General features: G+C 40.6%; 4 protein-coding genes across 6 annotated transcripts; 3 read left to right on the forward strand and 1 right to left on the reverse strand.

Moving 5' to 3' along the window:
- Window positions 1-19176: 19176 nt before the first annotated feature.
- Window positions 19177-71766, reverse strand: TYR (tyrosinase; the record flags this gene model as incomplete). Its single annotated transcript, XM_082492939.1, has 5 exons — window positions 19177-19400; window positions 28266-28447; window positions 51180-51327; window positions 60820-61036; window positions 70948-71766. The coding sequence occupies 5 exons, from the start codon at window positions 71764-71766 to the stop codon at window positions 19177-19179; spliced, it is 1590 nt and encodes a 529-aa protein (XP_082349065.1).
- Window positions 71767-111366: 39600 nt separating this feature from the next.
- Window positions 111367-387310, forward strand: GRM5 (glutamate metabotropic receptor 5; the record flags this gene model as incomplete). Of its 3 annotated transcripts, XM_082490596.1 has the most annotated exons (10): window positions 111376-112054; window positions 235557-235806; window positions 326506-326741; window positions 341924-342170; window positions 346977-347145; window positions 351036-351162; window positions 362306-363245; window positions 377318-377413; window positions 379001-379162; window positions 386488-387310. In XM_082490596.1, the coding sequence occupies 10 exons, from the start codon at window positions 111376-111378 to the stop codon at window positions 387308-387310; spliced, it is 3729 nt and encodes a 1242-aa protein (XP_082346722.1). The 3 variants fall into 3 exon arrangements, with proteins under 3 accessions (XP_082346724.1, XP_082346722.1, XP_082346723.1); XM_082490598.1 differs by lacking the exon at window positions 379001-379162 and having other exon boundaries at window positions 111367-112054; XM_082490597.1 differs by lacking the exons at window positions 377318-377413; window positions 379001-379162.
- A 59126-nt stretch (window positions 387311-446436) lies between these two features.
- CTSC (cathepsin C) lies at window positions 446437-465669 on the forward strand (the record flags this gene model as incomplete). Its single annotated transcript, XM_082498392.1, has 7 exons — window positions 446437-446602; window positions 448144-448289; window positions 457573-457739; window positions 458168-458323; window positions 459908-460023; window positions 463874-464005; window positions 464531-465669. 7 exons carry the CDS (start codon window positions 446437-446439, stop codon window positions 465031-465033), a joined length of 1386 nt encoding a protein of 461 aa, XP_082354518.1. The 3' UTR covers window positions 465034-465669.
- A 19897-nt stretch (window positions 465670-485566) lies between these two features.
- Window positions 485567-507784, forward strand: RAB38 (RAB38, member RAS oncogene family; the record flags this gene model as incomplete). Its single annotated transcript, XM_082498561.1, has 4 exons — window positions 485567-485669; window positions 487689-487951; window positions 496238-496518; window positions 507632-507784. Exons 2-4 carry the CDS (start codon window positions 487747-487749, stop codon window positions 507782-507784), a joined length of 639 nt encoding a protein of 212 aa, XP_082354687.1. The 5' UTR covers window positions 485567-485669; window positions 487689-487746.
- Window positions 507785-576716: the final 68932 nt, after the last annotated feature.

The raw sequence follows: 576716 nt of genomic DNA on the forward strand, positions 1-576716 counted from the left end.
TGCAGGACAGCCCGTCCCCCCGTGACGGTTATTCCAGCCCTGGGTTTGAAGCAACACTTCCCTGTTGCGGCGTATGGCACTAATAGCGTGTGAATTCTTCCTCGGTCTTTTATCTGCTCTTCTGGGAGACAGGACTGAAAGGAGTATGAGAGATCACTACATACAACCCTGACCCCGGGCCGGGGAGAGGACACCCGTGCGCACCACAGACCCCTAGCCGATGCACTGCTTAGGGTAGAAAGTTTAAGCCAAATCCATCTTTAATGTGAAATGCTGATTGTTTTGCCACAATGGACTAGAGAACAGTTGCTGGAAAGGAAAAAGAGATAAACCCTCTCTCTGTTTCAAGACTCCTGCCCACACACAAGCCTGACGCGAAGATGTGTATGAAAGCACTGCGCACATTCAGCATCCCAGCGGTGGGCTTATTCCCTCAGCTCTGCATCCTTCTTCATCGTTTTCCTTGGTTGCAGATCTTCACCCTTCTCGTTAGCAGATGTGCCCTGCGGGCGAGGGAAACGCTACCTGTGCTTATGGCCGCGCACGGGCACGAAGCAACCTGTGAGCCCACTCTGCAGCCAGCGCAAGCAAGCGCAGAGTCTTCCCTTTGCTCCTGGTGCTTCTCGCACATGGCTGCGAAAGGGACGTGGAGCTGGCTGACGAGCGGCAGATAATACGAGCGGCAGATGTTGGCAACAGTAATTCAGCTGTAACAGCCTAAGAGAGCAGGGAAGTAAGGGTTTGGTAAGAAATTTGCTTTTGGAACAGCTGCCTAAGAGGAAAGCCTCTACTCGACACTAACGTACCAGGTTATCGTTTCAAAGTACAAGATGTTGCTTAGAGCGGCGGGCAGGAAGCTATATATAGTCGTTGCCTATAGCAGTTCCAGCCCCGTAAGTCAGAGAAGAGGCATCTTTATTAAAATGCAATGTTTACTTGTTTAAAAAATAAAAGGGCTTCTAGGGAGATTAATTTTCACTTCAGCCTGGCAATCATTTCATAAACACGCCAGTGTGATTTAAGGCAAGCTGGATCTGTTCTTCTCTGGATTATGCATCTGATCTGCCTGCAGATTTCCCACCCCTCACAGCTTTTATTGTTTTAACAAAGAGGATTTAACAGCAAGTTTTAATCAAAATGCCACTGGTGCCTGTGCTGAACTGAGCTTTTCTGCAATGAATGTACATTTTTCAGGGATATGTAGAATACAGCTGAGGACTGAACTCCGAACGGTGATTTGGGGTTTGCATCGTCTCTGTGGCTGGTGTGTTTCATTAAGGCCCCTGTAGTGATGCACTGGTGAAACACATGGAGCTGAAATGAGAGTCCTCGTTTCCATAAAGAGCCTGACATTTTAGTGCCTGTACTAAACATAGAGAATTCCAGAAGCTCTGGAATGTCCTTTGTAGGTGCAGTAGATTAATTAACCAGCGTCTTTTAGGGTTGAGTCCTCTACTGGACTGACATGTATAAGGTTTTGAGCAACAAATGCTGCTCCTTAAAGGGTTGGATGAGTATTTATGAAGGTTTAGTATCCTGCTAGTTGTGTCACCCGTGTTGTTAGAGGGATGGGATCTGGTTTGGTACCATGGAATGCTGAGCACTTCCTCTGAGGTTATGGATATCTCCAAACTTGCAGTGGGTGCCCAAGGTTTGCCATGCCTGAAGTATTATATTCTCTAGAAGGACCATATTTATAAGAGACAGCTGCTGGAGCTGCACTACCAGCAATGGATCTGTCCCGTTATTACAGAGGCACGGACAGAAAGCTGGAGAAAGCCACCCATACCAATTATAGGTTGCCTCTTAACAAAGCCCTTGGATTTCTGAGGATGTCAGACCTTGCAAAGAGTTTTTACTTGCTGTCTACTTCTTCCTGGCAAAGTCTGTCCATCCCACAGTCCAAAATCTGTGCTTTCTTCCTAATGATCTGTACTGTTACACCAGGAAGGGGAAGCCAAGAGCAGCTCCTGAAGCTGCAACCTGAGTTTGACCTGCTGTCAACCTGAGTTTGCTGAGCAAACCGAGGAGGGCAGGAGAGTGTGATGAATGCCAGCAATGAGCAGGATGAAATATTTCGAACCTGGGAGCAAAGGGGAAGGAGCGAGACGTTTTTCCTGGCTCTTCGACTCTAGAAATTGCAAGTAAGCCCCATTGCCTGGATGTGGATACAAAGTCTCCCTGGGGTTTGAGAACAAAAATATGCGAAGACGTTGCCTTTGTATGCACAACTCAGAGCTAAAGCACCTAAGAAAGCCAGTATATTTCAGTAAACACCTTGGAAATAAACAACTTGTTTGGAATAAATCCAGCATTGACTCTTTCTAGTTAACCTGTTTCAAATAAAACATCGACTTCTGTTTTGCAGCTTTGGGGTTGGGAATGGCTTCACCTGTTAACTCCTCTTCCCCAACATACTGGAGCGGGTAGCTCTCTGCTCTAGCTGTAAGTAGCTTTGACAGTTGGCTAAATAAATTCTGCGTTCGTTGCTGCTGACCCTGGGTGAGGACAGCCTTGAGGATGAGAAGCGGTGTTACATAAATGTCGAGTGTACATAGCAACGCCGAGAAGAGCGACGCTGCTGCATTGCTTTTGGTGCACCAGTCACACATTGCGATGCTGTCATTGCAAGGTCGCGTTGCTCATCTCCTACTCCCCAACCCCGGGGAAGAAATTCGGATGAAAGGTGGGGGAGGAAAAGCGAAAACTTCCTCGTGCTGTAACCAAGAATATATTCATCAACAGCAGGGCATTTCTTTTTGATTTCGAAAGAGCATGTCATTTCTTTTTTGGGGATAACGGATCCTCTCCTGGTGCTGTGTAGTGGTGTTTGCATGTTAGAAGTGTAACACAGTGATAACGGGTTGCTTCTGAATTGAGTAAATAACACCTCTGAGCCTTTTCTTCTCCCTTTAATACTCTGAGAGAAATGCAAAATACCAGAGAGCGTATAGAGTGGACCGTGTCCTGAGCTGCACTCCGCGCAGCTTGGCTGGGAACGCCACGCAGAAACTCCGCAGGCTGCTGGGAAGGGGCGAGGTTTAAGGCAGGGAGGAAGACAACTGTTTTAAGAAGAAAGACAGCAGCGATATGTGACCTGTAGTCAGAAGCAGGCCGTGTCACAACATCGGCCATCACATCTTCGAGTGGTGCTGAGTCAGAGCCTATCCTAAAGGTACTCTTTGGCATCAGGGAAAGGCGAAGGCTCTCGGGTTGAGTCTGCAGCGGGAGGGGAAAGCGGGTTGAAATGTGGCCGGGTGAGCCACCTCTGTGCACTTCCCAGCTTGGAGCGCGGACTTGTCCTACCTGAGGGTGGATTGTGTAGGCACTGAGCTGGTCTGACTCTTGAGTGCAGTCTCAGTTGTGCGGTTGGCTGAGGGTATGGACTCCATTGTGTTTCTGTAGCTTTGTCGAAGTGTGTCGTTCAGGGCCTGGGGAGCAGGGAATGTTATTGTGCCTCATTAGGTGCGAGGTGCTTGAAAGCATGTGTTGTCCAGAACGGATGAGGATGGTGAATGCCAGCGTCCACTGACAGCTGAATATACACTGCCATATTTGCACTAGTGTTCACCAGGAATAAATGGCAAAATCCCTGCAGAGAAGGTGCAAGTGCTGTGTTTTTCCTTTGTTGTGTCACAGCAACATAAATAACTGTTAAAAACTATTTGATAAGAATGTGAAGATTCACCTATGGCATTATTCTTTTTGACTGCTTAAGCACTTGTAACTGTTTGATATATGCTTTTTGAGAAAAAACATAGAGTCCCCAAGTAGAGCTTAAAAGCGTGGCTGAGTTGCAACTTGGCCAAAGGTCTCCACTGATAGCAGAGTATCAATGTCTGTTGGAGCTGGATGCATTGGTGCTTTCATTAATCTCAATCTACTCCCTCTCCATGGAAGAAGAGTGGGAGCTGAGCTTTCCGATCCATCTCTTCCTCTCTGCATACCCTCAGCCTCCATCCAGAGATGTGCCCTAACCTTTGGATCACTGGAAACAGCCTCATCCATGTGTCACGTAGTCCTCCCTTTCTGCTCTCTCTCCCTCCATACATAGCACATGTTGCGTCAAGAGGCATCTCCCGCCCTCCGCTTCCCTTAACTCAGGAAAATGCCACTTTGGGAAATGCAAAGGGCCTCAATTTTAGTCATAGCATACACCAGCCTTTATAACGCTCCTAATGTACACAAACCAATGGGGGTCTTGCAGTCACTTTAATTAGCTTTAGGAAGGTGATGGATTGCAGCATCCTAGTCCTGGAGATGCTTTTTTAGAATGAGAGGAGGGGCAGTGCCACAAGGATAGCTGTGCAGAAAATGGGGAAAACTCATAATAGCAAAGATTATGTCATCTTCTTGATGAGAATCAGGGATTTGGTTCTGTGAAAGTCGGGTCATTTGTGGCCATCACTGAAATTGCCATGTTTCTGCATTCACACAGAGGCATTTCAGGACAGCGGGCAGTGATGGAAAGGGTTGCTTTTTTCAGTTACATTCTCTATTTCCATACGGCCCTTAGTTTATCAACTGCATATAAATTCCTCCTTTCACTGATTAAATATTTCCTTGCCTGGTTTCTTTGCTTTGGGGAGCTTGAGAGCTCATTGTTTATAAAGGGAAAGAAGAAGGATTGTGCTGTTAAGGAGACAACTCCCAACACATATGTTCTGTTCTGCATCTTTGAGGAGGCACCGGTGCTGCTGCGAGTGCAGGATGGCAGAGCTTTCGTTGAGAATCAGATGTGACCAAGAGCCCCTTCCAGGATTCATATGTTGATGAAGCTCTGGGCTTGTTAATTAGCTTTTTCTGAAACAAGAAGCCTTAGCCCATACATGCCAGGTTGTGAAACCCTTAATCCCACTGAGTTTTTCTCTCCCTGTGTTCCTTCTGATCACGTGCAAGAACAAATTTGATGAAGCATGTTTGAGTAAAAAATGGTTTCCTTGGTCTGTGGTACTTTAAGAGAAAACTCATAATTGTGACATTTTCTCAAACTGGTGTCCAAAAAGATATTTTGACTGGGCCAGCTATATTAGTTCCATAATGTGCATATGGAAGTTTGGGGTTTTTTTTTCAGATTCTATGGTTTTACATTGTTTATAGAAATATATTTTCATTTCAGAACAAAAAAGCAGTACAAAAAAGCCCAAACATTTTTTCACTCGGGAAATGTTAGCGTGTCCAAAACATATCTTCAAAGATGCTTAGGAGAGTGGAAACCAGCTGGAAAAAAAAAAACCAAAAACTATTATTTTCTAATGGCAAAGAATTCTTTGTGTTTGTTTTTTCTTTCCAACCTTCATTGGTGAAGCTTCTGTTCAAACTAAGGAATACTACCACAATCTGCCCTTCGACAAGCGAGTATCTTCCTTTTAAAGCAAAGTATCTCTCTAGGATCATGTCCGCACTGTCATCTGAACTTTCAAGGCAATGTCTGCGATAGGTCTAGACTTGGGTTGCTCCGTAACGTGAGCTCAGAGGCTGAGCCGGCCGCTGGGGGCTCGGTGGACTCTTGGGCACACAGCAGCCCTCCCGTGAGCGAGCTGTGTGTACCGATGGCAGGGAGCATGTTGGGCATTCAGCATTCTTTAGCCACAGCTTACGCTACCTCGTAATGGTTTCTGCGGTGATGAGGATATATAGAGTTAGGAATTGTCTCAGCAAGGAAGACGTCAAATGATCCATTTTTATCTCACTTTAGATAGTTATTTGGGGCTCATAAGCTGTGTGAGTGTTTGAACTGGTCACACTGGTACAAGCGTGAGTATCCTGAAAAGACCTTAGCTTGTGTTCCCACTGGTCAAAGGACTTCTTTGAACTGGAGCGCTGCACAGACAGAAAATAATTAATCAAAATCCAGTCTCAGGAAGGAAGGTATGGACCCCAGATGAAATTATTGCCATCCCTAAAATTCAGAAAAAAGCAATAAACTAAGTTCAGCTTTACAATTTTTCTTTTAAGAAATAAACCTTAGAAGCAGTTATTTCCAGTTGATATGTATAATGCGATAGAAAGAATGAATTCCCTATTTTTTCTGTAGTTGCAGGTCTTGACTTTTTCACTATTGACACGTTCTTCCCTCACTCTTTCCTGTCCCAAAAGAAAGAGGCCAGAAAATTTGTTCTGAATTTTCAATTCTGTAAATACATATTTTTTTCCACTAAGGATGAAATAAAAATAATATATTAAAAAGAAAGGCAGCATTTACTTATTTATCTCTATACAATGTGCAAGATAACCGTTTTGGAAAGTACTAGCATAAATGTCCACAATTTCGAGTACTCAATGTTCTTTTCAGAGATGCCTGTTTACATTAATGTAATTTCAATCTGTTCTTCTGTTTTTATAGATCAGGATGTGGTACAATTCTTTGAAGAGAAATCTCTGCTTAGTTTCCAAGTGGAACAGAAAACAAAATTTGGTCCTGAACTTTCATTTTTAATTTTTTCCCCCAGGCTTGGCTTTAAGAACGAGAATAGTAATTAGTGGGTTCCTGCCCATAACAAGTCATACTCTTGTCATATGAAACGGCCCGTTTTGTGGCTTCAGCCTGCTGCCGCCCAACACAACAGAGGAACTATGTTTCACTGGCTGGAAGGATTTAAATAGGTCACTATTGTAACTGCATGCCTCGTAAACCTTCAAAGAGTAAGCAATAAGCTTTTCAACTCTGTTAGTTCCCATCGAATGAAGCAAAGCTTTTGCCAGTTAGCTATATAATAAGGCAGAGCTAGAAAATTGATCATAAAAAAAAGCTTCGGGGTTTTTTTTTTGTTTGTTTGTTTGTTTTTCTTCTCTCTCTTTTTCCGGAGTCCTTTGGAGTTCTTTCCTTCTCTTTTTCCTGAGTCATGTGCAGAAATCTTTTCCCATAGTGTCACTTTCTTGATTATACAGTGTTGTGAGGGAAGGTGCAAACCATTGGCTAAAAAGGGGAACAGATAGGAAGAAATCCTGGGTTTTATCCTGTGATCTTACCCAGTTTTTTACAAACCAGTCACTCTGCTTAGGATTTTCAGAGTAACGTGAAGAATTCAAGTGCACTGACATTTTGATAGCCATCTGCATTACGCGTCTTTCTAAAATCCCACTTTCTTTTTGCCTGTCTGTAAAATGGATACAGTCACACCTGAAAAGAGTTTTATGGATTTGCCTGGCAAATAGTCCTTCATTTCAAATTTCTTTAGTTAAATTGCCAAATCCTGGTTGCAGTACGGAAAGGAAGCTTCTTTCTAAAAATACTAGACTGAATTAGCCATTTTATCTTAATGGCAATCCTGACAAGTAAAGTATTTGGCTGCTGAGTTCTGTTGCTGTTCAGATGTTATTTTTACATTCTGTTGTATTAGCAGGACACCCTAACACGAGCTTATGTCTCTTATTGTATTTGACAAAGCACCATACATTTATTCATCATGTAATTATGGCACTGTACTCTCAAGGTATTTACTTTACAGGAAGCTTCTTGACTTTGGAATAAACGACCATTCCAAGACTGAGCAAAACATGTTTGAGTTGCTGTTTGTGACCTGTTTTTAAATAATGACATACTGCTTTAATCATGGAAGCATTATGTATGTGCATATGTGCGTACACATTACTGCTGGCAGGGGAGGCTGGGATTTCACTGCTTAAACAGAGGTTCTAATACTGTTTGAGATGCCCTAAACGAGCTGAAGCATCCACACAGGGTTGGCAGATGCGCTACAGGAGACCCGGGATCCTCTGGAATGACAGCAGGAAGATCGGGAGGATACCTGTAGTACCAAAATTGTGCGAGGCACCCTTGTTTAGCCACCCAGAGTGATTTTCTGACTTAAAACATTAGGCACATGCTTACTTCATATGCCACCTCTTGTAATTTCTGATCAATCCAGACCACTCGAAATAAAGGACCATGCCAAATATATTCTTTTTCTATCTGCGACTATGAGACCATCTCAGAAGCAGAATATATTATCTCATCCTCATACACAGTCATCCCACCACTGGAACTTAGAAGAATGTCAGTCCTCTGCACTCTGCATTTCTTTGTTTAGAGCACAGTGGGAACAGAAAACAGCACCTGCCTGACCCTGACCCACCAAAATAACTGATGAACAAAGTTCCTTCCCATACCGGAAGCATGTAGAAATCCTTCCCACTTCAGGTGACCACTTGAGAGCCTGACTGAGTGAAATAAAATCTGGGCATTTGCTTTAGTGAGCTTGGTCTGGTGAAGTGTTTCACAGTGGTTTATTTGAAGTAGCTGCTCAGAGCATACTGCTTCTGATAGATCTTAATGGAGAGCTGATATTTTATTATGATCTTCAACGTTCTGCTGATTCTACAGCAAATCTGAAACAATTGTTTTAAAACTCATAATCCACTTCCCCATAATGTGGTTAGGGGTCTTTCCGGAGCACTGTGGATTAAAGCCCCCACTCAATCTTTCTGCAAGACATTGAATGTCCTGGTACCCGTCCACCTAATCATTTCCACATTTGCCAGGGTTGTGATTTTTCTTAGGAAAAACTACATGTGGAACATGGATTAATACAAGTGTGCAGACTTCAATGAGGTTTTTCAGAATTGCTCTCATAAATTCTGGGTTATTGCTTATTTTTGAGAAGTAAGGATACACAATTAAACTGCACATATAAATCTCAGGGTTGTATTTTTTGCTTTCTCATTCCAGAGTGGGGTTGATATAACGATGGCAAAATGTACCATCCCTCCAGGATGAGGAGTTTAACTACAGTAAGATGAAAAAAAAACCAAACCCAAAGCCTGTATATTCCTTCTCATTTATTTTTATTTGTTAGGTTAAAAACATGTAGAGAAAGTTAATGTCTACACTTCAGAGAAGTTCCTGAGCTGTGGAAATGTAAAAGGTGTTTATTTATACTTAACACATGGTCCATGGCACACTGGGCAGAGCTATCAGAGGAAAAATTCATATTTTCAAAAATTATTATGGTGGTTTTCATTAAGGGGAATATCCTTCCCCACTGACCTTCCCCTGGCCAAGTCATGAGGTTTGGCAAAATGTGTTTTGGCTCATGAGCTTTGATTTTCTGTCTGATATTTGGAGAGCTTTTATGGGAAACGATACATTTCACAAATGCATTTGATCAAGAAGGAAATCTTGTTCATACAAGAAGAGTAGGAGAAGGGGAGCACAAAAATGGAGGGGGGGGGAGGATGACTATTTATTTTGACAAAACCTGGATAAAATTTCTGAAGCAAATAAGAAGCTCCTCACACTGGACAGCAAGCAAAGTGTTGCACTCTGCTGTTTTCCTAGCAGAAGAGAAGAACTCTGCTTCCTCCTCCCCACTTCAGCACTCTATAGGCATCACTGATCGTGATAAATTATGATAACAAGGTGAGCAGAAGGGTGGGCGATGGCAGGCAAAGACTGCTCCCCTTAATAGATGAGCCTTTCTAGAGAGAAAAACAGCAGCCGTGGGCTGAGCAGCAGCTGTCTGCCCCATCCAGGCACCAACCTCTCATGAATTTTGGTTATTTAATGAACCAAATCTCCTAAAGTAAATGAACACCTCTCTCACATAATCAGTGGGGAGATGTGAAAGCCTTTGAAGACCTCCAGGGAGTTTTGACTCATCTGACTTGGATTTTTACATTTCAGCATACAAAATATTTTTTGAAAGCTCCTTTTTCCCTCTGTTGATGTTATAGGGAACACAGCACGTTGTGAGCTGCAAATGCGGGTGCTGGTGAGGTGTGAACTGGCTCCCCCGTCCTAGAATCTCTCAGATTGAGAACCACCTGAAAAAGCAGCGTGTGTTACAAAATTGAAAAAAACATCTGGGGCGCGCACATAGGTGGTTCCTTACCGGTTCCTGATTCTGAATTCTGGGGTAAAAGGGATCAGTATCCCACTGCTGGTCCCATCAGCCTCCTGAAAGCTGGGGAGCAGCTGTGCAATCTGGTTAGAGCCTTGTTCACTGCAGGGAACCTGATGCTTAGCCTTAAGTGTGCCCTAAAGCGCATTACAGCGACGTGGCTGTTACAGGAGGGCTGCAAAGTGGCACATCGGAATAATTTCTAATCAGTGCAACTTGGATTGTTTCTCCTGAAAACCCATCATCATTTTGTATGCGAGATGACTTAAAATAATCTGTGCTTCTCATCCATTTCCCTTTTCCAACTCCTCCCAAATTTAATTCTCATGAATGTAATGGCTCCGTGATTTATCGTTGCTCTCTCTGGTGTCTTGTTTAGCACATGCATAGGCATTAGGCTGAGCTTAATAACAGTGCACTTTCTAATCTGAAATTGTGCGTTGTGGACTGATGACTGATGGTCTGAATAACCAACAACTTGTCCTGTCTCCCTCCCCAAAACCGTTCTTCTGGTTTTCCTGAAAATTAATTTTGTTAGCCCGAAGTTTCTGATCTCTCTACAGATTAATTTTCCAAATGAGCCTTCCTGTAACTTTTTAAAGTAGTATGTTTCCTTGTAAGAGAACGTCACCTTAATTATGATGACTGCAGTAATTCCTTGGTCTGTGATCTGTATCCAGACCTCTAAACACGATTTCCAAAGTGACAGCCTCCCTGCAGACATGCCTGTTCGGTGCTCCAGAGTGCCATGGCTCATGGGATGAGAAAAGAGGCCATAATTTTTAAATCTTGGTATCTAGACTTGAGGATTTAGAATCGTATATCATCTAGGTTGGAAGGGACCTTTAAGATCATTGAGTCCAACCATTAACCTACCACTGCCAACACCACCACTAAACCATGTCCCTCAGCACCACGTCTACCAGTCTTTTAAATATATGCAGGGATGGTGATTCCACCACTTCCCTGGGCAGCCTGTTCCAGTGCTTGATAGCCCTTTCTGTGAAGGAATTTCTCCTAATACCCATCCTAAACCTCCCCTGGAGCAACTTAAAGCCATTTGAGGATATTTGTTCCACTGAAAGGGAAAAGTCTTTCTGACTAGAAGTGACCTGATTTTCCGAAGGGACAAGCACCTTTTCTGGTAGCAGTAGGGAAGACAGAAGTGCCTCATTTTCGTTTAGACTCTTAAAAGAGAATTGTCAAGAGCCTGATTCTCCCTGAATGCTAATAGGAGGTTGATGCTTTGAAAGTTAACTCTCTGGATTAAATAATTGGGACCACAAGCTATAGAATTAAAAGACTAAAATGAATTTTAAAGTAGCATCTCAAGTTCATGATGGTGTAAAAGAGGACATGGAGCCTGGATTCTCTGGTGGTCCGTATCTTCCATGGTCACTGTGGCATTAATTTACAAGATCAAAGTTAAAACAAATTGCTGCTGTTCTGACTCACAAATCATATACTCATTTGCTTGTGATATAAATGTATGTATTGTCATCCAAATGAAAGCAGGAAAGAGAGTCCTTATAGGGCTTGTTGACACACATATACACACATTGTGCAACTTTTGCTACTATAGTATAAGAATATAGTTATACAGCACCTCTCTGTTGCCATGAGTTTATGTATTTTGCTATCAGCTAATGGCCATAGCTCTGTCACTGTGGGATGTGTGTTGTACTTCAGTTAAAAAAAATAAATCACATTTTCTCATAATTACACCAATAAATAATTCCATATACAGATGTCATGATCTTGGTTATTTGATATTTTTCCAACTATCTAACCATGTATATATTTCATTCTATACAGCCAGGTCGTCTGACAATGAAAGCAGTCCACAGTAAATTTAGCAGAGCACCATTAATGAACCAGTATTTTCCACCCTGCCAATCTCCCAGTAAATTTATGAGAAGACAGTCCAGGCCTTTAAGTCCTTATTAGCAGATCTTCCTGACATGTTCAGCTCTGTAACAAAATAGCCAGTGCATTTTTGCAATGTTCTTGTCTTTACACGAAGGGGTCACATGTGAAGAACGTAAGCTTTTAGCACTTCTCCCAGAAATGTATTTTCTTTTGGGGTGTGCAGGGACTACTTATTTGCAATAGCTTGCACATAGGAATGAAGGTGCGTGATGACATTAATGTTGCAAAATTGCTCATCAGCATCAGTCACGGGTGGAGAAAAACAGAATCTGATTACAAGGAGGGTTGTGTTGGTATGCACGGCAAGGAAAGCCTGGTGCGTGACTCTGCCCTAAGAGTTAAGAGGCTCCGCAGACTACTTTCCTTTATTCATATTTATGACACTGTTGTCAGAAGTGCTTGGAAAGATGTACAGCAGTTTGAAATTGTAACACAGTGAAATGGTTGTGCTTAAATTTTTCAAGAAGCAATTCAAACCAGGGACGTTTTAACATTGTTATGATTGCAGGAAAAAGTGCGAAAATTTGCCCACAATATGTAATCGACCTGAAAATACCTTATTTGCTTCTTATTGCCTGAGCATGTTTCTTTTGCTAGAAAACAATGAGGAAAATCAGGGAGGTGGTTTTATACATTCAAATTCCTTTAAAATCTGTATGACACACTTGGAAAGCAATGGTGTAGGTACCACCCCTGTGGGCTGATTCGCACTGCCATCACTGTACCAGCCTCTATACTGTGGGACAATCCCACTACTGAGCCCTCAAGGATCCCTTTTCCTGACGGATAAAACAGTGCAATGTGGGGTGGCAGGAGAGGGAAGTCATGTAAGGCTGAATAAGGTTGCATGAAGGGAGGTGATCTGAAGCGCCAAGCCACCGTTGATGCCCAGAATTAACGTTTATTGCTGAGTTCTTGTTTCGAAGGGGATTTTGTCTGTATGCAGGGAGAGAACTAGTTTCTCCACATATTTTACTAATCCAGCAGATTTCCACAACTTTTTGGCACCGTGTGAATTCTGCGTGCCTCAAGAGGAGGTAACAGGCAGACTCCTGGGGAAACGTCCGTATATGAAATGGGACATCAGAGAGCCTAATGGATGCAAGATGGATGTGCAGAAAAAAGTTGATTTTTTGTAGTTATTATGGCTACTTCGTATCTAATTCAGAGCTTATTACAAAAATTACAGTAAAAGGCCACTTTTAATGGCGAGGTCTCATTGCTGCCAATTTTCAGCTCACTATGGGGACTGATTCAAAATGACTTGCATCCCTACACACATGTATACACAGATGGTGAATTACAGATTTAAATCCATGGAGAGGACAGGTGCTAAAAATACAAATTTGGGGAAAATGTGGGAGGGGGAACCTGAATGAAAAAGACTGACAGCTGTTCATTGTCCTGTCTTGACTAAATGTGACTATTAACAGTCCAGGGAAGAAAGACCATGCTAGAAATTGAAAGACTTCACAGAGGTAACAGTCTCCTGCAAAGGCGAGAGACGTACAATACGGAGTACGGTATAATGCAGCTGCCAGATATCCTGTAGAAGATTTCTGAACATCAGCCATATGGTATTTTTGTTTCATTATGAGAAACAACACGGTGCTGATACTGTTAACACGTCCCTGGATGCTGAAGCTGGTGGAATCCTCATCTCATAAGTACTTTCAGACAAGCCTAACTTCAACGCCCTCTGGGGTCAAGGTTTATGTGACTGCATGGTCTACATACACAGGATCTAGATTTTATGGCACCAAGTGCTGTAACGCCCCATTTTTGGCATTGAACCTGTCAGAATGAACTGCCCAAGCCTGAGCCATCTGCCTAATGCCAATGGGAAGGTTCTTGTTTCAAGTCTCCTTGGCCAGACAGAGGAAAGGTAAAGGCAGGGTTGCATTTCAGATCTGCCCACTGATTCGATGGGATTACATATCAAGCACAACCTCGTGGTGTTACATTATTCCCAAGAAAAAAAAATATGCAGGATCTCCAGCTCCCATCTCAGGGAAGTATCTGTGAAGAAAAGAGGTCCTTCAATACTTAACTTACGTATATCTGAGCACAGGAGTAAGCACAACCCTGAACATGACCCCGAGAAGAAAAATGTTGTGCCATTGTATTTGTAGCCTGCAGACAGAAAGCATATCTCCTGTCACTGCGGTGAGGTGTGCCAAGAAAACTTTTAGTGCCATGGTGCTGAAAAGAGTCCTTTCCTTCCTTCTGACCCATCCAAAAAATTGGTGGCTGGTCCAAGCTAATATGTGGGCTCCCCAAAAAGTCAATGGGAGGGATTAGGCATGTCCACAGGACAGTTTCTCCTGTCCCAAAATAGTTGCTTTAAGATCGGTGCAGTTAATCCCCACCTGACAGTCAGTCCCCACTTCCCACTCTGGAGGAACACCAACAGCTTGCTCAGAAAAGAGGACCGGTTGGGCTTTCATGTGCTCAGAGTCAGATACACTTCTGAAGGGTTTTAACCACAAACTATCATCAGGCAAGTGGTCTAAGCGGAAACCCCACCATGGAGAGAAACAGCATGTGTTGCTTGAATCGATTTTGTCCTAGTTACTAAGATTAATATACACTGTACTGTTTATTCCCTGCTCCTGTGTCCTTTGTTTCCTCTCAAAGCAGACATGGTCTCCAGGTCATATGGTGAGTGGGAGTTAAAGGGGAAAAACGCTTGGAGGTATGCCTACAAGTATGAAAGGGACGCAAATTCCCTTTCATCAGTTAGAGCTAGGTTGAGGTCTCTGTGATGAAACTTCTGGGGGAAGAAAATAAGCCGTTAGGTCCTCCACTGAAGAAAACGGAAAGGAAAAAGCCTCCCTGGGAATTGGTAGATGTTCTGAGAAGAGCATAAAGAGACTTTAACTACTAGGTCACAAGTTTTGGTCACAAGGTTCCATGCTTTAGGGGAAGAAGGGAAGATCAAGAGCTGGCAAAAAGTAGGATTTAGAAGACCTGATGAGTCAAAGCTCCACTTTCATCCTTCCACAAATGGTGAGTTGCTGTGGCCAAAGGAGGGAAGCCCGGGGAACGATGCTGAAGATCTTCTGTGGAGAAGACCCCAACAGCAGAGGAGCTGAATCAGAAATTACTTGTTTGCCATGTCCTTTGCGAGGCGGTGACATATGGTAAAAATTACTTTAGCAGGTGTGAAAATGAGGCATGTTCAGCAGAGATAGTGAAACACCCATGGAATATTGCAAAGGTTGAGATACACTTGTTTAATATAGTTAGGATTTTGCTTTCAGAACAACTTTTCAAAGGGAAGTATCACTTTACTGACACGAAATATTTTGCAGAAAGGCAAAGTTTACAACAAACTTCCAGTGAAACACAGGAGCTGTCTTCCTGCCAGGGCATCCACCCAACCAGGGGTCCTGGCTCTGCCAGAGTGTGTCTCAGACTGCCACAGCCATTCAGACGGTCTCAAAGCTGGACATCTCAGATTTTTAAGGTGCGCAACTCCAACATATTCCTGTCACGTTCTAACTCCAGGACTGGGGACCCCGGAAGCACGCCAGCTCCAGACTCCCACAGGAAACCTCTCTCTGCCTGGGAAGCCCCTGGGAGCTTGTGGGATTTCCACTCTCCCTCCATAGATTGAATGGGTCTTTATATCTCAACTCCACTGCGGCTGCCACCATTTCTGTGTTTGCAGCTCTCCATCTGCCCAGTAGAGCCGAGTGGGAGCAGGGAGTCCAGAATTCCCAGGTAATCGTGCGACTTAAGCTTCTGTGAAGAGTTATGGAATAAAAAGCCCTTTTTATTTTAATCTCACCCTTCTCTGTCCCCAGAGATTTCCCTTTCACAGTTCTTCTGGTACCTTTTTCATATTTGTTTAGAAAATGTTTGCAGAATAAGAATTACAAAATAATTTAAATGCTTTATCCAAACCATGGTTACTGAACACAACAAACAAAGTTTTGAAAAGAATCACTGAACACCAAAGGGTGAAGGGTGTTTTTCACTGCGTGCATATCAGAGGTTCTTCCCTCCCATTTTAATTAGTTGAAGTAGTCCAAAGGAATTAAACAAATAGTTACTAGTTGTACAATTTGAGTGGACTCCTCAAATAGACTGCATACAAATCTTCGTGTTTATCTGACTTTGAAACCAATCAACATTTATGAAGTCAAAATATAAACATGGGTGTTTTTCCTCTGCCACTAGTATTTATTTCTACCAATAGAATATTCTGGGTTATATAAAATACAAATTAAATGACTGAACTTGAAATACTATCATAATATAATTCCTTTCTTTCTGCCTATGCCTCAGTGCCAAGAAACATTTAAAATCTCATGCATTGTGTTTGGTTTTTATACTGCCTAAGATACTGGAGAGCATTCATCTACTAGTATCTCAGATCATCAGTCAGAAGCCATAGGAAAAAAAAACCAAACAGCTCTTTTGGGTTTAAGACCAGAGTCTTTCATGTGGGAGAACAGCTTCAATCCAGCAAAAAGCCTGTGCTTTGCTGAGCTGGAGGCAGTTTTAGCCTGTGCCTTCCTGAATCAGGGCAGCGGAGCCGATCAGCAGGCACTGGTCAGTCACTTTGGTCCTGGAGATGGGATGTGGTTGTATTTGAGAGGGTAGACTTTTCCTTCTATTGCTTGTGGAATACACTGGGAGTTTTATTCCCACCTTCCATTTTGCCTGTTTTTGAGACTTACTGTTCAGTCAAGGATAGTTGGGAGACTGCAGATGTCCTTGTATGCCCCTTGAAAGCAGGATTTCCACAGCAGGAGAGGGATATTAACACTTTGATGTGGAAAATCACAGAAGGATACCTCCTGTACAAACATCTGCTCTAGATGGACTCTTCCCAGCAGACATAGCAGCCCCTTACTGTTTTGTGTCTCTTCTGCTCTGCAAAGAGATGTAATTTCTGCAGTTCAGGGGACAATTCCAGTGCAATTGCCCTGAAATAGAAATGAATCCATGTAGTTGGGCTGATGAAAACTATCGAAATAATACCTTTCAGTGTTCCATGAAGATGTTCACTGGAGGCAGTTGTGAGAGAAAACAGCTAATCTGGGGGGTCCTGTGGCATTTGTTGACTAGGAAAGAGTGCTCAGACCAATAGTCAAAGTACGTTTCCCCCTTTTTCAAACGATGCAGTGTTGTCCCTTCCTTCCCATGCACCTTCCTTCCCTCAGCCTTCTCACAGGTCCCCTGAACCTGCTTGTGGCTCCTTGCAATCTTCAAGGTGCCATCATCTGCGGTTCCCAAAGGCTGAACCTATCACTTCAACCACAAGACTATCCTGAAGGCCTGGAATAAACCCAGACGGCAGCATCACCATCAGTAGAGCAGGTATCTCCAGCACCAAAGACACTGGCCCTTGCCCTGTTCTGTTAATTTTTTAAAAGACCAAAAAGGTGATGGGAATCTTCTGTCCCAGACTAACAGCATAGAACAATTTGGGACAGCTGTGAATTTATGCTTTTGGCTGGAGATGAACTTTGGAACTACCAAAAGCCAGTTGGAGTCACCAGCCAAAAAAAAGGAGTGATTGTTTTCAGTTTAGGCTTGTCGTGTAGATACCTGGTGTAGATACCTGGGTTTGCACAGGGTGGGGGTAGCATTGGGTAGCGGGGGGGCGGGGGAGGGGGGAGGGTACAGGGTTGGCTTCTGTGAGAAGATGACAGAAGTTTCCCTCATGTCTGATAAAGACAGTTCCAGCCAGCTCCAAGACTGACCTGCTGCTGGTTAAGGCTGAGCCTATCAGCAACGGTGGTAATGCCTCTGGCATAACATAGTTAAGAAGGGAAAAAACCTGCTGCACAACAGCAGCTGGGAGAGAGAATATGTGAAGGCAACAGCCCTGTAGACACCAAGGGCAATGAAGAAGGAGGGGGAGAAGGTGCTCCAGGCGCCAGAGCAGAGGTTCCCTTGCAGCCCACGGTGAAGACCGTGGTGAGGCAAGCTATCTCCCAGCAACCCATGGATGTCAATGGTGGAACAGATATCCACCTGCAGCCCATGGAGGACCCCATGCCGGAACAAGTCAATGCCCGAAGGAGGCTGTGACCCCATGCAGAGCCCACACTGGAGCAGGTTTGGTGGCAGGGCTTGTGACCCCATGGAAGGGACCCACACTGGAGCAGTTCATGAAGAACTGCAGCCCGTGGGAAGGACTCATGTTGGAGAAGTTCATGGAGGACTGTCTCCCGTGGGAGGGACCCCACGCTGGAGCAGGGGGAGAGTGTGAGAAGTCCTCCCCCTGAGGAGGAAGGAGCAGTACAGGCAAAGTGTGATGAACTGACCACAGCCCCCATTCCCTGTCCCCCTGCACTGCTGGAGGAGATAGAGAAACTGGGAGTGAAGCTGAGCCTGAAGAAGGGAGGGGTGGGGGAAGGTGATTTAAGATTTGGTTTTATTTCTCATTACCCTACTCTGATTGGTTTGGTAATAAATTAAATTAATTTTCCCCAAGTTGAGTCTGGTTTGCCCATGACGGTAATTGCTCAGTGATCTCCCTGTCTTTATCTCCACCCACGAGCCTTTCGTTATATTTTCTCTCCCCGGTCCTGCTGAGAAGAGAAGTGATAGAATGGTTTGGTGAGCACCTGGTGGCCAGCCAGGGTCAGCCCACCACACCTTGTTTTGTCATATATGGGTTACCTGTATGGGATACGTGCATACAGAGCAACCAGAAGTCAACCATAATATGAACAATCGTTAAGTCAAACTGAACAGAGGTGGACAAGGTGAGACTAGGTTTCATCTTCTAAAAACCTCTCACCTCCCCAGACAAATGCAAGATGATATAGAAGACGACTAACTGTAGCATTTGGGACAAATGAGAAGTGGCTTCTGAGAGCCCGCTTTCTGCTCCCGACAGCACTCAATCAAAGACAAACAGGACTTTACGGGAGCTGGAGGGAAAATATTTCTACGGTAGAAGAAAAACCTGTCTATGGGTAATTCACTCTGCTCAGAGACACCACGTACTTTGCTCACTAAACTAAAAGGCCTCTCTGCGCTTACACAGAGTGAATCTAGCACCAATGGCACAGTCAGGCACCTCTCCATAAATCCATGCCCCAATCACATGGATTGGGCTGTGGGATTGGAGCCTACAGAGAATTATACATTAAATCCACCAACACACAAGCAGGTCTGGTTTTATAGGAGCTTTATTTAATCAAGCGTAGGAAATACACGGTGTTCTTTTGGGAGGTATGGTAACTTTTGTTGGATCTGGGAGATTTTTGTAGGACTAGGTCTGATAAGATACTACAACACTGGTGGTTACAAGAGGCATGAGGAGCAAGACTGTACAGCCTGCTTATGCAGCGCACCTCAACAAGGTATCTGTAAACATGAATCAAACACTGCATGCTTGATTAGCACCTTAGCAACATCACTGAGTTACTGGAGGCCTCTAGAAATTGGACTGATAAGATATATTGTTGTAATCTTCACTTTCTGTGAGCAAGGGTTGTATCTCTGAAGAAGTTCCTCTTCTCTTCTTCCGGCAGGCCAGAACGAGCCCTGTGAGCACAGCAGTGACTACGCCTCCAATCACAGCTGCTCCAACCAACCAAGCCCAGATCTGACGGGCTTGCTCAAGGTAGGGTATTAAAAACTCATGGAAAGAATCAAGTGCTGGGGAAAAAAAAAAACAAAGAGAAAAGAAAGGTCCTGTCAGTTTATAGAAGTTGTATAACAATATTGGAAGGCTGAGTGAAAAAAGAGACTACATTGGTAAAAATTGTCTGAAGGTCACATATAGTTTTAAATAAATCTCTTCAATCTTTATAGTCCGTTTTTCAGTCTTCAGGAACAGAGGTGAGTGTCTCCAGTGCTCTTTATGGGTTTGTCAAACTGTAAGTTTCATACAGTACGGCCAAAGCTCCTGCTAGCTCAGCAGCCTGTTGGCAACAACAACCGAAGCAGAGCACTAGGAAGGGTTTAAGAACAACTCAAGCCTATTAAGATCCTTTCACAAAATACTTACCCAGCCTCCAACAATTTGCAGCTAAGGGGTGTCCTGAACCAGATCTGGCCTCATTGTATGTGATAGTTACTGGAGGATTTCACATTTTTTTCCTTCCATCAGCTTTTCTAGCTGCTTTTTGAACTTTCATCTCAACTTCTTGCAGCAAGGAGATCCTTGCCTTAACTACATGTTGGACAAAAAAAAAAATCCTTTCACTAATTTTGAACCTGCCAGCTGCTCCTTTCGTTTGATAGTTCTTGTGTGGGTATGGGCAGTAGGCTGCTCTCTGGTCACTCACAAGAAATCCTTAAAGAAAGAACTGGAGCCCTCTTTCTTTGGTGAATGCAGGGCAGCTTCTCACTGGTCAGGTAATCAGCTGCCTTCTTGCTTTGTGGTGTGAATGTGTGTGTCTGTGTCTCTGTTTTTCTCACCGTGGCTTAATGGGTTATGAAAACCCCGCGGTACACAGCTCTCACTTCACAACAAAGGTTGCAAAGTGACCTCTTCACAACGCACCTAACAATGCACCTTTGGCTTCAATTTGAGAAATGGGAATATCTGTCCCCTTGGGCCAAGGAGGATTTGAACTCCACATCTCCCAGTTACAAGCTGTAATTACCGTTATTAGCTGTAATTACTAGCTAGTAGGGGGAAAAAAAAGCACCTCTATGGGGAACGTCTCTGGGACCCGCTATGGTGGTTTATTTTTGAATAGTGTTCGTGCACCTGGACTGATTTAGATGTAGTCAACTATATTTAGCGTGGCATACTCCCCCACAGGCTACAAATGTCTTCCTGCCATCTTGCATTTTCACTGGTGCCCAGAAAGGTAATCCCATATATCTTCTTGGATCACGTTGCTTCTGAGCATATGTTCTTATGTGCATTGTGCTCTGAAAAGATGCATTTGGTTTGCATCGCCTTTAAGGTTACGTTGTCCTTAGCACTTGATGTCTGAATCACTTTCTGAGATGTAATTCCAATTTAGGCTGAGTTCAGGCTGAATATGGTTGGTTTGTCTCTACAAGTCAACTTCACTTTGGGGAATGTTTGGTTGCTATTTCTCTGGTTCTTGTTTTCCAGTTAATCCAACTTTGTATTCTGAGACTGTATTTGCAGGAGTCTGCATGTTCGGCCTCCTGCTCCTGACCTCATTAGACATGTAAATGCTATATAACACTAAGAATTACCCCAAAAAAATAGGTTCTTGATGTTTCAGAGTGAACTCCGCAAACCTCTGGGTATGAGGCACATTATCTCTTTAATCCTTCATTTCTCATCTGTCAAATGAGGACAGTACCATTCACTGAATCCTTTGTATTGTGAATATAAATTAATATTTCTTCAGGACTCAGCTGCTATAATGATTGGCAGCAAAGAAAAGTGTTAGAGGAAACATCTTCAGGATAGCATTATAAAAGTGTGCAATACATCATACATTAGGCTACACACTGCTTAACTGATAAAAAGAGAATCAAAAGTAAAAAGGATTGGACATCTTGTTCTTAATGAATGTTGTCTGTGCTGTGTAGTGAATAAGGTGGGGGTCCGGGGAAAAAATATCATAGAATCATAGAATGGTTTAGGTTGGAAGGGACCCTGAAGATCATCGAGTTCCAACCCCCCTGCCATGGGCAGTTACACCTCCCACCAGGCCAGGTTGCTCAAAGCCCCATCCAGCCTGGCCTTGAACACTTCCAGGGATGGGGCCTCCACAACTTCTCTGGGCTACTGTTCCAGTGCCTCATCACCCTCACAGAGAAAAATTTCTTTTTTAGTAATTAGTAATTAGCAATATCTATTCTAAATCTCCTTTCTCCCAGTTTGAATCCAGTCCGTCTTGTCCTATCTCTACATAGAAGTCTGCAATAAAAGATAATGTATACATGTAGAGATGGAGGGTGAATTATGGCTATATAGACAACATAAATGTTGGCATTTCTTAACTTTGTGTACTTGATTTTGTAACTCCAATGCTTTTTAACTCAACTCTTTTATGTTTATATTGCAAATATGTCTAAATTAGAAACAATCTGTCTATTTAAACTGGAGCATGCATATGATAAAGCAAAATCAATACATAACAGGAACTTGATACTGTTTTAATGTTATGGAAAAAGAGCATTATCACAAAGTTCTCTTCCTTGCAGAATTTATCTGGGATATGAGTGTTTTCTAAGTGATGTCTTAAATTCATACTTTGTCCTTGAACCATCTCTTCCATCAATTTTAGTTGGAGGTCTGAGCTACCTTCTCCCTGGTAAAACATAACATGACTTTGAGATGATGAGATGTCACATTTCATGGCAGACCCTTTCAGAAGGGATTAATCTATTTTATTACATCCTGATAATCAGTCAATCATGTCCTTCTCTTCCTTTCAGCCTCAGTCTGTACAGTTTCTGTAATTAGCTCAAAGCCAAAAGCCACCTCCCGGCATCTACTGCCTGTTTTTTTTTTGCTGCACAAAAGATGTTTGGCATCGCTATCATAAAGTTGTCATGGCAACCCTTGGGTGTCAGAGGATGGAGCACCCCAGGACACCCTATAATCTGGTAACCTGTGACTGTAACACAACAGTAAACTATGACTGGACAGGCTGCCCAGCCAAAATCACGCAAACTGGGATTTCAATTATTCCGTTACCATAATTCTTTAATCTTTAACTATGCACGACCCAAGAGTGCAGCCACTGTGTTTCCTGATGACAGTGCAGCAACTGTGTTTCCTGATGACAATCTGGGAAAAGTGTCAAGGGAGTGGTGATGGTGGGGACAACACATAGCTGCTTTGTGGGAGACGTTAGCCAACGCCAATTCCATTCCTTTTATATCAGTGCTTGGAGTCAAGTGATAATCCTCCCTGGAAGCTGCCATGAACATCGATTAAAACTGCCCTTTCATGACAAAGCTAGAGGAAGCCAGGTCAGGCTGGTGCTTGATATCTACCCTCTCATTAGTGACTAATACCAACAATATCTCCTCATCTTGCTCTTTCTGATAGGAAAATAGCAGTGATTAACCTCAGCCACGGTCTTAGTATTCAACTCTTGACATACTCTTTCTTCTCAAAGAGAGTGTTAGCTCTAGCTACCAGCAACAAATAATTTCTTACTCTTAATACATCAGAGAGTTCTTTTTTAATGTAATTTAAAAATACCAAGCAGTCCATTTTGTCTGGGTTGCTGGATGTCATTGAGAGGGTAGGAAACCACAACAGTGTAATTTTAAGGTAAAACAATGTGTGTCTCTTATATTTAGGGTAATAATGTGGACTTTCTGTGATGACTGAAGAAAAGCACTATGGCCAACCTATTGTTGGGCATCCTGAGATCTTCCTTTTGTGATGTCAAACTGCATGATGGATATCACGGACCTCAAGGATGAAAAGTAAAACCTTAGTATTTAAAATATTTTGAAAGAATATTTATATATTTTAGATGTTCCTTCTATGTAAAGTAGAGGATGACAAAGTCTTTTCTGGGTTAATTCCACACATTAGGAATCAAAATTCTGGCAAGTCAAGAAATAAACAAAACCAATTTTCTATCATTTATCTATTCCCGTATGCCCTACTGATACGTTGGCAGTCTTGCTATTCCATTTTATATGCTTTTCTACTGTTAACATGGGTAGTTAATGCGCACCACTTTTTAACACAAACCTTGAGACAGCACAAACGTATCTTACTAGGTCAAGCTTGCAATTTTTTTCTTATCCTGGGGAGCAAGTTCTTTCTATTTGTTTTCTGCCATTTCTTGTGTGTGTACAGTTCAGTGACTGTGTCCCTCTGGGTGGTCAAAGGAAACACCAGTGAGACTTCCACAATCAAAAACTAGAAAGATGAACCGGGAGTGATTCAAGTTATTGAGTCCCTCAGTCTGTTTTAAGGTGGGATCACTTGTCTCTGCAGTGATGGAAAATTCACAGCTCCCACTAACTTGATCAGTCTCCTCATTGTTATAGCTTGGAAAGTCTTTTGTCATGTTGTCTTCTGACAACAATGAGAGAAAGTCTGGAGAAGGCTGTCAGCCATAGTGCACTATCTTTGGACTGCAAGAGATGCTGTGCGGTGGGTGGTAGCGGGCTGTTCATGGTAGAGCTACAGGATGTACTGATGTAAATTCAAGCTGCTCCCTTTCAGTTCTGCCTTCAGCCCAAGGTGGGTAAACCAGGAAACTATGACCCACCCTTCACCATGTGTCTTTCTCTAGAAACAGTGAGAATCAGACTATTTCTGCATGGCTAACAACAGCTTTTTTAATCATTTTTTCAGTGCTGAAGTTGATTAGAGTTGTCTCCGACTGTTACTTCTGCGTAGTAACATTGATGGGGAGTCCTGCCCACTCACCGGCAACAACGGCACATCCACAGAGTGGATTACTGGCAAAAATTGATTACTTTGGAGTACTGAGAGGAGATAAATCAAATATTCCTGGCTGCATTTGTAGAATAGTACTGTTTACTTTTTGTTTGACAACCTCAGCTGACACTTGCACTTCATAACCACGCTTTTGCAGTTTGCTTACATAAATTTCTCAGAAAAGAGGTGAGATCTGGCTATAGGATACCTGATATTACTACACTATATGTTACTAGGGTGTTAATAACTCACCAAAAGATAGTTTCCTAACCTTGAATGTCTCCCAAGAAAAAAACCCAAACATTTCATTTTTTAAAATCCGTATTTCTTTTCCTCCATTAAGCATCATTATATAACCATCAAAATACTCTTCTGAGCAATATATTTTTGCATCCTGTTTTCTTTCGTTGTCTCCTGTTTTAATTGACCTTAATCTACACCTCCCTATCTCTGCCTGAAGAAAACCCAGGGACGAAAATGCTCTCTTCTCATCTTTTATTTAATTCATAAATGTAAATCACTTTCCAAGGTAACATTTCTCAAGTATTGTCACCTTTAATTGCCTTCTATTGTCCCAGCATCCACATTTTGTTGTGCATGTCACTATTTTACCATGGGCTCTTACATGCATAATGTCGCCCTTTTACATTATGGCCAAGAGTGTGCTCCTGAGTCATGAGACTCAGCAGAGGCCCTCCGTGGTGGTAGCATATTTGTCAGCTGCCACATTTTCTACTCGCCTGATGTGATTTTGCAACCAAATTGCTGAAAAGCCAGAAATAGAAATGAGCTGCAGTCAGGATCTGGATCTGAGCTCTCCTCCTGCAACACATCCACGAGCAACCTGGCCTTCTACGTTGTAATCACAACGCTCTCACCCCTTGCTTTGCCCTGAGTGTCAAAGATTCTCCATTAAGATGTCCAAAAATTGCAACTGATGGTTAGATTCCTGGGTTTATAATTGGGCAGCTGCCCGCTTTTCCAAAAAAAAAAAAATTCACCCAGCTGCATGTATAGTGGTCATCAAATTGTTCCCACTGAGAGAGGGATATTTTCTGGGGAAAAGTCAGGGCTGCGTCTATGGATTTATCTGTTCCTATTTCTGGAAAAAAAAAAAAAGAAAGAAAAATAGAAAAGACAGTCCAGACCTGCAAATGTAAGGGCTTGGAATAGCTCTTGCCATAGAAAATTGTTTTGACAGCTATTGCTAGGTGGTGCCATTAGTCTTCCGAATCTTTTCTATTGATGCTAACAAATGCTCGTTTTCAGTAAGCAGTGCAGGTTGTGGTAGTTTTAGAGTTCACTGTTCGCACGTCAAGGAAAGCTGAGTGTCTGCCCTGGTTTCTGCTCAGATCAGCTCCCCGGTAACTAGACTCTGACATGTGTCTTTGATTCTCGAGGGGTGGATTTCCACGCACGCTGTTTGTGACCACTTCTGCTTCAGGGCTGTCATACGTATAAAAATAAATGAAGCTGCAATTAAAATAACCACATACTGTCACACACTGATTTTCTCTTCAGTGGAAAGCAGGGCTCCAGGCATCAGCTTTTCCTCTGGGAAACAGCAACAATATAATTTAGCATTAAAATGCCATTTTGTCTTTGGATCCTTCCCAAGTATTTTTTTCTTGTCACCAGCCTCACCCCGCTCTGTGCAGTCCTGCTTCATCTCTACTCAGTCGCTAGCGCTGTAACTGAGAACTGCTGCCCTTGCCGCTTCCCTCCACCTCCTTCCTTTACAAGCAAACAAGACCTGACTTGTGCGCTCGTCCCTCACTCTGTCCTCTCCTCTTCCTCTGCCTTTCCTCTTCCTCATTTGGAAGATCTTCAGAAATACTACCTTTTCTCGACCACCCAGATCTTCGCTGCCATGATTATTTTTTTTTTTTTTGCCTTTGTAACTTTTTCCTATTTGTCTAGTAACTCCTGGCTGCCAGTCACAGACTTTCTCTTCTCCCTTGAGTACATGGGAGCTTTCAGGACAGGTCATCAGGCTTTCCTGCTTCAGCTCCTCTACCAAGAAGTTCTTCTTTACTCCTACGTTCCTCTGAATAGGAATCCAGCATTCCTATCTGGAGAAAAGTCTGGGTTTAAACACTGGAATATTGAGAAAAATCTGTATCTGTATTTTGAGGTTCCAGCCATTTTCCATTTATAACTAGTTCTTCCCTTCGAATAAGAAAAAGCTTAAACTCTCTTCTTCTCAGTGAGATTAACAAGGAGTTGAGAGACATCTGAGGATTATCTGGGCTTCCTAAATGAGGTTGAATTTCAGTCTTTGTGTTGATCTTTCAAAATAATTAAGGAACTACTCTCCTTACCTCTGTGTTAAGAACATGGGCAGAATTTAATAAGAATTTCAGTTTCTGAGGACTGTGTTCTCCCGTGGGAAAGGCAAAAAGACCAGGAGGCAACGGAAGTGAATTGTTAATGGTAAATAGTTTACCATTTGCTTCCTTTTGCAGTACCAATTCAGGACTTGGTGTTTCTGAAAGTCATGGTATTTGGCACTTTTTTTAGTGATACAATTCTAGGAATAATGTGGGTTTAGGAAACTAGTGGCTTTAATTAAATTGTGTATAAAAATTTCTTGTCTTGATTAGGAATTAAATTATTGCAACATGAATAAAAAGGAAAAAATACTACTAATAAGACTAAAATAATAATTTTTATATTCTATTTGAAGCATGATTAGATTGTTTTCTATCTAAACACTTGGGGTTGACCAAATTGTTTATGGCATGTTATGAGAAATATTGACTTCTCTCTCTGGCTTGTAGTATGAAAACAGTTTTAACAATTATACAAGAGAGTTGCAGGTTCCTTTCATTACACATACAATAGTCAAAAACGCATTTTCTGGGTGACTGTGGATCAAGCTAGATTTTACTTGAGAAGTGAACAAGCTACATGCATGACTGGACAGTTTACCAAGTATGCGGAAATGGTGCACCCCCATTAGGAAGCAAACTCGGTCAGAAAAGCCGGGATGCCCTGAGAACTGATATTATTATTTTGATAAAGTCAAAAAGCAAGCTACGAGAATGCCAGCATTGCTAAAATGTCCCTGGTGCTTTTTGCTATATAGTTGTTGGACTTTTAGCTCTTAATTGCCTTTTAACTGAAGAGCTGAGTTCACAGAAAGTTTTCTGCCTCAGTCAGGAAAAACAAACATGCCCAGTAACCTACATGTTCAGTGGCCAATACTTTGCAAGCATAACTGCATCCCACATCCCGGGTAGCTTTTGGCAGTGGTGCATGTAAGAGATGTGTCTGATCATTCCAATGGCACAGTTTTATAAAGGATGGAGCCAAAATATCTGAGAAATCCTCAGTTCCAGGCAAAATTATATCTTTAACAGAATTTAACCGTTCCCTTAGACAATAAGGAAAGCTGTATTACTCAAGCGAAGCTATGAGGTCCACTACTCTGGGCACAAGACCTGATCTACCTGAGGTTCCCCAGCAGCTCCAGCCCCAAGGGCCTCTCTACTCCCTGCTCTGGAAGATAGCCAGGAGGCCCAAGTCAAAACTACCTCTGAAGAGCAATGCAAGTCAAAACCATCACTAAGCAGTGCAAAATTCATTTGATTACATGAAAAGAGCATTATGAATGATTCAGCTGCATTCTGTATGAATAACCATAGGGCAAGCACAGAGTCAATGGACTGTGCTGCACAGACCTTGTGTTGCCCTTTGGTACTGAGGTGAATTTTGCTCTGGATATTTAACAGCTCAGATTACATTTGTAAACCAGAAAGAGAGCTTTGCATCTGCCCTCCTTTAAACCATGTCCAGATATCAGAAAATCCCACTGGTTCCCATTTGTATTGCACTGCAACAGCTGAGCTGGGCAAATGGCCGACTCGAAATCCAGCACTTTTTCTCCCCAGTTCTGACCATGAGTTGACCGTTTGTGTCAGATCCTGCTCTTGATAGGCTGGGATAGATAGCATTGATGTCAGTGACTGATATTTGTTTGGAACTTTTCTTATGGTATCATGTTGAGTCTACATGAGACCAGAAATGTGAAAACAAACAAGTACAATTTGGGACTACATTCAGGAAAAAATCTGCAATAGAAAGATTTTTTAATATACTCTCATTTTACAGACCTATTCCGGGTTATAGGCCACAAATTTGACATTTACCCGAAACAGTAACATTACCTGGTTCTTGCAGATACTCATAGTCGTATCCCAGCTCTCTTGAGGATTTAAAAAATTCTCCATTTCTGTAAAGGGGGATAAAGGGGACCATGTAATTTTCTCGATTGTGCCCAATGGGTGCGTTGGCTGCTGGATAAACTTCTAGCATGGGCCTGTGTCTTCTTAACCATCGCTCAAAAATGCTGTAGAAGAAAAAGTATGTTGATTATGGTGGAGATTGGCAGAAATTTTCTTCTTGAAGATTAAAAAAAAACAGTTGATACTTTTTTTTTTTTTTTGTGAACCCTGGGGACAGAGTGGCATGCAATGGCTTGTGTTTGTACGCGTGTAATGCTTTCCAAATCACTTGGGGTTAGCTACTTCAGTGCTGAGTTCCTATGCAAGCCTAGAAAAAGCAAAGGCCTGTAGTGCTGCAGAAGGGCTGAATATGCTTTTAAATTCCATAAATGCAATTCGCTGTCTCGCCGTAACCTGACTGCAATTTCTGCTCAGCAATTCACAAGGTAACGAAGGATAGAGAGAACAGGATTAAAGACCTCAGTCCCTCCTCCTCACCCTCAGAAACATTTATGGCTGGTTTTGGATGGTCTTGTTGCCCAATGCTCAGTCGTGTTCCCCTTCCTCTATTTTCTCTCCACTGTTACCGAGGGTTATCACGCCTGCATTAAAGTATGGCTACACCATGGTTGGTTTGGCATCACCAAGGAGGTGGAAACCTCTGAGGAAGAAGGGATAAGCTATATGAGTCCAAAAACATGCTAAAGCAGGTCAGCTGTCAGGAAAGGGTCTTTCTCCAGCCATAGCTTCTTCACTGACCTTGGTGTCTGCATAGTTGTTTTACATATTCTCACTCCTGTCTCTCAGCTGCTGTTGTGTTTTACCCTTTCTTAACTATGTTATCCCAGAGATGTTATCACCATCACTGATGGGCTCAGCTTTGGCCAGTGGTGGGTCCCTCTTGGAGCTGGCCAACATTGGCTCCATCTGACATGGGAGCATACTCTGGCATCTTCTCATAGAAGCCACCCCTGCAGCCCCTTCACTACCAAAACCTTGCCCTATAAACCAAATACAAGCTGTCACCCACACTTCTGACCTCAGCTGCTCTTTCCCATTTTTCTCTGCCAAAATTTCTCCCACTAGCTGTCTGTCAGCGCAGGGCTGTATGTCGGTTTCATAACTTGGAGGCAGAAAGCTTAAAGGCTTCAGTATGGGAAGAGTTTGTATTGACATTTTTAAGTCAACTACTGGATGTGTTTGGAAAGCAAAACTAATTATCCTCCAAAACATTCTTGGTTCTCTTCCCTCTGTGTCTGGGCTTTGTCTGCTCAACTCTTCACTTTGCTTCAGTCCTCACACCCTTTCCCTGATCCCCTGCTGTTTACACCATGACCTTGGCTTGTCAGCAGACACCTGGATCTGCCAGATCGGAATAGAGGAGGTGGGAAGATTCTGCAGGTGTCTTATATGTGAAGAAGGAGGACCCCACGCTCAATCAGAAGATATTGGTAGGAGGGGATTATCAACATCAACCTCAGGGAGTGATCACTGAATTAATTTATCAGATATGAGGGATGGAAATTGTCTAAAGAGCCCTGTAGATTGTACTTTAATTGAGATCTTGGCTCAACAGTTTCTACTCCCTGACACTGGCTGCTGGCTGGAGGACACAGACTTCGCACCACCATCACCTTGTAATTAATAACCAGCTGTACACGAAATCAAGTTATCTCAGAAAGACAGACCCTAAATGCAAGTGCTCAGCAGTATCAGGATCTCTGAAAAACACCCAGGGATTCTGCCAGTAGTATTACACCTCCTATCTTTGGGCAGAAATGTTGTGAAACACTCTGCCCACCCCACCAAATTGAAGACCTCTCACACTCATCAAAACAGAGCTAAGGCCAAAGCCTTGGTTCTTTTTTTTAGGATCAAAAGATTTAGTAGATGAAAACATCACTATGTTCACACACCTTGTCAACTCTTGACAATGCAGGTATTAATCTTGATTAAAATCTTAATTTGTGGCTCTCATCTTCAGTTAATTTCATCAGCCCTGTCTCGAAAAACTTGTCAGAATAATAATGTTCAGCTGAAACTTTCAGGTGGATAAATTTAAACAATGATATCAAGGCTTCAGCTGCAGTTATCGCAAGAAAGTTTGAACAGAAACTCTGTAATCAGATTACATCTTTGGAGAACAGCATAGAGAAATCCAGTAATCATTTGGCATGGCATTGGCCTGTATGCCAATGGCGTACAAGTATCTAAAGGGTGGGCTGAAGGAGGATGGAGCCAGGCTCTTTTCAATGGTTCCCAGTGACAGGACGAGGGGCAATGGGCACAAGTTAGAACACAGGAAGTTCCGTTCAAATACACGGAAACACTTCTTTACGGTTCAGGTGACAGAGCACTGGCACAGGCTGCCCAGGGAGGGTGTGGAGTCCCCTTCTCTGGAGATTTTCAAGACCCGCCTGGATGCAGTCCTGAGTAATGTGCTCCGGGCAATCCTGCTTTGGCAGGGGAGTTGGACTAGATGATGTCTAGAGGTCCCTTCCAACTCTGAAACTCCGTGATTCTGTGATTTAAAAAGGCATAGAATGTCAAGTAAACCAGGGCATTAGTTCAGCGTGGGGGTGTGTGGGAGTGTGTGTTGGACTCCCATCCTTTCCCTGCCTGGCTTTTACTCGTGTCTCAGGCAAGGCACCCCCACTGTCAGTGCCCTGTTTCCATAGCAGCTGCAGGTGGGAGCTGAGACAGCTCTTCTCTGCAGGACAGGAATGTTAGAGGTACACAGATACTTTGGTTAAGGGGACATGGTAATATTTTAAGAAGAAGGCAGAGATAGGACTTGGATCAGGTTTTCAGAGCCCGGTGGTGATCCATACATTAACTTCTGAATGCTCAGTCTGAGGTACTTCTTGGGCTTTGATTTTTAGTAAACACAGCAGGCAGATGCTGAATATCTGGAGGGCTGATGAGCACACAGTTGAGAGCTAGAAGTCATCATTCACCTGAAATAGCTTTGTATGACGTGCCCTGAAATGCAGCATCCTCTCTGGATGACTTAAATGTTGCAGTTTCATAAGTAGTTTCAAGAAGAATCCTTAGACCCGTAATCTTTCAAACAGAATGCAAATGCAAAGCATTTCCATGGAAATGAGCATATGTACTTTTGGATCCCTTCAATCGCAGAGTGGTTCCCACAGTAGATATCGAGCTTTTCTTAGTGGTAGCGGGAACATTGAATTGTCTGCCCTTGCAGCTGATCTTTAGATTTAGATGCAATCGGACGCCTCTAATTACTGATATGATGAGTTGTGCTGATGCATAAGATATGTTGCACAATTCATTGAGTTGTTTATGAACAGTTCTCTCGTTTAGCCAGCATAAAATCATATAATCTTTCATCTAACATATTTGTATGCCACTGTAGAAATCTCAGAAACATGCGTTAGGGTTTTAAGAGTCACACTTTCCATTACTCCCTCCAGAATACTTGGCCCTGTGCATTTATATCTTGGCTTACTTTTTTTTTTTTTGGACACTTTGAAGGATTAGGATCATATTCTGCTTGCTAATAAAGCGATTGGGTGAAGTTGCATTTATTCTTTCCACTTAAAGGTTTGTTCCCAGCTTGTTCAGTAAGATGGGCTCACAATACTCATTTTTCCTTGGCAAGACAATGCACGAAGCTCTGTGTTTTTATGAGAATCTTCATGTTTTTTTTTCCATTTGCCTGAGAAAACCGACAGATTTAATAAATCAGCAGTATTTTTTACATCCTCATTTGTTTGTATTTCCACTTTTAAAAGAGGGGCACTGCCATTTCCCTGCCTTGCTCATATTTGGTAAGCAAAGCTATGAAAGAAGGAACCTTACTCTTGTCTTTCAAGAAAGGTTTCCCAGTTGAGTGGAAAAAGAAACCTCCCAGTTGTATCCAGTTGGGGAGAAAATCCATGGAGAGGGTATCACTTAAGCTATATCTCTGCTGTGAAATACAAATAGTTCTTATTGGGAACCATAAGCCATTTCATATCAGAGAGTTACATCTTATGACTCCCCAAATGAGGCTCTTCATACATTTTTAAGGAAAACTGGAATCCTGAAGTAGCCTATGGCTTCTGCTATCTGCCAGGTAGTGACAGTGACACAACGTTCTTATCCTTGGGGACTTGTCTTAACTGAAAAGACTTGAGCCCCAAAAAAAGTATATCTGGAGAAAATAATCACACTGTCTTTTTTTTTTTTTTTTCAGAGTACTGGCACCACTGAATTATACATTTTAGGATACTTTTTTCCTCAAATAAGGTGCTTTCTCAATCTCTGGCTACATTTAAGGAAGGTAACATCAAATGTGCTCTCCTTCATGCAGCGCTATCCTTTCCTGTAGGCAAAGAGAACACATCTGAACCGCTACGGTGGATCATCTGACAATTCTTTCATGTGCCTTGGTCTACAGAAATGGTTGCTTTATCTGATAACGAGCATGTGGTTTCCTTAATGGAGAAAAATCAGTACTTCTGTCATCAGATGCTGATCCACTTCCTGTTGATAGAAGTTTTTCTTTTCCTCCCTTAAAAGCAGCCGTGTTTAAAGTTATTTCCTTTTAATACCTCTAATGTTTTCTATGCTTTGCTCAGTAGCTGCAAACTTGGAAGAGCTCAGGGCTGGAGAATTAAAGCTGCATGCACAGAGACAAAATGCTGATGCAATTAGCTGGTCCCTTCGTGGAGTGAGAAAGTTCCTGGTGGAAAAGCCATGTTTGTGGCAGAGCCACAAACCTGAACTCCCTGGAATTGTTGGTTATCTTGGCAAACCGCTGCTCTTGTGTTCTCTTCATATGAACCTCTGAGTCCTCCCCTGGCCCTGAGAGCCTAACAAAGCAAGACTACGAATTAAATGATATCTGATGGGCCATTTCATTCCAGTTTTCCTCCCTTTCTTGAAATAGTGAGATTAAAGGTAACAAGAAGACGGCTAAAGAATGACAACAGGTCTCTGTGATATCCAATCTCCATATTTCTTCTGTGCAGAAGAACTACTGAGCAGAAGTTCAGTGAGAGAGAAATCTGACTCCTACAGCAGTCTGGTCGGTTACTTTCTTCCTCTGCATTCAGACTAAGAGGGCAAGCAGATAATTATTTATTTGTATAGGTAGGAGTGATATTTTCCAGACACGGAGACTTTTTTAGCATTGCAATCCCAGCTAGACTGGCGTTATTTGGGAGATGTTGGCAGTGCTGAAGAAAGCAGATGGGACGTGAGCGTGTTAAGGAAGACAAGGCGGGATAAAGGAAAGAAGAGAAGAGCTATTCAAAAGTCATTGGGAATTTTATTCGGGGAACGGAAATGGGGAGAACCCAGTCTGGGATCTAGCAGGAATAAACCATAAATCCTGCAGGGTGATGACTCTTACCTAGAATGGTTATGAGCAAACAGAACTTAAGAAATAGAAATATAAAATATGGAAACGAAATAACTGAAATGGAGATCAGCCTCCTGATAGCCCTAATGCCTTCTGTATGTCTTCAGCAGCGAGCAAAAGTGGCTTGGAAGAGGGAACTTTTATTTAAAGGCCTTGGACAGGTTAAAAAATAATGCTACCTAGATTAAAGCAAAGATGGTTTCCATCTGGAAGGCATCTTCCTTCACTTGAAGAAATCAAAGTGTCCAAACTGCATGTCCCAAGTAAGAGGCTAAGGAACCAAAAAGGATAGGAAAATAATTTGAATTTTGACAGATGCCATGTCTCACATTTAGAGCTCAAAGAAGCTCAATTTCTCTATACTTCAGTTCCAAAGTAGAAATTATTTTTTTAGTGGGTGTATTATTGAAGTAAATATTGAAGGTTTTAGAATTACTAGATGATGATGATCAACAGTCTATGCAAAGATTATTTTTGTGGTTAGGAACAGTGTTTTAATATTGTAGAATGGGTTGAATTTAGACAGATTTAGGCTAAAATAAGGCTCAGTGTTTGCATTTAAACATTAGAAAAACTGATCCAGGGACATGATAAATTCACTATCAGTTAAACTCTCTGGTTCAGTCAGAAGCCACATGCTTGATGCAGAAATAGCTAAGGGAGGTTATCTGATCAGAAGGATTCCCAAAAAGTCATAAAGGCAAAGAATATTTTTCTTGCATATTAGAGAAATTTTAGAAAGTCTTAGAGGCCCCATTTTACTTTAGAGAAAATAAGTACAGAGTAAAATGACCTGCCTAAGTTCCCACCAGATGTGCTGTGGTGGAGTGGGACCTCAACTATGGGGCCACTTTATGCCTACCAGACTATGATATCTCTTGGAGACAGGTTATACCATTGCAGAGCATTGAATCTCAATTTCATTTAAGTTTTTTTGCTATAGATGTGTATATAGATCTCTCTAACTGTTAATGAGCTTAATACTTGTGTGTACCAGCACTGATAGGTCTAAAGAGCTGGTATGCGGTAAAACGTAATAAAGACTCCACCTGGTATGTTGATAGTTTGGTAGTTTAAATTTTCATTGAAGGGAAATATACTTTGTTTTCGCAAAGAGTTTTAGTGTGGTAAGGTGCTTTTACAGAGAAAATTAAAGCCATCCATAAAAGACATGGATATATCACTTCCATTTAATTGCATATAAATAGACCTGAATATTTTCCTTGTTCTGCTCCATACATACCAGATTATACAAAGTGAAATGAAATGAGCCTTAGTGCAAAAATTAATTTGACAAAAACCCCTTGGTTTAAAGAGGGGGGGAGAGGGGGAATAAGATTGATTTGAGGATGATTAAAATAAGGCCACCAATATATATTTCTGAATTCATATTATTCTATGAATAATATATGCAATGGGATTATAGCTAATGAAAGGATGAGTCAAGAAATAAAAGGGTTTATGTTGCCAGTGGGAAATATCAAGCAGAGTATAAGAACACTGCTGTATATAGGCTGGATAACTTCATACTGTTCCAGATAGTGTTGTGTGCTCTGAAAAAAGATGCTGCTCACAGGAAAAAAATCTTAAAACCTAGAAAAAGTAGAGTAAAACAATGAGAGTAGGCATTTTCTTTATCATTTTGAAAAGCATCTCTCCTAAGAGCCATTTCCCAACAGTGTGCCTCTGCAGTCATCATCAGAGCTACACTTGACCGATTGCAGTGTAGGAGGAGAAACCAGACCTTAAATATCTGTTATTACAGATTTTCTTGTATTGAACTACCACAGAGACACTGACACATAGTGTAAACCCAGCCGGCCCTTCAGGAAGATTTTCTAGGGCAATTTTAATCCGGTGCGTTTTACCTGGCAATTAAGGACAGCTGGAGAGAGGGAAAGTGGGAAGATGAGGATTCGGTACCTCTACATGAATTCCTCTGCCATGCAACCAGGAACATGTGTGACACTGCAGGTGTCCCAGGCGGAAGGACTACAGTCCCTTTACGGTGAAGATTCATGGTCAACCTAGGTCCTTACCACTACAGAGGACAGAGTCCTCCTTTCCTCCTACCTTTTTGTCCTCACTTTTCTTGTAAGTGTTTGCACGACCGTGCCATAATCAGGATTAAGGGAATGATTTGGTTTAAAACCCAACATCTCATTTGTTTTAATTTGTTCTGGGATAGCTGAAGTGAGAAAAAGTCACAGACCTGATTCATCATGCTTTGGCACGATGGCCAGTAGCAGGACGAGGGCAGAACAGAGGTGAGCACCTCTGGGTAGCACTAATTGGTGAGCAGGACTCTTTCTTCATCTTCACCTATGTGCCGGGTTAAGCTGACTTAAAACAAGCATGAAACTGTGCTCTTTGTTTCTCAGTAGCCTGATAAATCCCTGCCTCAGCTAAGCCGGCACACAGACAGCACAAACGGTTCAGCTGCTAGATGGCAACTTTGTAAGCCACCAATAACTTTCTCGCATTCAAATATGAAGCCACGTCACAACTTGTGCCAGATTTGACACAGACTTTCCTTCCTCATCTGCAGTTGTGAGACTAAGGCTAGATCAGGCTAAATATGGCAGAAGGAAGGCAGAACATTGTTGCTTAGAGCACATTTATACAATTTATTTCAGTACCAGGAGATCTGACATTCTGTAAAAGAAATCTGGCAAGCAACGTGTATTTGCATTTGGAAAGAAAGGGAAAAGGAAACAAATTGAGGAAAGCTGAAATGCCAGTCCAAGGACTGCAATTACACAGTAGTCATCACTTTAAAAGTTGGCACTAGTCAGCTGGTATCACAAAGTCACCTCAGGTAATTCCCATCCCAAGCATTTGGGAGAAACATTGGTTCTTCGGTCCTGGAAGAGCTGCTAATGCTGAGGGTGTAAACTTAAGGCACTGTAACAGCACAACGTATGCATTTATATTGCACTGTCATTTTTTTTTTCTTTTTGCTTTAAGTTGGCTAAAGACACTACAGGGACTCTCAGGCAGGTTATAAACAAATTACATTGGTCATAATGCTAGTGTCTGATTAAAAATTAAGATGTTGCCCTCAATTATTGTGAGAAACCCATCCAAGGCCTCTGAGGCTGTGTCTCACCTGCTGTTGAATCACTGCCGAGGACTGCCCTGGGTTACAGTGCTCTCTCTGTGTCCAGTCCCAGATGCTGGGGAACATCCAGGCTTCCATCATCACTTCCAAGCTGCAGTATGCGGCAAGCGTCCTTGGGTACAACAGCTCTTCCACAAACCCTTGAAGTACCTCTGTCAAGTTACTTCTATGCCTGTCCCTGGACCAGCTATCAGAAAGAGCTGTTTGTGCATGTGTGCATGTGTGTGTCTGCCTGTGAGTGCGGCAACTGGGAGACCAGGAGATCCAGGGGCAGTTACTGGGTAGACAGAGTATCGAAGGCCAGTTATAGAATCATAGAATCATAGAAGTGCTGACGTTGCAAAGGACTTTGAAGATCATCAAGTCCAACCGTTAACCTACCCTGACAAAACCCACTTCTAAACCGTGTCCCCAAGTACCACATCAACACTTATTTTAAACACCTCCAGGGATGGCGAATCCACCACCTCCATGGGCAGCCTGTTCCAATGTTTAATAACCCTTTCAGTGAAAAAAAATGTTTCCTAATATCCAATCTAAACCTCGTCTGACATAACTTGAACCCATTTCCTCTCGTCCTGTCACTTGTCACCAGGGAGAAGAGGTCAGTCCCCATGTCTCTACAACCTCCTTTCAGGTAGGTGTAGAGGGTGATAAGGTCTCCCCTCAGTCTCCTCTTCTCCAGGCTAAACAACTCCAGTTCCCTCAGTTGTTCCTCATAAGATTTGTCCTCCAGACCCCTCACCAGCTTTGTAGCCCTTCTCTGGACACGCTCCAGCACCTCAATCTCCTTCTTGTAGTGGGGTGTCCAAAACCAAACACAGTACTCGAGGTGGGGCCTCACCAGTACCGAGTACAGGGGGATGATCACTGCCCCAGTCCTGCTCATCACACCATTCCTGATACAGGGCAGGATGCTGTTGGCCTTCTTGGCCACCTGGGCACACTGCCGGCTCATATTCAGCTGGCTGTCTACCAACACCCCCAGGTCCTTTTCTGCCAGGCAGCTTTCCAGCCACTCCACCCCAAGCCTGTAGCGCTGCATGGGGTTGTTGTGACCCAAGTGCAGGACCTGGCAATTGGCCTTGTTGAACCTCATACCATTGGCCTCAGCCCATCGATCCAGCCTGTCCAGATCCCTCTGCAGACCCATCCCACCCTCAAGCAGATCAACACGCCCACCTAGCTTAGTGTCATCTGCGAACTTACTGAGGGTGCATTCAATCCCCTCATCCAGATCATTGATAAAGAGAACCGGCCCCAGCACCGAGCCCTGGGGGACACCACTTGTGACCGGACACCAACTGGATTTAACTCCATTCCCCACCACTCTCTGGGCATGGCCATCCAGCCAGTTTTTTACCCAGCGAAGAGTACACCTGTCCAGGCCACGAGCAGCCAGTTTCTCCAGGAGAATGCTGTGGGAAACGGTGTCAAAAGCTTTGTTAAAATCCAGGTATATAACATGCACAGGTTTTCCCTCATCCACTAAGTGGGTCACCTTATCATAGAAGGAGATCAGGTTTGTCAGGCACACCCTGCCTTTCACAAACCCATGCTGACTGGGCCTGATCACCCTGTTCTCCTGCACGTGCTGTGTAATGGCACTGAGGATGACCTGTTCCATGACCTTCCCAGGCACCGAGGTCAGACTGACTGGCCTGTAGTGGGGATCTAGACTGTACGTGTATATATATATATATACACACACACATATGCTTATGTATTTTCCCATAACAGGCTTTCATCCCGGTCAGCCAAAGAGGGCGAGAGGATGTTGTTGCAATTTGTGTGAGTTATGTATTTCTTGTGTGAGTCTGCGTAGCTGGTCAAGCACATATGCATACAGGCATATGTATAGATATATACATACTGAGTGTATGTGCGCCTATTGGGAATACATGCTCTCCTCATTACTGGTTGGACCGAAGAATATGGAGCTGTAGTAGCCATACCTCTATTGGGCTACTAGATTTGTCAGTCTCTAAAACTTTAAACATAGACTTGTAAAAAACAGACAAAAAAGGATGTTTTAGCCCAGTGGAGCCATTCTCTCATATAATGTTGTGCTTCTGATTTTTTTCTTGGAGTCAATATTCCCATATAGATTGATTATATGTCTCTGAAATATGAATATCCATTTTCAGGAAAGGTCTGGCCTACTTTCTTGCTTCCCTTTATTCCACCTTCTGAACCAAAAGGTTGTTTGTTTTTGTGGACCGCAGTGGACTAGACCACCTGCAACACTGATGGGCAATGTGCAGATGAGATCAAGCCCCTTATTCAGCAAGATTGATATTGGCTGCAGGTTGCCTCCCAAAGGACCATTCTCTGGATGAGGTATAATAATGTGCACCATGCTGACACCTTCCCACCCATTATAATGTACCACCAGAGCTGGAGAGCCATGTGGTGCCTGAGGATCTTGGCACTGCTCTGCTTCACCATCCCACTACCAGCATCTGTACTTCCTTCCATCTCCTTTGTTCTCATTTATGGCACTGTGGAAACTGGGTGCTTGGAGAGCGCCAGATAAAGGAAACAAGAGGGAAGGAGATAGTAAAGGTATAGTCCCACACAAACAACATGAGCTAAGAGACAACCAATACCAACTTTCTTTGCTCATGTCCTACTTTGTTGAAAGCTTCAAGGTTACTGCCGTTGCTGGGGTTATGAGGTATTTTTAATATTCCATCTTCCAACATGATTTAGAGCAGTTTTCCCCCCTTATCTTTAAAACGCCTTCAACGTATCTGTAGGATTAGGGGAAAAGAAAGGGTCTTTAGCCTTTCTAGATGAAACTGCTCCTCTTTATGTTAAACAATTTAAATATCCATAGCCATTTGGAGAAGATGGAGTTGGATCTCTCATTGCTACTTAGCATGCTCATTTGGGTGCAGAGAGTTACACTGCTTCCAGTCATTGCTCCAATAACCATGTAGCGCTCCAAGCATTTCTATCCTAGAATAAAAAAGGCGTCAGCTCCTCCAACCTGTGTTGTGAAAAAAAGCTCCTCAGGCACCTGAGTCCTGCAGAGGATTCAGACGAAATGATCCTGAGCAGAGACCACTGCTGGTGGTGTAGGGCCAAGTGCCATTTCTCACTCGGAGAGAGCTGCTGAAATCCGGCATTTCAGTTCCCCCTTCGCTGTGCCAGTTTCCGTGAGTCACACTGCCTAACTCTTCCCAGGAAGCCCATACAGCTGCTTGGGGCTTCGACCTCACTGCGTATAAGTCTGAGGCACGGCCCCCCTACCACAAAGCCTAACCTGCTGGGCAGCCCTGTCACCCGCCTTCCCAGTCAACGAACCTCACAGAAATATTCTTGTTTTCTGCCTTCTCGGAAAATTGGGTGGGATGAACCAACAAGTGCTGAGCCCGGCTTATGTTTGATGGGTTGCCGATGGATTATAACATAAAGAGCTTTATTCCTACTGGAGAAGGAGATAATGGGTAAGCTGAGCATGACGCATCGCTCATGACACTAAAGGCAGGAGCTGTGTTGGAAATTGCGTAGGAATCTGTGCAGAGGAACGTCAGTATTCTCTAGGGTAGCACTAGGCAGGGCCTCATCGTAACCTAGTTATTGACAAAACAAGCTAACTCCTGCGAAAGCTTATTCTGCACCTCTGCTGGAAAGAAATGATTAGTTTAGGTGAGGCTTAGCTGGACTGAGATTCGTTCAGATATCTGATCTAAACTCTATCACTTTTCTTCGTCAAGCCAGCCTCTGTTTTACACCAATGAAAGCCGGCAACGACTGTTCTTAGGTGCAGGAAAGAAATTCTTGTTCCTTAAAATAGCTGTCATCATGTGTGTTGTTTCAAACCTTGCTGTCAAACCGGGGCAATTTTTTGGCTACAAATATTTGTTTCACATTCAGATTTAGATCTCCAATGCTGTCCAACACTGCAAAACCCATGACAGTGTGTGCTGTGTGCTTTCAAATAAGGAAATACAAATACAACCATGTGTTGCATGGAGAAAAAAAAAAAATAACATTTTCTGGAGTGCATATCCTGTGTTAACTTTCTCAGATTCGTCTTTGCCATGGTTTGCAGCTAACAGAAAAACATCACTCGAAGTAAGAGATAGTAGAAATGCCAGCTGCGCCAAAGTTTAATAACTAGTTTCTCCTGAAGAGAAAGATAACAAGCAGATTAAAATGGACTGCTGTGGAGGTAGCTGGACTCTCTATGTAACCCACTCCTGTGCTCTGTAATTCAATTCTTTTGAGACTGAGAGATTGTCATTATTGAGGTTCAGAAGGGCATGTAATATATAAATCACATCTATGGCAGCAAAGTGATAATTTCTTTTGATGAATAGAAGGTAGCTACACGTGGGTGAGAAAAGTACCATGTTTTCCTGTGATTTTTTACAATTTGAACAATTACAGCAGCTATTATTGCAGAAGTGCTGCAGGAAGGAAATTCAGCGCTATGCTAGCTGTCTGCATCAGAGCTTGTCTTGATGGCTGTGCCACAGAGAGAGCTTTCTCCTCCTCCAGCGTTAAGAGAATAGGTGAAGACTAACCATGCGGCTCTTGCCAGGTTTCAGGGCAAAGTAACCTTTCCTTTTAAAAACCACTAATCGCTTGCATAATATGTAGTGTACAAAGTGATCCATTCTGTAACTGCGTTGGCTGAACTAAAATCTTGCAGTAAGAGTGATATGAAACGTGCACTTTAAACGGGACTATTTGAACTGAACCTCCTGTATTATTGATTTTTAAGCACAGAATGGGTCATTACAAACATCTAGCCTGAATAATGACATGGCAGGTGAGATCGCCTACTGCTGTGCTTCACTTATAATCCAGAAGATGTCTGTTTGACCTTCCTCTTGCCATACCCCTAAAGCAAGGTGGATCAGCAGCACTATAAGTTCTATATATGCTTAATCGATAAAAAGAACATTTGTCTCCATGCCCTGTTCCTTGTCCTTATTTCTCTCTGTCTCTGCTTTTGTATGGTCTATCTGTGGATTGCCAGAGGACTTCTTTAAGAGTGTGGGTTACTTTAGACACAGATGCAACCTCAAGTGTACTATGTAGACTCAGTCCCTGTCTGTCCAATGGGCAAAGCAGAGAGGTCTTCTGTAGCTCTCAACCTATACTCCTTTGCTTTTGCTTCTGCCCATCACTGTAGCTATGGAACAGGTTAGATGGACCTGTGGTGTGACCCTCCAAGGCTGTTCCTGCATCCCTTTGGCTGCTTTGCAATTGCTGTAGCAGGAACTGCCCAGCCTTACTGAAATAGATGTTGGAGTCCAGCTTCAGATATCAAAGGAGCGATCCTGGGGAGCTGTGTTTCTCAGCAACACCCCAACCTTCCCACTTACACTCTGTTTTCCATAGATATATTTATATGGTATTTTGCAGTACATGTGAACTCACTCTACCCACATACCGAGCCCACTTTGAGTGAGTCAGCTCCATCAAACAAGCTGAGTAGCTCCGGTTAACATGATACTAAGCCTGAGAGGTTAGGAAGAGAAGGTTAGCAGCTCTGGTTCAGTGCCAACTGAGGGCTTGCGGTAACAGAGGGAGCGTGTGTCCTCCTGCACATTTGTAGACATCCCCAAGAGGATGTAGACATCCCCCAAATTAAGACAAATCCTTCCCTGCTTTCATTTAAAAAAAATGTCCTTGCTCAAATTTCTCACCCCTTTGGTACTGATCTGCTCTGTGTCTCATACTTGTGTGCTAATAAAGCTTGTGACCAAAGTCACTCCTGGCCCATCCTCACATGAAATGCTCTTCTGGAGAGCAGTTTTCTTCCTCTGATGTCCCTCCTGGTAAAACAGAGCTGGTTTCTGTGATGTGGTAGCTTACAGCACAGCAGCTGCTGGAAACGAGGTGGTTTTGTTAAGCATCTGAGAAGGGTGAGAGCTGGGCTACCTTGCTGCCGTGCCGCAGAGCCTGCTGGTGGGCTGTAGCTGTGCATGCTGATCAGGGCTTTCTTCCCAGTAGGAGTTGTGTAATATACACGTGGTAGGGAAAAGAGGTCTGATAGCCAACTGCCACCTAGGGTGCAGTGCAAAAATGTAATTAATTCCACCAAGCGTTTTGGAGGCAGGGAGATAGCTTTCCCAGACTCAGTCTTATTACATACACAAGTAGTGGGTCACACACCCACTACGTTACATGTGTTGTGGGTGTTTGTACTATAGTAATTTCTGAACTTGAGTTTAAATGAACTCTTTGTGCTAGGTATTGTACAGAGACAAAAAGATATATTTTGAGTGGAATCATCCAATCAAAAGACAAAAAAGGTGCCTCAGCAGAGATGTTTGCAGCTGAGCTGGTCACTCATCAGTGACTTTTTGACTGTAGTCTCTACTGATGATAAGTAGGGCTCAAAAGGAGATGTCTGCATTGTAGCTCAAGAAGAATATAGTTTATCCAGTGCGGAACGTGTGTTTCCTTAAAGGGAGGAACCAGCAGTTCTGTTTGCTGTGGCTCTGATGCAGGTCTAGATGTTAATAAGTAGTTAAGGCGTGAGCAGGGCATCAGCTCCAATGCTGATACTCTCATTAGCCCAGGTGCCAGGGGACAAGGCAGTTCCCTGTGACAGGAGAACTAAGGTCTAAGGTAATCTCCTACACAAAGCTCCTCACTATCCATAGCCCTACAGATAAAATGGTTTGTGGGGTCTTTGGGTATTGTGCTACTACTCCACAGTCACCACACTGAAGTGTTTCTACAGCTGTCTTTGGCTTCCTGCTGCCTTCCCCGTCTGCTTCTGAAGTTGTTTTTGTTTTTTTTTTTTTTGTTCTTTATTCATCTTACTTGCATTCAGCATATGCATACAGTCCCACTGAAACCATACAGCCCCCACCAATACTGTCCCACTCCTCCCATCTCTGCTACATGGTGAACGTGGTTCAATTTTTTTTGTGCAAAGGCACTTTATAATCCAGATGTTTAATTCCAAAAGACAGCCTAAAGGTTATAGACATGCATCTTCAGTAAGAAATGACTGTCACACCCACCAGCTTGCACAAGATTTCACTCAGATGCCAGATGTCAAAAGATGTATTAGCAAAATGCAGAAGCTTTTACAAGGTAAACAGTATTTGTGAGCATCAGGGGCTGTGCACTACACACCATCATCTCAGCTCTGTTCTGGAAACGGTGCAAAACTTCCCCAGGTAGGGAGCAAATCCCAGGGGCTTCATTCATAAAAGCTGTACTTGCTTACCCCTGGGCATAGCAGTGACTTAGTGATGTTCATGCTTTCACTGAGTGGAAGGACTTTAACCATATTTCACCTTCATGCCAGGGATAACTATGGAGATGACTTCACCTCCTCCTCTGCCTTTATGTAGGCACTTGGGCACAGACAGTAAGATCCTGAGCTGACACGATGCAGAAGCACTGTGGGTTTACTGTTACTGTGAGAGGAGGTGTATTGCTAATGGCAGCCTCTGGACCTGCCTTTGTCTAACCGATTTCATGTGGCTCCAAGCCATAGTTCATTCAGCTGCAGAAGAATAAGTCTTTTAGGCTGTGTCATCATTTTTTTTGCAAATATACCTCAGAAAACAATAAGAGTCTTGCTATGCCCGTATCAAGGGAGAAAATTAATCAGGCGCTTAGTGTTTATACAGTGACTTCTCCATTTTTACACTGCTTTATTATTAGCTGGTATATTATTGTATTCCAATCTCCATCTCAGCTGTGCTTAAGTCACTTGTTTTGGTGTCTCTAAGTTTCTATATACCAGATGGGGATAATACTTCCTGGGCCTCACGTCTGTCTGTGTTGTCTCCCACTGGAGACAGTTCAGGATAAGGAATGATTCTTATTTCATGTATTGAACAAGTCTGGAAACCTATGGTTGCCTTACAAGAATTTCTAATGACTTTTTTTTAAATGCTTTCACTCCAAATGTTCCAAATTCTTGCAGCAAATAGTTTTTAACTGCTAAAAAAAGTTCTTGTTTCCTGTCAACATTTCAAAACAGGAGAACAACTTGGTTTTCTCATGCCATTTTTTTTTTGGTTTAAAAAACCTGAGATGACATTTAAGAGAAAATGAAAATGTTCTGTTTCAAAAACAGAGTAAAACTAGGAAGCTTTTATTTTGACATCTCCTGGGAGTGAAAATCAAATTTCCTCTTGTTAAAGTATTTTCAAACAAAATCACTTTTGACATAATTTTTTAGGAGTGGAAGGAGAAGGGACTGGCATGAAGGTAAGTATATTGAGTGCACAGGGATTGAAAGCGTCCTCTGAGTTGGCTTAAGGAATGGGGCATTGCTGGCATGCAAAATAGGATGTGCATATTTTGGGTTCTAATACACCTTTGAACAGATTGCTCCGTACATGCTTTTCAGTTTAGCGCTTTAGTGATAAACAATGCGATAAGGAACATTTTATTGTTAGATCCTCAGATAAGCCACTCTGGCATTTCCTAAAGCTCCCAGCTTCAGCCTGCCACTGAAGCAGAAGGGGTTATTTTGGCATCCTGCAGAGAAGTCTGTGGCAGCTGACATTGCTGAACAGCACAGAGACATTTGCCTTGATCAGACAGAATTAGTGGCATTTTCATTGGGTTCTGAAGCTGATGCGTAGGAGACTTTCTCCTGCATCCACTTGGAAGTGTGCATGTATGTAAGTGGCTGTGAATGAGAGTGTCTCCATTTCATAGAATCGTATCATAGAATCATAGAATGGTTTGGGTTGGAAGGGACATTAAAGATCATCTAGTTCCAACCCCCCTGCCATGGCCAGGGACACCTCCCACTAGACCAGGTTGCTCAAAGCCCCATCCAGCCTGGCCTTGAACACCTCCAGGGATGGGGCAGCCACAGCTTCTCTGGGCAACCTGTGCCAGTGCCTCACCACCCTCAGAATAAATAATTTCTTCCTGATACTTACTCTAAATCTAACCTCTTTCAGTTTAAAACCAATACCCCTCGTCCTTTCTCTATGGTCCCTCATCAAGAGTCCCTCCCCATCTTTCCTGTAGGCCCCCTTTAGGTACTGGAAGGCTGCTATAAGGTCTCCCTGGAGCCTTCTCTTCTCCAGGATGAACAACCCCAACTCTCTCAGCTTGTCTTCACAGCAGAGGTGCTCCAGCCCTCGGATCATCTTTGTGGCCCTCCTCTGGACTCATTCCAACAGGTCTATGTCCTTTCCACATTGGGGGCTCCAGAGCGGGAGGCAGTATTCCAGGTGGGGTCTCACCAGAGCAGAGTAAAGGGGCAGAGTAAACCTCCCTTGACCTGCTGGCCACACTTTTTTTGATGCAGCCCAGGATGCGGATGGGCTGAGAGTGCACATTGCCAGCTCATGTTGAGCTTCTCATCCACCAACACCTGCAAGTCCTTCTCCTCAGGGCTGCTCTCCAGCCTTTCCCTGCCCAGCCTGTATTTGTGCTTGGGATTGTCCTGACCCAGATGTAGGACCTGGCACTCGGGCTTGTTGAACTGCATGAGGTTGGCTTGGGCCCACCTCTCCAGCCTGTCCAGGTCCCTCTGGATGGCATCTCTCCCCTCTGATTCCAATGTGAACTTATGCTTGACTTGGATTACTTTTGGCAGAGTGCGTGTGCACACACAAAAATACACAAACCCCCTCTGAAGGTTTCGTCACTGATGCAAGGATTCAATTCTGTGCGATAGCAAGCAAAAGAGTAACTGAAGTAACAAGATCAGCATAGAGATGTCCAGCTATCTCTGGTAATTGCCATTTCATATGATTGTAAATTAAGCAATTGTTATCTCCTGTTGCTCATGTTGCTTTGATACCTGAGAGTCATAGTCAGAGGCTACAAATATGCCCGGCGCTGCACAGACCAGAACAATTAGATAGTCCCTGAATGACAGAGCCTATAATATACACATAGGACAAAGGACCACAGATGGATAGAAACAGATGGATAGAAGCAACTGTGCAGTGGGACCACAAAGGTCCACCCACTAAGTTAAGGTTTCAGTTTACTAATGTCTGAGCTTTTCTGCAAGTATCATTCCAAAGGAAGAACAGTGATTGAATCTGTGGATGTGTAGGGTGAACAGTTCCTTGATAGAGGAGTCTGGAGGGAGTTGTCTGAATGCCAAACAGATGTAAAATAGAGATTGACGTCATGAACTTATTGAAGGGGTGAGTGAGCTCCTTAGCAATGAATAAGGGATGACTTGGGGATGGGCAGTGAAGGGTCTTGAAAATAGAGACCAGCAATTCACCTGATGTGACAGAGAACAAAGAAATGGCAGAAAGGTATGAACAGAGATGAACAACTGGTCAGAGCATTGGGTTAGTGCAATGATGGTTGCAGCAGTATTCTAAGCTGTTTGGTTACCCATCAAAGCTGGAGAAAAATGTGCTGTAGTGGTGGCATCACTAGAACTGACAATCTCGGTCCAGTTGTGCAAATAATCTAACAAGTCTAGATTTTAGAGATGCAAGAGACTGAAAATCTACACCCTACTGTGTTTCTGTAGAAAATCAGTTCTGAAATTCTTGTTCTAAAATCAGGGCCTTTGAAAATCATCCATATTATTGTAATAAACCCTGTCCATTACCGTAGTACTTAGAAACAAGGTGAGAGTTGGGGCCTATTGCATTAGCTTCTGTGTAGGTATACAGAAGTATGGAGATCTTTAATGGCATCTTATTTTCCCCATTGCTATTTAGTTTTCCTTGCAGTTTGAGAGGGCGGCTGTTGAGGTGAGATGTGGAAGTCAAGGAGGGAGAGGTACATAACAAATGAGAAGAAAGATTGAAGAAACATTCAAAGGGAAGAAGTGCAGGGGGAACAGATTAAGATACTGTGTGGCTACAAGGATGGAGGGGCTGAAAAGTTGCCAAAGAGGAAGGAGTTCCTTTTCAGATGAAAGAAAACACCCTACTGAGCTCAAATGGGACTGTGGGCCCTTGCTTTCACTGCTTGTGCAGCTGCTCCTTCCAGCTTGAGTGGGTTGACTCCTCCCTTGTTATTCCCTTGTGCTGACTGTAGAGCGTATCTGAATAGCAAAGAGATTTGCAATTAAGAGAAATGCTTCACAGAGCTAAAAAAGCTCTCATTTTTGCTGAATGTATATTTTGTTACATCTTTTTTTTTTCTTTTTGAGCCATTCAATTGACAATAATTTTCAGGGTGGTCACCTGTTTTTACCAAGCACTGAGGTCTGACTGCTAGGTTTTCTGGCTAGCAAATAAGACGGCAAGGAGCCTGATTTATCACTGCTAAGAAAGCTGTTGCCTGCGTGCCTTCATACTTCTGCATTGCTGAAAGAAAATGACTTAAAGAAGGGGAGCATTTGTAAGCAAACGCTTTGCTTTTCACCTGAGAGATCTTCTCAACTACAGCTCTGCTCTGTCCATTCTTCCCCCATTTTGAGCACCAGGCCCGGATAGGAGAGGCTGGGGGGTAGCAGATGGGAGGCTGACTGTTGCTCAGTTTGGAAAGCAGCTTCTAACATTTGGCTCACACCTGTCAGCAGACTCCGTATACACTTGTTTATCCTCCTCTGTACCATATGTTTCTATGTAAAATCAGTTCCAATGATCTATTGCCTTACTTCTATCACTCCTATTATGGTCGTAACTGAGCATTTCACAGTCGTTAATGCATTTACCCTGACAGCGTCCCTGTTGCGTAGGCATCTAATATCACCCACTTTACAGATGGGTTAGCTGAAGCTCTGATCAACAGCTCCTCAAAAGTCTTGTTGAAATCAATGGGAAGGAAACACATCTCCAGGAGATGTGAGTTTGGGAAAGCAAACTACATGCCCAGCTTCACCCAAGGAGTTTGCAGTGGAATGAGGAATCTCTCTTCTGGGTCCTACACGGATGCTCAAAGTGCTGGACCATTCCTGATTTCTTGACGCAGAGCTGTTCTCTACCTTTGCAAGGCCCAGCAGACCTGTGGTTGCTGGTGTCCAGTCTTTTTACACCCTTTGCCAGTAAACCTCCATCTCACAACTCTTAGTGTCCTCACCAAGGCCTGGAACAGAGGTTGTCCTCAGCAGAAGATTTAGTTAAAAAGTTAGTTAAAGGCCCATTGGCCCAATGTAGCCATAACAATCAGCTCAAAAGTGTTCTGCCCACATGAGAAAAGTTTATATGGACCAAAAAAATGCTTCTGCTGCTGTGGAGACTGATTTACCCGTTTCTTCTATTCTTTGTATTCTTGCGTGCCTCTCAGAAAAGAACTTCTTTGCAGTCCTTCAGATTTAAAGTCTATGTAGGAGAGGAATGGGTTTTTTTTAAATGTACTGTACGTACCTATCAGTCACCTACTTATTAATTATAACTAAAAGCATGATTAATCTGTCATGGATAAGGCTGCTAAGTAACCCGAATCATGCTAATGCATTTCTGTCACTTATACAAAAGGCAGCATTATTATCAGTTTTTTACATCCATGTGTACTAAAGCCCATATATACAGCAGCTGCAGAGCACTGGTAACGTTCTGTCTGCCACAGATGGAATGAGGTTGCATCATGGATATCTGTATTGCTCCCACGGTGCCTGTGCAGTGATCTTTTTCCTCAGCACTAGCAGTATTTAATGGTGTTATCTTTTGCAAATAATTTTGCCTTCTGAAATGGATAACAACTACAGTTATGAAAAGTATTTCCAGGGGCTTATAACAATTACGGCTGGAATTCCTCTGTGGGAGGGGTCAGCATGAAGACCAAGGTGCTACTTAAGCCCTGCAATGAGTGGGAGCTAAGAGATGCGTAGGTCTTATACAAGTGTGAATGTCTAAGGAAAACAATTCTTTTGATATTGCGGAGCATAATGCTTTCCCTTCTGTGTTCTTTTTCTCTGAATATTCAATTGATTCATTCTTTAATACCCTAGATGTTGGAAAGTTAATTTCCAGGTGCCAAACTTGAAATTTGTAACCACACCTGAAACCTTTGTGCATCCATTCTGTCAAGGAGTCAATGGGTGGATATGCTAAATCACACCTAAGCTACGCTGTTTAACTTTTGAAATGTTCTGAAGAAAAGCTTTTCACAGAAAAGAGTTTCAAAACTGACACCTCCAGAAGGCTAATTATGCCCTGCGGTTTTAGGAGCAGAAGACAGGTGGGTCACCCTTTGAAGGAACCATTCCACTGATGCCTGGGTGACCTGAGTAGACCTGATGCCCTATTTCGAGACAGGTAAAGTATGAAGAATACAGCCCTTAGGCTCATTAAATATATAAACTAAGGAGAAAAAGCCCAACTTCAAATTTCTCTTTTACACCGACTACCTTTTTGGTTAAATACGATAAAGTTTTATGTAAGAGTTTTGGTGTGAACTGCCTGAAATCAAAGAACTTCACGGCAAGACGATGTCTGCAAGATGTAATCTGCATCCCTCCTGTGCTGCATGCCTCAGTGACCTGAATAAAGAAACCGTTTTGATTTTCATCTGAATAAACGCCTTGCTGTGTGCAGGCAGGGTCTCAGCCAGGAGGTGTCTGAGCATACATATTTGTGAAAGAACCCTAAAAGTTTGTACAGGGTAATAGTTCTTCTGCTCTAAGCATTGCAGTAGCCAAGGCATGGTCAGTACGTGGTGGGAAAGTAGAGGAAGATAGGTAAAGAAATATAAACTGCCCCAGAACAAGTGTTGTTTGTGTGGTTTTTACAGTTCTTTGCTCAGCTAACTTTCTTTTTTATAGCTCTTTAGTCATCACAGTTGAGTCTAATGCAGTCCACAGTAAATTAATTATAGCCATTCACATATATTGTAGTGACACAGACATTTTTAAGGTCACCACTAAATCCTGGAATGCTGTCCTTAATGTTGCAATCTCACTCTTTTCTTGCAAAACTGTGCTCCCCTACCCTTTCTTATTAAGAAACTTGATATCCTTCTCTTTGCTTTCCTTTCATTCTGCACAGCTGTACTCTTCTCTTTCATCAGGAGACAGTCACAATTTTGTTTGAAACACTGAAACATGGATTTTTTCTTCTTTATTTGTGAATAGCATGCTTGGATTTTCCTTATGGAATAGAAATTAAAACAGCACTGACATTTAGAATGTAAAGGAATTGCTCCAACTGATTATAGTTGTGTTAAAATGAGTCACACACTTTTGGTCCAAACTTCCTGACATACACATCCATATATATTAATCACTATGACATCACTGAAGAACTATTTTTACCTTGGTAATAAAAACTGAATGGGTTTGTCAACTTCTCAAATTATATTTAATCCAGTGAACATACAGGCAGGTTAGGAAAGACACTTGCTCTCGAATAACAGCAGAGCTCAATATCTGCATGTCTGAAAATGCTGGGCATGTAATGGCATGTAAATATTTGCAGTTTGGAAATGTAGGTGAAAAGCACACTGTAAAAACATAAAATAAATTAGGCTTACCGAGCAGAATTAAACTCACCTGTCAACAAATGCATGGTGTAGTACAAAGATAGGATCATTCGCAGAGCCTTGTACTTGGGACATGGAGCCATTCATGTAGATGTGAAGTGCGTTATGTAAACCGCTTTGAGATATGTTCGATATTGCCGTCCGCGGATCAGCAAAGCCTGTATAGTCAAGAGGAAATCATATACTGATATGACAATGCATATAATTCTTTTTCCAGTAAGACCGAAGATCAAAGTACCTACTTTCACTTCATTTACGTGCAGCTTTTTAGACAAGAGCTTAGGAAAACGCGCAAAGGAGTGTTAATATATTTCAAAGGCATAGCAAAGATGAAATTAGAATAAGCTAAATTAAAACTCCTGCCATGTAGCTAATGCAGCATGTCAACAAATGTACTGCTTAATTGCTTTATATTTTTAAATTTCTTTGTCCTTTGCGTCTGGCTGTTAAAAGGCAACATAATCCCTGCAGACATTTATGCGTGTACATTTTTCCTGTTGAGAAAATTTATTCACTTTATTTTCATTTTTTATCTCTATACTTATAGGTTCCTAAGATAAAACAAGCTATTGTATCTTATCATATACTCATTCATTTAATATTGTTTGTCTCTATAGAACATGTTCTTTTATTGATAGAGGCCAACACAATACAAACTATAATATTTACAAAAGGATTTGGTAAATAATCAATAATCTTCCACAGTCAGACTTGCAGGATGGAAGTCTGTGGATTGCTGTTATTTTGGAGGGCACTTAAATATGGGCTTTGAGAAGAGGTCACACAGGTCAACGCCCAAATAAGAAATACTGGAAGCTGAGTCTCTACATTAGTTTTTATTTTGCTAGCCTCTCCGTACCTCAGCTCTGATGTTGGTAGCCCTTCTCAGCATCCTGACACCCAAGCTTCCTTCCTACTGGTAAGGACCCTGAATAAAAGTCAACTCAAGTCTCTGACGCTTCTCTGAGATTTTCCAGGAGAATAAAAGCAGATATATACATTGTCCTCCCAATCTATTTCTTAACCTGATGCTAATCCTGCTATTTAACCCACACTACAAAACCTCTCTGCTCTCTCTCTCTTTGATTTGGTGCCTGAAGATGTCTTGTTCTCAAAGTTTCTGTAAGCTGTAGGATAGCGGAGCATAGTGGAGACATATTAAAACAACTTTAAAAATTAATAATCATATAAAAAGGGCTGTGAACAATATGCTTGTGCTGATCTTCAGTGTTTTCCCAATATCATTGTAGTTTGTGAAATCTGCAAGGTTGGAAAAAGAAAGATCTTAGTTCTTTGGAAAATGCCTCGCACACTTTGAATACTTGCTTTAGTTACTTATTTGGACCAAGAACTAGCATTTGAATGAGGATCAGCAATATAATTTTCAAGTGAATCTCCCAGTAGTCCTTCTGTTTCATGCTGTGACTCACATCACAGGGCAATTTCTGACTTTGCAAGCTGGGTTCCTTTTGGAGGAAATCTAAAATGTGCCAACCATCAGTGGGTGTTCAGTTCATGGGACTGAACTAGAGCTAGTCTGAAAGAAACCCTTTCCTGTCAAAACCTTCATGTGTAACATGGAAGTCGGGTCATCAGCACCAACTGGTTTGCTCTCTGGATTTGCCCCTCTTTGAGTCACCCAAAGTATTGAGACATGGCTAGAGATGCCTTATGGGTAGTGTCATAATCTGTGAACTTGAAAACCTGTGTTGTGTACCCCATTGGGACTCTGATCTTCTGTGTGAAATGATTGCATCTCTTTGTGACTCTAAATTGCCTCATCGGGCTTTGCCTGGTCTGTTAATCTCTTCAAACAAGGGAAAAACTTCCATCATAAAAACACTGATAATTGTACTAAGGATAAAATCATAGCTGTGGCACCTAGGAACCCATATGCCATAATAACCATCCATCTTTCTGATTATAACAAAGATTTTGAGAAATTCAAGGGAAGTCAGAGAAGAAAACATAATCAGAACGGCTGGAGGAGGTAGAGTTGGCTTATGATGAAAAAAGCCTTGGTTTAGGAGAAAAGAAGAACATGTTGACACCTACAGATAACTTCAGGTTCTAAGTACCTCAGATGTGGACTGGGATTATTGAAGATACTGCATGGTGACATAAACAGTAATGGGCAGAAGTTCTCCAAGGGAAAACCTTGCCCACAGAAATATGTCTGATGGTGAATGCTGTGTTACCTAGCATTCACTGAGTTTCCACTCAGGGGAAACTGCAGAATGAAATATATACCAAATGTGCTATGAAGAATGATGTACATTGGCAGTCTGGCTAGAACTCACAGGAACCAATGGCAACAATTTTAGCCTCCTTTGCTGATGGCCATAGTGGGTCATCATTGGCATCAGTTGATATAGCAATACTAGGAAATTTCTGTGAATGTTAACAGAAAATGATCTATCTATCTGTATATCATTCTGAAGCAACACTTCCACTTATATTCAGCTGCATTGTGAGTATGTTTGAGGGAAGATAGACTTTATGCAGAGTTTAGGCAGAAGGCTAGATGTTTTATATCAGATTTGGGACACTTCTTAAAATTTAATACATTGCGAACACTTGATCTAATCATTCATAAAAAAAAATACACGGAATACTTATTTTGGCTCTAGACACCTTTTTATGGAACATCTCCACACAAGCAATTTATCTTAATAGTCTCTCTGTAACTGGGAGAGCTTTAGAAACCTCACCCTCCAGCTCCCAGTTAATTGGGGTACATTCTGTCAGTGTCAAAACTGATATTGTGTTTAACCATGCGCATGAGAAGTTCTAATGTCTGAGTTCTTGCTATGAAAACTCCATATAAATTGTAAAGTTAGCAGGAATAAAACCACAATGTGGTGTCACTTTATTTTATTAGCCTCGGTCTTATTCTTTTCTCTCAGACTTTTTAAAAGACTTAAGGACAACCAGCTATTCATGAAGACATACTATGAAATGGGGTATAGTCAATTAAAAAGAATATATGAAAACATAAGAATTCTTTCCGAGTACAGGAAACTTCGCTGCAGTGGCTGCAGTAAAATCACCTTTACAGAAAACGTGATGCTACAGATCTACAAGCACAGTGAGCTGAAATGAGAGCTCCCTGCCTCTAGATAGGGGAATCCCACTTTCCCCACCCGCCTTGCCCCATGCTGTGCCTGCCCATGAGTTAACTGCAGCCCTTGTCAGTCCTTCTATGAACTGATTTAACTGACTAAAAAAAGCAGAAAACTATGTTGGAGTTTGGGATTTCAGTTTTTTCCCAGGTTGCTGAGTTACGTTATCTCATGTCAGGATATGATGAGAACCAGTGTTGGAACTACGAAAGGAGGGAGAGCAACTGACTGTTGGATGGAGGACATTGCATAGAGAAGCAGGGCTGTCCCCGGTGACAGTGGGCTGTTAAATGATCTGGCCAGTATAGGAAGCTGTAGCATAGCTGGGTGGCTGGGCCCAAAGACTTGTGAATGGAGCTAAATCCAGTTGGCGGCTGGTCACAAGTGGTATTCCCCAGGGCTCAGTGCTGGGGCTGGTTCTCTTTAATATCTTTATCAACGATCTGGATGAGGGGATCGAATGACCCTTAGTAAGTTTGCAGACAACACCAAGTTGGGTGGCAGTGTTGATCTGCTTGAGGGTGGGATGGCTCTGCAGAGGGATCTGGACAGACTGGATCGATGGGCCGAGACCAATGGTATGAGGTTCAACAAGGCCAAGAGCCAGGTCCTGCACTTGGGTCACAACAACCCCATGCAATGCTACAGGACTGGGGAAGAGTGACTGCAAAGCTGACTGGTGAAGGACCTGGGGGTGTTGGTGGACAGCCGGCTGAATATGAGCCAGCAGTGTGCCCAGGTGGCCAAGAAGGCCAACAACATCCTGGCTGGTATCAGGAATAGTGTGATGAGCAGGACCAGGGCACTGATCATCCCCCTGTACTCAGCACTGGTGAGACCCCACCTCAAACACTGCATTCAGTTTTGGGCCCCTCACTACAAGAAAAACATTGAGGTGCTGGATTGTGTTCAGAGAAGGGCAATGAAGCTGGTGAGAGGTCTGGAGCACAAGTCTCATGAGGAGCGGCTGAGGGAACTGGGGCTGTTTAGTCTGGAGAAGAGGAGGCTGAGGGGACACCTTATCACCCTCTACAACTACCTGAAAGGAGGGTGCAGTGAGGGGAGGTAGGTCTCTTCTCCCAAGTAATAAGTGATAGGACAAGAGGAAACAGCCTCAACTTGTACCAGGGGAGGTTTAGATTGGGTAGTGGGAAAAGTTTCTTCACCTGAAGTGCTATCAAGCATTGGACCAGGCTGCCCAGGGAAGTGGTTGAGTCACCATCCCTGGAGGTACTTAAAAGACACGTAGATGTAGTGCTGAGAGACATGGTTTAGTGGTGGTTTCGGCAGTGTTAGGTTTATGGTTGGACCTGATGATCTTAAGGGTTTTTTCCAACCTAAATGAGTCTGTGATTCTATGATTCTATGTCTGAGTCCAACTGACTGATATACTTAGACCCATTCTCCCTGAAGATGATTTTTTTCTTTAATAAGGATTTCCCATTTTAGAGTAGTTCAAGTCAGATAGATGCATTTACTTTAAAATAGGAAGGAAGATAAGGATATAAGAACTTTAAGGCCATATAAGAATTTTAAGGCTGGACTTTGAAGTTAGTGATGTTCTTCTGGTTTATATTCGTGGAGTTTTTCTGCCATTGGCGAACTCACGGGATATTTTTCAGGGTTAAATCTTACATATTTTCGCAAGCAATGTTATTACTGTAATCTCTCTAGAGCGAGGTAGCTGCAAGATCTGCAGAATTTGGCCCAAGGGGCTGTAGTAGATGAAAACTTGTGATTATCTAATTTAGACCATGTCATCATCTAGTTTTTTTCTTAAAACAACTCTTGTAGAGCTTTACTGTGGTCTGGGCTGAGCAGTCTTTCTAGTTCTCTGGTAATGACCTTCTGCATTTTGACAGCACTTTCTCAATGTGCAGCACGAATTTACTCAGAGACTGAGAGTTTGAGCTAGTTGAACAATGCTGGCGGCAGGCTAAAACTTTTTTAATTAGAAGTTTTCTGTTGGCAAACTTCATTTTGAGAAACCATTTTTCATCAGCTGTACGGATCACAGTGAAAATACTGAGAAAAGTTTTCCACATTAAAATCGCTCAGAAAAAAAGGAAAATGTCCTATCAAAATGAAATTACATTTTGAAGTGTTGGATGTTTTATTACATTATTTCATGACAGAACAGTACTAACAATACAGAATTGTGACACACAGTGGAATGCTATGACATGGCTTGGCTTGATACCTTGTGTCATGAGTTAATACATGAATAATGAAAGTGATATAGAGTTTTATAATTTTTTGTCACTTTCTGCAAAATTTAGAAGGCATGGATTTTCATTTGAAGTTGCCATGAACAAAATAATTTCAAATGCGGAATTTGCTCATAAAGAAAAAGAAATTCTAAGTTTTCAGCCATCTCTTATTCTTAGGAGGCAGCATGCAAGGTGTCACACCAAAACTGAATTTCGCAAAGAAGAAACCCAACTATTTCATTTGCAGTGGGCCAATCCATTTCGGATCTCATCTGCTGCTTATAAACTAGACCGATTTTTTGTTCTCTTCTGGTATCCATGAATTGTCCAAGAAGTCAACAGCGTTCCCCAGTTAGGGCCATGATTCAACAAATCCTATTTCAAACAATTGCTTCCACCTCAAGGGGCAACATGCAAACTACTTTTAACATGTTGGTTTTCAGTCAGAGCAGACACTGGCCTGTCCCAGAGTGAGAGGGCAACCCATGTGCTCAGCCTCGGGAGGGTGTTGCTTTATTGAATAATATTGACATTGCTGTTTATGGCTGTTGTGGTTACTCTCGAGTGACATCATTTCTGACTCTATAGCATAATTTTCTACTACTCAAATACAGATTCAGCCTGCGTTGTTGGCAACTGCTCATAATTACACCGATACCTACCCCTTTGAAGGGTAAAATGGTGTTGTCTTTCTTCCAGTGCACTCAAGCACTGAAGAGCATAACATTTTGGCCAGAAGCGGTTGTTCTAAGTGATTGGTTCTTCTAAGTGATCTCAGGTGTTTTCCTTTACAGAACTAAAACTGAGGAGTAAATCTCACTTTGGTGTAAATCAGGAGCCACTCACTTACAGCCACTAGCTTGGTTCTGGTCATCTTTTGTAAATCTAGAGTAACTCCAGTAAAGTCAATGGACTTACTTGAGATTTACTTTGGACCTAAAAGAGATTAGAACTTGACCTTAGGTATATTGGCATAAACTTGTGTAAACAAGTAAGAAGGATTAAAAAGCTTTTTGTTTAAAAAAGAAGTAGATGTTGGGAACTATGGAAGTGTAAGAATGCTGTCACGCAGAAGTGGGCACTGAAACAATAAATGCAAGTTGGCAATTTAAGTTTGGCATCTGTACACAACACAAGACTAAGCAGCCCATTTGTAAGAAAGAAGTTAACGCAATATGTTTTATTTGGCTGTAAAACTAGTTTAAAAACTTTCCACCATCTTTTTCAACATTAGCCATGGATTCTTGGTTTTGCATTGCAGTTTACTATCTTGTTAGTTAAATGAGTTAGTTGACAGAAACATTTGTGGTCCTGTGGTGTAAAGTTGAGTGTTGAAATAATTCAGGTTAAAAAATAAAACATCCTCTAAGTAAAAAAAAAAAAAAAAAGAGAAAAAGCTGTCTCAGAATAACACTGTGTCTGATGGAATAAGCTCCACCTCCATAGTACTATAGATAAATGCCTACTGAGCCACATCTGGCTCGCTTTCAGACAGACTCACCACCAAAAGAGCCCTTTATCATTGAACACCATGGATGTTTCACTCTAGTGGTCTCTGCTTCTGATGAAATATTCTTATGGAAAGAAAGGTAACACCACTCTGTTGACATTTACTCTCTTCCATACCAGCTCTTGGACACTGTAGGTCTACTTTAGCTAGGCTATAGAAGTTAGACAACGATATAGGTAATCTGGTAATCGGACTGAGAGCTGGACTATGAGTAAAGATGGTAACTTTCTTAAAAGGATTTCCCCTAGAATACAGAGGATCTAATGTTAAGTTGTTTTGGTTTTGTTTCGTTTTGTTTTGTTTTTCATGTCTACCGAGCTTCTAAGGAAGAGATGTTCATTGCCTCAGTCTTACCCTACTGAGCTTTTCTTCACTGGTCTGCAGCTTCCCAGGCTCCCTCTGCATGGATCCTAGGACTGACAAAGGTCCACCTTCACTGCCAGGAGAAAAGGAGCTGCTCTTTCTCTTTTCTTACCTTTTCAAATCACTGTAGGATCATGTGTAGGATCAGGAGGGATCCTACAGATGCTCTGAAAGGGCTCCAGTGTGTGTCAATGAGGGCACATCTGGATGGACCGATAAAACAGGCATGCTCTGCCCCTGCATCCATACTAACTGGATGCATCCAGAAGCCATGCAACACTGTGACCAAGATAATATACGCCGCTTCTGTAGCTACCTAAGATGTATGGCTTCTGAATCATATCTGAATTGCATATGTCCTCAAGAACATGTAGTTTTTTCCATAGTCTATTGGAAGAACTATCTAAATCAATGAAATCCATTAGAGTCTATAGGTGGCAACCATGACATGCCTCGTATGGCATTTGGAGGGTTCCAAATGAGCACAGTGGTATGCTGGAGCTTCATAACCTCTGTTAGAAGAATGATGAATGCTCTTCAAGTTGTGAAGGGTTGTTGCACAGAACAAAAGAACTCACTTGGAGGAAAATTTGATCCATAAGAGCTCTTTTCAGATGCAGTGACATCGCCATTATTCAGATAAAAGCGTGACCCTCTTAAAGTGTGATTGGCAGATGACACTATGATATTAACAAAGACCAGCCGTGACTGTGCTTGCTAGCCATGAAATTAATGTGACAAAGAGACAGCAGAAGAGAAAGGGTTTGATACGTTAATCAGACAAAACACTGATTCTGAGTTTAGAGTTAAAATAACTTCTTCTAGGCTCTTTGGGAACCGTAGGTGCTTTCCTGATCATTGTGCAATTCTCTTGAACGTCTATGTTATCGCCTTTTTTCAAATAACTACTGTCATTTTCAATAGGAAAATGTATCCATTTGTATCAAAGGGGTATACTTGATCTATGACTGTTTAGCTGTCAGTTTAGACTTAGCAGTGACAAAAAGCCGATTTTGCCCTTTTTCTGCAAGTAGTCATGAATTATTGTTGTTTAATGAGCAGTCATGATACCAAAATTTAGGCTTTGTGAGTGGTTCGCTTTGACTCTGTCTTCTCAATAAACCCATATATGGCTCTGCGTAACTTCCATAGACTGTGCCTTTGCTTTTGCTTACAGTACTAGCAGCATGATGGTAAGCCCTCATTATTTCAGGGCTTGTTTGCTTTAATTCCCTTTTCTGTACTCCTCCTATTCCACTCTTTGCATCTATTCACATATTTTGTGGAGAAAAATGTGAGCAAGCCTCTACTCAATTATGTCACCTTTTCCTTTTTCTTTCCCAAACTCCACATGGTTCCTTTTCTCAAAGGTGGAAAGAACAGCTATGTCCAGAGCCAGAGTCAATTAATGTCTCGATTCTCTGTTGGCTTCAGCAGACAAATTCCACATTTTTGACTGTTTTTAGAGCAGAAACTGGTTCACTTTCTTTTTTCCCAAGAAAGCTTTATGGCATTCCATGCCGCATTAAGAGTAATACTGAACATATTACAAGCTTTGCTTTCTTATCCTCACACCAACTCCTGTATCACATTGATTTGGCACTTGCATGGTCCCTTGCAAGCAAAAATCTCTGGGACATGAAAAGTAGATCATATTTGATCCAACTGATATATGATACTGTAGCAATAATTATTGATAAATATATAATGTTCAATCCTTGTTTGTTTGCAATTTAGCAAGATTCAAAAGATAATGGGTGGATAGACAATTAAAAATAGCTATTCCTTTTAGCAAAGAACCCTTGTTTACTAGCAAATTAGGAACCTTCAAAACAAGTTGGATAGTTAGAAAATTAAGATAAATAACTAAATTCTTCTGTAAATTATACTTAGGGTCATTTTTAAGATATAATTTAATCCTTAATCTTTAGATTTTGGAGAGAAGTCTACTACGGAGTTCACAGTGGCAGGGTGTAGACATAACATGCCAACTGGCAGCATCCTCTTTCACACTCGTTGTCCAGCCTTGCCTCTGGAAGACAGTGGATTCCAGGGCAAACCTGTGACCCACACGGACATGGTTATTGTCATGATTAAGTAGATCATTAGACGATGTCCTTTTATACAGTAGAACATTTCTTTGCTGTGCTTAGTGCTAACAACAGCAGGAGCCAATATGTCCTAACAGATGGATTTAGGATCTGGTCTAGTCTATAGTTTCTATTTTTGTATCAAATGCCTTTAACATGGTTCTTTCTGTTTATTCTAGGAGAAATATTCCTGTTATTCCAGGAGAAAGCATAACTTTTTCTTTCTTCTTTTTTTTTTTTTCTTTTTGAGCGTTGATTTATCGAATCAGCTCGTACTGCCCAGAGTTTAAAGACTCTCACCCCAGAGAGAATCAATTTACAGATGGAAATGGCATAATAAGATAAAACATGTTACCTTCCAAAGTGTTTCGGAAACTGTAATTGGCCATTTTATCCATGGTTCCAGATTCATACTGAGTCAGTGACAGGCAAAATTCAACTTCAGCTGAGGATGGTAGCCTTGGGGTCCTCGATTTATCGTTGTTGCCAGGATTGCGCAGTATAGGCCCTTCACTTGTGGCATTGCATAAAGCCTGTTGGCTGTTGTACTCTTCAGACCGAGTACAAATTACCTGTATAAAACACTTTCTATTAGCAGAGTTGCAATTGTAAAAAAAAAAACAGAACCAAAGAGGCATTTTGATTAATTATTTTTTAAAGGATCAAAGAAAATGTACAATGTAATAAGTTTGTTGGAAGACTATATATTAATTTTTACTTTTTCTATTTATGATTTTGATATAAGATAGGTTACTTCATAGACGACACCCCTCTACTACAGTCCACATTTTGAAATAATACACTAGTCTGTATCTGAAACTACCCATGTAGACTAAGGTATCAATTCTCATTTATACCCTTAAAACCTCACTGAGGTTAAATTCACTGTTACCTACCAATGCAGCAGGACACAAATGGAGTTAAATCTGCTGCTGCCATTGCTAAATGGAGGCTTCTTGGCTTCAGCAGGCTACTGAACAAAGCCATAATCATAGATTTTTTTCCCCCACACAGTAAGAGGGGAAATTGTTGTCTTGGAATATGAAAAAAAAATCTTTTATTCTTCATGTATGTGTCTGTGCTTTGTCAGACTAAATAGGCACTTAGTTTCTCTATGTCTTGATGATGCTATACATAGAAAATGGGAAAAGACATTGCCCTACTTCCCAGGAATGTTGTGGAGATGAACATATATCACCAGCTGAGATACTCTAGTGATGGGTATTGGGAAAGGATCTTACGTATAGAGATGAATACAGATAAATGCTGTCAGAGTTCAGCATCATTTATATAAATGTTCTGAGTTCACAAGCAAAGTCCAGTCACCATGAGATAACAAGTCCTTATTTGTCAGATGATCTGTGGAAGCTGCCCATCCAATTTGAGACTCCTCGAAGAGCAAAGTAGTTCAATGTAATTTCAAATGGCAGTCAGCTGATTTGGCTGAGTCAAAGTCCTTCACATTTGTCATGGGTTAAAAGAGCCCACGCAGACTGTCAGTGTCATTAAGGTGCTGCTCAACATCTTTTTAAGCCACAATAACTTATTTGTTACATAAGGATGTGGGTCCTCTGATGACCACGAGCTTTTATAGCAGCTCTCACTGCATCTGCTGCTTGGTCAGTGCTCGCAATGAGAAGGAGGACTTTTTATCATATCTGAGTACAATAAACCTACAGGGAGTCAGTAGAAGTACTAACTTGTATTTCTACTTTATATTCAGGAACTTGCCTAACGTGGAGTCAGTATGGAGGATGGTGAAAAAATAATGACACAATGACAAGCAGAAGGTGAGACAGGAGGGTTTTGTGGGTGCGTATAGTGACTGATACAGCTGATGGGTCTGCGAAAATGAAACACAACAACAGTAGCTCAAAACTCCCGGAAGTTGTTTCGCATCCCTTTCAGGTGAGGCTGAGACTCTGAACCAAAACTGCTGTCTATTGTTTTGCTTTTTTTCTGAAAAACACACTAAAAAAAATAAGACTCCAAACCACCAGATTCCTTCAAAATACAGGACTCCATGGTTAGCAGGTAATCAATGTGGTTAATGAGAACTTTTGGGTGGAGAAAGAACAGGTCTCATTATTGAGCGAGACATCACAGGGGAGAAAACACATGACATTGAAACCTCCATACTTCTTTCTTCCTGGAGGTGTACTTCTATTTCATGGACCGAAACAATGAACGAGAAGGGGAATGAAAGCAATCATATCTGCTGTGAATGGGATGGAAGAACATGAGATTCTCTGTTAGTGAAGGAAGTGAGCGGGAGATTCATTTCACCAGCACTAGCTGTGTACAAATTGCCACACTGAAGCAACGCTCAGGACAACCTCTGCAGTCAATAGAGAGAGACATCTCCAGAGTGTGATTCAGCCCTTCTCAGCCAGATGTCTGGTAGGTGAGATGTACTTACCTCTAGGGGTGCCTAACTCTCTCCATTGACTAAGTCAGTGAAATAAAATGTGTAAAAAAAATCAATGCAGAAACTGTCTCTGGACTGCAGTTAGCAAGGGAAGCAAAATTAAGAGCGTTAAAGTTAATGCTCTACTTCTGCATTAGGATGGGATGAATCCCACCCTGGAGGCATGGATGTGCCTCTGAAGTGACTAAAGACAGAGCCAAAGGCAAGTTGCTCTGCTGCCTAACTAACTTCTGAAAGAGTGGAATGAGATGAGATGAATCCTTTTCTAAGCGATTTGACCACAAATTCACAGAAAATGTATGACAGAGCTGGCGATATAACCTAGATTTCTTAAGAATCTGGAGTTCTTAAATGATAAGTTTCCTATGAATATGAATATCATGAATAAATTATTCTCATCTTTTTTTTTTTTTTGAGGAGATAAGAAAGCTTATCAGAGAAATTTATACTTAGAGACTGCTCTATTAGCTGGAATCTGCCCTAGTCTGTTAAAAGTATTAAAGTGCCCTTGGAGGCTGTTAGGTAGTTATCTGGCAGAGAGTTTCTTGTGCACATTCCCCCCAGAAGCTCCCTGAGTGGGTCAGGACTGTGCCTCTATGAAGTCTCTTTTGAGAATCCCCGCTGAGAAGGGAGAAGTAGCAACAGGGAGAGACCTACAGTTGTGAACACAAAGCGTAGTTACGGTGCTGTTCTTACGATTGTTTTGTGTTACTGAGAGAGTTTATTCCTGTTAGAAGGAAAATAGTGGGATGATTCAGGCTGAGGGAGATGCTCTAGTAATTTCTTTCTTTATAAAAATGCACAGTCCTATGTCCCTAGAAGTGCATTAGTGAAAAAGGCAAGTGTGTCTTGGCTGGTGAAGCTCAACCCGTTGCCCAGTTGGTACCTGGCTCAGAAACTACATACATGTGGATTTTCTGTTTAGCTCTGTTTCCTATGGACCTTATTTAGGTCCATATGTTCTTCTAGCTTCTCTGCTTTGCCATCTTCTATTTTTTCTCCCTCTCCCCACTGCCCTGGGGATATATCCCCATTGAGTCCTAAAGAGGAATCACATGCTGCCTTCAAGACCAGCTTTTCAGAAATCCAGACAGGGAATCTGCAAGCATGAGCTCAAATATATGTAAACAAAGGAACACTTCCCCTTCGTTCTGTTCATCCATTTCAGTGGGATTTCATGCAACTGTTGATGTTATGAGGTCTTATAAATTGTTAGAGTGCTAATTATTTTTTTCCCTCATTTATGTCTCAGTGTAGCCCTTATTAACTAATTTGCCTGACTAACAAAATTCATCCCGAAGAGAAGCCAGATGCTATAAGGCATCTGGTAACTCATGGTCAAGAAATGCCATCATAATGGGCAGGAATGAAAATACTTATCTATGACCTTCTGCTATTTGTTCTGAACTAAAATCTAAAGTCTGGCCATAAAATTAGACAAGATACTTTTCCATAAAGGTGTAACTTAAGTAATGTAAATTATGGGTATATCCTGAAACTATAATTTGCTGGTTCATGAGTCATGTGATGTGTAAATGGTAACAGAAGACAGGTCAGTTAAATGGTTCTTTCTGAATGCAATCTGCATAAAGCACACACAAAACGGGTCACGTCATTGCCTTCTCTTCATTTAGCCGGAGAACTTTCTACTGGAAACATGCGGTTTTAACACAGGATTTTTTGTTGCCTTTCAGAACAGTCCTGAGCAAATTTCTCAGTTCACCCTGGACAAAGCTTCATATTGAAATTGCGCCCAATGCTTGCTCTCCTGCATGCGTAAATTCACCGGCTCCAGGGAAATTTTTAGGAAGACACTCCGAGCAAAAGCTTATGTAAGTAGTCAGCAGAGCAAACGCCAGTAGATGGCAGTCCAGAATACGCAGCATCGCTCCTGGGCCTTGCAGCACCCAGCAAAAAAAGCCCTCCGTGCACTGCAGTTGAGATCTTCAGCACAAATCTTTGTATCGTTTCTCAGAAAACAGACTGCAAATGTGTGGAAGCCTTGCTACCGTCTCACACCTTTTCACAAATGGGAAGCCCTTTTGTCTTTTAGTTTGCTACTGCTTGCACAGACGAGCCTAAAGAAAGTGAATTACGTTACAGGAGCCTTCAGCAGTATTCATTCCTTTGCCTGCTATTTTTCAATTCAAACCTTTGGGGGTTTTCATGACAAATTCTCTTTAATTGTTTTAGATTTATTAGATCTGTATTTACAGGGACGTGCAATAGAGACAATATATACCTGAACACTTAGAAAAAAGTGATTTTCTATGGTGTTGAAATAGCTGCTCACTTACAAAGCGATCTGAAGTTCCTTAGTCTGCTGGGGAAGTACAGCCACTCAAAGGGTTACTCTACAGCTTTTCTTCCTTTAGAGCTGCGCCCTGGATCTGCTTCTCCTCTGAGCCCACCAAGCAGGAGCCCGCCCCTGTCCAGAAACTCTATCAGCATGTTTTCGTAGTGTTAGGCTCCGGGTTAGTATAGCCTAAAAGATCCACTTCAGACTATAGCCAGAGCAAGCACATGACTTGCTCACCTGTGCTGCCCACCCCATCTCTCCCAAGGGTGTGATGTGGGCACTTCTTGGCCCTCCTTGACATGTCACCATGTCTCCGTTTGTCCTACGCGAAGTCCAGACTCCTGAACTGGAGCCTTGGGTCCCACTACGCGGCCAAAAGAGATTTTGCCTTGATTCATTGCCTCTATCTGTCTTTCTCTGTCTCTCTCCGCTTGTTCTTCCACTCTTGCTTGGGAACGGCATTAAAGTGCAGCCCTTGTGCTGGATTTAAAACATTTGGCAATTGTAAAGGGGTTTCATTTTTCATTTTTTGGATGCATTAGAGCCTGGCATAATCTAATCCAAATTAAGTAGCATGCAGAAGCCGTTTGCTCACCACACTAGGAAAATGTAAGGAAATCCCCAAATAACCTGCAACAGAACTAACTGTACTTTGAGAGCTTGCTTTTACAGGCAAAACTTTAAAAGGTGCTGTATCTACACCAGAAGAAAAAAGTTTTTAAGAGACTGTGTATATTTATGTCTGGTTCTTCATGTACTCCTGAATATTAGCAGGAATGGAAAGGTAAAACAGGAAGGGGACTGAATGAAAAAAAAAAGAAAATTTGGAAAGCAAAGCTTCAAGCACATTCTAAGGAACATCTTTGTGCAAGGATAAGGTCATTAATCATCTTTCTGACCCCTACGGCACATGCATTAACTGGAGGAGCTGCGAAAGTCAAGCTAAAAGGAGATGAGACAAACATAAACTGACAGCACTGAAACAAACCCAGGGCCTTCAAGATATTTTCTCAGCCTTCAGTCAGAGCTGGCTGAGTTCCATCTCTTTGCTTAGAGGCAGCCCAGAACAGGGGGGTAACTTACACCCCTTTCAGCACTTCAAAACGGTGCTGGGGTGGAGTGGGAAACTCTGTTATCAATTACTGCTGAAATATTCATTAACACTTCCTGGTTTGGCAGACCGTGATTCCCTGCTCTCTGGCTGTCTCCCAGCTGTGCCATTAGTGTGGCTGTCTCCATGTCTACCGCAAATTCACAAAGACACATCTCTCTACAGGTAGGGTTCTTTTCCTGGTGAATTATTAACAGAACCCATTTTTTTAGGGATTTCCTTAACTATTAATTTACACACCTCCGAAGGTGTTTGTCTTTTACGTCACATGACTCCTGAGCAAGCATGGCTATAAGCTAGAGAACAGCCAAGCAACCTCAGGCCAAACTCTGCTGTCAGCCACTCGTGATCCCATGGAAGAAGGGGAATTGCTTTGAGATTGCAGCGACATAAAGAGGCTGAGGATACTGGAGTGGCTGGTCCTGCTGCGCACACATCCCGATTCCCACAGGCTGCGGTACAGAGGTGTGACACGCAGAGGCTTATCTCTTTGTAATAGGAAATGCTTCAAATTTATAATCCATGTAGGCATATCATTAGGAGACGGGTCTTGATAAACTGTTCTTTTGCAGTTGCTTACTCCATTTGGGCTGTTGCTTTTTTATTTACCAGCCTGTAGCTGGCACCAAAACCTATTGAGTTGCAATAAAAAATAAAGTCGTTGAGCTCATGAGATACTCGGGTGTCCACAAAAGAGGGATGGAAGACTTTGGCTGATTTAAGGATCAAGAAGTGTTGGCTTCTGGTGTTTGTATTTTTTAAAATTTCCTGCGGTTATTAAAGGTGGACATAAAACATTGCTTCAAATGATTCTCTCGGACTATTCATCTAGCAGTGCAGCTCCCTGACACTTAGAATTAAATAGCTGTGTCTGAATAGCTGAATTTTGTATTTCTTATGAAGTCATATTTTCAGGTAATGGATCTAAAGTGCTGTCATTATTAGTTTAGGTGCATTATATCCATTTTCTATTTGTGTAACTTGTTTCCCTTTTGTGGTAGCTTTGCATTTGCGTAAGTGGTTCTGCAGGGTGATACGGAACGAAGTGCTAAGGGAAATTCTCGGTGCTTGAGACAAAGAATTGGCTGCAGGTTTACACCAGCACATCTGAGAGCAGACAGCTCTCCACGTTACGCAATTGCTTCTCTCAGGTAACTCTTCTTGTCGGAGAGACAAGGTGCGGGGGGCTGAAGTTGATGGTATAGCCTGCTCAACACAGTAGCAAACCTAAACCAGCACCTACAGTCTCCTGCTTTATTTTCTTCATTGTCTGCCTGACACGCTGTGGGGATCCCCAAAGTCCAATGTTAACTACCAGCAGAAAGATTCTGCTTTTATTTGCAGAAGGCTTTTTATGCATTTGTAGCTCCACCGACTCCTGTTATTTCTCCAAATTAGTTCTGGCGCAGAGGAGAGCAGAATTTCACCTACTAATATTTCAGTGAGACATAATAATTATTTCTTCAGCAAACCCATTACCTTGAAAAATTATAGAAATGGGCGCTAAAACAAAAAGCTCTCAACATGTCATGGAAGATCTCCATTTCCCACATAGCTTTCCATTAAGTTGGCACGGAACTGCGAAATTTGGTAAAGCATTAGTAGGGGCCATGCAGTCCTAATTCTGAATGCAACACTTGAATCATCACAAACAAGTAACTGAAAACACGAGAAAATCCTTTCCACCTACCCTAAACCATACGCCAAGCAATCAAATAAAAACACTAAAGATTCCCGATAGTCTTGCTGGTAAAAACAGAGGCAGGAACCAGAAGTTTCACTCAGGTGATAAACATGAGAAAAATGTGGACAGATAATTCACTCAGCTAAGTGGTAACAGCAGCATGTTGAAGAAAAACTAAGGCGAAAGCAAGAATTTCAGCATGTATTCATGGGTATCCATGTTGCCATGGCAACTTCTCAATGGAATAAAGTATTTTCTCCTTTCTTTAGGGATTTAAAAAAGGGAGAGATGCTGTTCTGCAAATAGGCACTTTACCTTTTTTTTTTTTTCAATAAATCTATAACTATTTCCTAACATAGCAGGCATTGTTTTGTTATGCATTAGAAAGAGACTTAAAATTCTAAAAAGGACACCATATTATAGATGTGTTATTCAAAAGGTTTCTCTTGCCCTCTTTTTATTTTGAATGCTTATTAAAAGCCTAAAAATTCCATCACATTTCTGGATCCTCCTCTTTTTTCTTTTTTCTTTTTTTTTTTTTTTTCTCTTGCTGTTTAGCTACAGAGCTTGGATAATCAGCGTATTCTGCAGCAGATCTCTGGCTGTTTTCCGGTTCAAGCTAAGGCTATTTTTGTTCCCTTTTGATTTTCTGAAGTGAGATTCTCATCTCTTATTTTGTGCTACTTGAAGTGACTGCATTCACTAAGTTATTCGATCATAAGCTATTGTTTAAATTTGGATTCAAAGCTAATAAACAAATATCAGTTTGTGTTGTATCTTCACCCCAAACTCACTGGCCGAAAATGCAGATCTGTTCAATCTCTTTCATTCCTTCTCTAGATAAGGCAGCAGAGATATACATAGATAGAGAATGTTAAAGGGGAATAATACCCTTTGAAGGTCAAGTTATTGTGGCCTTGTTTGGGAAATTTTGCTAACAGTGTAGCATTTCCAGAAGTGGCTGAAAAATGTAAGTGATAAGCACCTGTTTTCACAAATTACTTGGAAAACTTCAGCAAAGAACTTAGGTGTTTTTACATTTATACGCTGACGCTGAATGTGTTTTAAATGTAGCACAACTTTTAGTGTTGCACCTATTAAATTTATACAAAAATATGGGTTAAAGCAACTTTTTTCTTAAAAAATTGTCTTTATTTTCAGAATATATTTGTGGGAGCTGACCTTAAATTAGAAGTTATAAATCTGATTGTTTCTTAAATATATTCATTACTACTTGTAAATTTTCTGGGTACTTATTACCAGAATGGAAAAATTCTAAGAATTTGGGTATGATTAATACTACCTTTAAAAAAAAAGAGCTTATCATAACTATCTGACCCCTCCAGGTCTTTTAGAAAATTCTGCTAGCAACTTGCCGATTCCTTTATGCTACCTGCCTCCTACTACCTTGGTTATCTCCTTCAGTGTACTGTATCGATAGCTCCACTTGACACATGCAACCAGTGCAATTCTACTTTCATTTAATCCACTTTAACACCTGTACCATTTTCACATAACCCTTTTTTCAGCTCAGTGCAGAACAGCATCAGATCGACTTCATTCTGGTAATGCAACCTAATTAAGTTAGTAGAGTTCATTCAGATTTGTACTGCTAGAAATGAGCAAAATCTTGGAAAATGGGATGAAAAGACATGCTTTTAGCTATATCTGCTTTAAGGCAGTGAGGTCAAATAATGTGAAACAACTCACGTCTACGCCAGTAAAACCATCTTGGCCTCCCGTACAAGGTGGCTGTATGCAAACATTCTCCTGGAAATGGTCCCTGAAAAGTCCCTGTTTAGGGGAGAACTAGTACGCCAGAGAATGTCGTAAAATAGGTCTGTTAGAGTATATGGGAATATTTGAATTTACAGGTATATACACAGCCTATGTTGTTCAGAGGACACAAATCAAGGCTAAATACAGTATAACCAGCCCAGTTAGCTGCTGTTTTGTGATGCCAGAGTATCAGAGAGCTGCTGGTGCTTGTATCTCTTTCACTTTCCATTAAATCACTAAAACTGCCCAACCTTCATTTGAGTTGTTGCTACAGAAATAAATAGAACAAAGATAGATTTACACCAACATAACCGCAGACTTCAGTGCCAGAAGGGACTGTTGCTATTGTCATGATGGAGTGTGACTATGGAAGCCAATAGACCTTTGTCACTGTATTTTAGGCGATGTGGCAGTAATGAGCAAGAGACAAAAAAACGTCTAAAGGCTCTCAGTGTTAGAAGAGCGCAGCATAGTTCAGCTATATGAGAACTTATCACCTATGTAAATATGTACATTTACCTTGGTTTAATCTGCAGTGCTTTTAAGTGGCAGGAATAGACACTGAGTTTAGTTCTTTGTTCCTATGACCAAGAGAGATTACTTCTTATATATCTTTTGAACTACTGTTATGAATTACACAGCTGGTTCTTGTGCGAGCTAAAAATTTATTCTGTTGGTTTGTTTATTTTTTAATTTGAAAACAGACGAGCTTAATTGGATAGTTTTTAACTCTTGGCCTCTGAAAACTCGTCGTTTCTATTTCCATCATTCAGTCACCAATTGTCTTTCAATGGTTTTGTGCTAGAAATGTGTGTACGTAAATCCTACTTTTTCTCACCTGATTGCTTCAGTAGACCCCAGGCTGTTTAACCTGCTAAAGGCCATGTCTGAACACAAAGATGTAAGTTCCACCTTACCTTTAGGTTCCTAATTAAGCAGCCTAAATCCTACAGTCAAGAGAGAAGAGGCAAAGAGACAAATGAACAGCTCTAAATGAAGACTAAGTCCACATAAGATCTGATTTGCTCTCTGGTAGTGCTTACTTTCTCTCCGGGAACGTCTAAGGGAACGCAGCATGGCTGAGCTCCCAGCTTGTGCACCTCACTTAAGTGCTCAAAATTGGGTAGGATAATTCTGGCACAATCAGCCTTTCCCTTCCCCTTCCCCTTGGCCTGTCCTTACCTGCCACGAGGAGAAAAATGATGCTGGGCTGAGTAAATTAGGGTTGGTGGGATGTCTGCTACCCATGTATTCATCAGTGCAGACCACACAGTCCTCTGCATCTCGCCAGTCCCAGTAGGGGATGGTGAAGTTCTCATCACCCGTTATCTTCTGGATCTCACGTTCCCACAGCAGCAGAAAGACCCGATGCCAAGGCAGAAAACCAGGGGCTTCATGAGCAAAATCAATGTCCCGCCACACACTGGACCCACCTAAGAGCGTGTCTCGAGAGGCATAATAATGCATCCACACAAAGAGATCATACACGTTGATGTTTCTGAACATGGGGTTGGAGCCGTTGCTCATCTGAGTATACGTGCCGGTAGCAATAACATAGTCCTGGCTAAGGGTGTTCTTTGCCAAGTTAAGGTAAGCAAGAAACTTGTCCTTCTCACTGGTGGTGAGCTGGAAGATGTTTCTTCTCGTTCTCAGTCGCCTTTCAGTGCAGTTGGGTCCTGAGAAACCAAACTTGCACTCCCCACAGTTGAATCCCATGAAGTTGCCTTCACATTTACACGTCCGGTTGTAAAATATAGAGGGCCAGTCCTCTCTGTCATCCACTCCTGAGAAAGGGAACTGTGGTCCCAGCGGAGCCTGAGAAAGAAGGATGTTCTGGCAGGACCCTCTGCTGGAAAGCTGCCCACAAGGGGACCCATCTCCGTCCCAGGGGGGACAGCACTCCTTCCTCAGCAAGCTCTGCGTGTTTGCACAGGCTCTGGGAAACTGGCCAGTGGCCGGCTGAAGGACGACTAGCAGAAAACCCATGGCAAACAGCGACATCCTCACAGAGCAGCGGGAGATCATCGGCTTTACGCTTCAGTGCATGGAGCGCTCTCTCTGACCCCTCCAAAGTCCTGGGTGCGAAAGGAATCCTTCCCCTCCACCAGGAATGCTTCTCTGCTGACTTCTGCTACACTGCACCCTCCAAAGTCCTTCCCCATTCCTACCCTGGATGCATTTACACGCAAAATACACTCCAGGGTTAATCTGATTATCACATGTTCTGGGTGAAAGCCAAGTGACTTTTTTCCTCACCCCCTACAGGTTTCAAAATACAGGCATTTATTATAAAATTTCATCTTCTGCCTAGCACATGATTGCTTTCCCCTGGCAATTGACGAGGAAGTAAAATTAAAATTTGGACACAGAAACTATTGTCAGCTCTTCAAAATCCTTGTTTGATTACATGCTTTATAGTAAATGGTTGTTTAAAAAAAGACCCAGAAGAACGTGATCAGTTAAATAAACACAGTGAACCTCAAAATGAGAAAATAAACAATTTGGGGGTAGTCTATCTATTCTTTTAAGAGGAAGCAAACGTAAAATATGGTCAGATTAAGCGTGAACATAGGGCAGAACCAGAATAAATGGTTTGACTTGCCATTTTTATATTTCAGCGTAAGCTGCCTTTCCCGGACCAGCATACAGCAAAGTAACTTCACAAGGGAAGCTACAAACTTTTCAGAAAGAAATAAGTTTTTGTTCCCCCAGACTCCATAGCACTTTGACAGTTAATGAGACACTGAAAGCTGCACCCAAATCTTCTCTGACGTTCTGCGGGGAATACAGGCAATCTGCGAATAGATTTGGAGAAAAACACTTTAAGCAGTTGTCTCCAGACCTGGAAAACAAATCTTGACTCCTGTTTTGTTTTTTGTTTTTTTTTTTTTTTCACGAGGCAGGTTGCAAACACTGTATCTGTATATTTTACTCACTACGTTACAGGGCAACCTCCAGACCACCCACCTCTTTCTTCCTACCCATTAGCCTGATCAGAGTTAACAGAGTTGTATGGGTGGCACTAGAAGTTATATGTTCTTTGGAGTTGCCCCTTGAATCAAAGGGACAGCAGTTGTTTTACTGCTGGGCAAATTGCATGTGAATTAGCCTCAGTTTTCTTCCGTTACCACTGTTATTAATAAGAGTGGGTTTTTTGGTTTCATTTTTTTTACAAAAAGCATTGTGAATTATTTCCTTATGCTTCGGGAGAATCCCAGCTGGGCAGGAGCAATGTATAGGCAAATGAAGTGAGAACTTTGCTGGGAAACAATGGCTTTTGCTGGGCTCAGCAGGCCATCACATGACCGTGCTGAGGAGCACGAGGTGCTTTAATCCTGTTGGCTTCTACGCTCCAGGTATTCCAGGAGATTATCCCTGAGCCCCACTGCCAGGGAGCCCGTGATAGGGGAACTTGGAGCAAGAGGGTCAAAGGAAAAGGAGTTGCTTTTTCAAAAAATATTTCTAACCACAGGCTGATGTTTACTATTTTTTGACTGATTCCCCTGGTTTCCACACTAGGCTTGTATAACAGATTTCATCACAGAAACATTACTTGTTTGATTTATTTTATTTTCACTGTGCCTGCCTGTTTGGGAAACCTTTGCAATTTATTTCATTTACTGTTCCTCCCGAGGAAGCTAGTGCAAAACTACTATACATGAGAAAAGGCTCATCTCTGAGGATAATGATTTATTTATTTATTTATTTATTTTCACTGAAAAACTACCAGGATTGAGAAAAGCTTGAGGTAGAGCCTCAGAGTGAACCAGAAAAGCCCTCAAATATATATTTAGCCAGAGAGTCATACACACATATATTCAATAACCTAGTTATATATTCAAAAGAGATTTTATATTCAATGTTAAAAAAATAAGAATTTGAGCCTTGATGGTTGTCATATGACAAGGTTCTGGACCAGCTGGTTAACACAGGAATCCCCTGTGAAACGGTAGGAATGAGAAACTCTGAAAGAAGAATGTGATGGCAGAGTGGCATACGCCCTTCTTGACCTACTATTGAGCAGAGTCCTGTTTTGAATAACTGTCAGTAACTCAGATAGTAGATGAAAAAAAACCAAAATTTCCATATATCAAGCCCCATAGCTATTAAACAAATAAGGAAATATGCGTTCCTATTCCCATGTGTGACTGTAGAGTTAACAAAACATGAGATGGTCACACCTTACATGCTGCTTCTATGCAAAATTATCTTCATTAAAAAGGCCTCACGGGACTTTTCATCTCTCTTGTCCTTCAACTCAGCACTCTTTATTTCATTGTTCATCTAACGGAACCATTATATCTGCCTGAGGTTTGTCCATAATTTGAATTTAGTCTTTTTGGCAGAGAACTCCTTCCCTTGCATTCTGCCAGTAGGTTGGCGTTATCTTGCCGTATGCTTTGAGAGACCCAGTTCTCACATCTGGGTTACATTTGAGTACGGGTCACGATTTACCCATTTAAGGTCCACAAATGCTAGGTGGACCATAAGGTCAGCATGGCTAAGGCACATCACTTTCTGCATCCAAGAGCATGAAAGACAGGGGTTCGGTGGCCATATCCAACTTTACTTGATTCCAAAACATAAATGAACACAAATCACTTCACAGTTGGGTCTCATAGAGGCAACCTTTGACAGCAAACTAGCATGGGGCTCTGCCTTGTGTCCCTAAATCTTAACTCCACCCTAAAGTTTGCAGCTGGATAAGTTAAAGTATTGGTTTCAGTCTGGTAAAGTAGCCCAGTAATGATAGCATTCAGTATCTAACTTGTGCTCTCATTACAAGGTCCTTAAGCACTTTATAGAGATGTCAGTAGTTATTGAAAGGAAAAACCCCAGAAACAGAATAGTGAGGTGTCTTCCTGAGGTTCTCATGCTGGCTTGCTTGTGGCCTCAGGCACAGATTTTCAGCACCATGCTGCAATGCTAAACTGAACTGTTCATATAGACTTGGCCTGCGGCTTTCTGATGTCGTTATGGACAAAGAAAAGGAACAATCCAAATAAAAAAGCAATGGCATTGAATGGGGGTTCATATTACCTCATAAAAATAATTCTTGGTCTCCTCAGATCTCACTGGGTGGATATTCAAAAGAAAATTTCTTCCTCTTGGAAAGTGTCACAAGAAATTTCAATTCTGAGCTGCTGACACTGAAGCGATCAAACTTGCAAGTAATATTAGTGTGTTTTAAAACATCCTGATAGTTGGATGACACCGTGAAGGAAGCATCTCTCAACATTGCTTATTAATGTTTTTTAGGAATTCTGTGGGGATTTTAAGGTCCATTTTTCTATGTTGAACAGGGAAAAAAATGAAACCTGGGATGGGAAAATGGAGAACAGTTTTTAGTTGTAATTATTTTAAAAGTCAAGTATAAAACTGTGAAGAAACAAAGGCTGGATAGAAAAAGTCGGTGCCGTTCAGTTCCAGTGGAAAGAAAAACCGTCAAGAGAAAAATAGAAAAAAAAGAAAAAAAAGGTTATTTGAGATGAATGAGTACAAGGACCTTTTGACAATGAGCGAGCACTGACAAATGGAAGGAAAGATAGCCTATTAACCAGCCAGGAAATTCAGTCTGACAAACCAGTAGACTCAGATTGTGCTTTTTGATCCTTACCTGTTACTTGCTGTTCAGCATCAGCATCCTTATGCACCGCACAAGACACCTGATTTCAGATGTTTTCCTGACCTCCTGCTGAGCTCACATTTCAGGTACCTGAAGGACAAAGCATCATTTTTTTACCTTGCCCCATGACCCACATGCCAGATGGAGCTAGCAGGCTCCTCAGTGATTTGCCAGTGAGCCAAATGTGGCTCCTGGTCCCCAGGAGAAAGAAAACGGGAGTGGATGTAGGACAATGACCAGAATGAAAAATCCATCTCATGGTTACTGACAAATGGTGAGGGGAAGTTTAAGAAGAGTTCTGCTTATCATTAAAAGCCATGAAGCAGCTAAGCATTTGAACATTACACAAAGAAGAGGAAAATATTCAATTTCTATTTATACCCAACTTTTTATTCTTAGGAGGAAAAAAAATCAAGTTTCTGAATAAAAATTAAGAATTTTACAAAGTTCACTCCTGCTAATCAAAGCTCTTTACCGAGAAGCAGACTAGAAATTTCCACAAGCTTTTCAGTCTACGACAAAGACCTCCACACCTTTTAGTACAATATTTGAAGATAAGGCTTAGACACCCATTAGGATGCATGAAAGTAGCACAACCCCAGGCTGAGAAATGATTCTGAAAGCTGTACGTAATCAACTTTTAACTCAGGAGCAGCATACCTAATGCGCAGTCCACACAGCTGGTGGTATGACAGTTGTAACCACGGGCATATTTAGCCATGAGTAGATTGTTGGGCCCCTAATCTGAAATTCAGTGCAAGGTTCAATTAAGCTTGGCTTGTGCAGCAATTTAAAGCACTCCGGTCAGCCCAGCCGGCCTTAGCCCTGGACTCTGAGAGAAAGAATTCACAGGTGTGGTTGGTTTCCCAGGCTAAAGTTGTGTTGTCATGGTTATGCAGACTAACCTTTGCATGAGCAGATAACCTCCTTCCTGATCCTCACGTAACCCAGTCCATGCATGAATCCCCAGTCTCTGCGTTGTTGAACCGGTCTGAGAAGACAAGGCCAGTGCTATAGTTTTATGGGTTTTATACTGCATGTGAAGAGGAGAGCTACCTGTTCTAGCAAAGTAATAAAAGTGTGGACAGATGATATTTGATCGATCCCGAAGCCTGCCGGCACAGTCTTAATCTATCCATTTTAACATTGAACCAGTGAGATTTACTGGATCGGTGCTTTTATTATGTGGCCATGTTATTTTTGATCTGATACTGGGAACCTTAGAGACAGACTTACTGCACCAGAAAATAGGTATTCAAACTGGTCTGAAAACATAGGCTAAATATTACAGGTAACATCTAGGAGTATGAAAAAAGTCATTGATCTGAAGTCCGAAGGAAGAGACGAGAGGCGCTGATGCAATGAGAGCAATGAAAATACAGAAACAGCCGCAAAAGACAAAAGGCAATTTACCCCTGTTATAGACTGAAGATAGTATGGAAGTAGTTACTAACATATCAATCGACAATCTACATGATTTGGGGTTTTGCTGCGGGTGACACAAAACCTATCTGACATCTATCAGTCTTGGTGGCAGGCGAGCATCTAAGGGGGATGCTGAAGCAATAGTTTCTGTAGCTCTGTTACGCTCCACTTTCGCTTCACCTCTGCTCTCAGCTCTTTGCAGAAAGGCAGCCTGGCTTCTGGCTTTTGGGAGCATGCTGGGCAGAGTGGAAATGTTGGTAAGTGGGTCTGAATGCTCTCCTACCAGCTTTCAGGGGAAAAGTATCTTACAATGTTTTACTACTGTGTGGCTGATACGTGAATTTGACCCTGATAGCAGGCTAGGGTCTGGGTTTAACTAGGTGGATAACGACGTGCTGGTTCAGGAAATCCCTGTCTCATCTAACAGCTCACTGAGGCTGAAAGCACAGAAAGTTTTTCAGCAACCTACAAGGAAACTATTCATATTTTTTTTTGCTGGGTTAATGTTCTGCTCATTTCCCAAGGGGAACGGGCCTGCTGAGGGGTCAGACAAGCACTCTAAGAGGCAAAACTAGTGGTGGAAACAACCAGGGGAAAGGTAAGGCCGGTCTTTGCTCTGTCAGAGGTCTCTTGGACTGGCTCACCCGTTCTGCAAAGCCACATCCTTTGCCCTTGTGGCAGGTGCCCCACAGCTGTGTCTCAAGTCTTACTCCTGCGGTTAATAACCTATAATCTTCCTCCTCCTCTCCAGTGTCCTCTGATAAACTTAACTCTCTGCAGGATGACTGGGGGAACCTTCCTCCTGTGCTGCCCACCGTGCTTGGCTCCTCTTCAGAAACAGCTGTGCCTGATAAGTGCCTCTGGGCCCTTCTCACAGACTTGTCCTGCTCCATTTATCCAGCTCCGCAGAGACACAGAAGACGAATAAAGACTCCTAGTAGCTGCCTGTTGGTTTTGTGTGTGTGTGTGCATGTTCTGCAAAGCAGACAATCAAGTAGTGTATTAAAAAACATGAGAGTGACATTTAGCACAGAGCAGGTCTCAGCAGCTCCTGGTGGTAAGGCAAACATGGCTTTGCAGTGTCAAAAACTAAATTTGGAAAAGGAATGAGAGAATCAGTTTGGATCGGTACGTGTATATAAACCAGCTGGGACTCTCTGAGGCTGAGGTCACCTCATATAACCTCTTCGAAGCCACGAGCAGATGGGCTTCCAGGAAACCTTGCCTTTGCTTGTAGGTACAAGGGGGACCCGTGCATCAGGTAAGCAGTTTGTGTGCATATTTTTCTCTTAATTTTAAACACACATTGTTTTAGTCATAAATCGGTCCTTTTAACATGCTACCTTTGAATACTCAAAAATGGTGAGGAGAATGCTACAGTTGTTCTAGAGCGTATGCCAGAGATGTGCTGAGGTAAATAAAAGCTTTGTGGGTGGTAAAAGATGATGACTTTCATATCTATAGAACATCTTTTAAAATTAAATACAAACCAAAAATGTGATTAATTGTGTCCAGTTCTAGCAGAAAAAAAATATGTACAGAAGAAATTAATCTCATATGTTGCACTCAGACTCTTTCCTTTGACTACTGTCCTAACCTGCTGTAAGCTTTACCTCCTTTGGTTCTGAAAAGCAGCTTGCCTGGCTGGACTTAAAGATCCCTCAGAGAACCCCTTAAACATAAAGACTTCTTATTACTAATGGGTTCTGGGTCCATTACTAATAGGTTAGGGAGGTGATTCTGCCCCTCCACTCTACTCTGGTGAGACCCTACCTGGAGTACTGTGTCCAGCTCCGGAACCCCCAACACAGGAAAGACATGGACCTGTTGGATTCGGTCCAGAGGAGGACCACAAAGATGATCAGAGGTGTGGAGCGCCTCTTCTATGAGGAGAGGCTGAGAGAGTTGGGGCTGTTCAGCCTGGAGAAGAGAAGGTTCCAGGGAGACCTTATAGCCCTTTCCAGTACCTAAAGGGGGCCTACAGGAGAGCTGGGGAAGGACTTTTCACTAGGGCATGTAGTGATAGGATGAGGGGGACTGGCTTCAAACTGGAAGAGAGGAGATTTAGAATAGATATTAGGAAGAAATTTTTCAGTGTGAGGGTGGCAAGGCACTGGAACACGTTGCCCAGAGAAGCTGTGGATGCTTCATCCCTGGAGGTGTTCAAGGCCAGGCTGGATGGGGCTTTGAGCAACCTGGTCTGGTGGGAGGTGTCCCTGCCCATGGCAGGGGGGTTGGAGCTAGATGATCTTCAAGGTCCCTTCCAACCTAAATCATTCTATGATTCTTAAGGCCGCGGCTTTTGCTTTGCCTGAAACTGCCTTATCTTGGTAACTCTGGTAGAAGGAGCAAATCAGATAAAACCAGGCTGATGGAAACTACAATACGCAGACATTTTCCATGAGATACTATGGGAGAAGGAAAGCTGTGGAAAGTGAATGCTCCCTAATCTCCCAGACTGCTACCCACATAGCTGCTTATTATTGCCAGATTTACAAGCAGGGGCCTCCCATGCTGCAATGGGCAAGAAAGAGGTGACCTGCAACTTCAACGCACCCACAGGAGAATGACACTTGTCTTCCTTTTGCTTTCCCTGTTCTGCAGAGCAGAGAAGATCATACAGTTCTTCAGTCCCAGATCAGCGCAGGGAGAAAATGCAGATAATAAAGTAGGCAATTATAATAGCTCCACTCACATTTCTATTAATTTAAACCTCTCTATAGCATATGAAAGATAAGGGGAAAAGACATACATTGTTTAGAATTCAAAAAATCTTATTAACCTTCCATAACTCTCTGACAATACTCAAAGGCCCAGCTACACAAAAGACTCAAATATTAGATGTAGTGTCTGATTCCCCCCCACCTTCCAAATAATGACTGCGATGAAGAATCAAATTGTACTGAATTTGACTTTCGCTGTAGAACTTCACTAATTAATCCACATCTAAATAAATATATAAATAAGACCTTGACATTCAATTTCACTTCAATGCAAATAGCGGATAGGAAACTCAGTTTCTCACGCTGCAAACTCTCTGAATAAAGAACAAAATGTCTTGGTAAGACATTAAGCACCTGGGAGAATGGGGGAAAAAAATCCTTCCAAAGTAACATACAATGATTCTGATGATAGCTGACAGCTTTGAGTAACACAGAGAAGGTGAATTACGAATGTTTTTTCCTCATTTTTCTCCTTATTTTTTGCCATTAGGGTGCAGTGTGTTTGAAACAAGCAAAAAGAGATATTTCTTCGCACAAGTCATAGTTGAGCTACTAGATCCCCTGTAATTGAAAATTTTCATAGGTTCAAAAACTGACCAGACAAATTTGGGAAGAAAAAGTTATCAAGGCAAGTTAAGTATGAACACGCTACCTCGGGCTCCAGAAGCCTCTGAACCCTAAATTGCTTGAGGAGGGAGATCACTCTGGGGAAATGTCTCTACAGGCTTCTTCTGTTCACAGACCCATTGTGCATCTGCCAGGGTCCTTTGAGGGGGCCGGATAATGGACAACACGATCCTTTAGTTTGACCATGTTTAGCACAGATGTCACCAGGCAGTTCCTGGTCTCTACTTCAAAGCAGTGCAAATATTACAACACGTATCTCCTTGATATTCGACAGCAAGGTTCCTGGAGTAGTTAGAAAGGAGAATGCATAAAGATTTGGGGTTTATTGTACAAATTAAGAAGTAGGCCTGTTTTCAACCTTTCAGAAGAAAAAGCAAAAAGCTGGATTTTGCGGCCAACAAAACAGATTTCTTCGACGTTATTCACATGGATATTGTAAACTTTATTTGTGCATCATTTATAGGTCCTGGAAGAGTTTGTGTACATAGAAAGACACTTGAGAGAATTGAATGACCAAGTACGTTCCCTTTCTCCTCCCCAAGCCAGAGAACGTACATCTAGAATATACCAAAAATAAGTAGTTTGGAAAGCAAGTGATGCATCAATTGTGCAAGGTACTAAGGTATTAATTAAGAAAAAATAAAGAATTTTATTTAAGAAGAAATATGTTTATTATTTCTGACATAAGTGTAAGAGATTCTTCTGACTAGAATGTTTAAATTAACCTTAAATTATCCCTAGTCACACAAGATGGACTTGGCCTAGGCAATTTTATCGTTAAAGTCTTTTCGTCAAAGTATGGTTTTGTCAGAAAAACAAATCTGGTAAAAACGTCAAAAGTCTTGAGGGGAAAGGCTAATTTCAGAAAGTGTGAAGGACTGACTGGATTCTGAGAGCAATGATTTGGCAGATCACTTGGGAGGTGGGGGAAGCAAAGACTTCAGAGTGAGTTCCTGAAGGAAACTTTATACCATTCCTTTTTATAACAGATAAAAATATTAAAAGCCTTCATGCTTATTCCAGGATCTTTTTGTCAGCCACTTGCCTGTCTTCAGATGCTATAGGCCCAATGTGCCTATCTTCCTACAAGAAATATTTATCTACATTATAAACGCACAGGTGCTATTTTGTGTGTGTCTGCTGGCTGGTTTGGGAAAACGCGCTGGTACAAAGAGGTGCTGTACGGTAAAAGGATATTTTTTTCAGTGATAGCGAAATTTTAGTGGTTTGCACCGATGCAAAGCTGGCCATTTAGAGAGATTTGGACTGACACACCAACAGCAATGAATTGCTCCACTTTTAAAATAAATTCAGTGTCAGGCACAGAAAAGTTTTTGCTAGAAGAAGCTTTGTTTATGTTAGTAAATTTTAGTGTGATCTAGCTTTAAATGCAGCTAAGTTTGTTTTGAACTTGGACTTCCACTCGCAAAAAGCAAAGCCACGTTTAACATTATGTTAGGAAAAATGCTTTTAAACATGTGGAAACTGCAGGGCAATATCATGCATCCCTATAGCATGTGCCTACCAGCATGACCAAAGATGGCCTCATCACTAATGAGTGGTGAGGACAACATGAGAGAAGTACTGCAAGTGGGTCACAGTGTGAAAATTACTGACAATGTGCGTATGGTTAATCTTAATTGCTCCTTACACCAAAAATGAGAAAATAGCAATGAAGAAAGAGTTGAACTTCAACCCCTTTTGTATGAATTCTTTCTTGAGGAGTCTATTTTTCCAGTATTTTATGATGATTTTACACATCGTGCTTAAAAGCAAATACTGCCTCAATGCCAGGAGCTCATACCAGATTCCCCTGTGGAAAAGATATAAAGCTCAGAAATTCCTAAAAACATTTGCCTGTAGCTTTTCTATATGGAGTGATGTCTCAAGTTTTCTAGGTCTGATATTTTGGGATCTCCCAGAACTAGAAGTAAGTGTCAGTTCTGCTCTACTTTTGGGAATGTCTTCATTTCATGGGGGCAAATCTCCTGTTTCCTATTTCAGTGCTTGAAATGACGGACTTCAGCCTTACGATTTGGGTGACTGGTGTTTTGTAGGGAAGTTACTTTTACGGGTGAGGTTGTTTGTTTTTGCTTTTTTTCCCCCAAGTTTGTACTAGCTGAATTATTAATAGACTTATTTACACGGACAGGACAAGGAAAAACTAATAACCACCAAACCGATCTGTGGGCCTGCCACATGTTTAAACTGTCCTTGCCTGCATTAAATTTCAGCGTGATCAATATGTTTCTATGTGGAACATCTTGGGCTTTGAATAGTTTATATCACCCAGAGAACTGCAAATGGTCAATATATTGGCATGACGTATAATTAGGTATTTTGCCTTCATTCACAGGTAAAGAAAATGAGGTTGGGAGGGATAAAGCAGCCTGTGCTGAGGCCACATGAAGCCTATTTTTAATGTGTTTGAGAACTTGTAGCAAAACTAGCAACAATAACAAAATTCAGTTTTCATGAACGTGAAGTAGGAGACAGCTGATTGAAGTACCGTTGCCAGTTTCTCCATCTCCTCATTTAGTTTAGCTTGAGTTAAAATAATTCATGTCACATATGAACTTGCCACATTTCCATCACGTAGCTATCTCACTCTTTATTCAGTCAATATGTTATCTTTGTTCTATATGCAGGAGAACCATTTGTCTTCACTGCTGGAATAAACTATGATGAAGAACAAATTCTTCCAAGGAAAAGGATATACATAAACCTCATTGTTGTCAATGGAGAGCCCATCCTACATGCTGAATTCTTCTAATCAAATGTAGCTACCTGAAACTGAGCTACTCATCTGGACTGATTTACAGTCAATGGAGAGAATCTTACAGTTACTGAAGCTTATAGTTACTGGAGAGAAGTTACTGGAGAATCCTTCCCATCTATTCAGCATTGGTCAGGCCACACCTGGAGTCCTGTGTCCAATTCTGGGATCCTCACTATAAGAGACCATGGACACACTGGAGAGAGTTTAACAAATGGCCAAGGAGATGTTTGAGGGACTGGAGCATCTCTCCTATGAGGAAAGGCTGAGAGAGCTGGGACTGTTCAGTGTGGAGAAGAATACCTGCAGGTATAATGGAGTCAGGCTCCTTTCAGTGATGCCCAGTGGCAGGACCAGGAGCAATGGGCTGAAACATGGGAGGTTCCTTCTGAACATCAGGAAACACTTTGTTACTGTGAAGGTGACTAAGCACTGGAACAGGTTGCCCTGGGAAGCTGCAGAGTCTCTGTCCTTGGAGACATCTGGACATGGTCCTGGGCAACCAGCTTTAGGTGACCCTGTTTGAGCAGAGGCATTGGAGCACATGACCTCCAGAGACCCCTTCCAACCTCAACCATTCTGTGGTTCTGTGATTCTGTCATTCTGTGAAACAGACCATTTTAGGATGTAATCTACATCATCCTAAAGCAAAGCAAATACCTAAAATAGTCTAAATGAGGTCCTTATTCCTTTCTATTTATTATTATGGGAGCTCAGGTTACTCAGCTGTACAATATCTACATTGCAGAAATCTAAAATTTGGTGAGATGCTGTATGTTTCGTATTAATTATTCAAGTCTTATGTTTGACAGCTGATGAATTACATCTTTATTTATTCCTTTATGTATAAACTAAACATACTGATATTGACTCATGGCTGAAAAGTTGTGGGATACTCGCTGCTCCGCTTCCTGCCGATAGCGAAACAGTGCATATCACATGCAGAGCTTTATATAACAGATGTGATTAATGAGTAAATGCAAATGAATAAAACTCCAAGTGGAACTCATCTGCCCTAACTTCGGTTGTCCACATGTGACCTAGTAACAGCGGGCTTCCTTCAGAGGCAACGCCAGCAGCTCATGAGTGCTAAAACAGATGACCAGGATAGTTCAATCTAACCACTTTCAGAAGATGCCGATTTCTCTCTGTTACTACAAACAAAAGACAAGGTGACCAGCCCAGACACAGACATCTGAAGTGGGGTGAGATGTAAGAAAGGTGATTTTAACCTTGAGTTTAACGATGCATTGCCTCACCCGCGTAAGCCCGAGCAGTCCTTGAACCCAGCAGAGATGCCATGTGCTGCTCACCACTATGGCACTGTTTTGTATTCAGCTTCACTGAAACATATTCCTCTCTCTTAAAAGCAACAGGAACGAAACCAGCCCCGAATGAGTTGCTGATTGAGGTGCCAAAGACATCTATCATAAAAATGAACTTGCCTATGCATTTTTTCAGTTGTACTGATAAGTTTACATTAATTCTATACAAACCATTCTTACGAAGAAATAGGCTAGATAAATGATCTAATTTTTAAACACCAGCTGTGTCACCTTTATAATTCTAAGTACTGACAAATCAGAGGAGACAGCTTCCTGCAGTATCAGTTGTTTTGTAATCTTTATTATATTTCTATACAATCTTCTAAAATAGAAAAAAAAATATTAAGAGAGAAACAGCCTTTCTTTCTAACAATGAACAGTATATTTTCTACAAACGGAAAGAAAAGTTCAACATTACCAGATATACAAGCAAATACATGGCATGGAGTGCTTCTCCCTTTCCAGAAAAAATATTACTGAAGATGTAAAGCAGAATGATTTAAAATAAAATATCCAATTTTGACTAAAGGAGGCTATGCATATGTTGACTTCGAAATGCAATTACTATGGAAACAACAAACAAAGAGGATATCTCAGAGTGTGCCAAGCTGAAATTCATGCCTGGACTGATTTCAAGTCTTTTCCTTGCTGAGAATTACAGCTGAAGGTTTTCAGGCTGAATTCTATAGGAAAAGTCTTCCAGCATGTTATTTTCATGCCTCAACTTCTCCCTTCCCCTTTTTGACAGCAAGGCATGAATAACGCACATTTTTTTCTTAAAGGCTAATAATTTTGAATGCCCAGAATTTTGGGGTATCTACTTGTTAAAACCTTTTTCACTTTCAAAAATTGCTAAGCAAAAATAGCACTGCAGAAGTACGCGTCTGAGCATGTCACTTCAGGTTTTTGTAATCAAGGGAGAGAAATGGACAATTTTAGTTGCAATCCATATGACCTTTCCAGACATTTACCTCATAATGATCTAAATTGCATGCTATAAGCACCTATTTTTTCTATTTACTAAAAAGGGAGTCTGCAACACATTTACATTTGTATATATAAATATATTGCTAAACATAACCATATTACCATGTATACATACAGTAGGTACCTATACAGGATAACCTGTACTTCCCAGATTATTTCCCAACAGCAAACAGCCAACTATAAAAATAATTGTGAAAGATGAAGAAAAAATCCCGAGAAACTTGGGAACTAATTAGTATTTTGATAAATCATGAAAATGTAATCTTCCAGAAAGTTTTTTTTGTTTATTGATCGACTTGATGGTGTCTTTCAAGCCTTATATTATCCAAAATGTTTTTCCAGTTACTGGAAATCCATGTTTAAATATGTATTTTTGGCAGAAATAAAAATATGTCACAGAAATTTCAAATTTTAATACTGTAAAAATTATATCGTGAAAGATTATATTGGTAGAAAGTGTTAAACCTTGAAAATTATAGAATATGTTATACTGGTTGTCATAAAAATTGTGTACATGAAAATAGGAAAATTTCATTAAAAAATGTGTGAAAAAAAGATGCCATTATATTTTCAGAGTTTGCTTAGCAATACTGCACGTATCGTATGGGGATAGAGGAGGGGATTTTGAGTACGATTAAAATGGGAGAAGGAGAAAGAGTCTCATCTGAAAATATAGCAACATAGAGAAGACTGAGGGTCCTCATTCTTAATCCTACTTTGATAGATGTTAAAGTTTTGGTTTTGGATAATAATTGTTCTAGTTTTCTTCTTCTGCTTTTCTTCTTCTGCTTTTCTCAAAGTGGAAGAAATCACTGCAGATCAAAAGAAAATGAAAAAAAAAATATTCTCTCACAAAAAAATCCAAACCCTTCATTACATTTTGGGTTTACCACATGATTTATCTAAAAGTTTTAATCTTTTTGTTTTATTTTGGTTTATTGAAAGTTAGCCTGAAATGCCATTTTAAAATGAAAACTCCATGTATTTTATTAAAATGACTCAAAATAAATCTTCATCTGTCTTAATTTCCCCTTATGCTTTTAGCTGAATGCAAGCCGAATTTGCTTCTGGTTTGGAGTGATCAAACCTATATTAATTAATGAAAAACTGGCTTTCTTTCTTTTAAATATCTGTTCAAAGATCTGAAGACAAACAATCTGGCTTCAGAACAGACACACACACACAGAGGAAAACTCAAATGTACAAAATTTTATAAATTACTAAATTTCAAATTAAACCAGCTTTATTTTGACATTTCTTGCAATGTTTGTTTTTAAAATATAAAGGCTTTGTGCGGCCTCTTGAAAAGCAAAAGGTGAAACTAATTAAAAATCAAATTTTATCTGACAAATACAATCTATTTCAGGAGCCAAGAAGCATAAATTTAGATGCCTACATGCAGATATCTCCGTGGAGGTGTCACAGGTGAGACAGGTCTCTGAACATAGAAGTTTGAGCCATTTCAAATGGTGAGGGCTAGAAGATACGCCACCAGACAGACTGGCATTTTCTGGACATGGCAGCTGGAAATCTGGTGAAATAGCCCTGGGTATCTCAAATGGCTCTGGATGCCGTTTATCCGAGCAAATAAATAGGGCTGTAGGATTCATGTCTCCAGGTGCCACCAGACACGTTGACTAGGAGAGGGGTTGAGCCACTGAAGAGTAGGCACCTAGTGACATTTGAATCTTGAGGATAGCCCAGTAGCGTCTCACCTCAGAATCCAAAAAGTTGCAAGTCTTCCTCACCTCCCATGCTGTTTCGTGAGTCCGGTGCAGTCTCAAATGTGCCATTGCACCCCCAGTTGTCAGCAGGTATCTATATTTAAACAAGTGTTTCCTGCCCTACATCTCCACCACAGAAGTGGAAGAAGTTGAGACACCCAGGTCTTGTGTCATTATGTCTGTCATGATACTTAAATGAGGGAGTCCTGATCTGAAATGGAGTCTTGCTGAATAAGCTCATGGTCATTTTTTATCTAATTAGTCACAAAACCAAATCTGTTTATAAATAGTGACAAATAAATTCAGTATTTGAAAAGTATTTGGAAGTCTATTGTGTTACCAACATAGGTAGAACATCACGTTTACATGTACGTGGCACCGAAGTTCAGCTGCATGAGAGAGTGGTTTGGAGTAGAGTTTGAAAACCGTTAAGGAAAAGACGCAGGCTGAATTTATTTACCTGTGTGACTTTGAAGCACCATTGCGAGCAATAAGCATCACCATTTGTGAACTCACATTTCCCTCTACTTGGCCGTGTCCTCGATGCTTTTAGGTTGTGTTCCACAGGAGGAATCCCTTGGGCGAGATGAATCTGCACGCAGCCAGACCCAAGAGTGTTATGTGTAAGGCATAGCACGTTTAAACCTGTGCTGCCTCTTCGGAGCCCTGCAGAATAGAATTAACACATTGGGAAGCCAGGCTGTTATTCTTATTTTGACAATGTTCTTATTATTTTATCCTGCTAATCAGATTTTCAAAGATTTATACATTATTTTTTCATACATTAATCCCTGAAACTATGCTTGGAAAGCCCACGCTATAAATACCACACGGCTAACGCACATGCCAGTGGCAGACAAAATTTACAGGAAACAGACAAACCTCAGAATAATAATTTCATTATGTCACCCTTATAAATCTTCCCAGTCTTTCTGACACTTTAATTACAAAGTGACACTTTCAGTCTTAAAGTAATGCGGCCTGTGTAATAGATCATTTCACTTAGCACATGTTATGAGTCTGGCTACTGTAGAGGCGTCGTTTTACAATCCATCTCCTTTACAAGGGCAGAAAGTCAACGAGAGATTAAATAGTATATCTATAAAACTCGATAAGGAATTGGGGCAGTCCTGAATTTATTACAACACGCGTGCATGCAAAATATGTAGTGTCTTCCACATCTTCCCCCTTCCCAGTACCCCATCAAGCATCTCTGTGGAATACAGGTATGGGCTGAAGAGCCTGGGGGAGAGAAGCAGGTGGCCAGTTCTGGAGCTGCTGTACCCCAAAAGTGATAGTTTCTGAAAGCTGCACGTAAAGGACAGAAGCTCCAGAATAACTGCACTGATCAATTTGGAGACAAGGGACTAGGAAAAAAAAAAAAAAATCTGAGTCAGGAATAAAGAATGTGTGACTTGTTTTCAGTCTAACACAGTCTTAACATAATTATAATTAAAAAAAAAAAAAAAAAAAGCAAAGCATGAGGGATAGGGCAGTTTGCTGTAAACAGTGACTTCAGAATGTCAAAATGAATATGAGCAAACACCGGTAATTACAGGAGTAAATGCAGTCGTAGCACGGGACTCCTGCGGTCTGCTCTTCACTTAGGCAGGTACAGAAATTCACAGCAATGCTAATGAAGGCTGCAGAGACAGACAGTTTAGCTGCGATCCATTACATACATCTATACCTCTTCACATTTGCCTACGGAGCTCTAGTTACTTGTCCTGTAGCCTTTATATCATAAGAAGCCATTGTTGTCCAAGTCAAAATACCATCTTTGTCCTTCACTTTGCAGTGTCTTTCGTTACAGACCTAACACCGAAGCGGTAGGACTGCCAGCAACCGTGCTGCACAGCCTCTCTGAAGACTTATTTGCAAAAACAGACGTTTTGGAGGGAGGTGAAGCTGTTTTCAATGGACAGAGCCTTCCAAAGCGGTGGCTTAGAATGCGGGAAATGCTCTGCTTTCTTATCACTTGATCCTTGTTTCGGCTCCGTCTTGCTACATTCCCTTTGCTGATTTCAGCGTTGTTGTTATCATCAAGCTTTAAAGGCATTTGACTGTCAGAAATATGAATGTGGCAATTAACATCGATTTGTCTGCATTCTCCTTTGCAAAGATGAAATCATTCTGCAGATGTCTCAGGACATGGAATTTTTAGATGATCGTTTTAACCTCAGTAACAGGCAGTAGTTTATAAGCTGTGAAACATTATCAGGCTGAAATAGAGCTATCCATTATTTTGCTCAAAACCAGAAGCCGCCCTCCCCAAGTACGATCATTTCTTTTAGCTATTAATTCTATTAGCATACATCTGGGTTATAGTGTTAACATTGTGTGACACAAAGTGGTATCCAGAATTAACGGGCAACTCAAATCTAAGCAGTCATGATTTTAATTTCTGGGTGGCTGATTTTTTCTTTGGTTTTAATTTGTGAAATTTGAAAGGAAAAAGAGTATTATGGCCTCTGGCCATCAGCTTTACTTTTTGCTTCTCTACCTATTTTCCTTATTGAAAGGTTCATCTTTTTATCGATGAACCCATAGGGTTCTGCACATAAAGGAACCCCTCCTGAAATCAGTTCCATATGGACAGACCATATGTGCACACTGAGTCCCACTGAAGTAAAAGATGGTTAACATTTCTTATTTCTGCTATAGGGTCCCTGCTAGGCGTGTGTCCCTAACCGGGGACCCTGTTGTGCCAGGCGCTGTACAGGCAAAAAAGAAAATAAGTTAATCTTTGTGCTAGCAGGGGGACCATCACAGTACAGGTCGGATGAACGCTACAAACCATGATGGTGGCAGACTAGATTGTTAAATGGTGCGTATCAGTATTACTCTGTCTGATTTAATGAAACCATCATATTTCTATGATTCCATTTAACGTGCAGCCCTCTAGAAGAGGTCATTCTCATTTCCGTTCTGGGTATAAATCACAAGCGATCTTTCCTGCTGCCTATGAGGTTGCACATATGTGAGTTAAGATTAGGATGAGACGTAGTTTTGCACTCTGGGTTTGTCTACAGAGGGAGGCAACTGTGAAATAAGGCGCAAAGTGAACCGGTACTGTATTAATAATGTTGCAGGGGCTCATTCTTTTTTGAAATTGGAGTTAATCACCTTTTTGTTAATATGCAGTAAACACGCCCTTGTGGAGAAGCAGTGTGAAATATCCGTTTCCGTATAAATGTATACCCAATATCGCTTTGCAGACATTCCCTTTTTAGGAAGATCTTGTGTAATGACACCAGAATCAAACCAAAGGCTTATTTTCCAAAAGCTACATTTTCCTAGCAAATATTTTCATGTAACAGACGCGAAGAATAATGCTGATCCACAGAACAAAGGTAAGGTCGTGCTTGTCTGCCTTAGGAATGTTATAGAGGTGTCTCTTCAGGGAGAGGGAAAAAAAGATGGAAAGGCAATTGTATGTACATACTTTGTGACCGGCAAAGCCGCCCAAGATTTCACAACCCCGTTGTTTCCAAGTAGGTCACAATTATATTGCAAGCTGCTTGCACGAAAAACAACATAAGGTAAAAATCTGGAAACTGAAGATTAAAAATAAGATGCAAAACCTTAAGAGTTATGGTAGTGCCCCGTTAAGCTATTTACCTAGAGCTGCGGTGGATTCTCTAATATTTAAAGTCTTTAAATCGAGTTTGGAAGGCTTTCAGAAAGAGATACTTTTGGTTAAACCAAAGTTATGGGCTGTACTTACAGAATTCCCGGGTGAAAGTCTCTGACCTGTACTATGCAAACAGTTAGGTTAGATGATCATAATGGTCCCTTCTGGCCTTAAAATCTATCAATTTATTAAGCAAGTCGCTGTAATGCTGTGATGCAGAGGCAATTTACATCGAGATCTGAAGAGCACTTAAATTAATTGTTTCATTAAAATCCATTTGAATGCTTTTACTTCTTGATGCACGCTGCTTCTGGGTGCCTCACAGATTTTATCAGGAGATCTTCAGCCCTAAAGAACCTATTCTGATTGCCTGGCCTGACTTGTGCATTATGCCGGCTGTAACAGAGTGTTCCTGGGGAATTCATGTGGTGAGGAGCCCTGACATCATGTCTAGTGCCCGTGGGTGGTTCTCTGGGTACCGCTAGGAGGTGCTTCCCAGCAGCTCCGCTCATTACTCTTGTTGGCATCATGAGGAATGAGTTCAGCACTGTGTGGGAGCGTATTTCAGATCTTTCGTACACCTACAGCCTTATGCCAAAAATAAGATGCAATCATTTGTTTCCTAGGTGATAACTGCACTGAGCGTGCGCGGTCCTTCCTGCCTCTAAAATGGTGAAGTACGTTATCAGCCTTTCTTGTAGCGCTTTTGAGGCAACGTATCAAACAGCTTTTACCGCAGAACAAATGGCTTGTTGATTATGTACACGTGGGGAAAAAATGCGTTGAGGTTTGCATCTCGGTACTCATTCTGGGCAAAAGTAATTTTATTCTGTTTGTTTGCTTTTCTGTGGCAAGTGAAGGGAAGAGGGAGCAAGAAATGTCAGTTCCTAGGTTGCTAAATACTAGAAGACCTTTCAGATGTTCTTTCTTCATAGTCTGTCTGAATCTGTATCTGTACGAAGGTGCAGAAATTCAAGTTCCGACCTTGCTTTCTCATGCGAGTGTCGAAAGCTCGTCAAAGCAGAATATCATCCAAGTGTGTCTCCTATCTCTGGAGTATCTGAATGCCAAAAATCCATCAAGATACCTGCTTTACACTACTGTCCTTTGCAGGAGACAGGATAATATAAGAAGTATAAACACACTTTTACTATTCTGCTGGATTTTTTTAGTTCATTCTTTTATTTCCAATATTTCAAATGTCTACAAGTTTGCAAAATATGCAAAGAGTTTCTGAATTCTTGAAATGCTGTATTTCATTTATTAACTTGTATTTCATCTTTATTTACATTTGCTATCTATATAGGCTTTTATTTCAAAATATAGGATTTTATCGGAAAGTCAATTAAAACCTTTTTGTTGTCAGAAATTCTTGACTTCTTTCACATCATGTCCACTGAAGATGGACACTCTTGCTGTGTATTCTACTGCAATTAAGGCAAAAAAATAAGTAATATTAATAATATTCCTTTTTTTCTGAGTAATCCTAAGCATCGTGGACAAACTGATGGGATTTCAATATACAGGCATTTTTATAGTCTTAATTTGGGAAGATGAAGTTTGCTGATTTAATTTATGGATATTTTCATCCTGATTATAGGCAAGAGTCTAATTGCAAAGTTCCATGTTCTCTTGTCTAGCTGCTCTCTAAGCTTAGATGAAGTTTGGAACAATCTCTGTGCTATATCATTGACTGGTAAAGTGAGGTGGAACTCCCAGTTCCACAAATTGAAGATGCGTAACTGTTTCTTCCTCTTGATGTCCATGGGGTCTGTTATCTGCACTTGCCACATCTGACGTCTGCTTGTGTGTGGGGGGGAGTTTCTTTGAGGCACCATTTGAATGTTTCACGTTTCATACTTTCTTTGTAAGCTGATTCAGCACACTCCCCCACCCCCCCAAAAAACCCAACCAAACGAAACCCAAACCCAAACAAACTGAAAGATTGACTGCTCAACTTCTCCCCTATGAAAATCAGAGGATTTATATGAAATTGAGGAAAAGGCAAGCTCTAAAATATGTGGAGCTAACTACTTCTCATCTTGTTTTTCAACTTGAATCAGAATCCTGATTATTTTAACAGGTTCAGGAGAAGGTCACACAGCAAGATGATAATCTGAAGAGCTTTGGAATGGTAGCAAACCCATAAAACTTAATTTACATGGACAGTTGTGATATTAAAACCCTGGGGAACTGCAGTTTACAGCACTGCAAGAGAGCAAAGTTCTGTGTCTTAGAGGGCATGGATTTTGGAAAGAGAACGTGGTTTGTTAAATTACATTTTGATATTGCATCTAGGTATGAATGGAGCTGTAGAAAAAAAATAATGAATCTATATCACAAAAGCCCAATGCCTGTCATCAGTTGATCTGATAGCATGCTTAGGTACTGTGCTGGATTGTAAGGACAAAGCCTTGAATATTTTGATGTCTAAGGTGATTTTTTGTGGTTTTCCTAATGTTATTTTAAACCTCTTATCTCTTCCAGAAACAATCTATGAATAATTTGCTTTGGGCTACAGGAGTAATTTTTTTTCAGTCAACAGAAGCAAGAAGCTTGTTATCTTTGGAAATAATTTCTTGAATATCATCACAAAGAAAATATGGCAATGCAAATTCTACAAATCTTCTTTAAATTAACAAATCATTACCAAATCGATTGTACTCTCTGCAGTTGCTTTACAGTCTTCCTCCACACTTAACTCCTGTTCTTTCGATTAATTTCTTGACTGAAATTATTATGAGTATTTCTGGAGAATTCACCGGTGTCCTCCTGCTGCTGAAAGAATAATGTCAGGAGTGTCAATCTCAAAGACAGGCTGCAAATGCTTTGTGTCCAAAACTGAAAAAAAAAGCATAAATCCAGTCTGAAATGTCTTGTGCAATTGGTTCCCTCATTGTATCAGGAAAGCTTTTACATCCTTGGTTTCAAAAATATTAAACTCCATGTAGGCAAAATCTTGTTGCTTTATTTGTAAACAAAAGAACAGTCTCAAGAAATGATAAGCAGTACCCGTATTTCTAAAAAGCCTACCAAACTGAAACTCTTTACTGGGAAAATATTTGCATCACCTCCAAAGGGAATTGTCTGCTCAAAAATGGTCTTAACAAACTAATTGACTATATTATGAGAATTTTGTTTCTCTCCCTCCGTTGTGGTTAATAGACCTGTGGGCAAAGCCGTGTTTTGGGGCCAGTTTATATGTAAACTTTGACTTAGTGAGGGACAGTTGCAGGTTGTTTTTTTTTTCTGTATAGCACAAGGTTTTTTCTCTGCTTAAAACAATACCTCTTTGCCTTTCTTGCAGTATCATATGCATAGACGTTACTGCAGTTTTGGTGTTACATGTAACTACTGGTCTTCTTCACATCATGTCCTCCAGCCACGGGACAGATTAAACTGTTTCTCTTTCTTAGATCTGGCCTTTTATTTCACATTGTTTTCATTTGTGCTCTTTATTCAGTGGGCACTGGCTCAGGACCAACCAAGAAACCACCCACCTATGTAAGAATAAGTATTTTCTGTCTTGTTTTAGGCTTTGGGTTTTAACCGGGTTTTAACCAGGCCTGTGTTCCTCTCGCTCCAGCTTCACATCAGGTACATAGGGAATGGCAGATTTTGACTGCTTCCTTTCTAAATTTTGTTTCCACAAGAAACCACCACCTTTAAGAAAAGTGTGGGAAGCAGGAGAGGCAAACATTTGGCCTTGTCTAGAGAACAGCTAGAAACATGGAGAAGTTACTGCAGTTTTCTAATATCAACGTAGTAGCTCTGTACTGGTACTCTTAGCTGGAAGAAAAGAAATAGATTTTTTTTTTTTTCTACCCAAGCAAAGGTTGAGCAAAAAGGGTTTCATTGTTCCCTTACTCATCCTTAATCTTTTTTTTTTTTTTTACTTTTACTGTCCTCAGAGATGAACCAAGTGTTCATCCATCAGGCCTTCTTCAGAGTCAGAATTCTAATGGAATATTTTTTTCATGTATTTCATTTTTTCATCCTATTTAAGTCTGAAATTGTCTGTCAGAACTTCTTGGGGCCACAGTTGGATTTTTCATATGTCTTCTTAAGGTCAGAATTCATATTGGGAATCTCAGTGGGGCCGCAGTGCGATAAGTGTTTCTGTCAGCTCAATGCTGTGGGAGTAGCTGCATTAGAAATATGTACAATAGGGTAGGTTTGACAAATGAATAGTGCAGAGTGTTCTTGAGCACACCATGTCTCTGAGCTGCTTTAATGCACAGTCTAATGTTTAAACACAGAAAAAGTGGAGAAGTGAACATTTAAACCTCATATTGAGCTAGTGGCCCATACTGGGGAAAAAACAGACAGTCGTTCCCCTCGCTCTCCAAAAAGAAGCTTATACCTGGGTCTTGACAATTACTTAACTGGACAGGGTTTTTTAAATGGTGTTTTTTCTTTTTAATGAAAACCATGTCATGCGTTCATCCCACCTAACTGTAGGAGTTCATAATGTAGGTATCTGCTCCTCAATTAGTTAGTCTTGCTTCCATAAATTGGTCAATCTTAAGGTAAATTCACTTGAAGCCTCCTTAGGGATCACACTAATTGCATCACCTGAGTACCAGTTCCTCTCCATTGATTATGAAGGGAGTATAGAAGACCAGAGGTGGATATCACATTACAGTAATCTGTGTCTGATAAAGAGAGTTCTATTGTGTACCCACTGTCAGTACCTCAGCCATTCATGCTTGCACCTTATTGGAAATAATTTTGATCCATCAGCAATGAGATTATTCAGCCAGCACAGAACCATGGCACAACTCTTTTGACCTTGAAGGAAGAAGCCAGAAGAGATATTAGGGAAGCCCTAAGTTTAAATGGAATACAACTGTTCAACTGTGTTTTTGTCTTGATAAGGCAATGTCATACAGCATCCAAAACCCAAGCTGCTTTACATTTAGTTGTATTTTCTTTTAGTGGACACAGATAGTCAAAGGGAAAAAAATCTAACTTTTTATATAAGGAAAGGTTGGCTATTGTGAGAAATATGCAGTTTAACAGAGCAAACTTTTTGGGTGTTTGTGTAGATAGGTTTACTTAAGGGAAAAAGAGGGCAATATGTAAGTGAAGGGAACTGCATTTGGTATTTAACTATAGTTCAAAGTAATTTATCTACTAATTTTCTTCATCATCCTCTTCCATTTCTGGAATGAAAAGAACTCATTTCACAAACTCAAGAGCTTGCTCAGTGCTTGAAGTCATGCCAATAAAAAAAATGAGGTGCACCTGCTTCTTCAACGGGCCACGCAAAAACTTGATTTGACAGGAACTGCAAATTTGTGAACAATCTCCATTCTCATTGTTGGGTCTCAAGAAAGTTGTCATCTTCAAAATACAATGACTTTTTTGTCCACTCAGTGTTCCTATGGTAACTACAGTAATTGTTTGCCCGGGAAAGCAGTATTGGGAATTTATAATTTAAAGCTATATAACAAGCACAGCACCTTCTGGTTACTGCTGGCCTTAGTTCTCTTTTTCTCTCTTTCTGATGTCCTACAGGAAGGGGAGGGACTGGAAATATTCTGTATCTATAACCCCTGCCACTTTTACAGGTTCTCCTTCCCAGTCGATGATTTGCACAGAAAGAGCTACAAGCAAGGTGACAGAGCTGGCTCCAAGTCACCTTCTGTGGTAGGTGGACTGCCAACCAGCCGCGTGCTGATCCGAGCCTGTGTTACTGCTGGAGCAAGGTTGTTCTGTGCTACGTATTTCCCAGTCTCTTGCCAGCCTCCTTTGTTCATGGAGGGAATGGGAATCGGATCACACTGTCAGCAGGAGGAATCAGCTGGCCAAGACCAGCTAGAAATAACAGTGTTTCAGCAAAAATACACCAGTAGAGTGACTGGTGTATAACATTGCGGTGACATTTTGCCACTTTCATCTGGAGGACAGAGTTTTGTTCAGGTGAAATTCATCATGTTTATATTCTGTTCTGTTTGTTTCCATGCAGGGTAGTCCTGAAGGTCTCCAACCACAGGGCGGCTCTGCGCAATGGGAATGAAATGGATTTGTAAGCTATTTTTATACCTCTGATATTAATATTTCTCGTTAGAGCAAGGTCTGGAACCTGGAATGAGTAAGGTTCCCGTGGAGGAATCCATTTCAGAGCCAGGAACTTCTCTGCCTTGTATTCACATGAATCAACCACAATGGCACAGATCTGGTCTGACTTTGGGCAGGTGTGAGGACTTTGCAACATAAACAATCCCATCCCTGTCGCCTCCATGCTGTTCAGCAGAAGATGTCAGTCTGGGGTGCAGACGTAAGGAGGGGTGAGTTCAAATCCCAAAGGGAACCTACCAGTGGAGTTTCACCCAGTCAATACTCTACTCTCACTGCAGAGAGAAAGTATATCACACAGCAGCATAATTGGAGGTTTCATTCTTTCAGCCTTCATTAGAAGCACTCCCCCACTCAGATCAGGACTCGCTGAGTAGAAATAAGAGTACAAGCGTCAGATTTTGAATGATATGAGAGCGTTAAACCACTTTCCCCAGCACAGAAAAAAAAAGTCTTAGGAAGCCTTGGAGTTTCCTGAGAAGCTCAGTGTTACTGAATTTTTAATGTTTTTTTTTATGTAGAGTCATTCTACAAATTTCAATAGGGAGATCTGTCTATATCCTAAGCTCTCCTTTCAATGTCTGCATGCTGATTTCATTTAACTAAAATCACCACACATCAATTTTGAGTCTCGTGTTGAGTGTGCTGGGATTCTTTGGTGGAAAACAGTGATGGGAATTGTGTAAGAGAAGGTAGCTGTATAAAATGCATATACACTTAAAGATATTGGAAATAATGGAAAGAACAAGAAGAAATCACATAAACGTCATTCTTTTTGGTTAATTTTTCAAAATTAAAAATATTTATAAGAATTAAAATAACATCATTGTGACCTTGAGTAATAGGAATAATACTTTTACACATAAAAGTAAAATGTAAGTCAAATTTCCTCAGTTGGAGTTACTGACCCTGAATACTCCTGCTAATAGGAATCAGAGCTGCAGTGCTGCAAACATTCTACTTACCCATTTTGGCAAGTATAGCCACTTTAGACATGAAATTCACTCTCTGCAAAGAGCAAAGAAAGAACTACAGGGAGGACACCAAGAAAAATTCCCTAGAGTAAATTCAACTATTTTGTGTTCATTTTTTATTCAGATGCCCTGCAAATTGGTTTCATTCTCCTAAAATAATTTTCTGTAGGCAAATCTGAGGGCATCTGTATGTTACGATCTTTTAGCCGCATCTGATGCACCCCATTACTCACATAAATCTCCGTAGATACGCAAGAGTTTGTGTTCCCCTTTTATACTCTTCTGGCAAGCGTCCTCCTCAGAGCTCTGTATCCTGTCTTCTTCTCTCGTGTCCTGTTTTCCACTGATGAGCATAGGGGCCAGACCAAACAAGAGCTTATAGACACCTCCAGTCGTAGATTCTAAATCTAAATCTAAATCTAAATCTAAGGTAAGAATCCTTACCCTGGGACTGCATAATGCTGAAGGCGTTTCATAGCTAGGTTCAGTCTGGGATTTCTGAGTTTTGTCAGCTACTAAGAGCTGGGTCGCTTCCTTGCACAGCACTATAACAGTCTTGGAAGTGTTGGGCATTTCAGTGCCTCCTTTACACCTATGCACAACCAAAAGTCAATAAGTAGTCATAGATTCCTTAAAAGCAGGCTGGTATAATATAGATATCCCTATGAGGAATAGGTACACTTGGGAATCTATGAAGAGAGGTGGGCACATCTTAATGCCTCTTTCTTTGTCATTCAAAACAAAATGCTTAAGATAGATCAAATGAATTGCACCCTACAAAAGACAATTTACCTGTATTCACTCTGAAGAGAACATGAAGTTTATATATATAAATCTCTATAAAATAAACATATAAAGTCAGTCCCTGACATTCCTCAAGGGTGGAAGGACATCAACTAAGGGTTCTGAGAGTAGCACCCTTATTATTCCCTGTTCGGCTACTATTTTGTTTTAAAATGTGTTCTGTAGCATTCTTTGCACCTTTCTTCTCTCCTTCTGCATAATAGACTTGCCATTAGGATACTTTCTTGGGAAGCGAGAATAATTGTCTTGATTTTAATTATGTCATGAACTATAAGCATGCTAGATTGTTTCCACCTTGCTCCATCTCCTCCATCTTGTCTAGTAGGGAGTAAGTACTATTGTATTTACTGCAATATATGTGGATAAATATAAATACAAGCACATCATATCATTTTTTTTCCATTTTTTCTTCCATTTTATTTATTTTTTTGAGCTTGTCTTACATGTTATTTGTAAGAAAGCAGGCACCTTGTTCGTCTTTGCCAATACAGTATCACCTTCTTGTGCACACTCTGTCTTTGATTGTGCTGCCTGTGTCCCACTGGATTTATTCATTCGGGAACTGAGGGGAAACCAAATTAGTATTCCCTTAGCTTTGTTATTTTCAGTCCTAAAGTGGTAGAGCGGTTAGCATACTCTTTGGAGATATTGATTATACCTGGAGACTTATTCATATTCTTTTTACCCTTGCAATTTTCTGTATCCATGAGCTCCTGAGACTGCAGAGATTGAAAGCATGTTCAGCCTTGCCCAATGTGTTGGTATCTATAGGTGCTATTGCCACAGAAGTAATGAATGTTACCAATAGTGGGCTTATAAAATGTAGTCATTATGTCTCCTTATTCAGGTACTGGTTGTTTTATTTTTTACTGATGCTGTCGCAAACAGGTACAAGAAGCTCTTATTTTATTTACTGTAAAAAGTGTCAAAATAGGAGGGGAAATTTCCTGGTAGGGGAAAAATAAACTAACATCACAGGAGAAGACAGTGACTAATTTTATGGGTTCTGTAAAATGGTTGGGAATGATGGGAAGGGAGGAGGGGGGAGAAAGGAAGAGGAAGAGAGCAAAGGAAAAGAACATTTTATGTATCTGTATTTATTGAGACCCTGTTTAAAAGGTCAGTGAGAGGCATTAGTAATGCAAGTGCCATGGCCACCCTTGTCCATTCTGTTTGCCTCCTTTAATCTTTGATCCAGCTGCTCCAAACATCTGGCACGGTGAACTCTGACTCTGGCTCTGATTCCTGGTGAGTCCTCGGGGATGTGTGTGTAGGAGCTGCTTTGCATCCAGCATGGCTGCATCTACACAACTCAGTGTGTCCTGCTTGTGCGGGGATCACCTCCCTCACCCGCTGGGGGTCACCCACCACCCTGCCAGCCAGCTGGGTGTCCCCGTTGTCAACGAGAGGTAGCTGCTTTCTGACTCCATCACCACACACACACTCCCTGGGGAGGCAGAGAACTGCTGTGACAGCCCAGCAAAGCAATGACACCTCCCCTCTCCCCAGATTCCTTTGACATTCCTTCCTTCCAGGGACCCTGTGCACAGTAATACCACTTTGCCTTCGATCTCACCTTTACCTTCTACAGATACATCCCTCTTCTCCTTCTGCCGATCTGTGCTTTCTCTACAGATACCTGTCCTCTCTTTTTCTCTGTCTCCAGCCTCCTGACCTTCTAGTAATTTCACAGTCCATGGTTAATGGGAAAGACAATGTCTGAGGGGAGCATCGGTGTGGGGAGGAAGAGGAAGGTTGCTCCTTACCCATAGCCCCACCAAGGCAGTGTCAGGAACGGGGAAGCTCCTGGTAACTAGTGGGCTCTCCCCTCTCGCATAAGCTGCCTCCATCCCTTCAAGCACCAGCACAGAGGCTCTTGGAGCTAAGCAGGGGGAAAGAGCAGTTAAAAGTCACAAGCACACACACTCACAGTGCCCTCTGCTTTAAGGACAGGCCTCTGCCAGGGCTTCAGTGACTGGAGAAGCCACCAGAGCTGGGGAAGGATGTGAAGCAGGTGCTGGCTGATGGGGTCCCAGCCAGCCCCAGGCTGGGACTGAAGGAGGATGTGAAGGAGAAAGAGGCCAGGCTCCACACCTGGTAAGGACATATGGGATCCCTATCCTTTACCCTTTGGGATGAAAGGAGCAGTCAAGCTGTTACTCTGGTGGAAGAGAGACAGAAGTAAAGGGATCACAGGGGATTAGGAGCATGGATGGAGCTGTAGCAAGAATGTCCCTCTTCTGTTCCCCAACAACTTTATCAAAGTTACCTCAGCTGGGCAGGGGTGCAGAGGAGGACCAAATGAAGGATGGATGTGACAATGCAGTCACCCTGGAGGAGCCACATTAAGTAGCGGCCAGGATTTGGGTCATTCAGTAGTTTTGGGGTTTTTTTGTTTGTTTGTTTGGGTTTTTTTAAAAAAAAGATAATATTTTAATCAGCAACAAAAGAGGGGGGAACTGGCAGGGAGTGCCAAGCTGTAGAGCAGCAGCAGAGAATGGTTGTTAATTCTCGAAAATGGATGCAAGAGCTAATCCTCCCCTGCAAATACAGCCTGGTAAATGGTCGGACCCAGCAGCCTTTTAAATGCCAGATCAGCTCTTACTTAAATGGCATTTTGCATTATTATTTATTTATTTTATTTTACTTTATTTATTTATTTACTAAGAATAGCTTTGAATAAAGAGACTATCTCTGTCTGGTGTTGTGGTGCGATGGTTTGCTGCTGTTTTTGTTGCTGCTGCAGTAGGAGTGCTAGGAGGTGTTGAGTTTGTCAGGGCTCAGGCTACCCAGGAGCCCTCCCACCCACACACACCTACCCACACCCCCACACCCCACGCTTGGAGCCATCATGCCCGGCCCTGTCCCAGGGGTCTCTGCCCACCCTGGGCAGTGCAGCGGTGCAGCCGGTGGGAGAGGAGCGGGACGGGATGAGTGTGAATGAGAGCAGGAGCCTGAGTGTGTAGGACTGAGCGGTGAGAGGGAGGAGAGAGAGAGGGGGGACGCCTTGGGAGGATGCAGGGATGCTGGAGGAGAAGGTAAAAGCCTTGGCTGGTTTCAGGAAGGAAGGGTTAACCGTGGAAAGGTAGATGTGTGGGGAGCAGGTAGTTAGCAGGGGAGAGAGATGCTGTGTTTGGGGTTTGGGGGGGGCGGTGGGGGGGTGGGTGAGGAAGCAGCAGGGCCGGAAGGTACCGAGCTTGTGGGCAGAAGGTAGGCAAATGGGCAGCCTGCCCGTAGGTCTGCAGGAACGGTCCAGGGATGCCGGCTGCGGAACCGGAGGGGCTGCGTCCAGGGAGCTCGGAGGGGAGCAGAGGGGAGGGAGGTGGGCGGGAAAGGGGGGAGTAGGGGGGGGTGGGGGGTGGCTGCAGGTGGCACCTGCCGTGGGGAGGAGCGGGGCCCGGCGCAGGCGGGGGACACCCCGCGGGGGTGAGGAGCAGGGGGCACATCCCGCCGGCGGGGATGGCAGCTCGGGCAGCCCTTGGCAGGGGCATCGCTCCTCGTCTCGCTGTGCCCGGTGCTGTCGCCCTGCAGCCAAGGGAAGGAGCGAGGGCTGGAGAGGGCAACCTGTCCTTCCAGTGGCCAACAGTCCCTCCTTTCTGCTTGGTATCGCTGTATATGTATGTGTAGCTGGAGAGGAGGGGGGTGGTCGTTGCTCTCACATCCCCCTCTCTCCCCTTGCCGGGGAGCAGCAGGCAAAGCCCAGAGCTGGCAGGCGGCTTGGTTTCCTGGAGGGATCTATGCCACTTGGTGGCACTAAAAAGTTGCGCTGAAGCCCGGCGCTCTCCCGGTGCAAAGGGTCCCCTCGCCCCCCAACCCCCGACCCGCAGGTGCGGGAGCGGAGCGCCGGGGAGACGGGAAAAAAAAAAAAACTTTGGCGGAGCCAATTCGCAAAAGGCTGCCGGGACCGCAGGGGTAAACTCTTCCCCGCGATTCGGTTTTAAACCCTCCCGAAGCAGATACTGCCTTTTTTTTTTTTTTTTTTTTTTTTTTTTATTCGGATGATGTTGTTCTGAACCGACCACCGCTTTCTTACTTGCTGGAGGAGGGTAGTGCGGGAGGGAGGTGTCGTTTTAATAGGGAGACTTTGCAACCTTCAGAGCATCTGGAGAGCTTTCCTCTCAGGGCAGAATGCAGGGTTAGCCCCTTATAAATGCAGAGAGGTTGCTGCCGTGCATATGCGAGAAGGGGCGGAGGTGTTTAAGCAGGTGGGTCAAGCTGCAGCAAGTATTTAGGAAGACCAAGACTGCGGTGGCAGAGAGCAAAGACCCATCTGTTGTTTCATTGTTTGTTTGTTTATTCCTCCTCCTCACGCCTCTCTCCCCCCCGCCTCCCCCCCCTTAAATCCAGGGACCATTCACGCCTCTTGCAAATGAGACTTGGGCGATGCTGAGAGAACAGCGTGTTGCATGGCGTGTGTGTATGTGCATGCGTTCGCGGGGGTAGGATACCCGGTCCTCAGCATTTGCCTGTGATCAGAAGAAAACAGGATGTGCCCATAGCTGGAGGAGTGACAATGCTAGCCGAGTGGGGCTCACCTGCTGGTGATCTTTGCAGAGGCATTTGAGGATTATTCAGCTCCAGAAGGTCTGTGCGAGGAATGCTATCTCTGCCGTGGCTGAAAATAGGAGGTCCCTACCCATCTTGATTATTGCCACCAAAAGGACCACTTTGCCACCACCGTAGGAGGAAGCAGTCGCTGCCGCTGACAAGGTAATGCTGCGGAGTGGGAGCGGGGATTTATGTGCCCTGGGTTGCAGACAGAAACCCTGTAGATGCAGGAGGAACAGTTTCCCCTCCCTCCCTCCCTCCTGCTTTTGCTCCGTGCCCTGGTTGCCGGAGGACAAGCACAGGTCCTGGGGGGGCAGCAAGCCAACCGGTCGGGTGCACCGCCAGGGGCTGCTGGGGCATCAGTGGGTTAGTGCACCTGAGAGCAGCGGGCACTGACCCCTCCCCAAAAGCAGGATACGTTTGAGTCTGGGGGGGACTGGGGTACTGCAATACCTGGGCTTAGTGATATGTGTGATATAGCCCTTGCGTTCGTCAGTGGGGATTTGTCTTGCCAGGAAGGGATAATGGAAACGGGGATGTATTTATTTTCCAGAGACAGCCAGGCTTAGCTCAGCCATAGACTTTTCTGTGTGACCTTGGGACAAATCACTTTGGCTGTGCTCAGCGAGTCCCGTCTGTTCCTTATTTAATAATCGGAGGTAATGTCTTTGCGTGCAAAAATGATTCATTAAGGGTTGAGAGGGACAGCGATACCACTAGCCAAGCAGGGAGACAGAGACCTAAGAACCAGTGTGTATGCACACGTATACGCCTGTATGCACAGCCACTTAGTTGTAGCAGCACAGGTAGCTATGCCGGGAGTTAACCTTGCCCAACAGTTTCCTCTAATACACAGCTCTATGTATTTAATTTATTTGTAAAAAAATGTGGTCCTGCACGGATAATGTGACCACCATGTCAATTTTTACTACTGGCTGATTTTTAGATTATTTGTCGTTTTTTTTCCCCTTCCCTAAAACCGCCGGAGAGGCGAACGCTGGCGGCGGGCGGGGCTCAGCACCAGGGACAGCGCCCGCCCCGCCGCTGCCCGTTCTCCCGCTGTCCCGCTGTCCCGCTGTCCCGCTGTCCTGCACCCCGGGGCTCCACCGCCCCGGGGTAACCCCACTTTCATTCGACCTCCTCCCCAAGAAGGGCTTTCTGGCGGCGGTGGGGGTGACTGGGTGTCGGGGGATGCCGGCTGTTTCTTTCTTCTCATCTTGAGGACGAAGTGGGGGGATCATCTTGAAAGCAGAGTGGTGGAGGACCACCACTCTTGAAAATACACCACTCTAAACAATCCTGAAAGGGAAGGATGTGTAGAGGAGTTAACTGCCAGGATTTTTCATTCTCTATGACTTTTTTTTTATTACTGTATTCCTAAACATTTCTATCCCATGCTAATATTTTGTGCATTCTCAGATACTTTAACTACATGTTAATATTTGTGCTACACGATGCCAAGGATAATCACTATTTCACATGATCAGAGACTATTTTGGAGGTATCTGTAGGGTTCTTCATCATTTTATTTGCCAACATGTTTATGGCTTTTTTTGTATAGTGGTAGTACTGGAATGCCACTGTAACGCTACTCTTGTTGCGACTTGCTAGAATATGTTTGGTTTTTTTTAATTGCTATTGCTTTTTCTAGATCACCTCCTCCAGATCATGCAGTTTTGCTAATTAATAAAGTGTATAAGATTACAGCTGAAATCACACCAGAGCTATTATTCCTGCATCATATGGTATAACAGGTTTTTGGTAACAGCAGCAATAAGCAGTATATTTATCGGAATTGCGGAGATAGTCGCAAGTTTTGCTGGGAAGTTAAGCATCTACATATTAAAATCAAAATTGTTTCATCAACCAGAAAGTGTGTGTGTGGGTGTGGGTGCCTCATATGGGGAAGAACTTCCTGGGATTGCTAGGGATCTTGCTGGTAATTATAGCATTCTATGTTTATTATCTATCAAGGCATGAGAGCAGCACACTATTCTTTTCAGTGGCTGTTCTGGTCAAATGGTTAAAATTCTTCTGTGCTGCTTAGTTTCCTCCTATTTCTGAGTGGAATTACAGGAAGCTGCTTCCTAACCTCTCCTGTTGTATAATGCTGTTTCCTTTGTCAAAGGGCTTGATCTAAAGCCTGCTGGAATTCACAGAGCTGATAATGCAGTGACTAATGGTTGTTTGATCTTTTTAATCTTTTTTTTTTTTATTGGTGAATGGAAAATTTAAATACAGTAGAAATCTCAGAACAGTGTGCTCATATTCATGTTTTTCAACTAAAGACCATTTGAGGGCATCAGGTTCTGTGTGATCAAACTGAATTACCCCCAAGGAGTGGGTGTGTGGGACCTCCTGCAAACTGAGCCTCTCTATAGCATTGGGAGCTAGATTGCCAGAATAGCTTGAACCCGATGCTTAGCATTTGCAATGCCAATAGCCAGCAGAACTGAGCAAAGGCTTAACATCCTGAAGGTACACTTTTTCCTCACATTGTTCCCCATTGAGATGAGTCGAGAGGTCTGTCTTATTCTGGAATTATTTTTCTAAGGCAGTTCCATCTTTTGCTATCTACAGCTCTTCATTATGCAATAAGTGGCGGGATGGACTCTAGACCAGCACTTCTGTTGCTGCTTGCAATTTTTTTGTCTTCTATAATGATGAAACCCGGGATAGTTCCCTGGGATATACTGATTTGATCCATATCTGTATCGACATATATCATCTCATATCTGATGTCATTGAATTAATTGCAGTATGTACCATAAATGAATGCCTGGAAAGCATTTAATCAGCAGGTACACGGCTGTAGGCTATACAAACATAGCATGTAAGTAAAATTTGTCACCACAAATCAACGGATTTTGGGGGCCTAATTTTTTGTGATTGGTCTGATCTGGAAAATCCTTTAAAGAGATGATAAACTTTAGATAAGTCTTTACAGGTTTTTGACCGATATTATTCTTCATGTGCTTGACACTGAGCATATTCCTAAGTGCTTTCCTGGATTGGACCATAAATTCTCACACCATGGCAACACTGTTCTGTGATTGAGTAATACGGTATTTTATTTTTGTTATTTAAATGTTCCTGAAGACTTACAGACTACGAACAAACAGGCTGCAAACTTACAAAATTGTAACAAGGAAGAAAACTGAACAAAAGTACTGCTCTTTCTCTCTTTTGTATTTTTTTTGCCTCATAGAAAATAGACTAAACCAAAAACTTCCCTTTGCTGGGTTTATGTTTTACCTATTAGAAGCCACACAGCCAAGAGAATTCAGATTGTAAAAAACGACAGGTCCTTCACTCTGGGGTCACTAGTGGGCGCTGCTATAATAATATAAGGCACAGGGGGAAAGGGTTTCATTCTTAAGGTTTAAACGCAGTTGCACCTGCTGCAGTACAAGCAGTTAAGAAAAGTCAGATGTGCCCCATGTATGAACGCTCAACCACGTACATAGTGGGAAACCAACCTTTTGTGAACTACTGTTCATAGTTTGATTTTTGATCAAGATTTAATTAATGCCATTAGATATTACGGCTTTTTTTGTTTCTTTTGGTCTGTACAGAGTGTAAGTATCAATGGACTTGCATTTGAGGCTGAAATAGATAAGTTTAAGAATTGCATGACGTTTCATGGAATATTACAGATGCTCATTTTCTACTCGGTTAAACCTCAACATGAAATAGCTGGAACTCTGCCCTAAAGGAACAGCTGAGAATTTCTCCTGACTGAGAATGGCATAAAGTTTTTACTGCCAGAGAGAGCAGAGGTTATAGGAATATGTCCAGTGCTTTATCGGATCTGTGTTTTCAGTAATCTGTGTAGCCCTTAAATTTTTGTCTAGGGCAAGACCAAGCAAAGGCAAGAATAGGCAGAATTCTGCCAAGATAGGCAGAATTATCTTTCTGCCTTACTACTTCTGCAGTTGCTCCAAGTGCGAAACTAGTGAACCAGAAGACTGAGACTGAAGTGTCTGTCATCTATTGTTAAAACATGTGACTTCAGGATTAATTTATAGTTAGATCCACAGTTAAAATAAACTAGGAACCTCGATACACCAGTAATTAAGTGCCTGATGCCATTTTTCCTATGTTGCAGTAAATTAGGAATAACTCCCTTGATGCTGAAGAAATTGAAAGGTGTGAAAAGTAAATTTGACCCTAAAGTGCCGTGCATGTTGATTTGCTTGTCCATCAATGAAAACAAGTAAATGCAGATAAATTATTAATTAGGAAACAATTCCCATTACTTCATGCATGCATTTAAGAGTTCACTGTCTTTGATGCTGCTGATACCTCTGTTCTCAGTCTGAAGTCTATAGCACGTCAAACTCCCTTTAGGGTTATCCCTAACAATTTAAACAGGAGTTATATTTAAGCTTATATAATTTTGCTTAATTTTATTTTAGTACTCATCCTGCTTGTAATAATAAGCTTCCAGTAGTAGGAAAGAACAGTAATCAAAATGTGGAGTGACTTGTATGTGATTCTCTCAGGACAGAAGAGCAGTAAAATTGTTTATTTGAACAGTTCCCTGGCCGCCTTCTCTTCAGGAAGATGTTCTCCAGGAAATATAATTAGTGCGTTTAGTCTATCAGCTCTCTGCTCAGCCATTTTGGCCTAAAACGGGATGTGCTACCGTGGCATAATCAGCTGTATCCAGTGGAAAGATGACAGGCAATAAGCATAAATTGAAACACAGGAAATTCTGTTTAAACATAACAAAGAACCCTTTTTACTATGGTTGTGATCAAACACTGGAACAGGTTGCCCAGAAAGGTTGTGGAGTCTCCCTCCTCAGAAATATTAAAAACCTGACTGGACTTGAAGCTGACAAACCTGCGTTAGTTGAACTTGCTTTAAGAAGCTTGGATGGACCAGAAAACTTCCTGAGGTGCCTTCTCACCTCAACCATTCCGTGATTTTTAAGTTTGTGAGAGCAAGAGCAAGCCCGTAGAACCAGATCACTATCATACAAATCCAAATCCATTGAAATTTAGCAGGCTTACTTATCCATGTCAATACAAATTCCAGGTTGTTTCACTGCATCATGAAAGCCCACAGAAAGCATTGACTTCAGATGCTTTGGGTATGAGTTCTAAGCCTAATACTATAAAACATAAGCAGTTTTCTTGGTGTAATAAGTAACAGCTTTGTAATTCTCAAATAAATTGACTTTCACTTTAGTACAGTGGAGTATGTGAAGAAAGTTCATTACTTCTGGAGCAACTGCATTCTGCATCTGGCCCTTACTTTTCCCTTGAATGTTATGGAGTGGAAGGATTTGATTGTTTTCAGAACTTGCTTTTGGGCCATAGGAACCCCCTAGCCAGGAGATCTGCTGTTATTATGGACCCAGAAATATAAAGGAGACCTTCATTCTTTACTCTGTAATTTTATACTGATAGATACAACTGTAGACAGGGAAGAGCAAAAAGATGTTCATTGGAGTGAAGAAGATAAAAAAGGCCTTGCTGCCTCTCTTTATCGTATATCCTGTTTGGAAATTATTTAATCCATAGACGTAAAGACCAAGAACAGTATTACTAAACTTGACCAGAAACCCGGTCAATGTGTGTTGTAGAATTAAAATGGTGGATGTGGATTGGATTATTTGTTGTTGTTGTTGTTGCACAAGCTCACCCCGACCCTCTGAACTTTCTCTATTTGTACATATGCAGCTGCACAGGCAGCTAGGTTATAAAAATGCATCTAATTGTATATCCAGGTACAGTCTGAAGCAGAGCTGGCATTTGTCTAGATATACTTGTGCTCTGTACATGTAGCCTTAATTTGAAAAGCTCAGAAAATAGGCATCCATGGTTTTAAATAACAGAGTACTATTTCTTTTCAAATGTTAATAAGTTAGTAAATAATTAAAGATTTTTTTTTAAGTGATAATACATTAAATTAACTGGAAGTAGAGGAGTTCAATAGCAGTGATATTGTACAAAGATATCCTCTGTCATTCATCCTTCAGACTGTTTGCGAATTATACAGTACCATCTTCAGAGTCACAGAACAAACTATTGGAAGTCATAAGCAGCAGTGATATTCTGTAATTAGAGACTAATTGACCTGAATTGAACTGCTGTTATTCCTTAGTGGCAAAGGGTTGCAGTATTGATAAGCTAATGTTTCACAGACTAGAAAAAAAAACTTCTTGAAGTGTTCTACAGTTGTCTGAACCCTATTTCATTATTAACACTCTCTATTAATAGAAATTAATATTACAGAATGGCTTTAAACTGGAAGAGGGCAGGTTCAGATTGAACATTAGGAAGAAGTTTTTCACTGTGAGGGTGGTGAGGCACTGGCACAAGTTGCCCAGAGAGGTTGTTGAGGTCCCATCCCTGGAGGTGTTCAAGGCCAGGCTGGAGGTGGCCTTGGGCAACCTGGTCTGGTGGGAGGTGTCCCTGCCTATGGCAGGGGGGTTGGAACTCATTGATCTTCAAGGTCCCTTCCAACCTAAACTGTTCTATGATTCTATTAATATTGTAATTAATATCACAAACCCATTTCTGTTCAATGCTTTTTCTTTTTAAAGACATGGATTCCATTTGGGATTATTCACTAAAACTATTGCATTATTTCCTCTGCGTAAATAGTTTACAATTCTAGATGTTTAGGTATAATAATAACTAAACAACGCTAACATCAAGCAGCAAAGTGTTTTTAGATTTGATCTTCAGAATCAGGAAGAATTTCACTGTGGTACTGTACTGAATGACATAGCTGTGAGGGGTAAATTCATGATCAAAATACTACTAGATGTTGAACCTGGAAGAAACAGAGGTAGATTTCCTATGTCAAGGGCTTCTTTCACTTTACAACATCTGAGCATTATTAATGGTTGTTAATGGATTAGAAATGACTGGTGGGTCTGAAATGTATAGAAATTTCTATATTCTTTTCTGTCACTCAAAAGATTTATGTCAGTAAAACTGAGATCAGGATGGGTCCCGGAATTTTACATTTGTTTCGTCAGTAGTAAAACTGGGCATGTGGTTCACTACGTAGCTCAGCAGCTTCTTAGATTTAATAACGTGCTTAACTTTCTGTACTAGGAATGGATCCACTGGCAGGCGTAGAGCAATAGATGATACTTTAATGTGCTCAGGGATCAAGACCTCTACAAACTACTCTTTAAGCACTATATTTAAATCCAAAAGCATGCTGCTGCAAATCCACTGCTAGGTACAGAACATTTGCAAGTACATTTTCAAGTTGCATTAACCATAGCCCCCAAAATATGAATTCTTTGTTGATTCTTTCTCTCTCTCTCTCTTTTTTTTTTTTTTTTGATCCTTCATCAACACTAAAGCTGAGTGCAGATTGCATTGCAGACTATCAGCAAATATAAATATTTTAGGCAGTAACGCATCTAGATAGTCTCTATGTTGACTTCTTTGTATCAGTGAAGTCTGTATAGTTATCCACGGTGCCAGGATTTGTCGAATTGCTTATTGGTGATGTTTGATTTAAGGATATAAAAAGATGAAAAGAATTTCACTACTCTGCTGTTATAGAATTGTTGTTACTCTGCTGAAATATTCACTGCTTAAAAGAAATATGAATAACAAAATCAGTTTTCTTTATCCTAACTTATTTTAAAAGTTGCTTTATGTCGTGGCTGACAAAGAAAAAACAGATTTACAGATTTGAAGAACCAGATTCTGCATTGCTTGTTTGTCAACAGCAGATCCCTAGTGCTGTAATTGATAACATAGTACAGCCCAAGGTACATAAGTGTGACATATGCATTTGTGATATAGAAAGTGTCTGAAAGTAAATGGAGTTGGTTTTGAAGACACACATTAGAAATGGCATCATTTTTCTTCTTTGGAATTAAATACTTGTCTGTCTTTTGTGCTTTTGAAAACATTTCCCAAAAGAGTTTTTAAACAAGAGTGTCAAAGAGAAAGGCACTGACTTATAGCAGCAAAAGCACAAGCCTAAGATTGTGAAACACTGAAGTACAACAAAGTTTTCCAGCTTGAAACATGAGGGAAGCAAGTGTATATAGGAGACAATGCATTACAGCCGTTGACAGCAGTAGGAATAGGTGCAATTTTAGAACAGATTATAGAGCTGAATTTATAACTATTTTTAAAGCTTTATCTCTTATTTATTCATTTTTTAAGGTTATGAGGATTATGATCACATGCGCAGCTCTGCATAGTTGTCCACTTGGAGATGATGGTGACTCCTTAGAGAATATACGCAAACTCCTGGGTAACAATCAGCGTTGTGCTCCTTTTATCCAAAAGATTTGATAACTGCTTTTCACCAGCTCTCCAGTTTTATTCCATCATGTTGTCTCTACCAGCCTAAACCATTTCCTAAAATGGTCCTTTTGCTGTTCCTTGCAATCCTGCTATTGAAGGAAGATGTCTGTGGGAACTTTGGGCTTTTGGTTTCTGCACAGGCCAATGAAAGAAGGGTGGTTGCACACATGCCTGGCGATATTATCATTGGAGCTCTATTCTCTGTCCACCATCAACCGACTGTTGACAAGGTTCATGAGAGGAAATGTGGAGAGGTAAGAGAGCAGTATGGCATTCAGAGAGTGGAGGCAATGCTGCATACCCTTGACAGAATTAATCTGGACCCCACGCTGTTGCCAAATATAACGCTAGGATGTGAAATAAGGGACTCCTGCTGGCATTCTGCCGTGGCTCTGGAGCAGAGCATTGAGTTTATAAGGGACTCTCTTATTTCATCAGAAGAAGAGGAAGGGATGGTGAAATGCGTGGATGGATCTTCATCTTCTTTCCGCTCCAAGAAACCCATTGTTGGTGTCATTGGACCTGGCTCTAGCTCAGTTGCTATCCAGGTCCAGAACTTGTTGCAGCTTTTCAATATACCTCAGATTGCTTATTCTGCCACAAGCATGGACCTAAGCGACAAAACTCTGTTCAAGTATTTCATGAGAGTTGTGCCATCTGATGCACAGCAAGCACGGGCTATGGTGGACATTGTCAAGCGCTATAACTGGACCTATGTTTCTGCTGTACATACTGAAGGTAAGAGGTGTTTTTTTATTCCATATAAGAATGCCTTTGAACAACTTTGTTGGGTCAAATAGATAGATGATGATATTTTGAAGTTGTTGTTTTTTTTTTTTCCAATCAGTGGTCAACAACATAGACTTTTGTTTTACTTAATAGTAACTTCACATTCTCTATGGGGCTGAAGTAGCATCATGTTTTTGATGGCTGAAAACAAAGTTTGAAATACAGGATTATGTGTGCTCTAGGGCCACTTGTTGCTAAAAGTGCTTACTCTGGAGTCTCCTAAGTGACCTTAATTTAATTTAGTCAACATTTATTTATTTTCCTTTATCTACCAATTAGTGTATTTATGTAGAATAATCATTTTGACTATATTAGTATCAATGGGTAATGAGAAAGCGTCTGGTCTTCCTAATGCAGAAGGGAGCTAAATCATTATTTGAAAGTGTAGCTGAGTCAGAATGTGTTCCTGCTTAATACCTGAGCCACAGAGGCACAAATACTAGAAAACATGTAATTCTGGCTAATATTTGAGTGTAAATTGTCCCAGAACCTAGAGACCAGAACTGTTTCTGTCCTTTTTATGGTATTCCATGGAGTATTGCACCCACTTCTTGCTCTGCATCTGGCCATTGGTTTTGGGAGTGAGCAAAGGAAGTCTCCTTGAATCTTCTTCACAAGTTTATGTTCTATCAGGTGTCCAGAAAATCAGAACTGTGTGCTAAGTTGCTTTCCTCTTTTTATTAATTTTAATTAGAGCTTAAGTTTTTTACTCAGTGTTCAGAACTTTATATGATTAAAGGGAAATGTTATGGAAAACTTACCTGATTTCATTCTTAACAGAGTTGAGTAGGTTCATCTTCCTATAAGTAACTAGAATTTCATATTACCTTAAGAGGCGGTTCCACCAGCCCCTGTCTAATGACCCCACCATTTAATGAGTTTTCTGGAATTGGGCTCTGTGATGAATTTTGGGATCTCATCAGGTCGCCTCTGTTCAAACAGACAAACTCTGAATGGAAGGCTCAGAATATGATCTGGGAATGAAAAATGTTATTAAGAGATTGAATAGTGGTGGCGGCGTTGCTGAACAGCAGCAGATGCTGCTGGCTTTATTACAACCAATAGAAAGCAGATTGTCCTTCCCACACACTGAGTATGCTTCTCTGGCAGACTTCATACTATTCAAAGCCATTTTTGGGGAGATGCCGGTCCAATTCTAGTATGTAGAGATCTTTTCCCTCCTACAGATATGTAGAGAGCTCGTTCTGCAGTATTTAAATAAAAAAAAAAAAAGTTAGAACTTTCATGCAGACAGTTGCAATCAAGTTTTCATCATGGTAATAAAAGCTGGTAAATAACTGCAGCCTCTTTTGTATGGGGATGCATGAATATATTAACAGTTTAATATAACAGTGTATAAATCACTCTACGTCACACCATGCAGTGAAGGTATTCTGTGCTAGCTGATGCCTTTGGCATGGCTTGGTGTGCAGCCTTCGCTTCAGAAATATGTGTGAATAACATCATGGTCAAAAATAATGCCACTGATGCATCACATTAACATAAGATTTTATCTACTGACTACTTTTGATGACTCGTCTAATTTTTTGCGATGAACAACTATTACAGCTCTGGATGATTATATATTCAGTGAGGGAATCATCACCTTATATCAAGGACTGATTCTGCACAGAGTGAGAATACTTACTTTTACCATTTCCCGTGGACACTCCGTTTGGAGCAGATGGTAACATATGGCATGTTAATCTTATGGCAGAGGAACTTTGCACTGCGCATTGGAAAGAAGGAAATAGGGGACACAAGGACTGAAGCTGGAGGTAGCTACTATGGGTGAGACAAGAGTAGTAAGTGACAGAGGAACTGAGTGTGAAGAAGGAGAAATGATGAATGATATATCTAGTACAATATGTGCTGCCTTCTGCCAGTATTAAAGAGGACAAGATAGGTGGTAGGTTGTTAATACTTGATGTAATTTATGGTATATTTACAGCAACATAACTCTGGACATCAGTGAACAAAAACATTAAACCTGTCTTCTAGGAAACTTATCATCGTATGATCTATTTGCATATCGTATGATCTATTTGCATAGTCTGGTCATCATGGTGAGTGTGCTCTACAGTTAAAAAACATCACACAAATGTTTTCTAACAATGAAACAGATGGCATTTATAATGGGATAGAAAAATAGAAACTGATCAAGGTATTTCTTCGAAATGTGACAGTGTCTGATGTTCTGGGCACTTTCCAAAGAGTATGGCAGACGTTATCCCTCCCAGTAAAGGAAGGATTTTTTAAAGAACACCACAAAAAACCCTATAGATGAATGTTAAAGGGAAGGAATTGAGAAAATAGGCAAAAGAGATATTATTTATTGATATTATTTTTATTTTTGTAATTATTTTTCATTTTAATGTAGTATGTTTTTACTTGTAAACATTCTGAATATGCCCCTCTACTCGGTATCATACATTCATAAGTAATATTTCAAAATATGAAAAAAAAAAGTTGTTGAATCCCATTCTTTGCATTTTTTATCAACTTAGGATCTGGCTCACACATTGAGAGTAGTCATTCTTTCAGTGCCTCTGGTAATTCTGGCTATCTACATTCATTATATTTACCTAATCTTCATGCATTAGCCAGACTCTTCTGAAATATGATCTTTGGTTTCTGGGAAGGATTTCCAAGGAGAGGGAGGCTTCTCTCTATTAAAGCTGGACTGGGAGAAAAGAAGGGGCAGAAAAAGCTTGGTTAATTCATTGCTTTGGTAGTTCCATCAGCAGATAAAGGCATAAGTCTCTTTTTGGTCTAGTATAAGAAAAGCCTGGCATAAGTCAGTGGCTTTGCAATAAAAAGCTTCTTGTTTGAATCTTTAATTCTGCACTTACTTATTACCTGTGTCTGCAGCAGATTAAAATTTTGGGAGGTTGATCTGAAGTCCTGTTGTTAAATCCTTATTCAAGACTTCCAGATTTAGGCTGGAGAGTTGGGCAGAGAGAAATCTTATGAAATTCAACAAGGGCAAGTGTAGGGTATGGCACCTGGGGAGGAATAACCGCATGCACCAGCACAGGCTGGGGGCTGACCTTCTGGAGAGCAGCTCTGTGGAAAGGGACCTGGGAGTCCTGGTGGACAACAGGATGACCAGGAGCCAGCAATGTGCCCTGGTGGCCAAGAAAGCCAATGGTATCCTGGGGTGCATTAAAAGGAGCATGGCCAGCAGGTTGAGGGAGGTCATCCTCCCCCTCTACTCTGACCTGGTGAGGCCGCACCTGGAGTACTGTGTCCAGTTCTGGGCTCCCCAGTTCAAGAAAGACAGGGATCTGCTGGAGAGGGTCCAGCAAAGAGCTAAGAAGATGATTAGGGGATTGGAATCTCTCTCCTATGAGGAAAGGCTGAGGAACTTGGGTCTTTTTAGTCTAGAGAAAAGAAGGCTGAGGGGGCATCTTATTAATGCTTATAAATACTTAAAGGGAGAGTGCCAGGGGGATGGGAGGAGTCTTTTTTCAGTGGTGCCCAGTGATAGGACAAGAGGTAACGGGCACAAACTTGAACATAGGAAGTTCCATCTTAACATGAGGAGAAACTTTCCTTTGAGGGTGGCAGAGCACTGGTACAGGCTGCCCAGGGAGGTGGTGGAGCCTCTGCCTCTGGAGACATTCAAAACCCACCTGGACGGGTCCTGTGCAACTGCTGTAGGTGACCCTGCTCTGGCGAGGGGGTTAGACTAGATGATCTCCAGAGGTCTCTTCCAACCTTGACCATTCTGTGATTCTGTGATTCTGTAATACGCAAAAATTCAGAGAGGTTCTTGTAAGCTTTGCTCCTTCGACATTTAGCACCACGGTTTAATCTAGGTGATACTTTCAGGTATTTCCTAAGAATGAGAAGGTATCAAACACTATTATCAGTGGAGTTCTTGTAATTTTGAGGAGGAAGTCTCTGCAATCCAATTAATAGGAAATATGAGTAACATATTGAGGATATTTCTCATTAAGCACCAGTCATCTCCACTAACTACAGTGTATTTTACATATGACAATCAGAAATCTTCGCAAATCTTACATAGTCTTAAGTTGTAACTCCCCTTGCTCCGCTCTGTCAGGAACGATACGTACCACTGGCGTCATTTTCTTCCCCCACTCTCCAACCCTTTCTTGCATTTAATGATTTGTGGGGCTCTACTCTGCACCAATCTGGCTTTAAAATAACCCTTTTTTCACCCACCATCAGGGCATTTTTTTAAAAAAGCCTCAACAGTTCTGAAGTGCAGGTCACTGGGAGGTAGGCAAAGAGGGAAGCTGTGATGGGAAACTCCTTGCACTGAGGACCCATCATCTGACAGCCTGAAGCAAGTGCTTTCAACTTTATGAATTGCTACAACAGGCATGCAGGGTGTGCTGGAGACCATTTTATTTGAAGTTTGCGTACTGATCTAATTCTTTCAGCTGGCCTTACAGATGTTTTTTTCCACCACTGCAATAGAAGCAGAGCTTAAACAAACTTTCACTTCTTAAACGGACTTTGCAGGCACACAACCAGTCAATAACGCAGCCAAGAACTCAGTCTGTGCCTCTCTCTGAGGCAAAGCAGCTCAGCAGAGAGAAGTCTCCTGGTTCAGTGCCCCAATTTCTCAGAGCACATTAGGGAACCCTTTTAGCTCATGTAACTGTTGCCCACCTATGGAAATATGTAGAAGGGTGTAGAGAGGAAAATTTGTGCCTTTGTCTGGATTTTGTGTGGTGATGTTTGGCACACAGATGGGCCGTGCAGCTCAAGCACCCCTGGCCTTTTGTCTCGGCCTTTTCTTGCTTAACCACTCGGCACCACAACTAATCAGAAATGGTCTGGGAAACCCGGGAGAAACTGGCTGTCTGCTGCAAGAGACAAAGAACTGTCTGTTTTCCTCATTTCCCATACGAAAGCATTCCCTGGTCTCTTTGAAAGATCAGAGAAAAATATATACAATTTTCCCTTCTCCCATCATTGCGGTTTGAAGGCCACATTGAAAGCCCATTTGAAGTCGATACTCCCCGGTTGACTAGACTGACATTTGGATCAGGCCTTCCTAGTCAGAAACAAGGTCAATCCCTGAAAGTCCATGCTTAAAATTTGCCTGGAGCCAAATGAATTAATAATTTGAAAGGCAATTTTCATTGCCATTGGAAACCATTTATTTCACCACTCTGAATGGAGTGAAGAGGTGATGTATGCTGGAGTAATAGAACTGCACAGAGGTACAATTGAAACGCAGTAGGCCAAATTTATTGTGGGTGGCAAGGGATAAATTTCGCTCCATTATGTAAAAGGTGTGATTTACTTTTGTACACAGCCTTAAGAAAGAAGCCACTTTGCTAACATTTTCTTTTGAGAGCTCTGCAGGTAAACATTGGTTCAAACTCATCCTCAAAGTTGTCTCTGTTTAACATCACTTTCCTCCATTTAAATTTATCATAAGTGCATATAAAGTGGTGGTTCACATTCATTTTCTTAGGATGTACCCAGGCAAGCATAACAAAAACGGAACTTTTTTTTTTTCCCCTGCAGATAAGGGTTATTTCACACATTTCCTTTAATTATTTTTTTTTGAATGTGCCTGGTTACAAGACTATTTTTGCCTACATCCTTTGCTACCAAGTAAAGAGCAAAAAGAAAATTAGGCATAGACTGTGAGAATAGGATGGAGAAATGAACAAAACAGCTGCAACCAGTTGACTTTAAACTTGCTACTTTGAACAAATTGTACTTATACAACGTTGTGGAGACCTTCTTTGAGACTTTAGATTTTTCTCCTTTAGATACAAAAACTACATCATGGTCAGAAATATTACTTGCTTTTCACAAAAAAAAAAAAAAACGATTAAAAATTAGATTCATTTTATTTTAAACATAGCTGATATTTTTTCATGGCTTATATGCAGAAAAAAAACCCTCATATAAATAATGTGCCCAAAAAGGTGATTGCTAGTCCATGGAAATATTTGCAATTTCAAAGAAAATTTATTTCTAAAAATCTGTTTCTGAAAGTTGACGAATATCTTTTCTACAGACTGGAGAATGTCCATTTCAGCAAAGTTTCATTTTTGCTTTTGGGAAAAACAATTACTTAGGTTTTTTATTTTTGAAACTACTTTTATTTTTTATTTTTACAGGCTTTTGAACTGTTTCAAACATAAATGTTGAGATCAGGATGATCACAATTTGATATGCTCTCAATCACAATGATCTTGTAGCAAAAATAAAAAATATCTCTCATCTGAAAGAACATACAGGAAATGGAAAACCCAGTTCCAGTCCTATCCTGTTGAGATGTTTGCTCATTTCTATTGAATGTTGACATCTAAAACAGAGGCGGCTTTTTTTCCCCCAATTTCAAATATTTATCCTAGCATCTCAATTGTGAAAAGTGAGCAAATGCTATCAATCAGCTGGGAGTACTGACACAGAAAACTGAAGGAGCATCAAGTTAATGTTTACTTTGTTCTGCGGTGGCTGACTAACCAGACAGCACTTTAACATTGCTGGCAGACAGCTCAGGCCAGACGTACCCACTGGGAAGTATCTTGACTGACAGTAAAATACAAAATGAGGTGTATACTCTGGTGTGTAAAGGAGATGAAGACGGCTAAGGGAAATACCATAAGACAGAAAAGGGATGGTGAGCAAGAAGGTGTACTATTCTAAAGTTTTTTAAAAAATCACTTAGAAAGGAATGATATAAGGTGAACTTAGCTAAAACCAGGACATTTTGTTCTTCAAAATAGCACTTTGCATCCTTTGTTTAGGGTCTAAGTGTTTGAATGTCACTTTTTCCCTCTCTTAGACTCTGTAGCTACTCAACGGAAGTTTCAGTGTCATGAAACTTGACTTCATTGAGAAGAGACAGTAGGAGTCCAGCTTCATCTTAATTTTTTTTTTTTTTTCCTTAAGCATAGAAATGGCACAGTTCTTGTCCCCATCCCCAGGGTGCCCCTCTTCAATCAGGGAGGGATCTATCAAGTTGATGAGATTTGGAAATCTCTTAGGAAACAAGGTTTCACTGCACAGTGCCTGCTGGGTCAGATCAGTTTTAAGAAAGATGGTCCTTCTAATATATGCTATCAGACGACCATGGGTAGTGACAGTGGGTCACTTTTCTGTATCCCCTGTTTATATTTTATCTTTGAGATGGAAGAATATATGCTACAGGCATGGTTAGAAAACAGATAAAACCTAAAAAAAAGGTTTCTGAAGTATTTTTTACCCCAAGTCAGAATCGAAAGCCAAAATAACAAACCAGGACAGTAGTGAATTAAAGCTATAAGATTCAGAACACAGTAAAAATAAACTGCTTGTCTTGTGGTTATATTAAAATAGTTGATAATAGGTAACTTTATAAGTCAAATGGAAACTTCATTCAAAAAGCTGTCAACTTTTATTTAAAGTTTTTGCACAAATATTAATGTTCTTTGACAGTTTTGATAAAAGCTGTTTCACTCAAGGAAGAGCTCAAAGGTTGTCCCCTATCCCAATTTATGTAGCATGTCTCCTCCACCACCAGTCCTGTATGTCAATTAAGCATTTTTTGATACATTGACATCTCATTAATCCAATAGGTAAGCAGGGGCTGATGAACCAGATCCCATTATTCATTATTTGTGATGATTTGTGGTATTTCTGCATCCGTTGTATTACTCGTTTCTTCTATTCTTTTGTTTTCCTTGCATGCTACCTCGTGATAGGAAACTTAAATCATGAATTTGTGAGGTTATAATTTTTCTTAGATTTAACAATCAAAAGTGCAGTTAGTACACTTTGATATGAGAAAAAAAAAAACAACAAAACAAGTTATTTCATATTCCTTGATATCAACCCTATTATAGAGAATTCAGGGGAGATCAGGGCCCTGTTGTGATGGGAGCCAGGAAGAAGAGGAGGCAGGCAGAAGAAAGCTACCCAACATCACTGGAAGGACTAAGATGAGAACTCACTTTTCAGTAGTGCTAGTTTAAGACCGCAGGTATGAAAAGACTTCACCAGACACTAGAATTTAATTTCCTACCTAAACAAGGAAAAAGAAGATGTCCTGCACTTATTATCTTTATGCATTAAAAACATATTGTATGTAGCTTAATAGTGCAATAGTTAAATTGAAGCTGTTTCCAAATATGAAAGTTGCTGTATAGTTAAAGAGGAGAACAGATTTTTATATTGGTCATAGAATCATAGAATCATGATGGAAAAGACTTTTAAGATCAAGTCCAACTGTTAACCTAGCAGTGCCAAGTCCACCACTAAACCATGCCTTTACCTTGAACTAAATGCTTTGCAAACAAATGTAAACCTGATTTCGATGTATCTGCCTTGCTCTTCACCTAAAACTAGTTTTCTGAAATTAAAATTATTGTTTATGAGATAGTAACAGGTTTTATACTATCCCTTCAGCTTGCCTTTCTTCTATGAATCATAGAATAGAATCATAGAATTGTTTGGTTGGAAAAGACCTTTCAGATCATCAAGTCCAACCATTAACCGAACACTGCCAAATTACCACTAAACCATGTCCCTCAGCATTACATCTACACATCTTTTAAATACCTCCAGGCATGGTGACTCAACCACTTCCCTGGGCAGCCTGGTCCAATGTTTGACAACCCTTTCAGTGAAAAAATTTCTCCTAATATCCATCCTAAACTTTTCCTGGCACAACTTGAGGCCATTTCCTCTCGTCCTATCTCTGGTTACTTGGGAGACGAGACCAAACCCCACCTCACTACACCCTGCTTTCAGGTACTTGTAGAAAGTGATAAGGCCTCCCCTCAGCCTCCTCTTCTCCAGGCTGAACAACCCCAGTTCCCTCAGCCACTCCTCATAAAACTTGTGCTCCAGACCCCTCACCAGCTTCGTTGCCCTTCTCGGGACACGCTCCAGCACCGCAATGTCTTTCTTGTAGTGAGGGGGCAAAACTGAACACAATACTCAAGGGGAGATCTCACCACATGTTGATATATGGCACATTACTGCCCCAGTAAGCTCAAATTTAAAATTTCCCAGTCTTAAAGGCTGTTGTAACACTGTAACACTGTAATAGGTGGGGTCTCACCAGTGCCGAGTACAGGGGGATGATCACTGTCCCAGTCCTGCTCACCACACTATTCCTGATACAGGCCAGGATGATGTTGGCCTTCTTGGCCACCTGGGCACACTGCCGGCTCATATTCAGCCAGCCATCCACCAACATCCCCAGGTCCTTCACTGGGCAGCTTTCCAGCCACTCCTCTCCAAGCCTGTAGCGCTGCATGGGGTTGTTGTGACCCAAGTGCAGGACCCGGCACTTGGCCTTGTTGAATCCATTCATGAAAGACCACTTTCTGTATTTACAAGAGGTAACTTGTGATTTCTCTGAAAGTTAATAACGGCAAAAGGCCTGCATGTTTCTTGAATCATGCAGGAGACAGTGATCTTGGAGGTAAACCAAAAATTATAGACTTTGCTTTAATTTAATTTGGAATCCACCGGACAGAGAAAAACATTGCATCCATTTTACTAAAATCTGATTTCAGGCTCCTGATGATGTGGAGACATACCGTGATGTAATGGAGAGTATTATGCATAAATATATTGTATGTGTATACATTTAAGAAGTGATTGGGCAGCTTATTAACAGAAGAGTTACCATCTTCCTTCGCAAACAAAATTTGAGAGAATCCCGTTCATAAATCACAGCCTTATTTTAAACTAACATAATTTAACTCATCATTCTAAATATGCTGACTGGAGAAAACCACATTTAATATTTCCTCTAATTGAGGGGTTTGACTTTCTTTTTCTGGAAGTGTCTGGCAGCATTTATGGCTGGCCAGATACATGATCCAGGTGATATATTTGGAAACCTCCATATAAAATCAATTATATTGTCAAAGGGCAGATAAACAATGTACTAGCAATGGCTGTGGTAGAAGTGGAATATGTATTAGACAAGTTGGAAAGATAATATCTGGGGTGGCTGGGAAACTAGCTCACCAAAAGAACCCCACCACCAAAATTCAACCTAACCACCGAGAACAGCAGAAAGAAGAAGAAAATTATCTGTTCCTCAGTCTGTTGTAATCTAGTCAAATACTTCTTATTTGTCCTTATCTTGGGCTTGATTTATTTTATATTTTTTTTCCTAGATTTCTTCTACCTTCCTAGATGATGTTACAGGCATTAGGAGGAAGATAAATAGAGGCACTGCCAAAAGAAAGTTGCAAAATTGTAGTGAGAGAACTATGATCAGGATCTAGGATCTAGGAAATCACCTTAACTCAGCGCTAAGCGTTTTTGTGAACAAGATACAGCAGGTGAACCGGTTGTCCAACTTTGCTATTTTGGAGTGCATAAAACTTTAGGCAAGTATATATAAACTACAGTTGATGTAGCATGGCAGAATCACAGAACATATTCACCTTTCCCTGATCTGAAATCACAGAAGTTTGTTCTCCATAACTTAATTTTGATATGTAAGATAGGTAATGAAATGACAACTAGTCATTGGTAGTTATTGCTTAGGCTAAAGCAGTGCTTATGAAGATACACGCAGAGCGTCTTTATTTAAGGACTTAATGTAAAGACAAAGTTGATTTCACCTTTGGGTAGTCTGTTCAGACTGTGAATTATCCTTTCTTCAAATTAAATGACTGACTGTATTGCTCCAACCTATAGCCTCTTTATATTGACATATTCTTAGAGCTTCTCTTCCCAAGCATCGTTCTAATCTTTCTTTTGGCTAAACCGAAGAGTTTTAGCTCACCTGTGGCTTCTATAAAGGGGGTTTTCCAGATGCTAAGTTATTCTTATAGATTGTATATAAACCTTTCTACTTTTGTCAAATCCTTTTTCAAGAGCATGGATCCTTTTTTTGCTCCTTTTTAGGGGGATTTGTACTCCATTTATACTTCTTCAACTTGCAGTCAGGCAGGAAATCGTTTTCCATAGATTGGCATACAAGCTGCTGTTTCTTACCCAATTAGCAAGCCAATACAGTGGTGGCCTATAAACATGTACTGTTTATTTTTCCCTTTTACAGTTATTTGCCTCCATCTTGTCATAACTTATCTTCTGCCCATCTGGTTTACTATCTCACCTCAATGTTTGGTGTTTTTTTTTTTTTTTTTTTCCTCTTCCTACAATCTCTTTTTCTGGTTACATTAACTCCTTGCTTCTCCCCTCAAATTAGGTTTAACTTTTGTTTTTTCCCCTTCTTAGCCCTCCTTGGTCAAAATAAGATTATAAAAATATTTAAGGTAGATAATTATATGAATAAAATAGGATGCACTGATTTGGAAATTTCTAAAACTTTTGGTTTATGTGAACATGATTATCAACCAATGCAGACTGAGCCCTCACTAAAATAAAGGCCATCAAAGTTGCACACTATTTTTTAAGTTCTTTCACCTGGAGAAAAAAAAAATTATTCTAACTATGTATATTATTCAGCAGTTCTACATTTATTTTGTCTTAAATCACGGTTGTTGAATTTGCAGATTTGGCATTTAGTGAAAAACAGGACATTATTTCATTTGCACGCAAAACCTCGAAGGTGAAAAATAAGCTGAAATTCTTCCTTTACTTTACTTTCATCAGCTTCAACAATCTTCATACCCAACTTCATTCTCAATTACATCGGAACAGGTTCTTGACCAAAATATCTGTTGTGCTTAAAGAGCCCCAAACCATGTCCCATCCACCATCCCTCCACCAGGTTGCCTCAGAGACAGTCTTAGTAAGGAAGATGAGCAAGCAGCCGGGGAGCATGCTGACATGTTTTTGAGGGTGTTCCCTGGCTCGCAGAAAGTATCGTAGATGGCTGTGATCTCAGAGCTGTGCCGAATGAGCAGCATAAATGCATTCTGACAACGAGTGAAACTATTTAGGCATGGAAAAGGAGTAAAAGCAAAAAGATTGGAAAGGGATCTTATACCTTCTATCGATGGGAGGAGGAGCAGTGAGGTTCATCTCCTGTCCACTTTTTCCTAAAGCCTGCCAGCTTTGCGGCTCAGAGAATAATTTTGTTGTAGGTTTCCAAAGAAGTCCAGGGAGGAAAATCAGGAAAAATATGCAGGTGCTGCTCATTTGGTTTTATGAGTAGAACAGAACTTGCATTTGACAGGTAAGCAGTTCTGCCTTTTTCTTTCATCTTTACCACAAAAAACACAGGATCCAAATCCTTCTCGCATTAACAGAAGCTTTCAAAAAGATTAAGATATGTGCCCAAAATGATAATATGAGAGAGTGTACATTATCTATCCAATATAAGCTTTTCATATGTCTTCAGTCACGGTTATATATATAAAGGGCTTTGTTTTTTCCTTTCCAGCAGTGCTGTGGGATGTGAAGCTACCTTGCTCATTTTCATGCATATGCAATAAGACAGGCGATTTGTCTGACCTATTTCTTTCCCTAAAGGGAAAGCATGAGACTAGCTCAAATTTAAGGGGTCTAAAAATGTTGAAGTTGGATCAGATGCTCTTTTTCTCTGACTTGCATCTTTCTCTTGAAAGCTCACTGCACAGGGTATTTAGACACTCAACTTCTTTTTTGGCACCTCCATGCCTGCTGAAAAGAAAGGGATATGTAGATGCTTTATGTCTTACTGGATATGGGGTTGAAGGTTTTGTTCACTCAGACAGAATTTCTATGGAGGAATTTTTAATTTTTTTTTTCCCAAATCCAAAGACATTTATGCAAAAGCATAACTATCAGCATGCCTGAGTAGCTCAAAATGAAGCATCTGGTACAGAATGCATTCAGGGATCTCAACTTTATAGATTTTGCACAAAAGTCAGACTTGTGCAATGACTGAGGCAGGCTAGGAATGTTGTTCCTTCTGGTAAAGCCATGTAAGGTTCAACGAAGGAGGGTAAGCTTTATAGTTATAACAGCAACCTGCTATAGAGTTTTATTGAAGAAGCAAAGGTTACTTGACCTGCGGACTTACCAATTTCTCTTTTTCTCCACCATTCTCTATTTGGTTCTTTCTTCAATTGTGCGACCTTCCTGCCCATCCCTCTCTCTCTGGTCTCTTGCTTGTTGACCAGAACTGTCTGAATCATCCAGGCTAACATCGCTCATTTCTTTCCCTGCTCCCAAGCTGATTTTATTACAGCCCTATGCACTATTCATGTGTATTCAACCAATAGTTTATGCAGATTCTGCTACGTGAGCGGTTCGCAGGCTGTTTTGGCAGGGCTAGATGGTGCCTTTAGGCACAACCCTGTGGGAGGAGTGACATCTAAGTGGTGCTTACCCAGGAGGTGACATGCTGAGAAGCATCTCAGTAACCCATGGTGGCTTATGACCATGTCAGGCCAATGCTGAAGCTTCTCCATGTGCACGTGGTGGTGTGTGTGTCACACTAAGCCACAGGGAAGACTATCATGTCCTCAGCTCTGTGCTGTGGATCTGCCTTTGCTCTTTGGTTAGTTTATGTCTCTGTGGGCTGGAAACATAGTAGTACTATCCCTTCTTCTAGCCCCATTCAACTGCTCCGGTTAGGAGTGGGAGTCAAATTAAATCACCAAAACTAGAAAATTTGGCCTCATAATGTTGGGTGTGGAAAGCAGGACTGTACAGTGGCTACTGTAGCAGGGAGTTTGGGATGGTTTACGTGGAAGTAAGAGACAGAGTTCTGTACTCTCCTGGACTAACTGTGTGGCCCTGATGAAATTATAGAGGTCATGCCAATGCCTTATGATGGAGAAACTGGGTCAGATACACCAAGGTTGTATCAGGTTAGTCCATTACAGTGCAGTGCTCAAGTTGGTCAGCCCATTGGGATGGGACATGACGCTGTGGAGTTAATGATCTCAGCTGGTGGCTCAGCACAGCCGGCTAGATCAGTGCTACGTTGGGTGTGCCTGCAGCCCCTTCCATAGCCTGCTGTGGACATGCCTCCAGCCATCTGTAAGGGGGTCTGCTTAATGATTTTATGATGGTTTGGCATTTTGTAGGCTGAGAATTGGCACACATGGCTGTCTTTGAAGCATTTGCTCCAAACACCCACATTTCAAATGTGTGGTGGAAGTGTTGTGAGGATCAATACTTTGGAGAGTAAGGGACACTCAGACACTACTGGTAATGTAGGGCAGAGAAGCTCGTGGACATATAGTTTGCGTATATGTTCTGTTACTGATCATGCATGGGTTTGTGCTCTTAGAGAAGGTACTCCAAAACATTATTGAAAAAGTACCTTGATTGGCATACTTCCCCTAGGAAGGCAGAAAGACGGAGGACACTGGAAGCCTGGAAAACTGAAAGCTTGAAGCCTGATTCCTATTTCTCTTTTACACACAAGCTTTTAACTGATTTTGTTTTTTCTACTCTTGAACAGTTGGTAGAGTGGGTGTTACATCCAACACCTCCGTGTGACAAATCTCAGCCTACAAAATACTGACATGTTACATTTCATTAACCATATGGGACCTAATTATGCTGCCAGCTAAAATACAGGTGCAAGTTGCAAAGGATCCATTTACTATATGTGCACGGGCCCTATAGAACCTTACAGCATGACTGCCTACACAAATCAGGGAGTTCATTTGACATTTACAACACGCATGGCTTCCCTGAGATGTGTAGAGCCTAAGCTTTAATATATAACTGAAATGAAAAGTGAGTTTTTACTCACACGATGGAAGGTCTGGGGAGGGAAGGGGTGGTGCCAGTTTGTGTGTACTGATAAATGAAAAAAATTGCCTAGGTCTTCCCAGAAAGCAGCATTTCAGCATGTCGCGGTCACATCCATAAAGAAAACTGACCAAAGGTAACCCGAGTTCTTAAAACAGTGGAGCATTGCCATCCTCTGTCTACAGACAGTCTGGAACAAAGCGGCCCAGATTTGGCAGCGCTCTCCCTGCCCTGTCTGTCAGGGAGATGTCAGTTCAAAGACATGAGTGCTACGTCATACCACTTTGCAGCAGTTTCATCACAGATTATTTTATCGGGTGGGCTGTGGAAGAGTAGGAGTGAGCTCTGTGCAGATTTGGTATGAATGCCAAGAGGACTCTTAGCAAGAAGGGAGGAAGTAGAATATCAAAGGTCTAGGTGAAGGAGAAAGATGAGAGTACAAGATTGATAGAAACAAAGGGCAGAAATAGCAATGGTGCTTAAGATGAACAGTTTCACTGATACAACTTCTAGATCTGAGTATTTAATACACCCTAGGTCCTATTCAGAACATGCCATCCACAGGCCCTGAAATGCTTCATAAGTTAAATATAATTGTATTACTGGGGAACCAAAGGACCGAAAGCTGGCATACTCTGCTGGAGGTCAACCATGGCACCTGTCTTGGTTCCCAGGCCTCTCATCTCCCTTGTACTTTCATGGTAGATGGTCATAACGTGTTAACTTCCGCCATTGTTTGTGTAAATTCAGTGGGGAGCACAAGGTCTGAGGTTGTTCCTCAGATCAGAAGCGAGCACACCGTGAGGTGATCTCAAGGGAATAAATATTTCTGCAGACGTTGCTAAATTTCAAGCAAAAGCAAACTATGGAATACAGTAATAACTCAAAAGTATGTTTGCATTTATAAGCAGTTGATTTGTCCTAAATACGTCAAGTAGAAATGACTGAATTTTGCTTTAGAAAATGGCTCTTCAAATCAATCATGGTAATAACTCCTCATATGATGGTTTCTCTCTGGCTATAAATATGTCATTTTGATCTGATCATGGCAGAGGTGCTACTAGCTTCGTTACATAAGCAAGAAATGAGTAATTACTTCACAATTTTGTAGAGGAGTTTGTAAAAAAAATCATACCTAGAACTGTGGCAACATTTGAGAGTGTTTTTGTGTGTTTGTTCTCTACATTAGTGTGAAAAATATTTTTACAACATTTTCCTTCAGTTTTCTCTGTAAAACATTTTATAAAATTGTATAAACATTTTATAAGGAAGGGGGAAGAGTTGGTTGCTTTTTTTTTTTTTTTTAATGAAAAATGCTTTTCAAAATGGGACAAGTGGGGGCTTGTGCATTGTGATTTTCTGTTGGTGGAATTCATTATAGTTTTATCCTCTACCCACCAAACCTCTGAAGAGCCATGGATTAGACTTCATATGCCCAATGGCTATTTTTGCTGTCCTTTCAAAACAGTAATGGTGACATCTGGAGTGAAACTATTTTGTTAATCTGTATGGGTGTGTGAGAAGATGCTCTGACTGCAAAGATCAGCATTTTCCCTGGCATGTGAAAGTTACTGAATAAATAATAAGACTGATTGCTTTGGGTTTAACTATAATCTAAAAAGTATTTGAGGCAACATACCAAGTAATTACATATTTCAGAGAATTGGTCAGATTGTGAATATTATCTATTTATGGGCTTTGACTGAAATGTTTTAATCTATAAAATATTGTACTATTGTAAAGTCCATAGTGAGGTTTTTGACTCAGTATAATCTTCACAACTGAAAAGTCTCCATAAAGTTATTGAGTGATACTTTCTGATAGGAAGGATTTTGTAGTAAGAAATTATATTTGCTGCTTTCTTTCCAGTCACATATTGCTTTAATGTTATGAATAGTTTGCAAATAATAAAAAAGTGATTACCAATTACTTACAAACTACATATTAGGTCCTTCACCTTTCTTATAGAAAGTCAGCAGTACCGAAGCACCCAGTCCTGCAGTTGAGCAATCTCCTGAGTTATTCAGGGATTCAGTATCAAGCAGAGATACCTGACCTATCTGTGGATAAACCAGTTGTAGAAAAAGCACCTCTCGGGTGCTCAGACCAGTTCTTCTTCTGAGCTACACAGCCCTGACTCAATGCTGTGCTTGTATGTCATCCTATCATGTACTTCTGCACAACGCCATTAAGAATACACGTGCATTGCCAGTTTGTTCAACAGGAACATGAGGATTTCTCTCACAAGCCAAGACCTAATTTTTTTTTTTCTACCACTGTCTGTTTCTTTGTGTATCACTATGATTCTCTTGTTTATTTATTTGCACTGAAAGCTTTTCCTCTTTCTTGTTATGCATTTGAATAGCAGCTAGCATCAAAGTACCCTCACCTTAGCTGGTACCCATATATGTAATGACACACAACTTATGAAAGAATTTCTATTCCCAAATAGTAGCACATGCAGTCTTGACTTACTTTACTGTTAAAGCCTGAGTCCTTTTCTTTCATCGACTATTTTATTTCTGTAGTCCAGAGAGTACAATGGAATTGGACAAAAAGAGATGGCACTTTCAATCCATCACATACTCTGCAGGGTTCTGGTTCAGCAACTGCTCTGAACCCTTTTGCTATTTCTACTCTATACAGTTCAACTAGCTAAGAAGCAGCAAATCAAAAAGTATCCTTCGCTGATAGACAATAGACTTCTGAATGCGTTTGACGAGTTTTTAGTATTATCTGCTAGAACAAGAACAATGCTGATGAAGGAATTGGCTTCTTGCCTTAATTACATGTTTCATCAAGGACTCATACTGTGTGTGGCAATCAGTTTATTCATTTTATTACTTGCAATACTTTTCTCTGAGCAAAGCCCTCGACTCTTCGGACTTGGCTGAAGCCAAACCAGCTATATTATTGTAAATCCTGTAAAACCAGCACCTCGGAGTAAACTTGCTGTTGGAGATAACTGATGGCGAGCAAAATGCTGGTTCTACATATTTTTGTTGTTGATATGAAAAATGGTACTTGCAATATGCTGGTAGCTCAAAATTGTATCTGAAAATTACAAGCACCCACGTGGAAGTTCAGACACTGGTCCAGTTCTGGTGTCAAGACCTTGTATTTCTCATATTTCTAAGAGTAATTCTAGTCTTTTTGAAATAGATTAACCTGAAGTTGTTTGGGACAGAGAATGAAATCTCCCTGGGCGTGTGATAAATAAATAATAAAGACGAAGGGCTGAGCTTAAGCACTGCACTTTCTGTTAACTCACACCCTCCTTCTCTTCTGGACCACTGCAATGATCACTATACGAGGCAAATCTGCTGTAATGAGGACTGGACCTAAGCAGTGGATGCAGAACAACCTATGTTACTTGTCCTTGTCCTGTCTCTTGTCCAGTGTCCCATTGTGCAGAAGCCCTTGTGTGAACATATAGAGGCAGCATCCTCCTGGGAGCTTTACAGTAGTAAATGTCATGCAATTCTGAATTTTCAGTTGCTATACCTAAATAATCTTAATATGCTTGTTCTTGAAAAGCTGGTAGAATCTGATCGTACCAGACCTGCCTATTTTGAATATTTCATGATTCATACTGTCTCCAACTGTGCCTAGGAATTACTTGGGACAGGCATATATGGTCCAGGCAAAAATTATTCCAGGGACTATTACAGCAATTTAATGCCATAGAGAAACATGTCTTAGTACTAGGGAATGTTCTCTGGTGCTGCTTTAATATACTAATATAAATGTTACCTTTGTTTCCTGATAAATACCTTTCTTAACCTGCAGGCGTGTATTAAAGAAAACGGTTATGAATACAAGTGCAAACACGTAGATTTTCACTCCACTTGAATCTTTGCATAGTCTTCTTTGTTTTCCAAGGATCTTAATTTCTTTGCAGCTCTCTGAAGCTTGTTGAGATATTTAATAGCTGAAAATGTATTGTTATTAAATGTGTTTTGTTTTATTGGAATGAATAATGAGACACTATACAATGCTAGCTGTGAGCTCACTCGGTTTTAATTAAATGAATATATTTTATATAAACATTACTGTTTATTGAAAGAGGGTTAATTTCAAAAGAACAGGTATTTGAGAAATTAAGAAAGATAATGAATTATAGAAATTAAACTACTCAGGATCAGAAAGTCAAATATAAAGCAGAACAGGCACTCAGGCAAAGCTGGCTTTCTTATCCAAAGTTTTCATCCCCGTTAAGGTATCTATTGGAATGGGATTCACTGGGAATGGATTTTCCCACTAGGAATGGAAGGAAGAGCTGTGAAATCCCTCAGAAAGTTTATTTAGAAAACATATCATGAATATCCAAAATAGTAATGAAGTAAGAATTGAGAAAGTCAAGATGAATTAAATCTCACAAAGTAACTAACAACAGATCGCTAAAGTCTACCATTGCTGTGTGCGAAGTTATGAAGAACAAGAACAGATTGAGTCAACATTAAAAGTAATTCCATCTTGGCCCTAAGCCAAAACAAACATTTCTTGGCATAGGAGTGGTGGAAAAGATGGCTCTATTTCATTTTTCTTCAAGCTGCTAACTAAATTGTCCCAGAGACCCTATCCACTCAATGGAGAGTAACTTCCGAGGGGTGATTGAGCCCTCCATTTTATTTAACTTCTTCATAGTGACCTTGGATTACTGCCTTCCCAACTTGGGCACTTTAGATCAATATTTAAAATTAGGTGTGCTGAATAACTGTCTTCATAAAGATGAAGACCGTAGAATATGAAGGCAAAGGCAAGTTGATTGGCAGGAAGGAGGATATGGAAGTGGAAAGGACCACGACCGAAGTGGAAGAAAAGCTCTTCACTAAAATTAAAGGGGATGTTAGATAATTTTAGTCGCCCAGGACCAGTTACCTGTGAAATCATAAACTTGGCAGGAAGGTCTTTTTCAAAGGGACTTTTAGACCATCTTTTGAGGGTTCTCTGAAGAGAACATGGTTTCAGGAGTGTCAGTGTAATACTGGAGAATAGCATAGGCAATGTTTAGCTTTAATGTATGTTTGTGTGGGCGGAATGATCTAATTATCCACAGAACTTGTCTCTGTAGTATGTTTGCTTTCAAACAAACTTTGAAGAAAAGGATATGGAAATCAATGTAAGATCTCAGATCTTTTTCATCTTTTTTTTTTTTTTTATGGGGTTATTGCTTTTATTTTATTTTTTCTCCCTAAAGAGAGAAAATGTAGTTTGGTTTTCCTCTGTTCAGGCTTGTTAAGTGCTGATATAGTGCTACAGATGAAATTAGAGTCAGAGTTTGGGTTTCCTAGTAGCTGGAAAATGCTGCCATGAAACTGAGGTGGGCAGGAAACTGGGTGACGTGGAAAAAGAAGGTATGACATTACTTAAGGTTCTTCACAGAAATCAACACTGGGACTCAAGTCACACTTTTGCAAGTGATGCGAGTATAATTAGTTTAACCCCTGGAATTTTCTAATAATGGGAAAATATTAACCAATAGAAAGGAGAAAAAGAGCTATTGTACAAGAAGAATGAGATGGCTTTGGAGACTAGGCTAAAAAAATTGTACCAGGCACTTAAAATCTTCCCTGTCTTTAGGTATCCAACCTAAATAGTCCAATCCAGGAGCATGGTCATCCTAAGCTTTGTCTGCAAATCAGTAAGAAATTCTGACACCTGCCAAGGGACACTCAAGTTTTTAATCTTCCAGAGTAGTTCTGAAGTGCGTAATGATCTCTATTGACTAAGCATGAAGCTCAGAGTGATGAAGTTCCTGTCTTGCTTGCCACAAATACTCATTTTTCCTTACTGATTAATGTTCATTTCTGTGGTTCCCCAAGAGTTCAGCACTTAGGAAGAGAGCGTGAGGGAGAAAAGAGAAATGAATATGATAAAGGTACGAAAAAGGCAAATGGGATTTTGGAGAGGTGTTTTCAGGAAAAATCGAAGAGTGTTTGTCCTGCTGTACGGGATTCTTTAAATCATCATCTGACTGTTGCAGACTGGTAGTCGTTGATGTCTGAGAAGAGAGAATCAAAGTGGGGACAGCTGCAGAGAAGGGTTATTAGTGTAATCTGAAGAGCCTATCATGAAGCAGGATCCCAGAAGATTTGTCTTTGTTTAGTGGAGCAAAATGAAGCCTGTATAATATCATTAGTGTTTTTAAATACAACACATTGAATGGTAATGATAGCTGAAACAAAAATGTTAATAAGTGTAGGCTGAGTATTAGAAGGATTTCCAACTATTAGGTGAATGTGGCTCTAGAATAGCCTCACAATAAATAAAAGTCTTGTTGAAGTTTTTCCAGACTGCAGATGGTTTTGAGTTACAGTGCATGCATGATATTCAGCAATATGTATTTTGGAAGAAAAAAACTGAATTGAGGTGCATCTGAAAGCGTACCCCCAGAATCTTTGAAAATAACAGCAAGGAGAAGAAAATGCTTATAAGAACATTCGCATGTTTAATCTTGATGGAGACAGTAAGACATAATGAATTTTCAGGTTAGCTTAATTTCACTGCCCAGAAAAAACACTGGCATTAATGATCATTGAAATGAGCTGAGCTACATGGCTGCAAATAGGGAAAGAACAGCAATTTATAAACTGGATGCAATACACCCTGATAAATGGAACTGAAAGTATACAGCCTGTTGTTAAAATCTAGACCGTCATTCAAATAAAGCAATGGTTGTGCCATGTTTGAGTTAGATAAGGAGGCAAGAAAAATGGCCTGATATTCAATAAAGTTAGCTTAAGCAGAGGTAATTCCTGTGGCTTGTTCTTCATTCTCCTGTCCATTTCTCTTTTTGAATTCCACTGTGCAATAAAAAAATAAATCAAGATTGAATGGAATGTACTTTTGTACATAGGGGGAATCTGCAAATTTTAAAGGGGTCATTTAATGGATTTTGGGCCGCTTAGTACGCTAGTTACAAATTGGAGGAAAAATCAATTGTTCAATAAAGTTTTCTCAGTATATGTAGAGACTCCAATTCGGGACTGATTATACAAAGAGAGAAAGAAAGAAACAAACCCCACACATCTGAGAGATATCTCAATGTATTCCTAAATGGCTAGAGACTGGATGTTTTGCAACTTTCTTTTTGTAAAGTCCTCACTATTCACTGCCTCAGAGACCGGAATCTCATTGCCCAAGGAGAGTGCTTTCCTGACAGCTGTATTCTCGCTCTTCCCTGGGCTGACTGCATGTTTGAGTAATTGGTACAAAATGAAAATCTTTGACTGGAGAGACTGAAGGAAATCCACACCATCGCACCTTACAGTTCCCACTGCTGGGAGACCTGCAGTCTCTGCTTCAGCTCCAGCACAGAGGGAAATGGAAGCTCGCTTCTCACCCAGGGATTATCATGCCTGAATCACGTGTGAGGAAGGACTGACCCTGCTGAAGTGAGCAGGTAAAGGTTTTAGGTGCAACTCTCAAGTAGGGGGAAGGGCTTTGATCTAGCCAAATCAGGCAGCTGCATCCTTATGGCCCTTTATAGTATTTTACACTGTCTGTTTGGGGTAAAGGTCAAAGCAGAATGTTGATTTCGGGGGCTGTGGGTGGGCTTTTCCTTGCACTGCAGAAGTCTAGGTGGCAAATTCTAGGCTGGGGTAACTGGATAGCTGGGTACCTGAATCCATTATTGTTTGTTTGTTCTCTTATCCAGATGGGATCACAAGTGTTACCAAGGGGAATTATATCTAATATATTTGAAATTTTTTACCAAGAGGATGGTAAACCTTCCAACAAGTTCCCCAGAGAGGTTGACAAGTCTTCATCCTTGGAGGCAGTCAAAACTTGACTGGAAAAGGCCCTGAGCCACCTGATCTAAGGTGCCCCTCCTTGGAACAAGGGGTTGAACCAGGTGACCTCCAGAAGCTTCTTCCAACTTCATTCCAATCTCTGGATTAATTGTTGTATGGGGGGAAAGCAAGGAGATAGACACAAAGTGCTTTTTGATCCATCTTAATCTTATTCCTCTCTTCTCCTGGTGTAGTATTTCAGACATCATAATACTCTCTCGACAGTCTTACGAGACAGAGAAACTGCGATCCCCCTTTTTGCAGGATGGAGGTACACAGGATGAGGCAGTGGTCATTGGATATTTCTAAATCATGCTGGTGGAGCAGGACTTCTGAATGCCAAAGTAAGTCTATGTCAGCCTTTGTTTCAGGCAGCAGTATATAACTACAACTAATAGAAACCAGAAACAGCTGGAGCCCTGATCTCACTGAGGACACTGTGAGAATTGCCATGAACTGTGCCGAAGAGGGGTAAGGCTGCAAGTCCGTATCTTTCCCACCGAACTGTGGCTGAATTGATTCAGGCGTAATATGGACTTTCTGCAGCAGATCAGAAATCTCTCCTCACGGTGTACTCCGGGCAACTTGAAGTAGGGAGGTAGAGGAAAATAAAGTCTATGTTCCCTGGTTCTTGCCAAGAAAGAGAACACGTTCCTTTAGAGCTGAGAATGTGAATATAAACAGTGATGAGTTTTGTAGGCCTTTGGTAGCTTCCCTAGGTATCAAACAATAGCTTTAAAGGCTAAAAAGAACTTCAAGATGGGAACTGAGCATATTGGCTGTGGGATGAGATGTGATGCCAATATGTTGCTAAGCATTTTTGAAAAAATAACCTTTTATTATCTTCTGGAACACTGGAAAATAAAGTTGAAAAAGACATGTACTTTTAACTGTTAATTTTAAATAGATTTGTGTTATGACAATCTGACTTACATTGTTTGTTTACAGACATTGTGATCAAACTGATGCAGAGTGGGATGGTTCCACCCTCACCCTCTCAGGAAAACAAACTAGCGCCTTTATGGACGTTGCAGCAACACGAAAGGTTTTCATATCAAGACTACTGTATGACCATTTGGAAATCCGTACAGCATGATGGTGCACTCATTCATACGTGCGTGTAATCTGACTCTCTAGCTATGTGGAATGAGCGCGTGGTCATTCAAGGTCCATATTCTTATATGAAAGGCAACATTATCAGTGGTTGTACCAGGAGCTGTACTGAAGATTTCTGCCACCTTCGTGTATGTTGCAATGATTCAGTGCTGGTGATTTGATTGTTTTTTCCCCCTGACAAATGCAGTCAGACAGCAAGCAATATTTCACTATGTCAAGAGATTTAAAGTGGATTCTAGCTTGAATAAGTGCTGTTCACAGAAAAGCAAAAATGTATTTGGATTTATCTATGGTGAGTAGGTTTAAATAATCCAGTAGCTGCAAACTAATTGACTTTTACAAGTAAGAAGTGGGGCACGTATTTTTATGGGCCCCACATATTCATGCGTTTATATTAATAAATAAATATTCAAATTTTTATTACGTGACATTATTAGGGTCTATTCCAAAGCTCAAAGAAATTACATAGACTATTTATTATATCCAAATGAAAATATGTGAAAGAAGACAAATGTATATAAGGAAAAGGAAGTGCAGAGGAAGTAGTGATGTATGTTCTGTCTATTTTTCCTCTCTTTCATCTGCTTTTACTGTCCAATTTTACAAACATGGGGGCAGAGTTTCCTGTTTCCTAAGTTATCGATTACTAGTGTGAAGGGAAGCATAAGGCCAAATTTCATCCCACCTATGAGCAGACCCTCAGCTCAAATAAACAACACAGAGAATATGTTAACAATTATTTTCTTGGCATTGCTGAAGACATGCGCTTCCTTTACCTGCTCACCCTAAGGCAGGCTTGGGGATTGTAAGTTTTCATATTGCTCCATAGATTTAAATGCCAGAAGAAACCCTTCTGCTCAGAGACTCAGACCTTCTGCATAACAGAGGTCACAGAATTTTACCCAGTAAATCACGCAGTGGAAGGAATCATTCTTTCCTCTAATGCGAGTGTTATCAAGCCCAAGAACTTGTGACTAAACCAGTATATATCTTATTGAAAGACATTTGGTCTAAATGTAAGGCCTCCAGGAGATGATTAATCAGCTACATCCTTTAATTATGTTGCAACAGTTAATTATTCTTGCTGTTAAAAGTTGTCTTGCTTCCAATCTCAATGTGTCTGTCTCCATGGAGACATTCTTCTATGGAAAGAATAGGGCACCGTGACCTCTCTCTTCGTAGAGGTTTCTATTTATTGTCTTTCTTCGTACATTGTTTGTCTTAATCTCAGGCTACAATCATCCCGACTGATGGATGCGTCCTGATAGCTCGGTGTAAATACAGAGCTCCTCTAATCAATGCAAAAAATGTGCTTTAGATTTACATGAGTACGAGGGATATCAAAATCTGGCTCTCGCGGTTAACGTGCTGCTCTTTATAGAGAGAAGAAATCCTTGTCTGTAAAATGTGCTTCAATTTAGCTTCTCCTGAGCCAACTTAGTGAAGATTTCCAGTTTGGATTGCTGTTCAACTTGGCTATCAGCCTCGGGAACAGGGAGGTGTTCTTGCCAATATCGTAGATTTCACCTTCAGAAAGACATATTGAAGAAGGAATTCATCTTTCTCAGGGAGAGGCTTGCCTTTTACTGATACCAACCTGATTTTATTTATGCTGTGGTGCCAGGGAGCAATTACTCAGCAGTCAGTACTTGAGGAACCTGCTGAAAATAGAGACTGACCCCTTTATTTTATTTATTTATTTCCTGCAGGTGATCTCTTTACATCACTTAAGCTTTTGAAATCTGGGATTCTGAGCCAAAGATTACTCAGGGCAGTCCATGACACGCTCCTGCCTTCTCTTTCATTATCAATGGCTCCTAAACACACACTTATACTCTGTTCAAACCTAAATCAGTTACTTCATGGGATCCTGGACTTGGGAGCTTTGACATGCGCCTGTCACTGACTAAGCCTGACCAAAACAATCATATTTGGCTATTCATGTTTTTCTTCTTGATAAAACCGGGTTAAAATAGCAGAATAATAATAATAAAAAAATAACCAATGCTTTAAAAATCTATTCTTACTAACCTGGTGTACACTAGATAGGAATGATTAGTGACAGAAATATTCAGGACCAATATACTTTCCATTTACTCTTACTCAAACATAATCTACTGTCAACCTGAGGAGAAGAACTTAAAACCAGCAGCATACTGGTTACAGAATCCTGTGCTGGGAAGGGCATGGACCTGTTTTCTTTTATTATGCTTTTCAGCTTCATCCCACCTAATTCCCTGCTTTCTCTCCATGGAAACGAGGAGTTTGATATTGACTCATATATGCGACATCCAGGGAATTTGTGAATTGGAGGGGGAGGAGAGTCTGGGCTGACTTCTACCAGCCGTGCTCACATAACATCTTAATTCACTAACCATTTCAAAGGCATTGAGTAAAATATTACTTCTTGTTAAGGCTGAATTAGCCAGTCTGAAAAATGGTCAACTTTCAGCAACAGCAGTTAAAAAATACCAGTCCTAATGAGATGCCTAGAGGAACAGGAATAGCCTCACAGCATGTGAATGAAGGTCTTTTCATCCCAGGATGTCAGGTCAGATCACATCTCGCAGCTCATGTTTCAGGGGAATCCTATGGTTGGATAATCTGTAACCTTACTGGTCTTCCTCTGGTTTCTAAGTGCTGGAAATCACCTGATGCCACAGTATGCATGCAAAGACAGGGGTGGAAAGGTACAGAGAGTGGTTTGTGTCCTGAAGCATGCCCTGAAAGAGTTGGGGTGACACCAAGGTCCTTTCTGTCTGTCGGTTCATCAGATAAATCTCTATTTGATTTTATACCTTCAGATTTCTGTAAAGTATGATCATTCTGACTGTGGCTTCTCTGTACAGATATTCAGCCTTTAGCTTAAACTTGTGAAATTCTTGAGCACGGTGCCTAACATGGAAGGTTTTTCAGGTCTTCGCTACACTTGTGTAAGGCTTCAGGAGAGTATGAACATACAAAAGTCAGGAGGACTTAAGACAGCGAGCGTTTCACAGGCTGTATTGTGTGAGGCCTCCGCATTTAACAGCAGCGGAGGTGAACGGTGAACCTGAGGAGGAGTCTGGGCTCAGTGAAACTTTCCCTACTTCCCACCTGAAAATGGGACTGGTGAACTCTAGGGTTCTGGGCAGTGTTTGCAGGACAAAGTGGAGTCATCAAGGGCTTTTTATTTTTTTTATTTATTTGATTGTTTTTCTTTCCTTGCAACATTGAGATTGTAATCAAAGTTGCTCTGGGAGCTCTGGAAATAAAAAGGTCTGATTTCCTCTGCAGATTTTTGTTTTTCCCTTAACTCCTCCATCTCACTCGTCCTGGTTTGGTACCCAACCAAGTGTCAGCCGGTTCCTCCATGTAGGCAAGAGGCAGCACATGGAGCGTTATAAGCCGGTGCCACTGAACACAGCAGAAAAGGGCTGAGATCTGCCCCTTCCCTCGGCAAAGGCAGTGATTTGGGGTAACCCTCCTCTACCCTGACACTGATTTTTGTTTCATGGAATTTCATCTTCAAAGATAGAAAGTAGTGCTTCAGATGGGAAAAACAGGCTTAAACTGTTCTACTATTTCAATTCACTTGATAATACTGTAGCCTTTAAGCCTTAATTGTGTTTCATTTTTATGGTCACCTAGTATCATCTCTGAGTACCTATAGGACAAATCTTTGTGTTCATAATTTCTGCATCAAGTCATACATTGTGCTATCATATACAGCAAAATTACTCACAAGAGTAAGGCAACAAGCATTTATGTGGCTTTTTATATCTCAGAAAACATACGTGTGTTAATAAAAAAAGCATTGTAATGCCAAAAGATTACTTTGTTTCTTAAAAGGCAGATACAAACACACACATCATTGGGGACATTATTGACACATAATTGGATTTCATTTAACCAATTCAGAAATTAAGAACATAAAACATTAAAATGTCTTTATTTTTTTTAATAAAACAATATTAAAACAATATTATTGGTGGCTTTTTATTTGCAAATAATAAGCACCTGTCAAGCCAAAATTTACAGTGAGGGAGATTTCGCCACTTCTCTTCGGGTCTATCTATTCCAATCTTTATTCAGTCTCACAGTGAAGAATATTTCTCTTGTGCACAGATGGAATTTCCCCTAAAGCAGATTGTGCCCCTTATCCCTTGTCCCTTCACATGGATTGCTGTGATGAGAGCATTGCTGTATTCTATGTAATGATCTTTTAGATGCTAGAAGACACTGATTAAGTCCCCCTGAGCCTTCTCTTCTCTAGGATGACTAAACCAAATTCTTTCAAACTTTCTCCATATATCAAGTTCTCCAACTTCTAACCATCTTGGTTGTCCTTTGCTGGATCTGCTCCAATTTTTCATTTCTTTCAGGATTTAGGGGGAATCAACACTGGGTACGGCCAACAAGTTGTATTCCATCTCTGTATTCATCTACAGGCACCTTCTTTTGGACATGAAAATGTCACTTTTGGACTGAGAGAGGGACAAGACTGATCCAGATTTCCTCCCTTTTGTCATAGAATCACAGAATCATAGAATGGTTTAGGTTGGAAAGGACCTTGAAGATCATCGAGTTCCCACCCCCTGCCATAGGCAGGGACACCTCCCACTAGACCAGGTTGCCCAAGGCCATGTCCAGCCTGGCCTTGAACACCTCCAGGGATGGGGCCTCCACAACTCTGGGCAACCTGTTCCGGTGTCTCACCACCCTCAAAGTGAAAAACTTCTTCCTAATGTTTCATCTTCTGAACCTGCCCTCTTCCAGTTTAAAGCCATTCCCCCTCATCCTATCACTACATGTCGTAATAAGAAGTCCTTCCCCATCTCTCCTGTAGGCCCTCTTTAGGTACTAGAAGGCCGCAATAAGATCTCCCTGGAGCCTTCTTTTCTCCAGGTTGAACAGCCCCAACTCTTTCAGCCTCTCCTCATAGGAGAGGTGCTCCAGCCCTCGCATCATCCCCGTGGCTCTCCTCTGGCCACACTCCAGCAGGTCCATGTCCGTCTTATGTTGGGGATTCCAGAGCTGGATGCAGTACTCCTGGTGGGGTCTCACGAGAGTGGAGTAGAGGGGCAGAATCACCTCCTTTGACCTGCTGGCCACACTGCTTTTGATGCAGCCCAGGATACTGTTGGCCTTCTGGTCTGCGATCGCACACTGCTGGCTCATGTTGAGCTTCTTGTCAGCCAGCACACGCAGGTCCCTCTCCCCAGGGCTGCTCTCCAGCCATTCCCCGCCCAGCCTGTATTTGTGCTTGGGATTGCCCTGACCCAGATGTAGGACCTTGGCCTTGTTGAACTGCATGAGGTTGGCTTGGGCCCACTTCTCCAGCCTGTCCAGGTCCCTCTGGATGGCATCCCTCCCCTCCAGCGTGTCTACCTTCGCCATTTCCTCTATTCCTGTCCTTCTCTACTTGAATATTTTGGGGTTTGTTTTGATTTGTATTTTATATCATACTTCATGGGGACTAGTTGAGGAAAATGCTTATAAATCAGAAACAAAGAAAAATGTATTTTACCTTATTTCTACTAATTTGTCATTAAGACTAATACCATTTTACTTGATAAAATGGAGACATGTTCCATGCAACTTGCTTCAAGGTTTATTGCACTGGTATTTGTCACATTTTTTCATCATAGTAAATACATATACATCTGAGGTATTTTTTAATTTGTTCAGAGCTCAAATATATTATGTGGGAAGGCAGTGGTATCATAATGGTCTGATTTTCAGTGGAGTGTATTTAGTAAGGGCTGAAAGCATTTGGCAACTTCTGGGGTAGAATCCATAAGAATTAGTTGAACAAAATCTTTGTTGTTGTAGGCTTGTAAAAATTGTTTTCCTGAATAGTGTTCTGTCTGTTCCAGGATACTATTTATAAATATTGCTATTAAATGTAGCAGAAGGGAAAAGAAATTAAGTCATGAACAAAAGCAGCCTACCTGCCATATCGCATTCTACCTTTGGCTTGCAATACATCTTCTATTTCCAAAACACAGAACAGAATCTTACTGAATTATTCCTTTGTTTGCTGACAGAAGAACCTGGCCTCCCTGCCCTCCCCCTGCCCCCCCTTCCCCACCTATTCTAACCACTTCCCAGTAGAAAACATCATAGAATCATAGAATAGTTTGGGTTGGAAGGGACCTTTAAAGGTCATCTAGTCCAAGTCCCCTGCAATGAGCAGGGACATCTTCAACTAGAACTTTTCATTTAAAAACATTACCTCTTGTCCTATCGCAACAGGCCCTGTTAAAGTGTTTGTCCCCATCTTTCCTGTAGGCCCCCTTTAAGTACTGAAAGACTGCAATAAGGTCTCCCTGGAGCCTCTCTTCTCCAGGCTGAACAACCCCAGCTGTCTCACCCTTTCTTCACGGGAGGTGTTCCAGACCTTTTATCATATTTGTCGCCCTGCTCTGGACTCACTCCAACAGGTCCATGTCTTTCCTGTGCTGAGGGCTTCAGAGCTGGACTCAGTACTCCAGGTGGGGTCTCATGAGAGCTAAGTAGAGGGGCAGAATCACCTCCCTTGACCTGCTGGCCATGCTTCTTTTGATTCAGCCCAGGATGTGGTTTGTTTTCTGGGCTGCAAATGAACGTTGTCGGCTCATGTCCAGCTTTTCATCCGCCAGTAGCCCCAAGTCCTTCTTGGCAGGGCTGCTCTCAATCCTTTCATCCCCCAGCCTTTATTGATACTGCAGGTTGCCCCAACCCAGATGAATGACCTTGCACTTGGCCTTGTTGAACCTCAAGAGGTTCACATGGGCCCACTTCTCGAGCTTGTCCAGGTCCATCTGGATGGCATTTCTTCCCTCTGGGGCTTCAACTGCACAACTCAGCTTGGTGTAGTCTGCAAACTTGCTGAGGGTGCACACAATCCCATTGCCTATGTCACTGATGAAGATATTGAACAGTACTGGTCCCAGTACAGACCCTTGGGGAAGCCACTTGTCACCGATTTCCATCTGGACATTGAACCTTTGACCACTACTTTCTGGATGTGACCATCCAACCAATTCCTCATCCACCAAGAAGTCCACCCATCAAATCCCTATCTCTGCAATTTGGAGAAAAGGATGTTGTGGGAGACTGTGTCAAAGGCCTTACAGAAGTCCAGATAGACAACATCCATAACTCTACCCCTGTCCACTGATGTAGTCACTCCATCAGAGAAGGCCACTGAGTTGGTCAGGCAGAAATTTGCCTCTGGTGAAGCTGTGCTGCTTGTCTCAAATCACCTCCCTGTCCTCCATGTGCCTGTGCATAGCTTCTAGGAGGATCTGTTCCATGATCTTCCCAGGCACAGAGGTGTGGCTGACAGGTCAGTAGTTCTCAGGGTCCTCCTTTCTACCCTTTTTAAAATGGGTGCAATGTTTCCCTTTTCCCAGTCACCAGGGTCTTCACCTGCCTGCCATGACTTTTCAAATGTCATGGAGAGTGGCTTGGCAACTACATCAGCTAATTCTCTCAGGACTCTGGGATGCATCTCGTCAGATCTCAAAAACTTCTGTATGTTCATCTTCCTCAGGTGGTCACAAAGATGATCTGCTCTTACCGTGGGAGGGACTTTTCTCCCCCAGTCCCTGCCTTGCAGTTCATCCACTCAAGAGGTGTGGGGAGAGAGGTTGCCAGTGAAGATTGAGGCAAAAAAGTTGCTGAGTACCTCAGCCTTCTCCTCATCTATTCTTACCAATTTGCCAGTTTGCCATCAGGGGGGTACGCTTTCTTTGACCTTCCTTTTCTGTCTGACATACCTGTAGAAAACCTTATCATTCTTTGCATCCCCTGCAAAGTTTATCTCCTGCCATGCCTTGGCCTTCCTGACTCTGTCCCTATACTCTTCCCAGGGCACCTGTCCCTGCTTCCACTGCCTGTGCATGTCTTCCTTGGCCTTTACTTTGACCAGCAGGTCTCGACTCAGCCATGCCAGTCTCTTGCCCTCCTTTCCTGATTTCTTGCACCTGGGGATTAAGAGCTCTTGCACTCTGTGGAAAGCATCCTTAAAGATCTGCCAGCTCTGTTCTGCCCCCTTGTCCCTGAGGGCAGTTTCCCAGAGGGTCTTATTGACTCACTCCTTGGAGAGCTGGAAATTAGCTCTCCTAAAATTCAGAGTCCTGCCTTTGCTCTTCGCCTGACCCATATCCCTCAGGACTGCAAACTCCACCAGTGCATGATCACTGCAGCCCAGGCTGCCTCCAGGTTTGCATTGGTGATTGTCAGGTCCAGTATTGCATCCCCTCTGGTAGGACTGTCTATTAACTGGCTTAGGAATTTATCCTCAATGCACTCCAGGAGTCCCCTGGATTGCCTATAGCTCTCTGTGCTACTTTTTCAGCAGATGTCGTGGCGGTTGAAGTCCCCCAGCAGGACGAGAGCCAGTGAGGGCAATGCCTCCTGTAGCTGTGTACTGATTTCAGCTGGCACAGAGTTAATCTTCTTTCTAGTGGTTGCTGTCTTTCAGATTTGGTATGAAAGGAATGTCAATAATACTTATTGTTTTAGTTGTTGCCAGGTGATGTTTATAGTTTTCAAAGACTTTTTTCAGCTTCCCACAGAAGCTGAGAAGAAGCCTAGACAGAACTATGGAATGGCCAACGGAATATGCGGTACCATAGACATCATGCCTGGTATATAAATGGGTTAGACAGGCGGTGGGGACTTGCAATCACTGCTCGGGATGGTGCCAATTCACCGAGTGGTGAGAGTGACGCGTGTATTACTGTTATTATTGTTATTATTATTATTATTGTTTTTATTATTATTGTTATTATTTTTATTATTGTTATTTTCCTTTTCTAATATTGTTCTATTAAACTGTATTATTCATCTCAACCCACAAGGTTTTTTTTTCCTTCCCCTTCCTTTTCTCCCTTTTCTCCCTACTCTTCTTGGGGGATAAAGGAGAGGTGAGTGATTGTCTGCGTGGTCCCAGCTGCTGGAGTAAGAAGGTTTTGTCAATAGGCTTCCCTTGATCGAGGCATCAATGACTTTTCCCATTCAAGTCCTTTGCTGGGCCTCACCTCCTTTTCTATAATTAGGAAACACACTTTCATTTCTCTTGATTTTGTTTAACAATTATCAATGTACTCATTACTGCAGAAGCAGAACAGATTAATTGCTTATTGTTTCTTTTCCCACTTAAATAGTGTAGCAACACAGACATGAAGAGCAGAATGATATCTTTGCACTCATATGTGTGATTAATTTCTTAGAATTTACTGAATTACTGAATGGTGCGATGCCAAGTCATGGTCTCAACCAACCATCAATAAAGTATTCTGCCTTGTACGTCTTTCATTGTTCATGTGCTGTAATACATTATGCTTTGTAACCCAACATTATGCCAGAGTTCTCTATTCCCAGTGACTACTGAGCCACTGTAATAGGTCCTTTCAGCCTCCAGTTCTCTCTGGAAAGAGCTTGGACACTCAGCTCCTCACAAAATCAGTGCTTTTAGGGAGGAGAAACAGTGAAAACTCGTATTTGTTTTAATGCTTTTACTGAAATTGAGCACGGAGCTTTAAACTAAATCTCTTTCGTCTTTTCTGCCTGTCTTTGCATTGTATATCAGATATGTCTGCCAGCACGACAGGCAACATCTCTGCAGACAGGGTGAAGGTGGCAGATGTCACTTCCATCTAACCCCCAGTTTCCCTGTTCCAAAGTTCAAAAGCGACAACGTTACAGGAGATGATAGGTAATAGTGTTGATGTATCACAGCAGACACTTCTACACATTAGACTAGACTAGAAGCCTTATCCAAAGAGCACTGACATGGTCCTTGGACCCTATCAGGTTTTGGGTTTGGCCTCTACCCCTGACAATACTGTAATGGGCCCGTCATTGTGGTGATGTGCTGAAGTCAGTACAAACCTCATACAGCATTCCTCAGGATTTTAGGAATTTCTCTTGAAAAAAAAATCCTTTCCCTTTTAAACAAGGCTTGACTTAGGTAGTTGTGTGACCTGGCTGTGTGCTAGGTGAAACAACCATTTCTCTGGAGTACATTGCTTTTGATATGTTCACCCATTATTTACTGAATCGGTGCAGTGATATTTGACGACGTTTGGATGATGGCAAAGGGAGAATCACAAAGATTAGAGGTGACCTTTTAAAAGACTCGGTGAGCAAGATACGCACCCATGGGTTCATGCTAAAAGGGACTGAAAGCTGTCAACACCCTGTGAAGTCCCTGGGAGTGAAGAGAGCACAGCTCTCTTTGGAATTGCAAGTGCTCAGCACTGGCCAAGACCTTGCCCAAGGCAGGGTTTCCCTGTCATTTCTGCACATACCTATTGGCTCCTGTTGTGTAGACAAAGCTGATGTGTCTAGAAAAATGCAATGTGGAAAAGAAAACCACTTAATTTTCCTGAGATTTCAGAAATTTGGGTTAGGCAGAAGTTTAAAAAAAAAAAAATAATCAGTTACACTTAGAGCTAACTGTTACTCATTTCTTAAAATGGATTGTATGCCCCTATCCAGCTCTCAATCACAGGAAACCGTGTTTGTTCATGATTCTGTTTGAAGAGACTCTGTACCTTGAAAGCAGCATGGTGGTTTGCTTCTGACTGCGCTGTGATATTCTACATCAGACTTCTGCCTTAAATAAGGTCAAAAAAAGCTGCCCTGTGCCAATACTTGACGTGTGAATACAAGACTCCTGTCAGCACAGATGCCAGTCCCAGCTGCGTAGCTCAGCTGTTCTTGCTGATGGGTGCCAAGTGGTGTAGTGGACATATAAATTAAGATCCTGCATATATGAATTAAGTATTGATGAATGGAGCCATCCTTATGAAGCTCCCCCTTTCTTCTAGATGACATATCCATTTACATTTAAACAGTGCTTAGAGTTTAGCTGAGGCCTTGACAACTTTTCAATGTAAGAAACTGTTCCTGCCATCCCAGATGATATGATGTAGACCGTTTGGGTCATACCACATAGGTCTTTGCCAGCCTCATCCCAGTTTCGGCCCCACACTGCAGGCACTCCCTTGGCTCCCAGCTGGTTATTGGAGGAACTGGCACCTGATTTCCACTGCACGTGGGGAAGAATTCCCTGAGCGTTTGCCTCTAGGGCAGTACTGCCAGGTATCAATTCACAGTGCTGCAAGCTAAGACGAGAGTCAATGAGACATTCCCCATTACTTGCTGCTGTGCATTATTGATGCTGAATATCGTCAGAATGATGTTAACATAATTCTGCTCTGCTTCAGCGTGCTGGCACCAGCCAGTATAACATCAGCAGTGGCTGTTTGTTGTATCAGTCAGCCCTTGTTTCTTTTTTTCCTTTTAAGTCTAGTGGTTAACTCCACTTCTGCTTATGGATGCTCACACTTTGCTTGCTGGAGCAACAGTCACTCAAACACCTGGCGCTGAACACATGTGATAATCTGTGCAGTACTGGGCACTGCTGGGTATTTCCAGAGAGAGGAAAACGGCTTTATTTCATTGTGGGGCTGTTAGGAAAACTGTTACTCAATTCAGGGAGCTTTGGAGAGCCTCTAATGTGTCACTTACCCTGAGGTCGCTATCCATGCATTTTACACATTCTTTTTAATGGGTACGGTTCAGTTGCATAATTAGAATTTAAAATAGCAAAACAGAAGCTGAAAGACTGGAGAGGGGAAAGAAAAGAGGTCTGAAAAGCCTGGAAAACTTCCCCTGACACAGGACCAGCCGAGATGAAATCTCCAGCAGTAGGGACGGATGGTGAGTGCAACACTGCCATCTCTTGAATACCCTTTGCAAGATCTGGTTCTGCACAGATTTCTTTTACTCAGTGGAGCCCAGTTAGGGCTGCAGCTCCACCGCACGCATCCCTCCACGCCGGGTGCTGTAGCTTCCCTCTCCAAAGCTAAGGAAGCTAATTGAAGTTCAGACATGCTGAGAGAGGAAAACAAACAGCAAAAAAAGGCAGCCAGGAAACAGGAGGAAGCGGACCGTAGTCTGCTTGCAGTGTTACGTGAAACAAGGTTTGCTTCTCAAATCCTTTTTCGTAGGTTTGAAGTTTTAGTGTTCAAGAATAAGGTGACCATTAGATCATCTAGTCTGGATGCCTGTTGCAGTGTATTCAGGGTGGCTTTTTTTGCACTGGGCCTTGGAGCTCCTTATGGACTAAAGAGGAGCTTCTAGAAAGGTGTCAGAGGCTGAAGTGAAAAATGAACAGATTGAGAATCTCTTGGTGGTTTGAGTTACCCTCATTCTTAGAAATGCATGTGTAATCTGCAGTTGGAATACGTCCAGCTACAATTCACAGCTACTGCCTCCTTATGCCTTTCATTGCTAAAGTCGCGAGCACCTGGTATTTTTGCCTTTGTGAAAGTATTTCGCATTACAGCCATGCTCTCAATCTACCTTTTGTGAACTGAATATGCACTTCAGAGTGTGCTGATTTCGGCTGGCGTACAGTTACTTTTTTCCATAGTGGCTAGTAAGGGGCTATGTTTTGGATATGTGCTGAAAACAGTGTTAATACAGTGATGTTTTTGTTATTGCTGAGCAGTGCTTACACAGAGCTGAGGCCTTTTCTGCTCTTCACACCGCCCCACCAGTGAGTAGGCTGGGGGTGCACAAGGAGTCCGGAGGAGACACGGCCGGGACAGCTGACCCCAACTGACCAAAGGGATATTCTATACCATATGACATCATGGCCAGCAATAAAACTAGAAGGAAGGACGGCAGGTGGACCACTGCTCAGGGACTGGCTGGGCATCAGTTGAATAGTGATGAGCAATTGTTTTCATTTACATCACTTGTCTTTCCTGGGTTTTATTTCTCCTCTTTGTTATTTTCTTTTTCATTACATTGTTGTTATTGCTGTTGCTATTGTTGTTGTTGTTGTTGCTATTATTATTATTTATTATTATTATTATGTTCTTATCTCAACCCACGAGATTTCACACTTTTACCCTTCCAGTTCTCTTTCCCCCCATGCCGCAGAGGGGTGAGTGAGTGAGCGAGTGGCTGTGCACTGCTTAGTTGCTGGCTGGGCGAAACCAAACACCGGATACAATTCTACCACACTATTGCAGCCACCTTACTGCATAGCCTCTGACGTAGTTTTCACCACCCATTTTGAGTTTGGTACTCTTTAAAAGATACTTTCTGTCCTCTGTCACATACTCTGATCATCGTAAAATAATTACTATGATGATACTTAAAATACTGGCATAAGAATTTATCAGTCCCTGGAAGAAATGTCTCAGTTTGATACATTAAAGTGATTCCTTATGCTCTCTGCCGATTCAGAAGCAGACTCTGAAAATATTCTTTGAGTCTTTAACAGCTGGAAACTATCTTTTATAAATGAAGCAAAATTTAAAAACCCAGAGATTCCGGCAAATGACCGAGAAGCTTCCTGGAATAGTTACCCTGAGCCAGTCCCTCACTTTCCCCATGAGCGCAGAGCTCTCACTTCAGGAAATACTGTGTTACCTAGTGTAAAACTAATATCACAATTATACTTTTTAAGAAAAATGATTAAACTAAATAAACTGTCAGACTTCTCTAGCCTTTATTTCTTCTCGTGTAAATTGATTAAAGTTGTATGCAAAAGAGAAATCATATACAATAACAGTTAGTTTATCTATTTGCTTCGTTCCCATTTATACTGTTTAGGAGGCTTGGGGGAAAAAAAATCAAAATACATTTCTCAGTGAATTGAATTGCCACTCTTTAATTATCATATCCTTTTTGTCTCCCAAATCTCATAATTTGTGATTTTTAGTGTCCTAACAATTCAGTTCACACTGCTTTAAAACTTGATCTAGTACAGCTTTATTCCTAATCTTTAATAATGAAATGACAAATACTTTCTACATTCTACATGTCATAAAGGTGTGCCGAGTGATGTTTCCCTAACATCATCCAGTGAGCGAAAACCAAAAACTTTACCTGCAGTTCAGATTTTTCTTGGGTTTCTGTAATGCTTCTTGTAGTGGTTTTAGAATGCAGAAGAGCTGCTTTGTGCAGATTCATTTCATACTGTGTTCACACAAGCCATCGGTCATCGAATCATAGAATGGTTTAGGTTGGAAGGGACCTTGAAGATCATCGAGTTCCAACCCCCCTGCCATGGGCAGGGACACCTCCCACCAGCCCAGGTTGCTCAAAGCCCCATCCAACCTGGCCTTGAACACCTCCAGGGATGGGGTGTCCACAACTTCTCTTGGCAACCTGTTTCAGTGCCTCACCACCCTCACAGTAAAGAATTTCTTCCTAGTATCAAATCTAAATCTCCCCTCTTTCAGTTTAAAACTGTTACCCCTCATCCTATCACTACACTCCCTCACGAAGAGACCATCCACATCTTTCCTGTAGTCCCCCTTTAGGTACTGGAAGGGTCTATAAGGTCTCCCCAGTACCCTGTCTTCTCCAGGCTGAATAACCCCAGCTCTCTCAACCTGTCCTCATAGCAGAGGTGCTCCAGCCCTCTCATCATCTTTGTGGCCCTCCTCTGGACTCATTCCAACAGGTCCATGTCCTTCTTATGTTGGGGGCCCCAGAACTGGTAGCAGCACTGCAGGTGGGGTCTCCCGGGAGCAGAGTTGACTCACCAAATATACATTTGCCAACACTTTTGTTAGAAAGTAAAAAAAAAAAAAAACCATAATTTAAAAAAACAACACCACCTGTAGATAGTTAGTTAAGTAGCTATTCAAAATACACAAACAAAACCACTTTAAGTAGCACAAAATGCACAAGTTGAAGGAATGCAATCCACACAGGGTGCTTTCTAGGGAGTAAGATGGTTAAATAACCCTGTTCTTTGACATTTCTTTATCTGGATCCATATTTTTCATTCAAACATTAATTTGCAGCTCCTTTTTGATAGATATATGGATTTTCTGTTCTGCCACCTGACTATAAGAGCAAAGAGACTTAAAATTCCAGGCTCCTGGGTAATTTTCTTTACACCTTTCATCTCTTCAGTCACAGTAGCATGTCATATTCATGCACTTAGCAAATATGGTACCATGTAGCAAACTTGTATACATTTGTATTAATTTGTCTGAGCTGATGACAAATTTTAGTATGACTCACAAATCTTCAGTAACATCTTCACTCATCTTTTGCATCCACCCATTGCCTGGGTAAAAATCAAATGGATTTAATAACATACAGGACATTTCAATGTTTTTTAAGATTAAAACCAGAGTAAAAAAAAAAAAGAGAAAACTCACTAAAACTGTACATTGGTTTTTGATAAGCAAAATCAAACTATTCTTTGAGTAGTTTGTTCTTTTCTGTCACAAAAGCAGTTTGATAAGTGAAATAAGCCAAACAAAAGCTATACCATATATAGTATTGGAAAAATAAGGTGAGCAAGGGACAATTGCTACTGTCTGATGTTCCACACCAAAATTCTGTTTGTAACGTAGCTCTTGAGTATGCAGCTCTGGTGATTGCATGGACAACTTGTACATTATTCAGTGGTACTTCCTTACCTCCCTACAGTGCAGCTGAAAGGACGCTGAGAGCTCGAAGAGCTGCAGTTCTGTTTCTTGGCAGGTTGAGGAATCATTTCTGTGTTGAGTTGTGCATGTTCTGATGTTCAGTTTGAGGAAGCGTAGTTCAGCTGGTGTTGCTTGTCAGAATTCTTGGTAGTATTGCCCTAGTGGTGGGACTGGTGGACTAGTCACAACATTTATATCTGTAGAGGAAGACAGCTGTACTAAGACCAATTGTCAACACTGTAAATGTCAGGTTTTGTTGTTTTTTTTTTTTAACTTGGGAGTAGTTCTCCTCTAGTTCTAGAGAGTCAACGCCCATTTGTGCTGGTGTACAATAGCGCACGTTCCAGTTTAGTTTCATCCAAAAGGAACCCAGCTGTCAGAATCTCTGAGCGTATCACCAGGTAAACCAGACCACAGTAAAAGGGGAAAATCGGGAGATTTACTTCAGAAGTGCACTTCTGGTCTGAACTAAATGTAAACGCACCCATTATTTGCTAAGAAATATCTGATAGAGAATGAAAAAGAACACAGTTACTTCTGTACTTATTAAAGATATTATTCAGACAGCAGAAAATGAGAGCTCTGGATTTCTTTTGTAAGCTGTCAAGCCAATCTTGCCAGCAATATCTATGCAGATGACTTTGGTAAACCAGCTTGACAAGTTGCAGGGTAGAGAGAGCAGTACAGAATAAATATTGGTGAATTTCTTGGCCTTATCCCCAGGCTGCTCTCGTTCTGAAATGGCCTTTTGCTTTTTCTCCAAGGTTCAGCAGATGTTTAGCACAGCAGGACAGATGTGGATATGCAAGAGAGCTTGGCTGCCAGTAGTTATTCAGCCAAAAAAAAAAGTCTCGGGGAGAAGGTGATATATGATCTCTGATCAGTACAATTTGAGTCTGCTCTGTGACGCTTTATCAAACGATGGAATAAACTTATGCAGCAGACTACTAAGTCGGCTTTAAGTTCTGTTGCGTATTCTACTTGCTTTCAGTTTCAAAACATAAAGGTTATATTAATACAATCCTCTTGCAATTCAGTCACATCTGGAGCATCTAATTCACTAAGACAGACACAGACCAGGTCTGACAGTGAGGAGCTCATGCCTGTTACCACACTGTATTGCACAAAGACCCATGTGCTGCACCGGAGGGAAAGTGTATGTGGGTTACAGTCCCCTCAACTAGTCTTTATTACCCTAGTAAAGCCACCCTTTTTCTGTCCTCTCCAGACATACAACTACTTGATATCAGCCAAATAATTCTGTGTAGTTCATCCTCATTTGGCAGAATATTTGCTGAACATTTGGCATGTCAAATAGAATGGAAAAATATACTCTCCCAAGGTTTCTTTGGGTAGTTTTGCCAAGTGGGGATTCAATGAATGAAGGGAATGCCCACCTTTTGGCCACGGGTCACATCTTGAGGCCTTTCCAGTTTTCTTTATTAAGTACCTGCTTTGCAAACTCTCATTAATTTAAGGAGAGCTTGTCAAAGTCAGTTAAAAAATATAAAGTAAACGCCTGGTGAGTTACCATTCAAGCCTTGCATTACACCAGCGGGTGCTGGTCCTGTTTCTGTCCTTCTTACACATGCTGATTATTGTATGCTGCTTCTTGCAAAAGCTGCCCTATATTATCTTGCCTCTGCATGCTCTGTTCTGATATCCCTGGCTTGTACATGATGAAGGGAAAAATCAAAATGTAGATCTTAATATGATAGGGTGAAAAAAGTAATTTCACTGCTAGAAAACTGAATCGCTCCTGAACATAATCTGTGATATTGAAGTTTCCAAAATAACAAAGGAAAGCTATTAAATAAATCAATGAGTATGAGCATTGCTTTTAATGGACAATTGAACCATTACTTTAATTAGGTTCACAAAATTAATTGAGCCAAGTTTATCACAAGTCACGAGTGATTATGGGACAGCTGAGAGAGAGGAGTGGGGCTGGAAACTAGCTGAGAGGAAAGGATGAGGAAAGCAAGAACATTCTTTACCCCAAAACATTAAAAAAAAAAAAAATTATTGGATTCCCTGGTACCAAAACTTTGAAAGTACTGATCATCAGGGGTGGGAGCTTATGTACTTGAAAGTTCCATTAGAGAATCTTCACTCTGGAGCCCTACATCCTGAAGCACTCTTCAGACTGAAACTGGGAAAAGAGGAAAGGTGTCTGTCTACATCATTAGTGTCTTCCTCTGAGGAGGTCATGATTGGATCTCTTTAATGTCAATAGAGAAACATATGCACTTCCAGAATGAGATTTATATCATCTTAAAATAGACATCTCAAAGACATCAATGAATCTTGCACCAGAAGCATCTATTTTTTCCCCACTGACCTTAAAGGAAGCCTGGGATAACAATCGTGGCTATAGTTATATCGTAGAATCATAGAATGGTTTAGGTTGAAAGCAACCTTAAAGATCATCGAGTTCCAACCCCCCTGCCATGGGCAGGGACACCTCCCACTAGACCAGGTTGCTGAAAGCCCCATTGAGCTTAGACTTAAAGACCTCCATGGATGGAGCTTCCCCAACTTCTCTGGGCAGCCTGTGCCAGTGCCTCATCACCCTCAGAGCGAAAAAAATATATCTCAGTTATGGAAAGCCGGGTTATTGTGTATGTCAATAATCTAGGTGACTTAAGAGAAAAGGTAAACAGCAGTAGAAATGTCATCATTTTTATGCCTGTTCCTCCTCATTGAAGAGATTTGTTCCAGTCTGGCATTCATCTTGAGTTGCAGGTTCAACTTTCCTTGCCTGTTAATCATACTTGCCTCTCTTGGCTCCACAATGAAGCCTCACAAGTGCCAAACAGAAGGGAAAAATCACTTCCTTTGATGGGTATGCTTTTGCTTATGCAGCCCAGGAGGTGATTAGTTTCCATCACTGCAAGAGCACATGGTGTTTATCTCCTGGTTCAACTGGACCCTCAGGTCTTTTTCCTGCAGAGCTACTACCTAGCCAGTCAGTCCCCAGCCTATGTTGAAAAATATGATATCTGATCATTTGTCTTGTTAAACCTTTAGCAAACTCCCTGACTTGGGTCAAATTAACACTTTTACAAGAAAGTCAAAGGCACAGCTGAGCAGTCAGCATAAGCAGTCAGACTACGCCCACCCTGTTTTGGAGGGCAAAACACAGGGACAAAAGCTGCTCTGTGAGCGTTTGCCCAGTGAGAGAGACCGATGCAGGGCACAGCTAATTCCAGTATCAGCATGATCCTCATTTACCTTCCAGCCCTGGGAGTCCATGGCCTTGGCCTTGGCTTTCTCACTTTACCCTCACGTTCTCCCTTTCTCCCTCCTCACTATAGGTGATGGCAGTTAACTACCGACTTACTGATGGCTTTGTCTTTGAGCCTTCTTTACAGAACAAATTGAAGTTCATAACAGGTGCTGACACCAATCTCATCTGTGGTTCTGGATAAGAAACAATAAATCCCAGTTTTAAGAGCAGTTATGTTTCTGTCTCCAAGTAGCACTGAGATCCAGCCACAATGGATGCTTTAGAAGTAAATAAGACAGTTAAAGTGAAAGCCACCCGACACATTTGCAAAAGAAAACTTTCATTTTGTTTAGGATTTTCAAGGGAACGTGAAGGAGTCAGGTGCTTGGTTCCCACTGAATTTCAAAGATACCAATTTTCCAAATTCGTCATACCCTTTTGTAAACCCTCAGCCTCTATCTGTATTTTGCATATTTTTCTGTCTCCAATGTTGTTCCCTTTCTACTTTCATTCTTTCTAATTTACCCAAGGAAACTTTTTTCCCCCCTAATCTGTCCGCCAGAAGACATCTTGTTCTCCTGTGTGTAGCAGTTAGACTTGCAGCATATGGAATGACGGAGAATTGAGATGTATATGTGCAGCGGAGATCATATTGAAAGTTTGCAGGAAATGAGCCTTAAGTAGTGTCTTTTCCCAGTCTCGCTGCTCCCAGCCTCATCCATCAGCTTGGCTCGCTCCTACAGCAGGAATTATGTAACAATTTTAATTCTCCGGTTGGATTTGGATGCCTGTCTTTGTAAGGATGCTGTGGCAATCTGATCTTTTCAACAACACATTGATCATCTCCTATGAATGCGTTTTCTCCAGTGTTTCACACACTTGATGGTAAATTAATTACCTTGTAAAAAGTGATTTATTTTGTTTGAGTCCACTACACTAAGATACAGACTTTTACTAACACTCTTTCTCAGATCATTTTCAGTGCATTATAGAGAAAAACGGTATGTCACAGACAGCTGGATCCGTCTTCCCCCGCCATTCTCTCTGGCCACATCTGTGTTACTAAATAAAACACCACAGGAATCAGAGGCCTATTGGCAAGATATCGCTTGCATCTCTACATCTAAACTTTTATTATACAGGAGGCCACATACAGCTGTCTACTGGAAATAGTCTTGGCCATGCTCGTCCCTCAGCCACAGCCACACACTGTTCAGAGCAGTATTAGTTGACCTGGACAAAAACTTAATAGGGATGATGATAATAATTAAATATCATGAATGAATGCTGTTTGAGCTGGTGTTCATACCCAAGCCCCGAACCTGTCTAGTTAGATAATGTATTTTTAACCTATGTTCTCTTTTAAAAGTGATGAACCTTTTGCTTTTTCCCCTCTTGGCTGTAATCACACAATTTTTTCTCTTTCTATAATCGACCTAGAGCACTGCAGCTCTGAGTTAATGCAATACCATAAGCTATTGATAAGGTGCAGTGCCAAGCTAAGTTGTACGAACCTTGTGGGGACTTAATCTTAGAAAATCAGCATATCCTGTTACGAGTCTATTTTCTAGCTCTGTTCTCCATAAACTTAGTCATCTTGTCGTTGTGCTCCGATCCCTGGTTCAAAGCTGTCCTGTATCATAGCTACTGTATGGTAATTCCGGGTTTGGTACCTGCAGTTCTTTCCTTTGTGAACCATTTTTTGTGAAGAACTGAGGGTCAAAGAGGCCTTGTTAAGCCAAAGCAATTTTATCAATTAAAATGGAGCACTTAGGGGAAAAAGAAGTAACACATGATCTCTGGGCCAAGCAAACAGAATTTCTGGCCATACTCAAATGCCCAGGATATGTGCCTGAAATGCTCCTCACTTTTAGTCTAGACATCATTTCTCTTATTTTTGGCTTCGCTACTTACGAGACAATTTGGCAAGCTAGTCTGAAGGTCAAGTCAGTCTCCTCAGAGCCTTTGGTTCTGCAGTCCTGAAACATCTTACCCTCTCAGCAGTTCTCCTAGATCATGGCTTTATCTTCCAACTTGTCCCCACAACATCCCTCTTGATTTAAGTTCAAATAGTAAATAACCCAGTGGTTAATGCAGTGGGCTCACATAGTTAATACCACCAAAGGGGAAAAGATATCTGGGAAAAATACATAAAGCTGCCCTTCTAGATTTGAGACAAGCGGCCCACAAGCCTTTGGGTTTGTGCCACTGCATTGCTCATTATCCTTTCCCCCCTCACAACTAACTGTCCAGAACAACCATGAAGAAAATAGGGTTTATGTGCCCATAACATTCTTCCATAGCCTTCATAGGGCACTATCTTCACTAAGAAGGTTAATTAAATACTCTTTATCAACCATATGTGTGCTAAATCTATGTTAAAACCACACAGCTTTGTGATTTAACAACCAGCCCATGCTCGCTTATTTCAGTTTGGTTTGCACCCGAAAAAAATGGTTATTTCCTACCCCACTGTTAGCCTGAAGAGGTTTGACTTTGATTTCAGTAAGGAAGAATAAGATATTTTGTATTTCAGTGTACAGATTAGAGGTGTGTAATATGGATATTTTTGAATAGATTTCTTTATGATGGCAGGTAAAGAATAGCATAAAGAATTTACCATCCTTCTCTCCACCCCCAATTAAAGTGATAGACATAAATGAATATGTCTAGCTATGGATTTTATTAAGAAAAGAATTGTACACGAATAAGGTCTAATGGTTTGGACTTTGAAATGATTTTACATAGAATCACAGAATCATTTAGGTTGGAAAAGACCCTTTAGATCTTTGAGTCCTACTGTTAACCCGATACCACCAAGTCCACCACTAAACCATGTCCCTAAGCACCACGTCTACCAGTCTTTTAAATACCTCCAGGGATAGTGATTCAACTACTTCCCAGGGCAGCCTGTTCTAGTGCTTGACAACCCTTTCAGTGAAGAAATCTTTCCTAATATCCATCCTAAACCTCCCCTGATGCAACCTGAGGCCATTTCCTCTCGTCCTATCACCTGTTACTTGGGAGAAGAGGTCAACCTCCACCTCTTTACAACCTCCATCCAGGTAGGTGTAGAAAGTGATAAGGCCTCCCCTCAGCCTCCTCTTCTCCAGGCTGAACAATCCCAGTTCCCTCAGCCACTCCTCACAAGACTTGTGCTCCAGACCCCTCAACAGCTTCGTTGCCCTTCTCTGGACAAGCTCCAGCACCTCAATGTCTTTCTTGTAGTGAGGGGCCCAAAACTCAACACAGTATTCAAGGGGAGATCTCGCCACATGTTGATATGTGGTATATTACTGCCCCAGTAAACTCATATTTAAAATTTCCCAGTCTTAAAGGCTGTTGCAACACTGCTACGTGTAGTAAAATACTGATATTATTGAAATGGAACCTGCATAAATATCTTAGATAAAACAAATGGAGAATGTACTTTCATGTTTGATCACTGTCAGATTTCTGTTAATAAAGGTATTGATATGTAACTCTCATATGTTCTATAAACCATTCTCAGCTGAAATGAAGAATGGTACAAAGGAATTCAAATGTCTGAAAAGCAGTTTATATGCTACTAGGGATGCTTCACTGTGAAAAGGTAACACGTTTGAATCTACCAGAATGAGCATATGTCCTTATGTTGGTAATGAGCCCAAACAGACAGTAATTAGTATTTATATCCTTTCATTTACATGTGTACTTACTACACACTGAATATACTAAAATACTAATGTAAGCTCTGATAATGCCAGTTACCTAAATCTCTTCAACCACTAGAGATGCACTTTCAGAAAAGGGTATAAACACCCGTTGTCACCAGGAGGCAAACAAATTACACATCATTAACACTTTTTAATCTTTTCCTTTGTAGCTTTGTACAGTATGAAATCAATTTTAGTCCATAATTTTCACCTTGTTTTTACAGTCATAATAATATTTCATCACGGTTGCAAGACCAGGGGAAAAAAATAACTACATAAAATGTAAGCGCTGAGTTAAATAGAAAGAAAACAGCTGCAAGAAAAGAGAGGCAACTTATTTTTATCCAGTCAGAAAATGCTTTGATGTCAAAAGCCTTTAAAGTTAAAATGCTTAGTATAGGCACCCCATCGAAAACCAGGTTTCTGTCTGGTGTAAACAAGTTCAGGATATCGAAAGTTGATGGTCATTGGTGTGCTTGCTTTGCTTTGATGTTGCAACATAGATTCTGAGGTAGGTGTGACTGCTTTTTACCCTATAGAGTCAGAGTTTTAGAAAGGAAAATTCAAATTCTGTCTGACCTGTCTAGCATAGCACCTTGAGTAGCAGTAACTGACTGTGGGAATTACTTTCTGCCAGAATGAAACAAAGTCCAATTTGTGGCTAATAAAAGAAAAGATTTATTCAAAGATTTCAAGTTATAATGGATTTATTGCTTCCTTTGGATGCTTGTTGAAGTTGCTGATTGTCTTCAGTGTTAAGAGCATACATCTTAATTCCCATTTAAATTTTGGAAATAACACTGGGAGACATTAGAGCTTGCCAGGCACATTACAGCTAAATGGATGAGACCTCTAACATCATGGTTTCACCTTGGTACATAATTTTGAACTGCTGAGGTCACCTCTTGCTGATAGCTTTTGTGCCCCATACAAATTTTCCCCACGTGTAATCTATATAGCTTAGATGTTTCAATCAGAATTTTTAAAAATGCCTACGTTTACAAAACCATTTTGGTTCCCAGATCTTTTTAGTTCTATCTTCAAATGAGATCAAGCTGGGAATTATCTTTATATGCAAGGAAATTTCCATTGATGAGTTAAGGGAATAAAGATAGTACCAATTGGTTGCATAATATTAAAATATCTGGAATGTACATGAAGGCTCAGGCTGTTAATTAAGATAAATTGTGAAAATAGTCATACAGACTATAATTTCCATGTAGACTTTAAAAGCAAGAAAATTATCTTGGTGAAGGAGAAATACATGATAATACATTCATCTGAGAATCTGATTCTGCTCTGATAGTCCCAAATCATCTGCTACTGACACGTACATTTTGGGTTCTCAGACGTCCTTCTATCCCCAGTATGATGCCTCTATGTTTTCTACGCAGATAGTGACGGTCACTTCTAGAGGCTAATTCGGAAAACTTATCATGAGCAATAGTTATGTTAAAATTCTGGATAATTTGTTAAGAACCTACAATACTCACAGCATATGCTTATAAACTCAAATCACATATATCTGAGTCATTTATACCTTCCTTTTACTTACATTTTACTCATGAATGGAAGGTACTCAGTACCCTCAGACTGATTGTTACGAAATGTCAATTGTGATTATTATTGCTTTTATGTGTTTAATAAACCAGTGCTGGAAAATAGGTACTATATCACAAAACAGGATCAGAAAAATCCACGTGTGGTTGAATCTAGTCCCCTGCATTTTTCCTGTCTCTGTTGTTTCTTTCTCACCACATGGTGCTTAGGAACATGGTTTAGTGGTGGACTTGGCAGTGCTAGGTTAACATTTGGCCTCGATGATCTTAAAGGACTTTTCAACATAAATGATTCCGTGACTCTGATTTATCTCACCTGTTCTTCAGTTTCTCTAGGAACAGAGCTTCAACTACCTCCCTTCAATTACCTCTCCATTCCAATGACAAGCTGTTATCTCTAGAATACACTGTGATGTCTATGCAATTGTCAACCCTTCCCTGACTCGTACATCACCAGTAGGTTGCAATGACTGCTGACAGGACAAACCCGTACAATCTACACTGGGATTGGGAAGCTGCAGTACTAGATGGCATTAGAGTAAAAAATAAAAGTCCTGCATGCCTAGTTAAGCCTCACATGGTTTAGTGTAGATCTCATGGTATTCTAAGCGCACTTAACAAATGCCCACTGACTTACATATATCTACTCTTCTGATATGCATTTATGCAGCTATTTTATCTGAGAGTCTCCAAGTGGTTCAGAAATTATCCTGATTGCGTGCTTTTAAGACAGATAGAAATGATACAGCTTTTAATGTACAGACGAAAAAGAGAAAGCATTGGATGAAGTTTCACACTGGTAAGGGAACAATTTCACTAAGCTAAAAGAGATTTGAAGTAAGGGTGATTTCACCGGGCTCGTGAGATTCCTGAGCTCACTCTCTCTGCTCTCGTTGCTCACCACGGGAAGACACTGAGGGTGTAGATGCAGTGTCCCTCATCATTCCCTTCCAGAGGCGATGGTGCTGTGATTCAGTTTCAGACACGCATGCCCCGTGCCTCATTATGCCAGCTTGTGCCTATGGGCCTGTCTTCTCCCTGTTGCTCTTCCTTGTCTGCTGAGTGAGGCCAGATCTCTCCAGTCTCCTCCCATACAAAGTCATGTCTCCAGAGTTGTTCTAACCCTCCCATCTCCAGTATCATGTAGTCCTTTTATATCCAGTCTCTCCAACCTCTACCCCTTGTGTCATGCCCTCTCCCTCATTTCCATCACATCCAATCTCACTCAAGCACTGTTCCAATATCTCCATCCCCATTTAATGTCTTCCACATCCTCCATGTCCTGGTAGTATCACCCCAGCCTTCTCACCTTAGTACTCACTGTCCTCAGATCATACTGTTCCACCATCCTCGCCCATTTGTCACTCTCCATAGCCCAGTTATTTTCCTACACAAAGACCCCTTCAATATCAACTTTATTCCATACAACCACAGCTATCAGTGACCATCATGACAACTTCATAGATCCTTTAACTAGACTCTAAGCTTCATCCATCTGTAGTAACACTCCAGTCATTCAACTCCACCATAATAGTTGCGAGACTATCCTGGTCAACCCCAAGTCATCCCTAATGACTGTGTCCACTCTCTCTCTTCATCGTCTTCATTGCCAAAACCTAACTCCTGCCACCATCTTTGTCATTTTCTCTAGATTTCTCCACTCTCAGGAAGGCACATGGAATCCTCTCTCAATAGTAATTTACACAGGAATCATAATTATTGTCTATCTATACTCTAAAGTTCATTGACTACGTCACATAGCAAACGTGTGCAGTTTTAAAAATGCCTGTTACAGCTGTCTGTTTTGAGAGGTGGAGAAAATTGCTGATTTTCTCAGCTACATGCCATTCAAAGAGACAAGCTGAGCAATTCGCTGGTTATTACACAGAAAAATGAGTTTCCTGGATCACAGTTTACCACTGCTGGAAAACTGATGATAGTACATTAGTGGATTTTTTTTTTAAAGTAAAACAATTTTTTGTGTTCAGCTGAAAGCTGAGGGAGAATCTCTTACGATCATGGTATGTTTGCCGCTTTTTGAGTATGTTCTTTCTAAACACCATCTTTTGGCTGCTGAAGGTGAAAGGCTACAGAGGATGGATGGGTGCTTAGTCTTAGCCAGTATATCTGAATCACTATACATTTCAAAATGTTAAAAAATTTTGCAAAATGGATATTCAGTGCACACCCTCTTGATATTTGAAGATACTTTTTTTAGATATTTAGATCTGTAGATTTGCATCGTTATATTATCGATTAAATGGTTACTGCCTGTCCATTCACTTTGAAAGAAAGGCCGAAATGAGTTGAGAAGTTGGATACTATCTTTATTTAGATCAGTACATTCATTTCTCCAAGTAAATTACAGGGGAAAACAGACTTTATGAACTGGATTGCTAGGCACTGATTGCAAGAAATACTTGACTAAAGAATGAAGTGAATTTAGATGAGGAGGTTTTGGTCCATAATTGAGGAGCTGTACAGTGAGCTTGTCTCTTTCGTTGAAAGCGCTTTTTGTGACAGCCTGTGGGTGGTCCACAGTGTACTGATTAGATTTATGCAGAAACCTTAATGTGGAACAGAAAGAAGAAGCTGTCATTGTGTTTTGCCATAAAAGATTGTATTAGTGGAAGAAGTAGTGCTCTCATATGTTGGCAATATAGGCAAATTCTTCAGCCAAACTCCTGGTGAACTCAGTGCAACTTTGCTAAGTGACAGCTGAGAAATGCAGTTGCATGCTGTCTCGCTGACAAACACGTATTTATGAAATAAGGAAATCAATCACTGTGGTAACTTTTATTTTATCCCCTGAGGTTTCGTTAGTGTACAAGGATAAAGCCACCATAGAAATTGTGCTTCTCTTGACGTATCTGTGCATTCTTATTTGCCCCGTCCCTGATCATATGAAGAGAATTAACTACCCGATTGCTGGACCAAGAATCCTTTTTTGGGGGGCATCACAAATGGACTATTCACAGTCAATAGGTCCTGTGATATGCTTTAAATTCTATAAGTGCTTATTCCTGTTTTTGTGGAAATCCGTGGTGAGCCTCCTTTTGATGTTGGTGACGCAATGAGAACCCCAAGCACTGGATGTGAACCACGTCATATGGAAAGCTGGAAACCTGAAGAACAACAGGGAATAAAGGAGAAGGAAGAAGTTATTTGGGGTTTAAACCAAATGTCTTTCATTAAGCCTCAATAAAAGTCCTTTGCATTACAGGATTGCTACATGGGTGAAAGGAATAAATTATTTTCTTTGATCCCTGTTTTTGAATCATTGATACCGCTAATCTGAGTCTCCTACCATAACCATTGCACTTCACTGCCTGCTGCCCAGAATTTCTTTCTACATGTGATTTCGCATACCTAGAGGTACCCGTCGACTAGTTAACTTTCACCTGCCTGACTTCCTGCTGCTCTTCCTTTTGGCCTGCTCATCATCTCTGTCTGGTTCCACGGTAAAACAGGAGGAGAACTGAGACACAACATTTTGTAACGAGCTTTTGTGTCTCAGTTCCCTTTCCCTGGAGCTAGGATGGTTGCCAGATGTAGCTGGCAGCAGCCCTGTGCAGGCACAGCTTGTGTGACCAAAAGGTACTTCCATGGTGATTTCCCTTTACAGCTGAAAGGGCAGTTTGAAAGAGAGAGGAGAAAAAGAAACAGATATCTAGGATGAGATTCAGCTGCATAAACAGGCTTCTGGTTGCAACTGAAGCATCCAAGGGCATGCAATGAACCTGCATGGGGAACACAGATATATTGCAAGAGCTACAGGGGACCCACTCCACTCTAGAGCACGTATGGCCAAGCTGGATACTGTCTTCAGCTTGGCATTGTGTTACGGGCAAAAAGGGAACATAGCTGATAAGCAGAGCCCCAGACTCAATATTGGTCTAACTAAAGTATTAACTGTTCTTCATTGAGAAGAAGGTGTGTGTGTGCATGTGCTTGTGTGTATGTGGGGTGTCCTACCGTGACATATCACAGCCCCCACTCTTCACCAGGAGGAATATGATGGTGATGGCAGGGATTTCTTCCCCCACTTTTCTCCAGTGTTGCGTCTGATTCAGGGTCATTTATATTTTAACACAGTCTGCCTACTAGCTTTTTCCTCACTGAATTGCAGTTCCATATCATAATTGCTTTTTTGTTCTCTTTGTTATCCCTGAAACTGGTTTTACCTGACCTGCAAGGCCGTACTCACTCAAGGACCAGTAATTGCCCAGTGTGTTTATATTTTTATTCTAGGGTCATAGATAGTTCCTTCTACACGGGAAAGCTGCCTTTTTCTACTATCTATTAGTTGACACTAGGGGTTACACCACACAATTCTACAAAGCCAAACTAAAACTGAAACAAGTTCAGGCAATTTTCAACTGACCGCTACACTACTGCTGTCACAACTAAGACAAACTAAAATCAGCTCAAGCCAAGGCAAGACCTTACACTGTCAGGCCAATAAAAAGACTGTTGCCTTTAACCAGTAACAGCAAGTTTATTCGTAGAAGGCTGCAATTTCACAGCTACCAAAACAACACTATGAATCTGCGTTCAGGCAACTGCATCCTTCCCCATCCAGGAAATCAGCCCACCTACAGCATCATGAGAAGGATGTGAACATGCCTCACTGGTGACAGGCAATCCTGCTTCTCTTTACAGTCCAGACTATCATGGGCAAGACAGCAATATACTATGGGGAATACAGAAATGTTTGGATTAGCGTGTTTTCTTTATAAATCTTACATTCACCTCAGTCTGTCAGTCTGATATCACCCAGCTTGAATTCATATAGGTAGATAAAATGGACTTGTGAAAGCCAGGCATGAATGGAAAAACAACAGCAGGAATATAGCGCATCCTTTTAAACAAATAACGGTGGAGGTGGCCGATCCTAACACTGTTGATGATGACTGAGAAGAGAAAGAGGGCTGGTCTTTGGAGAGGGAAGGAAGAAAAAGGTGCCAAATCCTGTCCAGAAGCTGAGGAACAGTTTGTGAAGATCTGTGGTTCACAAATAGCTGTTGAAACTATAGGCAAATGGAAGATCCCAAGGTTAAATCACATCACTAAAAGCTTAGAGGGTGAAAAATTAGTAAAGCATAAGTCTCAGTTTTTCCTCTGAATGCTGCGTTCTTTTTCGCATTATGAGTCTGCTTTTGTTCTGGAGAAACAGCCTCTATTGCTGAACATTGTCCACAAGTCTCAGAAAGGAAATTTTGTGGGTTCCAGCCCATGTTGGTTGACAGACTTACAGCTTACTGATCAACACATTTCTTTGCTCAAATTAGAGGCTAGTTGGAGAGAGTGGCTGAACTGTGGGAGCTTGTGGATAAGGAGAAGCAGACGTGCGAAGAGATCCCTTAGAGGCTGCATCAGAAAAGGCAGTTCTAGTTAAAGGCTGAAATAAAAACATGGTGGGTCCCCCACCATCTTCTCTGACTTCCGCTCTGTGAGTGTTACCAAGATCTTCTCACAGTCTAATTCTTTTTTTCCCTTGTATTGAAGACATCTTTATATTTAACTTAGCTTACGTTTATATTTAAAAAAATCTTTACTTAACAAAAAACACAATCAAAACCTCTGTTGAGTATCTGTGGTTTGAAAAGATCTAGATAAAAAAAAAAAAAAAGCAGTACGCAATTAGATAAAGAAACAGGTTTATTTATGTTCTTGCACTACAGAAACATGGACTTGCATTTTCAACCTGCCAGCATTTTTCTTCTTGAACTGAAAACCTGGTCAGGAAAACAGAATTATCTTCAGTAATACTGCCGTCTCCATATTCAGGGACTGGTATAATACTTTAAACACTTCAAATTAAGGCTGATTAACATGAAAAGTCCACTGGCTGTATTGGAAGTGAAGAACGTTGTATGGAGGATTTGTGATGTTTAATTTCTATGGCAACAAACATTGGAACAATGCTTTCATTTAGGATACAAAAACCTTGACAGTTGGCTTGTTTAAATATTATTAATAATTTGTACTTTAGAAAAAATGCATCATATCTGGAGATCTCAAAATAGTGCTATTCTGGAAGGAAAGTAGAAGCATTGTTCTTCAGACGTAAAACAGTTTACTGTGTCTTCAAGGCAACAGAGCACACAGGTGGCTGTCTCAGGAGAACGGAAACGTTGGACCTCCCAATGCCATTATTCCGTGCCTTTTTCAGACCCAATAGTTCAACAACGGTTTGAAACTAGTAAAATAAATAAGTATGAACTTTATTGGTGATTACTATAGTAATGGAATCTGTTAGCAGTGACCAAATTCATGAGTTCTATTCTTACCTGTAGAAAATATTGAATGCCTTGAACGTGACTTTACTTCTTTTTATCTCAGGTTCTGAATCATCTTGATAAAGCTTATTTTAAGGACCATACAGATTAAAAAAGGACTAGTTAATATTTGCATCCTCCAAAAAAAGCAATTTTTGACAATTTTTTGGTGATATTCTGAAGGCTTCATATAATCACCCAGAAAGCAGAGGATAGTTTAGGGTGAAGCTTCTTTCCTTACACTCTTAAATCATTGTGGAAATGAGGTTATTTTATCAGTGGGCATCTTTCAATCCTTGTCTACTCATTGTACTGCTCCATCAGTCTTTGAAAGTTCAAGTCCTGACAGCTGAAATATTGTCACATCTAATTTTCTTGATCTCTCAGTGACATTCTACTGCCTTCAATCAATCATGGATAAGCATAAAATCTACGAGTATTTATGGCAGTTAAAACAAATGAGTGCCCTTACCAGCCCTACGTACAACCCTACTGCATGCCTTGGAATTGTAATAGATTTAGGGACCCCTGCACTAAGGAGCTATATGCTGAAGTAATAGTTTGTGTTCCCTTTTCCTCTTCCACAGGCAATCCAAGCCTTTCATCCCAGTTGTTCCAAACCTGCCAGGCTCCTCCAAATGATATGACACTGATTTAATCAATATTCATTTATTTGCTTGTTGGTTTATGAGCTTTTGAGTTGGTTTATGAACCTTGGCTGGGCTTTCTAGTTTACCTCTGCGTCTGCCGGACTAAGAACTTTTATATTCCCAAAGAGACTGTATTTCTCACTATAAATCACATGGATTCAGGACATGGGACTTTAAAAAAAAAAAAAAAAAAATCAGTTGTGCGAGTTGCTAGCACTGTGATCCAGACAGGTTTCTATTTCCACACTGTTAGTCCCATGTCTGTGACAGTGGTAAACAGGGGTACATATGCTAACGTGCTGTTGGAATTAGATTGAAAGAAAACATACTGTTGATATTAGCCTCAAGGCTGTAGCAAGGAATAGGTTTACGCAAGACATTCTGTCAAGATATAGTTTATTAAAAATATGATTAGTATCAGCTGCTAATAGGAGAGGGGTAGTGTGAAAAAACATTACTTATGCCGCCAAATCTATTTACACCTATTTAGAAGTGTTACTGCAGTAAGTGACTTAGAAACAGGCACAGAATTTCAGGCTGAACCTTCAGCTTTCCTTGGAAGTAAATAAGAATGTATTTAAAATGGGAAAGCACTTTCCAAACACAAAGTTGAGAGGAAAAATTCGTGAGTGGCATTCTTCCTGTTTTCCGTTCTGAAGAAGTACTTTCTTAAAAACTAGAAAGATCTAGTATAGTAAGGCACTCTCTTAGAATAGTAAGGCAAAGACCTCTAAATAAAGTTCAGCATCCAAATACTGTTTGTGTATTTCTGTCTTTTTTAAAGGATTCTGGAGTGTTTTAAAAAGCTTTTTCATCAATGTTTTATCACATACCTAGTGTTTCGCCACTCCCAAGAAATAGCGTCCCTGAGAATACCCTACAAATCTGAATAGCTATCATGTTAAGAAATAGCGAACATGATTCTCTATTCCTTATCAGATTAATTTTTAAGACAGAAATTTACACAGTTAATTTATTAGAAACGATTATGCCTTTTTTTGGAGGATGCACATATTAACTAGCCAGTTTTTAATCTGTATGATCCTTAAAATAAGCTTTATCAAGAAGATTCAAAGTCTGAGATAAGAGGAAGTAAAGTCATGTTCAAGGCATTCAATATTTTCTACAGATAAGAGTAGAACTCATAAATTTGATCACTGCTAACAGATTCTATTACTGTAGAAATCAGTCACCATTTCACAAGAGCTTCTGTCATCAATGACTGAATCAGTGAGTACAATCCTAAGAAGATTTCTGCAGAAGTCTAAAGGGAATAACCAAATGTTATAGGATTTTCTTTTTTAAGCTGTGGACTTCTTGCTTCTTTTGGACTGAGATCCTAATTATGCTTTTCAGTAGAAAAGTACGTTCCCAACCCAATTCCAAAAACCTGTGCCCTACTTTGTGAAAAAGCAGATACAGATGCTTTCTTAGGCCTTTAAATAGCTTATAAGGTCTTTTGTCATCCCTGTCTGTATAACTCATGTGTCTGAACCATCATTCCATATATGTGGAATGTTGCAATTTTTGGCACTTTCTTTGTGATCTTTGAGAAACACAAGCACTTCGGTGCAATGAACTAGCTTGTTGGTTATAAAAGCATGACGCAGTATCATTTGAATCTCAGACTACGTGTACTTATAAAAGTAAATCCTGTATTATATGTAGAAATTCTAACCAGATGAAGACCCCATTGTGTCAGATTTATCATAAAAAGTCTATGTTTGTCTCATAGCACTTGACTATGGTGAGAATGTCTCCTGGCCCATGCCGTCCTGTGAACCATGCCTAACCTGAGCAAAACCATGTGAAGGAATGTGATTATGGTTAAATGGTACAGTCAACAGCAGGCCCACGCTTGAGTCCATGCCTTAATCCTATTTCATTTACTGGTATAGAGGAGTTCAACTGAAACGTGCTGAGATAGACAAAACATTGCGTAGATGCAGAAATTTCAGTTTTAAGAAATGAGTGTGAATGAAGAATTTGAAAAAACACAAGAGTATTTTATACAGAGACATTTCCAGACATGAAGCCACACACAGAACAATGAAGGCCTCAAAGAAGAAAAGGCAGGAAATAAAAGATTCTGATTTCACAATGATGGTGATCAAACAATAGAACAGGTTGCACAGAAAGATTGTGGAATTTCCATCCCTGATTATATTTAAAGGTTTACCAGAGAAGGCCCCGTTGATCCAAGTCTGATTGGGGCATTCAACCATGTGATCTCCAGACATCTCTTCCAGCCTCAATTATTCTCTGACTCTGTGAAACAAGGTCTGATATTACTACTAGAACAAAGCTGAGGCCTCTCCTACTGCCCTTTTACTTGGTTCCAAAATCTAAAGACATAGGTTGAGACACTTGTAGACGTACTCCAAATCGCAACCCTCAACACCAGAGGTACACTGCAGAGGGCTGTGACCATGATGACCTTGTGGCAAATGAGACGACCAGCTTGGCCTTACCTAATAACTCATAAAAGAAGGCAGTTTGTGCAGTGGCGTCAACTACTGACAGTAAATCACAGTGGGAAAAATCCATGTGCATAGTTTCTCTTTGGAAAGCTGAGTCACACCATGAAGGTGGCTTTTATGACTGTGCAGGACGTTGATTTTTCTTCCTTAATCAAGGCCCTGTGCTTTCAGCATCCTGCTGATGTGTGCTGCTCTGATCTGCCCTGCAGCGTGTCTGCCTTTTGCTGTGCTTACACGGTATAAGTCCTTTGGTGACATTTCCTTCACTGTATTTATGGCGGTACACACTGTGGGATGTGTGCAAAGCTGCTTCTGAAACTGTGTGTTTGCCTCTTACACAAAAGGCCACCTCTCATTTGATATGGTAATTTCAGAATCTAGTGGTGTTTTAATTAAAATAATTTGAGTTCATGATCATAGTCCCTGATCCTCACAAAGGAAGAATGGTAGCAGTTTAAACATGGTTAATCGATTTAGTATGTATATATACCGAATGCATGAACTTTTCTGACTATAAATACTAGTTGTGTTCTGGCTAATTAAAAGCAATGAATATTAAAAAAGGGAACTGAAAAAAGAATATTCATATTTTTGTTTCTGAGAACATGAAAGGAGAGGTTATGGTTCTTCTGGAGCTCTTGAAGACTAACCAAGAGCAGAGCGTGGTCCATTTGTTTACTGGAGGTTTAAATAGACTTATGTCATGGTGATATTAAATAGATATTGATGACGGTCTTTGTGACCCTGATCCAGGAAAGCGTAGTACTCAGTTCCATTATAGATGAAGAGATGTATGCAGTAATTAAATGTTTTGAAGAACTGGGATTTAATAAGATAATTGCTTTAAGATACAAAGTCCTGATTCAGCTGAGGGTTTAAGTACAAGGTTGTTTTTTTTTTAAGTTAGCTTCTAGAAGAAAAAATAAAACACAACTCATTATTTTATGTGTCTCCTGCTAAGAAGAAAAGAGATGAAAATACGATCAGAGAACACTGTTTCAGCTAGAAAATGTCTTTCTTCCAAGTGAAGTTACCATTGCTGGATCTAGAGATCTGAGACCTTGATAAATATTTTAGGATTAAAGAAGAAAATTTACCATGCAGACTATCATCTGTATTATTAGCATCCTGCTGTCTGACCTAAATTGAGAAGTGAGGAGAATGCTGATTGCTGACAGACCTCAAAAATTCCCAGCTGAAAGGTGCCATGTCATGCGTATTTCACTGTCTATAACTTGTATACAAACCTGTGACTCAAAATCCATTCAAAAGGTGTTATGATAAACAGGTTTAGTGTATTTCAGAAGTAAAAGCAAGAGCTATCAGGCTGGACTATTTCTTTTGCTTTTTTTTTTCGATCTTGAATTCTATGATTTTTCCTTGAAACATTCTCTAGTAAGTAGAACAGACGGCAGTTGGTTATGATAAATACATAATGTATTCCATACTGAAGATATTGATCCCACACAAAATGAATAAAGTCTGTACTTTCTTATATTAAACTATAATTCCCTTATGTCTTTGTCTCAATCACCAATGGTATTTTATGGAATATGAATGGTACTAGAGCCTCAGATAAATGCTAAAATGATCATGTAAAGAAAAATGTCATATAAAAATAATATGAAGTGCTTTAACAATATCCATTCAATGAACAAGGACTTCTGGACTAAATTACCTACTAATAGAAACCTGCTGACAACAACTTAGAAACTCAGATGCAAGAAAACGCTGATTTCACCTTTAAGTGATAGCACTGAATTATTTAAACATAATTGCCTATCAGATGATGTGCAGAGTAGGTCTGATTTTTCTGCACAAGGCTGAATATTTTAAAGAATTAATCATATCCCACTCAACCTCACTTGCAGCTGACTCCAATTCTCAGATATGTGGGGTTTTGTGGGATTTATTGATCTGTGCCTTCTTGAATCATGCATGCTCATTTCTGCTGTGATGCATGTAGGATGGCGTCCTTTGATAAGGATAGCAGGGAGCTGCATCTGAAGTCCTTTAAGGCCTATGCGTCCCTGGTGTGATGATGTGGGAGTGTAGATATCCCCCATAAGTTCTCTGTTCCCCACCTTCATAAAAATGAAGACTTTGCCTCCAGTGTGCTGACTCCAGGCTTTGAGATGTCAGACTGAGTTTCTTCTTTTCAGGTTGCCAGATTGTATTCTTTACTCTTCCGAGGTGTTCAAGTATGCCTTGCTATTGGTGGCAAACCCATAGCGTCATTTAACCACTAGGCCTCTTTGTCTACAGAGTAGGAGCGGTCTCCACCCCTCAGTGCTCTTGAACCAGGACTGCCTGCATAAGTCAGGCAGAACTTCTGTGATCCATGATGGGGATTATATTCAGAGGCCTATGCTGTGCTGGCAGGAATATCAGAGGACAGTTGTAATATTTTGTGTCCTCAGAGACCTCTGAGTTCTCCTTAGTCTGTGCCTCAGAAGCTCACGCTCATGGGGTGTTGGGGAGATGCTCCCCGCGCCTTCTTTCTGCACACCATCTGCTGCAGAGGCTGCATGAGAGATTTAGAGTCACCAGAGTATTTCCTTCTCTGTTAATTTAGAACTTAGTAAAAACTAGAATTTGTAATACTCCCCGCTCCGTTATTCAGCCACCAACACTACTGAATAGTAGTGAAAAGTTATTAGGTGCAGCTATTGTGTTTCTGCAACAATCCGGCAGAGAGAGAAACTGAATTGCAGTGTGTAACCACAGAAAACCCAGTGGAAACTTTATGATTTTGTTTCTGTGTTCAGTAACTCAGAAGAGAAACAAAGGAAATTTTATCTGAGTGAAATTCAAATGTGACAATGTTATAGGGGCCCAGCAATAATTCACATAAAAATTTTGTGTGCTCGATAGAGGATTTTTCATTTATGTAGGCTGATGGACGTTGTTTATAAATTAAAATTTAAAGAGCAAAAGAACTTACAGAACTGAAATTTGTCAGGAAAACCATGTAGCTGTAGAGAGGAGTGAAGGATCTCTGTGACCTTAAGAGAGTGAAGAAAAAATAACCTTGTATTTTCATCTTGTATTTTCAATTTTTTGTGCATACAGTGCAGTAAGATTTCATTGTACTCATTCCTACAGTCTTGAGTTCTGCAAACATATATGTTGCTGCAGGAATCTCAATAGCATGAGATGCTGTTAAGCATATAAATGTGTTCTCTGTTCTGCCCATAATCAGTGTAGAAAAACAGTGAATTAATGATCTCCATTAAATTAATGCATTGAAGGAATTCTTTGCATGACCACAGCAGATTGTGCTTGTTAACACCTCTTCTTCCTGATTCACAGGTAAAAACCTGACCGGACTATTCATTTACTCTGCAGGAATACTTCTTTAATAGCAGATGTTTTAATGCTTGGAAGAAAAAATACAGGTTTAAAATGTGCTACTAGAAGCCACATGGAAAGTGTGACAGGTATTAATTGAGGGATATTCTGGTGCCTTTTTACTGTGATACATTAATTATTTTGAAAGAATCCCATGTTTCCTCATGCTTTGTCTTACAAAGCTACGGACAGCTGCAGACCAAAACTGTTAGTGAATTTGAAGAATAATTTTGTTCTCCCCAAATCAGGGAAATCCCCCAAACACTACAAGTTTTAGACCAAAGAAAGGCCCCATCTGACTGTGGTTCTTTAGGATAATACGGTAAGCCATGTGCAGTCATGAACTGGAAACATTCTGCAAGAATTAATCACAGGACATAGAGAAGGATTTAGGAGGCTGTAGGGTCCTCTTTGGAGGAGATGGTGAAGGTACTGAGCTGCCCAAGGTACTGCCTCAAGCTGCTGAGAACAACCCAAAACCGAGGGAGGAGAAGTCCCCTTTTAGGCAGCTTTGGCAGCTACCAGGAATGGGAAGGTGTCAGCCTACATACACAAAAGCCGACTAGTTTCAAAAAACTAGAGCTTCCCAGAAGACGTCTAGGAGAAATGTCTAGTGTCAGGCAAAATCAGAGAAGGAAGTGGGTAAGAGATTCCTGTTGCATCCATAAAAAAGGTGGTTGAAACAGTCCATCAACAAAGAGGTGGCTCAATTTGTAAGCACTGTTACAGAAGAAAAAAGTCTGAATAACTTTACTTGGTGCACATAACGATTTTTGTTTCCTAATCCACTGCAAAAGTGTGGGGTATTTGATTTATTTTTTTTCTCTCACATGGCGTCTTGTTTTTTTTTTTTTTTCATTTGGTCATTTGTTTGTTTGCTTTTCTTTATTGTTTGCTTGGTTGTTTTTTGTTTTGTTTTTTTTTTTTTTTTTTCTGATGCAGTCAACAGCACAAACTTTTAGTCTAAACCTCTTTTTCTTTAGCATTTTACAATGAAGTAAATGTTTCAAAGTATAAGGGCGGAAAAAAGAAAAAGAGATACATGTTTAGCCACTGAATGGAATACAATAGGTTACTCCTTGGTTAATCACTATATTGATTTTTAACATTGTACACCATCAACAAAGGAGAGAGAATAAGAGAAAAGGGATACTTAGCTATTCAAGAATTTTAGTCGTAATCTTTCACAAGATATATAGACAGTGGCATCTTGGAAGACAGACTTGCATTTATTAAGTAATAACTGATTCAAGACTGATAAATTATCATTATAATTTGTGTAAAGAAGAATAACAAAAGAGAACAATGGTTTATTCATCTGAGCTTAGAAATACAGATTAAAAATAGAATCTGTCAAAATAGCTACAAATGGGAGATATGGAGATTTGGGAAGGTGCAGCTATATTTGTACAATATTTTGATTAGTTTGGACTAGCTTGAAGCAAGTCTACTAAATCCTTACAAATGTCTAGATGTGGATAAAAAAAGCTATACTGTAGAGCTTAATTGACCTGCTGCAGGATACAGTCCTAACTTAGTGTGGATTAAATTGCCTGAAAATTTTATTTCTTTTCCTTAGGACAAAAGATTATTAGTCAGGGTTTTCTTATTCAATGTTTGTTTTCCTGTTATTGATTGTTGGGAAACAGCTAAAGTTCAGTTTATATTCTTGGGTTATAACAATTTTTTTGCTGATGAACGCGGAATTTGTGATCCAAACGGCATCCCAAAGGAGAAAACACGAATTAGCAATGATTTCCAATCACTATGTGTATTTGTGATGGACATTATAAATGAAAAATTAAAATAAAACCTGATCAGATTATCATCTGTGATTTGCAATGTCTGCACAACCTTTACCCTTTCTGGAAGAAAACAATAAAATAAAACTGTAAAAAAGTTGATTAAGTAAAGTTTGTTCTTAAATAGAGTTGTATAGCCCTGTCTGATCCTCTTCAAGCTATTATGTTACAGCAAGCAGTCCACTTCAGGACAAAGGGTAAAGTTCTCCATACTACTCCTACACAGAGATAAGCATTCACAGCTTCCTGTACTATGAAGAACACCAAAAAGCACCGAGAAAAAAAATCAGAAAATTACTGCCTTTCTGCACTAACTTGATGCAATCAATGACTGTGAGGAATTGTGAGGGATTTCATGTTATTTCATGATATTTTCATGTTAATCTTCTTTTACAATTTTTTTGAAGTTTTTAATTTATCAGCAGTCTGAAATTGAATATGTAGGCTCTCCATCCTTGGAGATGTTCAAAAGCCATCTGGACATGGTCCTGGACAACTGGTTTTAGGTGGACTTGCTTGAGCAGGTCTGTTGGATCAGACGATCTCCAGAATTCCCTTCCAACTTCAACCATTCTGTGAATCTGCGTCATTATATTCTGGCTAGTCAGAATTGTATCAGTCTATTGTATCCAGCCAAAGTCTGGACAGCAGCAAACCTATGTCTCCTACATCACCACCTGTGTCTCCTATGTTTCCAGACTGTTCACCCTTACCTTCACCTCAAAGATGTACCGTGAGATGCAGAAGGAATAATACATTACCTGTTATGTGAGGTGTTTAAATCATGTTTCCTAACAAAAAGGAAGTGCAAGCTTCTTTACAGTTTTCAAGTAGTCCTGGGAAGGCCAGCAGGGTTTGTCAATGACCGTGACCATGGAGTTTGTGATAAACGAAGAGCCGCTTGTAGCGACAGCTCTAACGAGCTGTACAAAGACCTGTTACTTCAGGATTAGATGCAGTGAGTAACATGTAATGATCACTTTTTGGTCTGACACGGGGAAGAACAGCTTCCCTAACTAGAGGCCTGAGCTAAAGAATTCTGGCTGGATTGATCTGCAGTACGGACAGAAAAAAGCTTCATCTTCTAGGCTGACCAAAGTAGAGAACGCGACAGGTTTATCAAATCGTTATAGCCTTCTCTCAAACTATGTCCATCTGATGTTTCTTAGACCTGAAGCAGGTTCGGCAAAATGAAAGGAAAAAGGAAAGAGGAAAGAGGAAAGGGGAAGGAGGAGGAAAGGAAAGAGGGAAAGACAGGGAGAGAGAAAAAGAAAGCAAAAACAAGAGAAGGGGCAAGGGCAAGGGCAAGGGCAAGGGCAAGGGAGAGGGCAAGGGCAAGGGCAAGGGCAAGGGCAAGGGCAAGGGAAAGGGAAAGGGAAAGGGAAAGGGAAAGGGAAAGGGAAAGGGAAAGGGAAAGGGAAAGGGAAAGGGAAAGGGAAAGGGAAAGGGAAAGGGAAAGGGACAGGTGTTGTGGTTTCACCCCAGCCAGCAACTAAGCACCACACAGCTGCTCACTCACTCCACCCACCCCTGGTGGGATGGGGGAGAAAATTGAAAAGGTAAAAGTGAGAAAACTTGTGGGTTGAGATAAAAACAGTTTAGTAATAATAATAAAAAATACAAATACTAATAAAAAATTGTAAGGAAAAGAGGGGCTGAAATAAATAAAATAACAACGAGAGAGAAAAATAAAACCCAGGAAAGACAAGTGATGCAAATGAAAACAATTGCTCAGCGCCAACCAACCAATACCCAGCCAGTCCTCAAGCAGTACCCCCGCCCCAACCTCTTCCCTGGTTTTGTTACTGAGCGCAACATCATATGGTATGGAATATCTCCTTGGTCAGTTGGGGTCAGCTGTCCCGGCTGTGGACATTACCAACTCCCTGTGCACCCCCAGCCCACTCGCTGGAGGAGCACAAAATGCTTTGGCTCTGTGTAAGCACTTCTCAGCAATAACAAAAACATCCCCGTATTAACAGTTTTCAGCACAAATCCAAAACATAGCCCCTTACTAGCCCCTGTGAAGAAAATTAACTAAATAACCAAAAATAGCAGGAAAAAGAAAGGGAAAGGGAAAGGGAAAGGGAAAGGGAAAGGGAAAGGGAAAGGGAAAGGGAAAGGGAAAGGGAAAGGGAAAGGGAAAGGGAAAGGGAAAGGGAAAGGGAAAGGGAAAGTTTGTAGGTGTCACTGCAATAATATATATAATTTATAGTACAGTCTGTTTCTTTCCATCCATTTACTTTTTGCCCAGTTTTCTGTTGATTGTTGTGGGAAAGTGTGAAGAAAAAGATGCCAGTTTCAACAATGGATTTTACAGTCAATGCAAAGTCATTTAATCTTCATGGGCAGTTTCTACATGAATCTGAAACAAGATATTTACATATAATAGAAGTAAACAGATAGATGATGGAAACCAGCAGGTATTTTCCTCATTATTACAATGAATTTTGAAGGAACACATACACCTTTTTCATCACTTTCCCAGTTAACATAATAGAATTTCCTCCAACAGCTGCCACAGTCTCCTCTGCTCTTTGAAGCAGAGGGCATGCATTATTTGGTTAGATGCTTCTGTGTGACTTTGTTAAAAGAAAATTTGGATCACTAGTCTTAAAGGTTAAATGCAAATGACAAACCCAGGCCCCTGTGAAAATGAGTTGCCAAACATGGCTCAATTATTCCTTTCAAAGCTAACCTTGTGCACAAATGTAATTAATTTTGATTATTTGTTAAGGGAACTTGCCAGAGAGCTAATAACATCATAACTTATAAATACTGATGCAGAACAAAAACTTGCCTTAAAAGTCAAAAATGTTTCTGGGGAGATCTAGAAAGGCAGGTTTATGTGGCTGTGTCAGACACTAGCTTGCTTATGTCTAAAAAGACTCACTTTCCATGATGAAATCTCCCATTCTAGGTAGATATTATTTCTTCATGCTACGTTCAGTGAAACAAGCGATTTTCCAAATGTGGTTTGCAGCTCCCAGAAAATTAGATGCAAATCAGCAAAGGGGAAAGCGTTGGGGAGGGACATTTTCGAGGTCCTACTTTGGTTTCTGATGATACCATCAACCTACAGCCTCTGAGACCTGGGATTTAGTGTCAAGCCACTCTGGGACTTTGGGCTGTGTTTCTTTGAGAATGTGAGAGTGTGGGAATTTCTTGATTTTATTTTCTGGTGTCCCAGTGAAGAGGACTCTCATACAGAAAGAGAAATGGTTCAAAGTGGTCTTTGACCTGAGAAGATTCAAATTTCCCATGTGGCAGGAAGCCATCCGAAGCTAGAGGCTGCCAAAGGTATGACACCCTGCATCTGCCTCATCAAAGCTGGGCCACTGAGCAGCCAGCAAGGTGCAAAGTCCTGAGCGTAGCCAGAGGACACTTGGTTCTTCAGACAAGTATTTAAGCTATTTTCTGTTCCTCACATAACTTCTGTTTTTCTTCTAAGGACTGTACAATAGAAGTTACCCAGTTAGTCCCCAAAACAAGGACAAGATATGCACTCTAACCAATGGGAAGCAGAAACTTGACATTTCTTATCTTTTCTCTGTCCAGCTTAAGAACTTCCATATTCTTGTCTGCAAGGCAACCTTGTTTAAACATAAATTAGTTTCCCTTCACCTTCAAGCCTTTGGTAGCATTTGTCACATCTACGTTTCTTATGTTCATTATATATTGAACTTTTTACAAGTGAGTGAGATTTGTAAAAGGTATCCGATAGTCCAACACTTCTTCCATCATCTGCAAACTGCCCCACCCCAATTCTCAAAAAATATCTTGTTATTTCAGTGAAAGCAGTAACAGAAACGAGTGCTTTGGGAAAAATCCCCAATATTGTTAATTCGCTCAGTTACAGCCAGCCAGCCAGAATCCACTTAGATTCCACACATCCTTAACAAGAAAAAAACAGTCATGTGTTGTAGGGTATTCAGATGGCCATAGCACTGAAAACAAAGAGGCTACTCTTCACAATACTCATGCTGTAAGTATGGTGCAGTAAGAGCGTGTGGATCTTTGTACACCCGTTACTGCGCTTTATAACAAGCTATTGAGTCTTTTGGTTTTTGCAGTTACGTGGAGGTTTGTTCTTTGAGCTCTCAAGGCCTTCATTTAGCCCAGCAGCCGAGAAGGGATCACGAATGACTACCATGAGCACGGGGACAGGGTGTTCTCTGATACTATCATTTGTGGAACACGAAAGGGGAGTAATATTTCTAAGACTATTTATCCACAATGTTGCTTTGTTGGTATGTAGAGTATTTTTGTGAGCACTTTAAAACTGATTGACATTTATTTACTGGAGGAAAAAAAAAAAAAAGCTTTCTTTAAGTTTTATAAATGAAATCTTTAAAAAACTAGTGCCACGAGACCCAGTCCAGGCAACTGTACACCAGGAAAAACACGTAGCTAGATGAAAGCAGTAATACTTGGAGCAAAAACTGTGTGGATGCAATGATGAACAATTTCGTTTTTTTAAAAAAATCACCCAGTTGAATTATTTGCAGAATTATAACTAAGTCCCTTATGCCAAGCAATCCTTCATAATAAACATTTTGAGTGACCCAAACAAGTGCTCCTTGATCCATATAAAGATTGATATTTCTGATTGCATTGCATAATCTCACTATGAATAGATTTATACACAAGAATACATATCTGCTAATTTTGAAATTACTATCTTCAAATAGCTATCAAAGACCAGGGTTTTGCTGTTAATTGAAGGACTGGTGTGTCCTCTTCACTCGAACCACTATGTCTTGCTTCTATTTACAAACCAAATTAATCCAGACAGCTGTGACTTCTGCCCATATTTTGCTTTTGTGTACAAATGAATAAAGAAGGATTCACTCAGCTCTGGTGCTCACAAGTTATTTAAATTTAATTATCATTAGATCTTTAGATCTGTATTAGATGCATATATTTCTCTACTATTTTAATAAGGATTTTCAGCTCTCACCTTTTCTCTGCTAACATCTTTCTGAGTGTTACTATAAACATACTCTGTTTACCTGACCATAAAGAAGGAAAATGACTGTACAATTACAGAAAGCTTTACTCCCCTCAGGGCACAATAGGATAAGTTCCCATTTATCGAGTCCTAAATACCTTTTAGTGTTTTTCAGTTTGCAAAGGGGTTCTGAAACTGAAATGCTCCAATGCTCCAACAGAAAGGATGTAGGTTCTAAGGGAAACATCTACTGAAAAGTTTTCCTCTTTGCTGGAGGGCAAGGATTCAGCATTGACTTGAACCTTCAACTTCTTGGCCTTTCTCAGTTGTTACTAGCGCATTTATAGACAGACAAATAGCACGTGCTTCTTCAGGCCATGGACATTGATTACTGGAAGGAGGAGTCGACTGGTGAATGGACAACTCTCCAACAGCCTTTGAGGTGTCAGCAATTCACACAGCAAGTACTCCCAGTCTGCTATTACCAACAACCTTCAATCAGTCGTGTCAATAGTCTTCTCTCAGATCTTGGTCTCAAAACCTTTGTCCCTGGGGTTGGCTCACAAGCACTTTAGGTATAAGAGGACAATCACTCAAACCCCTCTATTACTTCCAAGTCTGGCACCGGGTTTTGCAACTGCCTTATCTTGATATTGTTGACTCTTACGGAAGCCCATTAAGTCCCTTCTCCAGTCAAAGGACAAAAGGATTTGGTTTGTGGCCACTTCTTCAGTTGGGAAGACTGTAGAAGCTACTTAATTCTATTACCTTATCCCATTGCCTGCCAGGACCCACGCGAGACAGCTTCTCAACTTTAAAATATTTAAAATTCTTTGGCCCTTGTTGTTGATACATCACAGGGCAGAGTCTCATTACATCTGCTGTCTGCTTTCCCTTGTGGCCTGTATTACGGCATATTTTTCTCGTAAAATCAAGACGTTACAGGCATTAATGTTTACCGTTTGCCAAATGCTTAATGCCATCATCAATACACTTATGCTTATTCCTTCTATTGGAAAAGCTCACAGATAAATTGCTTTAGAACTGGATTAAGCTGACGTTTATCTGAAAGGCAGAGGAACAGAACTGTTAACTAAAAGAAAAGTAACAAACCCAGCTTTGCTTCAGCAGTTTTGTTCTGCCGTATATATTTCATACAAATGCCTTTTCATTCCAGTTTTAAAGAGACAGATATGCCAGCTGTCCCAGATTTGACATTGATGGTTTATTTCATATTGCAGCTCTTCTATTTGGAAAGACATTCTGACCAAAGTAATTCAGTAGCTGCCTCTTTCTCAGCTTAAGTTCATGTCCCTTGTTCTTTGGTTTGGCATTTGCTCAACTACCCTTGTAACAATTACCCTTCCCTTTGCAGTTCTGTATATTATTCTGTATAAGGGAAAACGACCGATCTATTACATTGGTTTTGACTGTATAGCTCTCCTTTGTGTTGAATCTGCCATCAATTGCCTTAACTGCTGCCGATGGTTTGCAGGGTCTGGAACTGGCTGGTAATGATGTTGCAGCTGATGGATAGTCGTTGTAACCTTGCAGCTGGCTACAACAACAGTTTATTGTGGGGAAATGATGTAGGTTATTTGAGCAAGAAGACATTTTATGTCAGGCTCCGAGCTGTGTCCCGCTGTCGGCAGCACCGATGGTGCGACTAAACAAACTCCATGCTGGTAAAACAGATTATTATGAGTTTGGTCACTGGTAACACACGTGCCAAGCATTTGATAGCTTCATGCTTTTTATCCAAACATTTTGAAGAGCTTAGTTGCCTATTTAGCTTGCAGATAATGCTAACGTTGTTTAGATTTAGCATAGTGAAATCAGTGTCTTGGGAGACATATTCAGTGTGAAATGTTTGCATGAGGCTAAAAACAGGGCAATTTTTCCCCACGTGCACATCTCTGCCAGTATGTATCAACCCTCCCTGGGACAGGGGCAGCCACAAATCCTCTACTGTGCAAATAGTTGGTCTGAGAGGTTTCACAGAATGTCATCAGGGAGATCCCATGGCTTATGTCTCCCACTTATCCTCCAAGTCTTCCAGAACGATTGGACTAAATCTGTCTAAATAATTTTAATTTTTAAATCATTTTAATTTTTCAGGGTTGCTTTTCCCATCAGAAAGTTTTACTAGAGCAGAGTCTGAGCTCAGAAATCCTAACGTCCATCACTTCTGCCCAAGCTCGTGGTAAAATTGATGCATTTCCAAGAACCCATCCATTTAGAGGAGACTTTTCGGCTTCTCCTAGCAATGTTCTGCCTCCTCAGCAGAAAGCCATCCCAACCTCCTTGACTGCCCCAGCAGGTGTCGTGGTGTGAGGCCACATAATGCAAGCCTGTTGCATAAAGCAGCATCATGCTTCCAAACACAGGCCAGGCTTACCTGCAGTAATCAGAGCTGATTGATTATTTCAGCAACATGTTCTGAATAGAATAATATTTATTTAAGTTTTCTTTACATCAAGCCTTTCAAAAGTCCCATACTAATGTATGATCATCTAACTTGTTTACAGATTTTTCCTGATGATTTTGTTGACATTGCCGTATTATTGTTTAAGCTAGAAAAACGTGAAGTCCTCTAAGCAAAGTGGAGAAAAAACCTGTCAACAGCCACCATCTGTCATTTATGTATTGCACTGTGTTTAATTATGGAAATGCTCACTTAACTGGCAATTGTCTGATGTGAAGTACCCCAAAAATTTATTTGGTTTATTTATAAGCTGCATGCTGTGCTCTCTGGTGTCCTAAAATTCAGAACGGGTGGTAATGTTAGTGTATATAATACCAGTCTTTATTAGCCTCATTGTAATTTCCCAAATAAGAATCTTAAAATTGATAGCTAAAATACAATGAATCAAATTAGTTCATTTGGAAAACAAAAAGGCTGTCAGATGTGCTTTAAGTGAATATTCTGCAAACCTGATTACCTTTTATAAACTGAGGTTTTGTTTTTGCCAAAAAAAAATAATGTAATAATTATAATATTAATAATATGTATTTATGATCTTGTATTATCAGATTAATCTAATAAATTTAGAGATGTGGAGGAAAATAAAAGCTTTGCTAAAGTTCTAAGTAGCTTCACTTTACCTAGTTTAGGTTTTTTGTTTTTATGTAAATACTACCTTTTTTTTGGACTGGTAATTTGATTCAAATACAACCAAAAAAATCGAATAATGGCTTCGTTTGAAGTACCTGGTACATTAGTTTCTATGAACTGATTGTTAACAAATTGCCATATAACTTTCTATACGAACTGAGGAAAAGACATAGAACTTTAATTAACACTAAAGTATTCTACTACAAAATGGTAAACAAAATATTTATGTCTTTCACAGGGATTGTCATGGCTTATGGTTAGCATAACACATTCCTATGTTGGAGGTTTCAACAAGATCTGTAAATGTCACAGCACAGGACTTAATACAAATGTGATTTCAAGAACTTTGATCTGCTTAATCTGTTCTAATTATCCAAACTATTTCTGGGACAGTCAACAATTAAGTACTTAGAAATGAGCATTACAATCATGATTTTGTCTTTCAGTATTATTGAAATGATTCACACCAGCAGACAGGATCTGAGAGAACAATGCAAACAGGATAATACACCAGCAGATCTTTCTTATAGGTCATTCAAGTAAAAATTGTAATTTCTTCAAGAAGTTTTACTGTCCTATTTCACTCAATATTTTTCCATGATTCTTCTGTTTGTTTCACTGCACAGATTGATTACAAGCTGTTAGCTGTGAACTCTCACCACCGAAAATTGAAGATTTATCAGTTAGTTGTGGTTTACTGGGGAGGATGGGCTAAGGTAGCTTTACTCTTCTCTGCCTGCCATCCAGAGCTCCTCCCAAAGCACACAACGCTACCAGAGATGCACAACTCTTATTCCTTCCCTCATTTTTTCCCTCATTCAGGCTGGGTCTGTGTGTTCCACAAGAGATGTTGTAAAAGGAATTAGTCTACTTCATACTCAGGGAAAGAGAAGACGGAAAATGTCACATCTCTTCCCAGAAGGGCCGTTTGAAGAATACTGAGAGGTCCCTTTCTTAATCTTGCAGTGGACCTCATTCCTAGTAAGAGGAATAGTAGAAATAGGTTATTATTAGATTTATCAGCAAGATTCAGTTTATTTTGCCCTAGTCAGGTACAAACAAATGTAATCATGTGCGATTCACTCAAGTTAGCTGAAAGGGGTTTTGGCAGAGTTAGGATGACATTTAGGTTACATGGCCTTTTCATTCACTTATTGGTTAGTACATAATTAAGTCCTGACTTAAGTCTATTAATAATGACTGACTTTTTTCTTCCTTTCTCTCTTTTTTTTTTTTTATTCTGTTTTGTTTTTTTTATTTGGTATGGAATATTCCATTGACAATGCCATTGTTCTGTCTACACTCGTTCTCAGCTTCTATGGGAAGCCGAAAAAAAGTCCTTGAAAAGTACAAAACACTGCTTGGCAAGAACTAAAACAATAATCATTATTGACATTCCTTTCACAACAATCACTAGAAAGAAAATTAACTCTTTCCCAGCTGAAACCAGGACAGCATGATAGGAATGTCCTCTCAAAACTTGATATATAATGATGCATCATTTTGCTCTACTACTATTTACGCAGTGTGAAATAATATGAAAAAATGACAACGTAGATCCATACCAGAAACATATCTTAAACCTCAAGTTTCATTTGAAATGGTTTTTTTCAAAGCAATTTTGGGTCGTTTTCAATTTCAATTTTCAAGTTTTTATACTAAGTTCTCAACTTTCTGTCCCCATTTCTGTCTGAACAGTGTAGAAATGCTTAATTGTTGTTTTTAAAATTAACTACCTAAATGTTGGCCATCTCTTTCTGTTCCAGTCTGTGTTTCACAACACTTCCTTTACTGAAGCAATATTGTTTTTTTCCCATTTTCAAGTATCTCTTCCATTGATTTAATATGATAAAACCATTGTAAAGTCTGATCACTTCCCATTGAAACTTTCCTATTAACCTTAAACATCTCAAGATCTTAATAATGGATAGTATGGATAGTTTAATAATGGATAGTTTAAATTCTCACAGTTATTCTTACTTATTTGTATGTTGCTGGCAGTGCACGCACCTGTAGATTCTCCCAAGTTTTGCACAAAATTAAAGAAAATTAACTGACCCCCACAGAAACTAGAAACGGAGTTTCTGAACGCAGGAGAGTGACAAGAAGCAAGGATCCAAAAAGTCTATATCAGTTAGAACTGAGTTTCTGATGAGTTAGTTAGCTTTGTTGTTTTACGACAATCACAAAGAAACAGAGGAGGAACAAAAGACATTGATTTGTGTTTCATAAAATTTCAGAAAGAATGTAGTTAAAAACATGACTGTGATTTGAAGTGTGAAAATAATAATCTGATTTTCTCTTCAATGTGAACATTGAGGTGTGTTGTTTTATGGCCTAGGTAAGGATTGTCCCAGCTGGAGAAAAGTTTAATGCAGATGTACGCTACCTTTTTAAAAAAAATAATAAAATTCTAAGTGTTTCCAATGTCCTGGAATGTCCTTGCTTCTTTGAACTTCCAACTGGATCCTATTTATTTTTATTTTTATTTTAGAAGTCTGAATATTATACCTTCCATTACATACAATCTATATAATTACTATTTCCAAGCAGCAGATCAGTAAGTATTGTGTGGTGATTTGGTCTTTTTTCAGTCTTTTCTCTAAATTTTTTAAATTATTTTCTTGAAATAAGAAAACATAGGCAAAATGTTTCCAAATCAGCTCACCGTAAAAATCACTTTTCTGATTCCTCCTCTGCCGCTCACTGATTTTCTCCTGAATATCATTCTGCATATTTTAGGACAAAGAGTCTTCAGAATAGCTCATCTAACTTCTTTTTAACACAGCCTGTGAATTTCACTGAGTTCCCTCATACATCGCCTAAATTATATCTGATTTTTTGAGTTGAAGACATTCATAGTTGGTTGATTTGGTTGTTGTCTTGTTCTGTATGTTGATCAGCCTGATCATGTAGAAACTCTTACTTCCAGTTCCAAGTTTCTGGAATAAATAGACATCTAACACCTGATGATTTCCCTCCTTCAAAACAGTATGGCCCAGCTGCCAGCATGTAGGCTAGATCAAGACAGAAATCCACTCCCATGTGGTTTTCTGCTACACCAGCCTACTCTATAGATAAAAGTCTCTTGCTTCTGTGGACATCTTCCTAACAGCCCAACGTAGTACTAACATCTCCCACTCTGTTATGCATCATGATCAAGTCACCTTGTTTTTTATTTCTGGCAAACTAAAGAGATTAAGCTTCATTAGTCAGGAATACAAGTCTTATTTTTTGAGCCTTTGTAAACATCCTGTGGGTTTTACCGACCCTTTTGCCAAAAATGAGAATACTGAGATATTTCACCATGTGGAAATTGATTGTGCATCTCTTCTAATATTAAAGCGACACAGGATATGAATGTTGTGACATTGTTGTAGCTGTAAGAGAGAAGTTTTATTCTATTGGAAGATTTTCTTCCTAATGGTGGTCACACACTAGATTCATCCAAACTTCTCCATTTTTTTCCTGCACTGCCACTTATGACAAAGTTTTAATTTGCACTTAATCTGCAAGAACCTGCATCTTACATTCTTTATTCACCCAGAAAAACACACGTCTCGGTGATTATGGAAGCTGGGCATCTTCATAACTGTGGAATAAACATTAAACTGCTGTGAAGATTAGACTAAAACTTCAAGTTGCTCACTGGACCTGACTGAGAACCAGCAGAATAGGACCAGTCACAGCACAAGGCTTTCAAACTAACCCTGAACACAGATGGCATCCTGCATTACATCGCTAGCTAACTATGTTCTCTATCAAGTCACTTGTGAGTCACCTTTAAACCTATAAAGTCAAGAAATTTCTAAATTAAAACTTAAGCTCCATCCTTAAACCACCCTCATAATGTCAACATATTGCTATATGTACAATGGTTATCCCGCTGGTGGAGATATTTGCAGTATTGATATATAAAGAAATCAGGTAAGGACAGCATGTCAGCCATAAATCCTAATTTACTTGATCCTCTCTGCCTGAGTCAGGCCACAGTATGGACATTTATTTCAGTTTGAGTCCCTCATTATCTGCCACCGGTACATAGTGTCAGTGTAGATGAGGGGGCCTCAAAAACAACTTTAAACAGAACACAAGCATTTTGAAAAATGTCCTTAATTTGATAGTTGTAGAGTCACTCAGCTTCAACCCCTGAACTTGAGAAAGTCCTTTCTCTCTTGGACCAGGACATATTTGTACCACAACTCATGCCTGGCTGAGTGCCTCTCTGACACAACCCTAATTTGAAACCTGGTAGCAAGTGGTCTCCGTGCACCTTCTTCCATCCTTCTAACACAGGAGAAAATTGGCCCTCTCCACTAGAGCAAATAAGGTCAGGGGAAGCCTGCTGCTGACTCACATGAGACAATATCTGCTGCAAACATGCATTTTCTCTGCAATTCAAATGTACAACATGAAGTTTGGTAGGTTTCATTAACCTAGTTGTTTACGCACTCTCAGGTTGTGTAAGACTGAGATTAATATTTTTTAAAATAGAAAAATGTTCTATGGAATAGTGATTGATTGCCAATTCTGGAGAACAAAAAAATTTATATAAGAACAGAACAGATACAATAAGTGAAAGTCAATATGATTATCCCTCCCAGAATATGTCATCTTTGAGTGTGGGCAAGAAGAAATCATTTACAAGAGTGAGATGATAGCTATTTCATTCTTTTGCCTGAAGCTGCCAACATGTATGTATACAAATGGCAGGTCAAATGTACTGGGGACATCTCCTGAGAATGACTTATCTTCAATAAAACTATCTTTTTGAAGTCAGCCCAACGGACTGTTACTAGATAATAATGACTGTGAGTTGTTGCACCTAAAATTGATGTCTGCCTGCCCAGGAGGAATAAAAGGCTTTGATTTCCTTTGCCCTTCACAGGGTTAGAATGTTAAAGAAAAACAAAAAAATGGACAAAGCAATACAAAACCTGTACAATAAGGATGTGAAGATAAAAAATCAATCTTATGGTATTTTTACTGTCTGAAATTGTTTGCATACCCTCCTGCAACCATCTTTAGACGTACCTTTTATGGCATCAACCAACAAACTGATCTATATGTAGACACAATGTTGTTCTAAGAACTGTTGTTTAAAGATTCACTTAGTTTGGGGATAATTTTGCTTGAATACTTATTCATATCAATAACTCCAGTCAGAATGAGGACTGTGAAAACAAGAAAAAATTGTTTTATCTTTTTATTGGACCGTATTCTGGTCTTACATGTATCAGAATAGCACCATTATAGCACCAATAACTTTCTAGTGGAAAGAAACGTGTTTGTTAAAGTTCTTCTGATTATTTCTATGAACCTTTGTGAAGACTAACAGTGTGATTATTTCGTTGTTCCGTTTTTTACAGTTAAAAGTAATACAAGATTCTGTCTAAGATAAGTTTGAATTCTGCACGTAAATTTACAGATAACAGCAAAGTTCACTCCTTTAGTAACAGATGCTTACCGAGCTGATGCTAGACAGGGACCACTGTGAAAATCTTCTAAGACAGGTCTCTTAGATTCCTTGCATTTACCCATTTTTTTAAGATACAGGGATCCTTTTGTAACAAGATTAGATAAAGCTGTCTACAGGTAGACATCTGAGGTTAAATGAAACAATCCCACTTTGCATGTCCATTTGTATCTCCTACTCATCGTTCAGCAGTCAGACGGTGAATGAGTCACACAAGTTGCTCTTCATTTGGGTGAGCTAAACAGATTGATCTCTTCCACTTTTTTGTTATACATCATGTTTTCTAATTATTTTGATGGGTTTTATCTGAATGATCATCAATTTATTGTTCTTCTTGTTGTTTTATACAAAATTAATCTAACAGTAGCAGTTATATCAAAGCCAAACATAGACATAAGGTGACCCTTTGTTCTGCTTCAATCTTTCTCAGTTTTTATAGAACCTTTTGAACATACTGTTGCCCAACAACCTATGCTCAGCTAATCTTAAAATTCAAGTCCTTTTCGGGAGTCATTGATTGCCTGAGTAGAGATTTCCATTCTACAAACACAGCCCTCCTCTTCTGTTCCTAGACATATAATTTCACATTTGGCTTTATTCAAACACTTCACTGGTTTATGCCCAACTTGCTGAATCATCCAGGATGTTCCATAACTTTGGTCTATTTTTGTTTATATTTTGCAGTTCATCTGTCTTCATGATGGTTTTGGAATTGATTAACACATCTTAATTTTTCTCAAGGCCTTTAATAGGAATGTTAAATGCCAGAAGATCCAGGATTACTCCCTGCAGGATTTGGCTACATTACATTCATTAATTCCCCTTTTACACGATCTTGAAATTATCAGTCAATTTTTAATGTAATGTTTCATTTCTGTAAGATACTCTTATTTTCAGGTTTCTTAATTAAAATATTGTCAATTACTAGGTTGAAATTAATCTTATCGACACTATTAACTTTATCAAACAAACTTCTAATTTCATTTTTAAAATTATGTTGGTTTGATAACACCAATTTTTCATATCCCATTAATGATGCTACTCAATTGATTTCTTATTGGTTGGTTAAACTTCGTATTTTCTTTGGTTAGGATTTATGTCCAATAGATATGCCTAATCTGTCATGTTAATACTAGCAGCCAAATACTACTGGTTTGAAAACAGGCTGCATGGCAAACAGTTTGGAAAGAGACAAAAAGGGAAAGCCTGAAATGTTCTTCAGCTGTAACAGGCAGAGTGACCAGTCCCTTCTACTTCTTAGAAACCAATATCTGTTACTGAAAAGAAAATTAATGTCAATACATTATTTTTACTGCTATTGTTATGAAACCCAGAAGCCCTTGTAATTGCTTCTACATAATAACTAGAGTTTGAGAGAGGGATTTGAATGAGAACTTTTAACTCAAGTTTTCAATGTTTTCACATTGTTTGATCCATTCATTGTGTACTTGTGTTTATTTGGGGGGCCAAGACACATTACATTTATTAAAGTATATTTTATTTGTCACTTGGCAACCTAGTTTCAAATCAAACTACATCCTTTTGAAGGACATTAAGATCTTGGCTTTTTAAATTCTATCTCGTTATTTTGGGATTATTTCATGCTTGCTTAAATCGCCCTACTTTTTACTATTTTGCATGTCACGGATGTAATATTTATCAAAAGGTGGCCTCTTTTAAATATGTATCCTAATTGTTCATTTTCTCTAGGTGACTGACTCAGAACTGAGATATCCCATCCTAACTCAGGGATTCATTGCAAATTTCTTGCACTGCTAAATTTTCTATTTACATCTAGTAAAATTTCAGGTTTCTAAATAATTCCATTCTGGACCCCTGGATACCTAAGAAAAGCTGATCACAATGCCCATTTTGAGTTTAAGGAAGGCATAAATTCCAAGATGTCTCAGCTCAAAAAAAGATAAAAGACTAGCATTTCAAAAAGAAAAATCTACAGGCCAGAAACTAAAACAAATAAGAATCAGGAAAAGATCAAACAGCTGTACATTGACAGTTTATATTATTTTGACACTTTTTGAACTGAAATTTTTCAACATTTTTTACCTACAGGTTTTTTTTGTTTGATATCTCAATGCTTGACTCTTGTTCGGGATAAGAGGAAATGATGAGTGAAATAATCCTAGCTGTGACAGAAATTCTTGCTTTAGCTCAGCTCTTACTTTTTGCTCCTATATTATATGGGCACTACTTCATTGCCCGTTACAATTTACACGTACTCCCAAGTTATTAATAATTCTCCAAATTATTAATTTCCTTTTTAAAGGAAACTTTTAAAAAGTTTGACCAGAATGCAATTTGCTCATAGATATTGTTTAAAAAAAAAAAAAAATCCTCTAAAGGAGTTTAATTCCAGATTAAGACATTGAAATATATCTACATGCATGGGGGCATGTGACCTGTTGGTCTAAACTCCCATGATAGTTATTAGAGACCTATTCAATGAAGTCTAGATTTTAGTCATCTCACCAGCTGCCACTCCCCAAGGATTTGTATACCCTATAACTCCTGAATCATATTTCCTAGCCCTACTTTTAAGTCTCAACAATTCTAGTGTCTTAAATACTGCCAGGCCCCTACTGAACCAGGCCCCTACAGGCTGAAACCCCAAAACACACATGTATGCAACTCAATGTAGATATCTAAACTGAGATGTCTTGACTGAAGTCTCTGAACTGGCCCTCACCTTGGCTGTCACTAAGGTTGCATTCACACCGTCAAGTAAATGCGATCCAGAGTTCACCACCAAAACCCAGGCCCTGGATCACATCCACTGCAGTGTGTGTTACACCTCTTTACTGCTCTTCTGGAGTTGTACGCTTGCCTCCAAGCCAGCTGTGGTGCTGGGGACAGTTTGCTCCAGGGAACAAGGTACACGTGAGTTCCCTCTACCCTACACAGTCTTCCAACACTATCCCAATGGTCCTTGTGTTGCAAAGCACTGAATAACGTATGCCCTTAGGCTTTCTCAGGCTATAGATAAACATCCTCAGTGTCATGCAGTAAAAACACCACTGTGACATGGACATGTGAGGTTTAGAGGAGATACCGCTGTGCATTGTGGACACAGGGACTGGGATTCAGTTGCTTGAATCTGAATATTCAGTGTTATTTTATGCGTTGACAGATATCTCACCTCAACTTCAGTTGCTGCTCCAGAAGGATATGGGTTTCCTGTAAAGCCTGTGTCATTCATGCCAACTCTGTGCAGATGGTTTGGATACATTAGGGCACGTAAATGGCACAGGGAGCCCGTAAACAATTATCGTAGTGGGTTTTTTTAATAATAATACAGATATAACTTTTATCATGTAGCTCATAATGATAATGATAACATTGGCGTGTTTTCTTTTAAATTTTCCAAGTCCTTCCGTTGCACAAATTAAGGAAAAAAATCATATTTCAAAAGCAAAATGAAAATTCTGCCTTTATGTTTGCAGGGAACAAGATGGAAATGTCATCCAAGTACATCCTAGATTCTGAAGACCAGAAGGCAAATAAGTAGAACCCCACATTCACTAATGATGCCTTATATCATTTTTGACCAATTTCATTCTTGTTTTAATTTCAACAGACAGTACACATGGGATTCCTGCTATTTTTCTGTACTTACAGTTGATGATATTACTTTTATTCAAAGCAAGCTTAGGGGCAACCTCCTTCCTTAGGGGAAAGAGCTAACCATCAGGGCACCGTGGGAAAAATTCATTAATTAACAAGTTGTGGAAAGGCTGCAGAGAGAGAGAATCTCTTAGGACACAGAAGTTTTGGAACAACTTTGATTGGCGAAGCACCATCTGACATCGGTGTTCCTCTGTGTGAGACAAAAAGTCATTTGTAAACAAACTTTGAGACATTAGTGATGACATTTGAGAGACGAAATCTGAAAACCTGTCCTGGCGAAACCAAAACAGAATAAATGATTCCCAGTGAGTCAGAAAAGAATTCAGAGCTCTAAAGAAGTGACTCAGAAACTAAATATACTGAGTAGGCTAAAGGCATGAAAAAAATAACTTTAGCAGTAGAAAGAAGCTGCAGGAAACTCAACCTAATTCAGTCAGTGGCTAATGTGATCAAAATCTGTGAACCAGTTTGCCTATATTAAATATGGCATGAGGTATTTTGATCACTTTGAGAAAAGTAGAATTGAATAATCTGTTTGCTAGCAGTAGGAATTAAGTGTTTCATGAGAAAGGCAAGAATTCCAAGTAAGGGAAAACAAGTCTTTGGGCAGTCTGCGGTCTGGAGGGCTTAGAGACCCTTGCTGTTGCTTTGTTGTTATGAGCACTGCCAGGCGCTCTCCTTGGGATGGTATGCATCCATATAAGCACATCAGCTGTTCGTGTAAGTGTGACAGTACTAATGAAATGTCCTTTCCCATTACTGAATACTCAAGACTAGAGTTTTGTGATACTCACAGCAATTTAAAAGCTATACATAAGCATTTAGGGCATGAGTCACCACTGTTTGCCCCTGGTTTAGTCACTAACAGTTAGGGGAAACGACACACAAAATGGAAGCTAGCTCTAACTAGAAAGCATTTTATATCACTCTTTTCTCTGTTCTAAATTATCCTGTTGGGATGGGGAGATTTGCACCCTCAAAACGGAGTTGCAGATAAGATCATACCGGACACCTTACAGCAAATTCCCTGCTGTCTGCATTCTTTGTCCCTTCTTCTTCTGCTAATATGAGAGTTTACGGAGAAAGATTCTTACAAGTGATAAAATATTTCCTTATGCTGGATGTGTGGGCGTGGAAGAAGAGGGAAATGTAGCTCATTCTATTTGCTAAATCTGCAGTAAGAGCTACAAAGATCATGTGCAAAAAATAAAGAGGTTAAAGTCAGAGAAGTAAGTAGTGGTCCCTGGGCTCATTGTGTGTACTTTAATTTGTACAGAGAGTCTACGAATGAAAGAACAGAATGGAAATGTGGAGGGCATAGGGAAGATATGAAAGCATCAGCTGAAGTGAATAGTATACAAGATAAAAGAAAAGAAGCTATATTTGGTAGACAGTCAGATGAACAGCTTTGCAACTATTATCCAAGAGCAGATTCCTGCTGTGTCCAAACAAGAGGTTCTAAATAATTCAGTGTTACTGTTTGCATTCTTGCCACAGATAGTAGCAAGGCACGCAAAAGGGGAAAAAGTTTAATTAGACTTTTTGCCAGTTTCGTGCTGTGTTTAAAAATCGCAGTTGAATTTCTCAAATTTACATACTGATTTTTTTTTCTGTGGGGATAATATCTTCCACTTCCCTTACATCTTTCCATTGTAAAATATTAAAAAAGATAAATCAGAATATTCTCAGTGGAAGGCAATTAAAAATTAGTTGAGGATGCTTATCTTCCATATGTAGCATGTTGAGAAGAAATCGCTGGCCACCATATTATGATCTTCTTTCTCATGCCACAGATTTCTCCTACACGAAAACAGGGTCAGAGTTGTGTCTTGGCAGAATCATTAACACAAGCATTCATACGAATTCTTTGTTTCCCAGAGGAAAAATACAACATATATTCCTAGTAAAAAAAAAAAAAATTCTGAAACAGGAACAACAAAATGTTTAAACGGTATTGAGAATCTTGGAAAACTTATTAAACACTAACAGAATGATGGAGGCATGGTCAGATCATTTACTTTGAGGCATTATTAAGTCTGATCTTAGAAGTATCTAGTGCTATGGAATTATTCAGAGCACTTAGACTAAGACGTAATAGTTTTCTACTTAGATGGTGTTCCCTTTCAATGGAGACGTAGTGGCAGTTGTTAAGGGGTTTATTCAGAGATACTACACACTTGTCAGGAAACTACCCGAGTCTGCCCATATGGATTATCAAGTCCAGCAGTATCTGAATATGCTTCAGGGAAGCCATCTGTTTTTCTGCACCCGTTATGGTAGATAATTAAAGAGGAAGAGATCAGTGACCTGCTATGCCGCTTGGATGCACACAAGTCTATGGGACCGGATGGGCTACACCCAAGAGGGCTGAAAGAGTTGGCAGACGTGCTTGCCAAACCTCTTTCCATCATTTACAGGAAGTCATGGCTAACTGGGGAGGTCCCAATGGACTGGAGGGTGGCAAATGTAACATCCATCTATAAGAAAGGCAAAAAGGAGGATCCAGGTAACTATAGACCTGTCAGTCTAACCTCGATACCAGGGAAGGTCATGGAGCAGGTCATCTTGAGTGCCATCAAAACCCACATAATGGGCAACCAGAGGATCAGGCCTAGTCAGCATGGGTTTATGGAAGGCAAGTCCTGCCAGACAAACCTGATCTCCTTCTATGACAAGATAACCAGAATATTGGAGGAGGGAAAAGCTGTTGATATTGTATACCTGGACTTTCAAAAAGCATTCGATACTGTCCCCCATACAATTCTCGTGGAAAAACTGGTTTCGCACGGCCTGGATGAGCATACGATCCGCTGGATCAAGCACTGGCTGACTGGAAGGTCCCAAAGAGTGGTGCTCAATGGATTTAAATCCAGCTGGTCACAAGTGGTGTGCCTCAAGGCTCAGTGTTGGGACTATTTCTGTTCAACGTCTTTATTGATGATCTTGATAAGGACATAGGGTGTATCATCAGTAAGTTTGCAGATGACACCAAGTTAAGCAGGAGTGTTGATTCCCAGGAGGATAGGGAAGCTCTACAGAGAGACTTAGATAGATTGGATCACTGGGCCAACATCAATGGTATGAGTTTCAACAAGGGCAAGTGCCAGGTCCTGCACTTGGGCCACAATAACCCCATGCAGCGCTACAGGCTTGGGGAGGTGTGGCTGGAAAGCTGCCCGGCAGAAAGAGACCTGGGGGTTCTAATTGACAACCGGCTGAATATGAGCCAGCAGTGTGCCCAGGTGGCCAAGAAAGCCAATGGCATCCTGGCTTGTATTAGAAGTAGCGTGGCCAGCAGAAGTAAGGAGGTGATTGTGCCCCTGTACTCAGCACTGGTGAGGCCACACCTCGAGTATTGTGTCCAGTTTTGGACACCTCGATACAAGAGAGATATCGAGGTGCTGGAGCGAGTGCAGAGATGGGCAACGAAGCTGGTGAAGGGCCTAGCAGACAAATCATATGAAGAGCGGTTGAAGGAGCTGGGACTGTTTAGTTTGAGGAGGAGGAGGCTGAGGGGAGACCTCATCACTCTTTACAACTATTTGAAAGGACACTGTAGAGAGGTTGGTGCTGGTCTCTTCTCACAGGTAATTAATGACAGAACAAGAGGGAATGGCTTCAAGCTCCCACAGGGTAGATTTAGACTGAACATTAGGAAAGAATTTTTCACAGAAAGAGTGGTCGGGCATTGGAATAGACTGCCCAGGGAGGTGGTTGAGTCACCATCCCTGGATGTGTTTAAGAGACGTTTGGATGTGGTGTTGGGGGATATGGTGTAGGGGAGAACTTTGTAGAGTAGGTTAGATGGTTGGACTCGATGATCCCAAGGGTCTCTTCCATCCTAGACAATTCTATGATTCTATGATTCTATAATTACCGGATGGAAATGAAAGGTAAAAGGAAAGCCTACTGACCATGCAACAGGCTGTCCAGGGATAGCCAAGTTGCTGTTCTCCATCTCCTAAAAATGCATCTCTAGAGAAAGGAACAGAAATTCCAAATCACTTTTGTTTTCCTGGTCCTTTGCATGCCCACTGACATGTCTCACCAATAGAGGAGGAGGAGGAGGATGTTTCCAATCATAATAGCATATGGCCTGATAACTAGTGTTAGCACTCTTCAACAACGGTAGCTGCAGAGTCGAGTTCTTCCTTCAGAGGAGGAATTAATTTGTCTCCCACTTCTGAGACAAGTGTTTCAGGTGAGACAGAAGCATAGAAAGAAAGCACTGCTGCCACCAACACTGAATGAACTCTGATCCATTCTCTGTGAATGCTCCAGTTTGTATGACATATGTGGAGATAAAATAATGCTGAGATAAACAAATTTTCAAAATTAATGTGCAAATACACATATGGTTTATTTTAAGCTAGTAATCCAACTTCATCTGCAGTTCATTTTTTTCAGATTTGCCAGATAGCCAGATCACAGAATCACAGAATTTTCAGAGTTGGAAGGGACCTCTAGAGATCATCTAGTCCAACTCCCCTGCTAAAGCAGGATTGCCCGGAGCACATTACTCAGGACTGCATCCAGGCGGGTCGTGAAAATCTCCAGAGAAGGGCACTCCACACCCTCCCTGGGCAGCCTGTGCCAGTGCTCTGTCACCTGAACCGTAAAGAAGTTTTTCCGTGTATTTGAACGGAACTTCCTGTGTTCTAACTTGTGCCCATTGCTCCTCGTCCTGTCACTGGGAACCACTGAAAAGAGCCTGGCTCCATCCTCCTTCAACCCACCCTTTAGATACTTGTACGCCATAATAAGGTCTCCCCTCAGCCTTCTCTTCTCCAGGCTAAAGAGTCCCAGCTCTCTCAGCCTTTCCTCATAAGGGAGATGCTCCAAGCCCTTCATCATCTTAATCGCCCTTCACTGGACTCGCTCCAGCAGTTCCCTGTCCCTCTTGAACTGTGGAGCCCAAAAGTGGACACAGTATTCCAGTTGTGGCCTCACCAGTGCAGAGTAGAGGGGGAGAATGACCTCCCTCGACCTACTGGCCACACTCTTCCCTATGCAGCCCAGGATTCCATTGGCCTTTTTGGCAACAAGGACACATTGCTGGGCCATGGATAATTTACTGTCTACAGTACAGTAATAATTATTGTCCACATCTCATCTTGTACCTCTAGTTCCTTCAGGCTGCATCTCCTTATTTGATACATTCTTAAAACACAGGGCATCTGTTTGTACCCCCTGCAAGATTCATTCAAAAACTGCAGAGAAATAGGCATTTTATGCCTTATTTTCTCCAATCAGTACTAAACATCTCCTTTAAAATAAGGTGGATTTTGTCTTAAAAGTGCCTGTGTCTTTCCACCATGAAGAGAGTCAGGTGACAGTCTGTATTTGGTCAGTTGAGTTCCATCCTCTGGTAATTTATTTTATCTCATGGAATTTCCTTTACAGCACCATATTTCTAAGTCTTAAGATGACTAACATTACAAAGATTATGGTGCCAAAAAGCATAGACTCTTATGCAAGAAGTTTTGAAAGTACGTGTAAAGTAAGTGTTAAGACTGATGAACATTCTGTTTAAGAGGCTTCACAGCTTAAAAGTAATTATTTTAAAAGAGATAGTTACATGAGTTAAATTATTAAGATACCTCCTGGGTTTACCATGCCTTCCGTCAGTGATCCTTAGAGCTAGCATTAGTGATAATAATAGATAATGGCAATAACACTTAACAATTAATGGTAACCTCTTTTCTGAAGATCAAACATAAATTAAGCTTTCCAATCTTCTTGTGAAGTCATATATCCATTTACATTAGCGGCCAATATATTGTGTGCTCCTACTACCATTTGCCACATTCTTACTTTCCCTGATTTTGAATTATGATCCCTTTTTACATCTTCATTTAAGTTACATCGTAAGCTTTTGAGAGCATAATTACCTCTTCCTTTAGATTTTTCATTGGCAAGTACTGCATTGCAGGACACTGCCATTATATTAACGATCCTGGGGCTTTACCAAATTATCACAAGTCTGTCAACAGTAGAGTATGAATGAGGATGAGTTAAGAATTCAGCCAACCTACCCAGATTTCAAATAATATTTCAAGAATGATCCACACAAGCTGTATGTGGATCCTCCTGGGTGCCTGGTTCCACTATTAGAAGTCATTCTCTGTCATCTTTCTGATGTCCCATCAGCATATGGTGATGGATTAATGTAGTGATGTGTTAGATCCCAAGATACCTTATTGAAATGACACCTTACTGGAGGGTTACATACCAGGGAGTTACATATAACTATGCTCAATGAAGATGAATTAAATTTGTTTCATTAGACACATTTATTGTTTTAAATATAGATCTTATCCCAAGCCATTTTCTTTCACTTAGACAGACAATATTTCTTTTCTATTTTCCTCTTCCTCTCAACTGTCTTCAATGTACTTCCAAGGGTTAAGACTTCTGGCAAGAATAAGGGAAAAAGGAATTTACAACTGATATCATAAGAACACCAAAAATCTAAATCTTACTTATTTGATATTAAATGGCTACAAAGTATTTTCATTCTGATAGGAAGAGTCCCACTTCAAAATCCCATTTCATACTACATGAAGATCTGAACCTAAACCTTGCACTTAAAATCTTTTATGTTGACCGATATTTCACATTCAAGTCCAAGTTTAGATAGTAAAATATGGTCTTTACTGCTGTAATAGGTCAAACCAAACCATGATAGGTGAGTGCTTTCCTTTGCTCTTCTCCAATCTGATATTTAAATGTAGATGCTGTCTTCTGTGCTATCATATACACTGTGACATCAAAACACTGTACATAGTGATGAAATTGAACCTGCTAAATATGTATTGGTGACATTTCTGTACTGTTCCTTCTGAAAGCTCATCAATGAGGTTGAAAATTTAAGGCTCGCAACACAAAGGTCACACATCACTTATGTTTGAGGGGACTTTGGTCAGGAATCAACAACAGATTCATTAACAGGTCTGTGTCTCAAGAAAACACTTTTTCACTAAGTTAGCTGTCCAAAAGATGCGCTACTTATAAATGAAAAGTGATCTGAATAGAAGAAAAGGTTTTATTTCACACAAATAAACATGAGTAAAAGACTGAGTATCCAATGAACAGTCTGATAGAGGTGTGGCATAATTAGCAAATAGTTGACACTTCCTCTTCTGTTTCTCCATGTCTCGTTTAGCTGTTACCTTGCACTACTAGTTTTCCAGACTTACTACCAGACTTGGTACTACGGTCATTACTGGTGTTGTCATGCTGAATGTAGAAAGAGTGAGGATTAGGAGCAGTGTGTCTAAGCAGGAAAGTTTAGAAACCAAACTTTCCTACCAACCATTCCACAACCTCATTCACCATTCTTCATCTTTGTTGAATAATATTTTTGTGAACATTCTGTGCTAGTTTCATCCAATTTCTTAAGAATTACCCTCAAATATGGCTTTGTTGCCTGCATTTTATGTTACCTCTGATATATTCTTTGTAAGTAGCTATATTGCAAATAAAAGAAAACCAGTTCCAAATTGCAAACTGCACACAGCAGTGTTCCTTTTACTTTTGGATGTAAACCATGAACAGTCAATTGAATCAATAATATGCTTGCTCAATATTTTTATTTGGAAAAAGAAAGGTCTTTAATTATTCCTAATAATGTAGTTTCATCAAATGAACTTTACTCTTAAATTGTGTATTTTGGAAAGCAGCAATTGGTATTTTCATATCTTGGCAAAGACTAACTACAAATACATTAAATGGGTAGTTGAATAATGATATGATTCAACTGATACTTTGCAGATGGGTATTTGTGACCTGGGAGAACCTTGATTATTTGTCTCTTGCAATCAAGCCTTCCTGCTGATTACTATTTATTAGCTATGATACAGTGCTACCCAGCTCTTGCATAGAGATCTGGGTTTGATGTGCTATGTACCACATGAAGAAATGCACTCCGAGATAATTTGGAACAAGTATCTAACAAACAAGAGGAGTGGACAAAGAAGAGGATAAGAATGTCAGACCAGAACATTATGTAGCGAGCAGGTTCTTTCAGATCTCCCACAAACTGCTTTTAATAAATATTATGTTATTGAGGCTGAGGAAAATAGTTGGCTGATTTACTGAACGCATTGTAGCAGAAGAGCTACAATTGTACAAAACAACTAAGCACTTGGGTAGTTCAGCTGATGAAACCAATAAATCACATCAATAACAAAAACCTGAATTTTCAGTTTAAATGATTTTTTTCAATTTTGACATTTATTTTCATACCAAATGAGAATGAAGTTTTGGCTTTTATTTCGTTCTAAAAGATACAATTTTAGAAAAAAATTGATTTTGAATCAGTCAAAATTGTTCATACTGTTCACGTTTTCTATTCTATATTGCAATAGAATATAGTATTCTATGAATGATAATTTTGAAACGAAATGATAATTTTCTCATGTGATGTTTTCTGTCAAATCCAATAAAGACAACTGTGTCATAAGCATCATGAATGTGTGAAGGTTTGGGGAATTTGATTCCAGGCAAGGAAATCATAGTCAGTCTTTCCACCATTAGGGCACGGATTGACAAACGTGCATGTTTCACTTGTGTAAGAATCCCTGTTGAAGACAGTGGAACACCTCACACAGGGTTTGGTTCTGTGGCTTCTTCCTGCTGTGTTCAACATTGCTACTATGGGTAATGGTGGGTTAAATAAAACCAGATGGACTTGTGTAGCCATGGCCATAAATAGCAGCAATACCTTGATCGGGGTATAAAAATAAGTGCAGTAGACCAGAGAAATACCTATTGTGAGTGGTATTCTCACTCTGAGTGTGGTCAGATATTTATAGAAAGAACATGAAATGCTCTTCCATGACAAAGAACGCTCTCTTTCACATATTTTCTCAGCTTTCGGCAAAGTTCAGCTTAGGTTCCCCTGGTCTTGCAGTTATACTTATGTCTTTTTTGTGATCCAGTCCTTTTCTTCCAATAATATATCTAATTTATTTTTCCATTATTGAATTACTTGATGTGGTGGGTTGACCTTGGCTAGCTGCCAGGTGCCCGCTAAGGGAACACAGACTGCTCCAGTGCAGGTCCCCAACACAGCCACCCACCCTGCCAGAAAACCTACTCCTGCGTGAGCTCCCCTTTATCGGCCACAGGTCCTGTGGGGACCCTGCTCCAGCGTGTTGTCTCCATGGGGTCACAGCCTCTTTTGGGCATCCACTTGCTCCGGTGTGCTCCATGGGCTGCAGGTGGAGATCTGCTCCACCGCAGATCTCCATGGGCTACAGGGGAATCTCTGCTCCAGCGCCTGGAGCACCTCCTCCCCCTCCTTCTTTGCTGACTGTGGTGTCTGCAGAGCTGTTGCTCTCACATTTTCTCACTCCTCTCTTCAGCTGCTGTTGTTCATGATTTTTTTTTTCCCCTTGACTATGTTGTCCCAGTGGTGCGACCAATGTCACTGATCGCCTTGGCTTTGATCAATGGTGGGTCTGTCTTGGACCCAGCTGTCACCGGTTCCATTCGACATGGGGGAAGCTTCTGGCATCTTCTCACAGAAGCCACAGCTGCACTCCCCTGCTATCAAAACCTTGCTACGTAAACCAAATATGCTTTTGGACTCTACAACTCTCTTTGGTGGAGTTCTGCTGTCTATCACATTTCTGCTCGTTAAAAAAGAGATGTATTTTCTTAGAGAGTAATATTCAGACATTTCTGCATTTCTCTTTCTCTCATTTTCTACAACAATACAAAGATGTGCACTGTATTTTCATCTTCCAAAAAACTGCTTCTTTTCTTATCTTTACAACTGATTTTCTCAGGAAGTGTAAATGGTAAAAAGCATGTCCAATAAACCTTGTCAAAACCAGAATTGATGTTTACTGAACCTAGAGAACAGCACTGAGATTAAATTGTAGAATAGTTTTATTTCCGTTCAGAGAAGGATATTAAATAGAGATTAAATGAAGCTATGATACAAAAAAGTCCATATGTATTCATTTTTCTTATCTAGCATGATACATTTGATTGACACATGTATTCATTAACAGGATGATTTGAGCTAGAAATAATATCTTCAAAGTATTTTTGTATCAAAATCCCTCATTGAATTCATTATACATAATTGAACAGGAAAGAAAGAAGACAGAAAATCCCTTAAAAAACTAAAAAAAAATAGCAAACTATTTTGTACCGGAAGATGTATGAAGTCCATTTATTCCATTTGGTATGTGGCTTTTTATGCACTACTACAATACTTCAGCTTCAATGACCCCAAAATAATGGTGGCTTCTCAATAGAGTAGTTCATAAATGTTGAAGATTGCAATCTTTACCCAGACCTGTTGTTTCCCAGTTCATGCAGAGGCTTGTTGCCAAAAGAGAAAGCCTGTTATGGAGGCCAATAAAATGCTATAATAGGTTGCATAGCATTTTTAGTCAGTAAAGTTGAAATAACTCCCACATCGCAGAAGGAGCCAATAAAAAACATTTTCTTTGATGATGTCGAGTTGCTTTTGGCAGAAGCCATGAGGATCAGGTTGTCCCTTGGTCAGAATTTTTTTACAGAGCGGAGGGAGGGGAAGACACAGAAGGTCCCTCTGTCAGCTGTGGTGGTGGCAATGGATATAGTGGGAATTTCAGATCTGCAACATGGGAGAGGGACTAGCACTAGAGTGAGCCACCAGCAGTGTAGGAGGAATGTTTCAGCACTTTGATTTAAAGGAGTTTTCACCCTCAGACCTCTCCATTTTGCTATGCCTCTGGAGGTATGCCTGCAGCACATAACTAAGTTTTGGTAACTAAATTTTGGGCCATTTAGTACAATGAGTGAAGTAGAAAGCAAACTGTCAAAGGGTTCCTGTGACATCCTTTGTCTGACTGGTCTGACCTGGTTTAAGGTTTCCACTGAATGGTTTCTCCTCGGTGCAACAGGGAATAAAGCTGGTCGTTTCTAGAACACGATATTATTTTAACAACAAGGTTTTTTTCTCTGAAAAGAACTTGAAGTTGACAAATAGAAGGAAAAAAAAAAGAGGTGAAAACAGGCTGGTTCATTTTGGGGAGAAAATTTAAGCTTTTTATTTATGAACAAGCCCAATAAGAACATTTCTGTCACTTCACCTAAGTAAATATGTAGTAGATCTACATAAATCTGTCTACTTCTCTTTCTATCTGTGTTTTGATCTGTCTTTGCATCTGCATTCATTCCATTAAAGACATTTTGTGGCAAGTGGCTAAGGAAGAGGCCCCCTCCAGTAAAGTCCTTAGAAAATTCAGGACTGAAGAAAAAGAAAAAAAAAAAGAGTAAAAGCTGAAGCACTCAGCCAGAACTAAAAAAATGTAAGTTCTACTCCTACACGCACATACACAGACACAAACACACACACACATACACCTCCTTTGTGTGATAATCGGGAAACTTTCATGCTGAGCTTGTACTGCCTAAAGAAGTTGTTCCACCCACCTTTCCCCCCCCCACTGTGTTTTCCTGTTCTTGCATTGCATTGACTCCATAGACAGCTTGGCAAAGGAAAATAAACTGGATTTTTGTTGTTGCAATGTCATCAGTGCCACAGTGCTGGGGAAAGAAGGAGGTGTCAAGGCATGACTGGGCGAGGTGAGGGAGGGTGTGATGGACACTGTCAGGGCCAGCAGCGCTGTAGGTTGAGACAATAATGAAACTGCTTCTCAGACTTGGTGTTTAGCATTTTTACATGAAGGAGCTAAGGCAGTCACCATAAGTAACTCATAATGGAGCTAACAGAGACTAACAACCTTTTTTTCCTATTAGTGGTTGTCACTGGAGCGTTTTTTGGTCACCAAGTTTCACATGGAGAAAAAGATACCCAGGGACAATGCAGGACCCTAGTTTATGTCCTGTATCCATGGAACAGAGCTTGCTATAGCTAAATGATGTGTGAGTAATCTGGGAAATTTTTAGTTTCTAGCAGTTCTTTCAAATGTATAATGTAGGAAAGCTAAAAAGAAGGCATTTCAAAGCTAATTACAACAAACAAATTGTTCAGCTGATTTAACTTCTTTACCTGAAGATTATGCCAGATTGCCTTTTCTCAGAAACTACTCAAGACTGGTGTGTTACAACTAAAGCTGTTAGGAGATCTTATGATCTTCATGATAAAACTTGGGGATAATAGGGGTAAAGAAATCATAGGAAAAAAATAGGAAAAAAAGACTCTATAGGAAAATATGTTTCAAGATACGTATTTTAACAGCAAATAAATTTTTAAAAATAAAGAACCGAGTTAAATTTTGCCTTTCCTCCTACCAGAATAGCAGGATCTCATCCAACGCATTTGCTTTGGTGCAGACTAATAGAAGAGGACGGAAAATTTGAGAAAAAATGAAAATTTTTTTAGTGGAACATTTCTGACAGAAAATTCTACTTCGAAATCTATATTTTTTGCCATATCAAGACTGGATCTATGTTATGTCCTGATAGATAAGAGAGTGCTTAGTCAGTCACTACACAAACCTTCCTACACAAACCTCAGATAAGATTCAAACAATATGATTTGATTCTTCACCTTCAGAATTACGTGAATTAACTTGGAAGAGTTTTAAAATCAGAGTAAGCAAAATGAATGGGTTCCATTTCAAGGAAGAAAATGATGATGTTGAAGTCAGCTTACATTATAGTTTATGTTACAGAATTGTCTTGGCAGCCATAGGGACACGATTATAGTTTTGGGATGACCGTGGAGGCTATTTCTAACTGGGAACATTTCCCAGCTTTTTGCCAGCACATACAGAAGTGGAGAAATGCTCCATACTCTATTTCTGCCATGTAGATGCAGTACCAGCCCACACTGAAAGTCCTAAATCTGGGGGCAGGAAAAATATGTAGCTGTCCATAAAAGGTGGTTGGCAGTCCTTACGTTAAGCTGTTTCCTCAGTTTAATGACATCTTTCTCTTTTTTTTGAAGATGACATGCCAATTTGCATGCTTATCTATGCTCCTTCGGTTAGGTTTTGCTGATTCCTTTAGGTTCCAGACTTTTGAAAATCTCGAGTCCTTTTAGATGTCATCCAGCCTACCTCACTTACCATTGCTCTGTTCATCAAGTTTTATCCTGTTATAAGGGCTTACATTTCCAGTAAATCCCATGACCATCTGTATCTCCTGACCATTGCCATCTGTTTCAGTTTCTGATCAATTACCTTCATCACTCTAAGGAGTTTATAAATAACATAAACTAAGCCATGTGGCCATATTTGTGTTTACTGATAGGAAAACACCCAAATCTCCTCCCCCTAAAGAAGACCTCAGAATTGTTTGTATGGCAAATACTTCTGCAAATTTCCTTGTATGGAGCTTTAAAACCTCAAATCTCTCAATAAACTGTTATTGAAACAAAAATTGCAATATAAAAAGGAACTAAATAAAGTAAGAAAGGTATACAAGATCTTTCAGGCTTTTCTGTGGTTGTCTTGAATGTACATCTGATAACGCACGTTGAGAGCAGTCAAGAGGTTTAGTTAGCATGACACAGGTTTATCACTTGGAAAATTTACTATGACTCCTAAGGAAGTGAAACTGTATTTAGCTATACTTTTTTTTTTAAGAATTACAAGCTTGGTAGAAATCCACCTTAAATTTTGAACTCTGAATAACCTTCTTATCTGTTTGAAAAATGATTGTCTCACTGGAAAGATTATTAAAACCCAATCATTAAGAATTTAGAGAAATGTGCTTTCGAAACGTTTTTGTAAGTGTGTTCAGGTCAGTTATTTGTGGGATCGTATCACTCTTTCCTTAAATGTGTTTTGACATCTGTCAGTTCATGCAACTTGTCACAAATCCTGACAAGTTGCACCAATTATATCCCAAATTATATTTATCCCCCCGTAAAAAATGTGCCAGAAGAATATTTTTGTACTATTTAACTTGTGGGATTCAGTGAAGATACAAGCCAATGTGATTTGTGTTGTTCTCATAAGTAGAAAATGATTAAACATCTTGAAAGATGACATCACTTTGTATTAATTCTTTAGCTAACCGTTTCAAACCCTTGTTTTCTTAACTCAGTTTTGTGTTTGCAAGTGTCTCGAAAGTGGAAAGTAGGCTACTTTTTTAACTAAAAGTTGATGGGTTCCCATAAATGATCAGCCAGTTTATATTTAAATAGCCTGGTCCTTCTTTCAACAAAGTAGTAAAAGAGTAATTGAATTATTCATGATCAGACTTACGCCTCTGGCTGAAGAATATATTTACTGGTTGTATAGTGAAATTTAAGGGTGATGTTTTGTTTGCCTACACTATGAACCTCTCATTTATATGGCAACCTTTTACACGCCAAGCTCCCAGGCTGCTAGGAGCTGTGCAAGCACAGAGCTAAAACGTAGTTTTGCTCTAAAGACTGTAAAATATGATTGTAGAGTCCAGTCAGCATGACCTAAGTGTCCAAAATGGTCACAACAGCCCTGAAATTTTGAGCAGCTGTCTTGATATGCTCCTAATTGAAGAAAGGGCAACCCAGTCCTGTACACCATGCTCCTACACACTCAAAGAAAGAGGCAAGGTCCTCAGAAATACTGAAGCATGCTATCCAGCCCATACGTTTCACTGATCCTCTCTTTTTGCTGTGGACTGAATAGGGAAGGTGGATGTCTCTGGAGGCAATGCAGGAGCTCATGTTCCCCCAAAAGTACAGGTCAACATAGCACATATTAGGTATCTTCATCCTTTTTTAGTTTGTTTGTTTGTTTGTTTGCTTAGCATCCTAGCAGTAGTTCTAGGATCTATTTAAACCTCACCAAACATGTCCTTGTCACATAGCCAGTCAACAGTGTGACAGCACTTTCCCCCTTTTTTTTTGGGTCAGGTAGGCTAGAGTCAAAAGACACCATGAAGAGCAGGGGGGACTCCTCTCAGTGGCATTGAAGTTTCCAGGTGAGGGAAGATGAGGTTTTATTCTCTAAATAACTGGCTTTATGTTAAAATCGAAGTATAAAGCGTGCACATACAAGGAAAATAGGACTTGACAACTTGACAGGCAATACTGTGTTCTCAGTGCTCCAGCAATCAAATCATTATTGAGCTTTGGGTACGTCATGGTATTGAAGAGGTTTAAAGAGAACAATGCAGTGAGCTTGAAGGTATCTATGCAGCACTTCTCCCAGGTGGAACAGAGCCCCAAAAAGCGCCTATTTAAAAATTTAACAAGCAGGTGAAAGAGGTTGACATGACAGTCTGATCAGAAGTGAAATTGATGTTTCAGGATGCAGTGAGAGATGATAGAGTAGGTGAGGAGAAGCTGCTAACAGCCTTGGAAGGGAAAACAACCGAAAGTGAAAATAAGTACTTTGTCAGGGAGCCAATGGAAAGATGTACCTAACTGCGTCCTCAACTGTAAAAACAAATAATCCGACTGACTTTACCAGAATTACGTTCATTAAGCATATCCATAAATACTTTGTTAATTTGGAGCTACAGGGAGTAGGTACCTGGAACACCCTGCGATGCTGGGAAAAAAAATTGTGAAAAAAAAAAAAAAAAGAACATGATGGTTCCTTTTAAATTTGTTAGAACTAGTTACTGAACATCTATTAGTGTTTGGAACATATATTTCTAAATTCTGCTGCAGAATGTATTCTTTTTGCATTTCCTAAAGGCCAGCTGTCCTTCCAGAATCTCTCTGCATGTGATAAGCAGGAAAGGACTCTTACGGGAAAATGTCAGCCTTTCTAAATCTCTGCGATGCCAGAGAGGAAGAGATACATTTAGCTACGATAGGTACACGTCTGCATTAATAACCAGCATCTTTGCTGAGGAGACTCCCTTGAGGATGCTGTGTCCACATCAATGAAACGCCCTCAGACTAAGACGCATTATCTTGGCAGCTGTTCTGAACTGAAACTCACAAAATCTGAGATGGTGATGCCTGCCAATACATATTAACCAATAACGGAATAAAGGGATATGCAACCACAAAAGCTGAGCTCAAATAGCAGAGAGATTTGACAGATCCAGTAAAGCAAGGCAGCTCATTCTCTGTGAATGATGAAAGTCTGTCCTGAATTTACTTTCTGGTCTATTGTTCTAGAGCTTTTGCTGCTAAGGAGGCCAGGGATTAGTAAAGTCTACAGGGACTGGGTAATCTAGTCTTTTATATTCCAGCATTGATTGTTTCTTTCATTAAGTGGTTTTATACGACTTTGAACAAATGTATTTTTCTGAGTTTCTATAGGAGGTGTGTGAAACAGCTTTAAACCTTATCTACAGGTTTTAAAGGCATAATGGATAGTTAAAATGCTTTCATAGCTTTAAATGCAAGACATCATACCTGCTCTTACAGATGCATACAAACACGTTGTCTGGAAATAGTCATCCATTTTTACATTGAATTGACTTGTAGCTATGACCAATGAAAAACACGTTTTGTGATTCTTTAGCTCTAATTTTTTGTTGTGGACAACCATGAAGCAATGGAGATAAAGATGAGGTTATCACAGCCTTGGGAAAGGGAAGGGGCAGGACACGTTCTGCCTGTCTCATGGTGCAGAAAAGGCCTCGGAGCCTCAGATCATAATCATTGAACCAGTCAACATTAATGTACAGTGATCTTATAAATTTCCAGTAGTCCCCATACAACAACGTAGCAAATGCTGGTTTCAACAGATTTCCAATATGAAACGAATGCAGAGAGCAAGACAAATTCAGGTGTGTCATGAAGTTATCAACTTTTCTATACGTACTTATGTGTGTACTTATGCATTTATAATTCCAGAAGACATCTACCCAAAGCAGCGTTCAGACTTACTAATTGAAATTTTGCCTTGCACTTTCATACTAAACCCAATGATGATGCTTGAAGTTAAGCTTAATTTTGCCTGAGTTTGTTGTATGCAAAATCTGGACTCAGTATCGTGATCTGCAGAGAAATGTGGTACAACTTGGGTCACATTATGCAAGACATAAAGCTTGGGGAAAAAAAATAAAAAAAGGAAATTTGGGGGAAGGGCCTCGCAAGTCGTGAGTTCATCCTGAAATATCTAATGGTTAAATCCTTTGGAGGATTCAGACCATTTTTCAACATAATTCATGTTTTTGTAATGGAATAAGTAAACAAATCAGAGTATTAAGCAATACAAAATAGTGTCTTTATTGTCTTTGAGTGGTTCTGTTTCAGTTAGGTACCTGGGGGCTAATGCTTAAACTGGTAGAATCATAAAATTAAGGAATCGTGGAATGGTTTGGGTTTGAAGGGAGCTTTAAAGATCATCGAGTTCCAACCCCCGTGCCATGGGCAGGGACACCTCCCACCAGACCAGGTTGCTCAAAGTCCTACCCAACTTGACCCTGAACACTTCCGATAATGGGCCATCCACAACTTCTCTGGGAAACTTGTTCCAATGCCACACCCACCTCATCGTAAAGAATTTCTTCCTTATGTTCAATCTTAACCTTCTCTCTTTCAGTTTAAAACCATTGACCTTTGCCCTGTCACCACAAGCTGTGGCATAAAGTTTCTCTCTGTCTTTCTTATAAGTCCCCTTTAAGCACTGAAAGGCCGCAATAAGGTCTCCCTGGAGCCTTCTCTTCTCCAGGCTGAACAATCCCAATGCTTTCAGTCTCTTTATGGTTATCGCCAAATAGTACAAAAAGTTTATTAGCCGGTTAAGAAAAGCCTTCCCATTGTCATCAAATTGACTAGGTTTCTATATATATTAATTTGTGCTTAAAGGTAGGACGTGCTCTGAGAGGCTGAGGCTAGCTGCTCCATTTCCACCTCTCATCTATGGCTCAGTCTCCCAAAAATTTTAAGCCAGAGTTTCACTATTGACATACTATAATAAAGACTCAAATGTTCCAAAGCCACTTGTTGCTTTCATTGATACTTAAGGAAAATAGGTATTTCACTAACATTAGTTTTGTGTGTAAATGAAGCCAGACCTCAGGACAAAAAAAAACTGTGTCAAGAGTTCTGTCTACAAGGCTATTTTCAAATAGTTTCTCTGGTCAGGCAATGGTTTCCTCCTCCTAAAGCAAGTACAGAGCTAGAGAGTGCACACTGAAGTGTGTGTTTTCAGCAGTTCCTGTTAAATTAGTCCTTAGGCTGTTCTTCAGGTGTATCTTTTTTCCTCTGTTGTACTGCAGAACGGCTTAGTTTCATGTGCATTATATAACTGATTGATTGATTAATTATTTAAGGTTTATTGTAACTGATATTTTGGAACAGCCCTTGAGGGGCAGCGGTGTCTCACCTGAATAATGAGCAGAAATTTAGCTGTGATTATCTTCGGTTTTCTGGAACCATAATGCTGTCCTTGGCTTTCCGTGGTGTTATGTAACTAGAATAACCACACGCCCCTCCATTTTTGCCTAACTCCAACTTCTCTGATGCATATTAATGACCAGACCTTTACTTCATATGAAGCCATAGGGCTTTGGAGTTAGAAGGTAAAGGGTTTCCTGTTTAATTAGAACTTCACACAGTGCTTCATACCTGTTAAAAATACAAAATACCATACTGCACATGTCCTACATTTATGTAGCTTGTCCACATGATCCTTCTCAAATATTTCTCTGATTTTCAGTAAAGCACTGACAGACAACAGATCAGAGCAAAGATCTGGGAAGCAATGGACTGTGACAGTTTCTGTACTCTGTCAATAGCTTAGAGAAAGAGTTTGGAGCATTTACTTAATCATATTGTGTCTCGGGTTCCAAAGCAGTGCGCATGAGGAAAAATTAACTTCCATTTTTAACTAGCACTTAGAGATCCTTGGGTGACTCATTCGATGTAAGTGAAAGTTATTACTACTAATTATTATCAATTTGGGGAAATAGATTTAGTATTGTTTTCTTCATGGTTTAATTAGTTCAGTTCCCCTGTTTCTGGGTGTTATTTTTTCCTCTATGAGTTTAAGTTATTCTTGTTTCATTTCAAGAATATTCTAATTTTATCCTGATAACTTTACTCAGCGTTATTGAGTTTCCTTTTAGAGTTCTGTTGATGCTCATAGCAGCATCAGTAAGGACCAAAGGTTCTTGAGGAACATTAAATAAATGGAGTTGTACCAAAACCCCATTAACTTTTCAACCTGAATAAAGATTCAAGTCCTCATGGGATTGATTGTGTTTACAGTCTAGTCAGAATTAAAATGAACTTCTCTTATGGCCCACAGAAGTGATAGTTTGGAGTGCCTCGACTCAGTGCCTCTGTGTGGACTAAACTGGAAGTTGTGTTATTTAGATGGAAAATTGCAAACCAATGTTAATGTTAGTGAAAAAGTGAAGAGTAAAACTTGGACTTCAAACCAAGGACAGGAGGAGAGACAGGAAGAGCAAGACACTGTGTGATGCCTTTAGAGATGACATTCATTCATCTAACCAAATACCTACAATATAAACATCTAAAGTTGTAAGAGGTGAACCCTAGCTCAGCAGGTTACAAAGGTATTGTTACTTCAGGTATTGTGGGAAGCTGGTGAGCCTGGGTGGCTGAAGGCAGTTCCTTCCTCCCCAGGCACTACACGAAGGGTGCTATTTGATTAGGACAATTGTTTTGGACATCTTCTGTTCCTTGCCTCCCAACACCACAGGTAGCAAATAAAATTTCCAGTAACTACGGCCAACTCCTTCCACTTTTTCATTACCTGGCTTCCACGTATTTAAACTCCAGAAGTTGGATGCCCCATCCCTGGAGGTGTTCAAGGCCAGGCTGGATGGGGCTTGGAGCAACCTGGTCTAGTGGGAGGTGCCCCTGCAGGGGGGTTGGAACTAGATGATCATTAAGGTCCCTTACAACCCAAACCATTCTATGATTTTATGATTCTTAACAGGCACGTAGAATACAGAAAGTTCAGTGATTTCTCTGAATTCTTCAAGGTTTCCATAGCAGTACTGAGAACTAAACAAAAATCAGACATAGTCCATAGCCACAGCAAAATCACTTTCCCTGTATACTTCATAGAAGACACGGTCAGAGGTACAGATTTGTTTTGTATGTCAGGAGCAGAAGGGCCATTGGGAGGGAGGAGTTTTCTAAGTTTAAGAAGTTTCAAGGATAAGTGGGGATGGCTGAGGAATAAAAATCTATGGAAGACAGGTTTCTGAAGACAGAATCAGATGAAGACACAAGTATGCTCATCTTTGATAGTAATGCTGCTGGATATCCTTCATGACTTTACCTTCTATCTGGCTATAAGAAATACATTTTAAACCAGGCAGCGAAAGGAAGCAGAACAGTTATTAAGTAGTAGTACAACACACTGTACGGACCAGCAGCACATCTTCAAGGAGCAACTGCATCTTGTTTTGCTTTTCAGTCCATCTGCTGGCAGACTGTGGTCTTATTCTTTTCTGTTTTTGGGGGCAAATCTGTAGAAGAAATTTTGACTTCCATGCAAAACGTATTCATTTTTTCTTTTATTATTTTACTTCTCCCATCTCCCACTGGTTTTCAGTTTTTTTCAACTCTTGCATCTTCCTGGTGCATCATGTTTTGAACACTTTGAGACTGAAAATGTCTTTCATTTGTATTCACAGTGATCAGTACAATGGATCATGATACTTTGATCCTGGCTTCTGCGCATTAGAGTGAAGCAGATAATAACAAAGGAGCTGTGAATGACAAGACTGAACAGCATCACTTTGGCTTCTCTGAACACTAATCAAGTTCTCGTTGCAACAGATGATACTGACCACACTTCCACAGACACAAACAAAAATCTTCCTCAAGGCTCTTAAGTCCTAGTTTGTCCCCTTGTTATTCCCCTGTTACTCAGCTGCTGAATATTGCATGGTTATTTTCTTTGGTATGCAGAATGCTGGAGGCACTTTGCTATCTCCCCACCATCATTAGTCCAGGTTCTGTGCCTTAGAGAAAGGTGAGGACTCACCAGGCCATTTTCAAGTGATGCTGTATTACACAGCTTTGCGGGGACATGGCCAGCAAGGCATTGTAGCAGACACCCTCCAGGTTATTACCAGAAAATCAGGTTAGAGGCATAATTTTGAGTTGTAGACCTTACCAGTAAATTGATTTTATGAGACCTCAGAGAAAACAACAGCTCCCTGCATTTTTGCTGTTCTCAAAAAGAATTCTGAAAAGAGTTCTGAAGAACTCTTTCTAACCAAATGCAAGTACCTAATTTTGTGCAAACAAAAATATCCATTGCTTTTGTTATGAAAGATAACAACAAGCTGATCACAGCAGGTCCTTTTCTCTTTGAAACCTTCAGGTGCTGGAAATCAGCTTGGAAATTTCATGGGAAAGTTGAAATATATAATCTTTCTAAAAGGAGAGAGGAGGTTGAAAGAAGTCAGACTTTGGTTTGAGAACAGGGTATTGTCACATAGTAGTGTATTGCAGGAAAAATGGGGATAACAAAAATATTAGTGGATACCCAAATAAATCTGATAAAGCATGTAGTACACTAGTAAAAAAAAAAATGTAAAATTTAATTTTTATTGTTTTATACCCCACAAACAAAACCAGTAAAGACTGTTTTGATTGCAGAATTTCAATCAGGATTTGCTGATTTAAACTGCTTATACTGAGAGGAAATCAACATAACATCATTAAGCTTTATGCAGGAACCATACCCAAAAGCAAAAAAAGCGTCATTAATACTGCAATAAATAGCAATGATAAGCTCACAAACATGCATATGAGTTCACTGACACACAAACACACCTAGGGATGCATACGATCATTTGGAGGCCAGCAGTCATCATTGCAGAAGTTTTCTACCTGCCAACCTTGTTAATGTTATTTTTACTTATGAACCTAATTTATACAGCTTATTGCAGACTTTGGCTAAAATTATCCACATAATTCAAGTACTTTTCGGAATTGCAAATCATTTCACATGCTATGGGGATAGGGAGCTATGCAAAGCAGCTCTTCCTATACATACCAACAAAGCCCAGTGCAAAACTTCTCAAACATATTTATTGGAGAATTAAAGCTGTTTGCTTATAACAAATTGGAAATCTGTGGTGCAGAAATATTATGCATAACCTTGTAAATCAGATTAACTGGTGTTCCTTCTTTCATACAGGAAATTCCATAGGGAGCATCTGTTCAAGGCAGTGCCTGATGACCTGGCACCAGATCAGAAAGCTTGCTGCTTTCTGCACTAATTTTGAAATCTGGTCCAAGTGGGAGCATCATTACTTAAACTCAAATCTATTTTACACTGAGATTAACATGCTGGGATACCTGCTCATTGTGGTCCATTAGTCCTCATACCATTTGAGCAGTCAGCTGTGGTGTGTTCAGCAGCTCGGTCTGCTCAGTTTGAAATGCTAATAAATTTCATAACATCAACATTCAACACTGTTGGGGCCTTTTTTAAGTAAACACACTATTACAGTTGATGAGGCAATTAAAACAGCAAAGAGGTCTGAAAAATCAGAGCAGTTTAAAGCAAGAACTGACCTGGTTTTTAACTAATATTTCTTTTAATTTGAAAAAAGAAATACTCATTTATTATGAAGACAATGTAAAAGCTGTTGGAAAAACACCTGTTAAAGACTTGAGGGTGGTGAGGCACTGGCACAGGTTGCCCAGAGAAGTTGTGGCTGCCCCATCCCTGGAAGTGTTCAAGGCCAGGTTGGAAGGGGCTTTGAGCAACCTGATCTAGTGGGAAGTGTCCCTGCCCACGGCGAGGGGGTTGGAACTAGATGATCTTTATGGTCTCTTCCAGCCTAAACCATTCTACGATTCTATGACTGAAGATGAATAACTATGCGGGCAAACTGCAAAGGAAGGCAATGTGGTTTTCATGTCCTCAATTAAGAATGGAAAATGAGCTTGAAGGGAGAAGCATTTAGCTGAGGCTTAGGATCCAGACACATGGATGTAAAGGACTATAAAGGCAGCAGGCACCAGAAACATCCTGAAATAAGAGGATAATTTTTGACCTATATCTACTTAATGTGAAAAATAACTAGTCTGGAAGAGTTATCAGTTTGCAATAATGAAGGATTAGATAATATCTACCAATGGTGCAAGTAGTCAATAGTGGTCATTCAATTGCTTATTAGTGGTTGAAGAGTAAGAAATGTATTTCCTTAGTGTTGGGAGGGGTACTGCAAGGAAATTTCATAGCCAAAAAGAATCAATGTCTTTGTTCTAATTTTTGAAAATTACAGGTTGAGTGGTCTCTGTATTTCAACGTTTCAAATAAAACATTTGCATTTCCTGTATCAATAATGAAAAATTCATCTTTGCACCAAACCCTTGCAGAAATTTCATATAGCATTGAAATCCTAGCAGATGAGAATAACCTCAGCTGAAAGCTTTATCTGTTGACATGAATTTGTTGGAAAATCTGATCTAATATACTCCCTATCAAACTCAATCACAAGTAAGCCATACGCTTATCAAACTTCTCATATAATATGATATTGCCCCTCTACCCCACTCTCGTGAGACCCCACCTGGAGTACTGCATCCAGCTCTGGAGTCCCCAACAGAAGAAGGACACGGACCTGCTGGAGCGTGTCCAGAGGAGAGCCACGAGGATGATCCGAGGGATGGAGCACCTCTCCTATGAGGAGAGGCTGAAAGAGTTGGGGCTGTTCAGCCTGGAGAAGAGAAGGCACCGGGGAGATCTTATTGCGGCCTTCCAGTACCTAAAGGGGGCCTACAGGAGAGCTGGGGAAGGACTTTTTACTTGGGCATGTAGTGACAAGACGAGGGGGAATGGCTTTAAACTAGAAGAGGGCAGGTTCAGATTGAACATTAGGAAGAAGTTTTTCACTGTGAGGGTGGTGAGGCACTGGCACAGGTTGCCCAGAGAGGCTGTTGAGGCCCCATCCCTGGAGGTGTTCAAGGCCAGGCTGGACGTGGCCTTGGGCAACCTGGTCTAGTGGGAGTTGTCCCTGCCTATGGCAGGGAGGTTGGAACTCGATGGTCTTCAAGGTCCTTTCCAACCTAAACCATTCTATGATTTTATGATTCTATATCCTGTCTTCGCGCTTCAAGACAGACGTGAAGATTGACCTAATATTCTTCTAATTTTTATATCTAAATAACTTATCATTGTGTACTTAATGAACAGTGTACTGGTTAAAGAAATAACACTGCAATTTACCTGAGTTGCGCAGGGACAACAAAATCTATTTAGGTTTTAAATTTGTATAGCAATTGTGATTACCTTCAGCTAAAATGGAGAAAAAAAGGTCTTAGAAAATCAAGTATACCTAGAACAAATAGTTTGCAAAGGATTCCAATTCACCTAAAATTATTCAAATAAAGACTGTTTGCCACTGACAATTCTTAAATGACTTCTAGTTTGAAGATTTGTTTTTTCTTTGGCTTATACAAATGATTAACATTCGATTAATAATGGTTTTAGCTGTAACTTCAATAGTGAAAGGGATACCAGCCACTCCATAATAAATCCATTAAATCTTCAGAGCTGGTACTGGGACATCTAAAAGAAGGTAAGTATGTGATCTATCACTTATTGTTTACAAAATATCCTTAGGAAGAATTTGGGTTTTTTTTTTTAGTTTTCCCCTGATGCTCAACCAGACACTGGAAGCAAACAAGCTCACAGAAACATGAGAGGAGAGGTTTTCTAAAATAAGCAAAGGTCTTCTAAATAACCCAGTTCTTTCACTGGAACCTAATAGTCTAAAATTTCCTAAATCTAGTTTTGGATTTGTTCTCTGGCTCAGTTTCCTGTCCTTAACTGGGAGACTAATTTCCTAGATGAAGCTTTCATTAGAGCTGGAAATGTATTTTTAAGGGTGAGAAATAATCCTTTTTGATCCAAAAATGTGTTGCATATTTGGTATAAAAATACATTGCAAATCAAGAAGTTTTCCCCTGTGAGGAGTGGGAGGCAGGATTTTCTTGGATTTAGATTAACGAATGAGAGAGGCAGAAGTATTACCATTTTAGTCAGTGGTTCAGTGGTCAAGAGTAGCAGTTCTGGGCTTCAGACCCCTCTTCTCTTCCCAAGGAAGCAAAAGCCCCAAATCACTTACCATTCAGAGTAATTCCCTGACTGCAGGGTGAGAAGCTCTGGGTTGTGGTGTACTTAAACTCATTTGCTGATGGTCTTTCATTTTGTTCAGAGCACAGCCCTGTCTGATTCTGGAGGAATAACCACAAGCTAAAGACTTATTACCTAGTGTGTCGAAAAACAGGTTTATAGAAGAATTTGGAGATACTGGTGGATGAAAAGCTGGACATGAGCAAACAATGTGCACGTGCAGCCCAGAAAGCCAACCGTATCCTGGGCTGCATCAAAAGAAATGTGGCCAGCAGGTCAAGGGAGATGATTCTCCCCCTCTATTTAGCTCTCGTGAGACCCCACCTGAAGTATTTCCCCCAGCACAAGAAAGACATGGACCTGTTGGAGCGGGTCCAGAGGAAGGCCATGGAAATGGTCGGAGGGATGGAATACCTTTCATGAGGAAATGCTGAGAGAGTTGGTGTTGTTCAGCCTGGAGAAGAGAAGGCTCTGAGGAGACATCATTGCAGCCTTTAAATATATAAGAAAGATGGAAAGAGACATTTTACCAAGGACTTAAGTGACAGAACAAGGGGCAACGTTTTCAAACTGAAAGAGGGTAGGTTTAGATTGTACTTAAGGAAGAAATTTTTCACAGTGAGGGTGGTGAGACATTGGAACGGTATCCCTCTTTCCTTCGTTCTTCTCTGTTACGCATCTGTGTCACCTTTGTACTTTTGGTTATTGCCTCATATGAACACTGCCTGTTACAGTGCACCATGGTCTAACTATTCTGAAAATCGATTTCTGCTGCAGTGTAGCTTCATTTTTATGATCTCCGTTATATCTGAAATTAATACAGTGTGCCGCATGTATATGTAGTGAAAAGAACTTTGACTTCCCCAGTCAGCCCTGAACCTTGCACCTGATAGGGAGTGTAGATGAAATCTAACCCGGGGCTGAAATCCTGAAGAACATTGTCATTTCCTTGTATGCACTACTTGAAAATACTTTTTTAAAAGTACTTTTAAAAATAAAATCTAAAGACTAAGGCTGGTTTGCTTTGGGTTTGTTCTTTTATTATTTTTTATTTTATTTCTTTTCTCCCTCCTCCTGGTATTTACCCTGGGAATTTTTATAAAAGGCATTTTATAATGAAGTGCTTCATTGTTGATGAACACTGTTACCAAATTCAACATCAGGTGTTCAAACAGGTCTATGAGGTTTGCAAGAGCCTTGCGAGTTAGTGGTTTTGAAAAGGTAAAAATTAAAATGAAACTCTGAGGAAGCTTTGTGTATAGGCAGAGAAAAAAAAAACTCTTTGATATCTGTCTATTCGTTACCTCTTCTTTCTGTGTGCTCCTTAGTTATAGCTCAAATTAAATTAAGTGCAGGCAAGTTTAGATTTCAGATTCATTTGTAAAAGAACACAGGGAAAGTCTCCTGTCACAGTCTTTTAGACCTAACTGTGACCTTTGGGTATTCTTCTGAAAGGGATGTAACATTAGATATCTTTCTAACCTTTTAAAAATATGTGTCTGTTCTGGAATGAAGATAAAAATTAGCTTCAGACATTTATGGGAATCAAAGTTCTAATACTGTGAGTTTTTAAAATTCCGTCTCTGAAGAAAAAAGTAAAATTCTTGGATTCCTTAACAAATGGCAATTCTCTAAAGAAAAAGACTACAAACAGTTAAAATATTTTCCTTCAGTGTTACAGGAATGTTTAGGTTTTATTGGATTTTTTTTATTGTTTTGGTTAATTTGTACTTTATTATAGCATTTCTGATTTCGGCTGTATGGAAATACAATTTGTACTTTACAACGCAAAATAAATTTACCTGCAATATGCTTCATATATTATAGTGCACAATAAAATATATATTCAATTATTGTGGTCTAAAGGAAATGAACACATATAAGACCGACTGACATATCTGAGGCAATAAGATAAACTTTTCCCATTAAAAATTATGTAAAAGTTAATATATCGTAAAAGGTATAGCCATTTTTTTCTAAAAACTCTTTCATTTAGGCACTTTAGATGCAGTTTACAAATGATTTAAGTAGTGTCCTTTACTTCTCCTATTTTCTTAAAGTACTATTACCAGTGATGACATGATTATTATTATTATTATTATTATTATTATTCCAGATCTAGGAGTACTTATGACTACTCCTGCAGTGATCTTATCAAGCTAGACAGCTCACAAATGTTAAACTGACACTTAGTCCTTAATTCTGACCTTTGCCATGTGTTTTACTATTTATTTAATATTAATTTTAAGCTTGCAAATTTTATTTTTCTTTTTTCTGTCTAGAAGTTGCCACAATTGTTTTCAAAATGTTTTGTTTATTTAAAATATTTGCATTTATATATTACTGTTCTAGCAAACAGAGGGTATTTCATGCCCTGAATTTTTATTCCTGTACTTAACATATCAACTTCCATGACAACTTCTGGCATGCTATGAGTGAACATCCTGCTGTCTCATATTCTGTAGTTTACAAGAGCCTACAAGTGTAAAGTTGAAAGTTTTGCAGGTACAATCAGTTCAGAAAATATTCTGGGGAGATTACTTGATCACAAAATTCATCATTCCTGATCAATTATAGGCAGAAGCAAAGTAAAAGTATAATTTTAATAAAAAATGGGGAAGTACCACCAGGAAAGATTAAAAGAACCCATCCCAGATTATGTTTTGACATGGTACATACAGTGGAACACACAGTGAAAGATACAGATCACATACTTCTCAGTCAGAGGGAAATGAGATTGCATTTCCAACATCTTTTCTGAGGGTCCTAATGAGACAACATTAGTGGCAGTTTGGGGAATAAAGGTCGAATAATTAGTTTGGATTTTTTTTTTTTTTCCTTAGGAAAAACATGCAGAAAAATGAACTTTCCGGCAAAGACCTTAGGGTGACAGAAATCGCTTTTGGTCCCTAAAGTCTAAGTTAACAACTAAAAAACAATAAAACAAAACACAGAGAGACATGTGGCTTACATATTTGCTTAATCATATCTCATTGCAAAATTATGTTGTTTCTTTTCCCAAATTTCTATCCAAGTCAACAATGCCTTTAAAAACCTTTGCAATGTTTCTGTATCCTGGCTGGCATCCTCAACGTTGTCCAGTTCAATGTCATTTGCAAGTTTTGTTAACATTGTTTACTCCCTCTTCAGATCGTTACGGAAGAAGCTAAATATGATAGATGACAGTGTTTAGCACATCAGATGAGGCCATCATCTCTGCACTTGAGCATCTCACAGTCAAAAGCATTTTCAGGCCCTCTGATCATTTTGCCATCTGCCCTTTGGTCAAAAGGCTTCTACTCCATGTCCTTCCAGGAGAGCCCAGCACACTAGAATAACTGCACATATTTTTAAATTGCCCCCCTAGGAAAAAACCTATCTGCAGTGTTGATGTCTGTAAGCATTTTGCTGCTGGTTTTCCTTCCAACACCTAAGCAAACAATGGCAGTACGTAAAGCAGCAACAGTGCCCAAACCACATTTCCTTTACTGTCAATAGCATCCTTGAAATCATGCCGATTAAAAGGGCACTTGACAGGGAGATCCAGCTAAATGAGCACAGACTGATCTTCCTGAATGCTCTGAACACTCATTAATCTGTCATGCCAAGTACCAATGCTGATCCTGCAAATGCTGAAATTGCAATGTAATGTCAACTATAGTGTAGGATCAGGTCCCCTTTGCTCCATCCCTGCTCCCAACGTTGGCATTCAGGTTATGGAGAACCTTCTTGGAGAAAATACATTTGCTCGTGAAAACCTATGGCATGGCTCCTAAACATGTTAAAAGCAGACATTATTCAAAAAGGGGATGAAGAGGCATCAAGTCTAATGCTCCTGTTATATTACTAATAAAATGGTGTAATATGTATTCATGGGGTGGAGGACAGGAATGTCTTAATAGTTATTTGATGGCCCATGTGAAACAGCCTGGCTGTTTCAGTCCATGTCAGGATAGATTAATTTGTCCATTCATTTCATTGCCTGAAGGCAGAACAGTTTGGGTTTTGTTCAGTACTATTTTCTTTTCGGCAGATGAGTGTGCTATAGGAATATTTTGTTACTCTGATATTGGATCAGTCAATCAGATACTAAAGAAGAAAATATTTAATAAAACTATAAATAAGACCTCAGGAATTAAAAATAATTTAAAATTAAATTAAATTAAAAATTAAAAATAATAATTGAGGATGTTTGACTTCTTTGGTGCAGAGACCTCTTGTATGTACTTGGAGACTTGAATGTGAGGAACACTTCATAAATATTGGCAATTTCAAATCTAGGTGGCATTTGCTTAAATTTTTAAGGATTGCGTTTTTTTCAGGTACCTAAATTCTGCCTGTCATGCTGTACCTCATGCTAGAATAAGTAAAGAAGAATTCAGAAAGTAAAGAATTTCTAGAGATTAAATAATGATACATTCTGAAATAATCTGGTTCATCTACCATGCTAAATTGACTGAAACAATGTTGAAGCCTTTAGTGGTTCTGCTGAAGAAATTTGGCATATGTATAAGGTTCCAACGAACTGAATTGAGTATCACTACCTATATTGAAAAAGAAAGTGAGGAAAAAGCTCAGCAAACCTAATTTCAGTTTTGCAAGAAATAAACAATTGTTCACAAGAAATTGATGTTTTCCTTCTGGTATTACAAAGAAAGGATAATGTGTGTTCTTCAAAACTAATTCATATCAAACCAACCTAGTGTCCAGTTCAGAATGTGTGTGAAGAATGAGTGACTATATCTTAAAATCATTAAATTTTTGATTATTGCACATGAACATTCTCATAAGTTCACTAAAAACATATGAATTTAGGCTTCCCTGTGTTAGGTGCACAACTGACTTTAAAATTTTATTCAAACTGTATTTTGCATTTGTCAGCTTTCCAACAGGAGATATAAGCTCAACGGCTTTCTTAGAGATCTGCCTTGAATCCATTTGTAATTGATATTTCCAACAGTGATTTGAATTATGATAAACAGATTACGGTTATTAAATCTGTAAACAGTACCATGTTGGATGAAGTTGCTCCTAGAATAGAATAATCTGATGCTAAAATACTGGATGAGGAATGATCAAGTGAGAAGCAGTTCTGCAGAAAACAAGACCTAGACGATTAAAACAAATCACAAGCTAAACTTGACTCAACAGTTTCATTCAAGTGTTAAAAAAGGTGAATATCATACTGTAAGTATACAAAGAGGCAATACAGTTTAAAGATATGAAATAGTCTTTCATTTCTATCCTGCTAAGGCAAGGTACAAGATGGAAAAGTACTATATGTTCGCAAAAACTGCACATCAACCTGGATGGACAACATGAACTAATTGGAAGTCAACCACAAGAAAACCAGAAATATGAAAAGAAGTGTAGAAAACAGGATAATTAGGTTAATACTGGACTTGTTTAGTCTTGAAAAAAAAATTAAGTGGAGACATGGTAGTTGTCTTCAAAACTGTTAAGGACTTCTGAAAACATCAATTTGAGAAGCTATTCTCATATTTGGTAGGATAAGATATAATAGGCTTAAATTGAAAGAAAACATAGAAGAACAAATTAAAAACCAGAGAAGCAAAACTTACGAAAAGATTAGTTTGGCTTGGGACAGATTGTCCAATGAAATCTCAACCACCCTCGCAGTCAAGAATTTCTTCCTCATATTAAATCTAAATCTCTCTCCATTTAAAATCATTACCCCTCATCCTATTGCTACAATCCCTGATGAAGAATCCCTCCCCATCTTTCCTGCAGGCCCCCTTTAGGTGCTTGAAGGGGCAAATACGGTCTCCCCGGAGCCTTCTCTTCTCCAGGCTGAGCAATCCCAACTTTCTCAGCCTGACTTCACAGCAGAGGTGCTCCATCCCTTTGATCATCTTTGTGGCCCTCCTCTGGACCTGCTCCGACAGGTCCATGTCCTTCTTATGTTGGCGACTCCAGGGCTGGGTGCAGTACTCCAGGTGAGATCTCACCAGAACAGATTAAAGGGGCAGAATAAGCCTCTCTTGACCTGCTGGCCACACTTCTGTTGATGCAACCCAGGATATGGTTGGCTTTCTGGGCTGAAATAGTTGGCTTTCTGGGCTGCTTTCCTTCTTCAGTTTCTGCATCCAAAAGCTGAGGATGGTAGTGTTCTACCTGGTAATAAACTCTGAAGTGTCAATTCAAAAACCACCTGTACCGCTCTTAAATTCAAATGCAATTTTAAAATATTATTCTAAGAAGCAATGTTTGTTACCTGCCAAGAGGAAACAATTATCCAACATTTTCCTAAAATGAGACTATCTCCAAGAAAGTAGTTAGTCACATAGTATAGGCCTTTTCATCCTATACTTTAAGAATTATTAATATGTCCCAAGAAACTTCATATTATCCCCTTCAAAATCTTTTGACAAGCACTCCTGGGAAATGCAGTCATAGATCTGCCTTCCAGTTACTACTCTAAATATTCATGGATTCCTGATAGACCTCGCTGCTCTCAGGGTTCAGATTGGGGAGAGTCACGAAACCCATTCTTGTCCCAAATGAATGTGCTGAATGTGAATGCGCGCAATCAGTTAAAGTGAAATTAAGATGGTCTCTTCGGAGTAGCCTTGCCATCATCTATAATTACTGTGGGAAATATTAGGTGTTATTATTAAAACAGATGTTAGACAAATGGAGTGATTACTGCTGTAATAAACACGGTGTGCCTATTGCTACAACTAAGCAAGTGTGAGTTTTTTGTGAGGCAAAAGTATAAGGTTTCATTCAATCTGTTCAGCATAAACGTTGCCCTCATTACTGTAGCTATCTGAGTTTCTCTCAATCAATAATACATTTATTCTTGCAACACCACTGTCAGGAAAATGTTTTTCCCTCCATTTCACATATGAGGAGAGAGCGCAAAAAGAGAGGCACTTACCAGAATACTCAAAAGATTAATTGAAGGCCTTCAGCGTCTCTTTAATCCCTGAATCGTGCTTGGGTTTGCCGGGTGACTTCTCGTAGTGCTCATCTACTGCAACATCAGAATAGGGCATCAAGTGTATTTTAGAAAAAAACAGTTACAGACCATAGCAGAGTTAAGAATTAATATTACATGAGGGCATGTTCCAGCAAGTGTGATGTAGTTCACTGGTAGAAGGGACCAACTCTTCTGAGAAATAGAATAATTAATATGCTAAGACAGAACTGGGACTGGGTCCAAATACTAATGAAGAAACCCCAGAGAGCTGCATTCCTTGGGAATCCACTGTGCCCACAATGAAGGATATAGGACCATAGATTGAAGTGTTCCCACGGCAGAGCCCTCTCCTTTCTGACACAGCATTTGTCTCCTGAAAGGAACAGCCTCCAGTCCAATACTGTCAGTCTCATGTGTCCTCATTTCTATCTGAAAACCAAACAAAAAATGAAAAGCATAACCCAAAATGAAAATGAAAGAAAAGATAGAGTATCCCTGCAGTCCACTAGGAACTGTGCTTTCATTAACGATTTGATTTTGAAGTGAAATGAGGCAGGCAATGTCTAAGGGAAATGTCTTAGAGTCCGGTAAACAGAAAGAGCTATTTCACAAACAGAAAGTACAGAAAAATTTTAATTTCTCCAGTCTGAAAGCAAGGAGAGCAGTCAGAGATGGCAGCAAGTTTCTGCAAAAGCCGTCAGGCTTAAAACCCTTTAACAGACATTAGCATCAGGCAGGACTTCAAACGTTGCTCAGTGGACAAGGCCACAAAGCTGCAGACGTGCCAGTTAGCAGGATGGATCAAAGGAGTTGTACAGAAAAGGCTGTTTCCAGACTCTTCCCTGTTCTCACGTAACAGCAATGCTTAAATGAGTCTTCCTTTTAAAGTTATGAAGTGATAATTTAAAAATAAACAGAAGTGAGGTACATTAAACTGTGAAACTAGGTCATAATTTTCTTAAGAGGAATGAATTTATTACTTCAAAATAGTCAAGAGAAGATGAAAAAGAGAAGAGAAACTTTGGTATCAGAGTGATACTTCTGAGGTCTCTTAGATGAGGAGATAATGAACAGATTTATTTATTTTATTTTATTTTATTAAGTACAGCTATGTGTTATATACATTGTATGTTACCTCACTAAAATAATTTAAACATTAGAATTACAGAATGATTTGGGTTGGAAAGGACCTTTAAAGGTCAACTAGTCCAACCCCCCTGCAATGAGCAGGGACATCTCCAACTAGATCAGGCTGCTCAGAGCCCTTTCCAACCTGACCTTTAATGTTTCTAGGGATGGGGCATGTACCAGATGTCTGGGCAACCTGTTCCAGTGTGTCACCACTCTCATTGCAAAAAAAGTCTCAATCTTCCCTCTTTTAGTTTAAGGCCATTAATCCTTGTCATGTTGCAACAGGCCCTGCTAAAATGTTTGTCCCCGTCTTTCCTGTAGGTCCCCTGTAAGTACTAAAAGGCCACAATAAGAGCTTTCTCTTCCCTAGGCTGAACAACACCAACTCTCTCAGCCTGTCTTCATAGGATAGGTACTCCAGCCCTCTGATCATCTTCATGGCCCTCCTCTGGACCCGCTCCAACAGGTCCGTGTCTTTCTTGTGCTGGGGGCAGTACTTCAGGTGGGGTCTCACGAGAGCTAAGTAGAGGGGAAGAATCACAGAATCACAGAATCACAGAATCACCAGAGTTGGAAGGGACCTCTAGAGATCATCTAGTCCAACTCCCCTGCCAAAGCAGGATTGCCTAGAGCACATTACTCAGGACTGCATCCAGGCGGGTCTTGAAAATCTCCAGGGAAGGGGACTCCACAACCTCCCTGGGCAGCCTGTTCCAGTGCTCCGTCACCCTCACCGTAAAGAACTGTTTCCGTGTATTTGAACGGAACTTCCTGTGTTCTAACTTGTGCCCATTGCCCCTCGTCCTGTCACTTGGAACCAATGAAAAGAGCCTGGCTCCATCCTTCTTCAACCCACCCTTTAGATACTTGTATGCCAAGGGAGGTGATACTTGTATCACCTCCCTTGATCTGATGGCCACGCTTCTTTTGATGCAGCCCAGGATATGGTTGGCTTTCTGGGCTGCACGTGCACATTGCTGGCTCATGTCCAGCTTTTCATCCACCAGTAGCCCCAAGTCCTTCTCAGCAGGCCTGCTCTCAATCTTTTCATCCCTCAACCTGTACTGGTACTGGAGGTTGCCCCAACCCAGACGCAGGACCTTGCATTTGGCCTTGTTGAACCTCAGGAGTTTCTCATGGGTCCACTTGTCGAGCTTGTTCAGGTCTGTCTGAGTGGCATCCTGTCCCTCAGGTGCATCAACCACACCACATAGCTTGGTGTGGTCTGCAAACTTACTGAGGGTGCACTCAGTCCCACTGTCTATGTCCTTGATGAAGATATTGAACAGTACTGGTCCCTGAGGGAAGCCACTTGTCACTGATTTCCATCTGGACATTGAACCTTTGACCACTACTTTCTGGATGTGACCATCCAACCAATCCAACCAATCCAACCATCCACCAAAAAGTCCACCCATCAAATCCATTACCCTGCAATTTGGATAGAAGGATGTTGTGGGGGATTGTGTCAAAGGCCTTACAGAAGTCCAGATAGACAACATCCATAACTCTACCCCTGTCCACTGATATAGTCACTCCATCAGAGAAGGCCACTGAGTTGGTCAGGCAGAAATTTGCCTCTGGTGAAGCTGTGCTGCTTGTCTCAAATCACTTCCCTGTCCTCCATGTGCCTGTGCATAGCTTCAAGGAGGATCTGTTCCATGATCTTCCCAGCCACAGAGGTGTGGCTGACAGGTCAGTAGTTCTCAGGGTCCTCCTTTCTACCCTTTTTAAAATGAGTGCAATGTTTCCCTTTTCCCAGTCACCAGGGTCTTCACCTGCCTGCCATGACTTTTCAAAAGTCACGGAGAGTGGCTCGGCAACTACATCAACCAGTTCTCTCAGGACTCTGGGATGCATCTCGTCACGTCTCATAGATTTCTCTATGTTCAGCTTCCTCAGGTGGTCACAAAGATGATCTTCTCTTACAGTGGGAGGGACTTTTCTCCTCCAGTCCCTGCCTTGTGGTCCATCGACTCAAGAGGTGTGGGGAGAGAGGTTACCAGTGAAGATGGAGGCAAAAAATTGTTGAGTACCTCAGCCTTCTCCTCATCTATTCTTACCAGTTTGCAGTGTTGGTCATCGGGGGGGATACGCTTTCTTTGACCTTCCTTTTCTGTCTGACATACCTGTAGAAGCCCTTCTTATCATTCTTTGTGTCCTTTGCCAAGTTCATCTCCTGCCATGCCTTGACCTTCCTGACTCTGTCCCTGCACAACCAGGCAGTGTCCCTATACTCTTCCCAGGGCACCTGTCCCTGTTCCACTGCCTGTGCATGTCTTTTTTGCCCTTTACTTTGACCAGCAGGTCTTGACTCAGCCATGCCAGTCTCTTGCCCTCCTTTCCTGATTTCTTGCACCTGGGGATTAAGAGCTCTTGCACTCTGTGGAAAGCATCCTTAAAGATCTGCCAGCTCTGTTCTGCCCCCTTGTCCCTGAGGGCAGTTTCCCAGAGGGTCTTATTGACTCACTCCTTAAAGAGCTGGAATTTTGCTTTCCTAAAATTCAGGGTCCTGCCTTTGCTCTTTGCCTGACCCATATCCCTCCACCAGTGCATGATCACTGCAGCCCAGGCTGCCTCCAATCTTGACGTGACCAATTAGCTCACTTTCATCGGTGACCATTAGGTCCAGTATTGCCTCCCCTCTGGTAGGGCTGTCTATTACCTGGCTTAAGAAGTTTTCTTTGATGCGCTCCAGGAGCCTCCTGGATTACCTATAGCTCACTGTGCTGCTTTTCTAGCAGATGTCGGGATGCTTGAAGTCCCCCAGCAGGATGAGAGCCTGCAAGCACAACGCCTCCTGTAGCTGCAGTAAGAGGGCTTTGTCAATAGGCTCACCTTGATTGGCTTGCCTGTAGAAGACGGCAATCACAAGGCTCCCTTTGTTGCCTTGGTCTCTAATTCTTACCCATAAGCTTTCAAACTGCTCGTGGCTATTCTTCAGAGACAGCTCTTCAGACTCTACCCATTTCTTGATGTAGAGGTCAATGTCTCCGCCCCTTCTTCTTCGCCTCTCCCTTCTGGACAGCCTGTAGCCATCAACAGCTGCACTCCAGTCATAGGATTCATCCCATTAAATTCCAGTAATGGCAACTAGGTTGTAGCTTTCTAGCAGCACGGTGGCTTACATCTCCTCCTATTTGATGCCCATGCTGCGTGCATTGGTGTAGAGGCTGGGCTGTCATCCGTGTCACCTTCTTAGAGGAACACACCTTAATTTCTTTGAGGTATTTCACTGGTGTATTACTCTTGGTACCTATCACCTCAGGAGCCCCTGGCTCATCTCAGTGAGACTTCAAGTGTGCTGCAGTGCAGCCAGCACGTCTCAGAGCAACAGCCTGGGGGCACTTGCTAGCAGCTTGTCTCTGTAACCTTGGCATGTCATCCCACAGCTTCTCACGGGCAAGCTTGATATTATCCCACTCCCCCTTCAAGGCTAGTTTAAAGCTCTGTCAATGAGACCTATTAACTTCTGAGACAAGACCCTCTTCCCCCTTTGAAAAAGGCAAATCCCGCCTGATGCCAGCAAGCCTGGTGCCATGTAGGCCATCCCATTATAGAAAAACGCAAAATTCCGGCAATGACACCAGCCATGGAGCCATGTATTAATCAACTGAGCCCGTCCATTTCTTCCAATGTCACTGCCCGCAAATGAAAAGAGAGAGGAAAAGATAACCAGTGCTTCATATTAGCTTACAAACCATACCAAGGCCCTGAAGTCTCTTTTGATTGCCCTTGGACCATGTGTTGCAGCTTTGTCTCCACCCACGTGGAAGCGCAGTAATGGATAATAGTCCGAGGGCTGTACCAAGGTAGGAAGTTTCCTAGTGATGTCCTTAACCCAGGCCCCAGGGAGGCAGCAGACTTCCCTAAGAGGAGGGTCCATCCGGCATATTGGACCCTCTGTTCCCCTGAGAAAGGAGTCACCTACAACTATAACCCGTCTTTTCTTCCTCGTGGAGGTGGTCATGTTACAAGGGGGTAGGCTCTTTATTTATTTAAACAGAGATCCAATGAATGGATTTGGTCTAAAAACCTTTGAATGAAAACTTCCAGTCAGAAAATATCTAGTAGTTGAAACTTAAAAACCTCAGAGAAAAGAACTTAATTAATTCCTTAATGAAACTTTGAATTTATTTTTAAATGTCAAAATATTTCAGTTAGTTTTAAATACAAAATAAACTAGTTTCCTGATTCAGATTTTGGTTTCATTTTACACTATAGAAGGTGGTATGAGGCTTATATGAAATTATAAAGTGGTGAATATCTAAATTAAATGTTACAAGTTCTTTTAAAAAAAAATATTTCAATCAGACTGAATTGAATTTTAAGAGGATTAGAAGTGTTTTTTTCTGGTTGGCTAATATTTTTGAGATTATTAAGACATTTCTTTTCCTCAAATGTACAAAACTGAAAATCTCAAAACTGTTCACAGAAAAAGAAAGTAAGTTCACAGAAAAAGAAACTAAATTTGTAGCCAGTATGATGCTATGGTAACTAATGCTTTTTTCTATTGACACATCTTGTACTATCTTCATCTGTCAAGCCACCAGTGATATAGGCAATCCTTTTGGGCCTGAGTTTTATGAACACTTAGCAATTGATAAGTGCTTGTTGAAGAGCTTTCCGTTTGAATAGAAAAGATAAACATCCAAGGAAATGGATATATGAGGGCTCCCCGATCACATAGACAGCTAAGGACAGAGTCCTAACTGCAGTCATCAGTGTTTTATGTCCCTTGTAAGCCTCAGCTGTTAGATCATGCACTCTGAATCACTTTGAGATTGGCTGTGCTAAAGGAAGGCAGGTACAGCAATTTTAAGGATGGAGTAGGTATTTTTCTTAAATTAATCACTGAGGGAATTTTCTCTCTGTGCTGCTCCTTTGCTGTTTTCTAGTTCTCTGATACCTCTCCAAGCCCTGCCAGCATTGCCTGGCTGCTTTGCTTGAGTAGTCGTTTCTTTGGACAAACCATCCCTTGACATGATCTCTTGTTTCTGCATGAGGAGCAACAGATAAACCTTCTTGACAACTCCTGCCAAAGAGCATAACCTCACAGCAAAACAACTCTTGTGTGAGAACTAATTGCATATAACAGACCGTATTTTCATCAAGAGGTTTTCCATCTTGGCTGCACACTGCTCTGTGCCACGGTTCTGCAGCGACCTGATGAAGAAACTGCGAGACAGCTGTTTCAATGTGCCGCTCCAAATGAGGCATGGTGCTGGAGATACAACGTGGTGCCATGCTGAGGAAAGCCTAGTGGACGTGTTGTGGGTTGGTGTCCTTTCACCGGAGCAGCATTTGGCTTCTTGTACCCTGAATGTTAGAAATTAGTTTATAAAGAAAAGTAGTATTCTTACACATGTGCGTGTTCATACATATATATATATATATATTTATTTCCATGAAATTCAGACTTTCAGATTGAATATCGTATGAGGAAAGAACTCAACGGCCTTGCAGTTGCTATCTAGCGCTCAAGATAATTGACATGGAACAGCCCAGTCTCTGAGTGATTATTGAGGGAAAGATCTTGTTAGAGATATTTAAGTGGAATATATTTTGAGGAACTATTCTCAATTAAGGTATTTTTAATGGGCTTCTTTCAAAATGACCTTTTTATTTTATTTTTTATTGGTTTATACATATATACTTAATATAGAAACTGAAATCTCATTTAAAAAAACATTTAAATAAAATATTTTGATCAAATGAAAATGGGTTATAATTATTTTTTCTTTTTTTTAGCAAATAACTCCAGAATCTCAGGCACGTGTGATTTGATTTCATTTGGTTTGTACCCTTGAGAGTGAAATAACACTGTGTTGTACTGCTCTATTTGCAGACATAACTGTACCAGAAAGGCTGTGATTTTAATCACATTATATGTGGCATGCGGTTGCTGTAGTTGTTCAAGAGATTTAGTATTATGCCCCTATTCTTAGTAGTGATGAAACTTTCAAAGGTTCCTACAGTCACAGCAGTTAAATGTGGACAATAACTGGTAGGTACCAGTAGCAGTAGGTACTATTGGTGGTTTGCCATAATTAGTTTGAATTCTAACAGTCAAAGAGACTTCTAACATTTCCATTTGGGAAACTATTCTACACTCCCATATTCTTGACTTTCAGGAAGATCATCCTCGTAATCAACCAACACGTTGCCTTTCATAAATATCTTCCATTACTCCCACATGCGCTTTCAAAATTAGACCTACTTAGATTTTTTAGGTATTTCTGGCAAAGTTCATCCTATTGATGCCAATGAAAGCTAGTGAAAAATGAAGCTCTGTATTCCCTATATTGCTTGCAAAATATCTACTGAGAATTCTAACCTGACTGGACTTCTTTTCTGCAGCTCAGATACAGCACAGAATATTATGCTGTGTTTTGGTCTTCCTTGTCTATAAAAATGATAGTAGCATTTCTGCTTAAATAAATACGCTTTGTGATAGGCAGAATTATTACCAGCTAAATGGACGACATAATGCATTTCTTCAATTTCACTTGAGCCTCCTCTTCTTTTATGTTGTGAATTTTCAGTGTCCTGCCTGAAGCAATTTTACATCTTAAATCTCTCCTAAAGGCTGATTCTCATCTATGTTCACGGAAACTCTCTTATAAACGAAACAATTATCTGATAAAAATTTGCATGTGCAGCTAATGATAAAAAAGTTTGTGTATTCAAAAAGTAATAGGATGAGAGGGAATGGCTTCAAACTGGAAGACGGCAGATTTAGATTAGATGTTAGGAAGAAATTTTTCACTCTGAGGGTGGTGAGGCACTGGCGCAGGTTGCCCAGAGAAGCTGTGGCTGCCCCATCCCTGGAGGCATTCAAGGCCAGGCTGGATGGGGCTTTGAGCAACCTGGGCTGGTGGGAGGTGTCCCTGCCCATGGCAGGGGGGTTGGAACTCGATGATCTTTAAGGTCCCTTCCAACCCAAACCATTCTATGATTCTATGATTCTATGATTTTATGATTTTATGATTCTATGATTCTATGATTTTATGATTTTATGAAATGTTTGACAGGAGAAAAAATAGGTCATTATTCTATTTAGCTGTAGGGACTTTTTATCTCATATTGATAACCTTCAGTGTGATCAAACAAATGTCAGTGTATTTTGTTTATTATTTTAAGGTTAAAAACCTTGCTGTTTTGCTGTGTAATGTAGATAGGATCTTAATGTTTTATGTTCAGATCGTTTAATTGGCTGAATTGCTGGGCAGGAGGAGCAGCAAGAGCAGCCTGCAGTTTGCCTGACCCTTTTCTATCAGATTGAAGTATTACTATGTACTGTACTATATTAAGCTTCATCTGGAAAAAAGCACAATCTGTTCTTTTTAAGCTTCTTAATAGTTTCTAGTACTGATTCATTGAAAGTGGAACTAACAGATTGTTATAGTTAGACTGTAGGTGGGGATGCATATGCTTGAGTTTTGAACAAAATTCCAACTCTGAAGCGAGGATAAGTCTTTGGCATGATGACGTAATTGATTTTTTTTTAAAAACATGCAGAGACATATGGGAGTAGCTTTTGAACTGGGCTTAGGGCCAGACATTCAGGTAGGCAACATGCAGGATTCAGGCTGGCATTTTAAATGAACTCAGCTGCCAGTTGTTGCCATGAGTATAGGACATATTTACCAAAGCCATCAACAGCTAGGAGCTCTGATTATGCCGCTGACAGACAAGCTTTCAAGAGGAGATGAACACCCAGTAAAAAACTGTGATACCTCCTCCACCAGAACCAGTCACAATAGAGAGGTGCTGGTTTCCAAACACTGAAATGGACGTGGAGTTTGGTAGGGGAGGAGGAGCTGAACATAAATTGACCATACTATTCTATACTTCAGCTCCAGCTTGTGTTGTTTGATGAGTCTTTTCTGCTGAACTGGAATTAGCCAAGCAAAAGTAAATCAATCCCTCCTTTCTGTTTAAATTTCTCTTAGTATCTTTCTTTAAATTTAGAAATGGGAACAAAATAGCTACATGGATTGATTGCCAGGACATAGGCAGCTTCCATCGCAGGAAACTCACAGAAGACATTGCTTTGGTTCCAGCATTGGAGTTACGAATTTATTTTCACTTGGAAGTGGAACTACAAACTCCTTCTCAGTGTCAGGCTGCTGCATAAGTCCTCACCTTGTCCATCCATGTGTGCAAGCCCAGAAGTCCCTGTATCCTTCTCCTTCTGTCATAGACCTGACCGAAGAGTGGGAACTGACCTGTTGGTGTAAACTTGCTCTTTCTGTGGCAGTTGTATTAGTACTACTATGGAAATGCCACAGTTCAAGAATCAAATCTCCGCAAGAAGCCCAGTTCCATATGGAAAGCACGGAGACCCTCTTCCACTGTGAAACTTACATCTCAATCTCAAGGAAATGACGTAATGTGATTTACCCAGTTTTCCACTCCCATTCCCTCACTGCTACATGTGCTTCATGCACGTACAGTTTTTCCACAGAAAGAAAGATGGCTCAGAGGAAATTCATCCTAATATCTGGTGCAAAGGAGTTTACCAGAAAAGAATTTATTTTTCCATCAAGGAGTGTTCATTATCCCCACAGTAGAGCTCAAATTAAATATACATACCTCATCAAACCTCTTGCACAACAGGGGAATTCACTATGAATAATTAATTAAGTAGAGTTTAATCAGCAATGATCATGACAAGAGCTCCACTGATGTATTTGTATGAGTGTCTTGAAGCAAAGCTGCTTTCTGTTTTCGTCAAATCTCCCTTGAGCTTGTGCCATACAGCTATACTTTTCCCAGTTGGAGAACTCAGTCATTCTCAGATTTGGACTGCCAGGATGTTTTTCTCTCAAATGTTAAGAATGTAACACTTTGCTAAGTGGCCTTGGTAGTTTAACATGTTTCCTCTCATTTTGGATGACGCATTGCTTTCTGTGTGGTTTTGCAAAATCTCCCTGCCTTGATACAAGGTGAGACCATGGCATTTGTGCCAGAGCAGCCTTTATTTGACTGGAAGAGAGTTAATGCGCTTCATGTTCATTGCAAGACCTACTATTTTTCAGTACTGTAATTAAGCCTATTCTAAGCTTTATAGCAAGCCTCAGGGTAACAGTTTGTACACTTATAGCACTTACAAACAAAGAGTGCAGTACATCGAAGAGATCCAGTTCTGTAAGTCAATTAGAGCTGTCTGGGAATTTTCCATTGACAGTTTTTTGACAGAAAATGAAGCCTTCAGAATTTCAATCTCTTTGAGATACCCTATGGAACACAGTTTCCTCAAACGTTCATCTGCTGTGGCAAAGTTTGATACAGTCTTCCTTTCCTTTTTATTTTCTGTTAGGAAAAGTGAAACAGAACATTTAGTGTTGATCCAGATTGACCTAAATGAGAATAATTTTAAACTAAGTAGTATATTTCCTGTCAAACAGCTTAGTTTTATTTTAGGTGGCCTCAGGGCCTGGTGGGAATTAAATGTGAGTGACCCCCATTTTTCCTTCTGACTGACTTCCGAGGCTATAATACATCTTTCATGAGGCACCACGTGTTCGACCTCTAGCTGAACTGCTTCAGCATCTCACGGGAATCACTTGATGCTCATGTATCACTGGAAACACAGTTTGCCCTAAGAGCGTGACACACGGGAAAGCACTGGGCACCTGATTTACAACTCCCAGGAAGCACTGCAAAAATTTACAAATCCTATGACATTTTGTCCAGGTACGATTTGCATAGTAATGGATTTTCCATCAGGCCTAATGCTGGCAGGGAGGAAAATGAAACTGATATTAGCTGAGGAGATCTGCATTCAGGTTGCCATTCTGGTTGGGTACCATTTGGAAATTTCAAGGTCTCAGTCGTTCATTCCTGATGTGAAGCGAAGGTAACGGTATTTCTTCTCTTCTGTTCTTTGTCTCTCTTGGCTGTTCAGATCTTCAAACTGCAGACAGTGCTTTTCATGTTCACGTACAGTCCTGAGCCTAATACAGACTCTAAACTCCAGCACCAGAGCCACAGGGAGATTCCCTGGGTGGGCAAGCTGAATGCTTCCTGGCTCCAATGTCCAAGGCCACAAGACCAGATGACAGCCCAAATCCAACTGTCTGATTCTCACTGTTTCACATGTGTTTTCACCGTCAGTGCTCTTATATACGCGTAACCTTGCTGGTAAAAGAAAGCATTTTTCTTATAGATTCTTCCATTTGCAAACTCACAGAAATAAGTGAAGAATCAGCAATTCCTTGTGACAACATTACTTTAACATTCTCAGTCTTATTAATTTACTGACTGTGTTTCTGTGGAATATTTCTGAGGGATTAAGGCAATATTTTGGAGAAAGGTTTCCTGCCTCAAAGGCCTTCTTATTTAAATGAGACATGAAACAGATTTAGACAACCAGATGGAGGAGCACAGGGAACCAGAGAGACAATCCTGGTCAGGATGATTGTCAGTGGTATAAGTACACCCGCTGTTTAAGCACTGTGACTTCTATGTAGGCCTGGCAGAGATTTTCTATGGTGAGACAGAATAAAGAACAATAAATGTATCTATCTGTTAATATTTATTACTAGTTTATCCCCTTGGGGCAGAATAGATTGAAAGAAAATACGAAGCTTTTCCTGTTGGGTTGGTAGACAAAAAAAAACCAACACAAGTACATTTAGTTCATCAGTGATCTTGTGATCCCTGTAATGCTAATCCTCAGTTTAGCCACTCATTCTCCAGAAGTTTTTTCTTCAAGAGAATAAGTTTTCCCTTTCAGCGTAATTAAAAAATTGTTGCTTTTCAGATTGCATTATGAACAAAGTGATGTTGTTACGAGTCATTGTTTTGTTTCGCTGCTGTTTAAAATATTACACCCATTCATTCTGAACATATACATTTTTTTTTTAGTTTAAGCCCAGAGCACTTGACCACATTCAGTCAACTTAAGAGAATCAGAAGAGATTGCAATTTATACATACATTGTTGTACACATTGTGGACCGTATCCTCACAGGTATTGAGGTACCTAACAACGTTTGGTTTCAGTAGAGATGCAGGCTCCTAAACAGAAGTGACGTTGCTAGGAAAAATTGTTGATCTTGAAAAATGGATTAATTAAAACGTTACTGTTATTTTGTTAAGATTGGTACACTGATCTCTGTGCAGGTATGTTGCATACTCTTTAAAATATTTGCTGTTTCCAAAGCAAGAAAAGCTTCTGCAAATTTTAATATACGCACATGTGTTTCTGTTTGTATTTAGGAAACTATGGTGAAAGTGGAATGGAAGCTTTCAAAGATATGGCGGCCAAGGAAGGCATCTGCATTGCACACTCCTACAAGATCTATAGCAATGCTGGTGAACAGAGTTTTGACAAGCTCCTGCGAAAGCTTCGGAGCCACCTGCCCAAGGCAAGAGTGGTTGCCTGCTTCTGTGAAGGCATGACTGTGAGAGGGCTCTTAATGGCTATGAGGCGCCTGGGACTCGCTGGAGAATTTTTGCTGCTGGGCAGGTGAGTAATACCATGCAATTACAGCCAGCCTCATTTCTGAGTAGGGCAAAAAAAGTCAAGCATACGTAAAACACATACGCATGGTCTCTCCTATATATGTGCTTGTCTAAAGGATGGAAAGTAACGTCAGCCATGTCGTAGTGGCACATACTCTACAAAGACATGCATCATTCTCATGACATGCCAGGCAAACACAGGTCTGCTTGGCCAGTCTCAATAGCATCACGTAAGCGAAGGCTGAAACACAAACTTTTGGTTTGTGTCATCCATTTTGTTCACTGCAGTTTAAAATTCAGACTGTACGGCCTGAAGCTAGGCCTCATTCCAGTAACACTGTTTTAAGAGTTGATGGTGTGGCCTCTGGGATGTGAGATAGATCTTCGTGAGACAAAGTTTGTTAACCATCATGTTTTCTTCCTGAGCCCATGTGCTGACATGTGCCTACTGTCCTAAAGGCAATAGACAGGTAATCCTTTCTCTTATGCGGAGCTCAATGATATCAGTGGTTCTTTTCCTAACCACCAAAGGGAGAAGGGAAAACTCACTCAGATGTTCACCAAGCAGGAAAAGACCCTGGGCCAGTAAGCAAAGTAGAAGCTATTGATGGAAACCTAATGGGACCTTTGTGTTTGCCACATGTTCAACAAGTGGGCCCTAAATGAGATGAGAAAAATGGTGTAATGACCACAAAATAGAGCATCCCAGAAGTCAGCTAAAGCGTCCTGCTGCCTTTCCAGTGCATTACTAGAAGGTTGACCTAATACTGTCCCGACAATGTTCCCACAGGAACACAAATAAAATGATGTCAGTGAAAACAGGTGTCCTGGTGAAACCCTCAAGGGAACATGTAAGGACTGCAGCTCTGCCCAGCTGCCTTGGAAGCTGGGATGCTAAGACCATCCCGCTGGTAGGACACCAGCCGCTATTCCAAGTCTGCCCTGTAGCACACAGCTGCCTTTCCCCCTTGGGGAAAGGGGAAAGCAAACAGGCAACGACAGGGACTCCTGCCTCTGCCCTTAGTCTTTGCCGTCAGCCTGCATTTTGGCAATTTCAGATGTGAATTTCTTAATTATTTCTCTGTTTTATGACAACTGTGTCTGCCCTTCCTTTCAAGTACCTTTTATCTGTAAGCTTTTCCATGGGTTATCTTGATCCTTGTCTGGACCACAGCCCTCAGGGTGAGGTTCACCTAAACATATTTAGATGTCTACAGTTTAGATACTTCCATGTGGACTTGTCACCATGCTTCCCTCTGTAGTTAATGGAGAAAAATAGGACCTTCTTAGGTGCCACCTGACCTTTGCTGTCTTCTTTTATGCTAAACATAAGAAGCTGACAATTCTCTGCAGCAACACCCAAATTTAGAAGCACGTAAGCATTGTTTTCAAAAAATATGTTGGCGCTTAACTCCTCCAGACTCCAAAACATATTTAATTTTGTATGGGATTTGTTTATGTACAACAGTGCTAAATTTAGCCCTGTGAGATACTTTTATGAATAAGGACTTCAAGAACCGGTGACTGTGAATAAGAACAGAGCAGTACAGATTAGCTCTTAAAAAAAGTAAGGTCTAGAGAGAACTGGCTTTGTTTTTCTAGTGAAAAATACCTGTTTACAGCTGCAGTGGGAGCCATCATGAGTAATTATAAGAAAGTTGTTATTCAGTATAGGACTTTCATTCAGTAAATTGAAAGTGATAGCTTCTCTCAGAAGACTAAACTGTAAACTGTTTGAAGTTAAAACAAAAATCCTTAATTCTACCAGACCAATTTATGTGTGTCCATACCTGTGGTAGCACTATACAATTTATTTGTGAAAAATGTAGTATGAACTGGAAGTTTTTACAAAGAAAGAAAAAGAGAAGTCTAGGGATTTTTTTCTTTTATCCTTTCTAATTATTAACAGAGATTCCAAGGTAATGGCTGAGAAGTGGCTGCTGAGACATAGGGTAACCTGTCCCCAGCCAGTAGCTTCTGGGGACAGATGTAAACCATTGCACTTGTCCTCACCCAACCAGAGCATTCCTACAGCTACATTAGACAGCTGAAGATAGGTGGGGTGTTGTCTTCTCTCTACATATAGCTCTGCACTTGAGAGATCCCAAGGATCTAGGAATCTCTCATCTCCTTTCAATAGTTTTGGTTCAGATTTGGGATTAAATCCAGCTATAAACCAGAAATGAAACAACCAGTTTTGCCAACTGAGGACTTTTATTTTGTTTTGAGTCACCCTTAGTTAGGAAAACAGGCTGTTTTATGTCCCTGCAGTGCAGCAAGACTCATGTGCAGAGTCTGGGATGTTGTAGAGCCGTTATTTATGTTTCACAAAAATGTTAATTTTAACAAAAATGTTGTCCTTCTTCGGTGGGATAATCTCTAGGCTTCTCAGCAGAGGGGAAAGAGAAAAGCAAAAGAAAAAGCAGGGAACTTGTAGGAAGCCCTCTTGTTGTAAATGGAATGCAAGACAATAATGCCATTGTCCATTGACGTCCTGAATTCCTGCAGGGATTTAAAGCTCCATTTTCCAGAACCTTGATGTGCTGTGTGCTCTCTTGATTTCCGCTGTCTGGCTCTGGTTGGTTATGAATATTTAATTGTTGGACCAGATCTAGGCTGATTGGTTGGTTGTGGGGAACAGCCTAAGGCACTGACCTGGGATGGATGCGACACCAGGACAAACCCAGATCTTACAAAGAGATTATGTTGTAAACATTTTTGTGCATCGTTTATGAGGGGAAAAAGGCATTTATCAAGATTTTTTAAAGAACAGATGGTTCAGAGTGCTTAAAGGGGAAAGGGCTACACCTGAAATAAAAGAAGGCTCACGCGATTAATTTCTCTAGTGAAGCTACACAGGAAAACGGCCTAGGATAAGATTTATACTTTCATTCATGCTCCGATCCTGGAATTGCTCTGGGCTGCCCATTCAAATGAGAAGTTTATACAAGGACACAAGCGTAGGGAGAGTGCCTGTCACTGAAATGCAATGAGCTCAGATGGAAAACTTCATCTACTAATGAATAGTTAGTTATTTGTTACCCCATAAATGCATTTTGCTTCCCCCTTGTTCTGAGAAGTGGAGAATTATTTTATTTTATTGCCAAATGCACAGAAAGAAATAAAGCCCCAAAGCTACACAGTAGCTCTATGTGAAACCACAAGAAATCAACATTTCCACTTCCTCTCACCTTTTTTTTTTTGTGTTCCATTTCTGATTGGGATTTACCTCTAATTTTTCCAATCTAAAGCCTTAAGGAAATACTAAGATTTTTGAAGGGCTTAGATTTCTCATAGCACCTGTTTTATGCTCAGATAAACAGAAAATGGAGTGGCCAAGGAGAGTACATATCAAATAAATCACCCTGTAGAGCCCCAAGGGGAGGAGAAAAGATATCCTTCAATAAACTCTCCACTCTTGATGTACTATACGGTTCCTGAAATTGCATTGTCTGCCCGTGACAGTGATGAAAGATGGCAAGTCATTAGTGATTGTAGCATTCCAGAGCTTTTTGATTCATGGAAACATTTTAAATGCTCAGTAAATATTTACCTCATGCACCTTGAGGAATTGGACTTAACCTCAAATAAAAAGGTATGTTGACATTAAAGTGTGAAAAAAATGTTATTTTAACCTAACCTTTATCCAATTTAATAGAGATTAAGGACACCGGACTTCATCTGTTTATCTTTTTTGCTTCTGTCATCCACAGGTCATATGCCAGGAGATATCCTTACATCTAAAATTCATTAGAGAATAAAGAATACATTTGCATGGCAGAATAACTTTGGATCATATTTCAGAAAGAAATATGGAGTATTAATTGTGTAGATAAAACCAATTTGGTTGTAGGTGATTTTCAGCTGTTCCTCATTTTATGTCATAGTCATCCCCAATAGCTGAAATTTTGTTTCATGTTGGACGTGCACCTTCATCCTCCTCCTTTTGATTACTAGTTTCTGCTTATTTGGACAAAACGTCTGTGATAACTCTCTCCGGTGATAATTTTATCTGATACCTTTCATCTACAAGGGTTCCAAAACATCTCTTGGAATGACTAAATGTTACAGTGCCAGTTCACATGAATTTTCCTAAATAGAATAGAAACTATTAGCCACAACTGAAATTATGCATATTGACTACAACTGTCCTAAATAAAATGAGGTCAGAGAACAGTACTGCAGTACTGGATAATTTTATACTTTTTTTGCTCGCTGGTATTATTTTATCCTGTAGCAGCTAACACTTTTGAGATGGGATTCGGACATGGTGTTGGTGACAGCACTGTCAGTGGTAGTTACTAAGAAGCAGTTCAGACAAAGATACTCTGTTGTCGGGGTAGAAGAGTGTTAAGATATACGGATGCAGGTTTTGCATGCCTTTTACCTCCAGATGAGAGAATTGTCCCTGGTTTGTTTTATTTAATAATAAATAATAAATTTAATAGTAGTATAAAAGTAGCTATTGTACAAACCTACAGAGCAAGAGACTGAAATTTTGCAAAGGATTTGTGATTCTATATGCAATGTAGTAGGGTTTTTGCTGCCTTAAGGAGAGGAGAAGGGGGAGGAGAAGGAAAAATAGAGACATATAGAGGTAAAATGGCTTGGTCAACACCTCCAGCTTCCAAACGGCATTCCAGAGGAAATATTGATCTGTAAGGAATTACTGGAACTTCCATACGCTTCGTGTTCCAGTATGTGTATAGTGTGTTAGACTTACTCGGGTATTAACTATCTTGTTTGAGTAAAGAGAAATTAATTAAGATTATCTGGACTTCCTTTTGTACAAAATGAAAAAAATAAACACAACCAGTAAAAAAATCAACAGAGGTGGAAACATATCCTTAGGCTGTAGTATTGATTCTGATTTTCAGATGTCCAGCTGTAGAAACATGGCCAAAAATTTATCAGTTTGATTTAAACTGCACTTCGCCCTTATATACTTCTTCAGTTCAGGGTTTACGGAAATGTTATAAAAAAAATTGTGTACTGATTACAATAGCTGCACCAAAGGGATGGGAAATCTAGAACCACGGGGCATTCCACAGATTTTCCATGCTTCCTTGAAGTGCCATCAGGACTCGATGACTACTTCCTTAAACTTCCTTACAAAGACTGAGAATCACATCCCGCATTTTCACAATTCACTCCATTCTGTGATAAGCAAAAGGCCGTCCCTCAGGATAAGGGGAACCCTCTTGAACCTCTGCCTTCATTGGCAGAGCATGTCCAGCTGAAGGTGGATAAGGGGAGGACACCAGTTCTAGCAGTGTGATGATCACAAGCAACTCAAGGGAGGCTCTGCAAGAGGGCAGAAGGCTCAGTGAAGCAGTGCCCATTCTCCTCAGAACACCTCACACATTCTCTAATTTTCACAAATGACCTCTCCTAATAAAAGATACCTGCTTACCCCCTGATGAGATGGATTGGAGGAAATTGTTATTGATTCTGAGGCTCACAGATGTTGCAGCAAAAAAAGCTATGTAGAAAGTGAGTCGTAGAGATGAGGATAAGGAGGGAGAATAAAATGTGGAGGACCATTAGTTCCAGGAAGTCTCCAAAGTGATTTGGCTGATAGGAAACTCAGCAATATATGAAGAAAATCTACTTAGTGACCAAAAAAAGGCAACTGTTGCTGAAGGAAAATTAAAGCAAGATAGATGATCTGAGGGAAATGAGTTCTTTTCAATAATTTAAAAAGACATCTTTCGTGAGACTTGTAAAAGTGCCTGTTGGACGAAGAAAGATCTCGCTGCAGAGGGTGTAAAAATTTCCCCCCTGAAAGTATGCTGTATGGTGTGGGTTAACATGCCTTTTTCGGTGTTTGTACAATTCCAACTGGCAGTGAAGTTCTTGTAAAATAAATGAGGATATGAAATTTTGCAGACCTGAAATATGCTCTAAATTAAATTTTGGTTATTTCTGCTACTTCAGGGAAAAATTAATCAGCCACAGTTCTTCTGTATAGAATATTCCTGACCGGGTAACCTTTGACAAAAATGTGGAAGCTAAAGGTAATATAAGTGTGCAGATCACTTCCTCAGGGACAAAATTAGCAGGTGAAAAAATACTTTGAGAGTACAATCATCCAACCCCAGCCTGTATAGGGAGTCTGCTCCCTTTTCGTTCAGTCCACGGTAGATAGGAGCCTGCTACAGCCTCACCTGAATGCTGATTCCTCTGAGGCAACTGTCTGCTGCCCACTCATTTTTTTTATCTCTCAGTTCTCTTGTTCGGGCATCAATGTGTAGCCCAAGGAAACAGCAATCACATTATACCTAGTAATTAAATGCGCTGCAATTAGCAGCATTAAGTCAGAATCTTCATTGCCACCCAAAAGACAAAGAACTTAACAGTAAAACAAAGGTTTGCTTTTCTAGAGCTGTAAAAGAGATTAGGGAGGTGAAAAGCTGTCTTCCCTCCTATATCCAAACAGTGTCCTTAAAGGTAAAGCAGACTAGAGGGTAAAGAATAACTTAGTTTTGAAAAGGAGCTTTGTGGCCTCCATTTACCTGGCAGCCCTGTAGCTCAGAGACCCGCAAGGTGAGCAATAGCAGCCCCCCGCTGTGTCCCGCTGCAGACGGAAGCAGCGGAGTGGCTGGCCAAGGCTGTTTGTGTTTCCTTTCTATGGTATGAACCACAAAAGATAAACATAAGTAAGGACCCCACAAGCTATGCTTGAGGATTTTGGGGAGACAAGTGAGGCAAACATCTACGGTGAAAGCAAATAAGCAAATCAATCAAATTGCTTTTCTTAACCTTCTTTTCTCTCTTTAAAATCCTTTTTTTTGTTGTTTGTTTTTGTTTGTTTTTGGAGGGAGGGAATCTACCCAACCTGTTTATAATAAATATTGCATCTTGCAGTCCAATTTCACAGTCACTAATATGGATGGAGCTAGTGGAGGATGGGAGTGGGTGCTAAGCATGTTTGGAAGAATATCTTCATTATGCCCTTGCAGGAATGTTGTTTCTTCCCGGGGGAGTGGGTGTGACATGGTGTCAAGCAAACACCAGAGAATTTCCTAGTGTGTATATTGGCAAGTGAGCACACCTTCTATTTATGTCAATAAAACATGCATATGTCTCTGAGAAGAAATTCAGTTCCTATGCATCTGAAAACAATAACATGGCTGTGTCAGGTCATAACAAAGGTCCACCAAATAAATGTGTTTTTTCTGGAAGTGGCCAACAGCAAATGACTGGCAAAACATGACACCAGCAAAGTTCTCCTGAAGTATTCTTAAATCTACGACTGGTCTGCAGTTCGGGAACCTTCTAAGTCAAAGTTGGTGTCTCTGTAAGTGAAGCCCTTGGGCAGTGCACTGCTATGAGTAAAAAGGAAGAAGTACAGACAGGGGGAGGTTGTGACTGCAGAGCTTAGTCCTAGGAGACATGAACTTTGATACCAGTACTGGCACTGTTTATTAGTGATTTTGCATGTGTCATTACATTAATATGTCTTCGCTTTTTCTCTGTAACTGTCTTTCATGACTACTTTAGACAGCGAGCAACTTAGGCTAGGCACTGTATTTTACTATATACCTGTGTTACCCTTTGGACTACAAGGCTCCAAGCTCTTTCGAATATTCCAGTACTACCATCAAGCAACACTATTTCAGTGAGCTCGATAGGCAGTCTCGCTCAATGGGAAACAAATAATTAGTTGACATTGGTAATGAATATATATCCTTCTCGTGACATGACAAATAATGGGTGTGTCCAATTAAATGATTTACTTCCTGAAGGATCAGGTCTTTGTTATCTAAGACTGGCATTAACAAGCAAGGGAAGGTAGCTTTGTCAGTGATTACACTTGAGTAGAGTTGTACCTTAACACCGTAGAAAATAGCAGTGGCTAGGAACTCAGGATGTCACTTAAGTCTTTCACTTCTGCACTGCAGGTTCTTCTCTATGCAATTCATGCTTGATCCATCTTTGGATGGATCTGCTTACAATCTCCCAAAGGTAAAAATTCCACAGCCTCCTCAGGCAACAGTTTCCTATGCTTAACTACTCCTTATACTCTTCTTAATGTCTAACCTACCTTTTTAAACTGTTTTTTTAAGCCCATTATTGCTTGTCCTATCCATGTGAACAAAGGAAGCGGTTAATTCCCTGCCTTTCTAAGACTACTATTTATATATTTGAAGACTTATGCTTACCCTCAATCTGCTTTGAAAACTTTCGTATGAAAGGAAAACATGTTTTACACTTTGGAATAACATGAGATTTCTATTTTCCCGGTAGAAATGAGATGTGGGGAAAAGCACAGAAGAAGAGGTGGCAAAGAATCCTGAAACATTAGATAAGATTTATTTTCATTGCAAAAGGACAAATCCATGAGATGACATACATAGCGGAAAAGCAGACAGTGAGGCAATCTCAAAGACAGCTCCATATTGCCAACAGATCCATACTTACAGTTCGGCGTGTAATAAAGTCAGTGGCATTGCTGGGAAATTGTGTCCATTTGTGGGTGCATGTCTGTTCTCCCCCCAAGAAATATACTCTTCTGATTTTACTTTTGACTTTAAAGGTCTACTCTATCCAACAGCTTATTAAAACTCAGAATGACAGAATTCCATGGGTGGTTCACTTAAGATTGTTCTCTTCAAACATGTCTTCTGAGAGTAATAGGCAGTGCCCACAGAGAATTTTCTGAGGTGAGCCTATTTTGAGGATGAAAGATACTCTTCTAAGTCTAAGAAAAGAAACTAAAAATACTCTTGGAACAATGCAAACCTTTTCTATTTAGGCTTGAGAAATGATGAGATGCTTTCTTCTCAAAAACAAGAATTCAAGAGGTGAAAATAAATTAAGATATTAAATTCCAGCATTGTTCCACCATTCTGTGTAGGCTACATGATAAAAGGTAACTATTTAAAACATTAAAACTAACACTGAAAATGTGATACAGTATACATTCCTAGAAAGATTTAAAGGTAGTCTGAACAGGATGAAAGCTAGTACTGTCCTTGAGATTTTCTGATCTTTAGAACAGCTATAGACTTTTGGTTAATGAAGTTAAGTGAGCCTAAAATGATCTCCATTAAATGCTTGGCATATGTTTGTCCAAAAAAACCTCAAATCTATTTCTGCTCCTTTAAAATTAACATTGTGATGAATAGAGATTTGCTGGAAGGTACTGATTAGTGGTTAAGATCTGTTTCCTTTCTGTTTTCTTTCTCTGTAGTATGTGGGTATGTTATTTTCCATTACTTCCTTTTTTTCTTTTGCTTTTTTTTTTTTTAATTATTTTTTTTATTTATCTGCATCATCCCAGAGTCTGCATCTAGGAATAGCGACTCACTGCACACACACAAACCATACACACATGTCTGGCTACAGAGAAGGTATTTATGAGAGGGGAAGATCCAGGGGTTTTGTAGCTCCGTGGTAGAACCTCCTGATAAAGAGCATCCACTCCAGATCATGTGGTCCAGAAACAGTATCTTCTCTCAGAAAATTTGCTATCAATTCTGTTCACATCTTACTTTCTGTGTTCCCCAGAGATCCTTATAGATATGTAGATAAACAGGAGGAAAGTGTGTGGCAGATAAAAGCAGGGAAGTACTGGATCACTAGGCTTCATTCGGTTGTCCCAGGTTTGCGGTTATTGTTACACGTGCTCCATTTTTCGATTAGAGAGAGAAAGTGGGAATCAGAAAGGCAGAGATGCTTTCTCTAACTCCACATTTGAGATGATTTAGGAGTACTTAAAACACCCTGAAGATCTGAACATAAAAACATTACCCATGCAGCAGAGATTTATACCAAGGAACCCATCACACTAACAGTGCTGAGTGATTATGGAAGAATCTTACTTGGAGTAATGAAAACTTCTGATTTGTAAACTTGTGGTGTAATTCATTCTTCTATCACTCTATTAAAATGACAAAGTAGCACACACAGCAGAGCATTTCCCCCTCACTATGGCTGAATTGATAGTTTCTAGAGAAGCCGTTGCGTCTCCAGAGGTTAAGGCTGAAGGCGACTGATAACGTGGATGAAATACCAAAACTCTCTAAACCTCATTCTGGTGGAACTCAGTTCACTACTGCCTTGAAAAGACATTTTAAATCTTGGCGAGAAGATACCGCTTTCAGGAAGAGCAGATAAAAAAGCCATGTACTATTTCAAGGAATAAGGCCCAAGCTGAATTCTGTTGATCTTTTCCTATTAATTAGAAACACTGTAATAACAGAATGGATTAAATGAACAGTATTTTAGTTCAGAAGGCAAAGTTAATAAAATAAAATCTGTATTTACTAAGGGGCCATATCCTTCAACCTTTATTCATGCTGATTAGTAACAATGAAGGAAATGGAGACTGGTGGGATCATAGTAAGTCAGTCGCCTCTATCCTGGGAAAATGTATAACCACAAACCATTGTGATTTAGTACCATTTAACTAGTATGCTGTTGAACGCTCTCTGTCTCTAAGTGCTGATTTGCACAAATCAATGTTAAGCTTGGATGCTGACTCTTTTTAACCATGATTGGCTGGGCTAATTTTTAATATAACAACACATACCAAAAGTAAAACTATATCTTGTATCCTAGCAGTTAAAATAAACTAAGCTAAACATGTTTCTGTTTGAATCGTTTTTCAAACTCTACACGTGTTCAGAGGTTTCAGGGTTTGGTTAAATCACTTCACTTTTCATAGCCAAATGTGTGTCACCCGAAGGTTGTGCGAGTAACAAAAAATGCAAGTGAACGACCCAAACCCAATTTTACCTGAACGTTTCTGACATGAAGAGAATTATAGTGTAATGTATTGTCAGCTCAGCAATATCTTGAGGAGGATGACTGCCATGAAATGCAGGGCTTCATGTTAGTTGTATGCTTAATAGAGATTTTGGGGGTTTTAAGCAGAAGCGATGTACTAAAATGTGTTATTTAGTTGCTTGCTCTGACCACAGATATTTATACAAATATCTAGAAACTCCTGCATAAAAGTGAATGTCCAGAAGCCAAAACACTAACTGCAGGTTGTTCATCTGGTTTTGACAATAGCTGATTACTTGAGATGCCCTTATTTAGGAAAGCAATGAATATACTGTTGGTTTTTTTTCCTTCAGGAAAAAAAAATCAAAGACAGAATTGCTTCTGGAGCTGTCATTTCTTAGCTGAAACTTTTAATAAGGTTTATGTTTATTTTTTCCTTTTTACTATAAGATGTATAACTGATATTATATAGCAATAATAAGAAAATAGATAGCTTAATTACTTATGCAGCAATTGCTCTGTCAGGAATCTAATTACTTCTTGCTGCTCCATAAGTCCTTGTCATGGGAGATCTCCCAGTACAAGGGCTTGGGTAAAGGTAATTAGTGTTTTCTAATCATCTCCCCCCATTATTTTACACTACATTGAACTTAATATGCCAATTTCAGCTACTGGCAGCCAGAAGCTCCGTGGCAGTTTGCTGTTTCATTCTGGTTGTGCTCTTGTAGCCAGGAGACTAAATGATTCATACTCCACACAGCATTAACTCCTCTCTCCCAACTGAAAAACAAAAGTAGTACCCTGGGAACAACAGCAACAACAAACGGCAGCAGGTACCACAGAGCCCGCCTTTCGTTCAACTACAGCAATTCAGTTGGGAGGTGCAGAAAGACATACCCATGGGAATGCAGTCAAGGTGTTTCCAACTGACCAGCGTAAACCACGCAGCTTTCTTCTGAGCTCTCCCCTGAAATGTCCAGAATCCGCCCAGGGTCACGATATAGATGCCAGGCAGGGAAACAGGTGCTTTTTTCTGAGTCTATCTTATAGAATCATAGAATGGTTTAGGTTGGAAAGGACCTTGAAGGCTGTACGTGACTGTTGCATTTCTCAAAGCTTGTCTTGAGCTCAGGATGTATCCCAGAGAAAGTGCCCTGATTCTCTGAGATGGACATACATTTCCACGCAGCAGTTTCTAGATGTTTGCATAAATATCTGTGGTCATACCTATCAAAGAAAGGGCCTATTTATCTTCAAAATAAAGCAGTAGTGGTTTTACATCATAATTTCATTCTTAATTCTGATTGGTTTTTATCTGGACGCTTCATAGCACTGATGGAGGTGAGCAAGATTGATCTCACCTAAGGCCAGTGCTAAAATTGCTCTGAGCTCACTTAATTAGTGGAGAGGTACAGGCATGTACACAGGGGGATTCAGAACCTAAGTAAGGTAAATTGTCCTCTGCTGTCCCTAATAAAGGGGATTTGGGATGAGTACACACAAATATCCATTATGTGCTGAGAATCAGGGAAGATACACCTTGACCAACAAATCCCTCTCTCAGATGGCATATTGGCTTCTTGGGAAAACAGAGGTGCCGTTGTTCCTCAGGTGGGTGGGCAGATGTGAAGTGCTTCCTCCAGTACAGGTTTAATGGACACTCGTTCATTTTCAAGACCCGCCTGGATGCAGTCCTGAGTAATGTGCTCCGGGCACTCCTGCTTTGGCAGGGGAGTTGGACTAGATGATCTCTAGAGGTCCCTTCCAACTCTGATAATTCTGTGATTCTGTGATTCTGTTCTTTAATAGTGGGGGAGGTCTATGGAGGGAGCTACTCAAGGATAGGAACCTATTCACATTCAAGAAAGAGAATTCTCACCTTGAATCCTTTTTTTTCCAGAAACAGTATAGTAAATTCACATTCCTGCATACTCCTGCACCTTCCCTCTGTGCTCGGAGGCAGGTTCTGGCATCTTCTGCTGCCTTCTGCCTTGAAAAGGAGCTGTCAGTTAAATGTGCCAAGGGACAGCTGAGCCTGCTAAACAGAGACTGAGTGTTTCCCCACTGAATCTGAGGAATTAAGCGCCTGAAAATCCTTCCAGCTTTGGGAATTCCCAGCCAGGCCTGTCCTGGAGGGCACAAACTTCAAAAGTTTGAATCTGTTGCTATTTGTGCACCTCAGAACAGAAATTTCAAGGAAGTAATTCAGTTTCTGGCCTTGATTTCAGCCCCACTGATTCTTCTCGGGGATGTCACGTCATAGCATTTCTGGTGGTTTAGGTGGCTGGGAGTTCTCAGCAGCAAACCAAGATGAACCTGGATGCATAAAACTACAAAACAGTTTCAAAGATTGCTCTGTGTTCCCTGTACGTAGCAGCTTTAATGGTCACCCTCTCCCGCGGGGCTCTTAAGGCATAATCCGCAGTCTCACGCAGAGTTATTGTTTCTAAAACTTTTTATGCTGATAATAAGTGAGTATAGAATATCAGAAGAAGGCAGATTACTTTTAAGGTTGTCTGCAAGGATATGTTTTGAGCTGCTGTCTTTTGAAAATTAATTTTATAAAAGCAGACTAAGGTTGTACATGGCTGTTTTGTTTGTATAATCTGTGTCAGTGGTCAAGAACCAGGAAACTTCATTTGGAGTGTTCAAAACATTTTTTTTAAAAGAAATTTACTGAGCAGTATTCATTAATGAAATTGCTACATAAATTTATGGAAGCTTTATTACCAACAGGTTAAAATACTCATTTTAGAAAAAAAATGTAAGATTTTATTTTGTAGTAAAGAACTTTTCTAGGAGAAGACCTCTAATAATCCATGTTCTTTCAAAGTACTGAAAAAAAAAATTCAAGGAGTAAGAAAACTTTCTGGAGTTCTACAAATTAGATTGTTTTCAGTACCACAGTTACAAAACCTAGCAGCTAGAAAATTTTGCCTTTATACCTTTTTTTTTTTTTTGGTGGCCATTACCCTCCTTTCTTGTTATTTGCTTGATTTTTACTATGGTTGTATCACATCGGGGATATAGTTCTCATAACTATTCTAATGATGGCATTTAAATGGGCTTTCAAATCAGACATATCAGCTGTAAGCAATACCAGTAAACATCTCCCTTCTTTGATTGTTTTCAGTGGTGGTTTTTTATTATTGGATTTTTTTTTTTACCCCAGGGGAAAAATAATTTCAGATGAAATGCTAATCTTATTCTGTGCCCAACCATGAAGAACAGTAATAAGTAATGTTTATGAATTAAGCTTCTGTCCATGAGTATTTCAGGGAGAGATATGATTTCTGCAAAGCCCTTCGTGCCTTGGCAGCCTTTTACAGCTGGGATGTGCTTCCTATCAAGATTCACAAAATGTCTCATCCTCTCTTTGGATTTTCTCCTCTATGCTCCTTCTAAAAGCATGGCAATAGTTAGCACACTGAGAGCATCAACTATCATATTACCTCATGATATTATTTATTTGTACTCATAGAATCACAGAGTCATAGAATGGTTTAGGTTGGAAAGGACCTTGAAGATCATTGAGTTCCAACCCCCTGCCATAGGCAGGGACACCTCCCACTAGACCAGGTTGCCCAAGGCCCCGTCCAGCCTGGCCTTGAACACCTCCAGGGATGGGGCCTCGACAACCTCTCTGGCCAACCTGGGCCAGTGCCTCACCACCCTCACAGTGAAAAACTTCTTCCTAATGTTCAATTTGAACCTGCCCTCTTCTAGTTTAAAGCAATCCCCCCTCGTTCTATCACTACATGCCCAAGTAAAAAGTCCTTTCCCAGCTCTCCTGTAGGCCCTCTTTAGGTACTGGAGGGCTGCAATAAGATCTCCCCGGAGCCTTCTCTTCTCCAGGCTGAAAAACCCCAACTCTTTCTGCCTCTCCTCATAGGAGAGGTGCTCCAGCCCTCGCATCATCCTCATGGCTCTCCTCTGGCCACACTCCAGCAGGTCCATGTCCTTCTTCTGTTGGGGACTCCAGAGCTGGATGCAGTACTCCAGGTGGGGTCTCAGGAGAGTGGACGTGAGGGGCAGAATCACCTCCTTTGATCTGCTGGCCACACTTCTTCTGATGCAGCCCAGGTTATGGTTGGCCTTCTGGGCTGTGATCGCACACTGCTGTCTCATGTTGAGCTTCTTGTCAATCAGCACCCCCAGGTCCTTCTCCCCAGGGCTGCTCTCCAGCCATTCCCCACCAAGCCTGTATTTGTGCTTGGGATTGCCCTGACCCAGATGTAAGACCTTGCACTTGGCCTTGTTGAACTGCATGAGGTTGGCTTGGGCCCACCTCTCCAGCCTGTCCACGTCCCTCTGGATAGCATCCCTCCCCTTCAGCGTGTCTACCTCACCAAACAGCTTGGTATCATCAGCAAACTTGCTGAGGGTGCATTCGACCCCACTGTCCATGTCACCAACAAAGATGTTGAACAGTACAGACCCCAGTACCGACCCCTGAGGAATGCCACTTGTCACTGCTCTCCACTTGGACATCGAGCCGTTGACTGCAACTCTTTGAGTGCGACCATCCAGCCAGTTCTTTGTCCACCGAGTGGTCCATTTGTTGAATCCATGTCTCTGCAATTTAGAGACCCGGATATCATGTGGCACAGTGTCAAATGCTTTGCACAAGTCCAAGTAGATGACATTGATTGATCTTCCTTTGTCCACTGCTGCTGCAACCCCTTCATAGAAGGCCACCAAATTTTTCAGGCATATTCCCCTATCTTTATTTTTGTGTTGGGTTTTTTTTCTCTTGTATCTGATTTTATGTCTGAGGATTTTATGTGGCCTATGCCTGCAGAGGTCTTAACACCCCAGACTCCTAGATTGTGTCTGTGAATCTTAAGTTCTAAAGTAATATTAATAATGGATTCTACTCACTGCTCCTAATTAAGTAGTTTCCCAGCTTCTGGTTTCAGGCATTAAAATATTTTAGACCATTTACTCCCTCTTTGAGCCCATTACAGGTGAATGCTCTCTCACATGCTAAAAAGACATGGAGAATTTGAGCATTCAGAAGAAAACAGGTGAATCAGCCATTTCAATCAGAGATTGTTCTCAGCCATTCTTCACATAAACAATTGCAAAACTCAGAGACACTGTGCAAATCACAGGGCACAATTTGTCTTTTATTTCAGAATTAACATCCTAATTGGCTATCTTGTTATTAGATCTTAGAAAAAATGTTCTGACAGTCTTTGGTATTTAATTAAGGTATATTAAATGGTTTTATAAATTGAATTTGGATATGGTTATTGAAAAAAATCAATTGAATGGAAACAAGTATTTTAATAAATGCTTTTCATCTGCATTTGATACAAGTTCTTTGCTTCAGTTAATGCTGATAAAGGAAACTTCTCTGGAGCCTTGAGTTGTCTTTACCTTGAACTAAATGCTTTGCAAACAAATGTAAACCTAATTTTGCTGTATTTGCTTTACTCTTTTCCAAAAACTAGTTTTCTGAAATGAAAAATTCTTGTTTAGGAGATAGTAACAGATTTTATACCATCCATTCAGCTTGCCTTTCTTGTATGAATCATAGAAAAGAATCATAGAGTTGTTTGGTTGACCTTTCAGATCATCAAGTCCAACCATTAACCTAACACTGCCAAGTTATCATTAAACCATGTCCCTCAGCACTGCATCTACACATCTTTTAAATACCTCCAGGGATGGTGTCTCAACCACTTCCCTGGGCAGCCTAGTCCAATATTAGATATAGGAATCACATTTGCTGGAGTCCAGTCAACTGGGACCTCCCTGGTTAGCCAGGACTGCTGACAAATGATGGAAAGTGGCTTGGTGAGCACTTCCTCCATCTCCCTCAGTACCCATCCAGCCCCATAGACTTGTGTGCATCTAAGTGCCGTAGTAGCTCACTAATCATTTCTTCTTGGATTATGGGGGTTTCGTTCTGCTCCCTATTCCTGTCATCCAGCTCAGGAAGACAAGCACCCAGAAAACGACTGGTCTTACTATTAAAGACTGAAGCAAAGTCACTAAGTACCTCAGCCTTTTCCTCATCCTTGGTCACTATGTTTCCCCCTCGACCAAATAAAGGATGGAGATTCCCCTTAGCCCTCCTTTTGTTGTTAACATATTTACAGAAACATTTTTTATTGTCCTTTACAGCAGTAGCCAGATTAAGTTCTAGTTGGGCTTTGACCTTTCTGATTTTCTCCCTGCATAGCCTCACAAAATCTTTGTAGTCTTCCTGAGTGGCCTGCCCCTTCTCCCATAGGCCACAAACTTTCCTTTTCGTCCTGAGTTCCAGCCAAAGCTCTTGGTTTAGCCAGGCCAATCTTCTTCCCTGCCAGCTCCTCTTATGGTACACGGGGATGGACAGCCTCTGCACCTTAAAGATTTCCTGCTTGAAGAATGTCCAGCCTTCCTGGACTCCTTTGCCCCTCAGGACTGCCTCCCAAGGGACTCTGTTAACCAGGCTCCTAAACAGGTTGAAGTCTGCACTCTGGAAGTCCAAGGCGGAAGTTCTGCTGACCCCACTCCTTAGTTCTCCAAGAATTATTTCAATTTCATGATCACTATGGCCAAGACAGATTCCAACCATCGCTTCCCCCACAAGTCCTTCTCTGTTCACAAACAACAGGTTCAACAGGACATCTTCCCTAGTCAGCTCCCTCACCAGATGTGTCAGGAAGTTAGCCCCAACAACTCCAGGAACCTCCTAGACTGTTTTCTCTCTGCTGTATTGCATTTCCAGCAGATATCTGGTAAGTTGAAGTCCCCCACAAGAACAAGTGGTGGTCATTGTGAGACTTCTCCCAGATGCTCTTCAAGTGTTAAGTTAGAGAGACTAATCAATTAATATGCATTAGAGCCCTGTGCCAGACTATTACTGACTGTGTAAGAGGAATTTGTCATTCATTAATTCACAGTTTCAATTTCAATTTCTAAAAAATGTGTTGAGGTTAGATAGCTCTGTCAATGCTGAACATTATTTAAGTTACTATTTTAAACAAACTCATTTTATTCACACTGTTCATTACTGGGCTTTTGTTAACAGCTGGACTGTGATTTTTTACTGTTTTGCCTCCATCCAGCCTTATGTTCAGAAACACTAACCCAGAGATTGTTAAATATCTGCTGTACAAGGATGTGCATAACGAAATCTTTCCCTGCCTTTACAGAGTGAAAATTTAACCTGAAACACTGTTTTCAAAAATTTCATACAGGCTGGAGATTTGAATAATCTCTTCTTTCATACTTAAACGTAGTACTCAATTTCTTTTGTGAAATTCAGTGTATTTTGAGATCTGGACCAAGAGTATACTGGAAGAGGAAAAGACAGAAGATAACCAATATATACTACAACAAAACATATTCATGAGTGCAATTGAGTTATTAAATTCTTGTCTGCAGATATTGATTACATACTTTTCTTCATAGCATCAACATGTCGTAAGGATTGTAGTGATCCACATTGTTTTCGACCTGTGGTTTGTAAATCTATGAGATTCATGCACTACTTCAAGAAATCCACAGAAGGTCATTGTAATCAATAAATTCACATTTGTTATGCATGCTTCTATCTACCAGACCCCCAGGTATCTGAATATTAATGTAAATCAATATTAATAAATCTGTAAAATAATGTAAAGCATTCAAAGGAAATTCTGATTTCGCTGTATATGAATCTTTTATTTCATCCATTAAAATCATTAAAGAAAGTCCCACAGAATTTAATAAGATAGAGTCAGAAAGTGAGGCAATATTTCTGAATTGTAGTAAAAAAAAAAAAGATCTAGATCTCCTTGTACTTTATCTCCTAGAACATATTTAAAAAGCAGCCAGTGTGTTAAGTGCTTCAGTAGCAAAAACAATTTGCACAACATTCTTTATCTGTCCTGTGTGATTTGCATGAAACAAGCTTGGATGGTCACTTTCAGTAACAATTAGGACTTTCTAGAATGAAAAAAAAACAGCATAGAAAAAAATCCACTGTGCTTAAACTAAAAAGTGATTGTAAGAATGTGTCTGTTTTTTTCCTATGTCTGATCTCCTCTCAATATGTTGAAAGATATTCAAAAAGTTGCAGAGTTCCATGCTTATATTTTCAGGAAGAAACTTGTATTTGAAATATCTTTCCAATATTGACACTGTATTTTCTTTTTACAGAATTTTAGTAATCATTTGAAATCAAATTAGAAAAAATTAAATTTTTCATGCCACATCAAAATTTTAGAGGTACTGGAACTTGTTGTGGGAATATTCGACTTGTTTTCTGGTTGGAAAGGGGGTATGATTTCAAGTTCTGATGAGACAAGAAATTCCACATTCAGAAAGACCCTGGATTGTGGATCCTAAGGGACTAGTTTTAGTGGAATAAGAAGATATTTTTGCTCTATTCATTGTAAAAGTTATTGTTTTTATTTTGTAATCCTGGCAACAGTGCTATTTTTGGATACTCTAGACATATACGTGTTGTATACTTTTTCTCACTTTTGACATTTTTCCTTTGATTTTGTGTTTATGTGCATCATCTCTCTGATGACTTCACCGTCCCGTAAGAACAATAAGTGAAGTAGTTGAGAATTATCATGGAAATCTATGTCAGATGATAAATAAGCACTTTAGAAATGAATATCTCATGATGACACTAATTTAAAAACAAGCTCTTTAAAATTGTGCATTTTGTTACGGCAGCTGAATTGCTGGCATGCCAAGGAGCTCACAACACAGAGAAGCTTCAAGTAGGCTCAAAAACCCAATGAAGGAGAGTCACTGGGTTAAAAATACCAAAAAGTGCTTTATGTAAGTGTGGTGTATCATTGTAAGGCAAATGTGTGTGTTCTGCACCGAAACTCTTGGCTGGTTGTCTATTTCATAGAGATATTTAGATGTTAACAGGAAGGGAAAAGTTGATGGATTTGACACACACCAGATTTTTTTTTGTGCCATGGTCTCCTATTCCTTGTCCCAGGCGTTATCTTTTCATGTGGGAGACCATGGCTCATGTGTTGGGTCCTGGGACAGCTGAGAGACTGCAGTCCTGGGCTTCAGGTGGCACAGTGCCTTCTCATTCTCTGTGTTGGACACACGGGCTCATTAACTCTGAAATTACTACAGTATGGACACGCCCTTAGCCATGATAAAAATGTGATTTCCGTCCAGTCCTGTTCACAGGCCTCTTTTTGGGAAATAAAAAAAAAAAAAGATGATGATGACCATTGAGTAGACTTTCAAGATCAGTATGAGCCAAGAAGTATAAAAGATACAGTAGGTAGCATTCATGATGTTTGTTTAACATTTGGGTTGGAAATCTGCTACAAATTGTCCCCTCTCTTGTCTACGCAGGGAAACCAGCCAATTAGCTTAATCAGCTAATGTTAGACTCTGAGATAGGATGTTTTGAATAACCTTCAGAGTTTGAAATACCTTTAATAAGAGAAAAAACATGTTTTCGTGCATTAACTTAAATGCATTGTTGGACTTTACTTCCTTAATAGCTGAAAATTATATTGCCAAATTACCAATTGCACTGTTTTAAATGCAGTTGTAGGCTGTGGGCACCATATGGGTGAATTCCCCAATTCTGATTTACATGAAATAGTATCTAAGGAAGGGTGTATTCATGAAAGTTCAGTGCCACCCTGATGGTCTGAACCTGGACTGTAATTAAACACTTTCAAAAGCAGAAAGAGGAGCCCACATCCATGTGCTTAACTATTACCAGTCACTTGTTCCTGCTCATGCGGAAAGTCTGTGATAGCGCTTAAAACCAAGCCTAGACTTTGTATATTCTAAAAAGAAACTCATCCTTTTTTCTTCATACTAAATGTCTCTTCAGTGTCCAAATTCTGTATGCAAAGCAGCTGTCCTTTATGCCTATGGATTACTCAGAACACATTTGGGTGTTTAAAAGCACTAATAAATAATACAACACCTAAGATTTGTTATGTATGTGACATTTTCTCTAACTTCAAAAGAACCCAAAGGCATTTCCTTGTCCTTCCCCCTTGAAATTGTCCAATCGAACCATTTTGGCTTTCTTTGATTTGAAAGAAATGTCAGGTTTGGCATTTTGTCCTTCATCTTATAATTAATTATGACAATGGATTTACAACCACTTGCAAAATATTGCTCATAGTAGCTAGTAAAAAAACAATATTGCTATTACTTACATAGATGATGTGTGAACTTTAAAGTGTGAATTCAGGTAATGTGAATAAAGCTACTAAGATATGTATAAGTTTATCTAAATAGCACACCAATTTTCTTTTTTTTTCTCAAAAGCCTTGGAAAAGAATCAAAGAAAAGCATAATGGGGAGATCAGATGTTACATGCCAGTATATAGGCAAATTAAATTGCTGCTATTCATTGTCTGAATAATGATGGATTATGGCTTCCAAATTTTTATGATAAATGTAATAATAAGAAAAATGGAAATAATGGATAAGAGCTGGAAAAAAAAAACAACAAAAAACCAGAAGACATAATATAATAATATATTGGAAGACAGAGGGGAAAACTGATACGTTCAAAAGAATGTTAACAATCATAAACTGAATGGAAAGGAAAAATGAAACAGAGAAGGTACAGAAGAGAGATGTTGTTAAGGAGCAAAGACAACTACTGTGATAATGAACCAGATCATCAGCTGTGCCTCTACTTGGAAAAAAAAATTTCCTTAGCAAGAATTGAAAGCTTCCTTATCTCCCCTGGGCCATTCCCACCATCCCAGTTCCATCAGGGAAATATATTGAGGACTGACAAATAAGGGACAAATTGTTCATCTGTATGATAACCCCTTACACTTACCCAAATTAAATTGATGGCTCGAGGTGCCTTCTGCTAGCCAAGAACAAATCTGAAGACCTAATTTCTTATGCACTCTCAATATGTGACCATTCATCTTACCAGTACAAGGTTTTAAAAATTCACCATCAAAGGCTACCTGAAAATAATATAATACCAGTTCAATTTTTATCAGTCATTTTTCTCCTATAACTTCAAGAAAATAACTAATTATGAATGCTCCCAAAAGTCTTAATTGGTGGTGAGCAGTAATCCCTATGCCAAGACAAACATTTTAACTCAAAGACAAAAGGAGATGTGTTTTGGAATACAGTTTCTACTTGTGCATGCATGAGAGTGTTAATTAGGTACTGCTGAAACTAACAATTCCCAGAGACCTCTCATCACATGAATTTTGTGGAAATGTGAGTTTAAAACTATCCTCGGGACTTGAAAAATGTCCAGGCAAAGCTATTACTTATAAAATGCAGTATTCGTATTCATGGCAGGCCAATAACACATCCTGTTTGATGCCTATGGAATGTTTTGCAGCTCAACTTGCGATTATTTAAGTACCAGCATAGAAAAATAGCAACAGCAATTGGCTTTTTAGCTGCTGTCATTTTATATGAGATTTCAATAGGAAGCAGAGCCAGCTGGAAGCAACTTGTCAAGATCTCCTTCCTCCATTGTATTTCATTATCACCTGGTGGCACACAAACAAAACCAGTCTGCTGTACTTTGTGGAAATTTTACATAGAATCATAGAATCATAGAATGGTTTAGGTTGGAAGGGACCTTGAAGATCATCGAGTTCCAACCCCCCTGCCATAGGCAGGGACACCTCCCACCAGACCAGGTTGCCCAAGGCCACCTCCAGCCTGGCCTTGAACACCTCCAGGGATGGGGGTGTTTACATAAAGCTATAGCATAAGTTAAGGTAAACAGACTTAAGGGTTAGGAGGAAAGAGTTTAGTCAACATGCTGAAGCAATATTATATGTATGTTATGTAGACTAGAACTGTTTCGCTTAGGTTAAACCATATCTCTGACCCTTAGAAAAGGTCTGTAAGGCCACTGAGAACGCCTTGGGACATTTTACTTAATTTTAGCCAGCTAAAAGTTGGATATCTGAGCCAAGCTGAAAAATTAGTTTTGCTCTACGGTAAAGGGAAAGATATAAACATTTCTGGAGGACAACTCTTCCTTCCCTAAAACAGACTCCTTCTGTCCTTCCATCAGTTATAGAAGGAATCCAAGAGGTCAGTTTTAGATGCTGTGTCTGACCCTGTCTGGCCATTAGTTGCCACTGCAAAAGGGCATGGATGTCCTTTAAGTCCTGTTTTGTATCTGCTAGCTTTTTGCAGGTGTCTCATATGCTATAAGGTGAAGCAAAGAACTGTATATAGGCAACTGGATCAAATTCCAGTTGATGAGATTTGGCTAGATAAACCACTTACAGGTGATTTGAAGTTTAAAAGTTAACCTCAGCCCCACTGTTTTCAAAATATCTATCTCCCTCCTCTCCCCCTAAATGACCTATAGATTTGCAATAATCAACAAAGCAGTTGTAAAATTTAGCACTATTCGATACAAGTACAATGTCAACTTTATGATCAAAGAGAGAAATTCAGAGATTTTTTTTTCCTGATTGTTATGTAAAACATATACTAAAATAAAAACTGTGTGGTCCCAAGTACGTAGGAATGCTCAAAGCATAGTGTAGCATCGAAAAAGAACGCAGGAAGAAGTTCATGTAACAGAGTTATCTAACCTAGTAACAGGACCTTTTTTAATACATTTTTGTAATTTTCCATGGTGGATCTGTTTATCGAGTGTTTAGGGACTGAATCTCAGGCTAGATATTTGATTAATATGAACAGCATGGGTATTAATTTGCCTAGAGTCTCAGAAAGAGAGTAGGCAAGCACTTAAATCAAAATATATTGAATAAATACATTTCCACATGGCTGCATACTTGTCAGTGGCTTTAATAAAAAAAATTATTTTTGTTTTACAACAAGCAGTAAAAAATTTATATGTTTGTTTGTTTGTTAGTAAAATGCCTAAGGAAATAATCATGAGGAATAGTGGCCATCATGAGTGGCCAACTCTAGAATTTATTTTCCAAAAATTCTTGATAGATACGACTGTTTACATATAACACTTGCTTTGTTTTTTTATTCTTCAGTCTATAGTTCAAGAAGATATTGGAAAGTATTTCACGCATGTGACAATTATTTTTTGCAAAAGCTTGTGTGTATGCGTGGGCTTGGGGAGTTACGTGTAGTATTTTGAACATATTCAGTTACTTATTTCTAAACATTTACATGATTTAAACCAAATTTTTGACACTTATCTCCATTTTTTAAATTTAAACACAGACCTTGAAAAATGTTATGCATATGCTTAATTTTAATTGTAGATAGGATCTGAGGGATCCTCAAGCTGAATTTGAGGTTTATTAAGCAATGATTACTGAATTTTGTAGCTTGCTGGTGAGGCATCTATCCAAGCGTCCATTTTCCATCACTGGGTACAGTGGGAGGTGAATCTCAGCATCTGATTCTGCCTACCTGACCCACTCCTGTGCACAGGCAGTACAGACAGGCGGTGTGGCGCCCGCAGGTTAACAGAGCCCTTCATTCTCTTGAGACAATGTAGTAGTCATTCTATGAACAGTGCCAAATGTCTTCGTGAGATCTCATTATACATTTCTAAAATATGTGCATTAAAAGAACAATGTAACATTAATTAATAAACAAACAAACAAACAGAACACAGCCAGGTGGCAAGTCTGATAGCTTTCCAAGACATGCCAGTCAGAAACCGTCTGTTCAGTGTCTAATAACAGGCTAGCTATGTCCAGCACTTTTTTTTTTTAGTAGACATGTTTATTTCAAATAGTTTACAATAATATGCTCAGCCACTTGTACTGGAGTAAAATATCTTTTGATACTGGTAAGGAGCCCTCATGTTTGGTTATGGCCCAGAATGGGATTCCATGTGAAGTTTCTGGGGCTCCAGGTACTTAACAGGATCACAAAATCACAGCATCACAGAATGGTGAGGGTTGGAAGGGGCCTCTGGAGATCATCTAGTCCCACCCCCCGCCAGAGCAGGGGCACCTACAGCAGTTGCACAGGACGGCGTCCAGGAGGGTTTGGAATGTCTCCAGAGTGGGAGACTCCACAGCCTCTCTGGGCAGCCTGTGCCAGTGCTCTGCCACCCTCAAAGGAAAGAAGTTCCTCCTCATGTTTAGATGGAACTTCCTATGTTCAATCAAGCACAAGAAATATGAAGGAGACACTGTTTTAGCTTCCATCAGTTAGTCTCCCTGTAGATTTTTATGCTTATCCATCTCCATCTTAGATATTCACCTCTAAATCTGAGCTATGAATTAAAAACATTTAGGAAAAGATCAGAGAAAAAATATCACTGGCAAACAGCAAACAGGAGGTATAGTAGCAGAAATGGAGTGGTTGATTCTGTGTAAATATCTGTAACACTTCAGCATTCATTGGCGGTTCTGCATTCAGGTGCTGCTGCCAGAGACAGATGTCGCAGACTGTGGGTGACACATGCACACAGGGAAGAGGATAAAAAAATTATCATAACTTATAGAACACGCATAAATCATCAGGGTCCCAAATGGTTATTCTTTTCCCACTTACACCTTCTTTCAGATGCAGTATCCCACTCTTGATCTGCAGTGATACAAGTCGCTTCATTCTCATGACACTTCAAGTCTTGACTCCTTTTTACTCAAATTTCTGTAACACAGAGAGTGCAGAACTCAGCTATGCGGTGGTTTTGGGGTGTGTGATGCACTTTATGCATGACACACTTGAGTTTCATGTAGCCGGTGTCATCATTCCCATCAGCTGCAATGGAGAAGAAACAAGTGATGTATGACTCAACCTGAAATGCTGCAAACCACGTAGGGATGCCATCCGTGCTCAGTTGCATGTCCAGCAAAGGTAAGCTTTCATAAAGAAGCTGGGAACCTGACCCAGTATCTTGTTTAATTAACTGTTTATCTTGTTTGCCCCATCTTTCCCCAAGTTCCTGGTATGATGTTACTCCAGGGAGCCCTCTAGATTTCTTGATCCCTTTATTTTAGATGACTGCATTCCTATGGATTTTTTCACACTTCTTAAATGTCATAAGGGTTTCCACTGTTTCACCGTCTCCTCGTTACCTAGCTGTTTCTCCTTCTACCGAGAGGTCTCTTTCTCTCTGTTTACTTATAAGGCTGAATGTTTCAGGCAGCCCTGTCTGAATCTCCGGCAACAGCAAATGCAGCATTGCAGGCTGCAAGATGCAGACGCGTCCTGAATCCAGCTGTAATGTGTCGTGACTCAGCAGTTCGAGTGGGTACCAGCCCTCTTCCAGTCACGTCAGCCCCAACAGGCGCAGTTTAGGGCGCATGTGCCCCCAAGGCAATTCCTGTACGTAATTTGCACTAGCAGAGAGTCTGCGTAGGGTGCAGGTGACTCTAAGTCTAATGAGCTATGTAATTTGCTCAAAAAGGCTTATGAAAATAGTTAATTACCTCAGAATATAATCATACATTTGTGTTACTAGGTAACAGATGTTGCCGTTATATCATTTAAATTTAAATAATGATTAATCTCCACCTACAACAGATGAAATACAATAAGTCATAAATTTACCTAAAGAAATTAAACCGTAGAAGCAACAACTTAGATGTTTAAACGCATGGCAAAAGATTATCTTACGCTTAGAAGGAGTGGCCTTTATCTCGCCGTCAGGGAGGAGTGAGTTTTCATGAGACTTCTCTGGTTTTATGTACTCCCTTGGAGGCTTCTGAGAGGCAAAGTGAAACCTGGATTTACTTAGTAGGAGTTTTCAGAAGATTGAGATTTTTTTTTCTAAAGCTTTATTAATCTTTGTACATAAAATCTTTAACCTGAGGCAAAAGTGGAAGTTTCTTTTTTTTTCATTCTGCCTGAAGAAATCACAACAATTTGCCTAAAGAATAACCATAATTGACAATCATACAATCTTTAAACTTTACTAACATCAGCATCAGCAAGCCTTTCTCATATATAAGTGTATAGCTATGTTTAAATCACACTTTTATGTCCTGCTACAAATGAAACCAGTCTATTTTGTCACACAGCGCACTAAAAACATTGAATGTAGCCCCAAACCATCTGCAACTGATCCTTCCATGCAACCAATATCAATTTGGGCTATGGGCCACAACTAACCAGTCCTGATCAGAAGGAGAAGGGCTTATTAACTCAGTCACAGCACGACATGATTTCACCTACAGTGTTTTGGGGAGCCAGGCTAGTATTTGTCCAATATTGCATTGTGTTATGGAGATATGTAAGACCTCTCAGATCTACCTCCCCGTCTTCTGCATTATCAACAGAGCTCAAGCTGCCAATACCCAGAGACTGTCATTCAGTGCTATCCCATGATTGAAAGGAGAAATGAATCCAATTTCTGTGAGCAATGCCAAGCCATAGAAAATATTGCTGGCTTCAGAGTTAACAGGAAGTTTCCAAAAACTCTTCCTCAAAAAAAGTAGCACTTAGGAAAAAAAGAAAGTTGGACGCTTTTCCTTGCACTACTGTTGGGTAAGTGGCATAGGGAAAGAAACTGAATTTTCCCTACCCACTAAGGATCATTACTGGAACGGGCATGTACTCGGTGGGAGAAAGAATCCCTGTGGAAATTGAAGTAGAAGTGAGGATGAATGCTCACCAAAAAGGACAACTGAAAAATATGTAGACTAATAGAAGATTCCTGAGCAATGAAGTGCAGTACTTAGAGACAGCAGTGCAGGAGGTGAAACAAGACATTATAAGAATAAAACTATAGGCATAGACAGACACTACAGAAATGACATGGTGACATAGTCATCAAGGTATGGAGCACTGGCACGCATGGGCATGGTGTTTAGAAATGTAGAAACACAAGTTAGTGTCGTGGGGTCATAGCCCAAATTAAATATACAATAGATTTTATAGAGATAAGAAGGGAGATAAAGCATAAAATAAAGTTTGTTTAGGTCATAACAACCTTGGAATGGTTGAAGAGATTCTACTGATTTAGTTCTGGATATCAGCTGTACTTGGAAACAGAAACAAGCATTGCCACAACCTGGGTCTTAGAGGGAAAATTCATCTTCCCAGAAACAGAATGGAGAACAAATATAAATGGTAACGATGAAGGACTGTTGCTTGGCCAATAAGAGGTGTATTATTTTAGACCTCTTACCAGTAAATAAGGGGATGCTAAGGAAGGCGCAGTTTTCTACAACTGGTCTAAAATAATAAACTTAACAGCCTTAGATAAAATGGCTGATAATTATACAGAGCTGTGTCTTAAGATGTGTAGAGAAGTGTTTTGGGCCCAACAGGACTATTCAACAATTCAAAAAGCAGAGATTTAATAAGGAGTGGACAAAAAGAATGAAATAAATTAGGTTTTTGGCATCTCTAAGTATGGAGATAAAGCAAAAAATTCTGTAAAAGCAGTAGAGCAATTGAAATCAGGCAATGGAAGGTTCTTCCCCCACATAAAGCAAAAGAATCCCAAGGGGGTGGAGTCTCCCACTCTGGTGACATTCCAAACCCTCCTGGACGCTGTCCTGTGCAACTTGCTGTAGGTGACCCTGCTCTGGCAGAGGTTGGACTAGATGATCTCCAGAGGTCCTTTCCAACCCCGACCGTTCTGTGATGCTGTGAAATAAGATGTGAAGTTGATATATAGTTGAAGTGGGACAGTGATTAAAGACAATCTAGCTATGGTCCAAAAGCTGAATAAATATTTTCCTCTCAGTTTTCAGTAAGGATAATGTTGCCAATTATGAGAAAAAGGAGATGTCCGTTGGTTTAGTGGATACGGAACTGGAATTCAGTCATTTGAGGTGGGAGCAAAACTGAGGACATATCTTAATCCTCTGTTAAATATTGTCCTTAAGACTATGTCAGGACTAGATTCTCCTGTCTGGACTACGCTGACTGTTAGTCTGAAAGCTTGCAGACTCCAGAGTGGTCAGAATGTAACGTTCAAAGCACGTGAGACTGTGTCTGAAAGTGCTCAATGGATTAACAAACAGCTGGACGTGCCAGGACAAACTCCTTTGTGTTTACATAAGGCAGTTGTACGGACCAACTGAAGGTAGAGAGTGGAGAGGACTTGGAGTACACTGATCACACTACCTCTGCTCTTCCAGCTTGATTGAGATGTAGCCAATGCACCCACTGATGCAAACTAGCAGTTTTCCAGACTGTTGCTGAAACTTGTAAATGAAGTTGTGATGGTAGTAGCAAGGCTTCTTGGTAAATGAAATGCTATATTTAAGAATGGGGATGTCCTGCAGACAGCTAGAGACATAGGAATGACCGGGTAACTTTATTTGAGACGACAAATAATTCTCTGAAAAAAATGAACGCATTCCATACATGACCCATAAGGCAGCTGATACAGCCTCAGTGAAAAATATTTCAGCTAAAATGAAGTGTAAACATTCTGAAAAATAAAAAAAAGGACAAGACTTCTTGACTGCTAGTTTTGTTGAAAGAGAAAATATTGCAATAGATAAAATGTAAAGTTGTGTCCTGGGGCCAAGTTTATTATTTTCACAAAGGCACATTGCACTAAAAATAAAAGAGCACTAATGAAAGTTGCTGATAAGTCAATATTGAGACACCCTCCCAAAACAAAGAAGAATCAGAAAATTGAATGAGAAGACAAAGAAGGCTGTAGTAATACAAATGAGATTAATGTAATGTTACAATGTACAAAAGTGTGCATCACTACACCACTTAATTTTTAGATGGCTTGGCTGAGGCGAGAGTTTCCACTATTGTCCCTCAATGAAAAGCTTTCCACTGTAAGCATACAGTTAATAAGAAAGATCATAAAGTAAACACATACACATTGTAATTCATCATATAAGAATATGTTCTATGACTTTGCTCTGGTCATCTTAAAATGAGCCAATGATATTTTCAGCAGGGATCAGGTAGTACTGCTCCCACATACAGAACCACTGCCTGAGGTACAGCTGAGATGAGATACTTGGAGAGGTGGATCAGGACTTTTGTTCTGATTCACTACAGTTGTTCTTACAGTCTCATCTGGGAGGTTCTAGAGTTTTCTCTGTGTTTATAAAAATTACAGTGTAACTGGAACATGCATACAGAAGTACTACAGTGTGGTCCGAGGAACTGAAAGACCATTTCAAGAAACTGTAAGTGTGAAAGCTTGTTCAGTGTGGCTCAGGGAAGGAAGAAAGATGGTGCATTTCCTGTCAGTGAATACAATGTCAGAGTAAATACAGTATGTCAGTAAAAGTTGAAGAGGGAGAAATGTTCCTTAAGAAGAACAATGCCCACCAGTGAGTCCTCGGGCAAAGAAGGCCAGCAAACTCCCGGATGGGATTAGGAAGACCATTGCGAGCAGCTTGAGGGAGATGATCCTTCTCCTCTACTCAGTACTGGTGACAGATAATGAGTGCTGCATCCAGTGCAGGGCGCTCCTGTCTGAATGTTTTCTGACACATTTTTTGTACATCAACATAGTGGCAGCAAAAAAAACAGCTTACAAAACCCAATTGGCTTTCAGAGCGAGCCCAAGCGGTTTATGAAAGGGATTACATCACATGGTACCTCTGTCAGCAGGGAACTGGCCTTAGGGAGCCAGGAAGACTCTCCCAATCCTATGTTTCTATGTGTCAAAATGAAAAGGGAAAAAAAAAGAAAAAGTTTGCAGGTTTTTAGGGAGGCTGCTGAGCAGTGAGTGAGTCACAGACTTGCCGTGAACACTTGTGTTTCTAAGTCTTCTAAATTGCTTATTTGCAGCTCAGCAGGAACAAGCCAGAGACCACAGTAAAAGCTTACTCAAGTACATTTCCAGCACAGTTTCAGAAGCTTTGATTTCATCAGAACTGGAGGATGGTCATTGTTTTACATTCATCTTACGTATCCCATGAGAAGCAGCATGTGAACTCATGCTTTTCATGGAGAACAATGATTAACACTCACAAGCGTTTTAAGGACCAAAGCCAGTAACACTTATTCTGCTGTTTCTACCTCACTTAATGTGAGAAAATAAAGGCATTCTGTCAAGCAATACAAGGACAAGAGCAGCTATTTAGACTGCTCAAGAGATCCAACAGAGAAAGAGATTAAAATGTTTGAAGAGGAAAGGATCTTTTACAAGGAAGGACCTCAAGCAGAAGTGGGCAGGCTTCACAGTGGATGAAGATAGTCTGACTCATTAGTTAAGTTGCATTGACTAGACCCATAATAGTAAAACCAGAATATTTTACAGTATCCCTTTGACACTGACAGGTTTGCCTTTAACAGGTGCAACTATTTAAAGTCAACAGCACATAACCATCTAATTAACATTTGAGTCTTCTAAACTTCCTCTTCTCCCAGTGCTCAAAACATGTCAGTGGACGTTAGCATTCCCACTGAGCCACATTTGGCATTGCTACTGGATATGACTACTTTTCCCTATGAAAGGATATCTTGTCATATACCCAGAATCACCATACTCAACTTCGTCTTTATACTGACGCATCACAGGCAAACTCATCTGCCCACATTCCCTGTGCTGACACATTGCCTATGATCATGTGGCCCTTCTCTGCAACCTCACATACTCTTCTAGTATAGAATGAACAACGTGATGAAATCTTAGCATTTGGAAGATTTAAAATTAGATAAATGAAGCAGGAGAAAAATAAACATGGGGAATAACAAGTTATGGCTAAAGGATAAATTAGATGACCTCTAGATACATCAGCAAAAATACAAAAAACAATTTAACACTAGAAAAAAATTGGAAAAGATGATTGCGGGAAGTATTTGGTGACACTTCACAGTCATTAAGTTTTTCAGGTGCTTAAGTGCTTTGCTGAACTCAGATGTAATTGATGTGAAAGGATGAAAAAGATCTGAAAAGAACTAAAAATATTTGGATTTTGAAACAAGGCAAAGAACTTTTAATTCAGTCATCTAGAAACTTAGAAAGGGAAACTTGTCTGAGTAGGTAGCTGTGTTATTGTTTAGGAATTAATCTCTGGTTTTGTGTTTTCTATAAACATTGCCTCTAGTACAATTTCACATCAGCAACCAAAAAAAAAAAAAATCTAGGTATAATGAAGGCATGAAACAAAGCATTATGTTTAGCCCATTAAAGATAGTTATTTGTCTATTTTTAGACATCAGTCTATACAATATGTAAAAGTGAAAATTTAAAGCATGTATGTTGACCACTCAGAGCAGTAATTTGAGATAGGAAAGACAGAATGTTAAATTTAGAATCTCTGGCATTTTTCAAAAGTGTTCAAGGCCAAGATCTTCCCTTGCAGTCATCCAGCTAAATCAAATCATCCAAATTGTTAAATTATCCAGAAGGGAATTAAGAAGTCTAAATAAATGGATTTATTTTACATTTAACAAATTATAATTAGAATGAATCCATAATCCCTTTCACTAACAACTTTTTCAAAGATTAAAAATTAATGAGGTTCTTTCTTGTCTTCCTTTTCACCCTGAAACTTCTCTCACAATGTTCAAAAATCTAACAGCAAAGTTAACTGAAAGTTTTGTACTGATTTCAATTGCTGTATGAAAAATCTACTGTTTTTCATAAATTGTGTCCCGTCTCTTGCTTTTTTACCAAATAATTCATTTCTTTCTTTCAGTGTCCTCTCCTTCTGTACTATACTGTCTACATTTTCTTGACTGTTTGCTATGCTGCATTTATATATTGTCATATAGACAGAGTTTATCATCAGAATAGTCAGTGTGACAATTTACTAAAACAGATTAATCTGATTCCTCAGGAGCTCGATCTTCCCATTATGAATGGGAGAGCCATGTCCCCTTAATTCAAGAGTTTTGAGTTTGTTAAAAAGACGGATTATAATGCACTACTCTGTTCTCATCAAGCCCCTATACTCTAATCTAGGTGGCATGTATGGGTGATCTCTGTAGATTAGTAGAACCTAAGGGTAGTCTTTATCCCATTTTACCTACGTGTTGTCATATAATGTGGCCATTTCGTCTCTCTCTACTGTTGTGTAGGCAGATGAGTTGTGATCAGGACATACAGGCTTAAATGTCTGTCTTGTAAGTGGGTGATTCACCCCTCTCCATTAATATTGCAGCTAACTTTCAAGCGGTTTAAATAAAGTGAGGCAATGCCATCCTAAGTGGTTAGAAACTTTTTGAAGATACTGTCTTTTATTTACAAGCACTTACCTAATGGCCCCGTTTCAAGGGATTAAAACATTTAGAGGTACAAGAAAGTATTCAACAGCTTTTGAAATCTAAGGTACCTGTTTCCTGCCAGTCTGCTGATACAGTATCTCATTAGATCCTCACTAGGTCAGCATTGTAGTCTCACTTTTCTAGTCTCACAAGCCTTAAAATCTAGTCTCATTCTTCTGGAAAAGTTTTAAGCATGTCTTGATATCCAGCATACCCATACCTTTTCATGTTGTAACTTGCAGTCTGCTTGCAGTTTTCTAAATGAGCCAAGCTGTATGCAGCAAAGCCTTTAAGGCACAAAGACGAGTCAAACAGGAAACAAAAAAAGATATGTGTGCTATGGTCCCTTTTAACAAAGGGATTTTTTTCTAAACGATTTTCAACAGTAAGATGGAATTTTAATCTTTTTTTCAGTATAATTTAAATTTTAGAACCAAATAGAATGGCTTTCCTAATAAATATGTCTTCTGATTTTCAGAAAATCCTGAGCAGTCATCCTCTGAAAAAGACACCATTATGTAGTCTCAGGAGGGCCATTGAGGGTCACCATAGCCACCCTGTATTTTCCATCCATTCTAAGTCAAAAATGCCTATTTGGGTGCATCAGTATCAATAGATATCATCAACAGAGACACAGGGTAACGTTGCAACTACTGCTTTGCAGTAAAGATCTCATTTCAGCAAAGCTGTCCACATCAGATCATGTTCACTTGGCACCTTCTATAATGCTCATGAATCAAGAAGCCAAGTGAATAGGAGCACACGACTGGACATGAGTGTGGGAAGCCACAATACCATCTGCAAGTACCAAATGTGCCTGCCACCAGTGTAGCCAAGAACAACGTTAGTTTCTATATGCATTAAGAGGCTATAACAACACACCTCCAGCTCCTGGCTGAACTATAGATACACCTTTAAAAACCAACTGTTGCAGACAATCCATAAAGAAAAGCCAAAATACTTTTGGTCTTGCTGAATGGTTCAGGAGTTTTCACTTCAGGCTAGACACTAACTTCTTTACTGACAAACCTTTGCCAGACCATGGTATTATCCCCACTCCAATTTGATATTCATCACGTTTCTATGTCATATTCTCCAAAGAGTAGGTAAATATTGAGGGTGGGATTTAATTTAGCTAAGCTTAAGCCATCTGGAACTTCTTATCCTGGCTATGCTCTTTTACTGCTATTTGAAGACCTTGGAGGAATACAGGTGTGTCTTTTCCATCAGGTTATGCTTACGTAGTTTACCTTTGATTGCCTACTTTTCATTCAGTCTTCTGTCAGGATGAGCTACAGAAACAAACCTTTATAGATACTCAACTCTGTGATGCAGAATCTTAGGGATTTTTTCCTCGAGTTTTATTAATTTGCAGCTATTCCCTTCCTCCCTCCTATTTGTGACTCCGCGTCAGAGGAGCAATATCTCCACATAGGGTATAAGACCCCGGCAAAGCTACCACGGCGTTAATTTCTCTCATAGCTATGACTGACAGATGATCTCTATCAAGAAACCCTCCCTCAAGCAAAGGCGGGTTCTGTATTTGTTAGCACTTGACTTCTGCAGTGAGGAAGATCAGGGGAAGCACACAGTAACGTTTGATTTAACTCACTGAAATACATAATAATACAGATTTTCTCCTCCGCTCTCCTTAGAGTGATAAAACAGGAATTATCGATCTTTGCAGTAAAGGGAAGCAAACTTATTGGAGAAGAAGCTTTCAATCTGATGTCTTAAAATTTTGGAAAACTGTGGAAGGGACTGATGTGTATCCATCAGAAAACAATTGCACTCCCTCAGAGCAGGAAAGCTGACTGCAGGTCAAAAGAGTATTTTAAAGGGGAGGATTGTCTGTGACTCACATTCTGACGGTTTCATAAGGATTTTCTGTGCAGTCAGCTTAAGCTCATATTCTGTTGGGTCTGGTAGGGGTCATGCCTTTCCCAGCAAGAAACTTCTCCATCAGAGCTGCATTTCAGTGGCATGAAGTGAATGTCAGAGTTTGAGTCTGAACCAAATACTCCTGACAGCTTTTAAGCAAAATTATGTTTATACAAAAAAGTAGCATTTCATTATCATTATCTTTTCTCAAAACTGTCATGGGGTTTTTGGCTGCCACCAAGGTGAAATCATCACAGCTTTAAAACCTTTTTTTATATCTGGTGATGCCACCTTGGCCATGAGAACCTCATGGGTTACTCATCAGTTCTTTAAATACTGAAATGCCATGGGCCATCTATTTTTAACAGATACAAGAATACTTATGTCATTAAAGACCATTGAAGCAGAGTGTAACATATTTCAGGTTTCTCCTGGTCAATTTTGGCCTCCGTGGGGTCTTTTATTCAGGAAAAGAAAAAAAAAAAAAGAAAAAAAGATAAGCTAATCCTTTGAAACATCAGCAACCAGTGCTGTAGAGTAGCAACTGTTTTGGGTTTTTTTAAGAGAAAATATAGTGCCTTTTCTTCTGTTTTTTTCACGTGAAATAATTGCAGACCATCATAATAAAATAAATAGTATGAGAATGGGCATCGGAATGCAGACTTATCCCTTGGTACATCATTAAAAAATCATGCAAAACTACAGATGCAAGAGAAATTTCCTTCAGCTGGAAGAGAAAGAGCCTTATACCACTAAAAAGCAGGTTGGATACATAGACTGCTTTGTTGCTTTTTCTTGTTGCCATACTAGTACTACCAATGCCAATAACAATTTACATTTGTATAATCAGTCTTATTTCAAAACACATGACAAATCATAGGCCAAATTATGCTTTCAGTTATATGGCTTAGTAAAGGCACACATACGTCCATTCCAGAACTAGTTGCACTGATGCCATGAAGAGCAATTTTATCTTTACCCTCCACAAGGAGTGAAGACTGATAACATGAAGCCTTTTTTTTTTTTTGATTGGGATGCAAAAGTACTGTGCAAATACAGAATAGAGAACATATATTTTTGTCAGGGCTTAAAGAAACCATTTGAAAATCTTAGCTAGAAATTATAACTCCAAAAATGTGTTTCACCTCTAGACAGGTTATAACAGAAAACTAACGTTTGTTGCTTGTAACAGATCCTTTGTCAATGCCTTGCAACCACTAGTAACTAGCAGTCCAACCTTCTCCTAAGACTGGATGGTACAGGCATACCAAAAGCTCCTACAGGTAAAAGATAGAAATATGATAACAACATAAACATTATTTGAGCTAACTACCCGCGAAAAATGTAGTGAAGACAACTCTCAGAAGCATCCTGACAGATATCGAAGCCGTGCCTTGGGTTATTCAAGAGCCTTTTCTTGCGAATCATTCTGAATCAGCACATTTTTTGGACATTCCATCCTTTCCAAGCACCAAGCGCTTCAACTCGCTTCACTGACTGGCTGAATACCTGTTGCAAACTACAATGTCATTTTGCCTCCTCCACAGTTGACAGAATTTTTATTTCTGGGCTCTCAGCCTGGATTTTGCCAGAGCGTGTGGTAAATCTGGCCAATGGCTCTTTGGGTAAATAGAAGAAAGTGATCTTTTCTTGCACATTGCATCACTTTTTATGTTTCTGCCCTGTACCCATCTTGCTATGAGAGGAAAAAGGACAAGCTGACCAAAAGTTAATGCTTCTCCTTATAAGAAAATTTCCAGTTTCAATTTCTTTTTATCTTTTCACACTGTGATGGTTCCCAAGCCAAATACATTTTCTTGTGAAAATGGAACGTGTGTCCAGCTGAGCCATTACGGATCAAAACATTGGCTTCTTTAATGTAGGAAAACCTCCAAGCCTGGAAGAGCAGTGATCTCAAATGCTGGTTCAGAGCAAATAGTTTCTACCCTAGATATTTCTGGAACTGTAAGCCCTGGGCCCTCTCTGTCTTAGGACAACACTCTAAACACCACTGTATAATCACAGAGTATAGATTCATATAAATACTGCCAAAAATATTTTCTTCTGGACCTTTCTAAAATTAAGAAAAAAAACAGAGCACAGAAGGTTCAACCTTCAACTTACTTGAAGTAAAGTTTCTTCATGTTGTTACATCTATTTAGTGCTATCATAACCTGAAATCAACAGTTGTGTGAAAATCATGTTTTAGATAAGAAAATTAACAGCAGAAAAATATAGATATAATATTAAATAGAGTAAGAATTAAGAAAAGGAAAAACTTAGGTCATCAGAAACCCGAATGTTGAGACCCAAGAAAAGCCTGTAGAGTTTATTACCTCACTTTCAAATTTTTACTTTTTAATAAGCCTGACAATGTCAAACAGTGCTATGACTTGTCTGTGCATTTAAGTTTGCCTCTAAGTGGCTTGTGAGAACATGATTTTATTGACTTGCTTTCTGTCATTTAATAGTGGTCATGTGGTTATTATTGATCTGCACCTGAAGCAAAACAACATCTTTGCTTTCTCTCAGAAAGTAGATATCCATGGCCTGGCATTATCTTACCTAAATGGAACATTAAATGATGGCTTAAGTTGGACATGTTACTATTTAGATTTCCTGTATAAAGGACTGTTCTTGATGACAAAAGTAATAACTATGTCTTAGGCACCCTAGCATGGAGCACAGAGAGGACCTGGGAACAAGTACTGTCTGTCCTGAACATGACCATTTTGTACCGTAGGCTTCGAAGGCAGGAAAGTCTCTAACAGAATCACAGAGTCACAGAATGGTCAGGGTTGGAAGGGACCTCTGAAGATATCTAGGCCAACTCCCCTGCCAGAGCAGGGTCACCTACAGCAGTTGCACAGGACAGCGTCCAGGCGGGTTTGGAATGTCTCCAGAGTGGGAGACTCCACCACCTCTCTGGGCAGCCTGTGCCAGTGCTCTGCCATCCTCAAAGTAAAGAAGTCCCTCTTCATGTTTAGATGGAACTTCCTATGTTCAACTCTGTGCCCATTACCTCTTGTCCTTTTCCCATATTTCTGTGATCTGGAGTTAAGGCCCACCACCTGCTCACATACAGCTGTCTTCACATGCATTTGGACTAGCATTCAAAACTATCTCAGAAAGCTTATAAATGCAAACTGAACAATAAGATTTTCAGGCTATTCCACATGGATGACCTGGAAGTCAGGCAGTCAAGCTGAAAGAAGGTTAGAGTTTAAATAAATTGTACAAAAAAGACAAATTGCCAATGATTCTGCTTTTGAATGAATGCTAGACCCAGCAAGCTTTTATTGTTCTCTTTTTTTAAGCAAAGCGTTGATAACTTCACTTATTGGCAGAGTTGTATAGCTGGGTTTATAAAGCATTTAAGACAGATATGTCTGGATGTACACCAGTAATTAGAATCTCTCACTGGGTTTTATAGTGGTTGCATAGAAATAGATACCACCTTCAGCTGAGCTATGAAATTTTTAAGGAGTCCCAGTGCCAGCTCCAGAAAGTGCTCAGCATGGGCAGACCTATAGGATGCAATCGGCATTAATTCTTGCAAAGGCCCATGAAACCACAATGCAGGAATACATTAACAGAAGGTGAACATCTTGTCCTATTTCACTGCCTACATTGTCACTTCAAGCACCAAGGAACTACCAATTATGTTAATTATCTTCTCTCTGCTAACAATAGTGCTTGACTTCTTAGGTTTCTGAAGATCTTTTTCTGGAAGACAGATACTTTGTAAATGGAGATACTCGTCCAGGACAGATTCTGATGTTTTTACTCACACCAGGAAGTAAATTGCTAGGGAAGCAGTTCTGCTAACTATGACAGAAAAGGGTTTGTTAGCAAGCAGGCACCTTCTCTGAATTACCAACGCAGGAGGTAGAACCTCTTTGAATGTCAGGAGGAACGTACACAAATTTACTGTTTAAAAAATATCTTTCAATGAAGGACATATTTAAAGTATTTCACCTATTTGAAAAAGACTTTTGAGTAAGATAATTCTGCCAGGAACGAGTGAGGCTTGTAAGAGCTGCTTAGGGTTGTGAGGAAGTAAAAGTAGTAAGTGGACTTCAATCTTTCTTGTTGACATAGTAGCACTTAACTAATATATTTGGGTACCTCAAATGTTGGTTTCCTGATTAATTCCTTTGTTAGAAAAATAAGCTTCTTAATATAACAAAGCTGTGGAATGCACTGCCTGATGTGTGAATGTTGTTGGCTTTGGGAGGGGCTTGGGCTTTATTCTGCATTTTCTTTTTGTGGAAATTGGATGAAGCTCTTGCTGTTATCAGTAACAGACTCCATATTTTTCTGTACACAGAGATGACCTGAAATAATGTAATGACTGAGAAAAGTTAAATCCACCAGCTTTGACCTCTTGTATCTAGATGAACTAGATGTAACTGACAAAGTGTTGAAGGCCACTTGCAGCGAAATCATCTTCAAGCGATGTCAACCTTGGAGAATGATAGCTAAGATCTTCCATATTACTCTGTTCTGGCCCACAGTGTTAAACCAAGAATATTAGTCTAAGGTAGCTTTGGGTATTTTGTTCCTTATCCTTCCCAAAGAAACAGCAAAGAAGTCCAAGCCTGCTCCTCCTTAGGAAGAGAAAAATCAGGATGTTAGCAAAAGGGAAGAAGTTGAGAGGGATTAGTGGAGAATGCTGAAGGCTAAAAGAAACTCAGAATAGACACCAGATAGGGAGAGAAGTCTGTTCCTTTGATTGTTGAAATATCTTTGATAAAATAGGCATCTCATGCACATATGCATACACACTCTGATTTTGATGGATGTTCTTGATCAACTACTACTCTTAGAGATCGGTTTTCATTGAAAAGCTCTTGTTTTTCATTTACTTAGCTTAGTCTGATGAGGCCTTTAATTTGGGACTTTGGTTCAGTTCCTTATGTATATGGAATCAATTAGCAAATTAATGCTCTGTTTCTGTATTTTGATTACAAATATCCCTGAAGTACAAAAAGTTTCAGAACTCATATTTTAGTCACTGTTCATTAATAAGTGAATTATTATTAAAGATAGTAAAAAATCTGTTACTGTCCTCTGGGGAATGCTAATACCGCAGTAAGGTTTTTTGCACAGAAATTGGGATAGGAAACAAAAATGTCACACTCTTTCATAGAATGAAAACTCAGATGAGGAAAAAGTCAATTTGGAAACACTGGGAAGGACATGTATACAGAGGCATTAATTGGATTCAGTACTTATTAACCCCATGCGCATATCTGAAGGGCTGTAATGGTGCCACTGGTTCGATGATTAATCCTGTTTCGATCTGGATCACATCATGGTTGAACTGGGGATCTCTAAGTCTGAAGGTGCAAGTAGATACAAATTAGATTAAACTCAATATCCAGGACCAGTAAAGATGTACTTGATCTCTGGGCTGGTTGCAGAAGGTGAATATTCACTGATAAGGAGGCAAACATCCTTGTACCAAATATAACAGATATTTTTTAAAGAGAAATTTTCAGTAAGGACTGAGTTTGATTGAGATCAAGAATGCAATTGGGATCAAGAACCTGATGGGACAAAATTATTGCATTCTAGAGAGACACGCAAAATGATAAATGGACATGTAAGTCCTCAGCGCATGAGAATCATGTTTAGTCCATGTATAATTTAGTTTGCAATGATATCAGTTACTGATGATCCCAATAAAACAACTGGATGCTAAAGGCTTGAAGTTCTAGTAAAAACTTATTAATGAAGTTTAATGTACTGGTGCATCTCCTGAGTAGACAGGAAAAGTTGCCTTTGGCTTTAGAGGAGACCTGAAAAAGTTCTGCTTTAGAAAGACTTCTACATTTTTTCACGAAGGCTGAAAAGACAGCCTTCATTGGTGGCTCATGTTGAGCTTCTCGTCAATCAGCACCCCCAAGTCCTTCTCAGGGCTGCTCTCCAGCCATTCCCCACCAAGCTTGTATTTGTGCTTGGGATTGCCAATTGGGATTTGTGATTGGGCTGCATCAGAAGTGTGACCAGCAGGTCAAAGGAGGTGATTCTGCCCCTCTACTCCACTCTCCTGAGACCCCACCTGGAGCACTGCATCCAGCTCTGGAGTCCCCAACAGAAGAAGGACATGAACCTGCTGGAGTGTGGCCAGAGGAGAGCCACGAGGATGATGCGAGGGCTGGAGCACCTCTCCTATGAGGAGAGGCAGAAAGAGTTGGGGTTTTTCAGCCTGGAGAAGAGAAGGCTCCGGGGAGATCTTATTGCAGCCCTCCAGTACCTAAAGAGGGCCTACAGGAGAGCTGGGAAAGGACTTTTTACTTGGGCATGTAGTGATAGAACGAGGGGGGATTGCTTTAAACTAGAAGAGGGCAGGTTCAAATTGAACATTAGGAAGAAGTTTTTCACTGTGAGGGTGGTGAGGCACTGGCACAGGTTGCCCAGAGAGGTTGTTGAGGCCCCATCCCTGGAGATATTCAAGGCCATGCTGGAGGTGGCCTTGGGCAACCTGGTCTAGTGGGAGGTGTCCCTGCCTATGGCAGGGGGGTTGGAACTCGTTGATCTTCAAGGTCCTTTCCAACCTAAACCATTCTATGATTCTATGATCTCTAGCTTGACATAAACATGTATTGTTCACAAAGGCTGTTTGCTAAGAGCCCTGCAAAACCTCTTGCACATATTCTATATTTACAGTCACCTCCTATTTGCAGATTGCATTCATGTGTACTGTATTTACATACATAAATCATATACGTACACAGTTCCACTATTACAAAAGTTTCATGGGAAAGCAGCAGCATTTAGAACAGAGGTGTGTCTCCCCAGTAACTCCCCCACCTTCTCAGTACCCCTGCAAAATAGGTATGAGGCTCTGCAAGTGGAACCAAACTATGACAAGATGATTCAATGTGCGTGGAGGTGTTGCCAAGGTTAAACGGAACTTCACCCCACATCAAAACCTCTTCAGTAAAGAAAAAAAGATGAGTCATTGTCATAGGTGACTCCCTCCTGAAGGGAACAGAAGGCTCAATATGCAGACCGGACCCACTTCTCAGGGAAGTTTGCTGCCTCCCTGGGGCCAAAATTAAAGACATAATGAAAGAGCTTCCTTCCCTGGTACATCCTTCATGTTACTACCTATTACTGTTTTTTCAGGCAGGCAGCAATGAACTGGCAACAAGAAACTCGAGGGCGATCAAGAGAGACTCCCAGGCCTTGGGATGACTGGTTAAGGGAGCAGGAGCACAGGTAGTGCTCTCCTCTGTCATTCCAGTTGCAGGGAAGGATGAGGGAAGAAACAGGAAGAGCCATCAGATCGATACCTGGCTCTGAGCCTGGTGTCAGTGGCAGGACTTTGAGCTTTTGGATCATGGGTCGGTTTACATGACTCCAGGCCTGTTGGTAACTGATGGGGTACACCTGCCTCAAAGGGAGAAAAGGTTCTTGGCGCATGAGTTGGCAGGGCTCATTGAAAGGGCTTTAAACTAGATTTGAAGGGGGAAGGGTATGAAACCAGGCTTTTTAGAGGTAAGCCTGGAGGTGGCATGCCAATGTCTGTGGGACGGGATGCTAGTGAGGTCCCTCAGTCTGCTGAGTCAGTGAAGGTGAGGGATGGAGAGTCATGCAGCAGCAGCGATGTGAGGGACATTGATGGGTTAGAAACTACAGCTGCACCTGGGAATGGTGAGATAGGAATTTCTCCCACCAAAAAGGTGGCGGGACCAATAGCACAACTGAAGTGCTTCTACACTACTGCACACAGCATGGGCAACAAACAGGAGGAGCTGAAAGCCATTGTGCAGCAGGAAAACTGTGATGTAGTTGCCATCACAGAAACGTGGTGGGATGACTCACACAGGAGTGCTGCAATGGATGGCTATAAACACTTCAGAAGGGATAGGCAAGGAAAGACAGGTTAGGGAGTGTTACGAATGTGTAGAACTTAATGATGGTGACGATAGGGTTGAGTGTTTATGAGTAAGAATCGGGGGAGGGCCAACAAGGTAGATACTATGGTGAGAATCTGTTATAGACCGCCCAACCAGGATGAAGAGGCAGACGAAACAACTGGGAGAAGTCTCAAGATCACTAACCCTTGTCTTCATGGGGGATTTCAACCTCCCAGATAGATATCTTCTGGGAACACAATACAGCAGAGAGGGAACAGTCTAGGAGATTTCTGGAGGTTGTTGAGGATAACTTCTTGAGACGGCTGATGAAGGAGCCAACTAGGGAAGATGCCCTGCTGAACCTGTTGTTTATAAACAGAGAAGGACTTGTTGGTGGTGTGACGGCATAGAGATCATGAAATGTTAGAGTTTTCAATTCTTGGAGAAGCAAGGACGGGGGTCAACAGAACTGCCACCTTGGACTTCTAGAGGGCAAACTTTGGACTTTCCAAGAGCCAGGTTGACAGAAGAGGCAGACTGTAGGGCAAAGGAGTCTGGGAAGACTGGATGTTTTTCAAGAAGGAGGTCTTAGAGACATGTGCAGGCTGCCCCTATGTTTTGAAAAACAAGCCAGTGGGCAAAAATGCCAGCTTGGCTGAAGAGGGAGCTATGGTTGCACTCAGGGAAAAAAGGAGAATATATGGCCTTTGGAAGAAGGGACAGGCCACTCATGAGGACTACAAAGATGTTGTGAGGCTATGTAGGGAGAAAATTAGAAGGGTCAAAGCCCACCTAGAACTTAACCTGGCTTCTGATGTTAAGGACAATAAAAAAAGTTTCTCTAAATACATTAGCAATAAAAGGAGGACTGAGGATAATCTCCATCCTTTAGTAGACGGGGGCAGAAACAGAGTGACCAAGGATGAGGAAAAAGCTGAGGTACTTAATGCATTCTTTATCTTAGTCTTTAGTAGTAGGACCAGTTGTTCCTTGAGTACCCTGCCCCCTGAGCTAGTATATTGGGGCAGGGAGCAGAATGAAACCCCCATAATTCAAGGGGAAATGGTGTGGGACCTGCTACAGCACTTAGACATACACAAGTCTATCAGCAATGGAGATGGTGCCTCTGGGATAACATAGTTAAGAAGGGGGAAAAACTTCTGCGGAGCAGCAGTTAGAAAGAAGAGTGAGAATATGTGAGAGCAACATCTCTGCAGACACCATGGTTAGTGAAGAAGGAGGGGGAGGAGGAGCTCCAGGCGCCAAAGTAGAGATTTCCCTGTAGTCTGTGGTGAAGACCATGGTGAGGCAGGCTGTCCCGCTGCAGCCCATGGAGGTTCACTGTGGATCAGTCCATGGAGGACCCCCAACCAGAGCAGGTGGATGTCTGTAAGAGGTTGTGACCCCATGGCCAGCCTGTGCTGGAGCAGGATCCTGGCAGAACCAGTGACCCTGTGGGGGACCCACACTGGGGCAGTTTGTTCCTGAAGGACTGCACCTTATGAAGAGGACCCACATTGGAGCAGTTTGTGAAGAACTGCAGCCAATAGGAAGAACTCACATTGGAGAATTTCATGGAGGACTGTCTCCTGTGGGAGGGACCCCATGCTGGAGCAGGGGAAGAGTGTGAGGAGTCTTCTCCCTTAGGAGGAAGGAGCAGTAGAAACAATGTGTGATGAACCAACCACCACCCCTATTCCTCGTCCCCCTGTGCCGCTGGCAGGGAGGAGGTAGAGAAAATCAGGAGTGATGGTGAGCCTGGGAAGAAGGGAGGAGTGGGGGAAAGGTGTTTTTAAGACGTTTTTATTTCTCATTACCCTAGTCTGACTTGGTTGGCAATAAGATTAAATGAATTTCCCCGAGTCAAGTCTGTTTTGCTCATGATGGTAACTGCTGAATGATCTCCCTGTCCTTATCTCTACCCATGAGTTTCGTTATATTTTCTCTCCCCTGTCCAGCTGAGGAGGAGGAGTGATACAAAGGATTTGGTGGACAACGGGCATCCAGCCAGGGTCAAACCCACCATACACATTAAGCTCAGGGTATCTATATTTAATTGGTTCAAAATAACCTCATTTCCATTTACATAAAGTTAAATTGTAATGTTACTTGTACTCAGGTATTTTAAAGTCAAAGCTATTGATAAGTATTTTTCAAAGGAAAACTGAGTTAAATTGTCCCTTCACAAAGTTTATTACTTGAATAGCTAGTAATGACCATTCTTTCTCCATCTCAAAGACAAGTTATTGTAATTTCCATCTGCACTGAATACTTCTGGTTCAGCAGGCTTTTGCTTTTTCAAATCTCTATATTATTTTTTCCCCATATTCAAAGAAAACTAGTAAAATTTTACATTTAGGCAGCACTGCACGAGAGCTAAGGGAAGATTAGAGATGATTACCCTGCTGTTCTGAAGGCTTTCCTTGGGATGCCCTAGAATATAATATAAAGCACAGTTTCCCCGGACAACTCGATACTCTGTCAAAAATTTTAATCCATAAGCCCTATACTTGCAACCAAAACTTTCCAAGATGACAGTACAGAGTTATGAACATAGCAACAATTTTAAGATATCATTTGGGGAAAGACAGAAGCAGAAATGTCATCCTGATTTGTAGAACTCGGGGGGAAAAAAATTGCTTGTGTGGCTTGGCATTTTTCATCATGTATCTGCCACTGGGCAGGAACAGTGGGAGCTGTTTCATTGCTGTTCCTTTGGGTTTTTTATACACATGACATAGTACGACTTGGGTTGCCCTGATTCTGTTTTGGGCAGGCAGTTTGGTTCACTGGTAATCTGTAAAAGGTGAAACTGCCTCTCTGGCAGCGTGTGAGACTCATACTCAGATCCCATTCACTGTTATACTACTGCTGGTACACCTCCCTTCACTGTCACTGTAAGGATATTGTTCCTTGTCCGTATGTTGCTACATGCTCCTTCATTCCTGTCAGTCCCACCTCCTTGTTTGACATAGTCTGTCTCTTTCTATGCCTCCTTTGTTCTTCCTTTCTCATTCCTCGTTCCCATTTTTGTTTCCTTTTCCTCCTTTTTCTTGCCATCTCTCCCTTCTCACACAGCTTTCAGAAAGGAGTGTGGTTCATACGTATCTATCCTAAGATGAGGAGAAATGTAGAGATGGACATCTGTCCTCCCAGCTCATACTCTCTGGTGGGCAGTGCTGGACGTGGGTCTGGTCAACACAATCTCATATGGAGACTACCTGTTACATCTTGACTTTCACATTCCCTGCTTCTTTTTATGATAGCCAGCTCTCCTTGGCAATAATCATCCCGCAAAAACAGCTCTTCCCACTTTGCTTTAAGGTCCCTCAATCATGCTCAAGCCCAGAAGACCTATCTCTGCTGTGTGTTAGGAGTCTGATTCCTGCTGGTTTCTCTCCTTTGGCATTACTTCCACATTCATTAACGTCCATTCCTAAACCATACGTTATTGGAAGTACTAAGGACCCTACCTTAAAGGACTATGTATTCTACTTCAGAGAGATTTACTAAGTCATTACTCCTATAGAAAGAACATAAAGAAGCAGGTTGGTTGGCTTTCCTTCTTTATAAGTGGATGGAAAGTAAATGAGGGTTAATTCCAGGAGCCTGGCTGAACATAGCTCAGCAGTAGCTCTCAGTACTGGACACAAGTCTCATACAGCAAGTCTGCTGTCTATGACTGGAATGGCATCATGCTATCTGTGAGATAGGAAAGAAGCAAAAATCCAGTGGCAAAATGTCCCTTAAAAGTACAAATATTACCATCTGGAGACCTAGCTCAGCCTCCCAAGTAGATTAAAGCAAAGCAGTGTTTTCCATGAGTTTTGCCCACTGGACAGCTCATGTTCAAGCTCCCTACCCTGCACGCTGGTTTGAACTTACAGGAACTCTCAGCAGAAGAGAACGTTTTGATCACTAAAGCAATACAAGTTTTCTTTCGAAATTTTCTTTTCCTTGTTGATTCGGTAAAGGGAAGGGATGGAGGACAGAGGGACATTGACAGGCTTGAGGAGTGGGACAGTGCCAAACTCATGAAGTTCAACAAGGCCAAATGAAAGGTCCTGCACCTGGGTTGACACAACTCCCCATATCAATACAGACTGGGAGATGAAGGAATTGAGAGCAGTTCTGCTAAGAAGGACTTGGGGTTATTGGTGGATGAAAAGCTGGACATGAGCCAGCAATGTGCACTTGCAGTCAAGAAAGCCAACTGCATCCTGGGCTGCATCAAAAGAAGTGTGGTCAGCAGGTTGAGGCTCTTGTGAAACCCCACCTGGAGTACTACCTCCAGCTCTGGAGCCCCCAGCACAGGAAAGATATGGACCTGTTAGTGTGAGTCCAGAGGAGGGCCACAAAAATTATCAGAGGGATGGAATACCTCTCCTATGAGGAAAGGCTGAAAGAGTTGCGGTTGTTCATCCTGAAGAAGAGAAGGTTCTGAGGACACCTTATTGCAACCTTCCAGTACTTAAAGGGGGCTTATAAGAAAGATGGGGAGACACTTTTATTAAGGCCTCTAGTGACAGAACAAGGAGCAATGGTCTTAAACTGAAAGAGGGTAGATTTAGATTGGACATAGGACAGAAATTTTTTATGATGAGGATGGTGAAACACTGGAACACATTGCCTAGAAAAGTTGTGGATGCCCCATCTTTGGAAGTGTTCAAGGTCAGGTTGGATGGGGCTTTGAGCAAAGTTATGTAGTGAAAGATGGCCTTGTTATTCCTGGGAGGTTGGACTAGATGATCTTTAAATGTCCCTTCCAATCCAAACCATTGTACAGTTCTATGATTCTATGACTCTAGACTACCAACCCATAATCCTGTTTTTTTCACTTTGAGCATCGTCAGGCTCCTTGACTGGAAAGAAGCACATTGCAGCATAAACAAAAGAAAGCAATCATTGACACTTACGCAGAGACTCCATAAAGATCTCAATTTCTGCACACAGTAGGAGGAGTTATGTAAACATACAGGTATCTCCAATGCAACTATTAAATGGATAAGTTAACTGATGAACAGAGATTCCTGTTCTGCCCCCAGGTGCTCTGAAGTTAAGTTTAAAGAACCTCCTGATGCCATCAGAAGGTTCAGTTTTACAGATTTCAACACTAGAGTCACTTTTTACAGTTATAGGTTGTCCCTGTGCTTCTGTGACACATCTGAGGCTTGGGCAAGAGTCGTTAAGTGTGAAAGAGATAGAAGCAAGTATCTGAATAGAAGACATTGCATTAACATGGAGAGGAAAGAGTATTATTCAGCAGATTCATTAATATAGCCTTAGCTAAGTAACGCTTCGCTGCATACACCAAACATTACAAATGTCTTACTTTATACGTATAAGCCTGTAGGAGTGTTTGCAGAATTAAATAGAAAAACCTTACGCACTGCTGAAATAGAGTAACAGCTTTGCTTTCTCTTTGGAAAAAATCTAGTAATTTTTACCATTATGCTGTCTTTACTTCTTTTTCAAGGTGATAGCCAAAGAAATGAATTCATTTTTGGAACCCTGGAAGAACAGAAGATGATTGGAGTTTATATAAGTAATTCTTTAAATAAGCAGTTTCTTAACCTTCGAACAAGAGCATGATGACATCAAAGCTGAGGGTTCAGTGCAAGGTCCCTTGCCTTTGATTTATCTGGGAAAAGAGCCTCTGGAACTGAGTAATACTTTATAAGGCAAAATGAATAAGAACCTAGTTTTGAAATCTTTTTAAGTACTGTAATCTGTAGATCTTTCGAAAGCACCTGAAAATCACCATTGTACAGCAAGTCATAGTTGTTAGAATGACTTTGTGGATAATTTAAAGTGAAGTATTAAATAATGGGCTGGTTGACACATCATAAAAATAATTGCATGGTGGATTGTTTGTCACAGAAAAAGGTTATAGTGGCTTCTTCCTTTTTACTTGTATGGATTTGGGTCAGAAAGGGCTGGGTTTGGCTCCAGGAATCAGTAGACAAAGAATTTTCTTTCTACAATAGAATTTCTTTGAGGAAAAGCATTCAACCTCTGCATATGTCTACACACATGGGTGATTTGTGTATAGATTTTAAACACTTGACTCTCTCTTTTTGAGCTGCCAGGGTGCAGGGGGCACGGTAGTTGTAGGCTACATTACACGCTGTAGTAGCACAAAAACGTTATGACAGTGAGCTCTGCAGCAGAAATGATGAACCACCGTATCCTTTCTCTGCATCGACCTCATTCCCACACTAGTGCTGGTGACCCTTAACCAGTCTCAGCAAGAAAATGAGGGAGTGAGGGGAAGTCACCCTGCCTCCACCATCCTTCCTCCCTTCACCATTCTCGCACAGCTTCTCCCAGTGACTGAGGCACAGTGAGAGGGAAATGGAGAGCAGGACAGGCACACAGCTAGCAGAACCATCGGTTTCAGTTATGAGGGCTATAAAACTAGGTATTTCTTATATGACCTACATGATTGGCTCTCTTAAGTAATGGTAAAGCTTTCAGAGTGTTGCCAAAGGCTTTAGCAAAAGCACTGACTTTCGTGTTTTTGTAAGACAGAGTATACGTGGTTATATGTGTAGAAAATTCAAGATAAACTCAGACACTTTCATCTTTTTAAAACATTATTACTTTGATTGACAGAACTTCCAAAATCAATCAAGGTCTTAAAAATTCTGTAAGTCAATGTCATGGGTAGATTCATCTCCTCCGCCGTAGAAATGAGATGGTTTCAGCCAGTCCCCCTGGACCAGATGTAAGGTATAATTTTCTATTTTAGTCTAATTGTTCCCAGCAGGTTTTTTTAGTATTTTTATGCTTGGATATTTTTTTCTGTTTCTGTCCAATGACTAGTAAGGGAATCATTAATCAGACATTGACATCTATTTTGTAAACCTTTACTTGCCATGTTGATCCTAACTCGCCTTTTCTTTGATGTGCTTATACTGATGTCCTTGGGACAGCTACTTGCATGAACAAGGCCTAATAGAGTCAAGCACAAAATTGGACACTAGAGACAGTATTCTCCAAAGCTATAAATCAACAATATTTCAACGACATCGATGGGACAATATAACAGCTCCAAACTGCAGTAACATTAGTTTGGCTAATGCATCAAATATTAAATAAATCATGGGAAAGATTAATAAAAAAATGTTTATCTCTCTCCTGTGTGTACCAAAGCAGGGTTTCAAATTAAGTTGACAGTTTTACGGAATAAATATTTGTCCACTGGAAGATAGAATTAAACCACAAATGCATATTATACAATGTAAGCTCACAAATAGCTGTCAAATAATACCTTTGACCACCTCTGTCAATTAGAGTTTTGCAATCCATGGGTTGATTATGACTTTAGCTACCAGAAAGCCATCCAAACCCCAGGTTCAAGTGCAAGTGTGTCTGTGTTTATCATAGATATCCAGGGCATCCTCACAGAGCTGGAATATGTGACGCAGGATTTACTGATTCCAGCAGTTGGAAGATGGATGGGATACCCTTGGGCATCACAAATGGAACTAGATGCTTATAATTAGGCAAATGAATATTTGCCCTGTGGATGTGTATTTTGGAAAATACGCAAGAAAATTTAAAGAGTTTTGGGGCACGGCTTTACTCCATAGCCCTCCTAGAGTGTTGCTTGATATAAGCCTCTATCCTTTCCAGTCACTAAGGGATGAGCTAGATGCAAAAGATCTACTTCTGTTTCAGATGTCTCTTATTACCCTGCCTGGCCCCCAGCAGTCATTCCTCAATGGCACAGGTTTCCCACTGTCCCTGTATTGTATCAGCCACTCCTATGCAGGTGGGTTGTAGCACATTTAAAATAGCTCTAGATGTTTATGTCAAGTGTCCCCACTACTACCCTTTTTCTGGACAGAAATCTTGCAAGTCTTAGACGAGGCACTAAATTCTCGAGCCTTGCTTAACACTGGTCAGGAATATATTTATTGTATTGTGAAAGCTGTTGAGATTACATAAAACTTTCTGTTTGCTTTCAAAGACAAAAAGAAATACATTTTCCTCCAAGTGGCTAGTTCTCCACCAACAGCAGTGCCTGAATCATATGTTTACTGACTACCATTGAAGAGCTGCAGAGGATAACCAATTTCTCTGGAAGGACCTGTTTCTACTAACAAAGTATTAAATATGGATTGTACATAATACCAGCCTCCCACATGAGTACTACAAACACTTGACTATAAAATCAACCTGACTCAATTTCCCTTTCTAGGGCAATTAATATGTACAGGGTTTTTTTTGTGTGAAACAGTCCCAGACCTTTAGGCAGACTGCAGTGGAGGTAAAAGGGCTTTTTGTATTTGATATACAAAAAAGGAAGCTTGAGATTCCTAATCTAAATCAAGAACAGGGACTTGAACCAGTGTCCCATATCTGAAGAGAGCGCCCTCAACATTGGTTAACTTAAGGCAAAGAGGAACCTCTCTTTGCCTCTGACCTGAGAACTGGAAGCCTGTTCAACCTTTCCTGTTGAAACTGAGACAGGAAAAGACTTCCCAAATAATGCCTGGTTTGGATGAATCACCTATCTGATTTTGCTGGGAAATTACCAAGCACCTTATCCTTGCGTATCAAATGAGATGATTACCTTGGCAGGTTGCCTTGTTTCCTGTACTGATATTTTCTGCTCCCTCTGGGTGCAATGACAGGGATAACCAGTGACCAGACAGTCTCCCAGGAGACAAAAGGGGATTTTGAAATCTTAAAAATTTGGAACTCTCGGACTGTCAGTAGGAAGTCTTGCTTGCAAAGTGTGTTTGCATCTTTCAGATGAGTATGGTCCCCTGGCTAGCTAACATTTCATTTATCTATTTTTTTTTTGTTGTGGTTCTTTCAAAATGAAGTCAATGCATTGACACAGGAAAGCTTTACATTCCAGTTCTATAATCACTGTTTACTGACCAACATACAAACAGTGGTCATAAAATTACCTTATTTCTATTCTTACAAGGTTACATGTCCCTTGCTACCACACAATGCCCTTTTCTGTCAGCATTCTTAAATTATCAAATAGGCATTATTGATGTAGAAGGTATTGTACAGGTGCAAAAATACATGAAATCAGTACATTTCAAATAACAGACAGAGTGGGCAATTTGTTAGAGTAAATGTAATATAAGTATCTAAAGCCAATGTAAAAGAATAGAAAGAGAAAACTCAGGAAACCTAAGCCAAGTTTAAAGCCATGTTTGGGTTACAAGTCTGTTTTAGCTGTATAGCTATGACTAGTTGCCCCAAGACAACTATTTTACAGTCATATTTTCATATCTTACATAAATGCTGCTTTGCTTTCTCTTTGCTTTGGAAGCAGCATGTCAGGACAGCATCGGCAAATCGACAGGAATGGCAATATCACACTTAATTACATTTGTAGATCTCAGATGTAAAATCAAAGGAAATGTACAAGTAAATTTAATTGCTTTACAGTAGCAGCCTGATTTTACAGGAGAAATAACACAGACTAGACACGAAGTGATGTCAAATGCACAAACTAATGCAAATGCAAAAATCCATGAAAAATAATGGTTTATAGTTCTGATAAGCACTGGTGTTTTCATAATAGCAGCCGGTAAAACAATCTGAGACAGAAATGTAATTTAAAATTGATGATCTCCTCTGAACATTGCAGCTCAAAGCATGAAAGCTGTGTATCCCTGTGCCCACTCTGTTTCGATATGACATCCAGCTGGGCTAAGCTTTCTCCGAGTGAGCTGTCCTTATAATCCACTCAAATCAGTACAGTCATAAAACAAATGAGGATTATCAACATCTACTGAAAAATGATGCAGCTTCTGTGGCTTCTAGATTATCTTTTTATTTCAAATATAAATTCTGTTGGTTAAGCAGTATCTTCAGGACACTCGATACTTAAGTATTTACAGGGTTGTGATGCTGTGATGACCCAGCACTAAGGAGCTTCTATCTAGCTTCTATCCTTTGTGGGGGAAAAGAGGTGCATTGTGTGGGGGGACGTAGAGAGAAGAAAGAGATGTTGCCAAAGCATCCATGGCGCGAACAAAAGTCTCACACATCTCAGTACAACCACAAAGGCCGTTTCCAGCACTTTTTGCTCACACCACCAATGCGTAAGTGGGACTTGTACTCTCCTTCATGAATGAAAACCCTGTTCAGATGGCTTTGGCCGCGTTTGCGCAAGCACAGGTGGCAATACCAGATGCAGGCTCTGTAATTCTCTTGGCACCACAGCAGTCTTTCCCTCCTCAGTGGAGGAATCGGGAGCGCCGGTATTTCACAGACCAGCAAGCAGCCTCGGTCCGCTGCGTCGCACCCTGTGGGGAGCATGTCTTCCTCGGACCCGCAGAGGCAGTGCAAACCTCTGATTTGGGTTGACCTCTCACACCTGACGGCACTGGTACATGAATTCTGGCCTGATGAACAGTCTCCAACACATGAGGCTCTAAATTGTAGCTCCTGAAGGTTACTGTAATAGGGAGGGAATTTGTACTTGGTTAATCAAAAAATAAGCTTTCCAAGATACGAGCAGGCTTTTCAAATAGAGGTGTTTGATTCCAGCCATTACTGCAAGGAGGTAACTGTCCTCAGCTGCCTTTGCAACCACTTTGTGTACCGAAAGGACTCTAAACAGGACAATAGGCATCTTTATCTTCAGCAGTACTTTGCTAGGAGGGGCTCCAGATAAACTGTTATCCTTGTTTTATTTAATGAAGCTTCATGCTGCTTTAAACTCATTCTCTTTCCCTGCATTTTTTTGTATACACATTATATCCATATACATGGGAACACATATTGAAAAAAATAATGTTGGAAGGTTAAAATCAAAGAGAAATTTTAAAACATCTTCCCTGATTGGCTGGTGATTTACTTTTGCCGTTGACACATATCTGTAACAAAGATCATGTTAACTCACAAAGCAGCTGTGTGGCAAAGCACTTACTTTTACCAGAAAATGAAACCAATTGAAAATCTAAAGAAATAAAATAATTCATTTTAAAAGGTATGATATGTGCCCAAATATAAATATGCTTTTTCTTTCCTTAACCATAAGCCTCAGTGTGCTGGATTAATCTGTCAAATTGAACAGATTTGACAGATCTGTTGAATCGTTGCTTTTTCTTGATTTTTCCTGGTTGATAGAGCGTGTACAAAAATGAGCATGATATTCCTGGCAGCTAAATTTTTATCTCAGCAGTTCAATAGATGATGTCTGTCAGGCATCCAGCCTTTTACCTGTTTAGGCCTATAATACATTTCCATTAAAAGAGGTAGGAATATAATTATGCTTAGGAAAACAATATCAGAATTCTACCACTTTTCTGGTATTGTTCTTTCCCTTGTTTGCATTATAGAAGGGCAACTGAGCATACTTACAGACGTTTACATTTACATTACATTACAGGCATTACATTTCCATTTTCCTCAGACCGTTTCTATTTTTGGAAATGCCCGTTGACCAGCTACTCTCTTTAGCCAGTATGTTCTGTCTGTGATAACTAGGTATCAATTGTTGGCATGACATACGGTACAACCCCAATCTGTTTTTCTCAAAAGGAATGAGAAAGTAACGAGGTGTGTCATCATAAAAGTGAATTGCATTTCGGTGTCACACAGCTTGCGGTGTCAAGCACTGATCTTCCTCTTGCCCGCTGATTTGCCAGCCTGTTCTTTGTGTCCAGTTTGGTGATCACAGAGCAATGGAGCAACAGTAAGTACTGGATTGCATTCACTTTTAGCAGATTTTTGTGAACCGCTCGCAGCAGGAGAGGACATTATCCCAATAAAAATGAAATGGCACATTTCTGATTTCATCCTATTTAATTGTCATGAAATAACCCCTGCTTCCCATTGTCATGAGAAGATAAGAAATAAAATAGGTTTGATAAATAGGTACCCTGTGATAAAGAGAACTTCTTTTTTATGCAGAGCAAACAACAGCATCAACTGATTTTTTATTGCCTTTTGTTTTAACTCATTAGAAATATCTATATAGCTTTTGATAGAGACAACTGAGTCTGTAGTCATGGTCCACAGGCGTCCCATTTAGCATACACAGGGCAGCCACACCTAAATCTTTATTCAGCCTAGAGGCATAGTAAGCATTCTTTTATGCTACAATTTATAAATTAGCACATTTATTCTGCACTGCGCCTCTGATCATGCTTTCCACAGCTGTCACACAGAAAATGAATCTGGGATTAAGAGTCTGATCTGTGGGAAAAACAAATTAATTGGTCGTACAGGCAGTCAGTGCCCATCTAAGGCCACTAGCACAATCAGTAGCTCTGGCCAGCTAGCCCACCAGCGCAAAGGTGGAAATGTTAGGTCTACACCCGTGACCGAGCAGACCGGGCTTCACACGTCTGTGTCTGCTTCATTTTGGAGCAGCGTTTAGGCCGGCCTATTCTGTGACAGTGTGACGGGTATAAAATCCAGGATCGAAAGGTCTGGGCTAAAGGCATGTTTTCCCAAATAAACTGGCCTGGTTTGGTGGGAAGTAGTCAATCCCCATTGACCCCAATTGAACCCCATCCCAATCAGCAAGTCTGGCAAGCTGAAGGCAACCCGTGCAGGATATCCAAGAGATCTGGGAGACAGCACTAGTGAAAGGGAAAAGCCACCCTGAAGTTTGTTACCAGCTCTGTTGGATTGTACAGCAAAGGGGCGTAGGAGACTGTGCTATAAGGAGAAGCAGAATGAGAATGAGGAAGAGAAGGTTCTTCAGAAAGGGCCTGAGGAAACTTCCATCTTAATTCATGACTGCTGTTTATTGGACAAAAGACTACAGAAATCCACACGGTAAAGGGCTACATCCCAGTCAGGGTTGTAGTCACTATAACAGATTAAATTTAGAGCAGTAGAATTGAGCTAAAACCCTCCCTGAGCCCTAAGAAGTGCAGTGAAGATGGATTTCAGAATGCACGTGTCTCTCAGATCTACTCTACAGCTGTTAAGTGATGATCCTTAAAAGTAAAGTTCCATACGTGTCCCAGAAAATCTGTTCTTTTTTAGTTTGTTTGCTGTGTTCTCCTCCCCATTATTTGGAAAATCTCAGTCACTGTTATTCTGTGTAATTACAAGTCAGTCTCTGGAGTCATTGTTTTATGTCGGTGTAGTCAATGAATGAGAAACAAGAGTGGCCTCTGTATGCAAAAGAAGTTCCTGTCAAGTGCCCATTGAGTTTAATTCCATGCAGAATTGTGCATTGCAAACTCTCCTTAACCTCCACATGTTGTATGGGAAAGTTATTCTTACTCTTTCTAATTTGGCATTTGTTTCTGCAGTAGAGCAGTCCCTTCCACCCATGCAGAGTTTCATTTAAGTCAATAGGACTGTGTCAGTATAAAGGTCTGTGATAACAGATTGCAATGCAGAATTGAGACGTGATTATATACCATATTAGTTTATGCAATATAGAAAAATAGAGAAGATCTGAAGAACGTCCCTGTTGGAAATGAAAGATCAAAAATGCACCACTGAGCTTAATTTTTTTTTTTCTAAAATTGGATAGCGGACATTTGGCACATGAAACAACCTTATAACAAAGCTTCTATAAAACATTTTAGACCTCTGAAGCTAAAAACTATGTTCTTTTTAATGCTGTTAAGGAGAAGCAAAATTCAAAGCCTAAGAAGCTGTAATTGCTTTTTGAAAAGAAGGCTGCCTAAAGTGAAGGTTATTTTGGTCCATTTATAGTGTGTACTGCATTTTCTAGCTAAATTATAGAAAATTATATGCCATGGTTTTCTTGCTGCCTTTAACTAGCTTTGTATGAATCTCACAGTTCATCTTTGATATTTTGTTGCATTGTACCAATTGTATTACGTTCACAAAAATGTTGCTCCCAAACACCCCAGATTTCTGATAATTAGCCTTCTGCAGAGACTAATGATGAGCATGCTATTCTCTTTGGTGCAAAGCTCTTCAGAAGACCAACCTTCTGTATTTTCTTTGCCTCTGCCACTTACAATACTGAATAAAGTTTATGTTCTTTTAGGTCAGTCTTGGGGGAGCACAGATTAATTTATTATAACCAGCACTATGGAACAAAGAAACAATGGAATGAGTGTTTTGCTACTTTATAATAAAAAATAAACTGGCAAGTAGGTCAAGTTCTCTTGATTTAATGCGTTCAAATCATTGCTCAATTCTTGGGCACTGTATAGAAAACAAAAGAAAAGTGGAGATTGTTTCAAATGTTTTCTCACTCAAATAAAATCACATAACCCATAATATGTTTTTAAACCATCATATATTAAAAATTGACTTTGATTAATATACGTTTAATTGTAATGTCAGTGCTTTGTAAAGGAGTGTGGGATCCTTTGTAGTTAGAAAGAAACAGCTGCAGACAGATATGATTATTAGAAACTGTCTTCATTGCGGAGAAGAACATGAAATATCATTTGTTTTGGCCTTCTTCCTCTGAATCCAAAGTTTTATTTCGTGATCAGTACTTATATCATGCCTGGCATGTTTTTCATAAAAATGTGAAGAAGGAAACGTAAAATAACATCAAAATAGTAACCTACTCTAATATTATTTTAAAAATACGCATAGTACACCAATATAATGTGTCGGCTACTGTAAGAAAAATTCAGGTAATAATACTTAGAGCCACAGGGTAGTGAAAGAGTTCAGAATCAAGTTTGCTGCCTGTATGGCCACTTGAAATGCTGTGTAAGACCACTGAGAGTTAAGATATTTGAACCTAAAACAGTGCAATAGAAAAGATTAGACAAATTCAGGAAAGGTAAACTCACTGGTGAATATTGAATGCAGTAGGTCCAAACGCAGCGTCTGATTCAGGGAGCTGCTAAATTGCCAGGAGCAGGAAATGAGCATAAATTAGCAGTGGAAAGATAACTGTATACTTACAGCCGCTCCTGGCAAACATCAGAGGCAGCATACTGATCCCGAAGTAATTTTGGTCTGACCCACTGTGTTAGTGCTTATGATTTTAGGTATTTACTCTCCTTTCTTTATTTTTTAAACGTAGTCAGAGTTTTCTTAGAAGTTGGAACAGCTTTCTGCTTATTGGTATTAGAATAGACACTCCGAATATGGGAACTTTAGAGTCAAAGTAAGACATTTTCTGTGTTCATTGCTTGCCAACAGCCGTAATGCTTTTCCAATTCAAGTAGAGCAATTTTATTGCTGTTCTTGTGTCTACGTGCTGGGAATGAACACAACGCACAGGCTGCATTTCCGTGCCTTTGGAGCTCTTTGTTTCTGTGCACTAAGACAAAATGGTAGGAGACAAGACAGCCTATATTCCCGTATTTGATGGGCACGTGTGGCACAAGGTAATATCCCATACTGGGTATTGGATGAACACATATATACATACAGACAGACACAGAGAGATGCTGAAAGACATATGGTCCATGATGGAAATGAACAGGGCTATATTCAGGGCTTATTTTAGTCTCACCTAGAAACTTTTCCAGTGATGCTGGGAAAAGCTCTGCAGCCCCAAGGTTCCCGTCACATCTCGGATCAGACTGATCTGCTTTGCCTAGGTTGGCTCAGTGTTTGTAAGGCTGTTTTGAGACTCGGGCAGAAGTACAGAAGGAGGTTGAAGTGTCTTTAGCTGGTTCATGTCTTCCAGCTTTTTATCGCTGTCTCATCTGATAGAGAGCGTTCATCTGGGAACCTTTCCCAGTATTTATTGTGGCAAGGTTAGGAAGAGGACAGCAGTCAGCCAGAGAAGTCCAAAACTGAGAAGACAGAAGTAGTTCTAGAGGCTTAAATGAAATTGCTGAAGGACACAGCTGTCTTACATCTCAATCCTTGGCTGAGGCTCTCTTCATCAGCATTCACAGCTTGGGTGTCAGGTTGACAGCTTCTACACTAACAAATAATATAAGTGAATGCATTGGATTTTTATATACTGCTGTCTGGCCAGCACTCTTATGCCTATTTCTGTCCAACTTAGCCTTAATTTTAATAAGCTTTTCTTACCTCTAGACTGAATTATTTCAACTCATAATACACTGTGTACAGCTAAGACTCAAAACCATTCAGAAACCTTCAGCCTTTTGCAGACATTTAACGCAGCTTCAGCACCGCCTCAGTAACCTTAAGTCCCTGATCTGCTTCTTGCCCCATCTGTTACTACTGCGTCAGGGGCAAGTTAAGAGCTTGTGTTGAGAATGCATTGGCTTGTAAACCAACGTTACCATCTGCTGTGCTCTGAAGGCTCCTGAACTCTATATTCTTACCTCGGACTCTGCTTTTATTCCTGAGTCATATACAAAGAATCACATACTTTTTTATGTCTCTGACTACATTAATAACAGAATCAAAGCATCACAGAATGGTTGAGGTTGGAAGGGACCTCTGGAGGTCATCTCATCCAACACTCTGCTCAAGCAGGGCCACCTAGAGCCAATAGCCCAGGACCATGTCCAGATAGCTTTTGAATATGTTCAAGGATGGAGACTACACAACCTCTCTGAGCAACCTGTTCCAGTGCTCAGCCACCGTCACAGTAAAAAAGTGTTTCTTTATGTTCAGAGAGCAACTCCTTTGTTTCAGTTTGTGTCTGTTGCCTCTGGTCATGGCACTGAGCACCACTGAACAGCACCTGGCTGGATCTTCTTTGCACACTCCCTTCAGGTATCTATATACATTAATAAGATCCCTCCTGAACCTTCTCTTCTCCAGGCTGAACAGCCCCAGCTCTCTCAGCATGTCCTCATAGTAGAGATGCACCAGTCCCTTACTCACCTCTGTGTCCCTTTATTGGATTTTCTCCAGTATGTCCATATCTATCTTGTACTGGGGAGCTCAGAACTGGACATGATACTCTGGGTGTGGCTTCACCAGTGCTGAGTAAAGAGGAAAGATCACCTCCCTCCACCTGCTGGTTATACTTTGTCTAATGCAGCCAAAGACACTGTGAGCTTTCTTTACCACAAGGGCACATTGCTGGCTCACGTTCAACCTAGTGTCCCCCAGGACCCCCAGGTCCTTTTCTACATGTATGGATGCATGGTGCTGCTCCTTCCCAGGTGCAGGACTTTGCACATCCTCTTGCTAAACTGATGTTCTTGATTGCATCCACTTGAGACAAGATACATCTTGCAGTGCACGAGACACTGAGTGAAATCCCATAACCATAGTCATTCTTCATCAATTTTATCCTGTGTATGCATTCATGGATGTGTGTTTTTCTAGACTATGCTGCTGCCCTAGCCACTGGAGGTTGTTCATCCTTGCATTCTGGTCATAAACCACCTGAAAGTGTCAACTTTAAAGACTAATCTCAATGTAGTAGAAGCTGTATCGGGCAAATATGAGAAAAGGACTTCAGAGGCAGAGAAAATTTGATATTTTCATTTTGCCTATCTTTTCTTTAGCACCAAAAAGTGAATAAGAAGGGAGCTATGACAGCTTCTAAACTGGCGGGAGAGGTCTTTGGCAATTGAACTGCACACAGAGTTAATAAAATCATTGAATATCTTGAGCTGGAAGGGATTGAGCATAAGGATCATCGATGTCTCATATCCTGTTGTAGTGAATGGAGATCTAGTCACTACCCACTAGAGCATTGAGAAGATTTAGCTCTCAGCCAGCAGAAATGTGTTTAAGTTATGCACATATTTATCCAGTGTCATTTGAAATGCACTATAGTACTCTGGTTTCTGGCTGCAGAAATGCAATGGTGTCCCATAGGTCCTTATTTGGCAGCCCCCACAGATATCTGATCTCAAAGACTTCTAGGTGCTTATGTAGGCAACTGAACTGAACCTTAGTCAACACATACTGAGAAATCTAGAGAACAATCCACGTTACCTTGTAAGAGAAACTTAAAGCTCAATTCAGATGTCCATACATCAGTATCTGGAGCTACTTGAGGTGTTCTGAGACATATAAAACACTGATATGAGGCTGTCAGATATGGCACAGGACCTGTGGGAGACTTGGACCCTTCTGGAGTGGCAGAAGGGAGTCAGGAAGAATACCTCACCGTGCCTGAAGTGACACCAGATACTTGTGCTTAAGCAACAGAATCACCCTTTGATGTTGATTCCCTACAACAGGAATCTGTAATTCATATGTAGACGCTTACATGGAGAAACCTAAATGTATATGCTTTATGCTGGGGTTGGATAGTACTACTGCTGTCCTATATGTTCTGTTCGTTCTCATGTGACTGCTCTGATCACATTTAGTATCAAAAATGCAAGGACTATAACAAATGAAGCATCTACTTTTCTGTGTAATATAAATCTTCTCACAGAACTCCTGTACAATCTCCCATAAGTATTGACTGGAACTTTCTAATCAAATTCTTCATTCCTCTTAGCTTATGAAGTCACAGACCACCTAAACTTGGTTTACTAACACATTCCTTGCTGATATGACTGTGTTGGGTTTGGGCCGGTCTGGCCACTGAGACAAATGACAGATGCTCTCCCCCACCTCTCTCTCCAAGGAAAGGAGAGAGAAGGACACTTCTGAGTTAAAAAAAGAAACTAAACTACTTTAATGAAAATAGTAATAAATTAATAAAATAATAAAAAAGAATATACTGAAATATATGCAATATATACAAAACTGCATTGAACTCCCGGGATGACAATCACATCACTGGCAGGGACGGGGAAAGTCCCAGACTGGACTCAGTGACAGATGGGAGCTGGATTCCGGATCTGGATTCAGGAATGCACTAATCAGGATCAAAGGCAGACGAACAGACAGAGTCCCTTTGATCCCTCAGCTTTTATACTGAGCATGAGGCAGATGGGTTGGAATACCCCGTTGGTCAGTTTTGGGTCACCTGTCCTGTCCTCTCCTCCCCACAGGTGGGACCCCCCCTACGCTTTTCTGCTTCTGACCCTACAATGGGGCAAATAATAAAGCAATGAGTATAAGCAGGAACCTCTCCGCATACCGTGCCTTGGCATCAATTATAAACAATCCGGTCTGGGAGCAGACTACAGTCTTAAAAATGTGCCGTTAACTTCAGAGTTCTGTTAGTTAGAAGAGGCTTAGCTGCAAAGTAAAATTACGAAACAGAAAATTGGTTCTGTTTTAGCTCAACCCAGGACAGGTTGCCACAATTATTTCTGTGATTCAGCCACTACTGACCATCAGTATTATTGGAGAAAGTCTAAAGTGTTCAATTAGAGCTACTGATATCCTTTAGAACAATAATCTACATTTTGTAATGGCCAAATTTAAAATCAATACTTCTATAACTCCTCTTGAGTCATTGGAAGCCTCTAGTATGATGTGCTACATGAAGCAACATTTCAAGTTTGGTAACTCACAGGTTTTCACGTCCCTGCAGTTTCAGTGTGTTTGCCTTTTTAAAACATAGAAACTAGATTAAAAAAATATAGAACTGCCAAAAGTAAATTATTTGATTTTGTTCCCTATGTGTAAACCTGAAGGATGTGATTTTTTTCCATAAATAGAAAAAAAAAAATACTTCTAAAGAAAGGTACCCTAAGAAACTATATTAAAACATCAAAAATATCTGTCACATATAAATAACACCAGAAAGATGAAATATAATATATAACATAAAGATCAAGAATTATCCTGGTTCGAGGTTACTATCATTGACAAACAAATCCAAATCCAAAAATCATTGCATAATTTTTTATCATTTTCCTATATCCTATTTTGCTGATGGGCAAATTTTCAAGCACTTACAGCTCCAGTCATAGCTGTTTCAGTCAGAGAGACAAAACACCACAAGGCCCAGAATTTGCCCCTGTGTCGGCAAAGTAGGTTTGAGCCTAGGTAAATTCAGATATCAAGAAGGGAGAAGAATATCATGGCTAATCTCCTGATCAGAAGGGAGATTTACTGTTTCTGAAACTCAGCTAGCACTGTGAGGTACTTGAGAAAATAGAGCTTTTGCTTTGAGTTTGTTTTTCACTGAGTTCTTTCCCCAGATAAATTTAATTTATCAAGGAATTGAGGTAATAATGGGAGGTTATGTAAAAAAAAAAAATCTCATTTTGTAGAATGTCAATCAAGTTAACTAATAAAAAAACCCTTTTTTTTAAAATATGAATTCAGTGTGCAAGGAGAATTCAAGATAGAGTTTTCAGTATATGCGTTGTTTCCAATAACTGGCATAGAACAGCATGTATAAACTTGTTATTTTAAGGATATATGTCATGTTTAATTTACAATGAACTTGCTGGCTCAGTAGTGGAAGAAAGTGATGTATGAAACCTGGGTGTGCGCCTCAACTGACTCTGATCTCAGGGTAGCAGGAAGGCATCAGAGAGCAATTCTCACTTGGAATCCATTCAAGATGGAATTGCTGAATCCTTTCATCCAATCCAGAAGAAACACAATTACAAGAAGTGACATTATACAACATAATAAAAGTAGTGTCAGCTCCAAATCCGTGAAGGCTTGTTGACACAGGGAATGAGTCAAACTGATGGGACCATATGGTGAGAAGGAGTGTGTGAACAAGCCTCCTTGTCTTCCATCCAGAGAAGTTTGTGGCAGCATTCTTGACTGCAAATACATCTTATGCACTTAAAATCTACCCATGCAGTGCCATCCAGACAAGATGAATGGTGGTGAGCAAAACAAGGTGTTCTATGAAGGGAAGACCTCAATATAGCTCTGCCACTTCTAGGTACAGCCCAAGCTTGCTAAGATTGAGCAGGATATAATTTTTGTACTGCCACAAGGATCACTCACATAGTTTGTCATAAAAAACCATGAACACTGCACAGGAATTCAGTTTCCCACAATGGAAATTTAAACAATTTTTTCAGTGATGAAATAAATTTTGAAATAAAGAAGTTTAGGTTGCCACCAGTTTTAAAACGCTGAAATGGCCGCAAATTCACAGAAGACTAGATAGTGGATACTTCTGAAGCCAACTGCAATCTTTCTTTTGATTTCAACTGTATTTGAATAAGCTTCAGAGAAGAGGCAGATCACCTAAAATAAGTTATTTTCCTCCAGTCATATAAACGCCGATATACAAAGCCCTGGGTAGGAATAGTTCATACCCTGCTACGCTGTTGGTTCCACAGAGCTCTATTCAAATTGGAATGGGAAAACCTTATTAAGTAAACATGAAGATCCTATATTATAGTAAGGCTAGATTAAATCATTTTGTTGAGTTGACAGATTGGGAGAGGGTTGAATTATTCCCTCTGAAAGAGTGAGGCTGAGGGTTGGATGGGAGAGATAGAAAAGAAGAAAAATAAAAATCATAAGGAAGGGAAAAAACAATTTATAAAAATAAGAAGAATATCCATCAGCTATGAGTAAGGGAGAGCTAGCAATTTGGGTTTTTTTTCTAAGGATGAAAACACTAAGTTTCTGGAGCAGCCTTCCAGAGAAGAATACCGAAAGGCACCTCTCGTGGCAGGTGTCTCTGCCCATGGCAGAGGATTTGGAACTAGATGATCTTTAAGGTCCCTTCCGACTTAAACCGTTCTGTGATTCTATGACTATGAAAAATTAGTTAATTTAAGGATGGATCCTGTGTCCAGCACTACAGGAAGCTGCTGTCGATGAAAAAAAGTCAGTCGAATATGATAACTCAGAAGGTGCTTTCTTGTGTGTTTGCACTAGTTAAGAAACTAGATAAGGACACAGAGTTTAACACTAATCCATCACTGTCCTGACTGCTATATGATTAGCACACTCCCGGGCATGATTTTAGCCTGAACCCAGCATCACTTTCCTGGACAAGAGCACGGTTTGGGAAATAACACATGCCATAAATTGTTCTCAACAGGCAGTATGGATGAGACCATCTTGCCGAGGGAAGGGACATAAAGGGAACTTTTAGTCATGGGTAGATTTCACAGTGCCATTTGTCAGCAGTGCCAGGGAATGGCCCTAGAATATTTTAGAAGTGAAAACTTATCCTTTAAGTTTTGTCTTCCTAGTAAATTAAGTAGTTGTTGTGCCTAAACTGGAGATTTTCAAGTAGAGGCCTAGCCTTTGGAGGCTGGATACAGCCAGCCACCATCGTGGTATTGCAAAGGGATTTCCAGCCCATTAGTAGCAGTGTCCAGTTTATGGTGCTAAGCTAGTCTATAGAGTAATGTTCTCATAATTATTTATAAAAGTGACTTTTTTTTTTTATTTTCTTATAAAATCCCTAAATCAGTCATTATATTCCTCCCAGGGATCTTGCCAGAGAGACTAGAGGTCGGGTGTTTTGTTGTCAATCCTCTGACTAGATGCAGCTTATCTAGCATAAATTAGAAGTATTTTGGTGCTCTTCCAGGCTGCATTTAGATTAATTGGTAAATCTTTTCTTCAGGACAACTCTTGTTAGCCTTTAAGTTTACACACAGGCAAACTCTCCAGATGGCCTTCAATGCATATAATAATAGACTGAAGAGTTTACTGCAGTGTAATTCCAATTAGCTGTTTTACACGTACGGTGTCTACCTTCTATGGACAAATAAATCTTTCCATATAATTAGCTTTAGGTTGTGATTTGGTTTTGTTTTGTTTTGCTTTGTTTTTTTTTATTATTTATTTTGGTTTCTTTCCTTTACTGAGCAAAACTTTCAGTTGCTGCAATTTTATGCCAGGGAATAAAGCATAAGTTCATTCATAACAACTCCATTTGCATAGTTTGCAGTGTTCTCTGTTTTACAACTTGGGTTCAAAATATTATTTCTCATAGGTTAAAATAATTTTAAACTGTTTCATCAAATATCAGATAACTATAAGAGGAATCAAGTTCAATTTAATGCAAATAGAATTTGGAGCATAAGTTACTTGGTACTTAGTCAAACTGTCACATTAACGCTTCAAGTGGGGATACCCTTTATAAGGTTATGATTTGGCAAATGGCTTATCAGGATTTTATTTTTAAATAAAATGTTTGGTTCCAAAATTTTTTGAGTGAAATTCGATATATTGCATCAGGAGACTAATGGGAAACCAAATTTAGTCTCTTTGGTTGCTCTCCTTAGCTTTTTCCTTGTTAAAACATGGAAAGCTAAGCTATAGGGTACCTTGTAATTTATTACAGCTACTTGAAAGACTAATTGCTTCCTTATCATTCCAGTTAATTCAATATTACCTTAACAGGTCCATACTTAAATAAATTTGGTCTGATTCCTGAATCAGAAAAAAGGAGACAAGCTGTCTGATGTGGTGACTCTAAGTGAAATCAAAATTACGGCTCCCAAGTAGGTGATTCTTCAAAAACACTGGGGCCTGCTCTTTGGTCTTTTAATGATCTGCAGTCCACCAGAATGGCCACTGCCATGTAACTGAGATAGAGAAAGGACATCTTCCAAACTCAGCTGCATTCATTTTTCTTCATAATTTCTACTTATTTTTACAGACTTACTGTTTTTTTCCTATAAGGCCACTTAGCAGCCTCTTTAAAAGCGTCACTAAGTTGGGTACCTGAAACCCATGCCTGGGAAGGGATTTCACACACAGTGGCAATCCTCCATTACTACCCATTCTGACCCAGCACGTCAGACCCTCTGTAACTATTTTCTCACCTTTTCAAAAAAACTTCTCTCCTCCTGTCGTAGATAGTTTGAGACAAGGGCTTTATTTTTAACCAGTTGTGTAGCACTTAGTCTACCACAGCCCTGGACCGTTGCTTGAGATTCTTGCTCACTGCCACCAGGCAAGTAACAGGGGTTTGGGGACTGCACTCTGGCTAGCAGAGTCCCCTCCTACCAATTCACGGGATTACTGGTTTAGCCCAATGACTGCTCTATGCCTCTGAAAGTGCTGCTTACGAACCTGCTAAGCAATACAATTAAATAGTATTCCGTTACTTTCCTTGAGCTGGGACATTCTTCTTTTCTTTTTCCAAGAGCCCTCTTTATCTTTCCCTGCATTTTGCCCAAAACATTAGTGGCATGTCTCCACCTCAAAGTATTCCTTACCATACTCACTACATGGTGACTTCTCCTTGAGAAGGATGTCTCGTGTATACCTTGTGGTTTCTGCCCTCTGTTTTCAGCTCTTGTTGCTTCATTTGTAGTGGCAGCTTAAGTAGCCTTATTTTGGAATGGGCTATTCTGGAAGTATGTGACACTGATTTCAGTCAGCATTGCTCTTTTCTCATCCTGATGCTCTTTTTGTAACAACCAACTTGTGACATCATCCTTACTCTAGTGCTTCCAGCAACGCATGCTGTCACCACTCATTTTTGAGCGTCTGGCCAGGCATTGTAGTCAGTCATTGTAGTCTGCAGTAAATAGGACATTCCTTAAAACCACTGTTTACTTTACAGCCCTAACACTTTGCTACCGAGCTGAGACTGCAAGTCCAGTAATTGAATCAGGGTGGGATCTTAAGGTGCTACGTCATGTCACTGTACACGGAAGACTAAAGAAATCTGAGTACAAATCACAGATTTTATGGAAGTTATTTTCCTTGTCTTACAACAGGTGTTTACCTGTTAGTATATTCACAGGCCTGGTGAATGTCACAGGCTCATTCACATCTGAAGTGAAATCTTCAACAGTAAAATTAACGAGATTCCTGCTATGTTGCACAGAGATGTAAATCCAGGTTTCCTCATGTTTAAGAATTAGCTGAATTAAACCCTAGTAATGATGAATATGTTTCATACTGCAGTTTTCAGAAATGTCGAGTGAAATGAAGCTGAACTGACAACAAGGACTTCAGATCATACCAGATGTATGAATTTCCTGGGTGCACAGCTCCAATCTGAGCAGTAGTTTTAGCTCTATTCTTGTTCCCCAGGCATAATTGCTTACTTAATAATGTATTTGTGTTTTTTTGCAGTAGTTGACCTTATTCTTTCTTTTTTATTGCTCACTGTGTTCCTCTATATGGCCAAAATGGAAGACAGAACAGACCTGGTATGATGGTTTTATGTTGATTACAGACCACTTTTCACAGGAGGAATCCTACCAGATTTGATTAAATCAGTTAATTAAACTGTGTAGGAAAGGCCCCTAAATACCAGCAGAGTAGCATGGAGAAGCACAAAATAAGAGTGAATCAGAGTCTTAAGTTATAACCATCCTTATCTATATACAGAGACCAAGCAATATTCTCTTCATTACCTTTATTCTGGTCTTGTCCTGTTGCACAATGGTTCCTGTGACTTCAAACCGACTGAAGTCTTTTGGGTCTCAGGGGCTTGCAAGCAGAGTTAGGCACTTGTTACTCACCTTGCTGTCCTGTGTGTTCTGCCAAACCACTGACCTGAGATGTGGGAGAGACCCATGTCCGTGCCATTAGGGTTATCAAGGGCATATCGTTCCTTTTCCATCAATCTGAACACAGTCATGATATCAAAGGTGGTTGTAGCAAGGTGGGGGTTGGTGTCTCCTCCCAGGTAACAAGCAATAAGACAAGAGGAAACAGACATAAATTGCACCAGGGGAGGTTTAGGATGGGTATCAGGAAAAATTTCTTCACAGAAAGGGTTATCAAACATTGGAACAGGCTGCCCAGGGAAGTGGTTGGATCACCATCCCTGGAGGTATTTGAGATGGGTAGGCGTGGTGCTTACGGACATGGTTTAGGGGAGGTTTGTCAGTGTTACGTTAATAGTTGGACTCTATCATCTTAAAGGTCCCTTCCAACCTAGACAGTTCTATGATTCTATGATTCTATGGTCCCATGCCCAAACAGGGACTTGCAAGCTAGACATTCATGTGTCTCAATCCTCTCACAGGTTTAATTAGGGAACGTGCCATAGAAAACCTAACATTTACAGGATTGATTCCCCCCAAAACAGTCACCATTACCACTTCTGCTGAGGCAGGTTGTCAGAGACAAAACTTACCCTTCATGTAATAGTTTAATGTTTACAGCACTTGACTAAGAGAGAGGAAGCTCGTGTCCTGGGCTCTCCACAGTCCAAGGGAGACTGGACTTATGCTTCTCAAGAAAACACCCTAAACTGAAGTTAATGTGAAAAAAATGTTAAGAGGAATTCATCACATTTCCTTCATCCAGTCTGGTGTACATCCAGGGAAGTAGGCTACACTGGGATGGGAAGAGAACGTTAAGCTCTCAGTGAAAATGGTGCCTGTTGGTATGTTGGCTGGGATTTTGTCTCTACTGACAGGAGTGAAGTTGTAGTTTGTGTGAATTATACAAAAGATGGTGGTAGGGACCAGCAGTCTTCTTTGTTTATAGTGAGTAATTCTTCATCAAGTTCCTTTCTGGATCTACTTACAGTCACATAAAATAAGACAAGAGCAAAACTAACTTAGACAAAAATGCAGAAATTAAAGATACTTCTGAATTTATCTTGTAGAAGGTTGGAGTCCCACTTTCCAATACTCTGGGCAGCTATTAATTATTTCATGCCTTGGAGGCCACAGTCATGAACTGACACTTCACTGTACCCTATAACAAAACACAAACCAATAAGACTCTCTGTCTTTTAAGAGACAGGAGAGAAAATTGTCTGCCACAAAGTTCACAGAATCTCAAATCTTTTGATAAAATAAGACAGAGCTTTACTGCATTATATCTATTTCAATTGAAATGAGGTCTACATACTTCAGTCTGAACCCCTTTTGCCTTTTTTTTTTTTAGATTAAAAAGAAAAAGTAAATGAACTTCTGCTAAATAGTTCATTTAAGTTCTCAAAACACATCGCTGTATACTGAAGGTACAGATGGAAGTCAGGTTCACCTAATGGTTTGCACTGTCCATCACTCTATCCAGCTATAGTAAATGTTTCAGAGGATGGAATAAAATTAACATTTTATTATTTATAAAATACTAGGACAAGAAGTTTATTTCACATACTTTGAATGAAGTTATAATAAAGTAGGTAATTCTAATTACCCTTCAATTTAAAACAGGTGAACGGAATTAAAAAGGTTTTTAAAAGACATCTAAATCAAATCCACAGTACTTTTGCAGCTGATTCTAATGAATCAACATCTTACACAGCACACCTGTATGTCAGTAGAAATCTTTGTCTTTCAAGAATGAATATTTGAAAAAAAAAAAAAATCAAAAGTACAGCTGCTTCATTATAGATTCTCGGGTCCAAGGAGTTCTCAAATCTGATGAATGTCCAGCATCACTGAGAGCTCCATTTTAATACCCTGAGCTTCTTAATGTGCTACTAGATCAAGAAAACATCAAGGAACAGTGAAAACAAAATGCGTCATGCAAAACCTGACATGTTCTGTTGGGAAAGGGCATTGGATCAAAGAGATGGCACCAGATCAAAGAGATGTCATGATGGCACCATGCTGTTTCATGGCAGAATAGATGGCTAGTGCAAAAGCAATAAATATTAGTAAAAGACAATATGTTAAAGGTAGGTGAAACAAAAAAGATTGGCGCTTGAAGGATGCTCAATGACCAATGACCAATTAGCTATCCAAACCCTCCATTTCTTGAACATCCCCCCCCCCCCCCCAATATATTTGCTAATGTAAATAGTACTTCTGTAATGTTGCCTTTTAGATTTGGAACTGTCACCACCGCTGCTTCTTTGGTGGAATGTTTTACGGTTGTCACTTGGCAGTTACAAGCAACCTAGAGAATAAAGTAAAGGAAAAATTATCTCTCTCATAGAACTAACAGCAGGCATTGTCTTATACTTTCACTGTAAATACTCTTTGTTTTCTTCTTTTTTCTATTCTTTTCTGTGGTCGCAGCCTTCAGTCATTGCTTTCTTCCTATTTTCATTTATGCTACTTATGTCATTAAATTCCAAGTTCGACAGTTCCTGAGTTATATTTTTTTCAGTTTGGCACTGCGGATGCACTCTTGCTCTATTATTAAATTCACTTTTGTCTGTGTGCTTTTACAGCCAAGACCTCCTTCCCTGCAGAAATACTTTGAAGATCAGCAAACGCTAAATTAAAATGAAAAGAGAATTCTCTGCTGTCTTTCTACGAGCCACTGGCAGTGCTGTGCTTTGAGCCAAAGCAGAGACCTAGGAGCATAAAATGTTGTTGGTTGTATTAGTTTGGTTGGCTGAGTAAAAACTATATCTTACAATGTTAATTTTGTTCAGGGAATGATCCAAGTCTTTGCTGCCAAACACAGTCCCATGAAAGTGTCCCAAGACAGTTGACAGCAATCTGCCGGAAAACACCGAGAAAGCCATGAAGAGAAGAGAATCAAAATAAAACCTCCCCTACATTCCAGATGCCCTCTGTCTTTTCCCTACCACTCTCCCTGTGATCAAAGCCTTATGTTTTATTTTGCTGTCAGAAGTTTCTTAGCAACTTAACTTCTAATTTGTTTTGCCAGAGAATATTGATGCTATAGCAAAACTAAGTACAGCTTTCCGAATAACATGGGGATGTTGTACATGCAATGTTTTGGGCCAATAATTCCCAATTTTTATAAACCAAATTTCATATCAGCCCGAGGACATCCCACTGAAAGAGTGTACATCAGGAGAATTTATTAGAGTTGTGTCCATGTATTCGGCTCATACTTCATGGTTTAGGAACCACTGCCCTAGGTTAGGAAAGTAACATCTATTCATGTACTTTCATGTCTTTTTTTCTTCTATTTTTTTTTTTTATAACAGTTCATCACATTAACATTCTTTTCATTTTTGTAATTTAAAAGCAATAAAAATCTTCGGCACTTTTAACTGCACTGAATATAGAATTTTGGCATTCTTTTGCTTTTTTTCTCATGAATTTCAGAGAATTCAGCTGGTTATTTTCCTATGAATTAAAGTTATATTTTTATTTTTAGGAAGTATGTCTATTTGCATGGTAAGTTTGTTTTTTTTTTTTAATTCTTGTTGCCTACTTCTTCCTGCTCACATAGACACCTCGATTTCAGAATAACACCAAGCTACTTCAAAAACTGTTTTAGCGGTCTAGATTTTCTGTGACTAATATAGGCACCTTAGGTAAGGTAGTGCTTATATTTTAGAATTCTTTCTGAGTTGGGCAATCCTCACTTAAAGTACCTAAATTTCCTTTCCAGTCCTTTTGGCAGACCTTTAGTAGGCAGTCTGGGTTACAAAATTTCAAAATGCAAACCTTCAGCTGTGGCAGAGAGGTTATTTTGAAACAAGTTCTTACTAGAAAAGGTCTTCTGACTTTTTTTTTCCCTGAAGGCAGTTTTGTTTCTTCACCTCCCCACATCTCTTCTTCATCTTTCTTTCTTATGAGCTATTCAAGTGGTTAAAGCACTTATAAAAATATAGATGGATATAAATAGTCTGGAAAAAAGACGGTTGAGGGGGGACCTGATCCATGCTTATAAATACTTAAAGGGTGGGTGCCAGGAGGATGGGGCCAGGCTCTTTTCAGTGGTGCCCAGTGACAGGACAAGAGGTAACGGGCACAAACTTGAGTATAGTAAGTTCCACCTAAACATGAGGAGGAACTTCTTTACCTTGAGGGTGGCAGAGCACTGGAACAGGCTGCCCAGGGAGATGGTGGAGTCTCCATCTCTGGAGACATTCAAAACCCACCTGGACGTGTTCCTGTGCAACCTGCTCTAAGGTGTCTCTGCTCTGGCAGGGCAGTTCGACTAGATGATCTCCAGGGGTCCCTTCCAACCCTATGATTCTATGATTCTATGAAATATAGATATGTGACAAATACAGACAAGCATGAATCTGAGGTTCTTAGCCCACAAAGACTTCAGACTTAAGTTTCCAAATCCTAAGCGTACTCTGATCATCACTATCACTAATTACCTTTCTCGTTAAAAGTATCAAATGTATTATCCCACTAAAACTAATTAGAATCTCTTTCTTCCAGAGGTATATAAGGCTGGACGGTCCACAGCAGAGCAGAGATCTTAAGAATATGAGCTCAAAATACAATCATCAAATGTCACAAAATACAGTGATAAGCTAGACCTATTTTAGCATCCAGCATAGGAGCATGGGCAAGTTTCAAAACTTTTGAAAGCTATGAAATTATCAGCACAAGTTGCTTTATTTCATGCTTCTTAGGAATTATAGTACACACCCCTTGTTACACTAATGCCGTGTGGGTAGACAGGCAGTCGTAATGCCCTAGACTATTCCAGCCTTACGGATGCTCTGTTTTATTGTCACAAACAGAGAAAAAAACAAAACAAAACCAAACCAATATTTGAGTAATCTGCAGGAGGGATGAGTGGCTGCTTGTTCATGACATCATTGGCCTGAACGTTAGGGGGAGCCATCTGCATGATGACCTCAGTTGTGACCGCACTTCGTAATAGATAGCATTTTGTATTAGGGTATTCCCTCCCAAACTGTAAAACCTTTCCCATGCAACTTGATCCACATACACACATGTGGAGGAATCGAATTCAAACTGTTTTCTGTATATCACTAGGTTCTTTCCTGAAAAATTATACATCTGCAATGACTGGTCTTTTATTTGTCATGGTATTAAATTCACACTTATTTTACACTTTCTCATGTTTTCTTACTTATATACGGTTTCACACACCATCGGCTCTCCCTACCCATCTTCAAAAGGGGAACTGTGGTTCTGCCCCTGCTCCACACTTCTATTTTTTCAAACACCATATCTTTTCAAGCTGAAAAAAAAAAAATATGATTATGTATTTTATTTAATTATCACAGAGTTGCATTCAAAAGATGAATAAAAGCATTTCAAATATCTCGACTAGCAGGTTTGTTACTATAAGCCAGAGTTTTGCTCCAAGGGTTAGCTGGTAAGAAAAGCCGCAACAGCTTTGCTGCAAACTGAATGAGATTAAATGGCCCAGAAAACACATACCAATAGACTTTGAAATGAAAATGAATGCAAATTGGCATGCAGGTTCTTTCTTTCCTAAACTTTTAAATAACCCTCAAGGTGGACAGAGGGAAGATTTTTTTTCTTTTTTTTTTTTTTTCACATTGCTTTGTTTCCTCTGCTCCTTTTGAGGCCGCTGAAAATGTTAGTATTGACTTCAGTGAGGGCAGAATTGGACTGTATGGAACATTTTTGAAAAGTTCGTATGCGCTTTCCTTGAGAAGGTCAAGTAAGTCCACTGATTTACAATTGTTAGGTACTTCTGAAGACTCCAAGTGATTTATCATTAGTTCATGGCAGAAAAGATGTGGAAGCAGAATTAGCAAAATAAACCATTTTAAAAGGTTACTGTTTTTTTTTTTTCTTACCATAATTCTGTTTCAAATAGAGCTTCTGCCAGCCTGTTATCCCAATTTTTAAATAAAATAACACTTCTGAGCAAAATTGCTATTGAGATTTGTCATCATGACCAAAAGTTGCCATGGCACTTATTTGGTTTTGTGCTCCAAAATCACTTAGGCACTGTAACCTTACTAATTTTATCCTTTTTCATAGTCATTTCTCACTTTACCTTTTCTCATGCTTCACATAGTTAGGAAAGCAAGTTTATGCTCTTAATTAATATCTCTTTTATGCCAGTAAAACAGAAGAATATCTCTTAATGTTCTTATTCAAGAAAGTACATTCAATATTCAACATGGTTTAGTCATCTTCTATGCCACAAATCTCATATGTCCTTCTATATTTACATTTTCTTATTTACAAACTGTTGCTTGGCAACATGGATATGGATTCAACACATTATGTTGTGTCTGGCTTTGAAAGATTACTTTTTTTCATTTGACTAACAGATTTGTTTTCCTTAGTATTTATATTGTTAATGTTCCCATAAACTTTTATGAAACACCTAGAATATTGTAGGCATTGAACTAAAATTAGGGAACTACATTATGGAACTAAATTATGGATCTAAATGATGGAACTAAAAGATTAATATATAGAAAAACAAAGCATATATGTAGAGTCTCTGTTTCTCTTAGTTTGTGCTGACCAGTGACAATCAAATTTCTGAAATATGCACTCCCTGTTCATAAAATGTTGAATCAATTATCCAGTACCTGGAGTATTCAGATTAGGGTTTGGCTCAAATACACTCTAACAGATAAATTCATTAAACTACTCCCAGCAATAAATAGTGTTTGTGTTGCCCATGAAGCGAGTGATAAACAGTTGAAGTCATTAGGAGTCTTGCCCTTGACTTCAGTATGAACCCTGAATGAAAGAATGTTAAATGGAAATGTGTACATAACATTTTAAACAAGGGATGTAGCCCTACAATTATTGCGCCATTTACAGAGGAATAGCTAGAAAATATATTAGCATACGTGAGCGACATAATTTACCATTTTAGTTGAAGACCTTTCCATTATCCAGCTGTCACAAAGAAAGGAATTACTATGTATTAACTGATAAATCATGACGGGTTATGCTTTATTATCATAAGTTATCATTCATGTAGGACATCAAAGGCCTGGATACACCAAGGAAAGCAATAAGACATTCCAGATGGAATCGTTCTGCCTTGTGCTGTGTCTTGCATATCACTTTGAAATGTTAACAAGGTACTTCTCAAATGTCACTTATCAAACAACCTCCATGAAATATGATTGCAATACAGAAGAATATGTACTTCATAAAGTTATAATACATTTTACAAAAAAGAATCAGGTTTTGCTTTTGCATCACTATTTCCTAAAATTTATGTCATCCATGAGCGTCTCTGCAAAATTTAATTCTAGAAAGTATTTTGCAATATAATTTTTGAAAAATCTTGTCAAATAACAACCTGTTTTGTTATTGTACTATAGAACAGAGATTTAAGTTTTCTAGATAACACCAACATACTATTATTTTTTTCTGTAGGCCATTGACACTCATTTCTTTACAAAGCCTTTTCTACCAGAGTTCGGAAAAAAAAAAAAAAAAAAACAAACAAATAAAACAGTATCTCCATATCTGCAGATGAGCATGTAGTTTTAGTGATAGACCTATGTTTACAGAGACAGACATAGAGGCGCTGATAAATTTCACACGTGGTATTCCTTGGTGGTAACCATAGCCACAGTTCTGAAACCTAAAGCCTGATTACGTCTTAAGGGTTTTGCATGAGTATAAGCACTGTTTTCAGTAGTTTCACCCAAAGTATGTTGAAAGTCCTGTCCTAATCCTTTCATCTTTGCCGATGTATAGTTAGATATAGCTATTGTGTTAAATGACACATTTTTACTTAAAATGTGATCATCATCTCACATTTTTGTGTTTTTTTCTCTCAAGTATATTCTGGATTGCACCTGTTTTCACCTTTATACATTGAGTACTTGCATTTTTAAGCAAATTTCTTATGCAAGGCAAGAGGCAATTACACATCTGGGGGGCAAATCTCCCCTGAGTCTCATTCTGATTTTTGTTAAGGCCAATCTCTGCCAACTCAGTACAATAAACGAGCCATAAAAGTGCTGCTTAGTGAGAATCAGGCCCACTTGAGCAGAGAAACTAAGCAAAACGTAATGGTGCTGATCTAATAGCTTCTTCTGGTCTTCTTATCTGTGAGCTCTCTCACAATATTTTAAAATTCCTCCTCCACATGGATCATTGCAGCTTAAAGAAATCTCAGCAATATTTATGCTGAGAGAAGTTCAGGGTTTTTTTGTGACATACCAAAAGACGGCAAAGCAGCCACAAGCTGCATATTTTTTTAAGATTTCCTGTACTCCCTTGTTTTGGAAGTGGTTTAGGAAAAAGTTGTACGACTTACACTCTTCACCCAAATTGGAATGATCCCTTCTGCCTAAAGACCACTTCAGATCAGACTTCTATTGCTTTCCGTTACTGACAAATCCTCTCCCAATAAAATGGTAGAACACGTGAGCTGGTGTTTGCTAAACTCATTCAAATTCTGCTTTGAGTTTTGACTGAAAACAAGAATTTTTTTACTGAACACCATCAGGGAGAGAATGCTGGGTTTGGTGAGCCTGGGTCTGGGTATGGTAAAGCGGCCTCTGCGTATTTATGGTACTAAATCTGTCATATTTGTGCAGGCATCAACACAGAAATCAAGGCAATGCCTCACTGGAATTATGGTCACTCCCTTAAAATGTCTAACCCCAAGCACTGGCCGACTCAGGTAGCTGACTTAAAATTAGTTGAGTACATAGACATTCATTGTCTTTTGAAAACGATGCTTCTAAATCTGTTTTCTGTGGAAATGAGAAATACAAGCTGCTTCAGCAAAAGAAGTACAGCAAAGGAAATCACTCTTTGTTTTTACATTACTTTGTGCCACCGAGATGTGACTGTATTTCTGTGTAGACCTGCTCTGAGTCTTGTAAGAGATTTGTGGTTTGCTGCAGCAAAGCATCCTTCAGTCCAGACTTCTCAAATCTTGTGATGTACAGACTGTAGATCAGCTCTGTCATTTCAGCCTGATTATTACGGCACACCGTCTTCAAGAAGAAGCTGGCTTTGAATGCTGTAGAGCAAGCGGTGAAATGGTCAGGCTGAAAGGTCTTTGACACAGTTTCCTCCTTCTGATGACAATGAACCTTCCTAGTGATGTTCCTCCTCTGATAATCATTAAAATGGGTGTCTACTTCTACAAACAGTTGACAGAAAGAACTTTGTGTTTATAGCTTGTGACACCTGAGTTGTTCTGAACTGAGTTTTAGAAGATGAAGGGCTTATAAAGCTGTTCTATAATTCAATTCTGTGGATATCTATGGGTAATACCGATGTGAGTGCAAGGGATGAGCACATTATATTCTCTGAAGGAAGGCACTGAATTAATTAGAGGGATATGTCTTGATCTGAGCACGGAGCTGGGAAGGCAGTCCTGACTGATGTCAGTGGCAAAGCTTCAGCTGATTTCAGCAGGAGGATTTCAGCGTATTTACCCTGCCCGGGTCGTTATTCTAGGTCTGACTTAGTTTCCTTCGTTGTGTCTGGCTCAGTTTGCTGAACAGGATATTAGAAAAATTACTGAAATTACTGATTCCCTGGGGGACTGTGAATATGAATTTCTTTGTATTTTTGATTAATTAAATGTGTGCTAATTATTACAATTATCAGCTTGAAATTACTTTTTCTTTCTCTGAAAAAACCCTATATAACATCTGTCATTTTAAAATCTTTGCACACAGAGAATTTGCTATCCATTGAAAAACTACAAATTTTGTATTAGTCTCTCTAGATTTACTGTAGAGCATACCTTGAAGTCTGGAGATTTAAGACTTGTAAAAAAGTAAGAGTCTGCTTAACTCTGTGCTATTAGACCAATGGAACCTTTCTAGGTATGCATGATTTTAAAATAGGGGCTAAAAATACAAATAACATTGTTAGCATATCACCCTCACCTTTTTGTTCCATGTCCAAATTCTTTATACGCGAGCAGAACATTAGGATTCACCCCAAAGTTTCTGATTAGTCATAGACAGACAAAATGTCTCCAAAGTAATAAGGTTTAGTATTAATATATGCATTATTATTAAAAGTAACTGCTGAAATACTACATGTATTTATGTTTCCTTAAATTTAATTTTGTGTTGTCTGACTTTTTAATTCGCTTTGTTTAATTTTTGCACCTCCTTAGGATACCTATATATGTCCATATCTCCTGATTTACTCATGCTGTTCCCTTGTTTATACATCCAAAAATTAAGTATTTTATTTATGATTAAAAGTATTCTTCTACAGAAACAATAAGTTGCAGTATCTCAAGTGTTGTTTCGAATTACATCTCATAGTGGTATAATAGGTTTAATAATTTCACAAATATATACAAGAAATAATGTAATCTGGTGTGCAGACATGTTACTGCTACAAATGTAAATATATACTCACAGGAAATAAATAAATATATTTGTATGTGTATGTATACAGATACATACATATATGTATATACATATGTTTACGTGTATTACATTTGCTGTCAGGTAAGTGAACGGTTTCTTAAACCATTTTTTTTTACCCATTTCCGAAGTATTTTTTAAGCAGTAAGGCTATCTCAGTTATCTGTTCATTCATATGACTATGTTTGAATTTATCACAAAGATTGTTGCATATCCATAAAATTGGTGTTTGGATATCTACTAGAGAATCATTCCATTGCTGGCAGTCCCAGAAAATCCTTTATACAAGATAATTATGATTCAGGATAAGCTATTTTTCTCATGGTGGACTCGATATAGTGAAAAATCCTCTCAATCAATGCAAGCAAAGCCACTTGTGAGTAGAAAAATAGCACCGCCTTGTATTTATGGCCATGTTGTGCTGCTGTAGAGCAGAGGATCCTCCTCCACTCAGAGCCATCCCAGAGATGTTTCAATTTGAGGTGGATGAGATGCACAGAAAATAGCTTTGTGACAGTGTTTCAAGACAGTAGGGTTTTGCTTATCATTTCTGCCAAGACCTGGTTTCTCTGCCTGACTTTTTTTGTGTGTTTGCTTATACAGGCTAAGGAGGTACATAACACTGCATTGCGTTGTGCATTACATTTTAGTGCCTGAGAAGCTATACTGAAGTCAGGCATTCTGAAGAAGATAAAAATCAGTATTTTCACTGTACAAATACATATTTGATTGAAATGTTTTAAAGATCAACCATTTCTTTTCTTTCCTGTATTTCTGCTGTTGCTGACTTTATGTAACTGGTGTTTTTTGGCTGTCATTATGAGAATTTGCAGTTTGAAGAGCTTAGAGTGAATTATAAATATGAGTCAACAGCATTAACATTGTTGAAAAGAAAAGCTGCTGCCACAGTTGGAAAATATACTTCAAGGATGTGGAGTAATCTTTCTACCCTATAACAAAGCAGTGATGGAAGAAGTTCTGATGTCTGATGGCCAATTCCCAAATAAATTTTAGGTTTTGCTACAGCACACACTCCTTCCTTTGCTTATAATGCCTCTTTTGGCAGTCCTTATCTCATGTGAAACCTGAAAAAAAAATGGTTCCTGCTCCTTTTTTCCCAACATGTCACCATGAAAAAAAAATATTCATCAAGCTTCCTTCCTCTTCCAACCCCCTTAAAAAAAGAGTGGCCAGCAGGTCGAGGGAGGTGATTCTGCCCCTCTACTCTGCTCTGGTGAGACCCCACTTGGAGTTCTGTGTCCAGCTCTGGAGCCCTCAGCAAAGGAAAGACATGGACCTACTGGAGCGGGTCCAAAGGAGAGCCACGTAGATGATCAAAGCACCAGGGATGGATCACCTCTCCTATGAGGACAGGCTGAGAGAGTTGGGGTTGTTCAGCCTGGAGAAGAGAAGGCTCTGGGGAAACCTTATTGTGGCCTTTCAGTACATAAAGGGGGTTTATAAGAAAAGTGGGGATAAACTTTTTAGCAGGGCCTGTTGTGATAGGAGGAGGGGTAACACTTTTAAACTAAAAGAGGGAAGATTCAGACTAGATACAAGGAAGAATTTTTTTACAATAAGAGTGGTGAAACACTGGCACAGTTTGCCCAGGGAGGTGGTAGATGCCCCATCCCTGGAAATATTCAAGGTCAGGTTGAACAGGGCTCTGAGCAACCTGATCTAGTTGAAGATGTCCCTGCTTATTGCAGGTAGGGTTGGGCTAGATGACCTTTAAAGGCCCCTTCCACCCCAAACTATGATTCTATGATTATTGAGGACTTAGCGGTTCCTCCTGGCAGCTACAGGGAGAAGGCTGGAGATAGTATGGGAACTACCTGCTGACTTCAGTGTGGGAACGTGGATGAGCATGAGGGAGTCCCCAGCCTGGGGTAGGACATGTCTATGTCTAAACAGATCACAACAGGAGAGTCCACATTTAGTCCACAAAGCTCTCATGTTGGTGCTTATCGGCACCTGCACCTTGGTCACATCCTTGACACTTTATCAGCACTTTCATAACATCCCAAGGTAGCTCTTAGTCTGCGGAGACAAGGACCAGCTGGGCACTTTCAGGATGAAATAGACCCAGAATGACAACAGGTTTAGAAAAAAGCTCTTAAGAAGAAAGTTGGGAAGAACTGGGTTTATTTAGTCTATACAAACATGAAAGTCCATGCAAATGGTTGTTGCAAAATAAAGGCAGTAAAAAAGTGAGGGGCTTAAATTGTAGCACAGTTTTACACTATATCTTAGGAGAAACAACTTTCAAGAACTTATAAAGTTGCCTAGGCATCCAAAGTGCCTTTCTTCCTGGTAATATGTCAAATATTATCTTCTCCTCACTCAAGAATTATTTGGGACTCAAGAGAGCATTCTGCACAAGTTGAATATCCTTGCTGTTTTAGGGGGTATCATTCAGTGAAATTTCTCTTCAGTTTAGAGGACACTCCATACAATTTACATGTATGGGTATAACTTCCTCCAGTTAGCCTGATTAACTATGAGAGGTTGCAAGCATGAAGAAGGGGCATCACACATCGCAAACTCTACTTTATTGTAGACTGGCCTACAGTCAGGCTGAATTACTTTGCAGCTCTGAACTACAGATGCAGACAGCTGCAAAACTCTCTGTTTTCATGCAAATTAGATGTTGCTATAGACTACTAGTCTCTCAAGTTGCCATCACAACCTTTCTCAGCTTGGGGGAGTTTGGATACTCTGCAAGTAATTAGTACCAGTAATCCCCTGCGCAAGGTATCTGCCAAATTCACTGCATAGCTACTTCTAGATATCATCTTGTAGAAAACAGTGTTTCATACTGCCTAAAAAAAAATCAGTTCATTTCTTTCCTTTGAATTACCCTTAAATTCATTTATCTTTATGATATGCATGGAAAGAAAGACAAAGATGAGGAATTGCAATCTAAAAAGAGACAGGCAGCAGGACAAGAATCCCCATTCATTGCGTACACAGTTATTATAAAATGAACTCATCAAAATGCAACAATTTACAGCTGCTCACCAAAAGCAATTCCATCTCCCCCCCTATATTAACCAAACAAATTTACCTTTGCAAGACTAGCAGCGCTTTGCAGAAGAGCGTGAGGACTCTTTAATATTTTTAGAGCTTTTAAGATATAGAAAAAAAAACTGAAAGAGCAGAGAAATACAATGAAAAGAAAATTAAAGACAGCCACTCTGTCCACAACCTCCTACACAGGTGGAGAAAAATTCTCAGATATATTCCCAAATGCTATAGGTCAGATTTTTGGCAGGAGAGTGATTACACGTGGGCAGAACAGCAGTTTCCATCATCATTATGTGGCCTGCAAACAGATTTTTGCATAACAAAAAAGACCAGTCTACAGCTTAATGAATGTACTCATTAACTGTAATAGCTTTAGCTATGGATTGAAGGGGGAGGGACTTTAGAGAAAAAGAAATCAGCTCAACTGATCCCAAGATACTGCTGCGTTTTCAATTTAGAAAATAAGTGGAACTGTTTACAAAAGGGAGGGTGGGGAGTCTATTTTTGTTGTGTACATGTATCTCTTAGCATTTTGTCTAATCTTAGAACCAGTGGTTTAGAAACGTGTGCTGAATATTCCAGGCAGTTTTCACAGGCATCCTAAAGCCGCATTCCCCAGCTCACTGTTACTGGCTCATGACATTTCAGTGATCACAGTTTGTCCAGAGGCAGTAACTGGAAATTTGCTTTTGGTATAGTGAGTTAGTAAAGGACAGAACTAGTAGACTCGTCTCCAGGTTTCTAAGGTGTATTGCGCCGGTGTAAAAAGACAGAGCATCCATCATGTCGGCTGTAGACACAGCACGTAACATGTTGAGTTGTTGCAGGAACATCTCTTCCATTTGGCAGTCTGGATGTCCACCTGCCTAGTTTCAGCTGGTTTAGCATTAGTCCTCTCCCTGCTCCCCTCTCCCACCCAGGCTTGGCAGCAGCTGGGAAGAGGCCACTCCTCCATCCTAGGCAAGGAAAATCAAGTGATGTCAAGGAGTGGTATCAAAAGGAGTCTTAGGTCTAAAACCATAAACTGTGGCGTCTGAGTGTGATTTGGGTGTGTCAGAAACAACATGTACTTTTTTACTCAAAAAAAAAAAGAAAGAATAAAAATCCTTGAGCCATTTCAGTGAGGCAGAGCAAAAAAGGATTTAAATAATTTCCAAATATTGCATAGAATTTGCATAGGTGTGGGTAGGTCATCTGGCTCTGTATGGAATGCATGATGTCATGAAGAAATTTGCATGCACTTTGGGAAAGACCAGTTTAAAATATCCATATTTTCACTTTAGCATGTATCATCATTTGCTATCATTTTCTATTTATACAATCCAAATAATTTCTTAATACCACATACTCTTTAAGGAGGATGGTCTCACATTTCAATATGTCAGGTGTATGGAAGGCAGAAAATGTATTCTAGATCTTTCCCCATAAATCTGATAACCTGATAGTATATACCTGATAGATCTTGATAGTATAGACCTGATAACTGATACCTTAGAAGCATACACCTGATTAACTTTTCTAAAGTGAGCAGCTAACAAAAATCTCCCTGATGGCCAAAAAGTCATATTTGCAATTCACTGTTGCTGACTTGTTAGTACAATAAAATTAAAATGAATTTATGGTCAAATTTTCATATAATACAGTGACTGAAAAAGGTTACAGTAGTTTCAGGAACTGCTAATTTGCAGTGTCACCTGGTTGCTCTGCCCCTCTTTTACTATCCAACATGTGCGCTTGCTAAATTTTGAAGCAGATTATAACCTTCATAAACTCTTCAAGTTATGGGTTGTGTATCTTTCTCTATATACTCGATTCTCAGCACAATGATGTTCCAATTCTGATTCACCCTGTCAGGATGCTGCATGGAAAGACAATAAAAACATAACAGGCATTGGCATTGTCCGGGAATACTTAAATTTGAAGCTGTCCTTCAAGGATATTGTGGTACTGAATGGAAAAATAGTCATTTATATTATCTATTTAATCTGTTTATCAGCATAGAATTTTCTTCTGTGAAACTTTTTTAGTCCAACTGGTCTTCAAAAGTTGTGGACTTTCCCTACTTTCTTGGAAGTCTTCTCAAGAATCCGAAAACATTCATTGAAGTCAAAATTATAAAGAAAAATCTGAACCTTATAGCTGAGATTTAAGAAATGTCATAAATAGTATAAAGGATTTGTAACATTTAAAAATAAAACCTGCGGCCACTTAGTATCTAAGCACATCAATTTGTGCAATCACTTTGTTGTTCAAATCTGATGTTTTATCATTGATTAACTGTCATTAGAGTTTCATTTCTCAAGATTGAGGTGATTTGGATAACGAAAATAACAGATCTTACATATAGGGACAATAATACAGAATTGCTGCTATGGATATTCAAAACTGAGTGGGTGGCCTTAAACTGCCAAACCTGTGTTTACTTCAGATTGTTGGCCAAAATCTCTAAATTAAGGAACATAGAATTTCTTTTCTGTTTTAAAAACACAAAGGATTTTCTTAATTATACTGAGAGATAGTGTTATTTGGGGAATATATCTAAAACCCTTCCTTTCACAAAAAAAAAAAAGTTCAGAGAAAAAAAATGCCTTTTCATTTAAAATATCTTGACTATGTAAAATGTTAGCTAGCTCTAATTAGGAGATTATTTTTTTTTCCCCTGTTTCTTTCATCTTGTGCATGGGGAAGTGTTTTTCCTTTTGGTTAATTTTGGTCCTTCCTCTCTAGAACAGCAATCCTGACTCTGCAGGGCCACGGGTGTGCGGCCCACTGCACACTCCTGCATGCTCTCACTGCATCATTGGAATAATCCATGTGTACAGTCAAACACACAATTAATCCTAAATCCGCTTCTCTTGTTTGTTGATACTTCCCATAGCAATTGCAGAGAGAAAAAATACAGTAACGAGAAAAGAAGGTAAAACATCATGAGAAGGTGGGGAAACGGTGAAGGAAAGGCATTAATTTAACTTTCCTTGCATTCTTTCTCTAATCCACTGGGTTTTATAGAAGCATCATTCCTCAACATAAACTAGTACAACTACAGGGCAGAGTGGGTGTCAAGAAGTCAGGTAGCTTACTGTCCTCCCTTCCCCGAGGCAGGGTCATTGTTTGTCTAATTTAGTCTCTGACGTGCCCAAGAGTCTCCAAGCTATTCTAGTTCCTCATGCTCTTTACTGGGAGGAATATTTTCCTGATATATAAAATGGGATTTTCTCCTTCCAGTTTAAGTCGTGAAAGCTTACATCAACGTGATAAACCAATTATGATCTTTTTGCTGCAGCATTTTACATACCCGAAGACAGTTATCACATCTTTCCCCTAGTATTGTGTTTCATTCTTTAGGCTATAAATCTTCACCTAATTAGATCAAGAATGTTTCCTAGCTCACCTTCTCACTTTTTGGTTGACCCTTTATCTCTGTCACTAACCACTAGCTTTTCCTTTTGTGAAGTTTGATACTAAAAGCCGTCCTGGATTTGTCTTTAGTAGTTTTCTCCCTGTAGTAGACTTCAGGCCAACACTGTCTTTACTCTTCCTTTCTGTCTCTTACTTCTGATGTCCCTTCTTTGTTGCATCTCATTTTGTGCCTTGACCTTTCTCGTTTTATCACTGTCTAAAGTTTTTCTTTCACATTCATCCTTGAAAATCTGAGCTTCCTTCTGCTTTTCATATATTTCTATCTTTGAGATGGGCACACTAATGTCTTACTGTATTTCCTATCCTTCCTCTGCACGGCACTTCTTAATTAAGCATTTTTTTAATTCTTCAATTCCTTAGACATTCCTTACAACAGAGCTAACCTTAAAATTTCTAGGCTTAGTGAACTCTACTATTTTTCTTCCTTGCTCTTTTAAAAGTCACAAATGCTATTTTTCATGATTATTCTTACCCCATTTGCCTTTTGTCTTAACCTTCTCAAGCAGTCCCCACCTACTGATTAAACACCTACAGAAGAGCCTCCTTTCTCTTGTCACTAGGTACAGCTTGTATCCAAGTACTGTCATCTAGGCTTTCCAAGAACTCGACAGACAAACTACTGCATTCTTCTCCTACCCCTCATTGTCAGTAAGTCCTGTGCTTTGGAGAATGCTCTGGTAGCGTCTCACAAAAAGCTTTTTCCACATCATCTTCCAGATCTGATGGCATTATTCAGACACTTATCACAGGAGGGACCGTATGCTTGCACCTGTAATCATGACCAGTAGTCAATAGCCCTAATTCCTTCCGTGTTCTGCATCTCTGAACATGTGACTGAAACCTTGACACATGAGGCAACATCTCCTTCCTACTCCATTTGCTTGCTTTACCTGAACGCATTAAATTTCTTTTATATTATCTGTTTATGTGAGTCTAATGATCCCTTCTGAGCAATTGTTGCCTCACACAAATCTTACCACGAAATTAAAGGTTTCCACATTCTCTTATCTAGTTTAAGCTGACAGTAGTTCTCTTTCTTTGTCCTATTTTTCAGTGATATGCAACTCTGATCATTTGCTAGTCCTGTAGAAGGTGACAATCAGCTCTTCGAATCCCTGTTATCCCTGACAGCAGATTGACATCAGTAGCATACTACATGCTGTTGATAGTCATGCTACTTATCTAGAAGATGTGGAGCATTCTTGGATCAATATCCATCTTGTCTTTTTGAAGATGTTTTGTGGAATTAAATGCTTACATCATTGTTGACAAGAACTGACTAACTTTTCTTCTTCACCTTTCTGTAAATGTTTTTTAGGAGGGCTAGCAATTTCTTGACTGGACTGTATGAGCCCAAAGCAGCCATCATCATCATGCGTATTGAAGGGTTTTTGTAGTTATTAAGTGTCTTTCTGATGACCTCTTCATAACGCTTCAAGCATGATCTTGCTCCTGTGTTGCTCTTCACCTGAATGTTCTCCTCCCTCCATGGTGATTCTTTCCAGAAGAAAAAGCTCACTTCATTCAAACAGGTGGAGATTTCTTTACAACAGATGCAGTCCTACATCTTATCGTTCTTGGGGTATCCTCACTTTATTGTCAAAGATTGCTTTTCCTTCCTCCCACAATCCCTGTGTATGACAGGCAAAGGGGATTGAAGCCAGCACAACAGTGCCACCCATCTGGGGAAGCTCTTAGTAGTGCTGGCTGTTTCACATGGAAGATGGGAAAGATGGGAAAGGACAAAACACTGAAAATCCAGAAAGCCACATTCAAGTTTTTTACATTTCATCACAGCAAACATAATCCTAAAAAGTCTGCACCTCTGTCTTCTATGTACATGCAGTATAACAATACATTCTGATCCTACAGTGAAAGTCCTACTTGTTCAGGTACACTCAGCTGGAGGAGTCCGAAGACTTACTCTCTACCGTTAGGGTTGTGGGGAGGAAGCGAGCGGGGTGTTCACAATCCATGATCACAGCTGTGCAACCCAGTCATTTAAATAGGGTCTCGTTTGCCTCTGCTTTTCTGTTCAGATGTCTATAAGTAATTATATGTAAAGTAGTGACCTAAAACATTGAATTATTTTATTGTATTTACATTTATTCATTAATTTTTATATTTATTCATTAATAAATTTTGTAAATGTTGGTGGCTCTGCCGTATCATTTATTGGAGCCTATGTGTGATATAAAACTGTCATGATTTACTGAGTAAACTAAGCAGGCCTTTAACAAATGAGCAGAACTCTTCCACTGTGTTTGCTGAAGGCTATTTTTTCACTAAAATCTCCATCACCCTGGCATACCCTTCAAAAACCAGTAGCTGGGACAACGTACACACACAAATAAGATCTGATAACAGATAAAGAACATTATGATAATGGACCTCCTATTTCAAGTTCATCTCTTGCTAGTACTGCAACAGTAAAAGCCATTTAGCCATTTTCCTCTTTTTCCTTTCTTTTGTGATTCTTATTTTCTTTGGTGCACAAGAATTTTCTTAAATGGCATCTTTTCCTTCTTTTTTTTTGTTTTTAGAAACGTCATTAACAATGATATATTTTATTTGATACAATAGTGTTATTATCCTGTATCACACCACCAGCCTTTAAGGAAAACTCAGCAGACATTATTCTGACAGCCAAGAATATAAACACAAAGGAATTAGATGAGGGGAAAACACATCGTGATCCTGAAAGACAATTCCCCACTGTGTTGAATGTGAGTGCAATATTGAGGGCAGCTAGATCTACACATGTCATAGTCCTCTTATTTTGTTGACAGCTTTCTACTCTAGCAAGCTGATGAATGAGATATATGCGTTACTGCGTACAACTGACAGATATCTCAGCAAGGGACTTTTACTTTTGGTGTTGCAGCTGTGCAACTACTCCGTTCTTTCACAGCAAGGTTTCTTCACATGCTACTCTGTCTTGGTGGGATCACTTTAAGAATATTTTCCCTACGGTTAAGAAGCAACACCATCTATTTCTAATAATCAAAATCACCTTATCGCCTAACCGGAATAAAACTGGAAAGCACAGTGTCCATCCAAGGGAGAAAAATTGAGCTTGTGTAGTGATAGGCTAAGAATATCCATGTCCCATTTAATGTGTTTGGACTCTTTCATAATCATGACTGGAATACTGTTCACCTGGAATTATTTTACTACCTGTGAGGAAGCTGTTCTTAACCACTTGTTCATCTAAATATCCTATACACCCCACTGCTAGCATAAAGTACCATGTCTTTCATCAGCACACAGTCCTGTACTGAGTTAGTGGTAATCTATGCACCTCACCACTTCTGAGGGTGAGAGTGGAGGTCATAGTGGACTTCATTTGGAGCTCCTTGTCACAGCCAATTTCTGGTGCCAGAGCACCTTTCTTCAGTTGAACCAGTAGATTTCAGCAATGGATAATGCCATTTTGAACCTTTCATAATGCAACTACCAATGGAGTGCAATGATACCACCAGCTACTACAGCAAATTAAGTCATTAGGAGAAGAAAGAAGGTCTAAGGCGGGACAGGCAGGACTATGACAGTAAGCAGTTATCTCCCTCTCTGTCCCCTTCTCCCTCATCTTCACACACCTTACTGAGGTCAGATGATGTCACAGGTCTAATATCCCAAATACATCTGTATCACCCTGTCATCAGCATCCCATAAGCGTTGCTCTACTGTGGGTGCACAATTTAAATACCACACACTACTGGTGCTTTTTTATACTCATGCAAGCCTGTTTTCCTACTCCACTTTCACTGGCCTTTAGATATTAGTTTACCTTTTGCTTTGCAACCTTGTCTGTCTGAGGCTTTGTTATCTCTACATTGTTGTCTCTGCAATACACACTTTGGATATATCATCTACATAACACTCCTAAAAGCCTTTTGCCCCAGGAGCTAAACTGAAATACTTATTTGAATGAAAAGCAGGTCTCTTGAATTAAGAAATCCTACTGCGGAAAAGTTGAGAAGAAGGGTTATGTAATATGAAGTTGTTATTTCTATCTTTTTGAATAACTTAAAGTTATAAAATGGTATCTCTGTTGCAAGTCTTCTTACAGAGGATAACTATTCATAAAGTAACACTATAAATTTTATAGTACTCTGCTGGATTAGATCTACAAACCAGTTCCTCTGAAAAATGATAAAGAAATTAATTACAAGAAAACAGGTTTTGTTCTAAGTTGTTTATGAGATAATTCATAAAGCTGGGATACTGACAGCACAGCTCTAATTCTCTTAAATTCTATTATTCAGTTAAAAAAAAACGCCACTACAGAAAACTTATGACTTCCTGCACTCATAAAATCTGTCAGGTTTTATGAGGATAGATAAAACTGCTTAAAAACTTGCCAAAGATTACGATGAATGTTTCAAAGAAAAGGTTAAGTCACTCATAATTTTAAAAAACCTTCTGCGTTTCTTATGACAAAACAACCAATAAACGGTTCTAACTTGTTGTCCAGTAAATAATCCTGGTGGAATGTGGGGAGTGTTTGCCTGTACTGAGCCTCCCAAGTGCAGTTGGGAACATTAACTCCCGTGTTCATCCCTCATTGGATCTAAGCTTGAAGGTAAATTTTCCAAGTGCTGTATTTCAGCTCGACACCAGTGCTCAACTTTCTCCTTTCGCGAATGTATATTTTACTCATTTGTGCATTTGAAATCTGAAGCATGTTTAATAGTCCCTTCATTTTCATTCTCATTCCAGACACGGAATATTGTTTTTGCCACTGGTGAAGCTGCTATTTACTGACGTTGCAGCTGTGCTAATAAGACCTAGTCCAGGCTTCAGTGAAAACAGTGTCTTGTGCAGAAGGAGTTACTGTCTAAGGTCTTGACTTCTGCACGGTGTGAGGACAGCTGAGTCGCCGTGTAGAGAAGAAGGAATGTGTTGGGGACGCGGTGACTGCAGCAGCCTTCCTGCATGCTCTGCGGTACTGGAGCAAAGTTTAAGCCAGGCAGCGAATGATCAAAATAGAACAACATAAAGTTAAAGGTCACCTGCATCAGTTGTACTGTGGCCAACTTTAAATAGTTAAGGCTAGCTTTAAACGACACATAAAGTTTTAAACTCAGACAAATTAAGCTTATTTTTTATCCTTCAGTTATTCGACTGTTAGGATTTAAAGGTGCTCTCTACGGTGATTAACATCAGTGCCTTTTAGAGGGGTAAAAATCCCAATCTGAGTTTCGTCTACAATTCTCTAACTGTAAGACCTGAGGCTTTTGAAGAACTGAAATATCATGTTCACGATAAAACAGCAGAAATTGGAAATGCTCTAATGAGATATGTACATTTTTAGAGGAGTTGAGTGCAACTTTGTAAATGTCAGCACTTCCAAGAAAATCCATTGTGAAACCGAGGAAGGGAAATTACCCTGAGAAGTTTGTGACATTTTAATTTGGGTTTTCAATCACTTCTGGCTACTTATGGTCAGAGTGTTGCAAGCAGAAAGGTTAAGAGAAAGGGACTAAAATTCTGTGGGGGGGACAGTGTCACACAAGTTCATAATACCCCAGCCGCCAGCAACCAAGAAACAGAAGCAACACATGGGCCTGCAGGATGCTCTCCCCAGCTTCATTAGTCATGTCTGCAGAGAGGATTTATTGCTTCAGAGGCAATGCCATACTGTCTCAGCATCTGAGCTCTGAGCCGGTCTTTCTGCTCGAGCAGCGTCAGCCCGCTGAAAATTTGCTTCTGGCTCTTTGTGTCATGCTCCGTTGTGCGGTATAGGCACGGTCTGCAACACAGTCCTGCCCTTCACACTGTAAGAGCTCCTGTCCTCAAGGTCATCTCCTTGCAGGTAGTAGGATCATCCCAGTGTCAGTAAAACACTGAATCCAAGGTTTTCTCCCCAGAGCCCAGTGAGGCTTAGCATGATGCAGAGGTGTGCTTATACAAGGCAGATTTCAGGATCTGAGATTTTCAATGTTGTTTCAATTACCTGAAGTGGAGGATGAAGAATATATCATCTAAGTAGAAGGTGCCAATGACAAGCAAATGTAAGGAAAAAGAAAACACTGAATTCTTCTACTAGAAGTATTACAGATGTTTTACTAACCTCCACACAGAATCACAGGTGTGGGTGTGTGCTCTTAGGCTCCGAATTTCATTTTTAAGAAAGTTCTTTTCTTATTCCTTTGAATGATTCATGTTGTCTCTTTTTCATTTATGCCCGCAGTGATGGCTGGGCAGACAGGTACGATGTGACAGAAGGGTATCAGCGTGAAGCTGTCGGTGGAATAACGATCAAGCTCCAGTCTCCTGATGTGAAATGGTTTGATGATTACTACCTACAGCTTCGGCCAGAAACCAATCACCGAAATCCATGGTTTCAGGAATTTTGGCAGCACAGGTTCCAGTGCCGGTTGGAAGGGTTTCCTCAAGAGAACCCTAAATACAACAAGACTTGCACAAGTAAGTGAATTTATTTCTTCTGCTGTATAAACCAGTGTGACTGAAGGTCTCGTGTGAGCAGCTCATGTTCAACTCATGCTGCCTGGTCTGGTGGAACAGTGGGTGAGCTTGGAAGGAAAGAGGCTTGAATTGCAATCCTTGCTCTTTCCAAAATGATGACAACCACAATTTTAAAAGTATTCAGATCTCTAAAGAAATAAATAGATGGTGCCTCGGTACCTCCCTCCTCTCTACATTTGAAAAATTTGATGCTACTCTACCTCCATAGGCATCTTAACACTTTTAAAAATGTTGTAATCCAAAATTTGATGCTTCTTTTCTGAAACGTGGTTAATCATATGGCTTTACCTCACAGGAGCAATGAGAAAGTTAATATACTAAAAGTTACCTGAAATCTATATGGTAATGATGATTACTTGTGTACTTAAGATAGAAGACTAGCTAATTTGAAAGATTTCATTAGGTTTTATTTCAGCCATGAGTCATTTCAGGAAATGTCATTTTGATCTGATCTTTTTCATTAAATTGTACTGATTTTAGCAAAAACTGCCACAATATATTGTCATTTTTGCAAAACAGTGGCAAAACCATTTTTTCCCAGAAAGATGTGGTTTTTCGGGTTTCATCGAGAGAGTCCAGAGGAGGGCCATGAAGATGATTGAAGGGCTGGAGCACCTCTCCCGTGAGGACAGGCTGAGAGAATTGGGGTTGTTCAGCCTGGAGAAGAGAAGGCTCCAGGGAGACCTTATAGCCCCTTCTAGTACCTAAAGGGGGCCTACAGGAGAGCTCGGGAGGGACTCGATCAGGGAGTGGAGCAATAGGACAAGGGGTAATGGTTTTAAACTGAAAGAGGGGAGATTTAGATTAGATATGAGGAAGAAATTCTTTACTGTGATGGTGGTGAGGCACTGGCACAGGTTGCCCAGGGAAGCTGTGGCTGCCCCATCCCTGGAAGTGTTCAAGGCCAGGCTGGAAGGGGCTTTGAGCAACCTGGTCTAGTGGGAGGTGTCCCTGCTCATGGCAGTGGGGTTGGAACTAGATGATTGTTAAGGTTCCTTCCAATTCTATCCATTTTATGATTCTATAATTTTGTTTTATTACTTCTGTTAATTACTCTTTATTTCATGAGATGCCAAGCAGTACTAAGGCAATGGGCATCCTGTCGATGTTGGAGCATAAGCTGGTGCCATGCTGGACATTAGCTCAAAAACAGCTCTAAGACCCAAGGGACCTTTCCTCCTAAAAATAACAATATCTTCCACACACCCATGAGACCAAGAAATGGCTTTAAGGATCAAAGTTGGATTTACACAATCAAAATCCCACCTAAGTCCAACTTAATGTTCATAAATCATTCTTTCGATTAAAAAGTACAGCTCGCGGAGGAAGTTTGTGGCTGAGCTGGAAATTTAATCTAGGAATCCCAAAATCTCAGTGTACACCTTCAACATTCAGCTGACTTTTCTTCATTATTTTTATTTTGCTACCCTTTCAACACAGCCTGACACAGGTTTTATTTGCACTATTGACAGGTACCGCATACTGAGCAGTAAGTTTCATTGATTTCTCCCTGATAATGTAGATCTCTTTCCTGAGATGTCAGTACAGTGGGCATGGCAGGACACAGGCTAATAAAGACCTGGTTTCTATCACTGTACTGTGTTAGCAATGACATTTCAACTTGACTTTTCTTGGTTTCTTTTTTTACTTACTTTTTACCAACAGTGGGAGAATCTGATTTCTGTTTTATATGAAAGATTGGGAACTGTGAAATGTAGTTGCCTACAAAGTCTTTTATAGTCCCTAAATCACAGTTCACCATTGCAAAAAAAAAATTATCTCAGGGGTGCAGGGAGATGTTATTTTAGACATGAAGTCACCCAGTCACGGGTATGAGACAACTTAATCATAAAATCTGAATAGCTCGGTTTGAACAGCACTCATTGGTGGAAGGTTTCCCACAAAGAGATCTTGAATGAGCCACAGATCAAATAGGTTCCTAAAACCTAAGAATGTCAGACATACAAAGACATGTGCAAGAATCGCAATCTGCTGATTTGCAAATCATGAACAGAGAAAAGGACTAATTTCCCAAATAGATTGTTCTAATTACTTTTCCTTCAGCTTTATTGTTGTATTCAGTGCCGGGCCATGACGGCTATTGTAAAAGAATGAAAACCAGATTATAATAGCTTTAATTCCTTCTTGTTTCTGTAGGGTGGAAAATGTTAATTCAGTTGTGGAGTTCCCCAGATTAACAACACTACACACAAAAATCAATTAAAATTTCCCATTTAATCAGGGTTTTCACACAGGAAGACATTAGTCACCATGTTACTCAGTTTTGTAGTTTTAATTTTGATCTAGACCATCTGTCAAAATTCATACAAAAGAAATTCAAAGGTTGGCCTGAAAGATGATATGCAGACTTGTTTAATGACAATTTTTTGCATCATAAATTCTAAGACACCTATGTTATTTTTCTCATAATAGCCCCAAAACTGGGCAAGGGTGTATGGTAAAGTGAAGAAATATTGAAGTTAGACAACTTCTTGGATTTACCAGCAGGAAAGACACAAATGTATTCTCTGAGAATTACAGGAGTGAGGGATTTTGATGTTGGGAGTTTAACCTCTTCCATATGACTTTGAAAACCATGACTTTATATCAATTCCTACATTCATATTTGGTTTCTTAACTTCAGACACTAGAAATTTTGAGTCTTAAATTCCCTCATTTTAGACTTAACAATTGCAAAGATGATACTTGCCCTCGGTGGTCACAAGTATTTCATAGACTGCCTGACAATTTCTGCATGATGATGAATATATTAGTGATGTTCCAGATTTATTCTGATAAGAAAACAGGGCTGTGTCCTTTAGTTTACCTAACTGGATACATTCTCTTCTTCAGCAGCTGCATTAAAAAAAAAAAATAACAATGCTAAAGGTGTTTCTCAGGATCCCAATTAAAGAGATTGAATTTATTGAGAAATGCTGGAGAGAAATAAAAATCTATTTTTGCAACAAAAGGCAAGCCATTATTTAATTCTTGGGGTATTGATAAAAAGATAGATATAAAGCTGATTGGTGTTGACAGATGAGGTCATTATTAAATGAAGGTGTCTATATAGAAAGTAATAACCATTACCTTAGGACAAAAAAAAAGGAAATTATTCTCCACAACCTGGTTGTACTATCCTGAAAAAACAAACAATAGTCAACAGTATAAACAACTTATTTAAACAGCAGGAAAATAAGCACAAGGAGATATGGGTGAAATCTGAATAGATAATTGACTTCACCTGTGCCCCAGGTATGAACTTCATTGTTTAAACCTTTGTATTTACTTTGCTGATCCCTGCCTAGTAAAATGATGGCTACATTTACCTCTGTGACAGAAAATACACGAATCCATAAGCCAGTGAAGCCACCTCCAGTGACTTGTGAGGGTTTTTTCATTTTTTAATATAAGCTATCCATAGACAGTGCCAAGCAGGTATTATTATGAAACGAAGACAAAATTTTGTAAGATATGCGTAATAAAACTGTAAAATCAACCAAATAAAGAGAATAAAAAAAAATCCAGAATAATTTTTTCTCCGTTCATTTCTATCAAGCACGAAAAAGTCTCCACCCCTTCACATACACTTAGTTCACAGCAAGGTAAAAATTTTAACATCGAGCACTTTTCATTTGCAGATTTGAACATACTTACTTAATCCAAATGGGTGTCACTGCTCTTGCAAAGTACATTGATTTTCTGCCCAGCTGGAGCACTACAGAAAGTGAGAGGTTTGCAGACTTATCTGACTTGATTTTCAGTGTAATCAGTTCCATGCCACGGGAGAGCTGCTACAAGCCACCTCTGAACACCAAGAGGCACAGCAAAGAATATAAAATACATCTTTAAAAGGAGACATGTAATGGCCTCCGAACACAAGGGATTTTAGAAGGATTGGATTTGGCTTCCCCTCTGGCACCGGTCAGATATTTTTTTATTATCTAAAGCCACAATTCAGTAAAGTTCCTAAATAGGTGTGCGAGTTGATCCAGATGAGTAACTCCACTCAACGACCATCTTCAGGTCAGAAGAGGCTAATCCAATCCTTTGGTATCGATTGCCTTTGGACCTTTGAAGACTAGGTGCGTTAGTGCTTGCTTTCTTACAGACAAGTGTCCCCACCAGAACTCAAATTCCTCGTAATTTTTCCTCCTAGTGAGGGTGTTCTACAAATGCGTCTTAACACAAAGCAGAAACAAAACCCAAGGCAAGCAAAGTGTGTTGTGACACGCTGGCTCAACTGACATTAGTGGAAAAAGTCAAGTTTTCAAAGTCACCGGGAGCAGAAGCATATTTTTAACACTTACCACTTTGTTAAATGAATCTTTTTGCCTCCGCTGCTGTCATCTTATTTTTCCCATGCTGTGTGAAAGGCAGAGGCACGGGTGGAACAGCATTTTTTAAGGTGTTACTTAAACACAGGGCAAAAAGAGAATCTACATCCCAGCTATCCGCGATCTAAGTGATTCTAACAAGAAAAAGCAAATAAATAGAGGCCGACGCTGATGAAGCAGTGCGACATCTCAGTTTGACTGGCAGAGGTTGCAGACTTCAGAAAGAAATGGTAGTTTCATGTCAAGTGACAACAGAAACAAGAACCTGAAGGAAGGTGATAGGCCACTTGGGCAGGTATTTACGGCAGGGTCCTGACATTGAGCTGGTTCCAAGCAGGGAGGTAGAAGACACCAAGGGAAATCACAGAATCACAGAATCATCAGAGTTGGAAGGGACCTCTAGAGATCATCTAGTCCAACTCCCCTGCTAAAGCAGGATTGCCTAGAGCACATTACTCAGGACTGCATCCAGGCGGGTCTTGAAAATCTCCAGGGAAGGGGACTCCACAACCTCCCTGGGCAGCCTGTTCCAGTGCTCTGTCACCCTCACCGTAAAGAACTGTTTCCGTGTATTTGAACGGAACTTCCTGTGTTCTAACTTGTGCCCATTGCCCCTCGTCCTGTCACTGGGAACCATTGAAAAGAGCCTGGCTCCATCCTCCTTCAACCCACCCTTTAGATACTTGTACGCCATAATAAGGTCTCCCCTCAGCCTTCTCTTCTCCAGGCTAAAGAGTCCCAGCTCTCTCAGCCTTTCCTCATAAGGCAGATGCTCCAAGCCCTTAATCATCTTAGTTGCTCTTCGCTGGACTCGCTCCAGCAGTTCCCTGTCCCTCTTGAACTGGGGAGCCCAAAACTGGACACAGTATTCCAGTTGTGGCCTCACCAGTGCAGAGTAGAGGGGGAGAATGACCTCCCTCGACCTACTGGCCACACTCTTCCCTATGCAGCCCAGGATTCCATTGGCCTTTTTGGCAGCAAGGGCACATTGCTGGGCCATGGATAATTTACTGTCTACCACGACCCCCAGATCCTTCTCCTCCGAGCTGCTTCCCAGCAGGTCCACCCCTAACCTGTACTGGTGCCTAGCATTCTTCCTCCCCAGGTGCAGGACCTTGCACTTGGTTTTGTTGAACCTCATTAGGTTCTTCTCTGCCCAGCTCTCCAGTCTGTCCAGGTCACGCTGGATGGCAGCACGGCCCTCTGGGGTGTCAGCCACCCCACCCAGTTTGGTATCATCAGCAAACTTGCTGAGGATACACTCTGTCCCCTCATCCAGGTCATTAATGAATATATTGAACAAAATTGGACCAAGTATTGACCCCTGGGGGACACCACTGGTTACAGGCCTCCAACTAGACTCTGTGCCGCTGATCACAACCCTCTGAGTTCTGTCCCGCAGCCAACTCTCAATCCACCTCACTGTCACCTCATCTAGCCCATACTTCCTCAGCTTCCTAATGAGGATGTCATGGGAGACAGTGTCAAAAGCCTTGCTAAAGTCAAGGTAGATGACATCCACAACTTTCCCCTCATCCAGCCAACCAGTTATAACATCATAGAAAGCTATCAGATTGGTCAAGCATGATTTACCCTTGGTAAATCCATGTTGACCACTTCCAATAACTTCCTGTTCCTCGACGTGTTTGGAGATGACATCCAGAATGAGTCGCTGGACTCATTGGTGGAGGCTGGGCGATCCCAGACAAAGATCAACCGCAGAGAGGACAGAGAGGGCACTGAAAGTGAGAAAAGCAACTTATGTTTGACATGCTTGGGAGCAAGGAGCCAGTGGCCAGGGTTTTATAGGGAAGAACATACTCAAAGTGGCGAACACGGAAAATGAGGTTTGCAGCAGCATTCTGAATGAGTCTCAGCAGGATGCAGAAATCCAAATATTCCATTCATGATTTAACCATGTGACTTCTCTGAGATAAAAACACTTTTTCCAAGAGTGCAAAAATTGACACAGAAGAAGGATGATCAACGTACCTCCAAGCAATTAAGAACAGGATTAAAAGTGAAAGAGTTTATTTGCAGAACGAGAGATTAGGGAGATTTGGGATAAAAATGAGAAAAGTTTTACAGCTCAAAGTACAGAAATGCACATAAAATGTAAATGTAAAAATTTTCTACCTGTTTGCTGAATCTCATCCAGCTCCTGCTACTTTTAATGAGGTCAAAAGGACCCACAGAAAATCCCAGAGTTTCAGCTGAACAGAAATATGGTTTAACAAATGGCTCTTTTGGGTTCCCTATAGAACTAAGGAATAAAACATGACTGTCTAATCTTTGCAGTGCAACATGTTAACAATCTGTTGGTTAAATCTAAGTTCAAATGCCAAAGTTGGTTTCATCAGAACCCAGCCAATAAAAAGATCAGTGCTGTAAGAATGGGAAGGTATTTTCTGTATTTCAAGGAATATCACATTTAAACCTCATATTCCCCAAACTTAGCATTCCTACACTTATATTTTGAGATTGCAAATGAAAACAAACCAAAACAAATTCAGTTACAATTCATTTCTGTTTTTTAAACAGTGAATTAAAGGGCATTTTAATTCTCCTGAATACATCCCCTCGGTCATTCAGTTTGATACGTGATATATTATGTCTCATGCTCGGGCACTGGCAAGCTGAAGGACGGTCCAGCCCTCATTTTTACAGCCTGTATTTCGGATCTGGAGCTGAAGCACAGTTTATCACTACTTTTACAGTGATGCTCAGTGTGGTCCATAGATTTCCAAAGGCAGAGCAGCTGTAAGGCGTAGATCCAGATCTGAATTTTCTAGAAGCCTGATATAATCTGAGCCAGGAGCCTACACAGACATGTCACTATTTTTTGTTCAGAGAAAGAAGCAGTATGGCACTGCGGGCTGCTATGTGCTCTGTTATACCTATTTGAAAGACTTTCTGGTATGCATTGATCCTGTACCTCAAACCCTTGAATAACTTCAGTCTTCTCACTGCTGTTGTTGAATTCATCAAAATCCTCCAAAATCTGACTACAAGGCTACATCTACTTTTCTTTAACTTTATGCTCCCTGCCTTCCTCCTTTCATATATTGGATATGTTTGATGATACACCATGCTACCGTGTTTTTATTCCTTATATTATAATTCCTTTTCTTACTGCCTTTCTGAACCTTGAAAACTATTTGTAAGAGACTGATACCATTGTACAGGTAGACCAAGTCTCTCCAGCCTTAAGAATAAAAGTAAATTATAATTAAATGTATTCAGATTATATACATTTCTTATTAGATGAATGAATTGGAGTAGCACCTGTCATTCTTTTCTCTCAGCAGTTCAACTCCCTGTACAGATTCAAATACTTCATATAAGCATGTTTACAAGCACAGAAAGTTTTATGCCAGCATTTAATGTGTTCTGCATCTATAGGTGTTGTGGTTTATTGTAATTTATGACCAAAGAAATTGAATTCTGTAGAAAGTGAGAGGACAGTAGTGCTGTTAAGAAAATAGAGTGAAGAAATAGATGTCTATTTACTTACCTTCTCCTAGGACTTACTGTCACTGTTATTCTTCTTGCTGATTTTACTGAACGTGACAACAGAAGCCAGACCGCCACCAGTATGTAGGCACTCAAGGGTGAAGGTCAACCTCTAGTCAGATTTGTGAGAGCTCTGAACACGCCTTGCTCATGTAGGTTTAAACACATGTAAAACACCAAAGTCAACCAAGTACTTGAAAAAAAAATCTTTAGAAAGTCCTCTGTGCATTTTAGGACACTGTAATTCATCCCTTAGTCATTCTGAAATTCAACATGTTAGTGATAATCATCACATAAAGGGTAACAGCGCTGGTATTGGCTTTCAGTTGAGAGGAGTGAGTTAGAATTGGTCCAAAACCTTTGGAGAGTGGATTGGACTGGAAGATATTTTCTTGTCAGATTTGAAAAATGTTCCATAGCAGCATATTGATTCAGTGACACACACTTTGAAAGAAAAGCATTGAAATGACTCATTTTTTGTTTTCTCATATCATTAGTACTGAAGTGTTTTGTTTCAAGTTTATAATTTGCTTTTACATTGTTTCTGTGTTATGCTATGTTTTTTTGCCTCAGCATCAAAACGACATTTTCTAGTCTTGTCAAATCTCTTTTTTTTTCCTCTGAATGTCTTTTTCAGAAAACATAAAATTTTATCTTGATTTTTTTTATTCATTTTGAATGGAAAAGAACATTTGAACTACATGAAATTTCCCATAGAGCAGAAAATATCTTTTTTTGTCAGTCCAAGAGCTTGTAAGAAATTAAATTAGGGAACTAACTAAATAAATAAATAAACTATTACATTTGATTTTTAGCAGAAAAATACACCTGAAACCTTGCAAATAACAGGGAACTGAATGATATTTTTTTTCACATTGGTTTAACAGAAAGCTCTGATGACAGGTCTTGGAAAAGCTTCCAAAATAAGTCTTTTTTCTGTATGTTTAAATAACTTTAACTTAATTAGGTATGAACAGTATGCTTTACCTTGGTTCACATATACAGCTTTTCCTCCATTTTATAAGACTCCGCTCATTTCTTCACTGAAAAGACACGTATTTCTGGGATGACTGACTTGGCGCCATGCCAGCCAGAACATGCAGATCCAGGGAAGGTTACTGATGTGTTCCCAAGCAGCACAACTGTGACAGCATGGACCCATGACAGACCTAAGATGTCCCACGCCATTGTCGGCAGCAGAAAGGACCTGCTATGTCTGGGTTACAAAGGGCAGCCTTTTCCCTTGCATTTTTTTGAGACATTCAGTAAGACAAAGGGGGGAAAAAAACAACCAACCAACTGAAAACGTTTGCTGGTGGGCTTGAACTTCAACTACTGCTAGCAGAAAGTGAAAGTGGGACTATTTGATAGCAAAACTACAACTCATTCCTGTCAGCCTATTGTCTCTCAAAACAAAAATTAACACAAAGAATCGATGAAGTCTTTAATGACATATTTATGGAAACTATATGGAAACTAACTTGTGAATTAGTCATGGGGAAACTTTATGGGATAGTTGGAGACCGTAGCCTATATTTCTGGTTTCCTCTGTTATGTCCTCTAGGATTTGTGTTGTAAACAAGCTTTTGATCATTGAGAAATTTTAAAATAAAAAAGTGAAACACCACCCATTTCCCTTTATTTCAATGTTAAGCCCATTGCATAGCAAAAACACCGCTCTGCACTTTGAAAAAAATATTCTCCCATATTCTGTCTCATATTTTGCTCTCTTGTTTCTCCTCAGAGAATGAAATAAGAAGGGGGCTGCCTGGAGTGCAAAATATTTTCGCTCCTCCTTTTACCCTTTCTCCATTCTTTAAAATTTAAAGCATTCTCAGCTTTGGAAAAGTTAGAAAGTAGGAAAAGCGTATTGAACCATGGTAATTTTGCACTCTTGCACATCCCGGCTTGATGAGGCTTTGTAATGTCACCAGCTGGCAAACAGGAAAAAAAAAATGCATTTCATCTTCCTTGAGGGTAAAAAATAGGGGAAAAACAGAGGAATGACAGGTTTTACATCAAAACTCCCTAAAATAATGAATTTTATTGAAGAATGTTTTCTGTTTGTTTGCATGCCAAGTAGGGGAAAAAAAAGCAGTGAAATTTCAGAATTTCCTGCAAGAGTTGGTTTTGTTTTGGTTTTCCATATTTGAGGGTCGGGGATGGGTGTGAGGGTTATTATATTCCCACCACCACTGCTCCCCTCCGGCAGCAGCCGCTGTAGCCCACGCTGTGCCCACGAGGTGCAGTCCCAGCCCGGCGGAGCGCGGCGAGCCCGGCCCGGGAGCTGGAGTCTGCGGGAGAAAGTCTGGAGCATGGGAAAAGCTCAGCACCCCCCGTGCCAAGGACGGGCTCACCCTGCACCGGGGGCCACGAAGCGCCCTTAAGTGCTTTCTTGGCTCAGTGCCCATAAGTACACTAATTGTTTTTTAAATAGATCCCAGAAACGAACCGTTGCCAGTTGGAATCACCTTCTTGGTGAAAGAACATGTTTCTTTTCCGTCATCTACGTATTTCTGTTTTGGAGACGTGACAACAGAAAATAATATATTTGGATGAGGAGTTTAGTGCTGGGCAGTCTCTGTGTGGTTAATCCCGGCTCCACGGCTGCTTTCAGAGCCAGCCCTCCCCATAGAAACTCCCAGGTTCGTGCTAAGCCTTGGAAAAGCTCTTAAATTCATGAGGTGCTGCCGAGCAGGACTGTGCATGATCCCCCTGCACAGCCCACGTTTATTCTCTGCTGTGATACCACCAGAGTGCCCCAAACCATGGGGACAGAAACCCATGGAGTTTCCCAAACCGTGTCCCAGCAGTGGGGACAGAAAAGGTGCATCATCCCAGTGACGTCAAATTCCTAAGCTGATATTTAATGTGTTTAACAGTATCGAAAAGGCTCACCTGAATCCTGTATAAATAGATTCTTAAATGATCTACAGAATGGTTGCATAGTAATATTTCCCATGAAATCCAGGATAATTTTACTTTCATTTCAGAGACAGCGCGATAGCACCTACAAACTCCCGCCAATAACAAGCCCATTGCACTAAGCAGAGGGGGAAAAGGAAGATAATGAGTAGTCCTCTTCCTGAGGAATATTTAGTCTAAAGAAAGATGGCACATAAAAAGCATTAGAGAGGAAATATTATTAGGTGGGAAACTGAAGGACATGTGGGTTACCTGATTTGCCAAAAAAGGGACAGGATTTATCTATGCATTATTTTGTAGACAGAAATGGCTATTTGACTTCACATCTGAAACGGCCTCATGATCTCACAGCTTGGAAAATAATAGGATAAGCCCTTATTTGCTTACCAGAATTACTTGGACAAGAAAGATAAGGGAATAAACAGAGCACAAATGAGGGATCTGCGCACATACTCTAACCACTGAGATTCCCTCATTTCTCAGAGAATTCCACAATGTTTGATCATTTATGATTGCAAGTGCTGTCCCGCTTTCCTCATTAGGTATGATTTGATTCACCCTGCATCCTTCCATTGACTTGTACATCTTAATTGCAGGAGGCAGAATTTTTTATTTCTGCAGTGATTACCATGATACAGTGTTAATATTTATTGGTTCTGAGGTACCGAAGTAGAGATTACTTTCTATAATCACCAAACTCAGCACAGGTTCATAAAGAGGTTGACATTCTTCCAAACAATGTTTAGGGGGAAATGAGCTATGTCCTGAAAAAATTGCTCGGTTCTACCACAGGAAAGGTACTTAAGACTCTCAAAATTGCAATAAGAATCGACTGGAGACCTACGAAATGCAGCTTTGTACCTGGCCCGCGCACATTGTCACCTCCGTACCTCCAGCTCCTGCTGTCTGCAGCATCCTGGGAGTGATGCTGACTCTGATTGCATCTCGTGGGCCAAGAAAGGTTCACAGCTCAGGGGAGGTTTAATCTAAACTGGCTGTAGCCTGGCCCTAAGGTTTGAACACCCATTTGCAGCTGTGGTGAATTAGGTGCTTTCCTGGGGCGCTTTGTTTTAGTGGCTTTCAAAAGATTTGATATGTTGCTCTGAAACTGTGATTGTCCAAACCAAAGCACAGCGAGCAGGAAGGATTTGGAGATTGGCTTTGAAAGCCCATGCTTGAATTCAGCTAAAATGTTCATGTGAACATCTTGCTTATCCCTACACGCAAATATTAAATGGCATCACGCTGGCTCCCCAGGAAAGTAAGACATTTTTATTTCCTTCTTTACAAATTTTTCTCATATGGGAATATACAAGATGCAGAAAAACAACTCTTTTATAGGTGCGGGGTTTTTTACTCTAACAGAAAAGTTTCTACTATGAATGTTATAAACAAGCATATGGGTTACAGTCTGTGGATATTTATTCTGTGCCCAGCAATTCTGTATGAACTCCGCAACTTCTATTAGATTTTTTTCATTATTCTTGGTTAAGAGTTTAATCCATAAAGTCAATTCCATTGAACATTACTGACGTCATCATCATTAAATTCATCCATGACACCTCTCCGTCTCATGATCATCCCGTGTCAGGAAAGGTTCTTGACTGAAGACAGGACTCATGGATGAATTTAAGAATATGTGTTTGAGTTCCAGCAAGAATCTGTTAATTAAATCATACGTGTTGCAGAGTTAGATTTAATTTTTTTTTACTTTTTTTTCTGACTGAAAGTCTAGGTCTTAGCTTGTGTATTCAGCCTTCCCTTAAAACCACTCGTAGGATCACTGAGGTAAATAGGGTTCCTTGTATGCTGACATGCCTAAGTAATTTGTGAAATGGGTTGAATGGGTTGAAAATCACTTTCAGACAACTTTTTTAATACTGGCATTTTTTAAGACCGCATTACAGTACATTAAAGAGCAAAAATTTTCTTTTGTCTCAATTTTTGAGATGTTCCCCTTAACTACAGAGTCTTGAGGTGCTGTAAACTGACAGTCAGACTTGGCGGGGTGGATTTGCCCCTCTATGATGAAGTGAGGCAGTTAACATCTCGGGGAAATGTTTTCTCCAACTGCAGGACGTATATTAAAATTCTTACAACAGCTAATTCCCTCACAGCTCCGTTGACAGTTGCCAGCAGCTTCTATGAAGAGCTGAGCAGCCTCATTACAAATCATCAGGTGAACTGAATGAGGTTCAATGTTTAAAGAAAGTCATAATAATAATTCTATAAGCGCAAAGCCCAGTGGAGAGTGTTCCTGTAAGAATTAAGTTATTACATTTTTAAGCAATCATATGCAATAAAGCAGCTGAAATATTGTTTCATAATAAAGACCATTGCTGATGCAAATCTGATTCATTCTAATGGCTACTATAATTAACTGCACGGTTTGAGAGCTGTTAATTTTGAGGATGAATAATTGGTTAAACCAAGTTTTGTGTATTGGAATGTAATACGCTTGTTCAATTTTCCACTTAATTTCAATTAATATGGGTTTTACATGTACTCCACTGTTGCAGTTTTTATGCCTATTATTTTTAATTAGGAAAAAACAATACCTTGGTAGAACAGAACAAATGAACACCACTGTGTGTTGTTTCCTAGTTTTTTTTCCATTTAAGATATTTCAATCTCATATCATTTAAGTATCCGAAATGTTAATCACTGCTCCTGAGGTGGACTGGAACTGGAAGTGACAGCTCCCATGTGAAAGAGAAGGATAAAAAGGATCTCTCGGTCCTCTCATTCGCTTACTGATCTCTACACAATGATTTTCAGTTCGAACTATGTATCTTTGCAATCCTTCCTGATGTTTCCGGTATTCCAAAATGTTTTAGTGATTTGAACTGCGTGGTGATGTTCTTGTTCACCGCTGAAAAGGTGAGCTAGTAGATGCACCTGTTTTATGACGGGATCAATCACCAGCTGGAGATTCTTACTCATCTCCACAAAAGGTGCCTAGACATCAGACTGCATGCTTGTCTTCCGGATGGATATTGTTAAACTAGATGAGTGCCACCCTCAGAGTCATGTGTTATTCTTCATTTCTTTCAAGAAAAAAGTTGCCTGTCTTGTCTTTTCATGGCATGAATTACTTCTCACGCTGTGCTGCCCCTGCAGCCCAAGACAGGCAGGTGTAAGCTCCATCCCTGCCGCTTGCCAGTGCCTGTATGGGAGGCAGACTCTCATAGAGTGGAGAGAGAGGGTTCTTTGCCATCCCTTTGCTCCTGGCTGCCCACACACGGGGCTCCCTAGCTCCTAGGGATTGCTGCTTGACTGATAAAAGGAGAGCAAATGTTCTAGTAGAGCTCTTTGTTTGTCCTCCCTCCAGAGCCAAATCTTTCCAGGTGTCTGACAAATTCCCGGCACCGTTGATGCCGTTGCTTTATCTCTGGCTCTTCTCACTTCCCCAGTATTAAAGATCTGGTGGCTGGAGTGCAGCTGGCAGCTTTACTGATGACATATGAGGCAGAAAACCTCCAGCCTACTCTTCCTTAGCTGGGCTGGTGCTGCCAACAGAGCGAATCTGTGTCATTAATAACTCTGGGTTATAAAAAAAAAAGGCCTTCGGGGTACTGGGGAATGAATTTTTATTGTGCATTTCACAGAAGCTTAAATAGCAAATGGAAATCCAGATATCATGTTTTAAAAGCCTAACAAAGTAAGGTTAGCCAATTCTGGCCAGAGATTGCTTAACCACATCGTCACAGACATTTTAATGCATTCATCTGCATTTCATGACTATCCTCACTTTCTAAGTAGAAAGGAGCAAGAGACATAGAAGTAGGAGAGTTATTAGCATAGGAACTTTTGGTACAGCAAAGGCGTTGTGCCTAGGTCAGTCTGTTTGCACAGTATCGGTTCCCATGTCTCTGAAACAAAAGTGTCATCTACAAGGTCACTACAGAATAGAGCCCACGTTAGCATTTACACCTCAACAAAAGATTTCTCAGGATTTGGAGAGATTTCTGCAGAAGGTGAGGAGTTCCTGGATTCCCCAAAACATTATATTATAATATTCATGACGCTTGCTTTAAAAAAGAAAAAAACACATGGAAGAGAAGTAGTCGAAAAACAACATACGTGAGGTGCGGAGCTGCACAGAGAAAGGCGTCAACTGGATAGTAAAATATTTAAGGGGAACATCTTCTTTCATTCCTTTTTTTTTTAAATAACTGGTCTTACTCGTCACTGTGTGTACCAGTAAAAGCACCTGCTGTGAACTGTTTGAGACACTTAAAAATACTTTTTCCACCATTAATAATGAACCCACCAACAGATGTCTGAAAAGCTGACGGTATTTCAGCCCCATGCACTAACCACCTGCTTTGCGATGTTCCCCGGCAGGCCAGATGACTCTGAGGACGCAGCATGTTCAGGACTCCAAGATGGGCTTTGTAATCAACGCAATATACTCGATGGCGTACGGCCTCCACAACATGCAGATGTCACTGTGCCCAGGCTATGTGGGCCTCTGTGATGCCATGAAGCCCATAGATGGTCGGAAGCTCCTGGAATCCCTCATGAAGACTAACTTTACTGGAGTCTCTGGGGACATGATCTTGTTTGATGAGAACGGCGACTCACCAGGAAGGTAATATTGACATTTGTCAAACTTTAATAGCAGACTTTTTGACTGTATATAGTAGATGCATGCAGACTTGACATCAGAGCTAAGATCTCATACTTTTATTTTCACATTTCCTGACTTTCTGTGTTTATTTTTCCAAAATAACACTTTAAAAAAAAAGTGCATTTTTTATGATTTTTAAGTTTAAGAACACAAACTTTCAGGCATAAAATCTTCCTGCATGACTTTGTGTTTTCATCTGCACCATTTAAAGGTATTACTTCTCACTACAAACCATCAGACCTTCAACTTTATGTTCATAGACCATGCTGGCCACCAGAGCAGTGGTGGCTCTCTCTGGTGTTTAAATATATGTGTTTGATCGAGTGATAAGCAATCATATCAGACATAATCCTTCTATTGAGAAATTTATAACAATATCAGAAATATTGTATTGATTTGTCTGAGATTTTTTTTCCATCAGAATTATTAAAAATCTGCTTCCGTATCTTCCAAATAAAGCCTTTCCACTTGCGTAACAGAGTAAGCTGTTGATTCATCCTGTGCTACTATAAACCAAATTGAATTTAAACAAAGCTTCTTTTGCTGAAAACTTACTTACATGTATATACATACATCTATGAAATATAAGGCAGAATATAAGACAAGATATAAAATGGGTAGGAAAAGGTAAACCCATTGGTCAGAATATTTTGACATTTCTGAAAATTTCTGCAATTTCAGAACTGAATTTTTTTTTATTATTATTTTATTAGTAAACCTGTGAACTCAGCATTCTCTCCAAAAGAGAGTAGGACATCCATCTACAAAGCAGTCTGTCTGTGTCTCTGGAGACACAGTTTCAAACTCTTCAGGCTCAGACTCTAAGGAAATGCACTGTGAGCTGGTAGGAGAACTCAGACACAAACTGGCAGAAAGCCAGGAAAATTTCAGATGGAAATTTATTTTCAGTACTGTTTTGGTGAGCAAGGCTGTCTTCCGCTAAACATTTCTATTTTTATAAATAGCTGAATTCTGAAGAAAAGTGCTCAGTCTGGATTTTTCTGACCAAATTATTTTTTTAAAAGACTTGCCCCAGACTTCTTTTAAAGGATTCCCATCTGATTTTAATGGTGCTCAGATGCAGTGGACTGCATCCTACCTCATTCCTCTCCATTTCACTCATTTCTTGCTGAAAGACTGGTGACTGACTTCCACAAAGAAATGATATGTGGCATGACAACACCAACATCTAAACATTGCAAAGAGACCTTTATCTTTACCTTTTCCTCATGTTGGCATGCTTAACAATAATGACTTAATTCCATTTGATGCAAGGAATTTAACTGAATGTCTTGCGTCTTTTAAAATTCAATTCTAAGAAAGATGATAAAGGAAGTATATCGTGCAGTCATTTGTTCAGTCACAGTAGGACATTGGTGTTTCACTAAAGAGCATGAGGGCATCATGTTGATTGTGCAACTCAGGGTAACGCAACTTTAGGAAAGTCCAGCCTCGCTGGATTTGTGTAAGATGCAGAAGTGCTCTGTCTACTCAAAATAATGGACTGTGTGTGGTGACAAAATGCTCCCAGAGTTTGCTTACTTTTGGAACTCTTCTACAATAGTCACATCATTAAATCCAGTCTATGTGCTTAAATTACCCAACATTGAGCCAAAATTTAGTTTTTCATTATAAAGAAGGCTTTATAGGAAGCTCCATCTCTAACACCCAGGTTTGGAGTAGTTTATGGTCTTTTGAGCACTGTCAAACACTGTTTGCAACAGCTGGGAGATGGTGCAGTCCTGCTGGAACAACTCACCTCCCCTGTTCACTCAAATTAATAGCTGCATCTTCACTTTGTAAAACGAAAATATAAATCCTCACAGCTGTACTGTGGTGGTGGCGGCGCTAAGCAGGAAGTCAGAACATAAAAAGCCTTTCTGACCTAGATAGCTCAGGATTTTTATGCATGGCAAAAGGGTTTTGATATTATACAACAGATGATTCATCCCACAAGATGCTTCGAATCCTGGCCCTATTCCAAGGTCCTTTATGTGTATGTTGAGCTTTAAGCAGACAGTCTAGTGGAGGGCTTGTTTTAGGTGAGAAAGGACATGGAAAAAAACAAATGAGTATGGAAGAAACAGCCGTGATTTCTCAGGGAGAAAACAACTATCTGTAAATACTACCAAAACTCCAAAGAAGACATTAAGAAGGCAAGAAAAGGCAAGAAAAACAAGAAGCTGATGATTTGGCTGTGCCACCAATAGAATGTGAATTCTCAGCAACTTTGTGGCACTTCTGTTTTGAAAGAAGTGTTTTGCACTATGATTAGGGCGCTGCTGGAAATGTGCTGTTGCCCATCTGGTATCTCCTGTCCTAAAGTGGTGTCTCAAGGAATCTCCAGGCAACCAATGACTTGTGAGCCTCCACTATAGCAGTGGACTTCCTGAGTCTGGTTATTACCATCAGTCCACCAACACTGTCCTCCACAGAGAAGAGAGACACAACATATTGAGACAATAGTTTATTCACTTTGTAAGGTTTCTTTCCAGTGTTCCCCTTGGGATGTAAGTGTGAAACTACTACTGGAGGGATAATTGTTTTAAGTCCTGTGGTCTGTTAAGCATTGGCAGTACTTTCGTTCATCTGCCCATGAAACTCCGAATTGACAGCTGTAGCAAAGCAATACTCAGAGGAGTCTTACAACGTCCTGACAATGCTGAATATATGCTCCACAGTAGCTTCTAGGCAAACTTTTTGGTTAGAACAGACTGCTACTGTGCCTGTGAACCTCAGAAAAAAACTTTGCTTTATAACCATATGTAAAAGCCTGTTTATTCAGGTTTGTGAGTATTATCTGGCTTCAAGTCATTTGTTTCAGTCTGGCATTCACATCTCCAGTTGTGATGAGGTCATTCTCAAGGCTGTGGGCCTTTCCTTCTTTAACAGGATAGAAAGTGAAATGTTCCAAAATCCAGGATTATCATAATTTTTTCTTCCTAGCTGTGTTGTTACCCATTTCTTCTTCTTTTGGGAAGACTCAAGAATCATATAATATGGGTCATATCATATTGCCCATTCAGTCAGACTCCACTTTCACTTTCTTTGACAGGTTGCTTGCAATCCTGATCCAGACCTGTGTGTGATTTTGGCATTGGATCCCTCCCAGGGTTTCCCCATTGTGACCGTTAGACTTCATTTCCTCATGAAAAGCATCCTGAGATCCATAGATGTGGAGTATTACAGAACAGTTTTACTGTCTTTTTTTCTTTTATGTCAGCATGGGAAAAATACTGATGTTAGATATAGTACAGCTACTGCTTCTCAGTCTTAAAAGTGTTTCGACAAAACTTAAGAGAGATAGTCGAGTATCTTAGTTAAGAGGTTATTTGATTTAATGAACTGGTTCTTTTACTTATCTGTACATTGGACTTCACAAATTACACTCTGGCAACATCACTCTTAATCCAACCCTGTCCATATGCTTTGCCTTGGGGATTAATTTTGTCCCTGCTGACAGGAAAATGTTGTCATTTATTAGAGGTTTTCTAAACCTATGATTGTGTTTACCTTCTCAGCCTATATAGTTTTCTTATTTTCCGTCAGTGAATTTCATGGTGCTTAGTCAGATTACTGCAAAATCCACTAAAGAGGACATAAATAAAAGCATGACATTATCACTTCGGGAGTTGCCCAACTTTCCAAGTGTGCCTTACGAGTAAGTGCTGAAAGAACTGGCCTGTAAGGCAGAAGGGTAGCCTGGTGTTCAGCCAGTAGGAGGCTAGTGAGTCCCACATTGCTCCACAGACTTTCTGTAAGACTCTGTGGGAGCTTAAAAGAAAGTAGGAGGAAGAGTAACATGAACCTGAAAACCCTGATTAGCTCTGTCTCTGCTCTTAACGCTTCTGTTCCCAGATAATGAGGTGATCTGATCCAAAAGCAGCCTAGGTCTGAGACATGACTACTCTTTCCCTTCCATACTTTACTGTACAAGAAATTAAATGTGTTCTGATCACTCGAGAAATTATATAAAAACGAAGGGGATTGTGTGGGTGGGAGAGAATAGCGTTTGCTGCTGCAGTGCTGTAGAAGAAAAAGGCCAGAAAATGTCAAGTCTCAACTTCATCATTCAAACACCTGGACTACAAGGTGCCTCTTGACATGACGATCTTCCCAGATCCTCCAGCAAGTCCCAGGGTCCTGGAGTCTGTGCCTGAAGAATGATGCCTGACCCCTGTCTGGGTGCCACACCAAATTGCATCTTGCAGTCTTACAGCACAGGCCGTTTCTTTCGATGCCACAGGCCTAGGTTGCTTCTCCCTCACTTTAGGAGCCTAGCTGTCCTCAGGCTTCCTCTCTCAAGAGGGGAATACGCACCTGCAGACGGTGAGGAACACTTAACATTGGGAATTGCCATTATAAGTTTAGATTTCTCTGCGTCTGCTATAGGGGGAGCCTGGGGCAGCTGGGGTTCCCTATGCAGTTGGCTTCAGTGCTGAAAGTTACACAGGATGAATCCTGTCTGGCTCATTTCAGTGTTTTCCTTAAATGAATATAGTCATTCTCAGAAGCTCAGTTATTTAACCCCAAAGTGTTCAGGGAACTTTCATGGTGATAGTAGAAAACAATTTAAAAAACAAAGGAAAAGAAAGATGATGATATCACAAAAATCATTGGGAGACACTCACGGGCAAGCATACTGCTTGAAATTTTGCCTTCTTTATTTCAACAATCTTGATTTTGACTGTATAGTGTTCCTTTAATTTGAAACATTTCATGATGTTGTCCTCAACTCAGCTATGTCTCCCTTTTGTGTTTCCAAAGGTATGAAATCATGAATTTCAAGAAAATGGGGAAGGACTACTTTGATTACATCAATGTTGGCAGCTGGGACAATGGTGAGCTGAAAATGGACGATGATGAAATATGGTCAGAGAAAAATAATATCATCAGATCTGTGTGCAGTGAACCCTGCGAAAAAGGCCAGATAAAGGTAAATATTTTCTCCATTTACGTCAGTTGTGTGGAATGCATAGCCTTGAAATTTGAAAGCAAGTTTTTCTTGACTCTTACATGGAGACTGTATCCCACACCCTAATTAAAATGTACAAGCTTATGTATTTAGTTCTTACCTGTATCATAGTCATCTCATTATTTTCATAAGTTGCCATTTTCTGACTTTTTAATACTTGTATTCCAAATACTTTAGAACAGGTATTGTTCGAGGGTTTTTTTCTGCATATTTTTACAGCATCTGATTCAGTGGAGTGTAAATCCCTGACTGGGACTTGTCAGTACAATTTCAGGTAAACTATAAATAATAATTACTACTATTTCAGTGCTAGACATAGACACCTAGACTGGAACATTATTACTCAGACCTGAAGTCTGTGGTATCATCAGAGAACATCAATAACTACCACTATTTAGAACTTCAGGAAATGTAGGTAACTTCTTTTTTTAATCATACCTGGTTTACTTCTTCTTTGTTTCCCAGGTTTTTGATTTTTCCATCCTCCCTTTCCATGTTGCAGTAAGTAAGGAAGGCAGATGAATCTGTCATGTACTAATTGTACTCTAGTATCCTTCAGCATCCCATGACACTGCAGAACAGTTAAAATACTGCAAGTCCTTAGCTTACACTGCAGCCTGTGGTCTGAGGGGGTGGGCATGGACAACAGAGTGGCTCAGGCTGAAAAAAAGCAGCTGCAATTTATGACATGTCTCACTGGAAGGTGGATCACTTTTCTCCTGTGTTAACGTGGAGGACTGCAAAACTGTGAAGCAGCTACAGTGAGGGGCTGATGGAAAGATGACTGTGCTCTGCAACACAAAGTGACTCTCTTCAGTCTGAATCTTCCAGAGTTTTAGGACGAAGTCACCCTGTTGTATTCACTAACTGGCTTTTGGCAAAGTCAGTAAGTGAGTTTCATCAGAGCAAATGTATATGTCTTCACTGTAGGTGTATACACTTATATGAGATTTCTGAACTTGCTTCAGTCAATGGAAATAATATATTATCCCAGAGCAGGAGTCATCTCATCTTCATGTAGGCTTTGAAAACAGTTAAGATGAATCTTGGTGTGTGACAGAACTCAGAGGGTTATGATCAGTGGCACAGAGTCTAGGTGGAGGCCTGTAACCAGTGGTGTCCCCCAGGGGTCAATACTCGGTCCAATCTTGTTTAATATATTCATTAATGACCCGGATGAGGGGACAGAGTATATCCTCAGCAAGTTTGCTGATGATACCAAACTGGGTGGGGTGGCTGACACCCCAGAGGGCCGTGCTGCCATCCAGCGTGACCTGGACAGGCTGGAGAGCTGAGCAGAGAAGAACCTAATGAGGTTCAACAAAAGCAAGTGCAAGGTCCTGAACCTGGGGAGGAAGAATGCAAAGCACCAGTACAGGTTAGGGGTGGACCTGCTGGGAAGTAGCTCGGAGGAGAAGGATCTGGGGGTCCTAGTAGACAGTAAATTATCCATGACCCAGCAATGTGGCCTTGTTGCCAAAAAGGCCAATGGAATCCTGGGCTGCATAGGGAAGAGTGTGGCCAGTAGGTCGAGGGAGGTCATTCTCCCCCTCTACTCTGCACTGGTGACGCCACAACTGGAATACTGCCAGTATCTGACAAACAGATAATAACTTCAGAATTGGGTGGCTCTGTGTTCCTTTATGAGCTGTTGCCATAACACAAGTGATGGGAAGTATCTTGTGATCTTCATTAACACAGTCTCCTTCCACCTTCTGCCCATGCTCTCAAGGATTCTCCCAAGAGGATTTTTCATTATGAAGTCAATGCACCTGGGCATGTGCTTGAAGTCCAGTGTCTGAAATGTTCTTTATGCCCCTTGTTAGGTTATTGATTATAAATCTCAAAGTTTACTTCACAGTCTTTTATCTTCATGGTCTTCACAGATGATGGGGAGAGCTTGACCTTGCGAAGCTCCTTGGTGGTTTTCCTGCAGAACTCTGTGGGATTGAGTTATTAAGCAAGAATTTGAAACATTCAATGTAATGATATCCAACACTCAGCAACATTTGGTACATCCATCTGAAGGGCTTGATACAATCCAAATACAACCCAACTCTATACATTCGAAATAGTGCAGACATATGATTATTTAAATAAATACCGGTTCAAAGGATTGCCCAGATGATAAGGGGAAAGGAAAATTATTTTTGTTTTAAAGAGATTTATTTTTGTTAAAAGGGACAGATTTACAGTTAAATGCTACAACAAACAGTTGTTCAAGCAATGAAAAAGTATAAAGAAATAGCTGACTAAGCAATTTAATGCAAAACATTCTGACCTGATTCTGAATAGTGGAGAACAATTATTTTGATTCCTAGAGAAGGATACATAACCCTTCTCTGGATTAACCCCCAGTTCGTGCTGGTTAAGAAATGATCAGGGCATCTGTTTTCTGATAGATTTGTCAAATTATGAGTATTTTATAGAAAATGTTGATTTGGTGAAAAGTTTAACAGAAAAGTGTAAATGAATTTTTTTGATAAAAAGTTTAGGTGTTTTGAAAATAACATATGGTTTCTATTTCACCATTTCATTTTCTTGAGTACTTCATACGTTGAAAAATTATGGATTTTTATAATACATCAAGTTTACCAAAATATGTGTCTAAAAATTAGCTCAAGCTTTCTGAGAATTGATTTTCCCAGACACAAGAAATGTTGTCATTTGTTCAACTTTTCATTCTATTTCAAAATTAAAGAAATCCCAAGATGCAAATTCTTCTGGAGAACAGATACTCTGTTTTGCAAGTAGCTCTAGTCTCAACCCTTGAAGAATAAATCACTTATGCTCCCATTATTCTGCCAGTTCAGCTATTCAGGTGTGCCTTTTTTTCTTTTTATACCGTACTTTTTTAAAAACAAAACCAAAAATTGAAGTTTTCAAGTCCCCATGTTGCTGATTAAAAATTATATAATTTACACTTTTTTCACTGCAGCATTGCAAAGAGCAATCCAGTCCTTTTTCAGTACATTCCTTTATTTATTAAAATTGCAATAAAGACATTTGGTTTTGAAGCCACCTTCTGAATTCATCATTGCAAAAAATACATAAGTCAGCCTACTTCTTATGCTATAATTGGGAGTATTTGTTTATACATTGTTTGAGAAGAGCAGCAAAACTGGGAATACTTTATTTCAAAAGAAAGACATATTGAGAAGAAGCACAGATGTTTTCAGTGCCCAGAGAAGATAAATAAGGATCTTGAAAAATCTACATCTCAATCATGAGCGTGCAATAACATTTGGCAGCAAATTATAAAATGAGAAATCAGGTCAGATGTTAAAACAGATAAAGATAACATCCTCACTCTTAAATGTTAACTAGAAATGCAGTAATTAAATAATTCTGGAAAAGGCATGTTTGGTTTTGCTCCTGGAAAAAATCGGTTTTAACAAATCAGTTACAATTGGATGAAAAATAAGCATCCGAAACCCTTTGGGTAATGAATCCTTAGGGAAATAACGCCGTTGATATGATTCCCTGTATGGACCAAAATGGAGTGAATAACATACTTTGAGTATCATGCACTGGCTTGTGTAGGCACATTGCCATCTATGCAATTTTGAGTTGTGCTAATTCTAAGAGGGGGAAAAAACATCTTATTTTCATTTTGTACCTCCATTTATACTTCTGTCATGTTGATGGTTTCTTTCTTCTGGTACATACATGACAGAGAACTAAGAGCTTGTGTCATATTTTGTATAAACAAATATCATGAAAAGGAACTCCCTTTAAAATAAAATTAAAAAATCCCCATCTATCAAAGATATTAAAAAAACTTAATTAGCAACTGGGGCAGCATGAATGTACGTTTATGTTGCTAAGCCAAATGTCAATTTTTGTCTCAGGTAATCCGTAAAGGAGAAGTGAGTTGCTGTTGGACCTGCACTCCTTGTAAAGAGAATGAATATGTATTTGATGAATACACATGCAAAGCCTGCCAGCTCGGCTCCTGGCCCAACGACGACCTCACAGGTACGTAAGTTGTGGCTGTGCTTATGTTGTCAATGAAAACATTCATCTGCTGAGCTGCAGAGACACATGCCAGGTACGAGCGAGTATGAGGACTGTTTCGGTCAGATTGAACCCAGGGATGAAGCTGAAATTTGAGATGGTATTTGCCTTCTCACCTCAACCTGATCTAGAAATCGTTGGTGTAATTCAGCTGTTTTCTAAAGACCTGAATTAAATAAAAATAGAAAAATAGTCCTGGTTTTGTATTCAACCCTGTCCTAACATCTAGCTGCTGGTGCAGATCTCGTCCTTCCCCAAACAAGTAGAGAAATTAAGTCCTTGTCATCTAAATTATTAAGGGAGGTCAAATTTCAGACTTTTATTTTCCTCCCAAGCAGGTTCAGAAAAGTCGGGCAATACTTTCTTTTCTAATCTGAAAAAAAGTTATTAACTAGTTGCTGTAGTTACTGCTGCTAAATGCAGAAGCGCTCCAAACAGACTTCGGTTTGCGTTAGGCCTTGGCTCACCAGAGAGTCTGCTGGAATTCAAGTTTCACATTCTTGCCACCGTGTAGATCTCTGTGCTTTTGCAGAATATCAATTTGGTTACTTTAGAGATAAATTACTCCGACACTTGTATCCCACAGCCTCACTTCTTCATGACTAATAAACAGATTTCAAGTATTCAAAGGCTCGGAACACACACCACTTCAAACCGCTGTTTGGGGATCAGGTTCTCTTTATGCGCGGCTCTGTATAGACAAGGGGAGAAGAGACAGGTTTTTTCCGGAAGAGCTCACAGACTTGATTTGCGTATAATTTCTGTGGATGGAGAAATTTTTGAGGTGAAAAAGAGGGAAGACAAAGGGATAAACAGTTTGCCGGATGAATTTATATAAGTGGAAGAGTGTCAGGCAAGGCTTGGCCTATAGGCAGATTTTTTATACAAAAAGTTAATCTTTTGCTGGTAAGGAATGTTGCATTGCTGTAATATATGAACTAGTTTACCTAATTACTGCAAAAATATCATTTAGCTGTGAAACTGACGGGGTATTTTTCAGAAAATGAAACTTTACCTGAGAAAAAACTTTTCACTGAGAAAACTGAAACAACAGTAAAACGGATTTGCAAGTGTTCTTCCAGCCCACTCCCCCAACGCTGCCCCCCCGGGCACTCAGCGATCGGCCAGCAAAGCCTTCTCATCTCAGGGAAAGCTCTCTTGTGCCAGGAGAATGGAGAAGGGGAGACAAAGAGACCCTGCCCCACGTGGCCCCAGAGCAGAGTAGTGAGGATGTGGTATAAGCTCAGGTTCACAGCCCAGCTAGGCCATCCAGAAGCCTCCAAAGCCCACGTTGCAGGGACCAGGCCACCACACCAGGCTGGTCAGTTTATGCTCGTGCAAATGGTCAACTCTTCAGCCGCTGGGGATCTTGTATGAGATGTGGCAGATCCCAGCTAGCATCCCTGTTTCAATGAGCACCTGAAGTTTTACCCAACGCAGATCAGCTGGAAAAGGAGCTGCTACAAGTCAGTTAGGAGGGAACTTGCTCCAATTGGGCAGAGAAGAACCTAATGAGGTTCAACAAAAGCAAGTGCAAGGTCCTGAACCTGGGGAGGAAGAATGCAAAGCACCAGTACAGGTTAGGGGCGGACCTGCTGGGAAGTAGCTCGGAGGAGAAGGATCTGGGGGTTGTGGTAGACAGTAAATTATCCATGGCCCAGCAATGTGGCCTTGTTGCCAAAAAGGCCAGTGGAATCCTGGGCTGCATAAGGAAGAGTGTGGCCAGTAGGTCGAGGGAGGTCATTCTCCCCCTCTACTCTGCACTGGTGAGGCCACAACTGGAATACTGTGTCCAGTTCTGGGCTCCCCAGTTCAAGAGGGACAGGGAACTGCTGGAGCGAGTCCAGCGAAGGGCAACTAAGATGATGAAGGGATTGGAGCATCTCCCTTATGAGGAAAGGCTGAGAGAGCTGGGACTCTTTAGCCTGGAGAAGAGAAGGCTGAGGGGAGACCTTATTATGGCGTACAAGTATCTAAAGGGTGGGTTGAAGGAGGATGGAGCCAGGCTCTTTTCAGTGGTTCCCAGTGACAGGACGAGGGGCAATGGGCACAAGTTAGAACATAGGAAGTTCTGTTCAAATACACGGAAAAACTTCTTTACGATTCAGGTGACAGAACACTGGCACAGGCTGCCCAGGGAGGATGTGGAGTGCCCTTCTCTGGAGATTTTCAAGACCCGCCTGGATGCAGTCCTGAGTAATGTGCTCCAGGCAATCCTGCTTTGGCAGGGGAGTTGGACTAGGTGATCTCTAGAGGTCCCTTCCAACTCTGAAAATTCTGTGATTCTGTGATTCTGTGAATTGCCTCATCAGACCAACAGAGGACCCACTTTTGAAACACCAGTGGTGCCCATTGACCTGGCAAAGTTTGGGTAATCATCCTGTAAGCACCATATGTAAGGAAAAGCGGAGGGAACAACCACCACGTTGGGCTTTGTGCTCTGTGCTTTGAGCTGGCTCCCCAGGACATACACATCTCCATGACTCAGGCAAGGAATCAGCCTGGGCTTGGGCAAGGGTTTACCCTCTGAAGGTCTTACTTTGCCCTCAGGATGGAAAAGCAGGATGGGGTGGCACCTCGAAAGCTCTTATAGGATGAGTCAATGATTTTCCACCCAGCTCTGATTGTTTTAAAGGAAAGTAGTTGTCTTTTAATCAGGGCAACTGCTTTGTGTATTACATGAGCTGCTACATTTTGCAAAACCTTCATCTGGCTTTAGACATGCATTTTATGCCTTTATAGGGACCAAAGTCAATATCCACATAAAACAACCCCTCAACATCAGTTCCAAGCAATGTTCTTCCAGACACCTAATCCTTGTTCCTCAGCCAGGCAAAATTCAACAGGCACTATTTGGAAACCAACCCATGAGCACAGCTGATACAATATGCACTCCTGGTAACAGGACACCCATCACCATAGCTTCGTGGCTGTCTATTTCCCATCTAACTTACTATGCACATGATGCCTGGATCTTGTCTTATTTAGCTTTGTATCAAAAACAGATTTTAAAAATTCCATCCCCAGCTTATCATACAATATATTGAGCTGTATTTTTAATGGCAGTATTTATAGTCCCAACTTCTGCAGCTTGTAAAAAACTGCCTCTCAATCTTGTTTACAATGTAATATTTAGTAATATATGTGAATTAAAAGTAAGGAGAGGGAGATGTATTTTGTATTCTGGCAAGGAAATTTCCCTTCAGGTTTATAAAGCATACACCAATCTCCTTGAAATGTCCCTACATCTGATACTGCGGCAGTCTGTGTCTCTTTGCTGCTTGATAAAGCCATGTCTTAGGTAATGTCAGCTCCACAAGGCTGCACATATAAAAAGCTCATCGGAATAAGTCTTCCTTGCATGATCACCTTCAGATGAGAGTTCTGTAAATATATCAGCCTTGCGCCTGAGAGGGCTTTCAACGTGGAGCTGCACCTCACTGTTTGCCAGAGATCTGAACTTGGATAAAAACATTTTTGGATCCCTTTCTTGGCTCACACAACAAAACATTGCTCCATCTTTCTTATCCTCAATGACCAGCATCAGCTTTGTGCCACAAACTTCACTATATAAAATGTGTAATGGCGGGGGTGTTGCTCACAGAAAGGAAGAGAGATTAATGCTTTTTTGCAGGCACCTATGGGGTATCAGAGTTCAGATGCAGGAGGGGAGAAAACAGAATGGATGCAAGACATGTAGGAAAATAAAGTTATTCTCAGAACAGAAAAAGACATTGGAGTTCTGAAGTAGAGAAAGGTACAGAAAGGTACAGAAAGTCCAAAGGTAGGGAGAAAGACAAGTGAGAGGAAGAGCTTCTCTTGATTAAATCAGTTACTGGAAAACATGTCCATCTAGAAGTGAAGCTGAGGTGAGAAAGGGAATGTTTAGCTGCCCATATTTTATTTCCTCACGAATTTCAGTTTCATTGCTTTTGCATACAACTTTCCCCAGGGACCAGAATCCTCCTTGGACATAAAATTAGTCATTCTCTTCCTCTTCTCCAATTTTATCTGTACCATCCCAACATGCACCCCATGTCATCTTCTTCCTCCCGGTTTAGTATCAAGGCGTGTTTTCCAATCTACTGTAGCTCCCCTTCTTCCCCATGTATTGTGTTAGCAACATCCATACATTACAGCACAGATCCATACATTAGTATGGCCAGTGTGGCTGAGCCACATACTACTCAATTAGAGCAAGAGAAACTCACAGGTTTAAGTCCAGAATTATATGCCAACCCTTCCACTGTTCCTCAAAGTCCTTCTTCACATTGTATTCACAATGGAGGGAAGAGAAATAGATGCCAGGCTCATTTAGATACAAGCAAAGGGATTTTCTTAACATTGAGGATAAAATAATTTTTTTCAGTAGCTTGATGAGAATGGCTTTTTGATTCTCCAAAAACCCAAGTGACTTTGAGGACGTGGCCTTCTGCATTCTGGAAGGATGCCTTGGAAAGACCAGATAAGTCTTGTTCATCATCTCAGAGCTTTTTCACTGGATGTAGGAACATCTTGGTCCAGTTATCACTGGTGTTCATGTAAGGACATTTTTGAGGTGGGAAAGAGGCAATTATTCTCTCTTTCTGTGATTCAGGGACAGCATACAACAATAACAGAAACAAAGCTTTGTGTAGTGACCTCAGGGACTGGAAGGAAAGAAGATGATATTAATTTCAGTGACACTCAGATTATCTTCAGGCTGTATTGACATTTTTCTCATTCTCTGTGTACTCCAAATACACTGGCTATTTGATTTTCTTAATTGGATTCCCATGAAAATAGGAGCTGAAATATTTTACAGCTCTTGAAATGTTTTCTTTGCCATTCGAGGATAAAGCTAAATATCAGAAATATACATTTTTACTATAGTTACAAAAATGTTTTCACCAAATAAGGTTCAGTAGACCCAGGACAGCAGCGTCATGATCTTGTCTGCCTGTCTGAAAGTGTCAGATAAGAGCTGGATTATCCAAACAACCCTAGAATGGAAAGGATTGAAAAAAAGGGCACCCCACCTCTAAGTGACACAACAGCCATCTCAAAGAGCTCTGACAACACTGACGCTGTATCCCGTTTGGCTTGTACCGATCTGGATTCCTCACTGAGAAGTGTGTCCCTCATCCTGAGGGCATTGATCGTACCTCCAGTGAGAGCTGCAGAGAACAGACGGTACCAGGAGCCGCTGCTGTCTTGGCTCCGGGTACCATCTGGGACAGCTCGTTGCCGCGGCTCATGCAAACCACCCGTGGGACCACGGGCAGGGGCGATGCTCGATGTCAGATCTCGGCAGATCCCCACAAGGGCTTGGTCTGCTCTCGCTGCAGTGTGCTGACCCGGGCTGTGGCAGAAACCACAGGGGTCTGAGACCTGGGTGTCTCGTAAGACCGGATCCTGCTCCTCCCCAGCAAAAAACTTCATCCATACTTTGCCTGAAATATTTTAAAACGGTAACTACTTGTTGCCATCAAAATGCTTTCTTGTATTGTTGCTTGCAATAAAGTTACAGCCATTGGTAATTTCAGCAATTGTCTGACAGTTGTGAGCACGAGGCAGAACACAATTCAGCTTGGGCTGACATCGATTTTGCTGCTGAAACATCACTAGCATCTTGCTTTTGACTATAATTGGCAATGCTGTAATTCAAACTGAGGGTAGAAGAAGGACACAATTTTTATGTGGATGTTTTTAGCATTATAAATGCACATCAGCAGAAATAATGTCCAATTTTCACCCTGATTTTCTCTTTCTCTTTCGCCCTGTATTTCTCTTTCCTTTTTATGTCTTATTCTTATTCTTTATTTCTTATTCCAAATGAAATGTGATGATTTCCATAAGTCACTCTCACACCAGTCTCTTGGAGAAAGCAGATGAGGATCTGCTGAGTTAAGTGTTCAGGTGGCACCATAATGACCAGGATGTCTGGCTTTCATTGTCTCCCCTCCCTTGTTGCTGGGTTTGTGGTCTTTTCTTCCCTCAGTTGCTTGTTCCAGGGAAGGTGTGAACGTTAGCTTCCAGTCCATTTACAACCCGCGTCTCCAGCATGAACCACACAGTGCTTCAGGTTCAAGTGAGCTGGTTCAAGAGTGCTGAGCTCAAAGAACAGCTCTTAGAGGCTCCTGGGCTGGATGAAGAGGGACTTGCCAACAGAGCCAGAAGGATCCACTTGTAATTGTGCCTTACATTATGGAAAGTTTGCTGAACATGGCATATTCTGAAGAAAACATTTACAGCACGCGGAGCCAGCATTTTTTGGTGAAACCTAAATTAACATTAGAGCTAACATAAGGATGGACCCGATTGCTGCAATTTATCAGTTGTTCCCGTCATTCTGCACATTTGTGTAATTAAGGAATCATTCCCCATGTGGTCACAGAGCAACTTTAATATATTACTCTAAGGTTCATCGCCTTGCCTTTTACTGCAACGCACAGGATCTTTGAGTTACTAGGGACTGAGGCTCCTGAGCTATAGATGCCCCAGCTTTTGCAGTTTAAGATGTGGCCAATCCCAACTCCTGCCCTGAAGAGGTGTCAGGCTGAACATCTACACAGTCCTCAGCTGCATCCATTGACTGCGCAAACCCACCTGCGCCTACCGTTTCAGTAAATGTGCTAGGCTAAGAAGCCAACACAAGGTCACCTCTGCTATTGTAGTAACTATGAAAGGTCCCACCAGAACAGGACAAAGAAGTGGTGAGCATAATAGTTTACTATAGCTACAAGAACTTAGTATTGAAATTTTAAAGATGTCCTCTCTCACTTCAATCGGTCCATATTCCGTGTGGAGGTCATAGGGCTGCTTTCTCAACCAGGACTTTGGAAAGTATAATCCTCACTTTTGACTTGTCAGTATGAGTAACAATTTGGGGTTTTATAAAAAATAGTAAAAAAAAAAATGTTATTATAAAAGCTACCCTGTCCGCTTCACATAGATTTTTATTCTGACTCCTACATTCTCAGCTCTCCATATGTGAAAACCCAAATAACTAGTCAAGATATTCCTTCTTCTGGGATTGTAAATAAGGAAACATTTAGAAGCATTAATATAAAATATCTAACAGCATGGCATCAATGCACTTTGAATACTGTGTGCTAAATCTTATGTGGAGACTCTTCTTCACAACTAAGATGCGGCTAGGTTGTTGTTTAGGTTTCAGTCTTGGTGTTTGGACTCCTGTTACCCTTTTGAAGGGTCTGTGAAAAGTTACCAAGAAAACCAAGCCTTTTGTCTAGGGGTTTGACTCACTGCCCAGGATGCCGCACCCCACTGGAAAATACTTAGGACTTACTAAACCAGTAGCAATTTTCTTCCAGTTTTAGTCTCCATGTGCAGATTCACTGAGCTTTAGTTCATGATGTTGACTTAACAGATTCCACTGCATTCCTTTCCCTTTCCAGAGTGCATCCTCTTCACAAGCCTTAGACTATCATGTTTACCTTTGGAACTAGTTTAATTACATATTTTATATTGTCTACGATGAAAGGGATTTTCAGTGTCAATACAGTTTTATGGATGCTGAAGGCATGGTAAAGTCTCTTAGGCATCAAGGCTATCATAATAAATTAAAACAGTATCATGATCAAATCCCCAGAAAATATGGACTATAGTAAAGTACTTCATACCTGTGAACTCTTTTCCCAGATGAACTAATTTTAAAGCAACATGAAAGATCAGAAATAAGTGACAAGTTTAGCTCTACAAAGAAAGTGCAAGGTACTAATAGACTTATGGCAGTGGTCAAGCCTTCAAGAGCTCTCTTCTCCTCATTTATGGCACAACATAGCCCATCCCTGACATGGCCAGGTGTTTTTCCAAAATATTAGATTATTTTTTTTTTCCCCCAGAAAATCCTTATAATGCCTTATCTGTAATTAGTTAGTGATTTCTGATGCTACTTTCAGGAATCCTTTCCCCAGCAAGTCAAATGGGACTCTGATTTTTTATATCAGCTTGTTTTGCTATGCACATGTGTATCGAGTACCTCGCTCCCACTGGCTATGTTTCTGGCCAGAAGAACAGAGAGGCGGTTTTATGTCAATTTTACCGGGGCTCCAGTCCCAGGAGCAGCACGCTCTTGAGCACAGAGTAGAACAACTCTCCACCTGCTCCAAATTGGACTGGCTCCTAACAGCCCTTCCGCAAGCCAAAGATTGCCTCAGCACACTGCAGGGACCACAAGACAAGGCTGCTGGCTCTGTTCCGTCTGGAGTTTCTGAGCCAGCTAGGAGAGAAGACTTTCCAGGTGCTTGGAGATGATGATGAAGTGTAAGAGGTGGGCTCTGGGGCAGGACCTTGTCCAAATGGCCATTGAGCTTACACATATTTAAGGGATAGGAATGAGTTCTTCTTGTGTTACCATTTTTCAGCTTTTGTCTTGGTATAATCCCGGCCATCAACCTAACCCGAACACTCGCAGTGCAGTTTTCCCACATTTCTTTTCCTTGATCTGGTTGTCCCTTTCTGCAAAGTGCCATTGTCAGAAACCATTAGCTGCAAAGCTATTATGTGAAAACTTTACCAATCATTGCTTTATGAAGACTATCCAGTCCTTAAATCTTAATTGAGCAATAAATCATTGCACAGTTTAGCATTCTCTTTGTAAAGCATACCCAGTGATGGGGGGGGGGGGGAATGGGACAAGTATTCAACTCTTTTCTCAGATATTTTATTAAGAGAATGTAAAAAGAGTAATAAAGCAAGGAAGGCATGAAATAGTCTGAAACTAACGAGAAATGCTTGGTTATGATTCACTTCTGCTGCATTAGAAACTGAGCAAAATTCAGCCCCTATATCATTGTCTGCATGTAAAGGCCACCTGTCAGATAGGGAAATTTTCTCTTCAAATTTCCTCTCCAAGAAATATAAAGTAGTATTAGAAGCTGGTAACAAATTGTTTTCCCAAAACATTAACTAAATTTTGGTAAAATCAGAAAGAGATTTAGAGATCACTTACTCATAAAACTTCTTGGGGAAGAACCCACATGGGGGAATATGTGCACACACCAGAATATGGTTTTTGGGTTTCACTCTTTTTCCACCACTGTTACTGGCATAAAATGTTGATTTTAATGATACGATTCCTGTGCTACTTTAATCTTGATGGGGTCAGAATGAAATACCTTGTGTCCCTCACACTGAGTAAGGAAACCCTTTAAAACCAACAGGAGTCAGAAGATATCATCAACTAATGCTAATGAGAGTGTTTCATAAAAATCTAAATGTCTTTGTTACATTAAGACGTGGTATTAACTTTATTATTGCAAAAGAAAGCTTTGCACATCAAAGCAGTTAAAATACAGACGGCAAATTAATCTGCATTTAGTAACCAAGAGCGCAATTCTGTTACACTGGAGTGTTGTGGTTTTGGGCCAAACTGGCCACTGAGAGGAAAATGCAAGTGACTGCAAATTTCTATCCTTTAACTGCACCAATGTCAAAGATTTATTCACCCTACTCCTTCTGATTTTTCTGCAAGATTACAGAACTATCTGTCTTATAATTTTACCACACAGTCTATTGAGTATAGCACCATATTGTAGGTATTATTTTTTTTAATAATATTGATTGTCTAGAGATATAGAATACAGAAATACTGTGAGAAGAGAGGAGCTCAGCCCAATATCTATCAATATCATTTAATGGAATGATTTTTACTACTAAGAATGTCAGTGACAGTTTTGGCAAAACTTTAAGCACCACCAAAAACAAAGGAAAAGGCACAGAATAGAACTTGCATGTAGAAATTCCCAAATTATAGCCCCGATATCTAAAATTACTCCTGTTCATCAAGTCATTGAGGTCCCAGGTTCCCTGATTTACTTGGATTGCTCGACATCCAGATGCCCAGCGCTGATTACCCTCACTGCTGAAAATACAGACGTGAGCGCCCAGCGCCCCATCCCCACGGGGCGAAGTGCCTCGCTACCACCCACCCTGAGGCAGGCTGACACCCTTCTACCCGCCCTGCCAGAAGACAGCAACCTGATCACAACACCACAAAATTTTGAGGTCATTTAGATTTTGCAATCAAGCTTAATACAAGTATAGAGGAAATAAAAGCTTTTAATTGCATTTCCTCCTCTCCATCACCTCCTTCCAGCAGTACTGCCCTGACCGGCAGCGCCAGCGTGTCTACTATTGTCAGGAAGTTTCACTCCAGAGCGTCAAGGTCCTCCCCTCTTATTCCTTTTGGCTTCCAGAGCTATCCGGGCTTCACAGTGCAAAAGGAAAGGAGGGATGGAGGAGGGACACCAACAATAAGCTTCCTGCCGATTTTTACTCCTGTCCATTGATCTGCACACAGTGGAATGAGAAGCTTCTTTGCCTTTCTATGGCATGCGTACATAGATTGACTTATTAAAACCCGTACATACACTGAAAAACAAGTGTCCTTATATGGGGTTGAACTGTTTTAATTTGGCTGTGACATTAATTTATTGATTTTGGTTTGATTTCGCAAGTTAGATGAGGCTTTAATTCCTCAGAAGTCTCAAAAGGCTGAACAACAGATAAAGAAGTGCGCAGGGTGTACCATCCCAGATTACCTATCATCTGCAACTCTGATCCCAGAACAATTTTGTTAGAAAAAAGGTAGCACATCTATGAAATAAGCACTCTTTTTCTTGACAGCTAGAGTCTAAGATTCCTCTCCATAATCATTAAACAGGTACCAATATCCTTCATAGTGTACAATATAATTAGTAGGATTGACATCCGTTCCTTTAAGTGCATATGGTATGCAAACAAGTTGGAAGCATTTTGCACCAAGGTAATGCAACTTGATTCTGAATTTTTTTCATAAATTACTATATTTAAAAGAATTTAAATGAAAAATTCCACTATGATGAGAGGTGACTTATCTTAATCAGCTTGGCCATTTTTTCAGTCACTGTTTTATACTCCAGATAAACTGTATTACTGAAATAAGCTGTCACTGAAAAGTATTTATTGTGCCATTATATTAGCATAATCTTAGCCTACATTCATTATAATGGCCTGGAAGACAAAAAGAAGAGAAATATCAGGAAAACCTGTAACTATGTCATGAAAGAATCTCACTCCTACATACTTCAGTTTACCTTCTTTTTTTCTTTTTCTGTAGGTTGTGACCTCATCCCAGTCCAGTATCTCAGATGGGGTGATCCTGAACCAATTGCAGCAGTTGTTTTTGCATGTCTGGGTCTGCTGGCCACCTTGTTTGTTACAGCTATATTCATAATGTACCGTGATACTCCAGTGGTCAAATCATCCAGCCGAGAACTCTGCTACATCATTCTAGCCGGCATCTGCTTGGGTTACTTGTGCACTTTCTGTCTCATCGCAAAACCTCAACAGATTTACTGTTATCTTCAACGAATTGGCATCGGCCTCTCCCCAGCTATGAGTTATTCTGCTCTTGTAACTAAAACCAACCGCATTGCAAGAATCCTGGCTGGCAGCAAGAAGAAAATTTGTACAAAGAAACCTAGGTTCATGAGTGCCTGCGCCCAACTGGTTATTGCATTTATCTTGATATGTATACAATTAGGCATAATTGTTGCCCTCTTTATAATGGAGCCACCAGATATAATGCATGATTACCCAAGCATCCGAGAGGTCTACCTGATTTGTAACACCACTAACTTGGGTGTTGTAACTCCCCTTGGATATAATGGATTATTAATATTGAGTTGCACCTTTTATGCATTTAAGACAAGAAATGTCCCAGCTAATTTCAATGAAGCGAAATATATTGCCTTTACAATGTATACCACCTGCATCATTTGGCTGGCTTTTGTGCCAATATATTTTGGAAGCAACTACAAGATAATCACCATGTGTTTCTCAGTGAGTCTGAGTGCCACGGTGGCCCTCGGCTGTATGTTTGTGCCCAAGGTCTATATCATCCTTGCTAAGCCTGAAAGGAACGTACGCAGCGCGTTCACCACATCGACCGTGGTCCGCATGCATGTAGGGGATGGAAAGTCATCTTCAGCTGCAAGCCGCTCGAGCAGCCTGGTGAACCTGTGGAAAAGAAGGGGATCATCTGGTGAAACCCTTAGGTAAAGTTTGCTAATGTGGGAGTGTGGGGAAGCAATTATGATCTTCCGAGAGTTACTAACAGTGGAAGGACAAAAGGAAATATATTAATTCCCTTTGCCTCTGCACTGGGAGAGGAGTGAGTCCTCTATCCCACATCTGTAACAGTTTTGGGTTTGATTTAATCAAAACACTGTGCAAAAGCAGGGGACAGAGCAATGGGCAATTACAAGGCTGGAAGCACTGGCTGTGTCAACTGCACACTTAATGTAGGGAAGTAAAAAAGATCTTAGGAGAAAAAAACAACAGAACAAGAAATATAACTCATTGCTTTGTCCTAAGTGCACCCATTTACAATCTCTTTCCCTTGAATGAATTGCATATTGTCTGTATTTTGCCTCTAGTCACAGCAGTGAGATAACAGGGTTGCAGGTACTACTTCATGATCAGGGTGGAGTAATAAACTCAAGTGGCATTGTGAGCAGCCACTCTCAGGCATCTGAGGATTTGGTTCATATGATTCTTCTGTTGTACCTTTTATCTCCTGTTCCCTTGATTTTCCTTTCTTGTATTATCTCTTCCTGCTTTCTTTCCTGTTGTCCTCACCTATCTTCTCTTCTTTGCCTTTCTTGATACTTTTTTCTGTATTCATCCACCTAACTCCATCAAATTCAGATGCTCACGGGTCCAACTCTTGCTACCCTTCCTGCCATTGAACAGATACTCCCTTGCGAGATGTTTCTTTGTGTCTTCCCAAGGATTTACTTGAATTTGGTGATCAAGGCAGGTTGCACGTTCAGTGTATAAAAATTAAAGTGAACACTGAAGAGAAGGGAGAGCTCTGGAGTGGAAATACCATCTTGCTTCACAGAGCATGCAGAAGTGCACCCAGCCCAGTGGTTCATTTTCATCTTTCGATCCTTTTCACTGTTGATAGGGGTGCTACGGGGATGATTTGGGTTATTTAATTGGTGGCCTGAACAAAGAAATCTGCCTATATGAAAGCGCAGAGAAAGAGTTTTGTCATTCCTCAGCTATATATACCTGGCCTGGAAATGACAAGTGGCTAGATTTTCCTCCTCACTGAAACACACATGCATTTTAGGATTGATAATAGGAATATTTCCAGACATGCCATTGTTCACAACTGGAGTTGGCATGGTACAAGGGCAATTTGTACTTCCATTTGTGTGTTAACCACAATTTAGACTCAAGGGAGGATTTTATTAGCAATACCTGCAGAACAGATTATGCCAAAGCGATGATTTGTTTCTGTCAATTACTAATGCTTCTCTTTCAGTGACTGTGAATGGGTACAAAAATGGCCAGTCTATTACAAGTTCTTTTGTACCTATGATCAGTTAATGATGGTACCTTCCAGTTTCTTTCCAGGTGCAGTGTAGGATGCTATTTTAAAACGATAAATCCTTTATCAGCTTAAGAGGTGGTTACCTGAAATGTCCTTTTCTACAGCCTCTGTCTGTATGCCTGAATGATCTGAGGTGTTCAAGTTAGAAGCCCTATAAGAATTCCTGGGCCAGCTAAAAGAGACATTATTCATAATATGTCCTTAATAGGAGGGCATTCTTCCTCTTTGAGATCATTATTATCTTCCCTCACTTTTGCTGAAATGATGGGAAGATCTTGGGCTAGGGTAGGATTTGTTTGTCACCTGTTAAGGCCCAGTTTTGAAAGATATTGCTTTAAAATCTTCATTTTGTTCTGAAAAGTAAGGAGTGTACCCTGCTATTAAATATTCTAAAAGACAAGGTGTATTTTCTTCTTTTTGAGGACTCTGTTTCCATTTCTTTATACCCCTTGATGTGGGGATAACACCTGAGGTAGAGAGTTATTAGCAGAACGTAACAGATCATCATCGACAGCGACTTCTTTTTTAATAGCCCTGTCTTGGAAATGTCTTCAGTCCTGAAGAGCATTGAGAGTGCCTGATATGTGTGTGTAGGAATGAAAAAGGCAGCGCAAAGCTGATAAATTGACATATTTACCTAGATATAAGGAACAAGAAAATTTAATTTGAAACCTGGAGAAAAACTTTCATGTCACGAGCAATGTTCATCAACACTTAAACCTGCAATAATGCTCCTAAACGCATGTGTTTGTTTGAATCCTCAGCTGGATAAACTGTGATGGTGCTAGTGAGTTCAGCAGTGCTCAGTCAGGGTGTGCCTGTGGGGTCTGGGTATCCAAGAGCAAATTGATTCCATCGACCATGGGAAATTCTCCCTAATCAATGCCTATTTGGTTGCACGAAAGAAAACAAACCAGAATCCTAAAATGTACTGAGTAAATTTAAAATGCTGCTCAGGACTTTACCTATGTCTGATACCAGCACCAAGAAAGAACAGAAAACCACTTTCGGCTTCAATTCTGCTTATTGTAGAGCAAACAGAGCCCAACCATTTTACTTAATATTCAAACATTTCCTTAAGAAAAATTTTGTTGTACAAAGTAATATGTTTCCAAGTATTATTCAGTACAATGCTCAAAAGCTTGTTTGGATAGTTATTCAAGTAAACACTGAAATACTCAGAATCAAAGGAAATATGCACTAGAGCTACATGGCATTATTTAAATAGCTCAGAGGGGTTTTATTTAAAAGAGAGTGAGTCACTGTTGAATTTTAAAGAAACATGCTATTTAAGTCACCAGTGCATAGAGGAGCCCCTATCATTAGCATTTTTCTTCTTGACACTAATTTATAGCACAATGTAGCATTGCATCAAATCATTGTCAAACAGATAATGCCAATGCTCCATTCAGAGCTTTCACATCAGCTGCAAAATGACAGATAACAAGACTGCTTTTGCCTAAATAAAGCAATGCATCTGTTAGAGTCCTAAATGACTTTTTGCACGGGGTGTTCTTCAATTAAGAAAACTCAGGCAAGCTGTGGAGATGTGTTGGAATGATTCTTGACATACTGAAATACGTAGAAGGAGAGAGTAAAGCTATTCATTACCTAGTGAAATGAAAACCATTTCATGTAGACTACTGAGATTCAGCAGTACTCACCAAAATATATATTCTACCCTCCTTTAAAAGTAGGGTTAACAAACCAGGCTCTATCAGAAGCGACTCCACAAAGAATGCTGAGCGCTGCATAGCTGGAGTCAAAGCCACACAACCTTTGTGGAGAGGCATCTGGACCGACAGAACAAGAGGGAATGGCTTCAAGCTCCAACAGGGTAGGTTTAGTCTGAACATTAGGAAAGAATTTTTCACAGAAAGAGCGGTCGGGCATTGGAATAGACTGCCCAGGGAGGTGGTTGAGTCACCATCCCTGGATGTGTTCAAGAGACATTTAGATGTGGTGTTGGGGGATATGGTGTAGGGGAGAACTTTGTAGAGTAGGGTAGATGGTTGGACTCCATGATCCCAAGGGTCTCTTCCAACCTAGACAATTCTATGATTCTATGATTCTATGACCTTCTGCTCCCAGTTATCTTACCAGTTAATTTCATAGGGACTAGGAAGGCCATAAATAAATTAGGCAAATCTTACCTTAAGGTCCCAGGAACTATTATCACCTATGCTACACAGCCCTTTTGCAAGAGTCCAGAATACAGGGCTAATTTATCCTCTCCTCATTCCCACATAACTCTCTATCCCAGGTAAGGTAAGGACGGTATATTCCTCCTGCAAGAGCTGCTACTATGGTATTTCTAACCCGGGCTGCACACTAAAAGGTCTGTCATGCTACCGTGGCCCGGGGGTTAGAGCAGATGTCCCAAAGTTTCTCTTATCTTTCTAATATCTTAGCCCTGGACTTCACACAGTAATTTAACCACTGTAGGTGTTTATTTCTTCTGGAACATGTCTTTAAATGGCCCAAACCACACAGGCTCCATTTTCCAAACTTACATATACTGACCCTTTAAACACATCCATCTCCCTCTACCTACCTGCAGAAAAGCAAGTGTGCTTTCCTTTAAAGCAGGTAGTAAATTAATTTGAGTGACCAGCAAAGGGCTAAAAAACAGCCCCTAAACACTGTCTCTCCCACAAATATGTACTAAGCAAGTCTTAAAAATCCTACCAATATTTTTCTCTTTGCCCCTTAAATTTCTCTCAAATCAGTGCAGCCAATGTTCCTCCTCTCCAATTCTCCCACTGTTGGACGTAGATGCCCCAGTGGTTCCTGCCCTCAGCTGCTTCTTTTGGAGGTCCCCAACCTAACTTCAAGGTTCCTCAGTTAATTCAGTAGCAAATTCTGCACTGTTCCATCCTGTAACTTGCTATGGGAAAATCAAGAGGAACCTGACATCCTTCTATAGATCAAGCTGTGACCTCAACAGAACCAGCAGAGCTGTTCAGGCAGTGAGGTGGGAACCTCTGAAAGAAGAGTGAGGTCAGAAAACACCATTGCAATGCCAAGGTAAGCCTCTCTGCTCCGAGATTAGAGGCTTAGTTCATCTGCATCCCCCTTCCTTTATTTCTGCAGTGGCAGTGAGAGGCAGAAGAAAGGAATTAGGCAGCAAAAGTGTTTTTTAACTGCCAGTTGGCAATTCTCCCTGTGATGATGTAGGACTCTTTTAGGTTTCTTCTACCACATTCTCAAAAGACAGAAGCTGGTAGGTGCCCAGTAGAAGCCAAAAGTACTCTTTTGAAACAATACTAGATGGATTATCATCTTCTAAATGAGTTAGGATCACTGAACGTAACTGTTCACATAAGCAAAAGGGCTTTCAGTCTGTTACCCAGGCAGGTAGATATCATCACTCAACAGGAAAGAATCATCACCAGCAAAGTCAGATAACGTTAGCCGTATCCAAGATACATTGGAGGTTTGTGGTACTGCGCGTAATTCCTCCATATAGACGTGAACAGCACAATACCAGACAACAGAAAAAAGATACACATCGATTTCTGCACTTTATCATAGGCACTTATCCACAGCAACTCACAAATCTCGTTAAGATTAAAGCTTAATAGCCCGGTGTGGCAGCGATGTTTCATTCCACCTGGATTTACTACATGGTGCAGTATTTCCTAAAGAATATAAATAAACGGAGACTGTGGCTGTCAAAAGAAATGATCTACTCATTTGTTTTTAATGTATTTTCTTGTCCTTTTAAGAAGTTTGTTTACCACTGTGCGATTGCAGAACTGGGCATTGCTCTGTATACACCTGCAGAAGTGATAGGAGCGACAGCTTTCATTCAGGAGTGGGGATCCCTCTCTCTGGTGAGCCAACACTCGCCCTCAGGTGAACCACAGAATTTTTATTGTATAAATCACTGTTTTTATTGTTTTATCTTACTCAGCTTAGACAAAGATGCTCACACATCCAGGTGTTATTTGGGAGCATTTGTTCTCCCCCTCAAGAGCTACATCGGTACAGCAATAGCAACGTGAGGGACCAAGTGCCTGCCTCGCACAGGCATCAGAAAGAGCATTCAGCTGTCCAGGCTCACGTGCTGTTAAATGCCATTCCCCGTCTCCTGTGCAGAAAACACGATAAGCAGTAGATTTTTCCACTGGACTGGATTCAGCCCTGGACCACCAGTAGCTGTAATTAGTGTTTACATCAGACAGTCCCAAACTGTGCCGTAATGAAATATTTTGGAAACAGGTGTCTACCATCACAGTGTGCTCTGTTTTCTGCAAGGAACAGCTGGTTTTCCCCCTTACTTGTTCTGTCTTTTTTTTGCCACTTATGACTGACTGTATCTGTTTCATTGTAATTCAAACAGGAGCTATTTTGATCCACAAAATAGGAAAAAATTAGCTGCCATTTGTAGTTTCAAAATATTGCGCTCTAAATATTATATTATACATCAGCACGTCATATCTCAGCATCAAAATCTTGAGATGGTTTTTCAGAAACCTGAATTGAAATTTCTCAAAAAAAAAAAAAAAACCAACACCAAAAAACCCCACTTTTTTTTCTCAAGAAATTTTTCAGACTGAATTCTAATTCTGAATCTAATCAAAATCCATTTAAAGCACTGAAAAAAAAACCAAGTGAACCAAAAATTTCAGGCTTGAGCTGACTTAAGCAACCTTAGCCGTTACAAATTCTTCAGGATCTGACTACTGCTGTGTTGCGTTATTAGGAAAGCCCTGGGAAGACGTTGAGTTTCCAGGCACATTGGAATCCCCCTCAGAATAAACCTCTGCCACTGTTGCTCACACCATGCCACGGGGCTCCAAGATGCAGTCCACACGATACCCGTTGCCCAGATAGAAAATTTTTACTTGTTGAAAGCCACATCCATGAATAAGTGGATAGATTTAGAGCCACGGCCATCAAACTGTGATCAACCGTTTTCAGAATACGTGTGTGTGTGTGTGTTAGCATGAGGATTTCCCATGTAAATGTGAGAGATTCAAATTCCCTATGCCTCAAGAAGATAAGTTGACTGAGAGATGAAACAGGGCTGGTTTTTGACACAGGAGCTTTCAGTCCTGTAAATAAGATGGAGTACAAGAAAAACCGGGGGAGTTGTGTGGAAAACTGAAGCTGGCTTGCATTCCTCACGGGTATGCCCATCAAGAAAGATATCGATCGCGAGTTTCTGCCACAGCATATTCTATTGGGACACATTTCTTATAGTACAAGTGCCAATTTTGTCTTCATTTACATGCAGCTTGAACAATTTCTTTGACACATTTTGAATGATGATAACAGAACATTACACTTCTCTTCCAAAGTAATTTGTAAAAACTTCTTACTTACCAGACTTTGTCAGGGCATGGGTTATAGGTTCATGCTCACAATTTTCACAACCAAAGGGCTGAGATACTCTTGGTGATCTGATCGGTCATACGGTACCCGAAGACTAACACTCCATCAGGTCCATTGCCTGGCAAAACAAGGCACCGCTTTCCCAATCGGTAGAACAACAGTCACAGACTTCAAAAAATCATTGGTTCTGCAGTTTTTGCCGGTAGTTGCACTAATTTACTCATAGAAACATGAAATCGAACATAGATAAGGTTGTAATCTCATGATAGTGAGCTCAGGACTGGTGTATCGCCTCTTGTACAGAGTTATAGCAGCAGCCTGCCCGTCGTGCCAGCGCGGATTGCTTTGCTGCTGGAGCCTGGTGGAGCCATTCTGTCTTGTATTAAAAAAAACACTGATTGGAAAAGGCAAGGAGTTATTTTCTAGCCTGGCGAAAGGAACATTGATTTTTAGCATCAGACAATGGCAGAGGAGAGATTCCAGCCTAGGTCTCTTGTACTTTACAGGTGCCCCACCCATCAGCCTTTTATATTAGCTTTACACTGAAAAACCTTTACATTTCTGGTTTTATTTCACTGGGGGAAAAAAAAAATCATCATGTACCAAAAAACAAGTTAATTTCTGCAGATGCTGTTTAAGGGGATCATTGACGACAAATTGCGCGAAAGTGCTTAGACGGCTTTGTACTATAAGATGATGGCAAAAAAGCGAGGGGTAAGCTTCTTATATGACATAATGTCATTAGAGAAGGTAGAATGGATATTGTTCTTATTTAAAACCCCAAAATAGCCATAGTGATATAACAAGGTATTATTTATTTGCTTCATAGCCTTGCTAGAAAATAATTTTGATGCATGCAGGAAAAAAATATTTGACTCCTCAGAGGAAGTCATTATCCTTTTGACTGATTAGTCTGCATTTATTAATGAATCAGCTCCCAAATGGATCATTTGGAACTATTTTAGTCTAATATGCTACAAAAATTTAGATTGAAAGATTATTGAATGGGTTTGAGTCCTTCATTTTTCCCTAAATAATTTAGTCATGGTGTCTTTTTGGACAAGCTTGATACTGTGATTAATTAAACTTCAAATATTTTGAAATGACTGAAGAATATTTTATGAAACTTAGTGAGCGGTATTAGGTCTGAAAGTTTTTGATAAATTGCTACTAAAAAATTCCATCTGTATAATGAATTGATATTCTTGAATGCCCTGATTACAATGATTTTTAATTTGTGTACAGTGTTAGTGTTGTTGTTTTGAATTTTCCCCTCAACTTAAATTTAATTAAAATGCTGATTGATTGATTGATATAAATTGTTTGGCTGTGTTAACTGAGCACATGTATTCAAGCCTAATTTTTTGAATTATTTATATTATTAAGACAGCTTCCCCATCATTTTGAACCAAATATCGTAGTGGAACCGTGCAAATTAAATTATGTTGTAAACAGTTCCCTGCCTAACGTTTGTTACACAATTATGCTCTAGATTGCAAAATATGTTCTTGCCAGTGTACAACACAAAAGAGAAGGAAGGAACAGTGAAGATGGGACCCAGAAGTTTCACATTTTTTAGGCGAAGAAAGAGCTGAGGAGGAGTTTTTTTATTTTTTAACAGCAGTATCTATCACTTTTACTGTTTTTTTTTTCATCTTCAAGCCTATCTCTCAAAATTCTGGTGACAAATAAATGTCGCCATATACTATATCAGTATTTTCCTTATCAGTCATGCTGAAGAGCGCCCAGACAAGCCATGCAGATGGTCTCATGTCCATCAGCATGCATGATGTAGGTCCTGCTGCAATCTAGCATCTGACCCAAGCACAGGTTTGTCTGCCAAAGGAACTTCTGGTTCTTTCCAGAGCAAACTTTGATACGAACCGGCATTGTAATTAATTTGACAAACAGATGACTGGGATGTCCACCCTCTTTCCAAGGTCTAAACAAGACATGAGACAGTCTGCCAGATGGAAATAGCTGTATGAATTATAAAGAATGGTGTTGGTACTTTGATACTGAAATTTGGTATGGACTGGTAGAAGAGCTGGGATTTCAGCTGACTTAGAACTGCATTTGATTACAAATATTTTTTAATAACTGTCACTGAAATTCAAAGCAGGTGTCTTAAAATATATAAACACAAAACTCTTATTTTGCTGTAGTTCCAGTTATAGCATTATATATTGCAGTGATTATCCGGTTTGCTGCCAGTTGATGACTTATAACACAATTATCCATTGCCAAAAAAAAAGTAATTTTACAGTCCACTATCCAATAATGAAGTAGCAGAAAAAGAAAGGTTAAATGTCTAACAAAGAAGCACTAAAGATGCAAAACATTAGAAAACAAAACAGAGTTACTATATTAAATATACAACATAGCATAACAGATCCAAGTAATAAAAAGCATTGGAAAAGAGAAACTTCTTTCTTAAAAGTCAGGAAAATTGAAAAATGTCATGTTAAACTCAATGCCAAGGTAAAGCATTGCAAAGCAGGCTCCTATCCATCCGTTTCACAAACCTAGATAAGTTTCTAACATTTAAAATGATTCAGAGCAAGTGAGGTATAGCTTCCCTTTTCAACATAATGAAGGAAATAATTAATAAGGTAATGAGAACTTCCTATGGCATCTCCAGTTATATATACCAGAAGAAGATAGGACTGAAGTTCAGCATAGTGAATAGAATGGGTAGAACAAGAAGTCTCATGTAAAGAAGACCCTACTGTACAAAACTTCTATACAATGGTTTGTCCAATATGTCAGAAATAACCTTTTGGGGAGAAGGTAAATAAACATACTGGCAATATTTTGCTATCAGACTAATCTTCCCTTGAGCCAGTACAATGTTTCGTATCCATCAAAAATGTCATTTTAAATCACCAGCTGCAATTACATATGATTGCTTAATTAGAATAAGCTGTAAAAAAAAGAAAAAAGGAAAAATTATGCTGCACTTGAAAAAAAAAAATTCTAAGTTTGGCTTTAAAGTAATTTTGCTTGCTGAAATTGTGCTATTAAGCAAACAATGTTTATATGCTTGGAACTTTATATGGAACAAAAAGTGACATGCTTAACAATATATAATTTATTTTAGCCATTATATAAACAGGAAAATATCAAGCAATAAGCTGAGACCCCTTCAAAAGTATTCCATGTAATGTGATGCAATGTGAAGATAGCATGACCAGTCTCACAGAACTGATTTTCAAGAAGGCAATATGTTTGTAGCTCAAAGCAACCCCTACAGTAACAACTCTAAATATTTTTCATATTTCATTCTTTACCATTTATGCAGAAATCTTCATACACATACTGTCTTACCCCGTCTACAGGCCAGCCTTAACTCTGCTGCTATGAAATGCAAGTTCTTCACCATTTCTTAATATCAAGACCAAGTAATATAGCAGGTGAAAACTACTATTTGTACATAAGATCTGACAATTAAAATATATAACTGAGTCTGGAAAGGTGGATGGCTTTGTAACATTCAGCAATCTGTCCAAGTTCCAGGCATAAGCACATTGAAAAGATTCTGCAAAAACAATGGAGAGCAAAAAGACAGTGTTTCATCAATACACTGTAAAGCTTTCTGAATCCCCTCTCCTCTCCTCTCCTCTCCTCTCCTCTCCTCTCCTCTCCTCTCCTCTCCTCTCCTCTCCTCTCCTCTCCTCTCCTCTCCTCTCCTCTCCTCTCCTCTCCTCTCCTCTCCTCTCCTCTCCTCTCCTCTCTTCAATTAATTTAATCTTTCAGTGCTTTCAGTTCTTTTTTCAGAGGGCAGATTATCTGAGACAACTACTTTTCGCTATTCTAAGCACTTATCTTTTGAGTAGTCTTTCTCAACTACAAGTGAGGATATTTTAAATGATTCTGTGTACTACTACCCACATTCTACCCATAGACTATTTATCAAGGATTTGACTAAGTCTTTGACCAAGTCTTTGACCAAACTATACAAGAATGTGGGCTATGGCACATCTTCTAGGTCTGGCCTGCCAACGTCCTTCAAATAGGTGATATACTACCATGTGGAATGGACTGCTGGTCAAGGCATCCAAGATCCTCTGCATGGAAATGAGGAGAGAGCAGGGGCAGGAGGGGCCATGAGCACAGCCTAACATGAAGTCAGGACCACCAGGATACCAACACCTGGTTCTAAAGTGTAGACACAGTCTAATAAAGTCCATATCTAAAGACTGTCAGCTCTTGTCAGTACAGGAGCCCACACCTTCACTGGAAAAAAAAAAATAGAAAAGGGGAGCTACACATTAAAACTGGTTTCTACAGCACTGTAGTGGATGACTATTGGTCTCATTAGGGATGATGATTCCCATATTCCCCCTTTATTTCCCATATCATCCATTAATTTTGGTCTACAAGAGGAGTTTTGTTTTAAGGTGAAGAAGGCAAGGGAAAGGTCTAACCGTCCTTCAAAGCGGAGGAGTCACGCTGGTGTTTCCTGCCATACTACATGTACATCGAGTTCACTGAAAGCCAAAGCAGTACAGGCGTGCTTTCTCTCAGCCCAGGAGTAAGTTTCTTTCTCTCTACTGATTCCCTCTGGAGAGTGCAGAGCAATGCTGTGTAAGATTGAGTGATGTGACAAATCATTTGGCAAATGGATAAGCAATTACTGGGAATTACTTCCTAAATTTCCTGCCACTGATCAACACTTATAAAACATATTAGTATCTATCACTAAGCATCTTTCTTACGACAACTCACCCCTGTGCAAAAAAAAAAATGACAACCCGCAACGGCAGACTCAAAGATCCCGAAGAAACACTAAAAGTGACCCAAAATCTTTTAAAGCCTTCAACAGTAGTAGCTGCCTTTCTGCACAAAAGCAAAGTCTTCTCTCTCTTTTCTACCCAATACATAGTCCTGGAATTGACAATGAGAAAAGAAATCTATTCTTGCAAATACTTCTCACACTGTAATGTTCTATGCCTCCTCCATACACCAGCTGAAATACCAAATTAATTTTCACAGTAGCATATTTTGTGACAACTGCAAATAAATGTTTCAGAGGTTTTCTCTCCTCAGATTAAATATTTTAAAGCAATCCTTTGTTTTATCAGCCAAGAAGGGGACATTTTTCTAATGCAAAACATTCTGAGGCAAAATCATGTCCTTTATCTGCTCCGAAACCCCTTTTTACACAGAACTTCTGGTGTGCCTTTCCAGAATGGTCACCCAAAACACTTTGCAGCTTCCATGCACTGGTTAGATGCATTTTCCACACTAAGAGGGTTGATTAGAGTTTGGTCACTGTTTTCATAATTACATGGATATTTAGCACTGGATGAATGGGAGTGGAGCAGTTACTATGGTTCAAGGCTTTGAGGGTGACAACATACTATGTGACAACATACTATTTCTGATGGTGTAATTTGCTCTTGAGTGGACGGAAAAACTTGTGAGATCCATAATAGACTCTCCGTTAACTTTCACAGCAGTGAAATTTTTGCTAATGACTGGGGAATGGGCAGTTTTGGGGGTTTCTTTATCTGGGTCATGTGCATCCTAAACAGGGTTTCTTCAAGATGGAGTTACCACGGACACTTGCCTCTTGATTCCTGCTGTTGATTACTTTGTAGTATTCAGCTTATTCTGAGCACTTAAGAGTCTCCAAATTCCTTCTCTTCGTCTTGACTTTTTCTCCTTCTGTCTTGTTGGGCACAGAGTATCTCTTTTGGTTATCAGGTCTAAATGTAACTGTGTTTCCTTCCTGCTCTTCCTAAATTCTCCTTTTTTTGACATCTAACACCTTCACCCCAACTTTATTTCCTTTTCTTTCCTGTGAAGCTTCTACACATTCTTTTCTCTTTGCTCTTTCTCTCTGGCTACCCCAATTGAATTTGTATAATCCATTTTGACGTCCTTTGTAATTTTCAGTGAATTTATCTACTCCCTAAGCCCCTCCACTTTTTCCTCTGCTCTAGGAATCGACTTCCATTTAATAAGTATGTGTCCTGCGTGAGCTTCATGCCTATCTGGGAGCGCTGCATATACCACACTCTGGATTGCCTTAAAACCTTGGTAGCCAGTCTGCAAAGCTCCTGTTGTTCCTCCTTTCAAAAAGGTTATAATTTGTAAATGAAAGGACTTCTCTGCACTGAGCACACCTCATTTTACTGTCTCCGGTTCACTCTCAGATTCACTAAGCTTCTTCCTCAGTTACTTATGCAATACACGCTGCCTCTGAGGATCTGCTACCACTGCATCCAAAGTTTAGCCTGACTTTGTGTGTACTCAGGTTATTTGTCTTTTACAGGGTTGTTCTCTCCAAGGTACATTTTGCTATCTAAATCAGGTTAATGGACAAGCAATAAATAAGTCATTTATTCTGTAACATTAGCAGTGCTAAAACATAGAAGCTTCTCCACAGAAGTGTGTTAAACACCCACAATGCAGCTCACAGCCTGTGGGAATGGGATATCACAGACTCTTTGCAAAGACATTTGCAGGCATTTTGCCCAAATTTTATGAAAGCATTTAAATAGGTATTTCAACACCTAGCACAAGAATTTGTACAATTAGGGTGAAAATAACCACTGGGAAGAGAGCCAGCATAAGACCTCTTCAATGCTCACATCCCAATTAAGTGCTCAGAGACTACATGATGACCGGGTCTTACCCTGGTATCCTATCCAGGGATTAATTAGATCCTCGAGTATTAAACTGTTTATCCAAGTGGATTTTTCGCGCAAGTGCAAGGTACGGTATTTAAAACATTCGTAGTACTGGACTGGGTTTAGGATTGGAATTGATTTCACAAGACTTTATGTCTACATCTGGCAAGTCATCTAGCCTCCCCTTATTGCTAATGGAGAGAGAAAGGCCCATTCACGACATGAACTGTGAGCCCACCCAAATTTTATCCAATCAACTACACTGACACTTGCTTTGACAAGCAGAGGAACAAGTCGAATGTTACAGAGATGGAGGGTCAGAGGAAAAGATTGTTATGATTGAGAACGTGGCCACCAGCTGATTTCTCACTGATCCTTAATTTAAGTGTTGTTTCCCTTAAACTGTTTAGCCAAACATTCTGGTCTAACTCCAAGAAGTATTAAAACCAGAAGTTTAGCGTGTTATCTGTTCTGTAGAATTTTTTAGCTGCTCCTATATATATATATATAAAAAAAAAAAAGAAAAAAAGAAAGTGGTGAGCACCTCTCCTGCATAGCCCTGTTTGCTTTCGCACAGGTCTGGGGTTTTATGCAGCTATTCCACCACTCCCGCGGCTGCTTTGCACTATACCCTGCCACTGCCACGGCAGCATCCGTGTGCACGGCCCTTTGCACAGCAGCTGTCACAGAAAGCTGAGCACACAATCACTTCTTTCTGTTTGCTCCTGTTGTTGTCGTGATTTATTAGGTACAAAGGCAGGAGACTGGCCCCGCCCAAGTCGGAAATAGAGTGTTTCACCCCAAAAGGGAGTATGGGGAATGGTGGGAGAGCTACAATGACCAGGTAAGCAAACAGCAAGTGGCCTTAGGGCAGTGTGATATGTCTGTGAACAAGAGGAGCAGCCCTGGGACATTGCCAGGCCACATCCTCTGTCTGTAATTCCTGTGCATCCCATATAGTATGTCTAGAAAAGAAAAACAAAAAAGAAAACACGTGGCCACTGCTGATTTCTATGTTCCATCTGATCGCCAAAAAAACAAATCTGCACCGTGTCCATTCGAGTGGTCCGAACCACGTGTCCTGTGTGATGTTGTCGTAATATGGTGCTTGGGGGAGCAGAAAGCTTACACCTGACTCGTTAAGCTGGTAGAGCAGATGAAGAGAGACAGCATTCAAACTTGGAGCGAGCAGCTCCAAAACTCCTCTGGAATGGTGGTCCCGCTACATGTTAGGGGTTACATTAGGTCTAATCAAAAGAGCTTTCAAAAAGACCAGAGAATAACTGATTGATGAAAACATTTTCAATATGAAAATGCGGGTTCTTCTCAATCAAAATCTCTTGTGGGAAAGTGCAGAGTTTTACAGTGGTTTTAAAGAAAGGTTTCAAACTCATTTTAAATAGAGTTCAGCACATCTTTTTCATAACTTTCTCCTTTTAATTTATTTTATATATTAATTTTCAATTTTGTTTTGGCCATTATATATTGCATGACATTATACACCAATATTGCAATTTTAATGAATATCAAATACCACATTTTTTCAGCGTTACTGGGACAAACTGTTTCTATACGGCCATTTTCATGTTTTCGTATCAAAATATTTCACACTCTTTAATTCTGTGAAACACTTGGACATTTCAGCTATTCATCTCATTTTGAGTCCAGTCAGATTTCCAAATGTTGAACTCTCCCATAGGACAGAAAATCCATTTCTCCAGACATCTCCATTAATAAATGAATAGGCCGCATGTGTCACAGATGGTTATAAATCTTTCATGAAACAATACTCTTAATAAGCATTGTATCATTGTGTTACATTCTACTACACGCTAGAAGCACTTCGCTTACCATTTATTCAAAGACCTACTCATTCCTCATCGACCTCTGTAAGGTATTTATAAAGGGAACCTTAGAGCACAGTACGACCAAATTATACCTTTACGTTTCCCAAGTGTTACATCACAGGTGGATTTTAACATTGCAGGAGGGTGTTCAGTGAAACACTTGCACAGTGTTATGTACCCCGTGGGTACAACAATATTCACTCATGTACATAAGGCTATCAACTATAATGCCACATAGCACACACCTGGGGGACTCCTGCTGTTTAAGTAACATCAGGAACATTCATCGCTGAGTGTTGTACAAGATGTATACACGTCTGTTATTATTTGTCAGCCGGGATCCTGTTTCTTGTCTGCGTGTCGTCTGGATTGTTTTTTTTTTTCCTACATTGCATTGCCTTCAGTGATATCTATTCTTCATTTAAAAGCTATCTGGAGTCGCTAAATAAGAGAACTTTGAAGAGAAGAAAAGTACATGTAAATGTCAAACAACTGTATTTTGTTGTACAGTATTCAGCTCTGTTTTGCCTGGCCATATATACACACTTGAAAAACTTCTTTTTTTATATTTTATTTCTTCACAGTGAAGAATCTGTTTGCATTCCAGACTGTAATCGATCTGAGTCAAGTAGAGAGGAGAAAAAGGTTCCTGTTAAAGAGGATGCCCTAACAGTCAAAAAGACTGGAAACTGTGTCAGTCTAATAGTTCCACAGCAAGACTGTCAGCTGCAAGACCTACTCAAACAGTTAAGAACACCTGCTGCTTAACAGAGAGTGCAATTGCATTTGATGGCTGTGTTTTGTTGTCTCCAGCCACAGTGTCCTGGCCAGTGGTCCTTGTCAAATTTCATGAGCTAAGTAGAGTTGCCACTGAATAGCCCGGGAACCTCCCAGAGAGAACCTAGATGGTGCAGAAAGGAAAGTAGGTGCCATTCTACTGTCTCAGTAAGTATCAGACCAGTGCTAAAAGTCACTGGGATGAAGTGCAGATGGAAAAAAACAGGTGCAGGGGTCTGACCATTTGGGAATAATGAAGAATCTCATCATCTCACAGGATGAAGAGGTCCCATGATACTGACCAAATCCCACTTATCATCCTTTCAGTATAAAAGATGCTGTGCGATTTCACACTGGGCAGTACTGTTCAGCTCATGTTCTCAAATCCCTCGAGCAATATAATTTTTGTGTTCCAACCCCAGTGTGGATATTTTTCACATCGGGGTCTAACTATCTCTGTACATTAGTCTTACAAATGGTTTGGGAATTTTCAGGATGAAAAGTGACATAAAAATAGCCATAATGGGTACACTATGTGTTGCTTTGTAAAGCTATTTCTGATTAAGAGAAGTTACTATATCCTGCATCACCTGTGAGCATCATTCACATATCTGATAAAATCAGTTATGGAATGGGATGTTTTAGGAGGCTTTCACAAAGCAGGCATCACAACAATTTGGGGGGGTTTGTTTTTTTTTTTTCATTTCTTGCATCATATTTGCATTTCTGATTTGATTAAATGCAATGGATAAGAAACTGCTTAATAATTCATAAGACTAATTTTTCTGCTGATAAGTCCCATGTGCATAAATATATCTGTAGTTACTTATCAGGAATGCCAAACACCTCAGATTCCTCCAATTGTACGCTCTTTGCAGAGGACAGAATTAAAATCAAACCTTGACTCTGGAGATACAACTGGAAGAGTTAAATCTTTCCTTTTTTTTTTTTTTCTTGTGCACTGCTTGTGCTCCTGATTTCAAGGTCAGGTAAGCTGATGGTTTCTATTTTTCCCAGTTTCCATTTCATACCTTTAGCAAATTGTCAATGAAAAAAAATTAAAAAAACATATTGACTAAGCAATGTTGAAAGCATCTTAAAGCTTTATGCATCAGGAAGCAGAACTCACAGTTCAAGAGGTGGCATTGTCCGCTCTCCATCCTGTGAATAGGATGCTCCAGTGTAGCAGAGATGCTCAGGGATGCTTGAAGTGACATTTTTCGGACAAGAAGCAAAACCCAGCACTAGCTGCCTTAATTAACAATTGCAATGAGGCCACAGTAACAGAGGAAAGAAGTTACATCCTGTATCAAAATCGCTTTTGCATTTTGGGTCATGATAATAGGCATCCTAGAAATGTTTCATTCGGATACCAGACACTTCATTTCCCGTTCCAACCAGGCACGCTGCTGAAAAAGCTGACAGCATTAGTGTCGCCGGTGGCTGCTCTGGGAGGGCATTGGCAAAGTTCCTGTCCATCAGCTCTCTCTCACTTTGTAGTTTCTTTCATCCTTATACATTAAAGTCATTCATATAAATGTCAGCTGTGATTTTCATAAGGAAAGGAGGTATCAACAGATCACAGTTCATGGAGTAATATAAATAAATGCCCTCGCTTCTGTTAACAGAAAACAACTCTGTTTGCAATATAATTGCAAAATATGTTGTTTACTTCTAGAACTCAGGACAGGAAAAATGCATTTTTGCCCTGTATCATTCCTCTTTTGTGTTTCATTGTTATTTATCTCCATAGAACAAGCAACATGGGAATAATTTAAGCTAGATGACTTGAGTGATATATCACTAGCAGGCTGTTTGTGTGTGGCAGAATTGGCTTTCACCCAGGGAAACAATTATGTAGGCATGTAGAGGTTTCCTTAAAAGCAATTTAAAAAGAAAAGAATAGCAACAACATAAACCATTACAGTAGTAGAACTGACCTGGTTTAGACACCTAGCGTCCAGTTTTAGCCCATCATCCAGGTTGTCCTACAGTCCCAGAAGAAACCATGACTTATTCATACAGGCATCCTGGAGTTTGACACTTCAACTACTTATTTCTTTTCAGTGTTTTTAGCAAGTTGCAAGGCACTTACTTTCTCCCAAGGATGAATAACTTGGGCCATTACTAGCAAAATGTATATTGATCTAAGATTGGCTCAATTGACAAGACTAGAAAAACGAAATACACACGCGCCCGTGCTTGCATGCATCACAGGTACACAGAGATCACCCCTTATGAAGAGCCAGGTTTTAATTAAATCTACAGACACCACACAAATCCTTTTCAGGCAGAGTAATTATATCGTCCAGTCTTTGATAAGGTTTCAGCAGAGGACTCTAAAAGGACAACAGCTTCTTACTATTTATTTTAACGAGTGTTCTCCTTGGCAGAATGTTGTATGGACTAAGTTAAATACAGAGGTTTAGACTACTTACTATTGCCAGATTGTTCTCTGGATAAGACAGAAGGACTTCTTCCTTAAAAACAGGAGAAGGCTGTCCTTAAGAAACAGGCTTGGTCTGCACAGTGTTGGAGAAATAACTACCCTCAGCTTCTTAAAAAACAAGATATTGCTTCAAGTTTGAATACAACACTCTACTTTGGCCATTGAAGCATCTAAGGATAACTTTGCTGCCAATTTTAGCTCAATAAATTTTAGACCAGTGTCCTGAAATATGAACTTTCATGCATGGACTTATAAATTAAAGAATTTTAAATTATCCCTTATTATATTAACGTGAGGACAGGTCTCCATCAAGTTATCATCCAGTATCTGTTTTCAGTTGTATCATTTCAAATCTGGAATCAGATACTGATATTGATACATAATAGAGAATGAAAATTCTCCTAAATTTTTGTATTAATCTCTATTGATTTCCCCTGTATTCTACTTTCCACTGGTGAATAATACTATGTAGCTATTCATTCTAAGCTTCCTTAAAAAATAATAAATTCCATCATTAAACCAATTTTCCTATTTCATTTAAAGATGCTATCAAAAGAACAAGTAACTTATTGTCAAATTATATATGCTTTCAGTAACTGTCCCAATACTAGTCCCTAGGCACGCATCATCAGAATTAGTTTTAGCAACTTCAGGTAATTAATGAGAATGGCACCCTTGCTAGAATATGAGAGTTTTCAGCTGCAGTGACTGACAATGCCTCTACCTGTTTTTTATTCCTTCTACATTTTGAAGGACCTCACAAAACACATTTGCTTTAACAGCATCTGGCTAAAGAAACCCTGGTGGCAGAGCTACGCACCGTCTCGTAGATAATCATACCACAGAGCAAGAAATGCTGAAATAACACTTCTGCTACCTCACCCAAAACCAAAGGACCAAGTGATCTGTGCTAGACAGTAAAAAAACCCATGTGTAAGGGGAAGGGAACATTTTTCTTAGCACCTAAGTCAATAAAAAGCAGTTGATATTCCTTATGAGTACAGAACAAAGCCCTAAAGGCAAAACTTAAGTGCCTCTAAAAAGATTAAGGGAAGAAAATAGGAACCAATACTAATTGCTATTCTGTCAGCAAATGGACAACTGTAGAGGAAATATTTAAAATATCAGACACTTCAAAAGCTCTCTTGTTTATGCCACTTTCATTTCTTATACATATTATATCATGGTAGGTCTAGCAGGCTGGGAAAAAGCCTAGCTATCAGAATCAAAGCAGCCTTTAATAAAGAGACTAGAGAAACAATTAGTATGACTGGTTCTGAGGAAATCCTTCTCATATATAAAACTGAACATAATTAACCTATAGCGAAAGAAAAGAAAAAAATGTGCCATGCGAAAGGTTTTGTTTCATAAAAAAAAAGAAAAAAATATTTTGCTAACATTTTGGGTTGGAAATTATGTCACTGACTAACTGGAGTTTGCTCTTCTCCAAAAACGACCTGTATTCCTCTCTGCTCTTCTCAGTGCAATGTGCCAGCAGAAAAGCAGAGTGCGGTAGGTAAATGTGTATTCAGCCAAACTTAGCAGTGGAATTCCTTTGGGAGCTCACAAGTGTAATTCTGCTGTTCTCATGTGAGGGAGACAAAATCTTTTGCAAGAAAACTCTAAAATTTCACTGTCCTAAAGTTTAGCATCATCAAAGGGTCACAGAAGAGCTGGACATAATAAATGTAAACAATTGCATTGGTAGACATCATAGTCTATGTCTCTGATCTATCTTTGTTTCTCTATTTTTAAATTGCGTGCATTGTGGTGGTATCCAGTTAACTTTACAGAGTAGCAATAAGTAGTTAGAGCAGAATTGTAAACCTAGATTCATACCAATATATGAAAACAAGCAGTGCTCCTTTCACAGAGGTGATAAATGATTGCAGACCGCAATCCAATGTTTACTTTGTAGTAAGTAGGTGCAGCACGATAAAATGGATGATACATTTCTGAGATAACAATTCCAATTATTGCTGGGCTAACTGTAGGGTTCATTCCTTACTGATAAATTGCTGCTTGCTTCCTATTCAGTTTTTTATTTCAAGGAATTTGCAATGAATAAAGGTCAAGTCTTTCAGGCTTTTGCACAAATTTTATATCAAACAGCCAGTGGGTCTCCTTTAGAGCCCTAGGATCTCCGTGAGAGCCACGCTTACAGCTTGATTACTCTTGAGCACAACGCAAAGGCAGTAAACGAGTGCATCAGCCAAAACCCACCCAAAACCAAACTGGGATTCAGGGGGGCTGGTGACAGCTGCCACATTGAAGATTTAACTGTCGGCTGCCCTTGCCCAGGGCTGGACACACCCAGATTTCATCCTTTTCCCTTCCCCAGTCATCCTGAATGGTGACCAGGGATGGAGAAACATGTTCTTTTCACAACCTCTTACAATCTGACCTTCACTCAGTGGAAAATGTCTACACGCATTTAGTGCTCATGTTCACATTTAAAGCCATAGGGTTTGAACATCTGTACTAAGCCAGTGCTTGAAGTCAGGAGGGATGCTAGAATATACCTCTTTCTTTGGGCAAACGTTTCTGTTTGCATTGGTTAATCCTTCATGTTAATGGCATTTATTTCACCTCTGTGGCAGTCAGGTCTGTCACAGATCCCTCTGAGCTCTGAACTCAGCAGGAGTTGAGAGACCCCACCAGGGAGGACATCCGGGGCTGGAACTAAGCCCTTTCTTTCTGCCAGATCAAATTTACAAGTGCCGGGTCACCCAGCCTCCTGGTCCAGCTCAAACTCAGCAGGACATCTCATGGTCATCATACCAGAACTAGAGACAAGATGTCACCTGCCAAGTACACCACCTACCAAGTACCTCTTCCAGTGAGAGGAGCAGGCAGTCCTCAGAGGCAACAGTTTTCCTGTGAGGACATTACAGATGTTCATGCCAGCTCCTGTTCAGATCAGGATCACATCCACAGAGATGCAAAGAGTCAAAGTGATCAGTGCTACAGGTTAGCTTTGACTTTTCCTGTTTGTTCTGATTGAGGTACAGCAAAAGGAAGGGATTGTCTGAACAGCAAGTTACAAGCCACCAGTTGTTCTGCCTGGCATTTTGGGGGTAGGTGCATAACAGTTAACTTCCAAGATCCCGACAACATCCCGGTGACCACTGCAGCAAAGGGGTGAGCCCTTATATACTCATGCAGATCATGTCCCAGTCTAGCCTCTCTTAAAATACCCACTGGTTTATGTTGTGTTTGTCTACTGGATTTTGTCATGCTGCTTTCGAAGGGGAAAGCTGTTGGCATATGTTGTGTTACATGATCCATCGTAATTCCATGTAATGTATTCGTGGATGTGAACTTACAAGAAGGTTTTGTTTACACTCAGCACACAACTTTCTTTTAGATGACTGGAAGAGTTATTAAACTGATAGTGCATGGCAAGTCTCCACATGAAGGCTGGTATAAAGTCATCTGTGTTTAGTAAACTATGTGTCTTGCAAACTGTTACACTGCAGGCTAACATGTGTGAGTATATCTATTTCAGGCTTAAAAAGCAAGCAAACAAACTAACAACAAATTTGTGATACTCTGCCAGGGTCTCCAATGTGGTTGTCTTTCCAAAAATCCTGAATAGCTGTAGTAAACGTTTTGGAAACCAAAGTGAATCATTTAAAGCTCTGTTGCATTTTATATATAAATCATGCTTATTTTTATGTGGAGACTATGTTTTTCCCGTTGACATCATTTCAGAGTCATCGTCTGTTTCAGTTAAGAAGCATTGCTAATGGTCTTTCTTAATCCCAACGACTATAGGTTAATGTATGTATAAACACCAGCTCATCAGCCTAAGGAAGACGTAAAAGGAGATGAGTGGTTCCATACTATGTGTTTATAAGTGCCCCAGCTGGCTTTCCTTAGGTAACAAGAGGAGAAAAATAAGCAACTTTGATAAAGAGCAGGGTACGATGGGATCTGAAGAGAAATTACCCTAAGAGGACTCATTTTGCAGCAGAGCGGAGCAAAATGTTTATTGCTGTCTCCGAACTCAGGTCACTATAAGGAGTTGCTTGTATAGCTTGTCCTTGATTTCTTTCCTACTAGGAATATAATTTTATTCTCTGAGCTGACCTGCAATTAAGAAAATTATGTTCTTTAAGATAGTGGTGGCTAATTTACCAAGTACTCTGATGAAGAAGATGCCACCCATTAGAAATGGCTCTCCACCCACAACCAGAATAGCCCCTTTCCAAGTACTGGGATATAAACAAATTTCTTTCCCAGCCATAAAGGACTATGCTTCTCCATCTTCCAGTCTATACTCCCTGCCCCATACCAGGAATCCATGGCCATCACCAAGCTCCTTACTGTTGAATGCTCCCAGGCCAGCCTACACACCTGCGGCCTGCAACCCGGCCAGTCCAGGTCTCCAATCTATTCCCTTCAATCATGTACCTCTTCCTCACTCCTCCGTGCATCCCTCAGTCCCACAGTCGCCTTTCCTGACAGTGATCCAACAGAAGGGAAACCATCAGGCTGCTCCCACCCTCAAGAGTGACACTGCCTATGTCCCGAGGGCAGCAACAGAGGGGTCAGCAGTGGCCATGAACTGGCACAGAGTGGGTCACAGCCAGGTGCACAAACGGCCTGTGAAATGAGCTGGCACACTCAGCTTGTTTTCCTACAACATATAGGTATTAATCATAGATATAGTTATATCGCAATAGAATATATATAGATATAGATGATATAGACATAGGTGAAATAACAGTCAGCTTTATGACGAATATAAGCTCTGAGGTACCACATACCCACGGTATAGGTACAGTGACTGCATTTTTAACCTTGATGCAAGTTACCCTTTTATCCCATTTCTGTTCACAGCTCTAATGGGAAATCAGTTTCCTGGGCCCAGAACGAGAAAAGCAGCAGAGGAGCACACCTTTGGCAGCGGTTGTCAATCCACATCAACAAAAAAGAGAACCCCAATCAAACTGCAGTGATCAAGCCTTTTTCTAAAAGCACAGATAGTAGCCGACATAGTAGCAGCGCTACATTTCCTGAGGCCAGTGCCAAAACACTTTACGATGTTTCGGAAGCAGAAGAGCAATACCCAGCTCAGTACCGACCGCAGACTCCCTCGCCTATCAGCACCTTGAGCCACAGAACTGCCTCCGTTAGCCGAACAGAAGATGATGCCCCTACCTTCCAGTCAGAGCCTCCTCAGAGAAGTAGCTCCTCCCAAGGCTCCCTCATGGAGCAGATCAGTAGCGTGGTTACTCGCTTTACAGCCAATATCAGCGAGCTGAACTCTATGATGCTTTCAACAGCCACTCCAGGGACAATGGTGGCCACCCCTCTCTGCTCTTCATATCTGATTCCACGGGAAATCCAGCTCCCTACAACGATGACCACGTTTGCAGAGATCCAACCGCTTCCTGCCATTGAAGTCAATGGCGCTTCGCAGTCAGCTAGGAAACCTTCAAATGGCAGCATCAAAGAAGGCACTTCAGAGACCCCATCAGCCAAGCAAGACCTTGAGGAGTTGGTAGCTTTAACTCCTCCTTCTCCTTTTAGAGACTCCATCGATTCTGGAAGTGCATCTCCCAGCTCTCCGGTTTCCGAATCAGCTCTCTGTATCCCATCCTCCCCAAAGTATGACACGCTCCTTATCAGAGATTATGCTCAAAGTTCTTCTTCGCTGTGAATGTAGTTCAAGACAACGTTGGATCTCAACGACTACAAGCAAGTAGTGAGGGGACAGCCAAGCCTTCAAGATCTCCAGTGTTTATGCAGATAAGAGTGAGAGGCGTTGGGTCATCTTGTGAGAAACGGAGAGGAAGAAGAGGAATTACCTGAGAAGTGGAAACATCAGATTAATTATGCCGTTTTAAAGACAAAATGACTCTTGGCAGATTATCGTGGCCTTAAAAAAACATGGGCTTTTCAGAAACACTGAATCTATTTTTGAGGGCTTATAAGGAGTCTGTTAAATCAGTTACATACCAAGTGCTTTGCTTTAGTATTACAATGAACCGTGTGTACAATATACGGGGCGGGGGGAAACTAGATTGTAAACAACTGTACAATGGTTTGTTTGTTTACTCTGATTCCTTACCCAGAAGTGAACCTTGATCTTTTATCAAGAATAGAAGACCAAACATTGAATGTACATTTTCTAACAGACTCAAATCTGGGACCAACCTGTCAAGCTTTCTTTCTTTTTTTTTTCTATGAAGATCTCAAAAAGCAGTAATGTATGTTCAATAACTACCAAACTTTTTGCTGAAGCATATTGTGTCCGTGACGCGTTACACGTGGATAACACTAAGCTGAGGCTTTGCAGTGAGTGACTGCAATACGGAGGGCTTTACAAGTGACTTCTCAACCTACACATTTGTTTATGAAATTCTCTTCTATCAGTATCAAAAATTCGATTTGTTAACATTGGATTCACCTTCACAGCAACAAAACCCAAGGAAGATTTCCTGACTATTTCACCATGTTGCCAACTAATAACGAAGTAGCAAAAAATATTTTCTGGAGTACTGTTTTGTAATTCCCTTATCAGGGCAAGTTGTTGAGGTGAATATTCTCTTTCTAGCAGCACTACCAAGCTATATTATAGCTGCACTCCCTACTGAAATTAATACATTTTTATGGATGTTCTTATGCTAACATTACCCATTAAAATATTTATTCGGGCTCCCATAGTCTTTGCTTGTAAGGAACAGGTAAACACCCTAAGGATTTCCTCCATACTTTCAATGACAGAATTCTAGGAGACAGTGTGGATTATGATGAATGCTAAATGTCAGTGGAAAGGTTGTCATAATCATAATTCACATGTAGGGAAAAAAACCCTGTGTCAAAATCTGCTTAGATTTGATTTAGCTACTCTTTAATAAGCAACAATTTTAACTTTATTTAGCTGCTGATGCCCTGCAGCTATGAACTGTGACAAAAAAAAAAAAAAAAAAGAAAAAAATACTTTCAAAGCAATACAGAGTAAAGGTTAAAACAGAGAAGAACTAATGAGATATGAACCAACAGAGTCTTTCTTTGTTTCTTAGCAACTCACAGAAGAAGCAAGGGGATTCCTCATATTTTTTTCCTCTATCAAGGTAGTACGGTTTAGTGCACTTCATACTGTCACAGCACTTTTTTAATACAGGCAGGGAAGAGTTTTAAAGTTTGAATAGAAGTTAAATAATTTTTGATAGGTGTAGTTACATAGAAGTTGTAAGGCAGGCCCTAAACGCACACTGTATTGGCTCTCTCCTTCATGATATAGCTGTCCTCAGGTGCCAAACTTTTATGGGTTTGTTTTATTTTATTTAAGGATAGTGTGAAGTGGTGAGTGATGTACTTCAATTCAAATCTGAGTTGATGTAGCCTTATATAGAAGACAGCCTCATGGAAGGGAGCCTTGATATAAGGCTGCTACGTTTCATTGTCAAAACCTTTAGATCTTACTTCTTTGAAGATAACAAATATTTTGCAATCAAAATTCATACCTCCTTTTTCTCCTCCATGTCCAAAATAATAAATATTTGCTCCAACAGGAAAAAAAAAAAAAAATGAAAGCACATTCACATACTTTAGCAGAGAGCATTTTCCATTCCTTTGGGAAGCTAGTTTCTCCATTATGTGCTGCACCCCAAATTGCTGCTCAACAACATTAAAACAAAAAGTAATAGATGACCGAATCCAGGCTAACACCTCACGGAGATACTCTAGTGACTCCGTACATCCCGCACAAGGCAGTGTGATCCAACAGCAGTCTGTGGGCATGCTTATTTTGCCAGGTACAGTCACTTATTAGCTATGCCTATAGCATGAACCGGCAGGTCACAAAACAGCTCTACTCCAGAAGGCAGATAGATACACCAAGTCATGACTGTAGGTCCTCGTTGCGTTTATGTAGTTCTTGCTTCCCCACATGACCGATTAGCACAGACTCAGTTCTGTGCAGCTGTATGGTTTCCAGACTAGAGTTTGGTTTCGCCCTCCTGGTTCACAGTATCAGCCTGTCTCATCATTCCCCAGCTGCCCATGACTCCAGGAGAAAGCATCTTCTTTCACAGGTTATAACCCACATTTAAGGGAAGGGCATATCCAATCAGTCTGTGACACATTCTCATGTAGGGGGTCTAGACCACTTAGATGTTGTTGATGGAAGACTTATATGATAATATACATTTCCCATCAGTGCAATATTGTTTTGATATATACAGAGCGTACTAAGACAGTTAATGTGATATTCAGAGGGAATTTATTACTATCTGTTCTCTTATACTTTAAGCTGTCGACCAATGTCCTTACTAGGACATTCTTCATCTTGATCTTTACCTGCCCTTTTAGGTTCCCATTTCCATAGTCTTTTCTTATTTTGGTGGGCACTTAATATTAGCGTAAACCTGCTACAATCCGTGGGCTTCGCCACACTATGAAATAATCAACAGTGGAAATGAGGATTATACATACAGACATAAAAATCTTTTCTTAAATATAAAATTAGTAAAAAGGAGTGAGAAATAGAAACTGTCAAACTGTGACTCAGCATCAATATACCTCCTCTGCTCCCAGACTGCAGTTCTGCACAATCCTGGAAATAGCTATTGCTCAAAGCTTCTTGACAACTTTTATATATTTTGCCAAGATGGTATCAATATATATGTGTGCACACACGCTCACGCACACAGGCACACACACACAAAAAAACCCTCAATCTAACACCTGAATAAATGTTTTAGGAGGCTAAACCCTAATGTTACAAAACCTAAATTTTAAACGCTTTTGCTCATTCCCACTTTGGGAGGACTCATGCATCTTTTGTATATCCATTAGCCACAGAGAAATTTTAATTGCACAAGGAACCAAGGATGGACACTGCTGAGATTGTACCTCCCAGTTGTCGGTCTATCTTCAATGAAAGATAGGTCAGCTTTAGTGGCATTTAAAGAAGGCAGAATCCATTTTAATTGTACAGGATGGAATGTGCCAATGTCACCTTGTATGATATGTCTGGATTTCATCAGAGGTAGGAAAGGTTTTTTGGGGAAGAAGATAACAATTATGTAATGCCTGTAGCAGTAATTCAAAGGAGCCTAGTGGGAGATTTGCGAGACTGGAAAGCACTTTGCTAGTGGGTTTGCCACAAGAAAAAAGAAAATTATGAATGACAGATATTATGATTTCATTATGCTGTTTGTATGCTCGTCTCAGTTTAGGACATTAAGGTATAAAGGCAGGGTTTTTCAGCGGTAAAAGCAAAGGTTACAAACATGAACACTTTCCAATCTAACTAAAGAACGTGCAAGTACCAACTGAATGGCTTGAAATTGCCTTCCAATCTATTGCTGCTGCCAGAAAGGGAATTAAAATAGTTGAAACAATTGTCATTCTTGACCACAGAGACCTCGGAAAATCACTTGTTTCTTTTGTACTTGAGGCCAACCTTGAAGAGTGGAGGTCTAACCGCCTCTGGAATCTGTGCTTTTGAAATAAAGCTAATCACTCTGGCAGGCCAGTTGGGAAGAAATTTTAGCAATACTGAAGAAGAACTGTACTTTTTAATTGGCTCTGAAAAATAATTGCATGACTTTGGAGATGTGCTTCCTTGTACTTCTATCTGAATATTTGGTGCCTAGACTCATACAGATACCTTAGACCAGAGATTTTTAGATCACAGTACACAAAGCACTGGCTGATGTTTCATGGAAGCCTGGTTGATCACAAGGTGCTGGCTTCTTCCATTGATTTCCACCTGCAAAAGCTAATTAAAAGTTAAATGCTAATTAAAAAATAGCTGTTAAAAGTTTTAAAAGCAAAAAAAAAAAAAGTTAGCTGCTTGGATGTTTATTCAGTTGCTGTGTTTGCAAAAGGAAAATTTTGTCATCAAATCTGGGAGAATAAGATCTCCAAGAAGAGTAAATGGGAAGGCCAATCCATGTTTCAGGCTCTGGATGATAGCAGGGTTCACCCGGGGATGCTTTCTTTAGAGAGACCAAGACCAGACTGAAAGACATCATAGCTGTGGGTGTAAATTCTGTAGAGGGAAGTGTGAAACTTTGTTATTCTGCTTAATACATCATTTATGAGGTGCAAGGAAAAAACATGACAGCAACAGACAGCATACAGAAAATGTTGGGTCCTTAGGAAAATCAGAGTACTATGCTAAGGATTAATAATGTGACTGTGACTTTTTTATTATATTGGAGACCAGCATCAGGGCTCGCCCAAAAAAGGACTTTGGTGCCTAAAGTTAAGATTTCGGCACAATTTAATACCTACATTTAAAACTCAATTTTAAAACCACTATTCAACCCCCACCTAACTCAGGCATCTAGCATTGTATGTCTGCCTATGCTCAGAACTACCCTGACCTTGACACACCTAAGGACCTTTGCACCTAACTCATGCTAAAACCCATCAGGAGTCCAGAATACAGCAGTTTCCAGGTTAAATCCTTATATATCCCATGAGTGAGTACACAGAGCGCACAGCACATAGACCAACAGGATCCCAACCCTACAAAATGGAGTAGAAATCATCCTGTTTTAAGGCTGCGGGTCTGGTTATGCTGCTGTTTTTATAATAGCCTTGAGGTTAGAGCAGTCAGGCAGCAGGTGAGAGACCTAAATTCAGACACAGCCATCGCCAGAGGTGATTGAAATCTTCCTCCTGGCTGGAAAGTGCTCTAATGACTCTGTGTTGGGGCACTCTCTGTTCATCTCACTAAGGTAACTTTGCAAGATAGAAACAAATTTGTGAGTCCCAGAGCAGAAAAGGAACATCTAAACATCTACTCTGCACCATAATAGGACATACATTTGATTTAATTAGGGATGGTATGTCACCATTTAATATAAAATACTTTAAAAATCTTGGAAGCAGGAACCAGGTAAGTATTTAAACTACAAAGAAGTAGATACAACAGTTTTTCTGTGCTATGTATTGGCTCAAAAACACCTTTAAATTCTTCACTGAAAATTGCTTTAGTGACAGGAGGGGAGGATGTGCCCTTCCTTATCTCTGTGTCTGCAACCATCTTGTCTTCCACCTGGAGTTCTCAGACGCCTCCATGGAAAGGGAGAGTATGAATCTCCTTGAATAGGTGAAGGAATTAAAATTGGGGCTCCCACTTCTCTGAGACTTCGGAAAAAAAGGGACTCTTTTCATTTTCCTCCAGCCATCTTTTACAAAGGCCACCCATCTTTGGAACAAAAATCACAGCCATGTCTAGAAATGGGTCCCAGTAGAAAATTAGTATTTTCTGTGCATTGCATTTCCATACTGGCTCAAGCAGAGTAATCTCAGACATCTCCTTCCTTGTTGCATTGCTTTCCTGGGCACCCAACTCTTCTCACAAACTTCACAGTAAGGTTAGATACTTAACAAAGGGTTCTGGTCTCCACACTAGAGCTGAATAGACTGAAAAAAAGTAGGTATTACATGGCATAACTTTAAGTGCTGAAGTCCTTTTCTGGCATTGGCCCTTAACCTATTGAGGTCCACGGAATCACTCCAGATTAATATCCATGTAAAGAAAATCAAAGTTTGATAGTGGCCAACCAAGTCTAAATCTTGGCTATTTGCTTCAGCAGAGAATGATAATGACAGGATGTTCTTCCCGCTTTCTTTTGAATCAAACAGCAGATGTATTTTATTAGGTTCATTATTAAAACAGCTTGCTAGGGTTGGTGAATAGTACCTTCCCACCATTCTTCTTTATCATTGCTACTCTAGCAGGTATCCCAATGGGAAAACTGTACTTCGACTAAATGTGTTAAGGGATGTGAGAGAACATGCCCAAAAATAAGAAACAGGTCACAATTTTCTGGCAGTTTCATGAATCTCATAAAAGGAAGTCAATACTCTCCATGAACAAGAAAATCACTCATCTGCTACCCATTTCAGTGTGCACTGCACGTTTTAAAGACTTCAGTTGAATTATCTGAATTTTGCTATGGTTTATTATTATACCCTCTGTTCAAATCTCTCCAATTGCCACTTACAATTTTATACTGTGAAAAGGGAAAGAGATACAGAGCAGTGAAGCATAAAGGTAAGTAAAAAATTCATCTAGTGATGAATTGGTGTATATGGCTGGTTTTGTCTCATCTGAGTAATGACAGTACAAACGAACAATAATCATTAAGTCACTCCAATCTGCCAAATGGGAACAAATATACTATGTATATTACATGTACTAATAGGATTATATGGCAGGTGCTGGTGGTATTTGTAATTAGAAATCTATATAGAATATAGATGTTTTAGAGAGACGGTGCCAATTCTAAAAGATTTGTGTGGGCTACAAGTGCTTGTAATTATTTTTTTAATTTGCTAATAACTTATGAACAACTGGTTTCAGACATTCTGTGAGCGTTTGTTCTTTTTTATGTTGTTGCTGCTTATACTATTAAAAAATAGAGAATGTAAAGTTATTATTTTGATGTGAACTGAAAATGATTTTTCATAAAATTTAACATTTTTATCAGCTTTGGTTTTGCTTTCTACCTGTACAAATGTAATTTATTTTAGCATTGAAAAATACATTTGCTTGTTTCTCGATTGTCTACATCATGTTATAGTTGGTGTTTATGTAGAGTCAGGTACTTTTTGAACAGTATTAAAAAAATTCTGTGATATGACTGAAAACTGGATTTTTTTTCTCTGAAACACTTACAGTTATGTTTTCAGTGCATTTTTCTGCGAACCACGTTTGCCTATACACAAATTCTTCAATTATAATCTTTCTCTCTCTCTCTCTCTCTCATTCTGTTTTTTAAAGGATTAACTTTACGTCCATAAATAAGTTACATACCATTCTAGCACAGTTTGATCTTTCTCTTTCGAAACAAACACAATCTCACTGATATGGATTTTCAGGTCAAGGGGAAATATTATAATAATCTAGTCTCGAGCAACAGAAAATAAAGCTGTTAACAGAGAATTCCTATAGCAAAGGGCTGTTGTAAGAAACCACATTACTCCTACCATTGCAGGTTCACATCTAATCTTGAATTGCAAACAGAACATCTGAGAAAATTTTCTGTATCCTTTAATAATTTGGTTTCTAGTGCTCTGCCATTGTCACCACTAGAAATCAATGCCTTACCTCAAGTCTGGCTACAATAGATTGTGTTTTACTGTCCCTGCTAAACGGAAAAACAAAACAAAACAAAACAAAACACAAAAAACACAAAATAAAACAAAACAAAACAAAAACCCAGCAACCGCCCCCCAAAAAACACCTTTCCTATTTAGAAGTCCTCTCCACCCCATTCCAAAATCTGGTGTTACTTAGACTGGCAAGAATCTGGAATAATTGCACTGTATTCAGTGAAGCAGCAGAATGTGAACTGCGGCCCTCAGACAAAAGACTGTCATACACACTATTTTCTAAACACTTCTCCAGAGGGACTGCTGATTTTCTTTATTTGCTGTTGAAGAATTAAGGGGAATAATTTCATAATGCAATGGGAGGTAAAGTGCCCATCTCCAGCTAAAAACAATGTGAATTCATGTCATGTCTTTGGACCACCTAAAAGTCCACATCCCAAAGTAAATCCTTCCAGCGCAGAATTCCATGGCAGTTCTTTCAGCAAAACACACTGCTTTAGGTGAAGACTGTTTTAGCAAAAGAAACAGTGTGATTACCATTTGGAGACAAGGATTTTGAAAACAATATGCAATAGCATGCTTCATTGCAGAATATTTTTTTAAAGCATTCTCTGGAACACTGGATCCAGGTTTTTTTGTTTGCAAGAAAAAATAGTTTATGCCATGCTCCATCACCACCTCTCAGCTGTTTCTGATGAGTTTCTATTATCACTACAGTATGATGACCTTCAGAAACTAATGAACTAATAGATCACATCAGAGATTTAATCACAAATCAGTGTTTATGTAAAAGGAGAGGGGTTCGATTCCATTATATGCCTCCAGAATATCAGGGCACTTAGCGGTGAGAAAAGCAAAAGTTTAGTTTCTTAGAAAGTTTGGAGTCTAATCTCTCTGCTTGTCTGGAGTATGATCTTTCTTTCATGTTTGGTCCATAAATGCCATCTCATACTAGAGGAGCTTTACTGTTAGTGCTGCTATGTTCCCTCCCCCCCTGACACACACACACACACAAAATATCACTGGGTTTAGTGTAGAAGGTTAGAAAATTGTTTTTTCAAAAAGCCCCTTCTGATGACATTCACCCTATTCCAGCTGCCTAGGTCATGAAGCAACCATAGGCAAAAGTTGTCCTTAAGGGAAGCAGAACACGACGAGAGTAGATAAGGGAGTTCAAGGCTTCCCTAGGCCCTACTTCGCTGAACTGATAAGTGGACTGGGTGCTCTTTTCCTTCTCCCATCCACCTTCCGCTCGCAGCAGGGATGAACCTTGGGAACGAGCCTGGAATTTTAAGAACTGCAATCTGCCTTTGTGTCTGCTCAGGGTCTGTTTAATAATTTGTTTTCCTGTTGTAGCAGTTTAAGACCAAACCGCAGCGGAGTGCATGAAGCATTTGCTACGGTGAAAGAATTAAGACTAGGTTTGTTTCACATATATGGAGAACTTTGCGATTTATTTACATTTTTTCAGGGAAGTTCAGCTTAAAACCACCACCTGCTTTTATTTTTTGCCTACTTGTCAGTCAAGACTTACAATTTAGTCATTTTTTTTAGGCTAAAACAAAGCAACCAGCATGCTTGTTGACTAAGATTTTGTAACAGGGATTCAAAACTTCCCTCTACATAACTTACCGCACTTAAGTCCTTCCCAAAGGGCAGTAAAATAAAAGCTTCACTGGTAAGTGTTGCCTGGGCTTTCTCACACGTGTTGTGAACATAGATTTGTTCACATGTACGTGAAAAGAGTGAGGCCAGATTTGTGCTTGTTCAGTAAGGTAAAGAGTAGGCTCTAGTGCTTGTGCTTGTCCCAGGGTTTATGCGCTGTGTTATACACACTGTGGGCTGATGCTTGGCCCTAATGAGAGCAATTTGGACCACCTGGGTCTCCTCTACTAAGCACCCACTGCCTGAGCCTCTATTTGGGGTGCTCCAGAGCTTCGATTATGAGTGCACTTAAATGTGTGTTAGCAACGAAGATGTCAGTTGAATCTCAACTTAAGAATCACTTTAGACTCATAACTGTGTTGCTATATTACTGATGAACCTGGAGAGGAAGATGCAAAGAGGACATGGACTCTTAAGAATCTCAGTCTAAGACCGAGAGGACAAGACTGGCTTCTGAGGACAAAAAAAACCACTACAGGTTTTTCACAAACTAAGGTGTCGATGTGAATTTTACAAATGAAATGCCAGCAAGGCAAAATATGAAAAGGAGATAAGTATGTATGTAGAAAGAATAAAAGTAGCATATAGAATATTGAGATAACTTGCCTAACAGAAATAAGGAAAAGGACACCAATTAGAAGTGCTTGCCGAGATATTACTGGAAGAGTAATCACGAGACTGTGAATTTAGGAAGCAACTAAAGAGGCCAGCACAACTCTGGAGGCCCACCTGAAGGCAGATTGCTCAAAAGTGCTAAGTACCACATTGCCATGAAGCAGACTGTGTACGAGAGAGCATTAAAGAGCATTAAAGAGCAGGAGACAAAGCCTATAATGATCTTAATAAGGTCACTGGATTTCCATGCCAGTGTCATACTGAAATCCTGCCGCAAGCTATAAACTGTGTGAGATGCCAATATTTCCTCTTGTCCCATTTCCTCTTTTCCATTATTCTTTGTTATTTTCTTACCAGAAAGATGCTGGACAGTTAGATAATTGTCATAGGAAAATCTGGCAGCAAGCTAGTGCAGCAAAGTTGAAAACACAAAGACTTGCCACGTTCTTCTTTGGGAAGATAAGGCTGGCAAGCACTGTCCATATATGAATACCAAATGTCAGAAAGTGTTCAGCCAAACAGAAGGCTTCACCAAGCTCTGTCTTAAAGCAATATAATAGAGTGCCTTGGCTTGTGCCACTTACAGTTTATCCCAGCTGCCTTCCAAATAGCCCTGGGAGGCTTGGAAGGATGACTTCATTAGGTTACAAAATACCAGGCTGCTTGGTTGCACTGCTGCTCCAGCAGCAAACAGCATCTGTTCAGGCTGGGGAAAAGCACGACAATAGCCCAGATATAACACGACATGTATGTCTCTGGTGAATTAAAAACCCCTAAACACAGATGAACATCCATACTTGAACAGAGCTACAGAGAAGTCACTTCTTCTGCAGAAGAAATAAAAGAGAGATCATCGGGTAACAACAGCTTGAATTCAGTCCAAAAGGTGCACACTTCTTGTAACATGCGGCAAAACTTTGCCTGTAGCTTTGTTAAAACAGGCTGAACGCCAAAGGAAACAAAAGAAATCATACAGGATTGAACAGAACAGCCCAACTCGGCTGGGATGGTTTACATGAAAATATAGGAATTATCTTTTGTTCTATTATTCCTCAGTTATCTGCTGACGACAGACCATGGGATAGTGAGTTTTTAATTCCTTCGTTATCCTTTCACTGCCCCAAGCAGACCACAAATTAACATGATAACCGACAGGGGATGTTCGATCAACTCATATTGCATTGATAGCAGTTGTCTTCAAAACAGATCAGGAGATACAAGCAATGAGTCAACACTGGCTGAGAGGGAACGTGCAGTCAGCTGCACGAAGCAAAACACCACATATGTTTTACCAAACAAGATAAAAAAAAAAAGACTCAGATTACAGCAATATCAATCCTGAATAACTTCACTGAAAATATTGGTGATGAGTGTGGATGAGACTTATGAGTGTGTAACAGATGGGAGTCTGAGGCTGTGTTCAGAGTGACTGGCAGTATAATACTTGCTGTATTTGGTTTTTCTTGATATGTTTCCATAGCAGAAGTTTGCCAGAGAATGTGCAGCTTTTGTTAATTAGTATTTGTTTTCCCAGCTTCTATATTTGACAATTTTCAATAATTTTTGGCTTTGAAGGTCAAAGGAGGTGATTCTGCCCCTCTACTCCACTCTCCTGAGACCCCATCTGCAGTACTGCATCCAGCTCTGGAGTCCCCAACAGAAGAAGGACATAGACCTGCTGGACCATGTCCAGAGGAGAGCCACAAGGATGATGCGAGGGCTGGAGCACCTCTCCTATGAGGAGAGACTGAAAGAGTTGGGGCTGTTCAGCTTGGAGAAGAGAAGGCTCCGGGGAGATCTTATTGCGGCCTTCCAGTACCTAACAGGGGCCTACAGGAGAGCTGGGGAAGGACTTTTTACTCGGGCATGTAGCGATAGGAAGAGGGGGAATGGCTTTAAACTAGAAGAGGGCAGGTTCAGATTGAACATTAGGAAGAAGGTTTTCACTTTGAGGGTGGTAAGGCACTGGCACAGGTTGCGCAGAGAGGTTTTTGAGGCCCCATCCCTGGAGGTGTTCAAGGCCAGGCTGGACGTGGCCTTGGGAAACCTGGTCTAGTGGGAGGTGTCCCTGCCTATGGCAGGGGGGTTGGAACTCAATGATCTTCAAAGTCCTTTCCAACCTAAACCATTCTATGATTCTATGAATTTTCTTCAAAAAGTTGTCTACAAAAAACAGTGTACCTGAAGTCCATTGGAAATCTCCTAAAATCGTTTACTTTTGTTATTTTAATCAGTCCTTGGTATTTTTGTATTAGTACTGCCAGTACTGGTTATTTTTTACTTAAACTAAAACCCAGAAAAACAAACCCCAGTTCTAATTAAGCCAATGGGAACTCAGTCATAGGATTACTTAACCAGTGAGTAAGTCTGAAGTTTATTGTTAACCCTATTTGTGTTGGAGTTGATAACAACCCATATGCATCAGCAGGGGCACTGTTCCTGGCAAGTAATAGCTGAAGGGGGATAATTTTCTGCAGACAGCGTGTTTACAGAAATACAGCTTCTTACTAGAGCTGGACTTCCTCCTGACTAATACCCTGTTTTATTATGCACCAATTACCTTGGACACAAAGCTAGTTTTCCGGGAGAGTAAGTGCACTAGGATAGTCAAAGGCTACATCATGCCAGCAGTTTCTGTGCCAGAAAAATAATCCCATTCATCTTAAATTTACTAGCATAGACCAGATATAAACTCATGTTCTCTGGTTTAGGACTTATTCAAACTTGAAAGATGAAAAAAATCAGACACAACACGATTGGATCAAAACTGAAGGGAATGATTGAATTTAACAAATTTCAAGTCTCATCTCTTCTGCTGTCCTACAAGGAAGAGGGGAAGAGTTCCAAACCAGGATTCAAACCCAGTCCCAGGGAGTTTTTGCCACAGGTGCTGGGACATCAAACCCCATTCATCAGTTCAACAGTTAAATCTCATTCTCCTCAGTGGTGACAGTGGTTTCAATGGAGTTATCAGGAAGTGTATTTAGCTGGGTTGAATACATGACATTATTTCTTAATACCCCCTGGCAAGGTAATAAACGTGTGCTTTTTGTATATGTTAACTGCTTTTTTGCATTAGGAGGTTTGGTACATGACCGGTCAAGGTGGCATTTTATGCAGCAAATAAGGGCTGTTTTTTCCTGTAGCACTTTGTGTTTTCTGAAGTTGCCATTTATGCAAACACTAGAATTGATTTCTTTTACTTATGATTTTTTTTTAACACTATAAAGCAGTAAAAATATTCTAATTCATCTAGTTCATTGCCTTTGTTTTCTTGTTTCTCTTCACAGCCTCCTTCTAGTGCATCTCGGTACCTCTGATGCTGTACTTCTGCAGTGTGTCAGCTCACATTGCACAGCACCCGACAGGTGCAGCATGTTACCCACACAAGGAAATAAGGCTGTTTTTTTTCCTCCACCCACACATCAAAACAAAAGTCACAGAATAGGTCAAATGTAATTACAGTTTGTATGACATGGTTTCATTCTTCAAACATTTCTGTTTGTTAGTTGTCATTTTAGACTTGACAGACAATAATAAGGTTTCTGATATTCAAAGCCACTGTGATACTATCTATAACAATTTAGTTTGGCATTTTCAGTGACTAATTGGATCCATATTCTATCTGAATCATTTTTCGTAATATTTTTGTATGAGAAGTAGAGACACAAAAAGTGGATCCCTTATGGCAAAGTGGAACAGATTTTAAAAGGAAAAATTACTTAATTGTTTTAGTATTATTTTAGTATTTTTGTCTTACTAAAAATATGTCCCAGTCATAAAGATAGAAAGGATAATAAGGTTTAGTTCTTTTCTTTGAGAGATCTCTTCATTATTGGCATCAATACTCAGAGTTACTGAGTCAGTTGGCCATGATCACCCAAATTCATGCACGTCGATGGCCTAATGCAGCTGTGTGGTACAATGTACTCTTTCAAACATTCTTCCCTAAACTTTAAGCTACAGAATTTTTGCCTCAATTTTGCACAAGCTTAAAGCAGACACATGGTCTGTTATACATCAACCGAAATACGGTAACTCAGCAAGCTGAGTGGTACATGGCAACCCCCCAAAACCCAAAACAACTAAATTCCCTTCTTCCCAGTATTTCCTTTAACAAAGTTGTCTGTCTTTAAACATTCAGCATTATGGAAAGTCAAAAAATAAGCTGACAAAGAGGGACCAAGTTCCAAATTAATGAGTCTGCTAAAAGGAAGAGAATTTTGGTCCACTGTAAAAGAGATGAAAACATGAGGAAAAGGTACGAATAAAATGCAGAAAGTAACTTCTGCCTTTCTAATTCCATTAGCTGTGTTTCCACTTCAAAAAATAAAGATAAAAAACTTCGTTTTGCACTGATATATTTAGCATTGCAAAATCCGAGTGCAGACAAGGCAGTGATAGCTTTTTATGCAGCGCAGCAAACTGAGGTCAATCCGTGGTGGATAATTTAAGGCTGACCCCGAACACATCCTGTGAACCACCCCTCATACCTCATACTCAGTGGGATTTAGCTAATTATCTCTAAGACTTGTAAAAGACGGAGTCTTGTTTTGTTATGGGAAGGATTTAATGGTCAGCTTAAAAGGTCTGAAAACCTCTCATCCATCCTACTTCCTCGGCACAGCTTCATTCAGCCTGAGCTCTGCGGGCAAATATTCTGATCCAGTGCAATAAACCTTACAGCTGGAACCTCAGCTTTGCCATTTCTACACTTCCCATGTCAACTGCCACTTGGTTAAAGTATTTGCAAGAAGAACCTGAAAGGAAAAATATCTCCGCAAAGCTCTTCCTGAGGGTTTTATTTCCAAATAGGGTTATTTAAGCACTGTTTTTCTTCTGTCTAGCACAGCCCCACTTCCCAATGTCAGAAATCCCTTTGGTGGAGCAAGAATGGTGCTGGCTGTCAGCTCTGTGGATTTTACTGTCTTGTCACATCAGAGATAATCCTATTATTTATTCCTTGAACTCGCTTCATAAGGATGAAGAAAATGAAAAGCTATAAACCAAGAGATTAAAAAATAAAATAAAACCTACAACACATTATGGAGTAGAGAAAGCTGTAAATATCAGGAAATTTTCAGGTGATACACTCCATTCCAACCTGCTCTATTCCTTTTTATGCCTTATTACTTGGCTCAGATAATCCTTAGCTTCTCCAACTCCTCTCTGTGTTTGAATCAAACCTCTAATGAGATGCTGTAGTGTGACTTCCCCAAAATCTATGTAGAACAAAGAATTGAATTAATCCCAAATTCTAGGCAACACCCTTAACATATATTCTCTTCTCTCGCCCCAACAAATCAATAACACTTTGGCTCTTCTTGGTTGGTTGGAGCCAGCTAAAAATTATCACTGAATGCAATTTTTCCCCAATATGCATTTCTAGAGCTGCGCTTTTAAACCTGGCAAAGGTATACAGCTAAAGTCCTCCCAAAAAGGCTATCTCGTGATCAGCAGCTATTATGTCCCTCTTTCATCTCCTTTTAATCACTCCTTCCCACAAATATTTGTTATGCTTATCCTGTTGTGCTCTGGAAATATTATGATTTGTTATGGAGAGGACAGGTTTGGGCTCGATTGTTTTTGTACATGTACTGAACTGGAAATACTGCTATGACCATTCCACAGTTGAATAAATACTCCAGTCTTAATGCAAACATATATACGGATAGTCGCATCCTGGCAGATGTACTGTTTATGCATAACAGTATTCACTTATTTACTGTTATTATGTCTCACATAAATGGTCCACAAATCCAAAGAGAGGAAATCAAACTTTTAAAAACTTTGTATATTGGCCTTCAGTTGTATCACGCTCAAAATCATTCACCTCAGAAGACAAGTGCTCCTTAAAGTCACTGCTAAGTAGCAGATGTTTTTCAGAGTGAATTAGAAGTACTCCTGCAAAACATCATGTTGTGCCACCTTTTTTTTTTGCCCAGCATCTGTGAAGTTATTACTGGCAGACGCAGACTGCTTTATGAACTGGTGCCCCTTTTCAAATTGCATCAGCCATACCGAGTTAATGGACCACGTTTCAGCAGAGTGGGTGGGTGGCGAACCACACAGAACTATTTAGCATTCAGGGAGCCTTTTCTTTCCTTCTTGTCTAAAACTGTTACTTAAGCCTCTGCGGGTATCAAGTGGCAAGAGCCACTGGAACCTGTTTAGCTTACCGCCCCGGTGGCAGGGGATAACTCTGCAATAGGGCCAGCGTAACAAAAGGAGATTACACCACTGTTCTCCACAGAGTGGGGCAAAGAAATGAAATAAAGTTTAAAAATAAAAAATCAAAAAGAAAAAGGACCGCTGAGAAGGAAACCTTCTCCACTGGAGAAATACAAGATGCAATGCTGTTTTGTTGGTATTCTTTGTCCTCATCCATGGCGGTTATCAGGGAGATATACTGGACTGAGTTTGCAACTAGAGCAACTGGCATTAAGTACCACTGAATTCACCAGAACTCTATTGATTTACCCCAGCTGGGTAATGGAGGAGGAATTTAGCTCAATTTTGCTAACAATCCTAGTGAAAGCTAGCTTGGCTTTCGTTTCTTTTAAGCCAGCTTGGCCAAAAAGGCTGTAAAACCTAAAAAGGAAAGTCAGGAGGAGAGATAGAAGGTTCACACCAAGGAAGCGATACATCCACTATCATGAAGCAGGGCTGCATTTAGCACGAAGGGTCCGCGCTGCTCCCAGCATTAAGGTGTTGCTGTATCCGTGAAAGCTTTAAACCACCCGGCCTGGGGACTGGTAGCAGTTCGCCAGGGGTACCACAGGATCTACCTGTGACCTTAGCAGACACTCAGACACCAACTCATGCTGTGTTTTTCATTGTCACAGCTCATCTGGTGTTAACAACTGCCCCGGGTGGTCTAGGGTTAGGGCAGATGTATCTGCACCCCACTGCGGGTGCAGTGATGATGGTACCAAGAACTGCAGGCACACGACTCGGGAGCTCAGCTCTATAAAATAAGGTGGGCTCTATCTCCCCTTGGCAGCAACAAACACTGATGTCTGAGTAGCTTTAAAAAAATGACTTGTGAGTACTTTGGAAATTTCCTGCATTTTCTGCATCCACATGGGGTCATCTGAAGGAGATTCTCCCTCACTTAACAAAGCAAGATGCCTGAACACCAGTACTGAGCTCCTCTCCTAATCACGACAGCAAACACAGCAGACTGTTCTTTAACCTGCTGCATTTTCAGTTATATATATATATGTACTATACAACAGCCCCCAAAATATAGCACAATATGAGCAATCCAAAATTCTTCAGCTGAAGATTTCTGCGCATCACTGCTTTTCCCTGGAACAACAGAAATGCTTAAATTCATCCATGACAATGTGTTATCTCACATCTTACTACCTCCATCTGCTGTTTTGCACGTGCACTATCACTTTCACCTTTTAAGCCTGAAAAGAATAATTCTGTTTTGACAAATAACACGGGTAGATCCCAGACCGCTAATAATAATGACTATTAAAACTAACAGAGAAATTGAAAGAGCCCCATTTACCTGCCTTTGCATTTTTCAGAATTTCCAGAAGTTAGTCTATCATCGTCAGGCAATCTATGCACCCCATCACAGTTCCTGTCACTTCAGAGACAGAGATACTGTCTTTCTTAGCTTTGGAGAACACCCTGTGATCGGTGAAGCAAGCAGAACATGCTGGCTCACATATATATTTTATTTAGATGTTGGAAACCACGTGGTGACCTGCCAGGAAATTTGCTAAAAGTTACTGTTTAAATATTGTATATATTGACTACGATAAAATATTAACTTACAGTATTTTTTTTTTCTGCAACTATCACATGTATTGTATGAAATTAATCTGGTTTTGATAAATAAAGGATGCTAGTTGAGGCTCAAGCCATCTTGAAGGCTCAATTCTTGCATCTTTTTTCTGGTTCCTTGGAATTAATGTCTTCCATCTGAGAAGTGTTTCCTTATGTCATGACACTAATACTTCTGTATAGCAGAGGGAGTTGTTTTTGTCCGTTAAACAAGAAAACATTTGTAGCAGATTTCTGGTTCTGATTTATTTTTTTTTCATACCATTAAACAGAATGCAATTCTTCATTTCAGCTACTAGGCAACTAACAATTTTCACAACAGTCATCAAAATTATTCACAGAGAGGAGGAAATCTAGTGAAGACACATGTCAGATGGCTGTGGCTTATTTAATGCCTTGCTTGCAAATGAGGAAATATAGAGTAATTGAAAAACAAACTGAAAATTCGTGGTCGTCCATTGCACAGTATACGCTGTCATAATTCATAGGTGTTAGGAGAATCAGGAATGTAACTGCTCGAGGGTTTAAATTAAAGGAAGAGGGATGAGGAGCATGTTCTCCTGGGTTAAATATGCTTCACTGAGACTATAAATCAAACATAATCAATAGCAAGAAACACTAGCGACACGTTCTTGGGAGCCACAGGAGAGTAATGAAAAAGAAGCATTCTGGAAAGCACTCCAGCTTGATGCTTTAGAAGAGAGATTTTCATGAACATTGATTTTTGGAGGCTTTTATTTGTTTAAAGGTACGCAAAAGCACTTGGCTTTGGCAAGACCATCTAAACAAGCACTAGTCCATCATATAGATTGCTAACTTCATAAAATTCATTCTAATGACAAAATCAACAGTAAGTGACAATGAATTCTTTGCACAAAAATACCAGCTTCAGGGAAACTTCACAATCCTAAATCCTAAATCTTTTTGTCTTCATTTCCAAATAAGGGATGACCATGTATCCAGCTTCCCTACAAGTCATTAGAAAGATGTTTGGAAAACATTCTGAAGATGAAAACACTTATATAAGCACTAAACATATTGCCAAGAATAAGAAAGACTGCTCTTACATATGTCACGTTATACACAAAGAGGACAACATGCTTCAGAATATAATTGGGCAATGGTTATTATTTTGCTGTTCTGTCACTGTTATAGGCAACCTGACAGAATCCACTGTCTATCATATGCTTTAACTTTCTGAATGTTGCAAGTGACATAATTTTTCTAAGATTTTCCTACACTGGGACTGGGAACTCATTTGAAGAATACCTATTGTCATTGTTAAAACAACTCACCCAATTATCAGAACTTCAGCTCTGGTGAAATAATCAATAGTCCTCAAAAAATGTTACTTTCACAGACTCTGAAAGATGTGTTTGCCTGGAAAAATTATCACAAATTCTTAACAATAAGTAAGATCCTTCCTTACTCTGCAACTGAGTCCTATTGTGTCTTAGTCCTCTACTGGAAAAGTCAAAATATCTTGTAATCTTGGGGTCTATCATATTCCACAGCAAGAATGGGTCTTAGAATATGTTAGAGTGAGGCTGTAGTCTGGTTTAATTGATCTTTATTTGTCTGAGTTGGAAATTTAAACAAGGAAAACCAAAACTACAATGACTGTAAGTGATTTATATACAGTGGCTAACTCATAGTGGAACTGAGAATAGCTCTGCCCGATGCTTCACTGGACCCTCCAGTTAGTAGAAATGATCCATGGCTGTTGCTGGATAATTCTGAGCAAGTCCCTTCAGTCCTCTGTGCCTCAGAACACCACTCGGCATGGAGATGGATCGTGCTTTGGAAGTGTCTATTTCTTTCCCTCAGAAAGAACCTAGACAACTCGCTTATAGAAGATGTTTGGCTTTTGGATTGACAAAATTAAGTGAGTCTTTCAATTAAATCCCATATTTTGAGATTAACTGGTGAAAGGGGAAGTGATAAAAGCTTGGTAGCATTACCCAACCTTTCAAAAAATGTCAAGGGTATGTAATAGCCAGTGACTTTGTTCCCAAAACTGTCTTACCAGCTGCCTTGTTTAGTCCGAAATGAGATTTATTTTCAGTATGTGCTATATAAAGTCACAACAATTATACTTTTGACTGATTCCTGGTGGAAACAAGAAAAAAAAAGATGTATTTATTGAAATGAGGAAAAATATGAGGTGGCCAGCAATAAATCCAAGGATGTTCTCCTACATACATCTGTCTTCTCTTTTTCTGCATCAGTATGAAGTGGTAAATGATTACAATAGCGTTGTGTGAGCTGTTCTCAGCGCTACTCAGAGAAGCAAGATGGCCCAAAGAGTTAGGAATGGCATTGACAATAACATAACATTTACTGCTAGAGATTCTGTTGATGTTAAACCCAAGCAGGTAAATAAAGATGGTACAATACTTTAGCTAGTAGACCTTGGTAAAACAGTCCCAAGCCATTCTTTAATAATTTTTCTTCCCGCTGTATACCACCAGACTATATGAATCCAGAGGGTGAGAGATGGGTTTGGAAACTTAGATAACTGGGGTTTAATCCTCCCTGATTTCGTGTACAAAAGTGAGCAAGACTCACAAAGCCTGACTCTCCAAAAGTGATGACTGCACTTGATTTTCTCTATGCTTTGAGTATTCTTTGGCCTCCCTTGGAGCCCTACCAAAACCCAAAGCCATGGACTCAGGCATTTTGTTCCTGTGACGGGGTTGTTCACCTCCTGCTATGCACAGTCATAATTTAAAACTAGAATCAACTCTTGCACTGAAGTACTTCCAGAAAAGCCAAAGCGTCATGCTTATTGCTTGATTTTGCATTTATTTTAAAGTGTTTTCAGTTTTTGCTTCTGTCTGTATTTGTTTATTTTTGTAGCTCTGGCAGAAAAAGATAATTTCCAAACTCACCAAAAGAAATTCCCCAAAATGTCCAGCTCATACGGCACATTTGGTGGTTTTGGTGAAGTTTCTTTTGCCTTCTTTCTTTTTTTTCTTTTTAAAATGTATAGCCAGCCATACTTAGAAATATCCAATAGTTAAAATAGCAGTGTAAGCTGAAAGTAAATTACACAGATAGATGCTATTGTGCACAGATGGATCCTTTCACAGAAGAAAACACTCTGCTGGAAAATTTTCTGTTACAGGCTACCCACGAGGATTTTTCTCTCTTGATTTGGACTGTGTTTCCCATTCTAAAAGTATGGACTAATACAAGTACAAAATGAAAAAAAAAAAAAAAAAAAAAAAAAGGATGAGAAAGTAAACGTAGAAGAAAACAAAGGTCATAACTCCAGGTCCTGACTGTGGAACATCCAACGCATCCAACGGAAAACATGACCTCATTCCTGAGTCTATAGGTGTAAGGATGCTGAGAGTGTAGTCATTATCAAATGTCCAATAAAATAACTAACAAACAGTTCACTTAACACAGTGTAGATACACAGTGTAGGCTCAGCATTTACATGACTTGGTATTGGTGGACTCCCTGCAGAACCCTCTGTTTCAGCCTTTTACTGTCTTTCTCACTGCACCTGAAAAAATGTGGTTTCTCTTTTCTTGTAGCTGAATGTTGATGGAAATCCTCAGAGACCTGGAGCAAGGATGCATCTGTACTACCTGATTCTGGGCAACTTGTTCCTTCTGAAGAATACTAACTTGATCTGGTCCTCTCCTCCAGGATTTCCTCTGAATCTCCAAATGGCTGCTATGAAGGCACAGACGAACTAGCAAGTAATGTAGGTTATCCCTAAGAGGGTGCCAGTGTAGAGCAACTCAAGTACAAGCTGAGACAGCTTTCACTGTGAGCTTTCTTTACTCTAAAGGGTTTAAAGTCCCTATATGCTGCAAACATAGACACACTTGCCCCTTGCATTCTCCTTCCCTATCTAGGGAGACGCTTTGGAGAACTTGGATGGTGTTTTTCTAGTCTTTCTCTGTCCCTCTCCAAGATCTTTTCTTTCTGTGTAAAAAGATGGCACTTTGGCTGAAACATATTCTGCCAACTAGCGTGTTGTTCCAAGTAATCACTTATATATGTAATCAATGCCTATATAAACTCTACAGCAATTACCACTTCTTGAACTGGGAGTGAATCAGAGGTTCTGACCTTCTCTCAGAAGATTTTTAAAGTCACTGCACTGTGCCAACAAATGTTTTCATCGCCAGAGTGATGAAAGCCAGAAGGATGTATGCTGAACTTGTATTAGATGAATGTAGTATGTCTTCATTACAGAAACCTGCCAAGTGTCTGTTCTGGAGTACATGATCAAGCTGATGAGCTCTTGTGAATTAATAATTTATTACTTTATCCCACCAAAGATTCGTAGCAGTAGGCATCTCAAAAAAAGATAACACCAAGAAGCTGCAGTGGACATAGCTGATGAGTCAAAATTTCTCATAAGCAATATCTGCAACACTGCATACATGATACACTGGATAATATAAACAATATGTGGGATAATACTGTGTTTGTAAAACTGACATGATGTTTGTAAAGAGAACTGTCTACAGAGGTGTGGCAACTAAGGATTCTTTTCAAGCCATGTATAAGCTTTCCAGTGCTTGGTCGAGATTATTCCCTGTTGTATTCCACCTCCTTCTTTCCAAATTTCGTAGAGACCATTGCCTTTTCTCTTCTAACAGTCTGGTTAATTTGTTAGCAGTGCAAGCACTTGTTAAGGCCAGCGGTCACTAAGACATATCCCATCAAAGCGATGTCCCTTAACTTTAATTCCTAATCCTTGTTAAGATTCAGAGCCCTTCAATTACACCGTTAGTCTTGCTTATATGCCTCTTTCTTTCGAACACATCTGTGCTAATCTTGCTGAACCTGGTGGTCTTCTACCTCTTGGTCAATATTCTGTTTGTCTGAGAAAATTGAAAACCCATCTTCAGATAGAAATAACTGTCTTCAGTGTTGTCTCTACTGTAGCCTGATTTGCTTTTACTTCATCTGCTGTGCATCCCATGGTATTTGGATGGCTGTATTTGCTTTGTGTTTTTATTTGATGTCATTCCCAGTGCACAGGGGCTCCAACTCTCCTTGGCAGCAAAAGACTGACCATCATGTGAAGCAGACAACCATAGCACTAATCTCTGTGTTTTCTAATCCAAGAGATGAGTCAATGCTGTCTCTTCGTTCCTATCTGTGTTGCCATTGCCATCAGCCACTTTACTATGGGTGACATTTTCATGCTGCATTGTGAGTACACAGAACAGAACATCTTGTGCACATGTTCCCATGTGGTGTTGAACTGTTTGAATTCAGTGGCAGGTTCCGTGACTCACCGCGTCTCTGGGCTGGCTGGGATATGGTTGTCCCTGCTGTGCATGCCTTCAGTCTCCTGATGCCAGCTACAACCCACAGCAACATGTCATTTCTTATCTTGTGGTAAAATATACTACCAGTAAAAATCCCAGCACTCGGGATTTTCTCTAGGTGAGGATGTTCCTCCATTGACCACCTTTCCAATGAAGATGAGATCCAAAGACTTTCTCATCCAGCTTATGTCACTCGATATACCATATGACTTTTATCCTGGGTAAATCTAGTGGAAATTCTTTAGTCACGATAAGCGCTGGCTTCTTTTATATTGTATGTTAAGTGTCTTTCAACCAGCGCAGCTAACTTGGCCAGTGTGCACTGCTCTCATGCTCAGTGCTAACTCAGTAAGTGCATTGTGACCTCTTTGCAACCTTCAAGCTTCCCTCCAGGTTAAAGGAATTGTGCATGTCAGTGAGCTCAGGGACACTTTGTGGAATTTTAACTTTTGTTTGATCTCTGAATTCCCTCCTTGAAGCACATGTTCTGTTAAAATTTGACCAAGTTCACCATGACTCATCTGCCTCTTCTCTCACACCAAGATTTTAGTTACACTGAAAGTTTACCGAGTAAGGAGCTTTGTTGAAGCTGAGTTTTGTACTTGGTGGTACTCCTCCATTTCAGCTCCTATGAACTCCAAGGAACAATGTTTATTACTCATCCTCTTTGGTTTTTTTACTAACAGCTTCAGAGTGCTTGTGTTGTTCCCTTTACTTGGCCACATTTTCTCCAGTCTAAAATCACCTTTTATCATTTTTGTGGGTTGATACTATGGCTATATCTGCACCATCTATCAGGAAACAAATTGCTCTTTAACGTAAAAAAAGATCATAAAATGCAGCATCCTTCTTCTTTAGTGCAGTGAGAGACTTGGGATCTGCCGAGCTTGCTGGAAGCGCTGTCCTCATACCGGTTAGTGCAGAAAGCAAGGTTCGTCCTTTCTTTCTTTCCTTCTTTATTTCTTCCTTTCCATCTTTCTTTCTTTCTTAGAATAGGACATTAATTAATTCTTTTCAAACCCTATTTGCTTCACTAGCCATGCTTCAGGTTTTTTTACTTCCGTTTCCCTGTTGACTTCTATGATGGACAAACTGTATCATGCTATTTATCTTCTTGATGATATTCTCCCTGTCCAAAAAAGGTTCTTTTTCTTAGTCCTGTAAACTTGTTCTGAGCTGGTGACTATCGCTGTCTTCACTCTTTCAGTGGACAAATTCTTCTGTCCTTGACAGTAAGTGAGGACCTATAACTGTTTCTCTCAAGGTTATGTCCTAAAACCTAGAACCAACCACTTTGCATGTGATTCCAACTTTAATAATGTAATGCCTTATCAACATAGCATGCAATGACTCCCAAGGTCTATGTGTATGCAGAAGTTCTTCATTCTGGTATGTATTCTCTCTTCTGCTACTTGTTTTTGGCTTTAAAAGAATTGCTCTCTAAAGCCTTATTGTGTAGGGGACTGCAACACTCATAAGTCACCTTTTTTGGCTCTTCTAGCATGTTACGAATTATTCTTGACAGCAGGGTCTCATTCACTCCTCATTCTTCTTCTCCAATGAAACAAACAAAAAAAAATCTAACCTACTTCTCTAACTATTTTCATAGGTTTTATTCATGGATAACACGGGTTCAATTCTTGCTTTTTTATGTTTTCACCTTTGTGCTGCAAATCCATCATCTTCAGAAAGCTGAGTCCTTTTATGCCATTCTCTTAGTCTATTTCCAGTGGTTCCCTTTTGCCTTTAAATTATATTTTCTCTTGGGGTTATTTTCATTAGCAGGTTCCAGATACACAAATACAGGCATAAATACTAACACATGACTCCAAACATGTAAACTAAAATTGAATCTTTAGCCAGAAATCTATTTATGTAGACAGTCAGCTTCAGCCAATGTTCCAGCCATGCTCATGCAGATTAACTGCCTGGTGTCCCCTTGAATGTGTATTTTTCTCCACTTTAAATGCTTCTTTATAAATTCTGTAGAGATCACAGCACTTTCACCCTTCTAATCTGAGGCCTCTGCACAGCAACAGCTTCTGTTTGTATCAGTTTGTGATGAACTAGTGACCAAATCTCCATCATAGCAGAAAAAAAAAATCTAATTTGAGAACAAAGCAGGATTAGAACCTAATTCTTCAAAAATATTCTTATAACTCAGTCAGGACCTGAATCTGAATGTGCCATAAGGTGCTGCCATCTGCCCAATTATCTCATCCTAGGAATCTACACAGATATCTGTCGCAAATAAAAATTAACAATTTTTAGGAATACTCTAGAAATCTGAATTCAGGTAAAAACCATCAGGAAGCCAGGCAGAATACTGTCTTCTACTGAGTTGTGGTATTTTATGTTTGCTAAAATGGTAATTATAAAAAGAAAAGATGATGTGTTTTCATCTTTTATTGAGTTTAACATTTAAATAGCTCACTTTTGAAATGAATGCAACTTTAAGGATACAGCATATGTAACAATACGTAACTTACTGCCAGCACGGCAGAAAAACTGTAAGGGCTTTGAGTTGCGTGTGGGCTGTAACAGCACGGACTGCTCTTGGCGCAGGTGGCTGACACTCTCCTTCCCGTGGACCGGCTGTAGAACAAGACAGCTAAAAGTTTAGTAGAGTCAGGTCAGGAAAAATAATTTTAAAAGTGTATGGTTAATAAATTCAATTGCACTCTATTTCTTGGCTTTATTTAAGAATATAGATTACTATAATGCTCAATACTGATGGCAATGATTTCACAGAAGTTCTTTTCAAGGTAAACAATTAAATAAGAAAAGTAAGTCTATGTGGAAGTTGCAATCCAGATAAGAGCAAAGCAATGTCACCCCTCAGGGGTGACTGTCTCACTGGTTTGGACCATTTAAAACTATTATGGTTACCAGTAATTGAGACATTTTATCACACACTCAGATCATCAGGCACTCAATATTTATCAATATCAAGATATTGATAAAAATTTACGAAAAGTACTGTGGTGCCAACAGTGCCTTAAGATTTATATCAAAAAGGCACAGTGAAAACCTCGACGATAATTGTTTACAACAATCCACAGAAAACCAGAATTGTCTGTCTATGAAATGTCTGAAATATATGAAATATGAAATATGTGAAATATGCCAAATTGATGTTTGGCCCATGGTATAGAGGAACCTGGTGAGCACATGCTCTCAAAACTAAGTATGAGTCAAGTGTCCTCTTCGGACAATCAAACCGAAAAAAAATCTTTTTAAATGCCTATGGAATTGAAAATCCTACAATTACTTAAAATTAAGACTCTGCAACCAGTAATCGCAACCCCAGAATGAGAAATCACCCCTGCTACAAGGGGCAGTGTGCTGTGTATACTAACGTCCATATAACACCCTTGTGAAAAGTATCTGTTGCAGGACAGCTAAGTCTGATACGCTGGAAAGACGATTTGTTAGTTTTTGTGTGGAGGACAGAGTTCTGCAGCAGATAGAAATACATCAGGTGTTATAGCTTCTCTCATCTTTATGTATTAATGTATTCCAGCCTTGGCTGTTCTAGAATAATGAATTCCAGATCTGGCATACCCTTATTGTAATGGAGAAATTTTCTATGATGCCGACCTATTATAACAGACACTAGATGCAATCATCTCATGCATTTATGTAACATGTAAATGGATTTATTCAAATCGGTAAAAACCTATCTTTAGTTCCTCCGAATAATGAACTATTAAATGTTATATTGACAAAAGCTTATAGAGTCTTCTGTGCTAATGCATTCCACTCTCAGTCTGCAGGATGAGAACATTTTCAATAGCATTTTTTTGCCATAGGACTCCTAATTAATTGATCTAACTGTAGTGAGGGCTCTTATCATTCCTCTGCCAGAGCTGAATTCTGCTGCTAATCAGGCTGCGATTGGTGCAATTGTGCTGCACAGGAGAAGATCATGTTTATGACGAGGTGGCCCTATGTCCTGGTTCGAGGTCTTTAGTAAGACTGCTGTAGACAGAGGAGAAAAGGAGCAGCAATAAGCAGTAAAATAAGCAGATAAGGATCCAAACATATAGACAGCATCTCTGTCGATGAAGGCTGTCTGATGCCTCTCTGTCAACAAAGAAGCATCACTAGGGTGCCACTGACACTTTCATTGGCAGCATCCCTGCTGTAGATGTTGTTAGTGAGCCCTGCAAGGAGACATTTTACTGCTGCTACTACGTTCCCATGCACTGCAGAGGAGTGGGCAGAGGTATAAGTGGAGGGATTATTCCCCATATTATCAGTCTTGGATGAAAAATGTTCCTTGATAAGATCAGAAGTCCATGCCAGTGGTAGGGATCAAGTCTGCACAGACCGATACTTTATCCTTTCTCCCTATTTGCCCTGGCTGTGGGTACAGCATGGTGGTGTTCTACATCAGTGGACCATTAAGGATGAAGACATGACTAAAGCATTTTCCATGTATGGGAGAGGATAATTTCCCTTATCTCTATAAAAGCTATAGGTGTCATTTCATTCAGACTCCATAGATAGTCAATGTTAAGACACAAATACTTCCAAGAGGAAATTCATCATCCTACCTTAGACATTTACACCAGGACAGGAAAAGCTGTGGTCCAGAGATGTCTCTCACTGTGTCTTTCCATGTAACAGGGAAAATATATGACTAGCATAGACTAAAGGCTCATCTTTAGACACCTACAATTAGGTGAGCAGCATTACTTTTACTGTCAGTTTTCAGTGGGAGGTAATGTGGCCTTTCTCAAAATCAAAATTCTTTCTGACAGTACCATCTATGGGAATGGAACTGAGAACACATAAATCTGACTGCGATTCCCAGTCCATTTAATTGTCAATTAGAAAGACTCAGTATTTTGCAGAGGAAAAAGAAATCATTCAGGTGTCTGAATTCACTGACTCAATGGACAAGAAAAGAACAGTGGACATTTTTTACCTTGAGTTTTGCAAGTCTTTCAACTGTGTCTCCCATAATATCCTCATAGACAAACTAATAAAGTAAGGACTACATGAGTGAACAGTGAGATGGACTGAAAATTGGTTGAACTGCTGGACTGAAAGGGATGTGATCAGCAGCACAAAACCCATCTGGAGACCAGTCAGTAGTGGTGTACCCCAGGGGTCCATACTCAGGTCAACACTGCCTAACATCTTCATTTAAGATGTGGATGATGGGACAGGCTGCACCCTCAGCAAGTCTGCAGGCAATATAAAACTGGGAGGAGTGGTTGATGTACCAGAGGGTTGTGTTGCCATTCAGAGGGACCTTAAGGGCTGGAGTATTGGGCCAAGAGCAACCTCATTAAGTCCAAGAAAAGGAAATGTCAAGTCCTATCCCTGGTGAGAAATAACCCCAGGCGCCAGGGCAATGTGAGGCTAACAGCTGAAAAACAGCTTTGCAGAGAGGGAGCGGGGCATCCTGATGGACACCAAGTTGAACATGAGCCAGCAATGGACCTTTGCAGCAAAGGAGGTCAACTGCCTCCTGGGCTGAATTAGGCAGAGGGTTGCCAGCACGACATGGGAGGTCAGTGCTGTGTCCAGTGCTGGGCTCCCCAGTACAAGAGACATGGACATACTGGAGTGAGTCCAGGACAGAGCCATGAAGATGTTTGTGGGCATGCAGAATCTGACACATGGGGAGAGGCTGAGAGAGCTATGACTGATCAGCCTGAAGAAGAGAAATCTCAGAAGGAATCCTGTCAATGTGTAGAAGTACCTGGCATGAGGGGAGAAAAAAGATGGAGCCAAACTCTTCTCAGTAACACCTAGTGATAGGGCCAGATGTGGTGGGCACAAATTGGAACACAGGAAATGCCACTTAAGTGTAAGACATAACTGTTTCATGGTGAGTGTGGTCAAACACTGGCACAGGCTGCCCACAGAGATTGTACAGTGTCCATCGTTGAAGACATTCAAAACCCAACTAAACGAGGCCCTGTGAAACCAGCTTTAGCTGACCCTGCTTTGAGCAGGGGTTTGGAGTAGGCATTCTCCAGAGGTGTCTTTCCATCTCAACTGCTTTATGATTTTAGGAGTGTAGAGTAGAAAAAAACATAAAGACCTCTTTTGCCCTCACTTACACCATAGGCTTTGAGGTGAAACATCTGGGAAAGACATACCTTAACATTTCTGAAAGAATCACAGGAAGGTCAGGGTTGGAAGGGACCTGTGGAGATCATCTAGTCCAACCCCCCTGCCAGAGCAGGGTCATCTACAGCAGTTGCACAGGACAGCATCCAGGCAGGTTTTGAATGTCTCCAATGTGGGAGACTCCCCCACCTCTCTGGGCAGCCTGTGCCAGTGCTCTGCCACCCTCACAGGAAAGAAGTCCCTCCTCATGTTTACATGGAACTTCCTATATTCAAGTTTGTGCCTGTTACCTCTTGTCCTATCACTGGGCACCACTGAAAAAAGACTGTTCCCATCCCCCTGGCACCGTCCCTTTAAGTATAAGCATTTATAAGATCCTCCCTCAAACTTCTTTTCTCTAGACTAAAAAGACCCAAGTTCCTCAGTCTTTCCTCATAAGAGAGATGTTCCAATCCCCTAATCGTCTTCGTAGCCCTTTGCTGGACCCTCTCCAGCAGTTCCTTGTCCTTCTTGAACTGGGGAGACCAGAACTGGACACAGTACTCCAGATGTGGCCTCACCAGGGCAGAGAAGAGGAGAAGGATGACCTCCCTTGACCTGCTGGCCACACTCTTCTTGATGCACCCCAGGATGCCATTGGCCTTCTTGGCCACCAGGGCACATTGCTGGCTCATGGTCTTCCTGTTGCCCACCAGGACTCCCAGGTCCCTCCCTCCAGGAGGTCAGCCCCCAACCTGTGCTGCTGCATGGGGTTATTCCTCCCCGGGAGCAGGACCCTACACTTGCCCTTGTTGAATTTCATAAGGTTCCTCTCCACCCAACTCTCCAGCCTGTCCAGGTCACGCTGTATGGTGGCACAGCCTTGTGTCATCAGCAAACTTGCTGATGGTACACTCTATCCCTTCATCCATGTCATTGATGAATATATTGACCAGGACTGGACCCAGGACTGACACCTGAGGGGAGGAAGGAACTGGTTTGGGGTTTTTCTGACCAGTCTTCTAAATGCTGTTTAATGTTCAGACACTGAGCAGCCAAGTGTGAATAATTTGGCTTGTGTGGCTCTTGCACACTATTTAACTGTTTACTAATGACAAAATAGTTTGTAGACTCTCCATTTTCTTAGTCTGCCCTAAAGACTTAGGTATAGCAAAATGCTCTTTATTCTGAATGATTCATACCAGATTTAGCTTGGATAAACCTTGTTGCTTTCCCTTTTGCTTCAAAAGCTTCCTTAAAATCTTCTCCATATCATCTTGCTCTTAGTCATAAAAAATCAGATGAAAAAAGTCCTTCTGGGGCTCCTGGTTATGAACTCTACATATTTTCCTACCCCTGTCTTTGTTTACTATATATCATAGAAGTCTGTTACGCTAACGCAACTCTTCTTGTACCTTGCTCACCTTCTCTTAACCACATATGCTCTTTTGAGCTGCAGAGGATTTTCCAGCTCCAGGGCACTTTGGAAGTCATCCCTCCACGAAGCAAATGAGGTTGGCTCTCTCACAGAGACCAATTATTTTAACTCCAATTATTCTCACTCTCAGAATGATTTGATAGAGAATCCACCCTATTTTTTATGCATTCCTACTGTCGGGGCAGCTTACTAACACTTCTCCAGAGGTCTTTTTGGTTTTTTGCGTTCATTATATCTCAGCAGTATATTCAAATCGCTTTCTGCTTTTTGTTACCTGCAAGACCAAAAGTTTGGCTTTAGCCTTTCCAACTGTCTTTGCTCAGAGCTCGCAGCTACTGCAGCCAGATGCAGCTAAGGGGAATGGCTGTGCTGTGCCACTGCCTGCCCCAGGGCCTGAGCCGTAGGCTCTCCTTTGATGAAGGAAGAAGCAGTGAGATTTCTCCACAGATAAATTATGTGGGGAAAAAACATAAAACGTCTTTGGATTCACTAAGAATTTTGTTGAATTTCACCCCATAATGCCTAGACTGTTTCGGTTTTTTTGAAGTCATCTTACAGAGTAGCTCCAAACATCTGGGTCCTTTCAGTTTTAATGACATTTCCCTTAGTGACAGACTTAGAAATAGCCCATCAAGCATAATGACGGTGGGATGAGTTAAAATATGATGTTATTGCCTCTTCTGAGCTGCTAAAGTCTATTTTGTAGCTGATAAATTCCCTGGGCTAAATTACTCCCTTGGATAGGAAATGGCTATCACAAAAACCAATGGGAGTTTGACATGGTCATCAAGGGATGATAAGTAGCCCTCAGGGAAAACAATATAAACATATTGTCTCTTCTACTAGTCGATCCCACTAATTAAGAAATCAGAATGTGATAGAAAAATATTGATGGTGAACAGATGCCTTTGCTGAACGATTATTGCAAGTCTGGTTTCTAAAGCTAACATATACAGCAGAGCACTCAATATTTTACCATGAACTTTAGAAGTCTAATTAAATGTTACTATCAATTCTCTGTAAAGCACCAGAAGTGTGGCAAGCATTTAGCTAAAGGTCACCTCTACATATGAAACATTCTGTATCTAACTTAGCTGAAATACAGGTAATACACTGATCTTATTGGCACATTGCATTCTCCCCAGCTGTTACCTCCACATGTTTTTCATCTTATATTGTAAATTCTTCAAGACGTTATCCAAGCACCTGTGATTCTAGCAGCCCTGGACACCATAGATGGGATTCACTAGTTTTAGGTATCTGTGATATAAGACAGTCACTCCAAAGTCTCCTCTTATTCAACACGTTAAACCAAACTGGGCTAAGTAGTCCTATCAGGCAACTGTAAACTGAGACACATTAAAATTAAAGCTAATAATGAGCATGATCTTGTCACTAATATGCAGATGGTAACTGTTTGGTCTCACATTTAGGTTGATGAGTATCGAGTACCAGATCACTCATATATTTCAGTGCTTACAGAGGTGTGCTTAAGTTAAGCTACCTGTATCAGAAAATGCTGGGCCAAAGCTAAAATCCTACCCACATTCTTCAAACAGGGCTTTGGTTTCACAGCTTCTGATGACTTCTTGTAGTGCGCCATGACTTTTCAAACCTGAATAAGCCATCAACTTAAGAATGATTGCAAAAGGGATGGATTAATTTCCTTGAGCTGTCATAGACCCAATAAATTCGTCACAAATTGGCATTGTCCTTCATATTTAGGACATATTCTTATTTTTCATATTCATTATTTTTCATATTCACATCTCCTAATTTCTTGACAAGATATCTGCACCCCATGATGACCTGGAATCACTTTATTCCAGTTGTGTGTTTTCCTTTCAAACTGAGTGTATTTAGAAGCATCGTCTGTTGCTTGTTTGAGGAAGAAAACGTTAAAAAAAAATTGTCTGCAGCACATGAAGCACTGGGAAGAAAGTGTCTTGTATTTCTTCCTCCCACTGGAACATGTCAGTATCACATGGTCTGTGGACTTGACACATAAGAAACCATCTTGCTTTTATAAATTCAGTTGAATGGAGGTGATTGCTGTTGATGTTTGTTTTGCTCAACGGTATATTAACTGTAAGCTTCAAAAAAAATATCTGTCAAAAGACAGTTGGAGCATTCTGAACACCTGTGTCCCAGACTGGTGCTCTAATCATTGATGTGAAATTAGGAGCGTCTCTACAAGGCTTTATCTCAAGTCTCTGAAAACAATTTTACAGTGAAGTAAATCTGGCCTGTGGGCTGGTAACACAGTGCACTGAAATTGAAATGTATTTTATATGTCAAAATCTGGACCCAATAATGAGTTACAGTCAATGCTGAGAGTTCACTCATAGTGGGTTACCTCTTCAAGACTGAGAAATAAATTTCCCAAGCCAGCAACAATCCACGAGTCCTGCCCTTTCCCCAGAGAGCCCAAGGGCACAGGGAGCCTCTGAAAAGTATGCATGCGGCACGGAGTGCGAAATTAGTTCCATCTCTCACCATGAAGAAGATGCTGGAACAACCCTAAAAGTCCTAGAACAGAAGTTAGCAAGGCATCACCTTGTAGGAAACAGTGGTGATGATAAACAGAATTGCTTCTGTATACAGTAGTCTCTTCAACTAACGCTATGATAGTTTGTTTCTGCACTTTTGAAACAGGCATATTTAAGACCTTTGGTGAAATAAACCTGTGGAGAATAAATACTTGATATATAATTCTATTGATGTCATTTGCTTTAGCAATAGGCTCTTTTCTTTAAGAAACCAAACGGTAAGATACCATCTTGGAAAACAACTGGCTTAGGATAGAAGCAGTGTACCCTTGAAAGGTTTATCTGTGGTCTTTCATGTTTTCCTCTGTGCTTTTCTTTAGCTCTCTCAAGGTCAGACTCAAACCTGAATATTCCAGAAAAAAATAAAATAAATAAGAACTGCATATGGAGATAGATTGTTGACTTTGTCTAAAAAAGCATTTCGTCTCAGACTGAGATCCTTTCATTCTTTAAAATACTGTGCTCTCCTTCCAGTTGTTCACTTATTGTCATGAGAGCTCATCTACTTTGCAGAACAGACAATTTCCTAAATCCCAGTGACTTACGGAAGTTATTTGTTGGATCAGAAGTGGCCCAAGCATGATCTTCCTGACAAAACAGATTTTCTCAGGAGCACAGATAGACTTTGAAGGTTAGAATCAAAAGCTGATTGAGGTTACGGTAAACTATTTTTTAAGGAACTCAAAATGGAGTTCGTGCCTACTTAGTCCCAGAAAACCAAGTGAATGATCCAGGCACCCTGGGGCAACCACCCCCTGGTGTAAAAGTCCACAGGCAGTAGGAGCTGCCCTTTGACAGCAATCTATAGGTCTTACCGTAGCTGTCTCACGTCTTCCTTTTCTTTAGGCTCACATCTTCACTTTATTTAGAATAGGACAAGACCCCTTGTCCTGTTCACCAGCTAGTGAAGTTTGATGAACATCTCATGTACAAAACTGAAAGTATGCTCACACAGAAAATTGGAACAGATTTTAACCAGAAGATGGGGTAGACTGCAGGGATGGGGCACAGGGTTTGCCAGACAAAGGTACAAACCAGCCACTTGCTTACACACAACGAGCTCCATTTATTCTCCCTTCTCCCCGTTTTCCCAAGCTTGTTCTTTGCCAGTCCATCTCAATGTCTCCCTTTCTCTGGCCCTGTATCCTCCCAACTAAACGACCCTGCCAGGTTTTTTTCCCCGCTTGGTCCCACTTTTGCTACCTTTGTAGCCAAACTTGGTATTTCTGATACTGTTACCTCAGTCCTCTCAGCCATACCAGGCACTGCTGAAGTGGTTTCCCAGACCTTGCCACCTCGATTCCCAGAAGTCCCCAGTGCTCCCCTCCAGGTGTTGGTAGGTTCTGGCTGTTTCTCACACAATCCAACCTTAAACACCTGTAAAATTTGTCCATCCCTCATGGTGCTGTCCATGACTTTCATCACTTTCTCACCCTGTAAGCTGTCAGATCCAGCAGTTTCTTGTGGTCTGTTCAGCTAGCTAAGCCTCAGGCCAGGGTATAGTCATCAGCCTGCCCACCTTACCAGGGACTTCATCTTATTGATGAAGAGTCAGCTTTGAGGATTATTTTTCTCACTATTAATCACTTTTTTTGGACAAAGAGTATTCTGGAGGTAGACTTCTGCATACAGTACTATTGTATACCATTGGCAAGTACAGGTTAAATGACTATAGTAAGGATGATACTTATTTAATTTAAATTTAAACATTCAGAGGTAAGTCATCTAATTGGGCTAAATCCAGGTGACTCCTGTAAATTCTTCACAGGTAAAGAAGAAAAATGGACGACTGATTTGATTTGACCCCATCCTATCACCAGTGCCTTAAGAGACATTGACTAGTCCTCTGAAAGGAGCTTACATTGACATATACCTTTCAGATAGATGAACTCAGATGCAATGAATTCAACCTAAGTGCATTCAGGACTGATTGGTCATCTTAATCATTGCAAATATTAATTAGAGGTCATTCTATTTACTAGTTTTTCAAGATCTAGATTTGATTGCTGTTTTGGGTTTGAAAGACCCTCCCAAAATCTTTGTCAAATTGTTTGCTTTGTAGGAATAATTGGGTATAAATCTTGAGCTTGCACAGTGGAATCCTCATAATACTTGGTTTAAGGAAAGGAATTGCATTTCAAGCGTAAAATGACTCCACTGAAATGAATCCATCGGTTATAGTAACAACACAGTAACCATGCCTGATAGAAAATGCTTCATGCAGAGTTTGTAGATAATATACAAGGTGACTGAATCATTTTATCTGGACACATGAAATAAAAATAGTAGATCTGCCTGTAGTGAAACTTCTATCTTGTGAAGCTTACTTCTTCCCAAGTGAGCTGTGACCCTCCAGGGTAAGCAGATTGTAATCAAAGTGATTAGAGACTATAGACATTAGAGGGATGTTCAGGAAAGATGAAAAGTCAGCCAAATAATTATAGCTGTGGGCACTTTTGATTACCCTCCACGTGATCAAAAATTACAGAATCAAAAAGCTAGGAACTTGGCCATTGAGTCCCTTATTGCATTTTTTATCTTGAAATTTAGAAGGTGCCTCTTACTTAAGACTTATTTTCATTACTTTTATCACAGAATCACAGAATTATCAGAGTTGGAAGGGACCTCAAGAGATCATCTAGTCCAACTCTCCTGCTAAATCAGGATTGCCTAGAGCACATTACTCAGGACTGCATCCAGGCGGGTCTTGAAAATCTCCAGGGAAGGGGACTCCACAACCTCCCTGGGCAGCCTGTTCCAGTGCTCTGTCACCCGAACCGTAAAGAACTGTTTCCGTGTATTTGAACGGAACTTCCTGTGTTCTAACTTGTGCCCATTGCCCCTCGTCCTGTCACTTGGAACCAATGAAAAGAGCCTGGCTCCATCCTTCTTCAACCCACCCTTTAGATACTTGTACGCCATAATAAGGTCTCCCCTCAGCCTTCTCTTCTCCAGGCTAAAGAGTCCCAGCTCTCTCAGCCTTTCCTCATAAGGCAAATGCTCCAAGCCCTTAATCATCTTAGTTGCCCTTCGCTGGACTCGCTCCAGCAGTTCCCTGTCCCTCTTGAACTGGGGAGCCCAAAACTGGACACAGTATTCCAGTTGTGGCCTCACCAGTGCCGAGTAGAGGGGGAGAATGACCTCCCTCGACCTACTGGCCACACTCTTCCCTATGCAGCCCAGGATTCCATTGGCCTTTTTGGCGACAAGGGCACATTGCTGGGCCATGGATAATTTATTGTCTACCACAACCCCCAGATCCTTCTCCTCCAAGCTATCTCCCAGCAGGTAAGCCCCTAACCTGTACTGGTGCCTAGCATTCTTCCTCCCCAGGTGCAGGACCTTGCACTTGGTTTTGTTGAACCTCATTAGGTTCTTCTCTGCCCAGCTCTCCAGCCTGTCCAGGTCACGCTGGATGGCAGCACAGCCCTCTGGGGTGTCAGCCACCCCACCCAGTTTGGTATCATCAGCAAACTTGCTGAGGATACACTCTGTCCCCTCATCCAGGTCATTAATGAATATATTAAACAAAATAGGACCGAGTATTGACCCCTGGGGGACACCACTGGTTACAGGCCTCCAACTAGACTCTGCGCCGCCGATCACAACCCTCTGAGTCCTGTCCCGCAGCCAACTCTCAATCCACCTCACTGTCACCTCATCTAGCCCATACTTCCTCAGCTTCCTAATGAGGATGTCATGGGAGACAGTGTCAAAAGCCTTGCTAAAGTCAAGGTAGATGACATCCACGACTTTCCCCTCATCCAGCCAACCAGTTATAACATCATAGAAAGCTATCAGATTGGTCAAGCACGATTTACCCTTGGTAAATCCATGTTGACCACTTCCAATAACTTCCTGTTCCTCAACGTGATTGGAGATGACATCCAGAATGAGTCGCTCCAATACCTTCCCAGGGACAGAGGTGAGACTAACCGGTCTGTAGTTCCCTGGGTCCTCCTTCTTGCCTTTTTTGAAGATTGGAGTGATGTCGGCCTTCCTCCAGTCCTCAGGCACCTCTCCTGTTCTCCATGACCGTTCAAAGACGATGGAGAGTGGTCCAGCAATAACATCCGCCAGCTCTCTCAGCACTCGCGGATGCATGCCATCAGGGCCCATGGACTTATGAATGTCCAGCTTGGCCAAGTGGTCTCTGACCCGGTCCTCCTCAACTGAGGGAAAATCTTCCACTCTCCAGACCTCCCCTTTTGCCTTCAGAGGGTGGGATTCATGAGGGACAGCTTTAGCAGTGAAGACCGAAGAAAAGAAGGCATTCAGTAACTCTGCCTTCTCTGCGTCCTCCACCACTAGGGCACCTGTCTCATTCACCAGCGGGCCCACATTTTCCCTAGTCTTCCTTTTTCTATTGATATATTCAAAGAACCTTTTCTTATTGTCTTTGACTGCAGTGGCCAAGCTGAGTTCTGATTGAGCTTTGGCCCTTCTCATTTTCCCCCTACATTGCTTTGTTATATCTTGATAATCCTCATAAGTTGCCAACCCCCTTTTCCAGAGAATGTAAACTTTTCTTTTTTTCCTGAGGTCCAGCCAAAGTTCTCTATTTAGCCAGGCAATATTCAAAAATTATATTCAAAAAATATTATTTTTCTTCATGTTTATATAATCTATCTTTAAAGTAGTATTTCATTTATTTTATATACTTAAATGATTCAGAAATTTAATGATTCCAGAAAATTTATTTGATGGGAAAAAAAAATATTTAACAATTCTCCATTTTAAGAATTCAATATATCAGCATTTCTTGCAGAACAGAATTCCTCTTTTCCAGCTATCTATGTTCAGGATTCAAACCATGAGTGTTTTGTTTAACCTCCATTGCTATGATAAACTCCATCCAGCTGGCCGCCTGAGTGACAAAAGAAGCTCATAAATACAGCCCAGATGAAGGAAAAGTTATATAAAGCCAGAAAGCGCTTTCAACCAAGTTTCTTACACCCAAAGTCACAGATTTTTCTCTCTTTTCCAGCCCAGCAACTTGGAAGAGTTTCCAAATGAGCTCCTAAGTCAGCCAGTCTCCCCAGTAAAGCATTTGCAAACTCTGCCTGAAACATGATTCACCTCCCAAAGATCACTGTGATGCAATTTTCACATTCCAGCAAAGGGCCCTCTTTGGCACTGCAAGATCTCTCAGACAATAAGCCAACATCTGCAAATTGAAAAAAAAACAGAGGCGAGATGTATGGCTAAAAGCAAAACAAGCCCAGTTGAAACCTGTGTGAGAAAGAACCGGCCACAGAAACTCTCAGGTTCTCCCTGGCTTTCAGCACAAACACAAAGTTGGGGGGGGAGAAGGTGTTGTCTTGGATTTTTCTTTACTGTAGTGTCTGTGCATCTATCTTTAGGATAGACAAACACAAATACTTATCTCTGGGACACAATATATGAGTGTAAAATATACAGAGCTGGAAGTTAAACCTGTACTTCTCCTTGCAAAACATGATAGACCAATTCTTACTCAGGATTTGTGGATGAGTATTTCCTCTAGGCGCATGTGCCCACCTACTGGTTCATTTCCAGCTCATTTTGAAGGTTTTTCTTTCAAAAGGCAAAAGAATAAATCACACCTTTAAGAAAAGACTTATGGATCCAAGGATATTACTTGTAAATTAACTAATTTGTGAGCCACAGCTTCACAGCATCACAATTAATCAGCGATTATTCCCTTATTTTACAGCTGGGAATCTGAAGCCATGACAGGCAAGATCTGGAGGGGAGACAGGAACGGATCCACATAGATCCTCGTGTTTAACCACTGTGTTGTTTCCTTGATCTGGCCATTCAGTAATTCTAAAATGTACAGGAAGACACGACTTGGGCAGGGTGAGGTTTTGCTGACACCATTCTCATCGCGTACCTTATTCTGTTCCCATCTGGTATCCTCTGCTGTAAATGCCAGGTGAGACCATCCCATCCACAGGATAGATACTCTTCTGCCTGAGTGAGCTAGAAATCTAGCAAAAACTGCAAAGTTTTTTTCATGCTAAATGGAACTCTGAATCACCTGTGCCTGTAGTGTTGAGAAAAACAGGTCAATACACTTTGCAAGTGATTTTTACCAATGTGTTTTGCACTGTTACACAGTGAATATGTTTTCTTTGTAAATCATTTTTTGTTGGGGTTTTCTTGAGCGTGACGTGTTTGTATGTTTGGTGGGTTTTTTGGTTGGGTTGGGTTGTTTGTTTTTTTTTTCAGTCCTGAACGTGCAAGACTTGAAATGCATCTAATAAAAATTACCAGCTTCTAGGCATCGGACTTAAGACAAATGAAGCAAGTGGGGAGAACTATTTTTAAAAGTCAACAGCAAGAAGGGGGCTAATTGGGCCTCTAGGGAGGGTCAAAGGTAAGTTATTCTTTAGAAATGAGACCGAGTCTGATGCAAAGTCATGAAGCTGCCTGACACCAGAAGATAAGACTTCAGCTGCACTTTGTCCTACTTAGAAGGGAAGATTTAGAACTGACCAAAACACGTGATGGAAACTGGTAAGAAAAGAAACATGAGTGAACAATAAGATCACTTAAAACCCGACTGTAAAACCACTGATTAGGACTTCTCTTGTTCTTTCACTGTGTGTCACATCTCTGTTCCTCCTCCCTTTGAATTGCGGTTGCAGGTCATGTGAAAACAGCTATAGGACTCCTATTATCAGATAACCAGCACAGCCTCAGGCTTCAAAGTGAGGAAACTTCCTATCTATTCACATTTCTTCACAAAATATCGGTAAGCTAATTTTCTATCAGCAGGCTCTCAGTGGTTTCTGTCCAAAACACCACTAATATCGTGGTGTTACCAGGTATTGCGTGTCTACCACAGACTAAATCGTTAAAAAAAAAAAAAAAAAAAAAAAAAGTCATCAAAGTGAGCTTTCGGGTTGATTCAGCAGAAGTATGACACTGCAAGGAGTGTGTTTTGCTGTGTGGTCTAGCAGTAGCAGGATCAATAATCATGAAATCAGACCTTCAGGGGTGACCTATGCAATTCGTGGTTTGGCAACACAATTGCTGTATCACCTCTGCATTGCCCACGCAGGCTGTTAAAGAGCCTTTGCCCCCTTATTTCCTTATCTTGAATAACTAGTACTGTACTTAGGCTTTAGAAAGGAATGCCCTTGAAATCCCCCTGGAATAATCCCTGGAATAGCTCTGATGGGTGGAAACACCCTGTATTTTTTAGCACCATTTGTAGAGCTCAATGAGAAGCAAAAAGCTCCTTGATGGAACGATCTGCAAATGCTACACTTAGATAAAGGATGACACAGCCCCACAAGGTAATGAACCCTGCGCCCATCTCACCCATCTTTAAGCACCTGAGAGTACAACTGTGCTGCTAAACAGAGAGTGCCATAAAGCAAGCTGAACCGCTGGAACTGTATGGTTTGCACTGCTGGTTAGCTCGCTCTCCTTCGAGGTTTTTTTTTTGGACCATTTCATCTAGCACTCCCCATGAAACCTCTGCTATGCAGAAGGCCAACTCCAATTAGTGTGAAAATGAGTTAGTAACTGATAATTGATTTAGCAGTACAGACAGTTGAATTTATGCTCTCAAATTAGGCACATGGTCACCCATGTTGACTATAGCCAATAACGACCTCTGAATTCTAGGATCTGAGTTACCCTCTCATGGTTTCTTCTCCACTGACAAAAGGTAGGAATGTACTTTACTAACCTACATACCTCATTTAAGCACACAAACTTCCTACAATCTGGCATTCATCATGTTGTTAGTAATACATTGGCAAAAAACTTGCAGGTATCATGTCCTGCTAATGGATATTCGTCGAAATTTTAGGCAGCAAATTCCCTAGAGTGGACATGTGACCAGCTTCCAGCAGCGTAGCAAGTTTTGTGTCGTATGACAAGCATGAGAACAAAGTTCTTCAATCTAAGTGTATGAGCAGAACCAGCGCAAGGGACAGTAGAAAACAATTGCCGAATTTCTGGGAAAGCCTGTAAGAGACGCACTCTCTGACGGACTGCACTGCATCGCACACCAGCACCGCTCAAGAGGAAGTGGCTGTTGGCTGCTCTTCTCAGAACCGTGATTCAAGAGTTAATCATCCTCCTGAAGTCACAAGGCTCTAAGCTGCGGTTTGAATGTCTCAGCTCAGAGATCTTTTCTGAATCCTGGCTGCTAGTTAGCTAACTGCCTTCACCTATTTCAAAGCCATTTGACTTGAGGAGTAATATTTGATGTAATAAGATCTATTGATCGTAAATGCAGGGTTTGTAGGATGCATGCATCACTACTCTTTTTTTTCTTTTTTGAACAAAAACTGCAAAGCTGTCTGAAAAAGAAACACTAACATATTTATTATATTTGCTCTCTGGTTGCAATTACCTTGCCTCTTTTCCCAGTTCATTAGTAAACCCCTCATTTCGCAAAGCTACTTTAATAAACCTCTGCTCCTTATTTCCTACTTAAAGCTTACCCCTTATTCCTTTCTCCAGTCTCTATTATTATACCGCAACGATCATCAACGTGCACGGAGGCATTTGTCAGGTTCTGAGAAACATTTTATTTGCAGCTAGGCTGGTCTATATGCATGAACCATTGGTGAATTTCATTATCTTTTATGTTAGCACAGTCAGAAAACAGCTGAATGCTGCTGGAAAAACAAATAGGCAAGAGCTCAGGAAAATCTATTAACAGTATTGAATGGAGCTGGCTAGTGGAGACCCCATGAATGTATTGGCTGTCACTATAAATGCTAGGTATTGTCTCTGGGAGGCGTAGGTAATGGGCTGGACTGCAGCTGCATGACGATGCTTTTGATAAATTAATATACATCTTTGGAGAAGATGTTGGCTCTCAAGTAATAAGAAGAGATCCCATTCCCCTATCATTTTTCCCTGTTTGGGACCACATGCAAGAATCTCTCTACTCGGTAATTACTCTAATTTCTCCCCTGATGAATCAAAATGTTAAAGCAGTGCCCAGCTCCACAGATGGCAAACTTGCACGCTTTATATATGAGTTGTAAAAAGTCACATGTGGAGTCTGTGGCTCAGGCAGACTTCCTTCTTCCACTACCCACTTCCTCCACCTGTGCAAATGAGGTGACTTCACTTCATCCGAAGTTGCCATGGAAGCTGTGCTCTGCTAAACACATCTCGCTGGCAGGTGTGTGTAGCTCTCACTGTTGCGAATGAGAATTGCATGAGCACTTCAAAGGAGGAAGAAATCCCCTGGGGTTTTATCTCCAACTTGTTTTCCAAAATCCAAATTACTTTCTCTGTGTTTCATTACTGCACATATTATCTGAAAACTAGATCATTTTATGATTAAAGTCCTGGCTGGCAGCTCATTCTTTAGAAAAACATATGTTCATTTTCATTTTTTTAAATAAAACCAGTGAAATATATTTAAACTGCAAACAGTCTTTCCCAGTTGTATGCTGGGAGCAATGGTTAGGGCATGTTCTTCGTACCCCAGAAGTCAGCAAGACCCATAACCGGTGATCTGACTCCAGCTCCATGAGACAAAGATCAAGTAGCAAACAGGGCACTGAGACCTTCTCAGCAAGGTCCACGAAATGCACAACCACACAGTCCTCTGACTCTTCCCAAAACGGGATGGCGGTAAATTAGCAAGGCGGCAACAGGAAACTCCACACCTAGTTGTTTGCAGCAGGTACCCAATACCCATGTTGTCTTTTGCTTCTGCTTTTGAGCAATAGGAATGTAAAATCTCAGTGGGTTGATGTTTCATACACTTTCTGTACTGGTGAAAGGAAAAAAGCATAGGAGCATCCAGATCCAGAAGTTTTTACCTAACAAGCACTATTTTTCCCTATAAAATAAAAAAATACTCTCCCCAAAACAAACATCCACTGTAACCTTCATGCCAGAGGAAGAGGAATCACTAGAAAGAGAATTTAACAATTCAGGGAAGAGGTTAATTACATGTTTTCATGTACTACTAGAAAGAGTTCAGATGCTTTAATATAAATAGGTCAGATTCTTTGCCTTTGCGTGCTTCATTTCTAAGTTCGTATTCTATCAACCGTCCTGCCAAAATTCAGTCTGAGTAGAAAAACTTTCGGCAAGATTGCATGAAATAAATTCAGAGGTTCTTAGAATTAATATTGTTTCAGAATCATTTTTTTTCTGGGTACAAAAAGAAAAAAAGAAAAGGCTTTCAGGATTAGTCCTCATAGAGAGATCTTTTACTCTGTGGTAATGAATGCTTCTGAGCCTCTGTGCTTCCACCCACACACAACTTCATGTTAACCTAATAGACTTTGTCCAGCCTAGCTGCTGGGTAATGACGGCTGCTTCTCGCAAGCCAAAGATGCAAAAAAAGTGGGTGTTACAGGATGAATTGTTGCTTAGTCCCTTTCATCAGCAGCTCCCTCCGCAATCAGAGGACGGTATTTTAAACCCCGTGCACTCTGCTTCTTCTGAGCCTTTTGAACAGTGCTTGGCACCGCGCTCCGTTTTAGCGTTGCATGCTCCTGGCTTTCCTCGCAAAGAAGGGAGCAAGGGGACAGCCCAGGTCAGGCAGGGAGAACTTCTCTTTGGCTGAAGCCCCCAAGTCATGGGGAATTCTCTCCTCATGCAAACATCGGTGTGCTTCTCAAGGGCTGCTCCACAATTTGCCTGGAAAAATCAGGAATTCGGGTATCGAGTATCATCCAGTATCACTTTAGCATTTTAGTGCTGCACATTTTTTTTAGGGAGAAAAAAATACACAGCATTCTTACTGACTGCTTTAGGAAAACAAACCTCTCATAGGCACCCCCTTCTTGAGAAGGAGAGTTATACTAAACAAATCCCCGGAAACACGCTTGGGTCCACAGCTGTCTGTAAGCTTTAAGCTAATCCCAAAGGCTGATGAGTTGCAAGTTTTAATGTGCAGTTGGATTCGTCTTCATGAACGTGGAACTACAGCCACTCTCCCAGATGCTCGTGGCAAACCTTCTGCCCTGCGTAACCCACCTCTGCCCCTCCAGCTCCAGCACCAGCTGCTGCGCCGGGCTGCGCGCTCGCCGGGCTGCACCGCCTGTGTGTTGGACGCATGTATCCTATACATCCTGTCCTGCCGGCTCAGCTGAGACAGCAACATTAAAACTGGTGAGATCTGTCAGAGCCCTAAATTATACCTTTTTCCTTTCTTCCCCACCTGTTATTTGTCCCAGATGTCTTTTTTTGGTAATGAGGTATCTGGGCACATCAGGTTGCCTGCAGCCTTCAGATTCTGTCAAGATATTAATAATCAGTCTTCAAACTTCTTTGAGGGTTATGTCTAAAAACGATCTATCTGATCTTTCTTGCTCTGCCCTTCTGGAATTTCCTGGTTTTCTTCATTTTGTGCCTCAAGAAACCACTCAGACTTTGACTCTGTAGCTCTCTCCCCGACAGATGTAGTGAGAACATGGGGAACTTAGGCAGGAGATGCTGTTATCTGCAATGCAACCCAACCATCACCCCAAAACTTCAACTGTAAGCTAACAGCCAGTAAAATTATAGATGACCAGTAAGGAAGGAGTTGATCCGATGTTGATAACACATTTCCATGTCTTCTGAGTTTGTTTTTTTCACACTTGCTTAAAAACAAAACTCAGAACCAAACCAGCTGCTGCAAAATAAGTGAAGTGAAAACACTGAATTTAATGTCATCCTGGAGAACACAAATTAAATACATTGCGAAACTGGTTATGAGAAAGCCCTTAGTTTGCAATATGCTTGTTTTTCTAGACAGGTTCTTGCTCAATCAGTATGTGGCCAACCAGCTAACAAATTTCTTTATGGTCTTCCTAAAGCGAAGGCAAATGCTGCATTTCACAGATTTTAGCTTTTAATGCTAACAATTAACAAATCCTTCCTACTAGGTAAGGAGCGATCACAGGGTTGTAAAAGCAATCCTGACTGCTTAAATATTTTAATATTTCACACACGTGCACCGTATTTTGGGGGATCTGTGTTAACCTCCAGTTTGCAGTAGGATTTGATATCATCGCACACTCAGCATGGGAAGTTCTTTGCTGCAGAGTTCAGTCTGTGTTCAGCAGTTCTTTCACCGGCAGGGAGGTAATTGTCCAGAAGAGGAGAAGATGTCAGTGAGAGAGGTTGTGAACTCGAGAGGTGGAGAAACGAGCAGCAAAGCAAGAATGAGTATGAAGAGCAATGAATGCGTATTTCACACAGGGAAAGAAAAGGGTAAACTCTTCTGACACCTTTTGCAGGTAAGCAAAGAAACGATACGATCCCTTGATGTGTCTTTGAACAGAAGTGTCATTTATTTTTGTAAAATGAAGTACACAGCTTTATCCAATCCCTTCTGCTATAAATGAGCCTTTGGAGAGTCCAGAGCAGGGACTGCACTTTGCCTCTCCTGGGAATGGGGGAGGACAACTTCGTAGCAGAAATATCACCCCAGGGCTGGGAGACGTCTGGGCACTGTTTGCAAAACTGCTGCAGTTTCACAGCTGCCGATGCTGTTAATCTCAGTACAAACCTCCCAGCTGGGCCTTCTGTCTTCCTCTTACAACTGTATCACGTGGAGGTTTGACCTTTCCTTTCTCAAACGCGCAAAGCCGCTCGCAGTCACTGTCACACACAAAGCCCCGGCAGTACGGACCTTACAACCTCCCCTCCACCCCAAGGCCTCAGGCCAACCAAAAAGCAAAGCGGCACACAGAAGATAATCCTGCCGGGCTGACAGGACACACCAGAAAACAGAGGCGTTTGTGCTCACCGCACATCTCTGCTCTCTTTTGACAACCACAGGTCACTGTATTTCAGCTGAACCTCGATTTACCCAGACCAGACCCAACTACATCCCTCCGGAATGCTGTGCTTCAGGAGCCAGCTGGACTCCTCGCAGCCCAGAAAGGGGACAGAGCAGTGCCAGCAGCCCAGGTGTACATCAGGGTGTCTGCTGGCTCCCAGCACTCTTCTGCCCACAGGACTCCACCAGTGAAGACATGGGACTTGGTGTGGGAAACCAGATTGCTTTCCATGTCCTCAGGCCATTTCAGGACTGTTTAAAACCCACAAGACCTCTCACAGTCTCTTTCTGCATCTTAACCTGCCCCTGTACCATGGGTATGGGGCAAAGAGATGACTGCAGCTCTAAATCAGGCAAGCATCATATGACCCGTGCGTTCATTGGGGACGAAATAGTATGGTTTCATTGCCCACTTACAGCACTGCAGAAAGACATTGGGCAAGGCTTTCCCTGTGGTGTCAGCATGACAACAGAGCTGAGGTCCTCACAGGGTACAAGGATGACAGACAACAGGAGACGTTCAGACTGGATATTAGGAAAAGTTTTTTCACCATGAGGGCAGTCAGGCAGAAAGACAGGGGCCCAGAGAGTTTCTGCACTCTGTCCTTGCAGGTTTTCCGGGCCCAACTGGATAAAGCCCTGAGCTCATTCATAGCTGATCTTGCTTTGGCCAGGACGTTGGAGCAGAGGTGCCCAAAGTCCTTCCCAACCTGAATCATCCCATGATCCTACACACTTTGCTCCTCTTCTTTTGCAGGGGGACAGAAAAGAAGTCCCCAAGTGCTGTTCATTAAAGCCTGAGCTCTCTCTGCTGTACGCTGTTGCTCAGGAAGATGAGCTTCCCTGTGCAGGGATTTTTTCTCCTGCTCCTGGAGGAACCTGCCATCAGAGACTTTCCTCTCTACCTGAAGAAGGCAGTGGAGGCCACGGTGTTGAAGCAGAAAGCTGAGTAAGTCTCTGCTTATGTTTATTTTGTCTGATATATTTGGGAAGGAAGGGAGAACAAGGAGAAGCCAACATAGTCCAAGCCTTCACAACCCCTAGAGCCAATGACTTCAGCAGATGTCTGCAGAAGATTTCAAAGGAAGGAGAGAAGAAGGGGAATATAATCTCTCCTTGCTTTCTGTGTTTCCCTAGAAAGACACTCACTGTTCCCACAAATGGCAAGGGCTTTGAGCCACACCTGCAAAAGGTACAGATGCATCCTGACACATAGGAGAACGCAAGTATTGTTCTGAGGTGGTGAACAATATGTCTGGCAAGCAGGTGCTTCCCCGTATGCACATCATTTGTGAGCAGAGTTTGATTGCTCTTTAAAATTATCTTCTCCATAAACTGTGGCACCAAAACAGCACAAAACCCAGTGAGGAAAACCCAAATAAAGCTTCAAATGACCAATTCTGCAGTACACCCTGTCAGGCCTTACATCACCTTAAGGGAGAAATTACATCTGTTGGATGTGAACTTCCAGCCATTGCCTTGAACTGCGCAATCAGACAGTCCATCTCCTGCGGACATTCAACTTTTCTACCCCATCTAGAAAAGATTTTCCGCTTTGCTCTACATGTGCTGCGCTGAGAAACAGCAGACACCTGATTGAAAAGCAAGATCAGACAATTGCAGTAAGATGCCGGGAGCAGAGGTGAGAAGGCAGCCTTCACCTGCACGGAGCAGAGCGGTGCGATTGCCAGCCCTGTGCCTGGACCGGTCTATGTGTCCTGTGTGCCCGTCCCCTGTGCTGGCTTGTGGCTGCAGTTGAGCAGAAGGAGTCCAAGACGGTGATGACACTTCAGGCTGCATGTCCCTGCACATCTTTGCTGTATGTGAAGCACTGTTTTGTTGGTACCTCCTTGAATAGGTGTTGATACTGCCTTGAGCAGGTGCTAAGGAGTATTTAGCAGGTCAGTGGAGACGAGAGGTTTTCTCTCTCAGTCTGAGGAGTGTTATCTTCCAGATAACATCAAAATCTGAAACTGCCCTTCCAACAGGCATTCAGCACCTCAAGGGGAAGTTGTTTTCATGTTATCTGAGCAGGCTGCTTCAGCAATATTGGAGACTGCCTGGGGAGAACGGTGATGATTCCTTACGACTTCACTGACCAGGGAACCAGAGGGGGATTTTGATGTACCTGATGCAAAACCAGAAATGATGTCCACATCATTTAAGCAAGGCTTGGTTTCGGCAGTACTCAAAAGAAACCCCCTCCACGCTTCGTAAAATAATGTCAGTGTCCAGAAAGGGGCATTTTCCACCACTGTACTTGTGTGTGCCAAAATCTATCGTGGCCTTGGAATTACCATACTGGAGTCATTATAAGTTTGGGTAACTATGAATCAAGTGATGTTTGATGCAAGCCTGGAAGATGTGCTCTCCAGTATCTTTCCCAGTCTTCTGTGACAGTAATTACTTCGGGATAGCATGAATGCATTCTGCCTTTTTAACATCTCATCCAAAGTGTCCGTGTATTGTGAGGCAGGCTGCAAAGATGGATTTATACTGTCTCTTAAACCGATGGGTCAGACTCTGCTCCTGATTGCAGCTTCATGCATCTATTTACACTCACATAAAACGGTGGTTAGATGCAAAGAAAATGAACCGGGGTGTGGCTCAGTCTCCCCTCCTCCCATCTCAACACCGCTGGTTTAGGAACTATGGCTAATGTAAACAAACATAACCTCCTTACAAGAGCATCATTGCACACGTCTCCAGAGGACAGCGTGGGGTTTCTGCTATGTGATGCTATGCAAAGTCTCTATTGAATGTGGATCAGCACAGGAACATTACCACTGTGGAAATAATCAGGTCTACAGAGCTAAAAGCTGGAGAAAGTGTGGATTTTCAGTCTTACAGAAGCCTCCTGTTCCTGCTTTGGCATTTGCAAACTTACATGAAGTTACCCAATAAACCATATACATTAAATAATGCATTGCTTATAGTGCAACAGTACTTGGGAGTCGTAGGACTCTACTGGGGTGGGTCCTGTAGAAAAACAAAATAAAGAGACAACTCCTAACCCTTGTGCTCTCTCTCCCTGTGATCATCCATGCGCTAGACAAGACAATAACTAGAGACAATAGATGGGGAGTACAAACAAAGACATAGTGAGAAACTAGCTCTCAGCTTCTTACTCAAAGTGGTGTGAAGCAATCCTAAGGTTAATGCAAGCAAGCCCTGCAGCTCTGTAATAGGTCTGATATTGCTTCCAATAAAGTAAAAATTGCTTGCAAGAGGGAACAAGCCGAGGAGAGTCAAAGCAGAAATGAGAAGGGAAAAACTGAGAACAGCAAGATGGAAAAAAAAAAAAAAAACCAACCACCCAAAAAAATGAAAACAAAATACACTGGGCAGAAGAAGGAGAAAAAATAGAGATGGTAGTTTTATAATTTTGAAGGCTGGGATGATGCTGTGACATATGACTCCAACTGCTGGCAGAAAATTGCATGTAAAAAACCCCATAATTTTTGCCTTTGTTTCTAAAAATACGAATGCAACAAAGCCAGAGGTCTAGTTCAGTGTGGGTGGTACATCTGTTTTGTGGTGATTAAGACATACGTGCTGCAGTACGATAAGTGAGGGTTCATGACACGTCCCTCTGCTTTCTTCATGGTAGCACTTCCACCTGCGTGAACTGGCTCGTGCTTGACCTGAGCTGGAAAAGAGGCTCAAATCTGGAACCGTGGATCCTCCTCTGCTCCATCACTGCCCCCTCCTCCCCTGACTAATTAACGCTGTTGATTTTAAGAGACGGGCTTTTTGTGCTTGTATGCTATATTTTGTGTTTATGACAACTTCAGTCAAAGCAAAACACCTTTGCCTCCTGTTAAGTTGTCTCACGCCACACCATGCAGCTGTGCCAATTCACAGTATCGCAGGACAACTCATTCTTGTAATTTTGCGTTTAAAAGAAATCAAAGCATCCCTATTCACACGGATGATATCCAAAACTCTTATGTATTTGTGTGCTCATGTTCCAAAGACTGTTGTGGCACAATCTCAGAGCATTGGCATGTTTTAAGGCACCTTCAAACAGGTGTAAATTCCTTTTAAGCATCTTGGACCTAACATTTTTGTGAACAATATCTTAGAAAATTACACTTGAAAATTATGGGATCATTTCCTTTTTTTCTAAGAAAAATGAATGAATATGCACTGAATGGCTTGCTGCAAGTTTTTTAAATGTATTCATAGCTAAAAGTCTCATGTTTAAAGATGAGATAGACTCAAAACAACTAACTCGGTGGCTTTATAGATTAAAAACTGAAGCAGCACCTTCTGACACTCAATTTATTCTATTAAAGCCAACACTAACTCGGTTAAGATTTTCTGTGAAGAGAAACTTTGGTGTCATTAAAGAAAGAAAACGATCAGCTATTGAATAACAGAAACGATCAGCCTAGTGTTGTTATTTTCTTAGTTTAGCATAATTCAGAAAATAGGCAATTTTAAACCTGGTGGCATATGTTAGTGTGACTCTTTCAGTTCCCACTGTGGGAAACAGTGGGAACAGAAAGAAAAAGGCTCCTTCAAAGGGCAATTCAAAACAGGAGTCTAAATCAGGCTCCTTAGAGTATTCTTAGTATGTTTTATATACAAGCCTACCCATTCTTGCAGAACAGTAGGACTGGAGATGTGCCTCCGGGTGATCGAGCTCAGTCTGGGCTGTGGCAAACAGAGCCCCTGTAATCCCTCACCCTGCTCCACCCAGAGGGCACTCCCAGTTTTCCCCCCATTTTTGGGATAACCCGGCTGCTTCCAGAGTAGGAGCCGCCCTCTGCTTTCCAAACTGAACTTTGGCCTGGCCAGTATGTGCCCATCTGCTGCTCTGCCAGCAGCCATTTGGCTTCAGGTTACACAGGTCCCGGTGTCACCTCCCCACAGCATTAATGGCCAGCAACGGCGTGTCCCACATTTCATAATTGCCTGGATGCAAGGAGAGAAGAGCAGAGCTGATAATAAACTTCTTTATCTCCTTTAAATGGAGACAACCAAAGTGCACTTGCAAAACCTGCAATTTGGATTGAAGTCTGATTGCATCTGTGTCTCAAATGAGCTGAGGAACAGCCTCAGATAAAACGCTTTTTAATTTTATACGTAAAACAAGTGAAAGAGTCCAAGCCAGGCTCCATTTTTTTTTGTGGCCCTGGTGTCGAAGGAGTAAAAATCAATTCGAGACTGAAGTTGGTGATAAACAGGAAGGCAATTACAGAAAGTTTTCTGGGAGAAGACATTACCTTTTTTTCCTGCCAACCTTCAGGTTTGATGGAAAAATGGAATGTTTTGGGTTGGCAACGTTTCAGAAAAAGCGCTATAAACTGACAAGCTCTTGACACTTTAAAATGCATCAGTTGTATAATCCACAAGGCAGCTTGGAGTAACAAAGCAAAGAAATAGAAGAAAAAAAAGGAAAAAGGATCCAGTGTTTGTTTTCAAAACTCAGGGTGGAAAAGCAATAACGAGAAGCAGTAATTGACACACGCACATGGTTCTTTGGTACACAGTTTACTTGGCATCTGGCTTTGAGGTCACACCATACAGCTGCATATGTGTATTCACCCTATACAGCCCCATTTTAAAACTAGACAGGACTTCAGCTGAGTTATAGGTACAAAGAACAGAAAAGATGTCTGCTAAGCACTGATAATTGCAATTATCCTTTGGTTTTTCATTTTTTCTGAGATAGGAGCATACATGATATGGTACTGGATGGTCTGCAGGCAGCAGTACATGGCCATAAACAGAGAAGCACTGGTATTTGACCTTCTTTGGTCTCAGTTTGGCAGTTGATAAAGCACAGGAAGGACTTATGAGTGCCTTCAGTCCACCGGCTCCCACCAGGCAGTAATGGTCTGCGGTGTGTGTGGAAATACCTTTCCACCTGCCAAGTAACTGTGCTGCACAGACCATGGCACTCCTTGCCGCACCGAACGTGTCTGTGTCACCAATTTCTGAGGGAGCTCACCCAGGCAGGGCAGGCACCAGAAACAGCCTCCTGCATGATTTAAGCTCCCAGGAGTCAGACGGGTGCATGAGCAGAGGACCTACGTGCTATGACCAAACTTTGCATCCCAGTGGTTGAGGCAGTGCCCAACTCCACGGCACAAAACCGATTTGGCTTTGCAAGGGGGGGCAGACTGAGCTGGGTCAAACCCCCCACCTCAGGACAGCATTGAATGGATGATCATTTTGTCCAGAACAGGCAGACACTTGTGCAAACCGGTGCTTTTAGCACACTGCTGACTTGCACCTCAGAATACGAAAATGGGCCAGAAGCCTGAAAGAAGTGGGTTAGATAATGAGTAAATTAGTCCGATTATGGAGTGCAGTTCGGCACTGCAACAAATCCACTGCTGTGACTGTAGCGAAAGAGATGCTGCCATTCACCTCCTCCAGGTCCTGCCTTCCATCAGACCCAGGGACCATCTAGACACAGGTTCAATGGGTGGTTTGGTGAGGCAACGCAAAGGAAAAATACTCCTTTTTCGGGTGGGCATGTTAGGGTTTTTTGTCTGATCACCTTGCTCACCTGGGACCGCTCAGTCGCTGGCTTTGGTGCCACAAAAGCACCTGCTGGGCCTGGTGGAAGAGGGAATGAGGAAGAGGCAGAGCAGGACTCTTTTTTGCATCGGCAGCCTGCAATTACACCAGCTAAAGCAAGAACATCAAACTGCAAACAAACTCCAGGAAAGGGAAATGAGTTACCATTTTAACTGTTTACCTATTTGAAAGTTGACTGGAAAGCCTAAATATTTTTGTTGTTTTATTTCAACATGATACAGCTGTATTGCTATCGGGATTTCAACTTTTCACGGCCATCCAATTTCCCACCCAACCCACACATTGTAACATCAACTTGCAGGACACTAGATTAATTTAACTTCTCTGTCTCTTTTTTCCCCAGTCCCTAACACTGAAAATAATAGTGTTTACCTATGGGGATGTGTAAATAATTATTTCAGGTTTGTAAAATCCTTTACCCTTTTGAAGATTAAAATGCTCATATGTAGCAAGCACTCAGACAGAAAAGCTGTTTGTATATGTATGTATATAAATGTGATGTTTCTGAACAATGGCATTTCTCTTCAGTGAAGGCAACTCTGAGAAGGTCACTTAATTTTTTTTTAATCTTCTTCACCCTCTTTCATTGAATCACAGGGCTGGAGGGTTCTCCAGGAGGTCACCATCCAAACAGTACCAGCTCGTGTCTTCCAGTACAGGCTGGAGGTACTCTGGGGAGATGTTTCTGGACTCATAGCAGCTCAGCCATATTTTTCTGAGACTGGCTACACCAAACTGGACCAAAACACCAACAGACACCTCCTTGGTTCCTCGATGCTGTAATATACTACAGATTTAAATACCTGAACGAAAGAAGATTTTAAAGTAAAATTTCTCTGTGTTAAAACTTACTGAGCTCTTGGCAGTTTTGAAGATAATGGGATTTTCATGTTGCTTTTAATTACAGCAATATTTCCTGTTATTCTGCCCTAATTGGAACATTAGCTGGATATTTGAATAGTGTCTTAATCAATGCGGAATTAGAATTGTTATTTTAATACTCATTACATTAACCAAAGTAATAGTTTCCAGGAAGCCTCCACGCAAATTTCCTAACTTTCTAAATAGTAGTGCAAATTCAACACCATTTAAATTAAGAGACATTTTTCCAGGAACGAGGGATTTATATTTGTACACACACACACACACACGCACATACACAGGCTATGCAGTCAAGTATTCTGTGTATCATCTTTCAGAAAAAATTGGCAGAAATAGTAAGTCATCACTGGACAAAAGCCAGGCAAACTAACTGAAAGGTGATATTTATATTTGACTTATGGGATCAGATTCCACAATGATTTCTAACCTTGCATTGTGCTGAAGGAAAAACCAGCCTCCACTGATGTCCTTCTTCAATTTGGGTGCTCAAGCAGCAATTGCAGTGAACAGGGTTTCTTTCCCCCTACCTCCAGCTATTCCTGGCCCCATGCTTCAGCAAGATGGTCTTCCAGGTGGACCAACACAGCTGCTTTGGAGATGTGCTAAAGCCCAGCTCAGTGAATTGATCAGATATCCTCCCATTCCCCTTTCTTCCCCCCTTTTTTGCAGGTGTTTTATTCAGCTGCATCATTTTCCCAGTGCCTCTCCCTATGCTGCACCGCAGACAGATGTGTTAGTGTACCTGGCAGGAATGACGCTCTCAGACAACCCATCAGATCATCAAACCGCAAGCTCAGACTGGCATTAAATCCCATCCTAATACTGTTTATTATTGCTATGATAATTATTATTTAGGCTTTGGGCAGTGGTAGCACTTTAGAAAGCTACCTTTTTGACCACTAGAGCCAATAAAGAGAATCATAAAATAACACTGAGGGAACTTGAGAAAATACACTGCCTGTTTCCAAAAAGAATAATTTAAATAGTTCTTCCACGCTGCTTTTGTTTATTTTATTATTTATTCCTGCGTTGGAACAAATAATGAATTCCACCCAAAAAACCTCAAACCAACTTTCTGAAAAACAGCAGTTCTTTCCCAGGCAGCTACAAGCTTCAGTCGTTAATTTAGACCTCCTAGGCAAAGTGCTGTACCTCAAACTGCATATGCACATTGGAGAAACCATCCTGCTCATTCTGTTCACAAAATTAATTCCCATAATTGCTCTCAACTGTTTGAGTTGTTCCATGTAGCAAGTGTCTTCCCTTAAAAAATCCCAAGTTTATAGGTGCAACCAATGAATATGTATTAGCTACCCCCCTCCTGCAAACCTCCAGAATCAAGGCTCTGCACTTTCATTGCGAAGTAAACAGGATGAGTTCAATCATGCATAAAAGCATATATTGCTAAGCTGGCTTAAATACCCGGCAGGAGAAAAAAAATGGTCAAATTTTATAGCGAGATAATGATCATGTATGAATTAATGCTCTGAAAAATAGGTCTTTGAGTACAGCTCTTCACTTTTTAAACGCACATAATTAGGACGTTGCTCTTGCAGAGGGCCATCTGCAGAACAGCAGCAGCTGTCTCACTAAGGAGTTAATTTCAGAGCTGACACGGGACCATAAAAACGCTCCTATTCTTGCACCTTGCCAAAACAGGCAAAGGAAAAGGCAGTCCTCAGTTATGCTTAGGTTCTGTATTTTTTAAAATTAGTTCTATTATACTGTGCTAACAGCTTCAGCAGCAGTAGGGGTGATGATACACCGATAAAAGTGCAGCAGGGTTTGTAAGGAGATACCATTTTTTATTAGATGCATCTGAAATAAGTGGATAGCTTTTGTGCACAAGAATCCTTTTTTGTTTTTTTTTTCAGTTCAGTTTTCCCTAAAATTAGCTTCTTGTGAAACACTCCAGGCACGTAACCTTTGTGTTGTCTCCTTTAAACATGTGGATGGCTCGTTACCACCCAGGTCAGGGTAAGTTCCCAGGCTGGGGAACTGACCTGCCTGAAGCACAACCGCCCGTGGGGTTTTCGCTCCCAAGGTTATTTTCGGCCAGATTATTTCCTCACGTCCCTTCACCATATGGTCACACACCACTTGTACTTGTCCAAGCAGTGACAGGTCTAAATAGCCAGGATTGGGACAGGCTAGCAAGAAACACTTTATTTGGCATTATTTGCCAAAATTGTGATCAGAAGCGTTCAACAACTAATCTTCACATCTGTTGTCACAGAAGGAAAATCTTCCTTTTCCCCATGCCATTGCTGGTGGCTGTGTTGACCCCTGAGCTTGCTTTGCTGAGCGCCAGATCCTTTGCTGAGCTGATTCTACTCACTAACCCAGCAGAAAGCTATTCACTCTCTGGAGGATTTTGACTGTCTATTTTTGATGTGTTTCCCCACCACAATAGTGACTTCAATTAATGGATCGAGAGCAGCCCTGAGGAGAAGGACCTGGGGGTGTTGTATGATGAGAAGCTCAACATGAGCCAGCAGTGTGCAATCGCAGCCCAGAAGGCCAACCATATCCTGCACTGCATCAGAAGTGTGGCCAGCAGGTCAAAGGAGGTGATTCTGCCCCTCTACTCCCCTCTTGTGAGACCCCACCTGGAATGCTGCATCCAGCTCTGGAGTCCCCAACATAAGAAGGATATGGACCTGTTGGAGCGGATCCAGAGGTGAGCCACGAGGATGATCCGAGGGCTGGAGCACCTCTCCTATGAGGAAAGGCTGAAAGAGTTGGGGCTGTTCAGCTTGGAGAAGAGAAGGCTCCAGGAAGACTTTATTGCGGCCTTCCAGTACCTGAAGGGGGCCTACAGGAGAGCTGGGGAAGGACTTTTTACTCAGGCATGTAGTGATAGGACGAGGGGGAATGGCTTCAAACTGGAGGAGGGGAGATTTAGATTAGATATTAGGAAAAATTCTTTACTGTAATGGTGGTGAGACACTGGCACAGGTTGCCCAGTGAAGCTGTGGAGGCTGGATGGGGCTTTGGGCAACTTGGTCTAGTGGGAGGTGTCCCTGCCCATGGCAGGGGAGTTGGAACTAGATGATCTTTAAGGCCTCTTCCACCCTAAACCATTCTATGATTCTCTGACTACCTTACAAAAGAGACCAGTGCATACTATAGCTCTCAGGAGGTTACCAGCCCATCCACTCCCCTTGGGGACAATAAACCACCACATCTACTTGGCTCCTTCTTGTGTGACTTTGCCCTCAGTCTCAGGAGCTTTGTAAAACACTGATAAAACACAGATTTGATAACATTTTGGCTTCAAAAAAGCAGGTAACAGCTTACCTGAGTGTAACAATAAAGGACAAGTCTGTCACCAATAGAAGATGTTCCATGTGTCTCACACACAAGGTGGTACTAATTTAAGGCTATATTTCACTGACAAACCCAGGTGTGTCAGTGCCTGTGAGCCGGCGAGGTTTTTTCCATGAAGTACCTAACTCAAAACTGCTACTGGAGACAAGGCACAGGGAGTTTTCCCCTTGCTCAAACACACAATATAAACTACAGCTCAAGAGCAGAATCGGAGTGAACTCAACAGGCAAGACTGAACTTAAACCTCTGCCTTGTCTCAGCGATGATTTATAACCCCATTGTGTAAAATACACCTTATTTGCGATAATCTATTGTGACTCCCAGGCAATTAAAGAAAAACCCACATGTTTTTATGCAATGTAAGCCTGCAGTGGCTACAAATTGAAACTGAAAATTGAGGTTTAAAGCACAATACAAATGCAAAGAGGCACGGTCACCCAGCCGGCGTCATGGGGACGAGATGAAGATACCACAGACCTTTTCTGCTCCTGTGTATAAAATGTGAAGAACTGTAACACAGACATTTTCCTAAGGTCACTGGGAACTTTTGGATTGCTTTTGAAAAGTGTGGAGCTAAATGGAAAACCTCATTGGTGAAGAAAGGAGACAGGATGATGCTGTGTAGCCGTGCCTCATTAGACAGGCTTGATCAGGAGTGGCAAGGCACGTGCACTTGTAAGGCAAGTCCAGCAAAATGTAGCTGCCTTTGGAAAAAAAAAAAAAAAAAAAAAAGCCTAGAGCTCTTTTTTTAAAATGCCCATAACAACATTATTGGCCAACACAGTCTCAGTGAACTGAAACAGCATTTATTTTCTTGTCTCTAACATGGAGGAAATTCTGCTTTTCCTACCAAGTCAGTGCTTACGGATCGTTAAAAGACCTTCCCAAAACAAAGTGCAATCTGTTTTCATCTCTTTGTCGGCCTGAGTAAGAGCATCTGTTAGCTGGTTGGTCTAAGAATCAGCAACAAAATCTCAAATTAATCCTTCCCAAAAAGTGGCCTAAAAGCAATGTGATGGTGATAAAATAATGTATTTCTTAAAGTTGTTAAAATTTACTGATGCGATTCCTAATCTCATTTAAATCAATTAAAAAAAATGGAACAGTTATAGCTTAAACGTAGTTTAGCTCATAACTGAGTTAAAGCTGAACTGTTGAAATCAGTAATGAGGATCTGCATGGAGATTTATAGCAGTTTAACGAAATTATTTTAAATTTATATCCATAGTTAAGCTACTGCATCATTTTCATCGCCAGCATAGCGCTATATGCATTTATTGTTCCCCTGAAAGTAGTTATTATTTAGACCACTCTGTTTTAAAAATGAGGGCATATTTACTCATCAGTAAGTCTTTTAGCCTTCTTGATTGCACATGTAACTTTGAGGATGTGAAAGCACGTACATTTTGAATCTGGAGAGGCAGTGGAACAAGCACCACTTCCCTGCACACTCAGCCGTGCACTGGGCTGCGCTCAGAGTCTCACGGTTCGGTGGAGACATCTCTACCCTTTGACGACGGTCGTCTGTCCTCTGCAAACAGTCTGGTTGCTGGACACGCAAGATTTTGCACATCGCTAAAGCTTCCATCTTCAGGAGGAATTTTCTGCCAATTTTGCTGACTGCTGCTGTGTACAAAGGGCCTCAGAGGGGGTGCGGGTTTTCGGGGTCCACACCCCATGCAGGATGGGCACCGCATGGTTTCCCAGCCATGACACATGGCTGCTGTGGAAGCTCAGAGTCACTCTGTGCCGCTAAACCCAGGGGGGACAAGAGACCTCGTCCTCCACAGCTGCAAGGCATGAAGTAACACCGGGGTGCAACCCCGCTGGCCTGCCCTTCTCTGCAGGGGACTTCTCCGAGTGCAGAGGCCTGGGGCTGGGTAGTGGGGCAGGGACTCTGGGCAGGAGGCTGCCTTTTGGGTGGGAAATGATGAACTTTGGGGAGGTAGGTGGGCTTTGGGGATGAGGATACCCTTTGGGGAGGAGGACTCCCTTTGGAGTGAAGGATATTTGTCGAGGTGGGGGATGCCTTTTGGTAGGATGCCCTTCGGGGAAGAAGATGGCCTTTGGGGAGGTGGGTGCCCTTTGCAGGAGAGGATGCCCTTTGGGGAGGACATCCTTTGGGGAGAAGGACACTCTTTGGGGAGGAGGATGCCCTTTGGGGAGGAGGACTCCTTTTGTAGAGAAGGACATCTTTTGGGTTGGGCAATGCCCTTCGGTGAGGAGGATGCTCTTTGTGAGGGAAGGATGCCCTTTGGGGAGGTGGCTGCCCTTTGCTGGAGAGGATGACCTTTGGGAAGGACACCCTCTGGGGAGGAGGAAACCCTTTGAGGAGGAGGACACCCTTTGGGGGAGGTGGGTGCCCTTTGCAGGAGAGCACACCATTTGGGAAGGACACCCTTTGGGGAGGACACCCTCTGGGGAGGACACCCTTGCGAGCTGGGTGAGGGCCCGTTCCCTTGTCACAGCCCTCAGGGGAGGACACCGCCTTCCACAGAGGGGAGCATGGCCCACCTCTGCCGGAGCTGAGACCCACGGACACCCGGGCAGCGCCCGCCCTTCGCCCCCACGCCCCGCAGCCCGCCTCAGTCCCCGCAGCAGGGGCAGGCGCAGAGGCCCGGCCCCTCCCGGCGCGGCCGTCCCGGGGCGGTCCCGGGCCCGGGGGCGGGGAGGCGGCGGGGCGGGGTGGCCGCGGCGCTCGGACCCATTTGAGCGGCGGCGGCGGCGGGTTACGGGAGCGGCGCCATGGCTGGGCGGGCGCTGTGGGCCGCGGGGTTGGTGCTGCTGGCGGCGCTACCCGCGGCGCTGCGGGCCGACACGCCGGCCAACTGCTCCTTCGCCGACCTGCTGGGCGCCTGGGAGCTCCGCGTCTGGCGGGGCGGCGGCCGCCACGGAAACTGCTCCCAGGCGGGTGAGACCGCGGCGGCCTGGCCCCGTTCCCCTTCCCCCGGGGGGTCCGCGGGGTCGGCCCCGGCCTCGCTGGGGGAGGGGTCCCTGTGAGCGTGAGGGGGGAGCGGGGCCGGGGGATGGCGGGAAGCGGCTGCTCCGCGCCGTGAGGCCCTAAAACCGAAGCGGGCGGCGGGAAAGGGGGTCGGGCCCCTGCTGCCGGCTTTCGAGCGGGGGTCCCCGCCGGGCTTAAGGCAGAAAAACGTTAACGTGAATGTGAATTAAGCAGCGTGGAACGCTGGCGTTAGTCTGGCCCTGGGTGATGGCTGCGCTGCACTTCAGTTTTAGGCGTTTTTTTAAAATTTGTTTCGATTTGGGCTCAAGTAGGCCTCTCGGGAGCACCACCGGCTCATGCCGGCTCACTTCTTCCTCCCTCACAGCCCACGGGTCCCTTCCCTGTCAGCTCAGCCTGGCCTGAAAGTGGCTCCGGCCAGCAGCACAGCGGCTTCTCCTTCTGGGTGTCCTCTGGGCAGCTCCTGGGAGGCCACCGGCTGCTGCCTGGGCAGCCTGCGGGCATCAGAAGTAGAAATATCACTTCCCTGGAGGGGATAATAATAGTGGGGGGGGTCTTTATTTAGTTATTGCATGTCAGTATTATTTAAAAAAAAAAAAGTAGGTGCTTTGCATTTTTCTAAATCATCTGCTTTTTGATGAGATGAGGCAGGTGGCAGTAGGAGCAGTGGAGGTGAGGTGAGTGGTGGAGAGAGTTGGGAGTGCAGCGGTGAAGGGGTGGCTGATCCCCCATCCCACACATTTTAGGGGAAGATTTGTCATTGCGGACACACTGCCTGAGTGATGCAGCATCAAGATACCTCTGTGGCTGTATAGCAAGTTGTGTTTAAATAAGCTGATGTTTCCCAGTAACAGATGTTTGGTGCTGCTGCTAATTAAATGTGCAAATAACGTCTGGCAGTGGTAAAAAGGAGCATGTAGACCCACTGACAGGTAAGTCAGGCTGAGAGAGTTGAGGTTATTCAGCCTGGACACCTTATTGCAGCCTTTCAGTACTTAAAGAAGGCTTACAAGAAAGATGGGGATGAACTTTTCAGCAGGGCCTGTTGTGATAGGACAAGGGGTAATGATTTTAAACTAAAAGAGGTTAAATTGGGACTAGATATAAGGAAAAAAAAAAATTACAACGAGGGTGGTAAAACACTGGCCCAGGCAGCCCAGTGAGATGGTAGATGCCCCATCCCTGGAAACATTTGAGGTCGGGTTGGATGGGGCTCTGAGCAACCTGATCTAGTTGAAGATGTTCCTGCTCATTGCAGGAGGGTTGGACTAAATAACCTTTAAAGGTGTCTTCCAACCCAAACCATTCTGTGATTCTGTAAGTGAAGTCCCTGAAGTGTGTTTACTTGATGCTTTGCTGCAGAAGACTGTATGCAACAAGGGTATTTTAGCACCTGTTGGAACAAAATAAATGTTGCAGCATTCTTTCTACTGACTTTTTATTTTCATCTTTTGCATGCAATAATCATGCAATAATGTTTGTATTTCTTTCAGGGCCTGTGGAAAGGAAGGTGCTTGTGAATCTTCAGAAGTTAGATGTGGCTCAGGATAGTCTGGGCAACTATGGTTTCTTCACTTTGATTTACAATCAAGGCTTTGAAATTGTGATAAACGACTACAAATGGTTTGCATTTTTTAAGGTGAGTTAACTTGGTGTGTTCTGTATCAGTGACCGTTGCTAAAATGGCCTGTAGCTAGGCTTACGTGGAGTTAGTGAGTGCCACAGTGGGGCAGTTGGGACATTTGGTTGTCTTTGGCTCTGAGGTTTGTCTGGGTTACCAGATACAGGACTTATAAACTGTTTCCTTATGTTAAAAATCAGTGACTGGGTAGGGAGCAGAAAGAGGGAAGAGGTATTTCTATTCCACATTGGGTGTTATCTGAAAAATCTATTACAGATGTTGCTGCTTTCCCTTCTGGGAATGACTAAAGCAATTGAAGGCCTTCATGAAGCTAACTCTCCTGGTAGCCTGGAAATAATTTTTTTTTTTCGGTTTTCTTCCTGACACCATGGACCCAAGTGAAGTAGCAAATATCATTGCTTTTATCTTTCCTTAAAGATGTTCTCAAACGCATGAAAACTTTAGAAAGGTCATCTGTTCTTCTTGCTGGAGGTTTTATAGGGTCTTCAAATTTTATTCTAGAATACTGCCTTAATGTCTTAAGGAACCTTTCTGCTGCCTGTAATTGTTCTTTTGGAAAAATATGCTTATCTCCAGTCCCTGTTAATGACTTCAGATCAAGCTGAAAACAGTGCTAGTAGGCAGGGGGTAGACAGGAGAAGACCCACTTGGTAAGGAGCATTCTGATGCTGTCCTGATGAGTGGCATTATGAATCCAGAGGGTGGCTTGAAGCAATCTCTGCGGGATGACTTTGCTACCTGGGAGAAAGCTCTTTTGTGGAACGAGACTGCTCAGTTGGTGAGTGCAGCCCTAGGCAAGAGCAGTGAACATGTTTCTTGTTTGTTTCAAGAAACATGATCTTGTATCTGGCTTCAGATGAGCCAATAGTAAACACCCAGTCCCTGTCTAAGCATAAAATCTCTGAACCTTGGCTAGTAGTAAGGAAGGTGGAAAAATGACTTTTGCTTTAAATTGTATTTCTGGAAGCCATTGTAGGTAGTTTATTTTACAGCAGGTATTTTCAAGTCAGTGTTTTCAGATGTTAACAAAAATGAGTGATTCACTCTTCCAGAACTGTAATTCTTACTGAATAGAAATGATGTATGAGGCTCTGATTTAACTGCAGCTTCTTCCATGCTGATTGGAGCTCACTTAAGTTAAGGGAAAGGGCCACTGTATAGGTTGTTTTGCAAAACTAGTGGTGAAGTTGTTTACATGTTATTTGTGGGTTAACCCTGGCAGACAGCTAAGTACTACACAGCCACTTGATCATTCCCCCGCAGTTGGATGTGGGAGAGAATTGGAAGGATGAAAGTGCAAAAACTCGAGAGTGGAGGTAAAGGCACCTTAATAGGTAAAGCAAAAGCTGTGTATGCAAGCAAAGCAAAATAAGGATTTCATTTGCTACTTGCCACCAGCAGGCAGGTGTTTAGCAATTTTCAGGAAGGCAGGGCTTCATCATGCATAACTGTTACTTAGGAAGGCAGATGCCATAATTCTGAGTGTCTGCCTTTTCTCCTTTTCTCCCCAGCTTTTATTGCTGAGCATGATATTGTATGGTATGGAATATCCCTTTGGTCAGTTGGGGTCAGCTGTCCCAGCTGTGTCCCCTCACAGTTTCTTGTGTGCCTCAAGCCTACTTGCTGGTAGGGGCAGTCTGAGGAGCAGGTGAGGCCTTGGTGCTGTGAAAGCACTGCTGAGCAATAATGAGAACATCCCTGTTTTACCAACACTGTTTTCATCACAAATCCAAAATGTGGCACTGCATGAGCACTATAAATAAAATTAACTTTCTCTGCCAAAACTACAGCACTCATTACTGTAAATCTTTTAAAATAAGAATACTTCTGTATAAGATAGGTTCTTATACTTGAGCAAAAGCAAAGTGTGAGAGAGAAATACCTGATAGACATTCTCTCATCTGTATAAGGTAGTGACACTAAATTTTCATGATGTGCATTCTGCATGGGTTTGGGGGGGGTAATACAGTAAAAACTACAGACACTGAAGGGTTCTCTAACTGGGCAGAATTACCCTGAAACATCTCGGGCGGGGACACCTCTGTGAGCTTCCCTACAGTGGGAGTGCCTGCCTCGAAAGTGGCAGGAATTGCTGCCTCCCTGAGGACAATGGAGCACTAAATGTTGTAGTATTGTTTGACATCTCGGGCCTGAGGTGTCATCTCTAGCAGGTGGAATTCAGCAGTCATTGCTGGCCTTGGTGGACTCATCTGAGGAGAAATATAGTGGAACTAACGTGTTGGGAATCCTTAGGCTGATATTTTACACTGAAATGCAGAGTTGTTTACAAGTCAGTATGGTGACCAGTTGAAACAAGTGTTGATTATCAAAGTAATTCTTGAATGTGAGGAATTTATTCATTGAAACAGCAAGTGGGCTGCTCTGGAATGTAAGTGGAGCTGTAAAGCACCAACTTGAAGATGGTTGAGAGTCACTGAAGTCTCTACTGCTGCTATCTGTACCTTGTGAAATACACTACTGGAAGATGAGCACTAACTCAAGTGACTGTTAGGTGCTGATCTTGTGTATTCCTCTGTGCTTATGAAAATGCATTGATTTGCAAGAGTACTCTTAATATACCAAAACTGTGTTATAGAATAATTTAGGCTGGAGGGAACTTCTGGAGGTCATCTGATCCAACTTGCTGCTCAAAACGAAGTCAGTCGGAATATACACCTGAGCAGTAGCAATGCACAATAGCTTGCATTTCTTGGTCATAAATGTGTCTTAGCCCTTTGTAGACAAATGGATTAATTGTTAGGTTTGCAGTTGCTTTTGGTATTGTGAAATAGCAAGCTTGTTTGGCTCATTGTTCAGTAGTAGGGAATCCATCAGCAAGACATGCTTAAATTAAAGGCTTTCCTTAAATATTATAGAGAGGATTAAAGCCCAATTCGGTTACCCTCTCTATAATTTTGCTGCTGGAAAGGAAACAACAGTTTACCAAGATGCAAGTATAATGGCTGAGAAGCACAAGGAAATACCACAGCACGTAGTAAATGCATTTTTTTTTTTTTTTTTTTTCTGCAAACAACTAGGATACTTTGTTAGGCAACAACTTACAATACTGTCTGTCTACAAAACTGTTGTGTCACAATTGTCAGTAGGGGCTTGGGGGGAAGAGGTGTTTCCTTACAAGCTGCTTGACCTTGTGGCATATGTGTATGTGTGTACTTTTAATCCAGTAAATATTGCATTACATATGAAATAGAAATACATAATATCTAGTCCTGGTATAAACTAAAGATGTGGTTTCTTCTGTCAAATGTGGCTAATGCCACATAAATAAAGGCCTGTTCCATCATCTTCTACTGTAAGGCTTCTAGAGGACAAGTAATATATTCTGCTCAATGTATGCTTCAGAGGTTTTTGAAGAATGATTGCCTATAGTTTAAAATAGTCCTGCCATTTGCACCTGAAAGTAATGTAAACATAGCAGACTTCATTTGCTTAGTGTTGGTCATAATCTAGAAGCCCTTGGAGTAGAATGTTAAGTGGTAAGGGCCTTCCTCCCTGGAAATGCAGCAAGAGGAAAGCATAAAAGCAGTCTCAGAAGACTACTTAGCCTTCATCGCTGTTGAGACTGTGGAAAGTCATTAAACAAAGTCCCTTTGGAATTCATGGAAAGGAAGAATTGTCTTTGCCGTCATTCCCTTGCTTTACAAGAAGATACAGAACTAATATGTGTAATATGGAGCAATTTGCTATTGTTTTTACTACTTGGTAAAATGACTTTGTTTCACTCTGAAATAACCTGCCCATGTGAACACTGTTCTGGAGTTACTGCTTGATTGTAGAGTAACTTTTTGGTTCATGGAGCAGTTTGTGATGGTGCAGCAGCCATAACATAGAAAGCCGTGCACATCTCTGTGCATGGCTTTAGGTTTGGGCTTGTCAGGAAAGTATTCGTTGCTTAAGGGCTGCTTATAAATTTTGAGTTCTGCTTATGTTGCAGTAAAGTTAAATTATGTGGCTAAGACCCCATCATGGTGACAGGACAGATAAAGCATCCTGATTTACCTACTAGGATGCTTTAACACTTTCCGCATATTGTGCCATTGAACAGAAAGGATGGAGTTGCTAGGCAAAATGAACAGCAGTATTTAAGCCAATACAGCACTTCGTGTGTTTCAAGCATAAAAGTGCAACTGGTGCTAACCGAGGAACTTGCAGTGTATTTTTGTTTAATGTTAAAACATGAAGTTATTAATTACTAACAAGAATGCTCTGGGCTTATGTAAATGGTGGCTTTATCAGAGCTATGATACTGTGTGGATATAGACAGCCTGTTTGACGATGGTGCATGTTTCAGTGAGTTTTTAATAGCCTTTTGTTCCTGTGGCTTACTAAACAGACAGCCACTAAAATATTTGTAGGGCCTCACCGCCTTTACAAGTTATTTGTTCTTTCACCTGGAGGCTGTGGGGAAGTGACTTTCTACACCAAAGGAATGGATTGGCTGAGCTTATCAATATATTTTTCCTCAGTTTGCTTCAGTAGCTTAAGTAAAGAAGCTCTAGCAGTGTCTTATTTCTAACCATTGTTGTACATAGACTTGTCCCTCAAGGCTTGCCAAGTTAAATGCAGCATCCTCTACTGCAATCTGCTTCTCACAAGTCATAGTTACTCTGCCTGGTGTTTGTTTGCAGCACAAAGGAACTTGTTTTATTGGAATGCTCTTGTTTCTTATTTAATGTCTGCTGCTGAAATGTCCTTATGCTGAACTTGCATGTGAAGTTAGTGTACTGACTCTTGGCAGAAGCTTGAGCATGTGCTTCTGCTGGATGATATAAGGATTCTGTAGGGCAATGGAAGATACAAGGCTTTAAATTTTTTTTCCAAAGGGAAAAAACAGGAACAGGATAACATAAAAAGCTAGGGCAAGGCTGAAATGAAAGTTGAGGCTAACTTCAATTACTTGATATCTTTGTAGTATTTATTTATTATTTTAAAAGTACCACTGTGAAGGGAGACAGTCTTGTAAGATTCTCACTGTTTGTCCCTTAAGCTAAGTGGTACTCCTTCTGAGATGTCCTCTAGCAAAAACAAGAAGTCTGGCACATCTTCATATTAAGATATTAGCACTACTTCAGCAAAAAGAAAGAAATAATTTATAGAATGTTCCACTACTCAAGTTACTAATCTTTTCCAGACTGACTTGGTGACATCTTTGTCACATCTTTTCCTCTTTCCCCAGCACCCCCAAATTTGGTTAAAACCAAGGACTTCCATTGTGGAAAAAAAAACAGCCTAGACAAGTGACAGTAGTTAATGTTTAAATTTCAGAATATTAAAAAAAAGAAACCTGAATGCCTTTTATTCCATGTTGCTAAAATAGAAGTGTTAGAGTTGCTGATGCTGTTTAATCATCCTGCAAATTAATTGAAAGTTAATTTCTAACCTATCTTAGTTGGGCCTACTTAACTGGCAATGTGCAACTGGTGCTTCCCTAAAGTATAAATCTGAAAGCATAAATCTCTGAATTGCAGAATGTTGCCTGGAGGAAAGAAGATGCATCTGTAGTTGATGTTTGCTTGCATTTTCTATCAGGTAGTAAGATGCAATCATTTGTTCTGATAATCTTTTATATTTTTGTACAGTAGGGCATCTGCAAGTCTGCAGTCCTCTTCTAATTAGGAATGTGCTTCCTGTATTAAAATGCATGGGCACACTTGTAAACTTGATGACAAATGAGTGGTAAGTCTTTCCAGCAGCTTAATGTATTGGGTAGTCCTGCCTCCTGGAACTTGAGTTGGCTTATTGCCTGAGCATTGCTTAAGTTGAGAACAATAGATGTTAAAGAGGATGGGATGGCAGCCTGTGTATGTAGCACTGCTGAATCTCTCTTAAAATACTGTGTCCAATAAGGTTTCCATCCTTTCCTGCTTTCTTCTTAGGCAGATTAAAAATTTAAAGAAAGCTTTAAACAATTACATTTTTTTTACCAGGACTGGTATTGAGCATGCGTTAGATTACATCATGATGACCAACACAGGGATGACTTTACTAGCAGTATACTGTACCAAAAAGCTTACCTAGGTTCAGGTATCTAATAGCAAGCCTTGAAATTCAGGTACATAAAGCCTTTTAAGGTTAATAATGTTGGAGTTGCTTGGCTAAATTCTGGCATTAGGTAAAGTCATGGGTTGTGAGACTTGAGAAAAATATACATTTGAAATAGAATTAAAGCTTAATGTTTTCAAACCTCAGAATTTGAACTGTGAATATAGTTTGGGTGCCTTTCTACAGGAGTTGTTCCAGATTGGTCGGGTCACCGGATGGCATTTACTTAATGTTGCAGATGTGAACATCGGCTAAAGAAATTTATCATGTGGCATGTCTACAGCGGTCTTTTATTAACTTCAAAATTAAAACCATCTTAAGTCTGCAGAGGAAATGCATGCAGCAGTTGTCCAGCAGTAGCTGGTGGTCACAGCTGTGTTGTCACAGCTGGACAACATGGCTGTTGTCCTCCAGGAAGGATGCGATTCTGTGATGGGTTCCACAGATGTGCTGGCAGCTTCTGGCAATGTCTGGCATTGTAATTGACATCCACCTGAGTCAGTGGTGGTTGTTCACGCAGTGGTGCCATGATGAACTGGTGCAGCTGAAGTTAGTTGCCAGCCTGTATGACTGTTATTTGGGAAGACATACTCCTAGTAGGTCCTCTAAAACTGATACAATCAGATTTGCTAGAGCTAATCTGCTAGAGCCTTTCTCTGGTCGCAGCAAGAAATGCTGCATGTGGTTTTAGCAATGAAATACTGGTTTGATGGTGTACCTTCTGGTCGTAAGCAGTGGGTGTCACTGTCATGGCACTGATGACTTTGCTATCCCATTTTAGTTCTTCTGACGTGGCCCATTGAGTTAACTAGCTTGTAGAAATTAAGCATAAGTATTGGGTTTTTTTTTTAAAGGTTTCTCTGCCACTTCTCGATGTTGGTGGCTCTCGATTAAAATTTGGGGGTGGGGGGCAAACTGGAACCTTATGTGGGTATATCTTAATTTCCTAGCTGAAAATGGCTCTTGGAGTTCAAATTCCCTTTATCCAGTTGTTATTGATAGGATGTGGTTCTCAAAGTTTTCATGTCCCCTTCTTAAAGCCAGTTCAGTAGTAGCTTACAATCTGCCAGTCTATAAAAAGGTAGCTACAGAGGACTTGAATTGCTTAATTTTAGGCTTCTGCACAGACTATCTGAAATTGGCTTTTGTCTCTTGTTTATCTTGAAGTGTTGCCACTGACTGTCCCTTCACCTCCTTTCTAGCTTTGCTGATTGATTGAACTGAAAGAACAGTATAAGAAACTTGCTAAATTCACTTTCCTGAAAGATGAGTTGTGCAGATGGTGTGAATACTATCCTGGTTATCTATCAACATCTTAAGAAAAAAAAAAAAGTTGTTGTTTTAATTTGCTAGTTAGCAAATAACTCACTGCCTTTTTTCTGTGAAAATAAGTCCCAAATCTGTTCCACTTGTTTTGATTCAATATAACTCCATGCTAGGCAGGATCTGCATCTGATTGTTGCAGAAAGCAGGCGTGTTCCTTGAGTATTCTTCAAGTATTCAGACTGAAAGCCTATACTTATCAAGAATGCTTGTGCTTGGTCTTGTTTTAATCTGTGGCAGCTTTTAGATAGAAAAGACAGGTAGGTATTAATTTATACTATCAAAATAAAGTGCTCTAATAGTAACTTACTGATGTAAAGTCAGTAGCTTGTTGCTTTTGGTAGTGCCTGGATTTCTAGCAATGCAGTTGTGAAGAAGGTATTTCTCAAAAGTTGTATCTGGACCTTGCCCTTGGTGTTTGGCCAAGTGTGGTTATTTCCCATATTGCACAATCTTGCACAGTGAGATAGGATGAATAGAACACGGTAACGGCTCCTGCTCCGGTCAGCAAACATGCTTGCCTTGGTAGACAAGCAAAGGTGTAGATGTGATGCCTCTGCAACCACTGAACTGGGGGCAAAGCAAACTTCCATTGTTCTAAAACAGTCAGAGGATTAACCTTTAATTTTATCCCTCTGATTGATAGACTTAATTATTTTGCTATGTGTTCTCCTTCAGATTTCCCATAGGGCCTTGACATAGTCACAAACCTCCCAGTCTCTTTATTTACTTTATTTTCCATGTTAAGGCATTTCCATCACTGTAAACCACCATCTTCAGTGATGGTGAAGAGGCTGAGCAAGCATTTTATTGAAACATAGCTACAAAATCCTTGGACCATTGTACATGTGCAACTCGAATGCAATGGGATTTAATAAAGTATTTTTGGACTAGGAAACTTGGATTCCATGTAAGTGATTTGTGTAAGATTAGGATTGTCAAGTTAAAGCTTTTGTTGCCTGGGGTGTTCAAGCTCCTGTATAGCTTAATAAAAGCAGACTTAACCTTAAGAGACAGTGGAGATCTAACGATGTCTCTCTCCCCCACCCCCCCCCTTTTGTTTGTGTCTTCCCTGGGACATTCTGCTGTCAAAGAATTGCTAATTTGGGAAACTTAAGCAGCTGGGCAAAGTGTTAGTACTAACTGCTGTATGAAGACAGATTGTACTGAATAGATTAACTTATTACTCCTCTTCAGTGGTAAAATGAAGACTTGTGTGACTGAATAAGGCAGTATTAGGGCTTGAGGCTTTAGTAACACTCCCATCACCACCAACTTCAAATGAGTTGCTCTCAGTGGATTGTCATTTCTTATTGTCTCATTTTGATAGTTCAAGTGAAATTGTTTCATGATGCTCTTCCTGCAACTGCTTTAAGTTTGAGCTGTGATGGAAGTCTCATCTTCAGTTCTGACTCCAAAAAATGAAATGCTATTCTCAGTTCTCTTGGGGGGTGGGGGGGGAACAACTTGCCATCCACCCTGTGTTTACTTTTCATACTGCTGTGAGTCTTAGTATCTCAAACTTTTGCAGCACTCCAGAGTTTGACTAGTCAAATATTTGGTGCAAGAAACCACGGGGCATTGAAGAGAAGGATAAGTACCAAGAGTGTTTTTTACATTATGCCTAGAAAGTAACTGTTGAACCCAAACAATTAGCACCTTTTAGCTGATGCTGATACTAATGCATGCTTTGATGCTAAAAGTGCAAGTCACAACAGCTGCTTAACCTTTTTTTGATGTTTCTTTGTTTTGAAATCAAACATGATGCTGGTTCATCTGGAATATATGGCCACGTCCTCTGAAACAGAGGCAAGAAGCAGCTGGGTGGGTAGGGACTACTGCTATGCTCACAAATGCATCTACCCAACACAAGTGTAACCTCTTCATGTTACAGTACAAAAAGGAAGGCCAGAATGTAACCAGTTACTGTAACGAGACTCTACCAGGATGGGTACATGATGTACTTGGCCACAATTGGGCCTGTTTCAGCGGACAGAAGATTTCTTCATCTCCCTCAGATGTTCACATAAATGAGCTACCTCTCCAGAAGCCCAGGGGAAGGTAAGCAACAGATAAGTGACCTTTTACTGGAATAAAACGTTTGATAACTATCCTTCAGGTTTCAGCTAAAACCATATGGGCCAATTCTGTCCCTGAGAACAAAGTTAATGCCAGTGGTAACGTGTAGAATAAACAAATGCACAAAAACAGAGGAAGATGTGCCTGTTATATCACACAGTTTCTTCTTTGGTCTGTGGTGAAGCCCAGTTACAAAACTGACTGTCTAAAGATGATGGTTATGTCCCTCTAGTTTGTCTCAAATTTCGGTAATCTTACCTTGGTCCAATAATTGCATGTTTCTTTATCAGTACCTACCAGAAGAGTCTTCCAGAGTTAGTCTCTCCATATTCAGTTTAGAGAACAGAACGCCTTTACTTTTCCATCCCAGTCCTCTTCTTACTGTTTTATATGGTTGCTTTTATTTGCAGACTTTCAAGCAGACGTTATGTGCACAACTTCGACTTCGTAAATGCTATCAATGCTCGCCAGAAGTCCTGGAGAGCAGCAAGATATAAGGAGTATGAGAATTTTGCCCTGGAAGAACTAACTAGAAGAGCTGGGGGTCTCTATTCCAGAGCTCCAAGGTACTAAAACCTTTTGTTTTGCCATAAACCACACTGCTGCAAAGAATATGCTTGTATTTTTCCTGGGTCTTCCTAGCTGTGTTTTGGCTTGTAGTTCAGTTGTTTAATCAAGTTTCAAGGCCTTCCAGCTCATTTTCATGGAGTGCCAACATATTTCTTCATTTAAGTGATTATTCTGAGCATCTGTTGTCTCAAGCAGTTTAGACAAGTAGGGTCATCTACCATTTAATGTTGCCCAGTAACTTGCTGCTGAATTTATATGTGCAGGGAAGAAGCGGGGACAGTCTCAGCTGTCATCTCACTCTCGTGTCTACCCACAGTCAGGAGTTTCTGCATGACCACCTTTCTTGTTCTGCTAGTTCATAAGTGCAATTAAAAAGTAGTGAGATGCATTCTGCTATTAAAAGTGAATAATAAAGATTTTCTGAGGGAATTCCATGGTTATTTTCATAATTTGCCATGCCTGCAACCAGGGTCCTCTAAAAGGAGTAGAGTGTCTCAGTGAAGAATCATGAAGTAGCTCTGAGGGTGCGTTCAGGGTCTTGCAGATCCGCACAGCAGAGACTGGTAATGGGGATGGACACACAGTCCTCTACATTAATTTGAGAACTAGAGTTCTTTGATCTGCATATTCCCTTTACAGCTGTTTTACCTTCTTTGTATTTTTGCTTTTTCCACTCTGATATTGCTGTGGGTAGGAATGCTACTTACTTTTCCAAACTGTGGCAACTGCGTGTTTGTAGAAGAAGGTGCAACTATACAATAAAAACTGATTTGCATGGGAGCATCATGCAGATTATCATGCTTTCATCTTATAGACAGAAGTCACCTTGTAGGTGGTCTTAAATACAGTAACCTATGTGGAAGCTCTGTTGCACCATGCAATGCTGTGACTGTTTTGTTGGCCCTCTCATGCTTTCAGAACAGACTCCCAGTGCCTGGTGTGTGTGAATGGCACTTGGTGGCATGACTTATGGGACAAGTGTCAGGTTATGTGAAAGCTGAATGCAGGAAGCGCTTGGCTTGCTGATGTATGAGCATCACTTGGCTGCAAGTGGTAGATGAGGACAAGTAACGTTCAATACTTCAATAATCACAGCAAAAACTTTCTTTGGGAAGTCTCTGGGGCAAGTGGGACTGCAGTTATTGAAGTGTCGATGTAAGTCATCTCTGTGTCTGCAATTAAATAGTCTGTAATCACTGTCAATGCATGCTGATGTGCCTTCTGCAGTCAGATATTCAACATACCTCATGATGGCAGAGATGTAAAATAGCTGTTGCAGAGCTGCATTGCTACAGTCACTGAAAATTACCTCAGCACTTCAGACTGGTTCAAAAGTATTTGACCTCACCAGCTGGTTCATAATACAGTTCCCTCAGGGAGGGATTTGAGTAGGTCTTGCATCCTCCTGAAACTAATCTCCTGAGATTGACACCCACTCAGCTTAGATGGAGACTATTTCAAATTGTTTAGTATGAAGTAAGTGCAACTAGTAGAGGCCAGACGGTGATAACTGAGCATTACATGATTGTTTCCTTGCCTAGAGCGTGATACGTTACTCAGAAGCATTTTCTCCTCTTTAGACCAAAGACTGCACCTCTAACACCCGAGTTACTCAAAAAAGTTTCAGGCTTGCCCGAATCCTGGGACTGGAGGAATGTGAATGGTGTCAATTATGTCAGCCCTGTTCGGAATCAAGGTAAAAAGAAAAAAAAAAAAAAAAAAAAAAAAACAACAAAACAAACCTCTGAATGAAATGCTGTACAGCTGCTTTGATGTACTTTGCAATTTGCTGTTAACAAGAAGGTTTTGTCTAGTGTCTTTGACAGATTGCACCTTTACTATGAAGAACCTGTGAAAACTGGGTGGAGTTCTGGCTGACAACGCTGCCAAAATAGAAAGTGGTACTGGCTTATCCAAACAGCGCTGTCTCTTGCTGGAGTGAAAGCCAATTACCACAGTGCCCTGCATAAAGACAGCTGTCAAGTTTTGTCTAAACAGTCTCAGTCATGGTTTTCTGCATGCTGACAGAACTGATGTGCATTTAATTTCTTTCGAACTGATGAGGAGCAGCTGAGGGAACTGGGGGTTTTCAGCCTGGAGAAAAGGAGGCTGAAGGGAGACCTTCTCTCTCCCTACAGCTCCCTGAAAGGAGAGGGTGTAGCAAGGGGCGGGTTGGTCTCTTCTCCCAAAGAACAGGAGATGGGACAAGAGGAAATGGCCTCAAGTTGCACCAGGGGAGGTCTAGATTGGAAATTAGGAACAATTGCTTCACTGACAGGGTTGTCAAACACTGGAACAGGCTGCCCAGGGAAGTGGTGGAGTCATCATCTCTAAAGGGATTTAAAAGATGGGTAGACATGGTGCTGAGGAACGGGGTTTCACGGAGGGTTTGGCAATGATGGTTGGACTTGATGATCTTCAAGGTCCCTTCCAACTTAGACAATTCCATGATTCCCTTCCCTTATTCCTGCTGATGGCAAATTATCATGCAGTTTTAATGAATAAACACATGACAATTGTTTATCCTATTTCCAAATGTTATCACCAATAACTTTAGGAGTTGCTTAAATGGCTAGTTGCAAGAAGGGGTGTTAGTTGCCATGAAAAGTGTGGACACTGATAAATATAGTATACTTGTAAAAACTGGGTTTTTTTTCTGCCCCTGTGAAGAGGAAGTATTTAGCTCAAAGTAGACTTAAAAGAATACAATTCTGGTATATGTTTATTTTATAGGGAGTGCTTTTATAGCATTGTGGCGTGAGACTTCTGAATTAATAGTTACATACTAGAGGCCAGGAATGGACTTCATTGATGTGTCCCTTCCCTGCTTCACTATTTCCAAATAAGTTTTCATGTGCTGGTAGCTATGTAGTTGCAACTTGGAGGGGAAAGGAACATAACATTAATGTGATGGGGAGAGAATTGCATAAATCGCTGGTCCCTCATTTTTGGATTAGTTGTTCCACCCAATAGAGCCAACTGGATACCTGGTAGCAGAAGCAGCATAGGAGGACTTGTGGGAGTTGTAGTTCACAAGCTGACACGTGGCATCACTGAAAGATGGCAACAGGAAATGATACAGTCCTGTGTAGGTGTGAGTCCTGTACTTTCTCCTGGTGTGCACTGTGAATGTGCCAAGGGCTCTTTTACCTTCCAAATAGTTGGACACTCAGTCCCAAATGTACCCTTTCTCCACCATGTTGATTTAAAGTTTCTCTAAACTAGTCTGTCGCTTCCAATAATAAAGCTGCCTACACATTTCCTGTAATCCGAGTATGCATATTCCCACAGACATTTAACATTCTGCTTCATTAAATAAGAATTTTAGCGTTCAGGCTTTTCAAAAAAAAAAAAAAAAAACCAACCACAAAACAAAACCTTCAAAAGATGACCTTGTGCAAAATAATGCTGACATACAAATTAAGTCTTGCTTGTGGTAGCTTGTATGATTTTCTGAGGCACTGGATGTCAATGCTTCATTAGAATGATGGTATTATAAAGTCCTAGTTATATATCATTAAGATTATTAGATGACTAATTAGAAAATCCCTTTGGGGAGCAGGCTGCAAGCAGTAAGAGGCAAGTTGTCTGGCACATGCAGAAAGAATTGTATGAATTACAAGATCATGGCTTCCCAGATCTCACATGCTTGTGGAATCACTGCTCTTAACCCAAGAAGAAAAAAATACAGCATCTGAAGTGGAAAAGAATTAAAAGGGAAATGTGCATTCTCTGAGGAATACCTTGAGACACGGCAAGTTTCATGCAACTGCAGTTGTCTTGGACCATAATATTTACTTCCAGCATGTTAGCATCCTTGCTAATATTTCCCGTAGTCAAGAAAGTAAAGGTTGAGCTCTCAGGTTGTTTACAGAGCCGTAACTGCATCTTTGAGTCCAGAGATGTGTTGTCTTTGAAGATAGCCCTATTGTTGCTTGTTACCAACTTTACAGGGGGGAGAAAAAGGGAACCTAGAGACTTTGTTATAGACTGCAGTTCCAGTTTCTTGCCGACTACTTTCTGCAAGCTTTTTCTGCAGATCAAAGTAGGTGAAAAGCCTGGTCAGCTGATTCTTCACTAGATGCGCTGTGTCTCCTCCTGTGCTGTGTCTGCTCATAGTGTAATAACCCTTTGCAGTTGAGTGTGTGGCTGAAGCTTTAATAGACTGTGGAAGAGAATTTGTGCGAAGTCTCAGAAAAGCAACTACCCTTGCAGCTGTATTGGCCCTCTGCTGTTATAGTGTGGTTGTCATGCTATGAGCCTCACAAATACCACTGTGGTAGCAGGAAAGAAATTGAGCAACCACCCCAACAGTATTGCGACTGAAATGGTTGTGTTAATTGTATTTTTTACATTTTTGCACACAAAATGCAACAAAGCGTTCTGCAGCGTGGCCTATCTCGGATGCTGTGACTGTACAATGAGTGTGAGGCACCTTTCACCACTCCCATTTGCCCTGCTGGGCAAAGAGCATTCATGTTCAGGCTGATTTTGCCCCTTCTCTTCAGAGATACATCTGACTGAGTGAAGGTGCAATTTCACAAAGTCTTACTTTTGTAATAGCTCTGCTTTTATACACCTACACAGTTCAGGAGAAAGTATTTTGTTCCTCAAGCCCCCCTTCTTTTCATAGCTCTGTAATATTTGACTTTCCTACTGTCAGGAAACAAAAGGAAATTGGGCACCTTGGTGACAATCAGTAGATAAAATAGGACTTCATCCAAGTAATTGTCCTTCTCTGTGATGCTTGTCATTTAACTTCCAGAGGTTTTTAATGTGTTCCAGGAAGCTCCTAGGGAATGAAGAGGCCTAAAACTAACAGCAATACTAAATTTTTATGCAAAAGTAAGGACACTCAACTCTCTGCCAGGAAACAGAAGGGAAATTAAGGTGCCTCTGCAAAGCCAGTGTAAAAATTACATGCCCTTGGGAAGTAAAGGGAGCTGGGATGAATCCACTATGTCAAACCTGCTATTTATATTGGTAGGCTCTTAAAAGTCAATTATTTTAGGGGTAGCTATAGAGGTGGAATATTTGTTCAACTGTGTTGAAAAACTGTGTAACAAGTGTTAAATCCATTGATAGGTTGAAATATTCTAGAACAATATTGTCAGCATTCACTTAAAATAGTTATTGCCCCTTAGCGTATGTGCCCCATAAAGGGTTATAGTCTGAGACAGTAGGTTAGTAGCCTTCCTCAAAGCCCTGCTAATATGCTCCCTGTGACTTCAATCTGAAGGAATAGCATAGCTCTTCAATGATATTACAGGAAAACACTAGAGATACATATTGTCTCTTACTCTTGGATAAGGTCAGTGTTCCTTCAGAAGTTATTAGAAATGTGTGTTTGTTTGTTTTTAATTGCATGCCTAAAAGCTAAATGTATATTTAAAGTTTCTGCTCTATCAATATTCAGCTTCTAATCGCTGCCTGGTAGGTTTTGACTCTTCTCAGTGGACTCTGGCAACGGTTGTACCTGAATGCAGGTGACTTGCCTTGTTTATGTTGCTGACTGTTCTTTGTGGTTCTTTTTCTCCTCTCCTCAGGGTCATGTGGCAGCTGTTACGCATTTTCCTCCATGGGCATGCTGGAAGCAAGGATACGTATCCTCACAAACAACACTCAGAAACCGATCTTTAGTCCCCAGCAGGTTGTGTCTTGCAGCCAGTATTCTCAGGGTAAGTATACTGGTGTATACAAAGATAACTTTCAGTAACGATCATGCTGCAGAAGGAGACTGTATATTAAAAACCTCCGTGCCTTCTCCGTCACCTGCGATTTAGTTTTTTTATGAAGTATCTGGCAGGCTATGCTTTATAGTAGTTCTTTTTTTTCAAGATTGCAGAAAATATTCCAGAGTTGTCAGTCCACCGTATTGTAGGGCCCTGTGCTCTAGGATGTTATTGGATTTTAGGTAGATCTACCTGGGAGATGGGGAATATCTAAGAAGTAGGGCTAAAAATTGCAATGCATGCCTAGAAAGAGTGAAACCAAATATCCTCCCAAAAGCATATTCAGAGGGAGGAGGAACATATGGGGAGGGGAAGATGAGGAAAAGCAATGACTAAAGCTTTCCAAGAGACACTATCTGTGTTAGGACAGGTCCTTTTACCTCATGCTCTTCTTCATGGAGATTGGAGTAGGAGAATCTCCCATCTCAGATAACTCTCAAAGGGAATAAGCAGATTTTTTTTGTTGTTTAGGTTGCGATGGTGGCTTCCCATACCTCATTGCTGGAAAGTACGTGCAAGACTTTGGTGTGGTGGAAGAGGACTGCTTCCCTTACACAGCCCGAGATTCTCCATGCAGTTTCAAGCACAGCTGTTACCACTACTACACTTCAGAGTACCACTATGTCGGTGGTTTCTATGGAGGCTGCAATGAAGCCCTGATGAAACTCGAGCTTGTTCTGCATGGGCCAATGGCTGTTGCCTTTGAGGTTTATAGTGATTTTATGCTTTATAAAGAGGGGATCTACCACCACACTGGGCTGCAGGATGACTTCAATCCGTTTGAATTGACCAATCATGCTGTCTTGCTGGTGGGCTATGGTACAGACCCAGAAAGTGGTGAGAAGTTCTGGATTGTAAAGAACAGCTGGGGCACCTCGTGGGGAGAAGATGGTTACTTCAGAATCCGCCGTGGCACGGATGAATGTGCAATTGAAAGCATTGCAGTGAGTGCAACTCCTATTCCAAAATTATAAATGCAGAGGTCTTCTTCCAGTGCCTTGTCCCCAGCCATAAGAACATACTGATTTGTTAGAGATGGGTTAAAATCTGTCCCCAGGCTTGAACAGGGGAGCTTTAATGAAATTTTCCAGAATAGAGCAAACAGTTTCCCTAGTTGAGAGGGTGAACACTGTTAGCTCTGCTCTGCGCACTGAAGGCTTCCTCTGCAGTCTGACAGTAGAACACCTGGAATGCAACGGCTGTTTTGGTAACAGTGGTGACAGTTATTCATCACTAGATACACATCTTCAGTCCCCTGTTGCATGGACAATCTTGAACTTTAGATCTCAGAGGGAAGCATCTGCTATGGTAATCTGTAACTACTCTGAAAGGACACTGTAGTGCCTTACTTCTCAGAAATCAGGAAGTCACTGCAATTTAGAACATAAGTGTGCATTGGGGAGGGAATGGGCAATTACACTGATTAAAATGAAATTTTAAAGCTTTAAGTGTCCTGCAAAAACTGCATGTCAAACCCTTATGACAAAAATCAATTCTACATTTCAGGCTGTTACTAAATGTTGCAGTTCTGGGTTTTATTGCTGTGCTTTGTAATTGATCATCTCAGAGTTCAATAAAAATGACCCCACTCCTGCAGGAGTTTGTACTTGTGGAAGCAGTTGGTTCTTGATTTTAGTGACATGTCTTGAGTTTTGAACTTCCTGTCAAGAATTTTTTACATTAGCAGGATCTAAACTGGTGGGGAAGGAGGGTGAGAGGGGAGAGGAACTGGGAATGGTCATGCTGAGGCCAAGATTCTCAAAGCAGCATCAAGCAGGATTGTGCAGTAGTCCTTGCTGTGGATGTGGGACAATTCATTGAGTAAAGTGGCTAATTCCCCAGTAATCCTGCTTAAGTCCTCTCTGTTAATCTGTTGCCATATTCCTTTCAAATATACAAGGTAGAAAAGTAGAGTTATGGGGGGGATTGCAACACTTGGAATCTAGATGAAACTCAGCTGCAACACAGAACTTGGTCAATGCAGCACTGATCTTTGCTGTTCTACACATGAGTAAATAGGAGTGACTTGGAGGCAAGTCCCAGGGTAGAAAATTACTTCTTTAATAATCTTATGTTAAAATAATATGTGACAAAAGTAGTTAGGGTTTTATTTTTTTTTTTACGTACAAAAACCCAATCTTACGGTTTTTGGGGGGTTTCTTAAGGTGTAGGGAAATTTATAAAATACATGAAAATTGAACAGTTGCCTATAATCAAAGTATCCCATTTAGCTGAGAAGGGAAAACTCCCTTTTACTTCAGTAGGAAAATCTCACAAGAACTGCTTGACTCTAGTTTGCTCAAATTGAGGGGCGGGGGAAGGATAGCTTCATGGGTTTGGCTTTCCTTTTTTGGAACCCCCTGCCAAAAAATACCAAGCCACATTTGGAAATTTAGAACTTGTGTTTTGCCAGAATTAGAACAAGAACCTCTGGAATAGTTTCTATCAGGCATTGGACTGTTCTAGCTGAGGGAATTGGGGGCAGGGAGCAAGGCACTTGTTCCTTCCTGTTTGGATTATTTGGCGTTCCTGCAAGACTGCGAGTCCCATGAGGACTTAACCCCTTAGCGGCAGCTGCATGTATGTCATGAAGATGTACAATTTGCTAAAATGCGCAACCAAGCGCAAACCGTTTCTCATGCACTTCTCCCTCTCTTTCTTCTCCCACAACAGTGTTTTTCCTGGGGTGGGAGAGGCAATACTGCTTTCCCCCAACTGTGTGTGTGGTTTCTGTCTGCTGTGTCATCAGGCATAATAACGGTGTGATAGTTCATGTGCTGATAAACAGCTCTCAGTAGGTCACCAACTACCCTTTTTCCAGGCATTGATTTGAATTACAGTCATAAAAGTAAAGCTGCAAATCACTTGAAGTAATCAAGGATGGAAGAAATTGCCGCCTGTGCTTTCATTTTGGAAGACAAGACTGTGTTGGCTGCAGCGTGATGCCAGCAGCAAGCTTCCTGCTATGCTGATACTACAGCTACGCAGCTTGACCCAACTTGGATGACAGCTTCTCTGTACGTCAGCAGCCATGTTGACACCAGTATAAACTCTCAGGACCAAAGAAGATGGTCTTTGTGTAGGTGATCTGCAGGCTTGTCCTACCACCCATGAGTGCCTGTGGTTTCACTACACGGACACGATGCATTTTCAATGTCCCATGCATTGGGAAGTGTCGGTTCTTAATAAGCAGGTATTTTCGTGAAGTTATGGCTTTGTACGGATGTGATAGGTTCTTGGATTTCTTTAACATCTGTAGCACTTGAGATTGGCTTGAGAACACGGGTGTAAAAGCTAGGTATTTCTTGCTATTTTTACTGTCCTTCAGCCATTAGGAAATCTACTCCTTATCGTCAAACTGCTGCTGACACTCATGGTGCTACAAATATAAAAATGCTTGCTATTTGCCGTGCCTCGTATCACGTTAGCTACGTGCCTCTTGAATAGGAGTGTGTGTTATTTTCTTAGAAATTCCCTTGTCTGCCTATCTGTCACTGCCTGTGTGTGGCAGCTGCAGTGGTGCTAACGTGAGGATGGGAGAGGTCTCGGAGCGGTCTGTCACCGTCACTGCCCCCAGCGACTGTCATCAGATGTACTTGTTTGCCTCTGGCTGACTGTGGTGTGTGAATGTCCCTTTTTTCTGTATTTCAGAGTTGCAGAGAGAAATGCCAGTTAGCCTGACGGAGCTAGTGTGTGGCCAACATGACATATTTAGATACTCAACTTTTGTTTGGGATTGTGGGCCAAGTACATAAAGTACATTCGGCAGCTGCGGGCTGAAGACCAGCCAGAGCATTTCCTTCCCGCAGGCCAAAAGGGATGCAACTGCGAGAGTTGGTAAACCTCAGAAGTGAGGAGGTACCGCTCCACTTTCTGATGGTGCAGGCTGTGATGCAGCTTCACCCACTGGTGTCCTTCCAGCTCCTCAGAAGTTGAGTGGCAGGGCAAAGGGGAGAGGCTGAGAGAGCTGGGGTTGTTCAGCCTGGAGAAGACTCTAGGGAGACCTTATAGCCCCTTCCAGTATCTGAAGGGCACCTACAAGAAAGGTGAAGTGGGACTTTACATCAGGGAGTGGAGAGATAGGACGAGGGGTAACGGTTTTAAACTGAAAGAGGGGAGATTCAGATTCGATATTAGAAAGAAATTCTTTACTGTGAGGGTGGTGAGGCACTGGCGCAGGTTGCCCAGGGAAGCTGTGGAGGTCCCATCCCTGGAGGCATTCAAGGCCAGGCTGGATGGGGCTTGGAGCAACCTGGTCTGGTGGGAGGTGTCCCTGCCCATGGTGGGGGGTTGGGATTAGATGATCTTTAAGATCGCTTCCAACTCTAACCATTCTATGATTCTAAGCTTGGCTGTAAGGAGTACAGAAGACTGGAAATAAACTACTGGCCACAAAATAAACAAAATAGAGGGACGTGGGTCTCTGCTATGTCAATTTACCTTTTTTTTAAGAGGCTATAGTTAGTTTAGATGGCTTCTACTTATAAATGATGTGTTTTCTGGAGTAGCTTAAAATGGGAAATAAGTTACCACTCAGGAGAATAATTGCAGGTTTGGCAAATATGCCTTGCAGTGAACGAGTAGGGGCCCAATCTATTTAACTTGTCAAGGAAGGTTAATAGATAATGTCATGGCTGATAAATACTTACAGGAGAAACAGAGCTGGTCATCAGCCCAGCAAACAGATATTAGAAGTTCCATGTTTTGAAAATTAATACATGCAGAGGACAAATAAGCTCTAGCTGTTTAACAGCGGGCGTAATAAATCCGTAAAATCTATCAAAGGCTGTGGTGGAGTCTCCATCACTGGAGTTGGGTGATTTTCTGGTTTGAGCACTTCCCCTGGCACAAGAATGGCTCGGGGAATCCTGCAGTTGCTTTGTGAAGGCGACCTGGCCGGAGTGTCGGGACTCCTTTGTGATCTGAGGACTTGAAACACAAGGTGACTTTTAACTTCCAAAGTTGTCAGTCTAATATTGCACCGTAAACTGCATATAAAGCGGCAGCAGGGACGTTTTCCTAGATTTGTTCAAACTGCTGAAATTGGGACTAAGTAATTTTAGAGTTATAATGGTCCAGGGGTCTTGGAAAGACACGGAAAACCACAATATGCATCAATAGAGCTTATTAAAATAGCAAGTCCGGGAGAATATCATACTTTGATATCTCCCCCCCCCCCCCTTTTTTTTTTTTTTTAAATGAGCTGCAGTCTCATCCGTTGCTTTCCTCTCCATTGCTGGAGGCTTAGAATTAGTTTGTAAAGTGAAGTTAAGACCATTGGACTGCTTTAAAAGGTTCTGCTGCTAACAACAGACTTTCTGTGAGCTCTGAAAATATAAAGCTGTATTTCTCAATTACTTGGCTTTCAAGGTGTGGTTAAAACAAGGTTGTATGGAATATCCACAAGGATGTCAAATGGAGAATTTTGAAAAACATTTTTTCTCAATTTTTGTAATTAAAAAGGGACAAATGCTGATTTATTTTTTTTTAGAAGAAAAAAAAAGATGGGCTAAGGAAGCATTTTTTCAGTGGTTTCAATCTACAAAAGAGCATCCTTTACCAAGATTTTCAGTTTTTACTTTCTCATTCTTCCCTTCCCCTCCCAAACACTATGGCAGTTTGTTTTTTGTTTTTTGTTTTTTTTTTTTCCCAACAAATCATTTGTTTCTTCAGAAAAGCCATTCTTGGTGTGTGTTAAAATTCCTCTTAAAACATGAATCACTGATTTCACTTTCACCGCAATGGATGAGGCTTGTTTAACTCCGCTTTAGACGATCAGCAGGGACAGAGCCACCTGATAGAGCTGGGGGTGTCTCACTTCGGGGCGAAACATCGTAAGAAATGGTGTGGGCTCCCGAAGGTGCTGAAGAGCACAGCGTTAACGCCTGGAGCCTCTCGGGGATGTGGTGCAGCAGTGGGTGGTGAGGGAGGTTTTGAGGGGTTAGGTCGTTCCCAGATCTGCTGGTGGCTTTGTGGGAGCAGCGGGGTGTTGTGGGGCCGGGACAGGAACGGCTGCAGGGGGTTCAGGTCGCAGGTGGCCCGAACTGCTGTGCAGAGGTGTCTGTCCCCGCTGAGCATCTCACAGCACAGCCTTACCAGTGCCTCATTTGCACTACTTCGTCTGAGAGCAAAACAGCCTTTGAATTGGGAAATAAAGCGTATTAGCTAGGTCAGGGAGCCCGCGGGTGCTAACGCTCTTGTACCCGGGCTGATCCGCACTCACTCTGCATTCCCCACTGCAATGGATTATACACATAGACATATCTTTAGCTACTTTCAAAAAAAAAAAAAAAAGTTGATCTCAAGTTGATCTCAATTTGAACCTTGAATTTGAATTTTCAAGGGAGAGCCCAAGCGTATTTAAAAAAAAAAAAAAAACAAACAACCATATCCTGAACAATAGGGGCAGCGCAGGTGATAACCAGAGAAAAGGTAAAAGCTTTGACTACAGTATGAAATAACAAAAGGCACTCGGGTACCCCTTCTGAATGGTGAGTTTTCAGCAAGAAAGGCTCACGCCCTGTTGGGCTGAGAGTCCCGTGTGACGAGGAGAAAGTGTCGGGGAGCGCGGCTGGAGCAATCTGAGGTTTCCCTCCCGGTTGCTATGGCTTCTGGATGAGCTGCGGGGTAAGCAGTGTGTAAGCAGGGGCTGTGAGTGTGTGTATGTTTAGGTTTCCAGAAAAATAAGAGGCGTTAAATGGCAGCTGGGAAGCTATTAACGACCGGCAAAATTAGGAGGTGGTCAGGTGCAGTACGTTAACAGAGCATCGGGTTTTACCAGTTCCCTCTGAAGGTGGGGGAGGAGGAGGAGTTGAAGCCTTTCTCTACAGGCTATAGAGAAACCGGCATGTGCATATGCAGAATTTTTCTATAGCTGTAAGGGGAAAGACACAGACATGTACTTCTGCCAGTTATTCGTAATTGCTTCATTTGGATCTGCTGACTTGATCCTGCAGATGCCGTTTAGCATGAGATGCACACGCTGAATTAATCTCTCTCTCTCACGGTAAGATCTTACCAGACTGGCAGTTTACCTCTTTCTTCACCAGGCACATTTTGCTATTTGCACTTTAACATATATATATGCATGTTTATACTTGAAGTGATTCCTGGGACCTCTGAGTTACCTTATTAAATAGAGAATATTTTTAAGGGCTGTGTAGAAGGGTGATATCACTTCAGCCATATGACAGGTGATAAACTTTAAGTACTGTCATAAGCACCAAAGATATTAAAAGTTATGTCTTTGCCCCTGGCAGGTTTCAGAAGTTTGGAAAACATTGTACATTCTTAAATGTCCGACAATTCCAACCCTGATGCTCTGTATGTAAGATAGAAAAATTTCCAACGATGTTAACTGTACAGAATCCTCACGATTATATTTAACAAAGAATATATGATATGTGCAGCATGTGGATTTTTAAAGCCTCATTTAATTACCTTTTCTATTACAGAATCACAGAATGGTCAGGGTTGGAAGGGACCCCTGGAGATCATCTAGTCCAAGCGCCCTGCCAGAGCAGGGTCACCTACAGCAGTTGCACAGGACAGCGTCCAGGTGGGTTTGGGATGTCTCCAGAGTGGGAGACTCCCCCACCTCTCTGGTCAGCCTGTGCCAGTGCTCTGCCACCCTCACAGGAAAGAAGTTCCTCCTCATGTTAAGATGGAACTTCCTGTGTTCAAGTTTGTGCCCGTTACCTCTTGTCCTATCACCCATTACTCTCTTTACTTATAGTGACAGTAATATAATATAAAAAGATGGCCTCTTCTATTGTTCTTTTTAACATTTAGCCAGAACAACTACGATTTTTGGTATGGACTGTACATAGGATTCCCTAAGGTTTTTCCTCTCATTAGCACTGACTGAAGGAAATTGAGGATCTCAGAAGATGAATCTTCCTGGAAGCAGAAGACATGCCGTGACTTCTGGGAGGCCGTTACTTCACCTGGAAACCGGGATACCCAAAGCCACAGTCCCCTGACTTTCCGCTCGCTACTCCGCTCTTGGTCCTGCGGTGCCACTTGTTGCTCCCAGCCCCTTTGTGAGCCCCTCTTCTGCATCACCGTCCTGGTAAATCTCTTGAGCCCACTTAAAATCCTGATCCTATATTGGGACCCTCTCACCTCACCCTGTAAGTGTTTAGGCATAAGCAGGAATACTCCAAAAGCTCAGCATTTGCAGATTGGGTGGCTAAGTCTGCAATCTGTACCGTGCCGTCGCTTTACACAAAGATTTCCTTCTAAATCTCATACATTAATAAGGCTGCTGAGGCTGTGAATTCTGTCACTCGGTTACGTTTCTCCCTCCTTTCCTGAAGCCCTCTATTAACCTTCAGATTATATGCACAGGTTTAAATTTTCAGCAGGATAATAACTGCAGGAAACTGCATCCAGTTCTGGGGGGAAAAAAAATCAATTACAAGAAATTGACTAAAAGGCCAAATCAAATACATAAAACTCAGCAGTGGGATGATAAAATATAAGCAATGCAATGCTGCTTTTCACAGAACTTACCTATTTTCTGTGTGTGCCATGGAGAAAGAAGTAGAAATAGGGTGATTGCATCTTCCTATTTGCTGGGGGCTGATTTTTCAGCTGTAACATTGACGGTGATTTTTTTTTTCCTTAATTAAAGATGCTGGCAAAACAGAACTTTATATTAGCTCTATCTTATCCGTTAAGTTTGTAATAGCAGCATTAAAACAGCTTCAAATGGCAAATGAATGGGATGGTCTGGGTGTGGAAGAACCAGGAGGGACGGCAGGAGATGGACTGTAGGAAAGGCTGGTGCTGATGCCACCTGGGTTGGCAGCATGTTAAGTTCCCGGCATATCTGCATGAAGTCCATCAGGCCACCCAGAACCAGTAAAAGAAGAGCAACCTAAAGAAAGGGATATTCTAAAAGAAGGAGAAATCTTAAAAAAAAAAAAAAAAAAGAACAGATCACCTACCTACCTACCTACGCCATTAAGAGATGATGTTGTGAAGAAAAGGACAGATCCTTTTCAGCAGCAGCCGGGTAAAAAGACTAAATACTTTAATAAGCGAATCCTAATGCTTCACAGAAGTGGGACAGAATGAGAGGCAAAAGATCACAATCATTTTCAGATCTGAAACAATACGAAAAACACTCATCCAAAACCAGTACCTGATGGCTGACCTGATGAAGAGATGATATGCTCTCGCAGCCCAGAAGGCCAACCGTATCCTGGGCTGCATCAAAAGCAGTGCCTCCAGCAGGTCGAGGGAGGTGATTCTGCCCCTCTACTCCGCTCTTGTGAGACCCCACCTGCAGTGCTGCGTCCCGCTCTGGGGCCATCAACATCAGAAGGACATGGACCTCTTGGAGTGAGTCCAGAGGAGGACCATGAAGATGATCAGGGGGCTGGAGCACCTCTGCTGTGAGGACAGGCTGAGAGAGTTGGGGTTGTTCAGCTTGGAGAAGAGAAGGCTCCAGGGAGACCTTTTGCAGCTTTCCAGTACCTAAAGGTGGCCTACAAAAAAGCTGGAGAGGGACTTTTTACAAGGGCATGAAGTGATAGGATGAGGGGGAATGGCTTCAAACTGGAAGAGGGGAGATTGACATTCGATATCAGGAAGAAATTTTTCACTGTGAGGGTGGTGAGGCACTGGAACAGCTTGCATAGAGAAGTTGTGGATGTCCCATCCCTGGAGGCGTTCGAGGCCAGGTTGGAAGGGGCTTTGAGCAACCCGGTCTGGTGGGAGGTGTCCCTGCCCATGGCAGGGGGGTTGGGACTAGATGGTCTTTAAGGTCCCCTCTAACCCAAACCATTCTATGATTCTATGAGGGCTGTGTAGCCGCTATCCTTTTTCCTTCCTGTTGCTGCAAGGAAACCTGACCAAAGCCCTGGGATATGCATGGTATAGGTATATAGGCTATTTGAACATACAGCATGGCACTCGTAAAAAGATGGGTGTGAGAGCATTGCTGTATGTTTTAAAATAAAAACACTTTCCCCTCCTATAGATCTTGCACTGAGTTTTGCTACGCTGCTGCTGCAGGGAACCAATGTTAATTACTACAAAATCTCTGGCTTAAGAGTTCAACTACGGGTCTCCACGTACAGCTCCCTTTTTCAGCATTAATTTGTGTGGTGTTTTGAACCTATGAACAATCACGTATGGCAAAGCTTATGTTTACCTTCTAATTCGTTAACACCCTTCCCTGCAATCTCATTTCCACAAAGAAAAGAAACGTTGGCTGTGCCATGGCAGGTGATGGCCCTTTTATTTGTGTTACGGATCAAGTGAAAAAGCATAGCTGGGAGCCTGGTTCCCAGCGGAAGGGGCAGCTGTCTCTGTCAAAATGACTTCCAGAATGGGTAGAGTTGGGTTTTTTTTGTTTGTTTGTTTGAAAAGAGTGCTAAAAAAAGGATAAAAGTGGTCAAAAAATGTAAAAAGCTAACCCATTCTGGCATTTCTGAATTACTTAATAATTTTTTCTTATTTTGTAATGTGTTCATAAAAGCTACAAAAAGGGAAGATTTGAGAAAAATACAAAGTTTCAGCTGCTCAGCTGGCATTCCTTTTACAGATATAAATACAAAAAAATAAAGATATATAAATATCTATATATACACACACAAACAGAAAGGACTTTTTTCTCTCTTTTTTCACACTTCAGAATTCAGCCAAACTCCCCAATCTGGAAACCCTTCACCAGATGGACTGTGATCCCCACAGTGTTACTTACCCTCCTTATCGCTAACCTTCTCTTGTCTTGCCTGTTGAGATAAGGCTTCCAGGACCAGGCCTGGCCACCTTCCAGAGTCTGAGCAGCGTTCAGCACACAGGAGCCTTTCTTGTTGAGCCCTGGATCGCTATGCCGAGAGCAGGCTAAATAATGAGCGATAAAAGGTGGAAGGAGCTCAAGCCCAGCCCTGTCTTTATAAACACTTTTGCTGTGTCTTATTCCCTTTTCGAAGTCTTATCTCTGGGCAACAGGAAGAAAAGTGGTCTTCTGGATGCTGTTTTGGGATCAAGTGGTTCCTTCTGGAAGGACACTTCAGTTGCTCCTTCCTGGGTGCATGAGTGAGGGTGGGGGGCAAGGGGAGACCTCTGGAAGGAGAAGCAGCAAAGGGAGTGCCTGGAGGATGAGGGGGGGACTGATCAAAAGGGCAAAAGACAGCCAGTAGAGCCAGGCCTCAGAGAGGACAGCAAGAAATGGTCTTCTCTTGGTGTCTCAAGGAGTCTACGCGGAGGTTTCTGAGAGTGGGGAAAGCTCAAAAAGCGGCTGTGAGCAAGACTGAAGGGATATGAACCTGTGCTACAAGGAGACGGTGGGCCTGTTTTCATCTCTCTGAATTCCCAAAACCATGGCTTTGTTCTAAATCCTGTTGTACTAAACCCTACCTTTAACATCACAGTTCCTTTTGGTGGGCCAAGAAAAGGTGCAGGCACATTGACTGATGTGGCCAACACAGGAGTCCTGTCCCATATAATGGTCAGCTTGGTGCCTGGTCCTGCTCTTGGAGGAACATGCAGACCTATATGCTCCACTGAGCCATTGCACGTTTGAAAGCAAAGAGAGTTTTTTTGGGCAGAAACTCTGATGTAGCCTGGCTGGAATACTCCAGATGGGGAGCTGGCTCTCTTATCAAGAGACTGCTCCGTTAAACCTTTCATCAGGCAAAAACATCCACTGTTTTTATAAGAAGTGCATGCTCTGAGCAGGATATGTCTTTTCTTGACGTGACATTTGTGACAATGTTTTGCAGTTGGTTTGTGTGAGCTGCACAAGGGCAGTATTTGGCCACTGCAGCAACATCATCACCACATGACATCAGCAGAACTCTTCAGTGAGAACGGATTGTTCCCTTGCCTGTGTGGGGCAAGGAGATGGTACACCTGGGGAAACACTATGTTTTTTGGTTGTATTGATGAAAAATGAGATCCTGGTTCTGGCTAAGCATGAGTACAAATGAGGCTTCTGGGCTTTGCTATGCTATTACAGACTTATAGTCAGATCTCAGGCTTAGCTCCTCGTGCAAGTAAAACGCTGTCGAAATACATTTATAATGTGCCTCAAGAAATGATTTTTTATTATTATTAACAATAGGCACTAATATATTTCCGTGTAAAAATGTCCCGAATCATTATACTTTCTCAGTAAGAAAAAGGGGAACAAAAAAAAGCCTTTTTTTTTTTCTAATAAAAACCCCAACCCTCATCTCTGCAGGTATAAAGCAATTCCTTTCTTTCTTGACCTTTCTCTTGAAGGGAGCAATAATAATGTTTCAGTCGCTCCTGTGAATGGCAGTGTGATGTGTCCCCGAAAGGTAATAGGTATGCAGTTCAATATGTCTCTGCCTCTCTGCAATCAGTAACAGGGGAGAGGTTGCTGCTTATTTAGAAATTCTCTAAACTAGGTCATTACTCATGTTGCATTTCACTTGCATGTTATGCTCTTACATCTAAATACGGAGGGTTGGGCTGTGATAGGACACAGTAAGCATCGGTAATGACTGGGTACCACTGTGTCCGTCTGTGATTCTGAAACTGGAATAACAATGGAAAACTCTGCAATAAGCTCGAGTGAATTTCTGCAAATATTAAATTGCCACTGGAAGAGAGAAAACAGGGTGGAAGTTCAGGAAATTGTCTATAATTTTCAAGCACTTTACTCTTGGGCAGATAAATGTTACAGTGAGCAAATCCTGACTCCCAAAGCAATGTCACTGGTTTCAAGTGCAACTGTTCAGGCCACAAAACATCAGACTCTATGAGTAAAAGTGTAGGATCTGCCCTCCTTTTTTGGGTAGACAGATACCCCCAGGGAACAAAACTTACTAAGTATTCCAGACGGATGCTGAAAATTGCCATCAGCACTGGGTGTTTTACACAACTTCTTCTGTGCAGCTGTTTTCAAGATTAAGGTTGTTTTGGTGGTTTGGTTTTTTTTTTTTTGTTTGTTTGTTTGGTTGGTTTTTTGTTGTTTTTTAAAGAGTCTTTTGTTGGTGTTTATAATAATAACTTTCATAAATCTTTCAGCCTTTTTTTCTGTTTCTGAATATGGCTTTGTTTGGATCAATACTTTCTTTAAAAAAACTGTCATTGGGGCCTCAGGAATAGGAAGCTAAAGGCACTGGGCATCCCAGATTATTGCATGGTGGCCAGGCACGTTCAAGACACCGTGGAAGTGATCAGAAAGGCTACCCCTCCCCAAACGGTTCATTTTGGGATTTGTAAGACTCTCCACACCTTCCCAACAACACTTCTGTTCGTTCAAACTTGTTTTGGCAACCAAGGGGACATCGTTTCTGTCACCAGTGATGCAACTTTGATGGCGTTTTAGCATCTAGTTTCTATGTAACGCACCCAGTGCTAGATGTTGTAGAGTTTTATCAAGCCAGCTGAAGTCCCTGCTCATTTTCCCACAGCTCCGCTGTGCTGGATGTAGCAGCGTCTGTGGCTGAGATGAGACCTGAGGATATCAGATTTCCTTCTCCTCGTGGCCTGAGTCCCAAGTGTGTGTTTAATTTTCTCTGAAAAGAAAGACTCGCTTGGACTGAACAAAAGCCTTGATACGTTGAGTGCTTCAGGATGTGACCTGTTGGCTGTTGAAGGGTTTAGCAACCCTGTTTGTAGCCTGCCACGGAGAGAGACTAGAAAGAGAAGCACAGGCCAGAAATAGCAGAGAAAGGGGGCTGTTGCAGACATAACACCAGGTGATTCCTTACCATCTCGGCATGTGTCATTTACTGATAATGACGTTTTGCACAGACACGCTGCCTGGCATACTGTAGGGTTTTAGAGCCCCCACACTACTGCACGGCTTACCTTCATGCCCACGAGCAGGTATCTCATAATTAAGCATCTTCTTGTGCATGACTGCTTTTCAGCCTCTACAGATGCAAAATGTACTGACAATGGAGTATGAGTATGGCTTGACTGCAATATGAACTAGTCTATAAATCTGATTAATTCAGCATATCGGTCAGCTATTAGAAGCCTCTGAGCTCTTCTTTTGAGACACCTAGAGGTCTTAAATTTCTTTGACTTGGCAAGGTACTGCAGACACTTCAAGTTGTCCGTGAAATAGTCAGGACCACATAGGATCAGGCCCCCTGGGTGTTTGTTATTTCATGCCAAACATTATTACATAGTCTATTCTGGTACTTCTAGTACTATTGTAGCTCTTAGCAACTTTGCTGTGCACACCATCCCCTCTGAGACAGTTGCAGCTGGAGACAAATGAGGCAAAGAGGATTGCAGCTAACAGTGCTGTATGTATAAATTGTTTGATTTCTCATATAACAGGTAAGTAGTGTAAGGCACCTAATCCATAATGACCTAAATAACTTGATAGACCTGCTCCTTAAACTGAACCTATTCCTGGATGTCTTTTTTCCTTGGTATTAGAAATATTCTTACGTATTATGACCTTCCTTGGACATCTGGAGGAAGCTTCAGGCTCACAGGCTCTGGTCCTCATGGGGGACTTCAGTCACTCCAATATCTGCTGCAGGGACAGCACAGCAGGACACAAGCAACTCGGGAGGTTTCTGAAGTGCATTGATGGCAACTTCTTGACACAGGTGATTGAGGAGCCAATGAGGGAGGATGCCTTGCTGGACCTCATACTTACAAACCAGGAAGAATTGTATGGTGATGGGAAAACTATGGGTAGCTTTGGCTACAGTGACCATGAGAGGGTGGAGTTCCTGATAAGATGGGAAAAATGTAAAAACAGGGTTACAAGCCTTGACTTCAGGAGAGCAGACTTCAGCTTGTTCAGGGATCTGCTTGGAAGAATTCTCTAGGAGGCCCTGGACAGAAGAGGGGTCAAGGAGAGATGAGCTATGCTTTTTCAAGAATCACCTCCTCCAAGCTCAAGAACAGTCCATCCTCATGTCCAGGAAATCAAGTGAAGGCAGCAGGAGGCCTGCATGGATGAAAAGGAGCTCCTGACTACAGTAAAACATGAAAAAGAAACATAGAAGAGGTGGAAGCAGGAACAGGTGAGTGGTCAGGAATATAGATTCACTGTCCAAGCGTTCAGGGATGCCTCCATAAGTGCCAAGGGAACTGGCTGATGTTGTTGTGAGACCACTCTTGATTATCTTTGAAAGGTCATGGTGAGCAGGAGAGTTTCCTGAAGACTAAAAGAAAGCAAATTTCACTGGTATCTTCAAGAAGAGCAAGAAGAAGAATTCAAGGAACTACAGCCTTGTAAGAATCACTTTGATCCCAGGAAAGGTGATGGAGTAAATTCTCCTGGAAGCCATTTCCAAACAGATCTCCTTCTATGATAAGGTGATCCGCTTAGAGGATGAGGGAAAAGCTGTGGATGTTATCTACCTGGATTTTAGCAAAGCTTTTGACACTGTTTCCCACAGCATTCTCCTGGAGTAACTGGCTGCTCATGGCTTGGACAGGGGTACTCTTCGCTGGGTAAAAGACTGGCTGGATGGCCGTGCCCAGAGAGTGGTGGTGAATGGAGTTAAATCCAGTTGGTGTCCAGTCACAAGTGGTGTCCCCCAGGGCTCAGTGCTGGGGCTGGTTCTCTTTAATATCTTTATCAATGATCTGGATGAGGGCATCGAATGCACCCTCAGTAAGTTTGCAGATGAAACTAAGCTAGGTGGGCGTGTTGATCTGCTTGAGGGTGGGATGGCTCTGCAGAGGGATCTGGACAGGCTGGACCGATGGGCTGAGGCCAATGGTATGAGGTTCAACAAGGCCAAGTGCCGGGTCCTGCACTTGGGTCACAACAACCCCATGCAGCGCTACAGGGTTGGGGAGGAGTGGCTGGAAAGCTGCCCGGCAGAAAAGGACCCGGGGGTGTTGGTGGACAGCCGGCTGAATATGAGCCGGCAGTGTGCCCAGGTGGCCAAGAAGGCCAATGGCATCCTGGCCTGTACCAGGAATAGTGTGGCCAGCAGGACTGGGGCAGTGATCATCTCCCTGTACTCGGCACTGGTGAGACCCCACCTCGAGTACTGTGTTTAGTTTTGGGCCCCTCACTACAAGAAAGAGATTGAGGTGCTAGAGCATGTTCAGAGAAGGGCAGTGAAGCTGGTGAGGGGTCTGGAGCACAGGTCTTATGAGGAACGACTGAGGGAACTGGAGTTGTTTAGCCTGGAGAAGAGGAGGCTGAGGGGAGATCTTATCACCCTCTACAAGTACCTGAAAGGAGGTCATAGAGAGGTGGGGGCTGACCTCTTCTCCCTGGTGACAAGTGATAGGACGAGAGGAAATGGGTTCAAGTTATGTCAGGGGAGGTTTAGATTGGATATTAGGAAACATTTTTTCACTGAAAGGATTATTAAACAGTGGAACAGGCTGCCCAGGGAGGTGGTGGATTCACCATCCCTGGAGGTGTCTAAAAAAAGTGTAGATGTGGTACTTGGGGACACGGTTTAGAAGTGGTTTTTGTCAGGGTAGGTTAATGGCTGGACTTGATGATCTTAAAGGTCCCTTCCAACCTCAGCGATTCTATGATTCTATAGGAAAGACAAGGAGGTGATTTGGAGTAGTCAGCATAGACTTATGAAGGGGAAATCACGCCTGACCAAACAGATAGCCACCTATGATGAAACGACTGGGTGTGGATAAGCTTTTAACACTGTCTCCCATAACATTTTCATAGAGAAACAGATGAAGTAGGGGGGATTAGGTGAATGGGCAGTGAGGTGAATTGAAAACTGGCTGAATGACCAGGCTCAAAGGGTTGTGATCAGCTGCACAAAGCCTAGCTGGAGGCCACTGGCTAGTGTTGTACCCCAGGGATCAATACTGGGGCAAGTACTGTTCAACATCTTCATTAATGACTTAGACAAGGGGACAGGTTGCACCCTCAGCAAGTTTGCAGGTGATACAAGGTGACTGATACACCAGATGACCAGATGGGTGTGCTGCCATTCAGAGGGACTTTGACAGTCTGGGGAATTGGGCAGAGATGAATCTCACGATGTTCAACAAGGGGAAATGCCAAATCATGTAGCAGGAGAGGAATAACCCCAAACATCAATGCACACTGGGAGCCAACCAGCTGGAAAGAGCTTTTCAGAGAAGGACCTGGGAGTCCTGGCGGACAACAAGTTGAACCTAAGCCTTACAGCAAAGAAGGTCAACATCCTCCTGGGCTGCATTAGGCAGATCAGGTTGAGGGAGGTGATCTTTCACCTCTAAGTAGCGCTGGTGAGATACACCTGGAGTGCTGTGTCCAATGCTGGTCTCCCCAGTATGACAGACAAGGATGTCTGAGTCCAGCAGAGGACCACAAAGATGGCTAAGGTCTTGGGGCATCAAGGAGAGGCTGTGAGAGCTAGGACAGTTTCAGTCTGGAGATGACAAGGCTTAGGGGGATCTTATCAATGTGTATAAATACCTGATGGGGTGAGTAAAGGACACAAGCAAAGATGGAAATTCTATTTAAACATAAGAAAAAAGCTTTTCATTGTGTGTGTGGTGAAACAGTGGAACAAATTGCCCAGAGAGATTGTGAAGTCTCCATCCTGAAGATATTCAAAACCCAACTGTAGGTGGCCATGAGCAACCTGCTCTCACTGACTCTGCTTTGAGCAGGGGGGTAGGACTTGATGATCTCCAGAAGTACCTTCCCACCTCAGTGGTTCAGTGATATTGTAAATTATAGTGAATACCACAGACAAACTGACTTTTGTCAGGGAAAGGGACTATCTTTTCTTGTTTTGTTCCATGGTTTAAATTTGCAGTTTTGCAACCCAATCCTTAACGAAAATTACTTAAGCCAATGCACATTAATTTAGGATCTATTATTATAAATATCCCTTCACGTGAAGTTGGTGCTGCTGGGTAAGCACCATTAGAGATTGATAGTTTCCAAGAATCAGACTTACATCTTCCTGAATCAGACAACAGTTTCACTGATGTGATCCAACCCTGTTCTTGAAGGAAGATTTTCTCTGTGGAGGACAGGGTGGCCTTGCCTCCAAGCTCCTGCTGTGAGGATTGAATATGGACCCTCATAGGAGGGCATAATACAGATTGTTGACTATCAGAAACTTTCTAGCTTAATTTAGACACAATCTATCCGTAGCACTGTAACTGTTCGATCCTCATCGCACAAATAATTCACAGCACCTGAAGAGGGTTAAAACTGCTGTGTTGTCAGGTTGGTCCAGGCTTTTGTTGGTAGCTCCATAGTAACAACCCTACAATGAGTGTGATGGTTCAGTCTACAACCTCAGCGAGTGCTCTTACACTTCGTTTATTGAATCTGAGACACGACAATGTTCGTTTGGAACTGGCGCATTTCAGGCTAATTCTGTGCTGTACGATGCTTTCACTGCTGGCTGGCCTCAGGGACAAGCCATTTTAATTTTCCCAGAGTATTACTGAACCCCTGTTATTAGATTTTACCCATGGCAGACACTCTGGTCCTTCCCCTTATTGCTTTTCAAGTTGTGCTGTGTTCATGTATTCCCGGGTGACTGTTCAAATGCACTTGGTGTAAAACGCACTGCAACCTGTCTAAGATTTCGCTGCAGGGTCCAAAGGATAGACCTTAACTTGGATTTTGCTAGGCTGTGTGGATCTAGTCGAATATAAAAAAAATAATTATTCAGCCCTGAGAAAGGCAAATACATCAAATTATTATTATTTTTTGAGTTTGATGAAATAGAAACACGTGTTTGCATCTGAGCACAGACTGTGCTTACACAGGTAACTAAAACCATCTGTGATGCCCTGAGGCATCGGTACAGGGCTGGCAGATATGGAAGGTATATTGGAACGTGCAACAAATGGCCAAGGCATGTCCCTTTATCAGACTAAGAGTTTGTAATTGTGAGAGCGCCACAAGCTCTCACTCTTTAAATACAATGATTCACACACCTACAGGCTGTTAAAATTTGGAATCTCTTTCCCTGTGTTGTCACTATTTCTTTTCCCTGAATCCTGTCTTGTCTTGAGGTTTGATCTAGTGGGATGTCTAACTCCAGAAACAGATCCATTGCTCTAGGGGGCAAAACTGTACCCTCAACCGGTACCTCATACCTGTTTAAGACTTTTTTAGTAGGGCTGTAATTGTGCCAGAGGGAAAGGTTTCAGCTGTTTTCGAGAGGTGTAGTTCCCGAGATAAAACAGACACTGCCATAGACTATTCCTGCCACCCACACCTTGTTTTATAGGACAGTTGGAGAGAAATTCCCAAGAGGTAACACTTGGGAACACCCATTAAGTCTATATTGTTATGTTATTGATAGAGTGCTTTCAGCCAGGGTGCAGACTGAACTTTTAATGAGTGAGAATAACCGAGTACAGGAGTTATAACTCATTTCAGAACAATAACGTGACATCTGATCATAAAAGCTAACTGGTACTTCCATTGGTTGCATAAACATTTGTTTAGATATTCCTTGAGGCATCTTTCCCGATAAAGTGTATTTTGTCCTAAGTTAATTATAAGTTAAGAAGATCATAATTCAATCAAAGGAGAGTTCTTGCTCTGTTTGACAAGTCAATAACCATTCCACTATGGGTATGTTTGATGAGTCAACAGTAATTTCTAAGTGAATGTGTTAATCACAAGAATGGTTGGAATGGAAGAAGAGAAAATCCAAACTAATTAAATCTTTCTAGTCTAAAAATAAAATTGGGGGAAATGCACCATTTTGTTAAAACAATTTCTTTCTCTGTAAGAGATTATTCTTGCCATGATTGACTATTCCCATAATGATGTCAGTGAATATGCTATGATTGAAACGAAGAAGACAATACATTAATAAAAGATGAACAGCCTTCTGTGTAGCTAATAACTTAGTATTTAATCCATACCCCAGGATTAATTGGGATATGGAAGTCTGGCAAAAACCTGTGTAGAATTTCAATGGTTTATTTTTCTAAAATATAAAATAATCTTCTATCATATTAATTTGATCTATCACGTTATATAAATGTAGATATACATACGCACACATACACACACACACGTATATTTACCATTTCTCTGGATTGTTGTGTCATTTATGTTATATCATATATAGCCCATATATTATATGATATATGGCATAGGCCAATCCCTTCTAGACATTCAAAGCTACCAGGTATAGTAGTGATAACTGTGGTGTAAACCCCCTAGGTAATTAGATGGTGATCCTTTAAGTATGTACATTTCTAATAATTTCAATCTGTTTCCTTGGGCAAGAACTGTTACCTCATAGTTTCATTAAGTCAGACAATGTTGTCATTTTTTAAAGGTATTTTCGTAACAGCCACGGTGCTCAGTCAGGATTGACGTCCTTTTCTGTGGTATGCGCCACGCAAAGAGAAGGAGTGATAAAATCCAGGATGCGGTTATGCTGCCCTTGATTCCTGTCAGCGTAATTGCATCTTCAGTTTTATCACTTCTCTCAGAAAAAAAGAAAGATCTCTACTAATGACAGAGGAATAGTGAGAAATTCCTGAAAATTATCACTGTAAAATGAGTTTCACTCTTATGCTGAGGCCAACGCAGTCTGTAATGACTCAGGTTTTTGGAACTTTCTTAAATATTATTTACAACAGAGACATGCAGAGTTTGTGTCAAATCCTACAATTAAAATGGAGTATTGGTATACTCTATTAATATTAGTATAAGTATTAAAATAGAGAATAGCAGAAGCATCGGATGATACTACCGTGGGAAATAGCACAGTGGATAGGCAGGGAGTAGAAAAATAAAACATCACAGATATACATAATGTCATGTGGGATTTTAATTAATATTTACATTGATTTAGTAAAGTTTTAAATGTGTGTCTTTACCGGAGAAAACACAGACAACCAAAATACAAACACTGAAATGTCAACTAAATTGGTGGCATGTTTACATGTTCTTGTTGCCTGGACGTTGCTGAAGGACCTGCAGCAGCAGAATAGGGGCTCAGAGACAGCATGTGGCTCTCCCAGCTTGACAAGTTACCCCTGTCAGCTGAGCCTTGCTAACTACCCACCTGTGGGTGGCAAATTCAAGCGGATGTGGTTCATATTAACTGCCCTTAACTGTTGTCTCAGCTAAGACAGATTGCATTGCGTCAGCTCCAGGCAAAGCACGCTTCCCTGGACACCTCTGCCTGCAGCAAACCACTGAGTCACCATAACCTGGTTGTGTGCCTGAAGGGATCGGCTGGCGTCGTCAAACAAGTCTTGCAGTGATCTCTTAAGACACGACCAGCCAAAATTATCTGCCTTCCCGCATGGCAATGATTACCACTCCTGCAGCAGAGTTGCAAATGAGCAGTACATCCACACCTCCCTGCCCCAGTGCCTTCAGTTGCCAGTGAAGTCAAACCGGTACAGACACATAGTTCAGGACGTGGCAACAGTCCTCCAAAAAGGTGGAGCAAGGCAGGGCTGAGGGCCTTATCCCGCCTCAGGAGCATTCAGCAGATAATGTCTATAAAAGTCAATTCACCATGGAGTTAGGGGACCCGGGTACAGCTTTTACTCAACAAGACACTTCAGTCCATGCTTCACTTTAGCTCAGCGAATCATACTTCTAAATGCAATGAAGCCTCCTACATGCTCACCCCACATCTGAACACCTCACTGAACACTTTGCTTGGAATCCTACTGCCATCCTGGGTGACCTTGACTAAGCCTATGAGGAGCTCATTGTACCAGGGTGTTGCTGGGGCCAAGAATTTAGCCACGTTCAAAGAAGAATTGGAAACTTAAATAACACGATTATCCAGAGCTGTTATAGCTAATGCTAACAAAAACCTTGGAAGAGAGGTAAAGCTTCATGCTTCTGGGTGTAGGCCAATCTTTAACTACACTTACTAATAACCAAAGATCTCCAGTTACCTAATATCTGCTTACAGTCATCTTCCACGCACTGTTTGCTGAGCACGGGTCATCATCAAAGAAGGATAAAAGATCAGATGTAATTTCAACCTCATCCAAAACACCAATTTCGTCATTTCCAAAATTGCTAAACCCTCTCAGCCTGTTCTTTTTTTTAACCTCTGTAATGGGAAATCTTCAATTTTAGAGGGGAATTGTGAGTGCTTAGAAGTGCTTGGGTACTGGATCCTCTCTGACAATGGCAGTGCTGTGAAGGTAAGATTCACAGACCGCACACTACCAGTAGCAACAATAATAAACTTGAGTCGTGCACAAATAGTAGCTGATTGGAGTGCACTACTTTGACTCTCAAATTGTTTTTTATGATGTCCATAGCTAACAAGGCAAAGCCCTTTAAATTTTTTTTCTCCAAACAGAGGGTTACAAATGACAGCTTGTTTTCGGAAAGAGAATCTATCTTATTGAAAAAAGACCTCTTATTAAAAATAAAAATATTTCAGGGAAATTGAGACAGCTTTCTCCTCACATTACCCATTTCCACTTTGTGTGTGTGTGTGTATACAAACTTTAAAGTTTGAGTTTAAAGACTGATTATAAAAGATTGCATAACATAAGTGTTCTGAATTCTTTGTCTACTAAAATCCAGCTTTTTGGATAGATGACAAATTTCTCATGCCATTTCAGTGCACATTTAGATAAGAACTCCATTAAATAATATTTCAGTAAGTGTAAAATGTGTTTTCATTTTATCAGGATCATCAATAAATGTAAAAATCATTCATGGATGAGTTTCACACAATGTTAAAAATCTGGGGGTTTGCTTTCAAAACTGTTAAAAGAATCAAACACCTCTAGGCAGTGGATAGGGGTCTCCAGCTAAGCTGTCAAGTTGAAACTGTCACTGTTCTTTTCATTTAAAATATAGGGTCAGTCATGGCAGTGGAATGCTTTACTCAAATGTGTTCAGTTGTTTGCAAGTTTGATACCACTTATTTTGGAAAATAGAGGACCGTTGAGACACTGGCATTCATATGCTCTAATGCTGTTACGCATTCATAACTTCTGATTATCGGAGTCATGGGATAAATCTGGATTTTTTGAATTTTAGAGTCCGATTGTAAGAGAAAACAAAGTGTGAGCTCTGTGTTGCATTCAGCAGATGTGAGCATGTTTATAGGTACAGACAGACAATCTCAATTACGTTAATGAAACTTAAAAATATGTGTCTGTTGTAATTAGATTCACACAGCCCTCCTAGCACGGACATATGTAAAGATGCTTTATATTGCTCTGACTGCCACTTCTAGTGATATAACTGCATTCACACAGACTTACATTGATTAAAACCAAATCACATCCAAAGTTAGAGGCACACTGGTTTAATTTTTGCACTTTAATGGAGGCGTGAAACCTCTGAAAGGAGATTTCTGCTTTTTTGCTGTGACTGGCATTTTAAAGATGTCTGGAAACAAGCAGAGGGTGACAAATCATCACCAAGAAGACAGTAATTAAAAAAGTATGCAAAACTAGTGCAGAACAGAAACACTGTCCTTCCAGCGAGGAGCGAAACGGGGAACAGGACTGTTACATGACTTTTCCTGCAAAGCCTTTAGTAGCCAGACTAATCCCAGGCACACCTCGTGCTGACCTTTACACACATTCGCACAAAACTTTCTGGGAGACTTTCTTTCCCCAGTCTCTTGCTTACTTCATCTCCCAGCAGGGCTGCCTGCTGGACCTGGTGATACTGCTTCTGTACAAAGGGAAGGAGCCTCCACCTACCTTCTCGCCTTCCCTCCCCGGTTCCTCACTCCCTCTCTCCCCCTGGGGCTGGCAGGATTCCTCGGGCAGAGCATGCAATCAGTTCGCAGGGAGCAGCCGCAGCCACAGGAAAGATGCAGAAGCCCAGTCAGAAGGAGCACCTCTACAAGCTGCTGGTGATCGGGGACCTGGGAGTGGGCAAAACCAGCATCATCAAACGTTATGTCCACCAGAACTTCTCCCCCCACTACCGGGCCACCATCGGCGTGGACTTTGCCTTGAAGGTGCTGAGCTGGGATGCTGAGACCGTGGTACGGCTGCAGCTCTGGGATATCGCGGGTAAGTACGGAGGAGAATCCTTTGCTTCGTAACTCATCCAGAGATAATATAAAATATAGACCCAAATTCATTTGTACTAATATTTATGTTGGAAACTACCAGTGAGGGAGAGGAGATTGAGGAGAGAAAACTTTGAGGGCAGATTGAAATTTTGGAGTTTCCCTAAAGCCAGCAGGCTCCCAAACAAGGAGCGTCAGGGTGAAACCTGCCCCGTATGATTTTTCTCCCAAGCCCTTAGACACGTGCGGGGACATGGGCACCTCTCCCCAGATGCCCCAGTTCTTCCCCTGCAGCTGCCCCTGTTCAGCTTCCCTCATTAGACTAACAGATAGATCTCTGTGGTGGGAGGGAGAGCAACAAGAATTCCCTCTCACATCTATTTAATTTGGTGGAAGAGATGAGGTATTCAATAAGATGGTTAAAATTATTGTTATAGTTTAAAAAATAAGGAAAAAATGTCGTCGAGTTACTTTATCAAGATACCTTCCTTCTTCCTTTCCTTCCTCTCTCTCCTATCTTCCTTCCTTTGGCCCAAGGAAACGTAAACAACTTCTGACATCCTTTGAAAAGAGAAGTGTTTCCATTTGGCAATATTCCTGGTTGCTAAAAATGTATTTACTCATGTTTACTTGTCCTTATTCCAACATTGAGCAAAAAAAAGATAATTTATTCTGTGCAGGGAGAAAAAGAACAAAGAAGTCCAGTTATCCTAGTATGTTTACATAGTTAAAAAATAAAGAATTTGACATTGTTGCTGTCAGTGCTTCAGAGTTTTTATATTTGGCTTCCTATTAAACCCACAATTCTTTTTTTTTTTGCCACCCACCCTTACTAGGAATTAATCCTTTTTGATTCAGACCACAAAATAACAGTTTATCTCGATGGCATATTTCGCATGCTATAAGTAACCATCTTTCATTCAGTGTGTGTAGGAACCCAAGTACAGCTAGAGCAAAAAGGAGGGCATTTTTAAAGCTCAGTTAAATTAAGAAGTTTCATTTGTTAAGTAAGGAATAGAGGTGAACATTATATCAGCTGTTAGGCAACTATGCCAGCCTGTGGCCCGAGCCGTGGGGTTGAGTGATCTAGTCTGGAACGGCACCGAGTAAAACTAGTGAAATGAGAAAATTCTTGACATTCTTATCGTCGGAGGGAGTGCCTTTCTTCTACGCTTACCGCCTCATGTCTGGGCTCTGAATTTGGCACCAAGGTACTAAAACTTATGCAACAACACCACTTTATGCACAGCATGCATAACCTCAGCTTTTTTACACATCAGTACAGTCTTGTGGTTTTATGATATTAAATACATATACGCTCGGTTTTCTTTATTGAAAGTTGGAATAACAGGGAAAGCATTGGTTTTATCGCTCACCAGTGACCGGTTATAACAGTAAATACGCACACATCCAGCAAAACTTTTCTGTATGAGAAAAGGCATTTAATAGTAAATTCTGAATGCATCGGGGGCTGAAAGAATGTATTTTGTATGCCTTGTTTCAGAGATTTATTACACTACTAATCATGTGCTGGCGGATCATATGATGTAGCTTTCAGTCAGGCTGCAGAAGCAATTACAGCAAGTTATAGTACTGAATGACTAGCGCGCTTTCTGAGTTATCACGCATGACAGAGAGAATTACAGCATAGTACTAAATTTCATATGAATTGCTCAATTCAAAGCATCTCTGTGAAGGTCAAGACAGTGGCCGGTAATAAAAAGAGTCGCTGTCTCAGTTTTAATGACTTCTGTGTAAGAAGCTTTAGCTGTTGATAGATACACATAGAAAATAAGTTCGGTAAGCAGCACGCTGAATTCAGATCAGCGTGGTGCTGGCATAGAAGTTATCATGAACAAGCTGGTGAGAAAAAAAAGTTGTTTAGAAATGAAAGCGAAGTAAAACTGATTGGAAATGTTTTATCCTGGCCGTGGCTGGTCATATATCACCACTTGCAAAACACAAATATGCGAGGATAAGAGGGAGGAAAATAAAAGCTCTGGTCTCAGAACATCCTCTCTTTTGGTAGAGTCTCTGTTACTAGGTCATGTTAACTTTGGGTGTAAAGAAATAAATTTTCGGTCCCTAACCAAGCTGAAGGGTGTTGTCTTAGCATTTAGGACACCTTGAATTGAAGGAAATGCTGCAAATGTATCAATATATGAATATATGTGTATATGTGTCTCTCTCTCTCTCTCTCTCCATATATCAGGCATCATTTTAGGTCTTACACCCTGTCCTTCCCCTCCGTTGTACAGCAAGCGAACTTACTACTAAGCCTAATGTGTACTCTTCCTTGCACTTCACTGTGCGGTTTGGCTAAATTTTTTAACAATCTAGAAACAATCTTCTCTAAAATGCTTTGAGTAAAACTAATATCAAGCTTATCTCCACCAGTAGTAGGATTTACGTATGTGGTGACTTCACGGGAGAGTGACATACTCCAGCCGTGGGAGGACCAAGCAGTTTACCTTTGTTTACTTTTACAGACATTAGAAGAAAAAGCAAATTTGGTTCATCTAGTGCCATCTAATTTCATATTTAAATATAGTTTATAATTCTGTAACATATTTTTCTGTATTCTTTAATTTGATCAACAAAACTATAAGATCTAATAGCTAAATGCTGAAACTGCATTTATTTAGATGAAAGATAAATACTGAACAATAAGGATAACTAGTATTAAAGAAATTAATTCAAGGGTAAGATAGGTTCTGCATCACATATTATTGCATTAAGACTTGGGGTTTTTTAACAGATAATATATTCCTGAAGCTATGGGTATTAGACGGGAAGAATTGGACAAAACTTCATGGTTTGTGATGTTACGTTATCTCTAGCAACACACTGGCATTAAAATCTATGGATTTATGTCTGATTCAGTGAAGTGCCTAAGTTTCAAGTGACTGAATTTTCACGACTGTGTGTGGGAGGAGATATACATGGTAAAATTCTCCTTGTCTTTTACTTCCTCCCAATGGTTCCATTTTATTTCATTGAACGTCCCAAGTTCTCAGTTTTGGTGTTCACGTCCCTATTGAAGTGTGCCATCACCGCTACTGCTGGGTCATACATCTTTAAATCTTGCTCCTCCGTCAATTTTATTCTTTTTCCTTATCTTTTCTGCTGCCTCTGTACGAGTGTCCTTTAAATTCATTAACAGATTGTCAGAAGGAAAGCTTTGAAAGAAATTCTTAATTATTCTTTTGATCAAGGCTGCTGTGGCGGGGGTGGCCCTGCAGATGCAGGCTGGGACCACTTTTGAAGAAACCAACTATTGCAGACAGCCAACCCGGGTGTATTTCCTATTCACTTCTCTGCAAGGCTGCTCTTGGTGCTACTGTCTGTGTTTCGTGTCCACAGTGCCCTGAGATTTCTCTGAAGACCAGCCTTAGCTGCAGATTTACTGCCGGGAGCAGCTCTGTGAGCGCAGCGGAGGGCAGAGCGCAGCACTTTCGAGCCTCCCCTCTCCCCTGCTGCTTTTTCACAGCCATGTCAGCATCACCGTTAAATCTCCTGCTGTGTATGTGTGGGCTGGATTATTCATAGCTACCCAAAATACGTTGGTTTGCTTTTACAAGACTGGATCAGCTTGGAGAAGAGAAGACTCCAGGGAGACATTGTAGCAGCCTTCCAGTACCTAAAGGGGGCCTACTGGGGAAGGACTCTTGGTCAGGGAGTGGAGTGATAGGATGAGGGGTCACAGTTTTCAATTGAAAGAGGGGAGATTTAGATTCAATATCAGGAAGAAATTCTTTACTGTGAGGGTGGTGAGCCCCTGGCGCAGGTTGCCCAGAGAAGCTGTGGCTGCCCCATCCCTGGAGGTGTTCAAGGCCAGGCTGGATGGGGCTTGGAGCAACCTGGTCTGGTGGGAGGTGTCCCTGCCCATGGCAGGGGGGTTGGAACTCGATGATCTTCAAGGTCCCTTCCAACCTAAACCATTCTATGATTCTATGATCTCACCTCATAAAAAGGTGGACCAATGCATGGGAGATAGCCACACAATACCGGCAGTGAAAGAACAGTTTCATTTCCTTTTCCTGCACCTCTCACCTTCGGAAGCAGCAGTCTTTGCAAAGATATAGGCAAATGTCCCTGCAGCTGTAAAGTTTTTATGACTGTTATGCTCCAGAAGGAGTAAACGGACTGTTCACAAATGCCAGGCCCAGCACTTCCTCGGCAGTTCAGCCATTTAGTGGCTGCTAAGCATTGCAGTACATATGCATAAATAAGATAGTCATGGTGATTTCTAGGCTAAGTTACCTTGAAATTACTGTTCTGCAAACATAAATAAGTCCCTCGCTGTGGTGGTTTTATTTCAGTATGGGTTTGTGGGGGATCCCTGGGCCTCATCATTCTGACAGCCTGCTTTTCCACATTCTGGGGTGGTGAACACCACCTCGAGGCCGGCTTATGTTTCAGTCCATAAAGACAATTACTTAAATCCAAGGGTGAAAATTCTGAACGTTATTTTGAAGTGAAAGCTAAAAAATGCTTAAATATTTTCCACAAATTCCAGCTTCTCAGTGTTGGCTAAAGGCCCTCTGTAAAGCATGGTAGTTCCCAGAAGCTTTTGCCTCTTAGGATGAGGGATGGTGGCAAGAAGTAAAACCCATTGTAATACTGGGCATTAGGCAGTTTTAATCAATTTTTATCTTGCACTATATTTCAGATACTGTGGGAGTGATGGTGGAAGTTATCTGAGTTTTAGCACCTTATCATTCTTTTTGGTAACTTTATCAGAGATGATAGTGGGTAGTGAAAATTGTAGATTTCTATACCAGTCATGCTGGCAAATTTATATGGGGTGCATTTTTATAAGCTGTGAAAATTTAGCTGTTGATTGCTTTAAACCCATGAAACAACAGCTTTCCCTGCTGCACAGGGGCCACTGAGATTAGGATACATATGCAGGCAGGTGTCATTCAGACAGGGAGTCCTTCCATTTCGTGGAAACCTTGTTGTTTTGGCACCTTGGTCTCGCTGGGTTAACTTCAAAGTGGAGTAGGATTCGTCTGGTTTAAGAATTAGACAACTTGTACTGAACCATCTGAGCGTAATCTATTTACCCTGGGCTCGCCAGGGGGTTGAGGGTAGAGATTAAATACCTCCATAATGAAGCTTATGTGACCGCCCTTAAATGTCTCTCCTTTCTGAGGAGATGCCCTCTAGATATCTCTTCTCAGTCTCTGACTACACAGGGACCCTAATCTTAGATACACCCTGTTACTTTTTTTGGAATTAGGGCCGTATTTTTTAAATTAGGGCTGATGAATCCCAATGTAAAACACCATCTCTGTGGGCAAAGGCCATCAGGCTCGTGGGGTTTGATGCCAGATGCTGGTGGCCTTGTAAGGGACGAAGTAACGTACAATGGGCCAGATCAAACAAACATTTCACAAGTTTCTGATCTTTCCGATGAAAAGCAAAACCCATCTTCCCCAGTCCCTCTCTCAATAAAGCAGATTCTAATGTTCAAGGCTGCCTGCGAGATACCACTGAATACCTAATGGCTGATCTATTTTCTAGCCTAATTACTGCCTCAGCCATTGTGTTGCTGAAAACCTAAGGCCAGATTATGACACCTTTAATACATCAAACGGTGCCTATTTTCATGAGTAATTCTGATAAATGAAAAAGTTTTAGGAACCTCATCTATTAAGACAGGTATTCGTTCACTTAAGTGAGAATCTTTAGAAAAAAGAGTCCTCCAGGACCCTCAGACACAATATTTAGCTCTCCAAGCACAATGCAAACACTAAAGATCACGTTTTTTCACAATGTAAATTAAATAAAAGTAAAGCCATTATGCAAATGACATAAAACTAAAATTCTGTGGTTTGCAGACCACCTCTTTTTCTATTCAAGGTTGCATAATGTCTTTATGCCACCAAGTAAGTTCATGTATTAATTGCAACTGATGGGGAAAAAGACCACTTCCAAAAGGGTTTAAGCACTTTTTCAGCCAGCAGCTCCATACTTTTTCTTTGAAGTGATTGGTAATGGAAATCGGTGAGCTCTGTCCTCCAGCATAAAGCTGTTTTTGCAAACACAGTGGCTTTTCTGTGCAATGAAAAATCCAGGTATCTGCAAAAGCAGCTTAGGGGCAGAAGGAGGAATTGGTGTGTATGACATACTATTTGTCAGAACTTTGTGAGCCACCACTAGCCAGAAGAGCACATCATAGGAGCCTTTTATTCCTCTAATAACTTTGATTAGTTGTGATGAATAATTTTATGCTGTGACTTAATAATTTAGTTCATGTTCTGTGACACGTCCCACCTCTTTAGAGATCTGTGTCCCAATAAATACGTCATGCCCAAGTTCAGCTGTTCTTACATCATCTACATCTCATCTACAGTGCAAGCATCTCAAGAACTTTGCATGAAAAGTATAAAGTGTCACTGAAATACAATATGCATCAAAACCTAATTACATATGTTGCTGCTTGCCTCACTGCAAAGTTTCTAATCAGACCTTGACTTTTGTTTGAAGGCACCTTCTTGCAGATGAAAAAAAAATTGCTCAGCAAGGAGATTATTGAATAGCACATGACTTAGCCGTTCATCTGATTAGCCCACTGATAGGAATCATAAGACATTTTCATAAAGAATGGCCATAAGAAATTTTCAATGTAACCTCATATTTCCCAGAAATTATGTCTTTATATCTTGCTTTATCAATGGGAGGCAGTGTTTGTTTAGGGTAAAAAAAAAAAAAAAAAACAACCAAAAAAAAACCTAACATGAATTTGGAGAAGACAGACATCCACTTTTGGTTTCTGTATCATGTGAATGACTTTCTCCTTGTCGCAACAGCTAGTGCATAAAACCAAAGATAAACATCACAAGCAGATGGTGTTGACCCCATAAGTGCGTTCAGTGCTATTTTAATGAAACTGCATGGTCTGGAAGCCCAGTAATCAGCACTGCGGAGTTCTCAACCCAGCCTGACATTTGGCAGCACAATTTCCATCAGATAAAACCTCCACCGGTAACCTTCCCAGGGTCAGAGGCAGACTGCCAATCTTCTTGTCTTCCTAACATACTCAAAATTATGCACATTGAGAAAACAAGGTTAGAAACAGAAAAATTATGCACATTGAGAAAAGAAGGTTAGAAACGGGTTTCTGATGAATGTTGTCTATTTTCATAGTACTTTTACTCAGCTACGGAAGCATATGTTTAAATACAAGAGTTGTCTTGCTTAAAGAGTGCTGTTGTGAGATGTTTCAGGAATTTATAATTCTATTTTGGATCACAGCTCAGCAGTAGACATCAATGGAAATTCTGTTTTTTCACTTCAAGAAAAATTCTGTATAATTTATTTCCATTCTTGGAAACATTTTTTCAAACTTCCCATGAAAACAGCATATATATTAACAAACGCACAGCTAATCAACGTACTTCATCCTGACATCAAGTGTGTTAAGCTTTACACTGTTAATTATATAAATTGAGATATTTACAAATGTCCCTGTTTGAATATAATAATATAATTTTAGCTCACAAAAATACTGTAAATAACTTCCCAGAAAACACTTTGAATTCAGCAAATAAAACCACAAGTCTTCTGAACAGATCTAGTGTGAAACGTCTCCTCCCAGACAATTTCACTGGAGCAATATGGCTTTTCGTGTTGCTACTGCTGTGCCATTTCTTAGAACACTTTCCACATTTGTAAGGCTTTAAATTCACCTTTATTACCTCTGTGCTTTAGTTTACCGGTAAAGTAAATTCATAATGAGTGTAATGCCTGGTATGGCTCCGGGGCTCCATTATTGTTGATTTCCATTGATTATTATCACTTGCATAAAAATGTGTGGGATCCTCTCCATGGGTGAGCAGATCAGTTATGGTAGATATTTCCCACATAATACCATAATATCAAGGAGTTTCCAACCAGGTACCTAGATGTTTTGTGACTCCTGTTTAAAGTCCTATAATGCACACCAAGACCCTTGGTACTGTCCACAGATCTGGAAATCTGGCAGCTTAATAAGACCGTACACTGAAGTTCAACCTTGTCATAAAGTTAACGAATTTCCTTGGATGTTTGCTTTAACACTTCTTTTTCGTGCCATACTCTCTTGCATTTTCATACAAATGAGTCTAGCATGGTACTTATAATTATTTAGACAGAGTAGCTCTCCAGAGACTTAAAAAATGAAGCCCTACCTTCAGTAATGTTCTCTTACAAAACCCACTATGTTAAATTTGACCTAGATTGGAAGCAGTGATTTTTACAAGGTGGTGTTTTTTTTCCCCTCCTACTTTCTTCATCACAGGTCAGGAAAGATTTGGAAACATGACCAGGGTATATTACAGAGAGGCCATGGGGGCCTTTATTGTCTTTGATGTTACAAGACCTGCAACGTTTGAGGCAGTGACAAAATGGAAAGAGGATTTGGACTCTAAGTTGGTTCTTCCAAACGGCAAACCTGTGCCGACAGTCCTCTTAGCAAACAAATGCGACCAGGGAATAGACGTTCTCATGAACAACGGCATCAAGATGGATCAGTTCTGCAAAGAGAATGGGTTCGTGGGCTGGTTTGAAACATCAGCCAAGGTAATATTTCCAATTCCTTTTAAATGTTTCTCCAAGTTCAGAGAAATTGGTTCCTAAAACAGTTCACTCAGTTGAAATGTGTTATCTTGCAAAGCTCCCTCTTGGTGGAATTAATTAACTGAGAATTTTTAAATTAATACATTTCTATTTGGTTTAGGCCTTCTGTTGCAAAGCAAATTATATGCAATGTTCTGAAGCTGCTCTAATATGACAGGCCAGCAATAAAGTATGTAACTGGTCGATAACTGACTGCGTAATAGCCTGGGGAGGAAGATGACCTTTGGCAAGACACAAAAGCTACCTCTTGTGAATGATATGAGGATATTTTTCATGATTCTTAACAGTGAATGCTATGTCTAAATATTCATATAATGACTTTGCCTGAGAAATGCTGATTTGAAACAATAGTTTTATTGTGTTAGATTCTAGAAAAAAATCAGTCTACAGTAGAGCTTGCACGATGCTTACAGTTATAAGCTCTCATTCTCAAAAACCTTTTAAAAAAAATCATGTATCTGGGGAGGAAGGAAAGATCAGCAGTCAAAGTGCTGAATGAGCTTCTCTGAGGTTGGGTTCCTCGCCTTGGTACAGATTTCCTAAGTGCCTATAAGAAAATGGAGATAAAAAACAGAAAGGGCACCGGGACTTTCAGGGTTCAAAGGCCCAAGGTACAGTGCTCCAGCACATCAATTTGAGATTTCCCAGATAACCTCACTGCATGCAAGATTTGGAGAGCTGGCGTGAGAAGTATTGATTTGAACACAACAACTCGATGGATATTACGTTTATTGTATTGTGCGTTTATGAAACCTGGTGTCATCATTAACAGCTCTGGAGAATGTTTGGATGTTTTAAAGGTAAACAGTTCGGCTCTGGTTTGACCTAGACTGTTAGTAGACTGAAAGCCAAAATGCTACATTCAATTTTTTTAATTTCCTTTAAGCACTTCAGGAAAGTTACTTAAGAATCTTCATCTTGAAGTGTATATTTGTATTTTCCTTTTCTGGTCTTGACTCCTTCTTTAAGCATTAATACTTAAAAGAAGTCTCACCTGTAATGAGCAGAAGTAGCAGCAGGTGACTAGCAGCACGTCCTAGTCTGCCTCAAGCACTGCATGAGCTCTGGGCTGAGACGTTTTTGTGGTCAGTGTCTTTGCGGTCAGTCAGCGTCTTTGCTCCGCTACTGACTCAGCCTCGAAGCTAGCCACTGTTTCTTCAAAACGTCATTTTTAGGCAGACAGTTTGATCTAGGTCAGTGTGTAAATTATCTTGTTCTACAAACAGGGTATTTGTCATTGCTGTATGACAGGGCCTGATTTGAGTTCAGATCTGTGGATCTCTGACGATTTCTGCTGGATGAGGCCACCAGAATACAGTGTTACTCTCTAGGATAACCAAACTTTTACTACAGACAGTGTCCAGTTCCAGTTAAGAAAGAGGCCGAGATCTCTTACAACAGCTTCTTCGCGATAATTATGGCAGAAAGCTAATTATTCCAGGGGAAAAAAAAAAAAAAAGGAAACTTAGAGAGCAAAGCATTTGGAATAGCAGCTACAAGATGATGTGGAAAGTTGAGGGGATTATTACAGGACAAATTACTATTGTTTGTATAAGAGTTACATATTCTGCCCCTTTTTAATATTCTGTTAGGTGTCTGACTGTCTTTCAGGCCACAAATAACATGAAATATATTGTTGCGAGTATTTGGGATTCAGTTCAACTGTGATGTGTAACACTGTATATGGCTGATTTCTTTAGAATTACTTTTTCTTCATTTCTGACATGTACGTGAGTCTATGTTTCCTGGAGACAAAACCCAATTCACTGAAAACCAAGACCTGAGGGCAAAACCATCACAAAGATCATGTGGAGAGAAATGAATAACAGATTGTTTTAACAAGGCTGCATCTAAAAGACTTTCAAAGAGCACGAGAGGGGAGAGGATGGACCATTTTTTAAGGGATACAGGGCCATAGTTTCATTATTCTAGGTTTGGATCAGCAAAGTCATGCAGCTGGTCACTTCTCTTTGGCCTATGAGAAAGGAATCTGTACCATGAATCCCATACATCAGTCCCCAGCAAGCACTTGTCCACCTCTTACAAAGAGCAACCACGTTTATTGCGCTAAGGCCCATTGCAGGTCACCACAGAGAATCAATGTGCAAACAATTTCAAAGGTGCCAGAGAGGTTTTACTGTGATGATGGAGCCAGTATTGGGCAGAACCACGGAAGCGTAAAGGACACGAAAATTTTTAAAAAGTCACAACAGAGGGAAATTCAGTCCAAGCTTTTCTAAGCCACATAGAATTAGGATTTAGAGGTATTTTAAAGAAAAGAAATATCTCTGTTCTTACTTTATTTAACTCAGAAACCCAAGCAGTCCTCGGGTCCTCAGTGCAATCACGTAGGAACAGAAAGAAATCCAGCTCTGACAAGACTTGTCTTCAACAGCCATTGCAAAGGGAGCAGTGGGAGTTGAGGACACCTCACTCTGTTATCAGGCTGTTCCCTGTTGCTAGAGACTAAAGGCTATCCTGCAATCCCCACACCTAGTTTCCACCCAGAATTGGAGGCTCCTGACTTTAAAATGACGCAAAGAAGAGTAATTCCACTAAAGATGGTGGAATCACAACATTTAGGCTGTTAAATCCAAATAATTTCCTCACTTGGTCTAAGGTCGGAACTAAAACCTACACATTCTTACTAAACAAAACTTATTATTACTGCTATTTTAAAATATTGGATGTAACATGTATCTGGTATTCTTTCAGCCTAGAGCATATTAAATAATTGAACTCAGGTCTTGGGAAAAAAACCTGGCTATGTTTGCTATAGAGAATAGAAACTCTTCTCTGAAGCAGAATAACACTGACAGAGAAGGCATGGTATTGCAGCTAGCACTTTTAGCAGTTCAAATAAGTAATAACTCTTTTTTTGTGGTATCCTGGAATAATGAGATCTCCAGAGGTTTTTCTGGAGACGTGCTTGGAAATCTTATAGCCTTCAGAGCAAACTGAATAGGATTTATGCATTTTGGAAAAACAAAGGTGATTATTTATAAAAGTACATCTTTTAGTTCTGGTTGCCTTGCAGACAGTAATGTGCTATATATGTACCTACCGTATTTCAAGCTGTCAATGGTTTGAAATTTTTGTCTGCAGCACTGGCAGAGATTACACCAAAAAGCATCACTGTATTATTCCCTGGTGCTGTTTTTCTTAAGTTAACCACTTCAGTATAAAACATTTGCATTCTCATGTATTAGTTTTGATTCTTACGTTAATCTGAAGGAAATATTCAGCCTGTTCCAATCTTCTGCTCCCTACAAAGACAGAAATTGTTCTGATAGTTTGGCACGTAAGAAGGGACTTGTGGGGCAACAGCACAATGCACTATAGTCATAAGTTACACATGTCACCATATACCCAGTGGAGAGCCCAGTCTCTTTTACATATGGTTATTTCATTTGTTCGTATTGATTGCAGTCTGAAAGGCACATCCCCAGATAGTCAGGAAATAACCTTAATAGTAAATTCTTTAATAAACTGCATTACCACAATTGTGAAAGATGCATTTTTTTTTAAAGGAAGGAAATTCTCCTTCCTGTCACACGTTTAATTATCCCGCATGTGGCCAGAGTAGCTGAGAGCTCCACCCACGTTTCCAAGCCTTTAAACTGTTTTCACCACCACTCCTAGTTCAAAGAGGCGAGCTTTTGACTTGGATTAGAAAAGCAGCAATTTCAAGCTTATTATCACTTTATAATGAAAATGGAACTTGTGCATCAATAACAGACAAGTCAGTCAAAACCAAATGTGCTTGAAAATACTTCAGAAATAACTTGAAATACCTTACGACTGACCATAGTGTGCTGTGATTGTGCCCGAGTTCCTCTTTTCCCTGCTGTAATTCTGCTGTCAGCAATACAGAATTTGGTGAAAAGACATTCACACTTTGTCCAAATTGCCCAGAAGGGCTGGTAGCTGTGCTTTTCAGGTCCTTACCAAACTAGGCTAAGCACCCAGCTCCTTGTCTGCTGAGCATCGTGGCCTGGAGACTGAATGAGCACTGAGTCTCTGGGCTGTTTGGGCACATCCTATTTGGACAAGGACAAAGTTATAGAGTCTTTCCTCCTCTCAGAAACGTGGATAATGTGTCCTTTCCCCAGCTGTCGTCTGACAGGCAGTCCACAGTGTGCCATAGTGCCCAAACACTGGACTGGGAATCAGGAGTTCTCTTTGCTGATCTACTGGCTGACCTTCAGAAAGTCACTCTCTCCTCTGATCCAGAATCTTCTTCCACAAAGCAAGGAGCAGTTCTGCTCATCTTACCAGTGAGCTCTGTGAATGAACCAAGCTCTGCGAGCCCTTGTTTAAATCATAATTTATTCATTTCTTCTGACCAGACAATTATGAAATTTGAAAAGAACCAAGCTACACTGTAGACTTGCAGAAGAACAGGATATGTGGCTTTGATTTCCATAGAGACAAACAAGGTTTGGACATGTATTTGAATTAGTCTGACACACTGCAGCTGATCTGCTGATCTGGTAACTGAAACCAAAGCAATCCATTTCAGACTGCCAGACCCAGTCGGGGATATGTAGCTCCCTGCACTGTCTTTTTAATTCACTCCAAAAAATGCCTGACCACTGCGCAGACCCTTAGAAAATATTTCAGCTTCTGCCATAAACCAAGAAATGAAGCTGACACCTAAGGCAGAAGCTTTCAGTTCATATATACAGTCACTCTGAAAAATCCTCCGCAGAGTTTGTTTCCTGTAACTAAAAGAAGAGGATTTGCTTCAGATCATCCTGCAGGTATTAGAGCTGTTCCGTAGCTCTCTGTATCACTTTTATGAAATATGTTATTTAGTGCTGGCCAAAAGCTGAAAATTCACGGAATCGCAGAATTGTTGAGGTTGGAAAGGACCTCTGGAGGTCATTTAGTCCAACAATCTTGTTGCAGAATATTCAACCAGCTCTAAGAATTCAATTACAGAAATTATCTTGTTCTCAGGGTTGCAGTCACAGCAGTTCACATCCATGAATTTCATGTTTGTGCATCCAGATGGCTTTTAACTTGTTAGGTTGTGTTTTCCTAGAAACACAACCACAACAGTATGGCACAACCTCTTAATAAGGCTCTGCTGCCAGCAGCTTCCGAGGGAGCTCTGCTAAGGGAGCACGTGGAACCATTCCCTCAGATCGCGTTCTCCAGGGGAGTTCAGGTTAAAACATCTTGACAGTCATATCACTGCTCCTGGATTTTAGATTATAGAAATAAAATGTGGAAACCATGTGATCCTCACTAGGTTCCCATCTGATGCCTGAATATTTCAGAATTTGTAGGCGTTTACTTAAGGGAAGTTGATTTCCATTGACTCCAGTAGTAGAGCCTAAGGTCAGGTCTCTAAGTGGTGCCGGTTTAGACCTCCCCACATTAGCTCCCTACAAGTTAGGTAGCTATGCCTGCATACGCTTTGTTCTTCGCACTGACTTTCAAGGTAAGACCCAGAAGCATCAATTCAGTCAGGAAGTTTTATACCAGAAAGCAACCAGACAGACAAATCTAAGATATCTGCATGGCGAAGAAAGAAAAGTTTCATTTAGAAGTAAGACAGGCCCATAAAACTAGCAAAGGCCTTTTTTCTTCTGTGAAGAGCGAGGAGCCAGTCTAGTCTGAGGGGATTTATTTCATATATTAAAATGGAATGCTCTAAATTTTAATGTTTTGCATCTGCATTAGAGTTGACAGACAAGGGGGAAGGCAATCCAGAATGCAAAGCAGCTCGCTGAGCTTATGGACTGCTTTGAGACACATTCAACAAAGTATTTATTTTTCCCTCAATTGATTGTTGCATTACAAGACTACGACATTATTTACCATAGCAATAGGTTCAAAGGTTTTAAATCATGCAACTCTACTTCCTTGCCCTGAATTGCTACCCTTTCCCTAAAACTGCCCTTTGAAAACATACATTTACAGAACCACAGAATCACAGAATGGTCAGGGTTGGAAGGGACCCCTGGAGATCATCTAGTCCAACCCTCCCACCAGAGCAGGGTCACCTACAGCAGTTGCACAGGACGGCGTCCAGGTGGGTTTGGAATGTCTCCAGAGTGGGAGTCTCCCCACCTCTCTGGGCAGCCTGTGCCAGTGCTCTGCCACCTTTAAAGTAAAGAAGTTCCTCCTCCTGTGAAGATGGAACTTCTTATGTTCAAGTTTGAAGGAAATTGATCTACAAACCAAACTGTAATTTCATCTATGTTTTCCAGTGTTCCTTTCTGGCTTTCAGAGATTGCTCAGAGTTCTTTTCTTTGCCTTGCTTGGTTTGGTATTGGAATAAAGAGTAGCATGTGCTGATGTTCACTTTTGCATTCCTTCTCGATGGGGTCAAGAGGCAGACCGACTCAAGTAGTCAGACATCATCACAGGAGCTGGGTTCAGGTCCTTGCCCTGGCAGACATTGGCAGGTTGATGCAGGGTAAGACTTAGGGCTGGATTCACAACTCAGTTCTTGCGTCACTGACTGTGATAGTGTCTTTCAGGCGCTGGGGGTTACTGAGGCACAAAAGTGGCAGAAATGGGTTATGCACCTCAGGGGACAGGGCAAAGGGAGATGCCCAGGAAAGGGTTTCATAAAAGCTAGCATGCTAAATCAGGATGTCAGTGTGAGCAGCAGAGCAAAAGCAGGATGAAAAGACTGATAGCAACAAAGGCTCCATAATGTGGGTAAAATCCTTCCTTTTTGGTCTTGCAGAGAAACTCTTCCACAAGCTTTGGGAAAGAAGGGTGTTGTGTTCCTACATTATCATGAGAAGGCTTCAAACTGTGTCATCTCCCACTTTCCAGATAGCCACTGTGTGCTGGACCAGGTTTCATGCAGTTTCCTCTGTTTGGGGCTCTGAATTTTCTCCATTCGATACACAGCCATAGCTGCATTTCCCTATCACAGAAAGATGCTGTGAAGACAAACACATCAAAGATGCAGAGCTGAGTAATAGCGGCCTTAAAAGTAGCATAGGGAGACAGAACTTCCCCAGTGTTTGGAGAACTGTGAAGGTAAAAGTGACCTCAGAGGAGGCTGGAAGACAAGCTACAGCACTACAGGTGCACCTAGTTCCATGTCAAGAGCTGGATAATCTTTGATGTTCAGAAATGGCTCCACCAAGGAGGCAGAGTAGGATTGGTATCACCCAAAGTATTTGCTCAGAATACAATAGGAACTTAGTAAACCCCAAAAAAGAATAGAGAGGAGAGGAGAGGAGAGGAGAGGAGAGGAGAGGAGAGGAGAGGAGAGGAGAGGAGAGGAGAGGAGAGGAGAGGAGAGGAGAGGCAAAGCCATAAAGGAGATGACAGTTAAGGTGTTTCAAAAGAAAGACTCACTGAATAAACATCTCTTCACCCTGTTGTCTCACCTATATTTTCTTTCTTTTTCAAAACATAATTTATTTTATTTTTAAGCATAATTAGGGCTGTTTTCATGTTTCAGTACAATTGGCAGGGTCTGTGATTATTGCTCTCTGTTCAGTCTTATGCTCTGATTGTTGGTCCCTTTGAATTTGTTGGGTGGATTTTGACCTGCCCCTTTTTCTCTGTCCTTCCCTAGATTGTCTTTCAACACCTCCGGCTCTCTAAAATTACCAGGTCTCTGGGCGTCTGCGTTTGGATAGCAGATCACCTTCTACTGTCTGCAGCGGCTTCACTGCCTAGCAGAATATTGATTTTTTTTTTTTTTTTATTGCAAAACACACTGTAGGAAGAGAGGTGCAGAAATCAATATTTCATTAGACAGACCAGAATGCAGCCATGTCTGATCCACAGGCCTGGGACACAGAGTAGACACCGTAGGGTTAGGGTTGTAGCAAAAGGCAATATTAACATCAGAAAGGAAGCGGTCAAAGCCCCAGAGCCGGGACAACAGGAGTTGCTTTGTTGGCGTGAGCACAGGCTCCTTGAGGCGAGTGACTTAACATGTTGGCTTTTCATCTGTACCATGTACCAGTTGCCATATCTGAACCATGGGAGAAGGCTGGAGCTAGACACAAGCTCAAAAGCAGCTGTGCTGTCTGCCGGGGTCACCCTTCCTCTCTTGCTCCCCTTCTACCCGCCAGAAGTCTTCATCCACACAGCTTAGGCAGTTCGTATAAATATTCAGGATAAGAAAATGCCTCTCTGATCCGACACACACTACAGACAGGACTTTTTATTCCTTTCCCCTCATACGGAACAAAGGGCAGAATTTTAATTGCATGTGTGCAAACGCTTTAAACGGTGCACACTTGCAAACCAGCACGTTTTGCTTGGAGGAGTAAGAGCTCAGTCACCAACTTTGGCAGGCGCCTCTGAAGGGATGGTGCTCTGGCAGATAGGAAGGTGGGCATGGACTGAAAGCAGAAGACTTTTCAGGTGGAATGGCCAGAGCTATCTCTATCTGTATCTAATCCCATTTGACAGATATTCAGTGGATATGGGCAGACACCTACCAGAGAAACAACAAACTCAATCCAAAATGCAATTAACAACATAATAAGGAATACAGGTCAAATTTGGTAAATCATTTCATTAAAGAGGAGAAAGACTAATGTAGAAAAAGAGAAGCATTAATTTTCATATTTCCAAAATGGAATATTTTGAATTTTTTTATGTCAAAACAATACCTGCATGTCTAGTTAGATGTGTCCCTGCCTATGGCGGGGGGGTTGGAACTCGATGATCTTCAAGGTCCTTTCCAAGCTAAACCATTCTATAAATCTATGTTCAAATTTGGCTTCCTTCCCCGAAAGAGCTGTATAGATTTTAAAAGGCATTTAATAATCCAATTTCACTTTGGTTTGAGTTCTGGCTGAAGTAAAACAGCATTTTTTTTGCTTCTAATTTTTTAGGCTTGGGTCTGGCACATGGACTTCCACCCATCACCAAGTAGGGGTGAGGGATGTCCACCTATACTCATTTTATGCTTTTGTGGGCTTGGGTTCCTTCCCTCTTTCCCACTCTTATAAAATGCTGACCTTAAGCCTCTGACAAAGAAGGTTTCTGTTAATACATCTGAACATTATTCTGTTTGGGCACAATCTCAGATAGTCACTAAGACAATTATTGAAAAAATACATGCTGATATCCCAAGAGAAAAGCAGCACATGGGGAAATGAAATGCTTACCAGTCCATCAATAAAGGAAAACACAATGCAAAATATTTTTACGTGTGTGTTATTGACCATTTAACAATCCTGTTTCATCTTCAGCTTTCTAAGCAGTACTGAGAGGTATTTTTCGTTGTCTATTTTGTCTCATGAAATTTCACAGTGTTCTGAAAAAGCCTTTTGGTGCATGCTTGAGGAATTTGCTTGTCTGGTCTGAGGAAGCCATGTGATACAGTAACATTTTAACATATCAGTACAGACCTGATTCCCAGCTCGGTATTACCTTCTAGGGCTTAGCATGTAAATGACTTGTCTAAAGATTCGGTTTTTTACAGCTAGCTGATATTCTTTACAGGTCAAAGTTCAAATATTTAAGTTCACTTGTGTAGCTGAAGAAACCTGTGAAATCTTGGCACTGATTAACATTTTCAGTTAGATCCCCAAATTTCAACACTATATTGTGGTGCAAAGGGGTGGTCAATGGCGTTTGTGGAGCTCTGCCATTGATTGCAAGCGGGTTGGAAATCAGCCTCACAGAATCCGTTAATTTAGCTTTTGATCTTCGTGTAGTTGTACCATCTCTACTGAAACACACACATGCGTACCTTAGTTTCCTTTTTTTTTAGTTGAACATCATACTCAAACAACTCTTCTGAATTTTTTAAACATACACATTAAAAAAAAAACATTTCACATGTTAAATTGTACAGGTTATTTTATCAGTGATACTGAATTGATGCTTAGCATTCAATGGAGGCAGACTTCATGGCGTTGTGTGCATGGGTGTTTATGATCTCAGTACAACAGGCTCCAGATTCAGCTTGGAAACCTGGGTCAGTCTTAGACTGCAAATAAAAACGTAATCTTTATGAAGAAAGAGGAGAATGTGCATATAGATAAATATATACATATATATTTGATTGCATTTCTGTAGGTATGTATGTGGGTGTGGATACGACTTCCCAGAAGATTGAAGCTACAGTGAGGTTTCTATCTCCAGTCATATAAAATAAGTAATCAATGCCAATAGTTAGAGTAGAAAAGTGTCTTTTACACCAGAAAGCCTGACTTTTCATTCTAAACGTGTCGGTGGCTGTCATCAAAAAAAAAAAAAAATCCTTACTCAGTATTACTGCTTATTTTTTATGCTCTGCTGAGCTGTGTCTCACTGATCAGACTGTTTCAGCTTTGCTTATTCTCCAAACAGAGTAAGGGTGGCTGCAAGTTAAATGTGCTGTTGTGTAGGAACGTAGGCACGTGTAGGAAAAGACGTGCTTTGCCTTTCCTTCCAAACCCCTGGAGTGAGGATTTCTGTCTTACAAATGAAACCAAGGGTGATATACCTCTTCTGAAGCAGCACATTGGAGATAAGTCAGCCTCAACAAAAAATAAGTGAGGACTCCAAATGATACAGAACTTTTTTTTTTACTGTTTTGTGAATAACTTGAGATTGCATCATTTATTCAATGAATCTGATTCATCACAGGTTTCATTGTGAGCATTGTATACAGAAATCTTTCTGAAACTGTGGAAAAGGCTTTAAAAAATAAGTGCTATTTACGGCTGAAATTTCTGATAGTTAATTAATAATTTGAAAATCAGGGTAACCATTATTCAAGCAGTAAAATACGGATTTTGAAGTGTTACTTGGGGCATCTGTCTTTAACATCCCTCTGGCATTTGTTTGTTTAGTTTATTGAAGCAATCAAATCACCAAGAGTTTGGGATAATTTAAAGTGAGCTCTGCGTATAATTTAAAGTAGATATGAAACATAATATGCAAAAAACCCTAACTAACCTAAAAACTACAGTAAGCATTATTTAATACAATCAATTTTTAAAAGCTGTTTATTAAGGAAAGTAAACTTTTGATGTTGCCTAGAGAAAAGTTTAATTATGCACAAGAAATATGCCGCATGGTGTAATTCATATTGACTAATCAACCTCTCTTTCTCTTTCACTTGCAGGAAAATATAAACATCAATGAAGCTTCCAGATGCTTGGTGAAACACATAATTGATAGTGAGAGTGATCCAGTTCAGTCTATTGAACCAGATATTATAAAACCACACTTGAATTCCTCCAAGATTGTCAGTTGTTCAGCTTGCTTTAAATCCTAAGAGACTTCCAGGCTATTACAGGAGCTGAACCATGGTTCACAATGTATACTTTATCCAATGTACCCAGCCTGCCCAGACTGTCCATAAACAGTTTGCCGTTTTCTGAAAAATATACTTACGATTTTCCATATTTTTTAACAGCTAAAATTTATTATGAGCTGTTCATTGATAGCACCTATTAACACTGTCTTTGGCTACTGGCCAAATAAGACTCACGGTGGTGGCTGTGTTTTCCCAGTTGGGTAGCACCACCAGTGATATCAAAACCTATATCTTTGCAATGTGGTTTCTGAAAGCTCGTATTTGTGATGTGACTGCAGCAATACCCTTCTTGTCCATTGGTTCTCCAGCCCATCTTCTCAATCCCCTGAGCAGGCAACCATCATCATTACACTGTTTTGTCACGCCTCACACTTGAATGATCTTTCATGTGAGGAAGATGATGACGACAATGAAAAGATAGTTGTTCAGAGACAACAGGAACACTCACGGTGAAATATTTCCATTGCGAGTTCAGTCTCCCGGGTGAAGTGGTAGGACTGAACACAAAGCAATCTTTCATGGCATTCAGTTCTTCAGAAGATCTCACCTTCGGAGACTGAACCCTGGCATAGTATTAGCTGCCTCTTTCTGAAAAGTTGTTCTTGTAGTTGTCAGCATTGTCTTCACAGGTGAAGCAAAATGGAACAAGTTGAGGGTGAGGGGTGACAAAACAGGGAATCAGGGGTACAGTCGCATAGGTGAGGTGGCTGAGAGTTTCAGAAAGGTCATCTATTCTAAAAAGCCAGCAATTCCTCTGAAAAGCACTCACTGATTTTGTTTCTGCCTCTCCATCCTTCATGTTACAGATGTTGTCCCTGTGTGTTCAAACTGTGTATATTCTGTAAGTCCCTGCATACATCCCTCCATTGTGTTGATTCTTATGGGAAAATTCACTATCCATCCGCGCTATACTGTAACAGTTGGACTTTTCAGGAACGCATCTGTGTTGAATACATCTCTGTTGTATTTGCTTTCTGAGAACATTTTTTCTAAAAAATGCTATTGTATGAAGGATCATAGGAAGCAAAATGAAGCAGTCCTAAGAAACACTTCTAGAACATGTGCAGAATTTGTTGAGCTGTACTGTGGAAATTAAAGGGTTGATTTTCAGAGTATCACAAAATATGCAGGTTGGTGGAGTCATTCGAACAAGTGTGTCTAGACAAGAAGTCTTGACATCTGGCTGCAAGCCCTTGCAAGATAAACTTTGCCTGTCTCCTGCCATAGACAAATCACTTCTGTTTTCTTGTTGCTACTCAGCCTTTTCCTTCCTAAGCTGTGAACTCTTAGTGGTAGGAGCTGTCCTCTGAGACGGGTTTCTGTCCTTAGAGGTGTATGACACCGAAGGGGAGGAGGCAGAATCTCATGACATCTTGTGCTTGCAGACACCACTGCAATACTTCACTGAATACTTGGTTGGAAATGAAGGAGTGAAACTCTCAAAGGCTAGTGAACCGGAGCTGGGTAGGAAAAATGAAAAAAAAATAATCCTCAAGGTGACCTTATCCTGTGATACCTACAGGGTTTGTGTACCTGTAAAGGTCAGCCTATTTCTGAAAGATCTGTTACTGTATAGGAACTGCAGAGGAGAGCCAGGGACAGAGACATAGCTCTTCATGTGCTCTTCCTAAAGCTTTAAATTGATATATTTTTGTCATAGGATTTTAGAATAAGAAAGTAAAGTCTGTGGTTTTAAAAATAAAAAGCCACATCCAGAATTAATCTGCACACACATATAGATGTAAGGATCCATATATATCATGACCTGGATTTTTTTGAGGAGAGTAATTTTCAAGTTGTTTTGATCGCAGTGTTATCCTTTAACAACTGTGTAAAACATCCTTTAACTCCTGCTGTGTTCTGGGTCAAATACATTAACATTTCTGCCTCAGTTTCCTCATCTGTAAAATAGGGATTGATGTACACACCTACCTCACAGCACTCCTTGAAAGTTACTGTTGGCACCGTGCTTTGAAAATATATGTTATACAAATGCCAAGCTCTATTACTGCTCAGAATGAAATATGAGTGCCCTCTAGCATAAATACATGGTGCTGTAATGCCTTAATGTTCTAATTCTATCCAGGGCTTGCCTGTGCTGCAACAATTAGCTTCAATTATTCCACCTCAGTTAACCTCGACGAGGTTATAAAGCAACGTGTGACTGCATGGGATGATTAGATTAGCTGCAGATGGGTTGCGAACGGAAACTGTGGCTGCACAGATGTCATGGTACTAGTTTAATAATCTCAGCAACAGAGCTGCAATTCAGAACTCGTGCCAGGTCAGCTATTTCAAACTTAAAGCATTATTTAAGTCAAGTCGTATGGATGCCTTATCAAGGATAACAGTTAATTCACACCTTGAGCCAACACTGTGAGGAGCACAAGCACCTAGATATTCAGATGGCTTCTAATAGGCTAAGTTTTCATGAGTTGAACTTTAATCAGAAAGCTGGATGCCTCAGGTGAAGCAGAGGAAGTTGTAATTTCTTCCAAAAATTGCTTTGTGCTTAACTTGCAACAAACATAACGGTTGCTAACGTGATACGTTATCTTCAGATCACTTGTCTTTGGTGGCTTCTAGCCAATATTCACGAAGCATAATGGTAACTTTCACAAATGTTTGAGAGCTATGGCTAAAGATCTGGTATAAGAGTCATTAAAAAACTCACATAAATAAAAAGCAGGTTTATATAAACTATGAATTCGTCATCTATTCCCCTTGTTTCTGTTGTGTCAGGTTTCTCTGCTGTCACAGTTCTGGGGCGCATTTTCCACCTCTGGTAGATGGTGGATGGAATTGGGCCAATTTCTAGACTAAAGACTATATAAGGTAGAGGTTCTAAAGTCATACATATTACACTGTAAGAATTAGAACAGTATCATGAAGAATCAGACCTCCTTGGGAGGTTACATAATTCCAAATGTTCATTTTTATTTGTACTGAAGTGATAAGAATCTGTCAAGTCTCTTTCTATAACACAATAAATGTGTGAACGCCACCTGGGTATCTCGCAAACAGAGGCTTTTCAGAAGGGGTTGTCGTAGGCAGGCCAGAATAAAAGAATTAATTTCGAATTAATGAGCTCAATTTGTGCCAGTACCCTTTCAGGAACAACTGTAAAATGTAATTATACTGCGTCAGTCTCTAACAGGTTGGATTTCCTTGTTTTTTATTGATACATTCTGTGCTATGTCCTCTTTGCTGGTCATTAGGGACCAGGCATCTTAATTGCATGGCCATTTCAAATGCAACATTTTTCCCTTCTGTTTGCAATAAGTAATAAAAGACGCGAGTCTCTATTGCTGTCCAAGTAGTCAAAGGTGCTGCAAAGTGGATTTAAAATTCAATTTCAATCTAGTGCTCCATAAACACCTCTCTGAGTGTCCCAGCACCCGGAACCACAGCCTGATGCACAGGTGAGGTACCGGGCATGAGGGATCAGACCAAAAAATTTATGAAAAATGGTGGCTGAACAACTCCACCCCAAGGCTCATTTACCAGTTCGGCCACAACACGAGCAATGACAGGATGTCTTTCATTTTCTGTCTTTGAAGCTCCCTACAAACAAAGTCTCATGATCCTAAATACCCTGGGAAGTATATACCTATTACTGATAGGAAAATGGATGGAGTAAAAGATAAATATTACTCTGTTATTCCAGAAAGATCATAATTTATTTGACCAAGTTGAGCTTTCATCAGAAAGCTCTTTGGACTCTGCAGATCATTCTTTGTTCTTCTTAGGCACCGTTTTTTTAGAGCTTTGATTTTCATTGAACTTTTCTATTCAGGAATAGTTGTTCCTAACAGTACCTTGTGTATGCAGCTTGAATTGTTGTACATCACTATTTTATCTGCAGACTTTCTTTTTTTTTGGCTTCTATTTTAACCTACCTGACCATACAAAAGGGGGAGGGAGGGAGAAGGTGCATGTTTAAAAAGCAATTTTGGTTTACTTCTTAAAACAGCTTGTCTAGCTGGATGAAGTGAAATTGGGAAAGATGTGTGGGAAATGCAATTTTATGTCAATTGCCAGGAAACAATCAGTGAAAATATATTTTACTGCACCAATATTTATACATGTGACCGCAGGTTCTATTGTAATAAAAGATGATATTTCTGACAAAACATGGAATATGAGTGTTTTGTAAAATTAATTAATTAACCAAAGTAAGCACATACAAGTAGCCACAAACTAATTCAGCTTTCCTTATATGTAGCCAGTCATAGAATAATACAATGGTTTAGGTTGGAAGGGACTGTAAGGATCATGGAGTCCCAACCCCCTGCCATGGGCCAGGGACACCTCCCACCAGCCCAGGTTGCTCAAAGCCCCATCCAGCCTGGCCTTGAACACCTCCAGGGATGGGGCAGCCACAACCTCTCTGGGCAACCTGCGACAGTGCCTCACCACCCTCACAGTGAAAAATTTCTTATAAATCTCCCCTCTTCCAGTTTGAAGCCATTCCCCCTCATCCTATCACTATATGCCCTTGTAAAAAGTACCTCTCCAGCCTTCTTGTAGGCCCCCTTCAGATACTGCGAGGCTGCTATAAGGTCTCCCCGGAGCCTTCTCTTCTCCCGGCTGAACAACCCCAACTCGCTCAGCCTGTCTTCATAGCAGAGGTGTTCCATCCCCCTGATCATCTTCACAGCCCTCTTCTGGACCCACTCCAACAATCTCTGATATATATATATAACTATATATAAAAATAGTTTCATTTAGACTGTTTACTTTCTGTACAACCTCTCTTTTAGACCATCCAAGTTAGTGTTTGAAATTGATTAAAGAGTTACATATCTTAGGCAGAAACTTCCCACCTTTTCTCTCTTCATCATCCTATTTGATATGCAATTCCACATGCAGCTTTTATGGCTCCAGCTCTTCAAAGAACCTCAGTTCAAAGTCCAATTTTACAGGCAGAATTTTTGGCTCACAAATAGATGCATCATCAGTCTGGGGGCTCATTATTAACCACATGCTCAATTCTTGGAAGTCTGTCTGGGTAATAAATGGCCTGCATTTGCAAATCGGGCAGCTGCATGTCTAGGATGTGGGAACTGCATTTGTCTTCAGCTGTCAGGGCAAGCTGGTACCTGCAGCAATGTTACACACTTGGCCTTTCATGATTCACTACAAATATTAGGGGTTTTATTAATTAAAAAAAAAAAAAAAAGAAAAAAAAAAAAGGAAGTGCTTGGCTGCAATGTGAGTCTTGTGTTTATTTTACAGTTTTTAACTTTTCTGTAGCCACAGAAAGAAAATAACGTTCTGTTTTTGTTGCCTTTTGTCATATTGCAACCTGATGTTCTCACACCCTATGGCTGGAGGTGCTGCAAGACCCACAGCCAAATCCTCGACATTGAGCGACACTGTTGCAGCTACGCTGACCCATCAGCTCACAACGAGGAAATATCTTTGCACAATTTGGGAATACTTATTTCCTGAAAATCATCTCCTTTACAGTTGCAGTGCATCAGCTGCCTAATTAAGATTGGAATCTCCGTGTTTTATGTTTCAAATGCAGTAATAATAGTTTGCAAAGATAAGATATTAAACTGAGCAAAGCCACAGCACGCGGCTCCCCAGAGTGGGAGCTGAGCAAATGAACATCTCCTGGTAGACTTCTCTGTGTGTCAATAGCAGGAGAAAGTTGTTCTAGTCTAATATTTGCCCGGTTTCTTCGAGGAAATGAGCTTTCACATAAGCCATAGTAGCTCAGTTCCACAGCAACTGGTAATATTCACACTTGGCATCTACGGAATTTAAGCAGTTTTAAAAGACAAGATACAATTTCTTTCAGAAATGGCATCTTTGTTAAAGGTTTAAAAGTTAGAGGTGCCTAAATACTTTCTCAGGTACATAAAAGGTCATTTTGGGTATCTAGCTCCCATGCTCATCTATCCACGCATCTTTTCTTGTTAATTCGTGCCTTTGGTTTTCACAAACGATGCAAGGAAAGGGCCACCTCAAGATGTTCCTTTAGCAGAGATGTTTCAGCCACATCCAAAGTCCTGCAAAGGAGATGAATAGAACGGGAAGGCAAGGAATATAACTGGAGTCAGGATGGACAGAAGCATGTGGGACTGGGCCAGGGCCGATTCAAGAAGCACTCAAGGACAATGAAAGATGCTCACCAAGTTCCTCAGCAAGATTCAGAAATCGCTTAATGCAAATCTGACGCAGTGTTAAGCTTTTATCACTTAGAGGTCTATGAATTTTCTAGGGCATAAGAGCTATGCGTTTACCTTGTGTGCTTTGAAATTTGCTCCTTTACTGGCTACCTTGCCAAAAAATGCCTACCTTCTTTCAGGAATTCTCTCTCTTTGGCCTTTGGTGCCATCTCATCTCCTTGTCTTGACACTTTAGCGAGGAGCTTTCACCAGAGTCATTAGGACCGAGGCTCATGCTGCAGTCTTTATGCACCTTGCATCCAGATCATGCCTCCACGGACCTCTTGTCGTCTTGCATTAGCATTTCTGATCACCGGTGACAGTCAATAACCCACAACACATGGCTGATAGAGGGAAAAGATACTTTAAACCATCCCTAAAACGCTCTGCAGGCAAAATGTGCTAATGTGCCTGTCTGAGTGTAGCTGGCGTGTTAATAAACTCAAAAAGTTAGAAACCTAACAGAAGCTAAAAAGAGAAGTTTCCCAAAGGCAACTGCCTTCTGGAAGTCTTATGTCTGCTGCTAGTGGGTGTTTAAGGCTTCGGATGAGCTGGGCTAGCATGTGAATCCCATCCCGGGGATTTTAACTGTAGGAGGGCAACCCTGATTCCACACCTGAGTGTGGTGTAGAGGTTGGTAAACACAGCGCACAGGCGGCACGCGGGGAGAAGCAGCAGTATTAAAATTCAGCATTACTTCACAAATTTCTTTGACTTTCCCTGACTAAAGCGATATATTGAGAGAAGTGGACTATTGTACAAGACCCTGTACCTTCCCTGGGAACCGTGTGCCTAAAAGGTGTTATTTCCAGACAGAAGTAAATCTCTGAGACGTCAGTTATAGCATATAATGTGAAAACCAGAGATGCCTGTCAAACGGCCAATTGACTGTTAAAGACAGCCTTATTTTCCTGTTTGCTGATGGCTATGTGTTTATTATGCAATGGGAGGCTCTGCACATGACAGCAACTACACAGCTATTTAGCACAGACGTGTCTTGAAATTTTGGAGTCCTTTATAATGAAGACACAAAAGGAAGCTGTGGGAGTCTTTTATATCTGTTGTGGTGGAATAAACCCTTCCTGCCATCTCATTGTGCTTTGGAGACAAAATGTAGTTTAGCAACAATTTTGCTTTGGTTGTATCTGCTAGATGAAAAAGGAACAGGAGTTATTTGTCCCATTAAATAAACTCATTATTAGCTTATTTGGTCAATTAGCTCATAAAGCATAGCTTTTTATAAAGCATAAATTTCTCATTTCTTTAAGTAGGACTAATAGGTTTCTCTTCCTAAAAGATAGTCTGAATTGGTTAAATGGGCCAGGGGAAAAGGTATCTTCCACCTAAGCATAGCAATGGGAAGAGGGGTTCATAAATGATGAAATCATCCCACTCCCTTTAGATATTTTATAAACAGGATGTATATAATCCATAAGATAGGTGGGGGGATCCATGCATCCTAGGCAGATGAAATCCTAAGCCCTGGACCGTACAAGTAGCCAGCATAAACAATAAACCTTTATGGCAATAGATCTTTTCAGTAACATATGAGAATATGAATCTTCTGTCATAAAACACAACATCAAAGTTCCACAATTTTTTAAACAGCCTGAAAATGCAGAATATATTATAGTGTGTTTTCCATCTGCGGAAAGGTCATCTGGATGCTAGGCAGGCACAGTTTAGGTCTAAGGGACTTTAAAACAAGACAACTCGTCAGGGTGCCCTTGGAGGCTGTGACAGTATATCAGTTATTTAGACATACAAAATAAACAGCATCAACCATGTTTGGCATGACGGGGGAATTTAAATGAAAAGCAAATCAAAGCAAATGCTGAAAGGAACAGAGAAATTAACAGGTCAAAAGAAGTTGTTTTTTTGGTCTGCTTGACTGGCGGTTACTGCTGACGCAGCCGGGAAGAGCGTGTGTGCACGGCGCGAGGGAGCCAGCCTGCCCCGCGGAGTCACCGGCTGCATGGAAAGAGGTTTGGTTCAAGTCTGGGGACAGGCTGTCCGATCAGCATTCTGTCAGACTAATGGTGAAGGATGACACCTCCAGCCGCAACCTAGGTCACGATGTTGCTCGGGGAGGCTCCCGGGAGTGCAGCATCTCTGCTGAGGTTCAGCAGGACAGTTTTGCGCTTGGCCAGCAGCTCTTTGACAGGCAAAAGTAATCCTGTGTATTAGTCTACATTCCTCACTATGTCATGACATGAAGGTTCATTCTCCCTCCAGACTAGCATGGGTGAGCACTGTGGTACTGGCTGGGTTGTTTTTTAGCAGAGGTCACGAGACAGAGTTCTGGTACATCCCTGATGTCTGGGTGCAGTGATGACCCTACCAGCACCAGCTGGAACTCTTCTTTTGAACCACCTAATCCCAGGAATGAAGAGGCACAGGCGTATATAGAATCATAAAATTGTTTTTGTTGGAAGAGACCTTTAAGATCATCAAGTCCAACAGAACAGGCAAAGTAGGCTGGACTAGATGAACTTTTGATGTCCTTTCTGACATGAATTATTCAATAATTTTATGAAAGAGAGCCAGCGTATGGGAAGAAAGGAAAGACAGGGGCACTCTGAAGGTACAAATTGGTCAGAAAAAAGAGGTAATAAAGGGCAATAAAAGAAAAAATATGCAACATAGTGTTTTTTTTAATATTTACTTAATAGCAACATCATACTTTTTGCTGGGTATATATTCACACACAGAGAAATTGTTATATTACATTTTTCATGTGCACACACTAACAAATAATTTCAGAATCTGTTTTTTTTTTATTTTGCATCAATGGTTCTGGGTGATTGCCCAGTGCCAACAGTAACCTCTGGTTATGCCTCTGCTTGTCTTTTCAACTTCAACCTATCAGAAAAGATTGACTTTGGAAAACCACTGTCTGCGACAGGTGACAAAATTGGGACATCCTCAACACACAGACACAGTGGAATGGAAACAGGAGGAATTCCCCCAGCAACCTTGCTCATAAAATTCAGAAAGGAGCTGAGCTGAGAGGAGGAAGGGGGGCAGTCTCTAGAGTTACCCCAAATGGTTTATAAAAACTCTTCATTGCAGGTAGTTCAGACAGCAACAAATCCAGCCAGCAGAAAGCCTTCAGAGAAATTGCTGAGTGGAGTTGCCTGAGACTAATGAAAACGACACAAATAGGGCAAATTGGCAGAAATAGGGGTACAAGTCTCCCCTTTCATAGGTCTTACAGTTATTAATATTAAGAATCTGACATTACAGTAGATATCTTTGATGTCCTAAGGTCTCCAAGGCCAAGAACTACACTTCCTCCTCCTGTCCCCATCTCCATCCAAATGCAGACGTTAGAGTAACAGAATGAAGTGAAATCCTCCATCCCAAAGAGGTTTATAATCTAAATATTCAAAAAGGTATTGACAGTGATTGGAAATATTGTGACTCTATGACTAGCATAAAAAAGCTAGGTGAATATTTATCACGTACATTAGATCTACTTCTCCATCTGTCTATCTTATAAGCTTGTTCCTGCAGTGTTTATCATCTAGCTATATATAAATGACCATCATTTCATGATTTCTGTCTCAATAAGCTCAAGCGCATCATTTGTCTGAGTCACCCCTCCATGTTCACACCATAAGCTGCAGTCTGGTGTGAGATGGCAGAGCAGCATACCTAGAAACACCATCGGGTTGGAACTCGATGATCTTCAAGGTCCTTTCCAACCTAAACCATTCTATGATTCTATGATCTCTGGGGGATAGTCAAGGAGCTCAGGATGTTGTGGCAAATTCTCTATGCTGTAGCTCATCTTCTCTGCTTGTTCAGAGGAAATTCAAGTCCCAGTCAGTGCTTTCCTGGAAAGTGGGAACAAGGGCTGATGCCACACAACATCAGCTCAAGCAGGCAGTTGAAGAGGACGTTACTTCTATCTCTTGATGAAGCCAGCACATGGGAATAGGTTCGACATGTCATGCAAGTCAACAGTTTACAAATCCTGTGGAGTCCCACCTGTGCTTTGTTAGCACAGCCACATACCACTTTAGATGCACTTGCCCACCACTGATTGAACTCTTTAAAGAAAAGAAAGCCTGACCTGTAAGGGGACATAACCACTCAGTGGAGGACACAGTTCGGAATCCAAAATTGCAGTACTCAAAGCAGCAAGGCAGCTGCCAGCCCCAAAGACATCCAGCTCTGCAGTGCCTCAGCTCCTGGCGGCAGCGGTGCTCCAGGTGCCTCAGCTCTGCCTCCTGGCACGCTCACGGATAGCTCCGTGGTGGCAAGACTGAGCAGCTTAGTACCCAATTAATTCTCAGTATTCTTGCACTACACAGCTCCTCATTATGAATTTTTAAAGAACAACTTCAAAGTGTCGTTGCCACCCTCTTTTCTATGCAACGGCCCACTCGTTAAAATGTTCGACCTTTTCTTCCTGGTGGGTTTCAAAGCCCCATCTCATGTTGGCCTGAGGTGAAGCAAGCAATAGAATTGTTGCCTGCCTAGAATAAACCATTTTGGGACCAGGGTTTAGACTGAATTAGTCAAAAGATTATCTGATCTGAGAGCAAAAGCACTCACTTGCAAAGCGTGCAAAAACTTGAATTGCTTTCCCTGCCTGACACACTCTTTTATGCATTTTAGTCCATGTTTTGTTTTAATAGAAAGAAAGAGCAGAACTTGTATATCTCCCATTCCTGGCTGGATGCAGTAACCAACATAGTACAAAGCCACATGGCCACAGATTTCCTTTTCCTTAATAAATCCTGAACTGCTTGAAGGAGGGTGAATGAGCTTCATCACAGCTTTTATGAGCTTTACACCTCAGCTCACGAAGCCCATGGCCTGGTGATCTGGGGATTGTTGTGGAAGCAGAGTTAAGAATCAAGCCTAAGATTGAGAGGCGCAAGTTCTATAAGATCTATAAAATGTCCTCTGCAGTTTTATAACAGCCGTTTCTTCTCATTCTTATATATTGCCTCTGTGTGTTTATGCATCACAGGTAAACTTTGTGCATAGAAATGAAATAGCTGCATTTGCATTTCTGTAAAGCCAGGTTTGATTTAAGAGATACAAAAGCTATAAATATGTCCGATGCACATTGGTCTTCTGCTCTGATAACAATAAATGTGTCTGCATTGTGATTTACCACCTAATATAGAAACTGAGGAGAGAAATAAAAAAATGCAAATTAAAAAATACAAACAGGGAGAAATTAATTGCAAAATGTCTTTTAAGTGTTAAGGAAGATATAAGAGATAATCTTACGATGGAGAGTCATAAAAGGATACTCTCATTAAGTAAACAATTGCAAGTCAAAATAAATGCATATGTCAAACAGATGGGGCTGTCAGCAAGAACATGGTGGAGCAATGTGTTGAGATGATTAAAGAAAAAACACAGAAAGGAAATAACACGATAAAATTATTTCAATTTAAACAGGAAAGAAAGACAACGTTGCAAATTCACAAGGGAAACGAGAAAGTACTGTAGCTCTTCTCATGACATGACTTCTTATGAGTAAAGATGCATCAGCAATACCAAGTTACTGCTGGCGTATTTATATATTTATAAGAGAGGAAATCAGGATTGCAAATGGCACCAAAAATAATAAAGATTTACACCAGGTCTCAGATTTGTATATGCCTAACGTCCACGGAATAGGTACACTGAAGTATCTACAACGAAGAATTCAAGTAAAAATAGATTGAATTCTGTAACAATGGGAGCACTGCAGTTCCCGTTGAGCTCTCGGTGGGTATGTTACTGTTATACAAGGGAGACACAGGAAATACAAAGTCAACAACAATGCTTTTCAAGTATTCAAAGGTCATGAGGAAAACCATCCTCAAATAACAACATGTTGGTTTCAGAGTCATAAGACTCTTTTAAAAACGAAATAAAACCTTCTTTTCTGATTTCTGAACACTGAGGGCTTCATACAATTTTCCTCCCAGCTTTTCTCATCAAACAAGATCTGAAATAATTCTTTTTCTAAAAAAGACAATGAAAGACAAAATTCTCACAGACACATGTGATTCCAGAAACTGGGAGCTTAACAAAGCTCGGTGGAAGGATTGCCACTAATTTGTGTTAAGTAGCTGCTTTAAGTGTTGGTCCAAATCCAACTTTAATTTCTGAAAACATTGGCTTTAGTACAATATACAAGTCATTAGAAAGAATACTATACATATATATAGTATGTATAATTTATGTACCACATTATCTATACAACTTAGAAGCAGTTGTTAGAGAGATGTGTGCAACTGTAGATGTAGGGCTGATAAATTTCCAAAGGGAAAGAAAGTTCCTGCCAGAAAGGATTCTCCAGGGTGAGCTCCACTGCATGCGACACAGCTCCTGCCAGGAGCCAGCTCTGGTGTGGACTTTCCACAGGTTGCAGCTTCCTTCAGGGCACATCCACCTGCTCCAGCGTGGGGTCCTCCACGGGCTACAGGTGTATATCTGCTCCACTGTGGACCTCCATGGGCTGCAGGGGGACAGCCTGCCTCACCATGGTCTTCACCACGAGCTGCAGGGGAACCTCTGCTCTGGCACCTTGAGGACCTCCTCCCCCTCCTCCTTCACTGACCTGGGTGTCTGCAAGGTTGTGTCTCACATTTTCTTACTCTTTCTCACAATGCTGTACAGCATTATGTTGTCTTTTCTTAAACACGTTATCACAGAGGCACCACCAGTGTCACTGATGGGCTTAGCTTTGGGCAGCGGTGGGTCCATCTTGGATTCGGTTGGAACTGGCTCTGTGTGACACGGCGGCAGTTTCTGTTGTCTTCTTACAGAGGGCACCACTGCAGACCCACTGCTGCTAAAACTTTGCCAGATAAACCCAATACAGTCCCAAATAAACTAATTTTCCTTTTCACCTTTCCTCCCATCACGGAGTTTCCTCATTCCTCCTACTTCTCCTACTGGCTGACCAGATAGACCTCTAAAGGCAGAAAATTAGGACAGATTCAAAAAATGATAAGGAGTTATGGCGGATCAATGGAAGGCAGTGGTTTACATTATAGCACACTGATTAAAGTACCTTCAGAAAATGTGTGGAAGGGCAGTCTCTTGGGATTTATCAATCTCAGCATGCTACAGAAAGGGTGATGTACAATTTCTTTCTTATTCCTTGGTGACTGTTATACAAAAGCAATACCCCTAATAGGGTGAAGATCAAAGAAAACCAACCTCTTAGATTAAGTCCCAAGTGTATCTTTCTTTTCTTGGTAAAGAAGATAGAAATACCAAGGGGAAAGATTCGGTAGCTGAGCTACTGAACTGTACCCATCATGCAGCACATGCACCAATTGCCTATGAGATCCCCAGTGGGGTATTTAAATCTCCATCTCCCTGAGGCCACACTTCAACCCAGCAGCTGAATCCCTTTCTCTCACCTTTTCTTGTGCCTGCTTTTTCTGTGCCATAGGGGAATGACTGGTTTCACAGAAATATTCACTAAATAAAAAAAAAAAAACAGAGGTGGTCTGGCAGCCACAAAAATCTTTGCGATCAACTGAGTCATTAGACTGTTTACGATTGCAGTCGGTAATAAGAAATCTTTTCATTTGCTTGTGTCAATGACAACAAAAATAAACTTTTCTCCTATCATTCTACTAGCTTTTCTCAGATCTTTTCCCTAAAACAGCAAGAATCTCATGGCAGCAGGACTGCGCGAGAGCCAGGGAAGACTGTATATACTCAGAGACCAGACCAATTAGTGGAAATGGAATCTACTGAAGAACCACACACAGCTTGAGACAATCTTGAGCTAAGAATATCTGGTAGCTGAGACAACATCAAGGACTTGCAGTCGTCTTATTTTCTCCTCGTTGCTTTTGATGATTAGTGGAAATAGACCACTGGATCCTTGGTCTGACTCAGGATGACTCTTTTTATGTCATGCGATAAGTGCAATGAAGACAGTCAAAAACTTTTTGGGGCACTACAAGCCTTCATCCAACAGGAAGCCAATGTAATCAGGCAACAATTTTTTGGCCTGTGTTCTGCAAGGATCGTACTGCATGTTAGGAAAATTGTTCTTCAGTAATCGCTTGGAGCTAAGCAATTTGGCATCCTGAGTATTTATACTTTAATTCTTAGCAATATGTAAAATGTCCCTTTGCATACCATGCTGTGGTGGGCTGACCTTGGCTGGCCACCAGCTGTTCACCAAGCCGTTCTATCACTCCCCCTCCTCAACAGGACAGGGGGAGAAAATACAATGGAAAAGCTCTTGGGTCAAGAGAAGGACAGGGAGATCACCCGGAAGTTACCATACGAGGAAAGCATACTTGATATGGGGAAATGAATTTAATTTATTGCCAATTAATAACAGAGTAGGATAGTGTGAAATAAGAACAAATCTTAAAACACCTTCCCCCACCCCTCCCTTCTTCCCAGGCTCAACTTCACTCCCAACTCTTTTACCTCCTCCTCTCAAGTAGCACCGGGGAGGGGAAGGGGAGCTGGTGTCAGTTTGCAGTGCTTCATGTCTGCCATTCCCCCCTCCCCACGCTCTTCCCCTGCTCCAGCAGAATCCTACCCAGTCCTTCACAAACTTCTCCAATGTGAGTCCTCCCCACAGGCTGCAGTTCTTCAATAAATGCTCCAGCATGGGCCCTCTCCACAAGGTGCAGTCCTTCAGGAACAGTCTACTCCAGCATGGTTTCCCCATGGGGCCACAGGTCCTGCCGGAAAACCTGCTCCTGCATAGGTTCCTCTCCATGGGCAAGCTTCCTGCCAGGAGCCTGCTCTAGCACTGGGTCTCTATGGCATCACAGCTTTCTTCACAGCACATCCACCTGCATGAGGTCCTCCACGGGCTGCCAGTGGATATCTGCTCCACTGTGGACCTCCATGGGCTGCATGGGGACAGCCTGCCTCACCATGGTCTTCACCACAGGGTGCAGGGGTACCTCTGCTGCGGTGCCGGGAGCACCTCCTCCCCCTCCTCCTTCACTGACCTTGCTGTCTGGAAAGTTGTTGCCCTCACATATTCTCACTCCTCTCTCCCACAGCTCCTATGCATTGTGCTTTACCGTTTCCTAAATAAGTTACCATATAAGTGTCAACAGTGTTGCTGATGGGCTCAGCTTTGGCCAGCAGTGCATCCGTCTTGGAGTTGGCTGGAATCAGCTCTGTGTGTTGTGGGGACAGCTCCCGGCATCTTCTCGCAGAAACCACCCCTGCAGCCCCCTGCTACCAAAACCATGCCACATAAAGCCAATAAACCTGTCTCTGACATGACAAATGGCTTGGTCTACATTTTCTTTTTCCCTTAAAGTCAGCAATTGGACTTAGCCAGCTACTGTTTCCTAAAACATGGACATCTAATCTAAACTCGTTTCCTTTTCTCCCTTTAGACTCTGAAGAGCGAGAAAGATGTCTCAAGAGAAGATCTCACTTGTTTAGGTATCTGTCTTAGGGAGTCATGAACAGTCTTTCGATATGATTTGATGTTGGCTGAAACACACGTGACCAGCATAACTGGTTGGCTGAACTTTAGACAAAAATTTAGGTGAGATGCATTATCATATGTTCTAATAAACCTGCCTACAACAAATAAAATTGAAACCTTGAAAAATTTAATTGTGAAATGTTTTAAAATGTAAGGAGTACAGCATACATGCGGAAAAGTAGATAACATACAAAAATCCTTTGCCATCTAATAATCTTAGATTAACAGTAAATCCTGTAAGCCCTGTAAGGGCATTTTCATTCTCTTTTTTTTTTTACTGTTTTGAGAATGTCTCTGTTTTTTCCCCAAGAACTGCAGATTTTCTATGAGGCAGATGAGTTCTGATTTCTATTTTCTTATCCATTTATTCCTAGTTTCCTTTTGTGTTTGAATTAGTTTGCCTTGCCTGTGTCTTCTTTGATGCCCTTTTACAAGACAAAGCGAGACATCAGTTTACTGCTGCTTGTTTGTTGTTAACAGCCAGTTGGCTCTTTCTTGGCTATATCTTACCTTCTATATTTTATCTTTCGCCAGTCCATAATAGATGATGGAGATGAATTTTTCCTTTCCAACTGAGATTTTACCCAATTTTAGCCAATATTCAGGCTGCAGCAGATGTTCCCCTTCAGGTCATTTGGTAGAAGGTGCGCTGCCACTTCTAAATGACTATAAGCATATTAACCTCATCATACCTCATTTATGAGGTTTTAGCTAGTCAGTCTATAGTAAAAATACATTCTATCAGCACACAAATTAATGTAAGTTTTGTATTTGTTGCATTCTATTTCCCCCCTCTTTGTCTCAATGGTTGCCCCCTTTGTGGTCTGTATAGTTTTGACAGTTTGTGGTTGACCCCATTACACTGATCTAATTGACGACCACTTGAATTATGATGACAAAGCAGCTGTATTAATCATGTAACACATCTGACTTCTTTTACCATATTAGCCCTCTGGGAAATCCTTTAGCAAATTATATCCACATGTTAAGCTCCTTTGAACAATCAGTTGAGCTAAAGCTTTAGCCACCAAAATCCATTTCTTTTCTTTGGAAATCAGTCTCCTAATTTTTAGCGACTTAGCCTTTTTTCCACCAGGTTAAAACCAAATTATATGCATATTTCATGCCCAAAGAACATTCATTTTAGTACAGGCAAATGGAATGAACACAGTAGTTGTGAAATTATGTGAATTGTAAATTTTCCTATTCTGAAGTATATAACAATGTCCTGCATGCTTGAAGAGCTTCATTGTTCTTCCTTTTTCCTATGTGCTGAAAATGACCTGGAATATTTATCAAGATGAATAAAATATGCTCAGTTTTCACCTTACTCTGGAAAATATTTTTGCCTCATCTCATTCTGTACAGTAGAAACAAGAAAGAAAAGTCTTCACTGTGGACACGTGAAGCAATTCAGACTTTTTTTGGTTGGACTTTTTTGTTAATAGTACATCCTCTAAAGAACATTAACATTTTCCTGGCTTAACTTTGTGATAATTTATCTGCAGACGCCACAGTTTAGAGTAATGACTGCTTATTTGTGTAGGTAGCTTGCCTTTCAGATGCACAGGTCTGCGCTGCAGCTTCCTGATTTACATGGCCCTCCAAGAGAAATGTGTATGGAAATCCCAGCTGGGAGGCACCCTTTCCCACAGGAACAACACAAAACCTAAGCGCCACTTAATCTCATAACTAGTTCAGAAGTCATATGCTGTCCTTGCACTACATGAATAAATATCAGCTCAGGTGCATGAGTTGCACTCTGAGTAGACATGTGATGTTCCTTATGCTTCATGCACCTGATAGAAATGTAGCTAAGTTAGCACAATACTGAACCTCACGGCATTTATCCTGCATTTCAACACCATTTCCTAGCTCAGATTTAGCATCTTCCTTCTTGGTGGTTTCTCTGATACCCAGAGTTCTGCCTGCCAAGAAGTCCTAGAAATAGGCTCATTAAGGGGAGATTTGGATAGAGCAAGGTTATAACTGGTGAAAATCACCCTACTATCATCAAACTCCACCAGTCAGATGTTAAGTGAATTAGAAAAAAAGGACAAAATACTCATTTCTTTAGGGTAATTTTAAGATTTTCTCTGCAACAGAGCTTCAAAGCTCACAAATCTGCCAGTCTTTCAGAGACCCGAGAATTGCTCTTGCACAAACACAACAGCATTGTTGAGTAGGTGGACCAACAGCCTCCTGTGGGTGGGGCAAAACCTCTCTTATTATTCTCTTTTATTATTCTCTGCGGTGGGGCAAAATCTCTCTTATTATTCAGCTATACACAGTGGAGGTAGCCCTATAAGGTGTTAATAAAAAGATAGAGGTCTTGTCTCCAAGGACTTACAGTATAATTACTGACTGCATGTGAAGTATGAGGCCACACAAGTGTGACGGCAGTAAGCTTACACACCTACGTTATCGCTAAGCCTTATCTCAATTGTAAGTGTCTTTAAGATAAACAATTCTTCTTGCATGGTGTATTGCAGATGCTATAACACAGCTACACTTACAGAGCCATTTGAAAGAAAAGGAATAGTTCAGCATGTTACATAAAATTTTTTTGAGAATACTTAGTGGGAAAAAAATGTTTTTGGAGGGATTGTGGATAAATCTCTGAAATTATTTGGTTTTATTATTCTTCCTACAAAATCCTGAGAATGGCATTGAAACATTAATTCATTGCATTTTCTGCTGATAAAATACCTTGTATGAATGTACATTGTGTGCAGAGTATCAGAAAAATTATGAAATGTGTTTCTGGAAATAATTCTGCACCTAAGGTAAGTGAGCAATCTAACCTGCTGTTATAAAACGTCGTGGTTTTCTCAGTAAGATAAAGGGCATTGCAGCAGAAAAACTTCTTGATACAAAACATACACAAAGAAATGCTGACACTGTAAATGATCCACCAAGCTACATTAAAATGCTGATTTTTAACTCCTATTGTGCCTTAGCAGTGCAAAACATTATGGGATTTTTTTAAAGACATTTTCATTACATTCATGACACTGATTACTTCATAAGGTTTTCCTTTCCACCCTCGTTAAACGGAGAGTGCTGCGACCTCATTGTCTGCCACTGGGGCTCGATCCACCCACGTGCAGCTTGCTCTGTCCGGCTCCCACTAGGTCTTGAAGAGCAGACGACTGAGTTGAAACAGAAATCTCTTTATATGACAGAATAACATGCACATGTCTGTTTAGGGTGAGGTGTTAAAGGAATCTTTTCCTATTTTCGCACCCTTTACTCCTGGGAAGGGATGTTTTGGCATGCAAGAGCTATTTTTCTAGAACACACAGCAGCATTGAGCTCAGCTCACCCCTATATTCACCACAGGTTTTAACCAGTGAAACATTTTTGTTTTCACAATGAACTGAATATACTTTTCTCCTGTACTGCATTGCCTCTGAGTTGGAACTCGATGAACTTCAAGGTCCTTTCCAACCTAAACCATTCTATGATTCTATGATTCTATGAGCTGCAAGGGCAAGGGAAGGGGAAGTACGATGGCACTGAGATCTATCTGGGTTCTGACTCTGCCCCAAGAGCTTTCCTGTGGGCATAATACGTTTGAATTTGGGGGGACAATAAACTTTCAGGAAAAAAACAAAGGTTGGAGACAAGCTTCCTGAGGAAAAGGACAGGTTCCAAGATCAGCAGACACTCCTAATGATATGGTCATTACGACCAGAAAAGGCAACAGAGACTTGGCAAGGAACCTCATCCCTAGTGTGTTACATCCTACCACACTTTAACCCATAAAAACCGGATCTGCCATTAGATTTTGCCTCTTCCTCCCTCTAAAAAATGTCATCCATGAATTCACAGGTCTTGTGATATTTCTAATAAAAAAAGGAAATAGCAATCATCACAGAGACAAGCAAAGGACTAGCTCAGCATATTATTAGCCGTCTTCATGTATGCTCCATTTGTGTCTGGTTTGGCAGAAGAACAGTTTCACAGGGAACAGCCCCAGGACTTTTCAGGCTGGACTGCAATCAAAGATGAGAAGTCAGACACAAAGGACACCACTGGGAACTTTTCTCTTTCTGACCATGCACCACTTTTATTCTAGAACACTGTCTGGGCGATTGCTCCATTACATTGAACGCCAACACAGAGTTTCACATCAGGTCCTTTGAAATGCCCAAGCGGCTATACAGAAATTGTGAGTTGCACTAGTTAGAAGCACATGAAGATAACAGGAATATTTAGCTTTATGTACAAATTCCTGCTATCTTAAAAAAAAGGACATAATAAAACCAGCTGGACAGTTTCCCAGGTCTGAGCTTTTTTTTGTAGCATCCCTTTTCTTGTGCTTCTGTGGCTGTGGTTTCTGTGGCTGTGCAGTCCCCCTACACCTTCTCCCTTCCATCCATGTGGAGATTCTCCCCTGAAGCAAGAGTAACCCATAGTGCCTCCTCCAAGGTTATTAAAATTGCATTGCTTTCTGATTTGAGTGGAGATATGTGTCCATATTTAGAATATCCTGCAATCAGTTGTTTGAGTGGTGAGTAAAACAACAGACAAAATTCTTAATCTGCATCTGAAGGTAACAAGTTGAGTTGGGTGGAGAAATGCAGGAGAATACATCTTGCATATCATTCCTACAGCATACACAAACATGCCTTCCTCTTCCTCCTATATGCCTGTGAAGGGAATGAAGAAACATAGTCATCAGAAGTATCGCAACCTACTTTCCAAAGTAACTGAAAGAACCCTTCTGCTGCCCAGGGATCATCAAAGGACATTTTTCTATGGCACAGAATTTACTTGTCATGGTGGATACAACCTTCAGGAAAATCTTTGCAGAAGGCATTAATTTCAGCTCCAGAAGGCACTCTTGCTATTGTAGTGAGTGTATTGTATAGTGAGCACTATATTGTGCTATTAACCATGAATCCAGTGTGCTGTTGAACAGTTTGGGGGATAAAGCACAAAATCTTCAAATTGTAAGACATCAATCTCAATTATTCTATAAATGAGATTATTGGCTTCCTTGGCTGATAAAATATGCTTTTCTTTCCACAGTTCTTACAACTATAAAATTCTGTGAGATTTATAAGTGGAACAATAATATAGATATGAGCTCTGCCAGATGTTGCTAGTTGTGAAATAGCATAAAATGACACTGAATGACACCAAACTTCTAAAGATCAGGCCATGTGCACACAAGTATCTAAATATACATTTACATCATGCTTCAGGAGCCAAACAGGATTGACTTAAGTGACTTCCGTTTGTTTAATTGCAGTGTTCTCCATTTTGATCTGTCTTTTTAAAGATATTTCTTTGTAAATGTTTTGTGTAGGTACTATTCTTGCCAGTATAACATTGGAAGAAAAATTGAAAAAAAAACCCAAACAGATGAAAAAGAGAAATGGTGTCATGCCATGTAAACAACTATCAAGGATGCTCCTAAGTAAATGGATTTTTCATGGGTTGTTGTCTTAGAATCATAGAATCATGGAATAGTTTGGGTTGGATGGCACCTTCAAAGATGATCTACTCCAACCCCCCTGCAATGAGTAGGGACATCTCCAATTAGATCAGGCTTCTCAGAGCCTCGTCCAACCTGGCCTCAAATGTTTCCGGGGATGGGGCATCTACCACCCCTCTGGGCAACCTGGGCCAGTGTTTCACCACCCTCATTGTAAAAAATGTCTGTCTTATAACTAGTCTAAATCTACCCTCTTTCAGTTTAAAACCATTACCCTTTGTCCTATTCCAACAGGCCCTGCTAAAAACTTTGTACCCACCTTTCTTATAAGCCCTCTTTAAGTACCGAAAGGCCACAGGAAGGTCTCCCTGGAGCTTTCGTTTCTCCAGGCTGAACAACTTGAACTCTCTCAGCCTGTCCTTATAGGAGAGGTGCTCCAGCCCTCTGATCATCTTCGTGGCCCTTCTCTGGACCTACTGCAACAGGTCCACATCTTTTTTGTGCTGAAGGCTCCAGAACTGGAGGCAGTACTCCAGGTGAGGTCTCAAAAGAATGGATTAGAGGGGCAGAATCACCTCCCTGAACCTGCTGGCCACGCTTCTTTTGATGCAGCCCAGGATGTGGTTGGCTTTCCAGGCTCCGAGTGCACATTGGCTGCTCTTGTCCAGCTTTTCATCAACTGGTAGCCCCAAGTCCTTCTTGGCAGGGCTGCTTTCAATCCCTTCATCCACCAGTCTGTATTGATATCAGGGGTTGGCCTGAGCAAGGTGCAGGACCTTGCACTTGGTCTTGTTGAACCTTATGATATTTACATGTGCCACTTCTCAAACTTGTCCAGATCCCTCTGGATGACATCCTGTCTCTCAGGCGTGTCAGCCACACCACACAGCTTCGTGTTGTCTGCAAACTTGCTGAGGGTGCACTTGGTCCCACTGTCTATGTCATTGATGAAGATATTGAACAGTACTTGTCACAGTATAGACCCCTGATGGAACCTATTGATCTCGATCTGGACATTGAGCCTTTGACCACCACCCCCTGGATGCAACCATCCAACCAATTTCTCATCCACTGAATGGTCCGCCCACCAAATCCATACGTCTCCAATTTAGAGAAGGATGTTGTAGGGGACTGTGTCAAAGGCCTTGCAGAAGTCCAGATAGGCAACTAATAGATTGATAGTCTATTTTTGTGTCCTGGTTTGAGGTAAAACAGAACCAATGTTGTTCAGTAACTTTGCTTCTTAGCTGGGCCTCTTCTAACTACTGAAATTAACAGCATATTGTGCAGACAACGTTCACTCTCTCAGAGTGATAAGACCAATATTTATAGCTGATGCCCAGGCATGGTATGCAGAGAGGCTCCTGCTTACACTCATTGCTATAACCCTCAAGGCCAACCAACTTTGGTATATGCACCGTTGGAGGGTCGGAAGCGGAAAAAGCACAGTGGAGTCCCACCTGTGGGGAGGAGCGGACAGAACAGGTGACCCAAAACTGACCAACGGGGCATTCCATCCCATCTGCACCATGCTCAGTATAAAAGCTGAGGGATCAAAGGGTCAGCTCTCTTTCTTCAATGGCTGACGTCTGAGGAGGACTCTGTCTGTTCCGCTGCCTTTGATCCTGATCCAAGGATTCCTGAATCCTGATCTGGAATCCAGTTCCCGTCCGTCACTGAGTCCAGCCTGGGACTGCCCCAGTGCCAGCCAGTGTCATGATTGTCATCCTGGGAGCTTGATACAGTTTTGTATATATCTCATTATTTCTTTTTCGTTTTATTATTAATATTTCATTAAAGTAGTTTAGTTACTTCTAAACTCATGTCTCTTTTTCCCTCCTCTGCCCCTCTCTTTGAAGAGGGGTAGAGGGGAGCATCTGTCAGACCCATCTGGAGTCCCCCCAGGTCCTCAGAATCTGATTTGGCCTGATTTAGTCATATTTCATAATAATATTTTTTAATAATAAAATCAATAATATCTTCTTCATAGAATATATAGACAAGATTATGAGCCAGTTATACTGCAGAATAAAAAGCAATGTCTACCTGAAAACAATAGACAGCAAATGAAGACATAAGCAGGCTAATATAAGGGAATCATGTACTAGGGGATTGGGCTGGAAATTTTGGATCATCTACTCCTGTCCTATCATATCTTACTTCACATATTGTTATATTAGGTCATAGTGTCCAAATATCACACGTGAATGCATTCAGAAGACAGTCTAAAGTCTTTTGGGAGTGTTTACTACAGTTTTGTACCAAGCCTAGCACAAAAGATGGCTGTTCTATGACTGTTCTTCAAGCTGCTGCAAAACAAATTTTATATAATCACAAAAATAACTACAGCTCCTTTCTCTTTGTGTTATTACTACAAAGCACCACTGCAGGTCCACAGTGAACCTCATTTCTAGTCTGTGCTTAACACTGAAGTCTGTAAAGTCTGAAGAACAATAATGGATTCCACCGACTTAAAAATGTGTACCTACTTATATGATTTTTCCCAAATAAGCCTATCACCTCCTAATATTTCTGTTAAAATGCATTTCTGTTTCGTGATATAAAGTAACCCGGAGCTGGTTACATTTTTCTCACAAAAATGTTGCTAATCGAAAAACTAAAACCACAAAAAATCCCCCAAAACTTCAATGGTAATTCAAAGTTCAAACAAAATGGCATTTTGATCAAAATTGGGGAGGAAAGAAGAGATAATGTGCATTAGTATTGCTGTCAAAGAAGAACCACTTTTGGATTAGAGCTTTCCAAAGGAAAACAGTAGTCAATATGGAAGACAAGGCTGTTCATACTTAGCCTGACTCTGGCTCCTAACCATGATCATTTCCATTCAAAATCAATGAAATCTTCCACTGCCTGTCTCAGAGGAAGCTGCGTGTCCAGTCTTCTTTCACAGTCTAGCTCCATTTGCCTAATCACACATCAATTCATGGAAAAACAAATAACCAGTTGTTCTGCACTGTAATCTCTTCATGACAGCTCCTTCTGGAAGGAACTGCAGCTTGCCACTGTGACAGACTGGAAAACCCTCCTCAGTATCCAGCCCTGCATTTTCAACATTTCTTAAACTTAACTTTTCCTAAATTATGAAACCAGATGTCACATATGAAAAGCATAAAATGCCCTGCTCCTCTTATAAATATTAAATAAAGATGACTCATCAGACATGCTGGAAGATGAAGGACTTACACCCTGTGAGCTGTCCTCCACTTGGTCTTGTCTCTTTATGTATATTTACTCTTATCAGATTGTTGACACAAGACTAGATGCTTTGGTCAATGTTCTTGCTGTCTTCCCTTTAGCATCTGCTTGCTGTCCTTAGCGTAGGTTAGGAACTAAAGGAGTCTGGAGTACAAGAAACCACTCCAACATATGAAGCTTTAGGCCATTACTAATACTGGAATTAAAAGATTAAAATACTTGTTTCAAGTGCTAAATAGTCATGTTCTCTTATTAATTTCACACTCTACTAAGCATTATGCCATACTTTGCAATGCATAGTTTCATCCCACACATCCTGTGCAGAAAAGCGCTTTGGGCTTGTGTTTAAATTTGAGTGCTCTCCTAAATCAAGATTCCAGGCTTTATCCTCTCTGACATTCATTTCCTCCTCTCGTTCCCTCCAACCCCAGTTCTTAATGCCCTTAAACATGTTTACTTTGAAAGCCATACTTAAAACTCAGTGATTTTATGAAGATCCAGAGCAAAGACTTAATCTGGAGATGTCCCCAGACATCACATGCCCAGACGCTTCATTGAAGCAGGTCTACCAGGCCAGGGCTAAGTTCATCTGAAGATACTCCGTGCTCGCAGTTCCTGCTGGGGCGTTTCTCTCTGGGTTCCTGCACAGGCACTTTTAACATCTGGCTGAATTTGCCTGTACTGCATAGCTGGGCGTATGGCAGACTCTCAGAGCCAGGCATTTATCACTCCTGCATTGCCGCACTGGGTTTCTGCTGTACTGTGGGAAAGAGTCCTACTTATCACATTGAAAATGCAAGGAACAATTAAAGAATCCCACTCCTAATGCGACGGTACTTCTCCCATCGATTTTAAGCAATGAATATTGCAAATTCCTTTTTGAGCATGTTAGATTAGTATTCACCACTCTCTGTTGTCAAGGACAGAAGCTCCCGCTGTAATGTGCTGAGCTCCTGACACTTGCACGGTCTGCGCCGAGCCTTGAGCGTTGGGTGGTTGTCACACCTAATTAATGTCAATCCAACCCAGGGATCCTATTTCTAAGTCACAGTCATTGGCCAGACAGACTGAAGTGCTATTCTGGGTAGAATACATGGAGTGTATTCATTGCATATGCTGAATATAGGGTGTGCCAATTTACGAAGCAAAAAGAAAGCTAGAAAAATTTCTGTTTAAAAATGCCTATTTTTTTGCTGATAGAAATAGAAGGTACATGAATGTATAGAAATAGAATGTACATGAATGTATAGAAATGAATGTACATGAAATGATTTAAGTGTTGGAAATCTCAGAGGGAAAAGAAAATCACTGTCAGTATTTGCAGACCTTAGGGGAAAAAAATCTTCATCATAAGAGGATGAATTTACCTCTGACAAAAGCAAGATAAAACTCAAAACAGGCATCAGATAAAATATAACATTTATTGCTGAAGCTGTGCGAGCCAGTCAGCAACGTGTAACAACTCCTTATTGTTCGCTCCCTGAAGGCAGCTGTTGCAAGTGTTTAAGTGGCAGAAATAAAGCGTGCTTCAACTTTTTAAACAAAAGGAGGACTGCGAAGCCATGATGTTTAGCACGGAGTTGATCTAGCTGGTTAGTGCACGTTCATGTAGCACCAAAGTAATGCAGGAAAGAGGTTTCCGTCGGGAACCTGATGTGTTGAGGGAATGGATGTCTGCAGCTGCTATTAAACGAAGCTTAATTCCCGCTACCTAGAACCCTGTTCAGTCCCTTTTCTATTTGACTTCTACATTCAAATTTGTGATTGAAACCTATGTGTATAAAACCTTTCACAGTCTTTCAGTTTGGGCAGTATTACAGACAAGGAACACAGTATTATAATGATTAAATTTACTTATTTTTATGACAACTTTGAAAAGTGAGCAGAACAGTGTGGTTCGGTATTAATCTCTATGGCAGTTGTATGATAATGTTGAAAGCGTGCACAGAGGTGTCCCAGACTGCAATATCTCTGGACGTCTACGAAATCTGGAAGGGAACAACAACAAGAAAATAACTGGCCCAATGTTAGCCAAAGCAAACATTTTCATTGTGTCAGAGTTCGGGTTCCTACTTGGAACAGTTTAGGCGGGAAGTGACCTCTGGAACCCATTTAGTCCAGCTACCTCTTCAAAGCAGGTCAAAGTTAGCGGATTCAAAGTTAGAGGATTCAAAATTAGAGAAGGATATTAAGGGTCTTCTCTAGTCAAATTTTAAAAAAAACTTTGAGGATGACAATTCCACAGCCTCACTTTGAAATTTTCTTTGTTAGAACTCGTATTTGTTGCTCCTTGTCTTTCATTGTGCACCTTGGAGGAGAGTCTGGCTCCGTCTTCTTTATTACCTCCCTTAAGACTCTTTAGGATACATTCGGGAATCATCTGAATTACACTGCAGAGATGCTGGCACACCTTCATGATTGATTCCAGTAGCAAATTTAACTCAAATTTCCACAAGTGAATTCGGAACAGAAATGTAGATGTCATTGCAGGGAGACAAAATTTCAAAAGCAATGCTCTTTCGAGTCATGGAGAGAATATATACCTCATCTCAATTCAAACATGCAGTGAAAACAATTAAGGATGATTGTCACCGTTAGATCCAATGAAAAATGCCTTTGGTTTAGGCAATATCACATAAGAAGATAAATGTTAAAGTAGTTAAAGTTAAATGTGCTTTTATTGCTGGGGTTCTTTAGCTCAAATGGGAATGCATCCAAACCCCAAACTTCTTGTGGACTTCATTTCTACGGGAAAACTCCCCCAGGTGGAGGACATATGTAACTGAGATGGCCATTTTCTGCAGGTTCACCATAATAAACCAGTTATTTGCCACATATCTATTAAATCTCCCTAATCAGAACATTTCCCAAATCGATGTTAAATTTACTGCGAAGTCACAGCTGAAATGAAATAGGTGAAAAATTTTAGAAATCCATAATGTACTGCTTGGACTTCCTGGCAGTGATGTTTTTTTTGTGACACTTGTAATAAAATTTGAGGAAATAAAGGGAGAGATTGGTACATTATCCACTTCCACTTCTACCCGCATAGTAGCACACAAAGAACATGAGAAACCCATGCTCAAATCGCCGTTCACACCAAAGAAACTGGACCATTCTCTTTTATTTCCAAGAAGTCAACTCCAACCATAAATATGTGGGTACTAAATACCTATGTTTAGGTATCTGAATTACTACCCAGTTGTTGAATTTTAGTTGTTAACATCCACAATACCTTCTATCTGTTTTTGGTTTGTTTGTTTTTTTTTTTTTTTTTTTTTTTTTCTGGGAGAACATATGTGTACCTATTCTCCAAGATTACAGCCCTTTGTACTGAAGTTCCTTGAGCCTGAGTTCAGACTACTGCACCTTGTCTCAGTAAGCCACTCTGGACTCTGTGTTGGTAAAGACGTTCATTAATAATATGGCAAAGAGGGCTAGCAGGGAAATGTAACACCATAGGAGAAAAGCATGAAGACATAATGACCAGAAAACACGAAGAGTTGTACAGCTCTTCTAAGACACCCAGGCAACTCCATTTGCAGATCTCCTCTGCTGACATCTCAGCCCTTGCTAGTCACTTCAGGTTTAGTGACTTCTAGGGACTTCAGATGGCTTACATGGGTATTACAACAGTTCAGACCAAACTACAACAGAAATAAGAAGACAAAGTGTTATGCTGCAAAATTTTCACCCTGTTGTTCCCAGAGCTGCTTTTAAGCAGTTGTCTGTATTAACAAGGGCATCGTATTTAGAAAATATTTAGAACATGTATAAATGATATAGGTGTACAGACATAAATATATATATCTGCTTTATACTTTAGAATAATATTACAAATAATGCATTGTCTTACCCTGTCTCTGAATTAGCCTCACTATTCCTTCTTCCAACCTCGCCTGCAAGGTTTTTCCACCTCTGCTGATTTTCTGCATGTCTACATGCCTGCAAATGCCAAGCTTGATATTCACACTGTGCTCCACCATGACTGTGGGGTTTGTTGAGCTCCCATTGAGACACATTAATGGTGCCCTGCTCTCGGGCAATAATGTCACCGTTATTTTGTGTCATTCTCATCTCTGTAGACTTCCATAAAAAATGCTCATAAAGCACAAGCAGCAATCTCTGTATTTCCCACTCTTATTAAAGGTTACCTAGAAACATCTGCAGCACAATAACAGTAAACTTTCACGCATCCCAGAATACTTGCCATAAACTGCTCCATTGTGCCAATTAAATGCGGTATGAACTCTGCACAGGGGAGCACTTTATTGCTTCATTATTGGTTTTATATCATTTTAAATCCTGTTCACTGCAGAAACAAACATCCAAACAAATATTTAAAAAGCTAAATGGGGAAGTGTAGCACAAGTTAATCTACTGCTGGAACCTTTAATGTGTGCAACTCCACATATGGCATATCTGTGTTCAGGGTGCAATAAAATATTTTCAAAGGCACAAAGAAAACAGTATATTTGCCTTTTTAATAAATGCAGTTATACATAAGGGGAAGTGATGTGACTGGTAGAGTGGGCTGACTTAGACGCACTTACACACACTGCCGTGATAGTTTAGGAGCATAAACCTACAAAGGCCCAATTCACAGTTACAAAACCCATGGTTGGGGGGCGGGGGGTGGGGATTAGAGACGACCTGTTGAATAATGAATTTTGCCAGCAACGTCATTCTTCACCATCTTGTCAGGCTGAAAATTCTAGGTAGCAACTGGGTTTGGTGTAATTAAGTTCCGGCATTTGAGAAAAAGTAGATATGTTTCAAAGCTTAAGTTTCCTTTACAAGTCTAAAACTGTCTGAGCTGGGAGAACCACAGCCCCTGAGCTGCTGTTGAAAAGCCAATGAAGTGACAGAACTGAGGTCTTCCTTGTGTTATTAATGACAAAACTGGAGGACTTAAACTTGCCCGTCCTCTCTTTCTGTTATCTTATCATAGGATTTTTTTGCCAAAGTATTTTAACTTTCAAACTGCATGGTCATGTCCCAAACTCAAACGGCAACCAAAAGACATAATTTAATTTGAAGTCATAAAATGCTGCAAAGAACTGTTTGTGTGTCTGGAACCATTTATATGTAAAGAGTTCTGTACTCTATAACTAATTTTCTTTTTTGAGGATGACACTACATCTACATCAGATTCCCTAACACAGTATTCCTTCTGAATTGTCCTGTTCCAGATAAGTTTAGTCCACCCATGGGATAAGCCACAACTTGAAGGAATGACTTCTTATTCTTGGCAGCAAGGCTGTGCCAATACTCTACCAGATTTCCCAATCATCCCTAGTAACCCTGTTAAACAGATGAAATTCAATTCAAGGGGGAAAAGTGGGTGGAAAAATGCAATGAGGATATTAACGATACATGGTGGAAAGCAACCAAGTTGGCTCTCTCTGTGTAACCCCCTGTAGGCTTTCTGCTTTGAAATACAAGTAATTAATTTAGAAATGTACAAAGCCATTTCATGAGAAGAATATCTATTTTAGGATTACACCACTTCGATTTCAGAATGCAGTGGCCACTTGAGGGCAATTGCAAACTAGATGTGGAATAATACCTAACAAACCTAGTTGAGTTCCTGGTGGTGACAAGCTCATAACATCACTCGCCGCCAGAAAGTAGCGCATAATCTCATCAAGCCACATTTAATTGTGTTTACTGTATCATTTCGTTCCCACCGCTAAACCTAAACTGGCAAAGCTCTATGAATCTATTCACTACTAGTTGCAATAGCCACCTTTTAGAGAGATAGTTGAAAAGACTTGTAGAAAACTTACAGTATTAAGATCCCAAAGGGTTTTGAGAGAGAAAGAGATGGAATATACATTTGAAGTGTACACTGAGAAATTAAGGTGTCTAAGGTAGAGGTCAAAAAGAGTACTTAATTTCAGTTTAGGATGGGGAGGAAGACGGAAGAGTAGCAGCAACAAACTTATTCTGTACTGTAGCCCAGTGATTATAAACACAGATTCAGCCACATACTTCTATTTACTAAACAGGCAGAATATGGCTCATACCACATCTCCTTTCGGAGGTGAGCCACTGCAGAGTTGTAAGAGAAGCAGCAAGAGGGAAATACAATTTTGTAACTCAGCAACAAGACAGCAGAGAGTTCTTGCTCCTGTTCTCCGGGTGTTTACTCCCTGAGCAGAGCCTCAGTCCTCCCACTCCCAGCTGCTAGCTACTGTCAGAGTTCCTTTTCTGGATTTGCGGCTTTTTAACTTAACTTTTTTACATCAATGCTGTCGCCTTCCTTTTGAGGAAAATTTCTTTATAGCCTTGGACTCCCAACTGCCTCCTGGAAAGTTGTAGGTATGAGTCCCTGTACATGCCATACACAAGAAGCACCTCACCTACCAGTGAAATGTAAAGCTCTTCGTATGGAAAATACAAATAGCTAATAGTAAACAGTAATGTCATTCCTGAAAAGCCAAAGCAATTGAAGGTCACAGAATTGGCTTATATAGCAGTGATGTTTCCTTATTTCTTACAAAAACTCTGTGGTCAAAAAATATTTTCCTTTGAGACTCTGCAATGGTCTCAAGTTGAGTTTCTGTTTCCTGAGGATGATTTGCTCTGCTGAATCTGCATGATTTAGGGTAACGAGTCCAATCGCTCTGCTGTCCAGTCTCTGAGCAATGAGCGCTGTCCTTGTTCTCATTGCAAATGACCGCAGTGCAATTCCCCAAAGACCAGAGAACAATTATGATGAATGAACATTGCTGACAACAATGTGAAAATGTTTTCAGTCTTATGACATTTTTCAAATCCTTTAATCTGTCACACTGAATGGCACCACTACATTTTTACACTTATAAAGGAATGTTACTCTTTGAATGTTTGCTGCAGCCCTTGTGATCTTGGAAGAAGAAAAAAGGAAAGAAGCAGTCCTGTTATCTTACTGCCAGTATCTACCCAAGGAAAATGTATTTAGCACTCTTTCTGTATGACTATGATGTGATTATAATGGAGTTGAATTAGATTCTAACCTCAGAGGAAAACTAGATAAACGTAATTGAAGTCAGTAGAGTTATTTTGCATTTTACTGTGCAACAGAGATCAGGACCTCCCTCAGTTCCCTTCTTTAGAACTAGTTTACCAAGTATAGAGTTTGCAGTGCAAATGTACCTTTTTTAAAAATATTTTTTTTACACTACTTAGATGGCCGCTTTCCCTACAGAATGCAAATGGTGGGTTCAGACCTTTCCCCCCCGAGATGAATTTCAGTTATTTGTGTGTTAAAACTATCTTAATACTCTGATAGCAGTTTTACTCACACAAAACAAAGCACATAGTCGAGTAATGATGCATACATAATGTTAGGTCTCTCTCTCCATTTTACTTCTTCCTGTGGCTAATTGCCTCACTGCAGACTGCCAATTAGTTTGACTCCCGGCTGTATTCAGGAAGCCAACTGGGAATGCCTTCGTAAGCCTTTGAAGTCCTTTACATTATCTGCTAATCTAAAAAGCTTATCAACACAGCATTTGAGAGGAAGAAATGAATACTTATTAAAAAACATTAATCTTCTCAAAGCTTAGACACAATAGGAGATGCTGAAAAATTAAAGTGACTTTTTGTCCCCTGTCCTTTCAGTTCTCTCAGGGTGCTCATGAAAACAATGAAACTGATAAAAAAAAAGAAAAGCCTCTTTTTTTTTTTTTTTTTTTTTTTTTTTTCCCCTCCTGTTGTTTTAAACAATTCTCTAGATCCGGATGAAACTCTGTAGCAAGGAACATCAGGATGTTTTGCTAACATGAGCTGGTCATCACCACCAATAAACTCTGAACCCACCTGGCTGAAAAGTTATAACTGAACTTGAGGGTTTGTGCCTCAGAGACAGACTGTCATCACACCGTGATGCAAGGCAGGAAAGAAAGCGCCAGGAGGGCTGTGAAAAGCCTTGAGCTGTTTGATCTGAAGGTGGAACATTTGTTCTCTCTCTTTCTTTAGGAACAACAGTAAACGAGCAGAAACATAAGTATACTCACTGTGAAGCCCTAAAGTCTAAACTTATGACCGCTAATTTTTCCCCTGCAGTCCGGTTTTCCTCCAACAAAACAAAAGCTCTCGCATCTGCTTATGTATGCCGCAGGCTGATGGTGAGAATATAATTAGTTAATAATGATATTGCAGTTCAATAACATTAGATTTGGAGGACTGAAGGCTATTGCAGTATCCTCAGTAAATCCAAGCAGCTGGCAAGAGTTTAGATCCTCATCCTAACTTTGCTGAGGCTTGCAAAAAAGCACCTTAGGCCAAGTAACATCTTCCTGTGGTTCACAGGCTAAGCACGTTGTCTTACTCTTTCTTAAGTCTCTGGACAGAAGGAAGGAAGGGCTTCTCCTCTGCCCTATAACAAATAAGGAAAGCCAGGGCAATAGTTTGGTTAGGCTGGTAAGGACCCAAAATAGCATTTCTCCTTTTTATTGCTTCTGCTCACTACATCAGCAACATTTTTTTCTGGCTGCTCTAGCTTGGTTCGCTTTCAAAGGATGCACTGTTCTGTCAATGCCATGTGTATCACACTCTTTTTGTTCTCTTCCTTGTTCCGAGTCTATTGAGTCAGAAGCAACTATTTTCATTAGCTGCTGTGAAGAAGTTATAGTTGGTATTTTTATTTTCCTTTCTAGTGATCTTTTACATTTCTTGGCATTAGCCCCTTGTATGTGAAGGAGGATTCATGAAGGAGTTTACAAAATTAAATACATAATTGTGATCTCTTGCAGATGTTTATCTTTCTTCTTTGCTGTTGTTTCCTTTGCACAAAATATCTGAAGTTATTTAAACTGAAAGTCCGTGACAATGTTTTGTCAATGGGAAAGCAAATTGGTTTTGCTCCTGGAATAGGTGATTCACCTTGCTAAAATAGCAGTCTGAATAGGAGGAAAAAATACTACATAATTTCAAAAGATGTTCTTCCCATTCCTCATGAACTATTACTTCTCAGCTCCTTTTTTTCTTCTCTGCTTTCTCTTTCTTTTTTTCATTTTCCATTTTCAGGTTGTATTTCTGCTTCATGTGTTCATATCTTTACTTTTACATTTACTGTTATTATTTCAAACATATTACAAAGCGTTCCCTACACAAAAACTGTATGACTATATGGGTATGAATATTCAATAGAAAATGCCATTCATAACCTATTTTTTGTAATACAATATGAAATATCTTAGCTGTTCTGAACTCTGATCTGTCAGAATCATATTAAAATGCAATAATATTCTGTAAACATGGGAAAGATGCAACTCTTTCTTTCCAAGTTGTATGCATTTTCTTCCATCATCACAGGAGGATGGATACATGGATAGATGGACGGACGGATGGACAGACTGACAAATACATAGGCATATGTGGAAAACTGCAGAATAAACATTAGGATATAATGTCAAAAATCTTTTAGTTTGGCTACTAATATATGTCACATAAATGTTCTCTGTAATATACAAAGTTGAAATTAAAATCAGAAAGGAGAAAAGTAGATACTGTGGTGCAGAACTATGCACCAGGCTGGAAATTTAAAAAAAAAAAAAAAAAAAAAGGTGAGTTTCAAGGTCCCTGAAGTATTTTCGTGGTGTAGAGAATCAACTTTTCGCTGAGCAGTGATGAGTTAGCTCTTGATGTGAGGGAATGGTGTGAAGCTATGCTTTTTGGAAGTGATAACCTGTAACTCCCCGGGGTCAGCAAATTAAATGTCCAACTCTGCAAAGTCACTGAACCAAAGGACAGTACTGCTGTGAAAGATTAAAGAACAGAGGATCTATGGAATTCAGCGCATCTGCTATTTGAAAGCTAAGGATAAGGTTTTAAGCAGCAGTTAAGATGTGATTTCTTTCATCACAAACTAATTTTCTGAAGGGACTGGCAATTTTTATGACAAGCGATCTTACTCACAATTAAAGCACCACTGCAATTTGTCTTTCCCTGGCATGTAATTTATGGTGTTCAAACAGAGAAAGAAAGACGAGTGGAGGTTACAGAAATCACATTCCCTATGTAGTAGCATGGGTGCAGCTTAACCTGACAGCTTAACCTGATAGTTGGAGTAGGAACACGGACACGGTAAGAAGCTTCATACCAAGTTAGTGACTTCTATAAGGTCTTATTTTAAAGGTTGAAACAATGTGGATAGACATATTCATGTAATAGGCATATTATTCACATAAAGTGCCTACCTGCCATGATGCTTATGAAACTCATTTTCTGGGTTAGCACAGGAGCTCCTTTGACTAGAAAGGCATGACCCCTGGATGAAAAAAATGCATCAAACACATACAAACATTCATCAGTGACACTGTATCAGCTTAAGAATGACTAAGAGAGCTGTTATGACTCCATCTGTTTCAACAGTAGTGAACCATGCAGCAGAAGATGGCTGCAAAGAAATTCTAATTATACAGCCTGGACAGTTCCTAAAACTTTCAGGATGAATAAGAACAGCAACCAGTTTCCACTCTGAAAGGAATAAAAAAAATTAAATGACAGAAGCAAAGCCTTGCTAGGCTTTGAAAAAACAGCTGCTGTCTTTCCAGGGCTACTCTTTAACACATGCTGTCTAAGGAATAGGCTTTTCAGAAAAAAAAAAGTTTATACACTTTGACAGAAATAGCCAAACATCTTCCAGCCAGTTACAACAGATGGCAGTTCAAAAGACAGAGGACATCTGTTTATGACTCATCAGACTTTGCAAAAGATTGTGAGAATTTGAGACAGAGGTCTCAACAGATTTGATTCTTCATAGGTGAGAATGGAGTCACCTCCATATGGCAGAAGGTCTAATGGTGATGCAAATTTGCAAAGTAATACTCATTGATCAAGAAGTTACGGTAGAGGTGATATGCAGGTCTTCAGGGAAAAGTTACAAGACGTGGATATGTAATTCTTTCAGAAAGAATGCTTTGTTCCTTTATAGAAAATTTGTTTCCCGAATATTTCTCCCTTTCATTTTGTAAATGTCCAGGAAGCCAGCTAGGAATGCATTCTTGCACTAATGTTTCATTTTTAGTTAGAGAAATTATGAAGTAAACTATTGTTGCTGGAGTTGTAAAACTCCAGCGATTCAATGACAATGATTGTCTCAACTCTTTTTCTTCTCTATTTGAAGCATCATTGACAGCTGAAAAATATCATTTAGTACTGTGCCAAAATAACTGTGATTTTGTTATGAAAGATATCAAGAATTTTTTCATAATCAACGATGGTTTCATTTCTTCCCAGCTGGTCTCATGCATTTCAAAAATGGTATACTTGAACCCATTTACTAGAGTTAACACTCTTCTGTGCACGTACACAGGGCTGTGTAAGAGAATGATGTTAAATAACAATGATGGAAAGTTTATCCTCAAAAGCTCTCCACAGATGTTCCAATTAACTTCAGCAGACTTAAGACATGGCCTCATATAGGCAGAACAGCTATCAGCTGACCACACCATTTTTAATGTCTGGCAGACTGAATATCACACAGTGTTTATAGTGTGTAGAACCAAAGACACACTCTGTGGAGAGAGCGCGGTTGTTTTCTGGAGATCTGTAACAACAGGGATAAAAGAGGGTTATGCTATCTCACTGCTTACATATGCTCGTGGACTTTATTGGTCTATTTACCTTCTTTCACAGGCTGCCAGTAGTCTAATTCACATTTAACATTTTGACTGCCTAAATTTTACTTTTTGCAGCAAATGAATAACTTTGTATAGATGTGAGCAATGTAAAGTGGATTTTTAGAATGGCCTGATATTTATGTCGTTACGTGTAAGGTCCAAGAATTTGCAAGTACTTGTCACGAACAGAATAGCTAGCTTTGCTTTTCCAAATATGTTAATGACATAGCATCATGTAAATAGTTATAAACCAAAGGTTTTACATTGGAAGCTCAATTCTGTTTCCTAAACATAGGCTATTCTGTGTCAGGACAGCCTTCCTGTCCTCTAGCACTTGCTCCAGATAAGTGTGGGCTCCTCTAAGTCTTGTGACATATATTCTGGCCTTGTGAATATATCTCACCTAGCCGAGGGTATCTCAAATAGTATTACACTCCTAAATTTAAGTAACTGAACTGAACTTTGAGGGTGGGAGTCAGCTTCAAAACAAGACATTGAAATGTGACGGTCTACACATGAGCTGAGTGTTTGAATTCATGCTTTAGTCAATGTAGTTAGTCAACACCACCAGTGGAGTGACTCAGCTCATCCAAAAGCAGATGCCTAAGGGCACAACCTATAATAGCCAGGGCTAAAGCAACTATGAGGTTGGCAAATCTGATAGAAGACTGCTTCTTTTCTGAAGCAGCACCTGAAGTCAAGCAGAATACATCAGTGCCTGAAATGGTGCTACGTACCTAAACATATCCACCCTCAATCTCAGCTGACTATGATGGAAGGCAAGGCATGGACTTCACACATTCACGCCTAAGTTTGTGTCTAACAACCTTGGACTCGTAGTTTGGTTTTAATCCTCAAGCTGCTCCCACTTAATATGCATTGGTTCAGTTCACAAAGCAGTACCACCTGGAATGTATTCCTTAAGGACTGAGCCAAGGGATGGTCATTCAGAGAACATCAAACCATATGCAGTGTTGACACCTTTGAACCACAACTCCAGAGAAAGTCTTGATCCAAATCAAGATGCCCCAAGCCTGTGTTTAAGAGGCATTTGGACAATGCCCTTAATAATGTGTTTTAACTTTTGGTCAGCCATGAACAGGTCAGGCAGTTGGATTTAAGATGATCATTGTAGGTCCCTTCTAACTGAAATAGTCTAGTCTAGTCTAGTCTATTTCTAAACCCATAAACTGGAAAATACTATAGATACAGTGGTGGCAACACCAAATTATAGAATCATAGAATAGCCTACGCTGGAAGGGACCTCGAAAAATCATCTGGTGCAACCTTTCAGGGAAAAGGAAGCCTGTATGAGATTATCTAGCACTTTGTCCAATCACATCTTCAAACCTCCAGTGATGGGGACTCTACCATGTCCCTGGGGAGGTTGTTCCAGTGAGCAATTGTTCTTACTGTAAAATATTTCTTACTTATGTTGAGGAGAAACTTCTCCCGGTCCAACTTGTACCTATTGTCCCTTGTCTTCTCCGTGTGGCTCTTTGTGAAGAGAGAGCCTCAATCCTCTTTTTAGCTACCCTCTACATACTGGAAAATGTGGTGAGGTTCCCCCTAAGCCTTCTCTTCTCCAGGGAGAAGAGACCTAACTTCTTCAGTCTTCCCTCATACGGCAGTTCTCCAGCCCTTTGATCATCTTTGCGTCCTCCTTTGGACACTCTCCAGACTGTCCACATCTTTCTTGTATTGTGTGGTACAGAAATGGAGACAGTACTCACAGTGTGGCCTGACATGAGCTGAATAGAGTGGGATGATTGTGCCTCTAGTAACACCGCTGCGGATGCAACCCAGGGTCCGATTTACCTTTGTTGCTGCAGCAGTGCACTGCTGACTCGTGTTCAGTTTGTCAACCAAACTTTCAGCACAGCTGCTCACCAGCCATGCATATCCTAGCCTGTATCAGGCTCCTTGGTTATTCCATCCCAGGTGCAGGACTTTGCACTTGTCTTTGTTAAACTTTACAGGTCCCTCTGTAAGATGTCTTTCTCTTCTGGTGTGTTCCCTCACCACCCAGCTTGGTGTCATCAGCAAATTTGCTGAAGGTGCTTTCAATCCCAACATCCAGATCACTTATGAAGATGTTGAACAGTGTGGGGCCCAGTATCGGTCCTTGGGGGACCCCACTTGTGACAGGCTGCCAGACTCAGTAAAAACCACTGATCACCACCCTCTGAGTGCAGCCTGTGAGCCAGTTTTCTACCTGCCTTGCAGATCACTCATCCAATCTGCATCTTGTCCGTTTGTCCAGGAGAAGGCTGTGAGAAACAGTGTCAAACACCTTGCTAAAGACCAGGTAAACAGCATTCACTGTTCTTCCCGTATCAACAGAAGGTGTTATTCTGTTGTAGAAGGTGATCAGGTTAGTCTGGCATAATTTTTCCTTGGTAAATCCGTGGTGGTTTTCCCAATCACTTGCTTCATTTGGTTAGTAACACTTTCTAAGAGGACTTCTTCCATTACTTTCCCAAGGACTGAAGTTTCCTGGGTCCTCTTTCAGGCCCTTCTTGTAGATGGGTATGATATGTTTCATACTGCTGATCTATTTCTGCTATGACAAATTACTTGCTAATATTAATGTAGCCTAAAGGTAGGTGTCTTAATCTTGTACCTGATCTTAACATGGGATTCTGCCTCTTTTAAGCATAACTTAAAGCAAAGCTTAACTTATGTCCAAGTGTACCTTGCAGTGAAGCCCTTAACTGTCATAATTAAAAAAACAAACAAACTGTCTTTGCTTGATGACTTTCCTCAAAATGCTAGATGATAAAGGCCCAAATGGCAATGGACTCCCCAGTCTAGTTCCTACTGTGATGACCAGGACGGTTGCCATAGAAGTGTTCACCATGCTTTACTCACTTTTGCTAAAAGCGTCTGAAACAGCTATACTGTTGCATCTATGGTTCTCGCCATCCACAAGAAGAGGAAGCTTTTTGCTATCTGGATCTAACAGCAGCACTCAAAGAGAAAGTGCAGAGAGAATGTTGGCTACAGTTGTTCAACCCCAGGAAGATGAAAGATGTTACTTTCTCCTATCAAAAATGAGTAAAACTGAAATACTTATCCTGTATGCAAATTAAATTCTGTATTCTTCTCTGCCTGTTCCAGTCAAGGGATGAGCAAAAACCAGCACACGCAAAGACTCATCCCAGCAACTTGTTAGAAATGTCTGAAATTACATGTGAAACAAATAGGAAGAATATTTTATGAGAAAAGGGTTTCTGGAAAGAATTCTATTTGGAATTGAAATCACACGGTATAGAATCATAGAATGGTTTAGGTTGGAAGGGACCTTGAAGATCATCGAGTTCCAACCCCCCTGCCATGGTCAGGGACACCTCCCACCAGCCCAGGTTGCTCAAAGCCCCATCCAACCTGGCCTTGAACACCTCCAGGGATGGGGCAGCCACAGCTTCTCTGGGCAACCTGCGCCAGTGCCTCACCACCCTCACAGTGAAAAATTTCTTCCTAATATCTATTCTACATCTCCCCTCTTCCAGTTTGAAGCCATTTCTCCTCCTCCTATCAATACATGCCTTTGTAAAAAGTACCTCTCCAGCCTTCTTGTAGGCCCCCTTCAGATACTGGAAGGCTGCAATAAGATCTCCCCGGAGCCTTCTCTTCTCCAGGCTGAACAACCCCAAGTCTCTCAGCCTGTCCTCACAGGAGAGGTGCTCCAGCCCCCTGATCACCTTCGTGGCCCTCCTCTGGACCTACTGCAACAGGTCCATGTCCTTCTTATGTTGAGGGCTACAGAACTGGATGCCATATGCGTGGTGTGGTCTCATGAGAGCGGAGCAGAGGGAGAAAGTCACCTCCCTCAACTTGCTGTATGGTAATTTACATATGGAAATAAAAATATATATAATTTGCAGACTCACACACATACATACAAATACTTGTAAAATTGACCAGAAGATTTGTTTTGTTTTGTTTTTCTGGCTCAATTCATGATTGTATGTTGTACAGCAGTAAAAACATCACATCACAGAAAGTTTAATGAAACTCTCCTGGAGTGTATGTATCTCAAGAAAGAAAATAATTGCAAGGGACAGATATCCCTGCTGTGGATTACTACAAACTATTTATGAGTTAGAGAAATATACACCGATTAAAAGATTATTTTGTTCTTTAAGTATTGACTGATTCCTTAATTGTTATAAAAGGGAAAAAATAATACTTTCTACTCTGCTCTTTTGAAAGAAGAAAGAGTGTGCAGTTGTGAGCTTTGAATAACTTTACTGCTTCTCTTTCCTTTGCAATAAAACTATCTATCTACTATAATAAACTATTATATAAAAAACTTCCAAGACAAGTGCTTTTATGAAAATTCAGCAGTGGAAAATTGCTACGGATTGCAGTTTCTCTTGGGAAGAAAAAATGATAGGAAAATTCTTTGAATCTTTTCAGCACAATAAACTACAGCATTTCATATCTACAAATAATAGGGAGAAATTACTGCAAAAAACAACCCAGTATTGGATGTGTAGAAACTTGAGAGAATCGATCAGAAATGCTTCTGCCTTGATGTTTCAAAATAAATGCAAGTAATAAATATCCTATTTTCAAATTACTTCATGATAATAGATGCATCTTTACTGTACTCACACAATAAAATTGATGATTCAGTATAAATACAGACAGTGGCATAGAATATACAGTGGAGCAGGATAAAATGCTCGTAAGAATTCATACTAACTGGGAGGTATTTTATAGTAAGATCTGAAGCAAAAAACAATCTACATTAAACGATGCTAAGAATTGTATGATAGACAGAATTTAGGCAGGTGAAACCTGTTATCCCATTCTTATTGAAATAACACACTTTTCTTCCATTCTAAGCCTCCTGCTACATCCTCAGCTGATCACAGTGTGGATTAGAGTCCCAGTTATTCATCTTATAGATCTTCATGTCATATTTGTATGGTTACGTTCAAATTCTTGTTTATGGGCAAAAAGAAAGCACTCCTCATATATATATATTCACACTTTTCTTTCTTCATTGGTCTGCAGCACCAGGTTACACCAAAGTGCAGTATATATGGTGCCTTTTACATGTGTTATTTCCTTCTTCTCTTTGTCACCCCTAAACCCATTTTTTCCCAGCTTCAGATCTGCAGTTTTTTTAACTGAGTTGTTTATCTTGTGGGGTCTACGGTGCCATCCCCTGCCTGCACTCTCCTGCCTGCACGCCTCTACTCCATGTCCTACACCTCCTCTTCTCAAGGACTCTGTTCTTGTACCAGACCTGAATTTCTTTGCACTGCATGACTACATTAGAGTTATAAGGATCTCATTCTACCTAGAATAACTGATTGCTACTGCTTTCTGTATAAAGCTATAGTTGTATCACATAAAGATTAAAAAAAAAGTAAAAAAAAAAAAAATTAGCAATTCTCTACCTGATCAAGTAGAGAAATTACTGTCGCAGCTAAATCAAGTCATGCAAAATTGCAAGCAGGTGAGGAAAAGTTCAGACAGAGGAAGCTTGAATCCTGAGAACTTACAAACTCAGTAAAAACTTATAACCAATGGCAATACTGTACTACCGGGCTACATGGGTACGGTATGTTTTACAGAGACAGAATATCTGCAATACACTTCCTCCAGTTGAAGGAATAGAGCTAAGTGTCAATGGACTTGAAGATCTCAGATTGCCACTCTGTGAGTGTATACTTAAAATATAATGTAATTAAATAATTCTAGAAGTATGTAAAGGACACATGATAGAAAATAATAATCAGTAACAAAATGCAGGGAATTGATCAAATATCTAAAAAAGGAAGCTATTTCAAGGGTTCTTCAAATATAAATTACTGGGCAGTTGAACCCTGTTATTCAGGGTTCAGTAACTATATGAGTTGCATATGCTGTAATCCCTGCTGTGGGAAAATAGTCCTTAAAATGAATCCAAATCTACCGCTCAGTCAAGCTTTGTGGCTGGGCAAAACTGGTGAAGTCTGGTCTCTGGAGGAGATGGGACACAGACTCTGAAGTTGCCAGCTACGTGCAGTGGGTGAGCATCTCTGCCCCAGAGATGCTAACTAACAATGTTTTCGCTTAGTGGAACAGGTTAATCAAAAACTGTGCAGAAGACAGACCTTGAAGAAGCAGCCAACAGAGATTTCTGAATTCAAAGAGCAAGAATTTTCTTAAAATTACTAAATTCATGTTAGTTCAGAACCAGGAACTGGGAATGATCTTAAGTGATGTGATAAGTATAACCCTGTAACGTATAAGCTCATGAAAGAGACAGCCTGCTAATACAGTAAATATGATTTAATTGGAGGGCAATGACACCTATAATTCTGAGACATATATTATTGAGTTTGCAGACTTTATTGAGTTTGCCACTTCCTTAATTATTCAGTAATATATATCCAGGTCTGGAAACCTTTGGATTTCTTTAGGTGCCTAAAATATGCATCTATTGCTATTTAAGACAACACAGGTATGACACTGGACCTATAGGAGACCCACAACCTTCTGGAATGACCCTTCAGAGACCAAGTGACTAAATTTGCACTTAATGCACCTACATTAAAACTGCATACTTCAGGAACCAAGTTCATTTATAAAGTCACAGTCATTATACTGTGGTTAGGAAGGAGATAGGATGGACCTGGCCTGGACTTTGCTAATTGCAAAACCACCTCCTTGTGTATGCATACATGTGCAAACACATATAGTGAAATACCTGGTAAAAGAACCTAAACAGGGCTTTGGGATATTTGAAGTAAATGGGAGGGGAATATTTTGCAACATGTCTTTTTTTCTCATTCTGTAGTCTTAAATCAAGTGGTTTTAGGATACTAACAATATCTTTTGGGGAATCCCATACTCTGGAAGCAAGGGGTAAGGTCTGGAGAGAGGAAGATTTTCCCTCAGTTGAGGAGGACCATGCCAGAGACCACTTGGCCAAGCTGGACATTCATAAGTCCATGGGCCCTGATGGCATGCACCCGCAAGTGCTGAGAGAGCTGGCGGATGTTATTGCTAGACCACTCTCCATTGTCTTTGAACGGTCATGGAGAACAGGAGAGGTGCCTGAGGACTGGAGGAAGGCTGACATCACTCCGATCTTCAAAAAAGGCAAGGAGGACCCAGGGAACTACAGACCAGTTAGTCTCACCTCTGTCCCTGGGAAGGTAATGGAGCGACTCATTCTGGATGTCATCTCCAAACACCTTGAGGAACAGGAAGTCATTGGAAGTGGTCAACATGGATTTACCAAGGGTAAATCATGCTTGACCAATCTGATAGCTTTCTATGATGTTATAACTGGTTGGCTGGATAGAGAATCAGAGTGATACTTTGTGTCTCTGCTGCCATTATAGATAAACTGTAAATTAAGTGGAAATTAGCTGTAACAAATTTGAATGAAACAAAGAAAGGGTGGGAACAGAAATCATTGTGAAGCAGAAAAGAAGCGGGACAAGTACTAGTGGAATTGCAGGGGAAAATTCAAGGCTTTAGGGCTAAGATCAGTCTCACTATGGAGGCAAGGATAAAGCTTAAAGGAGGAGGGAAAAATCACCGTTTTTTCCCTGCAGACAGAAGAAAGCTATTGTGACAACCACAGAGTTGTTGCCTTTTTCCCACTTTTCCAAGACAGTAGAAAAATTCTTTCTCCTCTTCAGGATGTGGAAAAGTGGAAAGGACAATTGGAAAGAACACAGCATGTGCAGAAATATACAATACCCTCTTTCCAGGGTGTGCAGAGTGTCAAAGCCTGGTCTTTATGAAGTCAAAAAGAAACCAGAAGATCCATGAACAGATTGGTACTGCCCTGCAGCTAAGAGAGCAACAGCTGTGTGTATGAAAATTACAGTCATGCTTTCCTCTGGGCGATGTGGTTTCTCCTGAGCACCAATAACGAGGAAAGTTTGTATTGCTTTTTTGAAGACAAAAAGTTAAAAAGGAAGTTTCAATACCCAAGATGGAGCAAGCTGTAGGGAAATAATGTTTCTTATCTCACTCCTTCCAGAGAGGCAAAAAAAGTACAAACCAAAATACGTCCTAAAATATGCTTGTGTTTATATGGGGGATGGAAAACACAGACCAAGAAAGGATTTCCTCAAACACAGTGCCAGTTTCATGTTCTCCCATCAGTGGAAGCTCTGGAAACTGTGAGTGGATGAGAAAGTGAACTGAGGACAAGATCTGCTTCTTATTTAGCCTAGAAAGATGCAAGCCTTTCTTTACAAAGTTACTGTTGAAAATTAAGAAGGTTGATGACTAGGAAACCTGAAACGATTGTTGCATAACTTTCATTCAGCAAAAAGGAAAGACATCAAATCAGTCATCTACACTTTGTGCCAACAGAGAGAGTGTACCTGAACTGCTCATCTGAAAGAGGAACAGGACTAAAAAAAAAATAATCAAAGAGAGTGTTAAGTTTTGTGAAAAATACTAGATCTGAATCTTCCAACAAAACCAAAACGTGACAGTTCCAGAACTGGACTGTATCAGCTAGTGATGGTGCAAAATTTGGTGAAAGGGGAAATCAGACTGTACAGCTCCAATAGCTTCACCTCAGAGAAAGATGGTGGGCAGAGAGAACAGAGAAATTCATAGACTTCCTGGTGAACTCCCGGGAGTGATCTGGTACTTCGGTATAATATTTCATTGGGAAGAACAAACTGAGCAAGCCGAAGAGTACAAAAGAACGCTTTACATTATGTAAGTCTTTGATTGATAACTGATCCCCCCTCCAAAACCTCAGACATTTTGAAATAAGCATAGGAAGTCCAAAAATATTTGAAAGATTACAGAAAAAAAAAGAGTATCAATACTCTCATCTGCCATACAATCATTTCATTCCAAATTAAAAAATGAGGATAATCTACTGCTTCCCTGTTATCTAAAATGAAAATTTCCAAGATATGAGCATTTTGGAAAAAGGGACATCATTATACTACACTATTAAGTGTTTTGCAAGTGTACGAGGTTCATGGCCAAAATAAGCAAAAAATATGATCTTCAGTTGAAATTCACAGATGAGAATGTGCCAACAGTAGCTGCATTTTAGACCCTTGTGTGTTACCTAAAACAGAGGACTTCTCCATCAGAGTTTCCGACAATAACAAGCTAGAAGGAAAAAAAGATTTTGAGAAATGAGTGGAATTGCATTGCAAGTCTGTGAAAGATCTGAAATATTCTGAATTGAACAGAATTACAGAATCACACAATAGCTGAGGTTGGAAGGGACCTCTGGAGGTCATGTGGTCCAAACCCCTGCTCAGGCAGGGCCACCTAGAGCCAGTTGCCCGGAACTCTTATAATTTCCCATCACAATAGATATCAGCAGTGTCCAGGACTAAAAGGAACTACAGTAAGGAAAGCAGAGTATAATGCGTGCTTTTGCGTTAAGCAGAGCACCTGATAGCCTTCTACTATGAGGTGACTAGCTTGGTGGATAAAAGCAGAGGAGGGACATTTTTTACACAGTATCTGGTTTGATGGCATAAATGAGAATCCCACCACTTCATTTAGTTAAGGTAATTTGGAAAACTGGTGCTCAATTTCTTGGTACACATGTTCTTCTCATTGATGGGTAAGTAATAAAATTAAAAAGGACTGGGATCTTCCCAAAACAAAATGTATTGCCATTTTTTAATGTGGATTAAGGACAATTTATGAATAAAATTAAGATAGCAGGGGCTGAAGTTTTTCTGACTGTGAAGAAATAGGCAATCTTATGAAAACAGTGTGAAAGGGGTAATGGTGCTGTCTGCTCCCTACAGAAGACCAATATAAAACCTAAAGAAAAGCTGGGTGACTCATCATACAGCATGGAGGTGTTTCTAAAGTAGCTTCAAAACAAAAAAATTAGAGTTTAGTCTCTATAGTTTCCTGGAGAAGGCAGAGACAAGAACTTACAGGGTAGAAAAGAAAACACACACATTACCAACAATACTCAACATGTCAGGGAATTCAGCAATACCAATTGATTGTTTCTTTTTCCATAGAAAAGTCTCCTGGCTGAACTTGCTGTCTGAAAAAAAATCATCTTTGACACCTGCATTTCACTTATAATGATAGTTTAAATTGCAAGAGAGATTTTGACAACAGTAATTTTCCTTTCTAAAGAGGAATGGGTCTTTGAGAAATAAGTCCAACTGATGCTGAGTCTGTGACAAAATATCTTCAAATCTACATTCAGCCATAACAATAAATTATTACAAACACAGACATTGTCAACCTGTGACCTCACACATCATTCAAGAAATCCTGGAGACTTGCACCTGACATGTTTGATGGCATGTTGACATGTTTTGCCCCTCCACTCTCCACTCTCGTGAGACCCCACCTGGAGTACTGCATCCAGCTCTGGAGTCCCAAACAGAAGAAGGACATGGACCTGCTGGACCATGTCCAGAGGAGAGCCTCGAGGATGATCAGGGGGCTGAAGCACCTCTCCTGTGAGGAGAGGCTGAAAGAGTCACCTCAATTACATCAAATACTAAAACAAAACGGAGACCATACCAAACCTCTGGGTTCTATCAAGCCCCTCTAGCAGTATCTAGACTAACAAGCAGTCTATAGAAGAGACTCATATCCTTAAAAAACCCTTGTACAAATTCATGCATGTTAAATATCATAATAAAATCATAACTTACTTTTACTCAGGAGAGAAGTAATGAGGAACCAGGTACTAAAAGAATCAGGTACTTGACATGAATTGGCCCAACAAACTGCCGAAAGAACAAGAAAGGCAGTCAGTTGCCTTTGTATCCTGATGCATACAGAGACATTGGAGTTCGATAGGCTTTCTAAAGAAGTTTTTATTCTGCAAGGCTAAAAATTTTATTGCAGAGACATTGAATTCACCCTCATAATGTCACAAATATCGGTTGAAAATACCACCAGAGTACCACTTTAGATCGAATTGTGTCTTTCAAAACCATATGGTTTTAGTCACCTGCTCAACAGTGCAATGCGGCAAGAAAGATCTTAACAACAGTACTTTCAGAAGAACAAGTCTTTAAGAAACTATTAGTGATCGTGAGATGGACAACACTATAAAGACAATGACTAGTCATAAGAGAAAGAGGTTTACCAGGAGAAGGCAAATGGCTTGGGTATGTATTTGAGGCCGTTTCTGCCTGAATACTTGATAGGCCAGGAATAGGGAAAAAGGTTGCATACATGCTTATGAAGTCACTTCTGCCTCAGAAGGCAAAGATTCCAGTTCATAAAGAAATGTAGAACTCCTCATTTTACCAAAAGAGAAGGAAAAAATGAATCAGGCTTAAATTCTCTTCAGAATGAAAACATGAATGTAAGAGGGAATAGTTCTAGCGTTTGATCTAGACAAAGAAATGCCTAGTACCAGTAATTCCAGAAAACAAGCTGAAGATGATACACCATTGGTGTATCAGGAGTTTAGTCTTCATTGCTGCTACTTCCACAAATATACTTGCATGAACTTCTGCCTTACAAAATAAAGTGACAGAATCATCTTCTGATGTTCATGTTTTGTCTTCAGTGATGCCACAAGTGCCAAGAAAGATATTGACAATATTATTGCTCTTTCAGCAAGAGAACAGGATTATCAAAAGCAATTCGACATGCATATAGACTGTGACTCTTGCCCAGATAATACAATTTTAGCGGATAATTGTGGTTCAAAGGGAAGGAAGATCATATAAATCTGTGAATACCCAGATTTTTCAAAAGAGCAAAAAAGTTTTTTTTGTTAATTTAATACCTTACTGAAAGCAATGTGGAAGACCTATTTGTAGTACAACAAAAGAAACTGGTCTTTTCTGCAAAGATTAGTATTTAATTGAGGACAAGTTCTGGTACATAAAGAAAAGTAGCATCAGAGTTCCTTATACCTGTGAAATGAAAAAAAATGTATCTATCAGAGAAAAATGAGCTAAACTCAGTTCTAGTGATAAGCTAGCATCTTACAGAAAAGGAAGAAGAAAAAGAAAAGTTAATTAATTTCATTCCCAGAATTTCCAATCATCAAAAATATTTTGGTGTAACAAAAGACTGAGGATGAGATACGCCTGAAAAAAAGTCATATCCTACTTTCTGTAAAGTATTAAGGATTCCCAAATGGGAACCAATTGGTCTTCTTTTCCTGGCTATTTGGAGAACAGCTGGAGACATCATCACTTATTAAAACTAAACAACGTTTAACATTGCAAATCATTCTCCTTTAAAACTTGAGGTCTGGAATGACGTGTAAAATATTAATGAAACTCTTTTAATATTTTTCCTTCCAAAGAATATCTGGGAGGGGTTCCGCACTGAAAAACTGTTCCCAGTAACTGGGAACTTTCCAAGATGTACATTGACATTTCTGTGTACAGCAGGAAAGCAGCATCTGGCCATTGTTTTGGAACATTTGTGACGGAATCAAGACATTTGGAGTGAATTTATAAGTCTAGTGATGTCTGTAGTGCAAATGTCAGCCTTCAGCCTTGTCCCCTTTGAACTTTTTTGTAGGCAGTAGAAATGGTCACTTCTAGGATGTGAGTCATCTGACCAACCATGGGATTTAATAAGTAATTTCCTGGGTGTATGGTTTGTTCTACATCATCTATAAAGGGGTTTTAGGGTCCTGAGCTTGGATAAAGTTATCTACATGGAAATTTCATGGGATTTGTGCAGATGGGACCCTTAGGATCTCTAGTTATAGTGATCCCTCATGACCACCTACTTCCTTTTGAGTCCTGGAAGGAGAACTATTTAACACCATTTTTTTCTCTTCAATTCTGTTTTACATGTCAAGAAAGATTTATGTAATGTTACTTATAAAGATAACATAATTTTGAAAAGAACATTGCAAATTTATGTCAAATTGGTGACATAAGTCCAAATGCACTACTCCTGAAAACAGACATCTGCAAATGCAAAGAGATACCAGACTGTGGTTATCCAAGTGTTTCTAAAGAGGCTACAAATAAAGGAAAGAACCACCTGATGATTCGCTACTCCACTGGAAGAAATACAGACCTTGGACAAAGAGGAGTTTCAGCAAACAGTATTCCAGAACAAAATAAATGTTACCTATCTGTGCTATTACTGCTGCTTTGAAAAAAGGAGGAGGACTGCTCTGTAGAGAAGTATATATAGCGTGTGTGCTCTTCTTATTGTCGAAAAAGGAAAGAATTTAGCAAAAAGAAGAAAAGATGTCAGCAACGCATGCTCTAGCAGATGGAAAACAGTGATATGAGCATAATTGGAAGAAACACTCCGTAGCACGTCGAGACATTCAGTTTTATTGCTTGAGTGTAAAGATCTCTATCATACCAGCCTAGAAGCTTTGGCTGACATTATTTTCACAGATGTTTTTGAATGAACTTGTATGTTCCAGAAGGTAAAAATAGATACTCCGCTCTAACGTTTGCATTTGAACTGCAGTTATGCTGTATGTTCCAAGAAATTATTGTTTGCATAACTAGTCTGTGTTAAAAGTCTCCTTAGACTGCCTCAGAAGGGAATGCTAACGTTCCTCTCTAGAAAAGCCCTTTTGAATGTTATGGAGAGGTTCTGGAGCATACAGGCCAGTGGCAAAAGAAAAGGAATTAATTGTGAGGACACAAGGGTGAGATTTTTCCCTTTGAAGGTATTTTTTTACAACATACAAAGAGCTGAACCCACCCACTGCGGTAGCCAACATGTGTCCTCTTGGTGGTTAGTAGAGCTAAAAAGGCACCCTTTAAGGTGAGACATCAGAACTAACATTTCTTAGGCACCTTAACTCTTCATAATGCTGGTGAAGCAAGCTGAGGAAGAGCGTTTAAAGACAGGCACAAACATTTTCCAGGAAGTAAAATGTGCAAGTGATGAAAGTTTACCTGAAACCATTATATCTATGTTTCTGCAGAGTCTGAAACATCTGAAAGACCCAACAGCTGTTCCTAACAGAATATGAGGAAATAAATGCAAAAAGAACCCTAACCAAACAAGAAATACACCTGAGTGGCACGGGTGCACAGTACACTACAGGTACGTGATAGGAAACAGGAGTCTTGATGAGCTTTTCCCCCATCTCTCCAAATCTTTTGGACTGGACTTTTAAAAACAAATAATAACCTTTGATACCTGTGTAATATGTAGCAGGAAAATACATTGTCCCTTCATGACACAGAAAAATTAGCCTTTTTAAAGCCAAATATGTCTTTGAGAATTTAATTCCAATGCATGCTGACTTTGCGATAATTGAATAATAGAATCATAATTATTCTGAAGACAGATGTTTGACTATACTGATTGCATTATACACTGAAATGCATTATACACCACAGCAACAGCTCAAATTTTGGCAAAACAAATCAGAAAGCTATTGAAGCATTGTTATTAAACCATTGTAAACCTTGAAAAGTGTCATGCAAGAAAGTGCAATAGATGGAATATTCATTACCTCATAAGGATAAACTAGCATTTGCTTTAATGACGCATCAATCAACAGAGGTGAAAAATGGACACAGACATTCCAGTCACTGAACACATTCCAGCAATATTAAGAACCTGGTAGAAAAAGAATATGCAGGCAAAGATATTTTGTCCTACTTCCCACAAGCTATGCAACTGCCTTCTATGAAACAAGTCAAACCAAACTGAGAAAAGTGATAAAAGTATACGTGGGTGTGTTTTTTGGTTTTTTTTTTTTTGTTGTTTTGTTTTGGTTTTGGTTTTGTTTTTGTTTTCCGTGAAAATACACTCGTCAGGGTAGCAGGATATTCGGTTTAATTATGAAGCTACAGACTTGGCTATCAAATGAGAGTAGAAAACATGTTTGGCTTTACTTCTATTTTCAGATAAACTGAGATCTTCATTTTGACACCTGCTTCTTATCTGCAGAGATATCATCTATGCCAAGAAAAACGAACATAACATAATTACAATGTTCAAAGAGAAGTACTTTGAGAAATGAGTGATATCTCTTACTGAGCTGGTGACAGACTGCATCTCCAGTCTATCTCCACTGACAGCCATTTCAGAAGGATGATATAAACCCCCGATTGGCCAAATCATTCAAAAATAAAGTAGAGCTACCTCCTGATTTCATAAGCCAGAGGAGCCAATGGAGAATGAAGAGGAAGGTCCATGCCTGAAACCACAGGAGAGACGGCGGTAAATTCTTCCCAGGGGTGTTTCTTAAAGGAAAACCGAAGGGGAAGCCATGGGCTCAGTAATGCAGTAATGCTGCAGAATGTCCAAAACAACCCTTCCTACACCCGCTGCCCAAAGCAGAGAGTTCTGAAAATCCCAACCGTAAGTGGGGATGTGGCCAATGCTGAGCACATGACACACATCAGCAATGTAATATCAGATTTGAGGTCCATTCTTTGCTTGATAATGGCTAGGAACTGACCTGATAAAACCAACCAAAAAGCTCATAGGTTCAGATTATTCCTCAGTTTTAAGGTCTCCCTTGGGGAAATAAGATGACTATGAGAAATGAGCATCTATCTGCAGAAAACAAGCTAATGTCTTGGAACTCATCCAACAGCAAACAGCTCCACCTGTTCTGGAATGACAGACACAGGACAGGCTGAAGGTGGAAGTATTTTTATAACATTCTGCAGCAAAAACGAATCAAAGAGACAATTTGGTTGGACTTCCCAAGATATAAGGGAAGGGAAAGACTGCTCTGAACATATTGAAAACATAAAGAAAAGCACTAACCTGCATGTAAGGCATTAAACTTTATAGCACAAGTATAAAGTTCTGGAACAGTGCAGATCACTGACTAGCTATGTCACTATAAAACTACGTGCATAATTTTCTCCCTCCCTATTAAAAAAATACTTTTCTATAGAGAATTTCACTTCACTGACAACAATAGAACATGTGTTAGGAAAGTTAGCAACATCAGAAAAGGCTTTTTGAAGAACCAATCTTTAAAAAGTACGAGCAAGTGCTTGGTGAATGTATGCAAGAGACAGTCTCAAATCCTGATAATCACCATTCCAAAGACAGATGACATGAGTTTGTAGCTTCCAGATTGCGTATAGGAGATCAAGAACAGAGGAATTTCTAAATGTTTTAACTTGAGAGAAAAAGTATACATTACAAGGTCAGCAAAATAAATTTGCAGTCAAAAATTGAAGAGATATTTCTCTATTTGCAGGTATTTGTTATAAAAATTCTGTGTCAGGTGTGAATGGGAGAAGAATTCTAAAACAGAAAGCAGATCTGTAAAATCCTTTCCTTACTGGTAGTACATCTTAGCTTTAGCCAAGAGAAAAAAATATAGGTTCAGACATTTGGGGAATCAGAGGTACCTGCAATGTAATAAGGCTTTAAATAACAATGATGCATGAGCAAATTAATTTTTTCTTTTGTATGAAACTGTTCAGCCAGTATTTCCGTCTACTGTGTCATGACGGAGACCAAGGGGCAGAACTTAGTGATGAAAAATTAATCATCTAAAGTGAAGGAGAAGCCAGTTTTCGTCATCTGAGTGCTTGCAGGAAAGGAAGATTAGGGCGCACACGACACGGGGGGAGTGCACGTGGCTTGTCATTGCCCTTGGCCTTAGTCAATACACACAGCATTCTGTCTAGAAGAGAGGAAATAATTATTTCAACCTTTCTAAATGAAAATATCCCTTGGATGAACTTCCTGCCATAGGTGGAAAGAGCTAATCATAAATTAGAATGTTACAATAACATAAGTACCCAGAAAAAAGCCAGTACTAACTTGGTCTTATACTAATCCTTTATCTATGCAGCTTTTGTCCAGCCAAAAAAAAAAACTAAAAAAAATATTGAATGCAAATTGTTTTGTACACAATTGCTGCAATTCACATAACACTCTGTAATAAAACTGTCACCAGAACAATCATTCACAGAGCAGAAACAACGCTGAAAATTCAGAAAGTTTATCAACACTGCAGTCCTTCAGCCCTCCAAGAAACACCAGCTTAAGCCCATTAATAATATTGCAAATGACCTCATATACAATACACCAAGCCTTTATTATACAAATAGTTAACATACTATAGACATTATAATATGGCTATTATAAAAAAGTTCTGATCTGCATATGTTGAAATGGCTGAAGAAGTGGAAATGCTTTGCTATGTAACTCACTCTTGCTTAACCTAATGAGGGATCGGGTGCCTGCTGAGACCTTTGTAACCTTTTTTAAAGCTTTGATCTAAAACACACGATCATCTTTCCTCAGAGCATAAGAAGTGCAAAGAGCAATGAGAATTTTTACAGCACTTCTGAAAAATGCCACAGGCAGGCAACACAATTTTATTAATGTATCACCCGTTTTTTTCACTGTGGTGCAGAAAATTTCTCTAGCAGAACTCTTAGGGGGAAGATGACTTACACGCAGTTTCGAAACCAGTTCTCTTTAAGCAGCCTTTCAAACGAAAAGTGCAGAAATGAATCAATAAAGGAGGATGTAAATCACCATCCGGTGCAGGAACAGATTACTGAGGCTCCAAGCAAACAGGTTTCCAAAGGTTGAGTGCTCGGTGTTCACCGCTTTGACTGCAGAGACAGGATTTTTCAAGTCAGTCTAAAACATCGTATATCGTATCAAATTCCAAACGATGGAAAATGGGACACTGGGAACTATTTCCCTCTTTATTCCCTAGAGAATATAAAAATCCCTCAACCAGACTGCTGGTACCTTTATAAATACCATGTTCCAGAAGGGAACTTGGCAAAGCCAACTATCCCTGACAGATATTGCCTAATATACTTTAAAAATATTTCTCTATTATTTTTCTTGAGGCAAAGACGAAAATCCTGCATTATACAATGGTAAATGTTTAGAAAGTAAACAAAAACAAGAAGAAGAAAAAAGAAAGTATGACTGTGAGATTTTATTCATTATAAAATGTGGACCCTGTAAATGCATGTTCTAACCCTGCAGGTCGTGGGTCCAATTTCCCCGTGATGAGAAATGTGATAGTCATTACATTTGCAAAGGATTAGTCATTACATTTGTTGGTTTTGCTTAACACATAACAATTAGAACTTTGCACTCAACAGTTTTTCTCTGCTTAACCACTTTTTATAGTATCCATTCAAAATTATATGCACTGTTAGAATACAAAAGAAATATATCACAGAATTGTTCTGTTTTATATTATTATGCCTTTTCAGTGAAAGCGGGAAGCCAAAGAAAGCTCAGTTTTTCTTGCCCCAATATTTCCTGGTTTGTGGTATTTTTTGTTGTTCTTTGCAGTTACCAGGATTCTCACAGTACAGACATTTATATTCCAGTTGCGAGCAGTTTCAATTAGCAGAAACAAGAGGGGAATGAAGCAACTGGTAATGAAAATAGATACTAAGAGGCTGTGAAAAAACATACTCAGAAGTTTTCTAATGAAAAGTAAAAACCTTTCCACACTTGGGTCAAATTCAGGCCCATTCAACGGTGACTGAAAGTTATTACAGTCTCACAGCTGCTCCCTGGCCTGTGGGAAATGAACTGACTCTTACGGACGTGGTTCCCATCCACAAAAATGCCATTCTTTGGTCTAGAAATGTTCTGAAAATTCACTTAATGCCAACCCAGGTCATCAAATATTGCAAACAGTATCTGATGCCCCTTGAAACTTTAGCAGCTGCGGAAAAGTTTTTTAAAATGCCTACAAATTGACTGACGAGGCAATGATGTGTAAAGGAATCTCAGGGCAGCAAAGTTTTGGTTCATGGGTTGTTTTGTTGTCCCCAGAAGAAAGCACTTTGCAATGGACTCCAAACCTGTCCACAGCAATGTAGGCACAAGCAGCCTTTCCTCAAGTGATAGCTTTGCTGAGATTTTGACAGTAGAGGTTTGAATTTATAAGATTTGCAGTTTTTTATAAAAAAGCTTTTTAAAATTCAGGTCCAGATTTCATTTCTTTCATCCCAGGTACAATTCGCAGATCGAAATTATCCATTTTATTTCCCAGGAAAAAAAATAAAATAAACTATTAAACTTCCTTTGCCCTCAACACATATATTTAAATTGCCTAACTCGCTAAACCTTCTTGCTGTAGAAAGTACTGAATGGTTTTGAACAGTCAAGGGAAGTCTGAATGTGTCTCGTTAAGCTGGTCTGGGTGTTTCACCACCAAGGCAATAGCAGAATGCAACAAGTGGCATCCTGAGCCTTTCTCATGCCAATGAGACCTCATTAGGCACAGTTTTTCCTGTCACTGGTTTGTAGATAGTCCCTTGCCAGAGGCAGCAATCCTGACATTTCCAAATCATACTGTAACAAAAGGCCACATCCAGCAAAGCTCTACCAACTGCCTCCTGCTTTGGCTGTAAGTGAAAATTAGTCTCTGCTTCATCTTGTTTCTGCAGTTGTAATAATCCACACATTGAGGAAAGAGTGTGACTGAGCTAATTCACCATCATGGCATCCCTTCCAAATGGAATTTTTGAAATTTAAACTAAAATTCCCACAGATGAAAACTTTGGAAGATTTCACTCAACGGGAAGGTTGAAGAAAATCATCCAAAGTTTTAATTCATGGCCCGCCAAAATTTGTGGCCATTAAAAAGTGTTGTTTAATAAGATAAAATATCTTTTTTTTTCTGTATTATCTGAATTTGTTAGATTTAGAGTTGTTATGTGTTCAACATGATAGCACTAAATATTTGTGAAAAGAAGATTTAAATAATTAAAATAAAAAATTATCTATTAATAAATTTCCCCTATAAAAACCATTACCTAAAAAAACAGATTCTTACCAGATATTTTCGTTTTTCATGACATTGTCTTTCCCTATGAAAAATTTTTCTCTACAATGTTTAAAATATTTTTCTTCCATTAACCAACACTAGAAGCAGAACAGAACACTGCTTCCTTGACAAAGGAACAAAGTTAAAATCAAACCCATCACACTAAAATAAACGCTCCAGTGGTTGTTAATTGAAAACTTACCTGCATGATACAGATTCTGTGAGTCTCTGATCACGTCTGCCTGCTATGTACATGCATCACTTAAAAATATAGGGCTTATTCAACTTTTACATCAAATAGGTCTTCATAGTAAGATGACCAAGAAAATCACAGTAATATTAAATGGGTTGCTGAACCAATTTAGGTAAAGGACACAATAAGGGAAACAGAGGAAAGAGTGAAGAGCAACCCATGTCAGAACAGTGACAGGGATGTACTAGACAAGATGATAACGTCCTTGCTTATAATTTCATAATCTTCATTGGATATGACATTATTAGGATACTATCTTAGGGATATTCTTGTGAATTTTTATTTATTTCCCACTCTGCACATTGACAAGTTGTTTTTCAAAGATAAATACATGAAAACTCCTGTGAACTATTGCATGAGTACAACTGTTCACCATGGAGTGAAAAGTCAATTATCTATACAAGTGCAAGGTCTTACATCTGGGTCGGGGCAATCCCAAGCACAAACACAGGCTGGGCGGGGAATGGCTGGAGAGCAGCCCTGAAGAGAAGGACCTGGGGGTGCTGGTTGACGAGAAGCTCAACATGAGCCAGCAGTGTGCGATCGCAGCCCAGAAGGCCAACCGTATCCTGGGCTGCATCAGAAGTGTGGCCAGCAGGTCAAAGGAGGTGATTCTGCCCCTCTGCTCCACTCTCCACTCTCGTGAGACCCCACCTGGAGTACTGCATCCAGCTCTGGAGTCCCCAACAGAAGGAGGACATGGACCTGCTGGACCATGTCCAGAGGAGAGCCACGAGGATGGTCTGAGGGCTGGAGCACCTCTCCTGTGAGGAGAGGCTGAAAGAGTTGGGGCTGTTCAGCCTGGAGAAGAGAAGGCTTCGGGGAGACCTTATTGCGGCCTTCAAGTACCTAACTTTTTTTCTACCAAAACCACAGCTGAATTTCAAATACATGCCAAGATCAGGTTTTTAACTGTTTTTTAACAGTTTTTAGACAGCAAGAGAAATATTTCTGCTCTATTTCCTAAGAAATAATTTATTCTATTACTCCTCCTTAATAAAATGACTGTATTAGATCTTTGAAAGAATTTTCCTGGATGGGAGAGGATTTAAGTTATGAACTAAAATTTTCTATCTAAAGACTGGACCAAAATACAAAACGTTTCTAGCATATTTGCAGAGGTCTTTAAGACAATACAGAATAATCATAGGTGACGAATTTAGAGTTAAAAATTTATGCTTGCATTTCAGAGACATTAGCTCACCGTCCTGAACATCATATACTTTGAGCAAATAGGTTTATTTTATGAATAGGTGACAATGGAGGGATCTCTTTCAGATTCATGCGTATTGGTATCATGAACAGAAGAGATTTTTGCATGCTTTTAAGCAAGAAAAGCTTCTCTTTGAGTAAGAAAACTGCCAGGAAGCACAGGGTACGCCAAGGGTAAGAAACTATGACATTTCCTCAGCTCCCTGCCCATTTTAATTACTCTCCACTAGATTCAAAAGACAGTTACAATGGATTTACAGAACTTCTTGTTATAAGCTGTAAAGTCCCTCACTACCTGAAAATTATACAGCTCCTAGAAATCTTAGTAAGGGAGGTGTTATGGCAGAGTGGCCTAAAGGTACCAACAGGGCAGTGTTTGTAAGGAGATGTAATAACCTTTATGAGACTGCTACAGTTAGGGAAAAAAAGGACAAAATGTTCAGACACACCTACTTGTCTTTAAATTTCTTATTTAGCTTGCTTGGCTATTTTTTTTTTCCAAATGTATTATCTGACTTCATGGAAAGTACTTAGTTTCCTACAAACATTGCCTTGCTAATAGCATACTTCATATATCATGATTTACCAGTAAAACCCTTTTTGTCTACAACTAATCAAGCCAGGGGGTGTTGCAAATTTCTAGTGAAAGACCATATCGTTATAAACCGCATCCCCTCATATATATATCCTGCTAAGGGTGCCTTTGGCATCACAATACAAGCAGCAGTTTGGCCATGCAGAGCTGTGACTGCACAGTTACTGCAGATCCCCTTCGAGCCAGCTTACATCGCTTCATGTGATTTTAGTAAATAATTAAACAGCTTTACTTCATAAAATGGGTCAATTTCTTAGCAATATCGACAGAACATTTTTCTCAATTGACTTAAGTTTTCAGATAAATTTGAGTCTGTTTAAGATACATTGAGTTCTAACACTTTCTTGTGTTTCTCAGTCAACATTACAAACATTAACCGGTCATTAGCAAATGTTAGAGAAAATGTAACTGTGAAGATGAAAATGCATGTGTGGAACCCAAAAGAAAACATGTGTTTTCGCTTTTCATTTAGCTTTACCAAGACCTCCAGTCTATCGACAATTTCGAACCTCTATGGTTTACGACATGCAAAATCTGGCAGAAATATTTTTGACATATTGCATGTCACCCTGGAGAGTGCAATATGCAGGAGCTGGAATTTACTAGGCATGGTAAAAAACAGCATTTGCAAAAACCTCCAATACTAAAATATTTATGGGCTTCCCTTATTTAGACTATGAAAAGCTTTTCTAAGCAGCTTCCTTAGTACTCTGCAGCACCCGATGTGTTACTGAAATTTAAAAGAAAAAAATATTTAAAAACTAAAATTAAGATGAAGTGTAAATTGTTGTTCATCCTACAGAGTGTATGAAGTGCTTTGAATTGGTTATTTTTAAGGAACTTTGCTGGACATCTGAAAACTCCCATGGAGTTTTTTCCAGTGGGACACTGCTGTTCAAAGGAGGATGAGTGAACTACCAGCATATATGCAGCATTCTTCCTTAGATGTCTGGTTTAGACATTGATTAGAAAAAGTAACAGATTTTGATGAAAGAAAGAAGGATTTGCTCGACTCCACCAAACCACCATAAACTAATCAGTATCTGTACAAAACTACTGAAGAATTAGTTTGTCATATGCAGTGGAGGAAAGACTTGAAACATTCCCTTTTTCAGCAAAATGGAGTGTATTATTGTTTCACATATAACTTCCTGAACAATATAAAAGTTTCTCATCAAGTTATGTCTTTATTACACAGCCTTTCCTCAGACAGAACTAATTAAGTTCAGAGACTAGGTTTTGATCAGTCTGAAGGTTTTGCCTCAGAGGAAGGACTAAAGCAGATTGGAATAAGAACATGAGGGTTTGACACGATCATACTTTTCCCTGTAGAAGAAAAAAGTAAACTCTTCAGTTTTAAAAATCTGGGAAAGGAAAAACTGAGATATGCTAAGAAACTTTCAGGGCCTTTAACCTTCAGTGAAATTCTCAAGAGCTCAGATATTTCTCTGTTTCTTCAACAACTCAATCCATTAATACTGCACAGCCAGTACAATCTGCAGAGTATCACAGAATCACAGAATTATCAGAGTTGGAAGGGACCTCTAGAGATCATCTAGTCCAACTCCCCTGCTAAAGCAGGATTGCCCGGAGCACATTACTCAGGACTGCATCCAGGCGGGTCTTGAAAATCTCCAGAGAAGGGGACTCCACACCCTCCCTGGGCAGCCTGTGCCAGTGCTCTGTCACCTGAACCGTAAAGAAGTGTTTCCGTGTATTTGAACAGAACTTCCTGTGTTCTAACTTGTGCCCATTGCCCCTCGTCCTGTCACTGGGAACCACTGAAAAGAGCCTGGCTCCATCCTCCTTCAACCCACCCTTTAGATACTTGTACGCCATAATAAGGTCTCCCCTCAGCCTTCTCTTCTCCAGGCTAAAGAGTCCCAGCTCTCTCAGCCTTTCCTCATAAGGCAGATGCTCCAATCCCTTCATCATCTTAGTTGCCCTCCGCTGGACTCGCTCCAGCAGTTCTCTGTCCCTCTTGAACTGGGGAGCCCAAAACTGGACACAGTATTCCAGTTGTGGCCTCACCAGTGCAGAGTAGAGGGGAAGAATGACCTCCCTCGACCTACTGGCCACACTCTTCCCTATGCAGCCCAGGATTCCATTGGCCTTTAGTATTGGCCTAGAGTATTTAATCTATTTGCATGGGCTCTACCAAGAAAGGTGGAAGGAGACTCAAACTCTGTGAAAATACATCTACTGCTGACTAAGGGATCCAAGTCTTCTTTATATGAGAAGAATAGTTCTGGACTGTCTCTGGAGTTAAGGATGAATTGGCTGCTGTTATCAAAATTTGTTTTTCAATAATTTCTCTGTAAGCGTTAACACTAAAATCTTGCCAGGCAGCCAAAAATCATAAGCGTTTTAGAGAAGACGGTTGGTAGAGTGCCCTCTGTGAACCTCTAGCAAGTGGCCTCTGACGTGAAGTGGGATGCTGCATTACTAAAGTGGGATTGCTGTTTTGGGGAAAAATCTTTCTTGGTTTCTGTGAGTTGCCAGACTGCTAAGTGCAATGGAGATCTTTAAAGCTGGCCATGCCTTGTTCTTCTGAAAAGATTCACATCATGCTTCCATCCACAGTACTCACAACAGAGGCATTTTGAGAGGTTACTTTTTGCAGCCTTCGTACCATACCTCTTAGAGACATATTTTTGTGGGCTTTACACTTACTTGCCATCCTCGTAACTATTCCTTATACAAATGCCCATGCTGAAATGTGTATCCTATTCCTGTGTATTTCCACATGTAGATATTTGTCAAAGTCCTACATTTCTGTGGTAACGTGTTCTCAAGTCTTAGAAGTCCTAAAATACTTCTAAACATCTTGAGGTGTTTTTACCTTTCTAAAGAAACTGTACTGGGTCTGGTTGAGATGGAGTTAATTTTCTTCACATCAGTCCAAATGGTGCTGTGTTTTAGATTTGTGACCAAAACAGTGTTGGTAACACACCAACGTTTTTGCTATTGCTGGACACATCATCAAGGCATTCTTTGTTTCTCATTCTGCCTCCAACAATGAGTAATCTGGGGTGGCCAAGAAGATGGAAGGGGGCACAGCCAGGACAATTGAACCAAATGACCAAAGGGATATTCCATGCCATACAATGTCATGCATAGCAACAAAAGTAGGGGGTGATTTTTCCAAAGTAGATATTGGTTGGAGACTGTGCATCATTGGTCTGCTGGTGGGAGGGGGTGAGTGATTGTCTTTGCATCACTTATTTTGGGTTTGCTGTGGTTTTGGGGGGTTTGGTTTGTTTTTTTTTTTCCCTTCCTTATTTATTTTACTGGGTCTTTATCTTGATCCACGGTTTATCTCACTTTTGCCCTTTTGATTATCTCCCCCATCCCACTGCAGGGGTGAGCGAGCAACAGGGTGAAGGCTTAGCTGGTGGCCAAGGTCAACCCACCAGGAAACAAAACATTCCCTGTCCTTCCAACATGGTGACTATACATAATTACTGATTAAAAGAATCTGGATTTCTTTTTTTCAACTTAGCTGACTTGGAAACAACAAAAAAGTAGATAAGGGCTAAGACAGCATTTTTTTCAGCAATAATAAGAAAAAAATAAGAAAAAAGTCCTAAAATATCATGATTGGGTTTCTACAGGCAGCTCTCCTAATTGTAGAAATGAATGCTGACTATGATACCAGCAGCATCAAAAGAAATATGACACATATGAATAATAAAGCAGATAATTCTATGGCAGATGATGAAAAATTTCCACAAATTCTCTTTTACAACAAGGTGTTGGTAGTAGTTCACCTGCTGCTTTCTGTACATAAAAGTGCGTCACTCTGTTGGGAATATATTTAGTATTAAGTTTGAATTTAAGGAATAAATTAGTTTAAAGGATTGGGCAGTACATATTATACCAATAGTCTGTCTCTTGAAAGTCATCACTGAGTACACCTGCGCTGTCTGCACAATTTAAAATACTATTTTTCCTTTATTAGCTCCCCAGCACTGAAGTGGTTATAAACGTGCCTGATGTTTTGGGTTTTTTGTTTGTTTTTGTTTGTTTGTTTGTTTGTTGGTTGGTTGGTTGTTTTGTTTTGTTTTGTTTTGTTTTTTTATATGTGTTTATTCAACTTTGACTGCCATATAAGAATATTTAATTGGATAAAAACCAAAAATTACCATCTGATGCTAGTGAAAGTGAGTACGTATATACCTATATAGCAAGGGTAGGGCAGATCTTTCATGCTAATAAATATGTTTCAGAAACATCACTGTTTTCACATTAACTCAGAAACAGATGAAATGTATGCATTTTCTCTCCCGCTATGTATATAAATCCTGATAAATAAATGCTAGACAGCCTTGATTATTAATTTTTCAACTTCTTTTTAGTCTTTTTAGCCCTTGCTAACATTTAATCTTATAAACACCAAGCTTAGTCACTACATTTGCTGCTAATGTGAACATGCAAATACATGATTAATACCTTCCTTTAAGCGTGCATACAGAGCACAGACTTTATATCCACAAAGAGTAATAATGCAAACTATAGAATCATGGAGTCATTTAGGTTGGAAAAGACTCTTAAGATCATCGAATCCAACCGTTAACCTAGCACTGCCAAGTCCACCACTAAACTACGTCCCTCAGCACCAGATCTACACATCTTTTCAATATCTCCAGGGATGGTGACTCCATCACTCCCCTGGGCAGCCTGTTCCAGTGTTTGACAACCCTGTCAGTGAAGAAATTTTTCCTAATACCCAATCTAAATCTCCCCTGGTGCAACTCGAGGCTATTTCCTCTTCTCTTATCACCTGTCACTTGGGAGAAGAGACCGACCCTCACCTCACTATGCCCTCCTTTCATGGAGCTGTAGAGAGTGATAAGGTCTCCCCTCAGCCTCCTTTTCTCCAGGCTGAACACCCCCAGTTCCCTCAGCCGCTCCTCATGACTTGTGCTCCAGACCCCTCACCAGCTTTGTTGCCCTTCTCTGGACACGCTCCAGCACCTCAATGTCTTTCTTGTAGTGAGGGGCCCAAAACTGAACACAGTGGTCAAGGTGGGACCTCACCAGTGCCGAGTACAGGGGAACAATCACTGCCCAGGTGTCCTTGGGAAGGTTACTTGCTTCAATAAGTCATACGTTTAAGAGGAAATTGTAAAGAAGCAAATAACCTTCTCATTCTCTTAAGTATCAAAGATCTTCTTCCCCAGCGTCAGAGATCCACAGTACAGAGGCTCCATCTGAACAGTCACCGAAGGCTGCTTTTGCAGACATTGGCCAGAGACACAACGTTCTGCAAAGTTGTCTATATTAAACTGAGATGAAATTCAGCTTAATACTGTTTGTCTCTTCAAGCAACACTTAGACAAGTAGTTTTCATATGGATGTCTAATGCAAGGACTGTAGCCTTCCATATTTGCCTACTACTGTCCCGCAGTTTTCCTCTGGAAGAGAAATTGGTCTTTTCAAGAAATCTCAATGACAAAAATCAATTGGCTGGTTAACCAAGCTCTCTACCCAGATTATATTTTTCCAGCACAGCCCTGGACATTGAGAATTTAAGGTGAGATGTCCAAAACCACCCAAAACTGCCCTGACTCTTCATCCAAAGCAGTAAGCTAGATTCTGCTATTTACTTCATCTGGACCTATAGGCAGTTTTGCTGATTGTGTCCCTGCTCAGAATAACACAGATTAGCCTGTAGTCCATACAGCTGCTTGGAGTTTCTTCACCTTTATTTGGGAGGGCTACTCAGCCATTTTTAATACTGTGAAAAATGCTCAAATCTTTGTGATAGACAGGAAGACATTTCTGTGAATATTTTCATAACTAGCACAGAACGAAAGAGAATGTGGAGAGGGGAAATCCCACGTTTGTTGTTAAAACTCTTATGTGTGTCCATATGCTCTTAAAAAAGATTATATGAGAAGGTTTCCTTCTCTATCAGGAGGATGCTGGAATAAAACAGTTTTGGGGGATCATACTCATCTATATTACAGTGCAATCTATTTACACAAATGGGATGTTTGATTTAAAAACATTTTTTTTCATTTAACACAAAGACAGCAACCTTGAAAAAAAAAACACAAATAGGTCTTGTTATTTTTCCTAGAAAACTTATTTTCTTCCAGAAAGAAAGAAAATTAAACAACAAAACAAAGGAAAAAAGTCAAATTAAAGCCCTTTCGTATTCTCTGGCTGCATTGCTGTATTCTAGTTCGGCAAGGAGAAATAGTGCTCCTTTTTATTAGCTGGCACTGCAAGAATTTAAGTGACCCAGCAGTCAACATTTCCCACTGTGGCAAAAACAATTTTGTAATTGTCCTGTGAATTAGGGAAGCAAACTCTTGGAAGATTCTCACATCGGGTATTTTCTTGGGCGATGATGTGGAAATAATAGATTTAATGAGAACAGTGTAACGATGTGGAATACAATTTCATTCTTGAGTAAATTTCACATCTTTTCCAACCAGAAAGTGGATTAACGTAAAGCGTCAAGCAGGGAACTAACCTGGAGATCCTGCTGCTAAACACAAATAACAGAATGGCCAGATTTGCATTACAGCAGACTTTGAGAGAACGCAGGAAAAATGAACAGGAAAGCGTGCAGCGGTTAGAAACAGAAATGACAGCATTTTTAACACACTGTGGGTTTCATTCATGTGACTCCCTCTCTACTGATGATGGAAATTGCTTGATAGGATCTGAGCCCCCCACTGAAAAACTGTACCTCAACATGTGCAGTAATAAATTACGAATTATGGTTTTATAAACCCTCTACCCCAGAGCAGCTTTACTCCAATCACACAGCAGTGTCTGTGTGAGCGGGGTGTGCTGAAAGGTGAAAGATTAAGAATCGGTGAGTGCCCTCTGCTGTTATGTCGGTCACGCTGGGACAATATTTCCACTCTTGCTTGATATGTGCATTAGTGATTGCAGCCAAGCGCCAAGTGCTCAGCAACAAGTCTTTGCGGGGAAATTCAGGAACGGGACTGTCTGTGTTAGGCACAGCTCTGCACTGTGGTTGCTGTTCCCTGGAAAGATGATCCTCTCGTTCTTGAAAGTTGTAGAAGGTGAAGCGGATGCCCCCACTGCAGCAGATCACAGAGATCTGCCCTTTCCCTCTCCACCTGCCAAGTCTCCTGCCTTCCCCACAACCCCTCTGGCACTATCCCCACAGCAGGGATTAGGAACAAAGCTGGTTTCCCAAGCAGGTTATGCAATTCATCTTAACCCTTACGAGGCCATGCGAACCAGAGGAAGAGGGAAAGGAAAGACTAAGGCTTGTCATACTGCATTGTCCCTTTGCTGCACACCCTGGACATGGAAGGCATCCTCTGCACCAGGTGTTGTACACCCAAACACCGGTTTCTCAAGAGTAGGCTTCTTCTCTGTGCAGTTTAGTGACTTGACAGCAGATAAATATCCAGGAAGGTGATCAGCAAAGGGACTAGAAAAATAAGGAGGAAGCTTGTGAACTTCTTGATCCTTCAGTGTGGGCATCCATTGCATACGTGACAGCCAGCAGGGTGAGAGTCCTCTACGTGGCAGATAGAACCCCAGACTCTGAGATGAGGATGGAGATACGTGTCTACACATTTATGTAAATTAGCAGGTGTTCAAGTTTAGTCAACATTTGGGCCATCGTGATTTGAATAAGGTACAAGACCAAAAGACATAGCTCCGATTCCATCCTATGTCCATGTGAGCACAAATGAACCGATTGTGCGAATAATGCACTATTTTGTATGTCCTACTTTTTCTGAGAGCAAGGAATTGGCTTGGGAAATACACACAATGAGCCACATTTGTTTCCAATATTTCAGCAGAAATCTATTCTTGACCAGCATTAGAAATTGGCATGTGTTAGCTTTGTCTTGGTTGTCGTGCTCAACAGGATAACATCCATGCCAGCCTGATTATATTTCTTTGGAAGATTACTAATAAAAGAGCTCAGCTCCTTTTATTCAGTGTACTTTCTTTGGACTGTTAGTGTTACAGCTGATTCTCTTTTTTGCAACAAGGAAAATTATACTTAGGATGTAGACCTTGTCATACTGGGTACAACAGAAAAGTTGCAGTAAGCAACTCCAAATAGTCTTGCTGAGGATATTTAAGTCTCTCAGGACTGTAAATCTTGAACAGAAAGTCAAACAGTGACATGAAGAATCGTCCTTTCTCTGGAGACCTTAAAGTTAAATGTTCAAAAACAGATTTTCAGACTTTCTCTCCTGTATGACAGGAACACTCTGAAGTTAGTTGGAAAAAGAATAACTCTGTCTTTGCATGCTCTGAATAAATTTATTGGCCTTTGAAATATGAAAGACTGATTTATGGGTAGATACAAAGAATTTTTAAATTATAACTACTTGTTGAGTCCTTTCTATCATCTGCTTCAGCATATTCTACAGTTTATGCCAACAACCTAGAAAAGGCAGAGGATGGAGAGTAACCAACTGAGAGGGTCAGATTGCATTAACTATTTGCCACCAAACCGCAAGGACATAAATCTTGATTCAAGAGAGGAGGTAACGCACAGACCCTCCTTTGAATCATCGTCATAGCAAATGCTGTGACATTCAGTACTGCTCGAAGGCTTTAACTTCATCTATGATCAAAGTCTGATAGAAGAACACCTCTTATTTCCTCCAGATATTTCTTTCTGTTGCTTACTGCCGTCAGTCAGGGTAGGTACTGTTGTGACTGCTTAGACAACAGACCCCACAGCCCATGTAGCTGTTCAAGTCTCCTGTGACAAATCAGTGGTACGTGCTGGAGAATCAAAGGCATTTAACTCTAATGAAACTCCTTTTGAAAACTCCTGAGATTTGTATCAGGAAAGCCTTAGATCCTGAAACAGCAGCTCAAGCGCTTCGAGTAAACAAGAAAATACCAAAAGGCTGTCAGCAGCAGGAACATCACCATTCTCTTTCTCAGCCTTCTGGCCGCTGGTGGCATTACTCATCCATCATGCCTCACTCATAATTTTCGTTCAAAGAACCTACAAAACAGGAAACACTGATATACAGAAAAGCAAGCTAATGATTGTGAAGTAGATCACAGCAGCTGGGTTTGCCTTGGAAGCAAATTTCTCTTCATATCTGGTGGGGTAAGGCCAGCACAATCTGAAATTAGAACTGGAATATCCTGAAAGCAGGTATGGATATCTAAACATCTTCTGCTAAGACATCCATCTTATGAATTTATAGCCACCAATGGCTTAGGCTTAAACTTTGGCACAGTTCCTTTTTCCTAGAAAACCTAAAACAAACTGAGAGAAAACAAACTCATAAACAATGTAATTTGGATTTTTACAGTGTCTTAAGGGGCACTTACGAGTTCTTGTAGAATAAAATACATTAATGAAACGGCTATCTGGATTTTATGAATTGTTTTGATCAAAGCTACTTCTAATAATTAATCACACACAACAGAAGTCACACAGTCAGAGCCCTAGACCTACGCTACGCAGTCATCATTTGGTCTTGTGGTTCTTGTGTATAATCGGCCTTAAACTGATTCAGTTTACAGTAGGGCAAATCAAGAATTATTCCAGAACTTTTAAACATCCATGGGACTACTGCATTATCCTTCTTCCGGTCTTCCTCCAAACTGTCCTGTAGTCAGATGCTCGCAAGGTGTTTTGACAGTGCTTGGACACAGAGCTGGACTCCCTTTGGAGTCAATGGAGAGAAAAGCATTTCAAGGGCATCATCTGCTTCATTTTTAAGTCAAGTCTTAAAGCAGGTCGGTTAAGTTGCCTGCCAAGACATGTCTCTTCCTCCCACTGATCTAAAAAAGAAGTTAAGGTGAGTACGTCATGTATAGACCTCCACAGCGAATCCCCAAACTCAGATGAGATGAGTAGCTATTTTGATCAGCTACACCTCGCATGTAGACCAAGGCTGCCTTTGTTTCAAATTCATCTATGTCTTGCTGACGTCTCCCAGTTTATGGCTATTCAACCATTCATATGTAAGTTCTTTGGGTCACAAAAAGCCTTCGGCTGGAGAGTGTCTGACAGTGAGATCCTGTTACAGCATTAAGACACAGAACCGCAGTGACACAAATAATAGTAGTAAGTCATTTGAGTGAAAGAGCAACCCGATCTGGTTGAAGACGTCCCCGCTCATTGCAGGGGAGATGACCTTTAAAGGTCCCTTCCAACCCAAACCATTCTATGGTTCTATGATTCTGTGAAAAACAGATGGACATTAAAAACTTACCCTGTAGGATCAGAATGGGAAACAAAATAAGAGATAGTTTCAGCCATTCAGAATAATGTGATTCTTCTACTTTTACCACTAACACATAACCAATTTCCTCCCAATTCATGTTTCCCCCCACCCCAAAATTAAGGTTTTCAATCTACAATAATCCAATAATAGAAGTAGCTAGCATTTGTATAGCGATTTTCATCTTCAAATTTTTGCAGATGTTACCAAGTTAGTTAATATTCTCCTGAGAACAAGGTACTGGAGGTAAAACTGCCAGCACCAAAGTGCTCAGGTAATAAATTTGAGGTTAGATTAAATTTTCTGCTTTCAGATCTAAGCTGTTCCTAAATAAAAACGTCACTGTTTATGTCTCAGACAGTTTGAGTATTTCTGAAATTTGAGTGAGAAATTGTCAAAATGAAGACTTTTAAACCATGAGATTCCTTATCATATTAAATGCATACACTTTCTATTCCCTAGTCACCATCTTTACCCTCCCCAGAAGTCTTGGCACAAGCACTACCTGTTCTTAAATGACAAATATTCAACAGGACTTTCCCAACACATGAAACACAGGGAAGATCAGGACAGGATCCCAAGGTCATTAAAAACCCTCTCAGCTTGGTACCTGACTTGAGTGAAAGACTCCTCTCACACCAAATATGGATTGGAAACCTTATTCTATTTGGGGTAATATTTGGGGTAATAAACACTCTCTGCCAGTGTAAAATAATGGAGAGGAACTCCTGATTCCCTACAGTGAACTCTTAAGATCTGGATTTCACCCTGGCATCATGTTTATGTGTTTCGAATAAAGAATATTTAAGCTAATTTTTCTCTCAATACCACCAGCTTATACAAAGTTTATCTGGGAAGCTAGTACATAGATGGTGGTACTGTCTTGTCTGTAAGTAATGCTCGAACACCTAATGAAAACCACGGCCCCAATGAAGTGCAGCAGATTTCTGACAACAGCAAATGGTATGCATATACATTTCTATGAGAATTAGAGACATAGCTTCTCAAAGCATGACCTTTGTCTTTCTTGCTTTCACGGTTGAAAG

This window comes from Vanellus vanellus (assembly GCF_965231255.1).
Source record: "Vanellus vanellus genome assembly, chromosome: 1".
NCBI lineage: Eukaryota > Metazoa > Chordata > Aves > Charadriiformes > Charadriidae > Vanellus > Vanellus vanellus.